The 576,716-nt window shown below is 41.6% G+C and overlaps 13 protein-coding genes, 2 long non-coding RNA genes, 4 other non-coding genes, 3 pseudogenes and 5 gene segments (V, D, J or C); 13 read left to right on the forward strand and 14 right to left on the reverse strand.

Annotated features, from left to right (window-relative positions):
- The first annotated feature begins 28,823 nt into the window (after positions 1-28,823).
- LOC132240001 (uncharacterized) lies at positions 28,824-30,032 on the forward strand. The gene is made up of 2 exons (XR_009454207.1): positions 28,824-29,744; positions 29,785-30,032. It is a non-coding gene; the product is annotated as an uncharacterized LOC132240001 (long non-coding RNA).
- A 2,597-nt stretch (positions 30,033-32,629) lies between these two features.
- HNRNPC (heterogeneous nuclear ribonucleoprotein C) lies at positions 32,630-73,047 on the reverse strand. 18 transcript variants are annotated; one of them, XM_059707047.1, is made up of 12 exons: positions 72,890-73,042; positions 72,218-72,265; positions 67,900-68,064; positions 67,544-67,569; positions 66,850-67,021; positions 43,142-43,417; positions 39,089-39,203; positions 38,451-38,498; positions 34,487-34,674; positions 33,867-33,980; positions 33,470-33,651; positions 32,630-33,370 (listed from the first exon to the last, which is right to left on the reverse strand). In XM_059707047.1, exons 6-12 carry the CDS (start codon positions 43,380-43,382, stop codon positions 33,287-33,289), a joined length of 972 nt encoding a protein of 323 aa, XP_059563030.1. In that variant the 5' UTR covers positions 43,383-43,417; positions 66,850-67,021; positions 67,544-67,569; positions 67,900-68,064; positions 72,218-72,265; positions 72,890-73,042; the 3' UTR covers positions 32,630-33,286. The 18 variants fall into 18 exon arrangements, with proteins under 18 accessions (XP_059563030.1, XP_059563173.1, XP_059563109.1 ...); XM_059707190.1 differs by lacking the exon at positions 72,218-72,265 and having other exon boundaries at positions 33,470-33,627; positions 34,487-34,647; positions 39,128-39,203; positions 72,890-73,047; XM_059707126.1 differs by lacking the exon at positions 72,218-72,265 and having other exon boundaries at positions 33,470-33,627; positions 72,890-73,047.
- A 12,177-nt stretch (positions 73,048-85,224) lies between these two features.
- RPGRIP1 (RPGR interacting protein 1) lies at positions 85,225-149,952 on the forward strand. 5 transcript variants are annotated; one of them, XM_059706939.1, is made up of 25 exons: positions 85,225-85,316; positions 91,981-92,101; positions 93,771-93,903; positions 97,780-98,054; positions 99,237-99,336; positions 99,790-99,969; positions 101,990-102,095; positions 110,537-110,560; positions 111,422-111,568; positions 112,365-112,438; positions 115,130-115,275; positions 118,261-118,421; positions 118,788-118,931; positions 119,387-119,504; positions 121,848-122,300; positions 122,459-122,595; positions 122,978-123,359; positions 124,939-125,123; positions 125,431-125,628; positions 126,917-127,055; positions 128,631-128,731; positions 136,798-136,990; positions 142,642-142,726; positions 146,432-146,562; positions 149,757-149,952. In XM_059706939.1, the coding sequence occupies exons 2-25, from the start codon at positions 92,083-92,085 to the stop codon at positions 149,867-149,869; spliced, it is 3,744 nt and encodes a 1,247-aa protein (XP_059562922.1). In that variant the 5' UTR covers positions 85,225-85,316; positions 91,981-92,082; the 3' UTR covers positions 149,870-149,952. The 5 variants fall into 5 exon arrangements, with proteins under 5 accessions (XP_059562922.1, XP_059562932.1, XP_059562940.1 ...); XM_059706949.1 differs by having other exon boundaries at positions 128,634-128,731; XM_059706957.1 differs by having other exon boundaries at positions 126,920-127,055.
- On the reverse strand, positions 113,980-122,670 carry LOC132239995 (uncharacterized). Its single transcript, XR_009454204.1, has 2 exons — positions 122,566-122,670; positions 113,980-115,322 (listed from the first exon to the last, which is right to left on the reverse strand). It is a non-coding gene; the product is annotated as an uncharacterized LOC132239995 (long non-coding RNA).
- LOC132224731 (small nucleolar RNA SNORA4) lies at positions 128,424-128,563 on the forward strand. The gene has a single exon (XR_009450721.1). It is a non-coding gene; the product is annotated as a small nucleolar RNA SNORA4 (small nucleolar RNA).
- A 167-nt stretch (positions 149,953-150,119) lies between the features above and the next one.
- On the reverse strand, positions 150,120-197,154 carry SUPT16H (SPT16 homolog, facilitates chromatin remodeling subunit). The gene is made up of 26 exons (XM_059706988.1): positions 196,865-197,154; positions 183,819-183,911; positions 182,443-182,613; positions 181,641-181,793; positions 180,292-180,438; positions 179,724-179,875; positions 178,688-178,860; positions 177,086-177,176; positions 173,818-173,891; positions 173,574-173,686; positions 172,199-172,264; positions 171,989-172,084; positions 171,789-171,904; positions 171,551-171,704; positions 170,982-171,109; positions 170,130-170,265; positions 169,897-170,023; positions 169,517-169,635; positions 166,253-166,378; positions 165,815-165,927; positions 164,957-165,032; positions 164,402-164,571; positions 153,451-153,580; positions 152,916-153,045; positions 152,699-152,776; positions 150,120-151,448 (listed from the first exon to the last, which is right to left on the reverse strand). Exons 1-26 carry the CDS (start codon positions 196,928-196,930, stop codon positions 151,303-151,305), a joined length of 3,144 nt encoding a protein of 1,047 aa, XP_059562971.1. The 5' UTR covers positions 196,931-197,154; the 3' UTR covers positions 150,120-151,302.
- LOC132224794 (small nucleolar RNA SNORA42/SNORA80 family) lies at positions 172,707-172,838 on the reverse strand. The gene has a single exon (XR_009450732.1). It is a non-coding gene; the product is annotated as a small nucleolar RNA SNORA42/SNORA80 family (small nucleolar RNA).
- Positions 197,155-198,081: 927 nt separating the features above from the next.
- Positions 198,082-264,684, reverse strand: CHD8 (chromodomain helicase DNA binding protein 8). 11 transcript variants are annotated; one of them, XM_059706860.1, is made up of 38 exons: positions 264,603-264,684; positions 243,492-244,547; positions 242,015-242,386; positions 240,629-241,014; positions 239,526-239,640; positions 227,952-228,134; positions 227,802-227,870; positions 227,057-227,112; positions 226,466-226,583; positions 224,932-225,015; positions 221,408-221,545; positions 219,787-219,908; positions 219,406-219,649; positions 218,285-218,461; positions 217,139-217,282; positions 216,634-216,889; positions 214,963-215,173; positions 214,516-214,711; positions 213,636-213,803; positions 213,134-213,313; positions 212,236-212,346; positions 211,694-211,890; positions 210,959-211,158; positions 210,698-210,878; positions 210,517-210,606; positions 209,627-209,730; positions 207,529-207,658; positions 206,400-206,475; positions 205,895-205,949; positions 205,510-205,717; positions 204,878-205,086; positions 204,064-204,783; positions 203,690-203,841; positions 203,113-203,415; positions 202,305-202,418; positions 201,933-202,112; positions 201,424-201,540; positions 198,082-199,068 (listed from the first exon to the last, which is right to left on the reverse strand). In XM_059706860.1, exons 2-38 carry the CDS (start codon positions 244,332-244,334, stop codon positions 198,496-198,498), a joined length of 7,782 nt encoding a protein of 2,593 aa, XP_059562843.1. In that variant the 5' UTR covers positions 244,335-244,547; positions 264,603-264,684; the 3' UTR covers positions 198,082-198,495. The 11 variants fall into 11 exon arrangements, with proteins under 11 accessions (XP_059562843.1, XP_059562870.1, XP_059562824.1 ...); XM_059706887.1 differs by having other exon boundaries at positions 210,698-210,854; positions 264,557-264,667; XM_059706841.1 differs by having other exon boundaries at positions 264,557-264,667.
- On the reverse strand, positions 206,964-207,072 carry LOC132224703 (small nucleolar RNA U6-53/MBII-28). Its single transcript, XR_009450715.1, has one exon. It is a non-coding gene; the product is annotated as a small nucleolar RNA U6-53/MBII-28 (small nucleolar RNA).
- LOC132239990 (large ribosomal subunit protein uL22-like) lies at positions 212,474-213,026 on the forward strand (annotated as a pseudogene).
- A 2,669-nt stretch (positions 264,685-267,353) lies between the features above and the next one.
- RAB2B (RAB2B, member RAS oncogene family) lies at positions 267,354-283,220 on the reverse strand. The gene is made up of 8 exons (XM_059707212.1): positions 283,033-283,220; positions 282,724-282,795; positions 279,597-279,664; positions 275,516-275,598; positions 275,263-275,355; positions 270,512-270,623; positions 269,704-269,772; positions 267,354-268,970 (listed from the first exon to the last, which is right to left on the reverse strand). Exons 1-8 carry the CDS (start codon positions 283,076-283,078, stop codon positions 268,863-268,865), a joined length of 651 nt encoding a protein of 216 aa, XP_059563195.1. The 5' UTR covers positions 283,079-283,220; the 3' UTR covers positions 267,354-268,862.
- LOC132225139 (small nucleolar RNA SNORA26) lies at positions 273,948-274,070 on the reverse strand. The gene has a single exon (XR_009450798.1). It is a non-coding gene; the product is annotated as a small nucleolar RNA SNORA26 (small nucleolar RNA).
- Positions 283,221-283,327: 107 nt separating the features above from the next.
- On the forward strand, positions 283,328-299,650 carry TOX4 (TOX high mobility group box family member 4). 2 transcript variants are annotated; one of them, XM_059707010.1, is made up of 10 exons: positions 283,358-283,486; positions 283,698-283,766; positions 287,704-287,747; positions 291,571-291,813; positions 292,675-292,935; positions 293,278-293,508; positions 294,315-294,395; positions 294,746-295,486; positions 296,613-296,776; positions 297,474-299,650. In XM_059707010.1, the coding sequence occupies exons 4-10, from the start codon at positions 291,745-291,747 to the stop codon at positions 297,532-297,534; spliced, it is 1,608 nt and encodes a 535-aa protein (XP_059562993.1). In that variant the 5' UTR covers positions 283,358-283,486; positions 283,698-283,766; positions 287,704-287,747; positions 291,571-291,744; the 3' UTR covers positions 297,535-299,650. The 2 variants fall into 2 exon arrangements, with proteins under 2 accessions (XP_059562984.1, XP_059562993.1); XM_059707001.1 differs by lacking the exon at positions 287,704-287,747 and having other exon boundaries at positions 283,328-283,486.
- LOC132224112 (U6 spliceosomal RNA) lies at positions 290,794-290,888 on the reverse strand (annotated as a pseudogene).
- On the reverse strand, positions 298,701-313,610 carry METTL3 (methyltransferase 3, N6-adenosine-methyltransferase complex catalytic subunit). The gene is made up of 11 exons (XM_059707023.1): positions 313,340-313,610; positions 304,518-304,732; positions 304,027-304,428; positions 303,038-303,213; positions 301,474-301,690; positions 301,061-301,248; positions 300,653-300,691; positions 300,384-300,492; positions 300,197-300,262; positions 299,914-300,026; positions 298,701-298,925 (listed from the first exon to the last, which is right to left on the reverse strand). Exons 1-11 carry the CDS (start codon positions 313,437-313,439, stop codon positions 298,814-298,816), a joined length of 1,737 nt encoding a protein of 578 aa, XP_059563006.1. The 5' UTR covers positions 313,440-313,610; the 3' UTR covers positions 298,701-298,813.
- A 13,190-nt stretch (positions 313,611-326,800) lies between these two features.
- Positions 326,801-332,137, reverse strand: SALL2 (spalt like transcription factor 2). Its single transcript, XM_059706827.1, is given in 4 exon segments — positions 326,801-327,902; positions 327,904-327,945; positions 328,582-331,394; positions 331,787-332,137. Coding segments are annotated over 4 exon segments (3,108 nt in total). The 5' UTR covers positions 331,854-332,137; the 3' UTR covers positions 326,801-327,716.
- Positions 332,138-341,395: 9,258 nt separating this feature from the next.
- On the forward strand, positions 341,396-341,495 carry LOC132223938 (U6 spliceosomal RNA; annotated as a pseudogene).
- Positions 341,496-365,175: 23,680 nt separating this feature from the next.
- LOC132223927 (olfactory receptor 10G3) lies at positions 365,176-366,105 on the reverse strand. The gene has a single exon (XM_059678985.1). The coding sequence runs from the start codon at positions 366,103-366,105 to the stop codon at positions 365,176-365,178; it is 930 nt and encodes a 309-aa protein (XP_059534968.1).
- An 18,433-nt stretch (positions 366,106-384,538) lies between these two features.
- On the reverse strand, positions 384,539-385,486 carry LOC132227399 (olfactory receptor 10G2-like). The gene has a single exon (XM_059682476.1). It carries the CDS (start codon positions 385,484-385,486, stop codon positions 384,539-384,541), a length of 948 nt encoding a protein of 315 aa, XP_059538459.1.
- A 7,912-nt stretch (positions 385,487-393,398) lies between these two features.
- LOC132224002 (olfactory receptor 10G2) lies at positions 393,399-394,355 on the reverse strand. Its single transcript, XM_059679085.1, has one exon. The coding sequence runs from the start codon at positions 394,353-394,355 to the stop codon at positions 393,399-393,401; it is 957 nt and encodes a 318-aa protein (XP_059535068.1).
- Positions 394,356-415,817: 21,462 nt separating this feature from the next.
- Positions 415,818-416,747, forward strand: LOC132227449 (olfactory receptor 4E2). The gene has a single exon (XM_059682602.1). It carries the CDS (start codon positions 415,818-415,820, stop codon positions 416,745-416,747), a length of 930 nt encoding a protein of 309 aa, XP_059538585.1.
- An 8,809-nt stretch (positions 416,748-425,556) lies between these two features.
- Positions 425,557-435,686, forward strand: LOC132227509 (F-box only protein 31-like). The gene is made up of 2 exons (XM_059682726.1): positions 425,557-425,599; positions 434,164-435,686. The coding sequence occupies exons 1-2, from the start codon at positions 425,557-425,559 to the stop codon at positions 435,666-435,668; spliced, it is 1,548 nt and encodes a 515-aa protein (XP_059538709.1). The 3' UTR covers positions 435,669-435,686.
- A 4,948-nt stretch (positions 435,687-440,634) lies between these two features.
- On the forward strand, positions 440,635-441,336 carry LOC132227563 (T cell receptor alpha variable 2-like). The segment is given in 2 exon segments: positions 440,635-440,715; positions 440,885-441,336. Coding segments are annotated over 2 exon segments (522 nt in total).
- Positions 441,337-455,110: 13,774 nt separating this feature from the next.
- Positions 455,111-455,873, forward strand: LOC132227616 (T cell receptor alpha variable 4-like). The segment is given in 2 exon segments: positions 455,111-455,150; positions 455,578-455,873. Coding segments are annotated over 2 exon segments (336 nt in total).
- A 28,527-nt stretch (positions 455,874-484,400) lies between these two features.
- Positions 484,401-484,959, forward strand: LOC132227676 (T cell receptor alpha variable 9-1-like). The segment is given in 2 exon segments: positions 484,401-484,490; positions 484,625-484,959. Coding segments are annotated over 2 exon segments (381 nt in total).
- Positions 484,960-562,987: 78,028 nt separating this feature from the next.
- On the forward strand, positions 562,988-563,661 carry LOC132227730 (T cell receptor alpha variable 13-2-like). The segment is given in 2 exon segments: positions 562,988-563,092; positions 563,264-563,661. Coding segments are annotated over 2 exon segments (450 nt in total).
- Positions 563,662-568,880: 5,219 nt separating this feature from the next.
- LOC132224071 (T cell receptor alpha variable 14/delta variable 4-like) lies at positions 568,881-569,820 on the forward strand. The segment is given in 2 exon segments: positions 568,881-568,998; positions 569,167-569,820. Coding segments are annotated over 2 exon segments (444 nt in total).
- The last annotated feature ends 6,896 nt before the right edge of the window (positions 569,821-576,716 follow it).

Consider the following 576,716-nt stretch of genomic DNA (forward strand, 5'->3'; position numbering starts at 1 on the left):
CTGGCCTGGGGCCTGCGGGCTGGGGGCAGCTCCTGCGTTGAGCATCTGCCCCCTGGAGGTCAGTGCATGTCATAGCAACCAGTAGTTTCACTGGTCGTTCTGCAGTTTGGGCCATTTGCATATTAGGCTTTTATTATATAGGATAACCAGCAAAGAATTATTAACTATACTTGAGACACAGTTAAAGAGATAGCTGAACAACTAGACGGCACCATCAGGATGACCTGGGAGAGTAGGCTGGCCTTGGATCTGATTCTGGCAGAAAAAGGAGGAATTGCCCTAACCGGTTTGGCTCAGTAGATAGAGTGTCAGCCTGCGGACTGAAGGGTCCCAGGTTCGATTCCAGTCAAGGGCATGTACCTTGGTTGCCTCTAGTCCTACAACTAGAGGCAGCTGATCGATGTTTCTCTCTCACCGATGTTTCTAACTCTCTATCCCTCTCTCTTCCTCTCTGTAAAAAATCAATAAAACATATATTTTTAAAAAAAAAAACAAACAAAAGAAAAAGGAGGAATATGTGTGATGTAGGGGCTCAGCACTGTACATTCATCCGGACAACACAGCCAGACGGACCATCACTGAGGCCCTAAAGCATTGGCAGCTTTAGCTGATGAGTGAGCTGGAAACTGGGGTTGAGGGCCCTTTCTCTGGCTCACTGGAGCAATGGTTTGGAAAGTGGACGGGAGCGATGGTGTCCATATTCACCCCTTTGATTAGGAGTTACAATAATGGGATGTTACACCATCCCATGTATAGGGGGCCTTATCCAAAGGTTAATTGAAACCACATTGACCAAATAGCAAATTAGTCTTCTCCTAGACACTGTAGAGCATGAAAGTCAATGAATGTCAGCCAAGTTTGAAGGAAAGAGTTTAAATAAAGAAAAGGGGGGGAGACTGGAGAACCAAGATGGCGGCATAGGTTAACGCTGGAGTTTGCTGCTTTGAACAACTACTTCAAAAGTGAAACTAAAACACGGAACGGACATCACCCAGAACCACAGGAACGCTGGCTGAGTGGAAGTCCTACAACTAGGAGGAAAGAGAAACGCATACGGACACTCAGAGGAGGCGCAGTGCTGAAGTCAAATTCTGAGCTGCGGAGTGCGCGGAGCGGGCTGGCGGCGGAGGGCGCGGTTGGCGTTTTCAATCGGGAGGGAGTCGCAGACTCTGAGCTCCAGATCCGGGCGAGTCTTTAGGGACCCAGACTCAAACGGGAGAAGCGGGACTGTCTGGCTTCGGTCAGAGCGAGTGCAGCTTTCTCTCCGAGCTTTGCAGCGGGTGCTGGGACTCAGAGAGGCAGAGCCCCTGGGGACAGGACTGAGAGCCGCCATAACTGCTCTCTCTGGCCCACCCTGTTGATCCTGTGCGACCCGCCCTGCCCACGCCCTGCACAGAGGCATTTGCCGGATAGCCTCAGGCAAAGGCTAGATTAGCACCTCCCTAGAGAACAGAAGTCCTCTCACTGCTGACACAGCTGATTCTCATAGCCACTTGGCCTGGAGGTCAAACCCTCCCTGGAATTAGCTACAACAATCAAGATTTATCTATAAGACTGTGAACAAAGACCACTAGGGGGTGCACCAAGGAAGCATAACAAAATGCGGAGACAAAGAAACAGGACAAAATTGTCAATGGAAGAAATAGAGTTCAGAACCACACTTTTAAGGTCTCTCAAGAACTGTTTAGAAGCTGTCGATAAACTTAATGAGATCTACACGAAAACTAATAAGACCCTCGATCTTATATTGGGGAACCAACTAGAAATTAAGCACACACGGACTGAAATAATGAATATTATACAGACGCCCGACAGCAGACCAGAGGAGCGCAAGAATCAAGTCAAAGATTTGAAATGCAAGGAAGCAAAAAACATCCAACCGGAAAAGCAAAATGAAAAAAGAATCCAAAAATGCGAGGATAGTGTAAAGAGCCTCTGGGACAGCTTCAAGCGTACCAACATCAGAATTATAGGGGTGCCAGAAGATGAGAGAGAGCAAGATATTGAAAACCTATTTGAAGAAATAATGACAGAAAACTTCCCCCACCTGGTGAAAGAAATGGACTTACAGGTCCAAGAAGCTCGGAGAACCCCAAACAAAAGGAATCCAAAGAGGACCACACCAAGACACATCATAATTAAAATGCCAAGAGCAAAAGATAAAGAGAGAATCTTAAAAGCAGCAAGAGAAAGAAACCGAGTTACCTACAAGGGAATACCCATACGACTGTCAGCTGATTTCTCAACAGAAACTTTGCAGGCCAGAAGGGAGTGGCAAGAAATATTCAAAGTGATGAATACCAAGAACCTACAACCAAGATTACTTTATCCAGCAAAGCTATCATTCAGAATTGAAGGTCAGATAAAGAGCTTCACAGATAAGGAAAAGCTAAAGGAGTTCATCACCACCAAACCAGGATTATATGAAATGCTGAAAGGTATCCTTTAAGAAGAGGAAGAGGAAGAAAAAGGTAAAGATACAAATTATGAACAACAAATATGCATCTATCAACAAGTGAATCTAAGAATCAAGTGAATAAATAATCTGATGAACAGAATGAACTGTTGATTATAATAGAATCAGGGACATAGAAAGGGAATGGACTGACTATTCTTGGGGGGGAAAGGGGTGTGGGAGATGTGGGAAGAGACTGGACAAGAATCGTGCACCTATCGATGAGGACAGTGGGTGGGGAGTGAGGGCGGAGGGTGGGGCGGGAGCTGGGAGGAGGGGAGTTATGGGGGGAAAAAAAGAGGAACAAATGTAATAATCTGAACAATAAAGATTTAATTAAAAAAAAAAAAAAAAAAAAAAAAGAAAAGGGGGGAATCGTGAGAATAAACAAGTCATCTTTTCTGTCAAAGAACAGTTTAGACAGCCGCCATGTTGGACTGCGTGACTTGGCAGCCAACATATTGGCCACATGGCTTGCAACTCCCATGGGGGCCGCCATCTTGAAATGGCAAAGGCCAACCCCTCCCTTCAAATTAGCCAATCACAAAAGACTGCGCCTGAGCTCCAATCAGAAGTGAGGAACAGGTCATGTGAGTAAAGATTAAAAAGCCAAGCAGACCACCTGCTCAGTGCACGTGTGCTTTCAGACCATGTGTATGTGCACCCTCCTGCAGGAGTAAAGATATTTGCCTTGCTGCCTGGCTCCCGAGTATGCTTTGTGTTCTACCAGGACCCCTGAATTTGGGGGCTCACCTTATTTCTTACAAGACACAAGGGAATCAATTCACATCTTGAAAATTTATAAATAATAAAACCATAATATGCTAATTAGACCAGACAGCCGAACGACCTTCCGAACAAAGCCGCGGCTGTGAGGGCCAAGGCAAGCTGCTGTGGCTTCGAGGGCAAAGCCCTTTGCACAAACTTCATGCATCGGGTCTCTAGTTAGTAAATAAAGGGGAAGAATCAAACATTTATCCTGCATTTCCTATGTGAACTGCATCTAAAATATAAGGACAAAGAAAAGTTGAAAGTAAGAGAATGAAAAATATGTATATACCATGCATACTTTAACTAAACGAAAGCTGGTTTAGCTATGTTAATATTAAAGTAGACACTAAGAGAGAGATCATTACTAGAAACTAGGGACATTTCATAATAATAACAGGACCAAGCCAACAAGAGGAAGTAAAACTCCTACAATAATATGCATTTAATAACATAGCCTCAAATATATATAAAGCAAAACATGACAGAAAATAAGGAAAAAATATATAAATTAGAATCACAGTTGGAGATTTTAACATATCTCTCTCACTAAATGATAGAACAATCTAAGAAAAAACCTGAAGGATATAAAGGATATGAACAAACAACTAATAAAATTGGCATATATAGAACACTGCATCCAAACACCACAGATTACACATCCTTTTCCAACATATATAGACATTTACCAAAATAAAACCTACATATGGCAATAAAGTAAAAGTCTTAACAAATTTGAAATAATTAAAGTATACAGAGTATATTATCTAAATGCTGTGGAATTGAGCTACAAATCTACAAGAAGAGAACCATAAATTCTTGTTTACAAATTAAACAAGACAAGAAATGAAACAATAGATTTCTAAATAACCTGAGTCAAAAAAGAAACCACAATAGTAATGAGACATTACAAAAATTAAAAAGATAAAAGGACATTATGCCAATAATTTATAATGTAATTAAAATAGAAGAAATAATTTAAATCTACCAAAACAAAAAAGAAATAGATAATCTGAATAGTCCCGTAGCTAATACAATTTTTAATTCTGCTTTTCTTTTAATTTTAGAGAGAAAGGAAGTGAGAAAGAGAGAATCATTGATGTGAGAAACAGCTATCGGTTGCCTCCTGCACTTGCCCCAACCAGAGATCAAATGCACAACCTGGGTACGTACCCTGACCTGGAATGAAACTTGCCATCATCTGGTGTAGGGGATGACACTCCAACCAACTGAGCCACACTGGCCAGGGATTTAAATCTGATTTTTAAAAATTCCCTACAGAATAGGAACCAAGATGGCAGTGTAGGTAAACACGGTACTTGTCGCCTCTCACAACTACATCAAAATTACAACTAAAATACAGAAAAACCATCATTCAGAACCTCCTGAAATCTGGCTGAATGGAAGTCCTACAAATAGAGAATTAAAGAAAGCACATTGAGACTGGTAGGAAGGGTGGAGGCACAGAATGAGTTGGTCCAACACCCACACCCACGTGTGGCATTTTTAATTTATTTTTATTCTTTTAAATATATTTTGTTAATTTTTTACAGAGAGCAAGGGAGAGGGATAGAGAGTTAGAAACATCGATGAGAAAGAAACATCAATCAGCTGCCTCCTGCACAACCCCTACTGGGGATGTGCCCGCAACCAAGGTACATGCCCTTGACCAGAATCGAACCTGGGACCCTTTAGTCTGCAGGCCGATGCTCTATCCACGAGCCAAACCAGTTAGGGCACGTGTGGCATTTTTTAATTGGGAGGGATATCTTGGCTGCAGAGGCCTCCCATGAGGAACGAGGGGTCCCAGCCCCACACCAAAGCCCTCTGTCTAGGGGTCCAATGCCAGGAAGAGAAGTTCACATAACTTTGGGCTGTAAAAACCAGTGGGAATTGTGGCTGAGTGACACAGAGGCTGCTTTAGACCTAGGCATTTCCTCTTAAAGGGCCAGTGCACAGCCTTACAAGGTCTCACTCCATCTGAGCTCCAGCGCTGGGGCAGGGGCTTGCGGGGGATCCAGGGACATATGGCGAGCAACTGGATTGACTGGAATTGGAGCAAGAACTTGGGGGCAGCTTTCTCCCAGACAGGGGTGCTAGCAAGGGTCATTGCTCCTATGCTGAGACCTCCTCCATCACAGACCTGACTGGCAGGGGCCATATCTGAGTCTCCATCAACCTGGCTCATAGTGTTCGCTCTGCCCTGATGATTCCCTGAAACTCCACCCCACCCAATTTGCAGCCCCACCCAAGCTGTTTGCAGTGGTTTTTCCTGGATGAATGGTCTATCTTGGATCAGGCTTCAGACTTTCCTAAAATCTCTCAAACAAGCAGCAGCTGGATTCAGAGTGCTCCATACCTCTCAATAAAAGGACCCAGACACAGCACAAGCAGGAGCCTGCCTTGCTTCACAGCTTGGCCTCTCCTGGGCACTTCCAAGCCAAACACAAGTAGCAGCCATCTGCAGATTAATCTGTACCTCCTGACAGGTGGCCCCAGGCAGGGTACAGGCAACAGCTAACTTTGCACATCCAGGAGGACCCCAGAGTCAGTGCACCTAGTGTACAGTAAAAACCATGAGCAACACACTCAAGGGGAAGACTCAGTGAGCACCAAAGCCCCACTGAAGCATGTTCTGCTCCATAAGGGTGTCTCCTGCAAAGCAGCTCTTCCACTGTAGTCAGAGCTGCTCCTCATAGCCAACTGACTTGGGGGCAATTACTCCCAGTGACACCAACAGCAATCAAGGCTCAACTACAACAAGACAGTGCACACAGCCCACACAGGGGCCCAGCTAAGGTGACTGGGGAGGCAGAGCCATTGGGCCCTATAGGACACCAAGTACACAAAGCCATTCTACTAATTCCAGGAGACATAGAAAAAACACACACACCTAATACATAGAAAAAAACACAGGGAAGCAGCCAAAATGTGGAGACAAAGAAACATGTCACAAATGAAATAACAGAAGAAATCTCAGAAAGAAAAAAAAAACTAAATGAAATGGAAACAAGCAAACTGCTAGATACAGAGTTCAAAATAATGGTTAAAAGGATGTTCAAGGATCTTAACAAAAGCTTCAAGGGGCTTAGTGAGACTTTCAACAGTCTTAGTGGGAATGTCAAAGACATGCAAAAGGACAGTCAAAAGTTAAGCATACAGTAATTGAAATAAAGAATAAGAAGATTATCTCTTGAGAGAACCAAGATGGCGGCATAGGTTAACGCCAGAGAATCCTGCCTCAAACAACCAATTCAAGGGTACACCTAAAAGACGGAACGGACATCATCCAGAACCACAGGAAGGCTGGCTGAGTGGAAATTCTACAACTAGGAGGAAAGAGAATATCATACCCAGACTCAGAGGAGGCGCAGTGCTGAAGTGAAATACTCAGGTGCAGAGTGCGCGTGAGCGGGCTGCCGGCGGAGGGCGTGGTTGTTGTTTTCAATCGGGAGGGAGTTTCACACTCTGAGCTCCAGATCCGGGTGAGTCTCTAGGGACCCAGACTCAAACAGGAGAAGCAGAACTGTCTGGCTTTGGTCGGAACTCGAAGGCAGCTTTCTCTCCGAGGTTTGCAGCGGTTGCTGGGACTCTGTGAGGCAGAGCCCCTAGGGACGGAACTGAGAGCAGCCATAACTGCTCCCTCCACCCGCCCTGTTTGATCCCCTGCTACCGCCCCGCCCAAGCCCAACAGAGCCATTTGCCAGATAGCCTCAGGCAAACGCTAGATTAGCACCTCCCCAGAGGACAGAAGTTTTCCCACTGCAGACACAGCTGACTCTCACAGCCAGTTGGCCTGAAGGTCAAATCCCCCCAGTATTAACTAAAACAATCAAGGCTTAACTACAACAAGACTGCGCACAAAGACCACTAGAGGGTGCACCAAGAAAGCATAAAAAAAATGCGGAGACAAAGAAACAGGACAAAATTGTCAATGGAAGATATAGAGTTCAGAACCACACTTTTAAGGTCTCTCAAGAACTGTCTAGAAGCTGCCGATAAACTTAATGAGATCTACAAGAAATCTAATGAGACCCTCGATGCTATGATAAAGAACCAACTAGAAATTAAGCATACACTGACTGAAATAAAGAATACTATACAGACTCCCAACAGCAGACCAGAGGAGTGCAAGAATCAAGGCAAAGATTTGAAATGCGAAGAAGCAAAAAACACCCAACTGGAAAAGCAAAATGAAAAAAGAATCCGAAAATACGAAGATAGTGTAAGGAGCCTCTGGGACAGCTTCAAGCGTACCAACATCAGAATTATAGGGGTGCCAGAAGATGAGAGAGACCAAGATATTGAAAACCTATTTGAAGAAATAATGACAGAAAACTTCCCCCACCCAGTGAAAGAATTAGACTTACCAGTCCAGGAAGTGCAGAGAACCCCAAACAAAAGGAATCCAAAGAGGACCACACCAAGACACATCATAATTAAAATGCCAAGAGCAAAAGACAAAGAGAAAATCCTAAAAGCAGCAAGAGAAAGAAATGCAGTTACCTACAAGGGAATACCCATATGACTGTCAGCTGAGTTCTCAACAGAAACTATGCAGGCCAGATGGGAATGGCAAGAAATATTCAAAGTGATGAATACCAAGAACCTACAACCAAGATTACTTTATCCAGCAAAGCTATCATTCAGAACTGAAGGTCAGATAAAGAGCTTCACAGATAAGGAAAAGCTAAAGGAGTTCATCACCACCAAACCAGTATTATATGAAATGCTGAAAGGTATCCTTTAAGAAGAGGAAGAAGAAGAAAAAGGTAAAGATACAAATTATGAACAACAAACATGCATCTATCAACAAGTGAATCTAAGAATCAAGTGAACAAATAATCTGGTGATCATAATAGAATCAGGGACATAGAAAGTGAATGGACTGACTATTCTTGGGGGGGTAAGGGGTGTGGGAGATGCGGGAAGAGACTGGACAAAAATCGTGCACCTATGGATGAGGACAGTGGGTGGGGAGTGAGGGCGGAGGGTGGGGCGGGAATTGGGAGGAGGGGAGTTATGGGGGGGAAAAGAGGAACAAATGTAATAATCTGAATAAAGATTTAATTTAAAAAAAAAAAAGAATAATTACCTGCCTGGTTGGGGTGGCTCAGTGGTTGAGCATCGACAAATGAACCAGGAGGTCATGGTTCGATTCCCGGTCAGGGCACATGCCCAGGTTGTGGGCTCGATCCCCAGTGGGGGGTGTGCCAGAGGGAACTGATCAATGATTCTCATCATTGATGTTTCTGTCTCTCTCCCTCTCACTTCTCTGAAATCAATAAAAATTTATATTTTTAAAAAGAATGGTTAAAAGAAAAAAGAATATACAAATATGAAGACAGAGAAAGGAGCCTCTGGGACAACTTCAAGCCTACCAACATTCACATTATGGGAGTGCCAGAAAGAGAAGAGTGGGAGCAAGATATTGAAAACCTATTTGAAGAAATAATGACAGAAAACTTCCCCTGGTGAAAGAAATAGACTTACAAGTCCAGGAAGCACAGATAAACCCAGTCAAGATAAACCCAAAGAGGCCCACACCAAGACACATCATAATTAAATGCCAAAGGTTAAAGACAAAGAGAGAATCTTAAAAGCAGCAAGAGAAAGACAGTCAGTTAACTACAAGGGAGCGCTCATACAACTGTCAGCTGATTTCTCAACAGAAACTTTGCAGGCCAGAAGGGAGTGGCAAGAAATAATCAAAGTGATGAATAGCAAGGACCTACAACCAATATTACTCTACCCAGCAAAGCTATCATTTAGAATTGAAGGCCAGATAAAGAACTTCACAGACAAGAAAAAGCTAAAGGAGTTCATCACCACCAAACCAGTATTTTATGAAATGTTGTAGAGTGTTCTTTATGAAGAGGAATAAGAAAAGGAATAAAGAAAATATTAAAAATATGAACACAAAATGGCAATAAATACATATCTATCAGCAATTGAATATATAAATTAAACAAACAAGAAATCTAATGAATAAAATAAACTGATGAATAAAATAGAATCAGAGGCATGGAAACATGGAACAGACTGATGAATCTCAGAGGGAAGCAGGGAGGAGAGGGTGGGAAGAAATTATTCAAAGATCTTACATACATATATGCATTATCTATGGACACAGACAATAGAGTGGTGAAGGCCTGGGACAGGGCAATAACCAGGTGGAGGGGGGTATTTGGGGGGAGAAAAAGGGACACATCTGTAATGCCCACAACAATAAATATTTTTTTAAAAGATGAAATATAACTATCCCTATTTACAGATGACATGACTGAATAGGTAGCTGAATCTACAAAACTCTCAATGAAAAGAGAACATTTATTTCCCAATTAAGCTACAAAAAAGGAAAAAAGTAGATTATACAAGATCAAGATATTAAAAAATGGATCATATACTAAATAAAATTAGTCAGTCAGAGAAACACAAATACCATATGATTTCACTTATGAGATCTAAAGAGTAACATAAATGAACAAACAATATTAATCAGACTCTTAGAGAACAGGGGAAAGGGGTGAGGGACTGGGTGTAAAAGGTGAAGGGATTGAGAAGTACAGATTGGTAGCTACACAATAGTCATGGGAATGTAAAGTTACAACATAGGGAATATAATCAAATGGTAATAACTACGTATGGTGCCAGGTGGGTACTGATAATATCAAAGGGAGCACTTTGTAAAGTAATTGTCTAAGCTCTATGCTCTACACCTGAAACTAACACAAAATAATATTGAATGTAAACTGTAATTGAAAAAATGAAAAGAATTATGTTCCTATGTCCTAAATATGACCATGTAAAAACTGAAATTAGAACACAATACCATTCGAGATTGCTCCTAAATATTTAGGTGTAAATCTAGAAAAACTGTGCAGAATCTGTATGCTCAAAACTACAAAACACTGATGAAATAAATAATAGTCTAAAAAAAAATGGAAAGACACCGATGTTCATAGGCTAAAGGATACAGCATGGTAAAGATGTCAATTCTCCTCACAGTAATTTATAGATTTAACATAACTGAATAAGATTGTTTTACATATAGACAAGAAAACTCTAAAATGTATATGTATATGTAACTGAAATAAGTTTGAAAAAATAAAAAATAAAGTGAAAGGTTTTACCCAATTTTAAGATTTTTTTTTATACAACTACAGCTAACAAGAGCATGGTATGGACAGATGGATAAATACATTGATTAATGGAACAAGATAGAGAACCTAGAAATAGCCCATACAGGTATGCTCAATTGATTTTTGATAAAAATGTCAAAGGCATTCAGTGGAAGGTTAGCCTTTCCAGCAAACGGTGCTAGAGCAATTGAACAACCATATGTCAAAAACAAAACAAAAGAAAAACTCAGTCTAAACCTGAAATCTTATATATAAAAAAATACAGGAGAAAATTGTGAGGACCTAGAGCTTGGTGAAGAGTTCTTAGAAATGAAACTGAAAGCATAATCCATAAACTAAAAAAATTGATAAATTGGCCATCATCAAAATTAAAAACTTTTGCTCTACATAGCAGAAATAAATGACATAGAGACCAAAAAAACAATACAGAAAATCAATAAAACCAAGAGCTGGTTCTTTGAAAGGATAAACAAGATTGACAAACCTCTAGCCAGACTCACCAAGAAGCAGAGAGAGAGGACCCAAATAAACAAAACCAGAAACGATAGAGGCGAAATAACAACAGACCCCACAGAAATACAAATGATTGTTAAAAAATACTATGGACAGCTTTACTCCAACAAACTAGACAACCTGGAGGAAATGGACAAATTCCTAGAAAAATACAACATTCCAAAACTCAATCAGGAAGAATCTAAAAATCTCAATAGGCCAATAACTATGGAAGAAATTGAAGCAGTCATCAAAAAGCTTCCATCAAACAAAAGCCCAGGACCAGACGGCTTCACAGGGGAGTTTTACCAAACATTCAAGGAGGAACTAAAACCTATCCTCCTCAGACTACTACAAAAAATTCAAGAGGAAGGAACACTTCCAAGCTCATTCTATGAAGCCAGCATCACCCTAATACCAAAACCAGGTAAAGACAACACAATGAAAGAGAATTACAGGCCAATATCCCTCATGAACATAGATGCCAAAATCCTCAACAAAATCTTAGCAAATCGGATCCAGCAGTACATCAGAAAGATCATACACCATGACCAAGTAGGATTTATCCCAGGGATGCAAGGATCGTACAATATCCGCAAATCAATAAACGTGATACATCACATAAACAAATTGAAAGAAAAAAACCACATGGTCATATCAATTGATGCGGAAAAAGCATTTGACAAAATTCAACACCCATTTTTGATAAAAACTCTCAGCAAGGTGGGAGTAGAAGGATCATACATCAACATAATAAAAGCCATATATGACAGGCCCACAGCCAACATCATACTCAGTGGACAAAAACTAACACAATTTCCCCTAAGAACAGGAACAAGACAGGGATGCCCCCTCTCACCACTCCTGTTCAACATAGTACTGGAAGTGTTAGCCATTGCAATTCGGCAAGAAGAAGAAATAAAAGGCATCCAAATTGGAAAAGAGGAAGTAAAACTGTCCTTATTTGCAGACGACATGATATTATACATACAAAACCCTAGAGATTCCATCAAAAAGCTACTAGACTTAATACATGAATTTGGCAATGTAGCAGGATACAAAATTAACCCCAAGAAATCTGAGGCATTTCTATACACCAATAGTGAACTTTCAGAAAGAGAGATTATAAAAACAATCCCGTTTACCATTGCACCAAAAAAATTAAGCTACCTAGGAATAAACTTAACTAAAGAGGTAAAAGACCTCTACTCAGAAAACTACAGGACGTTGAAAAAAGATATAGAGGAAGACATAAACAGATGGAAGAACATACTGTGTTCATGGATTGGTAGAATCAACATCATTAAAATGTCCATACTACCCAAAGCAATCTATAAATTCAACGCACTTCCCATTAAAATACCAACGGCATACTTCAGAGATCTAGAACGAACTTTCCAAAAATTCATCTGGAATAAAAAAAGACCCCGAATAGCTGCAGCAATCCTGAAAAAGAACAAAGCAGGTGGGATCTCATTACCAGATATCAAGTTGTATTACAAAGCCACTGTTCTCAAAACTGCCTGGTACTGGCACAAGAATAGGCATATAGATCAATGGAATAGAATAGAGAGCCCAGAAATCGGCCCGAACCAATATGCTCAATTAATATTTGACAAAGGAGGCAAGAACATACAATGGAGCCAAGATAGTCTCTTCAATAAATGGTGTTGGGAAAATTGGACAGATATATGCAAGAAAATGAAACTAGACCACCAACTTACACCATACACAAAAATAAACTCAAAATGGATAAAGGACTTAAATGTACGACGGGAAACCATAAAAATTCTAGAAGAATCCAAAGGCAACAAAATCTCAGACATATGCCGAAGCAATTTCTTCACTAATACAGCTCCTAGGGCACTTGAAACTAAAGAAAAAATGAACAAATGGGACTACATCAAAATAAAAAGCTTCTGCACAGCAAAAGAAACCATCAACAAAACAACGAGAAAACCCACTGTGTGGGAAAACATATTTGCCAATGACATATCTGATAAGGGCCTAATCTCCAAAATTTATAGGGAACTCATACAACTTAACAAAAGAAAGATAAACAATCCAATCAAAAAATGGGCAAAGGACCTAAATAGACACCTTTCAAAAGAGGACATTCAGAAAGCCAAGAGACATATGAAAACATGCTCAAAGTCACTAATCATCCGAGAGATGCAAATCAAAACAGCAATGAGGTACCATCTCACACCTGTGAGACTGGCTATCATCAACAAATCAACAAACGACAAGTGCTGGAGAGGATGTGGAGAAAAAGGAACACTTGTGCATTGCTGGTGGGAATGCAGACTGGTGCAGCCACTATGGAAGACAGTATGGAGTTTCCTTAAAAAACTGAAAATGGAACTCCCATTTGACCCTGTGATCCCACTTCTAGGAATATATCCCAAGAAACCAGAAACACCAATCAGAAAGGATATATGCACCCCTATGTTCATAGCAGCACAATTCACCATAGCTAAGATCTGGAAACAGCCTAAGTGCCCATCAGTAGATGAATGGATTAGAAAACTGTGGTACATCTACACGATGGAATACTATGCTGCTGTAAAAAGGAAGGAACTCTTACCATTTGCAACGGCATGGATGGAACTGGAGAGCATTATGCTAAGTGAAATAAGCCAGTCAATAAAGGAAAAATACCACATGATCTCACTCATTCATGGACAATAGAGACCATTATAAACTTTTGAACAATAATAGATACAGAGGCAGAGCTGCCTCAAACAGATTGTCAAACTGCAGCGGGAAGGCCGGGGAGGGTTGGGGGGCAGGAGGTAGGGGGGTAAGAGATCAACTAAAGGACTTGTATGCATGCATATAAGCATAACCAATGGACATAAGACACTGGGGGATAGGGGAGGCTAGGGGACTGTCTAGGGCGGGGGGGACAATGGATACATATGTAATACCCTTTGTAATACTTTAAGCAATAAAAAAAAAATAAATAAAAAAAATAAAAAAAATAAAAAGAAAACTACAGGACGTTGAAAAAAGATATAGAGGAAGACATAAACAGATGGAAGAACATATCGTGTTCATGGATTGGTAGAATCAACATCATTAAAATGTCCATACTACCCAAAGCAATCTATAAATTCAACGCACTTCCCATTAAAATACCAACGGCATACTTCAGAGATCTAGAACGAACTTTCCAAAAATTCATCTGGAATAAAAAAAGACCCCGAATAGCTGCAGCAATCCTGAAAAAGAACAAAGCAGGTGGGATCTCAATACCAGATATCAAGTTGTATTACAAAGCCACTGTTCTCAAAACTGCCTGGTACTGGCACAAGAATAGGCATATAGATCAATGGAATAGAATAGAGAGCCCAGAAATCGGCCCGAACCAATATGCTCAATTAATATTTGACAAAGGAGGCAAGAACATACAATGGAGCCAAGATAGTCTCTTCAATAAATGGTGTTGGGAAAATTGGACAGATATATGCAAGAAAATGAAACTAGACCACCAACTTACACCATACACAAAAATAAACTCAAAATGGATAAAGGACTTAAATGTACGATGGGAAACCATAAAAATTCTAGAAGAATCCAAAGGCAATAAAACCTCAGACATATGCCGAAGCAATTTCTTCACTAATACAGCTCCTAGGGCACTTGAAACTAAAGAAAAAATGAACAAATGGGACTACATCAAAATAAAAAGCTTCTGCACAGCAAAAGAAACCATCAACAAAACAACAAGAAAACCCACTGTGTGGGAAAACATATTTGCCAATGTCATATCTGATAAGGGCCTAATCTCCAAAATTTATAGGGAACTCATACAACTTAACAAAAGGAAGATAAACAATCCAATCAAAAAATGGGCAAAGGACCTAAATAGACACCTTTCAAAAGAGGACATTCAGAAAGCCAAGAGACATATGAAAACATGCTCAAAGTCACTAATCATCCGAGAGATGCAAATCAAAACAGCAATGAGGTACCATCTCACACCTGTGAGACTGGCTACCATCAACAAATCAACAAACGACAAGTGCTGGAGAGGATGTGGAGAAAAAGGAACACTTGTGCATTGCTGGTGGGAATGCAGACTGGTGCAGCCACTATGGAAGACAGTATGGAGTTTCCTTAAAAAACTGAAAATGGAACTCCCATTTGACCCTGTGATCCCACTTCTAGGAATATATCCCAAGAAACCAGAAACACCAATCAGAAAGGATATATGCACCCCTATGTTCATAGCAGCACAATTCACCATAGCTAAGATCTGGAAACAGCCTAAGTGCCCATCAGTAGATGAATGGATTAGAAAACTGTGGTACATCTACACGATGGAATACTATGCTGCTGTAAAAAGGAAGGAACTCTTACCATTTGCAACGGCATGGATGGAACTGGAGAGCATTATGCTAAGTGAAATAAGCCAGTCAATAAAGGAAAAATACCACATGATCTCACTCATTCATGGACAATAGAGACCATTATAAACTTTTGAACAATAATAGATACAGAGGCAGAGCTGCCTCAAACAGATTGTCAAACTGCAGCGGGAAGGCCGGGGAGGGTTGGGGGGCAGGAGGTAGGGGGGTAAGAGATCAACTAAAGGACTTGTATGCATGCATATAAGCATAACCAATGGACATAAGACACTGGGGGATAGGGGAGGCTAGGGGACTGTCTAGGGCGGGGGGGACAATGGATACATATGTAATACCCTTTGTAATACTTTAAGCAATAAAAAATAAATAAATAAAAAAAATAAAAAGAAAACTACAGGACGTTGAAAAAAGATATAGAGGAAGACATAAACAGATGGAAGAACATATCGTGTTCATGGATTGGTAGAATCAACATCATTAAAATGTCCATACTACCCAAAGCAATCTATAAATTCAACGCACTTCCCATTAAAATACCAACGGCATACTTCAGAGATCTAGAACGAACTTTCCAAAAATTCATCTGGAATAAAAAAAGACCCCGAATAGCTGCAGCAATCCTGAAAAAGAACAAAGCAGGTGGGATCTCAATACCAGATATCAAGTTGTATTACAAAGCCACTGTTCTCAAAACTGCCTGGTACTGGCACAAGAATAGGCATATAGATCAATGGAATAGAATAGAGAGCCCAGAAATCGGCCCGAACCAATATGCTCAATTAATATTTGACAAAGGAGGCAAGAACATACAATGGAGCCAAGATAGTCTCTTCAATAAATGGTGTTGGGAAAATTGGACAGATATATGCAAGAAAATGAAACTAGACCACCAACTTACACCATACACAAAAATAAACTCAAAATGGATAAAGGACTTAAATGTACGATGGGAAACCATAAAAATTCTAGAAGAATCCAAAGGCAATAAAACCTCAGACATATGCCGAAGCAATTTCTTCACTAATACAGCTCCTAGGGCACTTGAAACTAAAGAAAAAATGAACAAATGGGACTACATCAAAATAAAAAGCTTCTGCACAGCAAAAGAAACCATCAACAAAACAACAAGAAAACCCACTGTGTGGGAAAACATATTTGCCAATGTCATATCTGATAAGGGCCTAATCTCCAAAATTTATAGGGAACTCATACAACTTAACAAAAGGAAGATAAACAATCCAATCAAAAAATGGGCAAAGGACCTAAATAGACACCTTTCAAAAGAGGACATTCAGAAAGCCAAGAGACATATGAAAACATGCTCAAAGTCACTAATCATCCGAGAGATGCAAATCAAAACAGCAATGAGGTACCATCTCACACCTGTGAGACTGGCTACCATCAACAAATCAACAAACGACAAGTGCTGGAGAGGATGTGGAGAAAAAGGAACACTTGTGCATTGCTGGTGGGAATGCAGACTGGTGCAGCCACTATGGAAGACAGTATGGAGTTTCCTTAAAAAACTGAAAATGGAACTCCCATTTGACCCTGTGATCCCACTTCTAGGAATATATCCCAAGAAACCAGAAACACCAATCAGAAAGGATATATGCACCCCTATGTTCATAGCAGCACAATTCACCATAGCTAAGATCTGGAAACAGCCTAAGTGCCCATCAGTAGATGAATGGATTAGAAAACTGTGGTACATCTACACGATGGAATACTATGCTGCTGTAAAAAGGAAGGAACTCTTACCATTTGCAACGGCATGGATGGAACTGGAGAGCATTATGCTAAGTGAAATAAGCCAGTCAATAAAGGAAAAATACCACATGATCTCACTCATTCATGGACAATAGAGACCATTATAAACTTTTGAACAATAATAGATACAGAGGCAGAGCTGCCTCAAACAGATTGTCAAACTGCAGCGGGAAGGCCGGGGAGGGTTGGGGGGCAGGAGGTAGGGGGGTAAGAGATCAACTAAAGGACTTGTATGCATGCATATAAGCATAACCAATGGACATAAGACACTGGGGGATAGGGGAGGCTAGGGGACTGTCTAGGGCGGGGGGGACAATGGATACATATGTAATACCCTTTGTAATACTTTAAGCAATAAAAATAAATAAATAAATAAAATAAAAAGAAAACTACAGGACGTTGAAAAAAGATATAGAGGAAGACATAAACAGATGGAAGAACATATCGTGTTCATGGATTGGTAGAATCAACATCATTAAAATGTCCATACTACCCAAAGCAATCTATAAATTCAACGCACTTCCCATTAAAATACCAACGGCATACTTCAGAGATCTAGAACGAACTTTCCAAAAATTCATCTGGAATAAAAAAAGACCCCGAATAGCTGCAGCAATCCTGAAAAAGAACAAAGCAGGTGGGATCTCAATACCAGATATCAAGTTGTATTACAAAGCCACTGTTCTCAAAACTGCCTGGTACTGGCACAAGAATAGGCATATAGATCAATGGAATAGAATAGAGAGCCCAGAAATCGGCCCGAACCAATATGCTCAATTAATATTTGACAAAGGAGGCAAGAACATACAATGGAGCCAAGATAGTCTCTTCAATAAATGGTGTTGGGAAAATTGGACAGATATATGCAAGAAAATGAAACTAGACCACCAACTTACACCATACACAAAAATAAACTCAAAATGGATAAAGGACTTAAATGTACGATGGGAAACCATAAAAATTCTAGAAGAATCCAAAGGCAATAAAACCTCAGACATATGCCGAAGCAATTTCTTCACTAATACAGCTCCTAGGGCACTTGAAACTAAAGAAAAAATGAACAAATGGGACTACATCAAAATAAAAAGCTTCTGCACAGCAAAAGAAACCATCAACAAAACAACAAGAAAACCCACTGTGTGGGAAAACATATTTGCCAATGTCATATCTGATAAGGGCCTAATCTCCAAAATTTATAGGGAACTCATACAACTTAACAAAAGGAAGATAAACAATCCAATCAAAAAATGGGCAAAGGACCTAAATAGACACCTTTCAAAAGAGGACATTCAGAAAGCCAAGAGACATATGAAAACATGCTCAAAGTCACTAATCATCCGAGAGATGCAAATCAAAACAGCAATGAGGTACCATCTCACACCTGTGAGACTGGCTACCATCAACAAATCAACAAACGACAAGTGCTGGAGAGGATGTGGAGAAAAAGGAACACTTGTGCATTGCTGGTGGGAATGCAGACTGGTGCAGCCACTATGGAAGACAGTATGGAGTTTCCTTAAAAAACTGAAAATGGAACTCCCATTTGACCCTGTGATCCCACTTCTAGGAATATATCCCAAGAAACCAGAAACACCAATCAGAAAGGATATATGCACCCCTATGTTCATAGCAGCACAATTCACCATAGCTAAGATCTGGAAACAGCCTAAGTGCCCATCAGTAGATGAATGGATTAGAAAACTGTGGTACATCTACACGATGGAATACTATGCTGCTGTAAAAAGGAAGGAACTCTTACCATTTGCAACGGCATGGATGGAACTGGAGAGCATTATGCTAAGTGAAATAAGCCAGTCAATAAAGGAAAAATACCACATGATCTCACTCATTCATGGACAATAGAGACCATTATAAACTTTTGAACAATAATAGATACAGAGGCAGAGCTGCCTCAAACAGATTGTCAAACTGCAGCGGGAAGGCCGGGGAGGGTTGGGGGGCAGGAGGTAGGGGGGTAAGAGATCAACTAAAGGACTTGTATGCATGCATATAAGCATAACCAATGGACATAAGACACTGGGGGATAGGGGAGGCTAGGGGACTGTCTAGGGCGGGGGGGACAATGGATACATATGTAATACCCTTTGTAATACTTTAAGCAATAAAAATAAATAAATAAATAAAATAAAAAGAAAACTACAGGACGTTGAAAAAAGATATAGAGGAAGACATAAACAGATGGAAGAACATATCGTGTTCATGGATTGGTAGAATCAACATCATTAAAATGTCCATACTACCCAAAGCAATCTATAAATTCAACGCACTTCCCATTAAAATACCAACGGCATACTTCAGAGATCTAGAACGAACTTTCCAAAAATTCATCTGGAATAAAAAAAGACCCCGAATAGCTGCAGCAATCCTGAAAAAGAACAAAGCAGGTGGGATCTCAATACCAGATATCAAGTTGTATTACAAAGCCACTGTTCTCAAAACTGCCTGGTACTGGCACAAGAATAGGCATATAGATCAATGGAATAGAATAGAGAGCCCAGAAATCGGCCCGAACCAATATGCTCAATTAATATTTGACAAAGGAGGCAAGAACATACAATGGAGCCAAGATAGTCTCTTCAATAAATGGTGTTGGGAAAATTGGACAGATATATGCAAGAAAATGAAACTAGACCACCAACTTACACCATACACAAAAATAAACTCAAAATGGATAAAGGACTTAAATGTACGATGGGAAACCATAAAAATTCTAGAAGAATCCAAAGGCAATAAAACCTCAGACATATGCCGAAGCAATTTCTTCACTAATACAGCTCCTAGGGCACTTGAAACTAAAGAAAAAATGAACAAATGGGACTACATCAAAATAAAAAGCTTCTGCACAGCAAAAGAAACCATCAACAAAACAACAAGAAAACCCACTGTGTGGGAAAACATATTTGCCAATGTCATATCTGATAAGGGCCTAATCTCCAAAATTTATAGGGAACTCATACAACTTAACAAAAGGAAGATAAACAATCCAATCAAAAAATGGGCAAAGGACCTAAATAGACACCTTTCAAAAGAGGACATTCAGAAAGCCAAGAGACATATGAAAACATGCTCAAAGTCACTAATCATCCGAGAGATGCAAATCAAAACAGCAATGAGGTACCATCTCACACCTGTGAGACTGGCTACCATCAACAAATCAACAAACGACAAGTGCTGGAGAGGATGTGGAGAAAAAGGAACACTTGTGCATTGCTGGTGGGAATGCAGACTGGTGCAGCCACTATGGAAGACAGTATGGAGTTTCCTTAAAAAACTGAAAATGGAACTCCCATTTGACCCTGTGATCCCACTTCTAGGAATATATCCCAAGAAACCAGAAACACCAATCAGAAAGGATATATGCACCCCTATGTTCATAGCAGCACAATTCACCATAGCTAAGATCTGGAAACAGCCTAAGTGCCCATCAGTAGATGAATGGATTAGAAAACTGTGGTACATCTACACGATGGAATACTATGCTGCTGTAAAAAGGAAGGAACTCTTACCATTTGCAACGGCATGGATGGAACTGGAGAGCATTATGCTAAGTGAAATAAGCCAGTCAATAAAGGAAAAATACCACATGATCTCACTCATTCATGGACAATAGAGACCATTATAAACTTTTGAACAATAATAGATACAGAGGCAGAGCTGCCTCAAACAGATTGTCAAACTGCAGCAGGAAGGCCGGGGAGGGTTGGGGGGCAGGAGGTAGGGGGGTAAGAGATCAACTAAAGGACTTGTGTGCATCCATATAAGCATAACCAATGGACATAAGACACTGGGGGATAGGGGAGGCTAGGGGACTGTCTAGGGCGGGGGGATAAAATGGATACATATGTAATACCCTTTGTAATACTTTAAGCAATAAAAAAAAAAAAACTTTTGCTCTACAAAAGGCTCTGTTAAGAATAAAATGACTAGGAGAAAACATTTGCAAACCATCTGACAAAGAACCTGTGTCTAGAATATATACAGAACTCTCAAAGTTCAACAATTTAAAAAGATTCTAATCAAAAAATGGAAAAAAGGCATGAACAGACATTTCACCAAAGAGGATATATGGATGGCAGAAAAGCACATAAAAAGATGACCAATATCATTAGCCATTACGGAAATGCAAACAAAAACTATAAACAAAACAAAAACCACTACATACGTATAAGAAAAATGAAAATAAGAACTAGTGAGCTCAGCCAGCGTGGCCCGGTGATTGAGCATCAACCTATGAACCAGGAGATCACGGTTCAATTCTTAGTCAGGGCATTTGTCTGGGTTGCGGCTTGATCCAGGTATGGGGCATGCAGGAGGCAGCCAATCAATGATTCTCTCTTATCATTGATGTTTCCCTCTCCCTCCCCACCCCCCCGAAATGAATAAAAATATATTTTAAAAAAATAATGACAATCGCCCTAACTGGTTTGGCTCAATGGATAAAGTGTCGGCCTTCGGACTCAAGGGTCCCAGGTTCGATTCCAGTCAAGGGCATGTACCTTGGTTGTAGGCACATACCCAGTAGGGGGTGTGCAGGAGGCAGCTGATCAATGTTTCTCTCTCTTTGATGTTTCTAACTCTCTATCCCTCTCCTTTCCTCTCTGTAAAAAAATTCAATAAAATATATGTTTAAAAAAATAGTGACAATCCTAAATCCTGGCAAGAATGTGGAGAAAGGGATTTCTTATACACTGTTGGTGGGAATGTAAAATAATTTGAGCAATTTGGAAACAGTTTGGCAGTTTCTTACAAAACTAACCATATACTTAATACTAGTATACTACTTACCAGTCAGCACAATCACAGGTAACGACACCCAATCACCACATCCAGAGAAATGAAAACTTATGCTTATAAAAACTGATACAGAGGGGGGGAGGTTGGGGGTTAATGGGGGGGATGAGGACACATTTGTAATACCTTAACTAATAATAATAATAATAATAAATAATAATAATAAAAAAATAAAAAATAAATAAAAAGAAAAAATTGGCCTATAATCATCAAAAAAGTCATAAAAGACCAAATTTTTTTTTAAAGCCTAAGGAACTATTTAATATTAAAGAAGATGAAATATACATGACAACCAATGGAGTGGTGTTCCTGGACAGAATCCTGGGTCATAAAATAAAAATTTCCATAAAGAACATTATTGGGACAACTGGCAGCATTTAAAAATGGACCGTGTATTGGATAATACCATCAGATCAATGTTAAACTTCCTGAATTCAATAAGTAAATGGATTTAATCTCCAAAGTTTCCAGAGAATGGTAACAATAATAGTAGTAGCAGTAGAAGCAGCCGAGAGATAAAGCATGTGTGGCAAATGTTATCATTTGTAAAGAAGTTCTGGAACTAGACAGTGGCAATGGTTGCACCCTGTGAATATAACTGATGCCACTGAATTGTATACTTTAAAATGGTTAAAATGGTAGATTTTGTGTAATGTACATTTTACCACAATAAAAAAGTTATCAATTAGTAAAAAAAAAAAAAAAACTGATACAGAAATATTCATAGCAGCTTTATTTCTAATAGCCCCAAACTGGAAACATCAAAAATGTCTTTCAACAGATGAATGGGTAAACAAACTGGTACAATAAAAAGGAACAAACATTGACACATGTAACAATGTGAATGGAATTCAAGGTTACATACATTCGCATACTTCTTGAAATGGCAAAATTATAGTGAAGAGCAGTGGGAGGATGGAGAATGTGGTGTGATGGTAAGTAGCACAAAGGGTCCTTTGTGGCGATGGAACAGTTCTATGTACTCACTGTGGTGGTGGTCACATGAATTTATACATGGATAAGGTTGTGCAGAACTACACACACAGGTAAACACTGGTGAAGTCTAAGGTCTGCAGTTTAATAGTTATGTACCAGTGTTGGTTTCTCAGGTTTTCTGGGGGTGAGGGTTTAAATTGATTTTAGAATGAGAGCCAGCAAGTGAGAGATTATTCCACTTAATTATATGTATTCATTGATTGATTCTTGTACATGCCCTGACCAGGAATCAAATCTGCAACCTTGGTGTATCGGGATGATGCTCTAACCAACTTAGCTACCCTGCCAGAGCTGGTTTCTCAGTATTGACAAGTGTATCGTGATAGTTTTAAAATGTTAACATTAGGGGGAAACTGAACAATGGGTATGCAAGGAGCTCTCTCTATTGTCTTTGCAACTTTACTGTAACATTATTCCAACATTAAACACTTATTTTTTTAAAAAGCAAAGATTTTTTTAATGTGACACCACTACTAGAATGGCTAAAATTGAGAAAAAAACAGCAGTTAGAAAGTGGTGTGGGGTAATAATCTATATCCCAGTAATTTCACTTAGATTTTTTTTTTATGTTTATTGATTTTAGAGAGAGAAACACTGATTGACTGCCTCCCACATGCACCCTGGTCTGGGATCATCGATCAGGGGTCAGGCTCTCAACCTGGGCATGTGCCCTGACTGGAAATTGAACCAGTGACCTTGTGGTGCATTGGATGATGCTCAACCAACTGAAGCACACTGGCCAGGGCATCATTCTGAGTTTTATAGTCAGCAGAAATAAATACATTTGTTCAAAAAACGACATGCTCCAGAATGTTCATAGCAGCTTTATTCATAATAGTCAAAATTGGAAAGTTGAAATGCCTGTTCATAGGATAAACTGCAGTATATTTATACACTGTAATACTATACAACAGTATCAATGAACAAACTACAACATGCAACCAATATGAATTGACATAATGTTGAATCAAAGAAGCTAAACAAAAAAAAATCCCTACATATTATCCCATTTATTTGAAGTTCAAAAGCAGGCCAGACGAATCTACAATATCAGGATAGTAGATGTTGCTGGTATGGTGGTATGGTGGTGGGAAGAGGGCACACATGCATGGGACTTCGGTGGTGCTGCTGATTTTCCAATTCTTGATTTCTTGCTGCTGTGTGTTCAGTGTATGAAAAGTAACAGCAGTACACATGATTTATGTACTTTTCTGGATCTAAATTATGCTGCATTAAAAAGCTTACCCAAAAGGAAATAAACACAAAATGAGATACCACTGCATACCCATTAAAAAACCTAAAATTAAAAAGACTGACAATACCAAATGCTGGCAAGGATGTGGAGCAACTTAAAATTTCATTTACAGCTAGTGAAAATATACATTAGTACAGTCACTTTTAGATAATGTTTGGCAATATCTATTAAACTTGAATATACACATACCAAATAATTCCATCTGTGTGTACACGTGTTCTCATAACTAAAAGCCATGTACAAGAATGTTCACAGAAGTATTATCCCAAACTGAAAACAATCTAAATGTCTTTCAATAATTCTGGAATCTAAGATCAGTTACAGCCCAGAATTGCAGGGAAATTAACCTCCTTGTGGCATCCCTCAGTCAACGGGGAACAGGAGCCAGTAGATAAGCATTATGTATCCAATCTCAAGAACAAACCCTTATATTGGTTTTTCTTCCTTAACACATTAAGCGCCATGTCAGTCACCGGTGACTGACACTATACTTTCCGTCCGGACCGGTCAGTCACTGGTGCCGTCAGCATATCGGTGAAATGGGATATCGCGGGCTAAACAGAAAGGAATATAAAACAGGCTTGGCGCTTAAAGTGTTAACTGTCTGACTCTTCTCACTTCCTCACTTGTTTCCTGGAATCATCTCCCAGATAAACTCTCTCTCAAGGGGAGCCCAAACTTCCAACAATAAAATACTGTGCCATCTATACATAACTCAGCCAAAACCTATTATGGTGATGCAAGTCAGAGGAGGGGTTCCCAGTGAAGCAACAACTGGAGGGGGCTTGAAGGTTTCTGGGTACCGGCAATGTCCCTCATCCTGAGCAGGATGGTGTTTAAACAAGCATGTTCACTTTGTAAATCTTCGCGACACTGTATGCTTAAAGCATATGCATTTTATGTATACTTTAATTGAAAAAATTAAGATACACGAGGGTTGATAGAGCTACTCATTTAGGGGAGAGTGGGCTTTTAAGGGAAATTGGACTTAAAGGTATTGAAAGACAAGGTGAATTGCAATGAGCACATCCAACTTTTCTGGATAATGCCCTTTCTCTCTCACCCTTGGCATCAGACACAGGTTATTGAGGGATTTGTTGGAGGCTGACATTGGGAGAGGATTGTGAAATTACATTATAGTGAAAGAGGGCCACGAAATTCACCTGTAGGAATGCATCCCCTTGTTAGGCACAAGATATTAAAACACTCCTTCAGGTGTGTTTTATTTCTCTTTCCCTTCAGGTGTATTTTTGAGTTTGCTCCTTCAGACTTGCTTGGCATTCCTGATGCCTATTTCCCAGACTGCCTCACCCAGGACTAACCTTCCCCTACGTCTTCCTTTCCCTTTCCCATTCATTCAACATATATTTATCTCCTAGACACTGTTAAACACTTGGGATATATATATATTGGTGAACAGTAATAGATGTGGTTCCTACTCACTGTGTTCTACTCTAAGAAAAACATATCAAATAATTATACAAATTGATGAGTGTGACTGTAATTAATGCTACCAAAAAGATTCCTGGTTCTATGATAGCCTATTGACCTACTTAAGAAAGGCAAGGTAGGCTTCCTGGAAGAAGCAACATGAGCTCAACTCTAAAGATGAACATAAGTTAACTAGGAAACCAAAGGGGCAAAGGTAGCGGGGAGAGAATGGGGAGTAGAGGGATAAAGAGAAGTCCATTATGGTTGGAACAGGTTAAGTGAGGGAGCAAAGGTTAAAGGCTGGACAGATAGGCAAGGGGGGGGGGCATTTATAGTCGAGCAAACTGTGTTAAAAAGTTTTGTCATTATCTAAGGGCAAGTAGTCAGAAGGTTTTTAAGTGGAAAAGTGCCATGATTATATGTATTTTGAAAAGATCACTATGGCTGCTGTGCAAGTGACTGGAAAAGGATCACAGTGGACGTGGGTATACAGGAAGCTATTGTAGTAGGCCAGGAGCAAGGTGGTGGTAGCTTGGACTGGGATGGTGGCAGTCAAGATGGAGAGAAATAGAACAGTTGAACAGGTATTTAGGAGGCACATGAACTTTAACTATAGCTATACAATATGGTATGTCATCTTTACTTCTGATGTGAGCAAATACATTCGTGTTTATATCAGCTAGATACAGGAAAATGTTTAACTATAGCTATACAATATGGTATGTCATCTTTACTTCTGATGTGAGCAAATACATTCGTGTTTATATCAGCTAGATACAGGAAAATGCATTTTGCTAACATTGGTTGTCTTTTTTCACTAGGACAATTCTTCTTAGAAAAAAAGGTGTGTGGTCACATTGCAAGTGAATTGTGTCTGGGATATTCTGAAGCTAAGTACAAAACTAGTGAAGAACAGAATTTAAAACTGCCATAAAATTGCCAAAATGGGGGCAGGGGACATGGCTATGGAATCAACAGGAAGGAGAAAAAACACCCAAAGGGCACTGTAAAGAAGACAAAATGAAAAACAAATGTACGGAGGACGGGCAGGAAACTGCCATCTTGGTGGGAAAAGTTAAAACAGGATTCCTCAGATGTACCAAAGGTAGGATAGCGCTTTCCAAGGTCTGTAGAGATCTAGGAAAAATGAACCTTTGAGTCATTTACATGAAGACTACGGACTCCTTGGTGAAGTGAGGGACTCTGCATTAATATTCTTACACTCGGGTGAATGCTTAAGAGGGCAAGTCAGCATAAACTTCAGGAGTGCTGCCATCTGGTTGGTCCACAGGCTGAGGAGTAGGACCCAGGTTATGTACCCAGGTAGCTGCCGGGCCTGCCAGAAGAATGGATCAGTATTGTAGGAGGGAATGAAAACACTAACGGCAAACACCAAGGCTGTATGGAACAGTGAGAATGAGGATGTGGCTACTTCCCCGGGGGGAGAAGACTCTACTAAGGGCTGCTTTTCCCTCTGCCCAAGGCTGAGAGTTGAAAATTCGCTGTCACTGCAGGATGGGGGACCTGGCAAGGACAGGCCACCACAGCGCTCCCAGCAGTTACATAGTCAACTTTCTGGCAACTAAACCCCAATGGCTTCTGGGAATTTGGGAATGACCTAGCTGCACTAAATAGATTTTGTGGAGAGCTCATATCAAGTCCTGGGAGAGGGGCAGGTTTGGCTGGTTCCTTGAGAAATATTGTGGATGAGGTCGGGTTGGCAGTTGGCTCTGGGTGGCTACTTAGACCACCTGGCCCCTCTACAAGCCCTCTAGTAGGGGCAATTTCCCACAGCACGGCCATGAGGGGCATTTTAAGTATCTCATACCTCTCTGTATCAAATATTATTTAGGGCAAGCAGACAAGAGGCCAAAAAATAGCCATCAAACTTTAACTATGGACCAACCTAGCTGGAAATGAGAGTTTCTGAGTCATTGAACAACAAATAGGTCTTCAGCCTCACCTTTCTCCCCGACTAATGTCCCCAATTCACATCAGAAATGCATTATTGTGGCTTGTGTGGGTCTGCAAAGGTGACTCAATCTGTGTCACTGAACCCTTCACATTAATTAACCCTTTTGGTGTAAAGACCAGTCTTTTTTAGGGATTCTTGCAATTACACTGCCAGTTGTTTCTAACGGGCCTTGAAGGCATCAAGGTACAGGGACAAAGCTGTGTACTGTCCTGACAAGAGGAATTTTTACAAGGTATTTGGAAAGCTTGTTGTTTGAGGTAGAATAAATGGTTTAAAATAGGAGTTCTGGGTGATCCAGGAAGAGCTAAGGAAAATGGGTGGAAGTATAATCTCTGAATTTTTGCTACATTTCTAAAGCCCAATCATGTTGCATAAAACAGCATTTCAGCTCTTAGCCAGGCAATTTTCAATGTACTTTTGCAGCTGGTAGGTCTATGAGCCACTCCAGCACAATGCATATAAAACATTCTATAATAATGGTAACTGCCTTGGGCTTCCGGCACTTAACTAAAAGATGGGTCCCCACTTAAAAGAAACAAATGTATACCGCAAGAGGCATTGCTAAATCAAAGTGTGACCTAAATGGACTAATTCTACAGTTGTAGAGGTTCTCACACTAGGGAAATCTTTTCAATGTTTGTGTCTAGGTCAGCCGTGGGCAAACCGGCCCGTTTGAAATGAATAAAACTAAAAAAAAAAAAAAAAAAGACCGTACCCTTTTATGTAATGATGTTTACTTTGAATTTATATTAGTTCACACAAACACTCCATCCATGCTTTTGTTCCAGCCCTCCGGTCCAGTTTAAGAACCCATTGTGGCCCTCGAGTCAAAAAGTTTGCCCACCCCTGGTCTAGGTCCTAGAAGGATGTTAATTTCAATGAACTCAGCACATAAAATGTTGGACACATTTGTTCATAGAACTTTGAGTTAGTAATCAGCCTTCTCTAGCATGTTATCTAATAACAACTTTAAAATAAAAATACTTTAAAATTTTCCCAGTCACACTAGCCACAGGGCTACTATATTGGTCAATGCATTCTGAAACAATTCCATCACAGAAAATTCTACTGGACAGTGCAGTAGCTTTGAGTGTGGCGGGCCAATCAAGTTGGGCTTTAACATGCTTTCCTACAACCTCAGGATTTTTGTCTCTCCTTCAACCCTAGCTTTTCTCACCTTTACCCCTACCCACATACTTCCTTAGGTGTTTCCTATACTCTGGCCTGATTTTAATGCAGGTATATTCTTAACATTTCACACACACACACACACACACACACCAATTGAAAAATGATGCCCAAGTCCCAATGACCAAAATTTAGTATCTGGAGTACACACCTGGGAAATCAGGATTCTAAAGGTCCCTAGGTAATTTTAATGTACAACCAAGGTTGAGAACCACTAGACAACTAATTTGATAAAGTACTAATAACCATTCTAATTACAACATTTTTAGGTTTGTGAAAGGCATGCGAGTTCTTTTTGCATAAGGAAATTTGTCAGACTTCAGAACATCTTTTGTCCCTCAAACTCTTTTATTCCCGTGTGTCATTAAAAAAATAATCTGGCATGTTCAGGACTGGAACAGAGAGCACGAAGCCTTCTTATCCCCATTCATCTTGGGCTTCAACACCTTCCTATGAACTACCCTTTGTTGGCATTCACCCCATTATACTATTCCTTCTCTCTTCCTATTATGGTCTGCACCTCTAATTTAAGCTGTGGGGGAAGTGTCTCACCTAGTTCACAAGAGGGCTAACTTCACCACTCTCCAAACAGGTCCTACTTTTCATAATTGGGGCTAAAAATATTTTTTTCATTAACAAAGTTACTAATACAACCACATACTGTTTTCAGACCTTTTCCTTGGTTTACTTCACTTCAATAGGATTAATTTATCAAAAATCCAAACGTGGAACTTTGCAACATCCCTAATTTAGTCAGTCTCCTCTGTAAACATCTGGAATTCTCTCATCACAGTCAGGTATAAATCCATATCCAGCTTTCTCTCTCGTTTAACTGACCAAATTTGTAATTTATGCCAAACTCTTTCTAAACACTAAAAGTTCTCCAACATAGAGCCCATATTAAGTCAAAACCACCACAGTATCAATGATATCTGTTCTCTGTGAAGTACAGCGTTGATAAAGCCTGTGAAGTACTTTTCAAGTTACTTAATTGCCCATACTCTGCATATTACGTATAACTCATTTACTGGTTACCCTCATTTCTATCATAGCTGTTTTACTGTTAATTGGTTTCCTCGTTACCAAGGTGCTTTTTCTTTGAACTTAAATGCATTTTCTTCGTCAAGGTGATCTGAACTAGGGTCCAGAAATTCAAACCCCATTTGACATTGGTGTATTTTAGGGATTTTCAACTGGTATGCCACAAGAACTCTTAAAACATACAATACCTGACTATTTAGTCAGGAATTCTGATCTCTTTTCCCTAAGACTGTCAAACATGACAACAGCCAACACAACAGCTGTCCGGTGTGAATGAAACAAAATCTACTGGGAATCCTCTTTTCAACTACCTTTTTTGGTCACATCAGCAAAACTTTTTGGTGTGCCACAGGATTTTAATTAGTTCACGTGTGTCATGAGATGAAAAAGGTTGAAAATCACTGGTGTAGTTTAATTTCTCTTATATTAAGTAGAAAGGTCAGTAAGAATGTTTATGTGGCTAAGTCCTTCATTTCCCCAGGCCACAGTCAACGATGATGCTTGCTGGTTCTCGCCTGAAAATTAGTGCATCAGTGGCTAGCCACATATTCTCAGAATAAAGTACATCTTTCAACTGATCTCATTAAACATATAGCTATTCCCTATTCCCCAAGTATTTCTGTAACATTACCTAAATACTAGTACTTGTAAAGTTTGTCGTCTGTTGTTTTACTTTCTTTCATCCCACTGGGCTTCGCTGCTAAATTGTCCAATAGATTCCTTTGACATTTTATGATTACTGGATGGCTGAAATGACAGCACATTTCCTTCTACTCCTTCCATTACATTCTCAGTCCTCATTGGACTTCCGTTTATTCCTTTCCAATTTACCATGCCTTGCCGTTCCTGTTTGCATTTTCTTTTCTGTTACACCTAGTTTCCTCTGTAAGAGGTTTAAGAACCTGCACTGACTAGCACTAATCTTACAAACTTTAAAGGCTTAGGATATTATGGTAACATTTGAACTGAAATCTACTTGGAAACCTCTTTTCAACTATGAAGGCATTTAATTCACAGTAGCCTGAGAACAAGAGTGTAAAGTGATTCTTCCCCATGAAGACAACCTAGACACATCTTTTGTCAATAACCCTGTGTGTGCAGATTTTCTAAGAGTGGATGATCATTTCTCTAGCTATCAAAAAAGAGCCATTCCTCAGTTTCTTTGAATATTTAGTTTTGAAGGAATTAGAAATAGACACTTTCACCTTAGCTGGTTTGGCCCAGTGGATAGAGCGTCGGCCTGCAGACTGAAGGGTCCCGGTTTCGATTCCAGTCAAGGGCATATGCCTAGGTTGTGGGCTTGATCCTCAGTGGGGGGCGTGCAGGAGGCAGGCAATCAATGATTCTCATCATTGATGTTTCTCTCTCTCCCCCTTCCTCTCTCTGAAACCAATTTTTTTTTTTTTTAAATGAAGAAAATAGACACTTTCCCCCTTGGCCAGCGTTGCTCAGTTGGTTGGGCATCATCCGATGCACTGGGGGGATTGCACATGCCTAGGTGGAGAGCTTGATCTCAGGTAGGGGACAGGCAAGAGACAGCCAATTGATGTAAAGCTCTATCAATTTTTCTCTCCCTCTCTCTTTCTAAAAACCAGTAAAAATGTTTTAGCTTGGCCGGTGTGATCAGTGGTTGAGCATCTACCTATGAACCAGGAGGACACGGTTCAATTCCTGGTCAGGGCACATGCCTGGGTTGCGGGCTCAATCCCCATTACATGCAGGGGGCAGCAGATCAATGATTCTCTCTCATTATTGATGTTTCCTATCTCTCTCCCTCTCTGAAATATATTAAATAAGTGTTATTAGCATTTTAGAACACTGACTCTTTCTAAGAATCCAGCTAAGCATCCACTTTATTTTGTCATGAGTTATCTCTCAAAAGTGAGTTTGTGCAGCATAGAAAATCACATGACTAGAAAACAAGGTGGGTAGTAGTATGTTTGATCAACTTAACACAAAAGCTACTTTGATACTGTGGATCTCAGATCCAAGGGCAGCCCATAGTTCAGCCTCTTCCTATTCTGCTTTGTGATATAATGATTTAGGAGATTTTTATAAATAGAACTTTCTCTCATAGTAGCTCGGTCATAAATGTCTTTGCTGTGAGTTATAAAAGAGCAACTTTCCAGGGAATCAAGGCTTGTGTGGATAATAGTCTAAACTAACCATGTTTTTGTCATGTTCTGCAGGAAAAACGGAAATATAAAACATACACATATTCAACCGTTCAGGACCGGCAAGCATCACAGATCTGGAAGCAGTTTAATAAATCTGCCCTTAAAAGTCTGGGTGTTAACTAGTATCCTATGCCTAAAAATCATTGCAAGTAATTGGGTAGGGGTGCACAAAAATTACTTCATATGAATTGAACTAATTGAAAATAAATAAGTGTGTACACCTATGTTCTCAGTTACCTAGGAAAGAGGTTTTCTATTTTCAGTAACACTGAGGCAAAGACTCAGAATCCAGAAGGTAACTGGTGCTATAAACAGTAATTGAAAGGACAAAAATGGAAGAAAGTAAGTTTCATTCTCCAGTTATTTCAATTTCCCTAAAATCCTGACATGTCTGAACCTCTTCCTTTAAGGATGTAACAATTTAGCACACAACCAATACCTCAAAAAGGGCACAAATGGACCACAAAGCATTGGTGAAAAAGCTTCACGTATTTCCCAATTTTTTTTCCATTAGGGTATAAAAGCAATTTTGAAAACCCTCCATTCCACATCAAAGTTACTTTTCTCCTTAATGTTAACACTCACCCCAATGAAATATAATTTGAGTAGTGTGTGTTGTTATGCACAATGATTACAATTCAAATAAAAATATATGTGGTACATTCTAAAGGTTTTGTAGAAACCGCTGTGAAACGAAGTATTTGAAATAAATATAAAGTACAAAAATAAAAAAACCAGGTTTTTTTCCTCCAAATTCCTGGTTTAATAAGGACGTGTTTATTTTGAGAAAAAAAGGTCCCAAACATCAGGCTGTTCACAAAAATAACCCACAGTATCAACTTTAGAAAACAAATCTTAAAACTATTACACTAATTATTTACCTAGAGGATGCATTTGACATGCCAACTCTCATTCACAAAAATACATTGTTACATTTGTGTTGAACAGCCCCACATAGCACTCTTATATGGGGTATAAAACACATACCTCTAACTCAAAGCTGCTCTCAGGTGCTACTCAACTAATGCGATTGCCTTTGCAGTTAGGGAAGCAACTACTGAACTCATATATGAATGAAAAGAACTGTGCTCCCTGCATAACAAGACATTATTTTGGAGACAGTTGATAAAAACCATACATCCTTTTATTGTTAAGTCATAAAGAGGTATCAAAATTAAAAGCAAAAATTACAGGGTTAAGACTTAACATAACTACTAGGAGCATCAAAGGGAAGTGAAAATGGGACTAGGCGCAGGGCAATATGAATTAATGAACATGGGAGGGACGAGATGGGGAGAACAGTGAGCATGTGCTGAAGGTACTAGGGAGAGGATCTGGTGAAAATTTTGATCTCAGACAAGCGCCTAGATAAAGAAATAATGGGACAACATTTCTAAACCCCACTATGTGCTTAAGAGTCATCCTCGCCATTGGCGCTGTCTCTGTCATCCTCTCCTTCCTCAGCCTCTTTTTCATCATCCTTGATCAACTCCAGCTGTGAGAAACAGACACAAATAGGATGGAGTTAGAGGCACTCCATGTGTCCCTGATCCCCCCTCCACCACCTTTTTCTTTCCTTTCCCGTGGTTTTCACCTGGTCATCCCCCCGATCTTCATTATCATCATCATCCAGTAGGTCCCCCTCCTCAGCAGAATCCTCAGCACCCCCCTCGGACTCCATCTTCACATTAGTCTCATCTTTCTTCAGGGAGCTGGTGGTCTGCTCCTCTTCTGTCTTATCATTCTTCATCTCTACTGGGGACGAGAAGGACAAGTCTGTCCAGGGATATTAATGTCCATAGGGTGTAAACAATTCCCACTCATCAATACAGAACTGCAGCCTAATTCCCCCCACATAAATGCCCTCCCCAATTCAAACTCCCCAAGTTTCACATTCAATTGCTTTACACCCACTATTCAACATATATTTTCAATTACCTTAGGTAACTAACCCAAATCTACATCCCCCAAAAAGCAGCAGTACCATTTACCTGCTTGTTTGCTCTGTTCCTTTTCAATTTTTTCCAGGCTTTCCAGTAGATAATCCACTTTTTGTTTTATCTGGGTCAATTCCTTCTTAATGGCCAGAAGGTCATCTCCTTTCACTTTTAAAATAAATAAAACCTTAGATGAGAATCAAAATACCAGAAGCTACAAGTTATCAAAAACATTCCTACTACACTATACACTAGTAGCCAACAGGAAATCCCTAGGGAGAAATGGCATTAGTATCAGATTGTCTCAGTAATGGGGACCTTCAATCTTGTAGCTGGTAAAGGAAAACAAACTCCTTTATGTGCTTACTCCATTAACAGTAGCATTCTGACTTTTGTGGACCTGCTAAGACTTCAATTCCTTTTTAAAGCACTTTCTCTGTACAGTTTTATTGACATATATTAAACAAATTTAACAGGTGCCTCAACTCCCTAAAGTATTCAATTACCAGGGTCTTAAGGATAGAAGGCAATCTAGAACTGGTCCCTTAATCATTATATTCTCCTCTTTTATTACTTTTATTATGCAAAGGCTTTGTACAAAAACAAATTATTAGCAGCATTAATTTCACTATTTCAACACAGAATAAATACCACGAAGCTGCAATAATACATACACTTTGCAGACTTGGAAGAAGATCCTCGTTGTCCACTCTTAGAATTGAAGCCACTTTTGCCCCTTCGTGATGTGTTTCCTGATACACGTTGGCGTTTTGAGGGCACTACAGCCCGAGCAATAGGAGGAGGAGGAGGAACACGTGCTGGGTAACTGTACATCCTATTGGATAAGAAGAAGACAGAATTCCTTCACAACTAAATTAAGTCAGCAAGATCAAACAACTGCAACTTATAAAACAATAAATTATCCCAGCCATTGTAGCTCAGTGTTTGAGCGTTAACCTATGAATCAGAGGTCATAGTTTGATTCCTGGTTCAGGGCACATGCCCAGGTTGTGGGCTCAGTCCCTTTCTTTGATCAGGAGGAAGCTGATCAATGATATATATTTAAAATCGTCCTAGTAACTATAACATAATCAGGTCCACACAAGATACAACCGACAGGGGATCTGAGCAAATGCAAACTTTCTTCTTATCTAAAATGTCACCTTAGGTGACACATAAAGAGGCATCTCTTAGCTTTCCCAAGTAGCCAAGAATCCTCTTGCTCTCTTAATCACATGCCTTTCCAAGCAGGTGTAGCACTGCTCAGGAATATTTTAAAAAAGGAAAGAAACGGGAGGGAGGCAAGATGATAGCTTTTGCCCTAGCTGGTTTGGCTTAGTGGATAGAGCGCCAGCCTGTGGACTGAAGGGTCCCAGGTTTGATTATGGTCAAGGGCATATACCTTGGTTGCGGGCTCGTTTCCCAGTAAAGGGCGAGCAGGAGGCATCCGATCAATGATTTTCTCTTACCATTGATGTTTCTCTCTCTCTCTGTTCTTTCCTCTCTGAAATCAATAATAATTAATAATAAAGATGATAGCTCTTCTAACCCCAATAAAATTGAGTTAATCCAAAATCTAAAACTTTGTGAGCCTAGAACAAAATGAGGGCTCAAGTATTAGCTTAAGGAATATATGGATAGCTTCTTTCACCCATCTTGCAATTCAATGAAATCTCTCCCACCACTATACAAACTTTTTCTTTACCTCTGATCAATAGGTCTTGCTTGAAAAGATCTATAGAGTAAGAGATCAACAAAATTGCCTGACCTCCCTTCATGTAACCTTTAATCATGTAATCCTAGTCATAAAAGAGGGAATCTCAACTATACTCGATTCTTCTCTTCCACAAAGCATCTACTTGTATAACTTTAACCCAATAAATCTCACCAAGACCTCCAATTTCAACAATTACAATGGTAACTACCTGCACCTTTCCCTGACTCCAGTTCCTCTTTTCTAGCCATGGGGCTGTTGCTAAGATATCTGCATAGAGGATAATAATAAATATTTTAACCTTACAAATAAAGTATATTCAGAACTTCTGAGTGAAAGCTAACACCATTTTTCTGAGTAGTTTTTTCCATTCTTCACTAAGCCTGTTCATTTTCCCATCACAGAACTTAGTACTATACTTGACCAGCTCTTTAGTAGCTATTACTTACTTAGAATGGAAAGGGGAAGACATTACTTTTAACTGTCACAACATATCATCAGGCAATACATTAGTAAAGAGTAACTAAAGGTATTATTTTGCCTCTTTAAAAACAAAGAAGCCAAGAGTGTGTTGCCATCAATTTTTTGGACTAAATAGATATTTCTGCAAACATTTACATTTCTTCACCATTCCTTGCTGTCTGTGTCTCTTTTTATTAAGTTTTGTGAGATTCCTCACTTAAAACAATTTTTCCAAACATGCCAGATTGTCCCCCCCAAAAATGTACACACACTTTAACAGCTGATACGTTGATTGATGCTTCTTTCTTTAGCGATTTAACCCACTGGAATAACTCAAAGTGTATATACGTTTTTGGGGGACACCCTGTATTTACAGGGTGAGATGATAAGACTATTCTCATAAAGGTAGGGTTACGCTGTCTGAATTTTATACATACAATTTAGAAAAGTTTCTTACCTAGTAAGAGTTCATAATACCCCAGAAATTATATCCATAAAATGTGTATTAAAATTTTTTCTAAAAGGTGTCATGACAGAGAAATAGGGTAAAAGTCACAGAAACAAAATTACTTCCTTGTTCTAGGTTATCAATGATTCTCAACCTTCCCTGGACATTAGAATTCTTTGGGAGCTTTAAAACACACCAATAAAGAGTCTACCTAAACCAGCTGTATAAAAATCACTACAGATGTAGTTGGGCATGAGTATTTTTTTTAAATGTGGCCAAGAGATTCCTATGTGTGGGATGGTAGTGGATAAAAAATAACTGCTTCAGACAAATTCTGTTATTCACAAAATTTCAGGACCTTCAAGTAACTATCACTGACCAAGTTTTCCCAGATCTGTTCTCCCAACTAAGATCTGCCATTTTTATATTTTTGAAGTAGAAAAATCATTATTTTTCAAAATGTGTTCAAACATAAAAATCTGAAGAAATCTCTCAAGACAAATGAAATAATCATTTGATGATGCAATAATTCGACTCAAATCATACAACCTTATTAGCATTCAAGGATTTTTATGATGTAGATCTAAAACAATTTTTCCAGTCTTATTCCTTTGGCCTTTTAATAATTAGCTACCATAGTCTACATGATATTTCTCAAACACAAAGGCAAAACTTACACTTATTTATCAAGTACATGTATGAGTATGGTCAAATACTATCATATAATGCATAACTTAAAAAGTACCAAACCAAATATATCTAATGTTTCCTTAACACATTAAGCGCCAAGCCTGTTTTGTCTTCCTTTCGGTTTAGTGTATGATATTCAATTTCACCGATATGCTCGTGGCCGGAGACTGACGAGGTCCAAACAGAAAGTATGTCAGTCACCGGTGACTGACATGGTGCTTAACGTGTTAATAATTCATGAAGATTATTATCTGAATGCCAATATAATACCAATACTTTCTGCATATCATGCCACCCCCCAATAATTAATTCCTATTATCAGCTGGATGTAGAAGAGGGCATAGGTGAGATAAAAGGTGATAGAAAAAATAGAAAATAAAATTAAAAATAAAAGCCACCCATAACTTATCCCTACCCATACCATCTTTCAATTTTATTTCTTAGGAATCTCCAACAATACTAATGCTGTTCTAAAAGCACAAGAAGAAATCATTATTCCAACCTCCTTATCTTTCATTCATTCATTGATTTCAGAGAGAGGACGAGAGAGGAAGAGAAACATCAATGGTGAGAGATAATCATTGATTGGCAGCCTCCACTGGGGATCCAGCCTGCAGCCTAGGCATGTACCCTGACTGGGAATTGAACAATGACCTCCTGGTTCATGGTTTGACGCTCAACACTGAGCAACAATGGCCGGCCAACCCCCTTACCTATTAGAACTATATCACCATGATTCCTAATCTATAATATAAATTGTAACACTCCAACATTAACTCCCAAAGCAATCTGTATTGTTAATTCATTATGTATACTGATTATAGCCTATTTTGTATTAGTTGATTTGCTTAAAATTCACTGTACAATATTTAAGGTTAGAAATCATTTTTTAAATTTTACTGTAACCCCATACAATGCAAACCCAAGTGGCAAGTATGCCATAGGGAAATAATGAAGAAACATGTAACTGCTATTTAAGCATCATTTCATCATTAGGTAAGTCAGTAAATCCTTTTATTTGGCATACAAATTAAAACAAAAAGAAAACTGACGTGTTTCAAGAAAAACCGTAGTCCAGAAAATATTGGACATGTCCCAATATGCCCTAAAGATATGTAAGCCGATTCTTTGAAATCTATAGGAATGTCACCTTACTAGTCTACCTCAATTTGCAGGAAAGCATTTTTCATTTTGTTTTTTTTTTGCAGAAAGAAGAGACTTTGTTTGAAAATGTTTATGTTGTTCGTTACTACAAAATAGAAAAAACAAAATGATTCTCACTAGGTGCTTTTTATCAAGATAGACAAAACACTTTTTAACATACCTGTCATAATAATCCCGTTGAAAGTCATAGTCCAAATCAAAAGAGGAGCTGAAAAATAAACACCAAAGAGCATTAATTTGAAGCCATTGATGTCAATTCACAACAGCAGATAGGGGAAAAAACCCCAAAGCCCATGCCAAACCAACCACAACAAATAGATCAACAGATTAGCATGGAACAACTCCCAATCATCATTCAATTAACATCACTAAATTCTAAGCACCTTAGGCCACTGAACATGCAGTGGACAAATTCAAATTCAGGTGAAAGTTTTGCTAAAATTTCAACACACTACATAACAGCCAAAATAAAAACACTGAAAATTACAATAGTAAACTAAACATTCTTAGGCCATCTTCCCTTTCTTACTCCTCAGCTCCTGAGAAGCTCAACTCCTCTTGAAGAATTTTATAATTTATGCTAAATACCAAAGTACTTTTTAATAGCCAAAATCTCAGGGAATTCTAATAATTTTCTGGGAAATGGGTGAAAAGGAAGTATATTAACAAAGAATTAATAAAGCATTACTTAGACACAAATAAAACATACTACAGTTAGCCCTCCCATATCCAGCAAGACAGATAGAGAATATGCCCACTGATGGACACAATGGAGTTATAAATAATAAAGTTCCGGACCTGAGTAGAGGGGACGGAGAAGGGTGTTCTGGTACTGACCCGTACATCTCCGCTGCAGATCGTTTCACACCTGCTTTTCCTCGGTTCACTTTTGGCTCTGCAGCCAGATTAATATCTGAAAAAACAAAAACAAAAATTTTAGTGACAACACTGTTGGGATTTTAATAAATGTCCATAAGTCATATAAATCCACAAAGATCTAACACTGTAACTCATCTTTCCTTGTGATATAAACACTCAAGAATTTTTATAAGGCTGAAACATTTAATCTTCCATTCCTTCTGTATCAAAAAAGTTTTCATTATTTATAACACATTAAGTTTGTCTTTGGTACCTTCCACACTCAGCTTCTACTCCAATGAAACGCTTACCATTCAGAACACCCATTTTTCACTTAGTATCACAGGAAAAAAGTATCAGTGACTAATAGCTGCCTTTCCAGAAATGATTCTGTGCATTTTAAATTAAACAAATATATTAGAAATAAATGACCTCAGAGATTTTGTATGTCAGTTCATGAATTAATATATTTGAAGTATGGTACCCTTAAATTTCCCCAAATGCAAATGTTTATTCTACTTACAAGTAGAACCAACTATAAAGTTGCATAAAAAAATGCTTAAGAAGTACTCTGCGGAAGTGCTTAACAACCTTTACATGCACATACATAAACATACACTAAGAAAAGAGAAAAAAAATCCTAATATATATATATATATATGCCTAATGTGCAGTGTCCTGTCTGGGAGTTCGATTGCTCGCTATAACGTGCAATAACAACCAGGGGGCAACACAGCACAAAGGAAGGCCCTGCAGGCAGCCACTAGGGACCCTACCCGTGCAGGAATTTCATGCACTGGGCCTCTAGTTTCCATATAAAATGTAAATATTTAAAACACCCATTCTAGCAGCCAACTACTTACCCTGTCCATCCACTGCCTACCAACCAAGAGTTCGTGTGCTCCTCATTAACAAGAGGCCATTGTAGCTCTTTTAAAACTCAGGTCATCAAATAACCAATTAAAAAACAGACATTTAGTACATTGTCTTTTTGCTAAATAGACAATTCATGAATAATCTTCAGTTTTTGGTCCACTAAATTCATTTCTAATTTTTAATATCTAATGTTTATAAAAGCCTTGCCCTTTTATAGTTTTGACTATAGACATTTATAACATTAAAGATTAAATTTTTAAAAAATGTATATTCTATTGATTTTGAGAGTGAGAGAAAGGGAGAGTAGGAGAGAGAAACGTGTATGAGAGAAACATGTATGAGAGAGAAACATCGATGACAAAGAAACATGGATTGGCTGCCCTCTTCATGGCCCCTATTGGGGATTGAGCCCGTAACTCAGGCATGTCCACTGACCTGAAATCCAATGAGGGACCTTTTGATTCACTGGATAATGCTCAACTGAGCCACACTGGCCAGGGCAAGATAGAATTACATTTTTTAAAAAGCAATTTTGCCCTAGCCATTTTGGCTCAGTGAAATGAGTGTCAGCACGTGGACTATAGGGTCCCAGATTCGATTTTCTGGTCAAGGGCAAGGGCACATACCTGGATTGCAGGCTTGATCCCCAGAAGGGGGTATTCAAAAGGCAGCCAATCAATGATTCCCATCATTGATAGATGTTTCTATTTCTCTCCCTTTCTCCCCGAAATCAATAAAAATATTTTTAAAAGCAATTTTTAAGTGTAAAAAAAATGAAACGAAAGAACTAAACTTTATCAAAGTTGATTATACAACTTTATAGGTTTCATGTGATTCCAAACTATAGTACTGAATCAATAGTCAATAGACTATATATTAATAAAATTGCATTTCATAATATTAATTTTAGTAAAAATACAAGTATGATTATTTTAAAACTGTAGCACGAAGTACACATAAAATTGTATTTTTTCTATTCTTAAAAAGCGTAAGTTTCTCCTAATCTATCCACTGAATCTAGTCAGAAGCAATTAAAATTCAAACCCTAACTCCTGATATACACAGACAGTGGTTTCTAAATAATTGTCGTTAAAAGGAGCCAAGGCTCCTGGGCAAAAGGGCAAATTCCAAGTTTATGTCAAGCTATATACCAGATGACCTGGAATGTCTTCTGGTGCCAGAAAATGAGGCAACAATACATTATTCGATTAGGAAGGTCACAATGACATAGGGACCAACTTGAAGGTGATCCACTAGGCTAAAAGAAATTATTTGGAGTTCTAAAGAATGATTTGTGGCTCTAACCAGCTAGCTCAGTTGGTTAGAGTGCGTCCCAATAAGCCAAGTTTGTGGATTCGACTCTCGGTCAAAGCACATACAAGAACCAACAAAGCAACGTTTCTCTCTCTTTCTCTTTTCTCTCCCTTCCTCTCTCTAAAAATCAATTTAAAAAATTGCAATGGACTAAAAACACACCTATTTAAATATATGAATTCAAAATAATAGTAAACAAAAGCTATGGCTATATTTATAGGTTGCTAGAGGATCAATTACACCAAAATTTGAACAGATTTATTCGGCCTTTCCAATGTGAACAGTATTTCAGAAAAATCAAATATTAGCAAGTTGTTGTTTAGAAAAATTCCAGTTAATAAGTGCAGAAGGAATTAGAAAACCCACTCTTTTGAACCCCTAATAAATTACCTAAAAATATCATCACCATAAGGTGAAAAACCGATGGGGAACTTTATCACAGATAGGTCAGGATGTAAAACTTGAACCCACAAATTTTCTTAATATCACCAAAAATGGACAAAGGTGGTAGGCCATCAGATGTGATACACTATAACGCAACCAATGAATGTATAAATAAATAAATGAAACAACAAAATCGAGTATTTCTCTCTCTCCTCTAAAATCAATACAACTCAAATTTTTAAAAAGAAATGTATTATGTCTGAATTCAGATGTTTTATAAGTATGCATACACAATGGATTTCAAAGACTTGGGATGAAAAGAGAATATAAAATACCCCAAATCATATTTTTAAATAATTACATATCAAAATGACAATATTTTGGGTATAATGAGTTAAGTAAAATTAAACTCACCCTTTTGTTACTTCTTTTAATACAGTTATTTACAAATTTAAAAGTCACATATATGGCTCACATTCTATTTCTATTGAACTAGCACTGCTCCAGATCATAGGGGTAGAAAAAAATTAATGATAAGGAAGCAATCAGTTCAGGGTGTAGGAAAATACTAAGGGCTTCAACAAATTGTCATAAAATTTTTAAATGTGAAAGGTACAGAAGAATTAACACGTTTAAAGCGTCTCTAGCTAACATGATGGAGTTCTACGCTTTCATGAATTATCTCAATTTATCTAAATCCTCTTGACATCCTCAAATACTAATACCTCAGGTAAGAATAAGTAATAAACCGAAATACCATTATCTCCATTTGAAGAGATGAGAAAATTTAGGGCTCAGCCAAGCTAAGTAAGCTGCCTAACACAGTGTAAAGCCCCAATGCAGAGCCAAGTAATCTGATTCTGCAGCCCATGAGTAACTAAGCTATATTGCAGGGGTCCTCAAACTACGGTCCGTGGGCCACATGCAAATACAAATATTGTATTTTTGTTCCCGTTGTTTTTTTACTTCAAAATAAGATATGTGCAGTGTGCATAGGAATTTGTTCATGGTTTTTTTTAAACTATAGTCCGGCCCTCCAACGGTCTGAGGGACAGTGAACTGGCCCCCTGTTTAAAAAGTTTGAGGACCCCTGCTATATTGTATTCTACCAGTCCACTGTGAGCAGTACCCACAGCCATTTATTACCTTATGAAATATCATTCCTACCTCCTGTACCTTACCCAAGACTACCAAGTGAGGGTTATCTAGTCTCAACTACTAATGGCATAATAAAAGTCTGTATTTAGCCTAATATATCTATAAACCTAAGATTTTTATTATGCCGATGAAGTCAATTATCAAACCCAGAAAATCTCAGACTATTAAAATGATAAAGAAAAAAAACAAAAAAAAACACAGAAAAATCCTCATATCTGAATTACATAATCAATGAAAAAATTAATTCAACTCATATCTTACCTAAAACCTGGCCAGCGATCATTCTGCCATCTTCTCCTGCCACCGCAGCCCGGGCATTTCTCTCATTAACATATTGAACGAAGGCAAAGCCCTTATGAACAGAGCAACCCACAATTTTGCCATACTTTGAGAAGATAGCCTCCACATCAGATTTCTTCACCACAAGAGTATTGAGATTCCCAATGAATACACGGGAGTTCATGGAGCGAGGATCCGTCTTGTTGGTAACATTGCTGGCCATTGTCTTTGATGATTAAGTTCCTCACAAAGCCAAAACTAGAAGGAAACAAAAATGCATTCAGGTGAAAAGATGCTAAAAACAAAGTATTCCTTGATAAAACTTCATCTACTCTTATTTTAAACCACTGTGACTACCTAGAGTACCAGCCAACCTCCACGGATCTCAAAACAGCAACTCTATTACTCTTCAGAGATTAGTGGCCAAGAATATATCTTTATAGAAATTCAACTTCCCCTTCTCTAGTGTATTCCAGATTATTTTTTCCCCTCCACAGACAATTGGCAACACAATCTTCCTGAACATTTAATTCCAAATGACCCCTGTTATAAAGTTCTCATGCAAATTAGAAACCCCTAAGTTATCTACTACAAATTTCAACTCATTTTTCACCTTCTCAGTCATGCTAACCTAGCCATTACTTGCCATCTACCATATTCTTGCACATTGCTTTTATTAAAACGAGTCACTCACTCTCCCAAAGATATAAAAAAGCCCTCGAGCCCTAGATAGTATGGCTCAAGTGGATGGAGTGTCAGCCTTCGGACTAAAGGGTCCCAGGTTTGACTCCAGTCAAGGACACATGCCCAGGATATAGGCTTGATCCCCAGTAGGGGTTGTGCAGGAGTCAGCCGATCAATGATTCTCATCACTGATGTTTCTATTTCTCTCCCTCTCCCTTCCTCTCTGAAATCAATAAAAAAAATATATTTTTAAAAATACAAAATAGGGCTATAGCTGATTTGGCTCAGTTAATAGAGCATCAGCCTACAGAGGAAAGGGTCCCAGGTTCAATTCCAGTCAAGGGCACATGCCCGGGTTGCAGGCTCAATCCCCAGTAGGGGTTGTACAGGAGCCAGCCGATCAATGATTTTCATCACTGATATTTCTCTCTCCCCTCACCCTTCCTCTCTGAAAACAATAAAAATTTATTTTTTTTAAAAAAAGAAAATAAGGATTTGCTTGGGAGGACCCTCGAAATTCTGCCGATAAACCACTCTTCAGCTAGATTAATGTGGACAATTGACAACCTGCCCTTCAAGTATAATTAACCTCATTATACAAAGGCAATAAACACAAACAATTCATTCACTCTGGAAATACCTATTTCTAGGTACCTCAATTGACTTTCAATATGCCAGATACCTTAAGTATTATATCTTTTTATAGAATTTGATGGCTCTTTTACTTCCTTATGTGGTAACCTACAAAATATAGTTGGGACATTTAATACTACTAGATGGTGATGATAAACTGGGTGAAATCAAAAGACCACGACAGGAACTAAGGCTTCCTGAGACTATTTCAAAACTATCTTTATGTATGTTAGATTCAATCTTAATGTTTGGCATTCTTTTAGCTTTTGTATCTGTTTGCTGCCAGTTGCCATTCCAACCACCAGTTATGATGGACCCACTTTCACTTTAGAGCAGTGGTTCTCAACCTTCCTAATGCCGCAACCCTTTAATACAGTTCCTCATGTTGTGGTGACCCCCAATTTCATTGTTACAAATTGAACATAATTAAAGCATAGTGATTAATCACAAAAACAATATGTAATTATATATGTGGTTTCCGATGGTCTTAGGCGACCCCTGTGGAGGGTCGTTCGACCCCCAAAGGGGTCCCGACCCACAGGTTGAAAACCACTGATTTAGGGTAACACTGTAAAGATTAATTTAAAGATACCAGTGTCTAATGATATTTTTCCAATACTCAAGAGAAACATGACAAATTAATTCTCATGGATTTATGTTAAAATGTCTTATATACACACATTTAATTGTAATATATAACATTTATACAGGACCACAATTCTGACCCATAAAATACCTAGTCATTTCACAAGCAGTACTGATTTTAAAGATGTAACAACTGCCCTAGCCGGTTTGACTCAATGGACAGAGCGTTGGTCTGCGGACTGAAGGGTCCTGGTTTCAGTTCTGGTCAAGGGCACATGCCCGGGTTGCAGGCTCGATCCCCAGTGGGTGGACATGCAAAAGGCAGCCGATCAATGGTTCTCTCTCATCATTGATGTTTCTCTCTCTCTCTCCCACTCCCTTCCTCTCTGAAACCAATAAACATATACATACATACATCTTATATCATAAAGAGGTAATATGCAAATTAACCCTCACACCCTCACAAGATGGCTGCCTATGACCATGCCGGCAAGGGGGCTTAGTAAGGGACAACCAACGACTGAACAACAGGCTGTGTGGGTGAACAACAGGTTATGTGGGGCAACCAGGCCAGCGGGGGGTCGGGGTGGGGGGGACAGTAAGAGGCAACCAGGCCAGTGAGGGGCAGGGGGCAGTTAGGGACAACCAGGCTGGCGAGGGTGGGGGTGGGTGGGGTGAGGGGACTGTTGGGGATGACGAAGTCAGCAGGGTGGGGGCAGTTCGGAGCAACCAGGCCAGGAGAGGGGGCAATTAGGGGCGACCAGGCAGGCAGGTGAGCGATTAGGAGCCAGCGGTCCAGGATTGTGAGAGGGATGTCCAACTGCCAATCAGGCCTAAACCAGCAGTGGGACATCCCCCAAGGGGTCCCGGACTGGAGAGGATGCAGGCTGGGCTGAGGGACCTCCCCCCCATGCACGAATTTCATGCACCATGCCTTTAGTATATATATATAAAAGGATGTAACGACTGCTTTTCCCTTCTAGCATTTCTGAAATTCAGGACACAATCTATTTTATTTTGGTTTATAAATTATATTCTTATTTAAACAGTAGTTCTTAACCATTTTTTTTCTAGACTAAACAATGGAAATTTACCTAACAATAGTCACTGAGAATCACCCATAGCCTTTCAAATGTAACTGTGAAGGCCAGAAATCTTTAGAACAACAATAAGAATAAACATAAACCCAGCCCTGACCAGTTTGGCTCACTCAGTGTTCAGCTTGTGCACCTAAGGGTTGCGAGTTAGATTCCCAGTTAAGGGCACATAACCAAGTTTGCAGATTTGTTCCCTGGTCCGGTTGGGAGGCAATTCTCTCTCTCTCACGTCAATGTTTCTCTCTCTCTACCCACCCTCCTCCAATGTAAAAAATCCTCGGGGAGGCTTAACAAAAACAAAACCAAAAAACCTACTAAAGAGAAAAGGATGGTTCTACATGCCAGCAGCATACTGAACATGAGCTGAAAACACCAAAAAGACATTAGATTTATGTCCCTTTTACATATACTCCTTTGAACCACAGAACAGAAATGGATTTAAATGACTATTTCCTCAATTTTTACAAGGATGCTACATATAAAACAGAATGCATCACATATAGAAAATGAGTTAGGGCAATGATTTTCAACATATTTCATCTCATGGCACACATAATTACTAAAATTCTGCAGCACATCAAAAAATACAAAAAAAAATTGTGTAATTTTGATTCAGTCGTATGGCTGAATGGATGGCTGTTGTACTGGCTGTTACCGTATTTTTTACTTGGGAGCCTCAGGAAAAAAGTCAGTAACCCTGACTAAATAGTCGGGTATTACATGTTTTAAAAATTCTTGTGACACACTAGTGTCCTGTGGCAAGTGGCTGCCTTATGGTTTAATTCTCTCAATGAATCCTATTCGAATAGACTGGTAGAAAGATATCCAAGAATATAAATAAAAAAGGTACTAACAGTGACTGTCATCTCTGAATTTTAGGACAGGATTTTATTTCCCATTTTCCGTGATATAAAAATGTTAATGAAAAAATAATACAATGATTTCAGTTTCAAAGCTGTGCTAAGGTCACCTGATTAGCTTTCAATGTCCATACTTAACTATAAGGATTTAATCAAGATGTAACAGAAAAGACAGAAAACCCACAAAGACCCATTAATCCCACTCCTAGGAACACATCCTTTTAAAGAATTAAACAAGAGTTATTACAAATTACTTTTTAATTGTATTTGCTAAGTACCAGGCACCAGGGCTACTTCAGGGGAGAAATGGGAACCAAAAATTCTAGTGGTACTGCTACTGAACATTTTCTGAAGAGGGAACAGATTTTCTAAAGTTTTAGAAAGAACCAAATGATCTCAGGTCACACTTCACACTGACTGCTGAGGGGAGAAAAATGGTCACAATCCTAAATGCACAGACACTACTGGAAATGAACTGGGATTCCTGGAAGAAAGCAGCAACAACACAGAATAGTTCTGGAATTGTTCTGAATCCTTACATAAAAGCAATCATATAGTAAAGCCAAAAAACCACAGACAAAACTTGGTGTCATGGTATCCCCCCAATCAAAACTCGCAAAATACAAGCTGGCAAGGGCAAGCCAACATGCATGGTATCACTAACTGGGGAAGTAGCAACTGGGAGTTATAAGACCTAGGAATTAAAGAATCCCAAAATATCCAGCTAGTATTACTAAAAATAACTAATTTTAAGATAGGCAGCTGAAATGGGAGTTTTTTGCCTGCTCCAATAGTGAATAACAAGATTTGATGGGCCTGGCTGGTGTTGCTCAGTGGTTGACCATCGACTGATGAACCAAGAGGTCACCGGTTCCATTCCCAATCTGGGCACACGCCCAGGTTGCAGGGTCAATCCCTGGGTAGGGGGCGTGCAGGAGCAAAAGATAGATTTCTCTCATATAAATGCTTATATCTCCCTTGCTTTCTCTCTGAAAGCAAAAAAACAAACACAAAAGACCCCCAATAACTTTTTTTTAAAGGTTTGATAGTGCTAGAGCAGCTTAGCCTCTACAAAATCTTAAAACTAACACAAAAGTCCCATGTACATCATTTCCATCTCTTCCCCCCCAAAAGTTTCTGCTCTAGTTATTACTTCCTTTTTAAGTATTTCTATGACCTAAATATGTATTCTTAGTATGGTCTTACTCTTTAAAACACATTTGATGTTGTTTTATGTTTTGTTGTTTTTTTTAGAAAGAGAAAGACATCGATTTTTGCTCCACTTATACATTCATTTCTTGATTCTTCTATGTACCCTGACTGGAGATCAAATCCATATCATTGAAGCAAAATTCTCCAACTGAGCTATCCTGGCCAGAGCGCAAATTTGATTTCTTTTAGAGCTCTTTTTAGGTAAGTTCCCCATCAACTTAAAATTTATATGTTGACAAATACAGGGTACTTGACCTGCAGTTCCCAGTTTGAATTTTTCTGAAATTTCATCCTCTTAATACGATTACATACATTCTGATATCTGCATTTCCTGAAATAGGAAAACTGGGACCAAAAGCTTGATTAGAGTCATGTGTGACCATTCTGTAGTCCTTTTGTGAAGTTATTCTTAAAATTCCACCTTATAGGTATTATGATGTTCCAAGCTTATCTCTAAAATATTACTTAGAAGTCATAAGAATAGTCTCTCACTTCTTATATATTATTTATAAATTATGTGCTTAGGAAAGACATATTTTTAAATGTTCTATAGGTATTCTGCTTTTGGTTAATCTTTATTAACAATCCAAATCTTGTTTTATAAAACCATTCAAATGTTTTAAGAACACCAAATTTACCTATATGTATTAATAGCCTAATAATGCTGTTAAATGAAATTACATTAATTTTCATGAATTGGCTGTTACTTTAATAATCAACAATCCAGAATCTAGATAGAGACAAATATCCAGTTCATGGATCTACTTTATAAATTCCAATTTCCCCCACTTTTTGAATATTACAAGTTTCTTGCACATCCTAGACACTCCATAAATCCTCAATGTTGAAAGGAATCATTAGTTTTCTCAGTAATTGTTTCTCAGTGAAATTCATTAAGACAAATTCACTTTCTTTTTTAAAAATATTTTTATTGCCCTAACTGGTCTGGCTCAGTGGCTAGAGCATCGGCCTGCGGACTGAAGGGTCCCAGGTTCGATTCCGGTCAAGGGCATGTACCTTGGTTGCGGGCACATCCCCAGTAGGAGGCGTGCAGGAGGCAGCTGATCGATGTTTCTCATCGATGTTTCTAACTCTCTATCCCTCTCCCTTCCTCTCTATAAAAAATCAGTAAAATATATTTAAAAATATATTTTTTATTGATTTTTAGAAAGGGAGAGAGATAAACATCTGTGAGTTCCCTCCTGCATACCCCCCAGAGGGCATTAAAACTGTAAGCCGGGCATGTGCCCAGACTGGGAATCAAACTGGCAACATTTCAGTATATAGGACAACACCTAACCAACTCAGCCACACTGGCCAATGAGTTTGCTTCTTTTTAATTTAATTGATTTTAGAGAGGGGAACATCAATTTATTTTTCCACTTATTTATGCACTTTGGTTGATACTTTTATGTGCCCTGACCAGGGATCAAACACACAACCTTGACATATCAGGATGATGCTCTAACCAAATGACAGACTTAGCCAGTGCCAAATTAATTGTTTCTTAGCTTCAATATTGATTACTACAGAAGATCTAAGTAAATAAAATATGTAGAATTAAAAAAAGTATGTTTCCTTCTTAAAATTGGTTTGAGTAAAACTCATATGGAAAATGTTTTCTGAAATGATTATGTTCCCTTGTTATTCTGCATCCTGTTTAATTCACTTGTAGAGATTAAGTGGATGTGATTTCCAGATAAAGAGAATTCCACCAGAGTACAGATAATAGAAAGAAAAAGACTGCCCAGATGGTGCCCTCAGCGGTTGAGGTTGAGCATCGGCTGATGAACCAGGTCACAGTTCAATTCTCAGGGCATATGCCTGGGTCGTGGGCTCAAGCTCCATTGTGGAGAGTGCAGGAGGCAACCAATCAATGATTCAGTGATTCTCTCTCATCACTGATGTTTCCATCTCTCTCCCTTCCTCTCTGAAATCAATGAAAATGGGGGTGGGAGAACTAGTGGCAGTGCAAAGGACAAGATTAGTGGATATAGAAATGTATTGATTCCTACTTCTACCATCCCAGGCATATCCTAAAAACAAGAAAATTAAAATCTCCATCTGGTTGAGATGCAAGAAAACTGTCAATTTTATTTCCACTATTCATTCTAAAGTTTGAGCTATCCTGAGTCTCCTCTTAACAGAGGCAATCCTATCTTGGATTGTCAATGTAGCAAAAAATTAAGGAAATGTTTATAACAAGTAGCCCATTTCTTGCCTCCCCCTCCCCTTTTCTGTTAATCCTCACCAGAAAATATTTTTCCCATTTTTTTTTTCAGAGAGTGGAGGGGGGGGGGGGGGAGGAGAAAGACACATCAACTGATTGCCTCCCACACAAACCTGAAATGGAGAGAGAACCCACAACCCAGGTACATGCCCTTGACTGGGAACTGAATTGGAGACCACCCCCCCTTTTTTTAGTTTCTACTGATTTCAGAGAGGAATGGAGAGGGAGAGAGAGAGAGATAGAAACATCGATGAGAGAGAATCCTTAAATTGGCTGCCTACTGCACACCCCACACTGGGGACCGAGCCTGCAACCTGGGCATGTGCCCTGACCAAGAATCAACTGTGATCTCCTGGTTCATATAGGTCGACGCTCAACCACTGAGCAACACTGGCCAGGACATAGCCCTTTTCTCTTTAAGTTCACATTAAATGTCAAGAAAATTCTGCAGAGAATAGGTACATAGAAAGGTTAAAAAAAAAAAAAAAAGCAGATTGAGTTATCTGACAATTATAAAGAAACACATGGTTCAAATGGTCCAGAAATACAGGTTATAAAGGTTCTGGAATTTGCTGGGAGCTGAGCCAAATCAATTTCTAATTGGAATCAAGACTTCAGCTCCCTTGCCTTTATGTAATGGCCACTAGAACTCCATCTTTAGTAGAAAGGATGGAACGGATGATACCTAACAAAACAGTGCCAGTCAGATTGTGTTCAGTATCATATCTGGGAATATGTATTGCAAAACACAGGGGGTAGAGGGGATAAGTAAACAAGCCACAAGGTTTTTCTAATGGGCATTTCAACCAGTTCTCTACCTGTGCATTCTATTCACATAGATTAATCACACTATACTTACTTATATCACATAATATGTTGGTACAAAAAAGAAATGAAATATGGCACCAAGTATAACTTATTAGATGTCGTCATACTAACTAGAGAACAAAAAAATATTAACTTACCTCAGAGTAGGACATTCAGAACCCTACCTTATAATTTTCTATATTACTATCCCCTAAAACCTAGACTCTACATTTAATTAAAAGTAGATGCAACTGTCATACCTAATATGCTCTTTCCTACCTTTCTTTGAAGAATTTTAAAGACAAAGTGTCACTAGATGGCAGCAATGAGTTGGCAATTTTTTTTAAAAAGATGACTAAATCTCGACATACAATTTCTTGTCAACAGTTTTTCAGTAACTTCTGAGTATTATAATTTCTGTGCCTAATGAGAGCATCATCGTCGGTCTCAGTTGTTTTCCTTTAACACACTTAAGAGCTCCTATTTTGCCCACTTCAATCCCTTTTAATGCCCTTCCCCACACAACTTTCGTATTACTCAATCTACCTCGCCTACCTTTCCTCGCTCCCTTGTATCTTTATTGCATTCATCAACTATTTCTTTTATTTTTCTCAGTTTTTCATTTCAAGAAAAACAATTTTAAATATAATAATGTAACATTCAATAAACCATATTTCAAGAAAAATGATCTTAAATGTTACTTACATGCAATAAACACCAATTACTCAAGAAAAATCTTACATATAACATTACATGCAATAAACATTAATATTTCAAGAATAAAAGCGTTTAAAGTACAATAATATTACCAAAACTGTACTAACATAGTATGATATCACAAAGGATGTAGGAAACATTAAAAATTCATCAACTATTTTTTTCTGGCTCCTTCAGAGGGGAAAAATGAACTCCCTATGTGTCTACAAAAAGAACATAGTGCTTTAAATTCTTTCCATTCCCAAAGCTTATTAGTCATCAAAGCATAGACATAATTCCCCAAAAACAAACAAAAATAAAAACCAGACATGATCTCAAGGTAGACTATCATGGAAAGACCACTAGCATGAGAAAATAGCACATGGTAATATTTACAGGGCATTTTCAGGCCAAGAAAAAACAAAGTGTGCCACTTTTAGACAAATTATGCTGTTAATTCTAAGAATTAAGACTAAAAATACACAAGATATTAACAGGGGAAGAAAATGAGTAATTCAGTAAATGGTGCCATGTAGCCATCTAAAATAAATGGGGACCAATCTCACCCTATATACCAAAATTAATTACAGATGGATCAAAATTTAAATGTAAAAAATTACATATGCAATTGTCAAAACCTCAAGAAAGCCCTGGCCACTGTGGCTCAGTTGGTTGGAGCATTGTCCCATACACTGAAAAGGTTGTAGGTTCAATTCCCAGTCAGGGCACATACCTAAGTCAAAGGTTTGATCCCCAGACGGGGTTAATATAGGAGGCAACGAATTAATGTTTCTTTCTCCCTTCCTCCCCCTCTCTAAAATGCATGTTGTTGGGTGAGGATTAAAACAAAACAAAAACTGTCCATTCAGATTGACTCTGTTGAGCATCACCCTTTGCACCAAAAGGTTGCTGATTTGATTCCTGGTCAGGGCACATACCTGGGTTGCAGGTTAGGTGCCCAGTTGAGGTGAATGAAGAGGGCACCCATAGATGTTTCTCTCTCTATTTGGGTGAGAATTTAAGTAAGTATTAAAATCAGAAAAAAAATAAAACGCAAAAACCGTGAAGACCTCAACAGTTCCCAAAATTATAACAGAAAAAAGGCAGAAAATCCAAAAGAAGTAATAAACATAAAAAATTGTTTTAAGGAAAGAATATTGAACATTAGCCTAGCCAGTGTTGCTCAATGGCCGAGTGTCAACCTATGAACTAGAAGATGATTGTTGAATTCCTAGTCAGGGCACAGACCCGGTGTGGGCTGGATCCAGTCCGATCAAATGACTCTCTCTCATCATTGATGTTTCTATCTTTCTCCCTCTATCTTCCTTTCTAAAATCAATAAAAGGTGTTTTGTTTTTTTTAAAGACAGCAACACTTGTGGAGGTTCACCAAACTAAATTCACAAGCAAACTCATTGATTAAAAGAGATATTACAAAAATTTTAAATAACGCTTTTAAAAAGAAGCTTGGTGAAGATTTACGTCAAGAACTGATTCAGACAAATGTCAATGCTACTATCACTGAAAGTTTTCTGGATTACAAACAAATTACATGGTCTCAAATTATCCCACTAATTACTGATTAGTGGAGTCCCTCTGCCTGGCCTGCGGGATCGGGCCAAAACCAGCAGCTTGACATCCCCCCAAGGGGTCCCAGATTGAGAGAGCGCAGGCCAGGCTGAGGGACCCCACCGGTGCACAAATCTGTGCACCAGGCCTCTAGTCCTATCTAATAAAAGAGAAACATGGTAATTAGCGTACGACCGCTACCCTTCCCATTGGCTAATCAGCGAGATATGCAAATTAACTGCCAGCCAAGATGGAGGCCGGCAGACAGGCAGCTTGAAACTAACATGAGGCTTGCTTGCTTCAGTGCCAGAGGATTCCAACGTTCCCCACCTGCCTTGCCGGCCTCTGAGCTTGCAGTTTAAGAAACACTGTAACAAATACAGAAGCTAAACAAAACCCCAGAAACCTGCTTTCAGCAGCAGAGGCCTCAGAGCTGGAGTCAGAGCTAAACCTGGCCCAGAATTAAAAAAAAAGAAAAAGAAAAAAAGGAGCAGTTGGGAACTTCAGTCGGCCTGAAAACAGCCCTCAGCCCCTCACCCAGACTGGCCAGGCACCCCAGTGGGGACCCCCACCCTGAAGGGTGTGTGACCAGCTACAAACAGCCATCATCCCCTCACCCAGGCTGGCCAGGCACCCCAGTGGGGACCCCCACCCTGATCCAGGACACCCTTCAGGGCAAACCAGCCAGCCCCACCCATGCACCAGGCCTCTATCCTATATAGTAAAAGGGTAATATGCCTCCCGGCACCGGGATCAGCGTGACAGGGGGCAGCGGCCAAACCCCCTGATCGCCCTGCGGCTCTATGTGTGACAGGGGGTGGGGCCACAGCCTCCCTATCTGCCCTGCTTTGTTCGTGACAGGGGAAGGCGCCCCAACCCCCTGATCAGCCCCGCTCTGTGCCTGATACAGGGGAGCTTCCCAACCCCCTGATCGCCCTGAGGCTCTGTGTGTGACAGGGTGCGGTGCCTCAACCCCCTGATCGGCCCTGCTCTGTGGGTGATAGAGGCCGGCGCCCCAACTCCCCCACCCCCAGGGGCCCTGCTCTGTGTGTGATGGGGTAGAGCCATAACCTCCCCATCAGCCCTGCGGCTCTGTGTGTGACAGTGGTGGCGCCCCAACCCCCTGATCTGCCCTGCTCTGTGTGTGAAAGGGGGCAGTGCCCCAACTCCCCTATCGACCCTACTCTGTGACAGGGGGGAGCTCCCCAATCCCCTGATTGACCCTGCTCTGTGGGTGATAGAGGGCAGTGCCCCAACCCCCCCCCCCCCCAGGCCCTGCTCTGTGTGTGATGGGGTAGAGCCATAACCTCCCCATCAGCCCTGCCCTGAGTGTGACAGTGGCGGAGCCACAACCCCCTGATTGGCCCTGCTCTGTGGGTGATAGAGGGCAGTGCCCCAACCACCTGATCCGCCCTGCTCTGTGTGTGACAGGGGGCGGTGACCCAACTACCCTATCGGCCCTACTCTGTGAGTGACAGGGGGGAGCTCCTCAACCCCCTGATCGGCCCTGCTCTGTGCATGATGGGGGGGAGCTCCCCAACCCCCTGATTGACCCTGCTCTGTGTGTGACAGGGTACGGAGCCCCAACCCCCTGATGGGCCCTGCTCTGTGTGTGACAGGGGGCAGCGCCCCAACCCCGATTGGCCCTGCTCTATGCATGACAGGGTACAGAGCCCCAACCCCCCTGATGGGCCCTGCTCTGTGCATGACAGGGGGCATCTCTCCAACCCCCTGATTAGCCCTGCTCTGTGCATGACAGGGGGCGGCGCGCCAACTCCCCAATCGGCCCTGCTCTGAGCACGACCAGGGGCTGCACCTAGGGATTGGGACTGCCCTCTGCCAGAGAAGATGGTCCTGATCGCAGGCCAGGCCTAGGGACCATACCCACACGTGAATTTCATGCACGGGGCCTCTAGTTTATAATATAACTGAAAACCTATGTAAATGAGAACAAAATGGTCAGTGTATAAACCCATAGTCAAGGGAAGAGTAGTGTCTTTATGTTTAAGAATTTAGGAGGTATTTATCTTAAATCAACAATTTCAATGATTCTAGGATATAGCAAGAAAATACTGCATTTCTATGAAACTTCCAGATGATGATGCTGGAGTATAAACCAATGTTCTGAACACCAAAAGTCAACAATACTTAACAACACTTCATTGCCTTATTATCTTGTAGAAAGTTTCAATTGAACCAGTAAATTCCTTTAAGCTGAGCATTCAATTCCAACAAAATATACTTTTCAAAGTCTACCATGGTCTCTTGGAGACGTGTTTGGAAAATCAGGAATTTTCATATTTTACAAAGGTAATGACACTACGATTTCTTGATATAGAACACCCCAATAGGATCTGGGGAAGGAAATGCAGTAGTATTTCCACAGTAATACATATGCAGTCACTAAATTTATCACAGACTATAATCAATCTCATGTCGATTGAGGTCAGGTTTTGTCACCAAACGAGTCTGTCTAACTAATGAGAAACTTTCTTGCCATAGGATTTTAAATTTCTGAATGGTGAATAAAAGATTTTGGACCAGTACAGCAAAAACTTTTTTTAAATATATTTTAATGATTTTGTACAGAGAGGAAGGGAGGAAGATAGAGAGTCAGAAACATCGATGAGAGAGAAACATCTATCAGCTGCCTCCTGCACATCTCCCACTGGGAATGTGCCCCCAACCAAGGTACATGCCCCTGACCGGAACCGAACCTGGGACCCTTCAGTCCGCAGGCCGACGCTCTATCCACTGAGCCAAACCGGTTTCGGCAGCAAAAACTTTTATAAGGAGCCGAAACCGGTTTGGCTCAGTGGATAGCGCGTCGGCTTGCGGACTGAAAGGTCCCAGGTTGGATTCGGTCAAGGGCATGTACCTGGGTTCCAGGCACATCCCCAGTAGGAGATGTGCAGGAGGCAGCTGATAGATGTTTCTCTCTCATCGATGTTTCTAACTATCTCTCTCCCTTCCTCTCTGTAAAAAATCAATAAAAAATATTTTAAAAAAATAAAAAATTATAAAAAAAACTCTTATAAGGAAATATAACTTAAAGCTACTACATTTTCCATCACTCAGACCATAGCAGCTAAAACGTATGATTATGTTCTAAACTTGAGAATCTAACAGTAAAATACATATAGTGGAATCCCATCTTTTGTTATCTTGAACTTGATTTTATCAGCCAATATGAAGCTAACTATACTGAGATTCTCTCTCAATTTTTAAAAAACTTATCTCGAGTAAACAAAACTTCCCAAATTCCAGAAAGGTCTAAGCCAGTGGTTCTCAACCTTCTGGCCCTTTAAATACAGTTCCTCATGTTGTGACCCAACCATAAAACTATTTTCATTGCTACTTTCATAACTGTAATGTTGCTGTTATGAATCGCAACGTAAATATCTGATATGCAGGATGGTCTTAGGGGACCCTGTGAAAGGGTCGTTCGACCGCCAAAGGGGTCGCGACCCACAGGGTGAGAACCGATGAGCGAAAAACATGTAAGAGCAAAACCATCACCGCCCTCACGGGTTTGGCTCAGCGGATAGAGTTACAGTCTGTGGACTAGAGTCCCAGGTTTGATTCTGGTCAAGGGCACGTGCCCAGGTTATGGGCTAGATCAACAGTAGGGGGCAAGCAAGAGGCAGCCAATCAGTGATTTCCATCATTGATGTTTTTATCTCTCCCTTCCTCTCTGAAATCAATAAAAACATTTTTTTTAAGAAAATAAAAAATAAAAGCAAAACCATCATCCACGTTACCATCCCTACAGAAATAAAACACAGCTGCGAATGCCTTACAGTCTTCAGGATAGTATTTTAGTGTCTGAAAATACATTTATTCAATTTTTGTGATTATTTTTAAAGTCCTCATCTTTTACAGAAACACATTAAAATACTGGTAAAATATAGCAAGGATTTACTTCAAAGTAAAGGGAGGGAAGGGTAGATGCAGGTATAGATAAAACAAGATTGCCCAAGGGTTGTTAAAGAATGGACAAATTCTTTTGTGTATGTTTAGAAATTTTCCACAATAAAATTAAGATGGCACCAAACATATGCACACACATGTCTAAGACTAGAAATTTTATGAGAGCCCGAGCTGGTTTGGATGAGTAGATACAGCACTGGCCTGATTCCAGTCAAGGGCTAGTACCTCTGTTGAAGGCTCAATCCCTCCTGCATTGGGGTGCACGTGGGAGGCAACCAATCAATGTTTCTTTTTCCGCTTCTCCCCCTCCCTTCCACTCTAAAAATCAATGGAAAAATGTCCTTGGGTGAGGAGTCACACACACAAAAAATTATATGCGAATCTCAAACTATACACAGAAATATATTCAACTTGTAAGCAATTCCATAACCATAATATTCTTATTCTTTAATTTCTACTTATCAGAGTCTGAAATTCAGTGTCCAACCCTGAAACATAAGCGAAAGATCCAGGCAATTCACAAAACTACAAATCATTAGCCATCATTTACACTGCAAGTAAGTAGATAAACTGTCATCACCTTTTGGGAGAGCAACCTAAATTTACAAAGTTTTTAAAACATATATGCACTTGAACAATTATATTTCTGGGGATTAACTCTGAAAAAATAATCAATGGGCCCAGCCAGTGTGAATCAGTGGTTGAGCATCAACCTATGAACCAGGAGGTCATAGATTCGATTCCTGGTCAGGCTGTGGGCTGGATCCCCAGTGGGTGTGTGTGCCTGTGTGCGTGCAGGAGGCAGCAGGTCAATGATTCTTTCTCATCGTTGTTTTTATAGTTCTCACCCTTTCTGAAATCAATCCTATATAATAAAGAACTAATATGCTAATTAGACCAAACGACCAACCTTACAGAGCTGGGGCTGCAAGGGCCAAGCCTCTTGCACACATTTCGTGCATTGGGCTTCTAGTAATATATTTTTTAAAAAATAATCATTAGTATTTATAAAATTTTAGTTGTAAGACTATTTGATTTTTTCTGAAACTTTTTAAAATGTTTTGTCGTTAGGGAGCAAGGGAGAGGGAAAGAGACAGAAAAAATCGATGTGAGAGAAACATCATCAATCCGCTGTATCCTGCACATCTCTTAATGGGCATCAAACCTGCTACCTAAGCTTGTGTCCTGACCAGGAATCAAACCCATGATCTCTAAATTCCTGGGTCGATGCTCAACCACTGAGCAACACCTGGCTGGGCTGAAACTGTTTATAAAAGGAAAAACTGTTAGTTAAGTAGAATACTATATAAGTAGGCAACGTTAATACTATGTAGAAATCTTATTTACTAACATCTTATGTTCATGTTATGTTAAAAAAAATGCTACTTAAATGTATGATATGACTTTTATGATAAGCCTATATATGTAAAACAAAATAAAAAACCAAACTTTTCTTTCTGGCTGAAGTATGCCCCCTTTGTATGTGGCCGGTTTGCATTTTTTCCCCAATACATATTTTTTATTTTAGAGAGGAGAGGGGACGAGAAAGAAACATCAATCTGAGCGTGAAACAACTATCAGCAGCTTCCTACACATCCCCTACCAGGGATCAAGCCCAGAAACCGACCAGAAATAGAACAGGCACTCTTTCAGTTCATGGGGTGACACCCAACCAACTGAGCCACACCAGCCAGGGATGGCTTACACGTTCTAAATATTGTATGAGCATGCATGCTTACTAAATTGGGATTAAAAGTGAAATAAAAATGGGGTACCTTCTCTTAAAAACCTACATCAATCTTAAGTCATTAGATTAATCTTACTAATTTCAATGAAACCACAACTTTAAAGTTAACACCAAAATAAAATATAGGTGAAGATGACTATATTTAAAGGATTAATATAAGGAATAATACACTATGAATGGTGAATGGTTAAATCATTTGCAGAATACAGAAAATTACGTTTATCATGTACTCTACAAAACTATTCCTGTTATTCTGGACTAGCCAGAAAAGCCTAAGGACTGGTTCCATTAACCCACAGTTACCTCAGTTCTAAAATCAATTCAAGTCATAAGTTAATTTACATGGGAAACAGGATAAGTATTTCAGAGTGGTAAAATAGGAAAGCATGTTAGGTAGGAAGAAAAAAGTCAGATGTCCTTCCAAATCTGTTATGGCTAACTCTTTTAAAAAACAGCGATACGGTTCTCATTGGAGAATATAATTTTTTAATGGTTTTTAGAGAGAGGAAGGGAGAAGAGGAGAAAAAAAAACACTGATGAAACAGCGATCAGCTGCCTCCTGCACACCTCCTACCCCTACTGGAAACCAAGCCCGCAACCTGGGCACGTACCCTTGACCAGAATCAAGCCTGGGACCCTTCAGTCCGCAGGCCCACGCGCTATCCACTGAACCAAACCAGCTAGGGCTGAACTGGTGACTACTTCATGCATGGGTCAAAGCTCCACTACTGAGCCACACAGGCTGGGTTAAGTTCTTTCAAATTTTTATTACAGCCCCATCACAGGCAACATAGAGCAGCCTCTGCCCTCAAATGTTAACTTGACTCATTTAATCACAGCCAAACCTATTTTAAGGTTATTATTTAACTCCCAAAACTGCTGCTAAACCCATATGACACCGGCTGTACTTACACTATTTATAGCCAGACACAGTACTAGAAGAGTTGATACATATCTAAGGTAAATTTTTTAACTAGAAGCAAAATGTATTGTTCATTATAATAATCAGTCTTTAAGCACACAGAGCAAGTTTCCTTCTACCTTCCTAAGTCCCTCTCCCTTGTGCAAAGGTAATTAATGTTGTTTTATATGTATCTTTCCAGATATTTCTCTTTGCCTTTACATAGTAGAAAATAAGCTTCTATAATAGGTGAGCTATTGAAAGAGCTGGAGTATTGGCAGTGGGGGTGGGGGCTTGAAGGGCTGTGAGAGAAAATATCACTGAGTGGCAGCTTTGAGTAAGAACCTAAATTGGAGAACCTAACCTTATGAATGTCTGGGGGAAGGAAATCCCCAAAAAAGGCTTTCAGGTAAGAGCATCTAATGTGTTTAAGACACAGTAAAGAGACCAGTGTGGTTGGAGCAGAATATACTATTAGCAGTAAAGGAGGAGGAGTCTTATAAATCACAATGAAAAATTTGGCTTTTAGACTGAAATAGGCAGCAACTGGATTTCAAGCAATACATTTTTCAAGTATTACATTTTCCTATCTTTTTTTTTTCCAAGTACAGTTGGCATTCAATATTATTAGTTTCAGTTGTACCAGCACAGTGGTTATTTACATCACTTCAAGCATTACATTTTAACAAGATTAACCTAGCTACCACACACTGGGGGGGAGGGGATAAAGAAACAAATCTATTGCAAAATGCACAAGAGACCATGGTGGCTTAAAACTGGAACAAGCGGTGGCAGTTCTGGATGGTGAATTATTCTTTTATTTTAAAGGAAAAGCTGACAAGATTTTCGACAGGGCCAAAGGTGAGGCATCAGAGGAAAAAAAAAGTCAAGGTTAACCAAGTCTGGCCTAAATGACATGAAAACTGGAAATCTGCCAAACCGGTCTGGCTCAGTGAATAGAGCGTCGGCCCGCGGACTCAAGGGTCCCGGGTTCGATTCTGGTCAAGGGCATGTATCCTGGTTGCGGGCACATCCCCAGTGGGGGGCGTGCAGGAGGCAGGTGATCCATCTCTCTTATCGATGTTTCTAACTCTCTATCCCTCTCCCTTCTTCTCTGTAAAAAATCAATAAAATATGTAAAAAAAACAAAAACTGGAAATTTTGTTAACAAAATCACTGCAGGAGAAATTGCTCTGAAGGAAGAATAGCACGAGTCCCAGTTTTGAACTTTTAAATTAATATACTTAACTAGATAGGTAACTATATATGGGTATGTCATTCAAAAGAGAAATCCAGCCCTAGCCAGACAGAACTCAGTTGGGAGAGGGAGGTCACAATGACCTACACATCAGGTGGCATGCACAAGCTGAGATACACTATGCAGTGCAGGCTGACCTGTTACTGGGTGAGTAGGCAAGCCAGGGAATGCACTGTGCATCCATGCTTCAGCTTCTCCACCATGGTGATCTAGGGGAGGAATCCAATCACCAAGAGGATCCCCAGATTGAGCACCCCACTTCCCATTTCAAAGCTTTCAGCCTCAGGACCAGGATATAGGCTTCCTTGATGCAGCATGCCCGGAATCTAGGAACTACTTCCCAACTGTCTCTCTCACCAGACCTTTCCTGGACAGGCAACCACCCTCACTGTTATGCCATTGATTACAGTGTATCAGAAGTGTGGAAATATGGTTAAAACTGAAGATGAGGACTGTTCATGACCAGAGTGGTTTGGTAACTTAATTAGGGTCACAATGCTAGTGCTAGAACAGATGTGAACCCAGCTCTCATTCCAAAGTCCAAACCTTTTCCACTCTGCAATTTCCCCAGGGTTTGGGAAGTTGACTTTTATCAATTTTATTCATACAAACCCTAAGAGTTACACTCAATGTTGTCTTCAGTAACAATTCTAAAAAAAAGACCTACCCTGTTATGGGGGTACAATGTGAACCCCTCAGAGATTCACTATCCCTTTGCACAAAAAAGAAAAATGACCACTGGATTTAGCAACACCCCTCTGGGGTTGCTTCTAAAATCCATAAAATCAGTTTATTTTTAACTGAAAAAAAACATTTAAAATGTGTTTATGTCTCTAAAAGAATGCTGTCACATCTAAAGATTCTACAGTTATACTACAAAGCCTTACCTACCTAACCTAAATAACCCTTGTAACTTCTTCAGGCCATTTAAAATGTTATAAAAAGTATACAAAAATATTTTAAATCCCTTTAAAATTTTTTTAAAAGTCCCAAGCAGTTTTTTATTGTTTACTGAATACTTCACATATCAAGTAGTCTAGTGTGATTAAGAGTTGAAACTGCCCTGGACGGTGTGGCTCAGTTGGTGGGAGCATCCTCTCCTACACAGAATGTGGTGGGCTTGGTTCCCAGTCAGGGCAACTACCCAGGCTTCGGGTTCCATCCTGGTCAGGGCACATGTGGGAGGCAACCCATCAATGTTTCTCTCTCACACTGATCGATGTATTTTTCTCTCCCTTCATTCCTCTCTCTAAAATCAAATACATACATATACATATATTATTTTTTTTTAAATAGAAATCTGCAGGGTTAAATGCCTAGGTTGAATCCATGCTTCACTATTAGGCAATTATTTAAATTATGTGCTTCAATATTCACATCTCTAAAATATGAATATTGTGCCCTAGCCGGTTTGGCTCAGTGGATAGAGTGTCAGTATGAGGATTGAAGGGTCCCAAGTTCAATTCCAGCCAAGGGCACATGCCCAGGTTGCTGGCTCGATCCCCAGTAGGGAGTGTGCAGGAGGCAGCCAATCAATGATTCTCTCTCATCATTGATGTTTCTAGCTCTCTCTCCCTCTCCTTTCCTCTCTGAAATCAATAAAAATATATTTAAAAAATAGAAAATATGAATATTGTAATATTTACGTAAGGTTATGATGAAGAGTAAATAACACAAGAAAGTTAACAGTGGTGAATACATGGTAAAATGTCCAGATTACTGCATTCAAAATAAAGAAATTCAGGTTCTACTTCATTTTTCCTTTCAAATAGCAAACCAATTATGTCTCAACAAGGGTTGTTAGAGAAATAACCAGTGACATCTTTCAGCCTACCTAACCTATTTTCTTCAAACTAAGTACATTTGCTCATTAATATACACAAAGAAAATTCATTTGAAAAACCAGGGCAAGTAGCCTCAGGCATAGGATCACTACTTTCTTCAAGAGATTAACTATAAGTCTTCTAACTTGCACTTAGTCCCCATTATTAACCTTTCCCACAAAAGAGCCAGAAGGAAATTCAAAAGAATCAGATCTCTCTGTTCTCTTTAGAATTTCAACAGATAATCTAGATCTTAAACATGACCCAAAAAGGACCTGTATACTATGGTTAGTACTTGTCTACTTCCCAAATTTCATCTATCCTTTGCATTCTTTTTTTTTGTAATATATTTTTATTGGTTTCAGAGAGGGAGAGGGAGATAGAAACATCAATTAGACAATGATTGTTCGGCTGTCTCCTGCACGCCCCCTACTGGGGATTGAGCCCACAACCCGGGCACGTGCCCTTGACCAGAATGGAACCCAGACCTTTCGGTATGCAGGCTGAGGCTCTATCCACTGAGCGAAACCAGCTAGGGCTTACTCTATGCATTCTTAGTGACTATTCTCCAGTAGTATTTGTAGTGGTTCTCAACGCTCTGGCCCTTTAAATGTATTTAATTCATGTTGTGACCCAACCATAAAACTGCTGCTTTAAGGCCTAGTTTCCAACCACTCCCAATTATCTTCTTTCAGATACGATAATCCATGTACAGATCTCAATTTCACTAGCATCAGGCTCATACTTCCACATTGTAAGTTTCCCCTACTACAGCGGTTCTCAACCTGTGGATCGCGACCCCTTTGGTGGTCGAACGATGGATGCTTTTACAGGGGTCGCCTAAGACCATCCTGCATATCAGATATTTACATTACGAATCATAACAGTAGCAACATTAGTTATTAAGTAGCAACGAAAATAATTTTGGTTAGGTCACAACATGAGCAACTGTATTTAAAGGGCAGAAGGTTGAGAACCACTGCCCTACTATCTCACCCTGTTTTTTCATTTCATGGATTTAGATTGTGAAATTGCTATATGTTCACTTTATTTCTCTCAATCTATAATAATAAAAGTATAATGTGCTAATTAGACCAGACGAAGCTGGGGCCAGAGGGAAGCCTGGGTCCCCGGTGCCAGCCAGCGGCCGGAGAGAAGCCCGGGTCCCGGGTGCCAGGGGGAAGCCGGTGCCGGCAGCCAGGGGAAGGAAGGCCTACTCTTGCTCAAATTTCGTGCATCAGGCCTCTAGTAGTCTACAATACCCAAGGCAGTATGTTTTGCCAATATCTATATGCCTAAGGGGGATTTTCATAATAATCACTCAAATGTTTAATAAAATCTCTACTTGAATGTTCTACAATCATCTCAAAGATCAATGTTTAAATACCTTTCTCCTACTCTCAACCCCTAATCCTTTTGTTTAATGTTTATCTAACTATCCTCATCCCAGAAGCTAGAATCCTAGGGGTCACTCCAAATCCCTCACTCTTCATATCACAACCACCACTACATGCTCCCAAATTTACCTCTCCTCTGATAACCAGGTCAGGTCATTCTTATTCCTTGTAGTTTAATATCTTCCTTATCCTCTAAGCCATATTCACACTATCAGAATGACATTTCTAAGGTAAATCTGTCATTCCCCAGTTTAGAATCTTTCAATAGCTCACCACTAGTTTCTGGATAAAATACAAACTCCTTGGTACAGCATTAAGATGTTATAATCTGGCCTCCTCTAAAATTCATTTCAATTCCCTTTCTCTTAGAAGCATTTCCTGACCACTTAATTAGTAGGTACCCATTTTTGCATGCCACTTTAGGTTCTGTACTTACCTCTAATCACATGACATATTCTCATTCATCTGTCTCCCTTTCTAGGCTGAGTCCTTGAAGAAGTATACCTTTTTCCTCAAAACCAGAACTTGATCCATAAAATAATGGATTTGTAAAATAAGGAATAAATTTAACTGAACCTATAGTGAACAGCAGCCATACAATGACCACGATACAGAACACCAAAGTAGAAATAGATTTCATAGAATAGAGAGCATTAATAAAACTTGATCTTAGAGAAAAAAGCCTTCCATTCCTTTTCCAGATATCCTTAGGACATTAACTTTTTTCCATTCTGCTTTCCTTTAAGGCTACCTTCAGTGTTCACTGTAACTAGATTTTACCATTTCAGTACGACTAAGGGATTTATTCTAGTAACACAGCAGGGAACATGCCTTTAAAAATCATCCTTTTTGCCCCAGCTCAAAACTATTAAAGTTAGTAATCAAAATATTGCGCTATTGTCGGTAAAATATTACAGGTTGCAAATTTTTTAACTTTTTGGCTATTTATATCCTTATTAATCTCATATTATTCCTGTGACTAGAGCAGATTCATTCCTTCCTATCACCCTTGGGAACACATTTTATTTCCCAACATCTAACTGGCCCACAAGTCATCATTGAAAACGAAGTCAACCCTAGATTTTCTGATTTGGATAAAGATTAAACAGATATATTTCCCTTTTAAAGCTTAAAAAGCCTTCCTAGCCCTTTGTTTTTAAAAACCTTCCAGTGAGATAGCATCTTAATATTATAGCAAGCTTATGGTTTGATTCATGTTAAATTTTAATAAAAGTAAATAGAGTACAACACAAAATTGTTGTCACAAACCGAAGACTACTCCAAATGACAGAAAATTTTCACTAATTTGCAATAGTAAGAAAAATAACTGCTTTGTTGTTAATCATTAAAACAAGCCATTTTAGCCTTGGCCCGGTAGCTCAGTCGGTTGGAGCATCACCCAATCCACCAAGGTTATGGGAGCTTCCATCCCCAGTCAAGGCACATATAAGAAGCAACCAATGAATGCATAAATAAGTGGAACAACAAATCCATCAAATTGGTTTTTCACTCTCTCCTCTCTAAAAAATAATGTTTAATAATAAAAGCCACCCTAGCTGGTTTGGCTCAGTGGATAAAGGGTTGGCCTGTGGACTGAAGGATGCCATGTTCGATTCTGGTCAAGGGCACACGCCCAGGATGCGGGCTCAGTCCCCAGGTTAAGGGGCGTGCAGGAGGCAGCTGATCAATGATTCTCTCTCATCAGATGTTTCTCTCTCTCTCTCTCTTTCCTTCTCCCTTCCTCTCTGAAACCAATAAAAATTTATTTTTTAAAAAACCACTTTGCCCTAACCGGTTTGGCTCAGTGGATAGAGCATCGGCCTGCAGACTCAAGGGTCCCAGGTTCGATTCCGGTCAAGGGCATGTACGTTGACTGCGGGCACATCCCCAGTAGGGAGTGTGCAGGAGGCAGCTGATCAATGTTTCTCTCTCATCGATGTTTCTAACACTCTATCCCTCTCCCTTCTTCTCTGTAAAAAATCAATAAAATAAAAAAAGCCACTTTATTTTAAAGTATATTTAATCTTCAGCTGCTTTTTTCAATTATCAAAAATTTTCAGTCAGCCTAAGTTAACTAGGTACTTCTAATTTGATTAGTTTACAAAAAATTTAAGTGGCCTCCCTGGGAAACATCTCTTGATACAAACAAAAAGATTAACCCTAACATTTCCAGAAGCTATCACCTACACCTCCATCAACTAAACTTAGACTGGTGTATTTCCTAGTCTTCACAATGAAACCAGTGGACCTCACACCTCTTACCATCACCCAGGAAGGGTGTGCATCTGTTCCGAAGGCCCCCCTGGCTCCAGGTCATCCTGGCTGCCGTTGCTCCAGGCTGGGCATCCATGTTGCTGCAGCTTGTGGTTTGTGAGGGGTAGTGTACAGGAAAAGCAGGATGGGATTTCAAGGGGAACAGGAGGAAGATGGCTTTCTGGGAAAATGCCATCATCATCATAGGTGTTAAATAGTACCACACACATTTTATTGCAGCACAGTTTAAAAATTTAACAAATGAAAGATTAAAAATAAAAAAAATAAAAATAAAAAAATTAAAAATACAGACGTCCAGAGATGCTCTAAAACAGTTAAGTTAAAGATCAGGAAAAATAAGGTCACAGACTTAACAGCCAGTTCTTTTGAGCTTGGGGGAAGGGATAAGGGCAAGGGTGGGGTTGGGAGAGAAAAGGTTTAGGTGATCAATCCACTTAAAAATGCTAATGCCTTCACTTTCTCTCCCAAGATGGAAAACTCCAAGTCAATTAGGAGGCAGGAGAAATTCTTATGAACATTCAGAAAAACTCGACTTTAATCCGGTTAAAAATCATCAGTCATTATCATCATTATCATCACCATCATAAGTATAATAATAATAAATAATAGTAACTAGTAACAACAATAAAAAGGAAATCAGCGGAAAGTCAGGAAAAATGTAAAAAAAAATGGAATAACTTACTGTAGCTGAAGATCAAAAAAATCTCACTGTAAAAAAACAAAAATAAAAATAGCCCAGATTAGAAAAACGGGAGGTGCAAAAATGTCAAGTCAATAAAGTTCATTTCTTTTCTCTTTCCAAAAGCAGTTTCCACAAAAACCGCAAGGGTAAAGTTCTCAGTAGCAGACAAGCAAAGCCCTTTCCACATCATCAATCAATCTTAAAAATACACGAGGAAATAGAGAGGTCAGTTTATGAGAGGCTAAAAGGCTCCTCCTCCTCTAACCCAACTGCTGCAGAAAAAATAGAAATAGAAATTTTAAAAATTACATCTTAAATCCAAGTCCCGTTTTTGGAAACAATTAAAAAAAAAACACCTGTAAATTTGCTGTAGTGCACACCAAGTTGCATCATTATGTTTAAAATGCTCTTTATAAAATCAGTTTTGGAATGGGAATGTGTGTGTTCTGGAAGGGTGGGGAAGGGAGGTTAAAAATCAAAGCTGAGCTCCAGTGAGTAGGGATGGGGTTCGCCTTGCTGCCCTGTGAAAGGAGAAGGGACAGATTGAGTCAGAGTTCCTCAGAAATGTTGTGCCCTAAACCCCCAAGACAGAAACATCTGTCCATTGCATCTAACACATTTTGGTAAAGCATAACATTCCACTGGGATGGGGAGAGCCTCTATAGAATCACTTCTACCAGTGATTGTCTTGACAATTCCTCAACATTAGTAGGTAACTAGAATTATCAAAATAAGTGCATGTATTCCCTTAAGGGTCTCAAAAAAGGTGTTAAGTTCAAACATTCACCTTGATAACAGTTTGGGCAAGGAATATATATCTATATATATATATCAAGCCAACAGAGGTAAAGTGAGCAAATCTCAAGAATGAAAGATTAATGAAGGAAAGCAAATTCATGGCTTTTTAAATTTTAAGTCCATGTAATTTTTCCTGTAATACAGAATGAAGGAGAATGGTCTACCATGAAGATACATAAGAGAGAAACACTGATTCTCAAAACCAATTAAGTGAACAAACCCCAAGACCTAGTAAGTTCTACAGCAAGAAAAGATGCTTTAAACAAGGAACACATTATTTATTCACTGACAGAATGAAAAACGGAAGATGAAGGGAAAGATAATGGCTACTGAATATTTAGTGTCATAAAACAGGTGAAAAATTATGGTCCTTAAGTTTCAGTGGTCTATATATAATCAGTCACTAATTTATAAGCAAGTATACATAGCTAATTCAAAGAATCTTATATATAACAAAAAAATAACATGACTGGCTGGCTATCTCATCAGCAGAAACAAGATCTGCAATCAGACTGTAGGTCTTTTGAGTAAGTAAGAATGGACTAGTTGCATTCACATTTCAATATTCAGCCAGGAGGTTTTATTCTCATCTCCAAATTTCAGTAACCTGAAAAATTTTAAACTGACTTTGAAAGTCTTTCATAAGTCAACTATATATGAATGACTACAACAACAGCAGAAGTACAGTAATTCTAAAATTTAAACTAAATTTTTTTTAAGCAGACCAGTGTAGGCATGACATGTAAGTTACTGGTATACTTGTTTTGATGTGTTAAATTGTACAAATGCACAAACTACAGAAAAAGCTGTAGAAAAATGTACATCCTTTTAAATGTTACCTCCTTCGACTCAGTGTTTGGAAAGAATAGTCATTTTTTTTTTCTTAAGAGTCATAGCCTGAATCTGGTACTTAAAATTTTCAGGATATGTTAACATAACTTTGTGGCTCATCTATAAACAAATCCTTTGCACGTGTCAAGACATAACATTGCCCAGCCAGTGTTGCTCAATGGTTAAGTACTGACCTATGAACCAGGTCAACATTCAATTCGAGGTTGGGGTACATGCCTGGATTGCAGGCTCAACCCCCAGTTGGGGGCCCTGAAGAAGGCAGCTGATCAATGATTCTCTCTCATCATTGATGTTTCTCTTTTCTCTCTCCCCCTCTCTCCCTTAACTCTCTGAAATCAATAAAAATATATTATTTTTAAAAAGACAAACTTAAAAAGCTGTTAATATAAGACATCTTTCAAAGAAGTTAAGATGTCTCCCAAGATGTTATAAATTGAGTAGCTATCACTCATTAAAAAAAAAACCACTATTTTAGCTAATTCCAACGCTTTGTAATTAGTAGTATAGCCAAATTATACTGTACTTTGACAATCCTGAGTGGTTTGGATCCCTTCTAAAGGGGTATTCTCAAAGGGAGGTCTGACAACTAGTATCACATGGCACTTATTAGGAATGCAAATGATGGGGCCCATTCCAGACTGACTTAATTATAAACTCTGGGGCTAGAGAGCCTAGCAATGTTTTAACTAGCCCTCTTGCTGATTCTGATGTCAGCTCATGTTTAGGGACTGTGAAGAGTTTAATGAGGAACCTCTATCCCCCTAGTTAAGATAAATTCTTTATAAACAGTTGTCTTATCCTTCCAGTGTACTGACAACAGGTTTAAGCAGCAAGGCTTTGAATGTATTCCTGATATAATATATATCCAAGAAAATTATAACTTATCATAGTAAATACACCAAGGAATTTAAAAAACAGTCCAATAGTAATCCTTTTTCCCTTTATAGCCCCCACATTTTCCGTATCTTAGATAACACAAGCAGTTATGCTGTATCTAATAGTTCTGGTTCTCACCAGTCAATTCTCTGCTAAATCTAATCATGTACAAAACCATAATCTTCCCTGATCCCAATGAGAATGAATGAGTATACATATTAAGTATGAGCATATACAAATTTGTCCCAAAAGACAACTACTAAAAAATTACTTGCCCGGCAGGCATGGCTCAGTGGTTGAGCATTGACCTATGAACCAGGAGGTCATGGTTCCATTCCTGGTCAGGGCACAGGCCCGGATTGTAGGCTCCATCCCCAGTAGGAGGCGTCCAGGAGGCAGCCAATCAATGATTCTCATCATTGATATTTCTATCCCTCTATCCTTCTCCCTTCCTCTATGAAATCAATAAAAACTTGAAAGAAAAATCACTTAGAAGACTGAAATACTTTCATTAACGGCAGTTAACATTAATGATATACAAAAAAACTTCTAATCGTAAAGCTATTTCTGTCTTTTCAAAACTTCCAGAAATAAATGAGTTCTAGAAATCAGAAATCTAGCGATTTCTATTTTAATTTCTGATTAGATTTCAATTTTATTTCTATAACTCATCTATTACATATTTAACTAATATCTAAATAGTTTTAACTCATTTGCCCGACACAGGTAATAATAGCATTGGGGCAGGGGGTGTAAAATCCAGTTAACATCTCACAATTTCACCAGTTAAAATAATCTTTAAGATTTGAATAATTAGCTATTTTGGAGCTTATTCCTTGCTTATTTCTAAGAGAAACTCCATCCAAAACAAGGTTGGTTGCCTGCTATGTGAAACTCTCTAGAGACCTAATTACAAATATAAGCTATGTTTAAAGTCTCTACTGAAGGAATAGCAACCACCACCAAGCATTCCTGTGTCATCAGCATAGGAGACAAAAAGGTCAGATCTGCAATTTAGTCACCCTTCTTAAACTCCTCCTCTCTAGCAAATATATAAATGTTCTAATGCCTACGTATTTGAAAAGATATCTAGAAACGTTCAGATATTAATTCTGTGGCCAAATCATTCCAGATTAACTCTAAGAACTGTTACCTTGGTACATTTTGACTTAACACGTCCAGTGCCCTTCAATTAATTTCAACTCATCAGTAACTTCTTAAATATTAATTCCTGACATTCTTTATTTGCCAACAGTATTTTTATTAGATAAATGATTTCCTAAATTAAGCAATCACCGCCCTTAACTCATTTCTAACAATTCTGCAGTAATAAACTTTAGTTTTAAGCCCGTGTATTAAATAATATACATATTTAGGCTTAAAAAAAATGTTTTTGATTCCTATTACATTATCTACAATGGTGAGGAATCAACAAATGCATGGGTATCTAGAATAATAGTACTTTTACTTCCTATCAAGTAGGTTTCTTCAGGAATAAATTTACCTTGCAGTACTGGTTTATGCCATGCTTACTAACGTTAGTTTGTGAGATTAACACATTATGAAAATTAAAATCAACTAAATCTTACACAACAATAAATAGCAATTTGTTTTTTTTTTAAATCTTTATTGTTGAAAGTGTGCCCCCCCCCCCACTTTTCCCCTAATAGACCCCTTCTAGCCTGCCTTACCCCTTAAATAGCGATTTCTTGGATAAGGAAACCTCTGCTATTTTTATAAACTTAGAAAAAAATTTTAATAAAGGTCAGGACGTGGCAAATAGTAGGCACATTGAAATTTGCTTAATAAAAAAGTACGTAGTTATGAATCTTGCCAGTTTAGATGGTCTGGAAAACTAATGCCAGAATATCCTGAAAATTAGACTTGGTCATCTTGGAACACTGTATTAGTAACAAATGCAATTCTCCTAAATATTTTTCCCAAGTGCAGTCTGGGAAATTCCAGGTACTGCTAGTGGTTGCTGTAATTGGGTTCTTGTAAAGATTCAAATTCAGTACTTAGTGCCTATTATTCCTATAGCTAACCTAGCGGTTAAATTCCTTACTACTTCCGCTCCTGATTCAATATAACCTGGCAACCAACATTCTTATACCTCTATTTCTTTCCAAGAAAGACAGTAATACCTACCTCAAGGAAAATTCCACTAACTTATATATATTTCAAGTGATTTATAACCTGCAGATAAAAAGTCAGCTTTAATTAGTAGTTAATATATGAGATTGCAAGCTTTAAAAAAAAATAAGAGAAAATAAATACTTCGCGGTCCATCCTTTTCTCAGAGAGGTAAAATAAAAGTAATCTATAAAATACTAAATCCACTGTTATAACATTTATTATTCGTATGCCCTGCGGTATGCTCCAGGATTGAGAGACACGCGGTAAAATGTCTACTTGGTAATCCTTCCCCCAAACCCCGCCCAATTTTTAAATTTAACAAGAGGCACCAGCACTGTATTAACTGCAACTATATGAACGAGCATGTCGATCTTGCCTTTCATGATCCCGCTTGGAGACCTCATGGTCGTAAAAAAATGAAAGGAAAGCAGCCGTTAACCCAGAAAGAGAACGAAAAAAGGACACTTCCCCTGCTGATCGTGGCCTAGAGGACACCAGGTTAAATCTACACAAGGGCTGAGGCCTACAAGACTCTCTCCCGCACAGGACCTAACCCCCCACCGCCAAAGAGAATAAATGGGGGCCTAGTTACCGAGAAAAGGGTGGCCTCATCTTCTCTCCCACATCCCCTCGCGCTCACAGGGGAACCCAGCGCCTCCCCCTGCATCTATCTCCTCCACTTACCTGGTGAGAAAAGGGAGAAGAGATTCGATTCTGAATCTCCTACTCCCGGGTTCTACGTGGAGAAGCCGACTACTGCTCGAGGTCAGCAACGCGGCAGCAACCGCTCTGCCTTCGTCTCTTCACAAAATGGCCCCCGAGTCTCCTCTGCCGCCGAGGCGAAGGCTTAGCCCCCGCCCCACTACTGAGACTCTTCCTATTGGCTGCGATTTTTCTCGCTCCCGCTTCTAATTAGGCAATTCTACCGCTCTTCACAATTCTGTCCAATCACAATAAGCAGTGGGTTAGACTAAGCAAAAGAATTTCCACATGCGTGAGAGGAACTAGTTTGTAACTGGTTATTTTTCCTGTCATTCATCTCCTGAGACATGCTTATTGGCCACTCTAGCTGAGGAAGCGCTGGGTGGAAACTCGCCTTTGTATCGCGTACTGCTTCACATCCGGGTATCCGGGAGGTCTGATTGGCGGCCGCCCTACCCTATCTCTGCTCCTTAGAGCGCCTAATGAAAGGACCGCCCACATCTTGGAATTCCCGCTGCGCCAGGGCGGGGAGGGAGGAAGGGATTTCCGCTGGTAGCGGGCTCTGGGAGCATCTGCCCTAGCCTCGGGCCTAGGAATAAAGAGAAACCCCAAGTGGATCATCCAGCGTTCTGTGTGGATAAAGAAATGAGTTATTTGGGAGCGAGGAGGGAGCCATGAAGACTCAGCCTTGCGGTTTTTCCAACCTCAGATTCCTTCTCAGCTCCAGACTGGAATGTCAGTTCCCTCCTGGACAATTTCACTTGTCTTAGCCTGTCCAGCCCATCCTCAGACAACCCTTATCTCACCCAGGCCAAATAACTCCCTTGTTACTCTCCATCACAAAAGTCAAGGAAGTCTAAAATGCAAGGCCTGTAATTCCCATTGTCTGACCCCGTCATCTCACTAATACCCTACACGTGCCAACCAAATTGGCCTACCCCATTGGTTTCCCCCTCGCCCATCCTAATCTGGGCCCTAGTTTACCTTCATCCTGAAATGGCCCGTCTCCAACCTATTACACTTCATTTTAGACAAAAGGTGTGGAAGCAGCCCTGACTGGTTTGGCTCAGCGTAGGCCTGCGGACTGCAGGGTCCCAGGTTCCATTCCGGTCAGGGGCATGTACCTGGGTTGCCGGCACATCCCCAGTGGGGAGTGTGCGGGAGGCAGCTGATCGATGTTTCTCTCTCATTGATGTTTCTAGCTCTCTATCCCTCTCTGTAAAAAGTCAATAAAATATATATATATTTTAATGTGGATACCGGTTAAAGATGCGGATTAACTGATGGATTTTTTTTTTTTTAAAGGTGGAGAAGCAATCCCCTCTGTTTATACTATAGCAGTTGTGCACGTGGTGGACCAGCTCTACTAATGTTATGGGTTCACTTCAGTGAGATAGACCACTGACTCAGAATTTAAATTTTATTATTAAATTTTGTGGAGGCCCAGAGAAAAATGTGTCTTTCAAATTCTGGGCCCCCAATATGGGGGAAACGCTCTTTATTTAAACTTTTTCCAGTCCTTTGTCTCCCAAATTTGGAATGCGACTTCCGGGCCTTCTGAGAAAGAAGGCCTGCGTGCTGGGAAGGGGCCATGAGACCATATCTCAAGGCCTGGCCTGATGTCAGTCAGTACCTTCCTATCTATGTGTTATAGGAACAGACAGCACAGCATGGCCCGTCTGGCTGAAGCACCAGATATGCAGCCCAGTACACTAAGAACCCTGGGGGGGGGGGGGGGGAATTTCACTTACCCAATCAGCATTAATTGATCAAATACAGTAAGCAAGGCTTGGGAGATATTATGAAGATTAATACACAGTCCTTGCCCTCAAGCGACTCAATTTAAGAAAAAAGATGGACATCTTTAAAAAATGACTGTAAGGTAGTTTTTAATCGTGTTTAATAAATACAGTAGCCTGAGAATACAATTAATTGAACCGAGACAAGATAAAAAATCTTCAATAAGGAGATTTTTTTTGAAGCTCAAAGTATATTTTAAGCTTAGAGAATAGCTTATACACAAAACAAGACAGATAAAGCACGATGGTAAATTCAAAATTTTTAATTCATTTAGTAAGGCTGGAATGTATTGTGCATGTAAGGAATTGTAGAAAATGTCTGTCAGTTCTTAAAGAGCCACATTTGCACTGCTCTAGAATTTTGACTTTATTCCATGCAATGGGCACTCATTAAAAACTTGTAAGAAAAGGTAAAAAAAAAAAAAAAAAAAAAAAAGGACTCCTTATGGTTAACTGGGCCCAAATTTATAATCGAGGTCTAGCAGCTAGCTGCTGTTTATGTGGGGCCTTTCATGCACACTGCATTTCAGGGCAAAACCACAAACTAGGCTGCCAAGCTTCCTGCACTGTGCTCCTGCCATCTGAGCTGAGCCTTATAGAATAGCTCCTGGTATTACATTTGGACCCATGAGACTCAGATCTTCTCATTCCAATTGGAGCTATGCAGTTATACCCTCATTTTCATCTTTATAGACTAATCTGAGCAGCTCAATAATGTCACTCAGAATGGGCAATTCTGGCCCTAACTGGTTTGGCTCAGTGGATAGAGCGTTGGCCTGCGGACTGAAGGTCCCAGGTTCGATTCCGGTCAAGGGCATGTACCTTGGTTTTGGGCACATCCCCAGTAGGGGGTGTGCAGGAGGCAGCTGATTGATGTTTCTCTCCCATCGATGTTTCTAACTCTCTATCCCTCTCCCTTCCTCTCTCTAAAAAATCAATAAAATATATTTTTTAAATAAGAATGGGCAATTCTGACCAATCACAACAGTGCTATTGGGACCAATCAAACAGTTTGGGCTTGGAGTCCTCATTTGCATAGAAATGTGCCAATGGGACTACGGGAAGGAACTTCTCTCTATGTAAGCCAGCTTCCCCTCAGTCCAGTAGAACACACTTTCAGCGGCATTTCCTCTGCTTGGACTGTAACAGGTGCTGTAACACCTCAGCTGCTTCACTTGAATAAAGTCTCTCTTCACTGCACCCCAAATTTGGGTGTCCTGTTGGCATTGGATTGATGACAGTGAACTTGATTGACAACCTTTTTCAGTTGTGTGCATTTCTCTATTGTTTCAATTTTTGCCACATGCATGTATGTATCGCTTTAGGCTACTTTATTTCCTTTTAACTATATGTGTTTATTGATTTTAGAGAGAGAGAGAGTGAGGGAGAGGGATAGAGAGATAGAAACATCAATGAGAAGTGTGGGAAACCACCTATTGTCTTCACTAGCAGAGAGGTGTAGACAGAGAACCTGGAAGGCTGGTGACCTTTGAAGCCCTAGCCAAGGTCAGAGCTGTGCACCACCTCTGTTAATCCAGGTAATGGTAGCTGAAGCAACCTCCCCACCTTTAATCATGTAAATCCTTATTGATAAGAATAAATCTCTGTGTCACTGGAACCTCCCTGCCTAAGGGCTATACTATGGGTGGATCCTGAACCAGATAAAAGGTTGGTGCAGCCTGAGACCTGGGGAAGTCTTTCCTCTTGAGTTGGACTTACCCGCCTGGCCCCCCAATATTTCCAAATTATTTCTTGTCTTTTCTTTCATTTGTGTGAGGCTCCTCTTCCAGATCCTGAACCCTGAACCACGCGAGACGTGGAGGGAAACATTTACAACAGAGAAGGAAATATTGGTCAGTTATTCTCCATACGCCTCCTACTGGGGATCGAGCCCATAACCCAGGAATGTGCCCCAACTGGGAATCGAATTAAGGGCCTTTTGGTTCATGGGTTGGTGCTCAACCACTGAGCCACACGGGACAGGTGCATTAGTCTACTTTAAAAGGAAAAATGAAAAGCATGTAAGAAAGAATATACTAAAATATTAATAATGGTTCTCTCCTGGTAGGGAAATTACATGTGCTTTTTTGTGTATGTGCTTTTCTTTATTTTTCAAATTGTCAACTTTGAACAAGTAATCAAAGGGAAACATCCTTAAAATGCTTAAAGCTCGCCCTTACTGGTTTGGCTCAATGGATAGAGCGTCGGCCTGCAGACTGAAAGGTCCCAGGTTTGATTCCAGTCAAGTGCATGTACCTTGGTTGTGGGCACATCCCCAGTAGGAGGTGTGCAGGAAGCAGCTGATTGATGCATCTCTCTCATCGATGTTTCTAACTCTCTCTCTTCCTCTCTGTAAAAAAATCAATAAAATATATATATTTAAAAAAAATGACCAGATTACCTTTTCAGAAATTGAGATGTGAACACCAAAAGAAGCATTTTCTCAACAAAAATTAATAGCTGGTTCTATTTTTTTTAACCTAGAAAAAATAAAGTTGATTTTTTTCAAAAAAAAAAAATGCTTAAAGCTCAGCTCAATTACCATATTGCAGTTCATTTAAAAGTACCTCATAGCACTGTGGTTAACTTTACACTCAGCATTCTCCCCTCCTGGATGATAAGTTTTTTTGTTTGTTTGTTTTTTGTTTTTTTGACAATTTCTTTCCCTTTTTTTTATATTTTATTGATTTTTTACAGAGAGAAAGAGAGAGAGATAGAGAGTTAGAAACATCGATGAGAGAGAAACATCGATCAGCTGCCTCCTGCACATCTCCCACTGGGGATGTGCCCGCAACCAAGGTACATGCCCTCGACCGGAATCGAACCTGGGACCCTTCAGTCCGCAGGCCGACGCTCTATCCACCAAGCCAAACCGGTTTTGGCGGATGATAAGTTTTTTGATGGAAGAGTTTAATTCCTATTCCTCTCAATATTCTCCCTGCTTATTACCTATTACAGTGTCCCAGCACCTTAAACAGAGTGTAATTTGTATGAAATTAATCATTAACTTTTACTTGTAGGGGAAATTACTATTGTCTCAGAACAGACTGGTCGACTATCTTTTCCTTATTATATATTGCACTAAAGGCCTGGTGCACGAAACTCGTGCACGGAAGGAGGGGTTTCCTCAGCCTGGCCTGCACCGTCTCCAATCTGGGACCCCTCAGGGAATGTCCGACTGCCAGTTTAGGCCAATCCCTATCGGGACTAAACCAGCAGTCAGACATCCCTCTCACAATCCAGGACTGCTGGCTCCTAACTGCTTGCCTGCCTGCTGGCCTGATCGATCCCTAACTACTCCCCTGCTGGCCTGATTGCCGCCTTACTGCTCCCCTGACAGCCTGATCACTCCGTAACTGCTCCCCTGCTGGCCTGATTGCCCCTAACCACCTCTGCCACGGCCTCCACCACCGCGACTTTGTCTGGAAAGAAGTCCGGATGGTCGTTTGGTCTAATTAGCATATTATGCTTTTATTAGTATAGATTAGTATAGATATAGCACTTACTCAGAAGGACCCAGAGAATGTGAGGTTGACATATAATTAATATAATTCTTGACTTAAGTAAACAACAATAAACACCAAAATGTTTTATTATTTATTGTTCTTATAGAATAAAAATGTCCATAAGATGTTAATGAAAACTACTTTTTGCCCTAACCGGTTTGGCTCAGTGGATAGAGCGTTGGCCTGCGGACTGAAAGGTCCCAGGTTCAATTCCAGTCAAGGGCATGTACCTGGGTTGCGGGCACATCCCCAGTAGGAGGTGTGCAGGAGGCAGCTGATTGATGTTTCTCTCTCACCGATATTTCTCACTCTCTATCCCTCTCCCTTCCTCTCTGTAAAAAACCAATAAAATATATTTAAAAAGAAAACTACTTTTCATTTTACCAGAAATCAGTTTTAATGCATGATCTATGTCATTCCCTACTTATTTATGTTTTCAATATTTATTAATATTTTAGTATATTCTTTCTTGCATGCTTTTCAAGAGTTTACCCCTATGTCAGTTAGGATAGAAATGAGGAATACAAAAAAAATTAACAACCAGTCCTGTGAATTCTTTCCTAACCAGAACTCAAGTACCAAGTTTGCCTAACCAAGGTCCGGTCTAACCCTACTAGTCTAATACCTGGTGCCATTCTCCCCACCAACATTCTCATACGTATGTATGTAATGAATTTAGTTATCATTTCTTGCTAATCTTTCTTCTATCTATTTAATTATTAGACCAGCAAAAAGAACCTTGAAGGTAGAGGAAATTTTGTTTCTCCCACACAGTGTTTTGAGACATATATCATATAGGCTCCAGCCACTTAAAAGAGATATTATAAAAATAAGTCACTTAATCAAAAAATCTTCCTGTCTTTTCTAATTCCTCAATTTCTGTTCCCCCTTCTTACTGTGGATGAAAAAGGGGCCACATACTAAACCTAACAAGCTTAGAGGAGGCCTACCATGCAGAGACCTATGATGGTCTGAACATAAAAATTCCTAACTAAAAGCAGTCATGGCAGGTAGTCACATCCTGGGCGGATATCTTTCTTGACAAAGGCCAATCTTTAACTGAGCTGCCTATTGTCTTTTTTGCATCTATGATAACATTCCTTTGAAATGTCAGAGTAATCTTCTTTCCAAACCTCTCAGGGCACAAGCTCCTGTCAGAACATGAGACCACAGAAACCCTCACTGTTATCTTATTCTCCCTCATACCATCTTTCTGTGCTGTAAATGTTAATTGTTAAGTATCCTGTATCCACCAAGGTAAAAGAAATATGTATCTATTCATTTTCCTTTTTATCCAATCTAGGGACCATCATACATCTTCCCCTTTGATTCTGATGTGTAAAATAAATGGTAAAACTGCCATTTTCTGGAAAAATCTGTTGAGATTTTGCTTCCAAGCAATTGTCATCAGTTTGGATCAAATAAACTCATAAAAATTCTTACAGGTTTGGACATTCTTACAGGTCTTATGTTGACACTACTAAATGTTTTTCTCCATCTTTTCCTTTGTCTCTTTGCTCCTCTTTTAATTTTCCTCCTAGCAATGACCTAAATCTGGCTTCCTATAGGTTAAGCCTTCTTTAACATACTTGCCATCTGTTCTCCTTCTGGCTCTGACGCACAAGATTTTATCCTGGTTCTGACGCACAAGATTTTATCCTGGCTCTGACGCACAAGATTTTATTATACTAATCTTTGTACAGGTTACAAAGTGCTTTTCAGTTCACAACTCTTACATTTCATAATTAGTACTTATTTTATTATTATGGGAGAAATTGACCTTCTAAGCAAATATCTAAATGTTATAAAAAAAAATAGTATGGCCCTGACCGGTTTGGCTCAGTGGATAGAGCATCGGCCTGCAGACTGAAGGGTCCCAGGTTCGATTCCGGTCAAGGGCATGTACCTTGGTTGCGGGCACATCCTCAGTGGGGAGTGTGCAGGAGGCAGCTGATTGATGTTTCTCTCTCATCGATGTTTCTAACTCTCTATCCCTCTCCCTTCCTCTCTGTAAAAAATCAATAAAATATATTTTTTTAAAAATACTATGTAAACTGGCCCAGATCCTTTCAAATATGAAACTACATTTCATTTAGTAATTACGTTTCACGTGACTGACCATTATACAATTTACTCAAGGACATTTTTATATACAATTTTGAAGACCTGTCTTAATCTCTGGAAAACATTTCCAATATTGTATCTCTTATTTTTTGTTACTACGTATTCCACAACTCCACCCCTGACTACTGACTTTTTGTCATTTCAATGCACATTCAGTTACCTAAAACCTCAGAACTTAGTTTCTTGCTCACTACCTCATGTCCAAAGAACCCTGACTACCATTCCCTTCTGGCATAGCAGAGGGTCAAAGGATGGTAAATTTTGGAAATGTAAAGAAATGTAGAAATAGGGACAATAAGGTAAAAGGTAAACTACATGCTAGCACACATTTCACTGGGCAGATTCAAGCATTGAGGAGATACCATTAAAGTCCCTTTCATTCTAACAAGTCCTAAAAAGCAAGAGAAAACCTTATTAAGCTTCTGTGAGTAAAGGTTTCCAACAACCGAATCAAGTATCAACTTTCAAATTTAAATTTTTTATAATGCAATAATAGAAAGGTTCTTAAATTTCTTATTGAATTTATTGGGGTGACATTTGGTTAATAAATTTATATAGGATTCAAGTATACAATTCTATAATACATCATCTGTATGTTGTATTGTATGTTCACCACCCAAAGTCAAGTCTCCTTCCTTCACCATTTATCCTGTCTTTGCCCTCTTCTAGTACCCTGTTTCAAATTCAAATTTAAACCAAATAAAATTGGGAACAAAAATGTCCAAACACTTTTTTTAATATATATGATTTAATCAGATTAGTTTCAGAACAAATAAAATAACACATTAGAGAAAAATTACTTAAAAATAGTTGTAGCCGAACCGGTTTGGCTCAGTGGATAGAGCGTTGGCCTGTGGACTCAGGGGTCCCGGGTTCGATTCCGGTCAAGGGCATGTGCCTTGGTTGCGGGCACATCCCCGGTGGGGGGCGTGCAGGAGGCAGCTGATCGATCTCTCTCATCGATGTTTCTGACTCTCTGTCCCTCTCCCTTCTTCTCTGTAAAAAATCAATAAAATATATTTAAAAAAAAAATAGTTGTATTTATAATCCACAATTTGCTCAAATACTGGTTTTCTTATAAACTTTCTACAGGATGGTTTTTAAACAAATTCTTCACATTGTGTCTTAGTGAGTATGACTTACAGAATTTCAGGGAAATAGTTCTGTGTTTTAATAGCTTAATTTGTACTAAAGAGATGGGAGGCGGTCACATGCAGTCCATGTGGAATTCTAACATAACATTTAGTGAGTTTTCTGACGTGGACCATCCCTTTGATGCTGAAGGTAATGCATCTGTTGGAAGAAGTGACTGTAGATTTGGATTACTGCTCTCTGCATCTTCCACTTTTTCTGTGTTATCTTCCCAGTTAATGTGGAATCTTGTGACTCTGGAATTAGATGCCAAAATGTTCCTCTGAAACTTAGAAAAGTCTGGTTTTACTGCACTGGCCAGTGGAGTTCAGTTGGTTAGGCTTCCTCCCATGCACCAAAGAGTCACCAGTTCCATTCCAGTTCAGGGCACATTCCCAGGTTTCCTGCTTGATCCCCGGTGGGGGGCATGTGCAGGAAGCAGCTGCTCCATGTATCCTTGTCACTTCAATGTTTCTTTCCCTCTCCCTTCCTCTCTCTTTATTTTTTATTTTATTAATATTTTTAATATATATTTATTTATTTCAGAGAGGAAGGGAGAGGGAGACGGAGAGAGAGATAGAAACATCAATGATGAGAGAGAATCATTGATTGGCTGCCCCTTGCAAACCCCACACTGGGGATAGAGCCTGCAACTGGGGCATGTGCCCTGACCTGGAATTGAACAGTGACCTCCTGGTTCATAAGTTGACACTAAACCACTGAGCCATGCCGGCCGGGCCCTTTCCATTACTTTTTTAAAAAATATACTCTTACTGATTTCAGAGAGGAAGGAAGAGGAAGAGAGAGAAACATCACTGGTAGAGATCCAAACTGAAACCTTGGCATGTGCCCTTGACTGGAATCGAACCCAGGACCTTCCAGGCCCCAGGTTGATGCTCTATCTACTTACCAAACTAGCAAGGGCTTCCAATGCTTTTTTAATCACAAAAAACCTTATATCTCCAACTCCTTATTGATGACTGAAATTCCTTTAACATGAAACAAAGTCTTCATTCCACATTCAGAAGTTGTGGGGGAAGGGAAGATTCTCCCCCTTCCCATATTGATTCTTATGGCTAGTTGAATAATCAAAGTGACAGGAGAAAATCATGTTTTAATATATACGCACAGGAAAAAAAATACACACACACACACACACACACACACACACACACACACTGAGTGGCCAGATTATTATGACCACCCCATCAGTACTTCATTGACACTTCCAAAAATACTAAATATTGAAAACTTCCTATGCAAATACTCTCAAAGTCTTATTATTATTATTATTATTATTATTATTATTATTTGCATAACTAATTCACTTCATTGTACTGATGGGGTGGTCATAATAATCTGGCCACTCAACGTATATGCACAGGAAATTCACATAAGCATGAAAATTCTAAAACAGTAAAGCAGAATAAGGTGTGTATGTTATTCTGAACTAAGGAGGAAATAACAGTCTGGGACTTGTGGTACATCTACACAATGGAATACTACACTGCTGTCAAAAGAAAGGAACTCTTACCATTTGCAACAGCATGGATGGACCTGGAGAGCATTATGCTAAGCGAAATAAGTCAGTTGGAGAAAGATAAATATCACGTGATCTCACTCATTTGTGGATTATAATGAACAACATAAACCGATGAACAAAAACAGAGAAGCATTGATCAGATGCTCAAACCTCAAAGAGAAAGTAGGGGAGGGTGGGGGTAAGGGGAGAGATCAACCAAAGGACTTATATGCATGCATATAAGCATAAACAATGGACGCAGACAACACGGGGTGAGGGTGAGGGCAGGACTGGGGGAGTTGGGGGACTATGAGGGGATAAGGACTCATTTGTAATACCTTAATCAATAAAGAAAAAAAAACATCAGAGGGAAGGCAGAGGAGGGTTGGTGTAAGGAGGAGAGACAAACCAAAAGACTTGTATGAACGCATATAAGCATAACCAATGGACACAGACACTAGGGGGGTGAAGGCATGAGCAGGGAGGTGGAGGGGCATTTGGGGGTTAAGGACACATATGTAATACCTTAATCAATAAAGAAAAAAAAGCAGAAGGAATCAGGGAATATTGGGGAAGAATAAAACAATAAGAATATACAAAACTTTAGACAGGAAGAAATCACATTATAACAACTTTTTTTTTTTTTTAATATATTTTATTGATTTTTTACAGAGAGGAAGGGAGAGAGATAGAGAGTCAGAAACATCGATGAGAGAGAAACATCGACCAGCTGCCTCCCGCACATCCCCCACCGGGGATGCACCCGCAACCCAGGTACATGCCCTTGACCGGAATCGAACCTGGGACCTTTCAGTCCGCAGGCCGACGCTCTATCCACTGAGCCAAACCGGTTTTGGCGCTATAACAACTTTTGAACTAAAAAAAATTGTGAAATAGCTTGGGTAAGAAGCAATCTTGGGTGTGAAAAAGGCCACTTTTTATAACTTGACACTAGACTTAGAAAAATATTATGTTGAGTTTTCCTCTTTTCACTGGGAAATTTATGTTCTGGATGATTTCTATACTTTCTAATAGTCTCCTCCAATTTATTTTATTTTATTTTATTACTAAAGGCCCAGTGCATGAAATTCATGCTCTGGGGGAGGGTCCCTCAACCCAGCCTGCACCCTCTCCAATCTGGGACCCCTCGGGGGATGTCTGAATACCGGTTTAAGCCTGGATCGGGCCTAAACCGGCAGCCAGACATCCCTCTCTTATCCGGGACTGCTGGCTCCCAACTGCTTGCCTGCCTGCTTGCCTGACTGATTGCCCTTAACTGCTTCTGCCTGCCAGCCTGATCACCCCCTAACCACTCCCCTGCCAGCCTGATCGATGCCTAACTGCTCCCCTGCAGGCCCAGTTGTCCCCAACTGCCCTTCCCTGCAGACCTGGTCGCCCCCAACTGCCCTCCCCTGCAGGCCTGGTTGCCCCTAACTGCCCTCCCCTGCAGGCCTGGTCACCCCTAACTGCCCTCCCCTGCCAGCCATCTTGTGGTGGCCATCTTGTGACCACATGGGTATGGCCATCTTTGACCACATGGGGGTGGCCATCTTGTGAGAGTGCGTGATGGTCAATTTGCATATTACCTCTTTATTATATAAGTGGATTTGATAGGATATAGGGAAATCACACAGGGCCCATTAAATATTTTCTTACCCTCCTGGGAATCCCTGCATTTCATGTCAGTATCCAGAATGGGAGCTTTCCCAATGCACACAATGAGTGCATAAAAGAGAGAATTTCATGTAATAATTGAGACCATTCCACTTAATGTATAATATGAATGCAGTGACTAGCCATGAAGGATTTAACGAACTTCTTATTTTCAAATATCAGTTCCTGTTGTTGCATAATTACATCCCAGTGTTTGGTTTGGAAACTATGGTCACAGTTAAATGGAAGATACACATTCTTTTCCTTGTTCCCGCCAGTGGAGCATCTGTTTGTTCTCGTCAAAGAGATCTCAGGTATCCAGAAAATCTCCCCTGTTGCTACCCTTCAGGGAGCGATTTAAAGATCATTCTACTAACACCAAAAAATTTCTATTAATCTCAAATGAAACAAATGCTTTCAGCTTTAGTTTTGGTTGAGAAATTGGTGTATTAAGCATTCTTTTAGGTGCTCTTTCTCCAACTACAATATGCATAGAGAAAAGGCATAGCCTTCCAGCTCTGCTCTACAAGGAGTTAACATCTGAAGAGCTAAACAGAACGGTATTAACTCCTCTCCTAATAAGCCAGGCAGACAAGAGGATTCTAGAGTACTAGAGGACACCACAAAAGTCAGAGAAAGGAATTAGAGCAGACTCTCTGGAGGAAGCAAAAACTGTAAGTTTATATCTAATACATATTTATGGTCTCCTATTTCTTTCCATGGGGTGTTTTTGAGAACAGTGAAGTAGTTTATTCATTTTTTATTGTACCACCAGCCTCCGAGGCATTAGGCACAACATCATTCGGTCATCTTTAATCCTGTCACCCTCTTTATTCCATCCCACATCCAACTAATTACCAAGTCTTGATTCTCCTTCCTCGGGGTCTTTGTGATTCATCCCACTCTGCCACCCCTCCCCTAATACCCCTCCTATTTCAAAGCTTCTTGCCAGAACCATGGCAATATCTATCCTCTTAACACTCCTCCTCTTTGCCAGTCTTTCTAATTAACAGCAGATGAGTCTTCCTACAGCTCTTTTGCTGCTCTAACTTTAATGCTCTTTTGCTCGAAATATATAACTTGCTGGCCATTTTGACAGAATGAATAGAACACCTCTATTTTAAAGGCAAGGTCTTCCAAAATATGCACTTAAATTCTCACAACTCTTTCTTTCTTTCTTTTTTTTTTTTTTTTAAATGTATTTTATTGATTTTTTACAGAGAGGAAGGGTGAGGGATAGAGAGTTAGAAACATCAATGAGAGAGAAACATTGATCAGCTGCTTCCTGCACACCCCCTACTGGGGATGTGCCCGCAACCAAGGTACATGTCCTTGACCGGAATCGAACCTGGGACCCTTCAGTCCACAGGCTGAATCTCTATCCACTGAGCCAAACCGGTCTGGCTCACAACTCTTTCTTAAACTCGTCATGGCTACCTGCTATTGTGCAAGACCACTCTGCTCTTTGCCCATCCCTGACTCTATTCAAACTGTCCTCTGTATGGAACCTGCCAAAATCCCTCCTAGACTCCAACAACCCTCCCTCCATAATGCTTTATCTGATCCTTCAAGTGAATGTGAGCCTCAGTCTTCCTTTCCTCTCTCACTTTGTTTTGTTTTTCTTTGATTGATTGACTTTATATATTTTACCTCACAGTTAAACATGTGCTTTTCTCATTCTCCTCCCAGCCCCCTTTCTTTTAATCCTCACCTGAGGATATTTTTTTCCATTGATTTCTAGAGGCAGTGGAAGGGAGAGAGACACACATCATTGGTTGCCTCTCTCACACACACCCCTATTGGGGTTGGAGAACCTGCAACCAAGGTACATGCCCTTGACCAGAAATCAAACCTGTGACCCTTCAGTCTACAGGCCAATGCTCTAACCACTGAGAAAACCGGCCAGGGCTCATTTTTATCTTAATTATTCACTTCCTGAGAGCAAGGGCTCTATTTTTCTTTTAGTAGCAATTGAACAAAATGGACACACATTAATATTTGTCAAATTAAGTTCAATCCAAATTCCAGGGGTTCCTACCATCCTTTATGAGCATTCGTACAATCCAGTTACGGAGACTACACTTTTCTCCACAGTCTTTCTCCGGCTCTGTTCCAAGTATCTTTCTCAGTGCTTACGTCTCATTTGCCTCTGTCCTCTTACATGAGATCAGCTCCTCCTGGGTTCCCTAACTCACTGGAAAACTATTCTCTTCAAGGATCTCTTCATAATTTGTTACCTTCTCCCCCCAAACCTTCAACTCAACTGCAGTCCCCCTTTCAGAGACTTGAATATTTGTTGGAACTGCTAAAGTTAATTCCTTACACAGGAAATCTTAAATCTCTAATCCATGTTAAACTGAAATGTTAAAACCCTGCTTCTGTATAATGTTAAAACCCACACAGGCCTACTCATCCCTTGAATTTTTAAAGAATAGGAATATTTTTGTAGCATTATTTCCCTACTAAAATGCTACTGCCCTAGCTGGTTTGGCTCAGTGGATAGAGCATTGGCCTGCAGACTGCAATCAAGGGCACAAGCCTGGGTTGCAGGCTCGATCCCCAGTAGGGGGTGTGCTGGAGGCAGCCGATCAATGATTCTCATCATTGATGTTTCTATCTCTCCCTCTACCTTCCTCTCGGAAATCAATAAAAATATATATTTTTTAAAATGGTACTGACATTCCTTTAAGCATATTTGTCACCTGCTTTTTGAATTTTTTTTCCTCCTTCTCTCTTCTACTCAGATCTGTGATACCATTATGGCTCTCTCTCACTGTGTTCTTAGGGGGTGAGGGGATTAACACAAAACTGTAAAAATCATTAAAACCAATTGTAAAAAGAAAAACAATTACTGTCACAATCCAATATTGTAATACTACATCTGCTGAAAAATTACTATATGTCTACAGATACCAGGTACTGTGTTAGGCAATATACATACAAAGATATTCTCAAAAGAGCTTATAAACTTGCCCAGCCAGTGTGGCTCAGTGGTTGAGCATCGACTTATCACTGCTCGATTCTCGGTCACGGCACATGCCCAGCTTGCAGGCTTGGTCCCCAGTGTGGGGTGTGCAGGAGGCAGCTGATCAATAATTCTCTCTCAGCATTTATGTTTCTGTCTCTCTCCCTCTCACTTCCTCTCTGAAATAAATAAATAAAATATTTATTACTAGAGGCCCGGTGCAGGAAACTCGTGCACTGGGGGGTGGGGTTCCCTAATTTGTGCACTGGGGGTGGGGTTCCCTCAGCCCAGCCTGCCCCTCTCACAGTCTGGGAACCCTCATTGAATGTCCTACTGATGGCCACAGTCTGGCAGCAGAGGCTCAGAGCAAGCATCCTGTGTGTGTGTGTGTGTGTGTGTGTGTGTGTGTCTGCTGGGGGCCTGCCCCCAGCCACACTGTGGAGGCTTGGAGCAGGCACCCCTCTGTGTTGATCTCTCAGGCTCCTGGCCTCCACTGCATGTTGTTCTCTCCCCTGAGCTGTGGCCAGGGTGGGGTGCTGCCTGCAGGCCATGCTTTCCTGGTCACAGATTGCCGCGAAGACCCAGGGGCAGGCCCTGCTAGGTGCTGCCTGTGGGCTGCGCTTTCCTGCTCACAGATCGCCACTGGGTCCCGGATGGCAGTTGGGCTTAGGCAGCACATGGGGGTCCCGGCTGGTGGCGGGGATAAGGCAGCGTGCTGCCCAGGGCTGCACACGGGGCCCGGATGGCGGCTTGCGCTGGCCTGCCCTGCCTGCAGTATGCAAATTAGCTGCCATCTTTGTTGGCGGTTAATTTGCATATCACTCTGATTGGCTGATGGTCAAAGCGAAGGTACAGTCAATTAGCATCTTTGTCTTTTATTAGTTAGGATCCTATCTAATAATAGACAAACATGGTAATTAACCATACCTCCCCTACGCTTCCCATTGGCTAATCAGGGTGATATGCAAATTCATTGCCAACCAAGATGGTGGCCAGCAGCCACTGAAGCGAACATGAGGCTTGGTTGCCCCGGCGATGGAGGAAGCCAAGGTTCTCCGCCTGCCGCCGCCCGGCTCTGAGCCTGAAAGCAACAGCTCCGAAATGCAACTATGTTTCAATTATAGAAGCTAAACAAGCCCCAGAAACCTTCTTTCAGTCAGCCGGTCTCATAGCTGGAGCCGCAACAAAGTTTTAATTACAGAAGGTAAATAAATACCAGAATAAAAAGAAAAGAAAAAAAGGAGAGACTGGGAGCTTCAGTTGCAGGCTTGGCCTGCAAGAAAACAGCCATCAGCCCCTCTTCCAGGCTGGCCAGGCACCCCAGTGGGGACCCCCACCCTGAAGGGGGTGTGGGCAGCCTGAAAACAGCCCTCAGCCCCTCATCCAGGCTGGCCAGGCACCCAAGCGGGACCCCCACCCTGATCAGGGACATCCTTCAGGGCAAACCAGCCAACCCCCACCCGTGCACCAGGCCTCTATCCTATTTGGTAAAAAGGTAATATGCAAACTGTCCCTAACAGCAGAAAGACTGGGAATGACTGGTCACTATGACACACACTGACCACCAGGGGGCAGACGCTCAATGCAGGAGCTGCCCTCTGGTGGTCATTGAGCTCCCACCTGGAGGAGCTCTGCTCAGCCACAAGCCAGGCTGACGGCTGCCAGTACAGCGGTGGTGGTGGGAGCCTCTCCTGCCTCCTCAGCAGCGCTAAGGATGTCCGACTGCAGCTTAGGTCTGCTCCCTGCTGGCAAGTGGACATCCCCCAAGGGCTACCGGGCTGCCAGAGGAATGTCTGATTGCCAGCTTAGGCCCAATCCCCTGGGGAGCAGGCCTCAGCCAGCAGATGGTCATCCCCCGAGGGGTCCAAGACTGTGAGAGGGCACAGGCCGGGCTGAGGGACCCCCCCCCAGTGCACAAATTTTTGTGCACCGGGCCTCTAGTGTATATATATATATATATATATATATATATACATATATATATATATATATATATATACCATGACCTCCTGGTTCATAGGTTGATGCTCAACCACTGAGCCACACCGGCCAGGTAGGAATTCTTTTTTAAAAGATTAATTTGAAAGAGAGAGAAACATCGATTTGTTGTTCCACTTACTGATGCATTCATTGGTTGATTTTTGTACATGTGTCCTAACTGGGGATTGAACCCAAAACTCTGATGTATGGGGATAACACTCCAACCAACTATGCTATCTGTCCAGGGCTGCAAGGGAATTCTTTTAGTCTTTCATTCCACTCAGTTTAAATGATTGATAAATTCTCCTTCCTTATATTTTCTCTCCACTCCTTTTTTCCTGAGAGGTTAAATCTGGCCACTTCATTGGATTTAGGATGTTTCTTCATCACACCTTCACTGACAGTCTCTCCTGGATTTTTTTTTCTGACATTCTTATAACCTCCATTTCATTTTTAGAGCTTCTTTGATTTCAGTGTTAGTGCTACTTTTCAGTTGCTCCACAGCGGTATAGAGCTTTGGTGGTGTATTGTTATTTTTATTTATTTTATTTTATTTTTTTATTGATTTTTTTACAGAGAGGAAGGGAGAGAGATAGAGTTAGAAACATCGATGAGAGAGAAACATCGATCAGCTGCCCCCTGCACATATCCCACTGGGGATGTGCTCGCAACCCAGGTACATGCCCCTGACCGGAATCGAACCTGGGACCCTTCAGTCCACAGGCCGACGCTCTACCCACTGAGCCAAACCGGTTTCTGCTACAGCTCCATTTTTGCAAATGGCTTTTGCTCCCGAGGGCCAGGCCTGTGATGCAGTTACCTCTCCGTTCTCTTCCATGTTACTTCTCTACAGAAGGAGGCTGGGAAGACAGGGTATCTTAGCATAACCGCAAAAGCAATCTTAAATGTGGGATATCCTTTAAAACAAAATGGTTTCTTTGGTTGCTTCAATTCTGTTTTAATCCTAGGATTGTTGTCTAACATGTGAAAGTACATCAACTTTTGGGTTATTGTTCAGCTTTCTTGAAATAAGCATGCTATGAAATCGGTATAGATCCATTTAACATTATGTCACTGTAAAGAGGTTCTCTGCTTACTGTGGTTTTAAAAAATGAATCATTGCAGAACAGAATGTGAATGGCACAATCAAGTTAAATTGTCTGGAAAGTAGATCAATAAAATGTTAATGTTGCCCTAGCCAGTTTGGCTCAGTGGATAGAGTGTCGGCCTGTGGACTGAATGGTCCCAGGTTCGATTCCAGTCAAGGACACATGCCTGGGTTGAGGGCTCAATTCCCAGTTAGGGGTGTGCAAGAGATAGCCAGTCAATGATTCTCTCTCATTGTGGATGTTTCTATTTCTCTCTTCCACTCTGAAATCAATACAGATATATATTTTTAAAAAGCTATGAAGGCCCTAGCCAGTTTGGCTCAGTGGATTGTTGTAAATGTTTCCCTCCATGTCCCGCGTAGTTCAGGGTTCAGGATCTGGAAGCGGAGCCGCACACAAATGAAAGAGAAGAGACAAGAGATAATTTGGAAATATTGGGGGGCCAGGCGGGTAAGTCCAACTCAAGGGGAAGGACTTCCACTGGTGCCCAGGCGGGGCCAACACTTTATTGGTTTGGGATACACCCATACCCCTTAGGCAGGCAATTTCCAGTAACAGGCAGACTAGCTCATCAGCAAGGATTTACATAATAACAAATGGGGAAGTTGCTTCAGCCACCATTGTCTGGACTAACAATGGGTGCACAGCCCTGACCTTTGCAAGGGCTTCAAGGATCACCAGCCTTGCCGGTTCCTTGTCCACACCTCTCTGCGAGTGAAGACAATAGGCGGTTTCCCACAGTGGATAGAGCGTTGGCCTCCAGATTGAAGGGTCCCAGGTTCGATTCTGGTCAGGGGCACAAGCCCAGGTTGCGGACTCCATCTCCAGTAGGGGGCTTGTGGGAGGCAGCCAATCAGTGATCCTCTCGCATCATCATTGATATTTCTATCTCTCCCTCTCCTTTCCTCTCTGAAACCAATGAAAATATATATATTTTAAAAAGGCTATGATGTGCCATAACCGGTTTGGTTCAGTGGATAGAGCATCGGCCTGTGGACTGAAGGATCCCGGGTTCGATTCCGGTCAAGGGCATGTACCTTGGTTGTGGGCACATCCCCAGTGGGGGGTGCGCAGGAAGTGGCTGATTGATGTTTCTCTCTCATCGATGTTTCTAACTCTCTATCCCTCTCCCTTCCTCTCTGTGGGAAATCAATAAAATATATTAAAAAAAAAGGCTATGATGTGTGATATAGTATCATGAGAGTGTTGAAAAATTCCTGCTACAACTTAAGTGCAGCCTACAGAGGGCATGTAATTTGCTGGACTTTTGTTTTTCAATTTCAGCGTCCTCTGGGATCACTTACAGCTTGAGAACTGATATGCATCACACCTCCTGGTGGAAAATACATTAAAGAACCTGTTAGTGTCATAGATTTGATACCTCCAATGATACCAGCATCGAAAGGTAAATACAATGGATGCTTTTTATTTATTATTTATTTATTTTAATCCTCATCTGGGGATATATTTTATATTGATTTTAGAGAGGCAGGAGGAGGTAGGGGAAAAGAGAGAGAGAGAATGAGAGAGAGAGGTGAGAGAGAAGCATTGTCACCCAGCTGGTGTAGCTAATAGTTGAGCATCGACCCATGAACCAGGAGGTCATAGTTCGATTCCCAGTCATGGCACATGCTTGGGTTTTGGGCTGGATCCCCAGTTGGGAGTATGCAGGAGGCAGCCGATTGATGATTCTCTCTCATTATTGATGTTTCTATCTTTCTCTCCCTCTGTACTTGTCATTATTTCCAAAGGATAGATCAGAGAGGTGATGATAGTGGTGGCTAAGGTGGTTCTGAGACTAAAGTTCTGAGCTCTCTTTCTTCCAGGGAAGGAGCTGTATTTTGAGCTCTGTGGTTTTAGAATAATTCCCATAAGATCAGAGCCAACCCTGGGCCAGTGAACATTCACACACTGAAAAGTATGCTCTCTAGCTCCTTAAAAAACAACAACAGCCCTGGCCGGCTTGGCTCAGTGGATAGAGCGTCGGCCTGCGGACTGAAGTTTCCCAGGTTCGATTCTGGCTAGGGGCACGTGCCTGGGTTGCGGGCTCGTTCCCCAGTGGGGGGTGTGCGGGAGGCAGCCGATCGATGATTCTCTCTCATCATTGATGTTTCTATCTCTCTCTCCTTCTCCCTTCCTCTCTGAAGTCAATAAAGAAATATATTTAAAAAAATAAATAAATAAATAAAAATAAAATAAAAATTAAAAAAAAAACAACAAACAAAAAAACAACAACAACAACAACAAAAAAAACCTTGGATTTTAAACAGAAAATAAAAGGTGTTCCAGCTCCTTAAAAAAAAGGGGCCCTAACCGGTTTTGCTCAGTGGATAGAGCATCAGCCTGTAGACTGAAGGGTCCCGGGTTCGATCCAAGTCAAGGGCATGTACCTTGATTGTGGGCACATCCCCAGTTGGGGTTGTGGAGGAGGCAGCTGATTGATGTTTCTCTCTCATCGATGTTTCTAACTCTCTATCCTTCTCCCTTCCTCTCTGTAAAAAAATCAATAAAATATATTTTTAAAAAAGAAAAATAAAGAAAGAAAGAAAAGAAAAAGAAAAGTATGCTCTAATTTCCTTGATTAGACCAAGCAGAGGCTCTGTTTCAAGGAGGCAGTTTTGGGGCAGTTTCTCCAGACCACAAAAACAAATGAGATGACTCTTGGTAATTAAGAAAGGTTTCTATCCTTTCCCTTATGGGAGATTTAAAGATGGCTGTGGGCACAATCCTTGTCTAGGTCCAGTTATCTAATAAGGAGAAAAAATAAAATAATAAATGAAAAATTAAGTAGTCTAACAGCCCTATTTGATATTTTTTAAGATTATGTACTTTCTGGACAGAAAGTTGAGTCATATCTCATGCTCGAATGATATGGAATGATATTCCTTATTCAGGAGTGATATGGAATAATAAAGATATCCATTAGTATGCGTTTCATAAACTTCTTCATTTCCTCTTAAATACTTGACCTAAGATAGATTTAAGCCCTCTGGACAAAATGTGATGAAAGACCTGATGGGTTTTGTAAATGACATGTAAAAATAATCTCCATTTACCCTCTCCTGGGACTTTAGGTAAGAATATTAAAATTCAACCAACTTTGAGCAAAATGAGCCAGGAAGAAATAGAGGACAGTTGGTTTCGTCTTCGTGAAGAACACATGTTGCTAAAGAAGCTTTCTTGGAAGCAACAGGATGAGATCAAAAGGTACCTAGAGTTCTCCTTAAGTCTTTAAAAGCTGTATCTACACCAGGCCTGCATGACACTAAACCAAAAAGAATACATTTTCCTGAGTTGTTTATACCAGAAAATAATTCAAAAGTCAAAAATGGTTAACTCCAAAAACAATATTTGGAGGCAATATTACTTTATTCGGTTTTCTTGTCAAACACGTCAATAGACTGTGGCCATAGGCCACAAAGTATCGTCAAGAGCTACTTCAGCTCACAGAGCAAGAGCCTGGTCAGATTCCACAGAGGGAATAGGAACAGGGCGAATGCCCAAAATCTCAGGGGGACAAAGGGCAAGTAAGAAAGGCTGTGTTTGTTTGTTAATTTAGAAAATGAAACAAAAAATCATATTGAGCATTTACTGTATGAAGGTATGTTGCAGTCACTTTATATATATTAACTAACCAAGAGGTTAATTGCCCAAAGTCACAGCTGGTGAGTCGCCGAGCTGAAAGCTCTTAACTCAAAAATCTAAATACAGTGCCCTTAGAGCAGCCGTGGGCAAACTACGACCTGCCGGATCCTGCCCGTTTGAAATGAATAAAACTAAAAAAAAAAAAAGACCATACCCTTTTATGTAATGATGTTTACTTTGAATTTATATTATTAGTTCACACAAACACTCCATCCATGCTTTTGTTCCGGCCCTCTGGTCCAGTTTAAGAACCCATTGTGGCCTTCGAGTCAAAAAGTTTGCCCACCCCTACCTTAGAGTGTTGGCTTTCAAACGTGCATCTCTTGGGTGGGGACCTGGAGAGGAATCTGAGATAGGGTATGGGCAGATAAACAGATGGGAAGAATGGGTGTCCCCAAAGTTCCGGAATTAACTCTAGGACATAGTTTGAAGATGTTGGTGTTGAAGACCCACAGGAACACATACAGGGTTGCGCAGGTAGGGTTTATTACCCATCACAGCTACAGAACGTGCACACCACGGGGAGCTAAGGGCATCTCAGCAGAATGTGTTAGAAAGAACCTATTATAGGGGGAGGGGCCAAGATAACAGTTTGCTCCAGATTTGGTGTTATCAGAAAGCAAGGACCACTCTATGTTTGGATATCTCAAAAAACTCGTCTCCAGGGAAGGTAGACTAGAGTGAGGCTATATCTGTAATAGGCAAAGAAGTAGCAGTCCCTCGCATTAGCCAGGAGACAAGGATGTTTGGGGTTTTGTGGTGGCACGGTGACCTTGCTTTTTGTCTGTGCGCAGGCAAGATTACAGCAGTGGTCTCAAATGGCCTGGTCTGATGCTTGTATTCTGTGAGAGGATGTCCAACAGGACAATCACATGGCCTAGCTGGGAGCACCAGGCCAGCTTCAAACAGCACTGAGAATCAGCTGTGTCAGACCAACCCCCAATGTCAGGAGCAGTGTTTTGCTTTCACAGTGATAATGCCCAAGAAGAGTTCGGAGCTTCATCTACTAGTAGAATCTACAGGATTGCGAGTTTGCTCTATAAGCCAGTGCTCTTCAGAGCTAGAAGCCTTTTATTTTATAAAGAATCAAGAACCTGACATCAGAAAGTTGCATTGGTCAAAAATCTTGCTTCTTGGTTGGTAACCAAAAAGTACTTGGGATTATAGATACTTAGTGGCTAAATTGGATTCTATCCCCCCTCCCTGGCTTTGAGCAAGTTACCTAGGTATTGTATGCCTTGATTTCTTTTTTTTTTTTTTTTTTTTTTATATTTTATTGATTTTTTACAGAGAGGAAGGGAGAGAGATAGAGAGTTAGAAACATCGATGAGAGAGAAACATCGATCAGCTGCCTCCTGCACATCTCCTACTGGGGATATGCCCGCAACCCAGGTACATGCCCCTGACCGGAATCGAACCTGGGACCTTTCAGTCCGCAGGCCGACGCTCCATCCACTGAGCCAAACCGGTTCCGGCTATGCCTTGATTTCTTTATCTGGATATAAACATAAGTAATCATAGCTAACTCATACAGTGCTTACAATACTCCGTCACTGCCCTAAGCACTTCACATATATTAGCTTATTTAATCCTCATAACAACCTAATGTGGCAGGTACAGTTTTGTCTCTATTCATAGATGAGAAAAATGAGCACAAAAGGTTAATGACATGCCCAAGGCCACATAGTAAATGTCAGAACTGGCATGTTCTGATAGTAACAGTAAAAAGCATGATTTTAGGTCTAGACCAGCCGTGGGCAAACTACGGCCCTCGGGTTGGATCCGGCCTGTTTGAAATGAATAAAACTAAAAAAAAAAAAAAAAAAAAGACCGTACCCTTTTATGTAATGATGTTTACTTTGAATTTATATTAGTTCACACAAACACTCCATCCATGCTTTTGTTCCGGCCCTCCGGTCCAGTTTAAGAACCCATTGTGGCCCTCGAGTCAAAAAGTTTGCCCACCCCTGGTCTAGACAATAAATAGTGATTGACTATCCACATATAAGGCTTGGTGTATACTAGGGGCTATAGAAGGCTAATCCTACATGGGACGCTGGGAGGTGGGGGAGGCCAGGGGATAGTCAAGGGCGGGGGGGGGGGGGGGGAAGACACATATGTAATACCCTTTGTAATTCTTTAAGCAATAAAAAAAAAAAAGAAGGCTAATCCTTAAAGGTGGACACATACACAGGGGTGTGCAGACAATTGGGATGAAGGAAGTAAATATTAAAATTTTACTTATCTTTAATTATCTCCCCTTTAGAAATTAGTATTTTTGTTTATGTTTTATAATGACCATTATGTATTAGTACAGAAGTAAATGTATATAATCCTATATAATAAAAGGCTAATATGCAAATAGACCAAATGGCAGAATGACAGGTCACTATGACCTGCACTGACCACTAGGGGGCAGACGCTCAATGCAGGGGGAGTGCTGCTCAGCCAGAAGCCAGGCTCACAGCTGGTGAGCACAGCAGCAGTGGCGGGAGCCTTTCCTGTCACTGTGGCAGCGCTAAAAATGTCCAACTGATGGCTTAGGCCCGCTCCCTAAGCCATCAGTTGGACATCCCCTGAGGGCTCCCTGACTGTGAAAGGGCGCAGGCAGGCTGAGGGACCACCCCCCCCCCCCAGTGCACAAATTTCATGTACCAGGCCCTCTAGTTTAAAAATAAATATACACACAAGTATATTGAGGAATGTTCGAACATTTTTGTTAAGATGAGTGTGTGATCACTGCAACAGAATGGACAAAGATGGAACCACTATGTCCCTGCCCTCAAAATGTTACAGTGTTTTGGGGACTGAAAATATTTTCTAAATATATTTTTATTGATTTCAGAGAGGAAGGGTGAGAGAGAGATAGAAATATCAATGATGAGAGGGAATCATTGATTGACTGCCTCCTGCATGCCCCACACGGGCATGTGCCTTGACCAGGAATTGAACCATGACCCCCTGGTTCATAGGTCGAAGCTCAACCACTGAGCCATGCTGACCAGGCAAAAATATATATATTTTTTAGAAAATAAAAAATTTAAGTGTAAATAATGGACTACAGTGGATAAATTTATATCACAGATTCCCCTAGCCAGTTTTGCTCAGTGGATAGAGCTTCAGCCTATGGACCAAAGGGTCCTGGGTTCGATTCCGGCCAAGGGCATATACCTTGGTGGCAGGCTCCTGCCTGGCCCAGGCCCTGGTCAAGGCTTGTGTAGGAGGCAATCGATGTGTTTCTCTCACATCGGTGTTTCTCTCTGTCTTTCCCTCTCTCTTCCACTCTCTCTGAAAATCAATGGAAAAATATCCTCGAGTGAGGAATAACAAAAAATAATTAATATCACAGATCAATTCAGATTATTTGCTACCAAATAAACTGTAGAAATAGCTGTCACAGAAGAAGTCACATGCCACCCACTCGATTTTTACCCATAGGATGAGGACAGCCTTGCTGCGGTTGACAGTTGCCGGCCGGGACCTGGGGGCAGAGGCGGCCACCCAGGAGCAGCTCTCAGAGCCGGCCAGGCGGAGGCGGGACGCGGGGCGGCGGCAGCATCCCCCTAAGCACCAGCGCCCCCTGATGCTGGGGCCGCAACAGCAGTTCCAGCGCCGCGGCGCCCCTGTTTCCCACCGCACGCAGCCTCGGGTCCATGTGGGACAAAGACAGCTCCACAGCGCGGGCGCTCAAGCGCCAGAGAAACCCAGGAGGGGTGAGGCGCAGGGCCGTGCCCACAGGCCTGGCACACCAGGGCAAGGCCGAGTTGCCAGCCGCATCTTCCTCCTCATTGCTTTATTCCGCCCACCTCCACATTTTGTTCTTTTGTTCTCATTCCTTTCTACCTCCCTACAAGGTTTTTCTTGTTTGTTTTTGTTTTGTTTTATTTTTATTTTCTTTCCCCTGAATGGGATGTGGGGTTCAAAATTCTCAGTTCACCCGGAAATACTGGTGAGAGCAAAATCAGACAAGAGAAGTGGAAATGTATTGGTCCAGCTCTGCAGCGGGCTCCGAAGACAGGCATAGAGATAACACTGATGTGCTGCTCAGATGTAAGCTGCAATGATCTTAAGCTAGGTCACGCTGGGACTCTCAGCCTAAACCTGGGGTTCTTAGCCTTTTGGGGGAAGGGGATTTCTTTGAAACCATAACCGAAGTGAGGCCTCCTCCCAAGAAAAAGACACACAGCACATAGACAAAACTTTGCATACAATCGCATGAGTTCAGAGATTCCTAAAGCCCACCCATTCCTGAAGTCCAGGCCTAGAACTCAGCAGTGAGTGGGGAGCTGCAATGTCTCTTCCTGTATCCAGGTGGCCAAGAGTCTCTGGGTGCTATGAAACCCAACATTGAATTAAGTAAAATTTTGTGTGTGAATTTCCTTCACCTAGTGACTCAGCCCTGATGTAGATCCATGGGAATGGAATTTCTTTACCCTGGGGGTACAATGCTAAGTTTTGTTTAGTATGCTCCTCTATTTTCAAGCTCCCTATTTGAGCCAACCAAATCTTTGCAAAAACAGCTAAAAGTAGAAAAGCTAAAGTCTAAATTTCACTTCAGTTTAACTTCAGCATTACTGAGTGCCATCAATTATATACCAGGCACTAGAACGAGAGATGCCTTAGAGTTAGACATACAGTTCCTGCCCTGGACAAACTTGTACGTTCTCTATATTTATACTCACTTACTTGAGAGTCTGTAGTCCCATTGACTTAAAATTCTGTAGTCGCATATCTATGCAAGGGTAAAGACTGAGAACTCCTCTAGGATCAGTGGTCATATAAAGATTTCCCCTAGTCTCAAGGCTCCCTACTTCCAACACTTGGTGTTCCAGTTCTAGCGACTGGTGTTCTAGAGAAATCGGTTGCCAATCTACATGATCTCTCTCAACTTTCAGAGCCAAGAGACAGGCTGAGCCACACAGCCCCTCCCACTTTCAAGGAGCATGTGACAAATGAGAAAAACAGAGATGAAATATCCAGTGGACCCAGCGAACTGTGAGTTTTTTTCATTTGTCCTGCATGGTAACTCTTTCAGCTTTAATTGAAAAATCCGCCATTTAGGAACAAGTGGATGTTGGTATTTTTGAGTTTGTCCAGCATAACAAAAGATGAAAGTCAACCCTAGGTCAAATTCTAACGTCATCGCTTAAAAATGGGAAATAAGCACCTCTCTTCTTCCAAGGAAAGGAAAACAAAGGCCTTTCCTTAATGAAAGATTTTTTCTTCTTTTTCTCTTTATATTTTTATTCCTTAGGTTGTAATGTATTTATATTTCTGTTTGAACTTAAAAGTTCTCTTTTGTCAGATTATCTTCCACACATACCAAGATCACTGAATTCTTTTTATATCCGTGAGAGCCCAGTTCTCCACTTCAACTTCTATGACGCAGTTTCTTTTTCTTCTTTTTGTGTTTAATGTTCCTAATTCTAAAAGTAGAATTTCTTTCAGCAAAGTCATAATTGTGAATAAGCTCATTGGTTTATGCATGCCTAACAGTGCCCACAGTATGACTAGCAATACTATGCAAGTGGGAGAATCACCCAAGTCTCCTGAGACAATGTGGTCCAAAGATGAAGATTTTGAACAGAGAAGCTCTTTGGAATGCGCTCAGAAGGCCACAGAGCTTCGGTAAGAGTGTAGCATTCCGTGCCTCAAGCCGTAATGAACTGAAAAAGCAAGAGATTCTTGTTTGTATCAGTCGAAGAGGAAAAAAGAATGCTTGAGATTCACTTTAATCTCAAAAGTAGAGCTGGGTTAAGAAATGGATTAACCTAAAGGGGATGCTTATGTATAATAGAGCTGCTGCTTCACTTCATTGAAGAAAAACTATTTCATCCTCATTACCAGATAGAGGTGGATTCTCAGCCCTGTTCCTGGAGGACTGTTTTTAAATAGTCTTTAATTTTTTTAATTTATTTTTTAAAACTATATTTTTATTGATTTCAGAGAGGAAGAGAGAGACAGGCACATCAAGGATGAGAATCATTGATTGGCTGCCTCCTGCACGCCCCCTACTGGGCATTGAGCCCGCAACCTGGGCATGTGCCCTTGATAGGAATCGAACCAGCAGGCCAGCACTCTATCCACTGAGCCAAACCAGCCAGGGCTAGTCTTTAGAGTAGTTTTAAGTTCACACAAAATTGAGCAGAAAGTACAGCTATTTCCCATAAACCTCTATGTTATCTCCACACAGCCCCCGCACTGGCGACGTCCATACCAGAGTGGAACATTGTTATAATGGATGAGTTTATGCTGACATATCACTATCACCAAAAGTCCATAGTTTACCGTAGGGTTCATTCTTTGTGTTGTACATTCTTTTTAAAAAATATATATATATTTTATTGATTTCAGAGAGAAAGGAGAGGGAGAGAGAGAAGCATCAATGATGAGAATCATTGATTGGTTGCCTACACGTCCCCTCCTGGGGATCAAGCCCACAACCTGGGCATATGCCCTGACCAAGAATCGAACTGTGACCTCCTGGTTCATAGGTTGATGCCCAACCACTGAGCAATCCCATTATCTCTCTATTAGTGTGTTGTACAATCTATGGTACAAATGTATAATGGGCCCTAGCCAGTTTGGCTCAGTGGATAGAGTGTCGGCCTGTGGACTGAAGGATCCTGGTCAAGGGCACATGCCTGGGTTGTGAGCTCAATCCCAGTACAGGAGGCAGCCGATCAATGATTCTCTCCCACCATTGATGTTTCATCTCTCCTTCTCCCATCCTCTCTGAAATCAATAAAAATAACAAAAAATGTATAATTACATGTATTTGTCATTATAGTATCATACAGAATAGTTTCACGGCCCTAAAAATCCTCTATGCTCTGCCTATTCCTTCCTTCCTACCTTCTTACCCCTGATGTCACAGATCTTTTTACTGTCTCTGTGATTTTGTCATTGTCCAGAATGTTGTATAGTTGGAAACATACAGTATGTAGCCTTTTAAGATCCACTTTTATTTAAATTTTCTCCATGTGTTTTCATGGCTTGATAGCTCATTTCTTTATTATTATTTTCACTAAATTTATTTGAGTGACATTGGTTGATAATTCATTTCTTTTTAGCACCAAATAATGTTCCATTGTCTGAATGTACCACAATTTATCTATTCGCTTTCTGAAGGACAATTTGGTTGCTTCCAACTTTTGGCAATTATGAATGAAACTGTTGTAAACATAACTGTTGGTTGGTTCGTTAGGCATCATCCCATGCACCGAAAGGTTGCCAGTTTGATTCCCAGGCAGGGGACACGCCTGGGTTGTGGGCTCAGTCCCTGGTGGGGGTTGTGCAGGAGGCAGCCAATCCATGTTTCCCTGTCACATTGATGTTTCTCTCCCTCTCCTTTCCTCTCTCTCTAAAAATCAATTACAAAAATCTTGAAAAAAATTAGCTGTTATGTTTTCTCAGAGCACTGCATTTAAAGTTGGTAGTCTCTCAAATCTCAGCTGATATGAGGGGAAATGGGAGGAAGGAGATTATTATGGGAGTGTGCATACACTTCCTATTTCTGGTGTGTTATTGGGGAGATAGGCAGACAAGCAAGAGGAGGAGATTCTTTTTGGTGCAGAATCAGGGGGGAAAGATGTTTAAATTTGTCCATTCTCAGACAGAATATTTTAGCACCATCTTCTTCCTATAGAGCTTCTATTAAGGAGAATATAGAGCTGATTCGACTTAAGAAGCTCTTACATGAGAGGAATACCACGCTGGTAGCGACAAAAGCACAATTAACAGAAGTTCAAAAGGTGAGTTGCCATCATCAGCTGTGCTTTTGGGGGGGAAACAATTAGTTGAGTATTATTGTCTCCATTTTATACATCAGAGACCACAATTGAGAGAAATTAAGTTATCTGTCTAAGGTCACACAACTTACAGGTGATATTCAAATCCAAGCCTTGCAACTCAGAGTCTGTTCTTTTTCCATTACTTCCCATTATCTCTCTATTAGGAAGAAGGCTGAAGCCCTGCCCGATAAGGTGGAATTAAATGGGGTTAATCTGTGTCAGGGTTCAGGTACCAGCCAAGAGTCATACTGTTGTAATGTACTCCGCGAATCACAGAAGGACGCCTCAAGAAGTCGAATTAAAGAGTCACATTTATTGCAATCCGGGACTATGAGGGGTCATCCCCAAATCTCATAGCAATAAGATGGTGGCAAAACCAGACTTATATAGGCAAAAGTCACAAAGGTATGGATTACATGCCATTGGAATGTGGCACCTGGCTCCCAAAAAAACAGATTACAGAAGCAGAATTAAGCATGTTAATTACAGTTTCGGGTCTCGGGGTCACTGAATTGACAGAAATACATTATCTAGAGTCCTTGGGTAACCTGGGTTAAACTTAGGCATGTTATCTAAATTACAGTTTTGGGTCTCCGGATCACTGAGTTGATAGAAACACATTATCTGGAGCCCTCGGGTCTCCCGACAACTGAGTTGTCAGGACAATTTAGAGTAATTGTGCTGTCCTGGTCTCGGGACCACTGAGGCAGCTGGAACGCACCACCTGTGGCCACTAAAACAATTTAGGGTAATTGTGCTGTCCTGTTTCCAGGTACAGTAGAATGTGCTCTCTAAGACCAGTATGATAACAATCAATGGAATAGTCATTCAATCGATAAGGCATTCAATCGAATAGGATGATTTATACAATTCAGAAAATCAAAGTAACTTTTATATTGTTAAGCCAAACAACAGGGTTAGAGTTAAACTACAGTTTCCACCTGAAATGGTTGCTACCATACTTCAATACGCAGATTGTAGGTAGGTTAGGAAGTCAAGATCAGAAGAGAAGAACAGCTTTTACTTAGTTCTCTCTATGTGCTGGACACTGTACTAGATACTTACAGACATTATCTCATTTAAGCCTGACAACAACCCTCCAGGTAAGTACATTTAATGGGTGAAGGAACTGAGCCTCAAAGAAGTTAACTAACTTGCTCAAGTCTTGCAAATAGTAAGGGGCAGAGCAGGCTTTGAGTGCAGTTTATCTGCTCTTTTCTCATTATCACACAATAGAAACTTCTATCTGAATGGTGGAAGTAGAGCATTGAGGGTCTAAGTGATAAATTGGCACCATTCTTCTTCTTTTTAAAAAATCCTCATCTGAGGTAATTTTTTCCATTGATTTTTTAAAAAAATATATTTTTATTGATTTCAAAGGGGAAGAGAGAGGGAGAAAGAGATAGAAACATCAATGATGACAGAGAAGCAATGATTGGCTGCCTCCTGCACGCCCCACACTGAGGATCAAACCAGCAACCTAGGTATGTGCCCTTGGCTGGAATCAAACCTGGGACCCTTCAGTCCACAGGCTGACACTGTATCCACTGAGCCAAACCAGCTAGGGCTTCTCCATTGATTTTTAGAGGAAATGGAAGGGAGAGGGAGAGACAGAAACACCAATGTGAGAAAGACACATTGATTGGTTGCCTCTGGCATGTCCCCGGCCAGGGCCAATCCTGCAACCAAGGTATATTCCCTTGACCAGAATCAAACCTGGGACTCTTCAGTCTCTATCCACTGAGCCAAACCAGGTAGGGTGGCACCATTCTTTTATAGAATAAATATTTATTGAGTATCAGGAACTGTGCTAAGCACTGGGATACGAAGATTAAAAGATAAGTAAGATATCTCTTGCCTTCAAGAAACTTAGAGTGCAGGATCTGTAAAGGATTCATAAAGGAGTATATTCATGAGTCAAATAGTGGGATACTAAAGGTTGATAACATAATCAATTCCCCCAGCCCCAGAGAAATCACTTTATCTTTTTATAATGTCTGAAATATTTTTGAAATGTATTTTAATAAAGAAATAATACATTTGAAAAACTCCTATAAGCCACTAATAATTGTTAATTCTGGGTAATAGAATTATAGATGACTATTATTATAGTCTTTATACTCTTCTGAAATTTTCAACTTCTCAAAAATTACAAAACCACAAGGAAAGACCATCTGGCAGCAGCATGAATGACAGGTTGGCTGGTATGAAGATTGGAGGTAAAGAAATCAGGTAAAACCTGAGTGCAATGATCCAAGGAAGAAGAAATGAGGATCTCAACTGAGGCAGTGAGAGAGGCTTACTGAGAAAGGACTGTATTGGGAGAGGTCCAGGAAATAGAAGAATGGACTTTATCATCAAAGGGGAGTGGGTGAGGGAAAAGGAGAAGTGAAAGGTGATGCCTGAGTCTCTAGCTTGGGTGAGTAGAGGATGGTGGTGTCATTCACTTAGAGTGGCTACAATTAGGACTGCCCTTGATATGTCTGCTCTGATGGAGACAAAAAGCATCTTTACAAGGCCAACTTCCAAGCCCATGTTTAGTAGAGAACTATGCATATGCTTACATTCTTTTGATCTGGTTAATTTTTTAAAAATACATATTTTTAGAAAGAGAGGGAGAGGGGACGGGAGAGAGAGAGAGAGATAGAGAGAAAGAGAGAGAGAGAGGGAGAGAAAAATCAGTGTGAGAGGGAAACATCGATTGGCTGCCTCCTGCATACCCTCTACCAGAGATCGGGCCTGCAACCCAAGCATGTGCCCTAACCAGGAATCAAATCGCACTTTTGGTGTAATGGACGATGCCAACCAACTGAGCCACACCAGCAGGGCTGATTTGGTTAATTTTGGTAGCACTTAAAGGATGTGGAAATATGGAAAGGAAAATAATTTAAAATTGTGTAGGTAAATAGCTATACAGGTTCCCCCACTAACTGTTTAGTGTTCTTATGAAGGCTTTTATAAGCTGAAATGGCCTAAAGCAAAGAAGCAGTTACCATTAATTTATATAGAAAATTTTGGGGGAATTTCAAGACCCAAAAAATAACCCACCAAATCAAACCAACTAATATTAACATCCCAGCTTGCATTAGTATATTCCCTGAAACCCAAAATGAATTGTGCTAGTACAAAGTACCTATATGTTGGATCTATACACTACTCATTGTTTTCTGGGATTTATGCCCTTCAAACAGATATTGGCACCTTGTACAAAAATAAAGTAAAATAAAATTAATTAGTTTGAAAAAATAAAATTACACTAACATATAGTAAATGTAAGAATGATATGATAGCCCAGCTGGTGTTGCTCAGTGGGTTTCAGGGAATATACTAATGCAAGCATTGACCTCTGAACCAGGAAGTCCTGGTTTGATTTGTGGTCAGGGTGCATGCCCAGGTTGCAGGCTCGGGATCCCCAATGGGGGGCGTGCGGGAGGCAGCTGATCAATGATCCTCTCTCATTACTGATGTTTCTATCTCTCTCTCCCTTTCCCTTCCCCTCTGAAATCAATAAAAGTATATTTACAAAAGAGAACAAACCCTGGCTGGTTTGGCTCAGTGGACAGAGTGTTGGTCTGGGGACTGAAGGGTCCCAGATTCGATTTCAGTCAAGGGTTCATGCCTGGGCTGTGGGCTCGGTCCCCAGTAGGGGGCGTGCAGGAGGCAGCTGATCAATGATTCTCATCATTGATGTTCCAATCTCTCTCTCCCTCTTCCTTTCTCTCTGAAATAAATAAAAAAAAGAGAGAGAGAGAGAACCATATCATAAATATACATCATACTTTGCACACTCATCAATCCACTCAAGCAGTAGACTTTCCATTTTATCTGTTACCGGGTGTTGACTAACAGAGACCATTTTGCTACTAGCAAAAGCAAGAGGAACTTCTGCAGCTTTCAAGATTTTTCCTCTCTGCCTGTAAATAGTATGCATGGTGGGTGCAGGCACGTTCATGCAAGCACAGCATCTTCATTTTATTCATCACCATTGAAACAATTATTTATTTATTTATTTATTTATTTTTTAATTAAATCTTTATTGTTCAGATTATTACATTTGTTCCTTCCCCCCCCCCCTTAACTCCCCCCCTCCCAGTTCCTGCCCCACCCTCCGCCCTCACTCCCCACCCACTGTCCTCATCCATAGGTGCACGATTTTTGTCCAGTCTCTTCCCACATCTCCCACACCCCTTTCCCCCCCAAGAATAGTCAGTCCATTCCCTTTCTATGTCCCTGATTCTATTATAATCAACAGTTCATTCTGTTCATCAGATTATTTATTCACTTGATTCTTAGATTCACTTGTTGATAGATGCATATTTGTTGTTCATAATTTGTATCTTTACCTTTTTCTTCCTCTTCCTCTTCTTAAAGGATACCTTTCAGCATTTCATATAATCCTGGTTTGGTGGTGATGAACTCCTTTAGCTTTTCCTTATCTGTGAAGCTCTTTATCTGACCTTCAATTCTGAATGATAGCTTTGCTGGATAAAGTAATCTTGGTTGTAGGTTCTTGGCATTCATCACTTTGAATATTTCTTGCCACTCCCTTCTGGCCTGCAAAGTTTCTGTTGAGAAATCAGCTGACAGTCGTATGGGTATTCCCTTGTAGGTAACTGAGTTTCTTTCTCTTGCTGTTTTTAAGATTCTCTCTTTATCTTTTGCTCTTGGCATTTTAATTATGATGTGTCTTGGTGTGGTCCTCTTTGGATTCCTTTTGTTTGGGGTTCTCCACGCTTCTTGGACCTGTAAGTCCATTTCTTTCACCAGGTGGGGGAAGTTTTCTGTCATTATTTCTTCAAATAGGTTTTCAATATCTTGCTCTCTCTCATCTTCTGGCACCCCTATAATTCTGATGTTGGTATGCTTGAAGCTGTCCCAGAGGCTCCTTACACTATCCTCGCATTTTTGGATTCTTTTTTCATTTTGCTTTTCCGGTTGGATGTTTTTTGCTTCCTCGCATTTCAAATCATTGACTTGATTCTTGCGCTCCTCTGGTCTGCTGTCGGGCGTCTGTATAATATTCGTTATTTCAGTCCGTGTGTGCTTAATTTCTAGTTGGTTCCCCAATATAAGATCGAGGGTCTTATTAGTTTTCGTGTAGATCTCATTAAGTTTATCGGCAGCTTCTAAACAGTTCTTGAGAGACCTTAAAAGTGTGGTTCTGAACTCTATATCTTCCATTGACAATTTTGTCCTGTTTCTTTGTCTCCGCATTTTGTTATGCTTCCTTGGTGCACCCCCTAGTGGTCTTTGTTCACAGTCTTATAGATAAATCTTGATTGTTGTAGCTAATTCCAGGGAGGGTTTGACCTCCAGGCCAAGTGGCTATGAGAATCAGCTGTGTCAGCAGTGAGAGAACTTCTGTCCTCTAGGGAGGTGCTAATCTAGCCTTTGCCTGAGGCTATCCGGCAAATGCCTCTGTGCAGGGCTTGGGCAGGGCGGGTCGCACAGGATCAACAGGGTGAGCCGGAGAGAGCAGTTATGGCGGCTCTCAGTCCTGTCCCAAGGGGCTCTGCCTCTCTGAGTCCCAGCACCCGCTGCAAAGCTCGGAGAGAAAGCTGCACTCGCTCTGACCGAAGCCAGACCGTCCCGCTTCTCCTGTTTGAGTCTGGGTCCCTAAAGACTCGCCTGGATCTGGTGCTCAGAGTCTGCGACTCCCTCCCGATTGAAAACAACAACCGCGCTCTCTGCCGCCAGCCCGCTCCGCGCACTCCGCACCTCAGAATTTGACTTCAGCACTGCGCCTCCTCTGAGTGTCCGTGTGCGTTTCTCTTTCCTCCTAGTTGTAGGACTTCCACTCAGCCAGCGTTCCTGTGGTTCTGGGTGATGTCCCTTCCGTTTTTTGGTTTCACTTTTGAAGTAGTTGTTCAAAGCAGCAAACTCCGGCGTTAACCTATGCCGCCATCTTGGTTCTCAGAACCATTGAAACAATTAAAGTGCACCCAGTGTTATGCGGTGTAACAACCTGACAAACCCTCGTAGGTTTTTCTGTTATCTTGCTAACAGGCGCACAAAATAAATCGGGATAAAGTACAGATGCTCACAGACACAGTTCAAGCTGTGGCAGCTTGATGGTGAGATGCTGAGTGCAGTTCTGGGGAGGGAGCCTGGCCATGCCACGGCCACTGTGCTCTGAATAAAGGCTCATTGAAAGCAAATTCTGAGTGTTATTTTTGCATTTCACCTTTGCATGCAAATCCGCTTTGAAATGCAGATCTGCTTTGCATTTCTATTGTTTAGTGAAAACAGGTCCCGATGTAGCTCTTTCACAAAAGCTAAGTGGCACAATGTGAACTTTCAAAAAGCAGGGGATACCTGTTCTGTGGGATTAGATTTTTAAAAAATTGATCTGTTCCTTCATTGCATTAAAGAAAAAAAGGAAGAAGGCCATTCTAAATGGAATCTCCTTACCTATGTCAGTGGCAGTGGTGGAGATAAGCTAAAATGGTGAACAATCATCCGCAATTTTTTATTTTATTTTTTTTAAATGTGTTTTTTATTGTTGATAGTATTACAGATATTTCCCATTTTCTCCCCCGTTCTTCCCTCCCATCCACAATTTTTAAAAATGAAGGTTTACAATTTGGTTTTCTTTTAAAAAATATATATTTTATTGATTTCAGAGAGGAAGGAAGAGGGAGAGAGAGATAGAAACATCAAAGATGAGAGAGAATCATGGATCCGCTGCCTCCTGCACCCCCCACACTGGGAACCAAGCCAGAAACCTGGGCATGTGCCCTGATCAGGAATCAAATGTGACCTCCTGGTTCATAGGTCGATGTTCAACCACTGAGCCACACCTGCCGGACTCTTTTTTTTGTTTTGTTTTGTTTTTTGGACTGTATTTTTTAAAAATATATTTTTATTGATTTCAGAGAGGAAGGGAGAGGGCAAGAGAGATAGAAACATCAATGATGAGAGAGACTCATCATGCCCCCACACTAGGGATCCAGCCCGAAATCTAGGCTTATGCCCTGACAGGAATTGACCTATGAACCTCTTGCTTCATAGGTTGAAGCTCAACCACTGAGCCACACCTGGCTGGGCACAATTTGTTTTTCTTTAGCAATTTACCTTTTAGCCATGCTTTCATACACGTATTCTAAAATAAGTTTGCATTCTCTTAATCCCTTAGCAGTAAAATAAGATAGTCAGTAGCATGGATTCTGGAGTCTGAACAAGTGACTTAGCTCTCTGAACTTTTAAAGTTAGGCAATCCTACCTACCTCTCAGATTTGCTGTAAGGATTAAATGAAATAATACATGTGGAACAATTAATTATAATGATCATAATGTAATATATAATGAAGCACATAGAAACATATCACACATAGTGACTGCTCAACCAGTAATACTTGTTATTAGTTTGGTTATTATTGTTTTTTCTTTTTTAAAAACTGGAAAGAGACCTTCTGAAGGATGTCTAGTTTCTAAAGATTTTTCTTGGATAATCCACCAAGTGCAATGCAAATGTAAATAAATGACCCTTCATTTAAAAAATTATTATTAAATTTTTAAAAAATATATTTTATTGATTTTTTACAGAGAGGAAGGGAGAGGGGTAGAGAGTTAGAAACATCCGATCAGCTGCCTCCTGCACACTCCCTACTGGGGATGTGCCCGCAACCAAGGTACATGCCCTTGACCAGAATCAAACCTGGGACCCTTGAGTCCGCAGGCCGACACTCTATCCACTGAGCCAAACCGGTTAGGGCGAATTATTATTAAATTTTGTTAATCCTCACTCAAGGTTTTTCCATTGATTTTTAGAGTGGAAGGGAGGGAGTGAGAAAGAGACATTCATGTGAGAGAAACACATTTATTGGTTGCCTCCTGACCTACTGGGGTGGAATCAAACCTGCAACCCAGGTACATGCCCTTGACCCAGAGTCGAGCCTGTGACCCTTTGGTGCATGGGCTGATGCTCTAATCATTGAGACATACCATCCAGGGCGCTTCATTTTTTTTTTTTTAAATGTTGTGGTCTATTATATTCATATACAATCTGGCAAACTAGCACAGGGGAATAGTATTAGCAATTAGTAACCAGGTACTCAAATGAGTTGATGTATGGGGATTTTTAATAATGATTTTAAAAATAAATATTTAGCCCTAACCGGTTTGGCTCAGCGGATAGATCGTCGGCCTGCAGACTCTCCGGTCAAGGGCATGTACCTTGATTGCGGGCACATCCCCAGTGGGGAGTGTGCAGGAGGCAGCTGATTGGTGTTTCTCATCGATGTTTCTAACTCTCTATCCCTCTCCCTTCCTCTCTGTAAAAAATCAATAATATATATTTTTTTAAAAAATAAAAAATAAAAATTTAAACATTTGTGTTATAAACATCAAAATAAAAATCAAGTTGCTATATCAGTAGAATAATACTTATTTTTTCCTTTCAGGCATATGAAACTCTGCTCCAGAAGGTACTTAATAAGGATTCCTTGAATCTCTGTTTCTGATCAATCAGAGTAATGAAACCCAAAGAATTCCGGATTCATCTACAAGCAACGTGACACCAGAATTTAACCAACTAAATCAAAGTGATTGTGTCATATAATTTCTGTTAAGAAAAATGATACTACTGTTATCAGAAGCTACCTGTTGCACTGTTTCCACGAAAAAATTGAAATATGAGAGCTGAGTTGAGAAATATTTAGAAGAGTATTTTTCAACCTATTGCTAGAGAGAATTATAGCATTGACTCATAAATTCCTAAGACTAGTCTTTTAGCATGTGTGAGATGGCAAGATATAACAACGTTGCAAATCTTCTCTGATGCTATTAAATATTTGGCCCTCTTCACTCCTGAGACTGGGGTGCAGATGAGCCTGGGGGAGTGTTTGTGCTTTTAAGAGTCACTAAGGCAGAGTTCCTCAACAGAAGTGTCCACCAAAACATGCACACTTAACTTCTAGAATTAACATGTCATTTTGCTGGGTGCAAGGGGAGAAGTATATCATCATAAAAAGCATTCAAATAGCTTAGAAAGTAAAGGCAGCTGTGAAAGGCGGTGCTTCACTTAGAGCCAGGGTTTAATTTGAACCTTGGGAAAATTAAGGCTCCAATTATGAATTACAGTTTATCAGAGTGGGAAATCCTCACTAACAGGGAAACAACACTTCCTGGAAAGTGCTAAGGTGAAAATCAAGGCCACGTTAGAGTGCAAATATAACACGCTGTTAATCAAAGCCATTCTTTGTGACATCCACTAGGGAGTGACAGGAAGGCTGGTATCACTGGTGAGTGATACGACCATTCCCAGAGCACCTTCTGTTTTGCCCCAGAACCAGGGGATCCTGAGTGCAACCCATGATGCCCTCCTCAGCCAAGTGAGTGAGCTGAGGGCAGAGCTGAAGGAGGAGAGCAAGAAGGCTGTGAGCCTGAGGAGCCAACTGGAAGACGCATCCATTCTGCAGATAACATTGAAGGAGGTAAATCATAATAATCAAAAGATACCACTAATTGTAAGTTATGTTTCAATTTTAACGATGTTAAAAAGTATATCTTAGCAACACTATGGGTATTTCACTTTTTCAAATGAGAAACATGAGGCTCTAAGTCAGTGGTTCTCAGCCTTCCTAATGCTGCGTCCCTTTAATACGGTTCCCCATGTTGTGGTGACCCCCAACCATAAAATTATTTTCGTTGCTACTTCATAACTGTAATTTTGCTACTGTTATGAATCGTAATGTAAATATCTGATATGCAAGATGTATTTTCATTGTTACAAATTGAACATAATTAAAGCATAGTGATTAATCACGAAAACAATATGTAATTATATATGTGTTTTCCGATGGTCTTAGGTGACCCCTGTGGAAGGATCGTTCGACCCCCAAAGGGGTCGCGACCCACAGTTTGAGAACCGCTGCTCTAAGAGGTTAAATAATTTGCTCAAGATTATAATATTAGGGGAATACTGGGATTTATACTTATGATGTCTGTTCTCCAAAGTCTTTGCTCTTTTATAGTGTTCTGCTGTTTCCCTAACAGTAGAAACTCAGATACCATGATAATTTACTTCAGAAATCTTCATTAATTCCAAGAAAAGTTTCTATCCTATTTTTAATTGGTTCAAGTCTTTCTAGTTGAGTGTCTCCTCATAGACATTGGAGGTGAATGTAGAAAACCTCCCACCCACGCCCCACTCTGCAACAGAAAAGGGAAATCTTGAGCAAGGCAATATATTTTAAAATTTTATCTCAGTCACTCTACTGTCATTCTTAGTTTCAGGAAAGAGTTGACGATTTGGAAAAAGAACGAAAATTGTTGAATGACAACTATAACAAACTCTTAGAAAAGTGAGTACCACGTTTGGCTCCCAGTGCATTGTTTGCTATAAAAGATGATTATAGAAAAGTGCCTTCCCAATTGTAAAAATAATACATAGTTGACAAGGATATGGGGAAACTGGTACTCAATACTGTGAGTGAGAATGTAGATCAGCACAGTCTTTTTGGAAGGGAACTTGATACTATCTACCAAAATGTTAAACCTCTGTATATCTTTTGTGCCAGCAATTCCATTTTTTAATCAAAACCAAGCAAATCTTATTATATGTATATGCAAAGATATTATATAATAAGAATGTTAATTACTGCATTTTTATTTTAGTTTTATTGATTTCAGAAAGGAAGGGAGAGGGAGAGAATCCCTGATAGGCTGCCTCCTGCATAACGCCTACTGGTGATCAAGCTTGCAACCAGGGTATGTGCCCTGACTGGGAATCTAACCTTGACCGCCTAGTTAGATTCTGAGCAACACCAGAATCCAACCACTGAGCAACACCAGCCAGGCTGCATTGTTAGTAATAGTAAAAAATAATTGAAACCATCCAAATTTTCTTTGATAAGGATTGACTAAATAAATCATTTTGCATTTCCACAATAAAATATGGTGAAGCTGGGAAGGGGGATGCAGGGGGCGAGCAGAGATTAACCAAAGAACTTATATGCATATATGCATAACCCACGGACACAAACAATAATGTGGTGAAGGCCTGGGGGTAGGGGGGCAGGAGCAGGGTGGATGGAGTCAATGGGGGGGGGGGGGAAGGAGACATCAGTAATAATACTTTTAACAATAAAAATAAATTTTTAAAAATCTGATGAAGCTATTAAAAATGATGTGGCCTTAGCCAGTTTGACTCAGTGGGTAGAGTGTCAACCTGCGGACTGAAGGATCCCGGGTTCGATTCCAGTCAAAGGGCACATATCTCGGTTGGAGGCTCGATCCCCGGCCCTGGTCAGGACTCGTGTGGGAGGCAACCAATCAATGTGTCTCTCTCACATCGATGTTTCTCTCTGTCTCTCCCCTCCCTTCCACTCTTTCTAAAAATCAATGGAAAAATATCCTCGGATGAGGATTAACATAACAAACAAACAAACAAACAAAAATGCTATAGTCATATTTGCCTATTATTAAAAGAAAAATCTAGTTGCAAAAGAATATATTAACTCTGACCCAAAAGGACTGGAGTAGGGCAAAGAGGCACCTTCATTTTTATTCTACACACTTTCACATCATTTTACTTTTTCACAGCACACATACATTCATGCATTTCCTTTTTGGAATTAAAAATACCTGGAATTAATAAAAATTAAATGTGCCTTCTGATTCAGTTAAAGGCAGAAGAGGATCTATTGGGGAAGTTGTATGGGGATATCCTAGGAACAACTGATGCTTTTCACCTCAGTGAAATGAGGTAGTGTGGAGATTACCACGTTGAAGCCTCCCTGTCACAAACACTACTATTGGCCTCTTCCCCTCATCATTCAGAACATTATCTTCTTGGACCGTCATCAAATGTATGGTCAGGAAGTGCCAAGAACTGTTAAGCCAGTTGTTTTTAGACCACATTTATTGAAGTGATAAATAGGAAAAAAAGACATAAGCAGAAATAACAGTTTGTCAATATAACTCCACTTGTGTAAACAACTAAGGACTGGCCATGTGTGTTTACATTCAAAATGGGTCTGCCCTGCCCTGGCCAGAGTGGCTCAGTGGTAGAGTGTCAGCCCAAGAACCTAAAGGTCTCAGGTTCGCTTCCTGGTCAAGGGCACCTACCTGGGTGGCAGGTTTGTTCCCTGGCTCCTGTTGGAGCGCTTGTGTGAGGCAGCCAATCAAGGTGTCTCTTTCACATTGATGTTTCTCTCGCTTACTTCTCTCTCCCCCTCCCCCTTCTCTTCCTCTCTTACTAAAAATCAATGGTAAAAATATCACTGGATGAGGAGTAACAAAACAAACAAACAAACCCAAAATTGGTCTGCCCTGACAGCTACATACAATGGTGTTTGTAGGGTATAGTCACTGAAAAGTTGAAACTACTAGTTCCTGCCTTCCTAGTAATTTTTTTAAATATTTTGATTTCAGAGAGGAAGGGAGAGGGAAATAGGGATAGAAACATCATGATGAGAGAGAATCATTGATTGGCTGCCTTCTGCACACCCGCCATGAGGGATGGAGCCCTAACCAGGAATTGAACCGTGACCTCCTGGTTTATAGGTAGATATTCAACCACTGAGCCACGCCAGCTGGGCTCAGTGTAGTATATTTTAGTTCAAAGGCAAGTATTCTCTAAACTAGCCACTGGTGATGGTAGATAGAGGAATAGAGCGAGGAAAAGAGGAGTATTTTGTTCCTCATTTTAATCCAGCAGGCCTGAGAATGTCCTGGTACACAGTTTCCCGACTAAAGAAAGCCGTCATGCTAGAGGAGTTCCTTGGGAAATAGATGCGACTTGGGTGGTTTGCCCAGTGGGCTATTTGGGGCCTAAACAGAAGTGATGCTAAAGAACTCAATAGGACCCAAAGTTCCAAGGCAGTTGGTAACTGACAGTTACAGATAAAGCAGGGGCAGACAAAAACATGTAGGGCAGTGAATGATGAACTAGGCCCAGGAGATGCTGAGACTGTGTAATAAAGACATTTTGTCAAACACCTTTGAGTATCCATCTGACAAATCCCCCCTCCCTCCTTACTTCTCGGGTTCAGCATGCTGGACAGCAGTAATCCTCCCCACTGGAGCCAAGAGCGTGGAGGAGAACCGCTACAGCAGAAAGTCTCTCAGTTGCAGCATCAGCTGGATGCTGAGCTGGAGGAGAAGAGAGAAGTCTTACTTCAGCTGTCCAGAGTGACAGGTAGGTTGGGTCTTGAAGAGCTGTCTCAAATGAGGCATCCTCTGCATCTGGTTGGGGAGAAAGGAACCTGGGTCAGCATTTCTCTAATATCTCAGTTGTTCATAGTTGGCTAGAATAAGGACAGTGGCAATGGGGATCAGCTTTACAATCCAGGAAGCACAACACCTACCTCACACTTATACTTTTTTCTACATAATGACTTTCCATTTGAGAGGATGCCAATTCTTAATTTATTATATATATATATATATATATATATATATATATATATATACTTTTTAATATTTATTTCGGAGAAGGGAGAAGGAGAGAGAGAAACATCAATGATGAAAGCAGATAATCAATCAGCCTGCCTCCTGCATGCCCCCCTACTGGGGATCAAGCCCAAAACCCTGGCATGTGTCATGACCAGGAATCAAACGGTGACTTTCTGGTTCGTAGGTTGGTGCTCAACTACTGAGCAACACTGGCCAGGCTATTATGTTTTTAAACATTCACTTCATTCATTTATTAAATATATTTTTATTGATTTCAGAGAGGAAGATAGAAATAGAAACATCAATGGTGAGAGTGCATCATTGATCGGCTGCCTCTTGCATGCCCCCTATTGGGGATCGAGCCCACAATCTGGGCATGTGCCCTTGACCAGAATTAAACCCAGGTCCCTTCAGTCCATAGGTCAACACTCTATCAATGGAGCCAAACTGGCTAGGGCCACTTTATTTATTGAAAGTATTGAAAATGAATTTCTCTGCCTTTTATTCTTATTAATCATTTTAGAAGTGATTGAGGGCCTTATTTATTTTTTTAGCATTTGATACCTGAAATTGAGAAGCAAATTATTGCTCTTAGTTACCACTACCATTTTCTCCTATCCTAACTCTTGGATCACAGTAGATAGTTACTCCAAAAATGTTTAGGGCTCACCACATTGAGAACAACATGTTCTGTGTTTCCTGGCTGAGGAGGCAATTGGCAGGCAGGGTAGTAGCCCAGCAGCCTGTCCTTTTGGCTGAGTTGTTAGAGTTGCATAGTTTATATAAACTGCATCAGAGGCCACATGTCAAAATATTGGAGCCAAAAAATTAAAGCTGATTAATCCCCAAGACTCACATGAAGAAAAAAAGTCTCTTGATCTATACTGGACTTCTCAAGACCAGACTTCAACCTTGTTGTGTTAAGCCAGGGGTCCTCAAACTTTTTAAACAGGGGGCCAGTTCACTGTCCCTCAGACCGTTGGAGGCCCGGACTATAGTTTAAAAAAAAACTATGAACAAATTCCTATGCACACTGCACATATCTTATTTTGAAGTAAAAAAACAAAACGGGAACAAATACAATATTTGTATTTGCATGTGGCCCATGGGCCGTAGTTTGAGGACCCCTGTGTTAAGCCATGGAGATAAAGCACATATTTGTTACTGCACTATACCGATATTAGTGTATACTGACTAATCACCAGACTATATCCTAAAAGTGAATTAAATATAAAGATTGAAAAAAAAGACTCAAAGATTTTAAAATACTATCAAAAAGACCTTTGCCTCACTTTTTTTTTGCTAGCCTAGACCTTGATATTTAGTCTTACTAAACTTTGATTTCATCATACTCTAGTATATTCACATAAGAGAGTTAAAGAAAAGAAATATGACACCAAAAAAGATAAAGCCACACACACAAAAAGAAAAATTGAGGCGGTCATGGTTATATAAAGTACAGCATAGATAACCAAATATTGTAATAATATGTATGGTGCCATTTGGGTACTAGAAATATGAGGGGGAGCCCTAGTTGGTTTGGCTCAGTGGATGGAGTGTCAGCCTGCAGACTGAAGGGCCCCAGGTTCGATTCCAGTTAAGGGCACGTACCAGTGCAGCTTGATTCCCAGCTCTGGTCAGGGCGCATGCAGGAGGCAATCAATTAATGTGTCTCTCTCTCTCATTGATGTTTCTCTCTATCTCTCCCCCTTCTTTTCACTATCTCTCTAAAAATCAATGGAAAAATATCCTTGGATGAGGATTAAGAAATATCAGGGGGAACGCTTTGTAAAGTATACTAATATCTAACCAGTGTGCTAAACACCTGAAATTAATACAAAATAATATTGAATATAAATTGTAATTGAAAAAAATAAAAATAATTTTTAAAAAGAAAAATTATTCTTTTCAATTAGAGGCAGGAACCATAAAAGGATAAAGCTAGGAGCACATGTTGACTTTGTAGTAGGTACGATGCACAGTGAAGTCTTGCAAAGACCTTAGCAGTGGTTCTCAACCTGTGGGTCGCGACCCCTTTGGCGGTAGAACGACCCTTTCACAGGGTCGCCTAAGACCATCCTGCATATCCGATATTTACATTATGATTCATAACAGTAGCAACATTACAGTTATGAAGTCGCAACAAAAATAATTTTACGGTTGGGTCACAACATGAGGAACAGTATTTAAAGGGCCAGAAGGTTGAGAACCACTGCCTTAGGTAATCTAACCCCCTGTTTAATGCATGATAATAGAATGATCACATTGATCACCTTCCTTCCCTAAACACACATACCCACAAATGCCCAAATGCCCACCCTCCCTCCAGATTAGGGTGAGTATGGAGCAGGTGCCACAGAGAGTCAACAGATGGAAGTCTAAATGGAGTTGGAGGAGCTGTTGGCATACTGGTTTGGATGGTGCTGTCAAAAAAGTTTTGAACTGTGCCAGGCCCGTCAAGTGGCTCTGTTTTTGTTTGTTGTTTTACCTTTCACTCTACAGTTCTGCAGTGGCTTTTTGTTTTGTCTTGGCGTCCAAAGATCAACTCAGTTTACTGGGTCAATAAGCAGGAACTCCTTTGTAGAAATGAAAGAGAATTGCTTTTCTCAGGGAAAATTTATAAAATGAATTAAACATTGGTGGGAAATTTGATTTATACTTGGTCCAGCTTTAACCATGGCTACCGATAACTACAGAGTTTCAACTTTCCGGATTACTTTTTCCCCAGCTCAAAACGAGGATCTGAAGCTTGAAGTCACCAACCTGCTTGAGAAACATAAGCAGGAAGTAGAGATCCTCCAAAATAAAGACACAATTTCCCAATCTACTGACAGGCCAGCTGAGCCAGCCACTCCCCCACCTCTGTTCCTTGAGGCCACTCAGATAGAGGTATGTGCATCTTTAATCCAGCAAGCTCCCTCTATAGAAAAGATGAAAGGATTACAACACTAATCCATACTTCTTTTCTTCTACCCTTTACAGTTAAAAAAAACTTAGCATCTTTTTCAGATGAGGGCTTGAAATGATCTGCTGAAGAACAAGCAGCCAGTAGAGGCTGCATAACTTCCTCACTGCGACTGCGCATGAGGAGCTAGGAGAGAGAGCACTTGTGAGCTTGCACCAGAACTCTCTTACATGTTGGAGTAGATTCTGCTGCTGGTATTTTACTGTTACCAACAACTGCTTTATGGAGAATAGTTTCTACCGGACCTGTCATATTTATACTCCCTTCTACCTATGCTTTTCCCTCTACAGCTCTGTGAACCAAAAAAACAAGGAGAAAAGAAACTGTCCCAGTTGTTAAGTGAGTTGCAAATATCATATGCAGAGACCACACTGGAACTAGAAAAGACCAGAGACATGCTTATTCTGCAGCGCAAGATCAACGTGTGTTATCAGGTGCAAGAAAAGAGGGTACAGGAAGGGGAGAGAGAAATAGGCACGTGGGAACCACTTACAAGACTGGGAATGAAGCAAGGCCCGAGTTTCCAGGGCTGATGCAAGGTGACATGAGGTCCTGTGCAAACACAGAAAGTGCTGTCCTTTGAAAAACTTGAGAACTCACGCATGCCCACTGGCGACAGAAGCCAGTGAAGGGGCTGGGAATGGAAATGGCGGGTGTGAACCTGCTGAATTTAAATTTTGCCAGTCCCAGGAAAACATTGCCCCAGGGCACTAATAGCACTACAGGTCCTGGAGGGGTCTGTGAGGAATCCAGATTTTTTCCTAGTGGCTGAATTGGCCCTGCTAAGGAGATAGCGGAGTGTCTTTTACCCAGCAAGTACCAGCTTTTATCTGGGCTCTTTAGTTCTGGGCCACTGAGGTAGAAAATTTCAGACATCATTTTGTTTCAGGAGGAACTAGATGCAATGATGACAAAAGCCGAGAATGAGAATCAAGATCACAGTGAAAAAATGGAGAGGCTGAATAGACTCCTAGACCTCAAGAACAATCGTATCAAGCAGCTGGAAGGTATTTTAAGAAGCCATGGCCTCCCACTATCTGGCAAGTCTTAGTATTTTGTTCTCCTCTCCTTGGGACCCATCACACAGCTACTGTCTGTGTCCTTGGCATATGACTTTTCCCTCCTGTTCTTTACCCTACCATCTCTGTTGTTTTAGTACATGGCCAGCAGCTTCTTTTGCTTCATCACATCAGCATCTTTCTCTGTTTTCTCTGGAGAGTTTCAACAGGGCCCAGCAATTGCTGGATCTATTTTGAGGATGAGAGCAGATCACCGTTGGCCCTCAGGCTGGTGTAAGCACTCCCTCTCTTAAGATTGTTGCCTCAAGCCAGGCCTACATAGCAGTTTGTGTGAGATAATAGAATTTCATCACTCATTTCTCATCATCCTTTTATGTGATTTCTCTCTCAACGTCTCTAAATTCTTTGTTGTAGTTTGAGGAGGTAGGCATAACAGGACATGTGGCTGGACACTCATGCAAATTTCATAATGTGGTACTTCCTATATTTAGTACAATCACTACTGACCAGGACCTGGTTTCAGCCATGCCTGTCAAGAAAATTGGCTTTGTTATTATACCCAGTGGTGAGAGACCTGACTTACACTAAGCGAAATTCATCAAAGACTGATATTTAAGCCAGCATGCTCATTTGTTATATCTGTGATAGCGGCTGCCACAAGAATATTTGAAACCAGTGTTCAGGGCAGCCCTCTCTCTGGAAGCAGAATCAGTAAGCAGGTTACTTAGTGAGCATGGAGCTAGAGTAAAGGGTGGTGGCCCATTCTGGGGCATGACTTATCCAAAGCAGGGTGAGTCTGTTAAAAGGTCACTGCCATATCACAAAGGAAACCCCTCCTTGGGCTGAAATTCTCATGTCTTCCAGTTGCACGGTCTTTCTCCTGGAACAGTGCAGGATAAACACCCTTATCTGCTTCTAAGGATTTATTTATTTTTTTTTAACAGATTCATTTATTTTAACTTAATAGGTCTGTCATTACTGGTAAGGCTAACGAGTTTTTCCTATGTTTACTAGTTATATGTATTATTTCTTTTGAGAATTGCCTGTTTCTGTTCTTTATCCATTTGAACTGTGCCAGTCAGGCAAGTGGCTCTGTATTTTATTGATTTGTAGAATTTCTTCATATGCTGAGATTGTTAACTCTGTGTCATGAAATGCAAAATTTTAGATTTATTTTCTTGAGTTATATTAATCTTATCAATTAAGAAACCCATGTCAATCTCTATGTTCCATTTATTTGGGGCAGGACGAAATTCTAATGTGTGCAAAATATTTTTATTCTACTACTTTAACTCTTTAAATAGGACCTTCACCATCAACACACTGAAGACTCAAATACTCCCCGATATCAAGTTTCTGGTTGGTTGAACATGGGAGGTAATGCACAGATTTGTTAGACTGTCTTACATATCTTTGCATTCCATTGTCAATATTTTCAACCTCTTTCCAATAGGTGTCCGCCTCCACTTTTTTACTTCATTACTCTTTAACTTAAAGTGGATTTGCTTTGCCTTCTTATGATGAAATGAAATTCTTAACAGAATGAAGATTCTTGGCACTGATCTGGCTGGAGAAGGGGAATCATTTATTAGAAGGGGCCCAAGGTAACATAATAGACTAGAGGCCCGATGCACGAAGATTTGTGCAATAATGGGCCTTCCTTCCCCTGGCTGCTGGCACCGCCTTCGCTCTGGCCCAGAGCCACCTTTCCACCTTTCCACCTTCCCACGCTGCCCAGAGGCCCAGAGTGGCTGGGGCAGTGCGGAATGCCTGCCCCCAGCCACTCAGTGCCCGTGCATGTAAATTAATCTGCCAGTTTTTATGGGTTAATTTCCACTCACTCCTGATTAGCTGGTGGGCATTGTGAAGGTATGGTCAATTTGCATCTTTCTCTTTTATTTGTATAGATACCATGACTGTAACTTGCTATTTTTTCCATGGGTAATATCCCAACATTTTGGAAATATTCACATTTTCTGTTTCTAGCGCTTCTCTGATGGAATTACCAATTAATTCATAGGCTGTTACTATAAGCCAAAATGTCATTTGTAGAATAAATTGTGCCTCCAGTGTTTTCCTGAGCTTAGTGTTTACTTTCCCATTACTCATTTTGAACCTTACTTCTAAAGGAGATATTGGATTGTTTAGCCACCAGAATTCAAAGCTCCTGGTTGTCATTCTGCTGCTTTTCCTTTTGAATCACATGGTTTCTTGAAATAATCCCAACTTGGACTTCCACCATGGTTTCTAGTCTCCTTTTGTCCACCTTCCTTTATTCTAAGAAAGAGCTCCCTACCCTTTCATGGATAGGCAGTTTTCTTTCCCCTCTAGAACAGCTCAAAGATGTGGCTTATGGTACCCGACAGATGTCATTATATCTGGAAACACTGCCAGCCCATAGAGATGAGGATAAAGTGAACATTTCTCTGTTGCATCAAAGTGAGAATCTGTTTGAACTGCACATTCACCAGGCCTTCCTGACATCTGCTGCTCTGGCTCAGGCTGAAGACACTCAACCTACCACTTTCTGCACCTATTCCTTCTATGATTTTGAAACCCACTGTACCCCACTAGCTGTGGGGCCACAGCCACTTTATGACTTCACCTCCCAGTATGTGGTCGAGACAGATTCCCTTTTCTTGCACTACCTTCAAGGGGCTTCAGCCCAGCTTGAGCTTCACCAGGCTCTAGCCAGTGAGCACCACACCCTTGCAGCCGGATGGATTTGCTTTGACAGGGTGCTGGAGACTGTGGAGAGAGTCCATGGCTCTGCCACACTTACTGGTAAGTGCTATCAGCTTCCCACAGCTCCTGGGTCCAATGCAGAATTTCCCAACATCTATAGTTGCTCCTCTGCTGCTCTCCCATTTCCTTTCCCTTTATTCTTGATCCTCGCCACACCATCTGTGTCCTCCATGCCTTTCATACTTTCTGCTGCCCAGGAGCTGGTGGAGAAGACTTTGGGGTGCTAGAATACTGGATGAGGCTGCACTTCCCCATAAGATCCAGCCTACAGGCATGCAATAAGCGAAAAAAAGCTCAGGCCTACCTGTCAGCCTGGAGGGCCCAGGAGGATGAGGTGAGAAAAAGGATGTGCCCATGCATCTCAAAGGAGCCTCATCCCAGCGGCTCATGATATCAGCTCATCCTCCCGTTGGATGTGAATGGAAGAGAAAAACTGTCACACCACAAGTAGTTCAGAGTCTTTCCTTGGCCAAGCCTGAGTTTGAAATGAAACCATGCCCTTGGAGCTAGTTACCTCTCCCTGCTGTGAACAAAATAGCTTTTCTGTTCCATTCTCTCAGACAAGGCCTGAGTGCCAGCATCTCCCTCTGATAGCCATCTGCCGGAGTCAGTGTGCAGGCAGGTGAAAGTTATTAGGTTTCTTTGTGACCCAGTTCGCTAGGTCAGAGCTCTTGCTCATTAAGGGTGCTGGGCTTCACCTACAACAACTCTCCTAGGTTGCCCTTTCTCTCCATCCAAGACCAGCATATCTCCAGTCCAAATCAGAGACTTGGAAGCATCAGAATGAGCTGCAGGTGGAAATCACCAGATGCTGTGGCCTCCAGAGTCGACGGCTGGGAACCCAACCCAGTCCGTATGCCATGTACCGTTTTTTCACCTTTCCTGATCACGACACGGCCATCATTCCAGCCAGTAACAATCCCTACTTTAGAGACCAGGCTCAATTCCCAGTGCTTGTGACTTCTGACCTGGATCAATATCTGAGACGGGAGGCCCTGTCTATATACGTTTTTGACGATGAAGACGCAGAATCTGGCTCCTACCTTGGCAAAGTCCAAGTGCCCTTGCTGCCTCTTGCACAAAACAAATCCATTAAAGGTGGGAGTTCAAGGTTACTGCATTGTTATGGTCTTTGCTCAGTGTTATCTTCCAGTCCTAATGCTACTTTTCTTTGATTACTTGCTTGGAACAGTCTCTCTTAAAAACCTGCTGAAAGGACTTTAGAATATTGTCAAAAGTGACAGTGCAGACTTAGAGTTTCACTGGTCAGTGGATACATTGGCTTCTTCTGCTTCAGCAACTAAAGCAAGATTCCCAAGTGGGTAGACCCACCAGCCTGAAGTCATGCCTTTATTTCTGAACAAACATTTTCCAATTCTGTAATGCTTCCCAGTATTTGTCTTTACTTAAGAACTATTGTTTCTTAGCACATGACTAGATATCTGACTATAAACTGTCCTTAACACTCCCTCATAATTCTCTTCCTTTAAATATTAGATACAAGTTAGCAAGGGTTCTATACTATACCACAACTAAGGGAAATGTCTTAAAAATATCCCTTCCCCCTAACCCAAATGGAGCTTAACTTCATACTACCTTACTTTACTTTCATACCCAGGGTTGTGGGGTGCACCCAGGAAGGGTCAATTCTCTGGAAGGGTGAGGCAGGGATATCCACACTCTCATTAATAAGTGTGATGGAGCCCTAACCGGTTTGGCTCAGTGGATAGAGCGTTGGCCTGTGGACTCAAGGGTCCCAGGTTCGATTCCGGTCAAGGGCATGTACCTTGGTTTCGGGCACATCCCCAGTAGGGAGTGTGCAGGAGGCAGCTGATCGATGTTTCTCTTTCATCGATGTTTCTAACTCTGTCCCTCTCCCTTACTCTCTGTAAAAAACCAATAAAATATATTTTTAAAAAAGAAAATCTTGTGTATTTTAAATGAAACGTGTAGAAAATGTTATTAATAAGATAGCATTTAAAAAAAATTAAAAAAAGAAGTGAGATGGATGCAGCCAGTAAACCAACCATGTTTAACAAGCATCTGGATGTGCCAAGAAGTGTGTGAGGACTCTCTCCTCCCAATATCACAAGTGCTTTAAACAAACAAACAAAAAGGCTGACACTTCTGCTCACAAGCCATCCTTTGCCAAAGAGGAGATAAAATGTCAGTCATGTGTTAAATTAATCAGCATTACAGATCAGAAGTCTGGCCTTTGGGAAAAAGCTATTTTGCTTGAGTTTCCTTGGCTTTTGTTATTTTAGAAATAAGGACCACTTGAGTATAGATAATGGTTTCCTTGGTGTGCTTAAGGCATAGCGAGCATTTGGTAATAGCAAAGATAACGCGATCCTGTTTATTGACTGAGTGACTGATGACAAGCAAGCTCTACCTATCCATACATCCTTTGCCTATCCCTTCTTGAAACCTGGGGATACCCACCTTCCCCTCCAAATATTTTAAGGGAGTATTATAAGTAAATATTCTTAAGGGGAACATAAGTATTCAAGACCATTCTATGTCACTTCTGAGTATATTAGCATCATGATTATTTGATGAATGTTAATTGTAAACAATATGGTGAAATTTAAAAATGGAGGGAATAGACAAGGTGCTGATTAAGCTCACTTACCTATTTCATTTGATCAGATTTTATTAATGTCTGTGTGTGTCTCAGGTGATTTTAGCCTCACTGATCCTGCGAGAAAACCCAATGGATCTGTTCAGGTACAGCTGGATTGGAAGTCTTGCTATCTATCTCCCGAGAGCTTCCTGAAAGCAGAAGCTCAGACTGATGAGAACGGCGCCAACCGCAGTTCAGAGATCTCATCTGATGAGGACAAGGCTTCCTTTCCTTCCCAGGTAGCAGGCCTCCACCAATCCTGTGGAGCATATGTGAAGAAAATAGTATTAAAATTGAAGGGGAAAAAAGTTCCTTCTGTGAATGTCATGCGTTCTGCAGACCTAGTCAGCACCCTTCATAATGCCGCGAGGCGTTTCATGGAGCCAAACGCTGGGTTTTATTGTGGGGAGAAGAAAGAGATGGCATCTCTCAGCTCTGTGACAGGAGAGACATGAAGTCTAATGCTAGCCTTCAAATGCCTTTCTTGAGAATCAAGGCTGTTAACTATCATCTTATAAGGCTGTTTCTGCTCTTATTCCGGACCAGGTGGTATCTGCTGAGATTCCCATCGCAGCTGACCAGCATGCAACTAAGAGAAAACCTCCTCATGTGGGAGAAAGAAAGGAAAGGGAACACCAGGTTTTAAGCTACTCAAGAAGAAAACACGGCAAAAGAACAGGTATCCAAGGAAAGAACAGAATGGAGTATCTTAGTCGTAACTTCTTAAGTGGAAATACACTACAGGTAAGGCCTTAGAAACTCGAAGAACTAAAATGTGGGTTGTAGTATCCCCAAAGATATTGTTCTCAGAGGAAAAAGCAGAAGCAGACACACAGGATAAGCAATAATCATGGCTTTTTGTGGCTACTATGTGTTTCCACAAACAAGTAGTTTAATAAACCTCTGGACTGTTCAATTCAATGTAATAGATTATGTAATCTGCAATTTATGCTTAGAACTTTAGTACCACAGTTTTAACCAGTCCACTTCAGCTATAATGAAAACAAATTAAAAGGTAAGTACTGCCCTGGCTGGTGTGGCTCCCATGGTTGGGCGTCATGCTGGACTCTGAAAGGTTACCAGTTTCAGCCCCAGTCAGGGCACAGGCCTGGGTTTTGGGCTTGATCCTTGATAGACGGCGTGGATTGGTGTCACTCTCTATGTTTCTCTATCTCCCTCCCTCTCCCTCTCTCTCTCAAAATCAATTAAAAAAAAAAAAGAACAAGTATTTATTGAACACCTACTGTGTGCTTGATACTGCCTTTTCTTTATAGGAAAGTGGATTAAAGTTACTATGTAACACCTAAAAATATGTTCATATAAGATTATAAGCCCTGACCGGTTTGGCTCAGTGGATAGAGAGTCAGCCTGTGGACTGAAGGGTCCCAGGTTCGATTCCAGTCAAGGGCATGTATGTACCTTGGTTGTGGGCACATCCCCAGTAGTGGGTGTGCAGGAGGCAGCTGATTGATGTTTCTCTCTCATTGATGTTTCTAACTCTCTATCCTTCTCCCTTCCTCTCTGTAAAAAATCAATAAAATATATTTTTAAAAAAAGATTATAAATATGTGTGATATGATTATATATTACATTATTATGTTATAACTAGAGGCCCCTCGGCCTGGCCTGCAGGGATCGGGCCGAAACTGGCTCTCTGACATCCTCCGAGGAGTCCCGGATAGCAAGAGGGCACAGGCCAGGCCAAGGAACCCCACCAGCGCACAATCAGGGCAGGGCAGGGACCGCAGGAGGGCTCCAGGGTGTGTCCAGCCCATTTCGCCCAGTCCCAATTGGCCGGACCCCAGCAGCAAGCTAACCTACCAGTCAGAGCATCTGTCCCCTGGTGGTCAGTGTATGTCATGGTGACTGGTCAGACAGTTGAATGGTTGGACACTTAGCATATTAGGCTTTTATTTTATAGGATAATTTGCATTGCATTAATTATATATTAATGTGATTATTAATTTTATTAAATAATTATAATTATACAATATCATTATATGTAATTTTATTTATTGTGTTTATTCTGTAGCAGGTGAACTACACTGAATGGAAATTCTCAGGGTTTAACATCTCCATAGATGATTATTTAAAGAATCAGAAAAAGGAAGAGGAAATGACATCATTCCCTTCAGCACTGATACAAAATGAAGCTCTCCATCCTGTAATTGGTATTGTCTTTTTAAAATCTGATTTTCCTATTTAATCATTGAATTCTTTGATCAAGACAGTTATTCTTCATCTTCATTGCTAAAGTTTTTATGGGAATGTAGTACTGAAGACCCTAGGCTCAGTTTTATGTTACAGTGGGCTGGTTAGGCCGATTAAGGTTAGAATTCTCAAAGAAAGTAGATTCCTGTGTATTTAAAGCTAGCTATAGCCAGTTTAGTTACCTAGCAATTATAAGATGTTAATCAATCCAGGGTCTTATGAATTATGGTTACAAAGAAATAGAAGAAGGAGCATAATTGGCTCATTTGTGATGTTAATCCAAATTTTTTATTGTTGTTAATCCTCACCCAAGAATATTTTTTTCTATTGCTTTTTTAGAGAGAGTGTGAGGAATGGAGGGATGGAGGGATGGTGGGAGGGAGGGAAAGAGAAACATCAATGTGAGAGAGACACATCAATTGGTTGCTGCCTTCTGCACACGCCCCGACCACAGACTGACAACTAGCCCCTGAGCCAAACCAACTAGTGCTCCAAATTTATATTCTTTTCTATTTTATTCACCAGTTTATTTTGTCTTTAGATTTCTTGTTTGTTTATTTTGATTTTTAGATTCAATTGTTGATAGATATGTATTTGTTGCCATTTTGTTGTTCATATTTTTTATTTCTTCTTCTTCTTTTTCTTCTTCTCCTCCTTCTTCTTCTTTGTTTTCTTCTTCTTCTTAAAGAATACCTTCAACATTTCATGTAATACTGGTTTGGTGGTCATAAACTCCTTTAGCTTTTTCTTGTCTGGGAAGCTATCGGACCTTCAATTCTAAATGATAGCTTTGCTGGGTAGAGTAATCTTGGTTGTAGGTCCTTGTTTTTCATCACTTTGTTTTTTTATTTTTATTTTTTTAATATATTTTATTGATTTTTTACAGAGAGGAAGGGAGAGGGATAGAGAGTTAGAAACATCAATGAGAGAGAAACATCAATCAGCTGCCTCCTGCACACTCCCTACTAGGGATGTGCCCACAACCAAGGTACATGCCCTTGGCCAGAATCGAACCCGGGACCCTTCAGTCCGCAGGCTGATGCTCTATACACTGAGCCAAACCAGCCAGGGCAGGTAGTATTTTTATTTTTTATTTTTTTTTATTCATCACTTTGAATAATTCTTGCCACTCTCTTCTGGCCTGCAAAGTTTCTGTTCAGAAATTAGATGACAGTCATATGGGCACTCCTTTGTAGGTAGCTAACTGCTTTTCTCTTGCTGCCTTTAAGTTTCTCTCTGTGTCTTTAACCTTTGGCATTTTAATTATAATGTGTCTTGGTGTGGGCCTCTGGGTTCATCTTGCTTTGGACTCTCTATGCTTCCTGGACATGTCAGTGGTTGAGTATTGACACAGGAAGGTTTTATTTTTTAATAACCTTTACCAACTTGGGCTATTTGGGAGAATACCACACTCTACAGTGGGCTGTATCACTAAGCAAATAGTTCACTACTATTTGTGGCCTACATTACATAGAAAATAGAAAAAGAAAAAAAAGTAAGCATATAGTTCACAACCTGGCAATTCTCTTCCTTAGCAGATAAAGAATCCTGTGAACAAGCTTCTGAGGTCAGTGAAGCACAAACTACAGACAGTGACGACATAGTGACAGCCATATCTCAGAAATGTCCGAAGGCAGTAAGTATGCTGGGTGATCACTGAGTGGGTGGCAAGACGGTAAATTATGACAGCTAGTATGTTTAATGACCAGGCATGTGAAGTTCAAGTCTAGTTGTTTGGTTTTTTAAAATATATTTTCTTGATTTTTTACAGAGAGGAAGGGAGAGGAATAGTCAGAAACTTCAATGAGAGAGAAGCATTGATCAGCTGCCTCCTGCACACCCCCCACCGGGGATGTGCCTGCAACTAAGGTACAAGCCCTTGGCAGGAATCAAACCTGGGACCCTTGAGTCCCCAGGCCGACGCTCTATCCAGTGAGCCAAACGGGTCAGGGCTCAAGTCTAGTTTTAATGATGCTGGTAGGGAATTTAAGTTATTCACTTAAGTATACATTGAGAGTAAATATAACTCTGTTGATGCAGTCAGATGAAAGGATCGTTTTTCTCGATGTGATGTGAATGAGGAGTTGCTTCCACACTTCTCTCTCCTGTTTGAATCCCTTGCCTGCCTTCTTCATTGTGTGGGCCGAGCCAGCTCAGCCAAGGGTTCAAAAGCCTGAGTGCAGGAGGCAGCAAAAGGATGAAGAAATGACAGACAAAGAGAATAAGCTGGGCCTAGGTGGATCTTCCTGTGCCTGGCTGAGGCCACAGAGAGATCCAGAGGCAAGCTGAGCCTTTATTTTATAGCCAGAGGTAAACAAGTTAGTGGTCACCATAGTTACAATGTTCTTGTGAGTTTCACTTGTTTTGGCAGCACTTGCACTTCCCACAGCCCATTAGCTACCTAGAAATGATCTAGGGAGTGTCATAAGGTCAAGCCTAATTATGCTAAGAGGACTGTGCCCTCTAAGCTGGGACTTGTTTGTGCCTTTGCCAACAGGTCAGTCCGAGGCTTAACCCTATAGCTGCGCCCTACAATTGTGTAGTTGTGATTCACCCCTTCCTTTAACTCCACCAGAGGACAGCAGGTTTACTTGGGGAGGTGGAGGCGGAGAGAGAGGGAGAGGTTCTTCCTGGGAGGGCTCAGAGGGCTCATCCCGTTTCTGAAGTTTCCGACCCAGCCTTTAAAACCTGTCATTACAATTAGTTATTCAACATTTCAGTCTCAAGTCTCTTCGGGAACTCAGTGAGGATACACATGCGCAACAATCATTGTGTTGGAGTCTTGTGGTTTATACATGAGGTAGAAAACAATCACTCTCTTGAGCCACTAGAATGCTCCCTGGCAGGTTTGTAGGTGCTCAGTGAACAGCTGTTGAATGAGTGACTGAATGAAAGATGAAAATCTCATTGAGGATTAGGAACTTCATTAGAAACAGTAAAGTATAGGCGACTTAGAATCAAGGGAGTAGATTATGTGATATAAACTCTAAGGTTTTCAAGAATCCAGAAAAAGGAAATTTTGTAGAGGTCACAAAACTTACTTGAAAGTCAGACCTGTCCTGAGGATTTGCAGGAAAATGAAGGATGCTGGAGTGGGAAGAAACAACTCGAAGTCTGTAGACTTAAACAGTGAATGTGGCAAGTAGTTAAGTTTATCTGTTTATTGAACTTTTATCTGTCATATCTTTTTTAGACATTATGTAATTAATGTCTTGAGAAATGTTTATAAGACAGATCAGAGCCATTGAATGTTAGAGCTAGACAACAACATCTTAGAGATAATAAAGGTGAACACGATTAAATGATGTGTCTGCGATTACAGAGCTCGCTAGTGAAGGAGCCAGAACTCCAGTCAAGGTTTCCAAACCATGCCACCTCAGATCAACACAAAAAGCAGCCAGCTGGTCAGCACGTTTTTGAACTACAAGGCAGACAGATTACATTGAAATATTACTCTAAATTAAAGGCTGCTAAATTAACCTCCTTTTAGAAAATCTTTTTGTACCCAAAAATGTTACTTGAGAAACTAAATATAAAAACTGAGCTTACTTGGCAAAAAAAAAAAAAAAAAAATTAGTGTTGTTATTATCAAATTAAATTTACAACATAGACATATATATGATTGTATATATGTCTCCTCAATCATGATTATATTTCAAAATAGTTAGACATAAAAGATTGAAAGAGTTGAAGGCCCAGATTTAATACTTGAACTCTGCCACTCTTCTGCCTGGATCAGCCCAGGTAGCAGAGGACGAAAAGAGTGTAGTTTAAGAGCATGGAGATTTGGCTCATGCAGAAGTGGTTTAGAGCCTGCTCTGCTGCTAAAATCTATGCAATGTTGGGGGAGTTATTTAACCTGGATTAGCCTTTGTTTCCTCATCTGTGACGCATTAATATTAAGTATGCCTCCTTTATAGTGATGAGGCAAGATTTAAAGAAGGTGATGTGTAGTAAGAGTTCAGTACAATGCCTGAGACAAATTAAGCACTGAATGATAGGGATGATGATGTTGATGATGTCAGTAGTCTATTCTCTCTGAAATATCCTAGTTCTCAAGGTTAAGCTTTTATAATCTGAGGAGGTCCCTACAAAGAAGGACCAGGCCCTGAGGGGAGGGGATTAAAACAGGAGTGTCATTTCTCTTCTGCCTGACAGGTCAATCGAGGAGTAGGTTGAACAATACAACCTAAATAAGACCCTTTCAAAATGCCTTTCCCTTATACTTTTTCCCCCCAATATATTTTCATTGATTTTACAGAGGAAAGGAGAGAGAGGGAGACAGAGAGATAGAAATATCAATGATGAGAGAGAATCACTGATCTGCTGCCTCCTGCACGTCCCACACTGGGAATGAAGCTCACATGTTTCAGACTGCCAGCTTCTTATTGTATCTTCACAAGGCAGGAGAAGAATGAGCTAGCTCCGACCTCTTCCTATAAGGGCACTAATCCCATTCATGAGGGCTCCACCCTTGTGACCTAATTATCTCCCAACGGCTCTATCTCCAAATACCATCACATTGGGATTAGGGTTTTGTATGTTTTTTTGTTAATCCTTACCCAAGGGTATTTTTTTCCCATTGATTTTTTTTTTAGAGAGAGTGGAAGGGAGGGGAGAGAAGGGAGAGAGAAAGAGAGAGAAGGAAAGGAGAGAGGGAGAAACACCAGTATGAGAGAGACACAATGACTGGTTACCTCCTGCATGCACTCTGATCCAGGCCAGGGACTAGAACTTGAAACTCAGGATGTGCCCTTGATCAGAAATCGAACCCGAGACCCTTCCATGCATGGGCCAACACTCTAACCACTGAACTATGCCAGCCAGGGCAGGATTAGGGTTTTAATATATGACTTAAAATATATATATATATATATATATATATATATATATATATATATATATAGATTTCAGAGAGGAAGGGAGAGGGAGAGAGGATGGGAGCATCAGTGATGAGAGAGAACCATTGATTAGCTGCCTCCTGCAGGCCCCACACTAGGGATTGAGCCCGCAACCAGGCATGTGCCCTGACCAGGAATCAAATTATGCCCTTCTGGTCCATAGGTTGATGCTCAATCACTGAACCACACAGGCTGGGCTTAATATATGACTTTTGAGGCGCACTGGCGCGAGGCACCGAGCTGGCCCGGCCACCTGGGTGGTGCGTCCCATTAAAAAAAAAAAAAAAAAAAAAAAAAAAAAATATATATATATATATATATATATATATATATATATATAACTTTTGAGGCGGTACATCCATAACAAACCATATAAAATTATCATTTTTTATAGATTAAAATGTGTTTCATATGGTTCTACCTAATAGAAATGAATAAAGTCTTCATATGTAACTGGCTCAAATGTTAATCTTATTCATCCTCCTAATTCACCTTTGTTATCAGAATAAATTTGATGTAGTGTGCATAAATATGGGTTTCTGATCATCTGCTATAGGTTTATTTGCAAGTTAAAAATTTATTAAATTACACAAGGTAAGAATACATTTTTCCTTTAAAACTAGAATATTATAGATAAAGCTAAATCTCTTTTGACCACTACTTATAATCCCTGCTGCTTCTTCTGCCCCCCACCCCTGCAAAGAAAATTATTGTTTTGAACTTGGGGTGTATCTTTTCAGATCTTAAAGGACTTTAGCATTCATATTGCTTTGTGTTTGTCTTTATGCTTTCAAATAAATAACATTAAACTGTACATATTATTTTTTCTTAAACTATTTATTTGATATAATTATATATTTACAAACAGTTGCAAAAATATGTACAGGGAGGTGCCATATACTTTTCACTCAGTTTCCCCCATTTTTTTAATGCATATTATTCTGAAACATGCATTTTCCAATCAGTAGTGTTTGGTAGTCTGTCCATGTCGATAGTCTGTCCATATTGAGTTTTTCTATTTAATTTGTCTTAAATACTGATCAGTATGCCCTTAAATTAATATGTGACCTTTTCCTTAGACCTCCATGTGTAATGCTGCTTGAGCTTTTATGCTATGTGCTTGATATTCATTAACTCACCAAATCCTCACAGTAGCCTGTCAGTTGTTTACTCCTTCAACAAGGAATATGGTGTGCCTGTCTAAGTATTTGCCAGGCTCTCTGTTTTCCCTAGAAAATGTTTAGCAGCTTTAGTCATATAGCCCCAAAGTGGAAGCATCAATGTATTGATCAGTAAGAGTATGAATAAACAAACTGTGGTAGATTCCCACAATGTGGCCAGGCTCTCTTTACACAAAATGATGAATAAGACAGAACTGGTCCCTTCCCTCTTTTTTTTTTTTAATCTACATTTTTTATTGATTTCAGAGAGGAAGGGAGAGGGAGAGACAGAAATGTCAGTGATGAGAATCATTGATTGGCTGCCTCCAGCACGCCCCACACTGGGGATCAAGCCTGCAACTTGAGCATGTGCCTTGACCAGGAATCGAACCATGACCTCCTGGTTCATAGGTCAATGCTCAACCACCGAGCCACACCGGCTGGAACCCCATGTTGTTCCTTATGGCTAGTTGAATAATTAAAATGACAGGAGAAAATCATGTTTTAATATATACGCACAGGAAAAAAAAATATATATATATACACATACACAGGACATTCACATAAGCATGAAAATTCTAAAACATTAAGGCAGAATAAGGTGTGTATGTCATTCTGGATTAAGGAGGAGGTAGCAGTCTGGGAGTTGAAAGGGAAATGGGGCAATTCACAGTGAGTTGAAAAGAGTTACTGTTTAGTAAACAAATGTTTGCTGGGCCATCTAGAGACAACGGACCAGAGAGAGGACTTTGACCGAAAGGGGCCTGCTAGGTTCCTCCCTATCTACCATGCTAGTTCATGTTGTACTGTGGTCATCTATGGTGGTAGTTCTTCTTGGGACAGGCCTTCTATCTCAAATGCTTTTAGATATTTTTTGGGGGAAGGTCAATAATTCTTCCTGAGTCTTTTGTTGTTGTTTTTTAATTAAATGTATGGGGTGACATTGGTTAATAGCAGCATGTAGGTTTCCGGTGTAGATTTCTATGATACAAGATTTGTATATTGCACTGCCCGTCCACCACCCAAAGTGAATCTTCCATCACCATATATTAGGCTCCCTTCACGCCCCACCCACCAACTTCCCTCTGCAACCACCACACTGTTGTTTGTGTGCACAAGTTTCAGTTATATTTCCCACGTATTGTTACCGAAAGAGGGGCCTGGCCCTTAGGGGGTCGCCTTAGGACCAGTTGGTAGTGTGTGGGTTCTTGACTTCATGCAGAAAAATAGTTCAGGTGAATTTTAGAGCATGTTTATTAAAGCTGGGGACAGGGAGGGAAAGAGAGAGAGAGAGAAGAGGGAGATGAGAGGGATGAGAGAGAAAAGCATTGATAGGCTGCCTCCTGCACGCACCCCAACAAGGGATCAAACACGCAACCTGGCTATGTGCCCTGACGGGGAACCTAGCCCGCCACCTTCTGGTGTACTGGACAACACTTCAACCAACTGAGCCACACTGGCCAAGGCTGGTCCCTTCCCTCTTGAATCTTACCTTCTGCTGAGGGAAAACAAATATCAATCAGCAAAGAAATAAGCCAGATATTTTCTGATTCTAAATACTATGAAGAAAATACATAGGCCCAACTGGCATGGCTCAGTGGTTGAGTGTTAACCTATGAACCCAGAGATCAAGGTTCAATTACCGGTCAGGGTACATGCCTGGGTTGCGGGCTCAACCCCACTTGTGGGGCAGCTGATCGGTGATTCTTTCCCATCATTGATGTTTCTATCTCTCCCCCTCCCTTCATCTCTAAAGTTACTAAAATGTATTTTCAAATATGTATATTTTTTAAAAAAGAAAACAAATAAGGTGACAATAATAGATTGCAATGAGTGGGGTTGAGTTAGGTAAGGCCACAGTGAGGACAGACTGCTCTGAGGAGGAGACATTTGAACTGAAGCCAGGCTTTGTAAATGAGCCCTGAGAGGAACAAATGACCATAACTGTCTTTTAAAGAATTTGCCTTCTGATCTGTAACTGTACCGCACAACTGTACCGGGACCTTGTCACTTTCATTTCTGTGCCACCAGTTACCTACAGTAAAAGGGTGTGTGTGTGTGTGTGTGTGTGTGTGCTGTAGTAACAGCCTTATTCACATGTGTCTCTGTGCACTTGCCAAATGCTTTAGTGAGACAGATTCCTGTGAGTGGAACTGCTGGTTTTAAAAGGAATTGTGCAGCCCTGACCAGTTTGGCTCAGTGGATAGAGGGTCGGCCTGCGGACTGAAGGGTCAAGGGCATGTACCTTTGTTGCGGGCACATGCCCAGTAGGGGGTGTGCAGGAGGCAGCTGATCGATGTTTCTAACTCTCTATCCCTCTCCCCTTCCTCTCTGTAAAAAATCAACAAAAAATATATTTTAAAAAAATAAAAGGAATTGTGCACTTGAAAATTTTATGCCTGCCACAAAATTATCACCACCCCCCACCCCCACCCACCAAGTTATACCAATTTGTACTCTCACACTATAGTGGCTTCTTTCTCACAGTGTTACCAACAATATTCCCCCACCATTCTCAGTTCCTAACTTTAATGAAATGAGAGCGTTCGCAAGGGAAGGAGTCAAAACTAATTTTGAAAATTACTTAGGTCTAAGTGCATGGAGAGGAAACAAATTAGGGGCATGCTAAATGCTGGGACTGAAGAGGTTAGAGAGACAGACTCGTGGTCCTAGACCTCGTGGAGCTTACAGTCCATGAAGTGCTCTCCAACAGAATTACAACGTGAGCTACAAATGCAATTAAAATTTCTCTAGTGGCCACATTAAAACTGTAAAAAGAAACAAGTAAAATTTTTGAAGAGATAAATTAAAAAATATGTTTTATTTAACCTAAATATCCAAAGTATTATTATTTCAACACCAAGCCAAGAGAAAAAAAAATATTGAGGTAGCTTACATTCATTTTTTTTTTAATGCAGTCTTCAAAGTCCCATGTGAATTTTACACTGATAGAAAATCCCAGTTCAAAAAACAACACATTTAGATGTCAACTTAAAAAAAAAAAAAAATCCCAATTCAGATTAGTCACATTTCAAGTGCGCAACAGGCACGTGGCGAATGGCTATCGTGTTATAGGCCATAACTCTAATGCAATGCTTTTCAACTATGAGCTGGCATCCATTATCGGGTAATGAAATCATGGGGGCGGGGGAGTGGGGGAGGGGGCAGTCCCAGCCAGCACTATGACGACAACAACAACAAAAAGCTCAGTAGGCAGCTCCTTGCTATAGAGGCTGAAACAGCTATTAAATCTCCAATATCAGTCAGCAGGTCTCCTAGGAGCTAATCTCAGGAAAATGCTGGATTGGTTTTCATCTAGAAAGTTGAAGAAAAGCTATCTGCTCAGGAAGTTTCTTGATTCTTCCTGTATGTGGAGATGGCTGAGGAAGGCTGGTCTGAGAACAGGATTCGCTGGACCAGGAGACAAAACGACTGGATTCTCGTTACCAATTTCCCCCACATTAGCTGGGACAACCCAGTCCCGTTGTCTCAGTGCCAATATTACCGACACATTGATTCTCAAGGAGGAATACACGAGACCGAGTATGCCTGTGCTTGACAGAGAGTAATGTGTTAATTAAGTGGAGTATAGACTCGGAGCATCACTAACGTACAGGAAATACATGTCTTTTTCTTATCAGGATTCAGAGAAGATGTGCATTGAAATTGTCAGCCTGGCCTTCCACTCAGAAGCTGAAGTGATGTCTGATGAGAACATAAAACAGGTGTATGTGGAGTACAAGTTCCACGATCTACCCTTGTCAGAGACCGAAACGCCTGTGTCCCTGAGGAAACCGAGGGCCGGAGAAGAGATCCACTTCCACTTTAGCAAGGGTGAGGCAGCCCCGCAGTCAGTGGGGAGGGCGGGCCGACAGACCTTAAGACTGAGGGGGCAGAACTACTCTGGACTTCTGATGGGGCGGATCCAACCCTTTCTCTTTTATTTATCAAAATAGTATATGCATGTGGTTTGAAAATATCAGATAGCCTTAAAAAGGTTTTTTTTTGTTTTTTTTGCAAAATTACTTACTTTATTCTGAGTACATAATCCAGTTACATGTATCAAAATTTTATAAGTATAAAGGTTATAATACAGTGAAAAGTAAGTCTCCCTTAAAATGGTTTTGAAGTAAAAGTAAACAGTCCTTTGCCCCTCCCCCTCTCCCAAAATCACTCTCGTGCCCCTTCTGTCATCCCTCAGTCCACTGTACCACTTTTCCCCTTGCCTGTTATTTCCTCTGTTATTTAACTCCATATTTCTGAGTAATGTTTTATTGCAATTTCCTGATTCACCAACTTTAGAGATTATCTGCTGAGTTTCTATCTTAGAACATAAAATTTCTTTCACACCACCTCCATGTTCACTTCCCCCCTTAGATGGATCACAATTTTTATTTAATCTAATCTTAATTGTATCTATTATTATAGATATGTAAATATTAATTCTTACAGAGCCAAGGAGATTAGTACACCATGATATTTCCTTTCTTTTTTTAAATTTTCTTATTTTATTTTAGTAAATCTTTATTGTTTAGATTATTACATTTGTTCCTCTTTTCCCCCCCCATAGCTCCCCTCCACCCAGTTCCCACCCCACCCTCTGCCTTTACCCCTGCACTGTCCTCATCCCTAGGTGCACAATTTTTGCCCAGTCTCTTCCCGCATCTCCCACACCCCTTTCCCCCCCAAGAATAGTGAGTTCATTCCCTGTCTATGTCCCTGATTCTATTATAATCACCAGTTCATTCTGTTCATCAGATTATTTATTCACTTGATTCTTAGATTCACCTATTGATAGATGCATATTTGTTGTTCATAATTAGTATCTTTACCTTTTTCTTCTTCCTCTTCTTTTTTTTTTTTTTCAAGTTGTTGATTCATTTATTTATGCATTCATTGGTTGATTCTTGTATGTGCCCTGACCATACATTGAACCAAGAACCTTGGCATATTGGGACAACTCTTTTTTTTCTTTTAAATTAAATCTTTATTGTTCAGATTATTACATTTGTTCCTCTTTTTTCCCCCATAACTCCACTCCTCCCAGTTCCCGCCCCACCCTACGCCCTCACTCCCCACCCACTGTCCTCTTCCATAGGTGCACGATTTTTGTCCAGTCTCTTTCCGCCTCTCCCACACCCCTTTCCCCCCCAAGAATAGTCAGTCCATTCTCTTTCTATGTCCCTGATTCTATTATGATCACCAGATTATTTATTCACTTGATCCTTAGATTCACTTGTTGATAGATGCATATTTGTTGTTCATAATTTGTATCTTTACCTTTTTCTTCTTCTTCCTCTTCTTAAAGGATACCTTTCAGCATTTCATATAATACTGGTTTGGTGGTGATGAACTCCTTTAGCTTTTCCTTATCTGTGAAGCTCTTTATCTGACCTTCAGTTCTGAATGATAGCTTTGCTGGATAAAGTAATCTTGGTTGTAGGTTCTTGGTATTCATCACTTTGAATATTTCTTTTTTTTTATTTTATTTTATTGATTTTTTACAGAGAGGAAGGGAGAGAGAGATAGAGAGTTAGAAACATCGATGAGAGAGAAACATCGATTAGCTGCCTCTTGCACATCTCCTACTGGGGATGTGCCCGCAACCCAGGTACATGCCCTTGACCGGAATCGAACCCGGGACCTTTCAGTCCGCAGGCCGACGCTCTATCCACTGAGCCAAACCGGTTTTGGCACTTTGAATATTTCTTGCCATTCCCTTCTGGCCTGCAAAGTTTCTGTTGAGAAATCAGCTGACAGTCGTATGGGTATTCCCTTGTAGGTAACTGTGTTTCTTTCTCTTGCTGCTTTTAAGATTCTCTCTTTGTCTTTTGCCCTTGGCATTTTAATTATGATGTGTCTTGGTGTGGTCCTCTTTGGATTCCTTTTGTTTGGGGTTCTCTGCGCTTCCTGGACTTGTAAGTGTATTTCTTTCACCAGGTAGGGGAAATTTTCTGTCATTATTTCTTCAAATAGGTTTTCAATATCTTGGTCTCTCTCATCTTCTGGCACCCCTATAATTCTGATGTTGGCACGCTTGAAGCTGTCCCAGAGGCTCCTTACACTATCTTCGTATTTTTGGATTCTTTTTTCATTTTGCTTTTCTGGTTGGGTGTTTTTTGCTTCTTCACATTTCAAATCTTTGACTTGATTCTTGTGCTCCTCTGGTCTGCTGTTGGGAGTCTGTATAATATTCGTTATTTCAGTCCATGTATGCTTAATTTCTAGTTGGTTCTTTATCATAACATCGAGGGTTTCATTAGATTTCAGTAACTTTATCTGCGGCTTCTAGACAGTTCTTGAGAGACCTTAAAAGTGTGGTTCTGAACTCAATATCCTCCATTGACAGTTTTGTCCTGTTTCTTTGTCTCCGCATTTTTTATGCTTTCTTGGTGCACCCCCTAGTCATCTTTGTGCGCAGTCTTGTTGTAGTTAAGCCTTGATTGTTGTAGTTGATACTGGGGGGATTTGACCTCCAGGCCAACTGGCTGTGAGAATCAGCTGTGTCTGCAATGGGAGAACTTCTGTCCTCTAGGGAGGTGCTAATCTAGCCTTTGCCTGAGGCTATCCGGCAAATGGCTCTGCTCAGGGCTTGGGCGGGGCGGGTCGCAGGGAGCAGTTATGGCTGCTCTCAGTCCCATCCTCAGAGGCTCTGCCTCTCAGAGTCCCAGCAACCATTGCAAACCTCGGAGAGAAAGCTGCCCTCGCGTTCTGACCGATGCTAGACAGCCCTGCTTCTCCCGTTTGAGTCTGGGTCCCTAGAGACTCGCCCAGAACTGGAGCTCAGAATCTGAGACTCCCTCCCGATTGAAACGGACAACCGCGCCCTCAGCTACCAGCCCGCTCCGCACATACCTCCGCACCTTTGTATTTTCCGCACTGCGCCTCCTCTGAGTCTCGTATGCTGTTCTCTTTCCTTCTAGTTGAAGAATGTCCCCTCAGCCAGCTTTCCTGTGGTTCTGGGTGATGTCCGTTCCGTCTTTTACTTGTATTTGTGAAGTGGTTGTTCGAGGCAGCTAACTCCGGTGTTTACCTATGCTGCCATCTTGGTTTTCTCTCGATATTTCCTTTCTTGTTTACATTTTTTGCTTGCCTCAATGTAAAAAAAAATGTTTTTACTGAGTTCAGAGAGGAATAGAGAGGGAGAGAGAGATCGAAATATCAATGATGAGAGAGAATAATTAATTGCTGCCTCCTGCACACTCCACAATGGGGATGGAGCCCGCAACCTGGGCATGTGCCCTGACTGAGTCGAACCGTGACCTCCTAGATCCTAGGTCAACTCTCTGTTCACTGAGCCACGCCGTCCTGTCTGAAAACTTTTGGGGAGGGGGGGGCGGGGGAGCGGGTGAAAACATTTTTAAAAAATGTTTTAAAATTCATTTTTAGAGAGAGAAGAAGGGAGAAGGGAGAGAGAGAAACATAGATGTGAGGGAAACATCCATTAGCTGCCTCCTGCATGCCCCCCAGTAAGGATCAAGGCCCATCCTGAACTGGCAACCTTTCAGCGCACGGGCTGATGCCCAACCCACTGAGCCACAATGGCCAGGGCTGAAAACACTCTTATTGAGAATTTCAAAGCTTTTGGTCCACGGTTCTCTAGATCCAGGCCAGGAGTGAAATCTGTTTATGAAAACTATCCCCTTCCTCCCCAGAAGTTTTTAACATTTTCTCTTTATTGCTAGTGTTCTTAAATTGCAGTAATGTGCATATTTTTTTCTTAAATTGTTCTGGACATATTGTGGGCTATTTCAATCTGGAAGCTCATAACTTTTAGTCCTGGGAAGTATTATTTCATTTCTTTGATAATTTTGTCTCTAACATTTTCTCATTTTTTTTAGTAGAATTTTGATCTTCCACATTAATCCTCTAATTTTGTAATTTTTCTCCTAATCCTACCTCTGTTTTTTCTTTCAATTTTTGGGAGATTTCCTTCATTTTATCTTCCAGTCATTGACTAAATATTTTAAATTTCTAAGAGCTATTTCTTGTTTTCTATACCATTAAAAAAAAGGATACCCCCTCTTTATAACATGCCAGATAGAAGTTTATTTCTCATTGCGTTAAATGATTTCAGAGGCGGGCAGTTCAGGGCTGAGGCTCCATGATACCATCAAGGTCCAAACTTCTATCTTGCCTTCCCACCATCCAAGTGTCTGTCTTGCATCCTTTTAGTTGCTCAGTTACACCATGGTCCTTAATGGCCCAGGGGAAAGGAAGAATGCCCCCTGCTGAGCCTATTCCGCAGGTTTCATGCGACGTAATGGCTAGCACTTAATCATGGGGCCAACCCTAGCTACAGTAGAGGCTGGAAAACATAGGTCAGTTTATTGGAGACTGCAGCATTCTTATACGAAAATGAGGAGGAAGGGAGAAAGGGATGTTGAAACAAGCATCTTAAGTTGAACTGCCACAAAACCCACATCTCTAGGTCCCCCCAAAAAGTGCCTCCTAGAATTCTTCACCGGTGAAGTGGTAAGGGCACATCTATCTTGCCATGTGGCAGAATAACTTTCATTGTAGATTGTAAGGCTTCCTTTATATCAGAGGTTGACAAACTTTTTCCTAAAGGGCCAGATAGTAAATATTTTAGGCTTTGTGAGCCCAACTGTCTACTCTATTACAACAATTCAACTCTATCATTGTAGTTGGAAAGAAGCCACAGATAATCTACATATATATAAAAGGCTAACATGCTAAGTGTCCCTCAACTTGCTGTCGTACAGGGTGTGGAACGCAAACGCAAGTGTGCAGTAAACCAGATTCGGGGCCGTCAGTGCCCCAGCAACAACACAACCCGCCTCTCCCACTCAGGGACCCCTTGGGGGATGTGGGAGAGCCGGTTTCAGCCTGATCCCTGCAGGCCAGGCCAAGGGACCCCACCTGCCGGAGGGACTTTGAGCCACAGTGCCACCCCAGGTGTGGCTGGTCGGGGAGGGGCTGCAGGAGGTTGGCTCCAGGGCATGTCTGGCCCATCTCACCCAGTCCCGCCCCACCGGCCACCTTCTAATTAATTTCCTTTCAATGTGCACGAATCTGTGCATATTACATACCAGGTCACTAGTATGTAAATAATAGGTGTGGCCCAGGCAGTATAGCTCAGCAGTTAAGAGGAGACCCATGAACCAAGACTCGCTGGTTGATTCCAGGTCAGGTTGCAGGCTCAGTCCCCAGGAGGGGGCGTGCAAGAAGGCAGCAGATTGATGATGTTTCTCTCTCAAGGATGTTTCTATCCCTCTTTCTTCCTTTCTCTCCAAAAAATCAACTAAAAAATATTTAAAATAAATAAATAAATAAATAAATAAATAAATAAATAAATAAATAATAGGCATGGCTGGGTTCAATAAAACTTTACAAAACTGGGTGGCCAGCTCATGGGCCCTACTTTTCCAACCCCTGTTTTATATGTACCACTTATGAAAATCTTGGTGCCCAAATAGCAAAGGGTATGATTCTTTGTTCTTTTCCCTCGTACCCTAATATAGTGATAGACCTGGACCGCTTGGAGCAAAAAGGCCGGAGGCAATTTCTGTTCGACATGCTGAATGGACAAGGTTCTGAGCAAGGACGGTAAGCATTTACCCTCCACTTTGAAATAAAGGAGATATTCACCCGAGAATCCAAGAGTTTTAGTTTGGTTTTGTGCTGATATTGAATATGTTAACTACTACTTTTATATTGATTTACCCTTAATGAATTTCTCATCTACTTGAGTCTAATTTATGTTCATGGCTAACTATCTGATAAAATATATAATCTTGTAGATTTAGTTAATTTCTCATGTCATACCAGCTCCTACGTGTGTTTTTGTGTGTGGGGTTGTTGTTTTGTGTGTGTGTGTGTGTGTGTGTGTTTTAGGCAGCAATTTACTTAATACTGACAGTACCCTGTATGGAATGGACAAATGCTTTAATATTTTGAGATAATTAGATTCATTTTGCATAAACACAGTACCATTACTACCTTACCAAATATTATGGCGTTATAATATTAATTTTGTTTCATTTTTAAAAAAATATATTTTATTGATTTTTTACAGAGAGGAAGGGAGAGGGATAGAGAGCCAGAAACATTGATGAGAGAGAAACATCGATCAGCTGCCTCCTGCACACTCCCTACTGGGGATGTGCCCGCAACCAAGGTACATGCCCTTGACCAGAATCGAACCCGGGACCCTGGAGTCTGCAGGCCGATGCTCTACCCACTGAGCCAAACCGATTCTGGCATGATTTTAAATATTTATTTGCAGGAAATACTTTGATATAACTGAAGTAAATTCTAGATCTACTATAAGTTTTAGGAAAGCCAATCGTCATTATTCCTGTCATCTGAGGAGGTCTCCTTTTAGAGGTTCCAGATGAAACATACGGGATATACCTATACTTACAAAAATTATTCATTGTTTAGCTGAAATTTGAAATTCAAATTTAAGTAAGCATATGTTTGGGGTTTCTTTCTTTTCTTTTGCAAAATCTGCCAACCCTAATTCCTTAATGTGTATGTGGGTAAGAAATAAGATAGGGCCAGTGTTTTATTACTTACCTAAAAGCCCAATACATTTATTTAATTTGCATTTACTTTGTCTCCAGTTAGTTATAGACCTGAGAAAGGAGACAGCTGAAATAAAGAGTGAATCTGACTTCAATATCACAATGGACTTTTAAAATAGATAAAAGCTTACTGATAACTTTTGGGAATGAAAAGTGATTTGGTTGTTTCTGCATTCATATTAAATTTAGCTTTTTCTTTTCTTCTTTCTCTCAGCATTCCTAGAGCTCTCTTTTCCTTTACTTCCTTATACTGGTCGCACTTTTTTCTTTCCTTTTTGCAACCTTCTACTCAATTTCAGAGTTCAGTTTATTTTTACTTTCTTTTGCCAATATGGTACAAGGGACAGAACATTGTCTTTGTAATCAGACAGACCTGGTTTTGAATCCTGACTCTTCCACTTACTATGATCTCTAAGTTATTACTTAACTTGAAAGCTACTGTGAGCATAAAATTGAAATAACATCATTTACCTAAAGCACTTGGTATTGTATCCAGCATGCAGTAATGACAGTTACCATCCTTTCCTGGGAAAATTGGGATGGGGGAGTTGGTATTATCCCTTGCAGTTTTGAAGTTCGCAGTAACCATACAGAAACATAACCACAAATGAATATTGCTTACTGCGCTAAAAATGTATCATTTTCAGAATTCTTCTTTCAGCTTAGTTATCTTTAGCTGTAATTTTAAGAGCTTGAATTTTTAGTCCTATGCTTGTTCCCTTAGTACTATTAGCCACCAATGTTTGCTTTTTAAAAAATACATATTTTTATTAATTTCAGAGAGGAAGAGAGAAGGAGATAGAAACATCAATGATGAGAAAGAACCATTGATCAGCTGCCTCCTGCACGCCCCATGCTGGGGACTGAGCCTGCAACCAGGGCATGTGACCTGACTGGGAATCGAACCATGATCACCTGGCTCATAGGTTGATGCTCAACCACTGAACCACGCTGGCTGGGCCAATGTTTGCTTTTAAAAATATGTAGAATTATGCCCTGGCCAGTGTGGCTCAGTTGGGTTGAGTGTCGTTCCATGCACGGAAAGGTCATTGGTTCAAGTTAGGCCAGGGCACACACCTAGGTTTCAGGTTTGATCCCTGGTGGGGAGGCAACTGATCAATGTTTCTCTCTCACATCAATGTTTCTCTTTCTCTCTCTCCTTCTCCCTCCCTGTCTCTCTAAAATCAATAAAAACATTCAAGAGAAGTACAGGATTATGAAGTGTCCAGAATAGGCAAATCGAGAGACAGAAAGTAGATTAGTAGTTGCCATGAGCTGAGGGAGAGGTCAATAGAGAATGATTGCTTAATGGGTACAGGAGTTTTTGAGGGGGCGATGAACATGACCTGGAATTAGATAGTGGTGATGGTTGCACAAGATTGTGATGACACTAAGAAATACTGAATTGCACACTTTAAAATGGTTAAAATAATGAATTTATGGTACTTGAGTTTTTCTCAAAAAATTTAGTAGGTACCAGTCTCTGGAACTCAATTATCATTTTTTTGCTAGGCTAAGTCAAGGTAGTAATTGTTGACTGCTTATCCTGGCTGGGTGGCTCAGTTGGTTGGAGTATTGTTTCGTATACCAAAAGGTCACGTGTTTGATTCTGGGTCAAGGCACATACCTAGGATGCAGGTTTAGTCCCTGGTTGGGGTGTACAAGAGGCAACCTATCGATGTTTCTCTCCCCCTCTCTCCTTTCCTCTCTCTAATGTCTATACTAGTAAACATATCCTTGGGTGAGGATTAAGAAATAATAATTGTTGACTGCTCACTGCTTGTGAGGCACAGTGCTGCGTGCTTTATAGTGTCATCTTTCAAGACGTACAGCTCTAAGGAATACACATTTTATATTCATTTTGCAATTCTGTATTTCTTCTGTTTCCTTTACTATGCTCAGGCTTGGTACCCAACTTTTATTTGGAAATTGAAAACCTTTTCTTCTAACTGCTCCTATTTATTGGTTTTTGTGCAACTCCTCCATATCAAATCTTTCATCAAAATTGTAAACCAGCCCTAGTCAGTTGGGCTCAGTGGATAGAGTGTTGGCTTGGGAACTGCAGAGTCACGGGTTCGATTCCGGTAGAGGGCACATGCCTGGGTTGTGGGCTCAATCCCTCGTGGGGGGTGTGCTGGCGGGAGCCGATCAATGATTCTCTCTCATCATTGATGTTTCTATCTCTTTCTATTCCTCTCCCTTCCTCTCTGAAATCAATAAAGATATGTTTTTTAAAAAATTATAAGCCATCTTTCAAGGAATTATATCTCAACGGTTTTGAGACAACTTGATCAATTACATTATCTTGAGTCTTATAGTTCCCTCTTCTCAAGGCCAGCTGTTAAATTTTTTAATATACTTTTAAAAATCCTCACCTGCAGATATCTCTTTAATGATATTTTTTAGAGGGAGAGGAAAGGAGAGAGAAAAACACACACACACATGATGCCAGAGAGAAACACTGATCAGTTTCCAACTGGATGGGGGATTGAAGCCGCAACCTAGGCTGGGAATTGAACCGGCAACCTTTTGGTGTACAGGATGATACTCCAATCAACTGAGCAAGCTGACCAGGACCCAGTTGTTACTTTAAATTATACCAATTCCTCACTCTTTTGCTGTTGTAATTAGACATTGTCTAATTTATGATTACTTTTAGCCTTATTTTTTTTTAAGCCTTAGGGTATCAGCAGTGCTCAATTAAATGTGCTTTCCCCCCTCTCAGTTTAAAGTTCACAGTGGTAAGTGATCCTATGGATGAGGAAAAGAATGAATGTCAAGAAGTAGGATATGCATACCTGAAACTGTGGCAGATCATGGAATCAGGAAGAGACATTATAGAGCAAAAGCTAGACAGTGAGTAATAAATTTTTGTGCTCCTCGGTTCCATTTATTTCTGAGCAAGTCATCGTAATAATGAATACTTTTCCTGTTTTACCTTCAATACACAATTACTGCTACAAAGTTTATGAGACAAATTGGATCAAAATCCCTATAGCTCTACTTACTTTTAGATCAAGCCTGAGCGTAGTCAGTTGTCGACTTTATTTTTTAAAATTTTTATACCTTTTTAGCTGTTAATTTTAGTTCATATACCTCTTGATTATTAGAATCTACTATGATTCTCCAATGTTTGAGATAGGAAGTTTGAAAAGACAAGTTCTTTTAATTTTAATCAAATTTAAACGCCAGAATTTCTGACCTCTCTGAAGCATATAAAGTTTATAAAGGCAGCTAATACCCCTTTTCTTTTAATGCCTGATCATGCACCCAGTTTCTTAGACACCAACTTTCTACTTCCCTCACCTCTCACAATATTGGTGACCAAGTCTTATCCATTCTGCTTCAGAAGTGTCTTGACTACATTACAACTGCTAAACTAGTTTTCTGAACTGGTCTCCCTGTCACTGGTTTCTTCAACCCATATCCATCTACTACAGTGTTTCTATACATTTGCTAACCACATTCTTCTTAAATCTGTTTTTAAGACTCTTTGCTATAAGGCCAACACGTCTTAACAATATTTGCATTTGAATGCCTTTAGGTGGGCCTGTCCAGTCCTCTGTTCCCTGTTACCATATACAGCTGGGACTTCACACATTTACCTTAGCTGCTAGGCTGTAGTAGGCATTTACTATTCACCAGACTAATGGTTTTTGAACTTCCTGTCATAACCCATTAGTGGATGGTGAAATTAAATTACTAAGTCAGATTTTGAAGACAAAACGACACACCAGAAAACTGTAGAAAAGAAGGTATGAATACATTGCACAGAGTAAATATCTTGTGAAACTAGGCTTATGTACATGTTTGAGTCATGATATAAATTTTTTACTAATTATAAGAAATTTTGAGCAGAACTCTTCAGACCAAGGGTTACAAAGTTCAAACTTTCACTGGTAGACAAGATTCTTCATTATATTCCACTAGTTAACTGTAATATTGGGCAAATTATTTAACCACTCTGTGCTTGTTTCAACTATTGGAAAAATAGTTCCTATTTCAGTGTTGTCATGAGGATTAAGGGCGTTCTTAAGTGAAGGGTTAAGTGCTTAGGACATGGCAAGTGCTCTCTGTTAGCTGTTTTCCAACTGTCACTCACAATTTCTATTCCTGTCCCATTTCCTGCACCTGCCATACTCTTCCTGACCTCCTTGCCCTTTGCACATAAGGGAAATCCTCTAGAGCAGTGGTTCTCAACCTTCCTAATGCCGCGACCCTTTAATACAGTTCCTCCTGTTGTGGTGACCCCTCAACCAAAAAATTATTTTCGTTGCTACTTCATAACTGTAATTTTGTTACTGTTATGAGTCATAATGTAAATATCTGATATGCAGGATGTATTTTCATTGTTACAAATTGAACATAATTAAAGCATAGTGATTAATCACAAAAACAATATGTAATTATATATGTGTTTTCCGATGGTCTTAGGTGGCCCCTGTGAAAGGGTCGTTCAACCCCCAAAGGGGTCGCGACTCACAGGTTGAGAACCGCTGATCTAGAGCCTTTTCTAGTGACTTCAAAATCCCTAAAGCCAATGAATGTTTCTCAATTTTTTTAACAATAAAAAAATTTATAATTTCCTTTTTATTGCCTTCCTTCCATTCAGGCTTCAAAACTCTGTAGCTATATAGTCTATCACTTCAAAACTCAGCTCCTTGAAATATTTGCTAAATGGTCAGTCCACAATACTTTTTATTTTGGCACCTCCTATCTTCTTCAATTGAGATGAAGTTTCTATCCAAACACTTTGCACTTTGCTCTTACCAATTTTTCTTATTGCCAAGTCCAATGGTTTTCTTAGTCATTCTACTAGACCCCTGGTTGGCAACCTGCGGCTCACGAACCACATGCTGCTCTTTAGCCCCTTGAGTGTGGCTCTTCCACAAAATACCGACTACTGCGCATGGGCCACGAAGTTTCAATCGCACTGTATGTGGGCGCTCGCACGTGGTATTTTGTGGAAGAGCCACACTCAAGGGGCCAAAGAGCCGCGTGTGGCTCGCGAGCCAGTTTGCTGACCATTGTACTACACCTTTCTCATTCTCGTTTTTAAACTCTTCTCCCTTGGTTTTTAGGCCAGTTTGACTGTCCACATCACTCCCTAGGGGATCCTTGTTTATCTTGCAGGCTCTTTATCCTGAGTTTGAATGGTGGGTTCCCCTGGTTCAATTCTTGGCCTTTTTTCTTCATATACCCTTTTCCTACATGTTTGTGTCCACTCTTAGGATTTTAATTAGAACCTAGAAATGATCTCACATCTAGGTTTCTAGACCAGATTTTTAATACAATTTAGCATACAGCAAACTAAGTCACTACTTGTATGCCCTTAGTACAGCCCCACCCCCACTACAAGCTTGTACCTTATGTTCCCTCTTACCCAAATAAGAATGGTCATCTTTGATTCCAACCTTCTTCTCACTCCCAACATTCAATCACAAAATTCTATTTTACCTCTTTAAATATTCTGAATGTCCCCATCCTCATACCCTCATTGTTGTACTTCAGACCACTTCATTTCTCCCCTGAATTAGTGCAACAGCCCAAATACTCTTCCTGATGTATTTGTATCCCCTTTGAATATATTACCCAATAATGGAGTTAATTTACTAGAACCCAAATAAAAACTGTCACTAATAACTACAGCGAAAATCAAATGACTTTCAAGACAAATAAGACCTTTTATGATCTGGCCCCTGCTTATCTGCATAGCCTTCATTTCTGCCACTCCTTGCAACTTTCTAAACTTGTCATGTTCTCATGAATTGGCATAAGCTTAGGTATCTTTTACTTTTTTAAAAAGACTCAGTTTAGGGATTGTCTCCGGAAAGCCTTTCCAGTTTCTCCGTCCTGATTAGGTGCCGCTTCTGTGTTCCCAAAGCACCTTGTTTTCATCACAGCACTTACCACACTGTAACCGTTTTCCTTTGTCTTCCATTCAACTGAGTCCCCCTGAGAAATGAAGTAGCTTAGTATCCCTAGCACCCAGTGTTTGTTAACGGAATGCCGCTGCTGCCTGATGGACTTTCTTTTTCCTTTCCCAACAGTTGTTAGCCCTGCAGACCAGGCTACCCCAATAGGAAGTCTGAAGGTGTCCCTTCAAGCTGTTGCTGCCTTCCATGCTATTCACAAGGAGATGACCGAAGATTTGTTTTCGTGATAGAACAAGGGCTATTCCATTCTAAACTCTGTGAGGGAACCATAGTAAAAAAGTCTCTTATAAAGTAACTTGCTAATCCATAAGTTTGGTTTACTGTGATGTCTCTCAATCTGATCATAAAAGCTTAGAATATGAGTTTGTTTTCGGGATACTAGCTGGACAAAATCATTATTTTCTAACGCTTCAGCACTTTACCAAGCAAGCAGGCTTGCTTTTAGGATCTGCAAAAAAAACTATCACAGAAGTTGAATTTACAAAAACAAAACAACAACAAAAAAACCCAGTTTATTTATCTTTTAGTTCTTCCAAAATTGAAAATATCAAGTCCTACTGCTAAAGAGAAAAAAACAAACAAAATCTGAGACCCCTCCCCCCTCCTCTCTTAAAGTCACAAAACACAGAATTAACTGCAGTGGAACAGGTGGGTGCAGAGAACCAGGAGGGGGAGTATGGCAAGATAAACTCCCCAAATACTTAAAAAGCTGTTCAACAGAAACTGGGATAAATACAGGACAATGCAAGACAAGTAAAAATAAGGAGCAGCAGTGATGAGAGGCCATGTTGTAGAAGTGACCTCCCTTCTTCTTTTCTCTTCTCATCAGGGTATTCTAGGCCCAAGGCATGACTATTGCCCCTTCCAGATCTAAATGTTGATTCCTTAATAATGAGCCTCCTCCTGGATTTTACTAGAAGCAGCACATGAAGCACGGCTGTTCTTACTCAGGTATATCACAAAACAAACAATGGTAGTTTTGTTTCTGCCAATATACCACGCGTGAATTTGAAAGGATGAAACCACACCCTGGAGCGTCGCTGCTGCTTACGTCTTCCACGGCAGCAGATACCACAGAATCTGCATGAGGCAAGAAAGCAGGAAAACTCAGACGGAGGTACCAGCCTGATCTGCCTTACTAGCTCAAGTTGTATGGTTTATCACAATCATTAGCAAATTCCAAGAACCTGTCTGTTCTTGAGTACTGCAAAGATGCAACTTAAAGAGATGTGAGGAAGGTCATGGCTGTAGGGTAGGATGGTGGATCAAATCTGCTGGTCAAGAACCATGGTGCAAGTAGTTATTCACCTTGTCCTAACACCTTGGAAATCTACTTTGAGACATCCAAGAATAAGATGTCAGAAGCCACGGCCGTCCTGGCAGAAGGTGACAGGAAGAGAGGAATGAAATGGCATTAACAGCGAAGCCTCTGCCCTTCTTCAAGAACACCTCCTGCCTTGCCATCTGGACGGGGCCACTGGCACGTGTCCTGGTGGGCCTGGAATTCCCCGAGTAGATTGGTCCACACAAATGGCCCCCTAAACCCATAAACACAAATGGCAAAACTTCAAAAGAAAAAAGGAAAAATACAGTTTCTGTCATGTAAAATTTTCAGGGGTTGGCTAGAGGAAGAATGGAGCTGAGGGCCAAAGTTCAGGAGTTACTTCCTCTTTTTCTTGGGGGGCGCAGAGCTGTGTCTGGAACCACGGTTAGAGCCACGGCCTGAACTGTGCACAGATGCCTTCCTCTTCCGGCTCATACTTCGACTCTGTTCCTCCTCTTCCTCGTAACGACTTTCACGGTCCGCTAAACAGAAGAGGTATTACTAGTTGGATATAGGTTAGCTTTAGTACCTAATACTACTGGATAGCATGGAATAGTACTGAGAATATAGTTTGGAGTTAGACCTTTTATTTATTTATTTACTTTTATTTTTTATTTTATTGATTTTTTTACAGAGAGGAAGGGAGAGGGATAGAGAATTAGAAACACTGATCAGCTACCTCCTGCACACCCCCTACTGGGGATGTACCCGTAAACAAGGTATATGCCCTTGACTGGAATTGAACCTGGGACCCTTCAGTCTGCAGGCCGATGCTCTATCCACTGAGCCAAACCGGTTAGGGCTGGAGTTAGATCTTTTAATCTGGACTCAGTCACTTACCATTTATGTGATCTAACATTTTTTTTTTAAAATATATTTTATTGATTTTTTACAGAGAGGAAGGGAGAGAGATAGAGAGTCAGAAACATCGATGAGAGAGAAACACCGATCAGCTGCCTCCTGCACATCTCCCACCGGGGACGTGCCCGCAACCCAGTACATGCCCTTGACCGGAATCGAACCTGGGACCTTTCAGTCCGCAGGCCGACGCTCTATCCACTGAGCCAAACCGGTTTTGGCTACTTAACATTTTTGAGTCTTGGTTTATTTATAAACAAAGAAGGATTAAATAGGGTAATTTAAGCAAAGTTCTATCATAACTTTGGATATCATAATTTAGGATACAGTAGATATTTCCTTTCATCTATTTTTTCTTTTTAAGTTTTATTTATTGATTTTATAAAGAGAGGAGGGAAGGAGAGAGAAACATCGATTTGTTGTTCTACATATTTATGAAGTCATTCATTGCTTCTTGTATGTGCCTGGCCAGGGATTGAACCCACAACCTTGGTGTATCAGGAGGATGCTCTAACCTATCTGAGCTACCCGGCCAGGGCATTTCCTTTTATGTTTAACTTATATTTGGCATTTGGCTTCAGAGTAATTAAACTGGCACTATAAAAATATTCCTAACCTGGGAGAGGCCTAAAAATTTAGACTATTATATAACTTAGATTTGGAAACTGAATAACCCAATTCTAGAGCCTTATAAGACTACGTGGCTATCATGACTATGGGTCCATTGGGGACTTGACAGATGAAAAAAGTATCCAATTAGGCAGTCATACCTCTTGGAGAATACAAATTACAGACCTTGTTTTCTCCACTAGTTAAGGACTGAAATCTGTGAGAAATTTGTGTCTCAAAAAATAAAACAAACAAAAAAATTTACCTTTTCGGGCTTCTTCCTCTAGTTCATCCCAATCTTTTCCACTCTCTTCTTCACTGCCCAATGATTCCTTGGAATAGTCTGAAGAAAAATAAATGATTAGTAAGCATTAGTCATTATACTGGAATGGAATGATAGAACTCTTCCCTTTTGCAAAAGTGGCTTCCAGAAATGGCATTAGATTAGAAAGCCACAGAAACTTTTCCTTGTAAAGACTAACCTGATTCTTCAGCTTCTGATGAGTAATCTTCATCACTGTCCTCTTCTTCTTCTTCATAGTCATCCTCTGAAGGATTAAATGTCTCATCTTCGATTTCAGATTCTGAATCCCCTTCCTCAGCATCACTACCCTGATGAATTAGAGAAAAAAACCCAACACTATATACTGATTTAATGGATACCCTAAATATATAATTCATATTTCTTAAAGTTTCACTTCATCTTTCCTTGCCCAGGAATATTAACTGCAGAAATACTCTTGGTAATAATGCATTATGCTGAGGTGGGAGAACCATTTTTTAGAGAACAATTTTTGAAAAATTTCCAACAGTTTTGATAATTTCAAGGAAATCTTGTCAGTGACTACAAATACCTAGTTAATTTATTGTTTACCTGTAAAACTAATTTGGAGAAATAACATCAGATGTGTTCAGAGATTTTCCCACTTAGTCTGGTCATTTATGTGCTACTTCTCCTAATTGCCCAAATAACGGACAACTATTATATAGCAGAAAAGAAACCCCACACTCACGCACCTCACCCTCAGGCTCCAGGAAAGACCAGCCACCTTGTTCAAAGAAGCCCTCAGGGTCATCAACAATAGTCTTCATGATTTTAGTCCAGTTGAGGGACTGTACTCCTTCTGTATACTTTAGGTCACAGGAACTGAGAGAAATAATATTACAAAGTCAAAATCAATCCTCTATATTTTCTGAGAATATCCAGTTGTCAAACTGGTGATTATAATCTGAAGAGCAGTTAACCTTTTCTTAAATGAATGGGGAACAGGTATGCTCTGCACTGTGCCACCAGAACATGCCCAGACAGCTGATATTTGGTCTTCCAAAGCACGAACCCTCACATCAAAGCAGCATTCCAACTGCAGCAATCTCTGTCCCTCAACTGAACTAATCTAAGTTCACTTTCTTCTTTTCTATTTTCTTTAGGAAGGCAGAACCCATATAGAACTTGGAAGGCTGTTGGAGTTGAGAGTGAGAAAGAGAAAGAGAGAGAGGAGGATTTGGGGAGGCAGACAGCTAGAATGTGTGGGACAGAGTACTAGAGGATAGAGTGATGGGAAAGCTCTGAAGATTAGCTGAGGATGGATCCCCTCAAATTCTATGGCTGAGGATCGATCTGCACAAACATGAGAGGAAACTAATTAGAACTGGGCAAAGAATCACAGAATTCCCAGATTGCACACAGAGGTGGAAATAATTCTCGTTCCCATCAGCTTTAGTGCAAAGACCTCAAAACACTCAGGGAATCGGGTAGAATTCTCAGAGGAGTTCTACCTCAGCAATGGGGCCAATTAGCCCCAGACTCAAGGCTGTTCTGATCCAGCATTCATGACACTTTGTAAAGTGTCCAAGCCTTGAAAGATCAAATGGAATCTAAATAACTTAACTGTAGCTTAGAATAGAATCTAAAAAATCTGAAATAACAAAACAGAGCACCCAAAAATGTGGAGTCACAATGTATGGCAACCAATCACAAATTACCAGGCATGCAAAACAGGAGAAAAATCAACCAATGAAAACAGACCCAGAAAATACAAAGGTGATGAAGTAGCAAATAAAGATGTTAAAAAAGCACTGATACATGTTCCATATGTTTAAGAAGAGGGAACCTTAAAAACAATGAGATGAAAAAAATGAAATTTGTGTAATTACTCTCAGAAAAAAAGGCGGACTGAGGAAAGAGCAAAAATATTTAAAGATTCATGGTCAGAACATATCCAAATATGATGAAAACGACAAAGCCCATAGATCTAAGAAGCTCAATGCACACCAAACATTTGAATAATTATAATAAAGAAAACCATACCAAAACATCTGGTTATCAAAATGCTAAAAACCAACCAGAAAAAACAAAACAAAAAACAACAACTTAAAGAAGCTCTAGAAAAAAAGAGGAAAGAAGAATGATAGATATCTCATCAGAAACCCTTGAAAGCTAAAAGACAAGAAATAACATCTTAAATAGTAAAAGAAAAGACCGTCAAGTTAGAATTCTATATGCAGCAAAAACACCTTCTGAAAGTGAAATACTTTCAATAAGTTGATGCAATTTACACAAAAAACCTGCACCTCAAATACTAAAAGTTTATGAGGCAAAGGAAAATAATAGCAGAAGGCTACAGGTAGAAGGTTGGAACCACACAATGGCATGAAGAGCACTAGGTATGGAAGATATGAATTATACAAAAGACTTTCCCCTCATTTTTAAACTGAAAGGTAACCGTTTTAAAGCTAAAATAATGATAACAAATTGTGGAATTCATAACAGAAGTACAATATATGGCAATAGCAGAAAGGACAGAAGAGAAATTGAAGCATAAAAACCTTCCAACAGTAAAGATGTATTATCTGAAAGCAGATGGTGATAAGATGTATATGTAAACTTTAGAGTGATTATTATAAAAGTAAAACAAAGAGGCCCAGCCAGTGTGGCTTAGTGGTTGAGCGTTGACCTATGAACCAGGAAGTCACAGTTCAATTCCTGGTCAGGGAACATGCCTAGGTTAAAGGCTCAACCACGGGTGGTAGTGTGTGCAGGAGGCAGCTGATCAATGATTCTCATAATTGATGTTTCTATCTCTCTCTCCCTCTCGCTTCCTCTCTGAAATAAAGAAAAATATAAAACAAAAAAAGCATAGGACAGATGAAAAACAAATAGCAAGATGGCAGATTTAAACCCAACCATATTGATAACTACATTAAATGTAAATGGTCTGTTTTCAACAATCCAATGAAAACGTAGACATTCTCAGAATGGATTTTAAAAAGTGAGACTGGCTAGTGTGGCTCAGTGGTAAAGCATCAACCCATGAACCAAGAGGTCCCCAGGTTCGATCCCTGGTCAGGGCTCGATCCTCATAGGGGGCATGTTGGAGGCAGCCAATGGATGTTTCTCCCTCATCGAAGTTTCTATCTATCCTTCTCCCTTGCTCGCGCTCGCTCGCTCTCTCTAAAAAAAAAAAAAAAAAAGTGAGCCCTACATGTATGCTATATGCTATCTATAAGTAAGTTACTTTCATATAAAGTAATGTAAGTTAAAAGTAAAAAGATAAGCCATATTAACCAAAGCCAGAAGTCTATAGTAATATTGCACCAAGTAGATTTCAAAATGAGGACTATTACTAGAAATGATGAACATTTTATAATCATGAAAAAAACCCTCCAACAGATTAACCAACAAAAAAACAAATTATCAATATTAGGAATAGAAGGGGACATCATTATAGAGTAAACAGATACTAAAGCTGGTAACTTAGATGAAACAGACCAGTTTTTTGAAACACACAGTTAATTCTAAAATTTATATAGAATAGCTAAATTAATAATAGCCAACTTTGAAAAGGAACACAATTGGAGGACTACTCTACCTGATTTTAAGACTTACTATAAAGCCACAATAAATAACATGTATAAGAAAACACATATACCAGTGGAAAAGAATGTAATTCAGAAATAGACCCTCCCCAGAAAATATTTGGCAATGATATATCTGATAAAGGGTTAATATCCAAAATATATAAAAAGCTCATATAACTTAACAGAAAGAAGACAATCCAATTTAAAAACGGGCAAAGGACCTAAATAGACACTTCTCCAAAGAGGACATACAGAAGGCCACGAGACATATAAAAACATGTTCAAAGTCACTAATCATCCGAGAGATGCAAATCAAAACAACAATGAGGTATCATCTCACACCTGTCAGACTGGCTACATCAACACATCAACAAACAAGTGCTGGAGAGGATGTGGAGAAAAAGGAACCCTCGTGCACTGCTGGTGGGAATGCAGACTGGTGTAGCCACTGTGGAAAACAGTATGGCGTTTCCTCAAAATACTAAAAATGGAACTTCCATTTGATGCAGTAATTCTACTTCTAGGACTATATCCCAAGAAAAAGAAACACCAATCAGAAAGGATATGTACACCTCTACGTTCATAGCAGCACAATTTACAATAGCTAAGATTTGGAAACAGCCTAAGTACCCATCAGCAGATGAGTGGATTAGAAAACTGTGGTACATCCACACGATGGAATACTACGCTGCAGTAAAAAAGAAGGCATTCTTACCATTTGCAACAGCATAGCTGGAACTGGAGAGCATTATGCTAAGCAAAATAAGCCAGCCAGAGAAAGATAAATATCACATGATCTCACTCATTTGTGGAATATAATGAACAACATAAATTGATGAACAAAAATAGAACCAGAGTCATAGAAGCATTGAACAGACTATCCAACCTATGAAGGAAGGTGGGGGGTGAGGGGTAAGACATCAATCAAAGGACTTGTATGCATGCATTATGAGCATAACCAATGGACACAGACCGGGGTGGGGGGTGAGAGCATGTGCTGGGGGGTGGGGAGGGCCGGGGAGTGGTCAATGGGAGAAAAACGAGACATATACTTTAAACAATAAAGAGAGATGCAAATTAAAACAACAATGAGGTTATCATCTCATACCTGCCAGAATGGCTATTATAAACAAATGACAAGTGCTGGCGAGGATGTGGAGAAGAGGAAACCCTAGTACACTGCTGGTGGCAAGCATACTGGAAAATAGTATAGTTTCCTCAAAAAATTAAATATGGAACTGCCATTTGACCCAGTGATCCTACTTCTAGGAATATATCCTAAGAAACGCGAAACACCAATGAAAAAGAATGTATGCACGCCTATGTTCATAACAGCACAATTTACAATAGCTAAGATCTGGGAACAACCCAATGCCCATCAGTAGATGAGTGGATAAAAAAGCTGTGGTACATTTATACCATGAAATACTATGCAGAAGTAAAGGGTGAGACTCTCTCACCCTTTGAGACAGCATGGTGGGACATGGTGAAATAAGTCAATCAGAGAAAGACAAGTAACACATGATCTCATGCATATGTGGAATCTAAGTAACAAAACAAACTGATGAATGGAGTGGATCCAGAGACATGGAACAGAGTGCAGAATCTTGGAGGGAAGGTAGGGGAGTGGGAGGTAATCAACCAAGGAACTCGTATGCATATATGCATGGCCCATAGACACAGATAATGGGGCAGTGAGGGCCTGGGGCAGTGGCGAGGGCAGGCTGGAGGGGGTCAATTGGGGACATATGTAATACTTTCAACAATAAATAATTATTAAAAAAAGAATAGACCCTCCCCTACATGGTGAAAAAAATTTTTTTTTACAGAAATGCCAAGGTAATTTAATGGGTAGGAGATAATCTTTTCAGCAAATCATGCTAGAATTGGAGATATCCCCGCCCCCCACATCTACACTAATAAAAGAGAAACATGGTAATTGGCGTACGACCGCTACCCTTTTCATTGGCTAATCAGCGAGATATGCAAATTAACTGTCAGCCAAGATGGCCGCCGGCAGCCAGGCAGCTTGAAACTAACATGAGGCTTGCTTGCCTCAGTGACGGAGGAAACCAACCTTCCCCGCCTGAGGCTGCAGGCCTCTGAGCGGGCAGTTTAAGAAACTCTGTAACAAATACCGCCGGACTTCAGCCAGCAGATTCGCAACATTGTAAGCAAAGGCCAGAAAGCTACTTTCAGCCGCGGAGGCCTAAGAGCTGGAGCCAAGCCTCAGAGCTAAAGCTGGCCCAGAATAAAAAAAAAAAAAAAGAAAAAAAGGTGTGGTTGGGAGCTTCAGTCACCCACAGCCTGAAAATAGCCCTCAGCCCCTCACCCAGACTGGCCAGGCACCCCAGTGGGGACTCCCACCCTGAAGGGTGTGTGACCAGCTGCAAACAGCCATCATCCCCTCACCCAGGCTGGCCAGGCACCCCAGTGGGGACCCCCACCCTGATCCAGGACACCCTTCAGGGCAAACCAGCTGGCACCCAACCGTGCACCAGGCCTCTATCCTATATAGTAAAAGGGTAATATGCCTCCCAGCACCGGGATCAGTGGAGCCATAAGGCCTCCCGGCACTGGGATAAGCATGACAGGGGGCAGCACCCAAACCCCGATTGCCCTGTGGCTCTGTGTGTGACAGGGGGTGGGGCCACAACCTCCCTATCCGCCCTGCTCTGTTCGTGACAGGGGAAGGCGCCCCAACCCCCTGATCAGCCCTGCTCTGTGCCTGATAGGGGGGAGCTCCCCAACCCCCCCCCCCCCCCATCCACAGGCCCTGCTCTGTGTGTGACGGGGTAGAGCCATAACCTCCCCATCGGCCCTGCCCTGAGTGTGAGAGTGGTGGTGTCCCAACCCCCTGATCGGCCCTGCTCTGTGGGTGATAGAGGGCGGTGCCCCAACCCCCTGATGGGCCCTGCTGTGTGTGTGACGGGGGCGGTGCCCCAACCCCGATTGGCCCTGCTCTGTGCGTGACAGGGTACAGAGCCCCAACCCCCCTGATGGGCCCTGCTCTGTGAGTGACAGGGGGCAGTGCCCCAACCCCCTGATTGGCCCTGCTCTGTGCGTGACCGAGGGTGGCGCTGCAACCTCCCCATCGACCCTGCCTTGAGTGTGACAGGGGACGGTGCCCCAACCCCCCAATCGGCCCTACCCTGATTGTGACTGAGGGTGGCATCACAACCTCCCAATCTCCCTGCTCTGTGCATGACAGGGGGCGGCGCCCCAACTCCCCAATCAGCCCTGCTCTGAGCCCGACCAGGGGCTGCACCTAGGGATTGGGCCTGCCCTCTGCCACCCGGGAGCAGGCCTAAGCCAGCAGGCTGTTATCTCCCGAGGGGTCCCAGACTGTGAGAGGGCACAGGCCGGGCTGAGGACCCCCCCCCCCCGAGTGCACAAATTTTTGTGCAGCGGGCCTCTAGTCTATAATAATAAAAGCATAATATGCAAATCGAATGAACAGCAGAATGACCACCTGGACAGTTGTCTGGATGACCTTCCAGACGATCTTCCGGATGACCACGCTATGACACCCACTGGCTCCAGGCCAGCCAAGGCGGTGCTATGCGATAGGTCCAGACATTGCCCCATGATCACCTTGCAGAGGGAGGCCCAGGCCACCGACTGGTGGGCGGGCAGGGCCTCCCTCTTTGGGGCTATCGATCATGGGGTTCCCAGACTATGAGAAGGCACAGGCCCAGCTGAGGGATTCCCCCTCCCATGTGCACAAATCTCACGCACTGGGCCTCCAGTATATCCTATATAATAAAGAGGTAATACGCAAATTGATCCCGACACTATAACGCCACAGAAGATGGTGGCGCGCACAGCAGGGGTGGGGCCAGCGGCTGCTTGAAGCAACTTCTGCTGGGTTTTTGTGGCCCTGCATGCACTCCATTGGGACGGGGCCCAGCGGCTGCTGCGCACAGCCTGGAGGCAGGGCATTAGGGTGGCACTCCAGAACTCAGGGCCGTCCCGTGGCACGCTGGCCATGGGGGGTAGAACTTCGGGACTTGGGGCGGTTCCATGGCACGGGGGAGGGTGGGAAAGGGATCCCGGGTCTTGCGCGATGGGTCACTAGTATATATCTATCTCCAAAGCATGGACTTTGACCCTTTTACCACAGTAAAAAATTAACTCAAAAGGAATCACAGACCTGAATGTAACACCTAAATCTATAGAACTCTAGAAGAGAGAACATTTTTTATGACCTTGGGTGAGGCAAAATTTATCAGATAAGCTCTGGTCAGCGTCACTCAGTGGTTAGAGTGTTGGCCCGTGCACTGTAGGGTCAAAGGATCGTTCCCTGGTTAAGGGCATGTACCTATGTTGCAGGTTCAATCCCCAACCTGGGTCAGGGTGTGTTTGGGAGGCAACCAATCAATGTATCCCTCTCACATCGATGTTTTTCTGTTTATTTTTCCTTCCCTCTGTCCCTCTCTTCCTTCCTCCCACTCTCTAAAAACTAATGGAAAAGCCCTAGGCAGTTTGGCTAAGTGGATGGAGTGTTGGCCTGTTGAACAAAGGGTCCCAGGTTCGATTCCGGTAAAGGGCACATGCCTACGTTACAGGCTCCTTCCCAACCCGGCCCTGGTTGGGGCTCGTGGAGGAGGCAACCAATTGATGTGTTTCTCCCTCAATGATATTTCTGTGTCTTGCCTTCTTCTCTCTCTTCCACTCTCTCTAAAAATCAACGGAAAGCCCTAACTGGTTTGGCTCAGTAGATAGAGAGTTGGCCTGTGAACTGAAGGGTCCCGGGTTCGATTCTGGTCAAGGGCATGTACCTTGGCACATCCCCATTGGGGGTGTGCAGGAGGCAGCTGATTGATGTTTCTCTCTCATCGATATTTCTAACTCTCTGTCCCTCTCCCTTCCTCTCTGTAAAAAATCAATTATATATGTATATTTAAATAAATAAAAATCAATGGAAAAATATCCTCAGGTGAGAATAAAAAAAATAAAAAACAATGGAAAAAATACCCTTGGAGAGGATTAACAACAAAAAAAATTAGGTAAGACTTAAGAGCAACATTACAAAAGAAAAAGTTGACCAAAAATTTCATGAACATTTTACACTTCTGGTTTGTAAAAGACACTTAAGAAAATGTAAAGGCAAAGAAACTATTGGAAGAAAATATATGCAAAATCTGTATTTGTTGAAAGACTTGTATATAGCCTAAAGAATTCTTCAACTCAGTAACAAATTTTCAATATGGGCAAAAAATATGAAGATATTTTTTATCAAAGGTACAGAATGATACAGAGCATATGAAAAGGTGGTCAACATCATTAGTCATCATGGAAATGCAAACTGAAAGCACAATGAGATAGCACTACACACCCACCATATGGCTAATATTAAAAAGACTGACAATAACAAGTGCTGGTGAGGATGTGGAGCAACTACAATTCTCACACACTGCAGGTTTTCTAGCATCCTGGAAAATGATGTTATAGTTTCTTATAAAACTAAACATAAATTTAACCATATGGCCAGCACTTCCAATATTATAGGTAGTTTACCCAAGAGAAATGAAAACATGTTTATACAAAGAGTTGTATATAATGTTTATAACAGCTATTCGTAATAATCCCCAAATAAAAACAACCCAAACGCCTATTAACTGGTAAATGGGTCAAGTACAGACTATTCACACAGTATAATATTCCTTAGTAATAAAAAGGAATGTAGTACTGATGCACAACTTGGATAAACTTCAAAAGCATTATACTAAGTAAAGGACGCAAGAAAAAAAAGGTTATATCCTGTATATTTCCATTTATGTAGCAGTCTAGATTCTTCTGCAAAGTGTATAGTGACAGAAATCAGGGACAGAGTTAAGGGGATTGACTGTAAAGGGGTATGAACACTTTTAGGAGTGAAGGAAATGTTCTAAATCCTGATTATGATGATAGATATGAGATTGTATATGTTTGTTAGAACTCATCAAATCATATATTTTAATTGGTAAATATTATTACATGGAACTTGTACCTCAATTAAGCTGATTTGAAAAAATCATATGCATCTTACACATAACATTTTGATCCTGTATCACTTACCTGCACATATTTCTTAGGAAAATCCTCATGGAAACCATAAATTTCTATTTTTCTGTGTATTTCTAAGCTCTTGACATATTTCTTATGAAGAGACTACATTTATAGCACCTTCCTTTTCCAGATAATGAAGGGGGAAGGAGAGAGGGCAGAGCAAATTATACTCATGGCTACCGAAGCCTCACACATTACCTAGGGAGTAACGGACATCCCCCTGTTTATTTGGGTTCTGGTACTTCCATGAGAAATACTTTTAGCTAAAGTGTGAGCATATGGTGTTAATGGCTAAAAACCTCCCCCCAAAAACCTGGCTAGCATGCTCAGTGGTTAGAGCATCAGCCCACACACCAAAGGGTCTCTGGTTTGATCCCTAGCCCTGGTTGGGGTGCATGCAGGAGGCAACAAATTGATGTGTCTCTTTCACATCAATGTTTCTGTCTCTCTACCCTCCCTTCCACGCTCTGAAAATCAATGAAAAAATTATCCTTGAGTGAGGATTAAAAAATGAAGTAAAATAAAACTTTATCTCTCTCATCTCAGTAATAAGAGAGAAGTAAGAAACACTCTCCACTTTTTGTAAATATTATTATAAACGAGTATAGATCTTTTTATACATATATCAAATAGAGTTAGAAAAGATCTGACTTTGATTTTCCTTGTGTAAGTATCCATAAATTATTGTTGGGTATTCAGAAAAAAGTGAATAGCTCTAATGGGTCTTGAATTTTCAAATCCCAGTCTATAACTCAAACCAAAGACAGTTTCATCTTAAGTATATCAATTTTTATGTATAACATACCATACTTATATTTTACTAGAGGCCTGGTGCGCAGCTGCGCTTCAGTGGTGAGCCCAGTGTCTGACACCAGCCCATGGATCAGCTGAGTGACGCTCCCGCTGTGGGAGCACACTGACCACCAGGGGGCAGCTCCTGCATTGAGTGTCTGCCCGCAGTGGTCAGTGCACATCATAGCAACCAGTGGCTTAGGCTTTTATATCTTTACTAGGGGCCCGGTGCACGAAATTCGTGCACTGGGTGTGTGTGGGCGGGGGGGGGGGAGTGTCCCTCAGCCCAGCCTGCCCCCTCTCACATACTGGGAGCCCTCAGGCGTTGACCCCCATCACCCTCCAATCGCAGGATTGGCCCCTTGCCCCGGCCTGATGCCTCTGGCCTAGGCGTCCGGCCCGGGCAGCGGGGACCTGCAGTGGCAGCGGGGGGCGCCGTGATTGCGCGGGCTCCGCCCCTGCCCCTGCAGGATGCCTCTGGCTGAGGCGTCCGGCCCAGGCAGCGGGGACCCACAGCTGCAGCGGCCCCTCGATCGTGGGCTTCGCTTTAGGCCCAGGCAAGGGGCCCCTAGCTCCTGGGACTGCCAGCTTCGACCGTGTCCAGCTCCCATCGCTGGCTCCACCCCTACTTCCTGCTATCACTGGCCAGGGCGGCAAAGGCACCTGATTCTCCGATTATGGCTGGGGGGCAGGGCAAAGGCGGCCCCAGGGCCGCCTTTGCCCTGCCCCCCAGCTCTTAGCTCCCCTCTGGGTTTCCGATCACTGTCAGTGGCAGGGGGCTTCTTCCTGCTTTCCCTTTTGCCTCCCTGCATTGTGCCTACATATGCAAATTAACCGCCATCTTGTTGACAGTTAACTGCCAATCTTAGTTGGCAGTTAATTTGCATATAGCCCTGATTAGCCAATGAAAAGGGTATCGTCGTACGCCAATTACCATTTTTCTCTTTTATTAGTGTTGATATATAAAAGCCTAAGTGACCATTATGACCGAACAACCAGAACGTCCAGTCAACCAGTTACTACAGTCACTATGACGCACACTGATCACGGGGGTGGGGGTGGGGGGGGGGCGCAGACACTCAATGCAGGAGCTGCCACTCCCTAGGCAACCTCCCGTAGCATCTCCCCCTCCCCCCCCACCATAGGCCTTGATTGCCAGCCAGGCTGAGGGACCCCACCCATGCATGAATTCGTGCACCAGGCCTCTAGTATATAGATAATATAGGATTCATGGGGTAAATGGGAGATTGCTGGCACATTTACTTACTTCAACCATTCTTTGATGGGGTCAAGAGAAGCTACAGGAATAGCATTTATCATTGTCACTTTCTTGCTGTAGTCCTTGTAGACAATTACCATATCAAAGTTCTTCAGGTGAAACTGAACCCGCTCAAAGTGAATCAGCTCAACTTCATCCAATGTCACCACAAAAGGTGGCTGTCAAGGAGGAACTGGATATTATCATATAAATACTTTGCCAACTATTATATATTAGCAATTTCAAATACTTTCAGAATCCATTACATAAAGGATAACTAAACAATTTTTGGGTTTATTTTTTTGGAAAAACTAATAGCAGTACAACATATTAAGGAGCCCCAGTAAAAGAATCTGCAAAATTAAATTCTTCTCAAGAATAAATTTAAGGAAACCATATGAACTATCAAAAAAAACTAAAGAGGCTTATAGTCATTTGTTCAATATGTTTTATGTCTAAGATAAGTGAATATCAAAAGAAATAACAAGGATCTACTTTTCAAAACACCTATCCTCTGTTTTCTCTAAGGATTTTCTTACTAAAAGGGGATTTAGAAATACTCACCCATTCTGTAGCATTTACCAGCGCACTACTAGTGGGCTGAAGGAGGCAGGTACTCCTATAGGGAGCTCCATTAAATCTGAAAGAGAATAAGAAAAGAAACCACATTAAGACTAAACTTGTTATAAGAGAAACTATTATTGCCACAATAAACTTCTGTTTCCCATTCCCAACAACTCCAGCATATTCAATACAGAGTCATTCCCAATGGAAGCCTCTCAATCTTAGCCACTCTTCCCAGCTCTTAAAGTTTCAAGAGGATATGGATATCTCAAAGAATATCAGTTATATGAAAAAGGAGAAGGTATGTTAAATTATTATTAAAGGAAGAATAACCAATTTTTGTAAAAGGTAGACCCGTGAAACTTCAAGCTAGAAAATAGAGATATGCCTGACCAGCGTGGCTCATTGGTTGAGCGTTTACCTAGGAACCAGGAGGTCACAGTTCCATTCCCAGTCAGGGCACATGTCCGGGTGGCAGGCTCAGTCCACAGTGTGGGATGTGCAGGAGGCAGCCAATCAATGATTCTCTCTCATCATTGATGTTTCTCTCTCTCTTTCTCACTCTCCCTTCCTCTCTAAAGTCAATAAAAAAACAAAAAAAAGACGAGATAGTCTGTTTGGTGTGGCTCGGTGGTTAAATGTCTACCTATGGGCCAGGAGGTTGAGGTTTGATTCCCGGTCAGAGTAAATGTTTGGGTTGTGGGCTTGCTCCCCAATAGGGGGGGGGCGGGAGGGGGGTATGCAGGAGGCAGCCGATTGTGATTCTCTCTAATCAGTGATGTTTCTATCTCTCTTTCTCTCTCCCTTCCTCTGAAATCAATAAAAATATGTTTTAAAAAATAAAGAAAGATATGTTACCCCAAGTCCCTAAAAGGCACTTCGAATTCCAGTTCCTCCTTAGTTAGAGCCTCTACTTTCTCAATGAAATTTTTAAAGGCAGTTTTCAGTTTGTGCCTCATTTCTCGTTCCATCTGTGGGAAAAAAAAATACTAATTAACTATAGCTATTACTTTACTTGTTAACAGTGTATCCCTTCAAAAAGTCTGAAGTGCTTTTGCAGTCATAACTATGATACTAATGGGTATACCCAATTAAAGGTCATCATACCATTAACTGTAGAGCTGAGTCTGCAACTTAAATCTAATCCATAGCCACTGTAGCACACGAACTCAGCAGATACCTAAGTTATTCTCTAGATAGATTCAGGCGTTCTTTATAAAATATAACAATTACTGAACTCAGATTTGGATTACATCCTACCTTACTACCCTGCAAATAAAATACTAAATTTCAGACCTGCTCAGCATAGAGGTCATCTCGGTCATGCATATGCTGATGTTTTCCCAAGTCTGTGGTGATCTCTCCCACTTCTGTGTAAAACTGTACATCTGTGTGCCGCTTTTTCCCAAACATGATGGCATTCTGAGGGCAAAAAGCAAAAAGTCAGAAAACTTAGTCTATACAACAGATAAGAAAGCAAGATAACAACAAAATGTGAAAAATATCATTACTAAAATATAAAAATATCATTACTAAAAATGACAGCATTTATATAAAAACTAGAGGCCTGGTGCGCAAAATTGTGCACTGGTGTGTGTGTGTCCCTCAGCCTGGCCTGCGCCCTCTCACAGTCCAGGAGCCCTCGGAGGATGTCTTGTGGGGAGCAGGCCTGACATCCTTAGTGCTGCTGCAGACATGGGAGAGGATCTGGCCACCGCCGCTGCGTTGGCCAGCAATGAGCTGGCTTCTGGCTGAGTGGCACTCCCTGTGGGAGTGCACTGACCACCAGGAGGCAGCTCCTGTGTTGAGCATCTGCCCCCTGGTGGTTAGTGCACATCACAGTGACTGGTCGTCCCGCCATTTGGTCAATTTGCATTTTACCCTTTTATTATATAGGACTAGAGGCCTGGTGCACAAAAATTTGTGCACTCGGTGGGGGGGTGGGGTGTCCCTCAGCCCGGCTTGAGCCCATTCACAGTCTAGGACCCCTTGGGGGATGTCCACCTGTCAACTTAGGCCCACTCCCCGGGGGATCAGGCCTAAGCTTACAGTCAGACATCCTTATGGCAGCCAGGGAGCCCTTGGGGGATGTCCGACTAAAGGCTTAGGCCCCCAAGGGATCTGGTCTAAACTGTTAGTTGGACTAATCTTAGTGCTGCCACGGAGGTGTGAGAGGCTCCTGCCACCACCACTGTGCTGGCCAGCCATGAGCCAGCTTCTGGCTGAGTGGCACTCCCCATATGGAAGTGCACTGACCACTAGGGGGCAGCTCCTGCATTGAGCGTCTGCCCCCTGGTGGCCAGTGCGCATCATAGCAACCGGTCATTCTGCCATTCAGTTAATGTGCATATTAGCCTTTTATTATTATTACTAGAGGCCCAGTGCACAAAAATTTGTGCACTCGGGGGGAGGGGGGGTCCCTCAGCCCGGCCTATGCCCTCTCGCAGTCTGGGACCCCTCAGGAGATAACGACCTGCTGGCTTAGGCCTGCTCCCAGGTGGCAGAGGGCAGGCCCAATCCCTATGTGCAGCCCCTGGCCAGGCTCAGAGCAGGGCGGATCGGGAAGTTGCGATGCCACCCTCAGTCACGCTCAAGGTAGGGCCGATTGGGGGGTTGGGGCACCGCCCCCTGTCACACTCAAGGCAGGGTCGATGGGGAGGTTGGGACGCCACCCTCGGTCACGCACAGAGCAGGGTCAATCAGGGGGTTGGGGCGCTGCCCCCTGTCACGCACACAGCAGGGCCCATCAGGGGGGTTGGGGCTCCGTACCCTGTCATGCACAGCGCAGGGCCAATCAGGGGGTTGGGGAGCTCCCCCCTGTCACGCACAGAGCACGGCCAATCAGGGGGTTGGGGAGCTCCCCCGTCACTCACAGAGTAGGGCCGATAGGGGAGTTGAGGCACCGCCCCCTGCCACACACAGAGCAGGGCCGATCAGGGGGTTGGGGCGCTGCACCCTGTCACACAGAGAGCCGCAGGGCGATCAGGGGTTGGGGAGCTCCCCCCTATTAGGCACAGAGCAGGGCTGATCAGGGGGTTGGGGCGCCTTCCCCTGTCACAAACAGAGCAGGGCGGATAGGGAGGTTGTGGCCCCGCCCCGTCACACACAGAGCCGCAGGGCGATCAGGGGGTTTGGGCGCTGCCCCCTGTCACGCTCATCCCGGTGCCGGGAGGCCTCGCGGCTCTACTGATCCCGGTGCTGGGAGGCATATTACCCTTTTACTATATAGGATAGAGGCCTGGTGCATGGTTGGGGGCAGGCTGGTTTGCCCTGAAGGGTGTCCTGGATCAGGGTGGGGGTCCCCACTGGGGTGCCTGGCCAGCCTGGGTGAGGGGCTGATGGCTGTTTGCAGCTAGTCACACACCCTTCAGGGTGGGGGTCCCCACTGGGGTGCCTAGCCAGTCTGGGTGAGGGGCTGAGGGCTGTTTTCAGGCTGGCGGGTGACTGAAGCTCCCAACCACACCTTTTTTTCTTTTTCTTTTTTTTTTTTTATTCTGGGCCAGCTTTAGCTCTGAGGCTTGGCTCCAGCTCTTAGGCCTCTGCTGCTGAAAGCAGGTATCTGGTTTGTTTGGGTTCTATAATCGAAACATTGTTTCAACTCTAGCTCTGAGATCCCGGCTGGCTGAAAGCAGGTTCCTGGAGTTTTAGTTTCTATATTTGTTTGTAACAATGTTTCAAACTGCAAGCTCAGAGGCCGGCAGCGGCAGGCAGGGAACATTGGAGTCCTCTGTCACTGAAGCAAGCAAGCCTCATGTTCGCTTCAAGCTGACTGGCTGCTGGCCGCCATCTTGGCTGGCAGTTAATTTGCATATAGCCCTGATTAGCCAATGGGAAGGGTAGTGGATGTACGGCTAATTACCATGTTTCTCTTTTATTAGATAGGAGGATAAACTATTCCTGAAATCACCATAAACTAATGACATTTGGGAATGTAAAAGAGGATAAACTTTAAAAAGTACTCCTACTTATTACAATGGACTTTGGAGAGATTATGTTGGTAATAAATTGTGTCTAAAGCAAAGATTTTCTATTTCAGAAAGAGGAATGTGGAGACCTAATACGCTTTGGTGATCATTATGTATCACCACCAAAGGGACAAAGACACTTAGCACCTTCTAGATGTTAGGCACTGTGGATTTAGAAACATTATTATTATAACTATTTATTTACTCTTAATCCCTAAAAGAGGATATTTTTTGCATTGATTTTTAGAGAGTGGAAGAGAAGGAGAAGAGAGAGAAGATAGAGGAGAGAGAAACAACAATGTGAGAGAGATACATCGATTGGTTGCCTCCCACATGTGCCCTGACCAGGGCCAGGAATTGAACCAGCAACCCAGGTACATGCCCTTGACCGGGATTTGAACCCATGGGCCTTTGGTGTGTGGGCCGATGCTCCAACCATTAAGCTATGCTGGCCAGGGCTTTATAAACATTTATTTTATTCAATCTTCTTAAAGACCAAATGTGATCGGTAACGTTTTCATCAATATCTTAAAGGACAGAGGTTGACAGAGAGAGCTTGCCCAAGATCACATAGCTAGTAAGTAGAAAGGTATACCTTGAGGTGAAAGTGCAAGACAATAATCATTTCTCCATCACAGGGCTGGAACAATGCATGCTTGATGTTATTGTACAGAATATCCACTTTGTCTCCTCGAACAGATGTGAAGCGGAAACCTGGGGGAAGAGTGGAGGAAGTAGCTAATTACCAAGCAGCACCCTGAGCTTGGCCAAGAGGCACTGCTTCTTTCTTTACTGATTTGAACAGGGTCAGAGGAAATGCTGACAACTGTATAGAGCTTTCCTTTTGTTCTGTCCATACAGCAATATAAGCAGATTCCTTCCAGCATTTCCTTGTCGTACTATATTATCTGATGTGTCACTCTTACAAACATGTTCCTAATGACAAAGCCCAGGCACATGAGAGATGGTCCATACCATTGACATGAGCCTCCAGTGAACCTTGCATCCTCTTTTGGGCAATGTTTGGCCGAATGTATAGATCTTTTAGTTTGGGGTTACTCCGGTTTAGATTGATCACCAGGGAGTCTTGTTTCACAATGCCCTAAGCAGAATGAAAATTAATGTGAATCTTCATGTATCTTTACACATCCCCCAAACCCACGTGTCCTTTTGCAGAAAGTTTCTTTGTTTGTGGTGTTCAGGCTTACCTCCTTCTCTTTCTCTTCTGCTTCCCGAGTCTTATAACGCTTCTGTACCTCTTTTATAATCCGGAAAGCATTCTGAAGGTTCAAGGCTGGTACTGTCTGTTCTCCGGGTGCCTTCATATTTGAAGCTCGGTATGTACTGTAGAAGGGGGGAAGCATTTATGAGTTTCTTCATCAGGCTAGGTAACCTGCATTTTTCACTATATTTTATAACTGGCTTAATATTTTTACTAGCTGGTTTGGCTCAATGGATAGAGCGTTGGTCTATGGACTGAAGGGTCCCAGGTTCGATTCCGGCCAAGGGCACATGCCTGGGTTGCGGACTTGATCCCCAGTAGGGGGCGTGCAGGAGGCAGCCAATCAATGATTCTCATCATTGATGTTTCTATCTCTCTCTCCCTCTCCCTTCCTCTCTAAAATCAATAATATATATTAAAAAAAATATTTTTAGAAGAAAACAGCACCAGTGAATGGAGAAACAACGTTTGAACATTTGGAAAGCTAACCAAACAAACAAACCACCTCTTTTCTTCTCTTTTTGAATGGAGAATGTTGGCTAATCCATTGGGTGGGACAATCACACTTATTTTTCAAATCTGGCATAACCTCCCAAATGATCCCATTCCAAACCATGAAAGAATAGACTCCAATGCAGCACACCTTTCTTGAAATCCTATTGCAAAATATGTGTAGCAAGTATAAAATATTTTCATGAGGATCCTAAATTATGTTTTATCCTCAAAGTAATACAAAGCCTAACTAGATGGGAGAGGACAGCACAGAGAATGAAATGCTTCTGAGAGTGCCATTCCAGCCAGCAAGGAATTGGGGATGGTTATTTTCTTGGGAACTCACATTTCCTTGACAAAAGTGGCTTCTGGGTTAGGAAAAATGTTGCCCTCATTCCTGCCCAGAGCACTGCCTGGGCAATAGAAGTTAATTCGCAAATAAGTATAATCTCCTTCCACCGACATACTTATATTCTGTTAAAAAAGAAACAGCATTAAAATAAACAGGATTCTTTCCTTGATAAAAATTAGGAGTTATAATAGAAATGCTAAAATTAATTTAGGAGTTACGAGCTGATTGCTAAACCTACATATTTATCATCTTTTTATATGACCAAATATGTTTCAAAAAGAATCATGAGCTCTCCAACTACTTACGCTACGTGTACAACTACAGGCTAAAAAATGCTAAAAAAAAAGATTCAAGGAAAGAGGACAATTATGCTTCTAAACTAGACCAATAAACCCTCTACAAAGTGAAAACTGAAAGGAAGGAAAATGATAGCAGAAGATAAGTGAGAAGGGTAGAGTCTGAAGAAGAGTTAGAGAAATGACTTAGATAAAACAATAATCTATGGTAAGCCCAATTACTATTTTAAGAAAAAGTTTGAAGGGAACCTAATTCAATGTTAGTACCTTGATCGTGGCAATGTGAAAAGGTGTCGCTATGCCAAACACAGGCATTATTACAGTCTCATATTTCTTATCAATATAGATCTTCATTTCCCGAATATGTGGTTCCTTAGGCATCAAAGATGGGTTTTTATAGGACACATTAGATTTCCGAGCTCTGGAGTGGGGATAAAATATTTTATGAGAAATTTCTGCAAATTACATATAATTCTGAGACAATGCTCAATGCAAACTCAGTTACTTCTGAATCTGCTGTTCTCCTTTCTGTTCAGTCAGTCGCCTCTTTGCTTCCTCATTGAGTTGAGCTGCCAGTTCTTTTTGATGTGCTCTTCGCTTCTCTTCTGCAGTCATTTCATTCTAGAGAAGACAAAACCCCAAGCTATCAAAACATGTGAACCATGACCAATACGAGATCAATGTCGTTAAAAACAGTAAACTCACTCGTGTTCTTTCTGTAAGTAATGCTGCCCGTGAACCTCTTCCCAACAGGTCCTCAGCCTCATCTTTCTCTTCCTCCTCTTCTTCTTCATCCTCATTCTATGGGGGAAAAAAGTCATAATCAGAAATTCGAGTTTTTACTTTTTAGCCAATATTTTATATCTTCTTCACTGTACCCAAAATTCCTATACTACACATTTATCCTCTTCCTACCTTTAGAAAAATCCCCACATTCTTTACTTTCTTCTTCACGGAAGTGAGAACAGTGGCTGGACCATCCTAGAATAAAACAGAGAAGTCAGACACCTATAAGAACACTGAAATGAAAACACTTTCACCTTCTAACCTAGTATGTACCTGGGAAATGCTTTGAACCTTTGGATACTAGACTTTTTGATAATGAATAAGTACAGTTCTTAGGTCCCAATCTCTCAGTAGGAACTAGAATTTGGAAGGTAACATTGGGATAATAGTTAAAAATACAGGCTTGAGCCTGGCCGGCGTGGCTCAGTATCGACCTATAAACCAGGAAGTCATGGTTCAATTCCCGGTCAGGGCACATGCCCGGATTGCAGGCTCAATCCCCAGGGTAGGGCTCATCATCAGTGATTCTCACTCATCATTGATGTTCCTTTTTTCCCCATTGATGTTTCTATCTCTCTTCCTTCCTTTCTGAATTCAATAAAAATATATTAAAAAAAAAATACCCCTCTCTCTCCTCCACTGTGTAACCTGCTTCAGTGCCTGCAACCTATGGGCAGAGGCCAGGCTATGGTTCAAGGTCACAGCTTGCTCTGGCATGGGATACTATGAGACCCAGGGGCATGGGCCTGCCACAAATCCAAACCAATGCACACAGATTTGATTTGAAATCTAGCTCAATCCCTGTCTAGTTGTATAATATTTGGCAAGTTACTTAAACTTCTCTGTGCCTCAGTTTCTTTTTCTGTATATGAGGATAAGAGTATCTACTTAATAGGATTATTGTAAGGACTCAATTAATTCATGAAAGTGCTTAGCTTATAGTAAGAACACTGAAATATTTGCTATCATCATCATAATCAAGAATCAGTTCCTGCTAAGTGGAAAAACAAAAAACAAAACAGTCACAGAAGACCCCAAATGTATAGAACAGGCAAATCCTTAGAGACAGAAGGTAGTTTAGTCATTGTGTAGACCTAGGAGACTTGGGAGGGGCGGGGGTGGGGGGGGGGAATGGGAATGACTGCTAATGGGTACAGGGTTTCTTTCTGAGGTGATGAAAATGTTCTACAATTACATTGTGGTGATGGTTGAACAACTGAATATGCGGAGAAGTCACTAAACTGTACACTTTAAGTGGTTGAATTATAAATCAGTTTCATTAGAATCGGCTCCTGATATTATCATGGTTGAAGCCATAATATGGTAACAGTGTGGTTTACATTATTCCCTGTGCGTGGACTCCAATCTCTATTCCTAGCTATATTAGGACAGGCTGTCACATGAATTTCTCCCCTTGGCTAGCACTTAACAAAGACTTTTAAGAAGTACAAAATGCTCCTCAAAAGTCAATTCATGAGCACTCAAAAGTTTAAGCAATACAGACCTCATCCACAAGAACTGTGTCACCAATGAATAGGGCATAGGTTTTCTCTTCTGGTTTCTTCCCTTCTTTGTTAGTTAGGTCTGAGAACCCTAAATTGATGCTGAAAACCATCCCTAAAATAGCAAAACAAGAATCAGACTAAGACTGTGAAAGGATGGAAAAATGTAGATTTTATATAGAAAAGAGGAAGATAAAGGAAATTATTCAAAACAGTATTTTCCTACTGTATGCATGTAAAACTCACCTTTCTTCAGTTTATACTGATTTTTACTATTAATTACTAAAGAGCCTTCACGGAATTCAATTCCCATTCCAAACCTGAAAAAAGAAACAAGAAACTTTAGCAATAGGCTAATAGATCTCATACATGGGTCAAGTATAATATAGTCTATTTTTTTTTGAGTTTAAAATGAAAGAGTGTATTCGTGAATAAGTAGGACAGAGATAAGGCTACTCCACAGGCAGAACAGCCCCAACCCCCCTCCCGCCACCCCCAATTAGAGCCAAACTAGTGACATATGATGGGGAGCAAGATCTCAAATGTTCCCACAATTTATTCTATTTTAATTTTCAAGATAAGGCAGGCAAACATGTTGAGTGATTTGATGCTGCTCATCAGTATTAAGGAAGAGGATTAGAGAGAATAGTCTTTGCACTTTTAATAAGCTAAAAATATCCTAATAAAGTACCCCAAATAACATTTATTATATCAAGTGTTCTTTATTTTAGCTTATTCACCCACATTTAAATTTTAACCTCTACCATGAAATCAAGTTAGGAGTTTTCCTATATGCTTAGCAGAGACCATTAAGAGACACATTATTAAGACAGTAATAACTGGATTAAGAGAGGCAATTTTCAGTGGAATGTCGGTAAGTAGACTCATTACGTCACCTGGGCCAAGACTTGCCATTTAGATCAATATATTTCCTCTTATCCATCAGAGAAGCCCAGAAAGTAACTATATACCCCAGACTACTTTTCTTTTCTTTTTTTAATTTTTTTTAATCTTTAAATTCTTTATTAGTTAAGGAATTACAAATGTGTCCTCATTCCCCCCCCCATAATCCCCATCCTCCCCCCCTCCCCAATCCAGACTACTTTTCATCTAAGGAGACTGCCTACAGCTTTTGTTTCCCAAAATGTCTTAGATTCTGTAAGATGTTATCAGTTATTTCTAGGTATTCAATGGTCAAATACATTTGTGAAACACTGGATTAAATAAAAATTCAAATATTTTTTTCTAAAACAATAGGACTTCTCAGAGTATTTAATTTTCGTATTTTTTAAACAAAAATTGTTTATTTTATTTTTCAAAGTTTACATTCAATATTGTTTTGTAGTAGTTTCAGGATCACAGTATACTGGTTAGACCAGTGGTCGGCAAACTGTGGCTCACGAGCCACATGCGGCTCTTTGGCCCCTTGAGTGTGGCTCTTCCACAAAATACTGACTTCTGCGCATGGGCCACGAAGTTTCAATCGCACTGTATGTGAGCGCCCGCACGTGGTATTTTGAGGAAGAGCCACACTCAAGGGGCCAAAGAGCCGCATGTGGCTTGTGAGCCGCAGTTTGCCGACCACTGGGTTAGACAATCATAATTTTACAAAGTGTTTCCCCTGATATGTCCAGTACCTAACTGGCATCTACATAGTCGTTATTATATTAATAACTGTATTTCCTATGCAGCACTTTATATCCCCATGACAATTTTCTAACTATCAGGCTGTACTTCTCAATTCCTTCACTCCCTCGCCTCTGGCAACCATTATTCTGTTCTCTGTATGTATGAGTCTGTTTCTGTTTTGTTTTTTCACTTATATTGTTCTTTAGAGTCCATATGTCAGTGATATCATGTATTTGTCATTCTCTGACTGGCTTATTTCAGTTAGCATAATACCTTCTAGGTCAGGGGTGGGCAACCTTTTTGTGAGTGAGTGCCAAAACCAGAAAAATCTCTGACTCAAAATTCTTTTGCTGCCAACCCTAATTTTTTGAGAACATGTTACGCTTACTTGATATCTCTTAAGGTGTACAAATGTGAAGAACCTTGAAGAAATAAAATTCGAGTGACAAAAACATAGTATATGATGATGAAAAATACATTTATTTTTAATGTATACATGTACACTGATAGTCCGACAGAAAACTTTATGACTCTGTTTGATATTATCAGTGGGACTTTTGCTGCTGCATCACTGATGACAGAGATTTTACATCAGGTTTATATTTCGTGACCTTCAGAGATATGCACGAGCTACTACTTTCATCCGTCAGGCTACTCCTATTATGAGACTTAACAAAATTCATCACTGAGAACAAAGATTCACAAGCGTATGTGGATGAAAACATGGAGAGTAACGCTGTTGCGAAGTTTTTTAAACAGAAAAAATTTTCTGGAATGGCATTCCAAGTCCTCAATAGTTTGTTTTTGACACTTCTCTCTGGTACTCCTGTCTCTAATCGCTTTTTTTCAATGTTTTCCAAGTCAACTTTAAGATCATTAAATTTCGGCTTCCAAATTGAGCTACTCTGAAATTCAATCAACTGCATTTTAAAGTCAGCCATGTCTATCCATGAAAACATTTTTAAGTTTAGTTCCTCCAGTTTCATGCTGTCTGGAAACCTCATGAATTTTGCTGTCTCTTCCTGTTCTCTGAATTTCGCAAATCTTGAGAAGAACTGCTCAATAGTTGACTCGATGATGTTTAAAAACAGCTTTTGAAGGCTTTGACAGTCTGTTCTGTCATCTTTTGGGAGGTCTTTGATGTGCCTTTTGAGGTTTGGGAAATATCTAAATCTCTTGCCATCCACATCCCTCTTAAAGACTTCCAGTTTCTTTTCAAAAGTCTTTATGTAACCAAACATAACATCAAGTGTCTTGCCAGTTCCTTATAATTTAACATTTAAGTCATTCAAATGTTCACAAAAATTGTAAATGGATGATTATGAGAGGGTTTCGCGTGCCAGCAAAAGTTACTGGCGTGCCATGTTTGGCATGCATGCCAGGGGTTGCCCACCCCTGTTCTAGGTCCAACCATGCTATCGCAAATGGTAAGATTTCCATTTATATATGTACCACAGTTACTTCATAGCTTGGCTATTGTAAATAATGCTGCAATGAACATTAGGGTGCAAATATTCTTTCGAATTAGTGTTTTGGGTTTCTTCAGATATATACCCAGAAGTGGAATCGCTGGGTCACAAGGCTCACAGTATTTAATTTTCAAATGTGAGCTGAGGTGCTCTAAGAAAATACAGCATGTAATGTTTCCTAACATTTGTAGTTTAAGCCTGGAAGCTTTCTTGATTTCAGTCTAGAAAAATCTCTACCCCATTTCTCGGAGAAGAATTTAAATTTCTCACATTCTCTGATAACACGATGTGCCTGGCACACAGTTAAGTACAATGGTCCATAAATGTTGGCTGAATCAATCTCAAAATAGTTTGCCTGAAGACAGCCAGTCATAAACATTTACTCAGAGTGACAACTTACATTCATAGCATCTTACCCTAGGTTTTTGGTAATTTTGTTCAGCAGTTCCGGCTTCTGCTTTTTAACCATGTCAATGACAGCATTATACACATCACATATCTTCACACCTAATGACAAGACAGAAAGAGAACATTAAGTATCTTCCAGAAAATAAAACCCCCCACCATATTTAAAAATCAACTTTTCCTAAAGTAGTGTTTCTCAAAGTGTGAAATTTCTTTCAGGAATGGTAGGGCTTAGAAATTTGTATTTTTTAAAACCATCCATCCTGTCATTTTAAATTACACTATTTGAGAATCACTGACCTGGGAGACTGTGGAACACCAGGTGGTCTCAGAGAAATAGCTTCTTAAGTGTTGATAAATGGCAATACACTAAATTATAAATTTTGAAAAACAGGGCTACAGAAGGAGTTACTGTTAGAAGGACTCTGGCCTAAATTTTTCAGGGTTTAGGATAGAAAAAGATATTTCAAACCAGAGTAGTCCAGATATGATAGCCTCAGAGGGATCTTTATCCTCATTAAACCACCTGTGACTATGATTTCCAATAGGATTTCTCAAAATTGACTTGAAAAATCATGGGAAATGATGTCTGGAAGCTCTGGGCAACACAGATGGGCTTACAAAGTGGCTTAAAGGTGGTAAATATAAAGTCCCACTTAGCCATTTGGGGGTGACAGTCTTAAAAGAGGTTGTACCTTGCTTATTAGCAGGATTACTATTAGTTCTGCTCTTACACTAAGATTATTCTATCCATTCAATGTAGAATTAACATGACACATTCTGTTGGTAGAGATACTAGTTCTTTAACTTTCTAAGGTGCTTCTAATTTCATACACTAAAAGGATCATACACTATGATCAAGAGGGATTTAGACCAGGAATACACGGATGATCCCACGCTCATAATTCAATCAACACGATACACCACATTAACAATACAAAGGTAAAAATCATATAATTACCTCAATAGATGCAGAAAGAGCATTTGACAAACAAAATTCAATGTCCATTAAAAAACTCAAGAAAGTGGGTATAGAAGGAATGTACCTCAACATAATAAAGGCAATATATGACAAACCCACACCTAACATCATACTGAATGTTTATTAATACTGAATTGCATATTTGAAAGTTGCTAAGAGAGTAAATCTTAAAAGTTGTCACTCATCACAAGAAAAATAAATCTTTATGTATGCTGACAATCGTTAACTAGACTTGCTGTGGAGGGCATTTTGCAATATACTAGTATACAAATACTAAATCATTATGTTGTACACCTGAAACTAACATAATTTTGTATGTCAATTATACCTCAATTAAAACAAAAAAGAACTTTCTAAAATTCTAAAGAAGAGTAATAAGGCCATAATATTTCATGAAGATTTGGACACAGTGGTGTATCCAGTCAGAGAGGTTTTTGTAAAAATCAATGTAAAACCACAATAACCACACATGCCTAAAAGTAGATTCAAGAACTAAAATGCTAGGATAAGTAGAAGTTAGTAAAATCTAATTCTATTTTTAGTATGAGAGTCCCAGGGACATAAAATCACATAAACATTAATAATACTTTTGTTACTTGATTTCCAAACCTTCTTTTGTAAGGCACCTCACCATGTCTTAATTCCTTTAGCAACTCCTCTTGAAGCTGGAGCAAAAAGTTGTAATTTTCTTGAACTTCCTGAGAGGGGTCAACCATCAAAGTACGAACAAGGTTGGAGCAGTAAGATTTGAAACGAATACCCATGGCGCAAGTGATGGCCCCAAAATGCATGTGATTCTTATCACTAGAAACCAAAGGAAGAAAGCATTTCATTGATTACCCAAACTAGGAAAGGCCTTACTATCTCTGACATATAACATCTGTAATCGTTAACTTTCACTGCTATATCCCAAAGGTGAACCAGAAGAAGGACCTAAATTTTTTTTAAATAAACCAGTTTATAAAAGACCTGGAGTAAAATTAGTGACCAAAACTTTGAGGATGAAAATACAGTGAGAAGTTGAGTTGTTTCCTAATTATGCAAAGGATATACTACATTCTATTCTAACTAGAGGCCCGATTCACAAAATTCATGCAAGGGGCTCAGCCCTCACCGCCAAGGCAGCTTGCCTTGGCCCTCGCAGCCCTGGCTTCGTCCAGAAGGTCATCTGGCTGTCTGGCCTAATTAGCATATAACGCTTTTATTATTATAGATAGTACAATGGTAAGGAGTCACTTATTCACTGGTCCAGTATGAACTGCAGTATTCACTCTGAAATAATTCCTTCAGGTTTGACCAGGGAAAAAAAGCATTCTTTATAGTATTTTTAAAAATTAAACAGGTTACATTATACAACACCCAATAAGATTTTTATATTGGTTTTTTTTGGGTGTGTGTGTGTGTGTGTGTGTGTATGATGTTTTGCATTTTTTTGCCAGGCATTTTTAATCATTTGGAAAAATGCTTACAATCAAATGCTCAAGTAAGAAATGAGTAACTGTGAAATAAAAGAGAAATATGCATGGAATAAGACAAGAAGACAATATAGAAGGCAGGGTAATAGTTATTCTGTTTCCCACTTTTTTGAATTCCAGAATGAGTCAAAAGAAAAATAGGCTAAAGGTTGAAATGTTCTAGCTGTTTTATTTTGAAATTCTCAAACTTACCTCACCACACTGAACTTGAGATTATAGTTGCCACCACTCTGAATGATAGGAGGATAACACATTTCCACAGTAGAGGGGTCTGCCCCAGCTAGGTATTTTTTCTCTTCAATGGCCTTTTCCACAGATTCAGCCAGTTTGCTGTGTCGAACTTTCTATAAGTGTACCCAGAAATGAAACAATACTTACTAGAGGGTGGCAAAAAGGGGTGCTGCAATTTTGGATGCTATCAATGGAAGACAACATGTATCGTGGTATCCCTTAGTAAGCTATAAAAATCTTATGATTCATGCATCAGATAACATACTGGTATTTGTCCAAAGCAAATTTAGATGATAATAATATGTGGAAATCACAAGTATTAAAGAAATTCTCAAGTAAAACATTGGGTAAACATAGAAACTATAGTGCAGGCCTATAGTTATTTTGAAAGAGAGCTGGCACAATGATATACCACCAACTTAATTATCAAAGTCTTCATTTCAAAGGAAACTGAACAGACCAAAACACTGCATGGTAGGGTACTTCTGGTTTATTAAAACAGTAAAAAGACTTTCCCCTCTCCATTTACCTCATCTGCGTCAACTATTTCCATGACTCTTTCTTTGAAGAATTTGTTGAAGACCTCAGAGGTGATGCTGGCCGCTTTCTTCATTAAATTGAGCTCCCCATCCTCCTTTACAGCAATGGTATAGGCCACAACTGCACTGATATCTATCTGTAGTCAAAGTGGTAAGAGTTTTTAACATGCAGATATAGAACTGCTAAATAAATTCCCCTCTCCGAATGTGAATATTATAAGTGACGATATTAGGTTATTTAGCAAACGATTCATCAGTAGTTTACAGAATATCTAAATATTCCTTTCTTGGATTGAATAAATATCTGAAGTAACTCTTTAACAGGTCATTGTGTACATTTAAGAGGCAGTAAACTACCATTTTAAATGTAAATGCCCCTCTTCAGACATTTTGTAAAGGTTGAAGAAAGATAGGCAAGAGATCAGGGGACAAAAAAACCAAAATTTTTCTGGACAAGAGACTTACTCTAAACTAGTGACCCAGCCAAAACCGGTTTGGCTCAGTGGATAGAGCGTCGAGTCGGCCTGCGGACTGAAAGGTCCCAGGTTCGATTCCGGTCAAGGGCATGTACCTGGGTTGCGGGCACATCCCCAGTGGGAGATGTGCAGGAGGCGGCTGATCGATGTTTCTCTCTCATCGATGTTTCTAACTCACTATCTCTCTCCCTTCCTCTCTGTAAAAAATCAATAAAATACATAAAAAAAAAAAATAAACTAGTGACCCAGCATGTGAAATCACACGAGACCCAGGACCCCCGAGTCCCACCAGCGCCACAGGACTCCTCCAAGTCCCAGCGTGCCGCGGGACCCAGAGTCAAGTCCCCATCCACCGCACACGCCTTGCCGTGCACGCAGCCTCCTGGTGACCGGTTTTTGGTCATTACGGCATTACGACCACTAGGTTTTTATTATATAGAAGATAGCTCAACTATCTCCTGAACGCCTCACACCTGAGTGAAAAGTAAAATGGCGTACTGGCTTGGGCGGTGTGGGTCAGTGGTCGAGCGTCGATCTATGAACCAGGTCAGGTTTCAATTCCCAGTCAGGGCACATGCCCAGGTTGTGAGCTCTATCCCCAGTGTGGGGCCTGCAGAAGGTAACTGATCAATGATTTTCTCTCATCATTGATGTTTCTATCTCCCTCTCCTTCTCCCTTCCTCTCTGAAATCAACAGAAATATATTTCCAAAAAAAGGCTTACTGGTCAGCCAAATGGAACGTAAAATTGAAATGTAAAATCATGTACAGTTTTCCCACATTCTCTACACTATCTGTTATGGAGATCCGTCACACTTTTGCCTTCTCAACTCTCAATTTGCTTCTTTCCAGGAGTATTCTTACTTTGTCAAAGCCCTCTTTGTTGAGGCAGTCATTCCAACTCTTCATGAACTCTCCAGGGAATTTGTCTTTGCTGAACACTCCAATCTTCTTGCCATTCTTGCTTTCTTTAATGGCTTCAATCATTTTGTCAAAGCTGCTTTTATTACTTTCATTCTATTGGTGTCACAGGGAAGAAGAGGGGTTTGTCAATTGGTTTTAGAATTAGACATCTATGTACTACTAGTAAAAAATAGCAGAGACAAATACTCTAAACACTGGAAAGAAAGAATTCTATCCCCAGGCCCTACCCACTTCTTTAGGGTAAACAGTAACAAACCAAAAGTTAATACATTTCTTTGTATATTTTTATATGCTTAGGTGAAGTGCCATAAAAGTTGATCATTTCCCCCCAGGAACAGCTGAGAAACTCAAACACATATGTGAACAATATTCTGAGAAAAAAATCTTTGTCAGGTGAGCAGTATGAAAAAAAAACTACATTTAATAAAAACTAGAACTAAGATATATCTAAATTTCCTTAAGGATATTTGAAGCCATTTGTTCCAATTAAGGTTCTCAGATGAAAACAAGCATAAGTTGACAGTATCCTCAAGAATGGACAGATTGTTTAGCCAAAGAGCTGACAGGGTTGTTCAACTCTTTTCTTCTTAACAATGAAGATGCGACAAAACTTTGAAATTACAACCACCCTCAGTTATAACCTTTCCCTCATATTCTATTAAATTCCTAGAAGGCATTTCTGTTTATCACTTTTACAAACATTCTTTCACATTTATGACACACATTCTTTATTAGTTCTGACCTTTTCTCGTATCAGCAGTGTGATGGCAGGGGCTCCATTAGCATTCTCATTGCCCTTAGTATTGGCAATCTGTTTCAAGAACTCCACTTTTTTTTTGCTGGCCATAAAAATGATTTTGTCATCACAGAAGACCATGATAGTATCAGTTAGTTCATAACCAAAGAGCCATGTCTATTGGAAAAGATAACGACAACAGTTTTTACAGATAAAAAAATTAATGTACTTGTATAGAAATACTTATAAAATAAGATTATGTGAAATTAACTTCAGAATAATCTGAGGTAGGAGGGGGCCTGGATGTGGACAAATGAAATAAAATTGGGCAGGAGTTGACAATTTACTGAAACTAAACAACGGGTATACAGGAGTTCAATATTATTATTTCACCTAGTTTTATATGTTTGAAATATTCTGTAACAAAGACCATCAAATCTTGGGACAATTTGTGTTTATTGAAACTATCTTATTTTTAGGGCAGAAGTGCATAAAATGAGACAGAATAAAGCTCTAGGGAACAGTGCATTCTACCTCCCCCAAAGATTGCTAGTTGTGTACCAACTATTAATTTTTTCTCTCCAAAAAAGATGGGATTTTGCCCAGCTGGCATGGCTCAGTGGTTGAGCGTCAACCTATGAACCCGGAGGTCAGGGTTCGATTCCCAGTTAGGGCACATGCTTGGATTGCGGGCTCAATCTCCATTAGGGGGCGTGCAGGAGGCAGCCGATCAATGATTCTCATCATTGATGTTTCTCTCCTCCCTTCCTCTATAAAATCAATAAAATATATTTTAAAAAGATGGGATTTTGAGCTGGGCAGACTGCTCAGCATGAAGACTTATTTCCATTCCTTTCTTGCAACTAAGTATGGCCAACAGATTAAATTTTGGCCAATAAATTATAAGTAGAAGTATTCTGTAGGACGTTAAGCAAGTCTCCTTAAAAAGGTAAGGAGATAGCCAATTTTCTTCCCTTTCTCCATTCTTTTTGCTTGGAATGCAAATGTACTGACTGAAGCTCTAGCAATTTGTGTAGCATGAGCACAGGGCTAAACTCTATAAATGGTCGAGATGTGGAAAAAAAACTGGATCCCTGAAGACTATCCAAGAGAAAAAGGAATACTGTGTAATCCACTGTTCAGATTTTTTTGATATATAGTTAAATTTGTCCCAATTTATATACCTCTCTTTTTTCCTTATTTTCCGATCAGTGCTGTCTACTGAACTTTATGTGAAGATGAAAATATTCTCATCTGCTCTAATATGGCAGTCAGTATAGCATACTTGAGATATGGGACTGAGGAATTAAATTTTTACGTGGCAACTATACTGAACAGTGCAGTAGATGATTCAATGATAGTCAGGGCTAAGAACTGCTCACCTGTAAGGCAGTTGACTTGGCATAAACAATTTCTTCATCAACACCCACTGATACAACAATGGCATCAATGTTAGCATATTCATCTTCTCCTTTCTGAAAAGTAAAGAGTAGGTAATTTGGTCATTTTCTTCTTACACCAGGCAAAATAGGAATAGCGACTTCAGTATTTACTTAAAATGTATATAATTTTTTCCTAAGAGAACTTGCAAGTTTAAGAAATTCCATGTTTACTTGACAACTTCACAGTCATTGCTCTATGCAACTGTCACCACAATTTAGAACATTTTCACCTCCCCCAAACAAACCCACTAGCAATTATTATCCATCTCCCTCTAACTCATCTAATTTGTCTATTCTGGACATTTCATATAAATGCAATAATAAAACATGTGGACTTTGTGTCTGGCTTCTTGTACTTAACATGCTCTCAAGGTTCATCCATGTTGTAGCAAGTTTCAGTACCTTCTCCTTTTTATTGCTCAATAACAGTATTCTATTGTATATATGTATCATATTATATCCATTCATCAACTGCTACACATTTGGGTTATTCCTATTTTTTGGAGATTATAAATAATGCTGCTATGAACATTCATGTAAGTTTTAATGTGGAGCTATTTCTCCTGAGTATATGCTTAGGTGAGGAATTGCTGGGTCTTATGGTAACTGTTTAACTTTTTAAGGAACCACCAGACTATTTTCCAAAGTGATTATACCATTTTACATTCCCAACAAGCAATGTATGGGATTTCCAATTTCTTCACATACTGACTAATATTGCTGTCTTTTTTACTACAGCCATCCAATAGATGTGATGTACTATTTCACTGTAGTTTTAAGTTGCATTTCCCTAATGGCAAATGAGTTGGGCAGCTTTTCATGTGATTACTGACCATTTGTATACCTTTTTTGGAGAGGTGCCTATTCACATCCTTTGCCCGTTCTGTAAGTGGGTTATTACTGTATTATATATAAATTGTAAGAGTTCTTTTTATATGCTAGAGATGTCTCTTATTAGATGATTTGCAAATTTTTAACACAGTGGGTTCTTTTCACTTTTGTAATGCTGCCCTTTGAAGCATAAATTTTTTAATTTTGGAGAAATCCAAATTATTTTCTTGTGCTTTAAAAAAAAATCCTCACCTGAGGATACATTTTAGAAAGAGGGAGAGGAGGAGGGAGGGGGGGAGAGAGAGAAAGGAGGAGGAGGAAGAGGGAAAGAGAGAAGGGGAGAAACATTGATCGGTTGCCTCTCATTAGTACTTGACTGGGAATCAAAACCACAACCTAAGTATGTGCGCCCTGACCAGGTGTATGGCACGATGCTCTAACAACTGAGCAACTCAGCCAGGGCATTTTCTTATGCTTTTAAAAAAATATATTTTTATTGATTTCAGAGAGGAAGGGAGAGGGGAGATAGAAACATCATAGATGAGAATCATGGATCGGCCGCCTCCTGGATGTCCCCTAGTGGGGATCCAGCCTGCGACCCAGGCATGTGCCCTTGACCAGAATTGAACCTGGGACCCTTCGGTCCACATGCCGATGATCTAACCACTGAGCAAAACAGGCCAGGGCTTCTTATGCTTTTGATATCGTATCTAAGAAGGCTTTACCTAACTCAAGGGCATACCTATACTTTTCTTCTATAGTAGTTTTATAGTTTAGCGCTTATATTCAGATCTATGGTTCATTTTCAGTTGATTTTGTTTATGGTGTGAGGAAGGGTCTTAACTTCATTCTGTTGCATGTGGATATGCAGTTGTTTCAGCACCGTAAGTTGAAAAAACTATTTTTTCCCCATTGAACTGTCTTGGCACCACTGTCAAATATCAAATGATGTAAACGTGAAGGTTTATTTCTGGATTCTCAATTCTATTCCATTGATCTACATGTCTGTCCTTACACTAGTACCACATTGTTTTGGCTACTGCAGCTTTGTAGTAAGTTTTGAAGTTAGAGTTTACATGTGAGTCCTCTAACTATTAACCACTTCTGGACAGCAATATGAGCCCAAAGGACTGGTAATTGTTTGTGGGTTATAAGGTTAAACCTTCTTGACTTGGTAAAGTCAAGAAAAACATCTACTAAGACTCTTTTCCACATTTTAAGGGTTATGGCTGCCAAATAATCCAACAAAACATATAACTAAAAGAAGTTACCAGAAACTGTATTCATTCACCCATTGATTTGCAGTGAGAAAATGTTTTCCTTCAGGTTGCTCAAATTTTTGCTATGTACACTCCAATCTATCTATATAAAACCCTAACATGCAAATAGACCAAATGGCAGAACAATGAACAACCGGTCACTATGACATGCGCTGACCACCAGGGGGCGCGCACGCAGAAAATGGCAGGTGTTGCCCTTGTTGGGATGGTGGAGTAGGTGAGCGAGGGGTGCCAGACCAAGGAGGGTCACTGGTTGCTGTCACTGGGGCGAGCCTCTGGTGGTTACTGAAAATTCTTTACTCCCATGCACTGTGGTCCTGCCTGGTGCTCGCACCTGCTGCTGGCACTGGCCCCACTCATACCCGCTGCCGGCCCTGATCACACCTTAGGGCTTCTTCACCTCCTCCTGCTCCTCAAGGGCGTTCGGAGCCAGCAGCCGCCTCTCACACCCACTACTGGCGCTGGCCCCAATCGCTGTGCCATCAGTGGGGTCAGCAGGTGCAAGCGGGGCCAGTGCCGTCAGTGCGTGGGAGCGGGGCTGCCAGCAGACAGACCAGGGGCCATGGCGTGGGCACGGAGGATGGGCCGAGACCTGCCTGTGCCCACCACAACCTCGCAGCCCACAGTTCCTTTCATCGTGCATGAATTCGTGCACCGGGCCCCTAGTTTGTTAATAAACATGGATATTGTGTAATATTACTGCTACCTTGATAACCTCCCAAAATTAGTAACAGTCACTCCCCTATATATAATGCTCATGTGTTTTAGATATAAAAAAGCACCACTGAAATTAAACAGAAAGTCCTTTTTAGTATTTTTTGATATTTAGTTGAGTCAAAAATTTCAACAAAGAAAAAGGCATCAACATGTACAAAAATTCAAAAGACACAGTGATTCATTTTTTAAAGTGTACAGAGTATAATCATGTGACTTAATCATTAATAATATGGGAAAATCATCCAAAGGAACCTAAGTACAATTAAAAGTAGGCAGAGAAAAAAAAAAAAGACCCACACATTCAGCTTTTTTTGAGAGAAAACAAACCCCAAAATCTCAAGGATTTCAACTCATATACTAGTAAAATGTGCAGTTTTCCACTGCTGATCAAAAAAGGTAAGGGGATGGTCTGGATGGTATGATTCAGTGGTTGAGTGTCAACCTATAAACCAGGAGGTCATGGTTTAATTCCCAGTCAGGGCTTTTGACTGGGTTGTGGGTTTGATCCCCAGTGGGGGGCGTGCAGGAGGCAGCTGATCAATGATTCTCTCTCATCACTGATGTTTCTATCTCTCTCTCCCTCCTCCTTCCTTTCTGAAATCAATAAAAAGAAACACACACACACACACACACACACACACATCCTATATAATAAAAGCCTAACATGCAAACTGTCCCTTTGACCTCTCGCAATGAAATGTGCTGACCACCAAGGGCGGCATGGAACATGGCAGGCGTCGGCGACACAGCACTGGCAGTGGGTGGCAGTGGAGGCACTGCTGGTCCCAATGGGCCCTGACAAGAGCGGGACCATGGCAGGATGGTGGAGCAGGTGAGTGGGCGGTGCCAGGCCAAGGTGGGTGCAAGCAGGGCCTGATCGCCCGGTAGATGGCGATGAGCTCCCAGGAACTGAGGGAACCCAGCAGGGGCACAATGACTCAGCAGAGGGGGGCATTCAGGGGCCTGGGAGCCCAGGGCCCAGAGGTCAGCTGGGACCTGCCCTTCCATGCCAGACGCTTGTGCTTCGATCTCTGGCCAGGCCTTGGGACTACACCCGTGCATGAATTTCATGCACTGGGCCTCTAGTGTGTGTGTGTGTGTGTGTGTGTGTGTGTGTGTGTGTGTGTGTGTGTGTAAATTTTTTTTTTTTTTAAAAAGGTAAGAGGATGAATCCTAATTTCTCTTGGAACCAGTTGCTCTGACCATATATTCTTGGTTGAGTCCTTATAAAAATGAATGAGCTCTAACCCCAGAAAAAATTTAATAACACCAGAATTTAAGATATCAAAAATAATACTAGCAAATTTGGATAAAATTTTTCTTAAAATGTGACTCAATGAAAAAGATTACAATCAAACCAAATATTTTTACAGCAAAATCCAGAAGAGTACTTTTTATTTTCAAACTCTTTGAGGAGTACAAATGCCTTATATAGATTACATTTAAAAAGTCTAAAATTGGTCCCAACCAGTTTTCTCAGTGGATAGCATGTCAGCCCATGGACTGAAGGGTCCCAGGTTCGATTCTGGTCAAGGCACGTGCAGGTGGCAACCAATTGATGTTTCTGTCTCTCCCCCTTCCCTTCTACTCTAAAAATCAATGGAAAAACATTCTTGGGTGAGGATTAACAACAATAACAACAAAAAACAAGAAAAGTCTGAAATTGTGGGAGATTTTAAATAATCTTCTTGTGAAACTCACACGATAAGCTATATACAATACTAAAATATTTTGATTTAGTAATATCTGGAATTCATTTTGAAATACTGGAGTGGAGGGGACTAGTTATTTTTGTGTGTTTTTAAAGTGCCAGGCTAGCTTAGCAGCCCCTTGCCCCTGGACCGGCCCCACAGCCAGCTACAAATGCCAGCCTGGCTATTTGAGGGGGTTGGGGCTCAATTTTGTGCTGCTTACAAGGTCCCCAATTCCTAACCTGTTCTCTCCTGCTTAGGCTGGTCTTCAGGACTTAGACTGGAGCCCTTGTTAAATCTGGACTTGCAACCCCTATGCTCTTCTTTATAGATGAATTATCTTGCAGCAGTGACCCCCTGGTATGCATAGCTTCTCAACATCTACCAAATCTTTTCTGTCTCCAAATTCTGACACCTTCCAATCTGTCTGTTCCATTTCACATCCAAGTCAGACTGTTTTGGAAGAGGAAATGGACAGAGTGGTTAAGTGACTAAGCAGAGCCGGGATAGCAACACCCTAAGTGCTTGACAAGTATTCTCACTGGGACGATACTGATGATAAATATGCATATCTCATAGAGCCCCAAGGGGCTCAGATTCAGGAGGCACCAAGTATCAAGGAATGGAGATAGGGTATATTGTACATGGATGAGCTCAAGGCTAAAAACAGGTCTGGTCAGAGAAGGACCCCTCCAGTTCTTGGAAATCCTGACACAATCCCTAATCTCTCCACAAAAAGACTTACTTTATTCTCTGAAGAAATGAACTCAGGAAGCTCTAGACTCAGATAGTAGGCCCAGCAGAAGGAAAGTGCAAAATGTTGGGGAATTAAACAAAAGTCTGCATTTTGAATGACAATTGGGAAAAAAATGCCCAAGGAAAAGAATTAGAAGATTTTCTCTCTGTGCATCTTCATTGAATTTAGAGAAAACACTTCAGACACTGACATTTGTGGGTCCTCCATTGACTGAGCCAGCCTATTCACTCTAGAATAACCCCAAGTCGAGAGGCTCCATTCATGCAGAGCTTCCAGTTTCGTATTGCCTTTTTCTTTATATGGATGAATATAGCCGAGCCTCATTTTGATTTTTGTGACAGGGAATAGAATCAGATCAGCCTTCCCAAAATACTGTAAGCTTGAAGATTGACAATAATAGCTTCAATTCTGACAATCCTGAGTGATTTTCAACCTCAAATTTTATACCCACTGAACTGTATTATTAACAAAAAGTAGAGACAAAACCTTTTAAGACATACAAGGGCTCAAGAAATACGTATTTTCTGTATCCTTTCTTAAGAACCTCTTAGAGAAAATGCTCTTAACAAAATAGAGAAAACTCAAGACATGGGCTATAGAATATAGGGCACTCAACATTGGGAAGTCCCAAGGTTCAATAGGCCTGGAGAGCAACCTATCCATATAGAACAGTATAATGTAAGGTTGAAGGGTGGGGTAGGTGGTGGTGGTAGTACTTAAAAAACAAACAGAGAATTAATAAAATGTCTGAAGAGTGCAAGAATTTCAGAATGATTGATGAGATTATAACAGGCTCACAGGAAAATTAGGGCTGAGGACACTTAAAAAGGGAGAAAAATTGAGGCAATCATGAACCCAGGAAAAAAAAAAACCATAGCAGAAAAGGGAAGGTAACTGTTCTGTTACTTCACCCACCAGTGAAACTATTTACATGAGCACTAACTATGTAAACAGACTACTAATTTTATTAAAAATTATGAAAAAAAACTTATAGAGGGGTGAATGTGAGATAAAGCGAGTGTAATAAAATGCTAATTGTATAATCTAGTCAGCCATGGGCAAACTACAGCCCGTTTGAAATGAATAAAACTAAAAAAAAAAAAAAGACTGTACCCTTTTATGGAATGATGTTTACTTTGAATTTGTATTAGTTCACACAAACACTCCATCCATGCTTTTGTTCCGGCCCTCCGGTCCAGTTTAAGAACCCATTGTGGCCCTCGAGTCAAAAAGTTTGCCCACCCCCAATGGTGGTTTGTATATGGGTACAGGCAGTCCTTGGGTTACGTTGGACTCGATGTACGTCGTCTCATGGTTTCATGGTTACAGCGCCATCTCCCATTTATTTATATATAAAAAAAAAAGTTCCACCATTTTGATGTATGTACATATGTGCTTTATGTTTTTTATTATTTATTTACCACAAGTAAAGGTCAGGAATTGTTATCTTTCTTTTAAGTTTTTTTTACTGTTTCACTTCATTACTGCTGTGTATGTGCTCCATGTGAGTGACGTAAGTGCTATGTAGGTGGGTCTGACTTACAGTGAAGATCACGTTACCTCGTGCAGTGGGAATAGGTCTCCGACGTGGGCCTACTGTATTTAGTGTAGAATTCGTTTACCTTTCTGAATGTTTAGAATCTTTAATAACAATGTATTAAGAAGAAATTTTAAGTGTCAGAAGGTAGAGGAAAGTTAAAATAGGTGTGATGGCATAAAAAATTAAATTTAAATCCTAATTTACCAAAACAGTTAACATGAAAAATAGACAAACCAAGAACTAATAGTATATAGATATTAGTTCAAAATATGAAAGAGAACTAAAAGTGGTTGTTTCTGGGGCAGGTAACTTTTTTTGTTGTTGTTAATCCTCACTGAAGGATATTTATCTACTGATTTTCAGAGAGTAGGAAGAAGGGAGGGAGGGAGGAAGGGAGGAGAGAGAAACATTAATGAAAGACACTGACTGATTGCCTCCTGAATGTGCTCCCACTAGGGCAGGAGGGGTTGGGGGGGTGTCGAACCTGCAACCTGGGTATGTGCCCTTGACTGGGAATCGAACCCAAGACCTGCAGGATGATGCTCTAACTGCTGAGAACGGCAAGGGCGGGTTACTTTTTAAAAAGGCTTTTAAAACTATTTGCTTTTTTCAAGCCTATGTATTACTTGATTAAAATAATTTTTAGAATGCAAGTTAATAATATAGGTGGTTAGGAACCAGCAAAAATTGTGCAGTATCTGAATGATAAAAGTTGGGGAAATATTGCAGGGCACATGAACAACTACCTTCCTTTGAACCAATTAGGTATTGCATTAAAAGAGGAAACACTTTGAAGTTTCTGGGGATAGCTGGGATACCCACATAATTTATCATCCGAACGGAGACAATTTTGAGAATAAAAAAAAACCAATGGTATACCATTAATAATTACAGAGGGGCTCAGCTGGCGTGGCTCAGTGGTTGAGCATCGACCTGCGAGCCATGAGGTCATGGTTCAACTCCCGGCTAGGGCACATCCCCAGGGTGGGGTGTGCAGGGGGCAGCTGATCAATCATTCTCTCTCATCTTTGATATTTTTATGTCTTTCTACCTCTCCCTTTCTCTCTGAAATCAATAAAAATATATTTTCAAAAATAATTACACAGGGGCAGAAGGTGGATAGCTTCAGGAAAGGTAGGACTTCTGGTCATCCTAAGTATAGCCTGGGAAAAATCTTTTCAAACCAAGAAAGGGAGGCATGTAAGCTCAGAAATAATCACCATCGTTCACTGGATGCCTACGCTACGCCAGGCACTAATTATACTTGGTAATAGGGATAAAAAAATAAACATAAAAAAGTAGATAACAGAGTAGACTATAAAAGCTGAATAAGCAAGAATAAACGAATCCCAACCTGTCCAGGCATTTACTTCCTTTTTTATCCCTCTTTATGAGACCAAAGCATTATTTAAACCTTTCCCTATTTCCCTCCAGAGATAAAGGAACCATAAGAACTGAGATGAACATTATCTGGGAGAAAGCGGTATAGGGCCCTGACCGGTTTGGCTCAGTGGATAGAGTGTCGGCCTGCAGAATCAAGGGTCCCAGGATCGATTCCAGTCAAGGGCATGTACCTTGGTTGCGTGCACATATCCAGTCGGGAGTGTGCAGAAGGCAGCTGATTGATGTTTCTAACTCTCTAACCCTCTCCCTTCCTCTCTGTAAAAAAATCAATAAAATATATTTTTTTAAAAAGTAGTATGGGAATTGCCTATATTTCTTAAGTCACAGGAGATAACTGCCTAGTCTTGGAAAGCAATCTGAAGCAAAACAAATTTATCCATGACAAAAAATCAGCAGAGCCAGGGAGCAGCACTCAGGAGAAGCACTGATACTACAGGTTAGTTTTCTCCAAGGGCAAAAATTTTCTTTTTAAGGTTGGAGCCTCAATACTGATAGGTTGAGTCACATAAATTAATGCATTGGATCAGCATTCCTTTTGAAAACAGCTGGTGTTTTCCCAGCAGGAGTGGTTCAGTTGGTTAAGTGTCCTTAATCCCATAAACCAAAAGGTCACCTGTTTGATTCCTGGTCAGGGCACATGCCTGGGTTGTAGGCTTGATCCCAGTAGGCAGCTGATTGATTTTTCTCACATCAATGTTTCTTTCTCCCTCTCAAATAAATATATATTCAAAATAGAAAACAGCTGCTATTTTGACATTTTACGGAATTCTTTTGGGATAAAAGGAAGATGACTAAAGTCCAGTTTCACTTATAACAGGATGTCCTAACAGGCAGGTCTCAAATGAATTACAGTTGTACCTGAATATTGTATCCCTCAATTCTCAAAGGGCCCAAGATCGCAAAATGATGGGAACCTCTCCCCTTGTATCACATGCAGTACTAATCCAATTACTTGGTTAAAAATAATTACAATCATGAAATGGTTGGGAAGCCCTGAATAAGGACCTAGTAAGTATAAGAGGACAGAGGAGAAGACCATCGCCCCTCTCATGACCTACCACTAACATCCAGAGTTTCCTATTGCAAAAATACAATGGTGCTGCAAACCTTTTCTGTTTGTAGCAGGTCTAATTGATATATATAAAAGCCTAAGCAACCGGCCCGGTGGCAGCCACTCACTCCTTCAGTAGTCCTGCAGGTTCAATCTCTGAACAGGCCAGGCACCGATGGACCAGTGCCACCGGCACAATCCTTACAGCACCGCCGCCCTCCAGGCACCATGGCTGCTTCCCCTCCCTAGATGCTCCATAAGAAATGATATGAAAGCGGCCGCCAGGTGGCTCCCAACAACCAGTGCGAAGGTCAGCGGGACAGAGCTGGATCCTGGGCTGGCATGGGCATCCCAATGCCCGCCCAGAGGGCTGATTGCTTTCCAGCCCCCCACCCCCCTTGGGACAGGCGCCAGGCGCAGGGCTCATGGCTGGTGAGTGCCACTGCGGAGGCACAAGCCTCTCCCGATCAGGACTGACTGGGCGCGAGCCCACAGCAGGCGCAGCAGGGCCGGGATGAGTGGGAGCAGCAGGTGGTGTTGGACATGCACAATCCCTGCAGGCCACGCTAAGGGATCCCACCAGGGCACAAATTCATGCACTGGCCTCTAGTTTTAAAATAAGAGGCAGGACTGGACTAGACTCAAACATCCCAGAGTCATAAAACAAGTTCTAGTCACTATGAAGGTCTCCTGTTTGATTTTTGGCAGAGCCTATTTTCTCAGGTATGAGATTTAATGTTTTAAAAATTTCTACTCAATTAAAAGTGTGTAACACTGCAATTGTCTTTAGGACATAAGTTATGAAATCTGTTAAGTAAGAAATATATCTTATTTGCAGTAGCTTCACAATATATATATCTAACCCAAACTCAACTTGCAGATAGGTCAAATTAGGACCCACATTAGCTCCCACTTTTATTTTTTTTAAAAAAGGAGAGGGGGCAGTTGTAGCTTTCTGGTTTTCTACAATTCTATGTAGTTGAAGAGAGTTTGATCTACTTTGTGTTAGCTTGTGCAACCACACAGTTCTGAAAGGCTTATGCTTAAAGGTATCTAAGACTAAAAAGTGGATGTGGAAGACAAGCTAACTTCTGTTATCTATATATATAAAAGCCTAAGCGACGGTTACAACCAAACAACCGATCACTATAACACACATTGACCACCAGGGGGCAGACGCTCAATGCAGGAGCTGCCCCCTGGTGGTCAGTGCACTCCCATAGCCAACCTCCCCCAGCCAGCCAACCTCCTGTGGTCCCTCCCCCCAGCCAGCAGGCCCCAATCGCCTGACCAGGGCTGAGCCCTGGGCTGGAACGGGAAACTGGGGATGGGTGGCTGCAGATGCGGCCCCTTTCCCAGGGGGGGCAAGGACCAGCTCCCTCCTCAGGGCCAGCGGCCAACTTCCCATGCCCTGTTCCTTCCCCTGGCCGGCAGGCCCTGATCAGCCCGCCACCCACCTGCCACAATGGCAGCGAGGGAAGGAGTGGGGGAGGCGGGAAACTGCACGGTAGCAGATTAGCGTTGGGCGTCCATTTCTTCTGTGCCTGGCCCGGCGACCACTGCCTCCTCTCCCGACCCTACAGGAACCTTTGGGCCCCGATAGGCCCTGATTGCCGGCCAGGCCTACGGACCCACCCGTGCACAATTTCGTGAACTGGGCCTCTGGTTTTTGTCATAATAGAGGTCTGAAGATGAGAGCTGACAACACAGGTTTGGGAGTTATATAGTTAACTTCAAGTTCTTCTCTTATTTCAATGCCAGTTTTCTTAAAGGAAAAAGTGCAAACAAACCAAATATAGCATGCACCTACATATTTCACTCTTTCTGGACAGCTAAGAGAATAAACAATCGGAAATTATCCCAAAAACTATGATCTCTGCTTAAGCAGAGCAGAATGAAAGCACTCTACTAGAAAGACTGTGCATAGAGAAATTCTACAGGTAGGTTCTGAGCATAGTTATTAAAATGTAATTATAAAAAAGAAAGTAAATTTGAATAAGATTTTATAATAAGCCATAAATTTTGCTATTAATTTTTATGACTTGGCTCAACTGTATAATGCCAGGGTCTTATCAACATCTAACAATCCCCCTTTCAAATGATGTCATTAGCTAAATAGGAGGGCCAACATAAATTTTAATTATTTTTGAGAAATAAAAAATGGGGGCCAACAAGTGAACTTTCATGGATTTAAAGACTATCACTTGAGATTAAGTTTGCCAATTTGTCTTCAGGCCCCAAGTTTTTCCTAGTTTCATGCTTTGCATTTAATTATCACATAGGGGAACGGTGAGGTCTAAATTAATCTGTTTTCATGAACGGCTTCGAGAGGATGAATAATTTGATAAAGTCTGAATTACCCAGACTAGAAACAACCTCCACATCAAAGGTATATGATTGTAGGGTCTAGGGGGGAAAAGAAGGGCTTTTGATTATTACTAGCACATTAACACGTATTAATCTTTAAAAGATATCGGGACCCTTACAGTTTTTCTAACATGCATCATGTTCAAATTTTAAAAGTTGACATTTGTTAAAAACCAACAAAAAAGTTTAAAAATAAATTTTATGTTCAAGACTTGTCTAGCATAGAGTCCTTATTTTTGCTTTTCATAAAATGTAACTTTTATGAAAATTATCTAATTTTATTTTATTTTCAATTATCTAGTGCATTTTATTTTCAGTTACTTAATGCATTTCTCCTCAAAAGAAGAAACATGCACAGGAACCTTTAATGTGAATGGCAGGGAAATGATCAATTTTAATAGTTTGGTTTTTAGTAGAGGATCAATTTGGAAGGCAACTTACAATGCTGAAATCAGAACTGAACATTTTTTTACCAGGACGTTTTTCAGGTTTTAAAAGTCTTTATTAGCTTATCTTCCCTGGTTGACAGAGTTCAGAGGCCAGACTTAATCTAGACAGCTCAGGCTGCACCACAGGATGCAACCAAATGTTTGAACTGACAAATTACTTTCATAGGAATAAATTTTAACAGTGAAGGTTTTTCAAGCAACAAAACTGCCCAATCTTTAAAAGACTGGGAATTGCAACAGCTCTTTTCTGTAAACGTGCCCTGGACACTCTACCAAGGGGGAAAACTAATCAGGTTTCACGCATCACATCGTTTTTCGTATTACTAATGCCTGCAGGTTTTCTGTTACCCACGGCAGGGCCTAGAACATGAGGCGGTTGCAGGTAAACAGCGTTTGTTGAACTGTAGCAAAAGGCCCGCAAAGAATACACGCGAAGTGCCCGATTCACATCCTCCCCGCCCCTCTGTCCATCCTTTACGAAGACCGTTGAGATTCTGGCGGGACCGGGGCAGAATACTCTGGTCCGCGAAGGACAGAGCGAGTGCGTGGGTGTGTGTGAACACTGCAGGAGGGGGCGGCCAGACGTGGTCACGGAGTGGGAGGGAATGATGATGCAAGCCTCTCCTAGGGCGGGAAGAAACTACGAGAGGTGGCTGTTATGCATGACCCGGGCCGGCACGCGGAGAAGATGGTGGTGGCCGCAGGGTGACTGCGGGGGATTCCCTGTTACGGGGCAGCGCTCGGGGCCGCCTGAGGTGAATGCTCCTGGAGCAACTAAAGGGGCGCGACACTGAAACCGGGATTTCTCGAAGGAAAGGGAAAAAAGGGCGCCGAGAAACGGGGTTATTATGGGATGTAAAAGAGGGGCTCCCTAGGGAAAATTACGGGATCTAGCTCACCCGCCAATTGCTGTACAGTCTCTTCACTCGCCGGTAATAAGCATCTTTATCCAGAGTCACAGCCATAGCCACAGACGCCGCTCCTCCTCGGGTCCCGAGATTCACGCGAGGTCCCGGCTCCACCACCCGCTCTCGGCCCCGGAATCCCGCACTCTCCCAGTGACCCGGAAGTGTCGACCTCAAAGATGCCCTTTCCGCTTCCGGGTCCCGACAGCACTGGGTTTTGCTTTTTTTAAAAAAATCCTCCCCTGGGAGGTTAATAGGAAGAAGGAAGTGTGGGGAAACCAACAAAATGTGCAAAGTCTAGATTTTCGCGGGATTTTGTTAACTTAGTAACCGCACGCTAGTCGACGTCATCACGTGACGCTCTGCCTCCGCCCTTACTCCCCGCCGGGCCGCAGTTCCCAGGAGCGCCGAGCTTTCGCCGAGGCGCCGGCTGGGGAAAGCTAAGGGGGCGGGAGGCCTGACGCGCTGGCCCCGCCCCTCGCAAGCCGCCGCGCGCGGGCGGAACGGCCCCGCCCATCGGCAAAGGAAGGGGAAGCAGAAAGAGCGGGATCTGGCGTGGGAGTGGTACGTTCCGCTCCTAGAAATGGTGGGGAAGCAAACGTCTCTGCTGCTCCGGGGCTGGAAAAATCTTCGCTGTCAGGACGCTGGGTCAGGGTCTCCAGGAAGACGAGGAGAGCTCAAATCAGGGAGAGCGAGCTCATCCTCCCAATCAAACTACCACACCAGTTATGGGTAAGGACGGAAGCGGGGGAAATGCCCAGGCTTCATCTGAGCGCTGGAATGGCTGGGGAAAGGTTGTAGGAAACAAATGGCTTAAGAGGATTCAACCCATACCCGGCCCAAAGTCCTGACAAACTCTTGCAGCAGTTCAGTGACACCACTCAGGCTTCCCTAAAGCAGTTACTTAATTTGAAACAAAAGTTTCGTGATTCTTGCCAAAATTCTTCCATCTCTTCTCAGAACTTAGAGTTTGAATCTGGAACATTTTGCCTACTATTTAGCTTAATCCCCTTGCCTTTAGCAAACTGGACAGCCTACACTTATCTATAACCTTTCATGGAGTACAAATGACTGCCCTATCCAACTTAACTCTGCATGAACAGTAATGGACTTTCGGAAAGTGGTGTTGAAATTACCCATCATGAACAGCAATACTTAAAATTAATATTTATATTGGATTTGAGCAGATGTAGAACAAGGGAAGAGTGGGAAAGGATTAACTTAAATTTATTAATGCCAAGGGAAGGAAGGTAACAGTTCCTGACCCTCCCGCTGTATCCACAGTTCAGCCAGGAACAGGCTCTGCCAGAGGCTAGGGCCAGCGCTACATAGTCTGTGGTTAATGGAGGTTTCTAGGGAGGGGTGAGCACCTCAGCTGCTCTAGTCTCCTTTCCTTCCCCAGAAATGAGGAAGTGGTCGTGTATTATTTAAGGAGTTCCCCTGCCCACCCAATCCGCTCAAATTTGGAAGCAATTAGGTATAAGTTTTCTTTTTCCTTTCACCTCCTCGAGTGGGAGTCTTGGGTTTCCCCACATCTCCCCTGCCCCTCCCATTTTTCCATAGTCCAAGGGCCAGAGTAAATGAAAATACAGCAGCCACCCAAGCAATGGGGCCAAGCTGAGGCTTCAGTCATCCGCGTCTTCGCTGGAGTCTGAGTTGGCTGGCATCATAGGATCATCAATGAGTGAGAAGTCCCTTTCTGAGCTATCATAGCCCTGAGATAAATCATCATCATCATCTTCATCCTCATCGTCCTCATTGTCCTCAGGTTGCAGTGATGGCAACCTCAAGGCAGTACCAGAGGTGGTAGAGGCTGGTGAAGAAGGATAACCAGTGGCTCTCAGGCCGGGATGGTGATGGTGATGATGGTGGGGGTGGGGGTGGGGGTGGTGGTGGTGGTGATGAAGCATGGTGCTGGAGTCTACATGAGGGGATGATGTTGCACCACCCATCACAAACGGCATAAAAGGCAAGGATGCAGAAGCAGCACTGCTATGGCCCAGAGATGACACAGACTGCAGACCACTACTGCTGTGCTGGAAGGTATTGTGCAGAGACAGGGAGCCAGTGCCTCCACCCTGCATCAGGGCCATCATCTTAGAAAGGTCTGGTCGCATCCTACGGGCTCGCTTCTTACTGTTGTCTGGTGCAATAGGCCCTGGCAAAACCCGATTGAATACAGTTTCAGCATGGTGACTCTGTGAGGAAGAACAAAAAAAGACAGTAAAAAGAAGGGGAAAAAATGAAACAAAAGTAAACAGTTATAGGAGCAAATGCTGGAAGTAGTTGGTTGAAGCATTCTGATGCTAAGATCAAAGATTTCATACTGACACTCATGCCCAGAGTTTTGCTTTTTTCCCCAGGAGTACATTGTACTTTTACTCTGGCCAACCACTTCACAAATGCTTACCTTGGTTAATGAGGTGTCTGAGTAAGACACTGAATCAATACTTGTACAGTATACTTTACTGACAGCAGTTTGTTCACACAATCTTACCATGTGAAGTGCTCACAACTGTACTGATATTTACGATACTATCCTTCATCAGATCAGAGTGGGTAAACCAAAGAGAAGGTCAGGTTACACTTTTGGATGTCTAGAACACCAAAAAGATTGTGGCTAGCTCCTCACCAAATGTAATACATTTCTCACAATGATAAAAACTTACGTATCTGCTGAATTTTAAATAGCTTCTTTCAAATGTTCTAAATTTTGGTTAAGTTCACTGGTGCTGGAAATTATTACTTTTAATGCCTCTGCTTTGCTAGACATATGTATAATACTGGGTAAATAGTCACTGAATTCAGACAATGGGTATCTGTGTCTTTGGACATTGCCCAATCTAAGCCTACCATCTCACATGAGAATATACCTTTCTATCTTACAAACATCTCAAAACTCTATTTGTAAAGACTTTTAAAATATTATAACAGCACCTAAACTTCAATAATAAAGTATGTAGTGCTAGACACAGTGATCAATTCTATCTAAGAATTCTGTACTAGTCATAATTTTCTATGATTCTTTCTTTCTTAGAGTTATCAATAGACTATAAAGAAGTAGCAAAAGTAGTTGAGGTAACACTAGTTTTAGAATTAAAGGAAGAAAAGTCGTTTTTTTTACAGGCTGCTCTACAATGATAAATTCAAGACAGAGAAGGTACCAGCCTTTTAGCCATCAGCCTCTCATATTAACTATTCTGCCTATTGCCCACTTGGTCCCATGGAGACTAAGAGGAAAAATGAAAACATTCTTTATTTTATATGAAACAAAATATTTATATGAAACTATTTATATGCAACACTTTCACCAAAATAAAATAAGCCTCATAATATATATTATATGCAAAATAATGTTATAAGTATTTGTTAAATACAAAAGATATTGTTCATTTAGAAATAAATTTTAAGAGAAATTATGTAAAAAGATGTAAAATGATCAAATGAGTAATGATTAAATAAAGTGAGTATGCAAAAGTGCTAATCCATTATAAATGCTTACCAAACCAAACCATGGTTTTTATCTGTTTAAAAAATACAACTATTGCCCGGCCAGCATGGCTCAGTGGTTAACAACCTATGAAATAGGAGGTCATGGTTCGATTCCCAGTCAGGCTCGGCATGTGGAAGGCAGTCAATCGATGACTCTCTCTCATCAATGATGTTTCTGTCCCTCTCTCCCTCCTTGAAATCAGTAACAATATATTTAAAAAAAATACAACTACTACCCAAAGTAAGAAAAACACAGCCAAGAGAAACTTTTTCAGTTTTATGTTGGTGGAAAGGATATGAGTACTTAATCCAGAAGGTCTGTAACCATGATAAAACACATAATAATTATTAAATAATAACCTACTGAATTACTGGCATATTATTAGTGATTCTCAACCCAAACCCCACGACTGTTTTCCTTAGTAGGTACCAAATCACTTCTAAAATATATAGAATCTGCCGAAACCGGTTTGGCTCAGTGGATAGAGCGTCGGCCTGTGGACTGAAGGGTCCCAGGTTCGATTCCGGTCAAGGGCATGTACCTGGGTTGAGGGCACATCCCCAGTAGGAGATGTGCAGGAGGCGGCTGATCAATGTTTCTCTCCCATCGATGTTTCTAACTCTCTATCTCTCTCCCTTCCTCACTGTAAAAAAATCAATAAAATATATTTAAATAAAATAAAATATATAGAATCATAAAACTTTTAGAAATTATGTGGTCCAAACCTCTCTTTTCAGGCAGGCTGTGCAAAAAGAAAAGGTTAAAGGATTTGCCGAAAACCCCTTAGTAGAAGAGTAGGATAAGGCTTTAAATGCTCTAACACATCTTACTAATTCTTATATTTTAATATGCTTAAAGTGCTGAAATTAGTTTTTAGAATTTTATGCTTTTCTAGAGATAACGATGCCATCAGGACTATAAAAATACCAATAAAATTACTCTGGCTTCCTTATTGGTGAAGACACATTTTCTCTGACACACATTGGAAAAAAGATAAATAGCATTAAATTTCTCCAGTCATATCTAGTGGGAATAGAGCGGTAAATTCAGTCTCACTTACCTTTTTTCCATTCCTAGAGTTGGGGGTCTGTACTGGTTCCATTCCCAAACAGTTCAATTCTACCTTATTATTTTTTTTACATCTCTGCCACTTTTGTTTTCTGCGATCCTCCATATACTGCAATAGAAAAGCATCAGTTATCCTAGAGGAGTAAAAATCTGCTCTAGAGTAATTACTGAAGTATTAGTGTCTAGTTTGACAGTAAGTGCTTATTGCATGGATAAACAGATTACTCCTAGTGGAAAACTGCAATGAAGTAGATCTCTCCAGAAATTTTAGGTGGTTATATAATAATTTGATAGCAAATATTTGCCTAGCAATTTAACAGGTGCTTTAACATTATTTTATTTTTGATCCTTACAACTCTGTAAGGTAGGATGACTGGTAGGTACTACACCTATTTTAAAGATGCAGAAACAACAACATAATATGGCATGCTTCCTTTGTCTCACACTTCTTAAAAATCAAGGGAATGACTTTAAATCTTGCTGGATGGAACTGCCACTCACCGCTAGAAATCGGGGATCGACAGCGAACTCTGGATGACCCTGTAACCACATCTCCAGTTCAGCCCGGCGAGGGGCATCCTCACCCACCAGCAAAGTACCATCCACCTTATTGATGACAGGGATCCGAGTCTCCAGGTCCACATCAAGGTGATTAGGCTCTTCCATGCACTCCACCTCCAGCTGCAAACCCAGAATCCACCCCCATGAGCACATACTCTTCTTTGGGGCAGGAAGGGAGGGGGAGCAGAGCCAATGGTAGCCATAAAATAACTCTAATATCTTCTAGTCCCTCAATCCCAAGTGCCTTCACCATTACTGAGAATAAAAAGCTCTTATCTAATCAACTTGTTAAAGACTTTCTCTACCACTCACCTCAACTAGCTTCTTTCTGTTCCCCTTCTTCTTATGAAACAGAGGATGTCCATCTCCCATTACTCCATTAGCCATCAACTTGTGCTTCTGGAATGTTAGCTTCAATCCTTCCTCCTAGTAAGACAACCCACCAACCCAAGATGTCATATGGCACATGTTTTTAAAATAAGGGTTAAGCTTTGGGGGACTTGGGGTAGAGCAGGGGTCCTCAAACTTTTTAAACAGGGGGCCAGTTCACTATCCCTCAGACTGTTGGAGGGCCGGACTATAGTTTTAAAAAAACTATGAACAAATTCCTATGCACACTGCACATCTTATTTTGAAGTAAAAAAACAAAACGGGAACAAATACAATATTTGTATTTGCATGTGGCCCGCGGGCCGTAGTTTGAGGACCCCTGGGGTAGAGTCATCTTCTGACTCAATGATAGTGAAAAGGCCATTGCACCAAAAGGTAGAAACTAGAAATATAACAAAATGTATAGGCTTTTGCTTGATTTCAGAGAGGAAGAAGGAGAGAGGGATAGAAATATCAATGATGAGAGAATCACTGGTCGGCTGCCTCCTGCATACCCTCTACCGGGGATCGAGCTTGCAATCCTGAGCATGTGCCCTGACCAGGAATCGAACTGGAGACCTCTTGGTTCATGGATCAATGATCAACCACTGAGCAACACCAGCTGGGCTAGCTAAAATTTCTTTTCCTCCTCTCATTTTTAAAGTTAGCTAACCAAATGAATTTAGTGAAAGGAGTTAGCAAGAACTGTAACCTCCTTCCCCACTTCCCAATACCTAAATGATAAGCTTACATCTTTGATCTGAACTGTAAACTCCTTCTCATCCATGCCTCGGCGAAGTTTGGTGAACTGAGCTGCTGCTGTGGTGACTGCGGACACTTCCTCCTCTGCCATGGAAGCTGCACTGCTACTTCGTGGTGTGGGGACTGGAGAGTCACCATATTCTCCTGGAGTCAATGAAGGACTGTCTAGCAAGTGGTTGCCTGGCCCCAAAATTCCTCCTGTTAGCATTTCCTGACTTCGGCGGCTAGAAGGCCACTTCCCTGAGAGTACAGCCTGGCAGACGAGGTCAATACGGTTGATCAGGACACGATCCTGAGTGGGGGAAAAAGAAGTCAACACTGGTTTTAGGGCCTGAGTATTAGCTATGTGATCTTGTGATAATCACAATGCCATCATTATCAAGATGGGTACAATCATAAGGCAGAAAGGAGGGAGTAATAGTATCAGAATCCTTAGTCAACTGAGAAGAGTTTTATAAAAAAACATGTAGCACTAAACACAAAGAAAATCAGAACCATCCGTTCCTTGTTTCTTGTATGTTACACTATATTTCTAGACTCTACATGTCCAGGAATGAGGCTATTACCTTGGGCCACTCAGAGGCTCTTTGTCTTTCTTGTAGCAGCAGAAGCTCAGGGGTCATCTGTTCTCCATCATCATTTGGGAATCCATCTTGAGACATAGTGAGGGACAGGAGACTCTCTTCATCATAGAGCTTTGAGTGGGACCTGTCAGCAGCTAGAGATCATACAGAATGTGGGAGCAAAGATGAAAGAATAAGATTAAATAGGAATGGCATTATATAGACTTTTAAATAAAGACTCAGAGAATAACAGATCTCTGGATATTCTATCAAATCAAAATCTGAATCTCTTTCAGAAGATGCATTTAGAAAAGAAGGGGAAGAGCAGAGATGGGGGTAATAAGGAAGAAGGTTAACAGCCTGTCACATGCACTCACTTAGCTTCTCTTCCTTCTCGTCCTCACTCTCATCAGTGCTGGAGCTGGAGCTGGATGAGGATGAGGAAGAAGAGGATGATGGTGACAGCTTGCTCAAGTCCAGCTCAGAGTCTGAATCATCCTCATCTTCCAGTTTAACTGGTAGGACACTCCGGGAAACCAGAGGGGTAGTATCAGAGGAGGCTACTCGCATCTCATAGACTTGAGGGGTTGGTCGGCTCCTGGCTACCATGTCATGCTCTAGCTTTAAAGTTAGACTGTCCAGACTGGGGGCCTGGGCAGCTGTCTCCTCAGGTGGCTTTTCAACAGGAGCATCTGGGCGCAGGGGCAACGGTGAGGCAGTGCGCGAGGTATACTGCTGGTGTAGCAGTGGAGTAGAGCAGCGTGACAGGGATGGAGCTGGTGCTCCTGCTTGATGGTTCTGCATATAATTCATTCGGGCAGCCAGAAAAGAGAAGTCTGGGTCCTGCATGATATTGCAATCTGTTTGGCTCACCCCATGACGGGCTGCCCCTCGTAGAAGCTCCCCATCATGTCGAACAGGTTCCCACCATTTGGGCAATTCAGGACCTGGAGGCTGACATAATGCCAGTCGATCTTCTAAAAGGGGGTGGCATAAAACTTGTTCCCGTAAGCGCCGAAGCAATTCGATACGGTAGAGAGTTCGTGAGGCCCTCTCCTCAGTGATGGGCTCAATAAACAGATTAGGGTCTGGAGGCTCTGCAAGAGATAAATGTGGAAGGAGAAATGAGCCATGATTGTTTCTGTCACCATCCATCCCTACACTCACCCAAAAATCTCTAGTTTCGCATACCATCTCCAGCTGCTGGGGGAAGACGGCACACTTGGCGGCACATGGCCACAAAGCCATGGAAATACTTGGTAAGGCTTTCGTCTGTTTTTTTGTCTAGTCGAGCAAAAGTGCGGAAGCGATCCCAATGGAATTGCATGGTGTCAGGGTCATACTCCACACCAAAGGTAGACACTACTCGATAGAAATCAGTTTGTTCACGCCTTGTCCATCTACAAAGGGAAGAGGAATCAGACAACAGTGATCAGAAGAATATAGGGAAACTGGTTACTTCTTAGTGTGGCTTAGAGAATCTGAATACACAAAAATTGAAATTAGGGGGAAAATAAAGGCCCAGAAGATAGCAGAAGAGGTAGTTAAGAGGTACTCTGTAACATGTAAGAATTTAATAATTAGCAAGCTAAAGGGAAAAATGATGTGGGCAAATAATGAGAATGTCTACAAAGGAGATTTTCCTGGGAGTTATAATTATGTAGAAAGTGAAGTTTATGTCAAAGAAGTGTAACAATTAAGGGCAAAGAAGATGGTCCCTCTTTAGAGAATTTCAAATAATTTCTTCTTAAGATGCTTTTCAATATAGGGCCTATAGTAAAGACAAGGTTACAGTTTAGCCCAAATTCCCAGCCATATCTTACCGTTGTTGTTTTTCCCGACGTGCAATTTCTTTTAGCTTGAAGGCTGCCTCACAACGTCGGCGTCTCCGGTCCCCACGTTCTGCAGCCTCTATCTTCATCTGCTCTCTCTTGTAGCTACGCTGATAGGCTGTGACTAGGCGCCGAAGCCTAGCTGTCAGGGCAGAGCCTGGAGGCCAGAATAGATGGCCTGGCTGTTGGGTTACCTGGGCTGTGGGAACCAAAGTAGAATGAAAAAGAAGTACAGGGAAGACAGTACAGATAATACTGGTAATTCAACCCACCCAAAGGAAAAGCTCTTAGAAATCCCAGGATAGGACAGAATCAGTTGCTAATTCCCCAAACGCACCATCCCACACAAATTGTACTAGGTGACCTAGACATTTACCTTCTTCTCCATCAATTACTGAGATCTCCTCATCCATCATCATCAAAGGATCACCCTAGAGAAGGAGATCCACCCCACAGGATGGAGGGAAGAGGGAAAGGGGAAGAAGTTGATACTCTGAAATCACTTTCTCATGTGTGTCCTTCTATAGTACCAAGGGATCAAGAAAATTTTCTATTGAAAGGAACCCTATGAAACACTTGAAGTAACTAAGTGAATAAGAAAGAAGAACCTGAAAAGTCAGTTCTTATTAATGGCTTGAAGATAACAGGACTCAGGAATTTATTAAAAATAGTATTTTCCAATGTCCAGTTTAGGTCTTCCACAAAGTCATCCCTGATCTCCCCCAGAAGCATTACAATCCTTTCTATAATAATTTATATTCTCAAATGGTAATTACTTTTCATTGTATTATAAATTAGTCAATATACTTCAGGATTGAAGGAATGGGAGAATACTTAACTATTTAGTAAGAGATAAAATAGACTTAAATGAGAATTCTCACCTCATCATCTTGGTCCTTTGGGGGACCCTGGAGTGGTTTATATTCAGGATCTTCACAATCCTTATCAAAGTCAACCCTAAAATTACACAGAGGCATGAGAAAATGCTATTAGCAACATACCTTTTTTCACTAAGAGGAACCTAGGATGAAGAGCTGGCCAGGTGCTAAGCTCTGAGTAAGTTAGGCACAGCATCCAAAAGAACAAAGAACAGGGAAAAATTGACAAAGAGCACTGTTACGTTGTTTTATTTTAAAATGAAACACCAGCAAGCACACTTGTTGTCTCTTGATAGCCCTGTTTATTGTTTAACCCATTACCTACCCCCTTCCCAACTATATACTTTTATTTCATTCGAATGACCCATGCTTGTTTATTTTTACCACTTTGCTCTACTGAGCAGAAGAGTGACATAATAATTAAATAATTTATTACTGCAATGAATAAACGGCCCAATTTCCTTTGAGGGTCCTTCACTAAGCAAACTGAGGTTTTGATCACCAAAGAGAAACCTCTCAATCATGAAGATGTATGGGTATTCATGAACTAAGCCAACTCTCTCACATGCCCCTCAGGTCTCCACATGAGAAGTTTTGTTCAACTCACTGGCACCCAAGTAGGGCAACACTGCCCCACCTGATGGCTCAGTATTAGCATGGCAATTCATCATCGAGGCATGTATCCAGATAGAGTAATGCTTTTATGTGTCAACCACCACTAAGAGATGATAAACCAGAGCTAAAATTTCCTGAGGCTCTACCACGTAAGTGGTATGGAAGAGGTACATGGCTATTATTTTTTAAGAAGACTAGTTATCCTTTCAGCTACTGTGGCTGTACAGAAAAGTATTGCAAAGAAAATGGAATAGAACATCAAATAAGCCAATTGGGAGTAAAACTAATTTTCACCCTTAGTTGTATCTTATGGCAATGCATGGTTTTAAGCCAGTTTATGGAGTCCTTTCTGCTGGTCTCACTCTTCGTTAAGAATTTATCATTCACAAGTATAACCACCATTGTGGTTAATCCCAATGTGTTCAGTTAAGGCTAAAGTTATCTCTTAGCACAAGTTATCTAATAGCCTTTAGAGGGTTGCCTCAGAACTTTAAGAGAATTAAACACCAATGCTTACCCTTCTACTATGTCAGAGAAATTATCCAATACTCGGTGTTCTGCTGCAATAGCTTTGTCATCTGGTCGACCAGCCTTTTCCAAGAAACATAAAGCTGGGTCTGCCCTCATAGTATTGTATTTTTCATAGCCTAGAAGAAAAAGGGCCATAAATTGAAGAAAATCATGGATTCATTTTGTTTTTATGCTTATTTCATATGCTTATTTTGTATATTATATGGATTCCTTTGTTCACAATGCAAAATATAGTTTAAATGTTAACCTGGACAGCTGTTGAGTTATCCTATATAATAAAAGCCTAATATGCCAAGTGTCCGGTCAACCAATCAAAGCATAATATGCTAAGGCAGTTCAACTGCTCGCTATGACATGCACTGACCACCAGGGGGCAGACGCTCCGACCAGTACGTTAGCTTGCTACTGGGGTCCGGACTGAGCTAGACGGGCCAGACACACCCTGGAGCCCTCCTGCGGTCCCTCTCCCGCTGGCCAACCTCCCGCATCCCTCCCCAGCCCTGATCGTGCACCGGTGGGGTCCCTCAGCCTGGCCTGTGCCTTCTCAAAATCTGGGACCCCTCGGGGGATGTCAGAGAGCCGGTTTCAGCCTGATCCCACAGGCCAGGCCAAGGGACCCCACTTGTGCATGAGTTCGTGCACTGGGCCTCTAGTATTACTATATTTAATATTTCTATAGCAATTTAGAGTTATAAAGAGCTTTAATACTAGTTATTAAAAATAGGAATTTAATCAATTTTTATACATGTAACTTAGATGGCACAACATACAGATTGGTAACAATTATTAGAGAACAGATGGAAGACTCCCTACATTGGGATATAACTATCCATCTGGTCTTTCTTGCACATCTATTTATAGGGACAGCCATTTAATTGGTAGTCTTCCTATTATTTTTACTACATAGATGGGGAAACTAAAAAAGTAAAAAAATTTAGGGAAAAGTCACACATTTTCAAATGAAGGATTAAAAACTTGTACCTGCAAACAGACTGAACTTTTCATGAATGGTAAATGAATGAATGCTCACACTTTAGAATGTTTATACTTTTCTAAACCTATGTGTCTCACAAGTAAGCCCAAAATTACAAATGCTCACACTTTTTCTTATCCCATTAAACTTCTCAAAAACATGTGGATCAGTGCCATTACTTTTATTATATAAAAGTAAACAGAAGTATTTTATTATTAAAAATGGATTTTTAGAGAGGAAGGTGGGGGTGGGGAGGGAGGGGGGAGGGAGGGAGGAGGGGGAGAGAGAGAGAGAGAGAGAGAGAGAGAGAGAGAGAGAGAGAGAGGAGAGAAACATTGTTCAGCTACCTCCTGCATGCCTCCTACTGGGGATTGATCCCACAACCAGGGCACATGTCCTGACAGAGAATCAAACCAACAATCTTTAGGTGCACGGGGAGATGCCCAACCAACTGAGCCACACCAGCCAGGGCAGGAAAAATATTTTAAAAAAAGAAATAATATTCCAATTCACCAAGTCAGTGGGCTGGAATTTAGCGTTCAATGCTTTTACTGCCTAGGATTTGTCATTAGGCAAACATGAAGAGAAAGTATTTTCTCTCACACCCCCCCTTTTTATTTCACTCAAACACTATTGTTTACAAACACATCAGAAGTAGAAAGTATTCTACTTCTATAACATCCTATTTTAATAAAGGTTCGGAGTGACTGCTGAACATTTAGAAAAATGGATGTTATAGAACACTTTCAGCAAGCTACAGTAAAGTCATACAAATTAAGTACATTTAGTGATAGTGAGCATATACTACCTCCCCTGATTTGTGGAACCTTAACTTAGACACCACAACATACAGATTGGTAACAATTATTAGAGAACTGATGGAAGACTCCCTACATTGGGATTTAACTATCCATCTGGTATTTCTTAAAAATCTATTTATAGGGATAGCTACTCAGCTCTGAATATTTAAGAACTAGTTTCCCACTCAAACGTAAGTTTACTGAAGATCAATCACAGAAGTCAGTTATTAGTCATGAGCATTTTGCTAAATGTTCAATCTGTGGATATAAATCTACAACAGGAAAGGAACAGACTAAAAGAAGGTACCTACCATGTTTAAACACGCCAATGAGCAGGGACTTGTCAGCCTCACTGTCCCACCATGTTGTCGGAACCTCCAGCTGATCCACTACTGGGAACCATATGTCAATCTCACTAAAGGTATAAGAGGACAACACCAAAAATCAACAGAAAACTGAAAAATAAAATGCCACATGTCTTTCCAAGAACATGGACAACTAAAAGTATACTTGGGAATGAAGGTAAAGGAAGATTACAAATATAACCTAGATGTTGGTAAAGTTAAAGTGTGTATTAAAATTTGTAATGATTGATAATCCTAACTTGTGAAGGAGGAAATCTACCAATGTAACCACAGACAGGAAAAGGTGCGGGAGGACTAGAAAAAAAGATGGCAGGATTAAATAGGAAAAAAAAAAAAAAAAAAAAGTAAAAGTTGAACTCTTAAGAGGATATTTCATTTACCATTTATCATAATGTGAATCTTGAATTTTTATAGTAAACATTTTCCTTTGGGGGAAAAAAAGGTGTAAGAGGGCAGAGTCAGTACGGCAATGCAGGAAATTAAAATAATAAACCTTGGAGAGAGTACTATAAGAATCTTCTTTTATCCATTAATTTAAATGCTTATGCAGCTGTCTACTTCCTTCTGCTGGTATCAGATACAGAACTAAAGACCTACTAGATAAATTTTAATTATCCAGTATAAATATAATATAAAATTAAATAAATAAAACAATCTTTTTTTTTTTTTTTTTAACCCAGGATGCCTGTGAGCTGCTGCCATCCTAGATATATGAGAAGGAATAGGTGGGTAAGAGTACTGGATTGAGAGTCAGAAGTCTAGCTATAACCCTAACTCTACCCTTAACAATCTTTTCTTCAATAAGGCATGACAAGAAAACTACAGAAGAACTTTACCTGGCAATGGCACCCCCTAACACCTTCTCTGCCTGGTCTCCAATCACCTCCTGCCTCAGATAGTATAGCATTCGTACCCGTAACAGCACCCTACAAAGAAGAGAGGAAGAGATGGCTCAATAATAGTGTAGAGAAAGTCTGAAGTGGAAACATTTTAGTCTTGGTCAAATTCCATCCTTACTTGTTACACTGATGTTTCAAGTGTTTCTTATAACTTTCATCTTGGAACAGAGTGTCAGGGTTGTATTTCCGGATCCAATCTGCCTTATGAATATCAAAAGTGCTTTGTGACTTTACCTTTTTTCCCTTGCGACCACGAGGCACAGGGATAGATAGACCTGGAGAAGGGGAAACATTGAAGACTTGGATTGAGAAAACTCCTTGGACCTGAAAAGGATTAGATAACCTAAAGAAAGATGAAAAGTAAAGAGTTGGTAATTACCAGAATGATTCTGCAATTCTTTTGTCTTGCCATTTTCAGCAGGGCTAATCAAGTCCCAAATGAAGCCTTTGATATTTTCGTCCCCACGATAGTGTAAAAGACAGTACACGAGGATGGCCCGGCAAATTGTCTCCACATCTCGCTCAGTCATACGTCGCTTAAAGCGTCCATGAGATAAGATATCTCGCCACCGTCCCCAACTAGAAGAACAAAAAGGAAATTATATTAATATACTAGTAGCCCTGCACACGAATCCGTGCGCCAGTAGGTCGCTGCCACCCTCCTGTAGCTCTCCACCCGCTGCCCCACCCTCCTGTAGCTCTCTGCCCACTGCCCCGCTCTCCTGTAGCTCCCCTTAGCCTCCTCCCCACCATAGCTTGCTGCCCTGCCCCCTCCTGTACCCTCCGAAGCCTGCTTGTACCTCGCTGGCCCACCCTCCTGCTGATCCATGAGTGATATCCTGATCTCGTGAGTGAACTCCTGATCTCGCTGTGATGCGCTTGGGTCATAATGGCTAATTAGCATATTCCTGGGGACTCTAATTCAATAACATTCCCCAGTCCCCAGAATCACATATCCCAAAAAGGTGTGAGACAATAAGATCTTGGGAAAACATGGTAACAGAATAAATAAAGTTTGTCCTATTGTCCCATTTGAAATCTCCAACTTGAATGACAAACAGGGTGCCTATCAAGATGGAGATGAACATACTCTGATGGGAAGGTGGGTTCTTACCCATATACCAATAGGTGCTTTTCCACCCGAAAGCAGTCAGTGCGTCCATAGGTGTGGTGACGGTCATGCCGGCGAGAGCGTGGCCGCTCGTCATCTTCACTTTCCAAATCAGAGAATTCTACCAGGTCGTCATCCTTCAGAGTGCTGAAGTGGCGGGTCTGTTTTCGTACTCTAGGTGTGTCAATCACCAAGTTATTCTACGCAAAGAATAGAAAGAGGTGTAACTCTTCATGATATGATCATGAGAAAGGCATTAAGACAATTATGGGTTGAAATAGCCTTGGATGTAACGTTTGTAGATACTCACAGAGATTTTTTTAGGACATGCTAAATAATCTACAGGGATTCAGGAAATAAATGAAGTGGTAGATATCTAAGAAGTTTTCTGGGGCCTACTATGTAGAAAGTTTTTTCAACAGCCTTTGCATATAATACACTATTATAAACCAAGGTCAGCATCTAAGAAACTGAGCAGCTATAAAGATTCCCGACAGTACTGTGTCTTCTGTAATATTTCCTCCCTAAAGGAAAAGGCAGCTCACCTTGCTATTGAGTAGATCCATGTCTAGGTCAGCCTTTTTGGCCCACTTTTGCCAAAAGTTGGGGTCATCCAAAGAAATATCTGTTCTATTTTCAGAAGCAACAAAGCTTGCCTGGTGAGGAACAAAAGAACAGAGTAAAGTTGACTATACTACTTTTCTGAGCAATGGGAAACCAGTTAACTGTTTTTACAACATATAGTTAGCTTGTCCTAAAAGCAGCCTGAGGTGACTTCTGAAAATGGTTCGCTATTCACTTGTCCCAGAAAACCCCACAAAATCATGAAAACCAAGAGGTTCAAATCTTCATGTTCATTTTAAGAACACTTGTGCAACTGTCCAGGCCATCAAGGGTACACATATCCCAAAAGCTACCAAGTTTCTGAAGGATGCCACTTTACAGAAGCAATGTGTGCCCCTTTGTCGTTACAAATACTGGAGTTGGCAGGTGTGTCCAGGCCAAATAGTGGGGTTGAACACAAGGTCAGTGGCCAAAAAAGAGTACTGAATTTTGCTGCACATGCTTAAAAATGCGGAGTAATGCTGAACTTAAGGGTTTAGATGTAGATTTTCTGGTCATTGAGCACCTCCAGGTGAACAAAACTTCCTAGGTGCAGCACAGAATTTACAGACCTCATGGGTGGATTAACCCACACATGAGCTCCCCTTGCCACACTGAGGTGATCCTCACTGAAAAAGAGAAGGCTGTTCCTAAACCATAAGAGGCGGTTGCACAGAAGAAAAAGATATTCCAGAAGAAACTGAAGAAACAAAAACTTTTGGCCCAGGAGTAAAATCAGCATAAAATAAATGCTAATAAAAGTTAAATATATACCTCCCCTGCCTAGAGATTCTTGTGTCTATACCTGCTTGTCTAGCCTCTGGCACAGATAGAACATACCTTGGCAAAGGTAGAACCCTTTCCTTCAGACTCAATGGTGATGGTTGTGGTTCGTCTTAACAAGATCTGGTCAATGTCCTCTTCACAAAACTTAGAGCCTTCATCATCTTCCTCCATTATGGCTGCATATGCTCCTTTTCGTAAGAGGTCTTCAATTTCCTTCTTGGAGAATTGCTGGATCTAAAAATCCAATAGAAAGATGAAAAGACTACCAAGATAACATTATCTAATGATATCATAATATTTTAGTTTGTTATATTTTAAGAATTATAAAGGTTGCTGGTTCGATTCCTGGTAGGGGGCATACAGGAGGCAGCCAATGTTTTGCTCACACATCAATGTTTCTCCCTCCCTTCCTCTCTCTCTAAAAATTAAAAAAATTAAAAAAGAAATAAAAATTGAAAATCCAAATAAGGTGGTCAGATTCCAATGCAAAAATAGTTTTTTGTTTCTATCTCTATGACCTGGTACAAACATTAATCAATAGACCAAGAGAACTCACGCCAGTAATGTTGCCATCCCGACCACTCATTGACTGCAGCACAGCCTTATCCAATCCCAACTTGAGGCTAGCTTTATCAAACATTTCTCTCTCATAAGAATTCCGAGTGATGAGACGGTACACCTTCACAGCTTTGCTCTGCCCAATTCGATGACATCGTGCCTGGGCCTGGATATAAAAAATGGAAGAAAAGGGAAAGATAACTTAAAATGGGAGATGGGGATGCTGATTAAAAATACCAATTCACATCTATAAAGCAGCCATGAGATCAACTCAAAATCAAAAGTATATTTCAAGATGAAATTATTGCCCCATCATGTAGACCAGGGGTCAGCAAACTATGGTCTGTAGGGACACCGTGTTTCTATAAATAAAGTTTTACTGGAATATACCCCTACCCATCCATTAATATATTGTCTATGTCTGCTTTTGTATTATAAGAGTAGAAGCTATGTGTTCTGGTCTGGCCGGTGTGGGTCAGTGGTTGAATGTCAACCCAGGAACCAAGAATTCACTGTTTTGATTCCTGGTCAGGACATATGCATGGGTTGTGGGCTCAATCCCCAGCAGGGGGTGTGCAGGAGGGAGCCATTCAATGATGTCTCTCTCTCATTGATGTTTCTATCTCTCTATCCCTCCCTCTTTCTAAAAATCAATAAAAACACATTAAAACAAAAAGTAACTATATGTTCCGCAAAGCCTAAAACATTTACTATCCGGTCCTTGCAAGAAAGTGTTTGCTGACCTCTGATCTAGACTGCCACCCTTACTAAGTAAACAATTCCATACTCTCCGAAGTACAAGTTCCTAAGAGACCCTGATCCCACTGAAAAACTTCCCAGGTTAGGTACTTAGTCCCTAAAACAATGATTTCTTTTACCTGCAGGTCATTTTGTGGATTCCAGTCTGAATCAAAGATGATGCAGGTATCAGCAGCTGTGAGATTAATACCAAGTCCACCAGCCCGGGTGCATAGCAAGAAGACAAAGCGGTCTGAGTCAGGCTTGCTGAAGCGGTCAATAGCAGCCTGTCGAAGGTTCCCTCTAACTCGCCCATCAATACGCTCATATAAGTACCTGTTTGGGAGTCACAGGGGAAAAAAAATTAATTGAATAAGCAGAAAAAATAGATTAAAAAAAGCAGAGTAGGGTCAATACCAGTACTTCCATGTCTCTAGTTGACTAAAAGCTGAACAGAAAGTTGAGAATCAGAGTCTTAAATACTTCTCCTATCCCAGTCCTGATCAAATTAAACTCAGGTCCTATTACTTTTTTGCAGCTTTATGATGATACAGTAAACATAAGGCAAGGAATGACTCTTTGCTCACCTCCTCTGGATTAGATAATCCTCTAGGATATCTAGGCAGCGTACCATCTGGGAGAAGATCAGAACCTTATGGCCACCAGCTTTAAGTTTGGGAAGTAATTTGTCAATAAGAACCAATTTGCCAGCTGAACGGACCATGGCCTGCAAGTGGAAGTCATGAGGTATAATATGGCAAGCTTCTCGAAATTCTGTTAGGATTTTTTCTTCTGCACCTGTCAAAAGAAAAATCAAACTTGATGGCAAGGTCCAGAAAAACATACTAAGGCTATAGTTTATTAAACTGAGATAAAGGAGAAAAGAGTAATCTGACTTGAGATCAACATATCACACAGAATTTCAGCACTCCTGAAATTCTAATCATCTTCAACTGTATTAAAATATTCCAAGTAAGGCTTAAAATTATTAATTGGGTAAAAAATATGTTAATGTGTGGACAAAGACATTCGATGCTACTTGCATCAAATGGAGTAGCAATGACATTAACCAGAGAATGACTTGAATGATTATTCATGAAATTCAAAACAGCAAATCCTAATTAATTTTAGAGGTTTAGGATCAAGCAGGTAGAAAAAATAGAGAAAGATATTTCACATAATGGGAATGGAGTGAAGGGGATTAATGGGGGAAAAACAGGGTACATCTGTAATACTGTCAACAATAAAGATTAAAAAAAAGGTATTTCACATAAGAATTGTTTCAAAAGGAAAACTCCCTCCCCTCCACTCCCAAATTAGGCTCAATCAGTCAATGCACCAATTGTTCCTAGGGAATATAATTTAGAAAGTAAAACATGAAATATAGAAATGGAAGGTACTGCCCAGCTGGTGGTGTGGCTCAGGTACTGAGCGTCAACCCATCAAGAGATCGATAGTTCGAGCCCTGACTGGTTTGGCTCAGTGGATAGAGTGTCGGTCTGAGAACTGAAGGGTCCCGGGTTCAATTCTGGTCAAGGGCATGTGCCTTGGTTGCAGGCACATCCCCAGTGGGGGGTGTGCAGGAGGCAGCTGATTGATGTTTCTCTCTCATCAATGTTCCTAGCTCTCCATCCCTCTCCCTTCCTCTCTGTAAAAAAAATCAATAAAATATATTAAAAAAAAAAAAAAAGAGGTCGATAGTTCGATTCCCTGTCCGGGCACATGCCTGGGTTGTGGACTGGATCCCCAGTAAGAGGCATGCAGGAGGCAGTCAATTGATGTTTTCTCTCATCGATGTTTCTATGTCTCTCCCCTTTCCTTCCTCTCTCTCTAAAAACAAAAAAAACCACACAATAAAAATGTTTTTAAAAAAGTGAAATCCAGACTGTTTGGCTCTAAAAACCACACTCTTTTTTTAATATATTTTTATTGATTTCAGAGAGGGTGAGGGAGAGAGAGATAGAAACAACAAGATGAGAGAGAACCATTTATTGGCCGCCTCCCGCACGCCCCCCACTGGGGATCGAGCCTGCAACCCAGACATGTGCCCTTAATCAGAATCGAACCTGGGACCCATCAGTCCACAGGCTGACACTCTATCCACTGAGCCAAACCAGCCAGAGCTAAAACCCATACTCTTAAGTACTACGCTAAACTCAGTCTTGTCTTGCCTCCATTTGAAGGGTATATCAGTTTTTCTTTAAAAAAAAAAAAAAAAAAAAAAAAGAATGGCAGGTATTTTCCAGAAATTTACTCACCATTGATGAGATAGGGATGGTTGCAGCATTTGCGCAACTCCATCATTGTGTTGAGTAGATTAGGCATGTTAGTGTGACCTGCCCCTTTGGAAAGAAAGGAGAAATTTTTCTCCAAAATAGCCCGGTAGTATTTCTTCTGGATGTTGGTCAGCTCTACTTCAATAATAGTTTCCTGTTTGGGTGCTAGGTTTTTTTCAACATCCTCTTTCAGTCTTCTCAGCATCATTGGCTTGAGAATGGCCTGTAGCTTTTGAACCTGAAACAGAGAGAAATGAAATCACTAACATGAGGACATTCTCACAGTATGTGGAAACATTAAGAAATGCAATGAGAGCTTTCCAGTATCTGAAAAATGTAGATTTTGGACAACGCTACACATGATTTAGGCACAAGTTTATAAGAAGTTCGGAAAGACCCTTGATGCCTATGGAAATACATGCCTGTTTAGTACAAACTTTATCTTTCTTGTCTGAGGTTAGCACCTCATCAGATACAGTCATCCTACCTGTTCCTCTGTCTTGAGATCCCCAAAATCCTTGAGGAATTCTGATTCCGAGGGGAACTGTGATGGTTCCAAGAAATGAAGCAAGCTAAACAGCTCCTCCACAGTATTTTGCAGTGGTGTTCCTGTGAGTAGTACTTTGTGTTCCTAGAAATGGAAAAAACAGAAGATTGAGAAGACTCAAAAATACAAAGGTCTTTTGGGATTTTCTCTCAAGCATATAACTTTAGCTTTACTTTCTTTATCTGTAAAATTATGGGAATGGAACAGATTACTCTCTTAACTTTTATTTCACTTGCTCCCTCTTTTGATAAACACAAAACATTTAAGAAAACCTTTGATATTATTCAACATTTTTGAATTAACTTAATTATTATGATTATAAACAGAGAAATATTCAGAATGGCCTTTTTTGCAATTACATATGCTTCTCCACACTCAACTCCTATATACTAATATGTCCTCTTTTAGGGAAGGCGTCGGATTAAATATAGCCATTAGTTCTTTGTAGTTCCTCCTATCAAGGTTCACCCCTTGAATCTGGGCTTGCCTGTGACTTGCTCTGAAAAAAAGAATGTAGCAGAGTAATATCGTGTTGAGTTTCAGAGTCTATACCTCAAAGGCATTGCAGCTTCTGCCTTTGCCCTCTTGGAATACTGCCCTGATGCTACCATTTAAAGAAGCAAAGTCTGGCCAACTGGAGGATAACAGGCCATGTGGAAGATGACCCAGGCACCCCACCCAACAACCAGCACTGACTGCTAGCTACAGCTGCATTACTGACGCCAGGCAAGACCACCAAAAGAAATGGCCCAGCTGAGCCCAGCCCAACTTGCTGAGCCAGAGAATCATGAAAAATATAATTACTGTTTTAAGCCAGTAAGTTTTGGGGTATTTTGTTGTGCAGTATTAGGTATCTAATAATAGTATTCCACCTCTCCACTGGTTGAGAACCACTAACCCACAGTTGCCTTCCAATTCTAAAATTTCTATGACTTTAAGGTTACCATTCCCATAGTCTATAGACACCACCCAGTATCAAGATCCTGTTCTTTTCTCTATTAAATGAGGAGTTTATTAATTCTACAGGAATTAAGGCTTATTTTAATTCCAGGTGTCTCTGCCCACAAGTCAGTGTGAGGAACTCACCAGGTCCATGTGCTTGAGACTATCAAGCAGCTTGCAATTACGGTTCTTTAGTCGATGGGCCTCATCAATGATAACACAGCGCCATTCAATCTCACGAAGCTCAGGACAGTCTGACAATATCATCTCAAAAGTGGTGATAAGAGCATCAAACTTATATGCACCTGGGATGAGGCGCCCCTAAGCATGAAGGTTGTAAATCAGAAAAGTACCTAAATAAGGAGCTCTTTTGAAGTATACATTTTCTTTTCTATATTCAGGTAGGCTTAATAGGCAATAAAATTGCACCACCAGCCTCTTCAGCTGTTGTTTATCTTCCTGATAAATAGTGCCAAATCACCCAATGTGCCAATCATTCAACATATTCAGCTCCTTAGAAAAATAATAGGCCTTATGAATAAAGCTGGACATTTTCAACTCTGTAGTATATCTAGCTCATGTATCTCAGTCCTAGATCTTTTGGTGGTTAACACTGAAATCCACACATGTTGAGTATTGCTAAAACATACAAGATAAAACTAAAAATGAAAGTCACTAATATAGTATGTGATAATACTGACTACTATCTAAAAATGAACAGAAGAATAGAATCATCTCAATAAAATTAAGAGCAGAAAAATGTAACTTGAATAAATTTGGATTGGTAGAACTAAAAATCACAGTAATGATTTTTCTATAAAACAATTTGTAAAATCTGATGTTAAGACTAGATTATTCAAAATTTTATTTTCAGATTTACATAGAAGAAACTAATCTTGATGTAAATTTTAATAGACTTAAAAGAAAAAGAAAATGGCTTCTTAAGTTCACCAATATATGGATCAAGGAATTAAAGTGGCTAAATGAATTTCATTCTGGAAAATAATTTCTTGATGAAAACTCATCAATTCCGGTAAAATTCTATTTAAAATATATGTATTCATAAATAAAGTCAGGACTTCCTCTGGTTCAAAATGTCCACCGGGTTAAAATAGCAAAGTCAAAATCATGCCCTGCACAATCTAGATTCAAATGCCTTAAATTAGAGCTTCAGCAAAAGTCTCTTATTAATACAAAAAGCCTCTAAAATACCAGGCACCTTGGCCTACTCTCTAAAGTGTAACATCCCAAGAACTACAACTCACCCGTGAATCTTTGCAGTACATTTCATATTGCTGAATCATCTGCCGGCTGGCCAGACTGCCATGGTACACAATAGTGTTCATCTCCGTCCATGTATTGAATTCTCGCTCCCAGTTAGTAATTGTGGACAGTGGGGCAATGACCAGGAAGGGACCATGGATGCCTACATTATATACCTCCTGCAAGAAGGCAATGGACTGAATAGTTTTGCCCAATCCCATCTCATCAGCCAGGATGCAATTCTGCCTGCAGAGTCATCATGGAAAATGAAAAGCATGTCAAAAGCTATCATCTTTTTAAAAGTATGTAAAAAAACCTGTTTAAACAGAAAAAAAACAACACCCAAGCTAAACCTCCATCTTTAGGCCCATTCTTTTCTTTACCTGTTATACCAATTAAAGAGCAGCCAATTGACCCCTTCCAACTGATATTCCCGTAACTGGTTTCTGTTTTTATACTCATGTGACAGCTCCAACTTCTTCCAGGCACTTGCCTGCGGACGATTCTTAAAAATAGAAAATTCGAATAAATGGGATGAAGACATTAACAAAATTACGCAAACTTACTAGGTAGTTCTAGTAGTTGAAGTCCATTAAAAATCACAATTCTTGCCCTAGCCGGTTTGGCTCACTGGATAGAGCGTTGGCCTGGGGACTGAAGAGTCCCGGGTTCGATTCTGGCCAAGGGCATGTACCTTGGTTGCAGGCACATCCCCAGTAGGGGGTGTGCAGGAGGCAGCTGATCTATGCTTCTCTCTCATCGATGTTTCTAACTCTCTATCCCTCTCCCTTCTCTGTAAAAACTCAATAAAATATATTTTTTAAAAAAAATCACAATTCTTTGGATTAAAACATGTTAAATATATTCAAATTCATGAGTTCATAATGACACTTTTTAAAGAAGGAAAATCCCACTGTTTATCTTTGGAGGATGCTGATGAGAGGAAACTACTTCATTATTTTGAAAACAATAAAGTATTTATCCTCCTTTCCTATACCATCTGTACCTCAAGATAACCAAACAGTAAGTGAAACATATTTCTTTGTATAGAAGATTCTGGCTAATAAAATGAAGAATGATAAAATTAAAATATCATTTAAAAACCCTTAAAGAATGGATCTAGGCAATGATGCTAAGTGGCTGATAATATCACAAAAGACAACCTAAAAGAACCACCTATAAAGTAGATTTAGTGGCGTGCCCCCCCATTTGATCAAGCCTCTAGAATAGTGACATCAAATGGAACTACCGACAATGGTAAATGTTTTATTAGCCACATGTAACTACTGATTATTTGAAATGTGCCAAGTGGTTACGACAGCAGACAGCAGAGCTCTAAAATGCACTAATGCACAGTGCTGCCCTACATGCAACCATTATGTGAAATACAAGGGACAGAGAACATGTTAAAAGGTTCCAAGGGGAATTGGCAAACTTCAGACTATGGAAAATCTTAAGAGAACAAATCGCCTGGTTTCTTCCAGAGAAAATGGCAAAGGAGGGAAAGGAAATCAAGAGAGACATATTAACTAATAATAATATATGGACCTTATTTATAACTGAACTCAAACAACTTAACAAAAATTAGGAGAGAAGCAGGGAAATATATATATATATATATATATATATATATATATATATATATATATATAGTGATTGGTTATTTGATGATATTTAGGAATGGTTAAATTTTTTCAGGGATAATAATGGTATTACTTATCTTTAGGTATAAACCCTGAAATATCTGCAAACGAAATATAGAAATCTGGGATTTGCTTTAAAACAATCTGGGAAACAGGGAAGTGAGTGGGTAGAGATATAAATGAAACAAGATTGGCTGTGTGTAATTATTAAAGTTGGATGATGGGTATATTATTTTTTCAACTCTTGTATATGTTTGAAATTTTTCATAATAAGCTAAAACAATATAAACTTCTATAGGAGAAAAATTAAGCCACTGCCTATATGGACTTTATACTCTAGTCTAAATGCAAATGTACTTACCACCCTTTTGAGTTCTGGGTGCCTTGACTGGATGCGTTTAAATTCTCGAATCTTGCCCTCATCAACATCTTCTTTCAGCTCCCATGTACTATCCTCATAGGGCAGAGAGCACCATTTCACCAGGTAGTAAATTACGGGCTAGAAGAGAAGAAGCCAAAGCCTTTATATACTGATTCTCTGTTATCTGCTGTTGTAAAAGGATAAGAATTTGACTATAGAAGCAGATCACAAACTGTCAATACCTTAAAAAGATGCTGTAAAAGTCAGGCAGAACATACATTCTCACCTGCTGATGGCTTTAATCATTCTTCCATACAATTTATTAGAATCTGTTTCTAAAACAGGTAAGTAGTTTCTAAAACAATAAGCACTGAAACACTATGCTGATCAACCAAGACAGAAGAAAAAATCTATTTTCCTATATATTGTGTTGAAATTAGGTTGAAATTAAAAGATATGGCTCTATTCCATACTATTTTCCTGGCACTAAATTTGACACAGTCGTAGCCAAGCTACTTTTAGAAGTAGGAACAGCTTAAACCCATAGGAGCAGGGTGAAATCAGTGGGCTTCTGAGCTCTTGCACCTCTCTGAGTGCAGATGCTACTTCAAAGAGCAGTCATACGATAGAAGAGAGATTTCCTTGAGAACTTCACAAAGCTAGGACATAACTAGAGAGCTTTCACGGAAGAGAGGTAATAGTGAAGAGGAAGAAAAAATGCTGAAGCTCCAACTACAGTATTATGCTTTCTGTATGCATTCCACTGCAAGGGAAGGGGCAGTGACCAATGAATGGTAAGCGGCTCGTATCCTTATGACTCACAATGATCACTTCATAAATTGCATTTCCATTTTTGGCTTATATGAAGTAAGAAGGGCCTAGCATAATCAACAGAGGCCTCTAATTACCAATTTATGAAACAGGCAGAAAGGTATTTCCAGTTACAGAACAAGGATCCCTAGAGTTAATCTAGTTGCTCTTATACCTTTTTCTTTATTATACTGACTCACAGGTCATTTTCTTTTCTTTTTTTTTAAATTCTCACCTGAGGATATTTTCCCATTGGTTTTGAGAGAGAATGGAAGGGAGAGAGAGACAGAGAAACATTGATGTAAGAGAGACATATCGATTGGTTGTCTTCACACATGCCTTAACCAGGACTGGGGATCAAGCCTGCAACCTAGGTACATGCCCTTGACTACAATCGAACCCAGAACCCTTCAGTCCCTAGTCGACACTCTTTCCGCTGAGCCAAACTGGCTAAGGCTCACAGGTCATTTTCTATGTAAAGCCACTTGTCCAGGTCACATATTTCCAACATCATAACTTACTTATCCATGGACTTTAATATTTATTGTAATGCTAGAGGCCTGGTGCATGAAATTCGTGCATGTGTATGGTCCCTAGGCCTGGCCGGCGATCAGGGCCGATCTGTTGGGCGACTGGCAGTGATTGGGGATACCGCTCGCACTCGCCTTGGCTGGCCTGGTGCCGCCCGCTAGCTGGCCCCACGAGGCAACTGGCAGGGCAACTGGGGTGGGGGGGGGCCATGCTTGCTCCCACCTTGGCTGGCTTGGTGCCACCCCCTGCCGCCGTCAGTTGGGGCCTATGGGCTAGGGACAGCTTTGTGTTGAGCATCTGCCCCCTGGTGGTCAGTGCACATCATAGCAACAGGTTGTTCTGTCGTTTAGTCGATTTGCATATTAGGGTTTTATATAGATAGATTTATTTCTACTATGAGGTAATGTAAAAAGGATGATAAATTAAACTGACTTTGGAGAGGGGAATAATGGGTACAAAGAATGCTATTATTCAATATTGGGAGAATAAATTACAGTACCAGCATACTAAAACATTTTCATCTGTCATGCTCATCGCAACACATTACAAAGGGATCTAATCAAAAGCCAATTACTTTGGAAGGGTAAGTATAGTGGCAGAGAACAAGGCGGAGAAGGTCAACCTCCTGAAAAGCCTACATAATAAGGAGGTAATATGGACACTGTCCTCACACCATAACACCGTCACAAGATGGTGGCACGCACAGCAGGGGCAAGGCCGGCAGCAGCTTCCACTGGGGTTCCTGTGGCCCCACGGGGGCACAGGGGTACCGGTGGCTGCTTCATGCGGCTTCTGCCGGGGTTTCTGCGGTCCCACATGCATGCCACGGGGGCGGGACCCGGTGGCTGCTGCACACAGCTTGGATGCAGCGCATCGGGGTGGCACTCCAGGACTTAGGGCCGTCCAGTGGCGGAGGAGGAAGGGGGGAGAAGGGGAGGAGTCCCGGGTCTCACACGAAACCAGTCACTAGGATAATAACTAACCTGTTTTGATCATTGGTCTGTTCCCACTCACCTCCCACAAATAAAAAACAATAACTCCCACTCCAACCCAAAAAAGCAGAATATATGTGATCCCAGAAATGCTTGTTATGATTTAAAGACATATGGAATTGTAATAGGCCTTAGATATCTAAGGTCTACCTAAGTGACCCTGAAGGCTTATAAAATAAACTTTGTATTTTATAGTGGGAAGACTCTGACTTTTAGGTTCTATAAGGATGAGCCCAGTTCACCACTCAGTACTGATAGCTTAACAAGATTCTGTTGTTTTCTACTCATCTCGGTGTAACTAATAAATGTCAGATGTGATAAAAATTTTATGAAATATGGACCTACAAAGCCAAACCAACAACTACTACTTAAAGTGAAAAGAAAATGAAGTTATAAGGAAGTGGTTAGTCACAGCCTAAATAAGTTTAAAATACATTTAAATGAGAGAATGCTGAATTCAATGGTGGCTTAGATCTCTATGACTCTTATTTGGAAAAACGAAAAAGGTGATTTATAAATCTATATTAGCAAGTGTTTTAGCGTATTTAAAATCTGCTCCCCAATCTAAAAAAACTTTAGTGCAGTGATTCCCAAATCGAGCTATACATGAGGACCCACTGGAGAACCAACTTAAATACAGATCACTGTACCCCATCTTAGACCTACCAAATATGAACCTGTGGAAGTGGGGCTCCACCATCATTTTAAAGGGACAGATTCAAATGCAGTAGGTCTGTTTTAATAACAAATGAAAATGCATTTAACGGATGGTAAGCTCAGGAAATAAATAGCTCTCTCAACAACTCAGAGAAAGCTATTAGCCTGTATAAGTATTTTTAATTCATAAATTTAGATCTCTGTGAAGTATCCCTCCCCCTGACCTCTCACCCCCAAGTGAATGTTGAGGATCTCCCATATAAAATCTGAGAAAATGAGAACAAGGTTAATGAATACTTGTAAACACAGCTCCTAGTACTTATGATGTATGTATACTAGTAACTTTATGGAAATCTTTCCTTTTAGTCTCTCTCTTTACTCCCTTTCCATCCCAATATCATTCTAAGAATCCGTCTGAAAAAAATGTGAAATACCTTTTCCATCTAAGGGATTTTTCTGAAAAATAAACAAAGGACAAGCAGATCAGCAGAAATCTTTAAGAGGCCTTTCATGTTCCTCTATGACCCAACTCACCTCCCCATTGTCCTTGTCAATACTGTGAGATTCATCCAATATCCTGTCTACCTCTACATAGTCTGGATTGAAGGGCTCTTCATCCTAGAGAAGTTAGGAAACCCAACAATAAGATCAAAAGGAAGTTCCACATTTTCATATCAAATCTTATAAACCTACCTGTGTCTGCATACACCTTCTTGCCTATTTATTACCAATAGCATCTCTTCTCCCTAACACAGGCCATTCTCTCAACTTTTCAGGAATCTCTCTCTACTGTATCATTCCCATAAACACACAAATATGTTCCATTTGACAGCTTAAAAAGACTTCTTTTGACTCCACATCCCCCTGCACCTATTTTTCTGGTCTCCTTCCTACTTGAACTTTCTAAGAATTCTAAATACATGGTATCTCCAATTCATCACCTCCTTCTTTATTTCCTAGCACTTACCACAACTTCAGTTATTTTTTAATCTCCCTCCCCAGACAGTGAGGTGCATGCAAACACAGACCTTGCCTGGTTTGTCTACCATAGTGACTAGCACATAATAAATGATGAATAAATGAATGACTAATCTGATTCAACGCCTACCTATAAAAGGCAGATTTAAATGGCATCTGAGTTAGTAGAGCTCGGTTCAATGGTCACAAACTGTACATCTAACACCAGCTGGAATGGGATTAGCTCCATTGTACATTTCACAAATTAGGCTTTAAAAGAACATGGATGAAAAACGCAACCCAATTATTATTATTTTCATGTAAAAAGAAATTATAAAGCCTGCATGGTCCTACTTGCCCTAGGTAATGTGGAAAATAATCCATTTATGGGCAAACCTGGTGGTATAAAGTTAACTTCATCAGCCATATTCAGTCAGAACTGTTTTTTAGCTAAAGCTACACATTATTCCATCTCTCAATCTTTTTTTTACTGGACCTTATCCCGTTTATCTCTAAGAAGCTTTGGGAAAAATAATCCTTTCTCTCAAGGCACTTAGTACTCTATATAAATATATAAAGATGAAAAATCCCAGTTTGGCAAAGGGATATGTACAAAAACTTTCAAAACAAAACGGAGAGCTAAATATGGCTAAAGAGACCCTTACGCATGCTCCAGTGTTTAGTAGTAACACTATATATGGGAAATTAAAGTTCCTTTATCACTATTTCTAGTTATACTGGATTAGAAATTTGAGAAAATAAATGCAGTCTCTTAATGATATGGTTGCTTACGGCTACCGATACCATCAACTGCTGAAGACCAGCATTATAGATATAAGAATGCCTCAAGTAGACCAGGGGCTGGTTTATCATCCGTGTTGAAAATACTTCATGACTACTATGCAAGTCAATATTAAAATACCCTATAATTAGACGACCATATTTAGACCTGGCCAAACTCTGCATGGGAAAATTAAGGAAAGTTCAAAATCCAATGCATATACTCATGTATACAAAGCAACTGTAAGTCTTTTAAAGAACCAGTCAAGGCTGATAACCCCAGTAATTTATGTTTCTATAAAATAAGTAGGCAATACCTATTCCTAATTACCTCATGGAAGAAGTGTCTCATCTGGGCCATTTTGGTTTTGAAGCGCTTTAGTTTTTGATGGATCCTCTTATCTTTCTCTAGTTGGGAGATGGTAGCCCATTCACAGTGCAGATAGGAACTGAAGGGGATGGAAATAGTCAATCGTCGTGCAAGAAAGGGGAACTGACAGGCTGTTATTTGAGATTTGGAGATTAGCAAGAAGCCGACATAATGACTACAAGCTTAAACCAGAGATATGCTCTTAAAGTTGCATTTGCAGAACACAAACAACCTGGTCTGAAGCGGGCTTAAAAGTTCCCATTTCTAACAAGCACCTAAATGATGCTAATTCTGCTGATCCATGGATTACACTTTGAGTATCAAGGAGGATCAGAAACCACCCTCATCCCACCTTCCTGCCGGGAAACCATAACAGTCATGTCAATTCCTAAACTTCTCTCTGAATACCCACTTTTCCTCACTAAAAATAATTTGGGCTAGGAGACTATAAAAAAGAGACACATTCCCACCCAGGATAGACTGACTATACAGGAGAACTTTTTACAACCCTGTGGAGTTTGGGGTAAAAAGCTTTTTGCACAGATCACATACTAGTTCTTGTACTTGACAAAGAATTCTTCAGCTTCAGTATATTGTCCAGAAGGAAGCTGAGAAGAAAAAATTTACAGTTATTAATACTTGGTTAAAGAAAGAACCTTTAATTTTAACCATACATGGTAGAACTTCCTATCAATGCTCCCAGAATATATTATTGACTGAGGGATTAAAAAACTAACCTGGTACTTCAATACTAAAGGCGTGATAGGCAAAAAATAAGCCTTTACCCATTATAAACAGAGAAGCAAAAGAAGAGGCAAAAAGACAGTTCCTATTTTCGAACTAACATTCCTCGATCATTTCTTGTAACAACACTGTAGCAATTATCCTGACATCCAAAGGTGCTCATTAAATGAAGCCTGTGAATGTAGTACTGGTTGACAGACAGAGGCTTCCATATGGGATAACATATATTTGGAGAGTATCATGCAAAGCGAAGTAAGTCAGGCAGAAAAGGGCAAGATCCTCATATGTGGGATATGAAACAGAAAGCAACAAATAAAGTCATAGACACAGACAACAGTATGGTAGTTACCAGAAGAGAAGGGCAAAGGGAGAGGTTGAAGAGGGTGAAGTGGGTCAAGTATATAGGGATAGGAGACTAGACTTTGGGTGTTGAGCACACAACACAATGTATGGATGATGCAATATACAGATTATAGAACGGTACGCCTGGAATTTATACATTGTTATAACCCAATAAATTTAATTACAAAAAAAAAGAAGATAGAGGCCTCACCTCCTTCTTCACAATCCGCATAGAAAGCACTTTGTCCACAATGGCTGCATCTTCTTCACTGGGATTCTCCTGTAGCAGAAGGTGCAGTCAATAGAGAGTGTGAGCAAGCAGCTAGACAAACCTGACACACTGCTTAAGGAGACAGCTTACCACAAAGAACTGCATGGAAGGCAAAGTCTCGCCATCTGGTTCCTGCACTGGCTCAGGAAGGATAGGCTCAGTTTTTATTGGACCGGTTACATCCACTTCTTCTTCTTCTTCATCATCTGTGATCTTTATATCCAGATCCTCTGTATATTTTTTTCGCTTAACTTGACGGTTTGAGCGTCTCTTCTATAAAGGCAAAAATTATTAAATTACCTTTAAAATTATTTGCTCATTGTCATACTTAAATTTGACTTCAAAATCCCATGAAAAAAATCAAACCAAAGGAAGATAAAAAGCTTATTTGTCAAACCATGAATTTTGTTCAATGTACTGAATATAGTATAATATTTTGCTGAATTGCTTTATCAAAGAACCAGAATCAAACTGAAAGAAACCTGGGAATTACTGGCAAAATGCTTTGGGAAATGAAACAGGACTCTTAGTCTGCAGGGTATAATGTACTTCATGCCAGGAACAACCCTGATGTGCAATGATACAAAAGGAATATTTTGTTTCTTAGTTTTAATTTTAAAGTGTTTTTGTTTTATTAAATAGAATCATATTTATTGTTCTCCTGTTTATTTTTCTAGTTAACCATGTTTCTTACATGTGTTCTCCATATCAATATATTTTAGATAGACCATATTCTTTCAAGTGGTTGATAAAAATTTTTTTAAATATATTTTTTATTGATTTCAGAGAGAAAGGGAGAGGGAGAGAGAGAGATAGAAACATCAATGATTAGGAAGAATCATTGATCAGCTGCCTCCTGCATGCTCCCCACTGGGGATCGAGCCTCAAACCAGGTATGTGCCCTGACCGGAAATTGAACTGTGACCTCCTGGTTCATAGGTTGATGTTCAACCACTGAGCCACGCCAGCCAGGAGATAAAAAAAAATTTTTAATTAAATAATTTAAGCAATACTTGAAAGATCATGATTAAAAAAAAAAAAAAAAAAACTGGGAAAAATTGCTCTGGCTGGTTTTCTCAGTGGTTAGAGCATCAGCCCATGCAGAGGAGAGTTGCCGGTTTGATTCCCGGTGAAGGGCATGTACCTGGGTTGCAGACCTGATCCTCCCCTTAGTGAGGCACGTGTGGGAGGCAATCAATGTGCCTCTCTCACAGAGATAGATGTGTGTGTCTCCCCTCCCTCCTTCCACTGTACTCTAAAAATCAATGAAAAAAATACCCTCACTCCTTGGGTGAGAATTAAAGAAAGAAGAAGACCCTGACCGGTTAGGCTCAGTGGATAGAGTGTCGGCCTGCGGACTCAAGGGTCCCGGGTTCAATTCCAGTCAAGGGCATGTACCTTGGTTGCGGGCACATCCCCAGTGGGGAGTGTGCAGGAGGCAGGTGATCAATGTTTCTCTCTCATCGATGTTTCTAACTCCCTCTCCCTCTCCCTTCCTCTCTGTAAAAAATCAATAAATTATATTAAATTAAAAAAAAAAAAGAAGAAAGAAAAGGGGGCCCTAGCTAGTTTGGCTCAATGGACAGAGCGTTGGCCTGAGGACTAAAGGGTTGTGGGTTCGATTCCAGTCAAGGGCACATACCTCGGTTGCAGGCTTGATCCACTGCCCTGATCCAGGCATGTGCGGAAGACAACCAATTGATGTCTCTCTCACATCGAAGTTTTTCTCTCTGTCTCTCCCCCTCCCTTCCACTCTCTCTAAAAACCAATGGAAAAATATCCTGGGGTGAGGATTAACAACAAACAATTAAATAAATGTGGAGAAATAAAAGTATTATTTTTAAATCATAACTCTATCACTTGAAAACACAAATGACTCAAATGAGTTACTATAAGCAGAACTTCTGAAATTGAGCAAACTTGCTTGGCATAAAATCAATTTTTATTTTTTTTTTACTTTGGAGTTTTGGGATTTTATTTAACTGGGAAATAATAGGATCCAAAACTTTAAGATCTAAGTAAGACTGAACTTTCCCCCCCCCTTTATTGATTAAGGTATTATAAATGTGTCCTTATCCTTCCATTGCCCCCCATCCCCCAAATCCTGCCCTCAGCCTCATCCCCAGTTGTCTGCATCCATTAATAGCATTCCTACATAGACACAACCAGAAAATATAATGAATCTATGAAAGAAAGATTATCTACAGGATAAAATTTAGTAAAAATACATAAAATCTATATGATCAAAACTTTAAAACATTATAGGAAGATGCAGAGAAGACTTGAATAAATAGTAGTACATACTATTCTGGAAAAAGAACACTTAATTCTCCCAATAACATAAATTTGACAAAACAAGATTAATAAAATTTTTAATGAGACAAGTTGATTCTGAAATTCAAATGGAGAAATAAACATTTAAGAGTAAGCAGGAAAAATATGAAAAAGTACTAAGGGGCCTTAGCAGATATTAAGGACAATATAAAGCTATACTAATAACAAAGCTTGCTACCTTTCCAAGGAGAGATAAACAAGTCAATTAAATAGTGCCCAAATTAGACTAAAATATTTATGTGGATTAAGAACATGGTAAAAATAACACTTCTAATCAGTGAGGAAAAAGTATTTTATAAATGGGATTGAAAACAAATGGCTAGCATCTAGGATGGAAGAAAAAAATTACAAAAGGATAGAAGATTTAATAGTAAAACAGAGACACATTTCTATATAATCCATTATAAACAAAGTTGAGACAAATAATAAAACTGATGCAGCCCCGCCAGTGTGGCTTGGTGGTTGACTGTCAACCTATGAACTGGAGGTCACAGTTCCCATTCCCAGTCAAGGGACATACCCAGGTTGCAGGCTCCGTCCCCAGTAAGGGGCATGTAGGAGACAGCCAGTCAATGATCCTCTAGCATCATTGATGTTCCTATCTCTCCCTTTCCCTCCCTTTCTAAAATAAAAAAATATATATTTAAAGAAAAAAACTGATGCAGAAAATACTATATGATACGTTTCCTAAGAATAAAGAATTTTTTATAGGGATCTCATTTTATTTTTTAAAGATTTTTAAGTTGATTCTTAGAGAGGAAGGGAGAGAGAGAGAAATATTGATGTGGGAGTGCAACATCGATCGGCTGCCTCCTGAATGCCCCTTATGGGGGACTGAGCCCACAACAAGGGCATGTGCCCTGACTGGGAATCAAACCAGCAACCCAGAGGTGCACAGGAATTCATACACTGTTAGTGAGAGTATACATGGGCATGGCCTCTATAGAAGAAAATTTGACAATATCCTTTGATCCAGCAATTCCACTTCAAAAATATTACCCTACAGATGAATTTGTACATGTGTACAAATTTTGTAACATTACTTATGGAAAACTAGAGAATTGGTTAAACAAATTATGGCATAGTCAAAAAATGGAATACTGTCAACCAGAAACAACTACAACTGGGAGTGCACATAACCCACAAGCAACATTCCTGGAGCACAGACCTCAGATGATCTGGACTCAAAATGGATAAAAGACTTAAATGTAAGTTAAAAAAAACAACACATAAAAATCCTAGAAGACACAGGCAGTAAAATCTCTGACATCTCTCGTAGCAATATTTTTGCCAATACATCTCCTAGGGTAAGGGAAATGAAGGCAAAAAAATAAACACACAGGCCTACATCAAAGAAAAAGCTTTTGCAGAGTAAAATGAAAAGAGAACATATATGGGAGGACATATTTGCCAATGATACATATGATACAACTTATAAAACTCAACACCCAGAAGACAAACAATCCAATTAGAAAATAGGCAAAGAACTTGAATAGACACTTCTCTAAAGAGGACATACAGATGGCCAGTAGACATAAAAAAAGTGCCCAAAGTCACGAATTATCAGAGAGATGCAAATTAAAGCTACAAAGGCATATCACCTCACACCTGTAAGAATGGCGATCAAGAAATCAACAAAGACACAGCTGATTCTCACAGCCAATTGGCCTGGAGGTCAATTCCTCTCAGTGATACCTACAACAATCAAGGCTTAACACATTGTATGCGGGAAACGTGTTTACACGTTTTACGTATTTGTACGTTCTACCAGTGTAGTAGAGCGCGGGACACGTATTAATAACGTTTTTTATAGACTAGCGGTAGAATGTGGGTAACGTATAAATACGTAAACTAACGTATAAATACGTAAACGTATAAATACGTAATTTTACTGAACGTTGCCATTTGCACAAAAAATTAGCAAAAATGGCCCGTGCCACCTGTTAGCGCGCAATAAAAACTACCCGCAATGTGTTAAGTACAACAAAACTGTGCACAAAGACCACAAGGGGGTGCACCAAGAGTGTCCTCCTCAGGTAATTGGGGAGGCTGAACCACTGGGCCCTAGAGGACACTTAGCACAGAAAACCACTTTATCAACACAGGGAAGCATAAAAAATGCGGAGACAAAGAAAAAGGACACAAATGACAGAAATGGAGGAAAGCAAACTACTGGATATAGAGTTCAAAACCACACTTTCAAGGTTTTTCAAGAATTTTCTAGAAACCGCTGATAAACTTAATGAGACCTACAAGAAATCTAATGAGACCCTCGAGGTTATGATAAAGGACCAACTAGAAATTAAGCATACACTGACTGCAATAAAGAATATTATACAGACTCCCAACAGCAGACTAGAGGATCGCAAGAATCAAGGCAAAGATTTGAAATGCGAAGAAGCAAAAAACACCCAACTGGAAAAGCAAAATGAAAAAAGAATCCAAAAATACGAAGATAGTGTAAGGAGCCTCTGGGACAACTTCAAGCGTACCAACATCAGAATTATAGGGGTGCCAGAAGAAGAGTGAGAGCAAGATATTGAAAACCTATTTGAAGAAATAATGACAGAAAACTTCCCCTACCTGGTGAAAGAAATAGACTTACAAGTCCAGGAAGCGCAGAGAACCCCAAACAAAAGGAATCCAAAGAGGACCACACCAAGACACATCATAATTAAAATGCCAAGAGCAAAAGACAAAGAGAGACTCTTAAAAGCAGCAAGAGAAAGAAAGTCAGTTACCTACAAGGGAGTACCCATACGACTGTCAGCTGACTTCTCAACAGAAACTTTGCAGGCCAGAAGGAAGTGGCAAGAAATATTCAAAGTGATGAATGCCAAGAACCTACAACCAAGATTACTTTATCCATCAAAGCTATCATTCAGAATTGAAGGCAGATCAAGAGCTTCACAGATAAGAAAAAGCTAAAGGAATTCATCACCACCAAACCAGTATGATATGAAATGCTGAAAGGTATCCTTTAAGAAGAGGAAGAAGAAGAAAAAGGTAAAGATACAAATTATGAACAACAAATACACATCTATCAACAAGTGAATCTGAAAATCAAGTGAATAATCTGATGAACAGAATGAACTGGTGATTATAATGGAATCAGGGCCATAGAAAGGGAGTAGACTGACTATTCTTGGGGGGTAAAGGGGTGTGGGGGTGAGGGAAGAGATTGGACAAAAATTGTGCACCTATGGATGAGGACAGTGGGTGGGGAGCGAGGTAGGAGGGTGGGGTGGGAGCTGGGTGGAGGGGAGTTATGGGGGGAAAAAAGAGGAACAAATGTAATAATCTGAACAATAAAGATTTAATTAATCAAAAATAAAATAATAATAATAAAAAAGAAATCAACAAACAAGTGTGGATGTGGAGAAAAGAATCCTTAGTGCACTGTGGTGGGAATGCAGACTGATGCAGCCATTGTGGAAAACAATATGGAGTTTCTCAAAAAATTAAAAAGGAACCTGCCTTTTGACTCAGCGATCCCACTTCTGGGAATACATCCTAAGAATCCCAAAACACTAATCAGAAAGAATATATGCACTCCTGTGTTCATAGCAGCATTATTTACAAAAGCCAAGACTGGAAACAGCCCAAGTGCCCATCAACACAAGAATGGGTAGAAAAGCTGTGGTACATATACACAATGGAATACTATATGGCTACAAAAAGAAGAACTCTTATCCTTTTCGACAATATGGATTGACCTGGAGATTATTATGCTAAGCAAAATAAGCCAGTCAGAGAAAGACAAATATCATTTGATCTCACTTATATGTGGAATTTAATTTAATGAACAAAATAAAATGAGGAACAAAATAGAACCAGAAGCATGGGTACATGGAACAGACTGACAGATTTGAGAGAGGAAATGGGTGGGGCATACTGAATGAAAAAAGGTAAAGACAACAGTCAATTGCCGGGAGCCGGTCCATCCTTGCTGTTTCAAGGGACCTGGCATATATGGCATACTGTTCTTAATATGTTTGCTCACCTTCTTGGCACTATGTGTTTTAACCAAGGTCACCTCTCTGAGAAAGGTTGTTTCCCCAGGTAGGGATTTTCCCCTGAAGTTAGGGAGGGAATAAAACCCCTTAACTAAGTGCCAGGCGGGTAATGAATCACTTTAACTACGAACAATCATGCTTAAGCTACATAATCTTTACTCCCTGGAATGGAGATAAGAAACGCCCTAACCTTTGTAATAGAGATTGATAGGATTGGAATCAACTGGTATAAATACAGATGTAACAAGACAACAGGACACAGAACCTAGACACAGAACCTAGACACAGAACCTACACAGAACCTAGAGACAGAAGAACTTCGCTGGAGAGAACATGGCAAAAGATCCTGGACAGAAACTGGCCACACAACCTAGAGACAGAACCTAGCGAGAGAACATGGCAAAAGATCTTGGACAGAACCCGGCTACAGAACCTGGCGACCGAACCTGGCTGGAGAACCTAGTGAGAGAACATGGCTACAGAAATTGGCTGGAGAATCTAGACAGAACATGGCAGGAGAACCTGGACAGAACCTGGAGAACCTGGCTGGAGAACCTAGTGAGAGAACCGAACCAGAACTTGGCTAGAGATCTTAACCAGAACTTTGCTGGAGATCCTGACCAGAACTTGGCTAGAGATACTGGCTAGGCTGCTGATCACCTGAACGCTGTCTCTGTTTCATTCCTTCTTCGCCAACTCCGTCCACACCTTTGGGGACCCCTGGACCTGCTGAGGTTGGACCCCAGGAGTCAATAATATATATGCATAACTCATGGACACAGACAACTGTGTTGTGAGGGCCAGAGGGAGAAGTGTGGGGTCTGGGAGGAGGTGGGGACATCTGTAATAGCGTTAACAATAAAAGTAAAATAATAAACAAATGGAACACTATTAAACTATTTAAAAAGAATGGGGTACATTTACAATACCAAATGTTGAAGATGTGGAAGTGGAACTCTCATTACTAGTGGAAGTGTAAAATGACACAATCACTTTGGAAGCTGGTAAATTCTTATAAAGTTACTAGAGGACCAGTACACAAATTCATGCATGGGTGGGGTCCTGGGTGGCCTGCAGGGATCAGGCCGAAACCCCCAGCCCAATGCCGCCTGCAGCTCCTACCTGCTGGTCCCGCTCATCCTGGCCCCACTGTGCCGGCTGCAGTGGCTCGTGCAAGGCTTGCGCTGCTGCAGCAGCTCTCACCAGCCATGAGCCCTGCACCCAGCGCCCTCCCAAGGGGAGTGACCTGTGGGATCAGGCTGAAACAGCTTTCTGACATCCCCCAAGGGGTCCCAGGTTGCGAGAGGGTGCAGGCCAGGCTGAGGGACCCCACCGGTGCATGACTGGGCCGGGGAGGGGCTGCGGGAGGGCTCCAGGGAATGTCCCGCCCATCTTGCTCAGTCCCGATTAGCCAGACCCCAGCAGCAAGCTAACCTACCAGTGGGAGCATCTGCTCCCTGGTGGTCAGTGCATGTTATAGTGACTAGCAGATCCATTGACTGTCTGCCCCCTGGTGGTCAGTGTACATCATAGCAGCGGTTGAGCAGCCTTACCATATCATTAGCATATTACGCTTTGATTGGTTGTTTGGTTGTTCTGCCATTGTCTATTTGCATATTATCCTTTTATTATATAGGATTATATAGGATATGATCATATGTTTACCCTACAGTCTATTCCATTCCCAGGTATTTAGCTATGAGATATGCAAACCTGTATCCACAAAATACTTAGACTAAGACTGTTCATGGAAGCTTTATTCATAATAGCTCCAGGGGTGCTATCTGTCATTGAGGGACATGGCACATAATAGCTCCAAACTGGAAACAACCCAAATGTCCATCAAGAGGATGGACAGAAACTAAAATATTTCTCAAGAAAAAAATAGAATGAACTACTAATATATTCAACAACATTAACGAGTCTCAAAAATATGCTGAAATTAGTGAGACTCAGAAGTACATATTATGAAGTTCAAGAATGGGCTAAGCTAGTCTATGATACTAGAAATCAGAACAATGGTTGCCTATGGGGGAGGGTTTAAGGAAACTCTGAGGTGATGGAACATGGAACTTCATTAAATAATCTATGTTTTAAAATAAAATGACGGTGGAGAGAAGAATGGGCTAAATCTATCTTTTCAGATAAAGGGCAATTTCTGAGAAGTATTGGGGGAATAAAAGCAAAGTACAGAAGAGTAGGTATGGAATACTAATATTAAGTGGATGTAGAAATAGAGTGCTCATGAAAAGAAAGAATATTTCGGGAAAAACACATGAAAAAAATGGTAACAGCAGTTACCTCTGGGGAAAAGAATTGAGGTACTGTGAGGCTGGGATCTGGACTGGAAGACTTTGACAGTGTCTACTCTTTTGCACTACTGTCATTTTTCTCACAGTTGTGAGTAGGTGAAACAGTTTATTCTTATATTATTATTTATTACTAGAGGCTGATGCATGAAATTCATGCACGGGAGGGGAGTTGACCCTCAGCCCGGCCTGCACCCTCTCTAATCAGGGACCCCTCGGGGGATGTCCGACTGCCTCTCGCAATCCGGAACCGTTGGCTCCTAACCGCTCGCCTGTGTGCCTGCTTGCCTGATACCTGCCCAGCCCCTCTGCCTGCCTGCCCCACCCTGTGTATTTTTTAAACCTAAATAACAAAATAATAAATGGTCAAAATTTTTTAAAAAAAACCTCATGATTCCAAAGAACAAATTTGAAACTATGTAACCATGACCCACTTAGCCTTCAACGCGTTTCCTCAAAGATTATCTATATATATAACTAAAGGCCCTGTGCACGAATTCATGCACCAGTAGGGTCCCTCGGCCTGACCTGCAGGATCGAGCTGAAATTGGCTCTCTGGCATCCCCCAAGGGGTCCTGGATTGCAAGAGGGCGCAGGCCAGGCTGAGGGACCCCACCATTGCACAATTGGGGCCAGGGAGGGACGTAGGAGGTTGGCCAGCCAGGGAGGGATGGCGTGAGGGCTCCAGGGCGTGTTCAGCCATCTTGTTCAGTCCCAATCAGCTGGACCTCGGCAGAAAGCTAACCTACTGGTTGGAGTGTCTGCCCCCCTGGTGGTCAGTGCATGTCACAGCGAGTGGTTAAGCAGCCTTAGCATATCAATAGAATATTATGCTTTGATTGGTTGAACAGCTGACTGGACAACTTAGCATATTAGGCTTTTATTATATATGATATCCTAATATGCAAATAGACCGAACAGTGGAACAACCGAACAACCAGTCGCTAGGACGTGCACTGACCACCAGGGGGCGTGTGTGGAACATGGCGGGCATTGGCTGTGGCAGGATGGTGAAGCAGGTGAGGGGGGCACTAGACCAAGGCTGGGTGCCAGTTGCTGTCATTGGGGAGAGCCTTTGGCAGTTACTAAAAATTCTTTGCCCCCACGCACCGGGGTCCCACTGGGTGCTCACACCTGCTGCCAGCGCCAGCCCTGTTCACACCCACTCCCAGCACTGGAACCGCTGCTCGCTCCAGCTGCCGGTCCCGATCGTCCCTCAGGTCTTTTCCACCTCCCCTTCTGCACCTCCCCCTGCTCCTGAGGGGCAATCGGGGCCGGCAGCTACCTCTCGCACACACTACCAGTGCCAGAGCCACCGCTCACACCCACTGCTGGTGCCAGCCCTGCTCGCATCCACTGCCAGCACCTGGTGCAGATCCTGATTGCTCAGAGGGTGCAAGCGGCTGCTGCTGGCCTCGATTGCCCCTGAGGGCTTTTCCACCTCCCCCTGCTCCTGAGGGGCAATTGGGGCAGCAGCCACTGCTCGCACCCACTGACGGCGCCGGCCCCAATCACTCTGTGCTGTCAGCAGGTGCAAGTGGGCCCGGCACCGTCAGTGCATGGGAGCGGCAGTGGTGGGAGTGGGGCTGCCAGCAGATGGGACCTGGGGCTGTGGCAGGAGGGGCCAGGTGAGGGCGGGGAGGATGGGCCAAGACCCATCCCTGTGCCCAAAGCAGCCTCGCACCCCACAGTTTCTTTCAAGGTGCATACATTCGTGCACTGGCCCCTTAGTATATTATATACTCTTAAAAATGTGTGTATCCTTCAGAAAAAAAAGGATGCATATACATGTATACAGTCTCTCTCTCTCTCTCTTAGTGTACTATAGCATTATCTCAAAAAAAAGTAGATATTTTAATTAAAACTACTATATTACTAAAAAAAAAAATGCTAACCATCACCTGAGTTCTTTCAGCAAGTCAAAACCTTTTTGCTGATGGAGGGACTTTTCTCCAATTTGTAAAAAATGCAGTATGTGAAGAACAATGAAAGGAGATATACCTACGTTATATACACTATTCTACATCTAGCTTTTCCTTTTAATGTGGAGAGTTTTCCAGATTAGCATACCCTACTCTACTTCATTGTTTTTAATTGCCATGCAGTGGTTTATTACTAAAGTTTTCATAATTTTATTTAACTTTTTCTACACCAATGGACATTTAATATTTGTAACTATTTATTTGAGCCAAACTAACAACATGCTGGGAAGCAAGATCTCAGATGCTCCCTTGGCTATTCTTAATTTTCCCCAGAAGAACTCAAACATCAGTTTGTCAATGTACTGAATGTATATTAAGAAAGAGGGGATAAATATTAATAGCTACAGCTGATAAATATTAATAGCTACAGAGGCACTTAAGATTTGTTTAGTCCAAATCTCCATTTACAGAAGAGGAATACAGATATAGCTAAGTTAAGTAAATGGGCCAGGCCCAAAGAGCTACTTAGAATTACCATGAGTGTCCTGAATCTTAATACCAGGTTCTATCTATGGTTAGAAACGAGTCAAAGATGGTATCTCAAGGCAACAATCAGAGATAGAGAACCAAAGTTCTGCTGGTCTGGCTTCTTTTATTCCCTTCCTATGCCCCTCATCATCAAAAGGTAGAAGAAAACATTGCGCCTAAGCACCCTAGTTCAGAGTCAGAACCCTTGAGTACAGAGAAGGTAAGGCAAAAGAGATACTTCTAACAGAAACCAAAGTACGGACATATCCATGATAACAATCATGCAACATAATTTCATTTTTGTTTAGTGTTTGAAACACTATAGAATTTAAGGAAATGAATATTGCTATTTTTACAGTAATATGCTTTTTGCCTAAAAAGGGAACATTTAAAAAGACATGATCATGACCAGGTCCCATCTCTTTTACCTTTTAGGCCTAGCTCTGGATTAGAAAAACTGTTAAAATATACATAGGCTTATATATAGTCTTTTAGTAACTATGTCTCTCAGAATTAAACATGATTTTTCTATAAGTTCTTTAGGGATTCTTTTACCTGAATGCTGCTTTCTTCATCTTCCCGGGGTGATTGGGCCGGCATGACTTCTACATCTGAATTATCAGATGAGGTATTACGTTTTCTCTTCTTACCCACCACAGGAGTGATGGTGCTAAAATGGAAAAAACAAAATAATTTTCAATGAGGGCAAGGAAAATTTAGGAGTAAGAAAATATAATTAATCTAAACCATTACAGATGAAGCTTCCAGACAGACAGAAGGATCTAGATCTTTAGTCTGTGGGGTATCTGGAAAAGATTTTGGGGTTTCTAAACCACTGGCTGACCTTTATACCAGATTTGTCAAATCCTTACTACCACTATATTTACAAATATCTGAGGCAAAGTAGCATAACAGAGCAGAATGAATACTAGACTAAGAATTATAAGGCCTTATTTTAGTTCCAGTTCTGTCACTAGCTGAGCATGTTTCCTCTTTTGTAAGCATTGATGATACCTGGTCTGATAGTTGTTGAGGATCAACTAAAATAATAGACATGAAATTTGTTTTTTAAAAGCTAAAATATTATATACAAATATAAAGCATTATAATTTCATCATAAATGCTGAAAAATCCTAGGGAACAGAAGCTGAGGAGAAAGGAGTAAAGCCAGAAGACATGAGAGAGAGAACACTAGGTGTGACAAGAATGCATGGCAAGCATGGTGCTGTCAACACTGCTTAAGACTATCAGCAGCTGCCTTCTCTAGTTCACAGATGAGATGAAGAACAGGGCAGCTATGTCTTCAGCAGCTCTTTTCCTAATGTGGGGGGTACGGGGATAGTGAGGAATTCTTCGCACTACCGTGATGCCAAATCAGGACGAATACATAAAAACATAGTCACAGCTTTTAAATGTAACCCCAAACACAAGGATCTTTTTCCTGTGCCTTAGTGATTCTCTTTCAAAATATGCAAATTTCTGCATAACAAATCATGTAAGCATTACGACAGAAAAGGCCTTATTATCTTCTCTGACAGACACCAGCAGACAGATCACTTTGAACTATGTTGCTGCTAAATACAAGTATTTCCTCAGCATTAATGTAAAAATGAGTGCCCTGCCCTTAAATGTCCCCAGTACCAAAGGGTAGTACTTACTTCAGCTTACTCTTGCCCTTGGTTTTGGAGGTACCAGATGTTTTGCTCTTCTTTGGCTTTTCTTCCTTGAGCCTCTCCCCACTGCTCTTTTTCCTGCGTTTCTTTTCACCTTCCTCCTCAGGCCGAACACTGGGCAACTCATCCTCATTCAGGACTCGAGGTATATTCTGCTCACCTCGAGCCCGGGCCCTAGCAATGGCCTCTGCTACAATCCGATTTGCTTTCTCTTGTTTCTTCTGGTGCTCCAGCCTGCGGTTTTCCTCCAGTCCTGTCTTGCCCCCCATGTGAGGAGCAGAGCTTGCTGGTGAGGACAGAGCTGCCACTTCACTGGCACTCAGGACTTTAACTACAGAAAGTCCAGAAGAGGCCCCTTGGGAAGAGCTAGCCTATAGAAATGAAAACACTGAAATGTAAAACAGCTCTGAAGCAGATGGGCCAGAAACTTTAGTTCTCTAATTCCTCAAGAATCAGGTTCAGACCCAAATCCCACTAAATCTGGACACTTTTTATTAATTTTCTTTTTTTGTGTGGGAAGAGGGTAATAAAAAACAACCACCAGAATTGTGCCAAGTCAGCCCTGTCTGGCATGATTCAGTGGTTAGAGTGTCAGCCTCGGCACTGAAGGGTCATGGGTTTGTTTCTTGGTCAAGGGAAGTATCTGGGTTGCAGGTTCGATTCCTGGCCTCATCCCTGGCCCCAGGTGTGTCCCTTTCAGGTCAGGTCCAGGTCAGGGCACATGCAGGAGGCAACCAATCAATGTGTCTCTCTCACATCAATGTTTCTCTCTCTTTTCTCCTCCATCACTCCTTTCTACTATCTCTAAAAATCAATGGAAAAAATATCATCTGGTGAAGATTAACAAAACAAAACAAAAAATTGTGCCAAATTAAACATCAATATCCTTTAGCCATGCTCCTAATGTCAATACCCATCTCCATTACTCTAGAAAATGTTCACACAATGTAGCCAATTCTGGTCTCTGGACTTAAAGTAAAAAAACTCAAATTCTACTCTTAGCCTACCTTTTATCTCCCTGGGGGGTGGGAGGAGTGATAATCTCTTGGCCTCATTAAGACTATTTCTTTATCTTTCAAATGAAGATATTTAAAACCATCTTTATTTCACAAAAGTAGGAAAAGATTGTAAATGAAACACTTCAAAGACAAATATGAGATAAATCACCCCTTATCCCAAAGCCAACAATAACCCTCAAATCTTTCCATAATATCATTAAAACAAGGTTTCCATGGGTGAAAGAAATAAAATTCTACATCTCAGTTCAGAGGTATGAATCTAGACTGGCCCCCACACTCACCAAGGAGTGGTTACTGAGGGTACTAGCAAGAGACTGAGGTCTATTTTCCTCCCTAACCATGTAAGTCTCACCTGTGGCTGAAGTACCACCTTGAGTGGTACTGAAAGTCTTTGTCCTGGGCTCTGTCCCGGTCCCATTATCTGAGCCTGCTGCACAGAGGAGAGTGTTACCGGCTGGGATGAGGGTGGCTGCTGGGGCTGCGGCTGTGATGATGGAGGCTGTGGTACGATCTGGATTTTCTGCTGTGGCTGCTGCACCTGCAGCTGGATAGTTACTACTTTGGCGGGCTGCCCCTGGGCATTCTTGGCTTGAGTCAGGGCTGCTAGTTGGTTGCCCTGTAACACTATCTTCCCTGGTAGACTCCCTAGCACAACATGCCGATGTCCTTGGGGACCTCCAGACTGTGGCTGCTGGAGGACCAGGGTGATGCGTTTCGATTCACCCTAGAGTGAAGAAAGGAAATTGCAAGAAGTACATTAAAGAATAATATACACCTAAATATTTACAGCAGTTTTCCTCATCCTAAAAACGTAAAAACTGAGAGGTAGAACACAGTATAATTCATTTTGTTCATCCTCCTGTCTTGACAGAATCTTTTCTGTAGCACAGGTATCAAGCCTATTTTTGAAAAACCTGATAGGAGGGTTATCTTTCAAGGTAGTCATTCCACTTTCTGGAACTCTCTTAGAACAAAAGTCTATATTGAACTGAAATCCACCTTCTTAATAGTTTCTTTCTACAGGTCCTACTTATCTTACTACTGCCCCCAGCCCCCCAAAACTCTTTGGCCCTTTTTTCAGAGGCAAGAGCCTCTATTTTCTTAGAATAGAAACTAGCCTTTTCAATAGGCAAAGCAGGAGGAAGACAATCAGTAATAAGAACAGGGGAAAGATACACATAGCTTGTCTGTCTTACAAATATTTTCCCCCAAAATGATTCTGTTCCCATAGCATCCTATACTCCTCATAAAACTTTCTATCATACATTATTGTGAATTCTTGGCTAGCCATTTGTCTGGCCTGGCAGACCATGAGCTCTGTTAAGTAGAGGGACTGTAGCTGTCCTGTTCAGTATCAGCTAGGTAGTGTAAATAGGTAGGAAGGGTTCAAAAAAATGTTAACACTAACTGCTTCTACCTGATAAGCAGTAAGTACGTGGATGTTAACACTAACTGATAAAAAGCAAAGATGGGCCCTGACCGGTTTGGCTCAGTGGATAGAGCGTCAGCCTGCGAACTCAAGGGTCCCAGGATCGATTCCAGTCAAGGGCATGTACCTTGGTTGCAGGTACATCCCCCAGTGGGGGGTGTGCAGGAGGCAGCTGATCGATGTTTCTCTCTCATGGATGTTCCTAACTCTCTATCCCTCTCCCTTCATCTCTGTAAAAAAAAAAAAAAAAAAAAAAAAAAATCAATAAAATATATATTTTTAAAAAGCAAATATGGAATTTATTCAGGATTTCCTAGAGCTAGCTCTGTGTGCTCTCTCTCACACAGTTGCTGGGCCCTCTACTAAACCAAAATTCACCTCCCCCTTTCACTCAAGTCACCTGAGTAGGTGTAGAGGTCAGTGTAACTGCAGGCTTCAGTGGGGGCCCTGTGGCCCCAGGGTTTCCAGCAGGAGCTGAACCCTTAACTGGCTGTAGGACCAGCTGCTTTACTGGTCGGCTGGGCTGGACAATGCGCTGAACAGTAGCCTGGTTCCCAGGGACCTTGGCGGCCAACACTGTATTACCAGAGACAATGGAAACACCTGGTCGAAGGGGAGTGCCGGTTAGCACTTTGGTAAAAGTGACTTTTCCACCATTGGCTGTGCCAGCCACTAGGGGCTGAGCTGTGCTGGTGATACCTTGGGCCTGAATTTGTGCCACATGGGCACCAGTGACTGAGGAGCTCGGTGGGGCTTTAAGGATAACAATCTTAGGGGCTGACTGAGGTGGTTGCCCTCCAGGACTACTAGAGGACACGGCTGTGGCAGAGACACCCATGAAAGGATTCCCTTGGCTCAGGATCTCCTGGTTCTTGGAGACCTGCAAAAGTCCTGCTGTTGGCGCTGGTGTCTGTAAGACAGGTTGAGCTGGCTGCTCCTGGCTGATGGGCTGAGTGGTATAATCATGCAAGGTTAAAGATTCTGGAGCTGGAGCTGTTGATTCCTTGGGAAGTTCTGTGGGGGCTGTTTCCTCTGGTGGGGGGACCAGGTCACTTGCTGATGGATTCCCCACATCACCACCTCCACCATCCTGGTTCATTTGATCCAAGGAGTCCAGAGAGCTTGGTAGTCCAAGGGCTTCCTCAATGGGGTCTTGTGTGACCTGGTTGAAGCTGTCATCAGTCAGAGAGTCCAGGCCAAATAAATTTGGGTCATCAAACAGATCCATGATGGGGTCTGCCATCTTGGGAAAGCAATGGAGGGTACTTCCCCCAAGATATAGGGAGGGAAGGGGAGGGGGGGTATTGGCTCTCCCCTCCCCTCCCCTATTAAGAAAAAAATGTACACAATGGAAGACTACTCTTCGGGTAAAGAGGCAAGAAACAAGTGCATGTCAGATTGTCCTGACCTTCATGGAGCAAGATGGCTAGGTCTTCAGAGGAAGATGGTAGAACTCCTGTTGTGGGAAGACAAATGAAAAATAAGCCAAGTAGGTAACCCCAGGAAAAATTTCTCCTTCTTATGTACCATCCTTAATATCAAATCACATCAAAATAATAAGAGGGAAATATGTGTAATCTGAGGCAGAGATAAAGAAGAAAACACCCACATTTCTTCTTCAAAACTAAAACAAAAAAATAAACTCAACCCCCTTTTTGGACTCTACACCTTGACGCTACTGTCTGTCAAGATCATTCAGGTATCTTTGTCCATTTCTTTTTACAATTATCATTCTTAGGTAAAGATTAGAAAATTTAATAGTCATTCACCTTCTACTTAGGTTTCTTAAGTTGACAGGCCTTAATGATATACTAGCAGCATTTCAGAGACTGCAGATAGAGGTTTTTGAATATACTGTATTTTATAAATTTCCCTTGTATTTTAGATAGTTTTACTTACTACTGGCAAAAATAATACCTTTAACCAAGCTCATAGTACAGTCTTGCTAATAAGCTTATAGTATAATTTTACCCAGGAAGTTTTGTAAAGTTTATTCTAGTTAACATATGAATTAACCTATACATAGTATTTCTGTTCTGAATCCCCTCCCCCCTTTCTCATATTTAAGATAAAATACTTGGGACACCCCTAATCTCTCTCCCAGCTGAAATCTTTCCCACCCTCAAAGTCTTCTTCTCCATAAAGCGAGCCCCTTTAACAACAGAGCAATTTGTGATGACCTGGTCCCTCACCTTTAAATACCACAGCACTGTTTACACCTTATTGAAAGTATTTATATCTAATATTATACTAAAATGATAAGTCTCTTGTTCATATCCTCTGAAGGCCCAAATGATTCCCTCGTGCAAATTATAAAACGCTGCCTGCTCCTGAAGATGCTTGTCTGCCATCTGCTGGAAAACTGTCATATTATCATTTTTGATAATGAACATGTACAATGTACACCCTGCACAATCCTGCATGGTGGCCTAGCTCCTCCTTCGCAGAGACAAAAAAGTTCCTGATAATGGGGACCATGTCTTATTTATCTGTGGATCCCTCAAGAACCAGCAGGATATCATATATACAGTAAATACTAAAAAATATTTAATGAATTAATATATTAGCTTGCTGTATCTGGTATGAACTATTCAGGCCTTACAGACACTAAATGGTATTCCCTAATTTTAAGATGAGACAGTAGATAGCTTTCCATTTTGAAAAACTGTTCTACAAATAACTGAAAGTATGTTTACTAAACCCACATCTGGGGCTTCAAGTTCATGAGAATGCTGGAAAAAGCAAAAACTAAGAAAAGAGATTATAAGTACATCAGCAATAACTAAACTAGTATCTGTAAAAAGTAGTATCTGTTCTTTGTCATATGATGTCAATATTTGACAATCTTGGAAAGCCTTGATTGATAAGACCATCTCTCCTAAGTTTTAGAGGCAGTAGAGAGGAAATCTGTCAGTGATACAGTAGACTTTACCGAAGAAGGCTTTTCCACACAACCCCAAAACTTTTCTTCTTCCTTAACACATTCCAGTTATCCTTACAAAACAATATAGTAATATGGGTAAATATATCCTGGACACAGATAAAAAGAACAGACTCACCAGTAGCTGGTACATCAGTCAAAATTACTAAGTATACATGGCATCTCCACCAATGTTAAACAAAATTTTCCTTGCTTCAGCAATTATGTACCCTCGTATCTCACCCAGAATCCCTATCATTTCCCATCCCTAACATATTCCACCAGCATATTCCAGCCTCTCCTAATGCCTGCCCCAAACTTACTCAAAATGGTGATCACATCTGGCCCGTGTGGTTCAATGGTTGACCACAGATCCATGAACCAAGAGGTCCCCGGCTTGATTCCCAGTCAGGGCACATGCCTGGATTGCAGGCTCAATCCCCAGTGGGGGAGGAGGGCATGAGAGGTTATGCAGAAGGCAGCCAATCAATGTATCTCTCGCGTGGATGTTTTTATCTATCTCCCTCTCTCTTCCTCTCTCTCTAAAAAAATCAATAAAAACTTTTTTTAAAATGATGATCAGAAAAGTGACTGTTTCTTGATTTAATGAAAATCTACTCTTACCATTTTATAAACTTCCTCAACACTATTACCAACTTTTTTCTAGCTATGCCCTCACTTTGCTACCTATTATCTTTCACCTCCTATTTACTATCAGAGAAGTTACACTAAATAAGAGATGCCATATAAAAACTACAATGAAAGTTTCCACTAATTAGGTTATGCTGGTAATAGTTTATAACTTGCCTTTTCTTCCATGGGGTATTTTGTCCTTTCCACGACTTCTTGCTAAGTCTCTACAGGTCAATGCACTTACCATTTATCTCCCTTCCCAGTTTTTAGGCCAAATTTCTGCTTCTCTTGGTTCAGTCTGGGCCCAATAATTTAAAAAACTCCATCATTGACTTAAAGACACACCACCAAGCTTCACTGCTTCTTAGTCCCATCCCATCAACTCACTTCTACTAATCTAATGCATCTTGTACATGTGTTGTTGTTGTTTTATTAATATATTTTTATTGATTTCAGAGAGGGAGAGAGGGAGGGAGGGAGGGAGGGAGGGAGGGAAAAGGAAAGGGAGAGGGGGAGGTGGATGGGGAGGTAGAGAGAAACATCAATGATGAGAGAGAATCATTGATTGGCTGCCTCCTGCACACCCCCTACTGGGGATTGAGCCTGCAACCCAGGCATGTGCCCTTGACTGGACTCAAATCTGGGACCCTTGAGTTCGCAGGCCAATGTTCTACCTACTAAGCAAAACCAGCCAGGGCTCTTGTACATGTTTTTAATCCTCACCCGAGGATATTTTTCCACTGATTTTTAGAGAGAGTGGAAGAGAGAGGGAAAAAGAGAAATACTGATGTAAGAGAAACACGATTGGTTGCCTCCTACACCAGCCCCAACCAGGACCTGGGCCAGGGAGGAGCCTGCAACTGAGGTACATGCCCTTGATGGGAATCGAGCCCGGGACCCTTTGGTCCACAGGCCCACGCTCTATCCACTGAGCCAAATCGGTTAGGCTTGTACATGTTTTTAAATCCTAGTCTCCTGCTCCTTTTCTAACTCCTACCTTTAAGATGTCCTTTCCCCTCAAAAGATTAAACATCTCCCAGCACATCTCCAACTTTCTTCACCCCTCCTTCTATTCCTACTTGTGGATCATCCTGGCTGTATCCACAGCTGGCCTATCCTACAAAGCTCATCTATCCCATGGTTCAAACCTGGGAGTAAAAATAGGTGTTAAGCACAGAAATATATGAAGCATTTAGATGCCCCAAGTAAAGCAAGTACCTAGATAAGGAAGTCATACCTGCCCAAAACACATATACAAATGTATATGCTCCAAAGGAAAGACAGAATTTAATGGTTACAATTCATCACTTTCACTAATTCCAAACTAACGACAGAAACCTTGAGGAATGAGTTGGGGAAAAGTGGAACAAACTAGTCAGTTAAGGTTAAAATCCAAGACCACCACCTATATTCTCCAAATAACAAGCCAGTTAACACTAGGAAATATTTTATATAATAGTCCGGCATCTCACCTCCTCCTCCTCCTCCTCCTTTTTTTTTTTAAAAAAAATATATTTTTATTGATTTCAGAGAGGGAGAGATAGAAACATTGATGAGAGAGACTCATCGATCAGCTGCCTCCTGCACGCCCCCTACTGGGGATCAAGCCCACAACTGGGGCATGTGCCCTTGACAGCATTAGAACCCAGGACCTTTCAGTCTGCAGGCTGATGCTCTATCCACTGAACAAAACCAGCTAGGATTCACCTCCTTCTTAAAGGGCTAACTACGCTTTTCCTTCAATGTAATTCTAAACTTGTTCTTCTGCAGTTTTATCACCTTTAATATAGTTCTTGAGGTGTTCTTTTTTTTTTTTTTTTTTTTAGAGTTCTAACTCTCCTTTTCTTATTTTACAGGTCTTCTTCCCCTTGCCCATTTCAATTGTCCAATCATAAAGGACTTTAATTCTACTCTACTTTTCCATCTCAATCTCCCCATACTGTACTTTACAATAAAGCAGTGACTCTCAACTGGGAGATGGAAGGTACAGTAGTTTGAAAATGTGTATTCAATGTCCTTATTTTATATTTAGCAAATGGAAAGAGAAAACACACCTCAGTGTTTAGGTTATTTATATTCAGTAAAACAAGACAAAATTTTCTTGGCTAGTAAGGATGTATAAAAGATGGGGGGGGGGGGGGGGCGGGGAGTGCTGGAGCAGAGAAAAAAGAAGCATCCCTGCTCAGGGGTTATCGACACCTGCAGTGGGGTAAGGTTTCTTATGGTCTCTCAAAAGGGAGTTTATCATAGTTATTGCTTATGATGGATGAGAAACACTGTAACAGTTGTCTAACAGATAACATCCATTCTCCGTTTACAGATTTCTCTGTACTGACCATCCTCTTAGAGATAATGTATGCCATATTGACAAATGCTGACTTCTTTTTTTCTTTTTTGGTAATAAGTACTTTTACAAAGTACCACTGATGCCCATTTAACCTCTAACTGCTCAAACATTCAGAAAATAAACTATTTTATTTCAAAGTATAAATCTTGTTATTGGAAACTGTATCCTTTGAAGAGGATCAGCTGCAGACAGATATAAACACGTTACTGAAACAAGATGCTCAGAAGCAGCTTAATTTGAAATGAGAAATCCCTTGAAAATAAAATAATCAGAAGGCCTAAAATGAAAATCACCAATATAATTTTAAAAGAGAAGGCTTTAAAAACTGTACCGTGAAGACATCTGTGAGACCCAAAGGGTCTCAAATCTTATAAAGAAATGGGAAACAAACACCCAAGGTGAATTTAATCACAATTTAGGGTCAGCAAGGGATTTACAGCAAAGGATGGAAGGGTACAGACGATAAGAACTGGAGCTTTTAACTTGGAGCCACTCAGATTTCCTCAAGAAGACTGAGATCCTAGGCCATTTCCTCTATCTTCGCTATTCTCATTGCTAAATGTGACTACCCTGATTTCGTTTTCCCAATTACTAAGGAAAAAGCACTCACACCTCAATCAGATATTTGGGGGCAAAGGTGTAAAGTGAGCCCTCCTGAATAAACAAGAAAACCAAAATAGACAACTATGAAAGCTAAAAGAATGTACGTATGCCCAGGGGGTAAAGGAGTAACTACAGAAATCATATACTCACATAAAAGGAGGGAAGGGGCAAGGTAAGGAAATCAGGGGTTTATGAACAGGGAAACGCGACTGGGGGTGGGGGTGGCGGGGACCCGGGTAGATTACCTGCTCATACTGCCGGGGTTGGTGCCAGTAAGGCCCATACAGCAGAAGCGGGAGATTTCTGGCAACTGGCGCCCCCAAAATGGAGATGAGGTACATGCACTTGAAGGAGGGGACTAGCGGGGTGCCCTCCAGAGTGGGGATGGCCAAGATGGGAAGATGCGGGGGGGGGGGGGGCGGAAGGGGGGATGTGGATGCCCGGGTGGGAGCAATGTTAGGGCGGAAGCTACAGGCTGGAAGGCCCGACAAGCCCAGAGGAGAAAAGGAGCTGTGCCTCACCCTCGTGTAGGAATAGAGGTGCCTTTACCTGCAGCGGCGTGGGGGGCCGGTTCGCCCCTCTCGCTGTCTCTCCAGCACCAGTTCCCCCTCCTCCTGCGCAACCTACCCTCATGCTCCAGCCCGCCCCGCGTCCTCATTGGCTAAACTGGACTGCCACTCACAGAGAAGCAAAGACGCAAAACAGCGTAAAGGGTGGGACTTGGGAGAGTTTCCCCTCCCCCGCCACCGCGGGTTAGGTTGAGAGCGCACGGAGAGGCCTATCCGGTTTCTAGGGCCCAGGCGAAGCCTGCAGCTTGCTTGGAAAAAAAGGGGCCTGGCCAGAGGAACTGTCTCATGCTGCGGGAAACTAGTCCTAGGGATTAAATTCCCTACCACCAGCACTGTGTTCTGTACACCAAAGAGTATAAACTCAGGAGGGAGGGTTCCACTCCAGGCAAACTCTGCCTCCTGAACTCCCTGCCTTCTAGCAGCCCTGTCAACTCTTGGGCTGTAGTGACTACACCTTATCCCCATCCCCATAAGAGGCCAAATCTCTCCATCATGGGAGCGAGGCAGTCCAGTGCTGGGTATGGAGGCCTTTCACTCTTAAAGGATAAAGCACTCTTTCTGCCACAACTCCAGTGCTGGTTTGCATTCCTGACACTGGAACCCGTGGGCAGCAGTACCTCTTCCAGGAGCCCTCCGATAATTCCCAGCCCCTCAGCTCACCACAAAACCTGGTCTCCTGCCCCCATCTCATTTCTGCTAAAACTCAGCTGCTCTGGCGTACTGGCCAGTGTCCACTTTGCTATGGCACTCGAGATCACTCTAATCCCCAGTGAGACTAGTCGACTCCAGAGTGATGGTATGCAAGCTTAAATCCCCCAAAGTAAACTGTTTGAGTTGCTGATGATCTGACCACATTTCCTCTGAAATGTAACCATTGAAATTCTACTTTCTGTACTCTAGGACACAAACGAGGAAGCAGGTTAACTTGGCTGTAGAGCTCCTATTTTTAAACATTCTAGCATTACCGCTACTGCTAGGAACACCCAATTACCACTTCTGTAAACAGCAATACTGTTGTTTTCCCATTCACTCAGGCTCAAAACCTCATCTTTATTTCATTTCTTTGCCTTATCAAAATTTTATTTATCCTCTAAGATGTACATCAAATGCCTCTTCATTTTCTTTACATTTGAGTATATGATATACCAAGTAATGTGGTAGTATTAGAGAACCAAAGATAAATAGATATGACCTCTACCTTCAAAATATAGGAGTATATTTGAGTATAAATGTGGGGAGAGGGTAAAGAGTAGGGAATTATGACAGTAGTGACAAATGTAAACAATTATAATACAGGATGATATGTGCAATGAAATAAGCAGGGGGCTATTATAGAAACAGATGAAAGAGACTTAACTTAGTACTTTCTTTTTTTTTAATATTTTTATTGATTTTTTACAGAGAGGAAGGGAGAGAGAGAGAGAGTCAGAAACATCGATGAGAGAGAAACATCGATCAGCCGCCTCCTGCACATCCCCCACCGGGGATGTGCCCGCAACCCAGGTACATGCCCTTGACCGGAATGGAACCTGGGACCTTTCAGTCCGCAGGCCGACGCTCTATCCACTGAGCCAAACCAGTTTCGGCAACTTAGTACTTTCTTAATGAAGAGTTAACTAGGGAAGGTAAGTGGCTACAAAAAGAGGTATTCAGGCAGCAGGAACAGTTAAGAGGAAAACAAAACAAAGCACAGCAATGAGAAACAACATGAGGCATATAGTGGAAACTCTAAGTAGTTCTGTAGTTCAGTCTTGCCAAAGTGTAAATCACAAAAAAACAAATTAGAGGGAGATGAGATGGAAAGGATAGGTAAGGGCCCGACCCTGCAAGGAGGACCTTGAATACGATGCTAAAGCATTTTAAGAAAATTTTGTTAATCCTTACCCCAGGATATTTTTTTCATTGATTTTTAGAGAACGGAAGGGGGAGAGACAGAGAAACATCAATATGACAGACACATCGATTGGTTGCCTCCTGCATGTGCCCTGACCTGAGCTGGGGATAGAGCCTGCAACCGAGGTATGTGCCCTTGACCAGAATCAAACCCAAGACTCTTCAGTCCGTGGGCTAATGCTCTAACCACTGAGCAACCGGCTAATGCTAAAGCCTTTTCTTTTTCTTTTTTTAAAAAATATACTTTATTGATTTTTTACAGAGAAGAAGGGAGAGGAATAGAGAGTTAGAAACATCGATGAGAGAGATCAATCAGCTGCCTCCTGCACACCCCCCAGTGGGGATGTGCACGCAACCAAGGTACATGCCCTTGACCGGAATCCAACCTGGGACCTTTCAGTCCGCAGGCCGACGCTCTATCCACTGAGCCAAACCGGTTCGGCTAAAGCCTTTTCTTATAGGTGGATGAGGAACCACTGAATCAGGGAATGACATGGCCAGAACTGCATTTTGGTTAGCTAGCTCTGGCTGTTAGAGAACTGATTTGGGGGATGAGGGTAAAGAGTTCACAGAAGCAGTTAGGAGGCTACTATGGTAGTCTAGAAAAGAGTTGTAGAGTGGTATTTGCTGATTTTTCTTTCTGCCCAACAACCAAAAGCCCCCTTCCTACATTGGGGTAATAGCTCAGATAGGAGTCTTCAATGGAAGGCTAGACATTAATTTCCACTACAGAGCCAGGGAGCAGGGGGATGCAGGAGGATGCTGGAGGCAGAGGTCCCACCTTCACTTCCTGGCAGAGACAAAGTACACACATGACCTAGACCATTGATGGTGAACCTTCTGAGCTCGGCGTGTCAGCATTTTGAAAAACCCTAACTTAACTCTGGTGCCGTGTCACATATAGAAATTTTTTGATATTTGCAACCATAGTAAAACAAAGATTTATATTTTTGATATTTATTTTATATATTTAAATGCCATTTAACAAAGAAAAATCAACCGAAAAAATGAGTTCGCGTGTCATCTCTGACACACGTGTCATAGGTTCACCATCACTGACCTAGACTAATTTAACTGGACAGTCCTTAGAACAGTGGTTCTCAACCGTCCTAATGCCGCGACCCTTTAATACAGTTCCTCATGTTGTGGTGACCCCCAACCATAAAATTATTTTCGTTGCTACTTCATAACTGTAATTTTGCTACTGTTATGAATCATAATGTAAATATCTGATATGCAGGATGTATTTTCATTGTTACAAATTGAACATAATTAAAGCATAGTGATTAATCACAAAAACAACATGTAATTATGTATGTTTTCCGATGGTCTTAGGCGACCCGTGAAGGGTCGTTCGACCCCCACAGGGGTCATGACCCATAGGTTGGGAACCGCTGCCTTAGGGGAACTTTGACTTTGAAGAGGTAATGCAAAGACCCAAAACAAGCAGTTAGACAACATTCAGCAGTGGCAGACAGCAGAGTATTACTGCATCATCTTAAACAGACTGTTCAGTGGTGTGACCTTGGCTATGTTTTCCACATCTCTCACTTCCCTTGGTTTTAGATCTTTTTAAACCAGATTCTCTAGCATTTCCATTGATTTCGTAAGCCATACAATATCCTTCCCATAAATTCCCTTTCTTCTTAAGTTAGCCAACATGATTTTTGTTGTTTGCAAACAAGATGATTAGAGCCTAAATCATAGCAATGTGGTGGTTTAAAAGGTAATGATGGGAAGGAAGGGAAAGAACTGATTAATGCTCATGAGATAAAAAATGGTAGAACCTGGAGTTTAGAGGCAAAGATGAATTCAACTACGTTGAGTTTGTGGCCTATAGTATGCTGAGTAGTGATATTCAATAGGAGGTTGGATGTATAGCAGTTGGCTTGGTGATACATGTAGAGTTATCAGTATCTAAATAGCAGTTTCAAGAGTGAGGATTACACAGGGAGTGTGAAGAGCAAAGCAAGAATATAAAAAACTGCACCAATACTGTTGGGGAGACAGTAGAGAATATTGGGGTCTGTGAAGAATTGGAGAACCATGTCCATTCCAGAGAGTGGCTGCTATTTAGCTCTAGTTAAGTGTTGCCCATATGTACATCCAATGTTGAGAGAGAACTTCAGATTTTTCTCAAGCCAAAAATAGTTTATGTAAATCTTCTAGGTTTTAAATGTACACTACATAAATAAATTAAAAAGATAACTAATTTTTAAAAATATGTTTTTACTGATTTTAGAGAGGAAGGGAGAAAGAGAGAGAGTTAGAAATATCAATGAGGCAGAACCATTGATCAGCTGCCTCCTACACCCCCCAACCCCCCTGTAGCCTCCCTACTGGGGATGGAGCCTACCACCCCGGCACGTGCCCTGACCAAGAGAACCAGTGACCTCCTGGTTCATAGGTCGATGCTCAACCACTGAGTCACACCGGCCAGGTATTTTTAAAAAGTGTTTAAAACTGTATAGAGGCTAAACAAAATGCTTAGCCGGAAATCCAATTAATGAGCTTTTTGGTAAGAAAAGCTAAGGAGGAACTCAGGAAAACAGCAGGATTTAAGAATCAGAATAAGTTATACCTACCAAGCAGGTAAAGAAGGAAAAGCTAGAGAAGCAGAGTGGGCAATGTCACAGAAGCAAAGAGAGTAGAGTATTACAGGGGAGAAAGAGAGACCGATTACACTGAACAAGCAAAAATGTCCAATAATAAATGTCCATTGGATTTAATTGAAAATCTTCTTGATCCCTACTTTTCATTGTCAAGCCAAAAGTAATCAGTCCGATACAAACTTACACAGCATATTAAGTACTTTTTAAAAATAATTATCTTCTATTTTGTATTTCATTTATATTTGTACATGGAGGTATAATGAGCTTTCAAGTCAGAGGGATGAGGGTTCAAATCTTTGTCCCACAAAGTAAATTAACCTTTTTGAGTCTAGTTCATTTCTCTTTACAAAGAGGGATCAAGGCACAGGACCAGTAATGAGGATTAATAAAACACCTAGCACAATATTTGGCATATACCACTATGTCCTAGGAGGTACTCAACAAACATTGTTGGATAGACAGTTGGAAAAAAATTTTGTTTCTGCCAATGTTCTCCACCTAATCAGTTTTAGTGGGATCATCACCCCAATTAATGGCCTCTAAAATAATTAATTTCAGCAAGTTAATTCCTATGAGCTTGAATGTGCACTCTAGCTCTCTTCCTCTATATTAAATCTAATTTAAGGCAAATGGGAATAACTACACTCTGTAGACCATGTTCAACTAACTGGCTTTGTTCAGCCTAAACCTATGATCAAGATGTTCTAAATCACTAGTATCCAACTTTGAGTGGTGAGAGACCTAAGTTAAGACTCTCAGGGATCCAAAGAAGGGCCATAAAGATTTCAGAAAAGTCAGTCACACCCTGAAACACTTTTCTTAATTGACTTCCAATATACCACACTTTTCTGGTTTTCCTCCTACCTCTAGCTAGTTCTCCTTTGCTATTCTCCTCTACCAGCCTTTAATTGTTGAAGTTCACCAAGCTTTGGTCTTAGAACCCTTTTATTTATCATTCTATACTTCCTTTTCAAGAATATCTAATTCACATGCATGGCCTCAATTATTATTCACTTTTTCCAACCAAATTATCTATATGCTTATAACTTACTTACTCAATAGCTCTTCTTGGTAGTCTCTCCATTCTCCTTGGTTGATCCACTTGTCCAACTCTCCCTATAAGAGGCTTATTGACTTTAAGGAGACTGATTCCGTGGTCATCTCTCTAGTTTCCTCCATCCCCACCGCCATGCACGCACACACACAAAGATGGTCACCAACCTCCAGTATCTCCTATTCAGTCATAGCCGCGGAGACCAGAAACCCTCTTCCTTACCAAATACATCCAATATTCGTAAATCCTACTATTACCTCCTCAATATCCCTCCAATCCATCCACTTCTGTCTCTACTGCCATTCTGGATCATTTTACTCTCCTCACTTCCCTGAACTAGTGCAACTGCCTTCTAACTGGTTCCCCTCCATTCTGCCTGTTTAGTTTTTATTTATCCTTCAAAGCTTATTTAAACATCATCATTTCAAAAAAAGCTTTCCCTGACCTTCAGACAAAAAGCCAAATTTATGCAGTATATGTTACATGACAGGCACTCTTCTAAACAATGCAAATATAGAACCCATTTCATTTTCTTAAGCCTAAAATAACTATCTTTATTTTATAGATGAGAAAACTGAGGCACTGAATGATAATTTTCCCAACATCCACAGCTAGCAAAAGCAGTGCCAGATTAAAAGTCAGGCAGTGTGGCTTCAGAAGTCACAATTTTGCCCTAGCCGATTTGGCTCAGTGGATAAAGCGTTGGCCTGCAGATTGAAGGGTCCCAGGTTTGATTTCAGCCAAGGGCACATGCCTGGGTTGCGGGCTCGAACATGCCTGGGTTGGGGGGTGTGCGGGGGTGCTGATCAATGATTCCCATCATTGATGTTTCTATCTCTCTAGCCCTCTCCTTTCCTCTCTAAAATCAATAAACAATATTTTTTTTAAAAAGAAGTCACAATCTTAACCACCCGACTACATTATGCTGTAGGTTACATGCCCTGTTATAAATTGTCTTGTAACATCCACAACTTTTTTGTAGTACAGATTGAACTGATTATAGTATAATTAATAGCTTGATCCCCCCTCCCCCATATTAGAATGCAAGTTCCACAAGGACTGTGTGTGACTTTTCATTACAATATTCCCTTTGCCTATTGGGTGGTAATGGACATTCAATATACATTTGTTGAAGGAATGCATGTTCAACTTCCAGCCAAAGGTTTGTGGGAGTGAGAGGTAATGGGGAGGTTTCTGGCAAAAGCAAGGGCTTCTCTCAGAATACAGAGATGGTAACAAATTAATGAGCAGTGGCACATTTTCCTACCAGAAGCATTCAGAAGAGGCATCATAAAATCATAAGCATCTTCACTTTTTAGGACCTGCAGCGGGCACAGCATTTACATATAGCAAAAGGGGCAACAGGCAATACCCCATAAAAACACTGTTTTTCTATAGTGCGACAGTATTGAGGGTAATGAAATTTTAGTCATCCTCTTTAGGCTTGGGACCATAAAGACTCAGTGGTGGCCAATTTAAAGCTGTGGCAAGCAGCAACTAGATGACACTACACCCATATGACTCGAAAATAGGGCATGGATTCATTTTTAAGTCAGCCTCATTATGTGTTGTTGTTGTTTTTTTCCAGTAAAACCTCCGAGTATTGCTCTCTCTGAAACAGAAAATAAGAGCCTAATCTTTAGGTCCTTTGGTGAAGTTAGACTGGATCTTTCTCTTCACTGGCACATGGTCACCAAGGTGAAAGTAACATTCTGGATTACAGATGAGGAATATACAACTGGATCAATACATCCACCTTGTATAATGCCACTTTTGGTTATTCAGCACAGTAACAATATATATGTAATTTAGGTAGCAGAATCCTGGTCCTTTGTATGTCCCCCCCCCCCCCCCCCACAACACACACACCGCTCTTACACGCTCTACTTTTACTGAGGCAATATACATACATTTGTTCAGCCTAACAGAAAAATATAAATATTTACTTTATTTATGAGGGATTGTTTTCACTGCAACATTTGTGTTAAAAAGGTGTGTGTGGCAGGGGGAGGAGAAACATTATAAAGCACTGTTATCACACTTGTGCCTCTAGGCACAAAAAATGACCCCAGTGACATGTGACTAATGAAAACTTAGTGTGCTACTTGGACGTGCATTGGCTAAAAATATGGAGTTATTTGCAAGACTGACCAAGTGATTTCCCCCTGTGGAGCTTAAAGTATTTCACATACTCTTATCTTCAAAATAACCAACTTAAAAAAAAAGAAATGTTACATTCTCAAGGTTCTACAACTGCTAAAGGTACAGCTTTAACAGGCTACCAGATGCCTACTTGTCTCATGTTGTGGTCAAAGAGAGTTGTCCCACGGGGGTCAGCACTGAACCTTTCAATGGGGGAGGCTAGATAATGAATGGGGCTTTGAAGTCCAACAGACTAAAGTCCTACTCCTAGTTAAGTTACCTAACTTCACTCTCTTATTCTTTTCTCCTCTGTAGAATGAAGCTAACATCACATACATTTCAGGATTATTCTGAAGATTAAAAGATAATGCACAGCCTGACCAGTGTGGCTCAGTGGTTGAGCATCGACCCATGCACCAAGAGGTCGCTGATTCAATTCCTGGTTGAGGCACAAGCCTGGGTTGTGGGTTTGTCCCCGGTGGGGGCGTGCAGGCGGCAGCCAATCAATGTTTCTCTCTCTCCCTTCCTTCCTTCCTCTCTTTATAAATATCAATAAAAACATATCTAAAAAGAAAAAGAGAATGTACAATGTTTGGCACACAGTAGGAAAGTAAAAAGAAGTTTATTATTCCCTGTCCAATAATTGAAAAGAGTACCACCAAAGATTTCTCTCAAAGCAAAATTACTCCTTTGAGACTTGGCTGAGCTGATCTACTGAGCATAACGGTGGAATACGGAAATAGATGTAAAAGTTTCACAATTACAACAGCAGGACTGCTGGGCAGGATGAAAAGACTCTGCTGAGAAAGCAGTAAAACCCTTTAACCTCAAGCCCATGGAAAAGACTTCAACCAGCACTGGTGTCTAGGGCAACATCCAGGTAATTCAATTAATCATTTTTCATCCTTGTAGGAATGGTGCCAGTGTCTCCTACTGCTCCATTTACTTCACAATGCCTGCTCATAGAGCTTACAGTTCTCTAACTAACCACGCTGTCCCTTGGTAGTTCATATGCTCAGATCTAGCTGCCTCAACTTCTGACTCCCATGATCTTTAGGAGAGGAGTAAATGTGAGTGATCGCTCCCTATATATAAGACCTTACGAAAAAAATTGCTCCAACAGGAGGCATACCTGAAAAATAAGCAAAAGCACTACATTTTACAGGAGAATTGATGTGTTACTAATGTGCTCCACTCCACAGACAAGAGGTAAAAAAAAGAGAATGATTGAGCACTGATTAGAAGCAATGAAGAAACCACCGAGTAAAAGTTCAGTATCCATGCAACTTGGCAGCCCCTATTAAAAAATCCAAAGTTTTTCCCATTCTGTTTATTTAGGCAGATGTATATCTGATAAAATCATGTTCTGTTACAAAATCCTGCTATGGCCCTGGCCAGTGCTCAGTGGTTAGAGCATTGGCCACAAGCCAAAGGGTCGTGGTTTCAATTCCTGGTCAAAGGCATGCACCTAGGTTGCAAGTTTGATCCTGGACCTGGTCAGGGAATGTGGGAGGCAACCAATCAACATGTCTCACAACGATATTTTCTCTCTCTCTTTCTCTCTCTCCCTCCTCCTTTCCTTCCGTCCACTCTCTCTAAAAATCAATGGAAAAAATATCCTCAGGTGAGGATTTGAAAAAAAAATCCTGCTATGATTTGGACTTTAAAAGGCAGCCCAACTACTGAAATCACCATTTCCTCAAGAACTTAATGAAAAAGAAAATGCCGTATCATTAATGGGACAATGTACAAATTATTCCATGTCCTAAAGGAATAATTCCCAAAGATGTAGTGGACCCCAAAGTATGTAGTGAAAGAAAAAAAATGAAAGTATATAGTGGGGGCCCAGCCAGTGTGGTTCAATAGTTGAGCATCGACCTATGAAACAGGAGGTCACAGTTTGATTCCAGGTCGGGGCATATGCCCAGCTTGCAGGATTGATCTCCAGTGTGGGGCATGCAGGAGGCAGCCTATCAATTACTCTCTCTTTTGATGTTGCTATCTCTCTCTCCCTCTCCCTTCCTCTCTGAAATCAATAAAATATATATAGAAGAAGAAGAGGAAGAAGAGGAAGAGGAAGAGGAAGAGGAAGAGGAAGAGGAAGAAGAAGAAGAAGAAGAAGAAGAAGAAGAAGAAGAAGAAGAAGAAGAAGAAGAAGAAGAAGAAGAAGAAGAAGAAGAAGAAGAAGAAAATACGTAGTGGGGAAAAAGAAAACACAAAAGCTTTGGATATTCCAAGGATTTCTGTAATGACAATGAAAGACAATTGGGGAAATCTGAAAGAGTTTACAGCGCTTGAAATCCTTTCTCTCAGGTGAAATTAAGAATTAAGTTAATATACTTCCTTTCTCAGAGAAGTACTGACATTGTTTTAGAAAAATTACAGACTCTCAAAACCAAAAAGTCTTATTATAAAATTAGTAATTACTGGAGTATTGGGGCATTACCAAAAGAATTAGAACTATCACATTTAATGTGCTGACATATAGTGGAGAAAAGAAGCACCGTCCTATTATTGCCTAGTAATCTGAGTAGCATGTCATTTAATTGCCTTTTTAAAATGAAGTAAAGTCTGAAAATGCCAAATAAAATGAAGCCACACACAATAAATTTCTCTGGAAATGTACAGAGGAAAGGGATGTTTCATTCTTTCAATGACAAACCCAATATTTTCTTAATAATTATGCTTAAGAGTAAGTTTCTTGTTAAAATCCTTGATTTGTCTTTGACTTTTTTTGGCATTTTTATTTGAACAGGAGCCTGATGTTCTGGGAAGTCTTCACAAACACACTAATAAGAATATATTTAGATAGTCTGAAATTGAAGAGGCTAGAGCAGCCGTGGGCAAACTACGGCCCACCGGATCCAGCCCCTTTGAAATGAATAAAACTAAAAAAAAAAAAAGACCGTACCCTTTTATGTAATGATGTTTACTTTGAATTTATATTAGTTCACACAAACACTCCATCCATGCTTTTGTTCCGGCCCTCCGGTCCAGTTTAAGAACCCATTGTGGCCCTCGAGTCAAAAAGTTTGCCCACCCCTGGGCTAGAGCATTGTCAAGGTTCCCTACACTGTTTAGAATACATTCCTGGATCCATCCCTGCTGAAGGTGAATGTGAAGCAATTATCCATGCCAGTCTAGTTTCTGTTTAAGCCTGCTGGACTTTATGATTATCATGTAACATACATTAGTGGGTAGAAATTAAGTGTTTTATTTTTAAAAGTCTCCTGCTGCAATCTGAAGGCAAGAATTAAGATATTTTTAAATTGATCATTTTGCTTCATTAAACAACCAAGAACCTGGTGAAGGACAGAAGATAATGGATAAGCGAAAAGTAAAAAAAAAAAATTACAGATACTTATAGAAGAGCGTAATGAGAAATTTGTAGTTTAAATTTAAAATATCCAGTAACTACAAAAAGATGGACTTATTTTGCAATACAAATACAATGAAAATCTTAAAGGCGTATGAAAGAGAACACACAAAAAGAGCTAAATTACAACTTCATACATGTGCACACATAAGACAAAACTGAGAGGATAAAAGAGGGAAAAATCATTCAGGATAAAATTTAGAATGTAATAAGTGCTTAAAAAAACTTTCAGGTAACAGTGAACAGTTTCATATAGAAATATGACTATCCCTTGGGTACTAGAAACCATTTATTGTTTCTCTACATTCCTTAAAAGGCCTCAGCAAGACAGAAGCAAAAAGGTGCAATGTCAGTGAGTAAAAAAACATGAAGTGAACAAAATCATAATGGAGGATGAAAGGAAGACCACTAACTTTGTAAAGAAAAGAATAAAAAATTTATTGAAGAGGAGCTCTTATAAAGTTAAACTGAATAAAATACGAAATGACTGCCTGTGAGAGAATCAAATGTTAAAGGTAAGATAGTAAACACAGTACTAGGTTGGTCCCAGAAGTGTAAGGGTAGTTCATGCAAAGGCCTGCAGATTAGGGACTTGCTCAAATGCAAGCCCAGAAGAGGACTGACTTCTAGGGGTGAGGGTGAGAGGTCCACAAAAATATCTGTTTGAGTACATCTACACGATGGAATACTATGCTGCTGTAAAAAGGAAGGAACTCTTACCATTTGCAACAGCATGGATGGAACTGGAGAGCATTATGCTAAGTGAAATAAGCCAGTCAATGAAGAAAAAATACCACATGATCTCACTCATTCGTGGATAATAGAGACCATTATAAACTTTTGAACAATAATAGATACAGAGGCAGAGCTGCCTCAAACAGATTGTCAAACTGCAGCGGGAAGGCCGGGGAGGGTTGGGGGGCAGGAGGTAGGGGGGTAAGAGATCAACCAAAGGACTTGTATGCATGCATATAAGCATAACCAATGGACATAAGACACTGGGGGATAGGGGAGGCTAGGGGACTGTCAAGGGCGTCGGGGGGGGGAAAAAAGGACACATATGTAATACTCTTTGTAATACTTTAAGCAATAAAAAGACACACACACAAAAACCCAAAACAAAACAAAACAAAAATATCTGTTTATCCCTGAGCTATTAGGCTCAATGTAAGCTCAGAAGCTAGCTTAACTCTTGCAGGGCTGTGGACACAGTATCTCTAAAGCATTTGGCATCTCTCTGAATGTTCTGAAAATGTTACAGTATTTCAGCAGATGGGAATATGAAATCTCATTCTTTCAGGAAGCAAGCACCGTTCTTGGCACCCACCAATTACTCTTAAGTGGTAGTTTTGCTTAGAGCTCACCGTTTTTAAAAGATGTGTGCAATGGTGTGTGTTTGTTTTTTAAGACAGATCCCCCTCACCATCCTACCTTACCTATCAGAAACTCCACCCTTCACGTAAAATGTCAAATTTTTCATTTTACAACCAAAACTCTGCAGTGGTGGTGATTATAATGCCAGGATTCTTCCAGTCCAGCACCCAGCGACGCTGCAGACAAGGCTGTCCTAGGAAATACAAGATCTGTGTTTCCTGGTGATTCACAGCCAGCTCAGCAGATTTGTATCATTTTCTATCCACGTCTAAGTGGATTTTGTCAACTTGGGAACTGACAAAATCAAAAGGCCAGATGCAGAAGACAGATCAAACAACGTGGGGAAAGTGTGAATTGTGCAAGTACCCACACACTGCTTCATCAGATGCCTTATCAACATCCATCACTTCTTTGCTACTTCAGTTTTAAACCTCTCACCCGAGCCTGTACACACACACACACACACACACACACACACACACACACCCGCCTGCCCTGTCTTTGGCCAGTGTACTTCATCCTGCCTTGCACACCCACCCACTGGTATGCCACTCTTGCAACTCAGGCCTTCTAAAACGAAAAATGTTTTCCTTCTCATAACTCTTGTTAAGGGGGCAGGATTAATTCCAAAATACTTGCAATGGGAAGCCTCTCACATTCTGGCCCGAAAGAGGTTGACAATCTGTCCCGAAATCTATTTGGTGACCAACTCCAAAGAAATCTGCCGCGGAAGACAGGATCTCATTAAACTAGAGGAGGTCAGTCTTCACATCGCAGACTCAGCATCTAGTACCGAAGGCGCCCCACGCCAGGTGGGCCCGGGCGGGTGGCAGGATGACCCGGCGGAGAACCGCTGGCGGCCCCGACAGGCTCAGGACGGCGGGGAAGGAAGTAAAGGATGTAAAGGATCTGGGGCCGCGGGGTGCGGGGTGGCAGGAGGCAGGAGTCACCCACTCACTCTGCAGCTCCTCTGGCTGGTGCTTGGGACGTTCTTTAAAAGAAAAGGACCTCGAATGCTCGGTCTTTGGCTTGCGGCTCGCCGTGCTCAGTCGCTGCAAAGAGTGGGTTCACTGAACATCTGCCCCCCCTCCCCCATGTCCCTACACCGGGCACCTCCTCCTCGAGGGCCTTCCCCACGCCAGGACCGCCCCGGACCGGGCAGGCAGGCGCTGCTGCATTGGCCCAGCCGCTGCCAGGGCAGGGAAGTTTCCTGCGACACCAGAGGCAGGTAAATAAAGACGCTGCCCTCGCCCCGAGGCAGGGGGAGGGGGCTGCCGCCCGAGGAGAGTTTACATAATGCCACGGAAACCCCGTCAGCGCTGCGGACCTGTCAATGGCCGGGCCAGGCTGGGGCGCCCTCCACCCCCACGCCCGCCCCCACCTCCAACCACTCTCCCAACGCCTGCTCTCCTCCCCCGAAGACCCACAGGAATCACACGCAATAACGTCTAACAACCTGCACACGCTTACCCCATGCGTTCCTACCCACTTTTACTGTTAAAACACAAGAGCACAAGCCAAAAAAAACCAAAAAACACAAACCCTAATCTCCCACTTCTGAGTCCAAAGTATGGAGTAACCAAACGGAGCCGGGGAGATCTCCCTCCTCCGAAGGGGCAAGGAAAACAAGGAGCTGCCGTGAAGTCTGCACCACGCCCAGGAACGCAACGACAAGCCCCAAACTCCACGGCTGCCGGGCAGCTCTCTCCGCGGCGCGGCGCGGGCCCCGCGGCCAGCGGCCGGCCGCTCCCCCGGCCTCTCACAAAGGAGAATGGTTCAGTCCAGAGCATCACCCAGCACCTGATCCCTCCACAACTGGCGGGCGGGCAAGGGGCGGTGGATCGAGGAAGGGGATGAGTTACTGGAACCAATTCTAAGAGCCTTCGCATTTGCAAAGACCCCTGGACCAGCACTGAGGAGCGGGCACGAACGGGGAGCCTACCTGAACCAGTCCCGGCACTTCCTTTCCAGCCAGCGTTTCAACTCACCCTTTCGGAGAACAAGGCGCCTTCCGGCGGAGCATGGCCAGCCCCCGCCTCAATCTAGCTTGCTAGTAGTCCATTCTCGCCCGGCTCCGCCCACCTACGCTTCCTCCGACCAATGGCAGAGCCGACGCCCGGCCTCTTTCCAGCATGTTTGTGTGAGTCCCATCCCGGAAGTCTCTCGAGGGTGGGAGGTCCTAAAAGGCTCCGCAGCATACGTAGGCAACCACAGATGTGCCTGATTGAAAATAAAATCTGGCCGTAGCGCCTGTCGGCAGGCTCAGTCCGCAGGCGTCCAGGCCTCTTGGCATTTCTCCTGCCCCCGCCGTTGGGGGCGCTCTGAACGAAAACATTTAGTTACCTGTTTCTGGGAAGCCATCTTGGGTCGGGCTGGTGCCCGGGGGCAGGAGGAGCGAGTGCGCGGAGAAAGTGGAGCGCTTTTCGGCCTTCCGTCGGGCTGCTGAGGTCCAGCCCCAACGCCTTATGTAATAAGAATGTCCCTTGCTCACGACGGGGAGAAGCTGGGATGTTGCTGGATGTGGTGAGAGCAACCGCCACCCCTCTCATAGGAGTGAGGCGATCTTAGCAAATCAAAGCAGCAGAAATGAATTCTGAGAAAGACAGTGGTTTTCCCAGTTCCTGGAGTAATAACCCCAATGGTCCCCTCACTCCCCGGGACATCAGGGTAAGACCCACCTAAGTGATGTCTCTATTCTAGGTGCTTCTAATCCTCACTTGCAAGTTTTCCAGTGTTCTGTTCATTGGACTGGGAGTCCATTGGAAATGAGAAAACAGGTTTTAGGGAAGAATAACTTTTTTTTTAAAAAGGACTAAATTCATCAGTAGACCCAAACTACCTGTGAATACGGACAGAGCAAATGATAGAAGTCTTAAGAGAGAAGTTATATGTAAGGAAGAGAGCCATGAAGGGACAGCCGTAAAAACAGGCTGCAGAGAGTAATTTTCTAATAACTGCATTTAAATAGGGAAGGAGCCCTGACCGGTTTGGCTCAGTGGATAGGGCGTCGGCCTGCGGACTGAAGGGCCCCAGGTTCGATTCTAGTCAAGGGCATGTACCTTGGTTGCGAGCACATCCCCAGTAGGAGGCGTGCGGGAGGCAGCTGATGGATGTTTCTCTCTCATCGATGTTTCTAACTCTCTATGCCTCTCCCTTCCTCTCTGTGGAAAATCAATAAAATATATTTAATAAATAAATAAATAGGAAAGGAAATAATTTTATCTTTTTATTGAACTTATTGGGGTGACACTGCTTAACCAAATTCTATAAGTTTCAGGTGCACAATTCCACAACACATAGGAAATAATTTAATGGCGGCTTAAATTCTCTTGTGGTCAATGAGATTTCCCTGTGTCCTGGTATAAATCTCTCCCTGTTACCGGAAGCTTTTGTTTTTGAACTGAGGAGTGGAGCCTTTCCAGATCATGACAGGAGTTTCTAAATGAATGACATGTTTGCATGGTCACACATGGTAGGAGTTCAGAGGCCTTAAGGAGTCATATGAGTAATACTTTATCACAGAAGTGATAAGACTTGGTCACATATCTTTCCCTGTATGTTGTACAGTCTGTTGACCAAATTCCCTCCTATCATTCTATCAAACTTGAGGTATTAGGATTTATCAGAACAATGTGTTTGTTTGTAACTGCATATGCAGATATTATCTTAATAGTTTCTAGAATGAGAATCTATTATCCTGCTTGATATGAAATAAATTTGTTATCAAAGGAACCAGTTATAGACATTACATTATAGAAAGGAGAAAGGGTGTGCCTGGTCTAATTACTGCTGTCTGCAATGATCTACAATAGTAAGATCTAGACTGCTATAAATAATATGGTTTCCAATGGTGCTGGCCTTCAAAAACCAATCAACACCCATATTATCACATAGCTACCATTCTTCATCAGGGGTGGAAGATCCATTTTCTTTTTTTTAAATATATTTTTATATTGATTTCAGAAAGGGAGAGGAAGAGATAGAAACATCAATGATTGATTGGCTGCCTCCTGCATGCCCCCCACTGGGGATCGAGCCTGCAACTTGGGCATGTGTCCTTGACTGGAAATGACCCCGAGGCCCTTTAGTCCGCAGGCTGATGCTCTATCCACTGAGCCAAACCAGCTAGGGCATGGATGGGAGAACCATTTTCTATGATAATTCATGACCATTCCACTCAGAGCATCAGCAATGATCAACACAGGTCATGAATTTGTCCAGAAATGTTTCTCCTGTTTATCTTACAATTGGTGAAATACCCAAGTATAGAAGGTTATGAATGATTTGTATAACAGAACTGGATATAGGATTTTTGGGTTAAAAAGATATGCTCCAAAACATCCAAATGGTACACTTTAATGGCTCTGAAAGCAGCCGCTCCAGGCAGAATGCTATCTTTGATCAATGCCTACAAACACTAAATATTTTTTGGTTGATAAAAACTACCAAAACAATAGTTATATTTACTTCAGTTTTGTCCCTCGTGTGAAGGTGCAGGCTAACCCCAAATTCAACAGCCTCAAATCCTTTTTGGAATGAGGTCATATTTAAAAAAACAAAAGCATAACCAAAGCAATATCCCAAATGTCTCCCAACTTCCTGTGGTGCAGTGTTAACTGGGGGCAGAAACCTCTATGGCATGAATGTATCTCAAGAAGTACCTCCTCCAATATCTTTGATAGAATTTCCTAGGAGAGTATCTACTTATGCTTGAGATAAATCAGAAATGACACATGAAATATGAGCAGCTTGGATACATGCATATATATTTAATAATGAAGCAGTTCACCACTAACAACAAAAAAATTAGAAAAATTCATGAGACTCAGTGCTGTGGAATAGTATGGGACAGCAAGGCAAAAAGATACAGCAACTGACCCGGAAAGCTGAATGAAGAGGGAAGCAAAGGCAGATTTGGATAGGATAGTAGTATATGCTCTTGAAAAGGAGAATGGAAAAAAGAAAAGGAGAATGGCTTCTGCAATACCCACTTATTTGACTGCTTAGGAGCAGGCAACTTTACGCTCATGGAAGGGAAGCAAAGAGCTAAGAAGGGAAAGAGAGGAGAGGGAGAAGAGCAATACAGAATCCAGGGTAAGCAGATGGAAGAGACTGAGATAGAGTTACAAGGAGATGACTCTAAGGCCTTTTGTTTCCTCTGAGCCTGTAAGTATGTCAGTTAAATTCAATGATCACATAAATAGCACTAGGCACTGTGAAGGAATGGTGGAGGGAGTGCTTCACAAAGTACAGGGATAACATGGTCCCTGCTCTCAAGGAGCTTACATCCTATGTGGGGAGACAGATTCCACACACAAAACAACTATAAAACATATTTACAAAGCAACATAAATACAAATAAATATACATATGAATAAACAACATATGAAAGCTAAGGGGTACTGTGTCAATAATTGCTTAGAATCCCTAGGTCAGTCAAAGAAGACTTTCTGAAGGAAAAAGTTTTGGACTTTGACTATATAGGGCATGTGCAAAGGCATAGAAGTGGAATATGTCATGTCCAGTAAGTAAGCAGAATAGCTTGATTAGAGTAAAAAGTCTCAATAGGTCTCATTAAGTATGATGAAACAGTAGCGGTCTATTTGGTGAAAGATACTGCAATGTTAGTTCTGGTCCCTAAAACAAACAAACAGGGAAAGATGTTTTTTTTAGGTAATAAGTGGCCACAGGTCCAGGAGCAATTCCACTGCTCTCAAAAGTTTTGCAGTTACTCTAAGACTAGCAATAAGATGGTAGAGAAGTATTCAGCATTCTTCAGCAGCTCAAGAACTCTTGCAGCCTTCTGCAAGAACTCTTATGAAGTGACAGGTGGAAAAACAATGAAATTCAAAGACTGAGGATCTATCATCCAAAGGCTAGCCAGATCCCAGTAATCTCAAGTGCTCAAGCAGAATGTCCCAGACCCATGTTACTGATTCCTGGTGGGGAGGAGATTATGTATACTTCTAAAATAATTTATTTTTTAATTGCCATGACAATCAACTTTGATACTAACATTTTAGAAATAAAATTAGGGTATAAGAAGAGCCCTAATCTATAAGGAATGCTCACGTCCCCGAAGAAGGGACAGGTCAGTAAGGGCTCAAATTCTCCCCGGTCTTTAAGTGGAAAGGCAAAACATCACACCTTGAAAAGAGGCTTTTCTCAGCCAAAGTTATGAAGACCTCTGTAAACCTATTGATCTGAAGCTGTTCCAGGAAGGAGAAAAAAGAGTCCAGGCCAGACATTCAGCAGCAGCCAGAGTTAGACTCTATGTCACCAGAGTTCCGCTGGGAGGCGATAGGTGCCACTGAAGTTGAAATACATTGTTGAGGACCGATCTTGATGCCATTTGCCTGCAAAAGAAAAGAAGCAGTAGTGCCCACCTCAAATGCTCAAGTAAACGGGAGAAAGGAAGGGGATAAAAGGAGAAATCATTAATTACACTTTCTAGAAGCAGATATCACCTTGGCAAGTAGCCATGTGCCCTAACGAGACTGTTGTAGAACAACAATCTGTGACAGTGAAGATGAGATGGCCATCTGTGTGACAAATATTAGATGACTAGATGTGGCTAGTTATACTATTAGATGACTAGAAATGGCTTTTGTGCCCCTTTTTAAGATGACTGTTATACTTAAGATTCACAGCTATGTGCAGAATCAGGATGTGATTAGGAAAGAGTAGGAGCAGGCAAAAGAGTATAAGTAGTATATAAGCATATAATTCTTTTATGTTTTGCCCCAAAACTTGCTTTATATAATAGTCCTGCTGAGCAATTAAGTATTACACCTCTCTCAAGCACTGAAATAGTGAAGAAATGAGGTTGAGAAGAAAACCTCTCATACTGTATAAGCTTTTTAGATCACCAACTAATAAAATCACTTGAAGCATTCTAGGGTCTCAGATTTGAGAAAAAACAAAAACAAAAACAGAAAATAATGACAGGTTTTCGTGCACCTACATAAAAAATAAGTATGAGTTGGCATAGCTTCAACTAGTATAAGTTAGTGGATGCTTACATTCTAAGGAGCTTACTGTAGCATTTAAGACAAAGCAAATTTAATTGTCAGCCCCACCCTTGCTCACCTCATTGTGGACATCAAATAAACCCTGCTGGATCTTCCTATATATTTCTTTGGCTGTGTTAATGAAGGCCTAAAGGAGACATATATTATATTATTAGGCTCCAGATTAGGTAGAGAAATAAGGAAAAGAGAATACAAAGAGTATTCCTATTTGAATTTCTAAAGTGAAATAGAGCCCTAGCATCGGCTTGTGGACTGAAGAGTCCTGGGTTCGATTCCGATCAAGGGCACCTAACTCAGTTGTAGGCTCCCAGCCCTGGTCAGGGGCATGCAGGAGGCAACCAATAGGTGTTTCTCCCTCTCCCTTCCACTCTCTCTAAAAATCAATGGAAAAAATATCTTCGGATGAGGATTAAAAAAGAAATAAAGTGGATTAGGAACCATTAGAAGAACAGAGTAAAAATGTAGAAGGTCCCTCACAGACCCTGTAAAAGCCATTGTGAGTAGTTTTAAAAAGAAAAAAAGAATTATATGGTATTTTGATACTGATCCAAGATGTTCCTAGGTTGGCAAACAGGCTCTCTTAATTGATACAGTCAACACCAGGCTGAGAAATGACTACAGTAGAACCCATGAGACCCTCCAACTAAAGTAATTTACAAGTAACAGTGCTGACTAATCCAAGCTTACAATTAATGTTACCCAAAGCAAAAGTAAAACCTTAGAAATCAAGGTAAAGAAATGGAGTGATTCCCTTAAAGAAGACACTTTCACCACATAACATTCTTTCTTTACCCATGTCTCTGAATAAAAGGACAAAGATACGATGTAACCTCTGAAATGCTTTCCCTACTTTTCCCAAATAGTACCTCTTCAACATTGCAGGCTGTTTTGGCTGAAGTTTCCATGAATATAAGTCCATGCTCCCGAGCAAAGGCCTCCCCTTCTTCTTTCTTCACATCCCTGCGGGACTCTAAGTCACTACAAGAGATTAATTGGGGAGAAAACGAAAATAAGATCCAAATGAAAGAAGAAACTCTCGTTCTAAAAGAATCCCGTAACTGTTTCAATGGTCAGTTAACCCATAAGGAATACAGATCCTACGTGATGTTTATAGGGTTACTGATTTCTGTGGTATCTTGGAAAATATTCTTCAGATCCATGTCGGCTGCTGCATGGTTGAGGATATCTTACTCTATTACAGAGAAGAGTGTTTATAAATGGTTAGACAAGCTCATAGTTGCTCAAGGCTTATGCCCTGTGTTTTTTTTTTCAGATGAGATCCAGTGAAAGCACAGGAAAGAAGATGAATGGGAAATTCCAGTTGTCAGAAAGGAGAAAAGTCATAGATGTCCCATCCCATTGTAATGAGTGTCTTCCTCCTTCACTGGAAGCAATTCACAAGAGAGAAAACCAAGAATAAGAACACAGGTGCCTTAACTCTCACTAGTCCAGCCGCCCACGGGCCGGATCCAGCCCGTTTGAAATGAATAAAACTATTGAAAAAAAAGACCGTACCCTTTTATGTAATGATGTTTACTTTGAATTTATATTAGTTCACACAAACACTCCATCCATGCTTTTGTTCCGGCCCTCCGGTCCAGTTTAAGAACCCATTGTGGCCCTCGAGTCAAAAAGTTTGCCCATCCCTGCACTAGTCTCATTATTAACATGTACAATAGCAGCTTGCCATCAGGTAAATGAAGGATTCAGAAAAAATTACAAAATTGGGTAATATGGGACAGAGGAATAGAGCAAAAGACTTAGAAAGGGAATAGAGAGTCACATGGAAAAACTTTAGGAAAGACAGAATAAAAGGCTATAAAATAAGGTAAGGATAGGCTGTTTTTTTACTTTTCAAATTAGAAATTTACATTTGGGAGGCTTCTAGTATTTCAATCATGAAAAAAAAATCAAGGAGTAAGTCCACTAAAGAAAAACGAATCTACAAAATGTATACTTATTGTTCATCAGCTGTATACAGACCAGGGAGAACTATCCATCTAAATGTCAACACTCCGAAGCTGTTGTTCTAGTCCAGATGCTCCTCTAAGCTCCAGATCTGTTTGTCCGTTTGCCTGTTCTTCATTTCCACTCTGATGTGTAAAAGGAACTTCAAACTTACATCAAAATGGAACTTGATATTTTCCTCCCAACCTGCTTCTGTGGCAGGCTTCCACATTTCAGTAAATGGCACAAGGCAAAAACCAAGATACCTTTATTAACACCTTTCCCTCCTTCACTCCAAATACCCCATCCATCCCACAGTGAGGTGCTCCCAAAGCATACCTTAAAATTCTTTTCTCTTTCTCTCCATCATTATCACCCTACTCCAGTGATGGCAAACCTGTGACACGCGAACTCATTTTTTGGGTTGATTTTTCTTTGTTAAATGGCATTTAAATATATAAAATAAATATCCAAAATATAAGTCTTTGTTTTACTATGGTTGCAAATATCAAAAAATTTCTATATGTGACACGGCACCAGAGTTAAGTTAGGGTTTTTCAAAATGCTGACACACTGAGCTCAAAAGGTTCGCCATCACTGCCCTACTCCAACCCACCATTCTCTCTCACTCAGAGTACTGCAACTGGGATCCCACTTCAACCCTTGCTCCCCTCCAGAGAGACCTTTTAAAATCTGATCAAGTCACTTCTCTGCTTAAATGCTTCCCATTGTGTTTATAATAAAATCAAAACTCCTTACTAAGGCCTGTAAATGCTACTAGATCTGGTCCCTGAACCTCATCTGATACCATTCCCCCTTGATTCAGTCCAACCACACCAGGTTTCTTTCAATACCACAATTTGCACAGCTTCTTCCAGTTGAGGCTTTCATACACTTTGTCCTCCCTCTCTAATATCTTGGGGGGAGGGGGGTGTTTTTAAGTTTTGAAAATGTTCTTATTGGTTTCAGAGAGAGGAAGGGAGAGGGAGAGAGATAGAAACAACGATGAAAAACATCTATCAGCTGCCTCCTGCACACCTCCTACTAGGGATCAAGCCTGCAACCTGAGCATATGCCCTGATGGGAAATTAAACTGTGACCTCCTGGTTCATGGACCAACGCACAACCACTGAGCAACACTGGCTGGGCTTGGGTTGATTTTTTTTAAATCCTCAACCGAGGATATGTTTGTGGTGTGTGTGTGTGTTTTAATTGATTAGAGAGAGAGGAAGTGGAGAGAGACAGAAAGAGAAAGAGAAATATCAATGTGAGAAAGAAATGTAGATTGCTTGCATCCTGTATAAGCCCAGGGGATTGAACCTGAAACCCAGGTATGTGACCTGACCAGGATTGGAACCTGCAAATCTTTTGGTATACAGGATGCTGATCCAAACAACTGAGCTACCCGGCCAGGGCTGTTTTATTGCTGTTGTTTTTAAGTCTTTGCCCACTGAACTCTTAACCATCCTTCATATTCCAACTAAAATATTATTCTTAATAAAAAAACAGCTCGTTACTCTTTTATAGCAGTCCTTTTTTCCCTTCATTGCATTTGTCATAATTTGTAATTAGACACAGATAATTTATATTTAATATCTGTGTCCCCTCTAAACTCCATAGGAGCAGGGGCATGAGTTTTGTTGTTTTGGGTTTGTTTTTTTTTTTTTCCTGTAACTTTTAATATAAGACATCTAAAGTCTTAAACAGTTGATCCTATTAGGAACAAAATAGGGCACAGCATGGATTCCAGAAACAAGAACATATCTTTTTTTTGCATTTAGGCTTTTCATCAATGATTATCAATTTGCCAAGGATAGTAACAGTCAGATACTGGAGAAAAGAAGCGTGTTTTTTTTTAACCTTGTACATTCAAGGTCTGGCACAGTGTTTAGGACATAGTAGGTTTTCCATAAAACTGAATGAGTACAATTAGTCTGTGGCCAATTCTCAAATGGTGCAACCTCGGACTACTACAAACTCAGAAGGGTGCCACAGGATACTTCAAACGTTTGTGGGAAATACAGCAACATTCAATATAAGAACACTGTGTGAATTACAAGCTAAAGACAGTTCACAGAGTCAACATTAGATCAGAATAGATGCCGTTTAATATCTTGATCTCTTCATAAAAAGGTTTTGACGGCTGCTGTGATAAAAAGCAAGTACTGTGCAAAAATCAATTTGGAACAACAAGTGGGAGTGACAGTGTCAATCTTGATCCCAAGGTTTGAGAAGCTAGGCAGTGCCCAGCAAGGCCATATAGGTCATTAATAAGTAATTATGGTTATTTAAAAATGGCTTTCTTTTAATTTATGTTTTTCATTTCTTTCTTTCTTTTTTTTTTTTTCCTTTCCCAGCTGTGACTCCAGACAGGATCCAAAGAGGAGTTTTACCATCTCTTCTCTGGGTTTTATCGAGACTTACTTTTTACCCTTCTGTGTTAGCACCTTAAGGCACTGCGTATGTTTTCTCAGTTATTAAGTTGTTATAACAAAAATACTTGTTATGTTGTTTAGATCTAACCATTTAATAACAAAACTGCTAGGTATTTCTTTTGGTTTATGGGTGTCATAGAAAATTTACTGAGAATAATAAGTGTTGAGGAAGATGCAAAGAAACTCAAACCCTTATATACTGCTGGTAGAAATGTCAAATGGTATAGCCATTATAGAAAACAGTATGGTAGTACCTCAAAAATGTAAATGCAGAATTACCATGAGATCAGCAATTCCATTTCTGGGTATACACCCAAAATAATAAAAACCAGGGACCCAAACAGATATTTATAAACCCATGTTGACTGTAGCATTATTTACAAAAGCCAAAAGGTATAAGCAACCCAAGTATCTATCAATGGATGAATAGATAAACAAAATGTGGTAAATACTTTCGATGGAATACTATTCAGCCTTAAAAACGGAAGGAGGGGTGGTGGAGGTAGAAGAGGGCAGAGAGGGAATAAACAGTGATTGAAAAAGTAAATAAACTTTTTTTTTAAAAAAAGAAAGGAAAAATAGATGCATCTAGAGGACACTATGCTAAATGAAATAAGCCACAGTCAGCCCTGGCTGAGTAGCTCAGTTGATTGGAGCATCTTCCTGATACACCAAGGTTGGGGGTTTGATTCCTGGTCAGGGCACATACAAGAAACAACAAATGAATGTATAAATGGATAGACCAACAAATCAATGTTTCTCTCTCTCTCTCTTCCCCTGCCTCTCTCTAAAACTCAATAAAAATAAATAAATAAGCCACAGTCACAAAAGGACAAATACTATAAGATTCAATTCTGCTTATATTAGATGCCCAGAGTAGTCAAACTCATAAAGACAGAAAGTAGAATGGTATTTGCTGGGGCTAGTGGGATGAAGAATGTGGAGTTAGTGCTTTATGGGAACAGAGTTTCAGTTTGAGATGATAAAAAAGTTTGGAGATGCATGGTAGTGATGGTTATAGAACAACATGTACAAACTTAATGCCACAGAACTGTATACTTAAAAATGAGTAAAACTGTAAATTTTATGTTATATATATTTTACCACAATAATTTTTCTTTACTGAGATACTAAGAGCACCATAAACTAAAAAAGTTTGGGGACCAAGTGATTCAATGTCCATAGAGTACCCAGATGACTGTGGGTATTTATTATTTATTCAAATTAAAACTTACCACTTATTCCCAATCAGCATGATAACCATGTTGGAACTAGAGTGCTGCCGGGCATCCTCTAACCATGAGGTCAGGTGGTTGAAGGTTTCACGCCTACAGTAGAAAAGTTTAGAAAATGGGTCTAAGGCCCATTTCAAAATGCCAAAGAAATTCCAATGTATGAGAAGGAGAACAGATAGATGTGTAAAGAAAAATATTAAGATGCCATTCCTCTTTAGCATTCCAATTTTGAGAACAAAGAGATCTGACTCACCTTGTAATGTCGTACACAAGCAGTGCTCCAGCTGCTCCCCTGTAGTAGGAACGGGTGATAGAACGGAAGGATTCTTGCCCAGCCTTTCCCACCAACATGCCAACAAAAAAAATTCCAACAAAGCAAGGTTATTTCCAGAGAACTGACTTGATCACATGCTTAATAGTTTAAAAAATTCCTATAAGAAAAGGGAATTAGTGAAAGGAAACATGACTGCCCACGGAGAAAACCAATATTTTTCAAAGGGCATGCAATTGATATTTCAAATGGGTCAATTATTCATGTGAGACCACCTATCAAATTGTTGACTAACATTCTGGTTTCTAGGCACTAAATGCCAGTTACACCCCACAGTCAATGTGACAACCAAAGACATTTACCAATATCCACTAGAATAACTGGAACTAGGACTAGAAACTCAGTACATGTACTATCAATCCAAACATGATATTGAACACATCACATTAACCTTTCTATTCTGTTTCTGTTCCTTTACTTATAAAAATTATCTTAAAATGCTAATACCCTGTCAAATGAAAGTTTCATTTTAAATGAATCAATACAGAAAATTAGTCAGATACAAAGCACTTGAACAGGGAAAGAAGCCCAGGGCCCAGAACAGAGTTTTCCTTTAAAAAAAAAAAAAAAATTCAACTGTTCACACTCTAATTTCCAGTTAGAGTCAAGATACTAAGTTTTATTTATAAATGAGTAATTTGTTAATGCCTCCACATAATGGGTACTTTTGTTTTCCTGATGGGATTTCCCCCCCTCCTTATAGGAAACAAAAGCATCTTTTAAATAATAGTATGAATAAAAAAATAATTGAATCTATAATATTAGTAGAGTTTTCACATTCTTGAAATCAATTAATCTCATATTCCTACATGAAGATTGGGTGCCCTGACAAGATAGCTATTGACCAGAGCGTCATCTTGATACTCCAAGGTTGCGGGTTCCATCCCTGGTCAGGGTACATACAAGAGTCAAACAATGATTGCATAAATAAGTGGAACAACAAATCGATGTTTCTCTCTCTCTCAAATCAATCAATAAATTTTAAAAAATTAAAGCTTGGGACGGAAGGCTACTATTCATATTTTAAAGATGGAAAAACTAAAATTGGACATGGGAAAAGAAATGACTTTCTCATAGTAGAATGACAATATGATACCAGTAATACCACAAATGGAATAAATGAGGTTCAAAGCGATAAGTTCAGTAGCTGGCCAAAAATTATAAAGTTTATAAATGCTGAATCTATAGCTTAAACTTAGTATCATAATACTTCCTAGCACAAAAGTTTGTTCTCTTGGTCATGACATCATATAATCTAAACCCGGGTTTGAAGATGAGAAGAGAATTCCAGTACAGTAATTGTAAGGTTACTTTTCCAACAACACTAAATCTCTTTCCAATAAGAATCATTCAAATGTTTTGTTGAGTTGCATACCTGTTAGAACATTAGAATCCAAAAATAATTCTAAAGAATTTGTTGGTAATATTAGTAATAATTTAAGATTTAAAACATGTTTTCCTTCCAAGAACTCAACGCTTTATTCTCTAACAGTTTTTTAAAATATGTTTGTATTGATTTTTTAGAAAGAGGAAGGGGGAGAGAGACAGAGAGAGATAGGTAAAGAGAGAGAGAGAGAGAAAGAAAGAAAGAAAGAAAGAAAGAAAGAAAGAAAGAAAGAAAGAAAGAAAGAAAGAAAGAAAGAAAGGGAAGGAAGGAAGGGAAGGAAGGGAAGGAAGGGAAGGAAGGGAAGGAAGGGAGGAAGGAAGGAAGGAAGGAAGGAAGGAAGGAAGGAAGGAAGGAAGGAAGGAAGACCCTAACTGGGAAACAAACCTGCAACCTGGGCATGTGCCCTGACTGGGAATCAAACCGGCAACCTTTCAGTGCATAGGATGATGCTCAACCATCTAAGCCCACTCTGGCCTGGGGCCCTAATAGTTTTGTCTTAAATTTATTCCTGTTTTGCTTTTACCTCTTACTGGCTTTTTCTCCTCTATTGTTGAAAGACCCTCCTATCCTGTGGCCTAGTAGGAACTAACAGGGACAGTTTGAGGGAGACCCACATGATGGTTGAATTATACAGTAGCATTTAACTTTAGCAGCTGAAAATACTTACAGTGGGTCATCAGAATATGTCTTTTAAAATCAAATCACACCCTAGCCACTTTGGCTCAGTGGATAGAGCTTTGGCCTGCAGACTGAAGGGCCCTAGGTATGATTCCAGTCAAGGGCACATGCCCAGGTTGTGGGCTCAATCCCCAGTAGAGGATGTGCAGGAGGCAGCTAATCAATGATTCTCTCTCATCATTGACGTTTCTATCTCTCTTTCCCTCTCCCTTCCTCTCTGAAATCAATAAAAATATGTTTAAATAAATAAATGAAATAAAATCACTTCGTCTCAGCCCAGTTTATGAATCAAAGTTTGTGAGCTAATAAGCTAGAAAGACTGGTTCAAGTTGGGCTGGTCTGCATCAGTCTGAGGTATTTGCCCATCCAAGTAAAAAATCTGAAGCAGCAAAGGCTAAGATGGAGGTCTGATAAAGAGAATTGAGTTTTCTAATTTCTTCCAAGTGGAAGCATATTGTACTTTCAAGACATATACTTGGAAGCATAAATTCCTACAAAGTCAGATATGCTCATTTCCTAAGAACCAAAGTGCATTCCAAAATAAAATACAAATTAATTTGGGATTATTTAATTAATATTTTAAATTAGCTATAGTACAATGCCTCTTCAGTTAGCATGGTTATTTGGGCAAATATAGATAAAGGATGAAGAAAGATAAAAAGTAATATGGCCCTAGCTGGTTTGGCTCAGCTAATATGCTAATTAGACCGGACATCTTCTGAACAAAGCCATGGTGGCGGGGGCTGAGGCAGAGGAATAGGGGTGATCAGGCCAGCAGGGAAGGGCAGTTAGGGGTGATCAGGCCAGCAGGGGGGAGTCAGCAGGGGAGCAGTTAGGGGTATTAGGCCAGCAGGCAGGGGCAGTTAGGGGCGATCAGGCAGGCAGGCAGGTGAGCAGTTAGGAGCCAGCAGTCCTGGATTGTGAGAGGGATGTCCGATTGCCAGTTTAGGCGGGCCTAAACCGGCAGTCAGACATCTCCCGAGGGGTCCCAGATTGGAGATGGTGCAGGCCGGGCTGAGGAACCCCACTGTGCACAAATTTCGTGCACTGGGCCTCTAGTAAGTAAATAAAAATAGAGATTTTAGCTAAACATTAGGAACTATGTGGTAGCTCCCTTTATCTTAAAATAGAGACTAGAATATTATTTTTCTTAGGGAAAATAAAAGTACAAACCAAATGAGATAATGTATATGAAAGCAATTTACCTGGATAAAATTACACGGAGTCAACTAAATTTTGGCAGGATAACATTTGTCAAATTTTAAAATATGCATAACCCTTCACCCAGAATTTCCATTTCTGGGCAGGTATACCACAGAAATCCTCAAATATCTGAATATAGATGTAGCAAATAAGAATAAACAATGAAACTGCAATTTTGGTAACCACCTAAATTTCCATCATGGGCAATGGTTAAATTAATGATGGTACAGACGTTCTATGATTCTATGCAGTGATTATAAGAAGTGAGGTAGAGCTATATGTATCAATGGAAAAATCTCCACAGCATAGAGATTGTTTATAAAACAAAAACCCAAGTCACAAAGCAAGTCTACTTTGTCACAATTCTAAAAGCAAAATAAAACCACTACCATATATTTATGTTTCTATTTCTGTATTTAAAAACAGAGGAAAAGTGTGCATCATTAATAATGGTTTACTCTGGCAAAGTCAAAAACCAACATTGGGAAGGAGAGAGCTTTATGTGACATTTACTTCTGATTCTGTACCCTTATATGGTTGGGTAATTTAAAACAAAAAATTAAAAATATGGCATTCAGGATTTGTAACTGTAACAGAGGGAAGTGAAAGCTTCCCTAGCTCTTTGATTTCATTCTTCCCCATTAGCCCCACCCACAAAGCCTCTTCCATGCTCATCGGCCTTTAGTGTTATATTTGGATCTTGGTTACAAACTAAATTATTTTGTCCTCTCTCACCGTATCCCAGATTTGCAGTTTGATTTGTTTTCCATCAATGTTGACCATACGGGCCCCAAACTCCACACCTGTCAGTGAAGACCAAGAGAAAGAATGTGATTCTCATGAACAGCCATGGTAAGTGAGAAGTTCCTCTTTTCTTCAATATGCTAATGACTTTGCCCTCAGTGCCACTAAACCCATTATCACAGCCTGTTTGCTCCAATTAATTTGTGTTCCTTGAAGTTTCATTTCTAAAATTAAAAACTGTTCTAGGTGATAATAACCTCAGAAATGTAACCAAAGAACAGATATGAGGACAAAACAAAGTAGAAAAGGTGAATAAATTTTTAGCAATATTACTTCATGTTTAAGATTGATTAGGTAGCCCTAATCGGTTTGGCTCAGTGGATAGAGCGTCAGCCTGCAGACTCAAAGGTCCCAGGTTCCATTCCTGTCAAGGGCATGTACCTTGGTTGCGGGCACATACCCAGTAGGGAGTGTGCAGGAGGTAGCTGATCGATGTTTCTCTCTCATCGATGTTTCTAACTCTCTATCCCTCTCCCTTCCTCTCTGTAAGAAATCAATAAAATATATTTAAAAAAAAAAAAGATTGGTTAGGTAATGTTTAATTTTGTAATTTTTTTAAAAAATATATTTTATTGATATTTTACAGAGAGGAAGGGGAAGGGATAGAGTGTTAGAAACATCGATGAGAGAGAAACATCAATCAGCTGCCTCCTGCACACCCCCCACTGGGGATGTGCCCGCAACCAAGGTACATGCCCTTGACCGGAATCGAACCTGGGACCCTTGAGTCCGCAGGCCGACGCTCTATCCACTGAGCCAAACCGGTTAGGGCTAATTTTGTAACTTTTTAAAAAAAACTTCTAAAACTTCTGAAATATTTCTTAGCATTTTCTCAGTCATTCTTTAGTCCTCCATATAAAACAATATTTCTATTTTTGCAATTCCAGAATTTTTTGTTTGACAAAAGAGCCTACCTAAGAAATAGGTTCTTAAGAATGATACATTTCAGACCTCCAAAAATAATCAAGAGTTCACTAGAAAATAGCTTTCCTCATAGGAGTATGGAAACTGACAGTCTGAATAAAGGTTCTGGTTTTCCTGGCATCTATCTTCTTTCAAGGCAACGTCAAGACAAAACTTAAAAATCAGCCCAGCCAGTGTTGCTCAGTGGTTGAGCATCAATCTATGAACAAGGAGGTCAGAGCACATGCCTAGGTGGCGGGCTCCATCCCCAGTGGGGGGCTTGCAGGAGGCTGATCAATGATTCTCTCTCACCACAGATATTTCTATCTCTCTCTCCCTCTCCTTTCCCCTCTGAAATAAAAATTTAAAAATAATAATAATTTTAAAAATAAAGAATAGTGATAGCTACTGAAAAATGTCCCTATTTTTCCCCCCCTTTCTGGAAAATAGGAATGGAATTTCAATGGGGAAGGTTAAAAAACAAACACAAAACTTCATCTCCTTTTATGCAACTTTCTCTATTTAGAAACTCAGAGATGCTTATATTTTGCATATGTTTTCTATCCAACTGCCTTGTTTATCTTGGTACAGAAGACCGAATTTATCTTGGTACTGAGGAAAGAAACAGAGCCTGTAATGGACTCTGGGGAAAACATGATTGAGCACATCATTCTTCAGATTTAAAACTTGTCATTTCCGCCCTAACCGGTTTGGCTCAATGGATAGAGCGTAGGCCTGTGGACTCAAGGGTCCCAGGTTGGATTCCGGTCAAGGGCATGTACCTTGGTTGCAGGCACATCCCCAGTAGGGGGTGTGCAGGAGGCAGCTGATCGATGTTTCTAACTCTGTATCCCTCTCCCTTCCTCTCTGTAAAAAAGAATCAATAAAATATATTTTTTAAAAAACCAAAGAACTTGTCATTTCCTCCTATTACTCGGGTATTTCAAAGCCTGGTCCCTAATTTATTCTTTACCTTTCATTTTTACCACTCTTCACTTCAAACTCTATGCTCCAGCCATATTAAACTACTTTCACTTTTCCAAAGGTAGCCAGGTCTCCATCATTCCTGAGCCTTTGCACGTTATTATTCCCTCTTGCCCTGATCACTTTTCAACCTCATCTCTACAACCCCTTTGCCTAGCTAACTCTTGCTCATTCTTCAATTCCCAGCCTTTCCTAAGAGAGGTGAGTCTCTCCTTCCCTTTTGCAATAGGAATGTACTTGTCAATACACGGTATCTACTCCCAGCTCCACCTCCTACATTGGAAGATTGTAAGCTACTTAAGGGCAAAGTCTGCCTTGGTAAGCACTGCATCATTAGCACCTATCATGGTGTGAGTGTTCACTTAATATTCATTTCCAAAAATATTTTCCTGCTGATGCTATCCTCTAAGTCCTTTTGTAACCACATTAGGTATTTGGCTCTGGGTAAGCTCTTTGGAAGCAGTAGTAGCTACAGATTTCCATAACCTGGGGCTTGGAGGTGGCAATATGGTAAGAATGGGAGTCAGGGATTTGATTCAGAAACTGCATTTGGATGGCAGGAAGGCTAGTTTTATACATTTCTTTGTCTGGGGTGAAGTTATGGAGATTATGGGGACGGGAATACTAAGGCCCCAGCAGGCCATGCCTTAACCCAATTGTGTGGGAGATATTTATACCTTCCAGGATCACCAGTGCATTTTTTGGAAACCTAACATACTCCTTTCTTTATAAATTATTAGTTTCAGCTGCCTTTTAAGTCTGGGATGGCTCTTGCCTTTGCTTCTTCCTCTCCAACACACAAAAAGACTACACATTGGTAATTACAAAACCTACGTGAGGCTACCGTAATTTCCGGCAGAGCGAGTTTGTAAATTATGCTTTCGGGCGATTTTCCATAAATATTCAAATTGCATTTGGGGAAGAAAAAATCAAATCCTACAGCAACTAATTCATACCTCACGCTCACTTCTAAAGTTACCTTTCAATGATGTACCCCCCCATTCCACTATTCCCCATTTACGGCGTTTGATCGGTCACTCTTCATGTAATATAACTTTGGACTAATTTAAGAGGAGGGAAAGCCATCGTTTTACTTCCCTGACGGCGGCTCACTTTCCTCTTTAGCTCGCCGGGTTTCACTCTCCGCTCCGGGACAGGCACAGGCACTTACCTATGGTGAGGTCGTGGACAGGCTGGAACCGCTTGTCTGTGAACTGCAGGAGGAGACATGACTTCCCCACACCTAAGGGAGGAGGACGCACAGCCTAGCCTTCGCGCGGCCGGGGAGCAGCCCGGGTGCCGGGGCCTGGGGCCTGGGAACCGGGAAAGGAGACCCCGAGCCCCGCCCCGCCGCCCTGCCCCGCCCCGCCCCCGCCCGCTCTCACCTTAACCGCCCAGCCCACTGAGCCCCGCCCCCACGACCTGATTTGGGAGCTGGGGATCCCCGCCCCAGCCAGGAGGGCAGTCGCCCGCCGGTTACCTGTGTCCCCGATGATTATGTATTTGAAGAGATAAGCATAAGTCATGGTCCTGTTTCCTCTGGATTCCGGGTCCGCCCGACTTCAACAGCCACTTGCCTCCGGCCTCTCTAGCCCCTCAATCCGCCCATCTCCGGCCCCTCTAGTCCCGATCGCGTCTCTATGGCTCTCCCCAGAAATCCTCTCTGGGTGGGAGCCACGGTCGTCCTCAGGCGCCGCCTCCCGGGACGCCTCTAACACACCTCCTGCCATAATTCCTCCAAGCGCCAGGGGGCGGTAGCTAGTCTCTCCGTCCGCGGGGCCTTCCCGGCGGGAGTCGCCGCAGCCGGCGCGCCTGCCAATCGGCGGAGAGCGACGCGCGTCCTTGCGGAAGTGACGGCGGTCGCGGGTCCTGCGGGGGCGACGGGGACGATGTGAGGGGACCGAGACGGTGGTAACCGTTGTGTGAAGATGGAGGTAGGAACGAGCGCTGCGAAGGCTGGCGAGAGAGCGCGCGGCTGGCCGGGTTGGAGCGGAGGCGGGAAGCCGGGCGGAGAGACAGTTGACGGGACCGCAGAGAGCGCGGGGTTGGGGGAGTGTTGGTCTGAATGTCGGGGTCGGAACCCGTCACTCCGAGCGAACTCCCTTCCTCCCTAACTTATCCCCGCGGCTTTCTTTTGGTTTCCAGTTTCCCGGAGGAAATGACAATTACCTGACGATCACAGGGCCCTCGCACCCCTTCCTGTCAGGGGCCGAGGTGAGCACGAGCGGCCGGCGCTGGGGGGAGGGCTGGGGCGGGAGGAAGCGGCGGGGAGGCGCGGACCCCGGGGCCGGGGGCTGGCAACCGAGGCCGCCGCTGGTGTTTGGGTTCCTCTGGACCCGAGGACGAAGGGGAGGCCCGGGAGCTGCTCTCCTCAGGAAAGCGGGGCGGAGGGAAGAGCTAACCTATTTCCGAGTGATTCTTGGGGGGGGAGACAGCGTGAAAGTGTCTCCTTCGGTTGGGGAGAAATAACTGACCATCTCGAGGGAATCGCAGAGGGAAGAGAATATGTCAGCTAGAGAAACGGGGGTGAGGGAAGGAGCTTGCCTAAAAGGGGCTAGCCGTGGGCATGTGTTCCTTCTACATATATATATTTGATTTTTGACAGAGAGGAAGGGCGAGGGATAGAGAGAGAGAAACATCGATCAGCTGCCTCCTGCACACTCGCCACTGGGGATGTGCCCGCAACCAAGGTACATGCCCTTGACCGGAACCGAACCTGGGACCCTTGAGTCCCTAGGCCACGCTCTATCCACCGAGCCAAACCGGTCAGGGCTGTGTTCCTTCTTGAAACAACTCTGCTGAGAGGGGAAGGGGGTCTTTGTTTCATTCAAATTTCCTACTCAGCGACGAAAACAGAAAAGTTAGCTTGTTTTGCTAGTGACAGGATGAAAGGAAGTCGTTACCAGAAAACATGAAAGAAGTTAAGTGAGACAGGGGCTTCTGTTCGCCGGTGACTCGGGTTGCGTCACCTCGGGGTGTCCCAGTTTCCCCAGCTGTCAGACGGCTTCAGTGGCCGCTCCTTGCGGTGTTGAGGCGTGGCTCCGTGGCCGAGCGTGGAGCTATCGGCACCGGGAGGTCACGGTTCCATTCCGGTCAAGGGCACAGGCCTGGCTGCGGCTCGGTCCCCAGTGGGGAGCGTGCAGGATGCAGCTGATCAATGGTTCTCTCTCATCACTGATGTTTCTCTCTGTCCCTCTCCCTCTCTAAAATGAATAAAAATGTATTTTTAAAAAAGACTTAAAAGAAAAAGAAAGGGCATCATTGCCAATTTCTGCTAAATCAGGTCTCCACATTTAAGTTTCTGTATTTAGACTGTGGCAAATTTCACAGTCCACATCTAGAAACTTGATGGGTTTGAGCCCGTCCGTTGTTTTTGTTTTTATGACTTTAAGACAAAAGTACTTTGCCAAGAAGCTGATAACTAAATTTCAGTGGCTTCTTTTAGCCCGGGATTTTGCCATTGTTAATAGTTCTTCTCCTCATTGCCACTTCACCTTCCTTTCCCGTTTTTTTTGTTTGTTTGTTTTTTTTTAGCTTTATTTTAATTGGTTTATGGTTTTTGTTGTGTCTGGTCTTATTGTGAGCCACTTAGAACTAGTAAAGGTTCTTTTAGAGAAGGGGGTGTTAGAGACATCAATTTGTTGTCCTACCCATTTATGCATTCATTGGTTGCTTCTTGAATGTGCCCTGACAGTGGATCGAATCTGCAATCTGGCATGTAGGACAATGCTCTAATCAACTGAGCTACTCAGCCAGGGCATTCATTATATTGAGTACTTTCTAGGTGCTGAATTTTTTGCAAATATGTCATGATAGGAGGCAGTGCATGGTGATGGAGAGATCTCTGTTTAAATCCTGTCTCTTCCTATTTTTTTTGTTACAGTTGACATAGTGTACAACATAGTGACTACACATTTATATAACTTAGGAAGCGAACACCTGATAACACTAGTATGAGCAAAAGATGTAAACACATACTTCACAAAAGAGCGAATCCAAATTGCCACTAGGCATATGAAAAAGGGTCATCATCACTCATCAGAGAAATGCCAATTAAAATTAAGAAGATACCATTGCACATCCACCAGAATGTTTAAAATTAAAAAGACCAACAATTCCAAGAGCTGACAAGGATGTAGATAACTCTTAATCATTGCTGCTAAGAGTGTAAATTGATTCAACCACTCTGGAAAACTGGCAGTATCTACTAAGGATAAGCATATGCTTACCCTGTGACCTAGTGATTCCACTCTTAGATACACACATGAGAGAAATGAGTGCATATATTCACCCAAAACATGTATGTTCACAGCAGTTTTATTCATAGTAGCTAAACATTGGAAACAACCCAAGTGTCTATAAACTGGTACATGTGTAAAAAGGAATACTACACAGCAATAAAAAATGAACTATTAATAAATGCAGTTTGGATGATCTCAAAAATACATTGTAAGTAACAGAAGCCAGACATAAAAGAATAGACACTATATGAGCTCATTTTTAATGAAGATAAAAAATATGCAGTACTAAACTATAGTGATATAAATCAGAATAGTGATATCTGTTGTGGAAGGGGGGAGCATTGACTGGGAAGGAGCATGAAAAAATATTTTGGAGTGATAGAAATGTCTGTATCTTTGATCTGAGTGGTGGTTAATTGGATGTTAGCATATGTAAAAAATCCATTGAAGTATATATTTAAAAATTGTGTACATAAGTTATACTTTAGTCAATAAAAAATAATTTTTAAAGAGTAGGTATCCAGAAAGAAAAGCATAGCATTTGTTATAACATTGCTTGAAATAGGAAATGTCTATAATCTAAAGGGAGTTTAATCTTTTGTTTCATTCAGGTTGGCTCTTATCCTATATAATAAAAGGGTAATATGCAAATTGACCCTAACAGCAAAATGACTGGGAATGACTGGTCACTATGACACACACTGACCACCAAGGGGCAGACACTCAGTGCAGGAGCTGCCCCCTGGTGGTCAGTGCACTCCCACAGGGGAAGCTCTGCTCAGCCACAGGCTGCCAGTACAGCAGTGGTGGTGGGAGCCTCTCCTGCCTCCTCAGCAGCGCTAAGGATGTCTGACTGCAGCTTAGGCCTGCTCCCCACTGGCAAGTGGACATCCCCCGAGGGCTCCCGGGCTGCCAGAGGGATGTCTGACTGCCAGCTTAGGCCCATTCCCCTGGGGAGCGGGCCTAAGCCAGCAGGTGGTCATCCCCCAAGGGGTCCCAGCCAGACTGCGAGAGGGCACAGGCCGGGCTGAGGGGAACCTCCCCCCCCCCCCCCCCGGCCCTGCACAAATTTTTGTGCGCCAGGCCTCTAGTATAATGATAATGTGTTTTGAGCACTTTGGGAAAATAGTAATCATAAACATACCTTAATTAGAAAAAGCATTTATAAGATTAGACCCAGTTAATGATTTCAGGCTGAATAGTTAAAAATCACTACTATGTCAGTTGTTGTTTTTTAATGGGTTTTTGTGAGGACAGAGAGAGAGAAACATTGATGTGAGAGCAAGACATAGATCAGCTGCTTCCTGCACGCCCTCTACTGGGGATGGAGCCTGCAACCTGGGCATTTATCCTGACAGGAATGGAACTGGCAATCTTTCAGAGCTAGGGCTGACTCCCAACCGAGTCACACCAGCCAGGGCTACTATATCAGTTTTTAAGAACAATAAGTTATTTAAATAACACATAGTACTAGTGTATTATTGAATAAATAGGTGTTGGATTAAATTTCTTGAAAATGAAAAATTTACACAAGAAACTAAAGAAACACTGGATTGTGTGTTTTGGTATGGGAGTGTGAAATGGGAAGGAAATGGTTTGTTGTTGGTTTTTTGTTGTTCTCTCAATAGGTAAGCCTCCTTATTTTATTAAACATTTTTGTTGATTTCAGAGAGTAAGGGAGAGGGAGAGAGAGAGAGAGAAACATCAATGATGAGAGAGAATCATTGATCGGCTGCCTCCTACATGCCCCACATTTGGGAACGAGCCCGCAACGTGGTCATGCGTCCTGATTGGGAATCAAATCATGACTCCTGGTTCATAGGTCAACGCTCAACCACTGAGTCACACCAGCTGGGCAGCCTCCTTATTTTATAAACTGGAATTCCCAAACTGCTTCTTCCCCCTAAAAGGCCCAGGAATTTAACAAAGAAGGAAAAGAAAGCTGAGTGAGAAGGTAACTGCATCATGTTTCTATTTTCTCCTTCTGTGCCCAATTCATTTGTATTTACTTTAATACTTGCTACAGTTATCTTTGTTTTATATTTGACAGTCTAGAACAGGGGTGGGCAAACTTTTTGACTCGAGGGCCACAATGGGTTCTTAAACTGGACCGGAGGGCCGGAACAAAAGCATGGATGGAGTGTTTGTGTGAACTAATATAAATTCAAAGTAAACATCATTACATAAAAGGGTACGGTCTTTTTTTTCAATAGTTTTATTCATTTCAAACGGGCCGAATCCGGCCCGTGGGCTGTAGTTTGCCCACGGCTGGTCTAGAATATGATCTAGTTATGTAGTAGATCCACTAAATAAGTTTGGATTTTCATAATTGGATTTTAACCATAATCTTTCAAATCATTTGTAGTAGTAAAGGGATTTTGAGGGAGTCTCTGTGTGTATTCTAGCATGTGGTTTACCCTTCCGTATTCTTATTCATTGCCATTATTTTACTCTTCATACTTAAAGGAAGAAACACAAAATAAACAAAACAACACAGCCCACCTCTCCGCTTTCCCCCCAAAACACACACAATACTATTAAAGCCACAGATAGTGACTAACAAAGCTGTTTTCAGAAAGTTACATACAAAGAATGCCTTGTTAATTCATACAGTGGAATCTCTGCATGTCTGTTTTTTTAGTGTAGTGCATGAGAGCACTCCAGATGGTTTGTGAGGGCTGGTCCTTTGTAGAACACTGGTCTCTTGTTTTGGATATGAATTTTTACTCTTTTCGAGTTTTCATTAACAGATAGTATCATTTTCATATCTCAGCAGGGTTGCTTTTTTATTTGTATGGTAAGCATCATTTGTTGAGGATAGGCATCTTTTACTTTGCCAAAACAATCTGTATCTTTAAAAATTTTTTAAACTGCTATTATATAACGATTGATCTAGCACAATAAATGTTTCCCCTGTTCTTTTTCCTGTCTCTGTAGCTTATTTGTTTGCATGAGAATTTGGTTAAAAAAAATAAAAATCTTTGTACCCACTTCCTGAAAAGTGCTCACATGAATCTAAACTGAAATTTCAGTGTCATGTAAGCAAGCCCTGGCTGGGTAGCGGGTAGCTCAGTTGGTTAGAGTGCTGTCGCAATACTCCAAGGTTGTGGGTTTAATCCCTGGTCAGGATACATACAAGAAACAACCAATGAATGCAAAAAAAGGCGGAACAACAAATTGATCTCTCTCCTTCCCTCCTTCAATCCTTCCTTCTCTCCCTCACTCAAATAAAAAAACAATATTTTTAAGGTGGTAAAACGAATTCAGAGTCATGGACCTAGAGATAAGAACTTTCACACAATAACAAATTATGAGTTGTGTACTAAGAAGAGTTCAGTTCTTAGGGAGATATTTACTTTTTCCATCAAGAACTGCCTGCTTCTGTATTCCTTATGCTACTGTCATATTATAGCCCAGACAACTACCAAATTTTTACCGTAAGTAAAATAATAATGATCTTGGAAGAGGAAAACAGAAATGAAGCTATATACATATCTTTTTGTCTTCAAACTTATTTCTGTTTGCCAGTATGATTCAGAGAGATTGGGCATTTCAGAAACATACCTTTTTCTCCCTAGTTTCTACTACCTGGAAATACTCTTCTAGCAATGTCTTCATTAAAATAAAAATGATATTACTGAGACCCTTTCTGGGTGTAGAAAAACCAGAGGACCTCTTAGAATGCATTATTTAATCATAAAAAAAATATGGATGTCTACTGCATTTTATCCATTTTATCTGAATCAGTTGACATTTACTATGCCATGTGACAGGTTGATAAAATTTAAAGCTTCCAAAATTTCACTACCTATGATAATTGGTTGGGGCAGATGGCAAGTTAATAATAATTCAGATGTTAATAACAGTTATTAAGCAATTATATATATCAAGCAATGCGATCAGCTTTTGTGTGCTGAATCCAATTAATCCTCATAAAAACCATATAAGGAAATTACCATTACAACTACTGTTTTATAGATGAGGAAATCTCATTTAAGATTATATAGCCCTAGCCAGTTTGGCTCAGTGGATAGAGTGTCAGGCTGTGGACTGAAGGGTCCCAGGTTTGATTCTGATCAAGGACACATGCCCAGGTTGTGGGCTCGATGCCCAGGTTGTGGGCTCGATCCCCAGTAGGGGATGTGCAACAGGCAGCTGATCAATAATTCTCATCATTGATGTTTCTCTCTCTCTCTCTCTCTCTCTCTCTCTCTCTCTCTCTCTCTCCCTCCCTCCCTCCCTCCCTCTGAAATCAATAAAAATATATTTTAAAAAGAAAAGAAAAGATTATATAGTAAGTGGCAGAGCTGGAACTTGAACCAAGACCTCTCTTGACACCAATGTCACTTGATATTATTTACAGGGTTGGGCAAATGTAAGTTTTTAGTTCATATGGAAAATCATACAATATCTAATAGTACAAGAATAAACTGTTTTGCATACTCATAACTATAAACGTGCTTTTGTCCTACCCTGTGTAATGTTCTAGTGCTATAGATTCATCTTAGTTTTTTTACTTTATTTTGTTTTTAATATATTTTTTATTAATTTCAGAGAGGAAGGGAGAGGGAGAGAGATAGAAACATCAAGGGAGAGAGAATCATTGATTGGCTGCTTCCTGCACACCCCCGACAGGATTGAGCCCGCAACCCGGGCATGTGCCCTGACCAGGAATCGAATCATGACCGTCTGACCCATATGTTGACACCCAGCCACTGAGTCACACCAGCCGGTTGCCATTTTAGTTTTTTTAATGTCAAAAGAAACCGTAACATTTAATGTGTCTTATGTCAGCAATTGGTCTGTTAGCTCTGTGTATGGTGGCCCCATTCGGAATAGAAAGAGTATATTATTTTTGTAGTGGAACTCAGAGGAAGGGATTGAGTCTTTAGCCAGCTGGAGTAATCTTTTTCTTCCTCACTTAACAGAAAGGCTTGGTCAGAGCAAGATTAAGAATATGTTCAGGAGCTGATAGAAAACCAGTTTGCCTTTTAAAAAATATATATATGGAATGCTTCATGAATTTGCATGTCATCCTTGTGCAGGGGCCATGGTAATCTTTCAATTTTAGCTTATGTGCTGCCAAAGTGAGCACCAGTTTGTCTTTTGACTGTAGCTCTTATGTTTTTCGCCTCACTATTATCCTTATTTTGGCATTGTTGGATTTTCCAAAAGTACTGTACAAATGGGAATCTTATTTGTTGTTAACATCATGATTTCTAAAATGGAAAAGATGTAGGAAACTCTGAGTGCATACATTTTAGAGGGAGATAAGGTACCCATGATAGGAAAAGCTTCAAAGGAACCTAAAACAACAAAATATAATTGTCTGGTTGACAATGAATTTCTGTGGTCTAAAAGCTCAGGCATAGTAGTAGTGAAATCTTTAGAATATTTGGAGAGATTTTAAACATCATAGCTAAACAGGTAGTAAAGTCTGAGTCCTTACTAATGCTGCTGAAAGGATCATTCATTAGAATAATAGACATAATATTTTAGGACCACTGAGATGATAAAAGTAGAAAAGAGAGATAAAAGAATTGAAAATTGTGATTGATGTTGGCAGCTTTGTATGTGCCATATATCTAAGGATATGAGAAAGAGAGGTTTATTTATAAAACTAAATAGAATAGGTCCTAAGAAATTGATAACAAAAATAGGATCCAGGCTGGAAAGAGGTACACTGAGAATCTCCAGTACTCAGCCATGTTCTTCACTTAGAAGTATACAGTTTCTCCTCTTCCCAAATTATTTTCCCTCTCTTTTTCCCCCTACAGACATTCCATACACCAAGCCTGGGTGATGAGGAATTTGAAATCCCACCTATCTCCTTGGATTCTGATCCGTCACTGGCTGTCTCAGATGTGGTTGGCCACTTTGATGACCTGGCAGACCCATCCTCCTCTCAGGATGGCAGCTTTTCAGCCCAATATGGGGTCCAGACATTGGACATGCCTGTGGGCATGACCCATGGCTTGATGGAGCAGGGCGGGGGGCTCCTGAGTGGGGGCTTGACCATGGTAAGGGGCAAGATATGTTCAGGCTTATCCAAGCTCATGGGCATGGTGTTAGGGAAGATAAAAGTGATTCTGTTCCCTACTGCACTTGAATATTACATGTTTCTCATTTTTGTGGATAAAGGCTCATTGATAAAGACTTAAAGTCCATTGTATGAATGAAATGTATCATCTGAGTCAATTTTACTTGAAAAATGGTTTAAAATTGTAAAATGTCCAGTTACCTGAGGATTAACTCTGAATTGAAGATGATTTATTGTGATTTGCAGGAGGTCTCCCCCCCTTTTAATATAGCCTTCACATCCTAGAATTGAAATGTGAGTGTGATAGTTGGCACATTGATTTATTCAAAAACAGTCTGAACAAAATGTATTAACTGTGGGTTAGTGTTATAAATCAGTATATTGGGCTTCCAGCACATCTCATTAGTAGCAAATCTCTACACATTTTATTTGATGTGAAACATCTTGACTTCGGCCTTATTACTCACATTGCCTGTGTATTGCAACTTTAAACCCCATTATTTTAGCAGGGTACAGAGAAGCTTTTCTTTACTCCTTGTGTCATTACTACCTCCAGATTACCAAATAATTTATATAATCTTTAATTTGTCCAAAATTAAGACCTGTGGTTATTTTTAGTTGTTTTGGAATAGGCTTTGGAGTACAAAGAAGTGACTTTACTAATTTATATTCTTTATTTAAAAGCTTAATGTTTTATATGTAGACAGATTATTTTATGTTTAGAGTCTAAACAGTGATACAATGTAGATGAGTAGGGTGTTTATAAACTGTCCTGAACTTGGTGGGGGGAAGAGTGGTGTTCTTTATATTTAGTGTTAATTAGTCCTTCTGCTTCTCTCAGGACTTGGACCATTCTATAGGAACTCAGTATAGCGCCAACCCACCTGTTACAATTGATGTACCAATGACAGACATGACGTCTGGCTTGATGGGGCATAACCAGTTGACCACCATTGATCAGTCAGAACTGAGTTCTCAACTTGGTTTGAGCTTAGGGGGTGGTACCATTCTGCCACCTGCCCAGTCACCTGAGGATCGTCTTTCAACCACCCCTTCACCTACTAATTCACTTCATGAGGATGGTGTTGAGGATTTCCGGAGGGTGAGGCATTCCCTGCCAAAAATCAAATCTGCCATGATATTCTGGGATAAAACTCTTGGCATACAGAGCTACTTAGTATCTTTGCACCTGTTCTGCCATCTCCTCTGCTCTTTTCTGGGTATGGGGTCCTGCCTCTCAATTTATAGTTTGTAACGTTCCTCCCAACCTTCATTCTTATTGGTCCTCACATACTTTACTAATATCTTAATCCTATTGCCTCTATTAGTATTTCTGAAAATTTCTCCATGTAGCTAGTTTCCCCATATAAAAGTCCTTTTCTTGCAGTTCTCCAGATATACATCCCTTCTTCCTTCTTGTAATTCTCTCTTTTCTCCCCTGCAGCAACTTCCCAGCCAGAAGACAGTTGTTGTGGAAGCAGGAAAAAAGCAGAAGACCCCAAAGAAGAGAAAAAAGAAAGATCCTAATGAACCTCAGAAACCAGTTTCAGCATATGCCTTATTCTTTCGTGATACACAGGCTGCCATCAAGGGACAGAATCCCAATGCTACTTTTGGAGAAGTTTCAAAAATTGTGGCCTCCATGTGGGACAGTCTTGGAGAGGAGCAAAAACAGGTGAGCAAATAATCAGGATTTGTTTTGCTAATAGAAGTGGGCATGGGTTGGTGTTAACTTTAGAAGTGTAGTTATTCTGGCAAGATACTTTTTTTTTTTTTTTTTTTTAGTTTTATTCTTTTTCTTTTTTAAATATATATTTATTGATTTCAGAGAGGAAGGGAGAGGGAGAAATAGAAACATCAATGATGGGAGAGAATCATTGATTGGCTGCCTCCTACACACACACACACACACACACACACACACACACACACACCCGTACTGGGGATTGATCCTGCAACCTGGGCATGGGTCCTTGACTGTACTCAAATCTGGAACCCTTCAGTCCGCAGGCTGACGCTCTATCCACTGAGCCAAACCAGTCAGGATTGGCAAGATTCTTGATTGGCTGGCTTTCATATGCTTGGTCACTGGAAAGTCTGACATGAAGGCTGTCTTGATTATTAGCTTTCAAAAGTATATTCACTAAAAGGAATTGTCAGTATTCATTTTGAAAAATATATATATCTTGATTTTGGAGAGGGGGAGAGAGAGAGAAACATCAATGATGGGAAAGAATCATTGATTGGCTAACTCCTGCACGCCCACACTGGGGAGCAAGCCCACAATCTAGGCATATGCCCTGAATGGGAATCGAAACATGACCTCCTGGTTCATAGGTCGACACTCAACCACTGAGCAACACTGGCCAAGCTGGAGTTGTCAGTATTCAGATTGAGATTGTCATTGCAGTGATGAATAATAGAATAATCAGTCTTTTCTAGGTGTTTGGGCACTTCTTAAACAGTTTTTCTTTCCTGCAGGTATATAAGAGGAAAACTGAGGCTGCCAAGAAAGAGTATCTGAAAGCTCTGGCTGCTTATAAAGACAATCAAGAGTGTCAGGTAAGAGGGTTATAGCAGATGGATATTTAAACCAATAAAAGATTTTTTCAAGCTGTTTATTAGTTATAATACCACCAAAAACCTGTGCAACCTCTTAACTAGTAGTTAAAGCTTAGAAATATATACAGCATGGTTTCCTGTTGTTCCCATCATAAATCTTACCAACCAGTCCTTGTGAGTTTATTTTCATTGTTTACTTTAGACAGGGTAGCACCCACAGCTAGTTTTTTCCTTTTTTTTTTTTTTTGTCTTTTCAATCTATCATTGTCTTTTGGGAGGTGATTAAAGTGAATATGTCCCAGGGAATACAGAAAATTTCTGAGTGACTTTTTTTTTTCCTGGTCTTTTAGGCCACTGTGGAAACAGTGGAGCTGGATCCAGTGCCACCATCACAGACTCCTTCTCCACCTCCTGTTGCTACTGTTGACCCAGCATCTCCAGCACCAGCCTCAACAGAGCCCCCTGCTCTGTCTCCTTCCATTGTTGTTAACTCCACTCTTTCATCCTATGTGGCCAATCAGGCATCTTCTGGGGCTGGGGGTCAGCCTAATATCACCAAGTTGATTATTACCAAACAGATGTTGCCTTCATCTATTACCATGTCTCAAGGAGGGATGGTTACTGTTATCCCAGCCACAGTGGTGACCTCCCGGGGGATCCAACTAGGCCAGACCAGCACAGCTACTATACAGCCCAGTCAACAAGCCCAGATTGTTACTCGGTCAGTGTTGCAGGCAGCAGCAGCAGCTGCTGCTTCTATGCAGCTGCCTCCACCCCGACTACAACCTCCTCCATTGCAACAGATGCCTCAGCCCCCCACTCAGCAAGTGACCATCCTGCAGCAGCCTCCCCCACTCCAGGCCATGCAACAGCCTCCACCTCAGAAAGCTCGAATCAATTTACAGCAACAGCCACCTCCTCTGCAGATCAAGATTGTGCCTGGACCCACTCTGAAAATGCAGACCACCTTAGTCCCGCCAGCTGTGGAAAGTAGTCCTGAGCGGCCTATGAACACCAGCCCTGAGGCCCATACAGTGGAGGAGACCTCTACTGATACAATCTGTGAGATGATCACAGATGTGGTTCCTGAGGTGAGCCAGTTTTCAAGTCTTCCCTTTGATGATCAGTTTCCTCTGATGATCCAATAAAAGCAGGCGTTGCCATTAGCACTTAATGCTTGGCAACCAGGAGTATGAAACATCCTGTAAAGGACAGTTCCCACCCAGGATACTCTGTAGTGCTCTTGGTGAAAAGCATTAAGAGGACCGCCTTTCCCAGACGACTGCTTAACTAAGAAAAATACTGTGGTGTGACTAGAGAGGATACAACCCAAGCCCAGAGTTATTTTTTGGAGGTATCTACCCAAGGATCCTAAACTTTGGAGATTTAAGTGCTTCCATTTCTCCTATATCTGGACTGCTTGGCTTGATGTTTCCAGTGGGGAAATAGTGGATATAGATAGAAAAATTCAGTTGGTTCATATCAATGAGTCCAAAGTGACAAACAGATGTCCATTACCCTAGCTTTAACTTACACATGACCAGTGGTTATTTTTAAGTATGGGTCTGTTTGAGACTAGCTCCACAATTGATGAAGCAGTAATTTTAAAGAAAAATAATCCCTCTATCAGGAGGAAACTCTGAATCTGCAAGTTCTTCACATTTTCTAATGGCACATTTTGTCTTCTCTTAATTCTCGAAATCTTAGTTGAGGTGACCCAACCTCTTTTCACATTCTACTTTTGATTTTATATTTTCAGAGGAATATTATCCAAGTGTGGAATAAAGTCAGTGATGGGTAAGATTAAAATTAAAGAGAACAGTGACCCACTGTGCACACGTAAAACTAGTAGTTGACCCTCCACATACATGGATTCCTGACCTGGATCAAAAATAATGACCCTTTAACTGTGCAGGTAAATCTGCATACACTTGAGTGGACCCTCGCAGTTCAAACCTGAGTTGTTAAAGGGTCAGTATACCAGCATATGCCAGCATTCTCCTAATGGGAAGAAACTTCATGTCAGTCTGCTTGGCGAAGTTCTAAAACTGGATAAAAAGCAGGAGACCAAGAACTCGTCTTCTTTTGAAATGTTACCCCATATGTGAGGGATGTTAACTCCTGTTTGCTCCATTGGATCCCAAAGTTAATTTGACTAGTGTCTGGCAAGGTAGGTAACAAATCTAATCCATCTTTGGTGCTCTCTTTCTCTCACAGGTTGAGTCTCCTTCTCAAATGGATGTTGAATTGGTGAGTGGGTCTCCAGTGACAATCTCACCCCAGCCTCGCTGTGTGAGGTCTGGTTGTGAGAACCCTCCCGTTGCGAGTAAGGACTGGGACAATGAATACTGCAGCAATGAATGTGTGGTGAAGCACTGCAGGTGAGTTATAGTTTCTCTTATAATTCAGGGGTTGCTAAAATTAACTGTTGGAAAACATGGTAACCCTGAGCATGTCAGTATTACCTTAGAGTATACCTTACCTTAGGTAAAGTAAGTTGGTATATACATGTATATGTCTGATTGTAAGACTACTAGAAAAGTTCCCCTGCTTATAAAGAGCTTATATATATAATTGCTACACAAGGATAATTAGCAGTCATGCTTCTCTGGTACCACATTTACCTTTAGGTATGCTCTTTAAATGTATGATGACACATAAAAGAGTTAGTGACTGAATATTAGCTTTGCTTATCTCCTTAGTGCAAATCAGAACACTTAGGGAATTAGAATTTGAGGAGGAATGGATAAGTGATAAATAGCATAATAAGGTGCTAAGTATGGCAGGAGTTGGAGGAGTTCTGAAGATTTTGTCTATCTCCCCAAATTTTCTTGGGATTTAGCTACATGCATGAAACAAGGCATTGGTATTTTCTATGTCAAATCCTCTTCAGTAAACCAAGATTGCATTGCCTATACTGCTGACTTTTAGGCCCGTTGCCCTAATATTTCTACTGAGTGATACCATTTCACTTTGATGCTATAGGCAGTGAACTGAGAACCTATTTATTTAAGACAGAGTTAAGAAAGAATACATCTAAGCTATAATTCTGTTTATGTGTATCTTTTTTTCTCTTAGGGATGTCTTCTTGGCCTGGTTAGCCTCTAGAAATTCGAACACAGTGGTGTTTGTAAAATAGTCCTTCCTGTTCTCCAAGCCAGTGAAGATTTATCTGCCAGGAACATGTCCAAGACCCTGCTTTGAAAACTCAAGCCGGGCTTCTCATAGTACCTGAACTGAGCCCATGATGGTCCCTTCATGCTTCTCCCCTTTCCTCTCTTCAGCAAGGGGCCAGGCTATGGAGCAGGGTCATTGAGTTTGCTGTATTCTGGGGTTGCTCTTTACTTTCAAGTACAAGCAGAGATGCCAGTGATAATAGCAGAGGAAAGGGTGAAGGGGATATGGACAAGCAGAACATAGGGGTGGTGGGAAGGGGGGTGGTTTGAAGAAACTTGTTAGTATAATTGTCATAGGACTTGCCTAAAAGAGTAAAATTATGAGTACATATCAGCTTTGAGCCTACCACTGTGTGCACCGTTTTAAAAGTAATTAAAGGATACCTTTTAAACAGAGAGCTAGTAATATCACATCTATACATTGCTTTGAGAACAAAGGTTTTTCAATACAGTAGGCACACTGGGCTATAGGGAAAATAACATCATTTAGGATTTTCTTATTTATTCTTCTTTACAAATATTATTTTTGTAGTCATTGTCTTTCCTTACCTCAGCTATCACAGTATCTGAGTGTGAAAGGCAGAATTCTACGTTTAACAAGCTGTTTCACCGAAGTCTACAGTTGTATTCAGTTGTGTTTGATAAGCTATCTTTTAAAAAATATGCCAGAAGTGGTTTCACTTACATAATTTATATAAGCCTATTCTCTGCACACCCTAAGCATTTAAATTTAATCTAAAATGCACTTATTTCACTTTTCTTGAAAATTTAAGCGAAAGAATAGACTACCAAGCCACATAGTTGTAACAGAATCAGCAACTACTTAGAGCATATAGCCCCAGTGATAACCTTAAGGGAAACTCAAATCTTACCTTGAGAAATGCTGTCCCAGAGCCCCTTCTTTATTATCCTGTTCATGTAGTACTAATTACTAATCACTTCCATCCTATACTGTATAATCAACATTTTAATGCTTTCCATGCATTCATTTAGTTTGAACCCTTACCACAACCCAATGAAGTAGGTAATATTTCCAGTTTACATGATCAGGAATCATACTGAGGGATGAGTTACATGAGTTCACACACTGTTAAGTGGCAAAGCCAAAATTTGACCTCAAAATCCCTACTGAGATACAAACTTTTATTTAAATAATAAAAAGAGTTATGGTACAAATATTACTCTTTAGATGCAGCCTGCAGAGCCATATCTATGGATGCTTAGTTCTGTGAGGAAGTGCTTCTATAGATTTTTAGGTTTAGAGATGATACCATCTGGATACCGTTGCTTGAACCGGGCAACCACATCTGGATCTAGTAGGTGGATCCCATCCAGCTGGTTTCCAAGGGTGATCCTGAAGCAAGGGGAAAGATGGGGCAAACCAAAATTCCTGGAATTAAAAGGCTTAATATTGTTAAAATACTAATACCTTTTATTAAGACTGCCTATCATCTCATCAAATACTCTTTTTAAAAGACCTTAATAGAATAGTATGTGGTAGCATGACTGGTTAGGAATGGGCAGAATCTGGTGGTAAAATAAGCAGGATCTGTGTTACTTAAGGGTTAATAATTGATGGCTAACCAGGCCTACTTTTCAAAGCTGTTGCTGCCAGTGAGTATTCCTTGGATAAGTAAAATGCTAGCAGCATGTCACTTACTTTTTTAAAATTTATTTTTTTAATTGAATTTACTTAAAACCTGTATGGTTTTATGAACCAATGTCACCCAAATAAATTCAATTTAAAAATATTAATTAGCGTGTCTTTTAAAGCTCTACTAACAGAATGAAAGATATTAAAATTCTTGACAGATTAGATTCTTAGTAACCACCAGGGGAAAGATTCAAAACATCCATAGAGCCCTGACCGGTTTGGCTCAGTGGATAGAGCATCGGCCTCCGTACTGAAGGGTCCCAGGCTCGATTTCAGTCAAGGGCATGTACCTTGGTTGAGGGCACATCACCAGTGAGGGGTGTGCAGGAGGCAGCTGATCAATGTTTCTCTCTCATCGATGTTTCTAACTATCCCTCTCCCTTCCTCTCTGTAAAAAATCAATAAAATATATATTTTTTAAAAAACCATAGACTAACTGAGGAATATCATTAGGTTGTAAAAGTGGAATCTAGAGAACAGTGGTTTGAATCCTAAAACCTGTGGGATTTCCAATGAATGTCGCAGAACCCTGTAAAACAGTCTAAAATAAAAATAAGCTTAGTTGGCTTATGAATCCTCTGAAGCCCGTTTACAGAATACTGGAATATGATGTGAAACGCTGCTAACTAGTGTCCCTGACTATAAATACTTTTGCCCATGGGGCTAACATGTTCTTTGGTCACCTTACCAGTTGGGTTGCACATTGTGAGGTCGTCCAAATAGTTCAATCTTGCGAGTGCCAGGGGATAGTCTTTCAATCATGCCATATATTTCATCTGGTTTATGACTGGTAGAACGAACCTAGAAAATAAAGGGTCTAGCTACTTTTAAGTTACCCAAGATTGCAATTCTAGCCCTTTCCATTTATGTTTTAAGATCCAAATGAGAGAACTCGGGACAAGAATACCCTTGACCTCAATAACTAATGTCAATTAAGATGTGAAAACGTTGGATGCCTGGGAAGCACATACCTCAGCTACGATCACATCACAATCCAGACCCTGGTTGAAGCCTTGGGGATTTCCTTTGACACCAACCTGCTCACCACAGAGAACAGATTACCTTATGAAACCCTACATTTGAACTTTTTCTCAATAAGAAGTCACATAATTCCTCTATTTTGCTCCACCTAATGAATTAAACCCCACTGCTGCTCACCAAGCAGTGTTCCTTTCCATGGTTCAACCAGTGACCTGTACGGCCTGTCCGAATGATGCGTTGCAGCTGATTTGTCTTCACCCAGATAATTTCATCTACCCGTTCATAACTGAGGGGCATAAGAAAGAGCTTTAATCAGGCTTTCACAGTTTAGGAGTAGTACCATCTACTCTACAGAGGTAAGGAATCACAGGAATACTCGGGGAGAAATAAACAGATATCTCAACTATAGCAATTACTTATTTCCCACAAAGGAAAGCAACACTTACCCCCAGAGGTTCAGACATTCTCTGCCCAACTCCATGGCCCTAGAAAGAAAAAAGAGTTAAATAGCTACTTCCAAGCCTGTTTTTTCTTTCGCTTCAAGATATGTGTTGTTTTCAGTAGATATTCAGTGAACATTTACATGCAAGACACCATTAAGGCAACAGGATGATTTAAGAATGTAAAAACAAAACAGTATCCATTCTCAGTGGCCTTACCTTTCACAAGGAACAAATGTAAAGTTAAATAGGACTTAAGGTATAATTTGTTATAAATAAGCATTAGGTCTCAGTAGGAAAAAAAGGCTGACTCAATCTTAATAGCACAGCTAGGAAAACCCAGGATTTTATCCCCACCCAGTACTCACTCTGTACTATTCCTGCCCATAACTACACATCTTTGAACTGCATTACCTGCCTGTGACCCAGAGGAAGAGAAAGCCATCATCCTGCAGTACTGGTATGTTGAGCCTGCGCATCTCATCATCTGTCAGGGTCCCATAGGGCAGCTCCATGTGAATATCCCAGGGTGGGTCAGCCATCACAACTGCAAACTTGCCCAAGATACTGACGTCCAGGTAGCGGATATCACAACAGATCCACTGCATGAGGTGGTATTTGGTCATCTTCCCTTCCTCCACTCTGAGATTCATGGCCCCAGTCCCTCTTTTCCAACTATTTTCCTACTCCCTTTTAAGCATATCTATCCCACTCCATTCCCAATCAGCAAAACAAACTGCTAATTATGCCCTGCTTTCCTACATGTATGGCTGCCCTATTCAGATTAAGTCCATAAATTGAGGTAAGTTTTCTTAGCCAACAGGTACCTGAGGTGGGAAGAGTCGATCTACATTGGAATCACCTCCAACACTCTGTGTGAGAGCAAGCTCCTGGCTTGGTGTATGATCTTTGCTCCCAGGAGCCTCAGAATCCATGCAAGCATCAATTTCATAGTGAACATATTTGCAGGTATCCATGTGGAAACATGTATTAAGGAAAGAGCAGTCACCTAATGACTCATCAGTGTGTTTATTGATGATTCTCCTGGGGAAATAAAAAGATAAAATCAGAATCAAGATAGTGTTCCACAGTGAGAGCCAACAGTTCAAGTAACAAATTGTTTCACAATTTCCTATCTACCAATTTTCTCTATTGGTAGAGCTTCCTTCAAGAGTTTTCAGAGAAGGGGGAGGCCAGGGGACATGAAAATCCGTAATTCACACTAATGAAGAGTTTTAATTCCTCTCTGAGCAAAGACATAACTTGCTTATCTTATGACAGGAAAGAAGAAAGGGCTTGCTGGTTAGAGCAGTATAACACTGACCTAAGAGCCCAGAATCCTGTTTCTCCTAAGATAATCTTCCTTCCAAAGAACTTTAACTTGCACTGGGGCTCAGAGATAGAAGTGCCTTGCTATTGCAAGAAAGGAGCATTAAAAAAACACATACTTGGCCCTGGCCAGTTTGGCTCAGTGGATAGAATATCGGCCTGCAGACCAACAAGTCCTGGGTTCAATTCCAGTCAAGAGCACATACCTCGGTTGGGTTGCAGGCTCCTCCCCGGCCTGGACCCTGGACAGGGCACGTGCAGGAGGCAACCAATCGGTGTTTCTCTCACATCAATATTTCTCCCTGTCTTTCCCTCTCTTTTCCACTTTCTCTAAAGATCAGTGGAAAAATATCATTGGGTGAAGATTAAAAAAACAACAAAATAAACCCCACACACTTGCATTTATTTGGGAGTCCAGCCTGTATTACTCCCACAGAACACTACTTCTAAAAGTATACTTTCAGCCCAGCTGGTGTGGCTCAGAGGTTGAGCATGACCCAGAAACCAAGAGGTCACCAGTTCAATTCCCAGTCAGGGCACATGCCTGGGGTGCAGGCTTGATTCCCAGCAGGAAGTGCACAGGAGGCAGCCAATAGATGATGTTTCTCTCTCATCAATATTTCTATCTCTCTATCCCTCTCCCTCTCTAAAAATAAATAAAACATAATTTTTAAAAAGTATACTTTCAGAATCTGAAGGTCGTTGACAAACTATTGAAACCTTTTTCTTTTTCAAATATAATTTTATTGATTTCAGAGATAAAGAGGGAGAGAGAGATAGACATCAATGATGTCTCTCAACATCAATGAGAGAATCATTGATCAGCTGCCTCCTGCACGCCCCGTACTGGGGATTAAGCATGCAATCCTGGACATGTGCCCTGACGGTGATCTCCTGGTTCAAAGGTTGACGATATTCAACCGCTGAGCCATGCTGGCCAGGACATAGGAAAACCATTTAATAACAGGATTAAATACATAATCCCAATGATTGGAAGCAACGCGCTGAAAAGGAATGACTATTTCTAGGAGACCCATCCCACCTCTCTCCCTCTCAAGAGACCTGAAGTGCAGCTTGCGACAGGGCCGATCAGCATCACTGGCTTTCATGCACTCCTCCTTGGTTCCATAGTCACAGAACTCTTGCACTTGGGCCCGACCTCGTGACCGAAACTTTTCGACAATGGATTGTTCCTTGGCTGTTGTAGTATTTAATAGCTCTAGAATCTCCTGACTGACCTATGACAGAAGAAGCTTTGGACTTAACAGGGTTTGTAGGTAAAATTAGCCTTAAACCACCTGTGTAAATTCTACTTGATAATACCTGTAATGCCCACCAAAACCACTTACGTTAGGTACTGAACCAAGGCACAATGAACTCTACTATCAATTTAACTTGTCAAATTCACACACCTAGAAGTAGCAAATGGAGAGCACTCATGTGGTTCCATTACTTATACCAAGAATCACTATGCAGTAAAGTCTTCAACATTGTTGATAGGTTTTGTAACTTTAAGTGAAAAAATGTATAACTAATTTTACCATAGGCTAATTGATATAAACAAAGTTCTTGTATGTGCCCTGACTAGGGACTGAACCCACAACCTTGGTGTATTAGGACACTGCTCTAACCGAGCTACCCAGCCAGAACTGGATTCCCCTGACCTTGATCTTATGATTCTTCCAAACAGATCCAATAACAAAGATTCTCTAAATCCGAGTTTCTAACATTGACATTATTAACATTTAGGGCTGGATAATTCTTTGTTGTATGGGGGTTGTCCTACTATGACTGTAGGATGTTTAGCAGTATCCCTTGCCTCTACCCACTAGATGCCTGTAGCACTCCCCTGTATTGAGACAACCAAAAATGTCTCCAGACATTGCCAAATGTCCTCTGTAAGGAGGGAGGAAGGCAAAATCATCCCCTGTTGAGAACCACTGTTCTAAACCTTCAATTCTAAGAATTGCTCCTTGTGCCAGGGGTAAATTCCTCTCAACCAAAGTTATAATTCCAAGTATATGTATGAAAACATTTCCATCTGCCCCTACCTTCTTGCTCTGTTGTTCTTTAGTAGACTGTTGGTTCAGAAGGCTTTCTATCTCCAGATCAACATCTGAGGCAGCATGCTTCCTTGATTTCTTGGTTGGCTCCTTGGCTGTTTCTGATGCTGAAGAAGCCAGACCAGAGGCCAAAGAGCTAGCAAAGGCAGCTACTGTGGTCGAGTCCTGTTCTGCACGCCGCTTCTGACCTGTGATAGTCCCTGTTACCTCCCCAGAGCCCTTTTCTGCAACAGCGACCATCATGGCAGAGAGCTTGGAATGATCAGCATAGGTCACAAGAGTAGGATTTGCATCATCTTGTAGGAGACCTCGCTTTACCTCAATCAACTCCTGAGCTGCAAACTTCTGTAGGAGGCTTTCCACCCCTTCTTGAGTAGCAGGGGCATCTGGCTAGGGAAGGAAGAGAAAGCAGTAAGACACTGACCATGAACTGAAGAAAAGAAGTGGTAGATCCCTACCCTGTCTTATCAGGTCATTACCGTGGAGATGGCAAGACAGATGGACACAGCATCAGTAGGCAATGTTAGGGATAGATCAGAGAGATGGTGTAGCAACTTCTTCTCCAGTTCAGGGTCTGTAGCTAATTCAGGAACTGAAGCTGTGCTGGACTTGGAGCCACCAGAAGTGGGTACAGTAGGCACTGGGCTGTCACTGCGGAAGGTTGGAGACAGTGCTGCCTCTGGATTCCGTAGATCTAGGAATGAAGAGAATATATACTGAAAAACGGTGCGCTGGCTGGTTTGGTTCAGTAGATAGAGCATCAGCCTGTAGAATGAAGGGTCCCAGGTTCGAGTCTGGTCAAGGGCACATGCCCGGGTTTCCGGCTCCATCCCCAGTGTGGGGCATGCAGAAGGCAGCCGATCGACGATTCTCTCTCATTGATGTTTCTATCTCTCCCTCTCCCTTCCTCTATGAAATCAATATATATATATATATATGTATGTATATATTTTTAAAAAAGGGGCAACCACTGCCAGCCTATATATTCCTCGGGAGTCAAATTCTCCAGCATTCACAGTACACAGTTCTTTCATGCGGGAACTTCTCCGACCAAATTTAGCACTAGATAAGTTTTCCTCACACATATTTAAGCATTCATTCACTGCTTTGCCAGGATAATCCTCAATTTTCTGGGAAGAGCTTACTTTTTCTCTATTGAATGAGAGTTTTCATAATTCCTTGTCCTTCATGTACTTTATAGAAAATGAGCAGCATGGCAGATTTAAATGTCCATACCAACTCCATTCAAGCTATTCTAAGTGACAACTGATATAATCAACCTGAATCTAAAAGTCAGAAATATTTTCAATAACCTAAACTATGATAAAATCTCTCTGAGGAATGGAGTTTAAATGTTTATGAATTAAGGCCACTAGACATCAGAAGATATACAAAATGACAGTGTTAGAGGTTAGAATAATGGGACCTTTAACATCAAACATAAAAATCTTATAAAACTTTGCTGAAGCCTAGTCACAAAATATTTCCTGACTGTATTTTTTTTAAAATCTATTTTTGCCCTAGCCGGTTTGGCTTAGTGGATAGAGCATCTGCCTGCGGACCAATGGGTCCTGGGTTCGATTCCGGTCAAGGGCACGTACCTTGGTTGCAGGCTCCTCAGATCCTGGCCCTGGTAGGAGGCAACCAGTCGATGTGTTTCTCTCACATCAATGTTTCTCTCTGTTTTTCCCTTTCTCTTCCACTATCCCTAAAAATCAATGGAAAAATATCCTCAGATAAGGATTAACAAGAAACAAAAACCAAACAAATCTATTTTTATTGATTTTTAGAAAGAGAGGAAGGGAAAGGGAGAGAGAAATATCAATGTGAGAATGGCACATCAGCTGCCTCCTGCACACCCTGAACTGGTTGAACGGGCAAGCTTTTGGTGTGTGGGACCACTCCCAACCAACTGAGCCACACCAGCCAGGGCCAGATGAAATATTAAACTCCAGACCTATCCTGGAATTCTGTTAAATTAAATATTATAAGGTATAAATGAGGCATTAGTTTACATGTAAAAATATTTTGATTACTTGGAAATTTCCACTCTCATGGAACTAACTTTAGTAAAATTTGACTCAGAAATTCCAAGGACATCAGAGCTGAACTATACTAAACAATTTGCTGGAATAGTTAACATTTTATGAAAATAAGTTATACCCTATTTGGAAAACAGATTCCACAATTCCATATTAGCTGCAAATTTTAACTGACATAACTTTCTTCACCTTGATTACTTATAATTCCTTTATGTTCTGCTGAATCTTAACTAGAACTCAGATGAACTGATAAAAGTTCCTTGTGGCAAAAAGGTGTTATGCACATGGAAGAGTCATGGAAGCACTTTGAAGGTCAGGATGAGAAAGAGTTTGAGAGCAACTGACTTAAGCTAAAAATATATATTAAATATAAGTGACAGTTACTACTTAGCTTACTTGAAAAACTATAGGCAAAATTCCTGCATTGAACAGGACTGATTTGGTGACTACTGAAATCCCTTGCAATTCAGAAATTCTACAAATGTAATAAATTTGAGCTAAAATACCCCTATTACATTTTACACTAGGATCAAACTGATTTTTTTTATCAAGTATAAAATTCTTTTAAAGTAAACAAAAATTTCTTTTCTTTTCTTTTTTTTTTTTTTTTTTTTAGGGCATGATGGTCAATCTTTATTATATAAGATTTCTTTTTTCAATAATCTTAATACATTTATAATCTTCTAATTTTTTTAAGTTTTGAATGTGGTTGACTTTTTTATAAAGTTGCAGTAAAACACACATAAAATTGATCACCTTAGCCATTTCTAACTGTACAGTTCAGTAGTGTTAAGTACAGTCAAATTGAATTTTTTCACCTTGCACAAATGAAACTCTGTATCCATTTAGCAGCAACATCCCCTAGCCCCTAACAACTGCATTCTGATTTCTCTTTCTTTGAATTTGAATACTCTAGTCTAGATACTTCATAGAAGTGCAATCATACAGTATTTACCTTTTTGTGACTTGCTCCAAACAAAAATTTCTTAAGCAACCCAACTAAGAATAATCAATGATAAATTTCATTAAGGCAAAACAAAAAAAAAGTACAAGGTGCTTTAAAATGAGGATTTCAGGCATCGCATCCACAAATTGTTTTATATATAACTAGAGGCCCAATGCATTCAGGCACGAGGGGGGTGGGAGGGGGGTAGAGGGGGTCCCTCAGCCCGGCCTGCGCCCTCTCACAATCCAGGACCCCTTACTCCTAACCGCCTGCCTGCTCACTCCTAGCTGCTTGGCTCATCACCCTTTAGTGCTGGCCAGCCATGAGCCCTGCATTAAGCGTCTGCCCCCCGGTGGTCAGTGTGCGTCATAGCAACCGGTCGTTCTGTTCATTCTGCCATAATGGTCACTGGGTTTTTATATAGATAGATACTGACCTTTTTATTTATTTATTTTTATATAAGTGCAAATTAGAGACTTATGGGTTGGTCTTTGTTTTTTAAAAATATATTTTTTTTATTGATTTCAGAGAGGAAGGGAGATGGGGAGAGAGATAAAAACATCAATGATGAGAGAAAATCATTGATCGGCTGCCTCCTGCACGCCCCCAACTAGGGACCAAGCCCACAACCTGGGCCTGTGTCCCTGACTGGAATTGAACCTGGGACCCTTCAGTCCACAGGCCAACACGCTATCCACTGAGCCAAACCAGCCAGGGCCAAAACATTCTTTAAAAAAAAATAAATTAATAGAGAGGGAGGAGAGAGATACATCAATGTGAGAGAGATACATCAAACAGATGCCTCCTGTTGAACCTGAAACCTGTGCATGTACCCTGACCGGGAATCAAACCGGTGACTTTTTGGTGCATGGGATGATGTTCAACCAACTGAGCCACACTACCCAGAGCTCAAAAACACTTATTGCCCTGGCTGGGTAGCTCACTTGATTGAAGCGTTGTCCTGAAGTGCCGAAGTTCTCTTGGGTTCAATCCCTGGTCAGGGCACATACAGGAATCAACTAACAGGTGCATGAATAGAAGGAACAGCAAATTGATGTCTCTCTCTCTTCTCTCTCTCTAAAATCAATTTTTTAAAAAGTGACTTTCGCTCTGAAAAAAAATTCTTATTAATTTAATCTAATCAAAATTCTGTTTGGGAACATACTTACTCACTACCATATTATTTTTCATTACTGCCACAAAAAAATGGTTCTTAAAAAAAAAAAAATGGTTCTTCAGACACTTGGCTTAAATATATAATAATACCACATTATTTTTATGATAAAGTTCTCTATTAACTTTATTTTAAATGAAGTCAAGAGCTAGCAGTTCACATAAAAAAAGTAACCCATTTGACATTATTATACCTGCTATTATATTTAAAATAACAATATATAGCCCTGGCTGGTGTTTCTCAGTGGTTATTGTTGCCCAGAGGGGCTCAAGTTCAATTCCCTGTCAAGGGCAGGTACCTGGGTTGCAGGTTCAACCACCGGCCCTGGTCAGGGCACATGCAGGAAGCATCGGATCAGTGTGTCTTTCTCACTCTCTCATGTCCTTATGCCAATATTTCTCTCTTTCCTCTCTCCCCTCTTACCCCCTCCCTTCCAGTCGCTAAAAAAAATCAATGAGAAAAGTACCCTCACTCTCTGGTGAGGAATAACAAAAACAAAAAAACACCACAAACATTTTAAATAACAATATATAAATTTGGTTAGATGTTAATCCTCTCAATTTCTTTCCTACCAACTTTTCATGCAAATGTTATTTGCTATTTCTAAATTAGACTACATGGAATCTAGACAGGAAACTCTCAGTAAAAAAAAAATTGGAAATAAAGCAAATGAGCTGAGGGCAGCAATGTAAGACTTCAAATGACGTTGAGGGATAAGAAAGCCATCAGGGGAGATTAAAAATGGCAGCAGAGTAGGAAGATGTTGCACAGACATGCTCCCAGGAACAAACTGGAATTACAGCTGAAATACAGAAAGGCTTCCTGAATAATCAACAGAAAACTCACAGGAGAGAACCCTGATACCCAAGGACTGAAGGTGGAGACCCACCGCATAGAGACTGGTAGGAGGGGCCGAGGTTCGAAAGGGCTGGCCGGACACCCACAGAAGGCAACTGAAGTCCTGGAGAGATATATCAGCTTGCGGGGTGTGTGTGTGTGTGTGTGTGTGTGTGTGTGTGCCACTGAGAACTCTGGGACCTAAGCCCGAAGCTGGGCTCCCCAGCAGAGAGCACCAAACTGAGGAGGGTACCCACATAACATCTAGCTGTGAAAAGCAGTGGGGTGCTGTCTGCCAGGGGTGGCAGCTGAAAGTCCAGGCACCCTCTTAAAGGGCCAATGCACAAAAATTCCCTGTGGGGCCACCCACCTTGTGCTCTGGCAGAGGGAGGGTGAAGTGGACTGGAGCTGTGAGAGCAGAACCCAGGACTGGGGATTTGGGGGATAGAACTCAGAAGGCAGACACCCCAAGTTTCCTGGGCTGAGCCATTCCCTCACACAGCGGAGGACATCTTTCCCACACAGACATCTGCCTTGCCTGGGGGGAAGACAGTCCACACACCCTATTGGAAAACACCTTGTCCTGAGGCCACTTAAGAGATTAAAAGTAACAATTAGCCTCCAGGCAGAAAACAACTGCCCCACTCTGTGGAAAAACCCTCGCCACTCCTGAGGATAATTGGGGCAATTCAAATTGGAATCCTATTAGTCTGTAGACCAGTGGTTCTCAACCTTGGCTGTACATTAGTATCACCTGGGAATCTTTTTTAAAATCCTGATTTCTGGCCCTAGCTGGTTTGGCTCAGTGGATAGAGCATCGGCCTGTGGACTGAAGGGTCCCAGGTTCAATTCTGGTCAAGGGCATGTACCTTGGTTGCGGGCACATCCCCAGTGGCGGGTGTGCGGGAGGCAGCTGATCGATGTTTCTCTTTCATCGATGTTTCTAACTCTCTATCCCTTTCCCTTCCTCTCTGTAAAAAAAATCAATAAAATATATATTTTTTAAAAAATCCTGATTTCTGGGCCTCATCCTCCAGAAATTCTGTTTCTTTGTTATGGGGTGGGGCCACAGCATCAGTAACAAAGAAACAGAATTTCTGGAGGATGAGGCCCAGAAATCAGCATTTAAAAAAGATTCCCAGGTGATTCTAATGTGCAGCCAAGGTTGAGAACCACTGCTGTAGACAGAGACAGTATCTGGAGGCTTTGAGTCTTTGCCTGATCCAATTAGTCAGAAACAGCCTTTTAACACTGTCCTGCAGGATCGGGCACACACTGGCAGTCAGACATCCCCCAAAGGGTGCCGGATTGTGAGAGGGTGCAGGCCGGGCTGAGGGACACCCCACCCCCCAGTGCATGAATTTCATGCACCAGGACTCTAGTTGGTTAATAACATACAAGTTTCAGGTGTACTTTTTTATAATACAACATCTGTATACTCCATTGTGTGCTAAGGAAAATGTTTTTGTTTTTTTAAATATATTTGATCAATTTTTTTTTTTTACAGAGAGGAAGGGAGAGGGATAGAGAGTTAGAAACATCGATGAGAGAGAATTATCGATCAGCTGCCTCCTGCACACCCCCTACTGGGAATGTGCCTGCAACCAAGGTACATGCCCTTGACTGGAATCAAACCTGGGACCCTCCAGTCCGCAGGCCAAAGCTCTATCCACTGAGCCAAACCAGCTAGGGTGAAAGCGTTTTCTTTTATAATTAAACCTACCATGGAGAATGAAATCACATAAGCATTTTTACTTTCTCCAGTTAGTAACCAAATTTAGATCTTCTTTGAGCAATGTATAATTTTTATTAAAGGGAGCAATAAGTCTGTAAAATGAACCACTTTTTTTTGTTAATCCTCACCCAAGGATATTTTCCCATTGATTTTTAGAGAGAGTGGAAGGGAGGAGAAGAGACAGAGAGAAACAGCGATGTGAGAGACACATCAATTGGTTGCCTCCTGCATGTGCCCTGATAAGGGCCAGGTATGAATCTGCAACTGAGGTTGCCTTGACCAGGAATCAAACTAGAGATCCTTCAGCCAACACTCTAACCACTGAGCAACTGGCCAGGAAAAGCCCTGCTATTTTTAATGCAGGCTTTTGCAGAAAGCAAAGTTTTTCAGGAACGCATATATATACATATAACATATGTATATAGTAGAAATGCCTCAAATCATATCCTTCCAGAATGCTGTTTTTGAAAAAGTTGATGAAATACTTTAATTCCAGTTATAGGAGTCTATCATAAATTAAGAAGCAATTGGGGACCCAAGCTAGGTAGTTCAGTTGGTTAGAGCATTATCTAATAAACTAAGGTTGTAGTTTCAATCCCTGGTCAGGGCACATACAAGAATCAACCAATGAATGCATAAATAAGTGGAACAAATCAATGTTTCTCTCTCTCTCTCCCTTCCTCTCTCTCTCTCTCTAAAATCAGTAATTAAAAAATAAAAGACGCAATGGGTCATTTGTCTATGATAGTGATGTAATTGTTATATTTTCTATCTAAAATTGATATGCATGTCTCCTGACCAGTATGGCTCAGTAGTTAGAGCATCAGCCTGCGGACTGAAGAGTCCCAGGTTCAATTCTGGTCAAGGGCACATGCCTGGGTTGCAGGCTCGATCCCCAGTGTGGGGTAATGCAGGAGGCAGCCAATCAATGATTCTCTCTCATCATTGATGTTTCTATCTCTCTCCCTCTCCAAAAATCAATAAAATAAAAAAAACAAAAAATAAAGTGATATGCAAATATAAAAGGCTCAGAAACAGAGGAAACCAAAGAATAAGAAAAAAACAAACCAGAAAACTGATCTACAAGAGGTCAAAAACTTAACTTTATGTACCAAGAAAAGAAAGTCTTCCTCTTGGGTAATTCAGTAACTACTCCAGTACTTGACTACTAATTAATCCCTGACGATATGACTTGCACTTCTTCCTCCACTCACCCTACCCTCTTAACTTCTTTTTTAATTATCTAAGTACAATATAGCCCTCAAAACTAAATTCCAGCCCTAGCCAGTTTGGCTCAGTGGATAAAGCATCAGCCTGTGGACCAAAGGGTCCCAGGTTTGATTCTGGTCAAGGGCAGGTACCTTGGTTGCAGGCTTCTCCCGCCAGGGCCCTTTCTCTCACATAGATGTTTCTCTCTGTCTTTCCCTCTCTCTTCCATTCTCCCTAAAAATCAATGGAAAAATATTCTCGGGTGAGGATTAACAAAAACAAACAAACAAGTAAATAAATGTGATTAAATGTTAAAAAAATAATTCCAAGTGCCAACCTCTCCATAATGCCTTCACTGACTAAACCAACTCTTGTTAGTTCTCCTCTCACTGCACTCTTGTGGACATTTTGCATGTATCATACCCTTTATCCCCAACTAAATTTCACATTCCTTGAGAGCATGGTCAATGTCACACTTATTTTGTCTACCTGCACTCATGCACTGACTCAATAGATATTTATTTATTACGGTGTGAGAGTCCTGCCAGGGCATCCAGTTCCAAGGGCCAGAATGTGTGCATGGTCCTGAATATGTTAAGACAAGATTTAGTGATGGATTTGAATACACTGAGAAACACTGGCATAACCTACCACAATAGTGGTACAGAGATTCGCTCTTCTTGCAGAGCTTTTATCATTGACCTGCCTTAGGTAATTCAGAGACTGTACTGGGAATGGGTGGTGAGGTTCCTTCGTTTTACCACTGTGACACTGAAGCAGGGCTGGGGGAGATTAAAAAACAAACAAAACATGAATGCTTTCAGATTCCTGCTCCGTATGTAAGTGACTGAAACAATGCCAGTTCCTCAGCTGATTGCGCTACACCAACTCTGTGAGGGCACTGAAATGGGCACCATGGATAACAAGGCCCAGTGCTTGCTCTCACTGCGCCCAAAGTCGCCAAGAAAAGGCCACTACAAACCAGTCACCAGAAGCTCGGGGAGAACAAAACGCCGTGGGAGCAACAGGAAGAGAGGACCCTCTGTGCCAAGGAACGGGGGCGGGAGGCCTAGCACACGGGGCCTCTTGGAGACTTAAGGGGAATCAGGCAGGTGCGGCAGGGGGCCCGGGCGTCAGGGCCGGGAAAGCGAACGGAGCGACCCGACGCCCGGGTGGGGACCTCGACTCCTTGCAGGAAGGCGAATGTCTGTGCTGCTGAGGCGAGAGAGGGAGCACCAATGCAGGAGGCGTTAAAGAAACAGCCACTTGGAGAAGGGCTTCCACTCGGGAGCTGTCTTTCTCTCCAGGTCCCCTCCCTCCCATCCCGGCTAAGCACCGGCCGGAGACACGCGCCTCACCCAAGTGCCCCGAGTCCTGCTTCCGCCTCCGCTGCAGCCTCTCCCGCAGCGAGTCCAGCTGCTTTTTGTGGGCCTGGATAGAGCTCCACGTGTCCGACATCCTTGTCTCCCAGCCTGGACAAGTCTCGAATCAGGCGCGGGAGACTAGCACCTCCCAGTTGAAGCTCCGGGAAAATCTAATTCTCACACGGACACCCCAAGGCTAAACGGAAAGAGGTCCCGGCGTTGCGCTAAATGAAAAGCCATTTCCGGTTTCGCGCAGCTTTGACGCTGAAACAGGAGCCATCTTAAGTGTTGGCAGGAGAGCGGATGTTTTCTTATTGGCGCTCTCCGGTGCTTCCGGGTGCAGTGAGGCTGTGGTCGCCATCTTGGTGCCTGGCAGAGCGACCATGTTGCTTATAGGCGCGCATGCGGCCATGTTGAATATAAGATGTGTGTGTGTGTGTGTGTGTGTGTGTGTGTGTGTGTGTGTGTGTGTGTCTGGTTAGACTCAGTGCCAAGGATTTATGGCACTATAGTCACATGGGCATCTTCCCCATAGCATGTACCAAACTTCCAGATTCCCAGAAGGAAAGCAAGTGTTAAACATGAGCCCCATTGGTTGTGCAAAGTGTTTTGGCACAGGGAGCCTCTATTATCAGTTAGGAAAATGTGAAAACCCTGCTTGGATTCAGGTTTTCAGACACCAACTGAAGGGTATCCATTTAAGCAGGACTTTCTAAGGATAGCAGTCTTAGGCCTGCTGTATGAAATGTTTCTGGCTGGTTTGGCTCAGTGGATAGAGCATCAGCCTGTGGACTGAGGGGTCCCAGGTTCGATTCCAGTCAAGGGCACATGCTTGGGTTGCCGGGTCGACCCCTACGGGGCAAGTAGGGGACAGCTGATCAATGATTGTTTCTCATCATTGATGTTTCTATCTTTCTATCCCTCTCCCTTCCTCTCTGAAATCAATGCAAATTATATATATATACTAGTGGCCCGGTGAACGAAATTCATGCACATTGAAAGGGAATTAATTAGAGAAAATATTTTAATATTGCTATTTTCCCTTTCTCTATAATAAAAGTGTGAGGGATAAAAGGAAAATGAGTACAATGTATATGAAAATAATACATAATTTAATTAATAAATAAACAGTAATAAAATGATATAACAACAAACTCATGATGTAAAAACAACACTGATGCCAGAGCGGGTCAGGGGCATGACTGTGGGCGGAAGCCACAGCCGCCCCGCCAGCCCTGGTCTGCTGGCGGGAGAGCCGGTTGGGGTCTTGGCCAGTAGGGGACAGCTGTGGTCATGCCCTGCCAGCCCTGGGTTGGGTCGCCCGCCATCCAGGTCACAAATAGCAGGCCTGGATGGCGGAGGGGCAGGCATGATGGCGCTGTCCCATCCTGCCTGCAGTATGCAAATTAGCCACCATCTTTGTTGGCAGTTAACTGCCATCTTAGTTGGCAGTTAATTTGCATATCACCATGATTAGCCAATGGGAAGAGTAGTGGTCGTACGCCAATTAGCATGTTTCTCTTTTATTAGTGTAGATATATATATATAAATGTTTCGGCACAGCAGGTATAGCTCTGACTGAATCTTTGGCGCTCACCTACAATTTTATTTTATTTTAATTTTTTTTTAATTTTTTTTTTTAACAGTGTTCACTTTTTTTTTTTTTTAAACATATTTTATTGATTTTTTTTTTTTTACAGAGAGGAAGGGACAGGGATAGAGAGTTAGAAACATCGATGAGAGAGAAACATCGATCAGCTGCCTCCTGCACGCACCCTACTGGGGATGTGCCCGCAACCAAGGTACATGCCCTTGACTGGAATCGAACCTGGGACCCCTCAGTTCGCAGGCCGACGCTCTATGCACTGAGCCAAACTGATGCTGGCTACAATTTTATTTTAAAAGCAAGTAATATAACATGGTACTAGTTTCAGTTGCATCATCCATAATTGCCTGCAATGCTGATTACATTTGTGACTCCCAGTGAGTATTTAACAGGTATTTGTACATAAATTTCTAGTGCAATATTAGGCAATGATAAACTTTTCCTTTTATCCGATTACTGTTTCAAGATAATTTTTAGATAAAATCAACATAATAATTTCTGATTTAAAATTAGAATAAAAAGTGTGTTTTAATAACATGGATAATTCAGTTTTTATTTGTGTTGCACTAAATCCCCATTTATAATTATAAAGCAAGATTGTTATACTTAACAATTATTTTCTTGTCCTAGTTTACAATTAAAATTATTGGCTTTATTTATATCTTTCCATATCAATTTCAGAGATAATACCCATATTCTGATACTTAGATCTTTTTAAAAATTTTTTTTATTGATTAAGTTATTACATACGTGTCTTTATCCCCACATTACCTCCCATCCTCCCCACTGATGCCCTCACCCCCCTGTTGTCTGTGTCCATTGGTTAGGCTTATATGCTTGCATATAAGTCCTTTGGTTGATCTCTCCTCCTTACCCCCACCCTCCCCTACCTTTCCTCTGAGGTTTTGACGGTCTGATCAATGCTTCTCCGTCTCTGGATCTGTTTTTGTTCATCAGTTTATGTTGTTCATTATATTCCATAATGAGTGACATCATGTGATATTTATCTTTCTCTGACTGGCTTATTTCACTTAGCATAAAGTTCTCTAGTTCCATCCATTCTGTTGCAAATGGTAAGAACTCCTTTTTTACTGCTGTGTAGTATTCCATTGTGTAGATGTACCACAGTTTTTTAATTCACTTATCTACTGATGGGCACTTAGGCTGTTTCCAAATCTTAGCTATGGTGAATTGTGCTGCTATGAACATAGGGTTGCATATATCCTTTCTAATTGGTGTTTCTAGTTTCTTAGGGTATATTCCTAGAAGTGGGATCACTGGGTCAAATGGGAGTTCCATTTTTAGTTTTTTGAGGAAACTCCATACTGTTCTCCACAGTGGCTGCACCAGTCTGCATTCCCACCAGCAGTGCATGAGGGTTCCTTTTTCTGCACATCCTCTCCAATACTTGTCATTTGTTGATTTGTTGATGATAGCCGTTCTGACAGGTGTGAGATGGTATAAGATTAGTCTTGAGAGTTGACTAAGATAGTCCTCCTAGAGCAGTGATGGTGAACCTATGACACGCGTGTCAGAGGTGACACTCAAACTCATTTTTTTGGTTGATTTTTCTTTGTTAAATGGCATGTAAATATATAAAATAAATATCAAAACTATAAGTCTTTGTTTTACTATGGTTGCAAATATCAAAAAATTTCTATATGTGACGCGGCACCAAAGTTAAGTTAGGGTTTTTCAAAATGCTGACATGCTGAGCTCAAAAGGTTCGCCATCACTCTCCTAGAGTGACACTTGTAATACAGATATTTAAAATGAGGGATCACGAATTCCTCCGACAGTTTGATACATATCTTTCTCACTGAAGGTGTTGTAGGTTATTTTTCCATGCATTCATTTACAAAGATAGCTATTAGTTCCAATCCATGGGTGTGTATGCGTGGGCACACTTCTCAGAGAGAAGAAGAAATGGAGCAGTGATATTATAAGGTATCTATGTATAATCTCACTCTTCTTTTTTAAAAAATATTTTTCTATTATTTTTATTCATTTTAGAGAGAAAGGGAAGGGAGAGAGACATCAATTAGTTGTTTCCCTTATTTATGCATTCATTCATTGATTCTTGCATGTGCCCTGACAGAGATTGAACCAGCAACCTTAGCACATCTGGATGACTCTCTAACCAGCAGAGATACCCAGCTAGGGCTTCTTACTCTTCTTATACCAAAACTACATTTACCATAGTAGTACATTGAAATAGAGTCCTCATAAGGGGGTACAAGGGGACGGGGGTGCTTCTGAGATTTGAGTTGCATGTGTTTCTTATTCTGGTAGCTGGTTACATAAGAATGTTGTGAAAATTAAGCCAATTTTGGTATGTGCACTTCTCTGTACATGTAGTAAGCTTAAATACAAAAGTTTGTTTTTTAAAGGGCCCTCTGAATGGGAGCATTTAGAAACCACTGGTTTATCAAAAGCCTACATGATGCCAAACACTGTGTCAGAAAGAATCGCTTAAAAAAGGCATGTCTTCTGTTTTCAAAGAGTTTCTGGCCTGGTAAAAGAGCCAGGACCCTTTATTAATATTGAACCATCTTTACAACATAGGGTAGCATGAGCATAGGCTCTAAAAAGAAATGTGATTGCCAAGAAGAGGAGGCTTCCAAGCCCAGGTGACCCAGGAAGGCATGGGAAGGAGGTGGCACCGAGGTTCAGGCTTGAAGTGACCGATAGGTCTGCAGTAGGTGAAGCCATAGGACAGAATTCCAGGATGAAGACATGATTAAAAGCAAACGTCTAGACTAGAGTTAGGAAAGCAAATGAATGCCCTGTTAACCCAGATTAGTTCACTAGAACATAGAGAATTATATTATTTGAGAATTTAGAAGGTTATTTGTTTCCATATTTGAGACCAGATTGCAAAAAAAGCACATGTTACCTGGGTAAAGAGCTTGCAATTTAATCACAATATAACAGGATAATTTAGAGTTTTTGAATAGGGAGTGTTTTAAGGTTGATCTTATGCTCTAATTAGATTCAGATGGGGAGAAAGGAGAGTTTAAAGACAGGGAAAATAGTTAGCCTATTGTAACTAAGTCTTTGATGATAGGAACTTCAATTAACTCAAAAACTGGTTATGGATAGTAATGGAAAGCAAGGGATGAATATGAACTGATTCTATTGTGAAAAAAAGATGTATGTGACCCTAGCCGGTTTGGCTCAGTGGGTAGAGTGTCAGCCTACAGACTAAAGGGTCCTGGGTTCAATTCCGGTTAGGTGTGCATGCCCGGGTTGTGGGCTCGAGCCCCAGTGTGGGGCGTTCAGGAGGTAGCCAATCAATGATTCTCTCTCATCATTGATGTTTTTTTTCCCTCTCTCTCTCTCCCTCTCCCTTCCTCTCCGAAATCAATTTTAAAAAATCATATATATATAAATGTATGTGAATTGGAATGTGGCAGTTACATCCATTCAGCAAATATTTATTGAGTGACTACTACGTAATAGGTATTTTAGAGATTTAGTAGTGACCAAAATACTAATTCCCATCTCATTTTCTGAATTTAATTTACTTCTTAGGTATTTTACACTGCCTTTTGTGATGTGTAGCTTTATATATGAGCCTAGAAGTAGAGGATGCAGAAATGAGTATGCACACACATGAGCATCTCTGAACATTTAATTCTCGGGATTACACTGAATGAGAAGCAAAAACACTGTCTTCCTCAGCTGAAATACGGTTGGGAAAGTTGGCTGATATGAGATCAGGAAGACTTCACGGGGACTGCTCTACCTAAGCGTATTTGCTTCTTAATAACCTTGGTCTAGCAACGGCCCTCAGAAAGCTAATAAGAGATGCTTTTGTACTTTAATTTGGGATGTAACCTTGATGGCTCTATGGTTAGACACTTGCATTATTACTAAAGTAAGGTAGCCCTATTATTGTAGTATTATAGGACTGTTAAATTAACATTTAATTATTCACAAGTCTGAATTTATCATTTGTTATTTAATTTCTGTTTCTTTCAAGGACCTGAACAAATAGAAATGAAATATGTAGAAGTTTATATAGCAATAAAACTAGAGTCTTGGGGGAGAAAGAGAGTACTGGATATATCCTTGTAGAAGATGAAAGGAATTAATTCATCTTCAAATCAGAATTCTGCAGGTCAACCCCTAAACAGCATAAGCATTTTTGTCTAGGAAAGGAAAGGTTTTCTAGAAGAAGAGACTTAGTTTCTGAAAAAAAAAAGAAAAAAAAAAAGAAAGAAAAAAAAAAAGGAGACATATGTAATACTCTTTCTAATACTTTAAGCCAGTGGTTCTCAACCTTCTGGCCCTTTAAATACAGTTCCTCATGTTGTGACCCAACCATAAAATTATTTTCATTGCTACTTCATAACTGTAATGTTGCTACTGTTATGAATCGTAATGTAAATATCTGATATGCAGGCTGGTCTTAGGCAACCCCTGTGAAAGGGTCGTTCGACCGCCAAAGGGGTCGCGACCCACAGGTTGAGAACCGCTGCTTTAAGCAATAAAACAAAATTTTAAAAAATAAATAAAAATTTAAAAAAACTCGAGAGAGAGAGAGAGAGAGAGAGAGAGAGAGAGAGAGAGAGTTTCTGGTAGGCTCTGGGATTCCTAAGGCCTGGATTGCCTCCTCTCACCTTCAGAGGAAGCCAAAGAAGTAACACAAGTACTTTTGAAAATAAGCCAGATGAAGAGCAGCCCCCCGAGATCTTTGCTTTCACATTCACGTTGGGTAAATCATGACAGTAGTAAATTAGGCAAATTTTAGGAGCACAGGACGGCCACTTAGCATGATCTGCATATAGAGTCTTTTTTTTTTTTAAGGAAGCATTTATTTTTTTTAATTGTTTTATTGATTACAGAGAGAAGAAGGGAGAGGGAGAGATAGAATTTTCTGCTAAAAAAAAAAAAAAAAAGCCACTGGGGGCAAAAATGGAAAGCTGCTCTCGGTCTGCATACAATCCTGAGCCCTGCAGAGGGGATGGGACCTCACCTAGATCTCTTCTACCCAAAACAGATGTAAGCTTAGTTGTGAGCTGATGAGTGATGCATACACTGCATTTCTGAACTTTTCTTCATATACTAGAGGCCTGGTGCACAAATTCGTGCGCAGGAGGGCTCCCTTGGGGTGGCCTGCAGAGATTGGGCCCCAGCTCAAACCCCCAGTCTTTGCAGCCCTGCATCCCTGCCTGGCACTCTGCCTTGGCCTGGCGCCGCCCCCTCTCCTGCTCCACCATCCTGACTGCTGGGCGATCGGTCAGGGGCAGGCCCCCTGCCCGGCTCCCTCAGCACCTGGGAGCCAGGCGGCGGCCCCAACCCCAGCCACTGCCACCACTGGTCACCATCTGCAGGGCAATCAGTGGGGCAATCAGGCCCCCGCTCTCACTCACCTTGGCCTGGCACCTTCCACTCACCTGCTCTACCATCCTGCTGCAGTCCAACTCTCATCAGGGCCCATCAGGGCCCCGCAGCACCTCCACTGCTGCCTGCTACCGACGCCCACCATGTTCCACGCTGCCCCTTGGTGGTCAGCACATGTCATAGCGAGCAGTAGAACTCCCAGTTGATCGACCATCGGAGGGGACAACTTGCATATTAGGCTTTTATTTTATTTTATTTTTTTAAAATATATTTTATTGATTTTTTACAGAGAGGAAGGGAGAGAGATAGAGAGTCAGAAACATCGATCAGCTGCCTCCAGTACATCTCCTACTGGGGATGTGCCCGCAACCCAGGTACATGCCCTTGACCGGAATCGAACCTGGGACCTTTCAGTCCGCAGGCCGACGCTCTATCCACTGTGCCAAACCAGTCTTGGCTTAGGCTTTTATTATATAGAACTAGAGGCCCGGTGCACAAAAATTTCTGCACTCGGGGGGAAGGGGGGTACCTCAGCCCGGCCTGTGCCCTCTCGCAGTCTAGGGTCCCTCGGGAGATAACGACCTGCTTGCTTAGGCCTGCTCCCAGGCAGGGCCAATCCCTAGGTGCAGCCCCTGGTCGGGCTCAGAGCAGGGCTGACTGGGGAGTTGGGGCGCCGCCCCCTGTCATGCACAGAGCAGGGAGATTGGGAGGTTGTGATGCCACCCTCAGTCACGCTCAGGGTAGGGCCGATTGGGGGGTTGGGGCACCGCCCCCTGTCACACTCAAGGCAGGGTTGATGGGGAGGTTGCGGCACCACCCCCTGTCACGCACAGAGCAGGGCCAATCAGGGGGTTGGGGCGCTGCCCCGTCACTCACAGAGCAGGGCCCATCAGGGGGTTGGGGCTCCGTACCCTGTCACGCACAGAGCAGGGTCGATCAGGGGGTTGGGGAGCTCCCCCCCTGTCACTCACAGAGTAGGGCCGATAGGGGAGTTGGGGCACCACCTCCTGTCACACACAGAGCAGGGCGGATCAGGGGGTTGGGGCGCCGCACCCTGTCACACTCAGGGCAGGGCTGATGGGGAGGTTATGGCTCTACCCCGTCACACACAGAGCAGGGCCCATAGGGGGTGGTTGGGGCATCACCCTCTATCACCCACAGAGCAGGGCTGATCAGGGGGTTGGGGCACCGCCAGTATCACACTCAGGGCAGGGCCGATGGGGAGGTTATGGCTCTACCCCGTCACACACAGAGCAGGGCCCATGGGGGGGGGGGGTTGGGGCGCCGCACCCTGTCACACACAGAGCAGGGACGATCAGGAGGTTGGGGCACCGCAGCCTGTCACACACAGAGCCGCAGGGTGATCAGGGGGTTGGGGAGCTCCCCCCTATCAGGCACAGAGCAGGGCTGATCAGGGGGTTGGGGTGCCTTCCCCTGTCATGAACAGAGCAGGGCAGATAGGGAGGTTGTGGCCCCGCCCCCTGTCACACACAGAGCCACAGGGCGATCAGGGGGTTTGGGCGCTGCCCTTGTCATGCTGATCCCGGTGCCGGGAGGCATATTACCCTTTTACTATATAGGATAGAGGCCTGGTGCATGGGTGGGGGCCAGCTGGTTTGCCCTGAAGGGTGTCCTGGATCAGGGTGGGGGTCCCCACTGGGGTGCCTGGCCAGCCTGGATGAGGGGATGATGGCTGTTTGCAGCTGGTCACACACCCTTCAGGGTGGGGGTCCCCACTGGGGTGCCTGGCCAGTCTGGGTGAGGGGCTGAGGGCTGTTTTCAGGCTGGGGGGTGACTGAAGCTCCCAGCTGCTCCTTTTTTTCTTTTTTCTTTTTTTATTCTGAGCCAGCTTTAGCTCTCAGGCTTGGCTCCAGTTCTTAGGCCTCCACTGCTGAAAGCAGGTTTCTGGCCTTTGTTTACCTTCTGTATTTGAAACAATGTTGCGATCCTGCTGGCTGAAGCCTGGGACTAAAGCCGGTTTCTGGGGTTTTGTTTAGCTTCTATATTTGTAACATAGTTGCTTAGAGTTGCAGCTCAGAGGCTGGCAGCGGCAGGCGGGGAATGTTGGAGTCCTCCGTCACTGAAGCAAGCAAGCCTCATGTTAGTTTCAAGCTGCCTGGCTGCCAGCCACCATCTTGGCTGGCAGTTAATTTGCATATCGCCCTGATTAGCCAATGGGAAGGGTAGCGATCGTATGCTAATTACCGTGTTTCTCTTTTATTAGATAGGATGTTGTAGTAGACTTTTCAGAGTTAGCCACAACAATGCCTCCCATCCCACATGCCCTTATGCAATGTGACTTTGCCACTCTTCCTGTTAACAGGTAAAGCTCATTTCCCCTCCTCTTGAGTCTGAGCTGGCCCTCTAACTTTGGCCAACAGAATGTGGCAGAAGTGATACTGAATTTCAGAGCCCAGACTTTAAGAGGCCTTGCAGTTTCTGCTTTTGCCTTCTTAGAGACCTTGGGATCAAGCTGGAGCCCTGACTGGAAATCGAACCGTGACCACTGAGCCACACCTGATGGACCTAAATTTTTATGATCAAAAGCAAAATAAGTCCACTGGGGTTAGACAATCTGTTATTAAATTAAACATTAGAAAAGACAAGGAAGGACATAGAAAGGGAAGTCTGTTTTGGGAATCAGGAAACAGATGTTCCTTGGTTTACTGAGAAGTCCAGGGATGGTAACCAGAGTCACAGGAGTTTGAGAGAGATGAAAATGTCAGTAGAATCTAGGCCTTTTTAGGAGTGACAAAGGTTGAAATATCTGAGAAGCAGATGCTGAGACAAGAGATCAAAAGTTTTATTGGGGGGAAAAGTTTTATTGGGGAGTAACAGTTATTAAAAATTGGTAGGGGGAGCTCTAGCTGGTTTGGCTCAGTGGATAGAGTGTCGGCCTGCAGACTGAAGGGTCCCAAGTTCAATTCCAGTCAAGGGCACATGCCTGGGTTTCGGGCTTAAGCCCCAGTAGGGGCGTGCAGGACACAGCCAATCAATGATTCTCTCTCATTATTGATGTTTCTATCTCTCTTTCCCTCTCCCTTCCTCTCTGAAATCAATAAATATATATTTAAGAAAAAATTGGGGGAGGGGGGCACCCTGGCTGGTGTGACTCAGTGGTTGAGCATCGACCTATGAACCAGGTCATGGTTTGATTCCCAGTCAGGGCACATGCCTGGGTTGTGGGCTCAATCCCTGGTGTGGGGTGTGCAGGAGGCATCTACCAATGATTCTCTCTCATCATTGATGTTTCTATCTCTCCCTCTCCCTTCCCCCCTGAAATCAATAAAAATATATTTTTAAAAATGAAAAACAAAAACAGGGCCGGGGGTCAGGCTAGATGGGGTCAATGAGGGAGAAAGGAAACATATGTAATACTTTCAACAACAGAGATTTTAAAAACATGGGGGACAGGAAGGGAGTTTGGGGAGGGAGAACTGTCAGACTATAATGCAGACCTGACAAAGTCTCTGCCAGCCTGATGGGAAGTTCCTGAGAAAAATTGCTCATTAGAGTCCCAACTTCCAAGGGAATGACTAGGCCCCTGTACCACCCACCACCTCGCTCAGTCATTGGCCTGGGGCTGGTGAAGAGCAGGACAGCTGGAGTAGCCATTTCATTCTTGAAGGAACACCTCTAAAACAGCACATCTCTGTATCTGCCAAAGGGGACTTAGTGTATCTTGTGTAGGTTCTTAAGTAGTAACTGTCTTGGTCCTTAGTTTGTTGTATGGATTTTAAAGTGGTTATTATGAAAGCTGAATTCAAGAGAATTATACACTTCCTCACCCTTCTCACCTTTGCATTTAGTTAGTTATTTCCCTCTGGGAATCTACAGGCCATTGTTTGTGTCTATCAAAGTATGTATTACCACCATGTAAAAATGTTTACATTTTTCTCTTCCTACACTGCACTCTTAGGGCCAGAATTGTGTCATATTTATTTACTTTTGTATCTACTCAACACTTGGCCTCTGAAAGAAAATAAATCCTCATAAATTAACTGAATGAATAAGCAAAGAAGCTGTCTCTCACTCGTAATAGTAATTCTCTTTATCCATCCAGTTTGAACTGGATCCACTGACTATTTCATGTATAGTGTTTGGCAAGCGCATTTATTTACACACTCATTCCAGCAGGTTAGAATTAATTCACCTTCCAAAAAGATGGCCAAATGAAGTGATTAAGAGTGAGAAATGCAACCTGGCCAGTGTGGCTTAGTTGACTGGCCATCTTCTGATGCATCTTCGCATGGTTGCTGGTTGCTGGTTCAATTTCCAGTCAAGGGCACATGCCTGGGTTGCGAACTGGATCCCTGGTCAGGGCATGTGCGGGAGGTAACCAATGGATGTTTCTCTTTCCTCTCTCTCTCTCTCTCTCTCTCTCTCTCTCTCTCTCTCTCTCCCCCCTCCCATTCTTTTTCTCTAAAAATATCAATGAAAACCATATATGAAATGGTGGGGCTTGGAGGCTGCAATAAGGGAGACTAAAGGCTCCAGAAGAGAAAGAAATTTAAGGTGAAAAGAAAAAGAAATAAAAGCTGTCAGGTAAGAGAGGTCAATGAAAGAAGAAAAAGCAGCACAGGTAGGAAAAAGAATAAAGAGGAGACAGAAAGAGGGCAATGGGGAGTCAGGCTCAGTACTGACCTGCCCAAGGAAGTATCATCAGCAGTAGCCTCATTGACAGCTGTTATCATAATGAGAACTGGCATCTAAAGAGAGGGCAAGTCTAGTTTAATTAGTTAGGTGGCATCATCTATGTCCAATAGGGGTAGGGGAGGTAAAGAAAATAGAAGGATTGGTGACCCATCTCCTTCCACAAGCTGAAAGGAAAAACAGATTTATAAAGCTTTGCCAGGAATTAAAGAGACAGGAGCTGTTTCTTCCCTTGAGTTCACAAGATTCCTAAGTGTTCCTATTTATTAGTACCTTTTAAAGGAATCTGTACTGTTCTTGTGGGGGCAACTAGAATCAAACATCATTCTTTACCTTTTATCAAGCCAAAATAGATTTACACACTCCCTCCCTCTGTCTTCCAGCTTTACACCAGGAGTCCTTAATGATGTAGCAGGAAGCCAGCGCCAAGTGACTTCGGGGAAATCATTTTACCAGTTCCATCTCTTTAGCACTAAGATTCAGTGATATTGTAGTCACAAAAAAACTTCTGGAGCATCTTCTTTTTAAAATTTTTTTGTTAATCCTCACACAGGGACATTTTTTTCCATTGAATTTTTAGAGTGGAAGGAAGGGGGAGAAACAGAAGCATCAATGTGAGACACATTGATTGGTTGCCTCCCCGACCTGTCCCCACCACCCCAGTGTGAGAATTGAGCCCATAATAGAAGCATGTGCCCCTGATGGAATTGAACCCATGACCCTTCAGACTGCAGGCCAATGGGGATTATTTTCTCTTTATGAAACCAAGGTTGCAGAATTAAATATGAACCTTACCATGTTGTAAAAAAAAAAATATGTATATATATACACACATACATATACACACACACACACACACATATACTAGAGGCCCAATGCATAAAATTCGTGCATGGGTAGGATCCCTAGGCCTGGCCGGTGATCAGGGCCGATTGGGGACTTCTGGCTGCCAGCCGGGGCCTTCCTTCATTCTGTGCCACCCCCTGGTGATCAGCGCACATCATAGGGAGTATTTGAATTCCTGGTTAAGCTCCCAAGGGGACACTTTGTATATTAGCCTATAGATATGCTCTTCATTTCATGCTTCCACCCCCAATGTACTTCCTCTGCTAAAAATCCTTCTTTAGTCTGGCTGGCATGGCTCAGTGGTTGAGCGTCGACCTGACCTATGAACCAGGTCCTGGTTCCATTCCCGGTCAGGGCACATGCCTGGGTTGTCAGCTCAATCTCCAGTGTGGGGCATGTGATTCCCAGTGTGGAGTGTGCAGAAGGCAGTGGATCAATGATTCTCTCTCATCATTGATATTTCTATTTTCTCTCCCTCTCCCTTCCCCTCTGAAATAAAAAAAAAAAAGAATCCTCCTTTATCTTGTTGGTAGAAATTATTAGGGTTGAATTATTTTTTCTTTTTCTTTCTGTTTATAATATCTGACCTCAAGGATCGTAAAGATTAATTCATCTTGGTTCTGCAAATTAATTGATATCAGCCAGGCTGGCCTGGAGTTCAGGAAAGACTGATAAACAGCTTCCAACCTTTAAAGAAAACAAACACCTCCACAAAATGAAACATAAAAGCCTGGTGGTAGAAGGTTTCAGGCAAAGAGAAAACCTCGACAGTGACTGCACACAATCGGCAACTCCCCTGCAGAAACTTCTGGGAACACAGAGTTCACTTCCACAGGGAAATTACATTCACTGGAGATTGCTTTAAGACAAGGCTGCATAAATTAAATATTTTAGCACCATATGCTCAGCTTTTGGCAGGGAAGGGAATCTCAATGTTAGGAAATGCCATATCACACCCCAGCTGGCTATTTAGTCATGAAATAAGGAGAAACACACAAATATTTGGTTAAAACACCTTTAATGAAAAGGGAAAGACACTAACATCTCCCTTGTCTGCTCTTCACATTTTTCTATGTTAGGAAGCTCTGGAGCCTACATCTTCAGAGGAGAAACCATCATTCAAGTCAGTCACTAGCAGAACCAACACTTTCTCCTCCTCAGAACTGTTCCAAATGATCCTATGTTAAGAGTAAATACTACATCTCATTATAAGACAGAGAGGCAGGGAGGACACCATCTGGAGCTCATTTCCCAAAGTCTGGGACTCTAAGAACCAGATAGTAGCAAAGACATAAGCCCTAGTCCATGGGCAGGCAAAATGGGGAGGAAATGGGCCTTGAGAGAGAAAGGTGATGAAAATACAAGGGGCAGGGTGTAAAGGGGCCAGGGTGCTAAAACTAGAAGCACACTAGTGCTAGGAACTCTCCCATGATCAGTGGTGCACTGCTGCACACTAAGTCACTATTAGTCCAAAAGAACATTCATGAGATCCATCCAATCAAGAATTCGAGGTCCACTCCCTTATATCATGTCCCTTTCTTAATCACACAGGTTCCCACTATAAAGCCCTGTAGTGAGCAACACTCCTCAACTCCCCATTACTTCTTCAACTATCCTCATCAACAGTGCTTATTAAAGATATGAACTAACTTCACATTTCCTAAAATATTCCAGGGGAGACATCTTGGCAAGAAATTCACTTGTTTCCTAACTTGGAGAGGCAATGATGAAGGAATACGAGAAGCTGGAGATGTCTTGGCATATCGACCTTTGCCTTAATGAGATTATCAAGGAGCTTACTGGCAAGAGTATGCCCTTTATTTCTCCCTACCCTCTAGGGCTGAGCCACAGATACAGATATTGCTGCACCTTCATTGCTAGCACCTTTTGGAGCAGGGGGAAGGAATGCACAGTTTGCTACTTCTCTTCTATGATAAGCTGTTCAGGCACTGCCTTGGATGCAGGAGGCTGAAATAAGAAGAGGAGGGCTCTTTTCTCTTTAGCCTCTCTGAATCCTGTTGCTGGAGGCATGTCCCCAGCCACAGCTCTTGGACCAAATAGCACTGGTGGTGCCGAAGTGGTAGTGGAAGTGGATTTGGAACTCCCAGGCCTGGGTGGGCAGGTCACTGGACAGGAAAGCCATGTTCTAGTTCCAGAAAGACAGGAGGCCCACCCTCACCAGCTGGGCAGGAATGTCTTAGGAGAAGAAGCCCTGCAGGTTGACGTGGTCACCAGAGAGGAGTGGCACTGAGCCCTTCAGGGACAGCTGCTGGTCCCTTTGGGCTGGGCTGCAATTCCAAATGTGGGTGCTCAGGTGCACCTGCCGAAGGGAAAGGGAGTGGAAGAGAGGGGAGGGGAGAAGGGTCACCCCAGGGAAGCTGGGGAGGCTTTCCCTTGGGAATGTGAAAGCTGTAGAGAATCTATTTCCCTCAGGTACAATGAATGGAGAAGAAAAATTCCTCAGGGGGGTCATCCTTCTGTGAGCATGATTTCCAAGCTCGGGGACTAGAGAAAAACCACTTGGGACATACTATGTAAGAAATTAGAGAAAAAGACAAATGAAGCCTCTTAAATCTTAGAGGTCCTTCTACAGAGCTCTCAGTTTCTGCAAACTAGGTCAAAGGGTAGCAGGTCCAAAAAAAAAAAAAAAGGCTCATGGGATTGTAGGGTCATCTTTTCTGGGAAAGGGGGAGAGCCCTGGGGAAGTGATGGAGGGAGAACAGCCTGGGACCAAGGAAAGAGCAGCAATATTCTGAGGGCCATGAGGGGCAAAGGGCTGTACCTGGTGGTGAGCCAGCAGCATATGCTTCTTGAGGGTAGCCCGCTCGAGAAAGCCCTGCCTGCAGAAAATACAAGTGAGGAGTGGCCCCTCCTTGGGGTGGGTCTTCTGGTGCTCCTCCAGGGCTGCCTGGGTGGGAAAGGTCTGGCCACACGCCTCACAGGCCTTTCTGCTACTGCTCTCTCCTGGCTCCTTTCTCATCACTTCCTGCATGCTCAGCTCCTCCACCAAGGTGGTGCTACTGCCTTCCCCTTCGAGAGCGAGTGCTGCCTTTGGGCTTGAGCTCCTCTCTGGTTTGCCCCCCTCTTCGGTGACTTCTGCAACCTCACTGACACCCTGCTCCCTCGGCTGTGTTTGATCCAGGCTGTCTGATGGTGGTGGCGGTGGCAGCGAAGGAGGCTGAATTGCTTTCTCACTGCTGTCCATCTCCTTCCCAGCTGTGGCTGCTGCCACCACCATCCCCACTTCCTCCTCTGCTCCAGATGCCTCTTCAGAATCACCTCGCACTGATATTGCTTTCTCACCTCCACTCTCTGAGCCTCTTCCTGCCAGAGAATCTTCATCAGTCACATCTTCCTCCTCTTCCTCGTCCTCTTCCTCCTCTTCAGACAACTCCTCTTCTGGGGATGGCTGCTGAGATGGTTGCTGGGGGAAGCTCCCTGCCCCAGAGACTGTAGATGGCTCAGAGCCATTCTCTTGGGCAGCTCCCCCACCTTCAGGGAGCGGGTTGCTACCATTGGGGATCTGGCCCCCCAGGTGCATCCGAACATGCTGCTGCAGAGAAACTGCATTGGTGAACTTCTTCTGGCAGATGGGGCAGGAATTCTGGGCCCGAGCAGCTGGGCTGGCCTTGTGGCCCACGAAATGTGCACGCAGATTGCCCCGGGTGGAAAAAGCTCTGCCACACACTTTGCATTTGAAGGGCCGCTCACCTCCATGTTGACCATAATGCAGGCGCAGTGCTCGAGGACAGCTCAGCACCCGGAGGCAGATGACGCACTGGTTAGGTCCGGATGAAGCTGAAGATGAAGCTGCAGGGGCAGAGGTGGTGGCGGCTCCTGAGGCGGTAGAGGCCACTGCTACGGCTCCCTGTCGGTCAATCTTTTCTACCAGTTGCTGCAGCTTCGATGTCTCAGAGGGTGAGGCCCCCAAGGGCTCGAGCACATAGGGGAAGGGGAAGCTCCCCGTGGACTTAAAGTGGTTGGTAAGCAGTGCCCAGCTGGGAAGTGAAGTCACCAACTTACTTAGCTGCATGCGAGTTGCTGTGCCACTTTCTGTCACCCCTGCAATGGCGGAGGCCTCAGTCCCTGGAGGAGTATTCTCATCAGCTTTACTCTTTGGCTCTACCGCTTTCATGAGCACAAACTTATTGAAAGCAGGGAGTGCAGGAGCCGCAGCTGTGCCTGCTCCGGTGGAGAGCAGCGTCAGGCTCTCCGTGGCACTGAGTGCTGTGGTAGAGGCCACCAGAGGCTTGCGTTCCACACCTCCACCTGGCATGGCTGCCTCCTCCTCAGCCTTCTCTGGTGGCACAGACATACCGTAGGGCAGGCCGCTGCTGGTGATGACGTAGTCTAGGTGCTCTGGCACTGGGTGAGGGTTCATCTGCACGTGCGGGTACTTCTCACGATGCCGGTGAAAATGCACTTTGAGGTTGCCCCGGGTGGTAAAGCGGTTGCCACAGACATTACACTTATAGGGCCTCTCACCTGTGTGTGAGCGCAGGTGGATCTGCAGGGCGCTGTCACTGCCAAATACTTTGGCACAAAAGCGGCATTTGTGCCGTCCACCAGGCTTCTCCAAGGGACCCATCACTTCCCCATAGCCCAGCTCACCACTTCCGTTCTTTGGCTTCAGGAGTCCTGGGGAGGCGGTGGCCTCCAGGCCTCGGGCTGCCCCAAGACACTGTGCTGCCAGTAATCCCGTGGTGCCTGGGAATGCCAGATGAGGCGAGGCAATCAGCTGATCTGTGCTGCCTGGCAGGGCTGGGGAGGGGGCAGGTGGGGGTTTGTGGCTTCGCCCAACCCCTCCAGCAGAAAAAGGGTGCTGTGACCCCAGCGGATGGTAAAGGTGGAAGAAAGCCTGTTTGGGCGTTTCTGCCCCTGAGGAGGAGGAGGTGGAGGAGGAAGATGCCAGTGTCTTGCTAGTTTGGACAGGCTTGATGGGGCTGAAGAGTGGAAGCAGGGGCTTGGTGGAGGTGGCAGTCCCTGTCCCAGGTAACTCTGAGGGACTGCCAGGGGCGCCCACCGTCTGGCCTAGGGAGCCGAGCAGGAGTACCTGCCTGCAGATCTGCTCGGTCATCTGCATCTGGTGGATCTGGCGCTGCTGCAACACTCGCAGCTCCTCCAGGATCAGAGGGATGTTCAAGTGGCCACTGCCCACGCCTGGGGGCTGCGGTGGGGGCGGTGGAGGCGGAGGAGGTGGCGCAGGGGTGGACTCTGGAGGTAATGGGGTTGCTCCCAGCTTGGGACTGGCCAGGATCAGGCCTCCTCCTCCCCCCGCTGCTGTACCTGTGCCAGCGACTAGGAAATGCCCTGCAGACTCCTCTCCTCTCCGCTCTGCCCCCCAGGTGGGATCTGTGGGCACAGAGGACCCAGGATCCGGGGGGTTGCTGTGCTCCACTTCCATGACCTGGGGACTATTGTGGCCCTCAGGCCGGGGTTCAGAAGAGTTGTTGGGGTTCTCCTGGCCTCCGATGATCACCATTACAGGGGGTTCAGTAGAACATGCATTCTGGTGAGCGAGGAATTCAGTCGGGTTAGTGAATTGTGCGCAGCACTTGGCACAGACTTGGGGGTGGTCCTCTTCGCCAGCATCACCTGGGAAGAAGAGGAGAAAGCGTGGGTGGTGCGGTCGGAATGGCTATCCGGAGGTTCTAATTAACTACGAGCCCAGTAACTGCTGGTTGGGGGAGGGGAGATGAGCTCACCATCAGGCCAGGCAGAAGGCTAGAGCTCAGTCCTGACCCTCCTGGACGCGAGAACCCCAGCAGGGGGTGGGGTGGGGGAACACGCAAGCTAGTGCCCTGCCGGGTCCCCCCCACCCACCACCACCAACCCCGGGCCGCCAGCGGGCCCATGGAATAGGTGTGGGACACGGACGAGCGTCTATGCAGATAAACGTGCATTTGATCCGGTCCACCGAAAGGCCTCCCCTCCCCCCCGCGTGTCCCCTCCGCCCGCAGCCGTGCCCAGTCCAGACCCTACCGCACCTCCGGGCTCCGCCGGCTCCCCGCAGGGCCCCCTGAGAAGGGAGCTTCTCCCGGCTTCGTGCGCCATGGTTGTGGGGGAGGTGGAGGGCTGGGTGGAGTGGGAGACAATGGGGATGGGGATTGGGGGAGGTGGCGGTGGCCACTGGGGCTGCGGCAGCCTCTGCACCCAGCGGCCCAGACTGCAGAGATGGAGATCGGAGGCGGCGGCGGGGGCAGGGAGGAGGGGGAGGGGAGCGGGGCGGTGCGGAGGTGGGAGGAGCAGAAGCCAGAAAGCTGGGAGAGGGGAGATGGGGGTGGGGCTGCTGGCGAGGAGAGTTAGTGAGGGGGAACTGCTGGGGAGGGCGGCGGGAGCTGGAAGAGGAGCGAGCTGGGGCGGAGGTGGGTGTGCGGGGGCGGGAACCTGGAGCTTAGGAGGGTTTCCGGAGGCTCAGTGACAGGTGCTGTGGGTCACGGTGGGGGTTCACCTTTCCTTGCCCTCTGCCAGCTCACCCCATCTCCAGATGCCTTTGCCCAGGCCTGTCCCCTCCCCCCAGCAAGCTCAAGGGGGCACAGTGGGAAACACAACCCTGTTCAACAGAGCAAAGCGATAGGCTTCTCCTGTTTTTCTTTGCATAAAAGATCCGCTGAGCCTGGAAATCGTAGACTCCAGAGAGGGTGGTCTGATCGCCTCAGAGGAGCCCCAGAAGCCAGAGCGCAGGGGGAACCCAAAACATTCATCCATCAACACACACCCCAAAACACCCCAAGGTTGATCCTGTCTTCCTCACCTCAATTACCACCCTCCCTTCCCCTCCCTCCACAAAAGAAGTTTCTCAGGGTGGGAGGCTGCAAGGTAGAATTTCCAAGAAAGGTATTTCAGGACTCCTCTTTTCCAACCACCCTGCCCCGCCTCCTCCGGAATAATAGCTGAGTGCAAGTTACTCCACAGATCAGCTGCTCCACACGTAAATTACAAAGTTCATGCTTATTTAAGGAGCCATCTCCTAAATGAGCCATCTTCTCAGCTCTTCCTTCATTGTCCTCTTGCAACACACTGTCACTATTAAGGACGGGAGGGCTTGGGGAGATGCTGGCCCACCTAGCTCTAACTTTGGGGGAGGGGAGCTCGTCCTGAAACAATGGGAAAAATGCAGCTGGGGCTGCCTGGCAGCCTCTGGATTTAAAGCCCCTTTCAGCTTCAACCTGGTTTGAATGCCTAGAAATTACTTAACGTTTGCTCGGGGCAACAGGCCTCCTAGCCTCCTATTCTGAGAGAGGTATGCAGGGATAAGATGCCTCCCAGATCGGGTACTCTTCGTTCCCTTCCTACTTTGAAATGGATTTCCCACTTCCTAAAAGAATTTATCTCACTAACAGGAGGTGACCACAAGTTCTTAGTTTTGTGGTTTGCCTGAGCAACAGTAAACCCATGTTGTGCTAGTCCCCGTTCTATTCTTGCCTGACTGGTAAGTTGAGGCACGGTGGTCAGTCATACCACACTATGCCACTATTTCCCTTTTTGTAAAGTGGGAATATTGTAGCTGTGCTATCTTCCTCAGAGAAGTATTGTGGGGACAAAAACTCGAGAAGTTCTGAGTATGTACATATGGAACTTTAAATTTTCGAGGGAGTGCCAAATATTATGGATTAGAGGAGAATTTACATTGTCAGTGGCAAAACAAACTGAAATACACGTGTACTAAAATTTGTCATTTTTCTTATTAATCTTACTAATTTCTGAAATAAGATGTTGGCTAATACCATTGGCATATGTCAAGGGTAGGGAATCTTTTTTGGAAGGAGCTGAAACAACCTAATAGTAGTAACATCATTTAACCTTTGAACAGAAATTTTGCTGTCTTTTAGTTTTTAATATATTTTTATTGACTTCAGAGAGGAGAGATAGAAACGTCAATGATGAGAGCATCATTGATTGGCTGCCGCCTGCACTCCCCCCACTGGGGATTGAGCCCACAACCTGGGCATGTGCCACAACAGGGAATGGAACCATGACCTCCTGATTCATCAGTAGGCAATCAACCCAATCACTGGGCCACACCGACGGGGTGAAATTTTGCGATCTTTTTTCACTGAAAACATTTTACTGAGTTATGTCTTGAAACTTCAGATAATTCATAAGAATCATAACATAGTAAACGATGGCTCTGTAACAGATGAGCTAAGTGTTCCCAGGGCTGACCCTTACAATGAGGAAATGGGAGGGTCTGCTGCAATTTGGCAAGTCACAGGTTAGTGCAATGTTATTTTTACACATCAGGACATTTAAGCTTGGAGGGATTAAGTGACTTTTCCAAGTCCACACAGTAAATCAGTGAAGGAAGCATTCAGAATTTTGACTCCTGTCCAGTGCTTTCTGAAGCACATCAACATTGTGTGGCTTCCCTAATGCTAAAGAAAGGGCCCTGTGTGGCACCTACCTGCCATTTGCTCTCTAGCCTCAGGAAGGGCAGGGAATCAGATGGAAGCTTTCTACTGAGCATTTGTTAATTAGCATTGAACATTTGATATCAAGTTGCTGTTTTGTCAAGTCTTCCTACCAGAAAAGAAATCCTTTTCTTTTCATCTTCTCCTGGGAAACACTGTCCCCTTTCTTGGGTTTAATGAAACTTGCTTTCTGATGCGTAATTTGACCTGCACTCTTCTTTAAGGTAAATTTAGTCCCTGGTGAAAGGTGACAGATCAACAGCCACCTGTAAGAGGAACCCTCTACTTCTCAGCACTTTGCACTCACTGCCTGTCTTGAAAAGGGGGGCATGATTTTTAGGCAGACACAAATGAAGTCATAAACACTGGCTGGAATAAACTAAGCTGGTAATGGTGTAGTAGATAGCAGATAAGGTGAGGTAAGCTACTCTGGGTCACATGCAAAATCTGGGATGGATGAAGGCCTAAGACCTGGACATGGGTGTTTAAATTTATAAAAAGCTTAAATGATGAGGAAAAGGGAAAACCAGGTGGGCCATCCAACGGCTGCTTTAGGCTAGGGAGAGAATGGCAGGGGAGAACAAAGAGGAAAACAGCTGGGTAATGTGCAGCAAGGTGGTTTGTTGAACATGGTTCTCAAACTTTGCTGCCTATTAGAATTACTGGGAGAGCTCTTAAAAATCCCGACGGTCAGGCCACACCTCAGACCAAGCAATTCAGAATCCTTGAGGGTGGAATCCAGGCATCAATATGTTTGCAAAGTTCCTCAGGTGATTTTACTGTCCACACAAGGATGAGAACCACAGTACCTATCAGAGTGCTGCCCTTCCCATCAACCCTTCTACTTTGCTCCTTACAAATCTTATCTGTGCCCAATCTGGCCAAAATGTGGACATAGGCAAAATGAGCTGCTCACTGCTAAATCTTCCTGACAGGCACCCTCTCTATTCTGCCCACAGCCAGACGTTAGTTATCATGCATTCTACTTCCGTGAAGAAAACTTGATGATTTAAACCTGACTGAATTTAGCCACTGTATTGCCTTTCCCAATGTGCCTCTTGAACCACATTTCTAATTGTAAGATGAAAGGCTTTGTTCTACAAAGAGTTTGAGAATTTTCCAGCCATTAAGGAAACAAAACACCTGCCTACTTACTTATAAACATTGGACCAACACTAATTGGCGGGGTCCATAATTATGAAGTGATTCTGTAACTGCTGCTATAGACTATTTCAAAGGCATAATGTCCCATCTTCTCTTCCTCACTCTTCTCTCCTAAATACATACAGATACTCCTTTGTCACCCACACCTACTAATGCACCCAGGGCCTGTGCAACACGGTGGATAATGATGCAGGCACAATGCTTTGTATATCTGGTGCGAAGTGAGAAAAATATGTTTGTTTCCAGAATAGGAATATCTTAGGTCAAACATAAAAAAGTATTTTAAATGGATATTTTTCTGACATCAAAAGACTCAGAATTCATAGCACTTTGGAGCTGAAAGGGAATTAAGGGATCTGACCCCTTCTTTGAACTCAGTCATTGAGAGTCCCAGCTCAGAATCTAACAGACCCGAGTTAAAGTCTCAGTTCCAGCACTTTGTAATGTTTGTGACCTTGGGAAATGTTCTTAATCTATCTCAGGCTTGGGATTCTCTTCTTTAAGATGGAGGTACAGCAATAAAAAGGAATGAAATTCTGACACATGCTACAAAATGGTTGAGCCTTGAAAACATGTTAAATGAATTAGACCAGACACAAAAGGACAAATATTATATGCTTCCATTATATGAGGTACCTGGAATTGGTAAATTCATAGAGACTGAGAGTAGAATAGTGGTTGCCAGGGATGGGAGGGGCGCAGGGGGAGGGGAAAAGAGGGAAAGGGGGCATTAGTGTTTAATGAGTATAGTATTTTACCACACACAAAAATTTTTTAATGGAGGTAATAATAGTGTAGTTGGGAGGAATAAACAAAAAATACATTCAGGATTTAGCATAGTGCCTGACAAATAGTAAATGTTCCACAAATATTATTGATGAGTGTCATTAATTACAGGCCAAAAGGTGAAGCCCTGGGAGCAGGGACTTGCCCCAGGTCACATAGCTTCAAAGTCCCGGCTGGACTGAAAACCAGGCTTTCTGCTTCCTTCTCCAGTCTCTGCCACATCATGCCTGAGTTACTTCTATCCACTCAGAAATGCTCTCTTTTTGACCCAGGGGTACCTAGGGCTGAAAGGCTTAGGGCTTAGCCTGAGGGACGATGCTTTCTGCTTCCAGGTATAAAGAGAACAGAGCCCTTAAAACTCTAATTTTGCTTTCTTCCCCTTTTGCTGCTCTTGATGTCAGCCAGCTTCCATTTCTCCCTCTAGATCTGTTTGGCTGGTGTCCTGGTTTCTCCCTCTCACTAAATATCTGGGTTTCTGGTTGTTTCCTTTATTTCCCAGATGCACTAGTTTACATTTTCCCTACTCACGTCCCTTATGTTCTCTCATCCAGATTTCTAGACTCTGTAGGGGAGAGATTTTTTTTCTCTCTCCAGAGTTTTAAAGTAAATAGACTATCTCCTTCTCATCACTTATGTGCAATAACTATTCTGTTAGGTTTGGGTGTTCTGGTCAAAGAAGCTGAACAAAAACATGGCTGGATAACAGGTTTTACAGACTGTTTCTTGGTGACGTCTTAGGTCGCTGCAGAGATGCGGCTTTTAAAATGTGCAACAAAGGCTCAGCATTTGCTTGTCACATAGAGTCAACATTGCTGGAAAGAAGGCAAAGACTCCAGAAAACCTCCGTGGCACCCTAGCCTACTAAATACATGCCTGGTGATGCTCATGATAACGACCATAGTTTCACAGGTACAGCAAGGGACACACATGAGAGCCCCCAAATAAGAAACTTCCCTACCTGCCCCAGCCAGTTTGGCTCAGTGAATAGAGCGTTGGCATGCGGACTGCAGGGTTCCAGGTTCGATTCCGATCAAGGGCCCAGGTTGTGGGCTTGATCCCCAGTAGGGGGGTATAGGAGGCAGCCAATCAATGATTCTCTCTTACCATTGATGTTTCCATCTCTCTCCCCTTTCCCTTCCTCTCTGAAATCAATAAAAATATATTTTAAAAAAAGAAAGAAAAAGAAACTTCCCTACCTAATTGTTGGGGCATTCAGAACAAGAAAATGTCTCAAAGGTAGAAGAAAAAGTCAGGAGACTGAAGATCACATAAGCAAACAGAAACCCTATCTGTGGAAAAGGAGGAAATGAGAAATCTACATATCTCATAAGAGCAGGAAGGAATTTTAGATTTCATCAAACATAGCTCCCACATCTTAACAGATGAGACCCAGTAACCCTCCAGGTCTTGTAAGTAACCCAGGATCTTTCGCTTTCAGGAGAATGCTGATCAGAAAACCCTTATGCTTTTCTTAAGGCAGATCTTAGGAGGTAACTACGGTTACTACTACTTTGCCGCTCTTTACATTTATGTTTCTCATTTTCATGGCTCAAGGCAATATTTCAACTGAAATTTGTTGCTGACCTTGGGTTGAAGTCTACACTGTTTCCATGGGGATGGCTTTGGAGCAGCATCTTTATGCCCCCCAGGATTCACAGCCCCAAGTGGGAGCTACAGCTCAAGGAGCTTGAGAAGCCACTCAGGGCAGTTGCTGAAGGTTCCTTGGGGTCCCTCACAGATTTTTGCTCAGCTGTGGAATGAGAATGGGTGAGCAGACTTGGGAAAAGAGAAAGGAAGCCTCCCGGGCTGGGGGCGATTAAGCACTGTTCCAACATCAAGCCAGCAGGGGAGCGGGACTGTGAGGCAACTCTGAGGGTCTGAGGGAAGTTTCCTGTAGCGCAGGAGGAGGAAACATCCGGCCTGCAGAGGCATTAAGAAGGGCTAATGTGTCCCAGGAGGGAACAGATGTCACCACCATGAGCCTCTAAATATGGGCACAGTGGGATCCCAGCAAAGCAGTGACTCTGAGGAGGAGGTGTTCTACCCGCAGCACAGTATGTCTGTTAAGGTCGAGCCATCACACATGGAGCACCGATGTGACTGGCCTCCAGTCATGTTTTTACAACAGGTGGAAAACCAAATGCATGGGTTAGTTTTGGTCACTTCAAATACATTCTTCTAGAGCTTTTCATGGCACCCCTCTCATAAAGAAATGTTGAAATCTGCCAAGAGATTCCTGAGTTTTGGTCATATTTCAGCACTTTGGGAATTGCCACTGCCCTAACGGATAATGATAATAACAATACTCGCGAGAATTAAGTACTTATTTATGCTAGTAATTTTTCCAAGTGCTGTACATTCATATATTAACTCATTCCGATTCTCCCAATAACCTAATGAGGTAGCTAGTAGAGTCATCCCTATTTTACTGATGAGGAAACTGAGGCACAGGGAGGTAAAGTAAACAACTAAGATTGCTCAGCTAACCAAGTAGTGGAGCCAGGATTTGAATCCTAAGAGTCTGGCTTCAGAACCCTTGTGCCTAATCCTACACTACATTGTTGGGTGAATTAACTATTTGCTAAACAAATAGTTTATCCCTGAGTCATGACTGTCACAGTGAGAACACATATAGCCATACCACTGACCAGTATGTCCAACCCTTGCTTGATCCTAAGAATTACCTGGACATTTGCAAAGATATAGATGCCCAGACTCTAGCCTAGACCTACCCATCAAGCAAGTTTGGAAACCCTGATTTAGTGGAGTGAGCACCACCAGCCCTGAGCCTCAGGAAACCTGGGTTTTCATCCTGACTATGCCTCTGTTTCTGAGACTTTGGACAATATTACTTCTCAGTACCCTATTGCTCTATTGTCTGTCTCTTCCTGGAATGCTATAAGAAATCTACCCCGACACCCATAAAGAAATTCTATTACTTAAAAAAACAGATGATAATATCCTTACAAAATGATATGCATGTACGTATTAACACATACTTTTTTTTTTTTTTCCAGCTTGGCCTACCTTGAAGCCCAAACCTAAGCACCTCATCCAGACCTCCCCTCCAGCCTCTATCCCAGGTGACACGGATACACATCCCAAACCAGGCTTCATCTGACCGACATTAGCTATCTCCCTCTGGGAGCTCTGATCCGCTCTCTGCTCAGCCCAACAATGAGAAACTTTTTTCTCTTCTCCCTCAGGGGAATCTCCGCATTTATCCAATTCATTCTCTTGCAACCCAACTCTCCAGAAAGAAAAGGGGGGTGGAAAATCCCACCCCTAAGAGACAGTCTTCAGGTCTGAGGATGTTACTTAGCAACGGCACAAAGACCAGTGAGCAAAGGGGGACCTGGGGAGAAAACTCTTGGGTGGGGAGACAGAGCCAGTTTGAAAACTCCATTTCATCCAGAGAAAAACAACAAGGAAAACACAAACAGAATCATTCCTGAGAAAAGCCAAGTGGGGCTTCTCCCCACCACAGGTCATCTCCTTAGTCCCTGTATCTCAACTCCTTCAGTCCCCCCTCCTGCCCCCTCCAGTCCTCTCCCCTGTGACTATGTCCTCCCCCTGGTTTAGCCCATGGCCCGGGGGCCCTCCCCTTGCCCTGGCCTGACCCACACAGGCTTGCACTCAGAGCTCCCCCCTCCTCCCTCCCCAGGCACCCACCGTTGTCAGACGCGCTGGGACCTTCGCAGTCCGAGATTAACTGTTGGGGTTTCCGCTGCTTTCGCCTAGACATTCCCGGGTAGAGAGAGGTGGGAGAAGGAGGGGTGACGCTCACTTAGTCTTAACCAAGGTGACCTGGTCTGGTCTCTCCCTTGGGTCTGAAGCCAACTGATGCCTCTCCCTCAGTCAAATCACTGTGAAGCAGAGATGTTCTCTCTTCCCAGAGATAGACAAACTCTCTCTCTCTCTGATTCACTGTCTCTGACTCTCTCTCTCTCTCTCTCTTTCTCTCTCTGATTCTCTGTCCCTGACTCTCTCTCTCTCTTTCTCTCTCAATCTCTGCAAGTCTTTAAAGGGGAGACGCCCCCTTTTTTTCCCCTTCAGCTTCTTCCCTACGCTTCTGCAGCTCCCATTGTAAAAGCAAAAATCCTAATCTTTCCGCACACTCTTTTCTTTTGTGCTGCAGAGGAAAGGATTTAACCCTCTCCTCCCTGCTGGGGCCCTGGGCCTCTCCCCGTGCGGTCTGTTCATAAAATACCCACCACTTGTTTTTCTAACTCTTCTTCTAAGATATTCACAGTGCTTTTGATCCTTTCATGATTCTATACCACCTTGTTTGATGATGTGACTGCTTCTGGGCTATAGTTTGAAATAAGAACTTTCTGGTATATTCGTATAATGAGGCCAAGAAGTCAGCTATCTCTAGTTGAAAATGAGTGTACAAAAACTTGGCAAAAAAAAAAAAAAAGAGTAAAGATGAACAGTCAGTATAAAAACTTCATGTATGTAGAGCTCTTTATAATTTATAGAATATTCTCATGTGCATGCCATTTTTAAAAAAATATTACAACTCAGACATTAGCATGGCATGTTTTACCACTCCCATTTTTGATGATCCTATTTATAGATGAACCAAAAGGCTCAGTGAGGTTAAGTAACCTATCCAAGATTGCACAGCTATGATGTAGCAGAGATGGGCCTGGAAGCCAGGTGCACCTGACAGTCAGGCTAGCATTCACCGCTCCCCCACCCCCGTAATATTGTTAAAGGTATGCTATGTCAACAGACTCTTGGCATGAAAAGAAAAGGGTTTGATGCCCAGCCATGGAGTTCAGCAGTTAAGCATTGGGCCAGGAACCAAGAGGCCACTGGTTCGATTCCTGGTCAGGGCAGTCAGGGCACATGCCTGGGTTCCGGGCTTGATCCCCTGTGCGGGGGAGGGGTGTGCAGGAGGCAGCCAATTGATGATGTTCCTCTCTCATCTCTCTATCCCTCTCCCTTCCACTCTCTCTAAAAAAAAAAAAAAAAATCAATGGAATATATTTTTAAAAAAGTGATCGATTTTAAGGAATCTCATTTAAAATAACAACGAGTCAGTAGCTTTTCTGTCTCTCCCGTTCCTTGTCCAGCTTCTAGGGTTGAGGGGAGGCTCCCTCTGAGAAGATGATGTAGATGGGTGGAAGCAATGAGGGGGTACTTTGAGCTCAATATAGAAGGAACTTTCTAACAGTGTCACAGATTACCCAGTGAATTTGTGAGCTCCCTGTAATCAGTTCTCACAGTGCTCACTTCAGCATATACTAAAACTGGGACGACACAGAGAAGATTAGCATGGCCCCTGTGCAAGGATGATGTGAAAATTCATGAAGCGTTCCATATTTAAAACAATAATAATACGTTCTCACAGAGGCTGAAAACAATTGTCAAGGATTCTATGGGAAGAATGTCCTTTTGGATATGAAGTTTGACCTTTAAGAACATCCTCCATCTCTAAAATACATCACTTGGTCACTAACCAGGTCTCTTCTGCTCAGCTGGTACACTTAAAGGTGATTTGTTGTTGTTGTTATTCTTTAACTTGTGGCCATGCTATTCCTACCTGAATGGGAGTAATACTGTGCTATTGGGCATAGCATGTCCAGATATGCCCTACGTTCTAGCTACAAGGTCTAGGTCTTTTTCTTTCGACCTTATTTACCCTTTGCTCTCTGGCTGAGATGAGGAGCATCTGAAACACCAGGATCACTTAGCAAAGTGGGAATTACTTTTCTCTTTGAAGTTTAATGATGTAAATCTCTGATGGCTACATCTTCAGAGAAAAGCACAGCATAGCTCACTCACAGTGTTGGGTGCAAACTTGAGGTTTCTTTCATTTCTTTCCTTACACAAGTCCAGGCTAGTCTGGCAATACAAAAAAGGGAGACAGAGAGACAACAGATGGTAGGAGGATTGCTGGTGATAAATGGAGCAGGTACCCACATATGAAGCGATTTGGGAAGCACTCTGATCTTTGCTTTGGAGTTCACTGAATCTCCATTATTTTCTCAGTCCTTTGGGGTCAGGACCCTGGGTGCCTCCCTCACATTCCACCCTTGGAACTCTTGCCGACACTGTCGTTTTCATCCAGCTAACTCCCCTGTGGTAAGCAGGTGCAGTTATCATGAGGCTGTAATTGTAGGAAAAATGGGAACACTGAGGCCAGGCAAGCTTCTAATTTCTCAGTGGAATTAACTGTCACTCTCCCATCCCACTTTTTCCATCATTTACTTCCCTTTTGAGAAATAGAAAGGAGAGAAGAAATATCGTTTCCTGTTTTTGTCAGGAGTCTATGAAATCGCCAAGGGTAGATTTGATAGTTCAATATTGGTCCCTTTCCTGGGTCTGGTCTGACTTGTCTTTTCTTATTTTTTTTTCCACCCTCTTTGCTGGCCTTATTGTGAAAAGAAGGGCCCTCTCCCTTCCTCTCCTTTCTTCTGCCCTCCCCCATTTACCATTTTTTTCCTTTTACCTCTTTCCACTGTGGCCTTTTGACCTCTCCACAGAGTTACAAAAGTAAAATCCTTGAAGAGATGCTGCTGTGGGAATGTTAATGAGCCTTCCCCACAAAGGGGCAAAGCCTTTACTTCACTGAGTTGGAAAAAAGCCCCTTTGAAAAGGGGTTTCTGTGTGTGGTGAAGTGGAGAGGGGAGGGGAGGGAGAGAGGGAGGGTGAGGGAGAAAAGAAGGGAGGGAGAGAAAGAGGAGAGAATGAAAGAGGTAGAGGGAGGAAGGAAGGAAGGGAGGTAGACAGAGAGAGACACACACAAAGAGAGAGACAGAGAGAGAAACTTAATAGCAGAAGAGAATATTAAAGCAACACTCTACTTGTTTCAACTGGTGATTTAATTTTTGGAAAATGTTCCATGGTCTTTCGACCTTGTAAATGAAGCACTTTCATTCTTAAGAAGGTGAAGAGGCACTCAAGGGCATTGAAGGTGAAGAGGCACTCAAAGGATAGGAAAAAGGGACCTATCCTAGCACCCTACCCCCAGTTCCTTCCCACATGTGGGAACCTGAGAGGGTCTAGGGCAGGGGTGGGCAACCTTTTTGTGAGTGCATGCCAAAACCAGCAAAATCTCTGACTCAAAATTCTGCTGTTGCCAACCCTAATTTTTTGAGAACATGTTATACCTACTTGGTATCTCTTAAGGTGTACGTATGTGAAGAACCTTGAAGAAATAATAAAATCCATTCGAGCGACAAAAACACAGTATATGATGATGAAAAATACATTTATTTTTTAATGTATACATGTACACTGATAGTCCGACAGAAAACTTTATGACTCCTTTTGATATTATCAATGGGACTTTTGCTGCTGGACTTTTACATCAGGTTTATATTTTGTGACCTTCAGAGATATGCACAAGCTACTACTTTCATCCGTCAGGCTACTCCTATTATGAGACTTAACAAAATTCATCACTGAGAACAAAGATTCACAAGCGTATGTGGATGAAAACATGGAGAGTAACGCTGTTGCAAAGTTTTTTAAACAGAAAAAATTTTCTGGAATGGCATTCCAAGTCCTCAATAGATCATTTTCGACACTTCTCTCGGGTACTCCTGTCTCTAATCGCTTTTTTTCAATGTTTTCCAAGTCAGCTCTAAGGTCAATAAATTTCTGCTTCCAAATTGAGCTACTTTGAAATTCAATCAACTGCATTTCAAAGTCAGCCATGTGTATGGTCTTTAAGATAACTTGTTATGTAAAATTATTTATTTATCTAAGATGCACCTACACTGAATTTATCTGAAAAATAAAAAAGTCGATATTAAGAAAAAAATTGTAAATGGAAGATTGTAAGAGAGGGTTTCACGTGCCAGCAAAAGTTACTGGCGTGAGGGGACTGTCTAGGGCGGGGGGATAAAATGGATACATATGTAATACCCTTTGTAATACTTTAAGCAATAAAAAAAGAAAAAAAAAAAGAAAAAAAAAAAGTTACTGGCGTGCCATGTTTGGCACGCGTGCCAAGGGTTGCCCACCCCTGCTCTAGGGAAAATATTCTGAGTGGGGGGGAGCTGGTGGTAAAGATGAGTGCTTTCTTCTGGCTCTGTAGTTCCTTCTTATGTTTTCTAATTTTATCAACAATTTTTATCTTGGCTTCCATATTGGCTATTGGCCTAATAATTTTTTTCTTTCTTCAGGAATGGCTTAAAGTACTATTGTGATGTTTACATCTTGGAGCCAATTTTCAAGCCAGACCACTTACACATAATCTTTGTATCCTTCATTAGTGAGTACAATTTGCCTATAAATTAGTTAAAATGGATGTTAGGGTATTTCCAATGTCAAGATTAAGTCTTTAGAAAAGCAAAGATATGTTGTTGCTCTTTAAAAGAAAGCCAGTCACTATGTTTGACTTTTAGAGAGTTTCCTGCACATTGTTTTGTGATGTCAGCACAACACTCCAATTAAAGAAGCCTAGAATTGTGAGGAACAAAGAGAAGGTGATTGGAATGAGATCCTTGGAAGAGAGAAATGAGGAGCAGGTCTGGAATGCTAATTCTCAGAGCTCTATGCACTCCTCTGGATTCACGGTAAACACATGGAGAATTTATCACACTCCTGGCCTCTACCCCAAATCTATTTAATCAGAGTCTCTGGGGGCGGGCCACTAAGATTTTTAAACAAGCTCTCAAATGATTCTTTTGCAGAGTTAAGTTTGAGGCAGTTGCGCTTGACTGGTGGTTTCTAAACCATGGGCTCTAGATTCCTTGGGGACTGCAGAGATTCCTTGGGGACTGCAGTGCGGTTACAAGGAAATCCAAGTACACGTAAAAGGGCCTGGTAAAAGATTCAAATATATAACATGCCCTTCAAATGTATATACTACTCTTGGCCAAATGTTTGTTGATGTGCAAATTAATACAGTTTTAACTCATTTAAAGAGCTTCATAATGGCTTTGCCCTCAAAATACAACTATAGTTGTGTGGGGGTCCAGGAATTTTTTGGCATTTCATTCAGGCCTCTTCTCTCAGGACAATACTCTGCTCTTAGAATTCCTCTTTTACTAGTTTGTATAGAAATTTTAATTGCAAAAGAGCTAAACTAAGGGTCTAGCTGGTAAACTTGATGTAACCATAATCACAGCCCTTTAAATACATAATCTCATTTACTCTTTAAAATAACTTTGCCAAGGAAGCATTATACAATCCCCAACTTAGACATGCAGAACACCCCATTTTACAAATGAGGAAACTGAGATTAGAGAAGCATAGTAGCTTTCTTGCTCAAAGTCTCAGAGCTGATAAATGGCTGGTTGAAATTTGCCCAAGCAATGCCTATTTGGGCAGCCTGTGGTTTTCTCTCTCTCACTACAATGTGGTGCTTTATTGCCATTCTGCTGATTTCTGCTTCTGCTATAGGCCTGTTTTCTGGCCACAGACCTGGAGGATGGCACAAACATTCAACTTCCATAGCAAATTTGAAGACCTTCAATTAATATTGACAACAAATTATGCTTCTTTTAATTCCATATACTATCAAATGTGTTTGTTTTTTTTTTTTTTTTTTGCCTTACTAGCATTAAGGAAGCAAGGCAACCAAGAGTAAGGAGGAAAAAGTGCCCTTTGCAGCACTTCACTAAGTAAGAAAGCACCGGCAAACAATCCCTGGTCTTATTGGATGATTTCTCAGTCTGGCCTCTTTCAGGTGGCAGTTGCCATGGTGTTTTAGAGGCAGAGGCAGGGAGTGAAGATCAAGGAGTGTCATTCAGATTGATTCTTGTCTGGTGTTTCTTTTCAGAGTTCATTCTGAAAGGATGGCAGGAATTGAAACACCCATAAGAGGATGGGTAGAACTTACTCTTTTTGCTTACCTTCATTTCTCCATATTACTCATGTTAAATAAAGGGAAACAGAATTTGTGAAGAGGACAAGAGAGTGGAAAAGGAAAGGGAGGTTTGTAAGCTAAGAGGGCCCTGAGCCTGTTGGGCAGTGGGAGAAGGCTAGAGTGGGGGCGGGGAGGAGTGTGTGTGTGTGTGTGTGTGTGTGTGTGTGTGTGTGTGTGTTTTCAAGGAAAACATTATAGGAACAATGTGTTAAAGTTCTGGGGATCCTGAAGTTGGTCATTTGAAAGAAAATCAATAAATCAACAAAGAATGGGGAATTAGGGACAAACAGCAAGGGTGAGGGAGCATGATGAGAAAGGCAAAGAAAGAAAGAAAGAAAGAAAGAAAGAAAGAAAGAAAGAAAGAAAGAAAGAAGGAAAGAAAGATAGGAAGGAAGGAAGGAAGGAAGGAAGGAAGGAAGGAAGGAAGGAAGGAAGGAAGGAAGACCAAGCCATGAGAAAGGAAAACAAATCAGAGTGATGAGAAAGAAAGAGTTAAGTCATAGAGGCAAATCTTTGAGGGAATAGACAGGGATGGGCAAACTTTTTGACTCGAGGGCCACAATGGGTTCTTAAACTGGACCAGAGGGCTGGAACAAAAGCATGGATGGAGTGTTTGTGTGAACTAATATAAATTCAAAGTAAATATCATTACATAAAAGGGTACGGTCTTTTTTTTTTTTTTAGTTTTATTCATTTCAAACGGGCCGGATCAGGCCCGCGGGCCGTAGTTTGCCCACGGCTGGATTAGGATATGGATTGAAGTATGTCAGAAAATATGAATAATTGATAACCTATAATAGAAACAGAGTTTTCAGGAGAAACCTTTAAGGAGAGGAACAAATGGACTCCCAAAGACTTTGGATCTGAAAAGGGCCATAGGGATCATTTCCAAATCTCTCACTTTTCAGATACGGAAACTAAGAACAACAGAGACCAAGTGACTTTTCAAAAGATTCTCTAGAACCATATCTTATCTCAAGGAATTGCTCTTTCTACTATACTTTGGAACTAAAGAAGAAACAAAGCAAGGATGAGTGAGAAGCCAAGCATAAGTAAACATTTAAAAAATAGATCTTAGCCCACTGCATCGATCTATGAACCAGGAGGTCACAGGATAGTTCAGAGTAAGGAGAGCTGATGGTGCAAATCAAAGCAAGCATCCATAAGGAGAACGAGGAGGAGCTGAAGATCTGACCACCCTGAAAGTCCAAAGAGGCTGGAATAGGATAGCAAATGAGTTAATGGAGAAAGGAGTCAAGAACTGGAAGGATTGCTATGAATATTGACTTTATGGGACTTGTGGGTTTGAGGTGAATGGCACCTGGCTTAAATATGGAAATTCAAAATGTATGATAAGGGCCATTGTGGAGAATTCTGTGCTTCACTGCAACTGAGTTTTTCTATGAGAATGGATGGCAATATAGTACTTACATTATTTAATAATCATATACTGTTTGATTCATTATTCTTTGTCTTAAAAATGCATTGTACACTCTCTTGACCCCATGATCACTTAATCTCATGGAATTTAATATGAGGTTCAGGAATTTACTATTCATGTTGTGGATGCTCTCTCTCTCTCTCTCTCTCTCTCTCTCTCTCTCTCTCTCTCCCTCTCTCCAAAGATAAGAATGGGGGGTCATTGGATTTAGAGCAAAAATTGAGGATGATGGAGGAGTGACTTTAAGGACCAAATTCTATTCTATGAGGTTTAGATCTTCTTTTGCCCTAGCTGGTTTAACAACCTCTGTCCCCATCTTTTGATCAAGAGATAAATGTTACCAGGGTATGTATGTGTTTCCAAAATATTAGGTGGAAGTCTAAAAGAAAAGAGGGTAAAAAGGGAGACTTGGGAGAAATAGGCCTGTTACTCAAGAACGGATACTCTTTCCATCACCTACCCCCTTCTTATACTGTAAAGCTCAGCCATCCTTCCGCACACACCATTTCTAAGGTTTCCATCTTTATTCAATCAGCTTGAAATTCTAGTATTAACTTTGTTTTCTTGAAATGGAAAAAGGAACACTTTCTCCCCCACTGGCCAAGGTACCTAAAATATAGCCTTAGAAAATGAGCTCAATACAACCACATTACCTAATTCAAAATCTTAGAAAACAAACAAGGAAGTGTCATGACTATTATAGTACTACTAGACGCCCGGTGCACAAAAATTTGTGCACTCGGGGGAAAGGGGGGGTCCCTCAGCCCGGCCTGTGCCCTCTTGCATTCTGGGACCCCTCGGGAGATAACGACCTGCTGGCTTAGGCCTGCTCCCAGGTGGCAGACGGCAGGCCCAATCCCTAGGTGCAGCCCCTGGTCAGGCTCAGAGCAGGGCCGATTGGGGAGTTAGGGCGCCGCCCCTGTCATGCACAGAGCAGGGCAGATCGGGAGGTTGCGATGCCACCCTCAGTCACGCTCAGGGTAGGGCCGATAGGGGGGTTGGGGCACCGCCCCCTGTCACACTCAAGGCAGGGTTGATGGGGAGGTTGCGGCGCCACCACCTGTCACGCACAGAGCAGGGCCAATCAGGGGGTTGGGGAGCTCCCCCTGTCACTCACAGAGTAGGGCCGATAGGGGAGTTGGGGCACCGCCCCCTGTCACACACAGAGCAGGGTGGATCAGGGGGTTGGGGGGCTGCCACTGTCACACACAGAGCAGGGCCCATGGGGAGCGGGCGGTTGGGGCGCCGCACCTTGTCACACACAGAGCAGGGCCTATCAGGGGGTTAGGGAGCTCCCCCTTATCAGGCACAGAGCAGGGCTGATCAGGGGGTTGGGGCGCCTTCCCCTGTCACGAACAGAGCAGGGCAGATAGGGAGGTTGTGGCCCCGCCCCCTGTCACACACAGAGCCACAGGGCGATCAGGGGGTTTGGGCGCTGCCCCCTGTCACGCTGATCCCGGTGCCGGGAGGCCTCTCAGCTCCGCTGATCCCGGTGCTGGGAGGCATATTACCCTTTTACTATATAGGATAGAGGCCTGGTGCATGGGTGGGGGCCGGCTGGTTTGCCCTGAAGGGTGTCCTGGATCAGGGTGGGGGTCCCCACTGGGGTGCCTGGCCAGCCTGGGTGAGGGGATGATGGCTGTTTGCAGCTGGTCACACACCATTCAGGGTGGGGGTTCCCACTGGGGTGCCTGGCCAGTCTGGGTGAGGGGCTGAGGGCTGTTTTCAGGCTGACTGAAGTTCCCAACCGCTCCTTTTTTTCTTTTTTTTTTGATTCTGGACCAGCTTTAGCTCTGAGGCTCCAGCTCTTAGGCCTCTGCTGCTGAAAGCAGGTATCTGGTTTGTTTCGGTTCTATAATCGAAACAATGTATAACTCCAGCTCTGAGATCCCGGCTCGCTGAAAGCAGGTTTCTGGGGTTTTGTTTAGCTTCTATATTTGTAACATAGTTGCTTAGAGTTGCAGCTCAGAGGCTGGCAGCGGCAGGCGGGGAACGTTGGAGTCCTCCGTCACTGAAGCAAGCAAGCCTCATGTTAGTTTCAAGCTGCCTGGCTGCCGGCCGCCATCTTGGCTGGCAGTTAATTTGCATATCTTGCTGATTAGCCAATGGGAAGGGTAGCAGTCGTATGCCAATTACCATGTTTCTCTTCTATTAGATATGACTAGAAGCCCATTGTGTGAAGATTCACTATGAAAGCCCTTCTAAATTTAAGACCTTTCAAAAATAAGAGCATTAAGCCCTGGCCAGTGTGGCACAGCATTGAAGCATGGGCCCATACACTGAAGGGTTGAGGGTTTGATTCCAGGTCAAGGGCGTGTACCTGGGTTGAGGGTTCTATCCCCTGCTCTGGTTGGGGGGGCCTTGGGGAGGCAACTGATGGATGTGTCTCTCTCACATTGATACCTCTCTCTCTCCTCCCTCCTTCTCTTCCACACTCTCTAAAGATCAGTGGGTGAGGATTAACATAAAAAAATAATTAAGAGCATTAAAATATATAATTTTCAAAATAAAAAGCACATATGTATAAAATCATAGTTTTTCCCCTCCACGACCTTATATTGAAAGTCCACTTGACAAGTAGACCTCATATGACACATATTTCCATTTTTAGTGGAAAAGTCATTGACTTGGATTCCAGTCAGACTCTTCCACTCCCTAGTTAAATTACCATAAGAAATGTCTTTACCTCTCCAGACCTGTTTCCCCATCTGCAATGATTAAGTTAGACCAGATGACTTTCTCATCCAGCTTTAACCTCTGTGCTTTTTCTTTCTTTTTTTATTAATATATTTTTTATTGATTAAGATATTACATATGTGTCCTTGTCCCCACGTTACCCTCTACCCCCCCCCCCCCCCCCCCGCTCATGCCCTCACCCCCCCGTTGTCCGTGTCCATTGGTTAGGCCTATATGCCTGCATGAAAGTCCTTTGGTTGATCTTTCCCCCTTGCCCCCACCCTCCCCTACCTTCCCTCCAAGGCCCGACAGTCCAATCAATGCCTCTCCGTCTCTGGATCAGTCCTTGTTCATCAGTTTATGTTGTTCATTATATTCCACAAATGAGTGAGATCCTGTGGTATTTATCCGCTCTCCAGTTCCATCCATGCTGTGGCAAATGGTAAGAGTTCCTTTTTCTTCTTCCTCTTCTTAAAGAACACCTTTCAGCATTTCATATAATGCTGGTTTGGTGGTGATGAACTCCTTTAGCTTTTTCTTATCCGTGAAGCTCTTTATCTGACCTTCCATTCTGAATGATAGCTTTGCTGGATAAAGTAATCTTGGTTGCAGGTTCTTGCTATTCATCTCTTTGAATATTTCTTGCCACTCTCTTCTGGCCTGCATGGTTTCTGTTGAGAAATCAGCTGACAGTCGAATGGGTACTCCCTTGTAGGTAACTGACTGTCTTTCTCTTGCTGCTTTTAAGATTCTCTCTTTATCTTTGCTCTTGGCATTTTAATTATGATGTGTCTTGGTGAGGTCCTCTTTGGATTCCTTTTGTTTGGGGTTCTCTGCGCTTCCTGGACTTGTAAGTCCATTTCTTTCACCGGGTAGGGGAAGTTTTCTGTCATTATTTCTTCAAAAAGGTTTTCAATATCTTGCCCTCTCTCTCCTTCTGGTACCCCTATAATTCTGATGTTGGTACGCTTGAAGTTGTCCCAGAGACTCCTTACACTATCTTCATATTTTTGGAATCTCTTTTCTTTTTTCTTTTTCGGTTGGGTCTTTTTTGTTTCTTCGTATTTCAAATCTTTGACTTGATTCTTGGGATCCTCTTGTCTGCTGTTGGATGTCTGTAAATTATTCTTTATTTCAGTCAGTGTATGCTTAATTTCTAGTTGGTCCTTTTTCATGTCCTCCATGGTCTCACTATACTTATTGAGGGACTCATTAAATTTATCGGCGGTTTCCATAAAATTCTTGAAAAACCTTATAAACGTGGCCTCGAACTCTATATCCAGTCGTTTGCTTTCCTCCGTTTCTGCCATTTGTGACCTGTTTCTTTGTCTCCGCATTTTGGCTGCTTCCCTGTGTTGATAGAGTGGCTTTGTGTGCTACGTGTCCTGTAGGGCCCAGTGGCTCAGCCTCCCCAGTTACCTGAGGTGGACACTCTTGGTGCACCCCCTTGTGGGCTTTGTGCACAGTCTTGTTGTAGCTATGCCTTGGTTGTTGTAGGATCACTGGGAGGAATTGACCTCCAGGCCAATTGGCAGTGAGAATCAGCTGTGTCTGCAGTGGGAGAACTTCTGTGCTGGAGACACCCTTCTGGGGCAAGACTAGCTTCAGTGGGGCTTTGGTGCTCACTGAGACTGCACCCTGAGTGTGTCCCTTATGGATCTGAGGAGTTGTGATCTGGATGGTCCCCCTCTGACCACTGGGCACAGTGGCTCTTGGATCTAAGGAGGTGCTAATTTAGCCTCTGCCTGAGGTTACACAGCAGGAACTACGAAGAGAACTGCAGATTCCCCTTCCTTTTTTTTGGAGTTTGGAAGTGCCCTGATGCTGCTCAGCTGTGTAGCAATGCAAGCCGCTGTGGGGCCTTGGGCCTTCTCTTGGAAGCTCTGGGTCTATCTGGCCCGGCTGCAGTTAGGTAATTACAGGTTGCAAATGGCCGGGGCATTCATATGCAAAAGCCTCTGCCACAGCCTGGGCGGGGTGGGGTCTCAAGGAATCAAAGGGCAGAGCAAGCAGCTATGGCGGAGCCTCAGCCCCGCCCTAAGGAGTCTCGAGTCCCAGTGTCCTGGCAATGGCTGCAAGCACCTCTGAGGGAAAGCCGCCCTCAAGCTCGCCCGCTGCCAGACAGACCAGTTTCTCCCCGTATGAGTTCTGGGTCTCCAGAGACTTCCCGGAACCGGATTTCAGAGCCGTCAGGAGCTTGGGTCTCCCCCGGGATTCAAAAAGACAGCCGCGTCCTCAGGTGCCAGACCCTTTCCGCGCACGCGCGGGCCCCCGTACCTCTGCACTCCACCTCCGCAGCTCCTCTGGCTCTCAGTGTGCTTTTTTTTCCTTCTAGTTGTAGAATTTACACTCAGCCAGCCTTCCTGAAGTTCTGGATGATGTCCGTTTTGTGTTTTTGATGTAATTTTCAATTGTTGTGGGAGGCAGCAATTTCCCGGTGTTTATCTATGCCGCCATCTTAGTTTCTCCTAACCTCTGTGCTTTTACATAGGGTCCTGCAATAATAAATTCATGGTAGCCAGTTTCCAAAGGCATTACTCAGGACAAAAGTCACCTAGAATCAGAGTTGAAAATCCCTGAGGAAGGAACGTACCAGAGACCAGTTTTGTGCTTGTATTGAAATATATGATAATTTCTTTGGTTAACTATCAGATGATGCAATTGGCCTGCATTAAGGGGTAGGTAGAAAAAAAATGCACTTAATAAAGAATCACACTCATGCTAATATTAGAGAGGGGACAAGAGAACTGACTCACTCTATACTCATTGAATGGAATGCCAGAGTGGGACTGACTACATTCTTTACATTGTTGTCTCTCCCTTTCTTCTGAATACTTTAATGTAATTATAATTTAATATGCATATTGGAACTTAATTTGAATTAAATTAATAAAATATTACAATCCATCAACAACCCTCAGGCCTGCTGATGATCTTTGTGACCTCTAGAAATAAGTCCAGTCAAAAACCAAAGCAGCTTACAAGTTCATGATTCTGTATCTCTGGATGGCAGAATCCCTCAGGATTTAAACCCAAGCCCAGGCCAGAGAAATCCTTTCCTTCCCTTGGACTTTAGGACCGAGCTAGATCTTCCAATTAGTCACAGTCTCAACAAACATTTATCAGATGCACCTCATATTTCATGCACTGGACCTGCATTTAGGAGGAAAGTAACATTAAAAAAATATATTTCTCAACATAAAAAAGTCACATTCAGCCCTAACTGGTTTGGCTCAGTGGATAGAGCGTGGGCCTTCGGACTGAAAGGTCCCAGGTTCGATTGCGGTCAAGGGCATGTACCTTGGTTGGGGGCACAGCCCCAGTAGGAGGTGTGAAGGAGGCAGCTGATCAATGTTTCTCTCTCATTGATGTTTCTAACTCTCTATTCCTCTCCTTTCCTCTGTGTGGAAAATCAATAAAATATATTTTAAAAAATCACATTCATGCTTATTATAAGGGAACTGAGATGCTGGGGTTATAAAGGTAAGACATAGACTCTGCCTCTCCTTGAGAAGAGGGATAATGTTGAAAATATATATATATATATATATATATATATATATATATATATATATATATATATCCTATCTAATAAAAGAGAAAGATGGTAATTGGCATACGACCGCTACCCTTCCCATTGGCTAATCAGGGCGATATGCAAATTAATCTCCAGCCAAGATGGCGGTTAACCGCCAACAAAGATGGCGGCTAATTTGCATACTGCAGGCAGGGCGGGACAGCGCCATCCCGCCTGCCCCGCTGCCATCCGGGCCTGCTATTTGCAACCCGGGTGGCAGGCGGCCCCTATGGGAACAGACCCAGGGCTGGCAGCGGGACCCCAGTGATCAGCCACTGGCCAGGCCCACAAACGGACCTCCCAACGGGATCCGGGGCTGAAAGCATGGATCTGCCACTGGCCACGCCCACAAAGGGCCCTCCAGGGGGATCCCCAGCCGACAGGTGCTAATGCACTGATTTGCCAAAACGCACACCCAGGCAGCCTTTGCCCTGCAGGAACTATGCAGCCCGGAGAGGGGAGTGGGGCTGCTGGGAGCAGGGCGGGAACTTCCGGGGGTTTGCGTCAGGCAGCTCAGAGCAGAGTGCGAACTATCCCCGCTGGCAGCTGCTTGCTCATTCACTTACTCGTTCATCATTCACTCATTCACTCACTCATTATTCACTCACTCAGCAAACCCACTCGGGTCCATGGCACCAGGCCAGGCACTGAAGTTGAAGCAGGATAAGACAGAGCTATGTCCTCAAGATGTTAGTAATTCAGTATGCAGCCAGGAGAGGGGCACCAGGCCTCTGGGAGCAGGGCAGGAACTTTCCTGTGTGGGCTTCAGGGAGCCAGGAGTGGGGCGGGAACTTCTGCCATGTTGCCTTGGCAACACGTTCCCTTCCCCTTAACTGCTTACTCATTCACTTACTTGCTCATTCATTCACTCATTCACTCACTCATTATTCACTCACTCAGCAAACCCTCTCAGGTCCATGGCACCAGGCCAGGCACTGAAGTTGAAGCAGGATAAGACAGAGCTATGTCCTGAAGATGTTAGTAATTCAGTAGAGCGAAGCAGGCACATGAACGAGGCAGTTGTACGCACAGATGCAGTGTACTGGGTTCTGTGAGGGCTGTAACTAACGCCGACTTTGTTCTCTTGGTAAAATGGGGCCTCGGGAGCCAGGCTGCCCCAAGCCTGTAGGCCTGTGCCTAGGCCAGGAGTGGCCGGGGTCCCGGAACATGACAGAGGGTGCAGGTCGGGCTGAGGGGTCTGGCCCTACTCCTCACCCTCACCCCTGAGTGCACAAATTTTTGTGCACAGGGCCTCTAGTGTATATATATATATATGAAAATTCCATAAAGGTATGCATAATGTTTCATGGGAATAAGGAATACTTGACTGATTGTCCACTTGACTGAGGCAGTAAATCTCTCCCTCCTTCCTTCCCTCCCTCCCTCCCTCCCTCCCTCCCTCCCTCCCTTCCTCTATTAAACAAGTGTCCATGGTTAGTTACTATATATAAAGCACTGTACTAGATGTCATAAATGCACAGAGAATAAAACCAGATCCTTCATGAAGAAGCGTTAATTTGATATAGAAGGTAAACAGGTAAGTAGGTAATCTTTATGGGCCACTTCTTTGTGACGGCCATCTGAGGTCTTTAATTACATTCTTTCTTAGAATAATCTTGTGAGATAGACATTATTATCCTCATTTTACCAGTTAGAAAGTTGAGGTTTAGAGAGGTAATTTACTGAGGATCATGCAGCTGTGAATTGTGCAACTGAAGCTCTCATACATTTATCTTAAAACAGTCTGTACTCTTAAGACTCTGTGGATTCTGGGATGTGAGTTTTGGGGTTTAAATCGTCTTCACCACTTATCGACTGCTTAATTTTGGTCATTTTGCTTAACTTCTCTGACAGAGATTTCCTCATATAAAAATGAGATTAATTGTATCTACTTCATAGGATTGTGATAGAGTTTTAGCACAACTCAGTTAAGGCATTTGGCCTAGTGCCTGACCAATTTTTTAAGTTCACTAGACTCTAAAATTTAGAATAAAAAACTGTAAGGAAGGCAGTGGAAGGTGACAAGCAATAAAAAGGCAAGGAAATAAATTAGATAATTATAGAGAGTGGTAATTAAACAAGGTAATGGAAGAGAAAGTGAGGCGGAAGGGTGGGGCTGGAGGGGGAGGGACTAAGAGGGAAGCCTTGATTCCATCTCCAGGTAGAAAGCTGTTCATATGTAGATCGACTGCAATCTGTGAATGGATACTGAGTGAACTGCTCCAAAGGACAGAAAAGCAAATGCTCTTAAAAACAAGGGCTATTAGTAATGCAAATATGAAAAACTTCTAATTTAAGCAGAACAACAACAACAAAACACCCTAATCAATCTTTGAGTTAGTCAATCTGTTAATGAAGACACATTTTTATGATTTTGATGACAGAAAAACAACAACAATTTTCTTTGTCTCTACTTTGTCTTATTGCAAGCTAGAACTAAGTAGGATGAGTCAAGGCCATCCTATTTTAGGGAACATTTATCCATCTATCCATTCATTCAACAAATATTTTACTGAGATCTTACTATCTTTTGCTATCTAGATTTACCAAATAAATCTTCTTTCCACCTATTTCAAATCCTGCTGTTTTTCACAACCAGTCTCTGGGCTCAGCCCCAAGCCTTGAGGGGCAATAAATGGATTCAGAGTTGCTACTCAAACACAGATCCCCATGGAAACCAAAGGACTAAGAAAACAATGAGAGGAAGAGGCAGCCACGGCCTGACCTTTCAGACTCACTCTCCAAATTCTTTTCGCTCTAGGGTATGAAGGCACGCATTTACTTGTGTAACTAGTGGAAGTAAAGAACCTGACCCCCTCCACCCCTCCAAATTTCTTAACCTCTCTTTTCTTTGATAGTAAGTGAAGAGCAGGGTAACATCTCCACCTGGTGGTTGTAATACTAAATTACCACCAAGAAGAGCTATTAATGAGTGAGAGCCTGCAATGCAGGCTATTAAGTAGCTGCAGAAGAAAGAGGGTGAAAGATGTAACATTCAGGAACCACTCCTAGGAAAGTGTTTAGTTGTGATGTATTTAATACTTGTCTTTTCTCACATATATTTTTAAAGTACTTAAATATTGTTTTATGTTGATGGCTCAGGTTTTTTTTGTTTTGTTTGTTTTGCATCCTATCCAAATATGGATACATGAGGTTGTCTCCTATTTCCTAACTTCATAGTAAATATTTCCTACCTGAATGTCTTGCTGTCACCACAAACTCAGCATAATTCTGAAGCTGGATGATGTTCTTCTCTTCCTTTCCCTTCTAGAGGCAGCCTTTGGTAGCTTACAAAGGGAAACCAGAAGACTTATTCCACTGCCATTTTGATGTATTCCAGAGTTGAAGTGCTAACATTCTATCTCTCCCATCATAGGAACAGAAGCCAGGCTGTGGCAGGCATGGTATTGCTGCCCTTGTGTGGTAGGCAGTTAGACAGACACGAGCAGAGCGAAGACGATGGGCCAGGTACAGAAGGTCATCAAGGTGGGAAGCCCCAGGTGCCTAGCAAAGGACAATTGTAGGGTGGGACCTCCTCCCCAGGGTGGCCTTTCCTCCCCTAGTATATCACTGGTCATGTTGTTTGAACTCCCTGACCTTTCTCCCTAGAGTTAACATCTAGGCTTCAGTTGTATTTCAGTTCCAGGTCCAAAGAAGCAGCAAAACCAGACCAGTGACCTCAGGGCTGACCTCAGGACCAGCTGCATTGGGTAATGACCCCCTGCCCTGGCACTGACCAGTCAATTATTCAGTGGAGACCTAGATCCTGAAAATGTTAGGGGCAGAATTGAATATTGGGGACCAGCTACAATGATAAGAAATATTAATCATGCTCTGTTAACCATGATGATTCTGTTCTGATTAGAGAAAGCACATTCCTTTTTTTTTTTTTTTTCAAGAGAAACACCAAAAATGCTTTATTCAATGTAATGTCCATCGCTAGCTACACATTCCCCCCATCTTACAGGTAATTTGTGGATCCGTCCCAATAGAACTTTTCTTCTTTTGAGGCAAACCATTCAGAGACCCAATTTTCCACTTCTTCGTACATTTTGAAGTGCTGCTCAGAAAGTGCGTGTGCCATCGATCTGAACAAGTGGTAATCTGAAGGGGCAAGGTCTGGTGAATACGGTGGGTGGGTTAATACTTCCCAGGCAAGATCTTTTAATGTGTCTTTAACTGGTTTTGAAGTGTGTGATGGTGCGTTATCATGAAGCAAAATTACTTTGCCGTGTCTTCTGGCACATTCTGGTCATTTTATGATCAAAGCGTGGTTAAAATTTGATTATTTGTTGTCGGTAGCGATCAGTATTAACAGTTTCACCTGGTTTTAGAAGCTCATAATACTTATAGTGAGAGAAGTCCCTGCCCCTGGTCCCTGATTGGTTCATTTATAAGCAAATGAGGACTCAAAATTCTTAGTTTGGTTCAAATAGCACCGTCCTGATTGGTCATAATGGATCCACTGGTCAGTGAAGATGCAAAGAAGATAGAGCCGCACAGTGCCCATTGGATGGGGAAAGTTTCAGGCTTAATGATTGAAATGTGATTCCAGGACCTCTTTATATAAGGGCTGGCTCAGATGGCAGGAACACAGTGTAAGCAGGTGTGGGGAGCCGATATAGGGTTAAGCCTGGACTGACCTGTTGGCAAAGTCACAAACAAGTCCCAGCTTAGAGGGCACAGTCCTCTTAGCATAATTAGGCTTGACCTTATGATGCTCCCTAGATCTTACCTGGGAAGCTAATGGGCTGAGGGAGGGGCAACAAGAACAAAAACAAGTGAAACTCACAAGAACAGTGTAAACAAGTGAAACTCACAAGAACAGTGTAACTTTGGTAACCACTACCTTGTTTACCTCTGACTATAAAATAAAGGCTCAGCTTGCCTCGGGATCTTTCTCTGTGGCCTCAGCCAGGCACAGAAAGATCCATCGAGACTAAAGAGAGCTAGAGAGTTCTGAACGCTGTCTCCATGTAGAACATTCTTCGCCGACTCCGTCCACACCTTTGGGAACCCCTGGACCACTGGGCCTGGACCCCGGCAGGCAGGCAGGCAGTGCAGGAGGCAGGCAGTTCAACATGGCTTCTTCCTGAAGCATGATGTGCATGAGAGGCTTTGTTTAGCAATGGCTGCTAGGTTTTCTTTTCAAATTTGGATCCGATTAACCACGAAGAGTATTTCTTAGTAGATACTTTCTTTCTCGGGGTCCACCATCTCAGTAAAAGAGCTTGTCAACTAGGCTAGAGGGTTCCTCTTAGGAAGCTGGTAGTCAACCCCATCCCCTTCTCATAACTACATGTTCTGGCCAAGGGCCCATGATGGGATTCTGGGGCTTATCACAGGCAGGAGGCATAAGACAAGATCCACATTATCTTCAGAGCTGAGTACTTTCTTCTGTGATTCTTGTAAATTGCAGTTGCCTCGTCTCCCCCTAATTTTGTGTATAAATAGGATGAAAAAACAACCAACCCACCATACTCAACATGTTGCTAATTGCTCGTTTTTAACTTTTTTTCTGAAATTCTGTTCCCCCAGCCTTTATTTAGGTTTCTTGGTCTTTTCTGGATCTTTTCCAAAGTCTTTAAAAAAATATGTTTTACTTTTTAGACCAGTTTTAGATTTACAGTAACATTGAGCATTGCAGAGATTTCCAATATAACCCTGTCTCCACTTAAAGACTCCCCATTATCAACATTTCCACTGTGCATTTGCTATAATTGATGAATCCACATTGACACAGTACCCTCTGAACTAGTGGAGAAGGGAAACCTGAACTATAATTGACAATTACCTGGAGGCTCAGTGTGGACAAATCTGAGAGAAAAACTCCAGGAGATCTAGTCATGGGGGGGCTCCCAGGATTTTGTGTTTTATTTCCAGGAGCTCTACCTTGGTCTGGAAAAGTGAGAAAAATCCCCTCTTGCTTGCAGGAGGAGAAAAAAATGAAACCATTTTGAAATACGCCAGAGCATTCTCTTTGTTACAAGTTTTACCTTCAGGGGAAATGATTTAATCAGAGCCTAACCTGCTGGAGTATTATCTGAATCTAACTGACCTGGGAGAAGGAAAATACTCAACTCCAGCCCCCTCTAGCCATCCCTGGTCGGGAGGAGGGACTGAGAAGCACATATACAGTCCAGGCTGAGTAAAACACTGAGACCTAATTATAAAATCATAGAATGCTTTCCCTCCCCCACCCTGTTACTAAAGGCGTACTTACAGTAGTTCTTTTATCAAACATATCATGCCAAATTATCAATAAAAAGGTAGAAGACACACTAAAAGGCAAAACAAAACAAAAAATGAAAAAATAAATCCCTCAAACAAAACAAAATGAAAAACACTTTGAAGAGACAGAGCAAGCATCAAAATAAGACTCAGTTATGGCAGTGAGGTTGAAATGATCAGACCAGGAATTTAAAACAACCATGATTACCATGCTAAGAGTTCTAGTGGATAAGCAGACAACATACAAGAACAGATGGATGATTTAAGCAGAGAGAAGAAAATTCTAAGAAAAAAACAAAAAGAAATGCTAGACATAAAAATACTACGATAGAAATAAAGACTGCCTTTGGTGGCCTTTAGTAGACTGGAAGCAGCTGAAGAAAGAACCTCTGAGCTTGAGGATATTGCAATAAAAACCTCAAAAACTAAAATGCAAACAAAAGACTGGGAGAAAAAAACCAGAATAGGATATCCAAGAAATATGAAACAAGAAGTATAACAAATGTTTAATAAAAAAAGAAAGAATATGATGCCTTTGATCTAAAAGAGATTAATTTCTACTATGGCCATAGTATGTATCTATATTACAAAATCATTATAAAGGGAAATTAAATGTAGTAAATCACAATGAGTTAAATGAAAATACTCTTTCTGGTGGAGATTACTTATGAGCTAACTGATCATAACGAGCGTGCATGAGCCCTGGCTGTTATGGATCAGTGGTTAGAGCGTTGGCCCTCCCACTGAAGGTGTGCTGATTCAATTCCCGGTCAAAGGCATTTACCTGGATTGCAGGTTTGCTCCCTAGAGCACATGCAGGAGGCAACCAATCAGTGTGCCTCTCTCACATCAGTGTTTTGCTCTTCTCTGTCCTCCTTCCCTCCTTCCCTTTCACTCTCTAAAAATCAATGGGAAAAAAATTATTGAATGAGGATTATTAACAACAAAATATAATAAGGAGCTTGCATGAAAGTTTGACTCTGTATTCTGAATTTATAAACAGGTAAAAAATGTCAGCCTTATAAAATTATAGGTTATAAGCACAACTCTGAAGCTGAAAATTCTAGAAACAGGGCATATTTAGTAAAATTCATCCTGGAGTTGTAAAAGCCAATAAAAATGTTTTTTATTATTTTAAAAATATGTTTTTATTGCCCAGTCAGCATGGCTTCTTTGGTTGAACGTTGACCTATGAACCAAGAGGTCATGGTTTGATTCTCCGTCAGAGCACATGCTTGGGTTGGGGGCTCAATTTCTAATAGGGGGCATGCAGGAGGCAGATGATCAATGATTCTCTCCCATCATTGATGTTTCTATCTCTCTCCCTCTCCCTTTCTCTCTGGGATCAATAAACATATGTCTTAAAAAATGTTTTTATTGCCCTAGCTGGTTCAGCTCAATGGATAGAGCGTCGGCCTGCAGACTCAAAGGTCCCAGGTTTGATTCCAGTCAAGGGCACGTACCTCGGTTGTAGGTTCTCACATTGATGTTTGTCTCTCTGTCCCTCCCCCTCACTTCCATTCTCTCTCTAAAAATAAAAAAACAAAACCAATGGAAAAATATCCTCAGGTGAGGATAGCAAAAGAAACAAAAAAACCCCAATTATGTTTTTATTAATTTTAGAAAGAGAGAAAGGGAAAGGGAAAGAGAGCGAAACATCAGTGTGAGAATAAAATATCAGTCAGCTGTCTCCTGCATGCCACCCACCTGGGATCAAGCCCGGAACCCGGGCATGCGCCCTGACTGGGAATTGAACTGACAACCTTTTGGTGCATGGGACAATGCTTAACCAAATGAGGCACACTGGCCAGGACCAAGTCAATGAAATTATTAAAACTTGTTTGTTTTTCTTCAAAACTTAATTTTTTTAATTGAATTTAGAAGGGTAACACTGATTAATAAAATTATAGATATTTCAAGTGTACAATACATCATCTGTATATTATCTGTATGTTCAGCATCCAAAGTCAGGTCTCCTTTCATCACCATTTATCTGCCCTTTTCCCTTGTTGGGTCCGAGCTTCTCTGCTAGGGACGGGACCTCCTTGGATGCTGGGAACTGGAAAAAGACATGAGTAGCCTCAGGTAGATGGAATATGCTTTATTGCAAACATAGCAGCCAGCCACTGGCTGTTCAGTAGCACCTTATATACTAGCTCAAACAAAAGAGGCTTCTTGCCAATTAGTGGCATCGGTGTTACACGGAACAGGTGGGCTATATAAGAATGCACCTGCGCAGTGGGTGTACTGATACTGCTGAGTCATTGCCTTTGTGCATGCGTATAGCAAATGGGCCTTTAACATCCGGCATACTCTGGTCAGGGCCCCCACAACCCGATTCTACCTTTCCCCACCCACCCTACTTTCCCTCTTGTAGTCACCACACTGTTGTCTGAGTCTATGATTTTGTTTTAACTCCTTCACCTTTTTCACCTAGCCCCCCAACTTTCCTCGTCTCTGACAGGTATCAGTCTGTTTTCTGTATCTATGAGTCTGTCTCCATTTTGTTTGTATATTTTATTCATGAAATTCCACATATAAATGAAATCATATGGTATTTGTCTTCCTCTGACCAGCTTATTTCACTTAGTTTAATACTCTCCAGGTCCATCCATGCTGCTGTAAAAGGTAAGATTTCCTCCTTTTTTTATGGCTGAGTAGTATTCCATTGTGTGAATGTACCACAGCTTTTTTATCCACTCATCCACTGATGGGCACTTGGGCTGCTTCTAAGTCTTGACTAGCCTATATAATAAAAGCCTAATATGCAAATCAACTGAATATTGGAACGACCAGTCGCTATGACACGCACTGACCACCAGGGGTGGGAGCTGCCCCCAGCCCACAGGCCCAAGGCTAGCCAAGGTGGGTGCCAGTGGCCGCCCCCCCCCCATCTCCCTGACTGTCACCCTGCAGAGGGAGGCGACTGGTGGTGGCAGCGAGGGCTGGGACTGGTGAGTGGGCGGTGCCAGGCTGGCCAAGGCGGGTGCCAGCGGGGACCCCCGATCGCCCTGGTGGTTGCCCCACAGATCAGCCCTGATTGCCAGCCAGGCCTAGGGAACCCACCCATGCATGAATTTTGTGCACCGGGACTATAGTTGTAAATAATACTGCTATGAACATAGGGGTGCATATATTCTTTCAAATTAGTGTTTCAGGTTTCTTTGGATATATTCCCAGAAATGGAATTGCTAAGTTATAAGGCAGTTCCACTTTTAATTTTCTGAGTTTGAATATGTTCTTACATTAACACAGAATATGTGCTTCTGATGTGGGTTCTCCCAAAGGACCAGTCTGGCTTCTCTGAGGGCCACAACTTCACGTTGACAGACCCAAAGCAAAGGTCTCTGGCAAGTACAAATGTTATTGTGACGTGATAATGAAGGTTGAGGGCTGGCTACCTAGAAGAGCTGCAAGAAGAGCAAATGTGTTCCCTGACACAGGTGGCCGGTGTTGGGTCCAACTGTGAGGTATGTGTGGAAGCCTGACTTTTACAGCTGTCAACTCATCATCGTCAAAGTCACTCAATGTAATCTCTACCCAGAGGTCTTGCCACACACACACTGTTACTACCATGGCATTAGCTCCTGGAGGAACGTGAGGGTGGCCTGTGCGGGGAAATAGTCTCCACAATTTGCTTGGAGGAATAGCCTCCGCATCACCTCATCAAGGGTGACTGTGGTTCTGTCCCACCCCACCCACCCATTCCCACCCTGAGGTCCTGCTCTGTCCCCTACAGTGAAGTGCTTTGTGTCCCCTACAGTGAAGCCCCTAACAATGTGCTGACATAGTAATGGCAGAGGCAGAGGGGAGATACGCTTTCATCAGCTCCCTTTGGGATCTTTTAGTGCTTGCCTTGTCTAATCGCCTTGTCTTGCCTGGAATAAAGATAGAAATGAACAAAACAAAAATAAAAATGTTACAAGAAAATTGAGGATACGAGAAAATCTTGGTGTGGGGAGTGAGCTTCTTAAGCAAGCCAAGAGCTCAGGATCCATAAAAAAAAGATTAGTGCACAAAAATAAAATTTTTTAAATAAAAAGACAGAATAAACACAAGTAAATGATACAGTTGGAAGAAAATATTTGTATTCATATAATCAACAGATGATTTTTTATAATATACAAAAATATTTTACGAATTGATAGGGAAAAATTAACAACTCAATAAAATACAGACAACTATTATAAACAGATAAATGATAGAAGAGGAATTCTGAATGATAAATAAATAAATCTAATAAAAGTTCCCAATTTCTCTGCTCTGGCCAGTGTTGTGGGCTCGATCCCTAATATGGGGCGTGCAAGAGACAGCTGATCAATGATTCTCTCTTATCATTGATGTTTCTCTCTCTCTCTCCATCTCTTTTCCTAGCTGAAATCAATAAAAATTTATTTTAAAAAAACTTGAAAAAAAAAGAGGAAGCATAGGTTATTCTACGAGCTCTTGACCAATGTCAGCCTAGAGACTAAAAAGCCTATAGGATTTCTTTGTTAAGCCATTTCTCTGGATGTCTAAGTGTGCCAGATTTTGCTATTTTCTGAGTGGCTTTAATCTCACTCTCTATTTTTGGAGCAGCTGAGGTTTTTTAACTCTAAGGGATGCTAAAAAGTAGTATTTTATTTTATTTATTTATTTTTAAAAATAATTTTATTGATTTTTCTACAGAGAGGAAGGGAGAGGGACAGAGAGTTAGAAACATCTATGGGAGAGAAATATCGATCAGCTGCCTCCTGCACACCCCTCACTGGTGATGTGCCCGCAACCAAGGCACATGCCCCTGACCGGAATCGAACCTGGGACCCTTCAGTCCCCAGGCCGAAGCTCCATCCACTGAGCCAAATCGGTTAGGGCTTATTTTATTTTTTTAAAAAAATATATTTTATTGATTTTTTACAGAGAGGAAAGGAGAGGGATAGAGAGAAACGTCGGTGAGAGACAAACATCGATCAGCTGCCTCCTGCACCCCCCCCCCCCCACTGGGGATGTGCTGGCAACCAAGGCACATGCCCTTGACCAGAATCCAACCTGGGACCCTTGAGTCCACAGGCCGACGTTCTATCCACTGAGCCAAACCGGTTAGGGCTAGAAAGTAGTATTTTACCTTAAACTGTGTTTGATATTGATGTATTGATATTATATGGCTACATAAAAGAGAAAAAGCAAGAAGAAGCAGCAAAACTCACTGATATCTAAACATTAGAAAAAATTGTAAATGCGAAGGTTTCCCCAGTGGGGGACAGAAACTTTCAAACCTGACTCTAAGTTCTACAGCCTCCTAGCATTCTCTTCAAGGCCAGCTTCACCTCTTGGTTCCGCAGAGTGTAGATGATGGGGTTGACAAAAGGAGTGATGGCTGTGGGGAACAGGGCAGCTGCCCCATCCAGGGGGCTGTTGGCTTCAGGCCTCAGGTAGATGAAGGCACAAGGCACATAGTACACGGTTACCACAGTTACATGGGCTCCACAGGTGGAAAAGGCCCGGCGCCGCCCATCAGCTGTACGGATTCTCAGGATGGCCTGAATGATCCGTGTGTAGGAGAGGAGAATCAGGGAGAAGCAACTGGCAACCACCACCCCAATGTCCACAAGGGTCACCAGCTTGTTGACTGTTGTATCAGCACAGGCCAGCCTCAAAACTGCAGGGATGTCACAGAAGAAGTACTCTACCTGATTAGGCCCACAGTAAGGTAGACGGAAGGTTAGGATGGCCTGGAGAGCCCCATGGATGGATCCTGCCACCCAAGCTCCAGCCACAAGTAATGTACTCAGCTTAGCATTCATGAGCACAGGGTAGTGCAGGGGCCGGCAGATTGCCAGGTACCTGTCGTAGGCCATCAGGGTGTAGAGGAAGCACTGGGTGCTGCCCAGGAAGTGATAGAAATAGAGTTGAGTGACACAGCCACCAAATGAGATGGGTGTGATGACTAAAGTGAAGTTCATCATGAAGCGGGGAACAATGATGGTGGAGATGGCCATGTCAACGACGGAAAGAACACCAAGAAAGATGTACATGGGATGGGCGTGGAGTTGCACATCTACCCAGACAGTGATTAGAATAAGCAGGTTCCCCAGCTGAGTCAGGATGTAGATCAGCAAAAAGAACACAAAAAGAAACATCCTTAGCCTGAGTGGATAGGGAATTCCTGTCAGGATGAACTCAGTCAGCAATGTGCTGTTGACTCTTTCCATCTTCTGGAGAATTCTTACCTACAGAATGGACAAAACAGGACTTAGCATGGGGGTAAGAGGAAAGTGAGGAGGAACTAGAGAAAGAGATTGTAAAAATTGGGACAGTGGCAGAGAAGTTTCTCTCATGTGGAGAGATGACAAGTAGGGAAAAGTGTGTTCTGTGACAGGGGTTGGCCTGTTTTGTAAGGAAAGTTTTAATGGAACACAGCCATGCTCATTTACATATGTATTATCTGCAGCTGCTTTAGTGCTAGGATGGCAATGTGGTCATTGTGTTTGTCCTGCAAACCCTAAAATATTCACTCTCTGGACGTTTATAGAAAATGTTTGTGCTTAGAAGTTTGTACCTAGAGAACTTTTGCCAAAGATTAAGGATTTACTGGAAATGACACGTGTGGGAAAGGATTCAGTAGAACCTCAGTTCTGGAACTTAATACAGTCCGGAAGGCTGTTCAAGAAGCGATTTGTTCAAAACCCGAATCATTTTTTCCCCATTAGAAATCATGTAAATTTGAATTATTCTGTTCCAGACCCACAAATGATTCCCTGTTTTAACTTTTCTGATATATAGTACATGTCTAATGTACTGTTTAATCTATAAATAAACACTTTTTTCCTTCAATTTATCAAACCACTCCTTACTAGCCTTATAGGAGTCACTTTAAACACTGTTCCAGGGATGTCTTTCAGCATCTTTGCTTTTTCACATATCATTGCCTTTGAAATGCTATCACAAGCTAATTGCTTTTCATTCATCCAAATTAGCAACACTTTCTCTACCTCTACAATTGCCTGTGACTTATGTTTTGTGAGCACTTTCACACCCTTGGCAACATTAGCACTCTTGACGGCCTCTTTATGTTTTAAAATCGTCCTAATCATTGACTTTGCCAGCAACAAAAGCATGCTTTCCTTTGTTGCCTTAGGGATGCTGTTTGTCATGCTGAGGTATCAACATAAAGTGTTGCTGGCTGGAGAACTAAGTGTTGTTGGGTTTTTTTCTTGACAAACAGACACTTTTCCCCTTGAATAACTTGGTCTAGAGAACCTGTTTGCGATGGAAGTTCTCAGTTTGAGAACTGAGGTTTGACTGTATTTGTTTTGTTAGAATTCTGCCCGTTCAGAAACTTCCAGAGGCCACTGCCTCATTCTTATCTCTGCCAGGATGTAAGCTTATATGGAGTGGGGAATATGCAGAAAGGCAATGAAAAATTCTCTTTCCTTCTTTGTAGTAGACAGAACAGAATGGAACTTTGATTAAATGGCTGGTTGTGTGTGACAGTGCTTGATGCTGTGTAAGTCTACTCTCCCTGTTCTTCATCATTAAAGGAAAATAATGGCCATGAAGCTGTGAGCATATAAGTGAAGTTGTGGTTGGTGCTTGATGCTATGTATTTTGATTCCTTTGTATCTAATATTTGTGTCTTGGAACATGGAGAAGGAAGAGAGAAGAGGAGGAAGCAAAGAGGGATGGTCACAGGGAGAAGTCAGGCGCCTGCTCTGGTCGAGCAAACCAGAAAAGGTCAGATGTTAAACTCTGCAGGTTTATGGTAGAAGCTTGATTTGGTCTCCCTACAGAATCAGGCATTGGGAAATCAATTCACACTGTTCAAATACCTGAGAGAATGACTTGTAAACCAAACAACCCATTTGTTAATCTGTAGTGGGAGAGCTCACTCCCATGACTGAAACGGTATGTCTACTACTCCGGGCAACCACTTATTAATATCGAGGTCCCTGGAAAACAAATTAGGAACCAGAAGTATTTTTCTGAGTTTTGAAACAGATCAAAGGGAATTTGATGGAGCACACAATTCAGGCTTCAATAGTTTCAGTGAATTACACCTGGTAAATCACAAGTATCTTTGTATTTCACTCTTTCCTTCAGGTACAATATCTTTTTCTTCTGGGCAGTAGTGAGGATATGTTCACAAGGCTTTACTCTAATTATTCTCTTTCTGAGTCTGTATCTCTTTTAGATTGCCTTTATTATTTCCAAAGGCTTTCTTCTTTTCAGCACATTTCTCAACTTTTTAGAGTTCCTAAATTATCTTTTCCTTATTTATTTTTTGTACTGTTTTCTTATTTGCTTTAGGGAACACTCTCTCTGTTCTCTGAATTACTCTCTAGGAACAATGACTACTTTTGGGAAATTTCCTGTAGCTAGGGAGATCCAGTCCACATGTAGTGTGCTGATTCGTCTCTGTGTGTGTGTGTGTGTTTTAAATACATGTAAAAGATTTATTAACATGAGAATGAGAAAACTAGTTAGAATATAAAGTTTCCAAGAGCATTTGAAGAATAGGGTATTTATAGACATTAAAAAAAAAGCCTATTGGCATAAGGTTGCTAGATTAATATGAACCTGGTTACAGTGCAATGAAAGTATGGCTTTGGAGATAAATTTTCTACCAAAAAGAAATCTACAAAGTTAACATGCTACTTCATAGAACCTGAACTTAAAATGTTTATAAAATTAATTTTTTATATTGAGGTATAATTGATATATAACATTATATTAGTTTCACATGCACAACACAATGATTCCATGTTTGTATATGCCAATTCTCATTTTATTTAACCTGAGAGAATAGTATTTCCTAATCTGGCCCTTAAATTTTAGAACCATCTTAAAGGGAAGGATGAGGGGAAGGCATATAGCCCTATTTGTAATACTGTCTTTATTAGGTGTGATTTTACTCCAGTTGCAATTAAAGTTTCTTCTATCTATTTCTCTAACAAGTTTCTTCCCAATTTAGTTATAAATATTAACAGGACAATTTTCTTTTACCTTCTTCCCTGTGCTGTTGCCATTATTATAGATCTCCAGGCATGAAACTTGGGTGAGCACCCCTCTTCTTACTGTGATTCATTGATATCCCAGATGTGGCTCTGAGATGCCTTAATTCCTTTCAATAATAAAATTGGAGGTAGGAAGGGAGAGAGAGAGAGAGAGAGAGAGAGAGAGAGAGAGAGAGAGAGAGAAAGAACATGACACAAAGAGAAAGAAACACGGCACTGATGAAACCTCAATGAACTAGGATGGTACGAACTCACAAAATAACGATGGCATTTTACACCTGTATAGTGATGATCCTTAGAGGAGTTAAATGACAGAGGAGTCCATGGCTATACAGTGCTAGAGTAGCACTACCACTAGGATTTATGATTTCCAGTCTAGTATTCTTTCTACATTTTACTTAGCATTCCTTCCCACAAACAAGCCCAAATAATTTAGTAAATCAGGTTATTTCAGATTGTAAATTGTTAGTTTTAAAAATTCTTTGACAACATTAATTGTTAGTGTGCTGAAGCCATAGCTTTGTCTATGATCAGAATAAGGATTTTAAGAATTTGATGGTTCATTTTGTCAAAGATTCTAATTGCTGCCCAAACCGGTTTGGCTCAGTGGATAGAGCATCGGCCTGCGGACTCAAGGGTCCCAGGTTCGATTCCGGTCAAGGGCATGTACCTTGGTTGCAGGCACATCCCCAGCAAGGAGTGTGCAGGAGGCAGCTGATCGATGTTTCTCTCTCATCGATGTTTCTAACGCTTTATCCCTCTCCCTTCCTCTCTGTAAAAAATCAATAAAAAATATTAAAAAAAAAAAGATTCTAATTGCTGCCTTATTTCTAAACCTAGATGTAGCAGAGTTAAGTGCATGTTCTAAACTTAAACACATTTTGTTCCCATTAATCTGTGAAATGGCCCATCTCCTTTCACTGTCACACTGATACATTTTCTTAAAAAAGTAGACCATGGCCTGGGGGCTTAGCAGTTTTTTCATTTTACAGGGACTGTGAAGGTAGTGATGCAATATATTTTTGCACTGTGATCTTATATCAAATACAAAAGGTCATCTAGTATAAGCATGTTTGAAAAAATATGGGAATCATTAGTGGATCACGAAACGCCTGTAAATCTATAATGCTGATGATTAAAAATTGTTAGTGACTGATTTGCCTAGGGCCGTGGTCGGCAAACTGCGGCTCATGAGCTGCGGTTTGCCAACCACGGGCCTAGGGCATTAAGTACCTTTTCTAATGAGGAAAAGAGCAGGCTTGACCCTGTTTTAGCTTAATTTTGGTCTCAAATTACATGCCTAACTCTAGTCATCCATTTATCAAATGGTCATGAAGAAACTTAAATTTTTTTTATGTCTTGGTAATAAACTCAAAGCACTTTCTTTTAATTTATATAAAAGCATCTTAAATATTTAGAACACACACAATCTATTGCCATTTTCCAAATTTTACATAAGATATGAAAATAATCGAAATCTTCACAGTCCCAATAAAATAAAACTGAAAATAATCTAAAGAGAAATAATATGTAGATATATAATAAATATATACATATATACAATGAGATGAGAAAAAATTGAGTTATTAAGTTCGATAAATAAGGCTTCAAATTTCCATTAAAATATAAAACCCTTATTAGCAATGCATTTGAACTGTCTGTTTAAATTACACAGAAATCAGATTATAGTTTTACTCACATCCATTCTTCACATTTTGGGCAGAGAACCTGTGTTACAGGAAGAAGGGACCTGACAAGGACCAAACAGCAAGGAGTAAAGGTGGAACCACCACAGAACTCCAAGATATTCTTACCTTTTAAGGCAGTGAATGAGCCTGAAGAAAGGTGGCTTTAGAGCAGCCGTGGGCAAACTACGGCCCGCAGGCCGGATTCGGTCCGCTTGAAATGAATAAAACTAAAAAAAGAAGACCGTACCCTTTTATGTAATGATGTTTACTTTGAATTTATATTAGTTCACACAAACACTCCATCCATGCTTTTGTTCCAGCCCTCCGGTCCAGTTTAAGAACCCATTGTGGCCCTTGAGTCAAAAAGTTTGCCCACCCCTGCTTTAGAGAAAGATGTAGCCAATAAAAGGCTTGGGGAGATAGTGTTATCCCCATATTATAAGGCTAAATGGTAGCTGCACAGTTAGACTTAGAGCAGGAAAGAAAATTTCTATGAGAGCAGAAAGAAATATATTGCATAATGAAACAAGAAAAGACATTGAGACATAAAATGACTGAGAGTGAAGAAACCCTTTGCACAGTGTTTGAACCCAACATGTATTGCTATCTGAAACTTACTCTGTGGTCATCTATAATTAGGAATATCTTCCTCTCTTGTCAGCACCTCTCCGCATCAGTGATCAAGTCCTGTAGATGACATTTAACTCTGGAAAATGGAATGGGACTTGGGGGAGAGAATCACCTTCATCTGGAGGTGTCAGTATCCACAGAAAATCCTTTCGCAATCTGAAAGAAGAGATACGAAGCTGTTCCTAGGATAATTTCAATGGTTTTGGGTCTCACGGGGTCAGGATATTTACTGTGAAGAGCTCATGGCAAAAGACCAAAAGAATGAAACTCTTTTATTATTTGCCTGCTTAGTTGTAGAAGTTCTCTTCCAGTTTCCTTACAAACTGGGGAAAAGAGTTGGGGCTCCCTCTGAAGGTAACTGCTAAGGTTGGTCTCCTTTGTGTTCTGTTACATCATTTATTTTCCCCAGAGTCAATAATGTGTGAGGCATTCAGCTTAGGGAATATTATAATAGAACCCTTGTTTTTTTTCTTATTGTTGACACTTACAGATGTCCCCCCTCCCCAACTTTGTCCCCTTCCAACCAGCCCCCATCCCTCTTCCCTCTGGCCATCACTATACTATTGTCTGTGTCTATGGGTTATGCATATACGTTCTTTGGCTAATCCCTTCACCTTTGTTCATCCAACACCCTCCTCCGCCCCCCCCCCCCACTTCCCTCTGACAACTGTCAGACTGTTTCATATATCCATGCCTTTGTTTCTATTTTATTCATCAATTTATTTTGGTCATTAGATTCTACATATAAGTGAGATAATATGGTATTTGTCTTTCTCTGACTGGCTTATTTCACTTAGCATAATAATCTCCAGGTCCATCCATGTTGTTGCAAAAGGTAAGATTTCCTTCTTTTTTTTTTTTTTTTTATGGCAGTGTAAGTATCCCATTGTGTAAACGTACCACAGCTTTTTTTTTTTTTTTTAAGATTTTAAATCCATTTTTAGAAAGGAAGGGAGAGGGAGAGAGAGAAAGACACATCTGTATCCCCCCTACCTGGGATCAAACCCACAACCTAAGAATGTGCCTTGACCGGGAATTGAGCCGGCAACCTTTTGGTGCACGGGATGATGCCCAATCAACTGAGCCATACAGGCCAGGGCTGTACCACAGCTTTTTAATCCACTCATCTGTTGATGGGCATTTGAACTGTTTCAAGATCTTGGCTGTTGTAAACAACGCTGCTGTGAACAGAGGGGTGCATATTGGTGCTTTGGGATTCTTAGGATATATTCCCAGAAGTGGGATTGCTAGATCAAGAGGCAATTTTATTTTTAAAATTTTTGAGGAAACCCCATACTGTTTTCCATAGTGGCTGCACCAATCTGCATTCCCACCATTAGTACACTAAGGTTCCTGTTCTCCACACCCTTGCCACCACTTGTTTGTTGATTTGTTGATGGTAGCCATTCTGGCATGTGTGAGGTGATATCTCATTGTAGTTTTAATTTGCATCTCTCTGATGACTAGTGATGTTGAGCATTTAAAAAAAATATATAATTTTATTGATTTTTTACAGAGAGGAAGGGAGAGGGATAGAGAGTTAGAAACATCAATGAGAGAGAAACATCGATCAGCTGCCTCCTGCATACCTCCTACTAGGGATGTGCCCGCAACCAAGGTACATGCCCTTGACCGGAATCAAACCTGGGACCCTTCAGTCCGCAGGCTGATGCTCTATCCACTGAGCCAAACTGGTTAGGGCTGAGCATTTTTTCACATGTGTATTGGCCATCTGTATGTCCTCTTTGGAGAAGAGTCTATTCAAGTCCTTTGCCAACTTTTTAATTGGGTTGCTTGTCTTCCTGGTGTTGAGTTGTGTAAGTTCTATTTTGGACATTAACCTCTTTTCCGATGTATCATTAGCGAATATGTTCTCTCATTCAGTGGGTTCACTTTCATTTTCTTCATGGTTTCTTTTGCCATGCAGAAGCTTTTTAGTTTGATGTAGCCCCATTTGTTAATTTTTTTTTTTGGTTTCCCTTGCCCTAGGAAACATATTGGCAAAAATATTGCTACAAGAGATGCCTGCCTGTGAGCTTTTACTGCCTATGTTTTCTTTTAGGATTTTCATGGTTTCGTGACTCACATTTAAGTATTTTTTTCATTTTGAGTTTATTCTGTGGATGGTGTAAGTTAGTGGTCTAGTTTCATTTTTTTGCATGTACCTGTCCAATTTTCTTTTTCTTTTTTTTAAATATATTTTATTGATTTTTTACAGAGAGGAAGGGAGAGGGATAGAGAGTTAGAAACATCGATAAGAGAGAAACATCGAAAAGCTGCCTCCTGCACACCCCCTACTGAGGATGTGCACGCAACCTAGGCACATGCCCTTGACAGGAATCGAACCTGGGACCCTTCAGTCCACAGGTCGACGCTCTATTCACTGAGCCAAACCGGTTAGGGCCAATTTTCTTTTATTTTTCTTTTCTTTTTGTTTATATTTTTATTGATTTTTTACAGAGAGGAAGGGAGAGGGATAGAGAGTTAGAAACATCGATGAGAGAGAAACATCGATCAGCTGCCTCTTGCACAACCCCCACTGGGGATGTGCCCGCAACTAAGGTACATGCCCCTGACGGGAATTGAACCTGGGACCTTTCAGTCTGCAGGCCGACGCTCTATCCACTGAGCCAAACCAGTCAGGGCCAATTTTCTTTTTAAAAAAATGTTTTTATTGATTTCAGAGAGGAAGGAGAAGGGAGATAGAGATAGAAACATCAAAGATGAGAGAGAATTATTGATTGGCAGCCTCCTGTACATCCCCTACTGAGGATCAAGCCCACAACCTGGGCATGTGCCCTGATAGGGAATCAAACTGTGATCACTTTCCTGGCTTATAGGTCAGTGCTCAACCACTGAGCAACACTGGCTAGGCTACCTGTCCAATTTTTCAACAGCATTTGCTGAAGAGACTGTCTTTCTCTTGCCTGCTTTGTCAAATATTAATTGACCATATAGATGTGGGTTGATTTCTGGACTCTCTGTTCTAGTCCATTGATCCATATACCTATTCTTATGCTAGTACCAGGCTCTTTTGATTACTATGGCCTTGTAGTATAGTTTGATATCAGGTATGGTAATATAGTAGCACTAGAGGCCCAGTGTGCAAAATTTGTGCACGGTGGTGGTGGGGGGTCCTCAGCCCGGCCTGCATCCTCTCGCAATTCAGGATGCTGCATGCACCAGTGACCATACTTTTCATACAGGTGAAAGGCATCTTGCTGTTGTATGGGCAGCTACATTTTTTTGCCCTGATTATAAAAAGTAGTACATAACATGATCCTTCTGAGGCAGTAGTACCATTTTCCCCATCTTATGGGTGGAAAACTGAAGCAGAGAGAAGTTAAGTAATTGGCTTTGTCACACAGTTATAAGTGTCATAATCAGGGCTGACCACAAAATGTGCAAGCCAGAGTCCATGCATGTAATTACTGCATCATCCTATTTTTTCAGTGTTAGAGTAACCTTGCCAGGTTTTAATTTTTAAATCTAAGGGACTGTTCCCAATATATAGGGTAGGGTCCCTAGGCCTGGCTGGTGATCAGGGCCATCTGTGGGGTGACTGGTGGGTGGAGCGATCGGAGGGCCCCCGCTGGCACCTGCCTTGGTGGTGGCCTGGTGCTGCCCGCTGGCTGGCTCCGCCCCTGGATCACATCCACTGCTTGCCTCCCTCTGCGTGAGGCGACCAGTGGGGCGCTTGTTGGCCGACCCTGCCCCCCAATTACCGCTGCTGGTTGCCTCTCTCTGGGGGGGCGGGGGCGGGAGGTATTGAGTATCTGCCCCCTGGTGGTCAGTGTCCATCATAGCAACCGGTTGTTCTGCTGGTTGTTTGGCCTATTTGCATATTAGGGTTTTATTATATAGGATCTTTGTGATAAGATGAGACCAATATTTATGGTTTGTTTCTGGGAAACTCCCTTATTCATAACTTTTTTTGAATTTTGTAACATCAATTTGGACAAAGTCTGTGGGGCTTAACAAGGCTTATTGATGATTGCATGTCTGTGATTTCTTTTACCTTCCAAAAGCAAATTTGCAAAAAAAGGAAGGAAAAACTAATGTGGTTGTTATCAGTCAAAATATTATTTTATTGGCATATTCACATTTCATGAAATTCCTATTTCTTTGAATTACTACAGTGCTAACATAATCTGCACAGAGTAGGAGAAATAGAGTGTCAGGGTTAGAGTTAGAGGGACACGAGAAGTCATTCAATTCAACTATCACCTACAGGATGCTCCCTGAGTAGTGAATTTTATTAGTATTTCTTAGTTCTGTTTCTTTGACTACTTTGAGATTCATTTGACTTCTTTTCTGCTAGTCTGATCTTTGGAACTGTCTGAACCTTTTCTCAAACATTCTTCAAATGTCTAGTGATGGTCTATGTATTAAGAGAATACCTTGAATGTGATCTGTTCTTCTGCCCCCAAAATTTTGAGGTGAACTCTGTAGCTCCCAAGTCACTTCGATGTTGAAGTATCTAGCACAGAGGTTGGCACATTTTTTCTGTAAAGTGCAGGTAATAAATTTTTTTGGCCTTGAAGACCATACAGTCTCTGTTGCATTTATTCAAGTCTGCCATTGTACATGAAAGCAGCTATAAATAGTACTCTTAAAAACGGACATGGCTGCCAGACCGACATGCTCAGTGAATGAGCATCGACCTATGAATAGGAGGTCACGGTTAGATTCCTGGTCAGGGCACATACCTGGGTTGCGGGCTCAATCCCCATTGGGGGCGTGTAGGAGGCAGCTAATCAATGATTCTTTCTCATCATTGATGTTTCTATCTCTCTCCCTCTCCCATTCGCTCTGAAATCAATAAAAATATATTTAAAAATGGACATAGCTATATTATAATAAAACTTTATTTGTAGATAGAAAAACTTGAATTTTATATAAATTTTGTGTTTCAGCCCTAACCGGTTTGGCTCAGCGGATAGAGCGTCGGCCTGCGGACTCAAGGGTCCCAGGTTCGAATCCGGTCAAGGGCATGTACCTTGGTTGCGGGCATATACCCAGTAGGGAGTGTGCAGGAGGCAGCTGATGGATGTTTCTCTCTCATCGATGTTTCTAACTCTCTATCCCTCTCCCTTCCTCTCTGTAAAAAAATCAATAAAATATATTTAAAAAAGTTTATATTTCATAAAAAATTATTCTTTTCTTTTTTCCCAACTATTTAAAAAGTGTAAAAACCATTCTTAGCTTGCAGGGTTTAAAAAAATCAGGTAGCAGGCTAAATTTGGACCGCAGGTGAATAGAGGTTATTAGGGGAAGAACAAAACTTGTTTGTGACTAATTAGTGAGAACTGACCCAAAAGGGTGCGTATGGGTAGATGAAGCTAGGCGAAAATGCCTGTCTTACCTTTTCACAGCCTGACCTTTCCTTATATTTTGCTGCTTCCATTATTCTAGAAAGCATGATTTCAGTTGAAATAGTTTTCAAAAAGGAAACTGTTAAATTTTATGGGTCAAGGTTTGTATATTACAACCAGAATACGTGTGAAGAAGTACTTTGTGAAATAGGGCTGTACAGGTACAGGCTCATGATTTCCTAAGTTGTTCACAACTTAATCTAGTTTCACAGTTTCAATTGACCATCTTCTAGATCTGTTCCACAAAAATCACTCTTTTCCACAATAGCAGTTGTGTTCATCGATTAAATTAGCAATTGTGAGTGTGAGAACAAGAAAAAAGTCCTCTCTTTTTCCTTGCTGTAGCCTTCTACAATTTATGAGGAGCACCTGGTAATTAAACCTCAAGATTGTTAATCCCTCTGTTCAAACTGCAAGGCAGGATGAGTAACTCTCAAGGGTACATTCTTGCGTACACCTCCTCCCTGCTGGTTTAACAACTCAAGGATAATTATGGAAAGTTCCCTTCCCCCTTCTCTTCAAAAAGGCCTCTTTTGAACTCTTCATAACTTTTACTGTAAGCATGATTTACAGGCTTGTGTGAAGATACTGATAAAGACACCTCCCTAGGAGATCTGCTCAGATTTAAAAAAGATAGGTTTTCACAGACAGCCCAATCCTCCTCCCTGCCTTGTCACCTAGAAACATTATCCTTTAAAAGAGCAGGCCAATGTTTATTTCTTGCCCTTGTATTGATTAGCAATGCACCAGACCTTTCCCTTGGGGGAAGGAAAAAAAACAAACAAAACTTTCTCTCTGCATCTGGTCTCTTCTTTTAGTTGTGAATTCTTTCACAGCCCTTGTCACCAGCCAAAACTATAACAGTAATGATACACATACCTCTAAGAGAGTAGTTAGGTTTTATGGATTAAATGTGCATATAATCCCAAGATCTCACAGGCCTCACAGCATCTTATCTCCTCTGGCAGCAATAATGAGGTCCATGAGGTTAAGTGTTACACAAAAGACATATCGATTAACTTTCATTTCTTTCTAACATTATTTTAGTTGTGTCACAATTGGCAATTTTATTGCTTCTGATGAGAGAGATGCAGATAAAGAGATGGCAGCCATTGTTGTTGCACCTCCCCCTATTTTTGCAAGCTTCTCCTCCTCCAATTGAGGTAACTACCAGGGGATTTAAAGAGCTTGTGTCTTTTTCTCTTCCTTTATTTTTTGCTTTTTATCTCTTCAGGAGACAGACATTAAGATATGAATATTAAAAAGCAACTTCAGCCCTGACTAATGTTGCTTAGTGGTTGGAGCATTGTCCTGCATATTGAAGGGTCACGAGTTCCATTCCTGGTCAAGGGCATATACCTTGGTTGCAGGCTGATCCTCAGCCCCAGTTGGGTTGTGTGCAAGAGGCAACCAATAGATGTGTCTTTCTCACATCCATGATTCTCTCTCCCCACCCCCTCCCTTCCATTTTCTCTAAAAAAACAACAACAAAAAAAAACCAAAAAAAAGCAACTGCACACACAGGGAAAATGAGAAAGTGACCACATATGCCCAAGGAAAGGTTAGAAAAGGCCTCAGAATATCTAAGTTTACATTTCAGGCTGATCCTTGGCAGAAATAGACTACATGCACAACCACCCTATCAATAAAAAACAAAACAGAAAACCCCCCAAAACCAATAAACCTGGCAAGCCCTGGGGAAGGAGGAGAATCTGATTTTCAGAGTTACCACCTTAATAGATTCAAATGTCTAGTGTTCAACAAAAAAATTCATAAGACATACAAAGAAATAGGAAAGTATGGCCCATTCAAAGAAAAAAAAACCCAATAGAAACTGTTCTTAAAAAAGACCTAATAGAAGATATAATAGACAAATATTTTAAGCAAGTGTTTCAAAGATGCCCAAAGAACTAAAGGAAGATGTGGAGAAAGTAAATAAAAGTATTTGTGAACAAAATGAAAATACCAAAAAAAATAGAAAACCTAAAAAGAAACAAAAATAATTCTGATGTTTTGAACAAGGACATGTGCCCTGACCAGGAATCAAACCCCAACCTCCTGGTTCATAGGTGTATGCTCAACCATTGAGCCACACTGGCCAGATAGGGACAGTCTTTTTGACAAATGGTGCTGGGATATCCACATGTAAAGAATGAAGTTGGACCCTTACCTAACACCATATACAGTATAGTCCCTCCTTATTTATTGTTTTGCTTTCTGTGATTTCAGTTACCTGTGGTGGTCAATAATGGCCCCCAAATATTAAATGATAAAATTTCAGAAATAAATAATTTATGTTTTAAATTTCACACTGTTCCAAATGGCATGATGAAATCTTGTGCCATCCTGTTCCATCCTGTGCCGGACATAAATCATCCCTTTGTTCAGTGTGTCCATACTGCATATACTATCTGCCCCTTAGTTACTTAGTAGCAGTCTTGGTTATCAGATTGGCTATCAGAGGGAGAGAAAGACCTTATTCACATAACTTTTATTACAGTACTAGAGGCCCGGTGCACAAAAATTTGTGCACTCGGGGGGTCCCTCAGTCCGGCCTATGCCCTCTTGCAGTCTGGGACCTCTCGGAGGATGTCCACCTGCTGGCTTAGGCCCACTCCCTGGGGGATCAGTCCCAAGCTGGCAGTCAGACATCCCTCTGGCAGCCCGGCAGCCCTTGGGGGATGTCCACTTACCAGCAGGGAGCAGACCTAAGCTGCAGTCAGACATCCTTAGTGCTGCTGAGGAGACGGGAGAGGTTCCCACCACCACCACTGTGCTGGCAGCCATCAGCCTGGCTTATGGCTGAGTAGAGCTCCCCCCGTGGGAGCGCACTGACCACCAGGGGACAGCTCCTGCATTGAGCATCTGCCCCCTGGTGGTCAGTGTGTGTCATAGTGACCAGTCTTTCTCAGTCGTTCTGCTGTTAGGGTCAATTTGCATATTACCCTTTTATTATATAGGATAGAGGCCTGGTGCACAGGTGGGGGCTGGCTGGTTTGCCCTGAAGGGTGTCCCAGATTAGGGTGGGGTCCCGCTTGGGTGCCTGGCCAGCCTGGGTGAGGGGCTGATGGCTGTTTGCAGGCTGGCCACACCCCCTGTAGGGTGGGGGTTCCCCACTCGGGTGCCTGGACAGTCTGGGTGAGGGGCTGAGGGCCATTTTCAGGCTGGCCAAGCCCCCTTGCCACAGAAGCTCCCAGCCTCTCTTTTTTTCTTTTCTTTTCTTTTTTTAATTCTGGGATTTATTTACCTTCTATAATTGAAACTTTGTAGCCTTGAGTGGAGCTCAGAGCTGGCCAGGGCAGATGGGAAGCTTGGCTTCCTCCATCGCCAGGGGCAACCCAAGCCTCCTGCTTGCTCCAGCTCTGTGGCCATGGCCAGCTGAAAGCAGGTATCTGGGGTTTATTTATCTTCTATAATTGAAACTTTGTTGCTTTGAGTGGAGCTCAGAGCCGGCCAGGGCAGGTGGGAAGCTTGGCTTCCTCCATCACTGGGGCAACCAAGCTTCCTGCTTGCTCCAGCTCCGTGGCTGCTGGCCGCCATCTTAGTTGGGTTAATTTTCATATAGTCGCTCTGATTGGCTGGTGGGCGTAGCTTAAGGTGTAACGAAGGTACGGTCAATTTGCATGTTTGTCTTTTATTAGTGTAGATATTGTTTTAATTGTTCTATTTTATTATTAGTTGTTGTTAATCTCTTACTGTGCCTAATTTAGAAGTTAAACTTTATTATATATACAAAAAACCTCAGACTATATAGGTTCAGTACTATTCATGGTTTCAAACATCCACTGAAAGTCTTGGGGCATATTTCCCATGAATAAAGGGGGACTACTGTACAAAAGTTAATGCACAATGAATCAAGGACCTAAATGTAAGTTTAAAATCAATTAAACTCTTACAAGAAAACATAAGACAAAAGCTTCACAAAGTTGGATTTGGCAATGATTTATTGGCTATGACCCCAAAGGCACAGATAACAAAGGAAAAAATAGAGAAACTGGATTTCATAAGCATTAAACTGGTTTGTGTATCAGAAGACACTATTAACAGAGTAAAAAGATAACCCAGAGAATGAAAGATAATATTTGCAAATTACATATCTAATAAGGGATTAATAAATACCCAGAACCCTTAAAACTCAATAAAAAACAAATAACCCTATTCATTAAAAAATGGGCAAAAGACTTGAATGGACATTTTAAAGAAGATATACAAATGGCCAACAAACCATGAAAAGATTCTCAACATCACTAATCATTAAAGAAACGCAAATGAAAACTACAACAAAATACTACTTCATACCCATTAGAATGGTTACTGTATATATAAAAAAAACCGCAGAAAACATCAAGTGTTGGCCAGATGTGGAGAAATTAGAACTCTTGTACACAGTTAGTGGGAATGTAAAAGATACTGCTGCTGTGAAAAACAGCTTGCTGGTTCCTCAAAATTTAAAAATAGAATTAACACATGATCCAGCAATTCTTCTTTTGGATATATACCCAAAATAACTGAAAGCAGAGTTTCAAAGAGATATTAGAATATCCATATTCATAGTAGCATTATTCATAATACCTAAAATGTAGAAGAAACCCTAGTATCCATCAATGGATGTCTAGATAAAAAAATGTGGTATATACATACAATGAAATATTATTTATATTTAAAGAGGAAGAAAACTCCACAATATTCTGCAGCATGAATGAACTTTGAAGTTATTTAAATAGGAATTTTTAGGGGTGAAATTGGCAGATTTAGGGAATTTTTAAAATTAAGGGGGTCCATGGAAGAAACACAGGGCTACAGAGCTACAAAGCTTACATTTCCATAAGACAAGGAAGCAGGGAACCAGCAGAAGTTACATTTCCATAAGACAAAGGAACTGGGAGTAGTCAAAGGTCTATATTTACAAAATAAAGAAGGAGGGCCTCACATGTCCTATGTGAGGTTTGACCTTTGAGCTCAGTAGTTGCTATAGTGACCAAATCACAGGGAAATAGTGGCCAATCAGAGGGGATATTGAGGCACAAAAACTGCAGCCTTTATACACCTGGGAAAAAGGAACTCGGGGGACTCTTTCCCCCTCCTATGTGGGAGACTGAACTTGTTCTTCAATAAATTTCCACCTTTGCTATACCATCTTCCATCTGTGGATTCATTTTTCGACTCCCACAGACAAAGAATCCGGGGAAGCCATCCTGCCCAGGGGAACACCGCGTGTTCCAGTCCAAAAGTCCCATATCATTATTATGCTTAGTGAAATAAACAACCACAAAAAGGCAAATACTATATGATTCTACTTATATGAGGTACTTAAGAGTAATCAAAATCTGAGACAGAAAATACAGTGGTGATTGCCAGGGGCTGGAGGAAGGGGAGAATGAGGAGTATTATTTAATGAGCATAGAGTATCAGTTTTATAAGATGAAAGGACTTATGGGGATGGATGATGGTGATGGTTGCACAACAACACGAATGTATTAAGTACCACTGAATTGTACACTTAAAAATGGTTAAGATGGCCTGGCCAGCATGGCTCAGTGGTTGAGCATTGACCTATGAACCAGGAGGTAATGGTTCAATTCCCAGTCAGGGCTGTGGGCTTGATCCCAGTGTGGGGCATGCAGGAGGCAGCTGATCAATGATTCTCTCTCATTATTAATGTTTCTATCTCTCTCTCCCTCTCCCTTCCTCTCTGAAATCAGTAAAAATATATTTAAAAAATGGTTACAATGGCAATTATTATGTGATGTGTATTTTACCACAATAAAAAAATCTGCAAAAAAAAAAAAAAATTGGGCTCACATGAAATACACTGCTGAGTGAAAAAAAATTGTCAATAAATGAACACATTTACCTGGTCCTTCATTTTCTGGAAGGAGCTATTGATACTTGCTCTTAACACTGTCCTGTACTTGAGTTCTCTGTTTCCAATTTCTTTTAAATGTTCCTTCAGGTAAGACCTGGACAGGTTACAGGGATAAGTCAAGGCTATTTACCTCATTCTGGCCTAGTTAGAAGGACATTGCATGATTGATTGATTGGCTCAATGAATGACTAGCTAGATGGTGTCCAGATTTTTGATGTTTGGCATTATGATAATTGACCAAAAGCTTTCCTGGATGCTTTGGATAATTCAAATGTAGTTCAAAAGACTTTCCTAGTGCTGTTTTTTTTTTTTTTTAAATTCTCACCTAAGGATATGTGTTTTTTAAAAAATTGATTTTTGAGAGAGAGGAAGGTGGAGAGGGAGAGAGAAAAACATGGATCAGTTGTCTCCTATATGTGCCCCAACTGGGCATTGAATTCATAACCTAGGTATGTGCCCTGACCTGGAATCAAACCCTCAACCTTTGGTATATGGATGACACTCCAACCAAATGAGCCACCTGGGCAGGGCTTTCCTGGTGCTGTTTTAATTTTTTGAAAATTGTCGATTGAATGAAATATTAATTAGGATGCGGTGAAGCTGCTATAACAAAGTAACCCAATAACAAAACCCTGGATTAAAGAAGTTAGAGGCTTATGTTCCTCTCTCTTAAAATTCTGAGGTGAGTGTTCCAACTTGGCAGATGACCCATCTCCACTTGGTTACAGAGTACTGCTAATGGATCTGGCTTCCTGTCATATGCCACTCCACCTCAGAGCAGGTAAAGAACACAGGAAAGTTTCTGGGCCAGTTTTGAGGGCCAGGTCTGGAAGTATCACATATACATAAACTCTCCTCATATTCATGTTGGGAGAACTTAGATACATAAATACCCTTGCCTGCAAGAGGGACCAGGAAAAGTCCAAAGTGGAGCAGCCACATTCTAGCTACAGCTCTCTGACTAGGGAAGATGAAGAGAGTGGATTTTGGTGGGCAATTAGCCATCTGTACCACAGTGCCTACAAGTAGATATTAAGGAAAAGGGGGCTACAACACAAACACTAATAAAACAATCTTTCTGGTCTCCAGGGACTCTGATCTAAACTACAGTACAGGCCAGCCTATGATAAGTGCTGTTATAAAATTCAAAGGACTAGAGGAGTACAGGGAGAAAGTGATCAGTTCTGACTGGGAAAAATCAAAGAAAACTTGTAGGAATAAGAATTTTTCATGGGTCATGAAGGAAGCACAAAACATCAATTTAACAATATGAGGAGTATTTCTGATATAGGAATATCTTAAGCAAAGGCTCAGAGGCCCCAAAGTAAGAAGAACGTTTAAAGAATGGCAGGTAAATTGATGGAGCCAGTAGGAAAGAGAGATAAGGTGTGTTGGGATATGATTGTGGAGGACTTTGAATTCGAAGCTAAGAAGTCTGGCTTTATCTATATGCAGTGGAGAGGCAGTGAATATTCACAAAGAGGAAATGACACATTGAGTCCTATGTTTCAAAAAGGAAAATCTGGTAGCGGTATGGATGAGGATGGGGATAACAAAAGGATCACTTAGGAAGCCAGAGAGACATTCCTGAGACGGAGTGAACAGAAGTTGGTGAATTATTGCATGGAGGATAGAGAAGGCTGGAAGGAAACACAGACAATCCACAGAGATTCGCACCAAGTGCTTGGAAGGATAACTTTGACCTAAGCAAAGAAATCCTGAATGCCTAGCGGCTTGGGAAATTAGGAATGAAGCGGGATGGGTTGGCATTATGCTTGTTTCCCCTAAATTTGCCTGAAATAACCCCCTCTCCTCCTAGATAGAGCATTTATTCCTCATATTTATTTGTGTAGAATGTGCTTTCTTCTGAGAGATGGGTTAGAAAAGTGTAAAACAATTCTGGCCAATATATTGAGGTTACACATAGCACCAGAAGCTCTTCATAGCAGATTTACATTCAATTAAGCTGAAATTAACATCTATTTGTTGAATGTTTGCCACATGCAGCAGTAGCTGAAAAGAGTGGTAGCAACGAAGATGGAGGTAGTTCCTGAGCCTTTGGCTACTTGTTTTCACTTGCAGCCCCCTCGACCTCCTGCTATTCTCTTCAGAGCAGACTTCACTTCCTGGTTCCTCAGTGTATAGATGAGGGGGTTCAGAAATGGAGTGATAACAGTGTAAAACACAGCCACTGCCCCATCCAGGGGACTCTTGGAGCCTGGCCTGAGGTAGATGAAAATACAGGGGACATAGTAGACTGTGACCATAGTTAGATGGGAGCCACAGGTGGAGAAGGCCCGCCGTCGCCCATCAGCAGTGCTTATCTTCAGGATGGCATGGACTATGTTGGCATAGGAGAGCAGAATCAGCATGAAGCAACTGGCAGCCACTACCCCAATGTCCACAAAGGTCACAAGCTCATTGACAGTTGTGTCAGCACAGGCCAGTCTCAATACTGCGGGGATGTCACAGAAAAAATAATCCACTTGGTTGGGCCCACAGTAGGGCAGGCGGAAAGTCAAGGTGGCTTGGATAGATCCATGGATGGAGCCAGCCAGCCAAGCTCCAGCCACAAGAATGGTGCATAACTTACTATTCATGAGCATGGGGTAGCGCAGAGGCCGGCATATTGCCAGGTACCTGTCGTAGGCCATCAAGGTGTAGAGGAAGCACTGGGTGCTGCCCAGGAAATGAAAGGCATACAACTGAGCCACACAACCACCAAATGGGATGGTCTTGCTGCAGGGAGTGAAATTTAGAATAATTCGAGGAACAATGACTGAGGAGAGCCACATGTCCAGGAATGAGAGCACACCCAGGAGAATGTACATGGGGCGAGCATGGAGCTTTGGGTCAGCCCACACAGTGAGCAGAATGAGCAGGTTCCCCAACTGAGTGAGGATGTAAATGATGAAGAAGACCAGGAAGAGGAGGATCCTCAGATTTTGGGGGTGAGGTAAGCCCAGGAGAATGAAATCTGTGACCACGGTGTCCAGAGATGTGTTTTCGGTGTTTTCCATGTTCTTTCTGTATTCTGCTAAGATGAATGGTGAAGTCAGACAAGGGAAATACAACACAAGGAGGTGGTAAGAATGCTTTTTGTCTGATGACCAGAGTCTAGGAGGTAAACAAAGGATTTCTATATTTTAAGTGGAAAGCATTTGCTACTAATCACCTAAGTTTGCTTGGCAAGACAAATCCTCAGAGGCTGCTTACTTTCTAGCTGCCCTGAAATGCACCTTCTATGGGAAACACTACAACAAGTGTTGAAAGCCAAGGCACTATCTATAATAAAAAAAGGGTAATATGCTAATTTGACTGGATGTCTTCCGGACGTCATTCTGGACATCCTTCCTGACAAAGCCGGGGCTGGAGGGAAGCCAGCCTGGGTCCCGAGTGCCTGGGGGTGGCCAGAGAAGGGAAGCAGCCTGGGTCCCAGAGGAATGCTGGTGCTGGCAGCCAGGGGGAGGAAGGCTTACTATTGCATGAATTTTTGTGCATTGGGCCTCTAGTTAATAATAATAGTGTTAATGCATTTGATGGGTCTATGCCCAAAAGGGAATCATAGAGAAGTGGGTTCTGGTGTTACGGAGCAGTGCAGAACAATTACTCCACAATTACCATCCCTATTGTTGGCCTCTGACTTATCCTTAAAATGTCTCCTTTGATGATATACAAGAATCTTTGTGATTTAACCCTAGCATATTTCTAGTCTTTTTTCCTTTGGTTCCCTCAGAGCACCACACCCTCCTTCTTTCTGGACCTACTCTTTCTGGAGTTTCCTTATTCATCCTAACAGCCTCATTCCTCAGGATTCACTTTGGCTGCCATCTGCTTTGGGAAGAGTTTTTCTTTAGAAAACAGTCTTCTGGGAGATAAGAGTTTATATTATAAAAGGCAATTGCAGTATCATGTAATAAGAGCTATTTGCTTAAATGCTCATTGGTTTCTTCTACTAGGTTACAAACTCCTTTAGAACAAAACCATAGTCTATTTTGTTTTTTTTTGTTTAATGTTTCTGCAGCACCTGCCTTAGTACTTGGCAATAGTAAGTTAATAAATAAATATTTACTAACTGATTGATTGACTGGATTTTGCCAGTTCCCATTAATTCTGCATCCTGTTTCCCTCTGTGATCACATTTCTCATGCTTTATGTCACATGTATTTCAGCAATTGAGTCTATTCCCAGTGTAAACAAAGTGAACTTTGCTTTTCATTTGCTCTAGAACAGGGGTCCTCAAACTACGGCCCGCGGGCCACATGCGGCCCGCCGAAAACATTTATCTGGCCCGCCAGGTGTTTTTGCCGCCGCTGCCTGTCCTGCTTAGCAGCCGACTCGTCCCGGGCCCGCAGTGCGCGTGTGTGGAATGTCTGCGGGACAGTGAACTGGCCCTCTGTTTAAAACGTTTGAGGACCTCTGCTCTAGAATGTTACTTAAATTTATTGATTCACCAAAGTCATTTAATAGTTTTGATGTTTTGGATTATAATAGCATTGATTAGTATTGGATTTGACCTTTAGCATGCTGTTATTTTAATATCTTATTTGCCTTCCAACAGATTAGATTCTTAGAAACGCTTTAAAGGTATTAAACATCTGAGTCAGATGTTATTTGAAAACTACTTTTGATGAATAGTTTGTTCCAAAAGAAATATTCTTATTAGCAGTTTCTTTTGTATTTTTACTTGTTCCTTAAACTAAACCATCTTATAATTTTTAAGAAACAACAAAAATTAAAATATATTTAGATTAAACTTTAATTAAACAGAGATATGAACATTGATAGATCTATCACTAAATATACCCTTTTACAAACACTAACCTCAAACATATATACTCTTCATTATTATTTAACCTTCAAGTAAGTTGACTAAGTGTGGTCATCACTGGGAAAAGAAGGGTGAAGTATGCCATACTTGAGTTTGCACAGTAATGCTGAATCTGATGCATCATTTATATTTGCACTTATATTGAACTGGAAATTAAGTTTTTGCTCTTGGCTCTATTTCCTCCCTCAAATTGGGAAAAGAAAAAATAAATGTTTAAAATTCAATTCAAAGAAGAAAGTTCTCAACTCTGGAGAAAGGCCAATTTAATTAAAAATTAATATGCCTAACTTATTGACTCTGTGAATAGAGGCTCAATGAGGTAAGGAAGAAGATGGGGGAAAGACATAGACTAAATACAATTTTTGACAAAGTTTCTGAACCTTTTAAAGTCTAGAAATTAAGTCTTTCCTCCTATTGTGAATTGATGGGGCTTTAGGAATGCTTCCCTTCTTGGACTCACATGGACATGGCAGCAAAACCTGGAGGAGACTGTTCTTTCTCAGGTAGAATAGCACAATGGGCGAAGAAAGTGTCTTTCAGCTCATCTCCTAGGCTTGTGATGATGCTGGATCTCTGCTTTAGAGTGTAATTAAAATCGTCCAGGCGATGGACACATTGACTATTTTAATAATCTATCAGGCCCCTTGCCCTTGGAGGCTCTTTATAGATTGCGACTTCTCTACCTCAGTGGCTTGAATTTTACATCAATTATGTTATTGGCTGTATCGCCTTTGATAGAGTCTTTTCTAAAAAAAAAAAAAATTGTCAAGAGATTTATAGAAAACTATGTACCTCTTGAGAGTTCTACCCTGAAACATTTCCCCATGAGACATTCATTCCCTTGATCCTCATTATATTTTGTTCTGACAGCCAGCAGGGATCATTCCTACATGTCTAGAAAGCACCCCATGAGGAACAGCATGATCTTGCTGAATGACCTCCACTTTTTGTGATTCCTTTCTTTGAAATGTTGTGGGATCACATATTTACCCACATTATCTCCGGAAATACATTGAAAATGTACTTAATTTTCAATAATTGAGCTAATCTTCCCCTCCATGTTTTGATCTCTCTGAATCTATATAATAAAAGCCTAAGCGATCGTTACTGTGGAATGACCGGAACCACCGGTCGGTTGCTATGATGTGCATTGACCACCAGGGGTCAGACGCTCAATGCAGGAGCTGCCGCCCGTGCCCACCTGCCCCCGGCTTCCCCCCCCCCCCCCCCCAGCTCCCAAGGTCAGTGCCCTCACAGGGGGGGAATGCTGCTCAGCCAGAAGCCGGGATCACTGCTGGTGAGCACAGCAGTGGTGGAGGGAGCCTCTTCCACCTCCACAGCAGTGCTAAGGAGCAGTGAGCAGGCGGGTGGTGAGGAGCGAGGGGTCCTGAACTGTGACAGGGATCCCAGACTGCCAGACGGTGCAGGACGAGCTGAGGGACACCCCCCCCCCCAGTGCACAAATTTTGTGCACCGGGCCTCTAGTATTGATATAAACAACCCTAAATTTAGGTAAGTTGAGTAAAATTTAGTCACCTCCAGTTTAATCTTGAGGACTCCATTGTTCTCATTGCAGTAGAGACAGAGGATGGTTTCAAATACTTGGAGTACTCCTTCAATACTTGCTCTCTTTGTTGTGGTGTGGCAGGTTTGGTAGACAACTTGGACCATACAGGTGAGAATGGTCCCATCTAAAATTATGGGGTGATTTTCTCCCTCACAAACTTATCTGGAATCAGTTGTGTGCTGGGTTTTGTTTGTACTTTCTTACAATAGCTTACAGTTCTTGGCCTCAAGTCTGAAAGTCACTGCATGCAATGGTGACTTTGCTTTGACTCCAGCTGCTGCATGTCATTTCCAATACTTTTCTGTCTTCCCTGGCAAATATACAAGCATGGGTGGGCTTGAGAAGTTCTGTTATGTTCTGAGTGTATGACTGCTTATACCTCTAATTAAAAACTTGTTTAGAATAATGTAGCAGAGGACTCTGAAAGTTAATTCTAGTATTTCTGATCCTTGGATTTCTAGAAGGATGGTTGAACTGCTCTCTCTTTTGTTGTTGTTAATCTTCACCAGAGGATACTTTTTCCATTGATTTTTAGACTGAATACATTCCGACTGGGCCGGGGACTGAACCTGCAATACAAGTCCATGTTCTTGAGTGGGAAACGAATCTAAGACCCTTTAGTGTGCAGGCTGACACTCTTAACAACTGAGCAACACTGGCCAGGGCCTGCTCTCTCTCTTTCTTCTCTTTCCTCTCCTCATCCTATTATCCTGTGGTCCTAAGGATGGAAGATAGAATTTGTTTTTAGAGAAAGCTCATTATTCAAAGGAAGGACCCCTTGGTGAGTACTTTAGTTTATGCAATGGCAAGTCATAAACTTGTTCATTTATCCCTGGAGGGCTCTAAAACTTGTGAAGTAAAGGGAAATGCCTCGGCTTGCGATATTAAGATTCCATTTAATTCTGAAAAAATCTGTCCTTATTTTTGTATTTCTTGGAGGAATTAGTTTGATATTATTTAAATTTTTTGTGCTCCAAAGTTGGAGCAGTTTGGTGAGTGCAGCATCTGTGGACTTAAGGAGTGAAGGGAAGATTGAGGAGAACTTCTCTCTATGGAACAGAAGACTGAGGTCATGCAATGAGGTAGAGGGTGGGGGTGGGAAAGACATGGCCAACAGGGAATTCCCATAAAAGTACTGGACAATGAACATGAAGAAGAGTAAAACTTGGTATTCAGTTTAAAGATTTTCTTTTTCTGAATTGTAATTCTTGTATGCTACCCAAAAGTCTTTGATGTTAGTTAAGCATTATAGCCTATATATTCTATATGTAGAGGGAAATACAGATTTTTCCCCTTATGTGTGAATTCTGCTTTCTCTACATCTTAGTACATATACTTATTTCTATATATTTTCCCCTTTAGTTTTGGATGTTTGTGTTTTTCTACCAGTTAATTTTGGTTCATCCTTTTGGGATAAATAGAATAAGAGGGACTTAGTGGTAGGAGCTAGGAAATTAAGGTAAAGTGAATGTTTTTCATGCAAAAAAAAATTTATTGAGCACCTAATATGTGCTAGGCTCTCTTTCAGTTTCTGGAGTGCATACCTGAATAAAAGATCCCTGAACTCATGCAAGTATAGGAGAAATAAACTTGACCCTCAGAACTGGACTTCATTGTCTTAGGAGCAAGAAAACTGAGATCTATAAAAACAACGCTGATGTCATGTGCTTACTATAATTTTATAGTATATGGAAGGACACTTGACTTTTGGATGGTGAATGCATAATATAATATACAGATGATGTATTTTAGAGTTATACACTTGAAACATATAATTTTATTAACCAATGTCTCCCCAATAAATTCAATAAAAATTTTTAAAATTTTATAATATGAATGAGTCATGAGCTGAGTAAGGGTCAGATAATTACAAGACTACAAGTCAAGTTATCCAAAGAATATTTTTTAAAAATATATTTTTATTGATTTCAGAGCAGAATGGGGAGGGAGAGAGAGACAGAAACATCAATGATGAGAGTCATTGGTCATCTGTCCCCTGCATGCCCCGCACTGGGTATTGAGCCCACAACCCTGGCATGTGCCCTCACTGGGAATTGAATCGTGACTTCCTGTTTCATAGGTTGATGCTCAACAACTGAGCCACACTGGCTGGACTATCTAAAAAATCTTAATTTTCAAATTACTCAAAAATATCTGGGTTCATAATGGGAGACTCCAAGATATAAAAGCAGAATGATACTGAGCATTTGAATGGAGAATTTAACACTGAAGCAAATGACTTATGTGCTATTAAAAAATAAAAATTCAAGCACCTCATTGAGATGAGTAGGGAGATAGATTCTAAAAGAGTTCTAGCAAATAGTGAATGGTAAATGGAAATAAACTATAGAATATCAACTATCTTAAATTTGAAGACAAGTAAGTTATTGATATTTTCTTTACTCAGCATGCTATCCTTGTATTTAATTAAATGACTATGAGGAATATTCATAAGGACTTATGTAGGTTCATTCTGATCTTGTTTTAATACCTATTTCCCCCTAAAATTTTAAGTTTTTAAAACTACATGTTTTTCAACCACAGAGATTTTCAAGAAGGAGCAACACCTCTCTTTATATGTCTGCCAATAGAATTTCTCTCCTCTAGCTGACCTTTTCCCATTTCCACCTGGGTGCTAGAGCTAGAGCAAGTCATTATTAGAGGGTAGGAACCAAGGTATTTGGAATTACTGTGACTGGGGAGTCAGCTCAGTTGTCACATTCAAAGAGCAGTAGCTGTGTAAAGTATCAGGAATCGGAAACTTCTAAGTTCAACCCTGGCTCCACAGGTGCTCAGCTAAAATCTCACAGCATAAAAGAAGGTAGGTTCTCAAGATTAGGAGGAATTTGGAGTGTATCTAATTCAATGATCTACTATGTTTATGGTGAAGCTTCCTGAGCTCTGATGTTTGAACATCTCTCCACCTGTTCCCTTGGGTATGTAGGAATGAATCCAACTTTAGTGTCCTTTGCCTTGAGACTTTTGGTGCTCTCTGTTCTCCTCAGCGTGAGCAAGATAGAACATCCTTGTCCAGTTATTTTCTAGTCCTTGTGGTGTCTGTGGAGTTTCCAGAGCCATACTGATACTCAGATGTCTGGAGCATGTTCTCACCATGGAAGTTAAGTTCTCTTTAGATCTAGTTCCTGGAAAAAATAACCGAGAGAGTGGTGGTAGAAGATACTCTCATCAACAAGAGTATACCCTATCTCAGGGGTAATTGTTCACTGTTACACATGTAGCTCAGGAAAACCTAGACATCTATAGGCCTGTATATAAGTGTGTCATTTCTCTGGAGGAGAGGACTTAGGAAAGTTATGCGACCCTTTTTCTGCTGGCTCTCCTAATTTCCCCCACCTTTGTCTTATCTGGTCTAGGGGTGGTAAATAGTTTGAATGTCACTAAGCCCCAGATTACTCAAATTTTTTTTGTGTGAGTCCCTTACTCCCACATCTTTGTAAATAGAAACCCTCCTCAAATTATCTTGTTTTGAGTGTGCCATATATTTTCTTTTGGGAAATCAGAACCATCCATATGCCTTAAGCGTTACTTGCATGTGTACTCTGGGGTTCAGGGCATTGAAGGAAATCAGTTGAAAGAAATATAAAGGCCAAGATCTTCATTAAAAGTTTTTTAAAAAGAAATTATGAAGGCATAGTTTGACACTCTTAAGAAAAGTCCCTAAAAAGTTAGACAATATTGATTTGGATGGGAAGTGTATTCCACATAGAGGAGAGAGCTTGGCGGGCAAGTATTGGGCATGCTCAAGGAATGGTAGTAAAACAGTGAGGATGGGAGAGGGAAAGGAGAGTAGAGATGTCTTGGGAAACAAGGTTTGTTGGGTCCAGATATTTTTTGGACTTTAAATTCCAGATTAAGGAGACTGGCTTCATTTTACATTCACTGGAGAGTCCTACAAATTGTATGTTTCAGAAGGATACTTTTGACTGTGGTGTGGATGAGGAAGAAAAAGGACAAAAGATTATTTAGGAATTAAGAGAGACCTTCTAAAAGTAAGGAGACAGATTTTAATGTCTGAGCTCATGGGAAGAGTGAGGGACAGGAGGGAAATATAAATGATCCAGTATTTTCAGGTTTAAGTGCTTTTAAATGTTTATGCCATTCACAAACAAAGAAACAGAATTTATAGAAATCTAGGGTTTAGGGACAGAAATAATGAAAAAAGGGCTAGGCCAAACATTATGTCATTTTTTCTTCTTTTGCATTTTCTGGCATAATATAATTCTGAAAAGGTTAACACATTCTCATTCTATTCAAGCTTTGATAAGGCATTTTCTTATACAACAAAATAGAGGTGGTAGAAGTAAAATATTCATATTTCTAAACAAATAATGTAAAACATTTTGAACCAGTTTAATGAGATGAAAAGATTATGAATCCAAAGAGTTCAGAAGTTTCTTCTAAATAGAATTAAATTGAGTTTAATTCATTAACAGTTTATTGAATGTTTGCCACATGCTGCAGTAGCTCAAAAGAGTGGTCGTGACAGTGATGTAGGTGGTTCCTGAGCCTTTGGTTACTTATTTTCACTTGCAGCCCCTCGACCTCCTGCTATTCTCTTCAGAGCAGACTTCACTTCCTGGTTCCTCAGTGTATAGATGAGGGGGTTCAGAAATGGAGTGACAACAGTGTAAAACACAGCCACTGCCCCATCCAGGGGACTCTTGGAGCCTGGCCTGAGGTAGATGAAAATACAGGGGACATAGTAGACTGTGACCACAGTTAGATGGGAGCCACAGGTGGAGAAGGCCCGCTGTCGCCCATCAGCAGTGCTTATCTTCAGGATGGCATGGACTATGTTGGCATAGGAGAGCAGAATCAGCATGAAGCAACTGGCAGCCACTACCCCAATGTCCACAAAGGTCACAAGCTCATTGACAGTTGTGTCAGCACAGGCCAGTCTCAATACTGCAGGGATGTCACAGATAAAGTAATCCACCTGGTTGGGCCCACAGTAGGGCAGGCGGAAAGTCAAGGTGGCTTGGATAGATCCATGGATGGAGCCAGCCAGCCAAGCTCCAGCCACAAGAATGGTGCATAACTTACTATTCATGAGCATGGGGTAGCGCAGAGGCCGGCATATTGCCAGGTACCTGTCGTAGGCCATCAAGGTGTAGAGGAAGCACTGGGTGCTGCCCAGGAAATGAAAGAAATACAACTGAGCCACACAACCACCAAACGGTATTGCCTTGTTGGCAGGAGTAAAGTCCAACATTAGACGAGGAACAATGACTGAGGAGAGCCACATGTCCAGGAATGAGAGCACACCCAGAAGCACGTACATGGGGCGAGCATGGAGCTTTGGGTCAGCCCACACAGTGAGCAGAATGAGCAGGTTCCCCAACTGAGTGAGGATGTAAATGATGAAGAAGACCAGGAAGAGGAGGATCCTCAGATTTTGGGGGTGAGGTAAGCCCAGGAGAATGAAATCTGTGACCACGGTGTCCAGGGATGTGTTTTTGGTCTTTCTCATGTTCTTTCTGTATTCTGCTAAGATGAATGGTGAAGTCAGACAAGGGAAATACAACACACGAAGGTGATAAGAATGCTTTTGTCTGATGAATATGCCTATGTGTTGTGAGAGAAATGGAATACTATTTAAAAACTTTGTTTTTTAAAGAAGAGATGGTGTTGCCCTTAGTTATTTTGGTTTACTTATTAAGAAAACCATCCAGAGGCTGTTTAGTTTCTTAGATGGATGGAAACTTATCTGTTGGGAGATACTGAGAAGCAGTATTTGGCTGATCAAGGAACAGTGTAACTTGTGACTGATAGGGAAGAACTTAATACTCCAACCAAAAAGGGTTCAACAAAGAGGGGCTAACATTGAGGCTGAGCAGTGTGGAATGTGTATGCTACAATTACTACCTCTACTTCTCCCTCCATTTACCATCATTGCAATGCCTCCTCTTTGTGCTCAGCTAAAATCCCATCTCCTCACAATGCAAAAATATTCATTATCTGGCCCTTACCACCGTATCTCATCACTTTTATTTATTTTCCATTCCCCTTACAATTCCTTGTTGTTATTCAGATGCTTAGGACACCTAAAGGCTTTCCTAGTAGTATGCTCCCATGCACAGGCTGCCTTCTCTGTCCCTTCCCCTGTATAATGCTCCCTTCATCACTTTTCCTTTAAAAGGCTTTCTTGATCCCCAGGGACCATGCTTACACTTTTCAGAGCACGCAACCCATTATATTGCTAATGCCAAATTTCTTAAGTAACATCTTAGAACATCCTTCTATCATTCTTGGTTAGAATGTCCATAATTAGGGAAAACCCAAGAAGCAACCAATACATGCATAAATAAAGGGCACTACAAAATCTCTCTCTCTCTCTCTCTCTCTCTCTCTCTCTCTCTCTCTCTCTCTCTCTCTCCTTCCTCTCTCTCAAATCAATAAATAAAAATTAAAAAAAGAAAATTAATGGTAAGACTATTTCTTATTTCTTTAGCGAGGGTATAGAAAAGAGACAGAAAGAGTTAAGATAAGGTTAGACATAAAATACCACTAATTAAAGAAAGTAACATTTTTGTCAATACATACATATAATATCAATGTGTTTCTACTTGGCAAATTATATATTCCTGAATTATTTTATAAAATTAATTGTATATCAAATCAGTTAAAACTACTACTTGGGGGATTATTTGAAGGATTTCCATAATGCATATTGATGTATGGTGCAAAAACTTCCCTTAATTTATTTGCTTTGCCAGTCTTATGTTTCCCACTTGTTGTGCATACATCCGATCTCACTTCTCCCAGGTGCCCTGTTGGAAGAAAGCTCCTTTACCTTCTCAGTTCTGAGTGCCCTGACTTGGTAGGACCAGGAAACAGAGGTGGGTTATGGTTGGTGGGTGTGAGGCAAGGTTACCTTTATGGGCCGACTAGGCAAAAGATGGAGGTGTTTAGGGGTTGCAGAGGAGGGCAGTCTGGTGCAGCAAGGTGAGCAGAGTGGATATCCAGAAGGTGGGTTTTTGGAGAGAACAGTCTCCTCCCCACAGTCCCTGCTGTTCCCCCTTCTCCTTCTGGTAGAGTCTTGTGTCCACTATGTAAATAATTTTAGAATATCTATCCTTGGGTAGCCAAAGAATTTACAAATTTTAGACTATTTGATGTTGCTAAAACCATGTAAAAATAGTTGGAATTTAAATATGAAAGCACATAAAAACAGCATGAGGTTAAAATTCAATATGAAAACTATCTGCAAATAAGGGCCTACTGACATTAGAGGATAAACCATACTTGTTTAAAAAGCAGTTATCCTGGAAACTCTAGGGAAAGGCTGTGGGGACAGTGTGAAAGAGTGGTATTGAGAAGATAAGGATGGGTTTGGGAGTCGCCAAGAGCACTTTTTAGAGAACTCAATGGAGCCATGGCATCATGAGATAGGCTGCGTTCTGTGCACTCTGTCCACTGCCCTCCCCCCCACCCCCCACCCCCCAATTAGGCCAGTTTGGTGTGAGCATATCCAGCTATTTTAAACTTTTGATTTCTACAGTGAACTTTGGGATCTGGGCCATTAGGGAATGTTATGAGATTCCCAAAGATGAGGAATGAAGACTGGTCCAGTGTGTGTTAGACATTCTAGGATCAAAGGACTTCTAGTTATCATTGGGAAAAGACCCAGCCCCAATCTGTTTCTGGAAAGATTTCCCTTCTTTCACATTCATTTAGTTAGAGATCCAGGTAGAGCTAGGGCAGAGTAAGAGTTTGGGGTACCCTAGATATATTTTATCTCTTTCCACAAGAGGATATTCTTGCCATTCTACCAAAAGCTTTAAAAAATGAGCTTGCTGAAAGAAAGGCACTTTGTGTTCTCACTGGAGACAGAAAAAGTTACCAATTTAGCCTGTGTTTACAGAATTACCAGGCTCTTCTTCACAACGTCTATGACTTTATCACTGCCCAACTTTGCCCTTTATCAGTGCACTAAAAAAGGGAGAGAGAGAGAGAGAGAGGGAGAGAGAGACAGAGAGAGAGAGAGAGAGAGAGAGAGAGAGAGAGAGAGAGAGAGAGACAGAGAGAGATGAAGAGAGAAAATGAAAATAAAATAGTGATAAGATTTATTTTCTCAACACACAAAAAAAGAAATTCCCTACATTTGGAAAGAAGAAACATAATTCTAGCAGTTTGGTAAAGAGCCATTGAGAAGATGGAGAAAAGGAACTGGCTAAATTTATATTTGAATAAAATAACAGAAAAATTTAAAGGTTCAAAATTAATGTCCTCATTCTGAACAGAGCTGGTTTCAAGCTTGCTTTTCCATCCTCTTAGACTCACATGTACAGAGCTGCAAAATCGTGGAGGAGGCAGGCTGTCCTTGAGTGGATGATCCAGCAGAGAGAGAGATGTCCTTCAGAGATTCAGGTTAGCCGATTGCATAGGGCTCCTGTGACTGTTTTGGAAAGGCTTTAGAATTCTTTCAGGAGTTTACCTGAAACAAGTGTTCAGAATATCTGAGAGCACCTGCCTTTCAGGGCTTTTCGAAGAGTGTGATTTCTATATTGCTTGAGTCATATTTTACATTTGTTTTCATCAGCTGTTGCCTCTCTTACTCCAAATAATAATTAAAAAAACATTGTCAAGAGAGTTGAAGAAAAATTCTAATCTCAGGGGAAATTCTATTCTAAAGTAGTATTTCCCTAATGAGATCTTCCCTACCCAAATCTTTATTATTTTGTCTTGAGAGAGAACAGCAGCAAACATTTCTAGTAGGTCCCTGGAAAGGGGGCTGCAGGGAATAACCTTGTCAGTATACTAGTAGTTTTGGATGGCTTCCAGTTTCTTAGAGGTGATGTGAAGTCTCAATTGATCACTGTCTCCCCCCAGATATTTATCAGGGGTCCTCCATCATCCTTTCTAGTTTCTGTTCAGATGTCACCTAATTAGTGAGAGCACTCTGCTCGCCTAACTGCTCCCCTGCCAGTCTGATTGCCCCTAACTGCCCGCCCCTGCAGGCCTGATTGCCCACAACTTCCCTCCCCTGCTGACCATGTAAGGGTGGCCATCTTGTGTCCACATGGGGGTGGCCAGCTTTGACCACATGAGGGCAGCCATCTTGTGTGTTGGAGTGATGGTCAATTTGCATATTACCTTTTTATTAGATAGGATGTTTAGCACTTTGTGTGTGTATGTGTGTAACATTGCAAAGCTATATCTGGCCTCAAGATGGCAGTATTATCTGTGTTAAAACCAAGTTCTGTACTGTGTCTGCTATATGGAGTAAATCCAGAAGAATCATGAGAGATATAAATTCCTTTAGCAAAAATACTGTATGTGAGGGGTACATACATTAGCTTGGGAAAACTAAGTGTCAAAGACATAAGTTTTTTTTGGTGAAAATTGGGAAATAGTTTGAAATCTTCCTTCCTTCCTTTCTTCCTTCCTTCCTTCCTTCCTTCCTTCCTTCCTTCCTTCCTTCCTTCCTTCCTTCCTTCCTTCCTTCCTTCCCTCCCTTCTAGTTTTCTTTCTTTCTTTCTTTCTTTCTTTCTTTCTTTCTTTCTTTCTTTCTTTCTTTCTTTCTTTCTTTCTTTCTTTCTTTCTTTCCTTCCTTCCTTCCTTCCTTCCTTCCTTCCTTCCTTCCTTCCTTCTTTCCTTCCTTCCATTTCCTTTTTTTCAAATTCTCATTTTATTACATAAAAAATGACGGGTCAAATGAAACAGAGATGTAAAAGAAAAATGGTTAATATTCTCACCATTTCCGTTAAATCTCAACCTTCTGAAGTGACTAATGTTAATAGTTTCCTTTCTTGTTTCACATTTCTTTCTCTATACATATGTACAGACAGATATAGTGCATTCCTTTAGATATTTAAAAAAACCTCATTGACTGTTGGGGGATACATTTAGATGGTAGAAAACCTCTCCCATCTCTTCGGCACTGTCACAAATATCACCACTACACCACACACACACACACACACACACACACACACACACACACACGCACACACACATGCACACACACACATGCACACACACATACACACAGACACACACATGCACACACATGCACACACAGACACACACATGCACACACATGCACACACACACACATGCACCCTACAAATAAAGTGTGCATAACCCCCCTCTACTAGCACCTTTTTCCACTTTCTCCTGTTTTGAGAAAGAGAAACTTGGTATAGAGAAATTGACCACTTCTGACTTTGCTTTATGTCATTTTCTCATTTCTTATCTCTGTTCTTTGCCACACAATTTTAATGTTCAATGTTCACAAAATCACTTGGACTAAAACCTGTGTATTCATATATAGAAAATTTTCATGTGATTACACTCGTATAATGGAACCCAGCGCAGCTTGGATGAAAGCTTAACATCATCCCTTCAAGAAAGGAGCTCCTCCCCTTGCTTTTTTTTCTAGGTTTTGCATCCAGATTGAACTTCTTCCCTCACCGACAGGGAGGGGAGGTGGGAGTGGACCTTCTGCTGGCTATGGGGATGCAGTGCCTGGCTCATGGGGTCCTGCAGCAGATGTGGGGAGTTTTCCTTCTTTGTGCTTTTCTGACAATGGGAGGTAAGTCTCCAGTTAATAGGAATCGTTGCTGGGAATGTTTGAAATAACTTTCTTACAGCTAAATTCAATGATTGCAACTTCTCACACTTGTCATAGAAGAGCCTTTCCTGATACACATTTTCCATATGTGGTGCTAATTGTCCCTGTTCTCATCCTCGCCCTTCTCCTCCTCCTTTTACCATAGTTTGTTTCTATCTAAGGAACTTCTCTACCAATGGCAGTTTTTCTGTGACTACATGGAAACGAAGCCTTTTAATAATGATGTAGCTTCCAGGAGCGCTGCCCTGGTAATGGTCATGTGTCTTCTCATAGGCACCGCGGGACAAGACGTTCAGCAGCCCCCCGAGCTGACAGCTATGGAAGGAGCTTCTGTCCAGGTCAACTGCACGTACCAGACACCTGGGTTCAATGGGCTGTTCTGGTACCAACAACATGATGGCGGAGCACCCGTATTTCTCTTTTACAACGTCCTGGATGGTTTGAACAGGAGAGGTCGTTTTTCCTCATTCCTTAGTCACTCTGATACATACAGTTACCTCCTTCTGAGGGAGCTCCAGATGAAAGATGCTGCCTCTTACCTCTGTGCTGTGATAGACACATTGACTATGAGGCCCCTGCAGCTGCACCAAAATTCAAGAGGCAGCCATGGCAGTGAGAAGTTACATTTCCTAAGTATGTACCTGTTGTGAGTTAAGACGAAATTTTAGAACCAGACTGCCTGGATTTGCAGCTCATTTTAAGATTTTCCTTCCCTGCTTTGTAATTCTTTTATGTTGTCTTCCTATTTTCAATTAAGTTTGTTACATGTTATAGCCTACTACTATCAGCTAGATTTAAGTAGGGGTGGGGAATGTCCGGCCTGAGGGCCTTATAAGGCCTGAGAAATCATTTGGTCTGGCCCTGCCAAGGCAACTTCAGGTGGAACTCAAAATTCAATAAATCTAGGTATTTATTCATAGCAACATAAATTCATATTAAGTGAATTATATTAAGGGATTGATGTTATAAATATCCAAATGGTTCCCCACCCCTGGTAGAGAATAAGTAATTATTGCTGTGGCTTTGTCCCTATACAAGACAAAGCTGATCAAGGCTTAGAATTAGATGGTCAAATTGTAGGATATTTGGATATCAAAAGTGAAGGCTGCCTAAGTTAAAATAGGGTATACTCAGTCACATGTTGCATAATTTGTTTGGAATAAAAGATTAAGCAAAATTCTCTTTGGGTGAGCTTTTGAGGTGAAATTTGGATGGACATAATTGTGTTGGAAAGCAATGTAACATTATAAATCAAGGTCATTAAAATGCATATATTTCTTTTACTGGGTAATTCTATTTTTGAGTTCTCACTTAAAGAGAGGCAGTTAGAAAAGAGAGTTAGGTTTAGAGGCTTTAGACTTTGGCATGTTTATATTGCAGCATTATTCACTAGGGCAAAATATGGGCAACAATCTTAAGTAAGTTATGATCAATGGAATATTTTTCTTTCATTTTTCTTTATTGATTTTAGGGAGAGAGAGGAAAGCAGAGAAACAGAGAGAGAGAGAGAAAGAGAGAAAAAGAAAGAATTCTGTTCCTTGTGTTTGTAAGGCTGAGGTCCTCATTTTGTTGCTGTCTGTGGGCCAAGGGCATTGTCAGCTCCTTAAGGGCACCCGCATTTCTTCTCACGTAATCCCCTACATCTTTAAACCAGCAACAGCACTTCTCATGTTTGGAATCTTTGGACTCCAGCTTCTGCCTTCTTCCTCTGCCACCAGACAGAGAAAGTTCATGTACTTTTTAAGACTCATGTGCTTAAGTGAGGCCTACCTAGATGTCTCCCTTTTTAAAGGTCATCTGTGTCATGTGACACAACACAATAGAGTGATATTTCATCACGTTCAAGGGTCTGGGGATTAAGGCATGGAATCTTGGGTCATTCCTTGAAATTTTACCTACCACACAGCCAATAAAAGACATTTATAAAGACTATAAAAACTCTGAATTACCAGAAAAGGGGACAAAGCCCAAATACACATTTATTACTACAAATCATAACATCATGGTTGACTTAAAAACACACACAATAGTTATAAACTTTTATTACAAATTAAAAATGAGGTTTTAAAAAATCTCAACTTGACCAGATATGAAACAATCGAAAACCTTTAAAGGTGTATTGAGAAACACCAGGCTTAAAGAAAACAACTCACTGTTTGTCTTTACCCAAACAGATGTGGATAATGTAACACCCCCCCCCCACCCGCCCCCAAAACTGACTCGATAATGCAGATAGTTTTGCTTATTTGGTCAATGGACAAAAAAAAAGAACTTATGGTCTTCAGCTCCAATCTTTTGTTCATTTCTTATTTCTGGAGTTGTATACTCTTTTTGGACAACTGAACTAATGGTGGTAAGCTGACCTTTACTCAGGCCGGGTCCTGCTCAGCCTCAGACAAACAAATTCTTAGCTGGTGAATCAGCTGCTTTTGTCACTTTGCCATGTTGTGATTTAGGTTTTTCTGGGCATCTGTAGAAGTAATTGGAGTTGCGGTGGTACTGATATTGAGGTGGATGCTGACCTTGGGTCTCATCTCCTTGGTTTTCCTTCTCCTCTTTATTGCTGTCCTCTGTGCTGTCTTTGGTGAGGATTGTCCCTGAGGAATCATGATCTATAACCCCGATACATATTCTATCCATTGGCCTACCTTGTTCTCCTGAATTCTGGTTGTCAGCACCCTCCATCACGTCTTCCTGCACAGGGGGGCTGGGGTAATGTGGTCAGTGCTCAGAGGGTTTCCACAGGTAGTAAGGTGAGAACTGTGGTCTGAAGTAGGCTGGCACTATTGGGCCTGGCCTTCACGATCACTTTTCCAGCCTTCATTTTTTCCCCCCTACTCTCACTGTTCTGGTAATTCTGGTAATTGCATGGATACCTACATGTAGGTATCATATAATAGATACACACTACTGTATTTTTACTGCCTTGCACTGGGGGAACTCCACCAGGGCCTGTAACATTTTCTGCCCCCATATCCTTTTCTCCTCAACAATTTCAAACTCTATGCATGGTCTCTCCATCTCTCACACTGCAAAGGTGGATACACGTTGTATCATATATTAGTACTCATTCCTTTTTATTACTAAACTAGTGGCCCAGTACATGGATTCGTGCACATTGAAAGGAAATTAATTAGAAGAGATATTTTAATATCACTATTTGTCCTTTCTCTGTAATGGAAGTATCAACCAAATTCAAGATCAACAATGACAGATTGAAACACACACGTTTATTTTTATTTTTATTTTTAATTAAATCTTTATTGTTCAGATTATTACATTTGTTCCTCTTCCCCCCCGCCATAACTCCCCTCCTCCCAGTTCCCACCCCACCCTCTGCCCTCACTCACTACCCACTGTCCTCATCCATAGGTGCACGATTTCTGTACAATCTCTTCCCTCATCCCCACACCCCTTTCCCCCCACCCCCCAAAATAGTCAGTCCATTCCATTTCTATGTCCCTGATTCTATTATAATCACCAGTTCATTCTGTACATCAGATTATTTATTCACTTGATTCTTAGATTCACTTGTTGATTGATGCATGTTTGTTGTTCATAATTTGTATCTTTACCTTTTTCTTCTTCCTCTTCTTAAAGGATACCTTTCAGCATTTCATATCATACTGGTTTGGTGGTGATGAACTCCTTTAGCTTTTCCTTATCTGTGAAGCTCTTTATCTGACCTTCAATTCTGAATGATAGCTTTGCTGGATAAAGTAATCTTGGTTGTAGGTTCTTGGCATTCATCACTTTGAATATTTCTTGCCACTCCCTTCTGGCCTGCAAAGTTTCTGTTGAGAAATCAGCTGACAGTCGCATGGGTACTCCCTTGTAGGTAACTGAGTTTCTTTCTCTTGCTGCTTTTAAGATTCTCTCTTTGTCTTTTGCTCTTGGCATTTTAATTATGATGTGTCTTGGTGTGGTCCTCTTTGGATTCCTTTTGTTTGGGCTTCTCTGAGCTTCCTGGACTGGTAAGTCTATTTCTTTCACCAGGTGGGGGAAGTTTTCTGTCATTATTTCTTCAAATAGGTTTTCAATATCTTGCTCTCTCTCATCTTCTGACACCCCTATAATTCTGATATTGGTACGCTTGAAGCTGTCCCAGAGGCTCCTTACACTATCTTCGTATTTTTGGATTCTTTTTTCATTTTGCTTTTCCGGTTGGGTGTTTTTTGCTTCTTTGCATTTCAAATCATTGACTTGATTCTTGCGCTCCTCTGGTCTGCTGTTGGGTGTCTGTATAATATTCTTTATTTCAGTCAGTGTATGCTTAATTTCTAGTTGGTTCTTTATCACAACATCGAGGGTCTCATTAGATTTCTTGCAGATCTCATTAAGTTTATCGGCAATTTCTAGAAAATTATTGAAAGACCTTAAAAGTGCGGTTTTTAGCTCTATATCCTCCATTTCTGTCATGTTTCTTTGTCTCCGCATTTTTTATGCTTTCTTGGTGCACCCCCTTGTGGTCTTTGTGTGCAGTCTTGCTGTAGTTAAGCCTTTATTGTTGTTGGCAATACTGGCGGTGATTTTTGACCTCCAGGCTAACTGGCTATGAAAGTCAGCTGTGTCTGTCTGCAGTGGGAGAACTTCTGTGCTGGATCTCTAGGGCGGTGTTAATCTAGCCTTTGCCTGAGGCTATCCGGCAAATACCTCTGTGCAGGGCTTGGGTGGGGCAGGTCCCAGGGGATCTACAGGGCGGGCGGAGCGAGCAGTTATGGCTGCTCTCAGTTCCTTCCTCAGGGGCTCTGCCTCTCAGAGTCCCAGCAACCTCTGCAAACCTCGGAGAGAAAGCTGCCTTCGAGTCCTGACCGAAGCCAGACAGTCCCGCTTCTCCTGTTTGAGTCTGGGTCCCTAGAGACTCGCCCGGATCTGGAGCTCAGAGTCTGAAACTCCCTCTCGATTGAAAACAACAACAGCGCCCTCAGCCGCCAGCCCACTCCGCATGCACTCCGCACCTTAGTATTTCACTTCAGCACTGTGCCTCCTCTGAGTTTCAGTATGCTCTTCTCTTTCCTCCTAGTTGTAGAACTTCCACTCAGCCAACCTTCCTGTGGTTCTGGATGATGTCCGTTCCATCTTTTAGCTGTATTTTTGAAGTGGTTGTTCGAGGCAGCTCTCCGGCGTTAACCTATGCCGCCATCTTGGTTTCCTCCACACGTTTATTTTTAAATTGCCAGTGCGCGTCATATGTACCGCTGGTCAGTCGTTTGGATGGTAGGACATACATACAGTTGGTCACTTAGCCTTTTATATATATAGATAATATTGCATTTTATGGCTATACTACATTTTGTTTGTCCATTTGTCAATTAATAGACATTTTTGATTATTTCTACTTTTTGGCTATCTTACCTAATAATAGACAAACATGCAAATTGACCGTATCTTCACTATGCCCACCAGCTAATCAGATGAGTATGCCAATTAACCAAACAAAGATGGTGGTTAATTTGCATACGTAGGCGCCGAGCTGCAATTGGAGCCTGCAATCAGAGCTGAGGGGTCCCCTTCCCAGGCCTAATGCCTTGAGGAGTTAGGCCTGGGCAGGGGCGAAGCTGGTGATGGCGGGGAGCATGGGTGGAGTCGGTGATCACGGGGAGCTGGGGGTCTCTTGCCCAGGCCCAATGCCTCGGCCACAGGCATTAGGCCTGGGTAGGAGCGGAGCCAGCGATCGCAGGGTGCAGGGGCAGAGTCGGTGATTGTGGGGAGCTGGGGGTCCCCTGCTCAGGCCTAACGACTGGGCCACATGCATTAGGCCTGGGCAGGGGTGGAGCCGGCAATTGCGGGGAGCTGGTGGTCCCCTGCCCAGGCCTAATGACTTGGCCAGAGGCATTAGGCCTGGGCAGGGGCCGAGCTGGCAATTGGTGTGAACTACAGAGGAAGCACCTTTTCTGACTGCTCATTGGTTAAGCTCCCTGTATGCCACTGGTAATATTCTTAGTAACTTGGGTAATAAGAATCCAATAAGGTGATCTAGAGTTTTTTTACCACACTCCTGGAGAAAAAAAGGAAGGTCTGCTGCTGGAGGGTTAAGAAATGTCATATCCTGTCCTAGCTGGTTTTCCTCAGTGGATAATGCCTTGGCCTGCCCACTGCAGGGTCTGGGTTCAATTCTGACCAAGGGCATGTACCTAGGTTGCAGGATCCTCCCTGGCCCAGGCCCAGGTCAGGGCTCATGCAGGAGGCAACCAATCAAAGTGTTCCTCTCACTTCGATGTTTCTCTGTCTTTCCCTTTCTCTTCCACATTCTCAAAAAATCAATAGAAATATATCCTCAGGTGAGGATAAAAAAAGAAAGAAAGAAATGTCATATCCTATGAAAGACACATCTTGAAAATGCCTAAAGAAAGTTGTCATTTTTTCATGGTGAAGGGACTGGAGTCTGTGTTGATGAAAACACCTTGGTGGCTGCAGTGACTGGCAGTGGCTGCAGCAGTGGGGTGAAGGGGCTGGTGCCTTCCCCTTATCAGCCCAGTCGCTTCCCACAAAGGGAGGCCAGACTGTGGCTTAAGCCTGCTCCCCAAGGGGAGCAGGGAGTGGGCCTAAGCCAGGGGTGGGCAAACTTTTTGACTCGAGGGCCACAATGGGTTCTTAAACTGGACCGGAGGGCTGGAACAAAAGCATGGATGGAGTGTTTGTGTGAACTAGTATAAATTCAAAGTAAACATCATTACATAAAAGGGTACGGTCTTTTTTTTTTTTAGTTTTATTCATTTCAAACGGGCCGGATCTGGCCCGCGGGCCATAATTTGCCCACGGCTGGCCTAAGCCATCAGTAGGACATCCCTGAGGGCTCCCAGTGTGTGATAGGGGGCAGGCTGGGCTGAGGGACACCCCCCGCTCCAGCGCACAAATTTTTTTACACCAGGCCTCTAATTATGACTAATGTGAAATAAATATTTGTGTATAAGATTTTGGGTGGATAAGTTTTCAATTCTCTTGGGTATATGAGTGATTTTGCTGGGTTATGATAACTTTGTGTTTAACATTTTGAGGAGTGGCCAAATTATATCTAAACTTGTCTACACCATTTTACATTCCTGCCAGTAATATATGAGGATTCTAATTTCTCCATACCTTTTTGACGCTTGTCATGGTCTGTTTTTTCCAATTATAAACATTATAGTGAATGTACAGTGTCACCTCATTATGGTTTTGATTTTCATTTTCTTGAAGGCTAATTATGTTGAAATATGTTCATGGGTTTATTGATCATTTGTATATCTTCTTTGGAGAAATGTCTATTCAAGTAATAAACCAAAGAGCTTATATACTTACTAGAGTCCCAGCGCATGATTAAATCATGCGCGTGTAGGGTCCCCTAGGCCTAGCCTGCCATTAGGGCCATGTTTGCTGCCCTGCAACGCCATGCACACTCTGCGGACACTGCCGGTGTCCCGTCCTGCGATGCCTTGCACGCTCCGTGGACACTGCCGGAACCCTGCCCCACCCGTTGCGAGAGGCACTGCTCATGACGCTGTAACGGTGTCACGACCACAGGCCTTTTATGATATAGATATGCATAGCCTATGGACCTGGGCACTAGGGTGGTGAAGACCTGGCGGGGGGGACGTGTGGGTAGGGTCTGGGAGGAAATGGGTACAGGGTGGGGGCACGGGAGACATCTGTAGTACTATCAGCAATAAAAAATATATTAAAAAACAAAATAAAACAAACAAATTACTTGCCCATTTTTAAGTTGGGTTGTCTTATTTTTTAAAATATATTTTATTGATTTTTTACAGAGAGGAAGGAAGAGGGATAGAGAGCTAGAAACATCGATCAGCTGCCTCCTGCACACTCCCCAATGGGGATGTGCCCGCAGTCAAGGTATATGCCCTTGACCGGAATCGAACCTGGGACCCTTGAGTCTGAAGGCTGACGCTCTATCCACTGAGCCAAACCGGTTAGGGCAATTGGGTTGTCTTTTTATTGTTGAGTTTTATGAGTTCTTCATATGCTCTGAATACAAGTTAGACTATTTATATTTAATGTAATTACTGATGGGGTTTGATTTAAATCCATCATTTTGCTATTTGTTTCTTATCCTCATTTTAATATGCTCTTTTTTGAATTTGGATTGAGTTTTAAAAAATATTTTATTTTATCTCTACTATTACTTTATTAGCTATGCCACTTTGTTTTAGCTGTTTCTTTAGCACTTAAAATATATATCTTTAATGTAGTATACCATCAAATAGTATTTTATCACTGCCTATATAGGAATCTTTCAAACTACTATTCTCCTTTTCCAAGCCTTTTTGTTATTATTTTCATATATTTTATTGCTGCATGTTATAAATTCCACAATGTGTTATTATTATTATTTTGCTTTAAGTGATCGAAATTCTTTTAATGAGATTTAAAAACTGGTTAGAAATCTCTAGGTATTTTTACCTCATTACTGAAACATGTTATCTCATGCAGACATTCTGTAAAGTGTGGATTATATAGTTTTTGCTTTTAACTTTTATTCAATCTGTAGAAAAGACAAATGAGGTGTTGAGTCAGATTTTTCTGGAAATTAAGTTAGTTCCAGGCTATATATTGGACATTTTTGGTGTCCATGAGTTGGTACCAATTTACTTAGTATTCATGACTGAGGAGGTTTCACTTGTCATTGGCCTTTGAATCCCTGGTGTGTATTGCAGTGGTTAGTACTGTGGTTAAACACACTGATATGATGCTAATTGCCAAAGTTTGGAACTCTTCCATATTTGGAAGCTGCTGGTTTTATTGTCCAGGTATTAAATTGCTAAATGAATGAGATGAATTATCAGAAATTCATTGAAATGGAAAACTTTTAATAATACTCCTGAGTATTCATTGATGGCAAGTTCAGTTATAGTTATTCAGTGATCACTTCAAAATCCTACGTCAGATGGATAAAAATCCCAAAGCTTTCAAGCTTGAAATCCACCCTGTGCAGAATTTTGTGCTTTGTATTTTACAGCCTAAGCTTCTGTAACACAGGCTAAGAGGAGAAATGAATCATTAGAGGATGCACAGGAGATTATGGTAAGTGCTTGATGTTAGTGGAAAACCTATTTTCAACAAGCAAGTTAAGTCCATAAATGTTACTGAGTATACATTGGAAAATATTGCTTTGTCCTTTAAAAGAGAGCCAGACTTTAGTAGAGTTACTAGTTTTATCGAGTTGATTGGATTACACTGAGTTTTCCTATCCTCTTGCTGCCTCACCTTTATAAAGTGATAATAATTATTTTAAGTTATTTAAGGTGGATGTTGAGGGAGGGAGAGAAGAGATAATGAGATCTTCAAAGGAAGTTTATTCCTTGAGAATCTAAACTTTTTTAACTCTACACCACATTCCTATCTTTAATACCATTGCAAAAAAGGTAGTTGTGTCAGTCAGGGTTCTCCAGAGAAACATAACCAATAGGATCTATCTATCTATCTATCTATCTATCTATCTATCTATCTATCTATCTATCTATCTATCATCTATCTATCTATCTATCTATCTATCTATCTATCATCTATTGATCAACAAATCACATTTATATAGAAAGAGAAAGAGATTTATTTTCAGGAATTGGCTCATAAGATTGTGAGGCCCGGTTAATCTGAAGTTTGCAGGCCAGGACAGCAGGATGAAAATTCTGACGGGAGTCAGTCTTACAGTCTTGAGTCAGAAGACAGTCTGAAAGCAGAATTATTTCTTCTGGGGACCTCAGTCTTTTCTTTTAAGGCCTTCCACTGATTGTAGTAGGCCTATCCACATTATGGAGGGTAATCTGCTTTACTCTAAGTCAGTGGTTCTCAACCTTCCTAATGCTGTGACCGTTTAATACAGTTCCTCATGTTGTGGTGACCCCCAACCATAAAATTATTTTCGTTGCTACTTCATAACTGTAATTTTGCTACTGTTATGAATCGTAATGTAAATATCTGATATGCAGGATGTATTTTCATTGTTACAAATTGAACATAATTAAAGCATAGTGATTAACCACAAAAAAAATATGTAATTATATATGTGTTTTCCGATGGTCTTAGGCGACCCCTTGTGAAAGGGTCGTATGACCCCCAAAGGGGTCGCGACCCACAGGTTGAGAACCACTGCTCTAAGTCTACAGATTTAAATGTTAATCACATTTGAAAAGCACCTTCGTAACAGCATCTAGACTGGTATTTGGCAATACAACTGGGTGCCATGGCCTAACCAAGTTGACAGATAAAATTAACCATCACAATAATTAAAGAGATAAAATTATTACTTACTTTCCAAATAATGAAAATCAAATCAAATGACATGCCCAAGAAGCAGAATCTAAATTTTTTAGGTATATTAGCTCACAAAATAGATCTTTATTCAATAATATTTATTATTTCAGCAATAGAATCAAATACTAACTTGCTCTGATTTGACACAAGGGCTTAAAAACCTTTATATTTTCTTTTCTCCCCAGCTTTAATGATGCGACGATTTTATATGTAGAGTGACATGATTACCACAATCAAAACACTCCTATATTTTCTTGATACAAAATTTTAAGCTTAAAGTTAATATCAAATAATATCTTAGTCATTTGTTTATTAAAAACAATTACTTTTCTTCTATAGTAAATGTTTGTTGGAACCAGTGCAAATATAATTCTATAATGCCATAGTAGTTACTCATTAAAGTGCAAATGGCAAGTAGGCTTATTTCTACCTCACCTGGTCAGAGGAAGACAAAGGTATTGAAAAAGACAAATGCAAAATTTACAGAGAATGAAAGGTTTAAAAAAATCCAGGGACCAACATTGAAAGGGTGGAACTATTTAAACAGAAACCAGTTACTAATGTCCAAATCAGAGTGTTTTTATTTGGTATTTAAAAAATATTTTTGGCCGAAACTGGTTTGGCTCAGTGGATAGAGCGTCAGCCTGTGGACTGAGAGGTCCCGGGTTTGATTCCGGTCAGGGGCATGTACCTGGGTTGTGGGCGCATCCCCGGTGGGGGATGTGCAGGAGGCAGCTGATCGATGTTTCTCTCTCATCGATGTTTCTAACTTTCTCTATCTCTCTCCCTTCCTCTCTGTGAAAAATCAATAAAATATATTTAAAAAAATATTTTTGTTTTCTCAGGTATATTTCATAAGGAATTATAAAATAAGTGGATCAAAGAATATTATAACAATCAGCTAAATTGCCCCTGCTTAATTGGAGAGAATTGGTAAGCTTTGCTACCTCTTTACCTGCCCTGCTTATGTGGATATGCACATATGTAGATGGTGTTGAGCAAGACCCCATCTCAACCACTTGTCTGATATATTGCATAAGTGTGTGGTGTTTAGAAGTTTAATAGGTGGCCTTTTAACTTAAGAGAATTATTTTGCCCTCTCTTCTGTCTCAGGGCTCAATGTATTTTTTCATTGTGTTGCTTTCTATGAGGGCACCTACACACACACCACAAATACACACATTCTCCAAGATTTCTCAAAATGCCTAGCATTATGACTTGCCACCTTTTAGATTTTGCCATGGCACCTGTTCTTTTTTTTTCTAGTTACCAAAAAAATCATAGAATTTTGAAGTTTGGGGGTTGGGAGGAATTAAGACCATCACTTCCCTCTGCCTCTTTGCATTTGAATCCCTAGCACAGTTTCCGGCTAGGCACTCACAATGCTTATAGAACGAATGTTAAATATGCTACAACTGTTCGAACAAAGAGTGAGCCTCTTCTGCAGCCTTACTTGTCTGTCTAAGCAAGGCTGTCCTTATTGCCACTGGAGAAAGCCTGTCTTTTCTGTGCTCCGAAAGCCAGCATACAGACTAGCTTTGGGCTGTTCTAAAGAAATGGAAGGCCGCCGAACCGGTTTGGCTCAGTGGATAGAGCGTCGGCCTGCGGACTCAAGGGTCCCGGGTTCGATTCTGGTCAGGGGCATGTGCCTTGGTTGCGGGCACATCCCCAGTGGGGAGTGTGCAGGAGGCAGCTGATCGATCTCTCTCATCGATGTTTCTGACTTTCTATCCCTCTCCCTTCTTCTCTGTAAAAAATCAATAAAATATATTAAAAAAAAGAAAAAAAAAGAAATGGAAGGCCACAGCCGAGGGTATGACAGCTCTGCCCCCCTGGGCTTCCCTACTCAGTGTCACTCTCTGGGCCATAACTCGTCATCACTACATCCTTGGAACGTACGGGGGAAGTGCTGTGGAGAGCTTTCTCTGTATGCAGAGAAGAGGACACCGTTTAGTTCTTACCATAAAAACAATTCTTACCTTTAAAACCTCAGAGCAGCTTTCTTTCTCAGAAAATGTTTCCCCTCCTGTTTTGGTTGACAATCTGGTAGATAATATCATGACATACTAGGAAGGATCAAATACATATTTTTAAAACTTTATCTTTATGGTTGAAAGTATTACAGGTGGAACAAATATTAAAAAAAGAAAAAATACAATATTCTGTGAAGGATAAAACTTAAAAATAAACTAAGTACAATGTACTAAAAGAGATATAGGAGTTCATCTAGCTCATCAGCTCTCTGGAGGCAACCGCTAAGTGGTGGGAACCTTAGTGCAGGAGAACTGGGACAGAGAATTCCAGCTCTGCATGCAAAAGCAGGCAAGCCACAAGACATCTCAGAACCTTAGCTACATGACATTTTGTTCGAGAGATAAATGTCTATGAGCTTCAATTTTTAATGATGATTTTCTATGAAGCCAGAGATCCTTCCCATTCCCTGGCTTTTCTCTTAAGTTTTTCAACAGGCGACCTAGACATGTGCTACATCTCATCACAAAGAAGAGCTGCATCTAGTTCCCATTTCATAGCTCAGAAAACCGAGGCTTGGGGAGGTGAAGCCAAAGGTCACAGTTACTTGAATTCATTGAATGTCCTTTTATGAGGAGCCTCTGCCTCTCCTTTCTAGGTGAAAGCAAAACAGTTCTTGGTTCTCTGCTGCTAATGCCCTGCTGACCAGCAGTGTATAGGAAAGATATTCCCCATCTTCAGAATATTGCTTTATAAGAAATACAACCATATTACAAACTTTCAGGCATGGATGAGTAAAATTGTACTCATGATCCCATGAAGTCGGCGTTTTAGTTTCCTTTTTGTTTTTCTCCCTCTACCTATGCTTTTTTTCTTCTTTTTTTAATCCTCACCCGAGGATATTTTTCCATTGATTTTAGAGAGAGGGAAAGACAGAGAGAAACATTGATGTGAGAGAAACACATCAATTGGTTTCCTCCTATACAAGACCTGACCATGCCCCAGGCCAGGAAGGAGTCTGCAACCGAGATATGTGCCCTTGACTGGAATCAAATCTGGGGCCCTTTGGTCCACAGGCTGACACTCTATCCACTGAGCCAAAACAGCTACATATACTTTTAAATACTTTGTTTTTTAAATAAAGTAACCTATGCTTATTATACAAATTTAAACAATACAGAGATTAATGTAGAAATGAATAAAACCCTACTATTCCTTTCAATTCTTTACTTCACAGGTAACCAATGTTACAATAAATGTGTATTCTTTAACACCTATCTTCTATCCTTTTAGGCATAAATATGACATACAAACATAAGTCATCAATATGTATATATGTTTGAATATGTACAAATATATTCAAGCATACATGTGTATATATATGTGCATATCTACACATGAAAATCTCTTTTCATTTTTTCCTTTGTGTCTTTGTTTGTTTGTTCCTTCTTTCTTCTCTACCTTTCTCTCTCTCTCTCTCCCTCCCTCCCTTCCTGGTTCACAACATATTCATAATATGTTTTTTTCACCAAGAAGTTAAATAATCTATGAAGTTAATAGTTTGCAATCTTGGCTGTTTGGAATCGACAAGGAGCTTTAAAAGTACTTGTGGGTCTGAATGAATTGTCTGAGATGAGGCCTGGGCAGCAAAATTTATACCCCTCCACCCTAGGCATTGTGAATCACTGCTTCACTATACTTAGACCCGACTCATTCTTATTAATGACTATGTATTAGTAATATTGTGATTGCACTAAATTTATTTACCCATTCCTCTATTGATAAACATTCAGTTTATTTCCAGTACCTTGTTTTGCTAAAAATGTTTAAATAAACATATATCCTTAATTACTGATTTCTTTATTTCTATGAAATACAGGATAGGGAAAAAGTAAGTTTACAGTTGTTTGAATGGAAAATAATTTAATATTGTATTGTAAAGAAATAATACAATAAAAAGAATAAGTATTTTATCTCAATTTTTATTCTTCATAATATTTCAATATTTTTTTATATTGATAATTCTTTTTTAAAAATATGTTTTATTGATTTTTTACAGAGAGCAAGGGAGAGGGATAGAGAGTTAGAAACATTGATGAGAAAGAAACATCGATCAGCTGCCTCCTGCACACTCCCTACTGGGGATGTGCCTGCAACCAAGGTTCATGCCCTTGACCGGAATAGAACCTGTGACCCTTGAGTCCACAGGCTGACACTCTATCCACTGAGCCAAACCGGTTAGGGCAATAATTCTTTATTATTACCATTCCTAATAGCTGCACACAATTTTATTTAAGTTCCACTATATTTATTCAGGCTTCAAAAACAAATGTCACTAGAATTTTGATGGAGAAAGAAAGCCCCATGACTGCTATATTAAATAATGCTGTAATTAATATTTTCTTGCATTTATTTCTTTTTATAGTTTGGATGCTTAAGAGATTCCTACAAGTGAAATAATTGAATCAAGAATATAAGTATTTTTTATGATTTGTGGTAATTATTTCTTAAACCCTGTTATAGTTTTTGGCCAGCCCACCCATACAGGAAATTATAGGTAACATAACGTTAGTATTTATAAAATAAAATCCTGAAAGGGATAGTAGGATTTTATTCATTTTTACATTAATCTCTGTATTGTTTAAATTTGTATAACAAGCATAGGTTACTTTATTTAAAAAACAAAGTCAGGGACAAATAATTTTACAAAATTTAAAAAATTATGTTTTAGTCACTTATTAGCTCTACTGTGAAGGAAGGGTTGGATTCTTTTTCAGGTTACTTCAGTCAAATAAAAGCATTTTTGCATACCTACTGTGTGCAAGTAACCATCCTAAGGGTTACAAGGGATAAGTCATATGTGGTTATTGCTTTTAAAGAAAATGCCAACTTGCCCAGTCTTTGTGGCTCAGCAGTTGAGCATCGACCTATGATACAGGACAGCCGTGGGCAAACTATGGGCCCGCGGGCCGGATCCAGCCCGTTTGAAATGAATAAAACTAAAAAAAAAAGAGACCGTACCCTTTTATGTAATGATGTTTACTTTGAATTTATATTAGTTCACACAAACACTCCATCCATGCTTTTGTTCCGGCCCTCCGGTCCAGTTTAAGAACCCATTGTGGCCCTCGAGTCAAAAAGTTTGCCCACCCCTGATCCAGGAGGTCGAAATTCCGGGCAGGGCATATGCCCAGGGTTGTGGGCTGATGTAGAAGGCAGCCGAACAATGACTCTCTTTCATCACTGATGTTTCCATCTTTCTCTCTCTCTCCCTTCCTTTCTGAAATCAATAAAAATATATATAAAAAAGAAAATTTGAACTTAATGGGGAGCAAAGCCAAATAGTTTCTTTCCTTTTACAGTTAAGTTCCATATAAAAAATATGAAAAGGAAGAGATAAGATTTGTGTCAGGAAAGTTTCATGAAAGGCATTGGTCTTTGAGAGACTTGAAAGATGAATAATTAAATAGTCAGTGATGAGGTGAAGAGAGAGTACATTTGATTACAGGGTATGTTTTTTGAGCAGAGGAAACAATAAATAGAGACAAAGATTTTGAAAGTAAGTAGGTGGAGGTAGCATGGCTGAAGCATAGTAACTTGCTTGGCTAGAGAGAAGAATGCATAGGGGGAAAGAAAGGATGCCATCGTGGGGAAATTAATGTGCAGCAGACTGTTGCAGCCCTTGAAGGTACATTTAATTTGATAGGAAGAGTGAAACAATGAATGATTTTATCTGGAAGTTGTGCTTTGAATATTAATTTGGTGGTATCTGCAGATTAGACTAAAATGAAAAGAAGTAGCTAACTAGTGGCTAGGGATTTTGGGCAACTTATTTATTCTTGTAAAGCTCACTTATCTCATCTGCAAGACAGGACAGTCATGCCTATGCCAGCATGTGGTTGTGGTTAAATAGAATGGTGGATGTAAAGTGTCTGGAATGGCTCCTGATACATGGTGGGTATATTGTAACAATTATTATTAAATTGGTCTTAATTATAAATGCTCTAGGAAGAAATAGGCAACTCAGATAGGAATGCAGAATCACTTGAGTTAGTGCCATTCCTATAACAGTAAAGCTAAATTCACTTTCATTCTACTTCCTTCCCACCCAAACTCCTTTGGAAAACTCAGTGGATGGATGCACTAAACCAAACAAGAGTGAATGAATTTGTCTTCTTGGGACTTACTGATAACTGGGTACTGAAGGTATTATTTTTCATGGCATTCTCAGCCATATATGTGCTCACTCTTTGGGGGAACATTCTCATCATGGTCACCATAATCTTTACTGAACATCTCCATAGCCCTATGTATTTCTTCCTGAGCAACCTGTCGTTTATTGACATCTGCCACTCATCTGTTACTGTGCCCAAGATGCTGGAGGGTTTGCTTTTAAAGAGAAAGACCATTTCCTTCGACAACTGCATTACACAGCTCTTCTTCCTCCATCTGTTTGCCTGTGCTGAGATCTTTCTGCTGACCATTATGGCCTATGATCGTTACGTAGCCATCTGCACGCCGTTACACTACACCACTGTGATGAACATGAGGGTCTGCATACAACTTGTCATTGCTCTCTGGATGGGGGGTACTGTTCACTCTCTGGTGCAGACCTTCTTGACCATTCGTCTGCCTTACTGTGGCCCCAATATTATTGACAGCTACTTCTGTGATGTGCCTCCTGTCATCAAGCTGGCCTGTACAGATACATATCTCACAGGAATGCTGATGGTGTCCAATAGTGGAACCATCTCCCTCGCCTGTTTCCTGGCTTTGGTCACCTCCTACACAGTCATCTTGGTTTCTCTTGGAAAACAGTCAGCTGAAGGGCGCTGGAAAGCCCTGTCTACCTGCTCAGCTCACTTCATGGTGGTTGCCCTCTTCTTTGGACCATGTATCTTCATCTATACTCGGCCCGATACCAGCTTCTCCCTTGACAAGGTGGTATCTGTCTTTTACACAGTGATTACCCCTTTGCTGAATCCCCTCATTTACAGTTTGAGGAATACGGAAGTAAAAAGTGCCATCAAGCATCTCAGACAGAGACAAGTTTTTTTTGTGTGAAATCGTGTACATGATGGTCTTGGGATTGCACATATAATTATGGCCAAGTCTTTAATGAGAGAGTAAAAATAAAGAAACAAAATCATTAGGTGAAGTGGCATGCAGCAGTGCAGACTTGTGCATGAAAGAGAGGGACTTGTTAACTATTACTTAAATAAAGAAGAAGATCATGGTGGAACATATAAGGAAAAAGAATGTGGAAAAGTTTAAAGAAGGTTTCTGATTTCACTAATAAAAGAACATAATTTGGGCACAGACTCATTTTTAGGAACAGGTTATAGTTGAGAGTGAACCTACTTTCTTGATTTGTATTGTTCTGTAGGTTACTGACTCTGGGAAGCTATACACCACACCTGTGTTTTATACATTACTAGAGGCTGGGTGCACGAAATTCATGCAGGGGGGGGGGGGTCCCTCAGCCCAGCCTGCACCCTCTCCAATCTGGGATCCCTCAGGGGATGTTCACAGGGATCGGGCCTAAACCAGCAGTTGGACATTCCTCTCACAATCCGGGACTACTGGCTCCCAACCGCTCGCCTGCCTGCCAGCCTGATCGCCCTCTTACCACTCACCTGCCAGCCTGATCAATGCCTAACTGCTCCCCTGCTGGCCTAATTGCCCTCAACTGCCCTCCCCTGCTGTCCTGCCCTGATGGCCTGATCACCCACAACTGCCCTCTCCTGCCAGCCATCTTGTGATGACATGGAGGCAGCCATCTTGTGATGACATGGGGCGGCCATCTTGTGTGAGGTTGTGATGGTCAATTTGCATATTACCTCTTTATGATATAGGATACTGGTTTCAATCTTGCTCTCAAATGCAGAGTGTTCCAAAAAATGTATGTGCACTTTAACAGCTGATAGCTCAATTTTGAAAATGAGATTTATTTTACCAAACACTGCTTTTATAATTATTCAAAGTGTGTGTATAAATTTTTTGGACACCCTATTTATTTTCAGTGTGTTTAAGCCTTTACTCATTTACATTGAATTAAATTTTGCTACTTTTGAAAGTGATTCTCTACCAAACTTATGAACCTTGGTCGTAGAGAACATTTTATAACTTGACCCCAAAGGCAAGGGAAATAAAGGCAAAAAACAAATGAATGGGATTATATAAAACTAAAAAGTTTCTGTACAGTGAAAGAAACTGACAACAAAACAAAGAACAGCCAACCAAATGGAACATATTTGCAAACAGTAGCTCCAACAAAGGTTTAATTTCTGAAATATATAAAGAACTCATAAAACTCAACACCAAACAAACACCCCAATCAAAAAATGGGTAGAGGACCTGAAAATACACTTCTCTCAAGAAGACATAAGAACAGCCAATAGATATATGAAAAGATGTTCAACCTCACTAGCAATTAGGGCAGTGATAGCGAACCTTTTGAACTCAGTGTGTCAGCATTTTGAAAAACCCTAACTTAACTCTGGTGCCGTGTCACATATAGAAATTTTTTGATATTTGCAAACATAGTAAAACAAAGATGTATATTTTTGATATTTATTTTATATATTTAAATACAATTTAACAAAGAAAAAAATGAGTTCACGTGTCACCTCTGACACGCGTGTTATAGGTTTGCCATCACTGAATTAGGGAAATGCAAATCAAAACTACAATGAGATACCAGCTCACACCTGTTAGAGTGGTTATTATCAAAAGGCAAGCAATAACAAGTGTTGGAGAGGTTGTGGAGTAAAAGGAACCCTCATTCACTGCAGGTGGGAATGTAGACTGGTATAACCACTATGGAAAGCAGTCTGGCAATTCCTCAAAAAATTAAGAATAGAGCTACCATATTACCCAGCAATCCCTCTCTTGGGTAGGTACCTGAAAACCTCAAAAACACGTATTCATAAAGATACATGTACTCTAATGTTCATTGCAGCATTATTCATAATGGCCAAGACATGGAAACAAACAAAATGTCCTGTAGTAGAGGACTGGACACAGAAGATGTGGTACATACACCCAATGGAATACTACTCAGCCATAAGAAAGGAGGAAATACTGCCATGTGCAACAACACGGATGGACCTTGAGAATATTATACTAAGTGAAATAAGTCAGTTAGAAAAAGCTAAGAACTATGATCTCACTGATATGTGGGATATAAAACTGAAACTCAGAAACACAAACAGCAGTGTGGTGGTTGCCAGAGGGAAGGGGGTCCTAATATATGGTGACAGGAGAAGATTTGACTTTGGGTGATGGGCACAGAGTATAATATACAGATCTTGTAACATAGAAACCCACATCTGAAACCTATATGATCACATTAACCAATGTCATTCCAATAAATTAAAAAACAACAACAAACCAGCTCTTAGGGGAAAAAAGTGATTTTCTTATTATTTCTAATATTCTTTGTGTTTTTATTTGGACAACATCAAGGTGGATATGTATAAAGTATGTATTTTAAAATAAACATTATCAAGGTAAAATTTAATTACATAAAAGACAACCATTTTAATTGTAAGTTTTGATCAATTTTTACAAAGGCACATATACACCAATGTAACCACCTCCCTAATGAAGATATAGTATGTTTCCAACATCTCCAAAAGTTTCTTCAGCCTCTTCCCAGCCAATCCCTCTATCCCCATGTAAGCATCCAAGGATCTGATTTTTATCACTATAAATTAGATTTGTCTTTTCTAGAGTTGCATATAAATTACATCATACGATATGTACTCTTCTGTTCCTTTACTTTTTGCTTTGCATGTTGTTTCTGAGGTCAATCCATGTCTTTATGGTATCAGTAGTATGTTCCCTTTTATTGTTGAGTAAACATTATTCTTTTAAAATTACAGTTGATATACAATATTATATTAGCTTCAGGTGTATAGCCCTGTGATTAGACATTTATTTAACTTATGAAGTGATCACCCCGATAAATCTAGTACCCATCTGATACCGTGTATAGTTATTACAATGTTATTGACTATATTCCCTATGCTGTACTTTACATCCCCATGACTATTCTGTAAATACCGATTTATACTTCTAAATCCTTTCACCTTTTTCACCCATCCCCCAACTCCTCTTCCATCTCACAATCATTAAAATGTTCTCTGTATTTATGAATCTGTTTCTGTTCCACTTGTTTATTTTGTGTTTTAGATTCCACATATAAGTTAAATCAACTGGCATTTGTCTTTCTGACTTATTTCACTTAGCATAATATCCTTGAGGTCTATCCATGTTGTTGCAGATAGCAAGATTTCATTCTTTTTTAAATGAATCATATTCCATTGTATATATGCACCACTTCTTTATCCACTCATCTATTGATGGACACTTAGGTTGCTTCCATGTCTTGGCTATTGCAAATAATGTGGCAATAAACAAATGGATGTATATGTCTTTTCAATTTAGTGTTTTGGGTTTCTTTGGATAAATGCCCAGAAGTGTAGCTGCTGGGTCTTTCTTTGTATCTTGTTATAGCCTTTATTTTAAAGTCTATTTGTCTGGTATATGTATTATTACCCCAGCCTTTTGTTTTGTTTTGTTTCCATCTTCATGATATATTTTTTCCCATCCCTTTACTTTCAGTCTGTGTGCATCTTTCCATCTGAAGTGAGTCTTGTAGACAGCATATGTAAGAGTCTTGTTTTGTGATCCATCACTCACCATATGTGTTTTGACTGAAGCATTTAATCCACCATTTGCATTTAAATAAATTGTTGCTCAGCCCTAGCTGGTTTGACTCAGTGGATAGAGCGTCAGCCCTCGGACTGAAGGGTCTTGGGTTCAATTCCAGTCAAGGGTATGTACCTCGGTTGCAGGACTGATTCCCGACCCAAGTCACCGTGCGTCGGGTAGGCAACCAATGGATGTGTCTCTCTCATGTTGAAGTTTCTCCCTCTCTGTCTCTCCCCCTCCCTTTCACTCTCTCTAAAAATCAATGGAAATACTCTAGTCAGTTTGGCTCAGTGGATAGAGCATCGGCCTGCAGACTGAAGGGTCCTGGGTTCAATTCCAGTCAAGGGTATGTACCTCGGTTGCAGGCCTGATTCCCGACCCAAGTCACGGTGTGTCGGGTAGGCAACCAATGGATGTGTCTCTCTCATGTTGAAGTTTCTCCCTCTCTGTCTCTCCCCCTCCCTTTCACTCTCTCTAAAAATCAATGGAAATACTCTAGTCAGTTTGGCTCAGTGGATAGAGCATCGGCCTGCAGACTGAAGGGTCCTGGGTTCAATTCCAGTCAAGGACATGTACCTAGGCTGTAGGCTTCTCCCTGGCCCAGAGCTCTGATCAGGCTTGTGCAGGAGCCAACCAATCCATCTGTTTCTTTCACATTGATATTTCTCTCTGTCTTTCCTTCTCTCTTCCACTCTCTCCAAAAAATTACTAGAAAAATATCCTTGGATGAGGATGAAAAAAAATCAATGGAAAAATATCTCTGGGTGAGGATTAACAATAACAACAAAAAAGTAATTGTTGCCTGGCTGGTGTGGCTCAGTGGTTGAGTGTCAACCTATGAACCAAGAGATCTCATTTCAATCCCATGTCAAGGCACATGCCCAGGTTGTGGGCTCAATCCTCAGTAGGGGCCATGCAAGAGGCAGCCAATTGATGTTTTCCTCTCATCAATGTTTCTATATCTTTGTCCCTCTCCCTTTTTCTTTTCATTTCTTCCTTCGTTGATAGATATGTATTTATTGCCATTTTATTACTTATAGTAGAGGCCTGGTGCACGAATTTGTGCACTGGTGGGGTCCCTCAGCCTGGCTTGCACCCTCTCACAATCTGGGACCCCTCAGGGGATGTTGGACTGCCTGGTTTGGCCTGGCCTGCGGGGATCGGGCTGAAACCAGCAGTCTGACATTCCTCGAGGGATGGACTAGTGCTCAAACTGCAGGAGCCGGGGAGTAACCGGAGCCTGGGCTGGGCGCTGCACCACTCCTGCTCATCCTGGCCCCACTGCACCTGCCGCTGCTGCAGCTTGGTAGCGTTGCTGGGGAGGTGGAAGAGGCTTGCACTGTGGCAGCTGTGCTTGCCAGCCTCAAGCCTGGCGTTTGGTGCCAGCCAGTCAGCTGAGCGGCACTCCTTCCGTGGGAGCGCACTGACCACCAGGGGCAGCTCCTGCATTAAGTGTCTGCCTCCTGGTGGTCAGTGTGCATCATAGCAACTGGTCAACTGGTCGTTCGGGCATTTGGTCATTCGGTCACTTAGACTTTTATATATATATATATAATTTATTTATTTTTTCTTCTTATTAAAGAAGACCTTGTTGTAGGGAGTGGCTATAGGGCCAAGCCTTGGATTGACCTGTGGCAGGGCCACAAACAAGCCCCAGCTTAGAGGTCAGAGGTCTCTTAGCATAATTAAGCTTAACCTTATAGCCCTTCCTAGTTCCCTCCTAGGTAGCTAATGAGCTGTAGAAGTGCAGCAAGTGCTGCCAAAACAAGGTGAAACTCACAAGAACACTGTAAACATGTTGACTACTACCCTTGTAAAGCTTCGGCTTGCAGGCCGGGTCTTTTCTGTGTTCTCATCCAGGCACAGGAGATCCGCAGAGCCCCAGCTGTATTCTCTTGTCTGTCTTCTTTAATACTTCACTGCCCCTCCTCAGGTCCACCCTTGACCATGCTGCCATGGCACACCTTGTAACATTTCTTGTAATACTGGTTTGGTAGTGATGAACTCCTTTATCTTTATCTTGTTTGGGAAGCTTTTTATCTGTTCTTTGATTAGGAATGATAGCTTTTCTGGGTAGAAGAATCTTGGTTGTAGATCCTTGCTTTTCATCACTTTGAACATTTTGTGCTAATCTTTCTTGGCCTGCAAGTTTTCCATTGAGAAATTGGCTGACAGTTTTATGGGAGTCCCTTTGTAGGTAACTAATTGCATTTCTTATGCTGCTTTTAAGATTCTTTCTTTGTTTTTAACCTCTTGCATTTTAATTCTGATGTGTCTTGGTGTGAGCCTCTTTGGGTTCATCTTATTTGGGACTCTCTGCACCTCCTGGACTTGTATGTTTGTTTCCTTTATCAGGTTAGGAAAGTTTTCCATTATTATTTTTAAAAATAGGTTTTCAATTTCTTGCTTCTCCTTCTGGCACCTCCATAATGTGAATGTTAGTATGCTTAAAGTTTTTGGATTCTCATTTATCTCCTTCTTCTTCTTTTTTTTTCTCTGATTTGATTGGGTGTTGTCTGCTTCCTTATATTCCAAATCACTGATATGATTCTCTGTTTCATCTACCCCACTCCTGATTCTCTGTAATTTAGTCTTCATTTTAGTTAGTGTATCCTTCATTTCTGACTGGTTCTTCTTTATGGTTTCCATGTTCTTTTTATGCTGTTGAAATTCTCACTAAGTTCCAGGAGTGTGCTTATAACCATTGTTTTGAACTCTGTTTGCTTGCTTCCATCTAATTTAGTTTTATTCTGGAGATTTCTTCTGTTCTCTCATTTGAGACCTGTTTCTTGGTCTCTTCATTTTGGCTGCTTCCCTGTGATTGTTTCTATGAATTGGGTAGAGCTGCTACATATCCTGGACTTGGTAGAGTGGACTTATGTAGTAGGTGTCCTGTAGGGTCCAGTGACATAGCCTCCTTGGTCACCTAAGCTGGGCACTTCAGGTGCGCACCTGTGTGTGCTGTGTGCATTGTCCTGTTGTAGTTGAACCTTGATTGCTGTTGGTGCATCACTGGCCAATAGGTTGTGAGGACTGGCTGAGACTACAGTGGAGGAGCTGCTGTGAAGGGGACCACCCCATGGAGCAGAACTCACTTTAGTGGGGCTTTGGTGTCTGCTGAGCCTTCCCCTTGTGTGTGTTGTTCGTGGAGATGATTGTGTTATAATCTAGTGTGGTCGAAGTTGACCACTAGGTGCACTGGCTCTGTGGCCTTCCAGGAGGTTCAAGGTCAGTCACTACCTATGTGATTCCTGGGACCACCTGGCATGAGCTAGAGAAACTGCTTGGGTGGGACAACAAGTTGGGTGGGGCATGGTCTCAGGGAATCACCAGGGCGGGTGGAATAGTGTTAGCTGCATTGATGGAGACTTAGATATGGTGTCAGCCTGCTCTGTGTGTGAGCGTGTGGGGGGAGAGGGGCAGGCTTAGCTAAGGAACAATGGCCTCTGCCAGTACTTCTGTCTGGTGCCTTTTGAGCTGTGGCCCTAGTGCTGGAGCTCAGGGCAAGTGAGTCCAAGTAAGTCTGTGCTTGGACCTTATAAGAGGAATGCCTGGGACTCCAGGAGCCCTCCATCTCACTCAGCCACTGTCCCTGCTGGTTTTCACAGCCAGAAGTTATGGAGACTTCTTTTTATGGCCTTGGAAACCTGGGCTGGGATTCTTTTGAGGGGCCAGGACCTCTTGCTCCTTAGAGGGAACCTCTGCAGCTGAGATGTCCCTCTCAATTTTTAACCACCACACATGGGTGTAGGATGAGCCCAACTACATCTCCACTCCTCCTACCAGTCTCTATGTGGCTTCTTCTTTATATCCTTAGTTATAGGACTTCTGTTCAGCTAGATTTCAGGTGTTCTGTTATTGAGTTGTAATTTTGATGTCGTTATGGGAGTTTCCAAGTACCACTTTTTTTTGGGGGGGGGGTAATCCTCACCACAGGATATTTTTAGAGAGAGTGAAAGGGACAGGGAGAGACACACAGAGAGAAACATTGATGTGAGAGAGACACATCAATTGCTTGCCTCTCACATGCACACTAGCCAGAGCCAGGGTTCAATCCTGCAACTGAGGTACGTGCCCTTGACTGGAGTCAAACCCATGACCCTTCTGTCCATGGGCTAATGCTCTAACCACTGAGTAAAACCAGCTAGGGCCCAAGTACCACTTTTACCTATAAACACGCCATCTTGACCAGAATTGGGTGGTTCCAGTTTTTGATAATTATGAAGAAAAGGGCTATAAACATTTATATACAGGTTATTTTGGACACATTTTCATTTCTCTTAAGTAGATTTATTGGATCACAAGAGGAGTGTATATTTTACTTTGTAAGAAATTACAAGACTTTATCAAAGTAGTTGTATGATTTTATACTTTTATCAGAAGTATGAGTTCAACATTCAATTTGTATCGTCAATTTTTAATTTTAGGTATTCTAGTGAGTGTGTGGTTTTATTCTTCATTTTCTTACTGACCAATGTTGAGCATCTTTTCATTTTGCTGTTTCCAAATCTTAGCTATTGTAAATTGTGCTGCTATGAACATATGGGTGCATATATTCTTTCTGATTGGTGTTTCTGATTTCTTGGGATATATTCTTAGAAGTGGTATTTTTGGGTCAAATGGGAGTCCCATTTTTAATTTTTTGAGGAAACTCCATACTGTTTTCCACAGTAGCTGCACCATTTTGCATTCCCACCAGCAGTGTACGAGGGTTCCTTTTTCTCCACATCCTCACCAGCACTTGTCATTTGTTGATTTGTTGCAAAGTCTTCTTTATAAGTCACCAAAGTCATATGCAAATTCAATTTGTCCGATTTATCAGTGTTTGGGACCACTGTCATATATGCAGTCCATCATGGGCCCAAGTGTCAATATATGGTATATGACTGTAGTCTGATAAATATGGTATGTAAATTATTCTTAGCAAGACATTTCTTTGATTTGGAGCACAAAGAATCTTAAGGACTTAGACATTTTGTGTGGTTTTTTTTCTTTCCTCTTCCTTCTATGCATTAACTTTTTCAAGGTATTCTTTATGTCTTCATTCCTTAGTGTATACATGATGGGATTCAGCAGGGGGTTGACAGCAATGAAAAACAGACACTATCTTGTCCTCTGGAAGACTGATGGATAGACGAGAGTAGATGAAGATACGATGTCCCAGGAAGAGTGTGACTACGGTGAGGTGGGCTACACAGGTAGATAGGGTCTTTCACCAGATATGCTGCTTCAGATTCAACAGGATGATTGTGTAGGGCACCACAAGAACCACAAACAGACCACAGCATTTAGTCCACTGTTGGGGATGATGAGAAACTCCATGTGGGTATCAGTGCAGGCCAGTTTGATCACCTGGGATACATCGCAGAAGTTGTCAGTCTCATTAGAATCACAGTAGGGCTTTGTCATGATGCCCTAAGACAGTAATTTCAATGATATAGTTTTCAGAAGGCAGAAGCTTTACACCAAGCTACTGGACAACTGTTAATGTGGCTGAGCATTTTAAAAAAATTATTTAGAGGAAGCTGGATAAAACCCTGGAAACCTTAAAAATCTGGAGAGGGTGAGGGAAGCTTGCTTCTTTTCCATCACTTAGTTGAGGGCTGACTTGCTCATTCTGAAGTTAGAGTTTAAGGTTGCAGCCTAGTGTCATCACTATCTTGATTAGATTATCCTTAGCTCTTTTTAAGGTCTAATTCTGTTGCATGGCCCACAAATAAAACAAAGTAATTGTTCTATTTTATTTTAAACTAGTTTAATTTTTAAATTTAAATATATTTTTATTGATTTCAGAGAGAGGAAGGGAGAGGGAGAGAGAATTATTGACTGGCTGCCTCCTGCATACCCCCTACTGGGGATCGAGCCACAACCTGGGCATATCTGCTGACCTGGCTCATGGGTCAACGCTCAACCATTGAGCCACACCAGCTGGGCTAAATTAATCTACCTTTGACCCAAGTCTCATTATTTTTTTAAATAAGAAATGTATATATTATAAAGATCACAAGATTTTAGCCCTTAAGGGACTTGAGAGTTTTCTACTCTATTTTTTGTTTTCATCTCACAAATAGAGAAAATGAGGCTCCCCGAGGTAAAGCAACTGGCCCAAGTTCACAGAGAATTGGAGTAATAGCTGAGTCTAAAGCTCAAGTCTCCTAATTCCTGATTTAGGCTATCTCCAGTCTACCACCACTCTGACCTGCCTTTTGGTGGTGATAGGCTTAATCTGAATTTTGTTTTCTGGAAAATGCTGTTGGAGAAAGATGAGGAAGAAAAAGAATGTTTTACGTATTCTTTGAGCTTTTAATAATATATTCTTTTTTTTTATTGCTTAAAGTATTACAAAGGGTATTACATATGTGTCCATTTTTTCCCCCCCGCCCTAGATAGTCCCCTAGCCTCCCCTATCCCCCAGTGTCTTATGTCCATTGGTTATGCTTATATGCATGCATACAAGTCCTTTGGTTGATCTCTTACCCCCCTACTTCCTGCCCCCCAACCCTCCCCAGCCTTCCCGCTGCAGTTTGACAATCTGTTTGAGGCAGCTCTGCCTCTGTATCTATTATTGTTCAAAAGTTTATAATGGTCTCTATTATCCATGAATGAGTGAGATCATGTGGTATTTTTCCTTCATTGACTGGCTTATTTCACTTAGCATAATGCTCTCCAGTTCCATCCATGCCGTTGCAAATGGTAAGAGTTCCTTTTTAGAGCAGCATAGTATTCCATCGTGTAGATGTACCACAGTTTTCTAATCCATTCATCTACTGATGGGCACTTAGGCTGTTTCCAGATTCTAGCTATGGTGAATTGTGCTGCTATGAACATAGGGGTGCATATATCCTTTCTGATTGGTGTTTCTGGTTTCTTGGGATATATTCCTAGAAGTGGGATCACAGGGTCAAATGGGAGTTCCATTTTCAGTTTTTTAAGGAAACTCCATACTGTCTTCCATAGTGGCTGCACCAGTCTGCATTCCCACTAGCAGTGCACGAGTGTTCCTTTTTCTCCACATCCTCTCCAGCACTTGTCGTTTGTTGATTTGTTGATAATAGCCAGTCTGACAGGTGTGAGATGATACCTCATTGTTGTTTTGATTTGCATCTCTCGGATGATTAGTGACTTTGAGCATGTTTTCATATGTCTCTTGGCTTTCTGAATGTCCTCTTTTGAAAGGTGTCTATTTAGGTCTTTTGCCCATTTTTTTTATTGGATTGTTTATCTTCCTTTTGTTAAGTTGTATGAGTTCCCTATAAATTTTGGAGATTAGGCCCTTATCAGATATGACATTGGCAAATATGTTTTCCCACACAGTGGGTTTTCTCGTTGTTTTGTTGATGGTTTCTTTTGCTGTGCAGAAGCTTTTTATTTTGATGTAGTCCCATTTGTTCATTTTCTCTTTAGTTTCAAGTGCCCTAGGAGCTGTATCAGTGAAGAAATTGCTTCGGCATATGAGCTTTTAATAATATCTTCTGATTTTAATCCCTGGTTCTAGGGATTATAATCTGTTCTAAACTTTCAGAAAATAGGCTTCAGAACCAATGTAAATGTACTTAGATGTATCTCTGTATTCTTCCTCCTCTTCACAGCAGTAAAATAGAGGGAATAGGCTCTGTGATACACAACCATGACCAATTTCAAAACCACAGATTCACTACGTACTTAAATAGACGTTTGTGCTAGCCCTGCAGGAACTGGCTCAATTTGGAATTTTTCTCACCCACTGATGGACAGAGTGAGCCAATGAGCCTGGGGGAGGGATCATTTCTCTCCTTTTCTAGTATAAATGAAAAAAGCCTTTGTATCTGTGGAGTCACTGTCCGTAGCTGCCTTCCCATGATGAAGGAGTCTGTCTCATCCAGATTGAAACGGACGAGAGCCAGATCTGGGAGGAGATAATGCAATGGGGATGCTTCCTGTGGGGTGTTGGTGCTAAATGAGTTCAGTTATTAGATATTCAGAATGAAATATGCTAAAATTCTCACATTTAATTAGGCTATTTTTCAGTCTTGATAATTCTTTTGTATGAACGTGACATGCTAATCTTTTCATTATCCCATACAGCTTAGTTGTTTCTTCCATCAGTGGTGTGCAGCCCTGTTACCTTTCAAGTCCTATTGCTTTCCCTGATGATACTTCAGGAAAGGGAAACCTTCTAGATCCCCTGCAGCCAGAGTTCCATCATCAGTCACACCCTGTTTTGATACCAGTGGTCCAAAGAAAGTTAGGGGGCAGGGCTCCATTTTCTAAGGAATTCAACTAATGGACTTGTAGTAGCTGGACTCTTTTTAATCAAAACTGGAATGTCCCCTAATACATCTCATCTCTCCTAGGAGGGGCAGATAGAGTCAGAGTGGCCCACACTTCGGTGCTGTAACGGATACTATGAGAAGAACTCAGAGACCAGTGTAAACCAAATCCTTTGCTTCAGAGTGCAGAGCAAGGTAAAGTGACATTAGCAAAGCAGGATTTATGTCAGAGAAAAGTTGACATGGTTTTAAATTAAATTTATGACCACTGCTGATTAGTTGCCCTTGCCAGAATTGTTGGAATTTTATGCAGATGGACCAATGCATTGTTTTTCGGTCTGACTTCTTTAACTCAGCATAATAATTTTGAGATTCATATATTTTATTTCTTGTTACAATGGCTTACTTCTTTTTAGTGCTGAGTAGTATTCAATTGTGTGAATATACCACAGTTTGTTTTTTCCAACTTATACAGATATGGTTGTCAAAGAAAGGTGGAATATATGTAATTGACTGAAAGATGTATGGAACATCTACAACAAAAAGCCCAGAAATAAATGGTGCCATATTTAAAAATCTAATATATGATTAAAATGCATAAGTCAATGAATTACATAAATTTAACTCAATTACTTGGAGTCATTGAATAAAAATTTGGAGCAAAAAATATAATTAGATCTCCCTTCACCTGATATAGCATGGGTAATTAAGCAGAGCAGTGATATAAAGATTATACAACTTATTTTATTAAATATATTGGAAAGATTATTTGGATAATCTTGATATGCAATATAGATTAGAAATAAGTGAGCTGTATATGAAAGCCCAAGCAAGGAGGCTATGATAGCATAGGGGGCATGACTTAATACAACAATGGTAATAAGAATGAAGAGGAAATGGAAACTATTAGAGATTTCAAAAATTCAAAGGAAGAAATAATAGGGTAATAGGCTTTTATATTTTCCTAACCAAAATTAAATTAAAGCAATCTCTTATTTTTATATTTCTCTTCAGGTGGCAGACACTCTTACAATTTTTGTTAGAACACCGAATAGGATACTATAGTCTTAGATCTGGTTCAATCACAAGCTTTCTGGGTGATCTTAGGCAAGCTGTATAAACTCCTGAAAGGCCTGCTTTTCTCTCCTGTAAAATGAATGGGCTGCAGCAGGTAGACTCTAAGACTTCGTCTAGTTCCAAGTTTCTTAGATGATAAGAATTTATTATTTTGAACCTCATCCCAGTTGGGCCTAAGATGACAGACTAATTCAGCTGGAAAGGAAAAGAATGAGTGAATTGTATGGACTAACTACCCACACAGGGCCCTAGTAAAGTAGTTAATCACAGTCTAGAATAAAAATCTTCTCTGCATAATGTTTTCTCTTAATGATGAAGCCAGCTATGCACAAAGGTGTAGGGTTGTAGGGTAGTAAATTGCTTCTGCTCTGTTGGGTCAAATGGCACTCAAGAGATTAGGCGTTTGTAACTGAAACACACATAAAGTTCAGGGGAGAAAGAAGTCTAGAGTATAGTTACTTTTGACAATTGCAGTTCAATAGGGACTGACTGCTAAAGTGACCCAGAGGGAAATTCAACTTTTAAATTAATCTCCTGGGTTTTTCTGGGCATGCCAACATCACAGATAAGAGGTTACCTCTAGCCATTCATTATAACTTGCCCTCACTGATTACTCTCTGGTCTCTAAATGCTTCTCTGTGATGAGAATAACAGGGAGTTGGGTTCCCAAGTGGACCTTATTAAAAGTGTTGTGGTTATGAGGTAATTAATTTATATAAGTGACTTAATGTGCAATGAACCAAGCGATGCACACAGAACATGTCTCGGGGTCAGAGAATCACAAAGTCTAGTCCCACTCCAGAGAACGGTTTAGCATTTAAATGTGAATTCTGGGACAACAACATTATCCCTGAGATTACTGCTTTGATTTTAGAGCCCTGTCAGGTTAGAGAGTTATTTAAAAATAATTGTTTCACTTCCCCAAAGTGTTGTCTTTGAAATGACTACCAGAGAGATACAGGTACTGTTGAAAGATAAAGATAGGAGATAAAGGTCTGGAAATGGAACCTTATGGGATACCCAGTAAAAGGAGAAAACTCAGGGAAGAAGAAAAGAAGTGGTCTCAGAAGTTTTAGGAGAATTAGGTTTGGGAAGAATCATGAAAGTTCTCAGCACTGTTCTCTTATAATTGTAAGATGGAAAATGGTCCCTCCTGTTCTGTTTTGGAAGTTTGTGTAGGATTGGGGTTCATTCTTCAAGCATCCAGTACAATTTGCCAATGAAGCCATCTAGGCCTGGGCTCTTTATGAGATTTTAAAAAATTCAATTGCAGTTTACATTCAATATTATTTTGTACTAGAGGCCCAGTGCATGGATTTGTGCACCAGTGGGATCCCTCTGCCTGGTCTGTGGGGATTGGACGGAAACCAGCTCTCTGACATCCTCCAGGGGTCCTGGATTGTGAGAGGGCACAGGCCAGGCTGAGAGACCACACCAGTGCACGATCAGGGCTTGGGAGAACTTGGGAGGGCTTGGGAGGGCTCTAGGGCGTGTCTGGCCTATCTTACCCAGTCCCGATTGGCCAGACCCCAGCAGCAAGCTAACCTACCGTCAGAGTGTCTGCCCCCTGGTGGTCAGTGCACGTCATAGTGACTGGTTGAGTGGTCGAATAAACGGTTGGACACTTAGCATATTAGGCTTTTATTATAAAAGATTGGTTTCAGGTGTATAGTATACTGGTTAAGCAATCATATACTTTATAAAATTTCCAGAGAAAACCAAGATGGTGGCATAGGTAAACACCGGAGATTGCTGCTTAGCACAACCACTTCAAGAATACAACTAAAAGACGGAACAGACATCATCCAGAACCACAGGAAGGCTGGCTGAGTGGAAATTCTACAACTAGAAGGAAAGAGAAAAGCATACTGAGACTCAGAGGAGCTGCGGTGCGGAAGTAAAATACAAAGGTGTGGAGACGCACGCGGAGAGGGCTGGCAGCTGAGGACACGGTTGTCTTTTTCAATCAGTAGGGAGTCTCAAGCTCTGAGCTCCAGTTCCGGGCGAGTCTCTGGGAACCTAGACTCATACAGGAGAAACTGGACTGTCTGGCATCGGTCTGAACTCGGAGGTGCTTGCAGCGATTGCTGGGACACTGAGAAGCGGGGCCTCTGAGGGCAGCCATAGCTGCTTGCTCCACCCTGTTGATCCCCTTGGACCCCCGCCCCGCCCAAGCTGTGCGCCGGCTTTTGCATATGAAAGGCCTGGCCCTTTGCAATCTGAAAATTACCTAACAAACTTGCAGTTGGCCCAAGGCCCCATGGAAACTTGCATTGCTTCACAGCTGAACTCCTGCTGGGTAGCCTCAGGCAGAGGCTAGATTAGCACCTCCTTAGAGATCCAGGAGCCAGTGTGCCTGGTGGTCAGAGTGGGACCATCCAGATTACAACTCCTCAGATCCATAAGGGACACATTCAGGGGGAAGACTCAGTGAGCACCAAAGCCCCACTGAAGCAAGTCTTGCCCCAGAAGGGTGTCTTCAGCACAGAAGTTCTCCCACTGTAGACACAGCTGATTCTCACAGTCAATTGGTCTGGAGGTCAATTCCTCCCAATGATACCTACAATAATCAAGGCTTAACTACAACAAGACTGCACAAAGCCCACAAGGGGGTGCACCAAGAGTGTCCACCTCAGGTAATTGGGGAGGCTGAGCCACTGGGTGCTATAGGACACCTAGCACACAAAGCCACTCTACAAACACAGGGAAGCATAAAAAATGCGGAGACAAAGAAACAGGACACAAATGACAGAAATGGAGGAAAGCAAACTAATGGATATAGAGTTCAAAACCACACTTTTAAGGTTTTTCAAGAACTTTCTAGAAACCGCTGATAAATTTAGTAAGACCCTCAAAAAGTCTGGTGAGACCACGGATAAATGTAGTGAGATCCTCACGAAATCTAGTGAGACCCTTGAGGTTATGAAAAAGGACCAACTAGAAATTAAGTATACACTGACTGAAATAAAGTATATTATGCAGAGTTCCAACAGCAGACTAGAGGATTGCAAGAATCAAGTCAAAGATTTGAAATAAGAAGAAGCAAAAAACACACATTTGGAAAAGCAAAATGAAAAAAGAATCCAAAAATACGAAGATAGTGTAAGGAGCCTCTGGGACAACTTCAAGCGTACCAACATCAGAATTATAGGGGTGCCAGAAGATGAGAGAGAGCAAGATATTGAAAACCTATTTGAAGAAATAATGACAGAAAACTTCCCCTACCTGGTGAAAGAAATATACTTACAAGTCCCGGAAGTGCAGAGAACCCCAAACAAAAGGAATCCAAAGAGGACCACACCAAGACACATCATCATTAAAATGCCAAGAGCAAAAGACAAAGAGAGAATCCTAAAAGCAGCAAGAGAAAGAAATTCAGTTACCTACAAGGGAGTACCCATGCGACTGTCAGCTGATTTCTCAACAGAAACTTTGCAGGCCAGAAGGGAGTGGCAAGAAATATTCAAAGTGATGAATGCCAAGAACCTACAACCAACATTACTTGATCTGTTGGGGTCCAGCCTCAGCAGGTCCAGGGGTTCCCAAAGGTGTGGACAGAGTTGGTGAAGAAGGAATGAGTAACACGGAGGCAGCATTCAGTTGATCAGCATGGTTGGGTTCTCTTGCCTGGTTCTATCCAGGATCTTCATCCAGGTTCTGTCTTTTATTGTCCTGTTACATCTGTATTTATACCAGTTGATTTTAATCCTATCAATTTCTATTCCAAAGGTTAGGGCATTTCTTATCTCCATTCCAGGGAGTAAAGATTATGTAGCTTAAAGTGATTCATAGTTAAAGTGATTAACTACCCGCCTGGCATTTAGTTAAGGGGTTTTATTCCCTCCCTAACTTCAGGGAAAAATCCCTACCTGGGGAAACAACCTTTTTCGGAGAGGTGACCTTGGTTAAAACACATAGTGCCAAGAAGGTGAGCAAACATATTAAGAACAGTATGCCATACACGCCAGGTCCCTTGAAACATATGCTGTGCAGATGTTTCTTCCCTGCAACGACTGTGTCAAGCAGCAAGGATGGACCTGCTTCCGGCATTTATCCAGCAAAGCTATCATTCAGAACTGAAGGTCAGATAAAGAGCTTCACAGATAAGGAAAAGCTAAAGGAGTTCATCACCACCAAACCAGTATTATATGAAATGCTGAAAGATATCCTTTAAGAAGAGGAAGAAGAAGAAAAAGGTAAAGATACAAATTATGAACAAGTACACATCGATCAACAAGTGAATCTAAAAATCAAGTGAATAAATAATCCGATGAACAGAATAAACTGGTGATTATAATAGAATCAGGGGCAAAAAAAACCACAACCCAAATAAAGTCCTACAATTGGCTCCTCTCTGAGGGGGCGTGGCTAAACCCTGGGGGCGTGGATGGATTCTGGGGCGGGACCAGCTAGCTTAAAGCCTGGCTGAGGCACAGTGGCCCACACTGTGGTGGCTGTTACCTGTGGAGGCATGGAGGCGTCCGCTTGCCTCTGCGGCGTGGGCTCTTCGCGGGGATGTCGGAGTCTTCAGAAGCGCCAGCGCCCAGCTGAGACTGCAGCGGCCGATGGCAAGCCGGCCCCGGCAGAAAAGCAGGTTGAGGGGGATGTGGCAGCGCGGTGCTGTGCGGGGAGTGGAGGAATCGCGAGCCCCATGCCGCCCCCGCCGCCCCTGCACTGCTTGCTGCAGGACCTGCCCGTGGAGATGCTGATGAAGATCTTCGCCTGGGTTCCCGGCACCGACCTGCCCAGCCTGGCCCAGGCTTGCACCAAATTCCACCACATCCTGCACATCGACAGCATCTGGAGACGGCGCTGCCGGGAGGAGTTTGGCGTTCGTGAAAACTTGCAGAACCTGGAGATGATCGGTATGTCTTATCGAGAAGTCTATGCGAAGCTGTTCCCATACAGAAACATTTTGGGATTGTGGCAGCTAGATACTGAGGACTATAGAACACTAGTGAATGTCGCGGTGGACGGCGTATGCATTACTGGTTGGACATACAGGGCTTCCCTTCACACTCATGTGGGTGGCCCAATACATTTCAGGCCCTCGTTCAGAATTCGCCTGACGGAGAGGACATCAGCCGCGGTGGAGTGCATGGAAGGCCTCGACAGCAGGCCCCACAACCGCCACATGCAGATTCGGAAGGACAGGTTCACCACCCGGTGCAAGAAGACAGAACACGGAACGGATTCACCAACGCGGCTCAGGGGAGAACGGGGGCGGGTGCTGGAGGACAGACAGCAGTATGACTGGCTGACCTACCGCCGCCTCTACCTCCCGCCGAGCCACCCGGACGACCTCATCAGGCCAGGCCTCTTCCAATACTACTACGACGTCTTCGGCCTAATGATTGCCATGCTCAGCTTCCACGGGAAGTATACCAGGGTCACCAAGATCACGGGGATCTCCAACAAGACGTTAGAGATCCACCTCATGCGCCGCATCCAGCTGCGAGATGGCGAGTTCTTCCGCAACTTCCACGAGCTCTCCCGCGTGGTCCGGGAGATTGACGAGCAGGTGACTCGGGAGCAGCAGCAGCAGCAGCAGCAGCAAGAAGACGGGACTGAGGAAAGCGAGGGCCATGGCTGGCAGAGCTCTGCCCAGCCCAGCGTCGGGGAGTCCGGGGCTGCAGCTTCGGAGGAGCAGCCTGCTCCGTTTGTTCTGCCTGCGGGCGTGCGCTCCAGTGACCAGAACTACCCCCGAACCTGCAGGATGTGTTTCTATGGCGTGGACACTGTTACCTTAACTGGCTTCCCCTACCCCAGGCGCTTCCCTGGAGTCTTCATCCTGTTCAATGAGAACCACTTTGGGTTCATCCGGCTGGAGGTGAAATACTTCTTCCTGTATGGCAGAGTCCAGAACACCTTCCAGAATGTGGAGGCACCATCCCCGCAGGCTTTCCTGGAGATGCTCAAGAACATTCAGTCCATGCCCTAACTGGTTTGGATCAGTGGATAGAGCATTGGCCTGCGGCCTGAAGGGTCCCGGGTTCGATTCCAGTCAGGGGCATGTACCTTGGTCGGGAGCACATGCCCAGTAGGGAGTGTGCAGGAGGCAGCTCATCGATGTTTCTAACTCTCTATCCCTCTCCCTTCCTCTCTGTAAAAAATCAATAAAAATACATTAAAAAAAAAAAAAAAAAGAACGTTCAGTCCGGACCCCTTGGGAGGAGCAGCTTGCATGTACTTTGAAGATTTGACCTTCTGACCAGGTTACCCACCTTTGTGTTTTTTTTTTTAATTCTCACCCGAGGATATTTTCCCATTGATGTTTAGAGAGAGTGGGGCAGAGAGGGAAAGACAGAAATATCTTTGTGAGAGAAACACATCAGTTGGTTGCTTCCTGCCCAAGCCGGGACCAGGGCCAGGCTGGGTAGGAGCCAGCAACTGAGGTAGAAATACACCTTAGACCAGTGGTCTCAACCTTCCTAATGCTGCAACCCTTTAATACAGTTCCTCATGTTGTGGTGACCCCCAACCATAAAATTATTTTTGTTGCTACTCCATAACTGTAATTTTGCTACTGTTAGGAATCGTAATGTAAATATCTGATATGCAGGTTGTATTTTCATTATTACAAACTGAACATAATTAAAGCATAGTGATTAATCACAAAAACAATATGTGGGAAGCTGCCTATTGTCTTCACTAGCAGAGAGGTGTGGATGAAGTAGGAAAAAAAACAACAACAAAATTTCCCCCCGATATTTCCAATACCCACCTGGCACCATACATAGTTATTATAGTATTATTGACTATATTCCCTATGCTGTATTTTATATCCCCCTGACTATTTTGTGAGTACCAATTTATGCTTCTTAATCCCTTCACCTTTTTCACCCAGCCCTCAACCCCTCCTTCCCTTCTGGCCACCAGATTGACCTCTGTATCAATGAGTGCTTTTATTTTCTTTCTTTGTTTATTTGGCTCTTTAGATTCCACATATAAGTTAAATCATATGGTATTTGTCTTTCTCTGATTTCTTTAACTTAGCATAATACCTTCTAGGACCATCCATGCTATCACAAATGGTACGAGCGCATTTTTTAATTTTATTTTGTTAATCCTCACCTGAGGATATTTTTTCCCATTGCTCTTACAGAGAGAGTGGAAAGGGTGGGTGGGGGGGGGGAGCGGAGAGAGGGAAAGAGAGACATTGATATGAGAGAGACATATCAACTGGTTGCTTCCCCAAACCCAGGTATGTGCCCTTGACTGGGAATTGAACCTGTGACCAGCCCCTGATTGGCCCTGCTCTGTGGGTGATAGAGGGCGGCGCCCCAACCCCCCCACTCCATGGGCCCTGCCCTGTGTGTGATGGGGTAGAGCCATAACCTCCACATTGGTCCTGCCCTGAGTGTGACAGTGGCGGCGCCCCAACGCCCTGATGGGCCCTGCTCTGTGTGTGACAGGGGGGAGCTCCCCAACCCCCTGATTGGCCCTGCTCTGTGAGTGACAAGGGGTGGCGCCGCAACCTCCCCATCGACCCTGCCTTGAGTGTGACATGGGGCGGTGCCCCAACCCCCCAATCGGCCCTACCCTGAGCATGACTGAGGGTGGCATCGCAACCTCCCAATCCGCCCTGCTCTGTGCATGACAGGGAGCAGTGCCCCGACTGCTCTGAGCCCGACCAGGGGCTGCACCTAGGTAGGGATTAGGCCTGCCCTCTGCCACCTGGGAGCAGGCCTAAGCTAGCAGGTCATTATCTCCCGAGGGGTCCCAGACTGCGAGAGGGCACAGGCCGGGCTGAGGGACTCTCCTTCTCCTCCCCCCCCCCCCGAGTGCACCAATTTTTGTGCACAGAGGCCTCTAGTCTATATATATAAAAATCTAAGCAATCAAATGACTGAACCACCGGTCAACCGGTTGCCATGACACGCACTGACTACTACGTGGCAGGTGCTCAATGCAGGAGCTGCCCTCTGGTGGTCAGTGGGCTTCCACAGCGGGAGCACCACTCAGCTGACCAATTGGCGCCAGAAGGCAGGCTCACGGCTGGCAAGCGCAGCTGTGGTGATGTGAGCCTCTCCCGCCTCTGCCACAGCGCTACTGTCTCAGAGTGGCAGCAGGGGCAGGATGAGTGGGAGCGGTGTGGCGCCTGGCGTGGGCTCGGGCTCCTCCCTGACCGCCTGCTGCTTCGGGAACTACTACATCCCTTGGAGGATGTCGGACTGCCATTATCAGCCTGATCCTCTGAGATCTGGCGGAAACCACCAGTCAGACATACCTCGAGGGGTCCTGGGTTGTCAGAGGGCACAGGCCAGGCTGAGGGACCCCACTGGTGCATGAATCCATGCCCTGGGCCTCTAGTATACTATGATTGGACAATCCTTGCTGGAAATTCTCTCATAGTTAATAAGGGGAAATATAAAAATATGTTAATGGCTGTATTGGTGGGGGTTAGAGGCAACCTATGAGTCCAGCACGATGGGACTGCATAAGTAAATGTAGAGGAAGCACATGCTAAAATATTTTGCAGTAGCTAGAAACTTTGAACCAGATGTTAACCAGTAATCTAAAAAAGAATTTTAAGTTATCTATATGCCCCTTGACTGAAGGAAGAAGCTGCTTGCACATTTTATCAGCTCATTTGTACAATTGTATTCCCTTTGTGTTTCCTTTTATGCTTCAGTTGTCAGAAATTTCAGAGCTCAATTTAATCACAGTCACTAGCTATATTAGTCCTTCCACTAAAGAAATATGTGCCTAATTTTCTTTGAATTTTGTACTTTTTGGGAGCTTTTGGGGGTTATAAATATATAAAAAAGGTCTTTTGAATCTAAACAATAATCTTATCGTAATTAAGGAATATCCAAGTGAAAAAAGATTAGGGAAGAAACTAATTTTTCCTGACTTGTGAGATTATTAAAAAAAAAAGAAAAAGAAAGAGGAAAGAAAATGAATCAAGCAACCACCTTAGGATGAGAAAGAAATATTTAATTCCATGGAAGTATGTGTTTAAATAACCTCTCACCTGAATGAAGAACAACTTTTGGTAACCAGAGATTTCTAAGAAGGCATTTATTTCCTGTGGATAACCTTCATATCTCTATGGAAATTGAATAAGAATGAGAAGTTTGAACAAAGGCAAAAGGAATGAAATCTCTTTAAGCCGTGAGAAGCTGCTAAGTCTCTCAGAGGCTGTTTGGGGAAATGATTTTCCATCTGTTCCCAGATAGTCCACTAGGTGGTGGTGCACATTAAAAACTGTAAACTGAATTGTCACAAAACTTACTCTTCTTTTTCAAATAAAATGCCAAGAAAATCTGTTTATAAACAATAAAATATAAAGGGAGAACTATTAAGCCCTGCATTAAGAATAAAGGGGGTAATCTCAGGTGCCGGGGTTCTTGTTCCAGGATTGAGAAGGGTTCAGCAATCTGGAGAAGGCTGTGCGTAGATTAAATAAGAGTCCAGAGACGAAATATAATTTTGAAAGACATTTTGGGGTCAGAGGAGCCTAGTTTAAAGGAAACTAAGATCTAAGTTCTAAGTCCTAAGGTCTAAGGTCTCTTCATCTCAGGACCCCATGCTTTTTATTAACACAAATTGTCCTGAGGCAAGGTGGAGATATACACTTCAAAGGGTCAGGGTTTCCGTACAGCAGTGGTTCTCAACCTTCCTAATGCTGTGACCCTTTAATACAGTTCCTCATGTTGTGGTGACCCCCAACCATAAAATTATTTTCGTTGCTACTTCATAACTGTAATTTTGCTACTGTTGGGAATCGTAATGTAAATATCTGATATGCAGGATGTATTTTCATTGTTACAAATTGAACATAATTAAAGCATAGTGATTAATCACAAAAACAATGTGTAATTATATATGTGTTTTCCGATGGTCTTAGGTGACCCCTGTGAAAGGGTCGTTAGAGTACAGAGTCCATTGTCAGAATGGGGGAATTAGCCTATGGCTGTTCAGGTGTTTGGCCAGTAGGAGGCAATAACATGTAGATTAAGATGCCCTTTAGCTGTCTGGCAGCCAAGCAATAATCCCTTTTCAAGTTTGGGGAAATGCCATCAGCCATTCCCAGATGCAGTCCTGCTGTCATGCTGGAATTAGTCTCCGGCACTCAGGCTACAAAATGAGGGTAGGTACCATCCAACAGAGATAATCTCCAAATGCAGCTTTTGGCTTCCTTGACCCAGGCCCTTTTGGCTACAGAAAAGTATAATGAGATTTTTCTCCCTATACTTTTTCCAGAGATCACCTTGGATGCAAAGAGTAAAATTTTGATGAGTATGTTTACAAAGTAACTTTTGTGTCTTAAAAAAATCTCAACTTTCACTTACCAGTTACTAAAATTTCATAATCATTATTTTTAACATGTTAGTATGTCTTCATATCACATGTGAAAAGTTCAGTACATGTTCGTGTGAATACATTACTCTAATGTGAATAATGCAGTAGTCTCCCATCAATTAGGTGACTTCTTTTGTTACCTTGCAGTGGTTCTCAATCTTCCTAATGCTGCAACCCTTTAATACAGTTCCTCATGTTGTGGTGACCCCCAACCATAAAATTATTTTTGTTGCTACTTCATAACTGTAATTTTGCTACTGTTATGAATCATAATAAAATATCTGATATGCAGGATGTATTTTCATTGTTCGCGATCCACGGGTTGAGAACCGCTGCTTTAGAGAATGAAGCAAGCTTCTTCAGTGATTAAATTTGCACAACTCTGGTGACCTCTGAAGGGCTATATTCCCTTGTAAGACTACCTACTCTGTACAAAGCATTAAGTGAAGCCACTCTTAAGCAGCCTCACAACTGAAGTCACTCTTCTGTAGTTCACAGATTCTGGCTGATGATATCATTGACACAAGGAAGGAAATGCAAAATAGGAGGCCTTAAATCGGCTTGCTGGCGAGCACCACAGGTACAGCTGTGGCCTGAGACCAGCTGTGGTATGGCTACAGCTTTGCAGAGCACCCTGGAAGGGATGTGGTTGGGGCTCCTCTTTTGCTCTCTCTGGAAGGGTGAGTAGGCTTCTTCACTCTCTGGTCTTGGAAAAGTGTATGCCATTATTTAAAAATTTGGACTAGTTTCTAAAAAAATTAGATTTATTAATACTCACTGTACCTAAAAGGCTATTAACAAGCAAATAGCAGCATCAGTCTCACAGCCTTCTTTGTTTGTTTCCTGCAGTTGCTGAGAGCAAGGACCAGGTATTTCAGCACTCCACCGTGGTATCTTCGGAGGGAGCTGTGGTGGAAATCTCCTGTAATCACTCTATATCCAACGCATACGACTTCTTCTGGTACCTTTACTCCCCAGGATGTGCACCAAGACTCCTTGTAAAGGGTTCAAGGCCTTCTCAGAAGGGACGCTACAACATGACCTATGAGCGATTCTCTTCTTCACTGCTCATCCTCCAGGTGCAGGTGGCAGATGCTGCCACTTACTACTGTGCTCTGGGGGACACAGAGGCAGAGAACCCACGGAGAGCTGAACAGAAACAGGGAGAGAGCACAGCCTTTGCGGGAGGTAGACAAGAGAGCAGCAATAACTGCTCCCCTCCTAACTTAGTGTTCCCCAAGCTTTTCTATTTGGCACTGCTATTAAAATGTATTTTGAGTTCAGACATACGATATCATTAAGCTCTCAGTTCAGTGGTGACAAGGAGAGAAGAATCCACAGGAGAGAAAAATTCCCTTTACACGCAAATCCAGGAGTTTGTTTATGTATAGAGATCCCCCTCTCTATTGTATACTTTGAACAGTTCCTAATTGGCTTATTATTCTCTAAAAATATAATTCCTAGAGTGTAACAACACACCTCAGATGTAGCTTGATGCATTATTAAACTACATGGAAACAATGAGAAAACTGGGTAAGGATGAGAAAAGGTATTAAACTGAAAAACTAAACAATCTCTTGAGTACACTGAGATATGACGGTCATTGATTTATTGTCTCTTTTATTTGGAGTAGCAGAGCAGAAAGTCAAATAATGGACTTCCCCATTTTTTTTGAAACTTCCCTAATTTATGTGAAAAATTCTTATTTTTCTTTTAGTTGGACTGTTTTCTGTGTTAAAGTTTCATATATAAAAAACATTGATTTTTCTCCTTGTTCCAACTTTATTTTGTGTTGAATTTTCTCTGATGCTTCTGAATATAATCTATATTTCAGAGTCTGATGTTTACAAAAGGCTTTCTCATTATTTTACATGAATCATTCCTTGTCTCCTGGAAAATCATTGACATTAATAGAGTTCTGATGTTTATAAACAATAGTTTCCTGGGAAGGCAGTAGGCCAATGATGGCGAACCTTTTGAGTTCGGTGTGTCAGCATTTTGAAAAACCCTAACTTAACTCTGGTGCTGTGTCACATATAGAAATTTTTTGATATTTGCAACCATAGTAAAACAAAGATGTATATTGTTGATATTTATTTTATACTAGGGGCTGAGTGTCCCTCAGCCCAGCCTGCCCCCTCTCACATACTGGGAGCCCTCAGGCGTTGACCCCCATCACCCTCCAATCGCAGGATCGGCCCCTTGCCCAGGCCTGATGCCTCTGGCCTAGGCGTTCGGCCCGGGCAGCGGGGACCCACAGCTGCAGCAGCCCCATGATCGTGGGCTTCGCTTTAGGCCCAGGCAAGGGACCCCTAGCTCCTGGGACTGCCAGCTTCGACCGTGTCCAGCTCCCATCGCTGGCTCCACCCCTACTTCCTGCTATCACTGGCCAGGGCGGAAAAGGCACCTGATTCTCTGATCATGGCTGGGGGGCAGGGCAAAGGCGGCCCCAGGGCTGCCTTTGCCCTGCCCCCCAGCTCTTAGCTCCCCCTTGGGTTTCCAATCACTGTCAGTGGCAGGGGGCTTCTTCCTGCTTTCCCTTTCGCCTCCCTGCATTGTGCCTACATATGCAAATTAACCGCCATCTTGTTGGCAGTTAACTGCCAATCTTAGTTGGTAGTTAATTTGCATATAGCCCTGATTAGCCAATGAAAAGGGTAGCTCGTACACCAATTACCATTTTTCTCTTTTATTAGTGTTGATATTTAAATGCCATTTAACAAAAAAAAACCAACCGAAAAACCGAGTTCGCATGTCACCTCTGACACGCGTGTCATAGGTTTGCCATCACTGCAGTAGGCAGTCCTAGAGAAGTACCTGGAGCCTCAGGTTGAAGTTCCTTTGGTGCCCTTGTGTTGTGATGTGCATGTCTCAATGGAGTCAAATAAGAAGGAGTGAAGAGCAGTACCTCTTGGAGGGCAGGAACCCTCCACCTGCACCATTTTGGGAATATTCCCCATTAGCTCACCTGTCTCACTGATCCCCAAATAGACATCACTGTGCCTCATTTACAATAGTTTGGGAGAACAGTTCATGTGTATTTTCTGTGAACTTGAAGATTCTTTCAATAAACTGGAGAGTTGGGCAGAGTAGTTAGAATGTAGTTCAGATGGGGGGCGTAAGGTAACTTAATCAGACAAAAAATTATCTGTGCATAAATCTGTAAGGGCATGGAAATGAGCAAGAGGTGCTAGAGGAAGTGGATGACCAGTGTATGTTCAAAGTGGTTTAGAAGCAATTATCTTCAGATCATTTCACCCCAAAGTAGCAGAGTATACATTCTTTTCAAGTGCCCACGGAACATTTTCTAGGATAGACCACATGTTAGGGCACACATAACATCTCAATAAATTTAAGAAGATTGAAATCATATCAAGCCTCTTTTCTGACCATAATGGAATCAATCACAAGACCATGGAGGCTATGTAACATGTTACTAAACAATGAATGGGTTAACAATGAGATCAAGGAAGAAATTAAAAGATACTTTGAAATAAATGAAAATGAGAGCACAACAACCCAAAATCTATGGGATACAGTGAAAGCAGTCCTAAGAGGGAGATTCATAGTATTTCAGGCCTTTGTCAACAAACCAGAAAAATTTCAACAACAATAACAAAAAACCCTTGACTAACCTAACTTCACACTTAAAGGAGTTAGAAAAAGAACAACAAACAAAGCTCAAAGTGAATAAAAGAAAAGAAATAATACAGATCAAAGAAGAAATAAATGAAATAGAGTCTAAAAACAGATACAAAACATCAATGAGAACATTATGCTAAGTGAAATAAGTCAATCAGAAAAAGCTAAGAACCATATGATTTTACTCATTTGTGGGATATAAAACTGAAACTTGTGGACACAAACAAGAGTGTGGTGGTTGCCAGAGGGAAGGGGGAGGGGGTGAAAGGGTTCCTTATATATGGTGATGGGAGAATAAAAAAAAAGACCACCACTTAAAAAAAATTGAAAATGGAACTATCTTATGATTCAGTGATTTTGCCTTTGAGACAGCAAGAGAGACCTGGAGATTATTATGCTAGGTGAAATAAGCCTGTCAGAGAAAGACAAATATCACATGATCTCACTTACATGTGGAATCTAATGAACAAAATAAACTGACAAATAAAATAGAACCATAGGCATGGAAACAAGGAACATACTGATGAATCTCAGAGGGAAGGCGGGGAGGGGGCAAGAAGAGATTAACTAAGAACTTATATGCATATACCGGGGTGGGCTAAAGTAGGTTTACAGTTGGAGTATGCAAAACACGAAAGTTTATTCTTGTATTATTATTTATTAATTATTGTGTTATTTTCCATAAAAACAACTATAAACCTACTTTTGCCCACCCATATATGCATTGCCCATCGAAAAACAGACAATAAGATGGTGAAGGCTTGGTTGGGGTGGGAACCAGTAGAGGGGGGGTAAAGGAGGAAAAAGAGGGAATATCTGTAATATTCTCAACAATAAAGATAAAAAAATAAAAATCAATAGTTTCTGCACAACAAAGGAAACTAATGACAAAACAAAAAGGTAACCAACCAAATGGGAGAAAATATTTTCAGACAGCAGCTTCGACAAGGGGTTAATATCCAAAATATATAAGGAACTCTATGAGTCAACACCAAACAAACAATCCAATTAAAAAAAGACAGAGGCCTGAAGAGACACTTCTCCCAAGAAGGCATACAAATTGCCAACAGATATATGAAAAGATGTTCAACTTTACTAGCTATTAGGGAAATGCAAATCAAAACTACAATGAAATACCACCTCACACCTGTTAGAATGGCTATTATTGACAAGACAAGTAATAACTGTTGGAGAGGTTGTGGAGAAAAAGAAACCTTCATTCACTGCTGGTGGGAATGTAAACTGGTACAGCCACTATGGAAAATAGTAAGGAAGCTCCTCAAACAGTACGAATAAAGTTACCTTAGCATAATGTTCTCCAGGTCCATCCATGTTGTTGCCAATGGAAGTATACCATCCTTTCTTATGGCTGAGAATTTGGTGCCAGGCTGGCAGCACCCCTGGGATTTTCCTCTCCACTCTGAGGATTAAGTGTCCTCGTTGGCAGTCCTCTGTAGTGTCTGTTTATGCTATAGCTTCCCAGCAAACTCGATGGAATGCTGTCCTATTATTTGCTTCAGCTCCCTAGTTTATTAAGCTTATTAAAAAAACAACCACATGTTTTTATTGATTCCAGAGAGAGGAAGGGAGAAGGAGAGATAGAAGCATCAATGATGAGAGAGAATCACTGATCAGCTGCCTGCTGCATGCCTCCTACTGGGGATCAAGTTTGAAATCCTGGCATGTGCCCTGACTGGAAATCGAACTATGACCTCTTAGTTCATGAGTCAATGCTCAACCACTGAGCCACACCAGCTGAGCTAAGCTTATTTTTTGGTTCCATTTTCCTTTCTTCCTTATATTAATAACTAGATACCTATATTAACATATCTATTTTTGGCTTCTTATTTTTTTTAATATTTTTTATTGATTAAGATATTACATATGTGTACCCTCTACCCCCCCCCCCCCCCCGCTCATCCCCTCACCCCCCTGTTGTCCGTGTCCATTGGTTAGGCCTATATGCTTGCATATAAGTCCTTTGGTTGATCTTTCCCCCTTGCCCCCACCCTCCCCTACCTTCCCTCCAAGGCCCGACAGTCCAATCAATGCCTCTCCGTCTCTGGATCAGTCCTTGTTCATCAGTTTATGTTGTTCATTATATTCCACAAATGAGTGAGATCCTGTGGTATTTATCCGCTCTCCAGTTCCATCCATGCTGTGGCAAATGGTAAGAGTTCCTTTTTCTTCTTCCTCTTCTTAAAGAACACCTTTCAGCATTTCATATAATGCTGGTTTGGTGGTGATGAACTCCTTTAGCTTTTTCTTATCCGTGAAGCTCTTTATCTGACCTTCCATTCTGAATGATAGCTTTGCTGGATAAAGTAATCTTGGTTGCAGGTTCTTGCTATTCATCTCTTTGAATATTTCTTGCCACTCTCTTCTGGCCTGCATGGTTTCTGTTGAGAAATCAGCTGACAGTCGAATGGGTACTCCCTTGTAGGTAACTGACTGTCTTTCTCTTACTGCTTTTAAGATTCTCTCTTTATCTTTGCTCTTGGCATTTTAATTATGATGTGTCTTGGTGAGGTCCTCTTTGGATTCCTTTTGTTTGGGGTTCTCTGTGCTTCCTGGACTTGTAAGTCCATTTCTTTCACCAGGTAGGGGAAGTTTTCTGTCATTATTTCTTCAAAAAGGTTTTCAATATCTTGCCCTCTCTCTCCTTCTGGTACCCCTATAATTCTGATGTTGGTACGCTTGAAGTTGTCCCAGAGGTTCCTTACACTATCTTCATATTTTTTGAATCTCTTTTCTTTTTCTTTTTCGGTTGGGTATTTTTTGTTTCTTTGTATTTCAAATCTTTGACTTGATTCTTGGGATCCTCTTGTCTGCTGTTGGATCTCTGTAAATTATTCTTTATTTCAGTCAGTGTATGCTTAATTTCTAGTTGGCCCTTTTTCATGTCCTCCATGGTCTCACTATACTCCTTGAGGGATTCATTAAATTTATCGGTGGTTTCCATAAAATTCTTGAAAAACCTTATAAACGTGGCCTTGAACTCTATATCCAGTCGTTTGCTTTCCTCCGTTTCTGCCATTTGTGACCTTTTTCTTTGTCTCCGCATTTTGGCTGCTTCCCTGTGTTGATAGAGTGGCCCTGCGCGCCAGGTGTCCTGTAGGGCCCAGTGGCTCAGCCTCCCCAGTTACCTGGGGTGGACACTCTTGGTGCACTCTTGGTGCCTTGGTTGTTGTAGGATCACTGGGAGGAATTGACCTACAGGCCAATTGGCTGTGGGAATCAGCTGTGTCTGAAGTGGGAGAATGGTCCCCCTCTGACCACTGGGTGCAGTGGCTCCTGGATCTAAGGAGGTGCTAATTCAGCCCCTGCCTGAGGCCACACAGCAGGAGCCACGAAGAGGCTCAGCTGTGAAGCAATGCAAGCCGCTGCGGGGGCCTTGGGCCTTCTCTTGGAAGTTCCGGGTCTGCCTGGCTGGGCTGTAGTTAGGTACATTCACATGCAGAAGCCTCTGCCGCAGCCTGGGTGGGGCGGGGTCTCAGGGAGTCAAAGGGCGGTGAAAGCAGCTATGGTGATTCTCCGCGCCTGGAGCCGCGCGTCTCAGTGTCCCGGTAACGGCTGCAAGCACCTCTGAGGGAAAGCCGCCCTCAAGTTCGCCCACTGCTGCCTGACAGACCAGCCTCTCCCCGTATGAGCCCTGGGTCCCCAGAGACCCGCTGGAACCGGAGTTCAGAGCAGTCGGGAGCTTGTGATTCACAAAGACAGCCGCGTCCTCAGGCGCCACCCCCTTTCCGCACGCGCGAGCCGCCGCCGTACCTCTGCACTTCACCTCCGCAGCTCCTCTGGCTCTCAGCGTGCCCCTCTTTTCATCTAGTTGTAGAAATTACACTCAGCCAGCCTTCCTGTTGTTCTGGACGATGTTTGCTCTGACCCTTGCGGCATTCTTCAATTGTTGTGTGAGGCGACAATTTCCCAGTGTTTATCTATGCCGCCATCTTAGTTTCTCTCTCTTTTGGCTTCTTATTACAGAAAAACTAAAAAACCACACATCTGAACCTGCTAATAAAAATGATCTGTGTTTTGTTGTCAGCAGCTTCCCTCTGGTGGGGGTCTTAGTTCCTGAACAAGAACTCAAGAAATGAATTAAGAGACTGTTCATAGCTGTTACGGAAGAACTACCAGCCCTGTGACTCTGCATCATATCTCAGATTAGTGTTTAACCTATCATTAATTATTGCTTAATTGGTTCTTTTGTTGTGTTTCTGTGCATCCCTTATTTTTAATTAGTACCTTCAGAGCTTGTCGCCTGCCTTCAGGATTCAAGACACGCTTCTCTTCTTGAGGAGCTGGTGTGGGGGAGCTTGCAGAGGAGTGCCTGCTGGGTTTTAACTCAAGTAGGGATTCCACAAATATTGTTTGATTGAGTAAATTAATGCTTACCCAAAGCTTAAAATAATTTTATTCTTTAATCCAGGAAATCCCCTCTACAGAAGCTAGTTAAAAGGAGTAATTAGATATTGTATTAACTATGTATGGTGCCAGTTGGTACTGGGAATATCGAGGAGGACACTGTGTATATGATTGTCTAACCACTATGTTGTACACCTGAAACTAATACAAAATAATATTGAATGTAAAGTGTAACTTATATATATATACTAGAGGCCTGTTGCATGAAAAGATTCATGCAATAAGCTTTCCCTGCCCCTGGCGGCTGGCACCAGTTTTCCTCTGGCACCCGGGACCCAGACCTTCACTCTGGCCACCGCCTTCCATCTTTGCTCTGGACACAGTCTTTGCTGTGGCTGGAGCCTTCAGTCTTTGCTCCTCGCTCTGGCAGGAGTCTTCAGTCTCTGGCCAGAGCTGCTCCTGTAGCTCCTTCCGCCCCCTCCCCCTCCCCCTCATAGCTTGATCACTGCTTCGCCTGCAGACCTCCTAGAAGGGCTCCTGGGTTCCAGGGAGCAGCCTTGCCTCCAGCCCGGGTTTCCCATCACGATTAAGGACTGCGGGCAGGGCGGCTCCTGGGTCCCAGGGGTGTTGCCTTGCCTGCAGCCCGGCTTTCCAATCTCGATCACTGGCTGGGGGGCGGGCAAAGGCGGCCCCCAGGGCCGCCTTGCCCTGCCACCCGGCTCTTGCCTGCCGCCTGGGTTCCCGATCACCGTTCTTCTGTCCTTCCCCTTTCACCTCCCATCATTGCGCCTACTTATGCAAATTAACCGCCATCTTTCTTGGCAGTTAATTTGCATATCACCCTGATTTAGCCAATGGGAAGCATAGCGAAGGTACGGTGAATTACCCTTTTTGTCTTTTATTAGATAGTATATAAAAGGCTAAGCGACTGTCCAACTGTCAGACTGGCTGCTGGTAGGTCTGATGCACACTGACCACTAGGAGGCAGATGCTCAATGCAGGAGCTGCCCAGTGACAGCAAATTTTCAGAGTGCCTTCTCACACTTCGGGACCCCTCGGGGGATGTCAGAGAGCTGGTTTCGGCCTGATCCTCCCAGGCCAGGCCGAGGGACCCCACCTGCTAGAGGGAACCTGCTCACTCTGCAGATGCCCTTCGAGCTACAGCACTGCCCCAGGTGTGGTCGGCCAGGGAGGGACCACGGGAGGTTGGTTCCAGGGCGTGTCCAGTCCATCTCGCCCAGTCCTACCCCGCTGGCTACCTTCTAATTATTTTCCTTTCAATGTGCGTGAATCTGTGCACTGGGCCACTAGTTAAAAATAAAATTAAGCCTTAGCCAGTTTGGCTCAGTGGATAGAGTATCAGCCTGCAGACTTAAGGGTCCTGGGTTTGATTCCAGTTAAAGGCACATGCCTGGGTTACAGGCTCAATCCACAGTAGGGGGCACACAGGAGGCAGCTGATCAATGGTTCTCTTTTATCATTGATGTTTCTCTCTCTCCCTCTCCCTCTCTCTTTCTCTCTGAAATAAAATATATATATATATATATATATATATATATATATATATATATATTTAAAAAAATGTTCAAAAGCAAGCGAGTCCTCACCTTCTAGTTTCTGGGAGGAACAAAAGCAAGAAAAGAAAAAAATAAATTAAAAAAATCAAGAAAGAAAGAAATAATTGGAAGTTTAGATAAAGCTTTATGTACAAAGGTATTTATCATAGTATTTTTTTCTAAAATCCAAACATTTAATACTAGGAAAATTGATTAATAAATTATAGTGCATCTCTATCATGGAATCATTTGAGGCCATTATAATTGAAATTTTATGTATATTTATTGACAGGCAAAAATATTTGGGAAATAACATATATTGAAAACCTCAGGAGTACCCAAATATGTGCAATATGTGTGTGTGTGTGTGTGTGTGTGCCTTGTGGAGGTTCAGAATGAGACACCCCAAGATGTGCGTCAGTGGTATATAGATTACTTTAGCTAAAGGCAATTCTATTTACTACAAGGCTGTTCTTCTTATTATCCTGGCATGACCTTTTAAAGCCCACAATGGGTATTTCCTCATCCCTAGCTCAGGATGTCTTATTTATTTACTTATTACAATAAAAGCAATAGTAACTTACTGTCACATATTTGAAAATACAAGGGACATCCAGTCTTGGCATTAAATAGTCATAATTTCTTGCCTAAATATGTTTATAATTTAAAAAAATGAGAGCGATATTCATAGTATATCTAAGTACCTCTGTTTTTTGTATGTTCTACTATTTTAAATTTTATTTGTGAAATAACTTATGTAAATTTTCTTTTTTTATTAAATTTATTGGGGTGACATTGGTTAATAGGATCATAAAGGTTTCAAGTGTACATTCTATGGTATATGATCTATTACATTGTGTGCTCACCGCCCAAAGTCAAATCATCTTCCATCACCATATATTTGGCCTCTTTACCAGATACTATCTCCCCACGGCCCCTTCTCTGGTAACCACCACACTCTGTCTGTGTCTATGAGTTTCAGGTTTATTTATTTATTTATTTTTTAAATTAATCCTCACCTGAGGATATTTCTTCTTTTTTTTAACCCTCATCCGAGGATATTTTTTCCATTGATCTTAAGAGAGAGAGAGAGTGGAAGGAAGGGAGGAGGGGGAGAGGTAGATGTAAGGGAGGAGGGAAGGAAGGAAGGAGGGAGGAAGAGAGAGAGAGAGAGAGAGAGAGAGAGAGAGAGAGAGATGTGAGAAAGACACATCTACTCATTGCCTGCCGGGGAGTGAACTTGCAACCGAAGTATGTGCCTTTGACCAGGAATCAAACCTGAGACCCTTCAGTCCGCGGGTTGACCCTGTAATCACTGGGAAAAAACCAGCATATGTCCTGACTGGGGATCCAATATTGACCTCCTAGTTCATAGGTCAATGCTCAACTAGTGAGCCAACAGCCAGGCGCTAATTCATTCTTAATCTGTTTTACTGAGTTCTTCATCTCCAGAATTTCTGTTTGGTTCTGTTTCTAAACTTTCAATCTTTTGGGTAAAGTTCTCATTTTGTTAGTTGTTTTGTTTGTTTTTGTTAATTCTCACCCTGAGGATATTTTCCCATTTATTTATTTTTAGAGAGTGGAAAGGAGGGAGGAGGGAGAAAGAGAGTGAGAGAGAGAAACCTCAATGTGAGAGATACACATGGATTGGTTGCCTCCCCTACGTGTCCCCACCCAGGCTGGGGTTTAGCCTGAAACCCAGGCTAAACCAGGCTTGACCAGGAATTGAACCCTTGACCCTTTGGTGCATGGCACGATGCTCCAACCGCTGGGCCATGTTGTCCAGGGTTTGTTTGTTGATTTGTTTCCTGGGCACAATAAATTGCCTGTCTGTATTTCTTGCATCTTGTTGAATATTTTCAGAACTGCAGTCTTGAATTTTCTGTCATTTATATCACATATGCCATGTCTTTAAATTTGTTTTCTGGATATTTTTCTGTTTCTTTCTGATCTGCCTTGCTACCTTGGTGATTCCTGGTACTTGGCGGATTCCTTCTCTTTCTCGGCATCTAGACAAACACAGTAAGTTCCATTATTGGCCTGAAAAAGAAAAGGTATGAGTGGCACTTCTCTAGCAGATTAATACAAAGAGGTCTTTCTCTTATTTTCCAGTAGATGGAGCTGAACCACAAGTGTTTTAGCTCTGTGAAATTCCAGTACCGTCTACCTCCCCGCCCCCCCCCCCCCCCCCCCCCCCCGCCCCTCAGCCAGGCATTGCCATTGGTGTAGGTGCAATGGGGCTGGCTGGGGCAACCTGCCAGCTTCTTTTGTTTTGCCCTCCCAGTAATGGTGACCTCGGAGCTCCACAGGGTCCCACCTGTGCCTCAGTCCTGGGACTGGTCTCAGAGTGCACCCTTTGCTCAGGGAAAAAAGCGATTCTGTAGTACCAGTTCTTGGGTTTGCAGATAATGTGCTCTGCAACCAGATACCAAGGGTTAAGCGAGGTGAACTCTGGGAGGCTAAGGGATAGCAGGTCTCCGTGGCATCGTTTCTCTGCCTGTAATGCCACCCGACAACTGCAGCTGCACCCTTGTGCTGTGTCCTTCCTTCCCAAGTCTCTGGGCTGAGCTGCACTCATACTGTGCGCTGCTGCAGGAATGCCCACTGCATCTCTCTGTTCCTCCCGGCTGGGCTGAAGGGAGCAGCAGCCACACTGGATTCCTCCTGAGGGCTGTGAGGGAAGCATTTGTTCCAGGCCTCTCTCCTTGGCTTGCAGATGGCCACTACCCTCTATGGGTCTAAACATTGTTTCTTTCATCCATGTCTGTTTCTGTGTTCACATATCCCTTTTTTATAAGGACAGCAGTCTGATTGGATTATGGTCTACCCAAATAACTTCGTTTTAACTTGATTACTTCTGTATAGATCTTTTTCTAAGTAAGGACATATTCGGAGGTACCATGGATTAAGACTCGAACATATTTATTTATTTATTTATTTTGGTTGGGGGAAGGACCAAAATTCAACCTAAGTTGCACACGAGAACCATTAATGATTACTTTCATTCCAAAGGCTGGGGCATAGAAAAACCTCTAGCATTTCTTTCTCTAGTTACTTGCTACTCAGTAATAGTTTCCTAAGTAGATAATAGATGACAACACAGAAAACTTAAGTTCCGTTTGTTGGCCTGAAAAGGTAAGATCATTTGATCTTGTGATTAATATAGCTTGCTATGTTGAACACATGTTAAACAGAGGTTGTATTTGTGTAGAACACTATAGTTTATTTTTTTAAAAATATATTTTATTGATTTTTTACAGAGAGGAAGGGAGAGGGATAGTTAGAAACATCGATGAGAGAGAAACATCGATCAGCTGCCTCCTGCACATCTCCCACTGGGGATGTGCCCGCAACCCAGGTACATGCCCTTGACCGGAATCGAACCTGGGACCCTTCAGTCGCAGGCCGACGCTCTATCCACTGAGCCAAACCGGCTTCGGCGAACACTATAGTTTAGAAAGAACTTTCTTAAGCTCATTTACTTGATTTCTATAATCTTTATTTTAAAAATATTTTTTATTGATTTCAGAGAGGAAGAAAGGGGGAGAGAGAGATAAACACATCAATGATGAGAAAGAATCATAAATCTCCTGCCTCCTGCATGTCCCACATTGGGGACTGAGCCCATAACCCAGGATGTGCCCTGACCTGAAATTGAACTGTGACCTTCTGGTTCATAGGTTGATACTCAATCACTGAGCCACACGGACAGGTCCTATAATATTTCTTATAGAGAAAAAGAAACTGCTTCTCAGAGGATATGTGATTTGCACAAAATTGCTCACCTAGCAAGTCCAGAGGATTGCTTACAATCCAATTAGTCTAACTCCTCATTAAATGTTTCTTCCATTGCAAAAATGCATTCTATGGTCCACATGATCAAGCCAAGCTACTGGCCACTGCATTTAACAAAGGAATATGATGTTCCATGAGCTGCACGGGTCCGAGATTTACTGACTTGTGTGAAACATTCCTCCTATCTAAGTATATTTGCTGCACGGGATCACTGTTGCAATGAATAGATTCTAGAGGATAAACCTTTATGTTTTATTTCTGTATGAGGTGTCCTAGCTTCTTTAGCTCCCTCATTAATACTTCTTTCCTTCTTCCCTTCTATACTGAGGGTGAGCTGGTTATTTATCCCATGCCTTGTGATACCTACTCTTAAACTGTTGCTAGAAGTTATCAGCCCTCGCCAATCTTTTGCATGGAAACATGGAAAACATTCTCACTCAGAATACATTGAGATATCTCCCAAACATTTCCCAGAGAGTTTTCTTTCCCATATTATATTAGCAAAGAACTCCACATACTACTGTCTTTTCCATATTAATGTATCTAATATGTTTTGATTACTGCAATTAGCTGTTTCAATTAACATGAAGACTCTTCTTGAATAACTGTTTTTTAATTTTTGTGTTACCATTATTAAGTTTATATTGTATCTTTCTTAAAAGAGTGAATTTTATGTAATATACTATATGTTGTATACAATTATGTATAAATTATATATTATGTTATAAATTATATATATGAATTATATATAAAATATCATACATACATACATACATGCATACATATGCTATCCAGTGCTTCTTATTAGCCATGGTACTTTGCATGTCACTTAGATGGGAAGGAAGGAGATGAGAAGGAACTATAATTTACAGTTGACTATATGCCATAGGTTACTCTGAAGTAGGTATTATTGCCCCTATTTTACAAATGAAGAAACTGAGGTTTGGAGGTGTGAGTTGCCCAAGGTCACAAGGTGGCAGAGCTGGGACTTGGATTTAGGTCGGTCTGTCTGGTGAATAATTCCACATCATATGTCCTACCCTGGCTGGTCAGAAGGGATTAGTAAAAGGTCTGCTTCCTTGTTTAACATTTGTTAAGTGAGATCTGAGAAGATGTTGTGGACTTAGATTGTAAGAAGACACCAGGGTGTCAGAGACGAAAGGTCCAGTTCAAACTGCATTTGTTCTTCTGTTGACTAAGATTAAGATTTTTAAAAAAGATTCTGAATAAGATTAAGATTCCCTGTTTCATCTGATTGCATTGGGATCCATGGGAGATTTCTGGGCATAAAGTCCCAGGTCAGAAGGTTATTCTCAGAGCTCCATGGGTGTCAAACTGACTATAATTGATGGTCACCCTCTGGGACTGTGGAAAGCTGATGGGGAATAAGGAGTCTGATGGAATCTACCTTCTGATGTAGTTGCTTCATTCAGACCAAATCTGTAAGTGGTTAGATCTTAGTAAAGATCTAAAAGGAAACCCAGTCTGCTATGCTGTTGTACTATAAGTTTTTACCCCCTCTTCTTCCTGAGTGCTCAGTTGAATCTTGAGGGGAAGCCCCTTCTGAGGAGCTGTCGCCCTGCTATTGGCTTGCTCCTGGGGACAGCTCTGGGTGAGAGCAGCTCATGTGGGTAGCTCATCTGGCTGCTGCTGCTGTGCCTGTTCCCTGGCTCAAACTCGGCAACACAGACCCTGGGTCCTGGTTTACACTTAGAATATGAGGCAGGTGACAAGAGTGACCATGCTCTTGACCTTGGGTGAGTTATTTTGGGATTAAGAAGCATTGGGATCTGGGTTTGGACAGGAATCTACCATGTTGCCTGCTACCATTGCTCTTTATCCAGGATGTTGAGGGATGGCTTTGGGGTCCTATTTTTCTCCAGGCAGCTCCTTAGCATTTATTTGAGGCGTGTCTCAGGGCAATAAGATGTTCTGTTACTAAACCCCAGGTCCACCCATGATGCAGATAAATTAGACCTTCTGCCTCTGAGCAGTGTTCCCAGGATTCCTTCAGAATAAAAAAAAAAATAAAAACTGTCCTGGAACACAGTGAGAAGTAAATAGTAGTGAAGTAGAGGTGGGGGTGGGTTTGACTGTGAGAGAGAACCTGGAGGGTGCTTAGTTGGGCCTTCAACTCAACTTGGTTTCAGGGTAGGAGCTAGTATTGTGTTTTTACTCCCACAGGTACTTTGAGCCTTGCTAAGACCACCCAGCCCATCTTCATGCTCTCAGATGAAGGACAGGAAGTGAACATACCCTGTAACCACACCAACATTGCTACAAATGAGTATATCTTCTGGTACCAACAGTTCCACAACCAGGGGCCACAATTTGTTATTCAAGGATATAAGACAGACACGGCAAATGAAGTGGCATCTCTGTTTATCGCTGCCGACAGGAAGTCTAGTGTGCTGAGGCTGCCCTGGGCTTCCCTGAAAGACACTGCTGTGTACTACTGCCTTGTGAGTGATGCACAGTGAGGCAGACAGGGCTGCACCTGTGCAGTATTCCCCTGTGGGGGGTGGGAGTGTAGCGCAGAAGGAAGCCCAAGAGTAGTGCTTGCTAAAATGTTTACTTTGTTTCATTATTTTCCAAAGGTATTAGCAAATCCATGTATTATTTTCCTATTAATTTTTAAAATCTTATTTATTTTTTAAATAGGTATTCCATTTACATGGTCTGAAATTCAGAAAGTACAAATGGAACACAATGCAGTGTCTTCACCCCAACATCCCACCATCCTACCATCCCATCAGCTCATCCCCAAGCTGCTCAATTATACAAAACAAGGCAATCTGTGGTGGTCACACTATTGTTGCTTAGCTCACTGGTGCTCCTCAGTTCATGTGTACAGACACACACACACTATGCACATACACACCACACACCTTTACAAGCACTCTGTACACAGTCAATGCGGACAACTTGCTTCTCAGCTTTTAAAAAATTTAGCCTAAGAGTCAGATTATTATTTATTGTCGCACAAAACTTCAACATTTCTTTGGCCTCTTAGCATCCATGAGATGGTTTCCAAGTCTCTTCTGAGTTTACATCTCTCTGTTGCCCCTCTTTCTATTTTCTTTTGTCCCGTTCCCCTGCTGTGGAAGGCATGGCAAGGAGAAGGGGGATGAGAGTCGAGAGGAGGGTGGGGAGAAGTTTTGTTTGTGTTTGGTGTGATAGATTATTTTGGGGGATATCTGTATCAGACACAGAGATTCTAGGTCACTATCACATTTCAAAGTTGAGTCCTTTGGGTGGGGGAAGGGAGACAGGCATAATGGCTAAGTTTCTGGGAATTTTACTAGTGCTCCTATGGCTTTATCAGGATGGTGAGGGATTATTATTATTATTATTAATGTTTTAAAATTGCTTTTAAAGAGAGAGGAATGGAGAAGGAGAGAGAGATCAAAACATCAATGAGAGAGAAACATCGATCCGCGGCCTCATGCATGGCTCCCACTGGGGATCGAGCCCACAATCTGGGCATGTGCCCTGACCAGGAATGGAACCACGACCTCTTGGTGCATGGGATGATGCTCAAACCACTGAACAACACTGGCTGGGCTATCATTATTATTATTTTTTTTGGGGGGGGATTGTCTCTAATTTGGGGAGTAGGGAAAGCAATATTTGATGGTATTTTCTATTTGATGATATGTGTTCTCTTCTTGTCCTTCATATGAGTCAATGAGACAAAAGGAAAAGGCCATAGGATGGAAGAGTATTTCCATCTAGCTCATCTTAAAGTCTGGTAGGGGAGTAATATTATGGAAAACCAAATAATTATAGAGCATTAGTGCATGTTCTGCTTCCCCTTAATCCCTCATATTTATGGTGAAAGGCAATATTTTTCTGAACTCAGATGCATCAGGGCTCAGAGCAGCCTGCCTCAAGATATACCACAAAGACATATTGATTATTTGGAATTTAAAATCACTTGAGAAACAGCAGGACCTGGAGGAGCTCTCTGACTCTTTTCTGTTCCTTTAAAAGCAAGAAATAAATCTCCATGACAGGTGTCCTCCCCACTCCAGAGGGCTGAGAGACAAACTGCTCACAAGGGTTATAAAAGCCAGAGTTGAAAGTGAATATAAACAAAACTTGTAATGAATACCTTTACTAATTTACTACCAAGCCCAAACTTTTAGATTCCTCACTAATAAATATCCAAATCTGCTTAAATCCTAATGCGTACTAACTATCTTTGTCCTGTCAATTTCTCAACAAATTTATTGTTTCTTTGTCTAAAAAGTATAAAACGGTACCCAGTTCGATCACTTCTTTGGGCCTCATTTTATGATCTAAGCATTATATTGTGATTCTCCCATCTATGCATATTAAGTTCCCCGCCTCCTGTTAATCTAATCTTGTGTCAATTTTATTATTTTGCAACTAGTTCAGCCATAAGAGCAAAAGAAGGGTAAAGTGGGGGACTTCTCTTCTGCTCCCCAATATATATTATCCTTTAAATCGTTTTTATTATTTTATTTTTTAAAAATACGTTGTTATTGATTTTTTAGAAAGAGAGGAAGGGAGAGGGATACAGAGATGGAAACATCAATAGAGAGAAACATCAATCAGCTGCCTCCTACTAGGCATCAAGCCTGCAACCCTGGCATGTAGCCTGACCAGGATTGAACCGGTCGCTGCTCAACCACTGACCTACACCAGCCAGGCGAAATAGATAGTTTTTAAAGTGGTGACAGTCAATCATAGTAGTCAAAAACAGTAAAGAAGCAAGGAACGGACAAAAATAAGAAAGAATTTGAATAAAACAAAAGAGGAGTTCTAAATTAATGGGGAAGAACAGGATTATTCCTCAATTGTTTTTGTATCAATTGCTTGGGTCAGAGTTCTCGGACTCTCTCCTGAAGCATCCCCTACAGAGCAGGGAGAATGAACACGAAACCTGCCTGATGAGGGCACAGTATTCACAGCAGTCTGCTCTAAGTATGAACAGTCTCAAGTTTACTAAAAAAGACTGAGGGATCATTTTTATTTTACTGCATAACATATCCATATTGATTTTGATGCAACATAGTCTTTTAAATAATTCACCAGTGGCTCATTTTCGAATTTTCCAATAATAATAGTGCTCTCAACTATAGCCAGTTTTGCTCAGTGGCTAGAGTGTTGCCCTGCAGATTAAAAGGTCCCGGATTCAATTTTGACCAAGGGCACATGCCTGGGCTTGATTCCCCAGGAGGGGACATGCAGGAGGCAGCCGATCAATGATCCTCTCTCATCATTGATGATTCTCTCTCCCTTTCCCTTCCTCTCTGAAAAAAAAAATAATAGTGCTCTCAGATAATTCATCAGAATTATTTCATGTTTTGTCTTGAGGGCAAAAGTACACTAATTTGAGAAGCACAAAGTTGAATATTGAAAAAAAGTGTTGCAAAACCACCAAGTAATCAGGACTTGTATGCATGCATATAAGCCAAACCAATGGACATGGACAACAGGAACATGAGTGGTGGTGGTGGTGGGGGGGAAGGTTGGGGGTTAATAGGGGGATGAGGACACATTTGTAATACCTTAACCAAAAAAGAAATTAAAAAAACAACAACACATTGGTAAAACCAAAAAAAAAAAAAAAAAAAAAAAAGAAATGAAATAAGTTATATCTATATCCTATATTATAAAAGAGAAACATGAGCCCTAACCAGTTTGGCTCAGTGGATAGAGCGTCAGCCTGCGGCCTGAAGGGCCCCAGGTTCAATTCTGGTCAAGGGCATGTACCTTGGTTGCAGGCACATACCCAGTAGGGAGTGTACAGGAGACAGCTGATGGATGTTTCTCTCTCATTGATGTTTCTGACTCTATCCCTCTCCCTTCCTCTCTGTAAACAATCAATAAAAAAAAGAGAAACATGCAAATTAGCTGTCCCTCTGCTACACTCAAGCCATGCCCACCAGCCAATCAGAGTAACTATGCAAATTAACCTGACAAAGATGGCAGTTAATTTGCATACTCAGGTGTCAGGCACCCCAGGAGGCGACGGCAGCCGGGGCCGCGGGCTCCCAGGACCTTCGCAGGCCCGGGAGGTGAGGCCGCCCATGCCTAGCCATGCCCCCGGGCTCCTGGGACCTTACCGGCGGAAAGCGGGAGGTTTGGAGGACTTGGCAGAGCAGGAGACCACTGGACATAGAGCAGAGTGAGAGAGAGGGCAGCTTGGAGGGCGCGGCTCCCTCTGTCACCCCAGCTTCCTAATCACAGCTGTGGAAACTGACAGCAGGGAGGAGGAAGTCCCACCCCCACAGAATCAGCCAGAATTAGCCTTTGGTCAGACAGCTCTCAGTGGCCTGACAGCCAGGACTCTCATTCACTGCATCTCAGACCATGACAGTAGAGAGGTGGGACTATGTCTAAAGAACAACTGTTGATACAACATAGCTCTGCAGCCAAAAGATGCCGGCATTATCGCCAGAAAATGTCTGCAGAGCAGCGTGTGTCTGATCTTGAAAGAAGGCGGCACCTGTGACAGGATGTACCTGAACACCAGCTACTGGAAAAACATCGCTCTGATGCCGAAAAACACCGGTGTTATCAACAAAAAATGTCTAAAGATCAACGAGCCTTTGAAGTTGAAAGAAGGCGGTGGCGATGACAGAATATGTCTAGAGAACAGTCATCAACAAGAACTACCAATACTGGTAGGAACTGCCTTCTCGGTGAAAATGGAGTACATGAGGATGCAATTCTCGAACATAGTTGTGGTGGAATGACTGTTCGATGTGAATTTTGCCTATCACTAAATTTCTCTGATGAAAATCCATTTGATGGGAAATTTACTCGATGTTGTAGCAAAGGGAAAGTCTGTCCAAATGATATACATTTTCCAGATTACCCGGCATATTTAAAAAGATTAATGACAAACGAAGATCCTGACAGTAAAAATTTCATGGAAAATATACATTCCATAAATAGTTATTTTGCTTTTGCTTCCATGGGTGCAAATATTGCATCGCCATCAGGATATGGGCCATACTGTTTTAGAATACACGGACAAGTTTATCACCATACTGGAACTTTACATCCTTTGGATGGTGTTTCTCAGAAGTTTGCTCAACTCTATATTTTGGATAGAGCCAAAGCTACAAGTAAAAGATTAGCAATGCCAGAAAACCAGGGCTGCTTAGAAAGACTTATGATCAACATCAACAACCTCATGCATGCAATAAGTGAATTAACAAAATCGTACAAGATGCTACATGAGGTAGAAAAGGAAGCCCAATCTGAAGCAGCAGCAAATGGTATTGCTCCCACAGAAGTAACAATGGTGATTAAATACGATCGTAACAGTGATCCGGGTAGATATAGTTCTCCCCATGTAACTGAGGTTGCTGTCATATTCAGAAATGAAGATGGAGAACCTCCTTTTGAAAGGGACTTGCTCATTCATTGTAAACCAGATCCCAATAATCCAAATGCCACTAAGATGAAACAAATCAATATCCTGTTTCCTACATTAGATGCAATGACATATCCTATTCTTTTCCCACATGGTGATAAAGGCTGGGGAACAGATATTGCGTTAAGACTCACAACAGTGTAATTGACAATAATACTAGACAAACTGTAAGGACACGAGTCACACAAATGCAGTATTATGGATTTTATTTTTTTTGTGCAGGACATGTTCATTCCTATTTTAAATGCAGGAAAATTAACTCAAGAGTTTATCGTGGATTCATATTCAAAAATGGAGGCCAATTGGTTAAATTTCATCAAAGCAAACCAATCTAAGTTGAGAGTTGAAAAATATAGTGGTTTGATGGATTATCTCAAATCTAGATCTGAAAATGACAATGTGCCAATTGGTAAAATGATAATACTTCCATCATCTTCTGAGGGTAGTCCCAGAAATATGCAGCAGTGATATCAGGATGCTATGGCAATTGTAACGTAGTATGGCAAGCCTGATTTATTCATAACCATGACATGCAACCCCAAATGGGCAGATATTGCTAACAATTTACAACGCTGGCAAAAAGTTGAAAACAGACCTGACTTGGTAGCCAGATTTTTTAATATTAAGCTGAATGCTCTTTTAAACGATATCTGTAAATTCCAGTTATTAGGCAAAGTAATAGCTAAAATTCATGTCATTGAATTTCAGAAACGTGGACTGCCTCATGCTCACATATTATTGATATTAGATAGTGAGTCCAAATTATGTTCCTCTAATGAATTCCCTTTCAATGTGTATGAATTTTGTGCACTGAGCTACTAGTCCTATCTTATAATAGACAAATGTGGTAATTGACCGTACCTTCACTACACTTCCCATTGGCTAATCAGCACGATATGCAAATTAACCCAACCAAGATGGCGGCCGGCAGCCACGCAGCTGAAGTGAGCAGGAGGCTTGCTTGCTCCAGTGATGGAGAAAGCCAAGGTTCCCCACCTGCTGCAGCCCGGCTCTGAACTCCGAAAGCAACAAAGTTGCAATTATAGAAGCTAAACAAACCCCAGATACCTGCTTTCAGCTGGCTGTGGCCTCAGAACTGGAGCAAGCAGGAGCCGGCTCTCAGCTCCAGTGACAGCAACAAAGTTTCAATTATAGAAGGTAAATAAATCCCAGAATAAAAAAGAAGAAGAAAAGGAGAGGCTGGGAGCTTCAGTTGCCAGCCAGCCTGAAAACAGCCATCAGCCCCTCATCCATGCTGGCCAGGCACCCCAGTGGGGACCCCCACCCTGAAGGGGATGTGACCAGCTGCAAACAGCCATCAGCCCCTCATCCAGGCTGGCCAGGCACCCAATCAGGACCCCCACCCTGATCTGGGACACCCTTCAGGGCAAACCATCAAATTAATGGTATTTATGAGAATCTATAATGATTATTTAAAAGTGGTAATTGAAAAGATTCAAGATATTAACTAGTATGATTGCTGCTTAGTAAAAATATGAATTGTGTAAAGGTTGGAAAGTAATACACTAAGATATTGATAATGGGAGGAGCAGAATATGTCACTCCAGAATGTCCCGCTTTGACGTGTGGATTATTTCGAACTGAAGACAGCCAGGGCCCAGGAGACTCAGGAAGAACTTTTTATTCCCCTTCACTGCTTAAAAGAATTTAGATAGGGGGCCTGTACCAGAAAGAGAGCTATTACCAGAGGCAACTTTTTATATCATACAAACTTATTTGCATGCCATGACAAAGATTTGTTTACCAAACATTTGCTCTTCTCATCTTCTTGTGAATTATTTTCCTTCCTTTTGAAGCCCCAGATCCCTATCCCTTCTTCTCGGCTCAGATTGGTATATCCTAGTAAGTTACAGTTACCTGATTGCTAGGGAATCTCATATTTTTATGGGGGTTCCATACATACAGAATTTGTTTTTCTCCTGTTAATCTGTCTTATGACAATTTAATTATTAGGTCAGCCGAAGAACCTAGAAGGGAAGAAGGGAAGTTTTCTGTCCCTATAATAATGTATATCCTTGTTTGATAGAATAAGTAGTGATTGTCCTCTTTTAAAATTGTTTTATATATTTTCTAAAATATGAATCTTATTTGTTTTACATTCTCTAATGCATCATTTTCTCTACATTCTCTAAAATTCCTCCTAGCTCTGAAGTTCAGCGATCCTGATTTAGTTACCTATACCTCAGCAATGACCTTTTAATTGGTGCAATTTCTTTTTTCTATATTAATAGTTCAGATTTTGAGTCTGAACTTTTGTATGCTATACATACAAAGCATTTTGTATGTAGTAGTCTATGTAGTCCTCTTAATAATATCCTGATGGTGTCCCTATTTTACAGAAAAGGAAATTGGTGCTTGAAGACATTAAATAGCTTGCTCAAACTCAGTGAGAGAGATTAAATGGAAGAACTGGGTTTCAAACCAGATCAGTTGGAGGCCGGAGCACAAACTTTTAAAGATTATTCCAGCCCTGGCCAGTATGATTCAGTTGGTATACACCGAAATATCTTGTGTTCGATTCCTGGTCAGGGCATTTACCCAGGTTGCAGGTTTGATACATGGTTGGGGTGTGTATGTGTGTATGGGAGGCAACTGATCAATGTTTCTCTCCCACATTGCTCACTCTCTCTCTCTCTATCCCTCACCCTTTGTCTCTCAAAACAACAACAAAAAAGCCCCCCAAACAAACAAACAAACAAACAAACAAAAAACCCCCACCAAAACAAAACGATAAATTGTATTCTTGGGTGAAGACTAAAAAAAAGATCATTACACAATGGCTATCAACCTACTACCCCAAATAACTCTTACGGACAAGCAGCCAGCTTAAATGTGTAGAGCTCTATTTTCATAATATCACTCACTTGCTCAAAAGTCTCAGTGGTATTTTTGCTAATAAATAACCTATAAACTCAGGGATTCAAAATCTTCTCCTTCCAGCTTTATTTCTCATTATACTTTAGCCCATTCTCTTCTTCCTCTCTTCCATATATTCATGTAGTCCCTAGATGACTGTCACCTAGCTACCCTCTATTATTTAGGTCAGAGAATGGCCTGAATATATTTGAGGAGATGACTACACTACATCCATTTTGGTATCAGCAAAGTAGAAAAAAAGAAATTCTGATATAAGCAATCAGAGAACTGTTGTACTTGTAAAACAATTTACAGGGCATCTTAGAGAGCATTTTGTATGAAGTGCTGATTTAAGTCCTTGTTGGATTTAGAGAATATTTACTGTGCTAGCCCAATAAGATCAAGAAGAAAGACCTTTTGAAATATAATTTTCTTACCTGTGGGGAGGCTCTACGAGTGAAGAGAGGAGGTTCACTCCTTGGATCTGAGAAAATTTCCTGGAATTCAGCCAGGTGTTCTTCTGTGCTTTACATTATCTACTGCTCATGATATCCTCAGGCAACTGTTGTGGGAACAATGAAATAGTTTGACTGGCATTGGAATGGAGACCTTGGAATACTTGATCATTTGTCCTGTATCAAACCTTAATACTGCCAATTCCTTTTCCATGTACTACTGAGACTCAACAAGCATTCTTCTACAATTACTACTTAAAGTATGACCTGAGAACCAGCGGCACCAACATCACCAATAAGCTTGCTGGAAATATAGACTATCCAGCCCCACTCAGACCTAAAGAAACATAATCCGCATTTTAGCAAAATCCCTAGGTGATTCGTCTGCACATTAAGTCTGAGAAGCATTGCTCTATAGCAAGCATGTCAAACTCATGAGCCGTGGGCCGCATTCCGCCCACAATAAATATTTTTGCAGTCCAGCCAATATAACGGTATGTAAGAAATGTTTTAATAAAAATTTTGTAACTCAATTTTTACAATATCTTGTAATACATAATCTATCCTATAAAATAAAAGCCTAATCTGGAAAGTGTCCAGTTGACTGGTTGGCGGTTTAACCAATCAAAGCGTAATATGCTAATGATATGCTAAGGCCGCTCAACTGCTCACTATGATGTGCACTGACCACCAGGGGGCAGATAGTCGACTGGTCGACCAATCGCTATGACTTGCACTACCACCAAGAGGAAGATGCTTCAACCAGTAGGTCAGCTTGCTGCTGGGGTCCGGCTGATTGGTACTGAGCAAGATGGGCCAGACATGCCCTGGAGCCCTCCTGTGGTCCCTCCCTGGCTAACCAACCTTCCGCATCTCTCCCAGCACGGGTGGGGTCCCTCAGCCTGGACTGTACCCTCTTGCAATCCGGGACTCTTTGGGGGATGTTAGAAAGCCGGTTTCAGCCCAATCCTGCAGGCCAGGCAGAGGGACCCCACTGGTGCATGAATTCGTGCACTGGGCCTCTAGTATATATATGAAAATCTAAGCGACAATTACGACTGGTCGACTGAATGATTGGTCGCTATGATGCACACTGACCACCAGGGGGCAGACGCTCAATGCAGGAGCTGCCCCCTGGTGGTCAGTGCGCTCCCACAGCCAACCTCCTGCGGTCCCTCCCCTCATCTAGCTGACTCCAATCAGCCCCAATCGGGACTGGGTGAGGCGGCCCCGATCAGTAGCGATTGCCGGCCAGGCCGAGGAACCCCACCCATGCACAAATTCATGCCCGGGCCTCTAGTTATTAATAGTGAACTATAACGTTCGCTAATGACTGATTACTATAATCATGTTGCATTCGTTTCCCTTACAGGCCTTACGCACAGGTGCACCATTTCTTTCCACTAATACTAGCAGCACATATTTTAGCAGCCAACTGCCACATTATTAGTCTTGGAGTGACTTGTTTGGTGTCTGCAATGGGAAATATTTCACTTTTGGAGAATAAGAAAAATAGGTTTATTTGCGTTACACATTAATCTATGCAGTTATTCAGTGTCTGGCAAGTTAATGTTCAAGAAAAAATATTAATTTTTATTAAAATGTTCTATTATTTTATGTTAACGATTACTCATTTATTTCATCCTTTTGTATTCAGCATGTCTCTATCAAAATAAACTTACGTTTCTATGAAAATTGAAGCTTTTGTTTTTTTGTGGCCCGCATAAACTTAAACCTTGTTTATTAGGCCCATGTTGGCCTTTGAGTTTGCCAAGCTTGCTCTACAGCATATTCCATTACTGTATTATAAACACCTTTTGAACAGAAGATGGCAGTGTTTCCTATCTCTTCAGATCCTTCCTCAGATTTGAAACAAAGTTCACTTTGAAGTGTGAGAAAGACTGAACAGGCTTGTCACTGATTGGATAGTTAGGGAACAGAGACTTCCTCCCAGAAAGAATAACCTGAGTAACACCCACCAAACTAGAGAGAATGGCTTTTTGAATGAGGGACTGCATCCACATTTTAGGTCCTAGTTGGAGAGAAGAATGGAGCTGTTTCTGCAAGTTCTTTTGGTGATTTTGTGGCTTTCAGTGGACTGTGAGTTAGAGTCTTCCTGGTGATGAGGACAGAGGGATCCAGGGACATAGCCCATAGGATGGAGGGGAAAGGGCCAGGATCCATTCCACTGACTCTTTGGTTATATCTGGGGTTGTGGGAAGAAAAAAATGACTCAGTGTAGTGACGAAACCTTTTTTTTCCTGGCATTGTGTTTCTACCTAGGGTTGAGCAGCCAAAAAATGGAACAGAATCCTCAGTCCTTGAGCATCCAGGAGAGTGAAAAGGCCATTCTGACCTGCAGCTATGCAAATTATTCTCCAGTGTTCTTCCAGTGGTACCGACAAGATCCAGGAAGAGGCCCCATCTTCTTGCTATTAATACGTGAAAATGAGCGAACAAAACTGGTAGGAAGACTGAGGGCCACCTTTGATACCACCATCAAACAGAGCTCCTTTTATATCACAGCTTCCCAGCCTGCAGACTCAGCCACCTACCTCTGTGCCGCAGGCACACATCAGGGCCCTGCCACTCACTTCCTGCACCCAAACCCTTCAGGTCGGCAGGGGAGGGCAGTTGGGGGGGACCCTGCTAACCATCCACAGTCAACAGAGCTGCTGGCTGTGTAGTCCCTCAAAGGCTTACAACAGCTCCTGGAAAAATAAAGTGGGGGTTAATGTATTTGAAAGTGATAAAGATGCAAGACAGCACTGGACTGACTTGGAGTGGGGAACCATATAACAGTCACAGTGTTCCCAAAACTAACTGTATGACTAAGCAACTCATGATATTTGAGGGCACATGCCTCCGTTGCAAATGGATCCCCAGTAGAAGGCGTGCAGGAGGCAGGAGATCAATGATTCTCATAATTGATCTTTTTATCTCTCTCTCCATTTTCCTTCCTCTCTCTGAAATAAATAAAAAATTATATATATATGAATCCTATATACGAAAGAGGTAATACGCAAATTGACCATCATGCCCTCGCACAAGATGGCCACCCACATGTGGTCAAAGATGGCTGCCCCCATGTGGTTACAAGATGGCCTGCAGGGGAGGGCAGTTGGCGGGGACAAGGCCAGCAGGGGAGGGAAGTTTGGGGCAATCAGGCCGGCAGGGGAGTGCAGTTGGCGGCAATCGGGTTGGCAGGGGAGCAGTTAGACATTGATCAGGCTGGCAGGGGAGTGGTTAGGGGGTGATCAGGCTGGCAGGCAGAAGTGGTTAGAGGCAATCAGCAGGCAGGCAGGCGAGTGGTTGGGAGCAAGGAGTCCCGGATTGTGAGAGGGATGTCCGACTGTAGTCAGACACCCCCAAGGGGTCCCAGATTGGAGAGGGTGCAGGCTGGACTGAGGGACAACCCCACCCCCCAGTGCACGAATTTCATGCACTGGGCCTCTAGTCCATATCTAGACTAATAAAAGACAAAGATGCTAATTGACTGTACCTTCACCACGCCCATCAGCCAATCAGAAGAGTATGCAAATTAACCCAACAAAGAAGACCATTAAATTTGCATACTGCAGGTGGGGCGGGGCAGCGCAATCCGTCACCCACTTGCCGCCATCTGGGCCTCCTGTGTGCGACTCAGGGCAGCGGGGCGGGGCAGCATGCGATCGGCTGCCCGCCCTCCCGCTGCCATCCGGGCCTGCCGTCTGAGACCTGGGGCGGCAGGGTGGGGCAGTGCCTAAGCCAGCAGGGCCTCTAGTGTGTATATATATATATATATATATATATATATATATATATATATATATTTTTTTTTTTTTAGAGGAAATATGCAAATTAGGCTGGGACACCATAACAGGTCACGACCAGACAGGAGGAGGTTGTGCGTGCAGGTGAGGCCTGGAATGGAGATGGAGACAGAGACAGGGGGCCAGCAAGCTGCCGTGCTCCAGCTCAGGCTGGCCCTCCGGAGCCGGAGTGGACACGGACAGGGACGAGGGGCCAGCCTGCAGCCTCCGTGGCGGAGCGCAGGCCCAGAGAGGAGATGGTGGGCCTGTCTCCCGCGGAAGAGGCGTGGCTCCTCCCGGGCTCCCATGGGCGTCGGCGGCTCGCTTCCACCTCCTGCGTAACCCACACAGCTCCCGTGGAAGCAGCACGACTCCCAGCAGTGTGCTGGGGTTCCTGCTGGCTCCCGCAGAAGCGGCGGGTGGCCTACTGTGTGTGATATTGTGCAATGGGCTACTAGGATATATATAAAGATAATGAAAATGATGGGCTTAAACATGTGATCCTCAAAGCTTCTCTCAGCTATGAAATTCAGAGTATAATTTTTCAAAAATAAAACAGGTGGTTTAGTTTGTTGGAGCATTGTTCAGTACATCAAAAGGTTATGGGTTTGATTCCCAGTTAGGGCACATACTTAGGTTTTGGGTTTGATCCCAGGTTGGGTGCACACAGGAGGCAACCAATCAATGTTTCTCACAACAATGTCTCTCCCTCTTACTTTCTGCCCCCCACCCCGGGCTCTCTTTTTATTTTTATTTATTTGTTGTTGTTGTTTTCTCTCCCTCCCTCCCTCTCTCTCTAAAAAAATCAATAAAAATATCCTCAAGTGAGGATTAGAAAAAAAAAAAATAAAACAAAACAAAATGCCTTGAAGAATGCCCGAGACCAAGGAAAGAGGATTTGCTTTATTTATTATTATTATTTTCTACAACAGTAATTCTGTCCAGTTTTTGTGACTATGTCAGAACAGCATGAGAAATATAGAATTAAACACATTCCTCTTAAAAAATTACAAATATATTCCTCAAGATAAAAAAATAACCCCGTATTTTTTGAGATCCTTCTAAACAGCACCGAATAATGATGATATAATGATATAAGAATAGGATAAAAAAATTGACCTGTATTTTTTGTTATTAGTCATCTTGTGAACAGATAAGCATGCCATATTGGCCAACATGCCATAAGTTATAAGCATCACAGATAGATTTAGGGCCTTTGTTTACTATGTGTGTGGTATCAGTTGAGTGTGTCTACATATAACTTTTGAAAAGAGAGACCTTCTCATGTTAGGGGGTGGGTTCTGAGTTGATAATTTTTTTCTTGTTACCCCACAGTGCGATTTCTATTGGACTGTAGCAGAATGTGCCACCCCAAATGTCTCTTTTTTACGCAAGGATTATTTTGAACTGATTATTTTAAGAATCAGCAGACACAGAAGCTCTGAAAACTGAGTAGAAGTTAGCATTTTATAAGAGACATTTGCATTTATAAGGGTAATCTTCATTTGTAAGTGTGCTGGAAGAGGAGAATGACAGTCTCTAGAAACACTTAGGAACAGAGAAGGGAAGAGGTGTTAACTTAAATCTGCATAACAACCATATCTTTGTTTATTGTGCTTTGTCTGAAAGCCTCCCATAACTGGCTGCTCTCCCTACAACATCTTTTTATTTTCTGGTCTTGAGATGAAGATGGTGCTTAAGGTGATAACTTGGGTGATTTTCAGGAGTTACTTGGTTTTCCTGGGTCTCTCCTATGTATATAGAAAGTATACATGTTATTAAATTTTTGTTTGCTTTTCTACTGTTAATCTGTCTTTTATTACAGGGATCTCAGCCAAGAACCTGGAAGGGTAGAGGGAAACTGTTTTTCCTCCCCCACACTCATGTTCCCTGAAATTGATCTCCTGGTGTGATGGTTACTTTTTAAGCTGAAGTGGGTGGGAGGAAAAGCTTTTTCTTTCAGAATTACATCTTGCTATTTGGCCATAATCCAATACTACCCTCATCTTATAAGTAAGACCTGACTTTCATCCATATAAAATTGTTGAGTGTTTATGTTAGATTTAATTATCAAATTGCTTCCATATCTTATTCCTCTCAGAAGTTTTTCTTAGCTCTGGTCTGCTGGTGGCATTCTAGGATTCCGGGTAATGCAGATATATTTTTACTGTGCCCTTAATTATTTCCAAAATTACTTATGTTTTTATTGTGCAGTGACTTCATCATTCTATTGTTTTGTCTGTAGATATTCAAGTCTATCACTAGTGTCTTGATAATGTGGTACCCAGAATTGGGGGGGGGGGGTAAAATTCAGTCATTCTAAACAGATACCAATGGGATTTTACTTTTTTATCTGAATATTATATTATTGTTGTTGATCAAAAGCCGCTGCATCTTCATAATTCTGCTTGAATTAGACAAAGATACCCTTACTTCATTTTTATAGGTGAGAGCTTGTGCTCTAATTTGATTTTTTTTGTGTGTGTGTACATCTGATTTTATTTTTAATTTCATCAGCTAAGGCAAATATCTTCACATCCTAGCACGTCTTCTCAATCTGATGCTTACTGCCAGCAAGGCCATCCGAAGTACAGCCTAGTGAGGTTGATCTGATTATCTCTGCTTAAAGCAGTGGTTCTCAGCCTGTGGGTCCCGATCCCTTTGGGGGTGGAATGACCCTTTCACAGGGGTCGCCAAAGACCATCGGAAAACACATATATAATTACATATTGTTTTTGTGATTAATCACTATGCTTTAATTTGTTCAATTTGTAACAATGAAAATACATCCTGCATATCAGACATTTACATTACGATTCATAACAGTAGCAAAATTACAGTTATGAAGTAGCAACAAAAATAATTTTATGGTTGGGGGTCACCACAACATGAGGAACTGTATTGAAGGGTCATGGCATTAGGAAGATTGAGAACCAATGGTTTCAAGAATGGCTCCATTGCTTTTACATGAAGGCTCTAATGTACTCCAAAGTTTGATAGACTTATTGTATAATCAGTTTCTTTGTAAAGTAAACTACTTCTCTATTTTATAAGCCCCATTTTTCATTCAGTAAAAGATTAATAAAATCCATAGAGAGTGATATATCATATTGAAACTGGACAACCAATAGTTCCGGGCTGCTTGTCACTACTTGAGCCAATTAAGCAGAGACAAGGTTGAATCATATATGAGCGTTTATTCCAAGAATGGCAGCAGTATGGGAGAGCAGCAGGTCATCCACAAAAATCTGCTCTACCCCTCCCCATAAGCCAGCTGCTTATATTAGGTAGAAGGACAAAGATTATATGGGAAAGTAGAAATTCCAGGGAAGTAGACAAGGTTTAATGGTTACAGGTTACAGGCAATGAAGGCTTGGGTGGGCACCTCTGGGACCAAATTGTTTCAGCAACAAGATTGTTAATCTTTCCACGATGATAGGCAGTTATCAGAAAAGGAGAATGGACCGACTGCATTCTGAGGTTAATTCCTGTGTTCCGGAGCATACAACTCTCAGCCAGGTTAGAATGTGCTTTCTCTAATCCGAACAGAACAATCGCAGTTAACAGAGCATGATTACTATTTCTTATAATTTTAGCTAGTCCCCACTATTCTATTTCTGCCCCTAACAATATTTTTGGTAGGAAAGCAACATATTCATGGAACTGTTGATCCATCTCTAAGTGGAAAGAAAAGGTTAGTTTCCCTTGGAGAGTCTGGATCTTTGGTCCTCTGTCTGGTCTCCAGAGGGCGATGTTGCACAAAAGAGAGATCCCTGAAGATCAGCACCTTCCCCTCAGCTCCTCCCTGCAGCTGCCTATTGAAGATCCTCCCTGAGTTCTTTGAAGACAGAGACAAGTGAGAAGAATCAGAGATTAGAAAGCATGTAAGATAATCTAGCAGTTTTTTTGTGTCCCTGAACTAGGGGTTTATCTAGCCTAATCTTACTCACACCTCCTATTTCTGAGAGCTGAATCCCACAGCTGCTTTCCTGCAGGCTGAAGTGAGATCGTCCAGAAAGAAGCCACGGCATTTCCACTGCTCAGACATGCTCCTGCTGCTCCTCCCAGTCCTGGGGATGCTTTTCAGCCTGAGTGAGTAGTAGTCGATTATGGTCTCTGGTTACACAGAAGTAACTGCTTTCTTGTTTGAATTTTAGCAGGAGTACTTTTCCTAGTCAAGTCTGTCCTGCTTTCACTGATACAACATTGATTTTGCAGGAGATGCCAGGGCCCAGTCAGTGGACCAGCCTGACCACCACATCAGTGTTTCTGAAGGAGCCTCGCTGGAGCTGAGGTGCAAGTATTCTTACACTGGGACTGTTTATCTCTACTGGTATGTCCAAGACCCCAGCCAGGGCCTCCAGCTTCTACTCAAGTACCTTTCAGGGGACACCTTGGTGAAAGGCATTAAGAATTTTGAGGCTGAACTTAGGAAGAATGAGTCGACCTTCAACCTGAGGAAACACTTTGCTCATTGGAGTGACTCAGCTGAGTACTTCTGTGCTGTGAGTGCCACAGTGCTGGGAACTGCATGAGGAGCTGAACACAAACTCTGTGAGACGCTAGGGAAGAGAACTGCATCGGAAAGATTTTGGATTCTGACATAGTAGAAGCCACGGTGTTCTTACTACATATTGTAGAGCTGCTCAGGGACTTGCTGAGCCAGCGTGAGGCAGACAGACTTTAATGATTGGATACGAGAGTTGGGACATGGTACAGGAGAGATTTACTTTTCATTCAGCAGTTTATCTCCTAATAATTCAAAGTAAAAGTGAAGTCCTTTGGATGACTTAGTTCCTTCTCACATACTTACTACCTTCCCAACTTGGTAATTTTAAGATAGTTCTCTTCAAATCTTTCTTCTTGGCTCCATCCCACGCCGGTTATTTTCCTTCATTTTTAAGTGCCCCATTTAGGAAGGAGGGAGTGATTAGGACGGTGAATCGCTTAGAATACTGCATGCTTATGCAGATTTTATGAGACTGACGCGCTACCTACTGCGCTAACGAGGCACCTACTTGCTTATGCAGATTTTAGTAACTTATTAGAAGTATTGCAGAAGGAAGAGTGAATAACTTCAAAATTTTTAGTATTCCTCCAAGGACTATAAAAAGAGAGGAGATGCTAAATCTACATGTCAAATTCTATTTGTTTTAAAGTAGAGCTCATTTTATTTTTCCCCAATTATAACAATAGATTCCTATTTTTTGATATCTGAAATTCTGTAAATTCATATCAGAAATCTTCGAAATTGGTGGGATAGTAACTTTTGTCAATTTCTCACAAATGCCATCATTGTTTCTTTTGTATTCTCTTTTCATATAATTTCACTGTTAGAATATCAGAAGTTGTTTCTCATCTGTTTGGCATTGCAATTACGAGGTATAAAGTCTAGCAAAGTCTGGCCTTTGAAAATATACTGATTACGAATTTCAGTGGGTCCTAACTGGGTTGGCTCAGTGGATAGAGCATCGGCCTACGGACCAAAGGGTCCAGGGTTTGATTCCGGTCAAAGGCATGTACCTTGGTTGCAGGCTCCACCCCGGCCAGGCTTTGGCCGGGGCTTGTGCAGGAGACAACCAATCAATGTGTTTCTCTCACTTCAGTGTTTCTCTCTGTCTTTCCTTCTCTTCCACTCTTCCTAAAAATCAATGAAAAAATATCTTTGGGTGAGGATTAACAACAATAACAACAAATAATAATAATAAAATTAAAAAAAGAACATTAAAAGAAAATAATTTCAGGGGGAAGTAAAAGGTTGAAGGCATGTGATCATCCCTTGGCAAGAATGAAAAAACTCTATGACACGATTTGTATTCTTAAGTACGGTACCTAAAGTCTTGGAAGTTAATGACTTCAAAGGAGAGTAAAGGAAAGTGGACGGAGGTTGGGCTTTTCAGTTGTATACTTCCTGATGTTGTGATGACTAAGAGATTAAGATTATAGAAATTTAAAGATATAGAGAATAATAATAGTAGATTGTGGTTAGTAATTTACCTCAGTGAAAGGGGATACCAGTAGGAATCAGCATTATTTTTCAAGTCATATTATTAAGCCATATATATATATCTTGTGTTATATATATTTGAAAGCTTTTTGAAAATGAAGGTAAGTGACATAAACTTATTCATAATAATTTTTGCTTATTTAATCTGTTTTGAGAGGCTGATTAACTTTATGACACTTATGGTCACCAACTGAATTCCATAACCCAAAATGACCACAAGTGGGTACTTTCTCAGTATGTTTCAGAAGAAGAAATGCCAATTTCATTATTTTAACAATTATTTTACTTTTTTAATTAGATAATTTTTATTTTTTAATTAGCGTTGACATACATTATTATATTAGTTCCAGGTGTACACTGCAGTGATTACACATTTCTTAACTTACTAAGTGATCATCCTCATAAATCTCACACCAATCAAACATCACACATAGTTATTAGAATGGGGGGTCCCTCAGACCAGCCTGCACCCTCTCGCAGTCCAGGAGCCCTTGGGGAATGTCTGATTGGAGTGGGCCTAAGCCGGCAGTCAGACATCCTTAGCTCTTCCACGGAGGTGGGAGAGGCTCCCACTACCATCACTGTACTCACCAGCCATGAGCCAGCTTCTGTGGGAGCCCACTGACCATCAGGGGGCAGCTCCTGCATTGAGCGGATCAGTCCCAAATGAGCTCTTCGACATCCCCTCAGGGGTCCTGAATTGTGAGAGGGCATAGGCCAGGCCAAGGGACCCCTCTAGTGCATTATCGCTGGGCCAGGAAGGGAAGGGGGAGGCTGGCTAGCCAGGAAGGTACTGTGGGACATGCTTCAGGGCATGTCTGGCCCATCTGGCTCAGTCCTGATCTGCCGGACCCCAGCAGCAGGCTAACCTATTGGTTGGAACCTCTGCCCCCTGGTGGTCACTGCATGTCATAGCAAGCGGTTGAGTGGCCTTAGCATATTATTAGCATATTATGCTTTGATTGGTTGAACAGATGACCAGACAACTGGACACTTAGCATATTAGGCTTTTATTATATAGGATTATTGACTATATTCTCTATGTTGTACTTTACTGGCTATTACAGCCAGCACACCCAGTCTAGAGTTTCAGACCACATAGAATTATCACCATCCAACTACATCCACAAATGGAACATTCTGTAACAACCAATTGGTACTTCTTAATCTCTTCACCTTTTTTATCCATTCCCCCAACCCCTTTCCCATCTGGCAACCATCAAAATATTCTCTGTATCTATGAGTTTGTGTCTGTTCTGCTTGTTCATTTACTGTTTTTTAGATTCAATTATTGATAGATATGCATTTATTGCCATTTTATTGTTCATATATTCTATCTTTTTTTTCTTCTTAAATAAGATGCTTTAATATTTCATATAATACTGGTTTGGTGATGATGAACTCCTTTAGCTTTTTCTTGTCTAGTAAACTACCTGACCTTTGATTCTAAATGATACCTTTGCTGGGGAGACTAATCTTTGTTGTAAGTTCTTGCTTTTCATCACTTTGAATATTTCTTGCCACTCCCTTCTGGCCTGAAAATTTTCTGTTGAGAAATCAGCTGACAGTCTTATGGGAGCCCCCTTGTAAGTAACTAACTGCTTTTCTCTTGCTGCTTTTAAGATTCTCTCTTTGTCTTTAACCTTTTGCATTTTAATTATGATGTGTCCTGGTGTGGGCCTCTTTGGGTTCATCTTGTTTGGGACTCTCTGCTTCCTGACTTGTATGTGTATTTCCTTCACCAGAGTAGTGAAGTTTTCAGTCATTATTTCTTCAAAACAGCTCTCAATCCCTTGGTCTCTCTCTCCCCTTCCCAGCACCTCTATGACACAAATGTTGGAATGCTTGAAGTTGTCCCAGAGTCTCCTTGTACTATCCTCATTTTTTTGAATATATTATTTCCTGTTCTGATTGGGTGTTTTTTGCTTCCTTATATTACAAATCACTGATTTGATTCTCAGCTTCATCCTCTCTACTGTTGATTCCTTGTAAATTATTTTTCCTTTCAGTTAGTGTATCTTTCATTTCTGACTGGTACTATTTTTTTTTCTGTTGATGTTCTCACAAAATTCATTGAGCATCCTTATAACCGGTATTTTGAACTCTGCATGTAGTAGATTATTTGTCTCCATTTTATTTATATCTTTTTTTTTCTGGAGTTTTGTTCTGTTCTTTCATTTGGGACAAGTTTCTTGTCTCCTCATTTTGGCAGCTTCCCTGTGTTTGGTTTTATGTATTATATGGAGCTGTCATGTTGCACAGGCTTTCTAGAGTGCTCTAATTCAGTAGGTGTTCCTTTGAGTCCAGAGACACATTCTCCTCAATCACCCAAGCTGGGCACTCAAGGTGCATCGCCTGTGTGAGCTGTGTATACCCTCCTCTTGTAGGCGAGCCTCCATTGCTGTTGGCATCTCAATGGGGGGATTTATCCTCAGGCCAACCAGTTGCAAGGAATGGCTGTGACCTCAAACCTCCAACCACCATGAAGGGTCAGCTATGCAGGGGCCCACCCCACAGAGTAGGACTTACTTCAGAAGGGCTTTGGAGCCTGCTGAATACACCCTTTGAATGTTCCATTTGTGGATGTAGTTTGATGGTGATAATTCTATGTGGTCTGAAACTCTAGACTGGGTGTGCTGGCTGTAAGATCTCCTGGGAGGTGCAGGCTAAGGTAAGGTGTTACCTATGTTTTGCCTGGGGCCATACGGCATGCCCTATAAAGCCATCTGCAGATGGCTGCTACTTGTGCTGGACTTGGAGGTGCCCAGGCAAGGCCAAAGGGGGTGCCCAGCTGAAAACAAAGGCCAACTGCTGCCAGGGTTGGGGCAACTTAGTGAGACGTATGGGAACAGTGATGCATAATGTTGCTTTTTTGAGAGATTTTAGGAAAATTTGAAGCATGAGCCAAGATAAGCCATTTGTATGAAAAAGCCACAAGAAATAGCATGGGTGGGCCTGAAAGTTGGGTGGGATGGGGCTTCAGGGAATCACCAGGGTGGGGAAAACATTGGGAGACAGGTTGATGGAGACTCAGATATGGTGCCTTCCTGCTGGCTCTGTGGGAGTAGGGGGCATATCAGAAAAGGAATAATGGCCTCTGCCAGCCCTTCTGTCTGGGAGGAAACTGCTTAAGCTCAACTGGAAACCCTTAGTTACTTTAGCATAATTATATTTGCTATGTGAAAAAATTGTAACATTTTAAAAATGTTATATTATCTATATGTTTTATATTAATAGATATGGTTATCTCCAATTATAAAGTTTCAACTTTTTAAAAAGAAATAAAACATTTTTATTTTTCTTCTCAGTCTCTCTTTTTCCCAAAACAAATTTACAAACTTTGTTTCTTACATCCATGTTTTTATATTGCTGATACATATGTTTTTTGCTAAAAAATGTGTAGTGATGTGTTTTTAAAATTTACATGAATGCTATCTCACTGTATGTGCAATTGTAAAACTTGTGTTTTTCATTAAAAATATTTTTAAGAAAAAAAATTTATGTGTATGGATATATTTTATTACTTTAACAGCTATGTAGTATCCCATCTTCAAATATATTATATGTCCCTTTTTGATGAACATTTGTATAATGCAAAATCATCGTGATGGTCTTAAGCTCGACTGGACAATCATTTACAAAGGTTAATAGGCCACATAAGTTTTGGCTTCCCTCAGGGCAGGAGTGTTTGTAAGGGGAATCCCTTCAGCTGTCTACATAGGAATTCAAAGACTATTTTATTTGCAACTCCTCCTCCTCTTCTCCCAAATCAAGTGCTCAGGTGTGAGGAAATAAGACCAAATAATCCATTCAGACTTATAAACCTCATGCTCCAAAAGGAATCAATATTTTCTGCAACAGTTACAAAATCAGTGCCCCAAAGCTATGGCTTTCTACTAAGTAGTCATAATTCATTTACAGTCTAAATGCAATTTACCAATAAGAGACTATTTTGCCATAGCAATGTTATCTGTAATACATCTGATATTCCACATTTATCAGATTTCCACATGAACAAAGGTAGAAAGTTAACCAAAAATTTTCATTTAGGAGAAAGGATCTTGTTAATCCTTTACTCAGGGGGGTTTTGAAACTTTTATTACTACAAAAATTCTACAAGGAATATAATTATACATGTTTCCTTAGATAGAGGTGCAGAATGTTCTATGTCATACACCTAGAAGTGGCACTGCTGAGTTATATGATTTACACTTTAAAAAATTTACTTGCTATTCCAATATTTATCTCCAAAATGTTCCTACTAGTTTTCAAGTCATCAGCATCATAAAAGGACTTCTTTTTCTTCACAACCATGTACTTGATATTCCCTGTAATCTCCTCTCCTCTTCCCTACCTATGTTTCTTGCACTTCCCAAATAAACTACTTGCACTGAAATCTCCTTTTCAAGGTTAGCTCTGGTGAAACTCAATCTAAGAGTTTTGGTACAGAAGTGGTCCTAACAAGCAAATAGAATGAGAATCTGGAATTAAATTATTCATGGTCCAAATGCAACAACAATCCCAGTATTAGAGGTAAGTGGAATGGTGATAAGTCCTGACAGGTTGCAGAAAGACTATGACTAATTACTTGTGTTAAATCAGCATGGGATTCAGGTAGAAGTTGTTGCAGTAGCTTATGTGATAACTTTAGCATTTGAGAGGTATTTTGTTAATGGTAATTTTATGTCCTGTGGTGTTGGTTAGTAGTTGATAGTTTTCAGCAGGGAAGAGCAAGAGCAAAATGGAACCAACCAACAGCAGTGTATGTTTTTGCCATCGTTAACTAACAATGAACTTTAGAAGACAATGGCTACTCCTTCTTGTCTGCTTCCCAAATCTTGTGAAAATTCACTTTTGTACTTAGAACCATAAAAAGAAGGGGAATTATAGTTTCTTATGCAACCAAATTAACAATAGAATAACCCAGTATAGAGAACTGAAAGCCACTATGAACAAAAAAGGAATCTTAACCTCCGCTTACTCTTTTTTAAAAAAATCCTCACCTGAGGATATTTTTCCATTGATTTTAGAGAGAGTGGAAGAAAGAGGGAAAGACAGAGAGAAACATTGATGTGAAAGAAGCACATCGGTTGGTTGCCTCCTGCATGCCATGACCAGGGTCCAGGCTGGAGAGGAGCCTGCAACCTAGGTATGTGCTCTTGACTGGAATTGAATCCTTGACCCTTCAGTCTGCAGGCCAACTCTCTATCCACAGAGCCAATCCATCCGGGGCTCTCATACTCTTTTAATCCAGATATTCCTTTTATTACAGTCAGTGGTCATTACTGAGAAATCATTACAAATATCTAAGCAGGTGAAATCATTACAGCTCTAGCTTTAGGCAGTGGAGGATTGTTATTACAGACAGAAGACCTTAGATAAAAAAAGTGGGGATAAGAACAGAAAGCAGAATTTTTAAAAAATATATGAATTATGAAATGGTAGTCACAGATGCATGTTATCAGGGTCTCAATAATCTTCATCTCAGTGGCAAAGCAAATTTCTTGTGTGATTTATTTCACACACGTTCAAAAGCACTTGTTGAACAATTTACTAAGAATTATGTAACACATCTTAAAGCTCACAGTGAGGTATTAATATAAGCATAAAACTTTCAAATATTAACCCCTTGTTAGAGCTGTTGTTTGCAAATATCTCCAGTTTGGTCAGTTGCCTTTTTATTGTAGGTTTCTTTTTCTGTGCACAAGTTTTTTAGTTTAATATAGTCTCATCACTTATTTTTGCCTTTACTTCTCTTGCTTTTGTGGTCAAATTCATAAAATGTTTTCTACAACCAAGGCTCATAAGTTTAGTACCTATGTTTTCTTTTATGTAATTTACTAGTGGCCCGGTGCATGAAATTCGTGCGGGGGGGGGGGGGCGATGGTGGTGTTCCTCAGCCTGGCCTGCACCCTCTCCAATTTGGGACCCCTTGAAGGATGTCCTACTGCCAGTTTACAGGGATCGGGCCTAAACCAGCAGTCAGACATCCCTCTTGCAATCTGGGACTGCTGGCTCCTAATCGCTCACCTACCTGCCTGCCTGACTGATTGCCTCTAACCACTCTGCCTGCCGACCTGCTCGTCCCCAACTGCCCCCCCCCCCCTCGCTGCTGGCCTGCTTGCCCCCAAATGCCCCTCTGCCAGCCTGATCACCCCAAACTGCCCCCCCCCCGCTAGCCTGCTCATCCCCAACTGTCCCCCTGCTAGCCTGCTCACTCCAAACTTCCCTCCACCCCCACTGTCCTGATCACCTCCAACTGACGCCTACTGATGGCCTGCTTGCCCCTAACTGGCCCCGCCCCCCTCCAGCCTGATCACCCACAACTGCCCTCTCCTCTTGGCCTCTAACCTCCTCTACCTTGGCCCCGCCACCATGGTTTTCTTGTTACTTAAAAGCTAGTTTTTTTGAAACTACTTCCAAAGCTTTTCAAACTGTATATGTCCTTGGAATGAATTTATAAATAAGAATTGAGCCTGGCCAGTGTGACTCAGTGGTTTAGCATTGACCTATGAATAAGGAAGTCACAGTTTGATTCCAGGTCTAGCCACATGCCCGGGTTGTGGGCTTGATCCCCAGTACAGAGCGTGTAGGAGGCAGCCGATCAATGATACTCTCTTATCATTGATGTTTCTATCTCTCTCCCTCTCCCTTCCTCTCTGAATCAGTAAGAATATATTTTAAAGAGAGAGAGAGAGAGAGAGAGAGAGAGAGAGAGAGAGAGAGAGAAGAGTATATATGTTTGTAAATAAGAAAACATGTATTTGATGCTCTTAGAAAGTCTTATTTTCTTTCATTAAAACTTGTGCAGTATAGGGAACTCCATAGATTCTCTTAATTTGAACAAAGTTAGAGGGAAAGGTACTAATTCAGAGTTTCTTGGGAAAATGTGTCACTTATATATTTTTTTATGTTTACTTTTTTTAATCAAAAACTGAAATATTTTCTGTTCAGAAAATATATTTGGATCTAAATATCTTCTATAATTTTAACCCTAAAATATCAATTTAAATATTCTAAAAATGGTTGGGATTTTTTTTTTTTTAAATAAGTTAGGTTACTGGAGTTCTACATGTTACTGGATCACCTGGGGTAATTTTATGATTGGAAAATTAAGAATTATAGTCAGAGGGGAGGACATAAGAATTTTTAAAGAACATATTCAATTTACTTTAGAAGCCGAACCTCTCTTATCATGTGACTTGTTTTGTATGTCTGTTAAACTATATTATCATATAAGCATTGCTGCTATTGGGACAAGCAGTGACCGTTGATTCAGGTCATTAGAATGTCCACTGTCTGTTTTAATTTGTATGTTCGTTTTGACTCTTTCATATGCTCAAACTTTAGTGGAAGTCATGAGAACCTATTATTTTTGCCTGCTCCCTCCTTTACGTTGGAAATATTCTTTTTTACTCAGAGGGACCTTAACTTTGATGTAAGGGATTGTTTCCGTTGCCAACTTTTTTCTTCCTTGCCAAGTAAGACAGTTGTTGTGAACTCTTCAGTGATGCCTTCCCCAGGATATTTGCAGATGTGGTTGGGAAAAGTCATTTCATCCCCGACCTTTGCATGTCAGGTGCTGGGGTGATGGGGTGCCGCCTCACCTGTGCCCCGGCTCTCTGATCATGATGCGGCTCAGGTGGCCTGTGCTCCAGCTCTCTCTCCCTCTGATCACCATGGCGACCACCCTGCCCCGTGTGAGGCGGCACCCCTGAGGCTCTTGCCTGCTGCCTGGGTTTCCAATCACTGTTCTTCCATCCTTCCCCTTTCACCTCCCATCATTGTGCCTACGTATGCAAATTAACCACCATCTTTGTTGGCAGTTAATTTGCATATCACCCTAATTAACCAATGGGAAGCATAGCGGAGGTATGGCTAATTACCCTTTTTGTCTTATATTAGATAGGATTGTTTTGGATCTTATTTTTTTTTTTAGGTCTTTGATCCATTTTGAGTTAATTTTTGTACATGGGGATAAACTGTAGTCTAGTTTCATTATTTTGAATGTGGCTTTTCAATTTTCCCTGAGCCATTTATTGAAGAGGCTTTCTTTTCTCCATTGTGAGTTTTTGGCTCCTTTATAAAAAATTGTTTGCCCATATACATGTGGATTTATTTCTGGGCTCTCAATTCTGTTCCTTGGGCCTGTGTGTCTCTTTCTGCCAATACTATGCTGTTTTGATTATTGTAGCTGTGTAGTATAATTTAAAGTCAGGTAGTGTGGTATCTCCACTTCATTCTTTTTTCTCAGGATTGCTTTGGCTAGTTGAGGTCTTTTGTGATTCCATACAAATCTGATAATATTTGTTCTTTTTCTTTAAAAAGGTCAGATAAAGATCTCCCAGTCAAGAAAAAGCTAAAGGAGTTTACCAGCACAAAACCAATATTATATGAAATGTTAAAGGGTCTTCTATAAGAAGAATAAAAAGATTAAAAATACGAACAATAAAATGGCAATAAATACATACCAACAATTGAATCGAAAAAACAAAATAAACCAACATTCAGAACAGAAACAGGATCATAGATACAGAGCACATTTTGATGGTTGCAGATGGGAGGGTGATTGAGGGGATGGGTGAAAAAGGTGAAGAGATTAGAAGATGAAAATTGATTGCTACAGAATAGTCATGGAACTATAAAGTACAACATAGGGAATATAGACAATAATCTATAATAATAAAAGCATAATATGCTAATTAGACTGGATGTCCTTCCGGACAGCCTTCCAGATGAAGCCGGGGCTATGAGGGAAGCCCAGGTCCTGGGTGCCAGGGGGAAGCCGGTGCCGACAGCCAGGGGGAAGGAAGGCCTACTCTTGCACGAATTTCATGCATCAGGCCTCTATTATTCTAATAAATAAGTATGTTGTCAGATGGTTATGGAATTTATTGAGATGACCTCTTAGAAAGTTATATAATGTTTAATCACTGAGGTGTACACCTGAAACAAATATAATATTGAATGTCAATTGAAAAATAAAAAATGGTTTAAAAAAATCTACTGCTACAATTCATCAATGACATTTATGTACTTTTGAGCTCATGGTGTGGATGATAGATTCCCTCAGAGGAATGGAGTGTTACTGTAACACAGTGGACAAGGTTGCCTTGAAAAAGTAAGGATATCATGGATAGTGAGATGGTTCACTCGGTTTATTTCTTTTTTTCAAAAGTTTTTTTAAAAAATTGATTTCAGAGAGAGAAAAGGAGAGGGAGAGAGAGATAGAAACATCAATGATGAGAGAGAATCATTAATTGGCTGCCTCCTGTTCAATGCCGCAACCCAGGCATTTGCCCTGACCTCCTGGTTCATGGGTAGATGCTCAACCACTGAACTGAGCAACACCGGTCAGACTCACTCTGTTTATTTCTACTCTGACTTCAGGTAGAGAAGGTTAGAGAAATGCTCCCCTCTACCACCCCTTCAACCCCCCCCCTCCCGCAACAACACGGGAAAAAGGAGGAAGACACTGCTTGCTCACAGAGATTAGACATGGGGTAGAAGGGAAAGGAACAGAAAGAAGTGATTATGAACCTAAACAATATCTTGACCCAAATTTTCTACCCAAGCCTGAAGCTTGTTACTATCTACACCTTGATGCAGGGCCATGTCATTGCCTTTTCTGAATTCATGGAGAGTGAGTTTTACAAGAGGTATCCTGGAAAAGATGCCTTTGTTCAAAGATACATGTTAGTAAAGCTTAACAGATAAAAGGAATACTTTTTCCTAAGTTTTTTCTGTGAACATTTTGCATTTAAAAAACTATATTTGTATTTATTTCAGAGATTAAGGGAGAGGGAGAGAGAGAGAGAAACATCAATGATGAGAGAATCATCCTGTACGCCCCATACAGTGGATCGAGCCTGCAACTCAGGCATGTGCCCTGACCGGGAATTGAACCATGACCTCCTGGTTCATAGGTTGATGCTCAACTACTGAGCCATGCCAGCTGGGTAAGAAATATTTTTTGGTCACTTGCTGTGAAGTGTCCAATATTGTTTATTTGTGGGGAAAAAAGTTTCCTCTGCCTTCCCAAATTATCTACTAATGATTAAATACATGTTATTGATATACCTCTGATTTTTATTTTAAAAATTGCTCATGTATTACTTCTGTGAATCAGAAGGAGGCTAAAAATGGCTTAATAAGAATAAGGAGAATTGAATTCTTCACAGAAATATTATGGCATAAAGCTTCCAAGTCAGTCGGTGTGCTGGGGAAAAAATAAGCTTATGAAAAATACTAAGTATTCTTTCAATTTACAAAGGACCATCTGACAGTTAACAGGTGTCATTAAAAAAATTCCAGAGGTGAAAGTATAAGACTGACTTTTGAGGTTAACACACCTACCAGTTTAGTAACTTGTCCACAAGGGGGTGTCTTTTCTTAACACATGTACATTTCCTGCTTACATTCTGAGCTCGCATTCATCCTCTCACTCTGCCCTTAATCTTTCCTCACACTTAGAAGCCAAAACCCAAGGACACCAGAAAAGCTAAGAATGAACTCTTTTCCAGGATCAGTGATTGTGTTATTGTTAATGTTTGGTAAGTGATATTCCATATAAATGTTAGTCTTTTGTTCCATTATGTTGTATATGTTTAAGAACAATTTTCTTAAGTAGTAAAGCCCCAGATTATGCCCAAAGTAACATTATTGTTATTATTATTATTATTTTCAGGAAGAAGCAATGGAGACTCCGTGACGCAGACGAAAGGCCAAGTGACCCTCTCAGAAGGGGCTCCCCTGACTGTGAACTGCTCCTATGAAACCACAGGGTACCCCACTCTTTTCTGGTATGTTCAGTATCCCGGAGAAGGTCCACAGCTCCTCCTGAAAGCTGCGAAGGCCAATGAGAAGGGAAGTGGCAAAGGATTTGAAGCCACATACCAAAAACAACCAAACGCCTTCCACTTGGAGAAAGCCTCAGTCCATGAGTCAGATTCTGCAATGTACTACTGTGCGCTGGGTGGCACAGTGACAGACACTGCAGGGGGAGCTGAGCACAAACTCTGAGCAGCACGGAGAAGCATAGAACTGAGGGTCTGACTGGATGATCCACTCTAGTTTAAGGACTAGGACCTAGTCTACTATTGTCATCCGACACTCCACCCCAGGAACCCTTGTTGGAATGAAAATCATCCACATCAAGTCTAAGAACAGAGGAAAAGTAAACGTGCCTCCTATGAGGTGCCTGACTAGTGAGAATGAAAGCAATCTGTCACCATAGCTTCTTAATCACAGTTGAAATTTGTGATTTTTCAAAGTATAAGGCTTGAATAAATGAAATGGTCTATGTGTTCATCTTTGCATAAAATTGTAGCTCCTGAACTTGTCCCAAGTCATCCAAGGAAATATTGTATTTAGAGACACACTTATAACAAAGGAGGTAGCAAATGTTTCCCTGACAAGCTGGGGCAAGAAGGGATAATTTCTGTGGAAACTTTAGCCCAAGAAACAATGGTTTCTTAAAAGAAGAAAGGAAGGAGGAAGTGGAGAGAGTGCTGCATATGACCACTCATACGGAAACAGAAGATGGAATGTTTCTCATTTTCTTTATGGGGAAATTACATGGCAGTCATAGGGTAGTTTTCTCCATGTATATTAAAGCAAAATTGTTATATTCTCTGCAATTAGAATAGTGTCTGCATCACAGTAAAATCTCTTCTGATATTTATTAAAGCAATAAACAGGTAGGAAAACTTATTACTGCTACCAAAAAAGGTGCCACTTTTTCATTAAACAAATTTATTCAACAAAAATCATTTGTGTCAGATAGTAATCTAAGAGACAGTACACAGAACAAATAAAATTTGCTGCCCTAATAGAGCTCAAATTTTAATTCAGGCCAAATTCCATGTTACTGCTATTCTAGTCTTTAATGTACATTAGATCATTTAATTCTTTCACAAATTATAAATTACTAGGCCCATTATGAATACGAAGATAGTGAGGCACTAAGAGTTTGAGTCACTTATTCATGATCACATAGATAGTAGCAGAGCCAGGACTGAAATGCAGGTACTTGATGCACATGTCTTAAGTATCAATCCAGGGCACTTATATAGATGTATATACAGATTCCATTGCCAGTAGTAAGAAGGGTTTTGAACCAGAAGTTTTTTTTTTTACTTCTTTTTACTTTTATTTAAATTCTTTATTGTTGAAAGTATTACATATGTCTCCTTCCCGCCCCCCCCCCCCCCACCCTCTGCATTAACCTCTCCCCGGCTGTTCCCACCCCCCAGCACATGCTCTCACTCCCCTACTGTCTGTGTCTATGGGCTATGCTTATTTGCATGCATACAAGTCCTTTGGTTGATCTCTTAGCACCCGCCCTCCCCTGCCTTCCCTCGGAGATGTGACTGTCTGACTGATGCTTCTCTGTCTCTGTATCTATTTTTGCTCACCAGTTTATGTTGTTATTTATATTCCACAAATGAGTGAGATCATGTGATATTTATCTTTTTCCGACTGGCTTATTTCGCTTAGCACAATGCTCTCCAGGTCCATCCATGCCATTGCAAATGGTAAGACTTCTTTCTTTTTTACAGCAGTATAGTATTCCATTGTGTAGATGTACTACAGTTTTCCAATCCACTCATCAGCTGATGGGACTTAGGCTGTTTCCAAATCTTAGCTATTGTAAATTGTGCTGCTATGAACATAGGGGTGCATATATTCTTTCTGATTGTTGTTTCTGATTTCTTGGGATATATTCCTAGAAGTGGGATTACTGGGTCAAATAGGAATTCCATTTTTAATTTTTTGAGGAAACGCCATACTGTTTTCCACAGTGGTTGCACCAGTATGCATTCCCACCATCAATGCACAAGGGCTCCTTTTTCTCCACATCCTCGCCAGTACTTGTCGTTTGTTGAATTGTTGATGATAGCCATTCGGACAGGTGTGAGATGGTGCCTCATTATTGTTTTGATTTGCATCTCTTAGATGAGTAATGACTTGGACCATATCTTTATATGTCTCTTGGCCATTTGTATGTCCACTTTTGAAAGTGTCTATTTAGGTCTTTTCTCCCCTTTTTGATGGGGTTGTTTATCTTCCTTTTCTTAAGTTGTATGAGTTCCCTATAAATTTTGGAGATTAAAGCTTTATTGGCTATAACTTTGACAAATATGTTCTCCCATGCAGTGGGCACTCTTGTTGTTTTGTTGATGATTTCTCTTGCTGCGCAGAAGCTTTTTATTTTGATGTAGTCCCATTTGTTTATTTTCTCCTTAGTTTCCATTGTCCTAGAAGATGTATGGGTAAAGATATTGCTACAACATAAATCTGATATTTTGCTGCCTATGGATTCTTCTAAGATTTTTATGTAGTGTCTTTATCTGGTTTTGGGATTATGGTAATGCTGGCCTCATAGAAAGAGATTGGAAGTGTTCCTTCCTCTTGAATTTTTGGAATAGTCTGAGGAGGATTGGTGTTAGTTCTTCTTTGAATATTTGGTAAAACTACCCTGTGAAGCTGTCCCGACCTGGGCTTTTGTTTGCTGGAAGTTTTTTGATGACTGCTTCAATTTCACTGGTAGTTACCGGCCTATTCAGATTTTCTGATTCTTCCTGATTTTTCTAGGAATGTGCCCATTTCATCTAGGTTGTCCTGTTTGTTTGAATAGAGTTGTTTGTAGCATTTTTTTTTTTTTAACAATCCTTTGTATTTCTGTGGGGTCAGTTCTTACTTCACCTCTTTCATTTCTGATTTTGTTTATTTGGGTCCTCTCTCTTTGTTTCTTGGTGAGCCTGGCTAGAGGTTCATCAATCTTGTTTATCCTTTCAAAGAACCAGCTATTGGTTCTATTGACCTTTTGTATTTTTTTTTTTTTGTCTCTCTGTCATTTATTTCGACTCTGATCTTTACTATTTCCTTCCTTCTACTTACTCTGGGCTCTCTTTCTAGTTCTTTAAGCAGCAGCAGGGTTAGATAACTTATTACCAGTTTTTGTTATTTTTTGAGGTAGGCCTGCAGTGCTATAAACTTCCCTCTGAGGACTACTTTCATTGTGTCCCATAGATTTAGGAGTGTTGTGTTTTCATTTTGTTTGTTTCCAGAATTTTTTTTTTAATATTTTTTATTGATTAAGATATTACATATGTGTACCCTCTACCCCCCCCCGCCCCCCCGCTCATCCCCTCACCCCCCCGTTGTCCGTGTCCATTGGTTAGGCCTATATACTTGCATATAAGTCCTTTGGTTGATCTTTCCCCCTTGCCCCCACCCTCCCCTACCTTCCCTCCAAGGCCCGACAGTCCAATCAATGCCTCTCCATCTCTGGATCAGTCCTTGTTCATCAGTTTATGTTGTTCATTATATTCCACAAATGAGTGAGATCCTGTGGTATTTATCCGCTCTCCAGTTCCATCCATGCTGTGGCAAATGGTAAGAGTTCCTTTTTCTTCTTCCTCTTCTTAAAGAATACCTTTCAGCATTTCATATAATGCTGGTTTGGTGGTGATGAACTTCTTTAGCTTTTTCTTATCCGTGAAGCTCTTTATCTGACCTTCCATTCTGAATGATAGCTTTGCTGGATAAAGTAATCTTGGTTGCAGGTTCTTGCTATTCATCTCTTTGAATATTTCTTGCCACTCTCTTCTGGCCTGCATGGTTTCTGTTGAGAAATCAGCTGACAGTCGAATGGGTACTCCCTTGTAGGTAACTGACTGTCTTTCTCTTGCTGCTTTTAAGATTCTCTCTTTATCTTTTGCTCTTGGCATTTTAATTATGATGTGTCTTGGTGTGGTCCTCTTTGGATTCCTTTTGTTTGGGGTTCTCTGTGCTTCCTGGACTTGTAAGTCTATTTCTTTCACCAGGTAGGGGAAGTTTTCTGTCATTATTTCTTCAAAAAGGTTTTCAATATCTTGCCCTCTCTCTCCTTCTGGTACCCCTATAATTCTGATGTTGGTATGCTTGAAGTTGTCCCAGAGGTTCCTTACACTATCTTCATATTTTTTGAATCTCTTTTCTTTTTTCTTTTTCGGTTGGGTATTTTTTGTTTCTTTGTATTTCAAATCTTTGACTTGATTCTTGGGATCCTCTTGTCTGCTGTTGGATCTCTGTAAATTATTCTTTATTTCAGTCAGTGTATGCTTAATTTCTAGTTGGTCCTTTTTCATGTCCTCCATGGTCTCACTATACTCCTTGAGGGACTCATTAAATTTATCGGCGGTTTCCATAAAATTCTTGAAAAACCTTATAAACGTGGCCTTGAACTCTATATCCAGTCGTTTGCTTTCCTCCGTTTCTGCCATTTGTGACCTTTTTCTTTGTCTCCGCATTTTGGCTGCTTCCCTGTGTTGATAGAGTGGCCCTGCGCGCCAGGTGTCCTGTAGGGCCCAGTGGCTCAGCCTCCCCAGTTACCTGGGGTAGACACTCTTGGTGCACTCTTGGTGCCTTGGTTGTTGTAGGATCACTGGGAGGAATTGACCTCCAGGCCAATTGGCTGTGGGAATCAGCTGTGTCTGAAGTGGGAGAATGGTCCCCCTCTGACCACTGGGTGCAGTGGCTCCTGGATCTAAGGAGGTGCTAATTCAGCCCCTGCCTGAGGCCACACAGCAGGAGCCAGGAAGAGGCTCAGCTGTGAAGCAATGCAAGCCGCTGCAGGGCCTTGGGCCTTCTCTTGGAATTTCCGGGTCTGCCTGGCTGGGCTGTAGTTAGGTACATTCACATGCAAAAGCCTCTGCCGCAGCCTGGGTGGGGCGGGGTCTCAGGGAGTCAAAGGGCGGTGAAAGCAGCTATGGTGATTCTCCGCGCCCGGAGCCGGGCGTCTCAGTGTCCCGGTAACGGCTGCAAGCACCTCTGAGGGAAAGCCGCCCTCAAGTTCGCCCGCTGCCGCCTGACAGACCAGCCTCTCCCCGTATGAGCCCTGGGTCCCCAGAGATCCGCTGGAACCGGAGTTCAGAGTAGTCGGGAGCTTGTGATTCAAAAAGACAGCCGCGTCCTCAGGCGCCACCCCCTTTCCGCGCGCACGAGCCGCTGCCATACCTCTGCACTTCACCTCCGCAGCTCCGCTGGCTCTCAGCGTGCCCCTATTTTCTTCTAGTTGTAGAAATTACACTCAGCCAGCCTTCCTGTTGTTCTGGACGATGTTTGCTCTGACCCTTGCGGCATTCTTCAATTGTTATGTGAGGCGACAATTTCCCGGTGTTTATCTATGCCGCCATCTTAGTTTCTCTGATGAAGCACTTCTTTCCCAGAATTTTTTTTTTTATTGCTTACAGTATTACAAAGGGTATTACATATGTGTCCCTTTTTTTCCCCTGCCCTTGACAATCCCCTGGCCTCCCCTACCCCCCAGTGTCTTATGTCCATTGGTTATGCTTATATGCATGCATACAAGTCCTTTGGTTGATCTCTTATCCCCCTCCCTCCTGTCCCCAACCCCTCCCCGGCCTTCCCGCTGCAGTTTAACAATCTGTTTGAGGCAGCTCTGCCTCTGTATCTATTATTGTTCAAAAGTTTATAATGGTCTCTATTATCCATGAATGAGTGAGATCATGTGGTATTTTTCCTTCATTGACTGGCTTATTTCACTTAGCATAATGCTCTCCAGTTCCATCCATGATGTTGCAAATGGTAAGAGTTCCTTCTTTTTTACAGCAGGATAGTATTCCATCGTGTAGATGTACCACAGTTTTCTAATCCATTCATCTACTGATGGGCACTTAGGCTGTTTCCAGATTCTAGCTATGGTGAATTGTGCTGCTATGAACATAGGGTGCATATATCCTTTCTGATTGGTGTTTCTGGTTTCTTGGGATATATTCCTAGAAGTGGGATCACAGGGTCAAATGGGAGTTCCATTTTCAGTTTTTTGAGGAAACTCCATACTGTCTTCCATAGTGGCTGCACCAGTCTGCATTCCCACCAGCAGTGCACGAGTGTTCCTTTTTCTCCACATCCACTCCAGCACTTGTCGTTTGTTGAACTGTTGATGATAGCCAGTCCAACAGGTGTGAGATGGTACCTCATTGTTGTTTTGATTTGCATCTCTTGGATGATTAGTGACTTTGAGCATGTTTTCATATGTCTGTTGGCTTTCTGAATGTCCTCTTTTGAAAGTTGTCTATTTAAGTCCTTTGCCCATTTTTTGATTGGATTGTTTATCTTCCTTTTGTTAAGTTGTATGAGTTCCCTATAAATTTTGGAGATTAGGCCCTTATCAGATATGACATTGGCAAATATGTTTTCCCACACAGTGGGTTTTCTCGTTGTTTTGTTGATGGTTTCTTTTGCTGTGCAGAAGCTTTTTATTTTGATGTAGTCCCATTTGTTCATTTTCTCTTTAGTTCCAAGTGCCCTAGGAGCTGTATCAGTGAAGAAATTGCTTCGGCATATGTCTGAGATTTTGTTGCCTTTGGATTATTCTAGAATTTTTATGGTTTCCTGTCGTACATTTAAGTCCTTTATCCATTTTGAGTTTATTTTTGTGTATGGTGTAAGTTGGTGGTCTAGTTTCATTTTCTTGCATGTATCTGTCCAATTTTCCCAACACCTTTTAATGAAGAGACTATCTTGACTCCATTGTATGTTCTTGCCTCCTTTGTCAAATATTAATTGAGCATATTGGTTCGAGCCGATTTCTGGGCTCTTTATTCTATTCCATTGATCTATATGCCTGTTCTTGTGCCAGTACCAGGCAGTTTTGAGAACAGTGGCTTTGTAATACATCTTGATATCTGGTATTGAAATCCAACCTACTTTGTTCTTTCTCAGGATTGCTGCAGCTATTCGGGGTCTTTTTTTTATTCCAGATGAATTTTTGGAGAGTTCGTTCTAGATCTGTGAAGTATGCCGTTGGTATTTTAATGGGAAGTACGTTGAATTTATAGATTGCTTTGGGTAGTATGGACATTTTAATGATGTTGATTCTACCAATCCATGAACACAGTATGTTCTTCCATCTGTTTATGTCTTCCTCTATCTCTTTTTTCAACGTCCTGTAGTTTTCTGAGTAGAGGTTTTTTACCTCTTTAGTTAAGTTTATTCCTAGGTAGCTTAATTTTTTTGGTGCGATGGTGAATGGGATTGTTTTTATAATCTCTCTTTCTGAAAGTTCACTATTGGTGTATAGAAATGCCTCAGATTTCTTGGGGTTAATTTTGTATCCCGCTACATTGCCAAATTCATGTATTAAGTCTAGTAGCTTTTTGATGGAGTCTCTAGGGTTTTGTATGTATAATATCATGTCATCTGCAAATAAGGACAGTTTTACGTCCTCTTTTCCAATTTGGATGCCTTTTATTTCTTCTTCTTGCCTAATTGCGATGGCTAATACTTCCAGTACTATGTTGAACAGGAGTGGTGAGAGTGGGCATCCCTGTCTTGTTCCTGTTCTTAGGGGAAATGGTGTTAGTTTTTGTCCATTGAGTATGATGTTGGCTGTGGGCCTGTCATATATGGCTTTTATTATGTTGAGGTATGATCCTTCTACTCCCGCCTTGCTGAGAGTTTTTATCAAAAATGGGTGTTGAATTTTGTCAAATGCTTTTTCTGCATCAATTGATATGAACATGTGGTTTTTTTCTTTCAATTTGTATATGTGATGTATCACGTTTATTGATTTGCGGATATTCTACCATCCTTGCATCCCTGGGATAAATCCTATTTGGTCATGGTGTATGATCTTTCTGATGTACTGCTGGATCCGATTTGCTAAGATTTTGTTGAGGATTTTGCTATCTATGTTCATGAGGGATATTGGCCTGTAATTCTCTTTCATTGTGTTGTCTTTACCTGGTTTTGGTATTAGGGTGATGCTGGCTTCATAGAATGAGCTTGGAAGTGTTCCTTCCTCTTGAATTTTTTGTAGTAGTCTGAGGAGGATAGGTTTTAGTTCTTCCTTGAATGTTTGGTAAAACTCCCCTGTGAAGCCGTCTGGTCCTGGGCTTTTGTTTGCTGGAAGCTTTTTGATGACTGCTTCAATTTCTTCCATAGTTATTGGACTATTGAGATTTTTAGATTCTTCCTGATTGAGTTTTGGAATGTTGTATTTTTCTAGGAATTTGTCCATTTCCTCCAGGTTGTCTAGTTTGTTGGAGTAGAGCTGTCCATAGTATTTTTTAACAATCCTTTGTATTTCTGTGGGGTCTGTTGTTATTTCGCTTCTATCGTTTCTGATTTTGTTTATTTGGGTCCTCTCTCTTTGCTTCTTGGTGAGTCTGGCTAGAGGTTTGTCAATCTTGTTTCTCCTTTCAAAGAACCAGCTCTTGGTTTCATTGATTTTCTGTATTGTTTTTTTTTGGTCTCTATGTCATTTATTTCTGCTCTAATCTTTATTATCTCCTTCCTTCTGCTCACTCTGGGGTTTTCTTGTTGCTGTCTTTCTAATTCTTTGAGTTGTAGAGTTAGATGATTTACCACCATTTTTTCTTGTTTTTTGAGATAGGCCTGTAGAGCTATAAACTTCCCTGTCAGGACTGCTTTCATTGTGTCCCATAGGTTTTGGATTGTTGTGTTTTCATTGTCATTAGTTTCCAGGATGTTTTTAATTTCTTCTTTGATCTCATTGGTAACCCAATCAATATTTAATAACATGCTATTCAGCTTCCAAGTGTTTGAGTATTTTGGGTTGTTTTTATTGTAGTTTATATCTAATATTATGCCATCGTGGTCTGTGAAGATGCTTTTTATGATTTCAATCTTCTTGAATTTGGGGAGATTTTGCTTGTGACCCAATATGTGGTCTATTTTTGAATATGTCCCATGAGCATCAGAGTGGAATGTATATTCCGTGGCTTTGGGGTGAAGTGTTCTGAAGATGTCTATTAAGTCCATCTGATCTAGTGAGTCATTTAGGATTGCTGTTTCTTTGCTGATTGTTTTTCTAGAGGACTTATCCAGTGCTGTCAGTGGTCTATTAAAGTCCCCTACTATGATTGTATTGTTGTCAATCTCTCCTTTGATATCTTCCAGGAGTATTTTATGCATTTGGGTGCTCCTGCATTGGGTGCATATATGTTTACCAGAGTTATATCTTCTTGTTGTATTGATCCGTTTAGTATTTTGAAGTGGCCTTCCTTATCTCTTGTTATGGCCTTCACTTTGAGGTCTATTTTGTCCGATATAAGTATTGCTACCCCAGCTTTCTTTTCCTTTCCATTTGCCTGAAAGATATTTTTCCATCCATTCACTTTCAGTCTGTGTGAGTCCCTTCTAATGAGGTGGGTCTCTTGTAGACAGCAGATGTATGGGTCATGTTTTTTTATCCATTCAGCCACTCGATGTCTTTTGTTTGGAGCATTTAGTCCGTTTACGTTTAAAGTTATTATTGAAAGGTACTTGTTTGTAGCCATTTCTTTTTTGTGTGGCTTTTTTCTTTCTGAGCGTTTTTATATCTTCTTTTTACACCAGTCCCTTTAGCATTCCTTGCATTGCTGGCTTGGTGGTGATAAACTCCCTTAGCCTTTTTTTGTCTGTGAAGCTTCTTATTTCCCCTTCAATTTTGAATGATAGCCTTGCTGGATAGAGTATTCTTGGATTCAGTCTTTTGCTTTGCATCACTTTGTAAATTTCTGTCCATTCTTTTCTGGCCTGATGTGTTTCTGTTGAGAAATCATTTGATAATCTGATGGGGGGTCCTTTGTAGGTAACTCTCTGTTTCTCTCTTGAACCCTTTAAGATTCTGTCTTTGTCTTGTACATTTGCCATTGTTATTATGACGTGTCTTGGTGTGGGTCTTTTGGGGTTCATCTTGCCTGGGACTCTCTGTACTTGTGTAACTTTTTTCTTCCCCATATCTGGGAAGTTTTCTGACATTATTTCTTCAAATAGATTTCCTAATCCTTGCTGCTCTTCTTGTCCTCTGGCAGCCCCATTATGCATATGTTACTTCGTTTCATGTTTTCCCGAAGCTACCTTAGGCTCTCCTCCTGCTTTTTAATTTTTTTTCTCCAGTTGCTGTTCAGATTGAGCTTGTTTCTCTGCCTTATCTTCTAATTCACTAATTTGGTCCTCTGCTTCTTCTAGGCTGCTGTTGAAACTTTCCATGGTGTTTTTGATTGTAGCTATATCACTTTTCATTTCTTCCTGATTCTTGCATAGGTTGTTGATTTTCTCATCTATCCGGTGAATGAATTGTACAACCATTATTCTGAATTCTTTTTCTGTCATGTTGTATACTTCAACTTCATTAATGTCCTTTCTTGGTGATTCCTCATTGTCTTTCCTCTGGGTGTTGTTTCTCTCTTCATTCTGATTATCTCCCGATGGTTCGAACATCGAGTTGCGTCGGCCTGGGCCGTGTGCAGTGGGAGCCTCCCACCACCCTAGTGTCACTGAAGAGCTCTGACACTAAGATGTGTGGTTGTTGTGGGTTGGTGGGACGCAGGCTCGCTCCGAGTCAGTGTTGTCAGCGCTCAATGTGGCCTCGTGCGCGCCCTTAGAATCACGTACCCTACCTGCACCGTGCTGAAACAGAGACCCCCCTGAAGCGTGTTGAAAACCAGAGCCCCCTAGCATGCGCCAGGAATCAGAGTTCCCCAGAATCCAGTATCAGAGTCTCTGTTGCTTCGCGCGACCTTGCCTTGAGAATCAGGGTCCCTGTGTGCCCTTGCACCAGGAATTGGAGTCACTGGCTCTTAGTATGAATGCACAGGAAATCAGGATCTCAGGCGCAGGTGAAAAGAAACACAGTCAAGTCACTGGTGCTTGGTGCTGCCACCTGCCCAGAGAATCGGGGTCCCTGGGCCTGTGATGCGTGGGACCAATTCCCGGTGTTCGCGGGATTGCTTCCAGCCCAGGGCTCAGAAGCCGGCAGTGCATGTAGGATCAGTTCCAAGGTGCTCTCGCACTTCCAGGCTAAAGTTCCTGGAGCGCTGAGGCCCCTGCAAGGGGTGGGTCTATCAGTTAGTTACTCTGGCGCTGCCCGCAAGCCTGCGGGAAGGGGGGATGGGCTCTGTTACTCAAGGATCTGCTGCGGGGATTTCTGAACTTTTGGTGTCCGCAGGTCTGTAGCTGTGGTCACAGGTCTCTGTCCCCAGTGGCTGCAGGGTCCTGGTATGCGTTTGAGATCAGACTGGGTGGTGCTGACGCCAGGATCCTAGTCTCAAGCAGCTCTGTTTCCCAAGATGGCGTGGTCGCTGTGCCTGTGCTGGCCGCCCAAGAGTGTCCCTCCAGAATGTTTTTTATTTCTTTTTTGATCACTTTGGTAACCCATTAATTGTTTAATAGCATGCTATTTAGCCTCCATGTTTTTGATTTTTTTTTTATTGTAATTGGTTTATAATTTTATGCCATTGTGATCTGGGAAGACGCTTGATATGGTTTCAATCTTCTTGAATTTGTAGGAACTTAGTGTGTGTCCTAATATGTAGTCTATCTTTGAAAATGTCCCATGTGCACTTGAGAAGAATGTGTATTTTGTAGCTTTGGAGTGAAATGTTCTGAAGATGTCAATTAATTCCATCTTAATCAGAAGTTTTGAGCAAATGTAGTTCTGACTCTAAGATGATTTTGTTGGTTTATCTCTTCACACACACAGCATGACTCTTTGAGTAGATATAAATGTATCCAGCAGAGGCAAGTCTGGTGTCTGATGAGAAGGAGAGTAAATGCGTCTCCCTTTCACGTGGCAGAAAATCCTATAAGATAGAGAAGCTGGACTTAGATGCAGCCAGTGTACTTGGTAGAGGAAGTACGGAGATGCATTTGAGCACCTTCTCAATATTTTCTGGATTCATTTGTCTTAGCATTTGGGACATTGGAATAGGAAGAATAAAGAAAAGAAAGTTATTTTTTAATTCATCTCTGATTGAGAACTGTGGAAGGGATATAAGTTGTTGAGCATAAAGATTTGATGATCAATGTCTTAGGTATGGCATTTGTCTTTTATTAATTACTAGAGGCAGAGTGCACAAAATTCGTGCACTGGTGGGGGGTGCAGGGTGTCCCTCAGCCGAGTCTGCACCCTCTCCAATCTGGGACCCCTCAGGGGATGTCCGACTGCTAGTTTAGGCCCAATCCCACAGGGCCTAAACTGGCAGTCAGACATCCCTCTCACAATCCGGGACTACAGGCTCCCAACTGCTCGCCTGCCTGTCTGCCAGCCTGATCACCCCTAACCACTCCCCTGCCAGCCTGATCAACACCTAAACTGCTCCCCTCCTGACTCGATCGCCCCCAACTGCGATACCTGCTGGCCCGATCCCCCCCAACTGCCCTACCCTGCTGACCTGGTTGCTCCCAACTGCCCTACCCTGCCAACCCGGTTGCCCCCAACTACCCTCCCCTGTTGGCCTGGTCACCCCCAACTGCCCTCCCCTGCTGGCCTGGTCACCCCTAACTGCCCTACCCTGCCAGCCTGGTTGCCCCTAACTGCCCTCCCCTGCAGGCCTGGTTGTCCCTTAACTGCCCTCCCCTGCAGGCCTGGTCACCCCAACTGTTCTCCCCTGGGGGCCTGATCTCACCTCCAACTGCCCTCCCCTGCTGGCCTGGTTGCCTCTTAACTGCCCACCCCTGCTGGCCTGGTCACCCCAACTGCCCTCCCCTGCAGGCCTGATCTTGCCCTCAACTTCCCTCCTCTGTCAGCCAATTTGGTTCTGATTGGTTGATTTCTATGCTATTCAGTGTCAAAAGTTCTGCCTCCTAGGCAGCCATTGGCTCCTCACACTTCACCCATATTTGGTTCTGATTGGTCAATTTCTATGCCAGTCAGTGTCTCTGGGCCTATCAATGGGGACTGATCAGAAAGCCAGGGTTGATCAGCAGCCCTGGTGGAGGCCTGGAGAGAAATGGAGGCGCAGCTGCTGGCCCTGCCTGGAGAGAGAGGGAGAGGCAAGTGCTGATCAACAGCTGCCACAAAGGCTAAGGATCAGACCCTGGTTCTCTCTTTAGGCCTCTCTCTGGGCCTGATTCACAGCCGCCTCAGCAGTCAGTGCTGGGTCACCGCACCTGCAGGACTGACTTCTGGTGGGTCGAGCCTCCAGTTGTGACCAACCCAGTATTTCTATATATTAGGATTATTGAAGTGTAATTACCCACATATATTTAAAGTGTACAATTTGATCAGTTTTTTTTTTCTGGTGTGGCAATGCTCTATTTTCTTTTTTTTTTTATTGCTTAAAGTATTACAAAGGGTATTACATATGTGTCCATTTTTTCCCCCCACCCTAGACAGTCCCCTAGCCTCCCCTATCACCCAGTGTCTTATGTCCATTGGTTATGCTTATATGCATGCATACAAGTCCTTTAGTTGATCTCTTACCCCCCTACCTCCTGCCCCCCAACCCTCCCCGGCCTTCCCGCTGCAGTTTGACAATCTGTTTGAGGCAGCTCTGCCTCTGTATCTATTATTGTTCAAAAGTTTATAATGGTCTCTATTATCCATGAATGAGTGAGATCATGTGGTATTTTTCCTTCATTGACTGGCTTATTTCACTTAGCATAATGCTCTCCAGTTCCATCCATGATGTTGCAAATGGTAAGAGTTCCTTCCTTTTTAGAGCAGCATAGTATTCCATCGTGTAGATGTACCACAGTTTTCTAATCCATTCATCTACTGCAATTTGATCAGTTTTAACATTTGTATATGCCACAATCAAGGTAATGAACATTTCTTTCACCCCAAAGGGTTCTTTTTGTTATGATCCACCCCTCTCTTCACTTTGGACCTCAGAAAATCACCTTCTACCTGTTACTATAGATTACTTTGCATGAATGTGGGTGCACTATAATATTACTGTTTCTTATTTGACATATACTTTTTTTTTGTTTTCTCTTTACTTTTTTTCCTGACTTTGTGGAATAGTTTTTAATATTCAATATTATCTATTGGGTCTTTGCACTTTGCTAAGTGGTTGTCCTAGAGATTACAACATACATGCCTACTACTCAGAGTCTACTGAGAGTTAATATTGTACTATTTCATATAAAATGTTGAAATCTTGCACAATACTAGTATATTTCTTCATCCACCAGTATTTATGTTTTTGTTGTAGTTGTTCATATATTATTACATCTACATATATTGAAAACCCCACCATAGAATTTTAAATTTTTTCCTTGGAATAGTTTTATGCATTTTATTTTTTAATTTTTTCTAATTGTCCCCTCTATATTTTGAATGAACAATATTCACATAGTGAAAAAAATCAAGCAGTTCCAAATGATGTACAGTGAAAAGTGAATCTTTTTACCCCAGTTCACAGTTACTTTACCCTGTGGCAACTTATCAGATTTTTTGGTTGTGGGTATACTTGTGCTTAACAGTTATATACTTATTTTATTTTTTATCTTATTTATTTTTAATTTTTATAAATAATTCTTTATTGTTGAAAGTATTACATATGTCCTCCTTTTCCCCCCCATATGTCCCCTTCAGCCTGCCACTTCACCCCACCTCAGGCCTTCGGCACCCTATTATCTGTGTCTATGGGTTATGCAAATATGCATACAAGGTTTTTGGTTTATTATCTCCTAGACACCCACCCTCCCCCACCTTCCCTCTGAGATTCCACATTCTGTTCCATGCTTCTATATCTCTGGATCCCTTTCATGTGGCAGAAGATAATATAAGATAGAGAATCTGGATTTGGATGCAGCCAGTGTACTTGGTAGAGGAAGTATGGAGATGCATCACTCCATTCATCAGTTTATTTTGTTATTTTGATTCCACATATGAGTGCTATCATGTGATACTTGTATTTCTCTGACTGACTTATTTCATTTAGCATGATACTCTCCAGGTCCTTCCATGCTGTCTGAAAGGATAAGAGATTCTTCTTTTTTACTGCTGCATAGTATTCCATGGTATAAATGTACCACAGTTCTTTTATCCACTCATCTATTGATGGGCACTTGGGCTGTTTCTAGATCTTAGCTATTGTAAATTGTCCTGCTATGAACATAGGGGTACATATATTCTTTCTGATTGATGATTCGGGTTTCTTAGGATATATTCCTAGAAGTGGGATCACTGGGTCAAATGGCAGTTCCATATTTAATTTTTTGAGGAAATTCCATATTGTTTTCCATAATGGCTGCACCAGTCTACATTCCCACCAGCAGTGTACTAGGGTTCTCTTTTCTCCACATCCTTGCCAGCACTTGTCATTTGTTGATTTGTTGATGGTAGCCATTCTGACAGGTGTGAGATAGTACCTCATTGTTGTTTAGATTTGCATCTCTTGGATGATTAGTGACTTTGAGGATTTTTTCACTTATCTCTTGGCCATATATATGTCCTCTTTGGAAAAGTGTCTACTTAGGTCCTTTGCCCATTTTTTAATTTGATTGTTTGTCTTCATTTTGTTAAGTCGTATGAGTTACTTATATATTTTGGATATTAAACCTTTATCAGATGCATTATTGTATGTTCTCCCATACAGTGGGCTCTCTTTTCATTTTGTTGATGGTTTATTTTGCTGTGCAGAAGCTTCTTATTTTGATGTAATCCCATTTGTTTATTTTCTCCGTAGTGTCCTTTGCCTTAGGTCTGGAGATGTATCTGTAAACATATTGCCATGAGAGATGTCTGAGATTTTGCTGCCTACTGTTTCTTCTAGGATTTTTATGGTTTCACAACTTACATTTAGGTCTTTTATTTATTTTGAGTTTATTCTTGTGCATGGTGTAAGTTGGTGGTCTAGTTTCATTTTTTTTGCATGTATCTGTCCAATTTTCCCAACACCATTTATTGAAGAGACTGTCTTGACTGCATTGTATGCTCTTGCCTCCTTTGTGAAATATTAATTGAGCATAATGACTTGGGTAAATTTCTATGTTCTCTGTTCTGTTCCATTGATCTATATGCTTGTTCTTGTGCCAGTATCAGGCTGTTTTGATTATGGTGGCATTGTAGTATAACTTGAAATCTGGTATTATGATTCTTCCAACTTTGTTTTTCTTTCTCATAATTGCTGCAGCTATTCGGGATCTTTTTTGATTCCATATAAATTTTTGTAGCATTTGTTCTAGCTCTGTGAAATATGCTGTTGGTATTTCAATAGGGATTGCTTTGAATCTGTAGATTGCCTTGGGTAACATGGATATTTTAATGATGTTGATTCTACCAACCCATGAACACAGCATATTCTTCCACTTGTTTATATCTTTTTCTATTTCTTTTTTCAACGTCCTGTAGTTTTCAGAGTACAGGTCTTTTGCCTCCTTGGTTAAGTTTATTCCTAAGTATTTTAATGTTTTTTTTGTTGCAATGGTAAATAGGATTTTTTTTTAGTTTCTCTTTCTGATAATTTATTATTGATGTATAAAAAAAGGCATTGATTTTTGTGTGTTGATTTTGTATCCTGCTACATTGACAAATTCATTATCAAATTTAGTAATTTTTTGGTGGAGTCTTTATGGTTTTCTACATACAATATCATGTCATCTACGAATAATGAGAGTTTTACTTCATCCTTTCCAATTTGGATGCCTTTTATTTCTTCTTCTTGTCTGATTGCTATGGCTAGGACTTCTAGTAGTATGTTGAATAAAAGTGGTGAAAGCTGTCTTGTTCCTGTTCTTAGGGGAAATGCATTTAGTTTTTGCTCATTGAGCATGATGTTGGCTGTAGGTTTGCAAAGATGGTCTTTATCATATTGATATTTGTGCCCTCTATTCCCACTTTGCTGAGAGTTTTTTTTTATAAAAAATGGGTGTTGGATTTTGTCAAATGCTTTTTCTGGGTCTATTGATATGTTCATGTGATTTTGGTCTTTCAATTTGTTTATGTGATGTGTCACATTTATTGATTTGTGAATATTGTACTAGGCTTGCATCCCTGGAATAAATTCTACTTGATCATGGTGTATAATCTTTTTAATATATTGTTGGATGTGATTTGCTAATATTTTGTTGAGAATTTTAGCATCTATGTTCATCAGGAATATTGGCCTGTAATTCTCTTTCTTTGTAGTGTCTTTATATGGTTTTGGAATTAGGAGAATTCTGGCCTCATAAAAAGTGTTTGGAAGTGTTCTTGCCTCTTGGATTTTCTGAAATCATTTGAGGAATATAGGTATTAGTTCTTTGAATGTTTGGTAAAACTCTCCTGTAAAGCTGTCCAGACCTGGGTTTTTGATTACTGCTTCTATTTCATCAGTTATTATTGGCCTATTCAGGTTTTCTGATTCCTCCTGATTCAGTTTTGGGAGATTGTATTTTTCTAGGAATTTGTCCATTTCATCCACATTGTTCTGCTTGTTGGCATATAGTTGTTCATAGTATTTTCTTACAATCTTTTGTATTTCTACAGTGTCAGTGGTTACATCTCCATTTTCATTTCTGATTTTATTTATTTGGGTCCTCTCTTTTTGTTTTTGAGTCTAGCTAATGGTTTATCAATTTTGTTTATCCTTTCAAAGAACCAGCTCTTGGTTTTATTGACTTTTTATTGTTCTTTTAGTCTCTCTGTTATTTATTTCTGCTCTAATCTTTATTATTTCCTTCTTTCTACTTACACTGGGATTTTCTTTTTGTTTTCTTTGTAGTTCATTAAATTGTAGGGTTAAATAGTTTATTGGTTTGGTTCAGTGGCTAGAGCATTGGCCTGCAGACTGAAGGGTTCCATGTTTGTTTTCTGTCAAGGGCACATGTCTGGGTTGCAGGCTCGATCCCCAATAGTGGGCATGCAGGAGGCGTCCAATCAATGATTCTTTCTCATCATTGATGTTTCTATCTCTCTTTTCCCCTCCCTTCCTCTCTGAAATCAATAAAAATATATTAAATAAATAGTTTATCGCTTATTTTTCTTGTTTTTTTTTTTTTTTTTTTTTTTTTTTTTGGTATGCCTATAGTACTATGAACTTCTTTCTCAGGACTGCTTTTGCTGTGTCCCAGAGTTTTTGTGTGTTAATTTTCATTTGTTTCCAGGAAGTTTTTTCTTTCTTTCTTGATCTCCTTGGAAAACCATTCATCTATATTAATAAAAGTGTAATATGCAAATCAATCGAACGACCAAACAGCAGAATGACTATCCAGACAACCACGCAATACACACACTGGTTCCAGGCCAGCCAAGGCAGGTGCCATGTGATTGGTCAAGAGCCCTGCCATCGTCCCACAATCACCCCGCAGAGGGAGGCCCAGGCCAACCAAGCGATCACACCCCATGCCTGTCACCCACAGAGGGAGGCAATTGGTGGTTGGGGGTGGGAAGTGCTGCACAGATGGCAAGCAGTGGCAGCGGCCGGGGAAGGCTCGCTGCTGGCAGCTGGGGGAAAGAAAGCCCCAATAGGCCCTGATTGCCAGTCAGGCCTGCGGACCCTACCCGAGGGGTCTCGGATTGCGAGAGGGCGCAGGCTGGGCTGAAGGACATACACCTTCCCCCATGTGCGGATTTCGTGCACTGGGCCTCTAGTTGTTTTGTAACATGCTATTTAGCTTCGATGTGTTTGAATGTTTTTGTATGTTTTTAATGTAGTTGATTTATTTTTTTTAAAAAAATATATTTTATTGATTTTTTACAGAGAGGAAGGGAGAGGGATAGAGAGTTAGAAACATTGATGAGAGAGAAACATTGATCAGCTGCCTCCTGCACACCTCCTACTGGGGATGTGCCCGCAACCAAGGTACATGCCCTTGACCGGAATCGAACCTGGGACCTTTCAGTCCGCAGGCCGATGCTCTATCCACTGAGCCAAACCAGTTACGGCTGATTTCTAATTTCATTCCACTGTGATCTGAGAAGATGCTTGATATGATTTCAATCTTCTTAAACTTTCCAGGAATAACTTTTCCATCTACTTTTATATAACATCTCATTTGTAGAGGACTCTAGGACTAATACCCCATTCCAGATTTGGAAAGGAAGAAACATATTATGTGAAAATTGTAATATATCTCAGGGAAAAAAGCCCTAAAATTAGTTCTAGGGAACTTTGGTTCTGCATCTTACCTCCAGAGGGCGATGTTGCACAAACTAGAGGTCTTGTGGATCAGTATCTGCTCAGCTCCTCCTCCCTGCAGCTGGCTGAGTTCTTTGCCCACAGGACAGGTGACTAAAGTTACATAGTAGAAAGCCACAGGCTCATTCAGCGGATTTTGCATTTTCATCTAAGCAAGAAACTTGCTCAGCCTACCCTTCCATAAACCTCCTACTTCCAAGCATTTGGTTTCTGCAGCCACTTTCCTGCCTGCTCAAGGGAGATTTTCCAGAAAGGACCCCACGGAGTTTCTACTGCTCAGCCATGTTCCCATTGCTTATCTCAATACTGGGGATGATATTTGTCCTGAGTGAGTAAAATTTCATAATGGTCTGTAGCTCTACAGGTTCTGATTAGAAATGCTTTCCATAGCAAAATCTGTACTGCTTTCACTGATACAATGTTGATTTTGCAGGAGATGCCAGGGCCCAGTCAGTAGACCAGCCTGACAATCACATCAGTGTTTCTGAAGGAACCTCACTGGAGCTGAGGTGCAAGTATTCTTATACTGGAGTTGTTTATCTCTACTGGTATGTCCAAGACCCCAGCCAAGGCCTCCAGCTTCTACTCAAGTACCTTTCAGGGGACACCTTGGTGAAAGGCATTAAGAATTTTGAGGCTGAACTTAGGAAGAATGAGTCGACCTTCAACCTGAGGAAACACTTTGCTCATTGGAGTGACTCAGCTGAGTACTTCTGTGCTGTGAGTGCCACAGTGCTGGGAACTGCATGAGGAGCTGAACACAAACTCTGTGAGTCACTAAGGAAGAGACTGCATCGGAAAGATTTTGGATTCTGACATAGTAGAAGCCACAGTGTTCTTACTACGTATTGTAGAGCTGCTCAGGGACTTGCTGAGCCAGCGTGAGGCAGACATACTTTAATGATTGGATATGAGAGTTGGGACATGGTACAGGAGAGATATATTTATTTATTTATCTATTTATTTTTAATCCTCACCCAAGGATATTTTTTCCATTTATTTTTTTAGTGAGAGTAGAGGAAAGGGAGGAGGGTGGATGGGAGGAGAGAGAGAGAAACATCCATGTGAAAGAGACATGCTGATTGGTTGCCTCGCCCATGCATCACAACTGGGGCCAGGGATCGTGTCTGGAACTGAAGTACATGCCCTTGATCCTGGCCAGGGATCAAACCTGCAACCCTTCTGTCCATGGTCTGAAGCTCTAACCACTGAGAAAAATTGGCCAGGGCCAGAAGAGTTTTACTTTTCATTCATCATTTTATCTTTCAATTAGAGGTCCGGTACATGAAACTCATGCCCTTGGGGGGTGGGGTCCCTCAGCCCAGCTTGCACCCTCTCTCAGTCCATGAGCCCTTGGGGGATGTCTGACTGCTGGCTTAGTACCCCCTCCCCCCCCCGCCCCCCTGCAGAGGAGCAGGCCTAAGCCAATAGTTGGATATCCTTAGCGCTACTGTGGAGGCGGGAGAGGCTCCTGCCACTGTCACTGCGCTTGCCAGCCATGAGCCCAGCTTCTGGCTGAGCAGTGCTCTCCCTGTGGGAGTGCACTGACCACCAGGGGGCACCTCCTGCATTGAGCATCTCCCCTCTGGTGGTCAGTGCGCGTCACAGCGACTGGTCATTCTGCTGTCAGTCTGAAACCAGCTCTCCGAGATCCCCTGAGCAGTCCTGGATTGCGAGAGGGTGTAGGTCAGGCCAAGTGACCCCAACAGTGTACAATCGGGGCTGGGGAGGGACACGGGAAGTTGGCCAGCCGGGGAGGGACCACGGGAGGGCTCCAGGGCATGTCTGGCTCGTCTTGCTCAGTCCTGATCAGCCAGATCCCAGCAGCAAGCTAACCTACAAGTTAGAGCGCCTGCCTCCTGGTGGTCAGTGCACGTCATAATGACTGGTCAACTGTCTTCCCCCTGGTGGTCAGTGCACATCTTAGCGGTTGAGCAGCCTTAGAATATCATTAGCATATTACGCTTTGATTGGTTGAACAGGCAACTGGACTATTAGCTTATTAGGCTTTTATTATATAGGATAATCCAAAACAAAAGTGAACTCCTTTGAATGATTTCCTTTCCTCTTACAAACTTACTACCTTCCCAACTTGGTAATTTTAAGCTAGCTTTCTTGGAATCTTTCTTCCTGGCTCCATTCTGTGCTGGTTATTTTCCTGTATGTTTAGGTGCCTCATCTAAGAAGGAGAAAATGATTGATGAATAGCTTAGAATATGGCATGCTCATACAGATTTTAATAACATTAGAAATATTGCAGAAAGAAGTGTGAATAACTCAAAAATTTTAGTATTTCTTCAAGGTCTGTTAAACACAGGAAATTCTACATCAAGATGTCAAATTCCATTTGTTTTAAAGTAAAGTTTGCTTTATGTTTTCCAATTATAGCAATAAATTACTATTTTTTTGATATCTGAATTTCTGCAAATTCATACCAGAAATCTTCACAATTGGTAGGTTAGTAACTTTTGTCAGTTTCTCACAAATGCTGTCATTGTTTTCTACTCTTACTCTATTTTTATATGATTTTACTGTCAGAATATCAGAAATTGTTTCTCATTTGTTTCACATGGCAATTATCTATACTAATAAAAGGTTAATATGTTAATTAGACCAGGTCGACTGGACATCTTCCAGATGTCTGACTTCCTTCCGGACAAAGCCATGGTGGCTGGTTCTGAGGCAGAGGCATTTAGGAGTGATCAGGCCAGCAGATGAGCAAGCAGTTAGGGGCAATCAGGCCTGCAGGGGAGCAGTTAGGTGATGATCAGGTCAGCAGGGGAGCAGTTAGGGGTGATCAGGCAGGCAGGCAGGCAGGTGAGCAGTTAGGAGCCAGTGGTCCCAGATTGTGAGAGGGATCCCAGATTAGAGAGGGTGCAGGTTGGGCAGAGGGACAACCCCACCCCCGTGCATGAATTTCATGTACCAGGCCTCTAGTAAGATATAAAGATTAGCAATGCCTGACCCCCAAAAATATACTGATTAAGAATTTAAGTGGGGCCCTGGCCAGTTTGGCTCAGTGGATAGAGTGTTGGCCTGCAGACTAAAGGGTCCTGGGTTTGATTCCAGTCAAGGGCACATGACTGGGTTGCAGGCTCCGTCTCCAGTGGGGGGGGATGAGGAAGCAGCCAATCAGTCATTCTCTTTCATCATTGATGTTTCTATCTCTCTCTCCCTCTACCTTCCTCTCTGAAATCAATAAAAATATATATAAAAAAAGAATTTCAGTGGGAAGTAAAAGGTCAAAGGGCTTGTGATAAATGTATGATTCCCTTAGCTAGAATGAAAAACTTTATGAGAAGACATTGCATTCTTAAGGACTTGAAGCCTTAAAAGTTAATAATGACTTTGAAGGGAAGTAAAGGGGGAAAATGGGGAAGAAGGTTGGGCTTTTTAGTTGTGTTCTTCCTGATGCTATGATGATAAGTGATTAAGATTATAGAAATTCAAAGGTATTGAAAATAATAGTGGACTGTGTTCAATTATTTACCTTAGCCAAAGGGGACACCAGTAGGAATCAGCATTATTTTTCAAGTCATATTGTTATAGGCACCAGAAACACCAGAGAAGGTGTTAGACAGCCGCCTGAATTGAAAGGTGAGGGTTGTCTCCTCCTGGTTCATGTCAGTCTCATAGGAAGGAATTCAAATGAGTGACCATGGGTGATTGTGTTGTAGTAAAGGCAATTTATTAAATAAATAAAGTAAATTTATTAAAGAAGCAAGGCAAGCAAATATATCATAATACATCTTGCTTATGAAGCAGAGACGGACTTCCCAGCTAGTCTGAGAAGTGTTGTGTGATGGAGGTTTGGCTTTTTATACTTCTTTGTCTACAGGTTTTAAAATTCCTCTGCCATATATCTTGGTACAGATTAACTTTCAAAGTCTCCCTTTTACTTTGTATGGTTTTCCAGAAGTTATGAGAAGCATCTGGTGATTTTATCTTTAACAAGCACCGACACTGCTGGCTTCTCTGTTTAAATAGTGAGATAAAAACTTCCTCCTTCCCCAAAACAGCTGACTTTGTTTAGTGGGTGAAAAAAACTCTCTTCTTTCCTTCCCTCCTCCTCTCTCCTGCCTTAGCAGTTCCAGGGTGATTTACACTTTCTATTCTCTGGTTAGGAAAAAGAGTCATTAACCCCCCCCTTCTTTTCTGAATTCTTTGATTAGTGAGGAGAGGTATTAGCCATTTGTTCTCAAGATAAGGTTTTGCTGCAAATTGGCTACAAACTGTCTAAACTGTTTGGCCTTGTTTAATTTTCTTGTCTCAATTTCTCTATTCCTCCTGCCTGGGACATTTCCTAGCTTCTCACTATCTTTAACAATATTGTTAAGGGTAGCTGTGTGTTATATGTATTTGAAAGCTTTTGGGGTAAGAGACATAAAATTACTCTTAATAAATTTATGATTATTAAATCTATTTTGTTTTGAGAGGCTGATTATCTTTATGAGACTTACGGCACCGGCTCAGTTCTAATACCCAAGATGACCACCAGTGGGTACTTTCTCAGTATGTGTGAGAAGAAGAAATGCCAATTCTTTAATTTCCAAACTGAAGCTGAGTACTGAGGACATATAACTCCTGGCACCGAGGACTTCAAGTACCTGGGAAAACATTTTCCATCTTGACAGCAGCACCCTGTCTGAGATATCAAAGTTTGTTTTATTTACATAATTGCTCTATAATTGTGAAAATCTTTTTTTTTTTTGAAAATCTTTACATGATACATAAATATGTGAAGGAGATAGAAGAAATTCCCAATTATTTAAATATAATTCTATTTGCAATGTTAAAAAATTATAACATTAAAATATTTTATCATTTGTATCTTTTTATATTAATATAGTTATACTCATATATTGTTTCAATTTTTTAAAAATAAATAAAACAATATGAAAAAATGCTAAAAATCACTAATCATCTGAGAGATGCAACTCAAAACAACAATGAAGTACCACCTCACACTAGTCAGAGTGGCTATCATGAACAATTTAACAAATGACAAGTGTTGGAGAGGATGTGGAGAAAGGGAACCCTTGTATACTACTGGTGGGAATGCAGACTTGTGCAGCCTCTGTGGAAAACAGTATGAAGTGTCCTCAAAAAGTTAAAAATGGAAGTCCTATTTGACCCAGTGATCCCACTTCTAGGAATATATCCCAAAAAACCAGAAACACCAATCTGAAAGAATATATGCACCCCTATGTCCATAGCAGCACAATTTATAATAGCTAAGACTGGGAAACAGCCTAAGTGCCCATCAGCACATGAGTGTATTAAAAAACGGTGGTACATCTACACAGTGGAGTATTACGCTGCTGTAAAAAAGAAGGAACTCTTACCATTTGCAACAGCAAGGATGGACCTGGAGAGCATTATGCTAAGTGAAATAAACCAGTCAGAGAAAGATAAGTATCACATGATCTCACTCATTTGTGGAATATAATGAACAACATAAACTGATGAACAAAAATAGATACAGAGACACAGAATCATCTAATGGACTGTCAAAACTCAGAGGGAAAGCCGGGGAGGGTAGACTGGGAGGCGGGGGTGTGTATGTGGATAAGAGATCAACCAAAGAGCTTGTATGCATATAAGGATAACCAATGGACACAGACAATGGAGGAGGGTGAAGGCCAGGACTGGGTGCTGGGGCAGGTTGAGAGAAGACAATGGGGGAGGGGGTGGAAAGGGGACATATGTAATACTTTTAACAATAAAGATCTTTTAAAAAGTTTATCTGGAACCCCTTAAAATTACTTTTAAAAACTTTAATTGAATTTATTGGGGTGACATAGCAACAGATTAGCCTGGGAATCAATACCTCTTAGTGATGCCAATATCAGTCAAGTCTCAACTACAATAGGACAGTGCACACAGCTCACACAGGGGCTCAACTGTAGTGCCCAGCTCAGGGGGTTGGGGAGGCTGTGCCACTGGGGCCCACAAGACACCTACTACATAAGGTGACTCTAGCAAGTCTGGAGACCTAGCAGATCTACCTAATAAATAGAACCAAACACAAGGAAGCAGCCAAGATGTGGAGCAGAAAAAGAAACACATCATAAATGAAAGAACAGGAGAAATCTCCATTAAAAAAAAAACAAACCGCCAAAACCGGTTTGGCTCAGTGGATAGAGCGTCGGCCTGCGGACTGAAAGGTCCCAGGTTCGATTCCGGTCAAGGGCATGTACCTGGGTTGTGGGCACATCCCCAGTGGGAGATGTGCAGGAGGCGGCTGATCAATGTTTCTCTCTCATCGATGTTTCTAACTCTCTATCTCTCTCCCTTCCTCTCTGTAAAAAATCAATAAAATATATTTAAAACAAACAAACAAACAAACAAAAAACAAAAACAAAAAACAAACCTAAATGAAATGGAAACAAGAAAACTACCAAATACAGAGTACCAAACAATGGTTATAAGGTTGCATAAGGAACTTACTGAGAACTTCAAGGAACTTAATGAGAATTTCAAAGACATAAAAAAGGATCAGTCAGGAATGAAGCATACACTAACTGAAATAAAGAATAATTTATAGGGAGCCAACAGTAGAGTAGAGGATGATGGGAATAAAATCAAGAATTTGGAATATAAGGAATCAAAAACACCCAATCAGAACAGCAAAATGAAAAAAGAATCCAAAAATATAAAGATGATATAAGGAGCCTCTGGGATAAAGTCAAGTGTACCAATGTTAGCATCATGTGAGTAGCAGAAGAAGAGAAGGAACAAGAGATGGAAAACCTACTTGAAAAAACAATGACAGAAAACTTCCCTTACCTAGTGAAAGAAATAGATCTACAAGTCCAGGAAGCACAGCAAATCCCAAACAAAAAGGACCCAAAGATGCCTACACAAACACACATCACAATTAAAATGTCAAAGGATAAAGACAAAGAGAGAATCTCAAAAGTAGCAAAAGCAGTTAATTACCTACAAGGCCAGAAGTGAGTAGCAAGAAATAATCAAAATGATGAAAAGCAAGAACCTACAACCATGATTACTCTACCCAGCAAAGGTATATATGGCTAATAAGCTAAGTGTCCGACTGTCTGGATAATGACGTCACGTAGCAATGCCCAGCTTCCTCTCCCTAGTGACTAGCCTCCTTGAAGTTTCTTCAGCCCAGGAATATGACTTACTTTATATCCAGGTGGAAACATTTCACACCAAAATCAAATGTCTGTGAAGTGTTTTCACATGCCTTATCTCATTTGATCCTCGAAGTCCTGGAGCAGGTAGACAGGAGACTTGGTAGAATCCTATTTTCTTTTCATTAGCTGGAAAACAGAGATTTAGAAAGCTTAGAAACTTGACTCAACTGAAAAGAAGTAAGAAATGGTGGACCTTGAAAATGACTTCAGGTTTTCTCACTGTGCAGAATATAGTCAAACACTGCTGCAGTTAAATATTTTACCCTTTGTTCTCCCTGAGTGACCCACAATAATAATCTGCTTCATGTTGATATTTACTGCTGTGTTGCTGACAATAACCTGAAAGAGAAGTTGGGGTGCTTCACTGGGCTGGAAAAAGTTTAGCTAAATCAGAAAGCAGGTCTAATTAAGCAATTTTATTCTATATCTATAAAAGGCTAAGTTGATTTGCGCATGCCCAATAGATATAAAGCTCTTGCTGGTGCCAATCGCACACGTGTGTTTCGATCTGTCATTGTTGATTGTGAACTTGGTTGACACTTCTATTATAGAGAAAGGGTGAATAGTGATATTAAAATATTTCTTCTAATTAATTTCCTTTCTATACGCATGAATTTGTGCACCAGGCCACTAGTCATTTAGAACTGAAGGTGAGATAAAGAGCTTCACAGACAAGAAAAAGCTAAAGGAGTTCATCACCATCAAACCAGTATTACATGAAATGTTAAAGGGTCTTCTTTAAGAAGAAGGGAAAAAAAGGAAGAAGAAGAAGAAGAAGAAGAAGAAGAAGAAGAAGAAGAAGAAGAAGAAGAAGAAGGAGAAGAAGAAATAAGAGATCAAAAGTATGAACAATAAAAGGCAATAAATATATATCTATCAATAATTGAATTTAAAAATCAAAATAAATGAACGAGGAATCTAATGAACAAAATAATCTGATGAATAAAAGTATTCATCAAACCAGTATTATATGAAATGTTAAAGGGTCTTCTTTAAGAAGAAGGGAAAAAAAATATAAAAAATTTGAACAATATCATGGATTGGTAGAATCAACATCATTAAAATGTCCATACTATGCAAAGCAATCTATAGATTCAGTGCAATCCCCATTAAAATACCAACAGCATATTTCAGAGACCTAGAACGAACTCACCAAAAATTCATCTGGAATAAAAAAAGACCCCGAATAGTTGCAGCAATCCTGAGAAAGAAAAAAGTAGGTGGGATCTCAATACCAGATATCAAGCTGTATTACAAAGCCACTGTTTTCAAAACAGCCTGATACTGGCACAAGAACAGACATATAGATCAATGGAATAGAATAGAGAACCCAGAAATCGACCCAAACCACTATACTTAATTAATATTCAACAAAGGAGTCATGACAGTCTCTTCAATAAATGGTGTTGGGAAAATTGGACAGGTATATGCAAAAAATGAAACTAGATCACCAACTTACACCATATACAAAAATAAACTCAAAATGGATAAAGGACTTAAACATAAGAAGGGGAACCATAAAAATACTAGAGGAATCCACAGGCAGCAAAACCTCAGACATATGCCAAAGCAATTTCTTCACTGATACTGCTCCCAGGGCAATGGAAATTAAAGAGAAAATAAACAAATGAGACTACATCAAAATGAAAAGCTTTTGCATAGCAAAAGAAACTATCAACAACAAAACAACAAGAAAGCCCACTGCACGGGAGAACATATTTGCCAATGTTATCACCGATAAGGGTTTAATCTCCAACATTTACAGGGAACTCATACAACTTACCAAAAGGAAGATAAACAACCCAATCAAAAAATGAGCAACGGACCTTCTTTTTGAAAGAAGATAGAAGGAAGGCCAATAGACATATGAAAACATGCTAAAAGTCACTAATTATCCAAGAGATGCAAATCAAAACGAGAATGTGGTACCATCTCATACCCGTCAGAATGGCTATCATAAACAAATCAACAAACGACAAGTGCTGGCGAGGATGAGGAGAAAAAGGAACCCTCGTGCACTGATGGTGGGAATGCAGACTGGTGCAGCCACTGTGGAGAACAGTATGGAGTTTCCTCAAAAAACTAAAAATGGAACTCCCATTTGACCCTGTGATCTCACTTCTAGGAATATATCCTAAGAAATTAGAAACAACAATCAGAAAGGATATATGCACCCCTATGTTCATAGTAGCACAATTTACCATAGCTAAGATTTGGAAACAGCCTAAGTGCCCATCAGCAGATGAGTGGATTAAAAAACTATGGTACATCTACACAATGGAATACTATGCTGCTGTAAAAAAGAAGGAATTATGCCATTTGCAACAGTATGGATGAACCTGGAGAGCATTATGCTAAGTGAAACAAGCCAGTCAGAGAAAGATAAATACCACATGATCTCACTCATTTGTGGAATATAATGAACAACATAAACTGATGAACAAAAACAGATCCAGAGACAGAGAAGCATTGAGCAGACTGTCAAACCTCAGAGGGAAGGTAGGGGAGGGTGGGGGTAAAGGGGAGAGATCAACTAAAGGACTTGTATGCATGCATATAAGCCTAACCAATGGACACAGACAATAGGGGGATGAGGGCATGAAGTGGGGTGGGGGCTTGGAGGGTAATGGGGGGATAAGGAAACATATGTAATACCTTAATAAAGAAATAAAAAAATAAATTTTTTTTTAAAAAATATGAACAATAGTATGGCAATAAATACATATCTATCAAAAAATTGAATCTTAAAAACACAATAAATAAGCAGAACAGAAACAGACTCATAGATGGAGAGAACATTTTGATGATTGCCAGATGGGAGAGGGGATGAGGGTATGAATGAAAAAGGTTGAGGGATTAAGAAGTATAAATTGGCTGTTACAGAATAGTCATGGGAATGTAAAGCACAACATAGGGAATATAGTCAATAATATTCTAATAAATATGTATGGTGTCAGGTGGGTACAAGATTTATCAGGATGATCACTTAATCAATTATGTAATGTCTAATCACTGCGGCATACACTTGAAACTAATACAATAGTGTATGTCAACTGTAATTTAAAAATAAAAATGATTTAAAGTGCAAAGTATTTTTTTTTGATTTTCTAAGGACCAGCTGTCAGTTGACAGGTGTCATAAAAAACAAACAAACAGAGGTGAGGATATAAGACTGACTTTTGAGAGAACAGGTTAACGTCCCAATGAGTTTAGTATCTTGCCCACAAGAGGGTGCATTTTCCTAACACATGTACATTTCCTGCTTGAATTCTGAGCTCACATTCATCCTTTTACTCTGACCTTAAGCTTTCCTCACACTCAGAAGTCAAGACACAATGACATCAGAGACTCTAAGAATGAACTCTTTTACAGGATCAGTGATTACACTGTTCTTAATGTTTGGTAAGTAAAAAGGCACAGAAAACTTAAAGTATTTCTTTCCATTATGTTGGAAATCTTTAACCATGATTTTCTCTAAGGGGTAAAGCTGCAGATCATGCTCAGGGTAAGCAGAACCATTATTATTATTATTATTATTATTATTATTATTATTATTATTTATTATTTATTTTCAGGAAGAAGCAATGGTGGTAATTCAGTGACGCAGACAAAAGGCCAAGTGACCCTCTCAGAAGGAGCTTCCCTGACTGTGAATTGCTCCTATGAAACCACAGGGTATCCTACTCTTTTCTGGTATGTTCAGTATCCCAGAGAAGGTCCACAGCTCCTCCTGAAAGCTGCGAAGGCCAATGAGAAGGGAAGTGGCAAAGGATTTGAAGCCACATACCAAAAACAACCAAACGCCTTCCACTTGGAGAAAGCCTCAGTCCACCATTCAGATTCGGCAATGTACTACTGTGCACTGCGTGACACAGTGACAGACACTGCAGGGGGAGCTGAGCACAAACTCTGAGCAGCAAGGAGAAGATCTAGTTTACTGTTGTTGTCACCCACCACTCCACCCCAGGCACTCTTGTTGGTATGAAAGTCATCCAGATCCACTCTAAGAACACAGCAGGAGAACAAAAAGTAACCATGTCTAGCTCTAATGGGTTTGGCTCAGTGGATGGAGTGTTGCCCTGCAGACTGAGGGGTCCTGGCTTGGATTCCAGTCAAGGGCATGTATCTTGGTTGCGGGCTCCTCTAGGGCCTAGGCCCTGGTTGGGGCACATGAGAGAGGCAACCAATCAATGTGTTGCTCTCACATCGATGTTTCTCTCTCTTTCCCTCCCTCTTCCACTCTCTTTAAAAAAAATTAATGAAAAAATATCTTCGGGTGAGGATTAACAACAACAACAAAAAAGTAACCATGTCTCATATGAAGTGCTTTAATGGTGAGAGTGAAAAAAGAGTGTGTCTGTATAGTTTCCTAATCACAGCTCAAATTTATGATTTTGAATGTCTAAATCTGGAATGAAAGAAATAACTCATGTGTTAATCCTTGCATAAAACTCTAGCTCACTGACTTAACCAAGTCATGCAGGAAAATATTGTATTTAGAGACACACCTGCAACAGATGAGGTTTCAAATGTCTCTTTGACAAGATGGGACATGCAGGCCTGATTTCTAGGAAAACATCAGCCCAAGAAGCAATAGATTCTTAAAAGAAGAAAGAAATACAAGAATGAAAGGAGAAGGAGGAGAGAGTGTTACATATGACCACTCATATGAAAAGAGAAGATGGAACATTTCTTAGTTTCTTTTTGGGCAAATTACATGTCAGGCATGGGGTGGTGTTCTCCATGCACATTAAAGCAAAATTTTGCCCTGGCTAGGTAGCTTAGTTGGTTAGAGCATCGTTCCAATACACCAAGGTTTTGGTTTAGATTCTCGGTTAGGGCACATATAAGAAATCAACCGCTGTAACCGGTTTGGCTCAGTGGCTAGAGTGTCGGCCTTAGGACTGAAAGGTCCCAGGTTCCATTCTGGTCAAGGGCATGTACCTTGGTTGCGGGCACATCCCCAGTGGGAGGTGTGCAGGAGGCAGCTGATCGATGTTTCTCTCTCATCGATGTTTCTAACTATCTCTCTCCCTTCCTCTCTGTAATAAATCAATAAAAAAAAATATATAAAATAAATAAAAATTCAGGGGAAAAAAAGAAATCAAACAATGAATGCATAAATAAGAGGAATAATAAATCAATGTCTCTTTCCCTCTCAAAAAATCAATAATAACATTTTTAAAAGTAAAATTTTTTATCTCTGTAATAAGAATAGTGTCTGCATCACAGTAAAAGCTCTTCAAATGTTTGTTAAATTAATAAATGAATAGGAAATTTATTACTGCTATCACAAAAAGTTACCAATTTTTTCATTAAAAAATTCATTCAACAAAAATTATTTGTATCTACTCTGTGCCAGATCATAATCTAAGATACAGTACACAGAACAAACAAAATTTGCTGCCCTAATAGAGCTCATATCTTAATACAGGCCTTCCTCCATGTTTCTACTATTCTAGTCTTTAATGTACATCAGATTATTTAATTCTCTCAAAAATTGTTTTATAGCCTTAGCTGGTTTTGCTCAGTGGTTAGAGCATTGGGCCTGTGGACTGAAGGGTCCCAGGTTTGATTCCAGTCAAGGGCACATGCCCGGATTGCAGGCTTGATCCCCAGTGAGGGGTGTATCGGAGGCAGTCATCAATGATTCTCTATCATCATTGATGTTTCTACCTCTCTCCCTCTCCTTTCCTCTCTGAAATCAATAAAAATGTATTTAAAAAAGATAAAGAAAGAAAATTCCTCACAGAGAGATATTTTTAAAAAAATTGTTTTAGGACACATATGTAATACCTTTTGTAATACTTTAAGCAATAAAACAATTAAAAAATTGTTTTATAGCCCTAGCTGGTTAGGCTCAGTGGGTAGAGTGTCTGCCTGTGGACTGAAGAGTCCCAGGTTCGATTCTGGTCAAGGGCACATGCCAGAGGTTTCAGGCTTGATCCCTAGTAGGGGGTGAGCAGGAGGCAGCCAATCAATGATTTTCTCTCATCATTGATGTTTCTCTCCCTCTTCCTTCCTCTCTGAAATCAATAAAAATATATTTAAAAAATTATTTAATATTACTAGGTCATTGTTGTGGGGGGCTGTTTCTCTCTTCTCCATGTCCCGCATGGAAAAGGAAACAGTCCATTTGCTGAGTGGAGGAGCTGGGGATTAAGAAATTAAAGAAAGACCAAGATGCAGAAATAGATTTTAAGCTGGGGCCAGGTGGGCGCCATCCTCTCTGATGGAGAGGCGGCAAAAAGCGGGCTGAGCCACACAGCAGGTTTATTTTAAAGGCCTAGATTTACATATCTAGTTCCGCCCCTGCCTGATTAACATGTCCAGCCTTATTGGGGAAGCATGTTCCCAGGGCGTGGCTCTGCCTGTGCTCTGAGTTCAGCTGACAATAATTATAAGAAAATACCTAGGTGCCTCCCAAGCGGCCCTCTACAATTTGTGAATACACAGATAGTGAGGTACTAAGAATTCAAGTCACTTATTCACGGTCACATAGATAGTTAGTAGCAGAGCCAGGACTCAAATGCAGGTTCACCATAAGTGTCTTAAGTATTAACCTAGAGCAGTTATATAAATGCATATACAGGTCCCATTGCCAGCAGTAAAGAGGATTCTGAACCAGAAGTTAATCCGAAGTAGATGTGACTGTAAGATGGTTTTCTGCTCACACATACAGAATGACTCTTTGAGGAGATATAAATGTATCCAGGAGAGCCAAGCCTGGTGTCTGATGAGCCAGGCAGTAAACTTGAGTCTGCCTTTCATGTGGCACAAGAGAATATAGGAGAGAGGATTTGGATGCAGCCCTGGGCAGTGACCTTGACAGAGAAAGTATGGAGATGCATCTGAGAGCCTTCTGTATTTTCTGGCTTCATTTTTTAATGAGATGGGGAGAATTTTGGTGAGGATAATTAAAAAAGTTCAAGATACATTTTTCTTAGGATTTGGGACATCTGAATAGGAAGAATGAAGAAAAGAAAGTTATATTTCAGTTCAGCTGGGATAATTATTGGAGATTATAGAGGGCTACAAATTGGTGAGCATAGAGACTTGTTGACCAATCTCTTGGGTGTGGCATTTGCTTTTTATTAATTTACTAGAGGCCCGGTGCACACAAATTTGTGCACTCGGGGGGGTCCCTCAGTCTGGCCTATGCCCTCTCGAAGTCTGGGACCCCTCGGGGGATGACCACCTGCTGGCTTTGGCCTGCTCCCTGGGGGATTGGGCCTAAGCTGGCAGTCAGACATCCCTCTGGCAGCCCAGGAGCCCTCAGGGGATGTCCACTTGCCAGCGGGGAGCAGGCCTAAGCTGCAGTCGGACATCCTTAGTGCTGCTGAAGAGGCGGGAGAGGCTCCCACCACCACCACTGTACTGGCAGCCGTCAGCCTGGCTTGTGGCTGAACAGAGCTCCCCCTGTGGGAGCGCACTGATCACCAGGGGGCAGCTCCATTGAGCATCTGCCCCCTGGTGGTCAATGTGTGTCATAGTGACCAGTCATTCCCAGTCTTTCTGCTGTTAGGGTCAATTTGCATATTACCCTTTTATTATATAGGAGTGCCTGGCCAGCCTGGGTGAGGGGCTGATAGCTGTTTGCAGGCTGGCCATAGCCCCTTCAGTGTGGGGGTCCCCACTGGGGTGCCTGGCCAGTCTGGGTGAGTGGCTGATGGCAGTTTTTAGGCTGGCCACAGCCCCCCAGCAGGGATCCTCACCCCCTGAAAATGTGGCCAGCCTGGGTGAGTGGCTGATGGCTGTTTGCAGGTTGGCCACAGCCCCTTCAGGGTGGGGATTTCCACTGGGGTGCCTGGCCAGCCTGGGTAAGGGGCTGATGGCTGTTTGCAGGCTGGCCATGGCCCCCAGCCACCCAAGCTCCCAGTGGAGGCTGGCTGGAAACAGGTATCTGGGATTTATTTGTCTTCTATAATTGAAACTTTGTTGCCTTGAGCAGAGGCCACAGTTGGCTCACGGCAGGCAGGAAGCTTGGCTTCCTCCTGGTTGCCCAGGCTTCCTGCTTGCTCCAGCTCCCTGGCTTCCAGCCGCCATCTTGGTTGGGTTAATTTGCATATGGCTGCTCTGATTGGCTGGTAGGTGAGGCTTGGGGCATAGTGAAGGTACAGTCAATTAGCACCTTTGTCTTTTATTAGTGTAGATAATTGCAGTGCAATAAACTGCACACATTTAGAGTGTACTATTTGACCAATGTTAATATATCTCTATGCCACAATCAAGGTAATGAACATTTCCATCAACCCTAAAAGGTTTCTTTTGCTTTTTATAATCCCCCCTCCTTCTACTTTGGACCTGAGAAAATAATTTTCTATCTGTTGCAATAGTTTAGGTATATTGTTTCATTATTGTTTTTCTGTTCGACTCATCTTTAACTTTTGCTTTCTCATCCCTTTTTTACTGACTGTTTTGGGTTCCTGGGATACTTTTTAATATTCCACTTTATGTATATTGGCTTTTTGGCCGTATCTCTTTGCACTGTTTTGAGCAATTGTTCTAGAATTTCCAACATACATGTGTACTATTCAGAGTGTTCTGAGAGTTAATATTATTTTCATGTAAAATGTTAAAATCTTGCACAGTATGTGTCTTTATCTGCCAGTACTGAGATATGTTATAGTTGATCATATATATTATATCTACATACATTGAAAAAACTGCCATAATTAATTATATGCATTTTAAAACTTAAAGGAAGAATAAGAAGTCTTTTCTACTTACCAGCTATTTACATGTCTTGTATTCTTCTTCCATTCCTGAAGATTCAAACTTTTCTGAGACACTAAGGATATGTCTAAAATGTTGCATTTCCCTTTAACCTTGAAACACTTCCTTTAGCATTTTTTTTGACTAGGTCAATATTTTTAAGTCACCTTCAACTGTAAATGTCTTTATTTCACCTTTATTTTGGAAAGATTTCCACTGGATCTTCAATTTTGTCTTGACAGTATTTTTTGGCACTTTATTTTAGTTAATTGATTAAATTTTTATTGAGGTAACATTGGCTAATACTATTTTATAGCTTTCAAGTGTGCAATTGATATCTTTATACACTATATTGTACTCACTACCAAAGTCTAGTTTCCATCTGCCATCATACATTTGACCCACTTTACACATTTTGCCCTCCTACCACACCCCCTTATCTCTGGTAACTACCATTATGTTGCCTATATCTTTGAGTTTGTTTTTGTTTTGTTAATATGTTTGTTTATGTATATATAAATTTATATAACATATATATCCACATGTGAGTGAAATCATGCAATTTTTATCTTTTTTGTCTGACTTATTTCACTTTACATAATGCCATCAAGGCCCATCCATGTTGTCACAATAAAAATATTTCATCTTTTTTATGGCTGAGTAATATTCCACTGTGTGTGTATAAATGTCTCATCTTCTATCTATTCATTGGTTGATGGGCACTTAGACTGTTTCTATATCTTGGCTGCTGTAAACAATGCTGCCTGCAATAAGCATAGGATTGAGCTTTTAAAATTAGTGTTTTTTATTCTTTAGATAAATATACAGAAGTGTTATAGTAGGATCATATGGTAATCCTATTTTTAAATTTTTAAAGGAATCTCCATACTGTTTCCCATAGTGGCTGTACCAATTAATAATCCCACATTTTTTTACTTTAAAGATGCTATTTTACTGTCTCTATGTTTACACTGTCTCCATGTTTTGTGATAAGAAATCCATGATTATTAAAATAACTGCTCCCCAGTGTGTGTGTGTGACACACACACACACATGCACACACACATACACACACACACACATTTATTTTTACAGCCGATAAATTTATATATATGTACATATATCTACATTATTTTACATATGTTATATATTAGTATATAATCTTTGATGGTAGTTTAATTATGATAGGTTTAAGTGTAATTTTCTTTGATTTTTTATCCTGTTTTAGTTTTGCCAATATTCTTGAATTTGTAAATTTGTGTCTTTCATCAAATTAGTCATGCTTTTGTCCATTCTTTTTTTTAACGCATGAAAAGACATTTTATTATTACTATTTTATTTTTATTTTATCTTTATTGTTGAAAGTATTACAGATGTTCCCTTTCTTGTTTTTTCCCCATTGACCCCCCTCTACCCTGCACCAGCCCCTCCCATGCCTTCACTACACTATCGTCTGTGTCCTTGGATATGCATACATGCATATAAGTTCTCCAGTTAACCCCCCCCCCACCTTCCCTCTGAAATTCATCTGTTCCATGCTTCTATGACTCTGGATCTATTTTGTTCATTAGATTCCACATATGAGTGAAGTCATGTGATATCTTTCTCTGACTGTCCATTCTTTTTAAAAATATGTTTTAGGCTCCAAACTCTTTCTCCTTCTTTCTGGGATTCTAATTACATATATTTTAGACTTTTGTTATAGTCTCACATGCCACTTTTTGTTTCAGGTTTTTTTTTCTTGTTCTTAAGTTTGATCAGAGTTTCTTGATTTTTGGCATTATTAACATTTTGGCTAAATAAATTTTTCCTGGTGGGAGGCTGTTCTATAAATTGAGGAATTTTGGAAAGTACCTAGGTCAGTACTCACTAGGTACCAGTACTCCGCCCTCAAGTTGTGGCAAAAAAAAAAAATGTGTCTAGAGTTGGGAAATGTCTTCCTGGGGAGAGGCAGAGTCGTACTTGGTTGGTAATTGCTGAATTAGATAATTTATACTGACCTATTTTGTAGTTCACATACTCTTTTCTCTATCATCTTTATTCTACTACTAGAGGCCCGGTGCACAAAAATTTGTGCACTCGGGGGGCAGAGGGGGTGCCTCAGCCCAGCCTGTGCCCTCTCTCAGTCTGGGACCCCTCGGGAGATAACTACCTGCTGGCTTAGGCCTGCTCCCGGGTGGTAGAGGGCAGGCCCAATCCCTAGGTGTAGCCCCTGGTCGGGCTCAGAGAAGGGCCAATTGGGGAGTTGGGGCGTCACCCCCTGTCATGCACAGAGCAGGGCGGATCAGGAGGTTGCGATGCCACCCCCAGTCATGCTCAGGGTAGGGCCGATTGGGGGGTTGGAGCACCGCCCCCTGTCACACTCAGGGCAGGGTCGATGGGGAGGTTGCGGTGCCACCCCCTGTCATGCACAGAGCAGGGCCAATCAGGGGGTTGAGGAGCTCCCCCCTGTCACTCACAGAGTAGGGCCGATAGGGGAGTTGGGGCACCACCCCCTGTCACAAACAGAGCAGGGCGGATCAGGGGGTTGGGGCGCCGCCCTCTATCAACCACAGAGCAGGGCCGATCAGGGGGTTGGGACACCACCACTCTCACACTCAGGGCAGGGCCGATGGGGAGGTTATGGCTCTACCCCATCACACACAGAGCAGGGCCCATGGGGGGGGGGTGTTGGGGCGCCGCACCCTGTCACACACAGAGACGCAGAGCGATCAGAGGTTGGGGAGCTCCCCCGTATCAGGCACAGAGCAGGGCTGATCAGGAGGTTGGGGCGCCTTCCCCTGTCACAAACAGAGCAGGGCAGATAGGGAGGTTGCGGCCCCACCCCCTGTCACACACAGAGCCGCAGGGTGATCAGGGGGTTTGGGCGCTGCCCCCTGTCATGCTGACCCGGTGCTGGGAGGCCTCTCAGCTCCGCTGATCCCGGTGCCAGGAGGCATATAACCCTTTTACTATATAGGATAGAGGCCTGGTGCATGGGTGGGGCTGGCTGGTTCGCCCTGAAGGGTGTCCTGGATCAGGGTGGGGGTCCCCACTGGGGTGCCTGGCCAACCTGGGTAAGGGGATGATGGCTGTTTGCAGCTGGTCACACACCCTTCAGTGTGGGGGTCCCCACTGGAGTGCCTGGCCAGCCTGGGTGAGGGGCTGAGGGCTGTTTTCAGGCTGGCGGGTGACGCAAGCTCCCAACCGCTCCTTTTTTTCTTTTCTTTTTTTCTAATTCTGGGACAGCTTTAGCTCTGAGTCTCCAGCTCTTAGGCCTCTGCTCCTGAAAGTAGGTAATCGAAACAATGTATAACTCCAGCTCTGACTCCAGCTCTGAGATCCCAGCTCACTGAAAGCTGGTTTCTGGGTGTTTTTTTTTTAGCTTCTATATTTGTTAAAATGTTTCAAACTGCAGGCTCAGAGGCCTGCAAGGCAGGTGGGGAACTTTGGTTTCCTCCGTCACTGAAGCAAGCAAGCCTCATGTTAGTTTCAAGCTGCCTGGCTGCTGGCCGCCATCTTGGCTGACAGTGAATTTGCATATCTCCCTGATTAGCCAATGGGAAGGGTAACGGTCATACGCCAATTACCATGTTTCTCTTTTATTAGATTAGATTGAGCTCTTACTGTGAGATTTTATTTCATTATTGTATTTTTAGTCCTAAAAAATTTCCATTTGCTTCTTTTTGTAGGTTCTATTTCTTTGTCAAGAATTCTTTTCTTATTATTAATTTTGTTAACCTAAAATAAAAAGCCTTCCAAAGTGAGAGGTAACAAGCATTTATTTAAGATCAATAAAAATAGCTACTAGGAATACACTGATTCAGGCAGAAGCCCAAATAGTGTTTCAATTAGGAGTCAAAGTCAATGGTTATTTATGGGAATGGGAAGAGTAAATAATTACATCATGGAAGGAAGCCATTTCTATTGGCGTGGATGACATAACATAGTGATGTTAATTCTAAGCTATTAAAACACTTTTTTCAGGCCTATAGTCACCAGCCCAGTAGTCATACATAAACATTTGCTTGTTATCCTTATAAACAAGTCATTGGGAAACAGGGTGACCTTATAGCCAGGTTAAAAGTTATTTTACCCGTTTTAACATTCTGAAGACTTGAGGCATAAGATGTGCAAAGCAGTTCCTCTGGGATGACAGATTTGGCTCCATTTTATATTATTTTGGTCGTTGCAAGTGTGCTTCCTTTTACTTCACAGACTATATTTAAGAGTTTCTTTTACCTCTTTTCTATTGTTTTAGCATCTTAATCATCTTGCCAATCGCATCTGTTGATTATCTTATACTTAGATACATATTAGTCAATTTTTCTGGTTCTTTGTGTTAAAAGAAAGAAACAGCAGGTCAAAAGTGAAGTTGCTTGCCCCCAGGACTACAAACCAAAACTTAATTGTAATTTTAGCCCCTCTCTGGAGTGTGACCTTGAACCAATCAGTCTGGAATCTCCTGATCAACACTAGTGAGGAACTTTGCATGATAGGACCCTTGCACCTTCTGCTACTCAAGAAAGCTGACTCTGCCGGAAACATTTATTTCTTCTCTTTTGCCAATACATTTCTTTTTCGTCTCTGTTTATTCCTATAAACACCTTCCATTTTGTACAAGTCTTAGCGCACCTCTCTATTTGCCTCGTTAGATGCTCCTCAATTCATGAATTGTTCGATAAAGCCAATTAATTCTTCAAACTTACCCAACTGAATTTCGTTTTTTAAATATTTGTATGTTGAATAATTTTGGAATTTATTTTAAACCTTTTAAATGTTATGTAGTATAAATTATTTTTATTAAAAAAAGATCATCTGGAGAGTTTTGTTTTAATAAGAAATCAAACTAGTTTAGTTCAGAAGAAGAAGGAGGAGGAGGAAGAAGAGGGAGAAGAAAAAGAGGAAGAGGAAGGAAGAAGAAGAAGAAGATGAAGAAGAAGAAGAAGGAAAAGAAGAGAGAAAGTAAGAAAGAAAGAAAGAAAAAGAAAGAAAGGAAGAAAGAAAGGAAGAAAGAAAGGAAGAGAGACAGAAAGAAAGAAAGACATAAAGAAAGAAAGAGAAAGGAAGAAATAAGTGTGTCTCTCCTTTTGTGAGTGGTTGTTCAAATCTCAGTTCAGTTCTCTAACCTTTTATTATGTTGGTTTGGGTCTTTCTCCATCATGTTTAGCTCAGTGATTAGTAAGAAACTTGTTTGGGTGGGCCTCAGGTCAGTTTCTGAAACTGCTGCTACATTGGTTTGAGTCTGTCCTGCACAGGTCCACTCAGAAGTTACTAGTAGTCCGAGACTTGGACAGTGGTTCACATCGCAGCTTTGTTCTCCTGCTGTGGGTGTGTCCCATGCATGTCCAGTTTTGGGAGTAGCCTGGCACATAATCTGTTCTCCATGTTTTTCATCAGGGTGTTTCTTTCAATTTTAGCTTTGTGGTTTGCCACCGTGTCATCAATAGTCTGACATCACAGAAAAGCCCCCGCCCCCAAAGTGTGAAATTTATCCTTTTGTAGGTTGCTTCTCCAATTTTTGACTCCCCTCCACAATATGCCTGCTTTTGTATAATTTTTAGAGTCCACTTGAAAATGAGAATGCTTTCTTGTTTTTGCCCATGCCTTAAGTACTAAAATTCTAAAATTTTTTGAATAATGCATCAACTTCTAAGAGCACGGTAGATATGCTACAACAGGTCAAAGACTATGTCTTCTTAGTACCTAAAACAGTTGTTTTGTTTTCATTTTTCTCCTCTATCTATTTTTAAAAATGTTATAAATATTTTCTTGTTTTTAATGGACCATGGTTTATAGTGTTCTAGGCTGTCTGTGGAGACTGTTTAATGTTTCTGGCAATCAATATACAGTATATATTCCTTATAACCCTGTGAAAATCTTTACCAAAGGATATGTTTTTATTGATTTTTTTTAGAGAGAAAGGGACATGGATGTGAGAAACATTAACTGGTTGCCTCCCATATGCACCCCACTGGTGAATTGAACCCACGACCTTTCGACCTTTTGGTGTATTGGTACGATGCTCAACTGAGCCACACCATTTAAGGTCCTATCAAAATTCTTAAAGGAGAACATCCTATTTATGATGTTATTCTTCTTCAACTATAAGATGCTTCTTTTACCACCATTAAAACCTGGAGAATTCCTTTGCATTCTTCCAGTTCAGAGGAAACAGCACTGTGCCAAGGCACCAAAAAACGCTGTGGCTTTAGACTCAGTACATGCTGGAGTCTGCCAATGCCCAGCAACACTGATAGGAGTTGAAATGACCACCACCCTGGGATCAGCCAGCAGGGATGACTCCTCATAGCTTTCTTTTAATTGTTTCTTTTCTGTCCTAATGTTAGTCCTCAATATAATCCCATCTACTTTCTGTGTTCTAAAAACAGGTATAAATATTTCCTCTTCAGATGATTTCTACTCTTTTTACTTATGAATTTGGGTATATTCTCTTTTACATTTTTATTCTTTTAGTTAGGAGGACACCTAGAAGAGATGGGAGTGAGTATATAGCCCTAGGACTCAGAAGTTCACATGTATAGACTACAAATTAAAAAATTGACAGCATTACATCTTTTATGTGGAAAGCAATCTTCTTTTTTAAAAAATATATTTTATTGATTTTTTACAGAGAGGGAGAGAGATAGAGAGTTAGAAACATCGATGAGAGAGAAATATCGACCAGCCGCCTCCTGCACATCTCCTACTGGGGTTGTGCCCGCAACCCAGGTACATGCCCTTGACCGGAATCGAACCTGGGACCTTTCAGTCCACAGACCCGACGCTCTATCCACTGAGCCAAACCGGTTTCGGCAAGAAAGCAATCTTAACAGGAATAAATAAGTGAATGAAGAACCCCAAAAGTGGGCTGGGCTCATGCTCCTGGAATAAAAGAAAATAAATATTTCGATTTTTGTCAAAGAGCCCTATTAGCCACAGAGAAAGCAGAGACTTTCTCTATTCTCAGGTTTTCAGAGACAGCTTTCTTGGTGTGCAAGTATGTCCTTCAGGACATGTCTTCCCACCCAGAGTTACTTTTTGCCACATAGCAGCACTGCTCTCATTGTATAGGCTCTCTGCTTTCCTCTAGGGTTCATGAGCATCTTGGTGCATGAGCACCAGGCAAGGGAAATACCTCATACCACATGCAGCACTGGGCCATCCAAAACTCAGTCTGAGGTAATTGGTCTGATTCCAAAGACTCATGAACTTGAATTCCACATCAGATTAGCTTTTCAGATCCTGATTTCTCATTGAAGTAACTTGTTAGTTTACTTTTATGTGGCACCTTATACTCTGGTTTCTCTTCAGATCGTATAAATCTTTCGCCTTTTACTTTTATGTGGCACCTCATTTGCAGAGGACTCTAGGACTAATGCACCATTATAATTTGGGAAGGACAAAACATATTGTGTGAAAGTTTTGATATAGTTCAAAAAATAGTAGTAGAAAGAAAACACTAATTAGATCTCTGGACCCTTGGTTCTGAAGCTGACCACCAGAGGGCGATGCTATGCAAACTAGAGATATTGTGGATCAGTATCATCTGCTGAGTTCCCCCTCCCTGCAGCTGGCTGAGCACTTTACAGAGACAGGTGACTAGAATCAGACGTCAGAAAGCTCCAGGCTCATTTAAGCCCGCCCTTCCCTACACCTCCTATTTGCAAGGGCTTCGTTTCGGCAGCCACTTTCCTGCCTGCTCAGGGGAGATTTTCCAGAAAGGAGCCCACAGCGTTTCTACTACTCAGCCATGCTCCCATTGCTTTTCTCAATACTGGGGATGATATTTGTCCTGAGTGAGTAAAATTTCATAATAGTCTATAGTTCTACAGGTTCTGACTAGAAGTACTTACTTCTCCTAGCAAACGGTACTGCTTTTACTAATGAAACATTGATTTGCAGAAGATGCCAGAGCCCAGTCAGTGAGCCAGCCTGACCACCACGTCAGTGTCTCTGAAAGAGCCTCAGTGGAGCTGAGGTGCACGTATGTCTATGCTGCCACTCCTTATCTCTTCTGGTACGTCCAACACCCCAGCCAAGGCCTCCAGCTGCTCCTCAAGAACGTCTCAGGAAAGACCCTGGTTCAAGGCATTAAAGGCTTTGAGGCTGAATTTAAGAAGAATGAATCTTCCTTCATCCTGAGGAAATCCTCGGCCCAGTGGAGCGACTCTGCTGTGTACTTCTGTGCTCTGAGTGACACAGTGCCTGAGGCTGCAGGGGGAGCTGAGCACAAACCACTCAGTGGAGTTTTCAGAGACTTAAGATCTGTTCCTGTGGTATCTTTGAAGATCTTATGCTATATGATAGCAAATGAGGCAAAGAGAGTTATGCAGACCCAGGTCCTTTAAATAATTCCATAATTCCATGCCTGATAAACATTATTTCAAAAGCTTTTTGCTCTTTGTAGAAACTACATAATAATAAACAGTGTTCTAGAATGATGAGGGAGACAGTGTTCCTATCACATAATAATCCTACTTGCCTTGAGGTTGACTGCTTTAAGGGATTTACTCTGTGGGTTTTTATTCATTATTTTGTCTCACTCTCAATCCAGAAAACAAAAGATAAACCCCTTAAGTTATTTTTTTATAAGTTTGCCTCCATGTCTACTTGGTCATTCTCAGATAATTTTTTTTGGGGGGGGGGTAATATTTTCCCCTGGGTCTCTCTGTGCCAGTCGCAATGTGTCAGAATATTTTCTCTGAGTTTAAGTACATCTAGTCGGGGATTTTGAAAAATTATTGGTCAACAATAAAAGATTGATAATATGTGTAAAGGGCTTTGAAAACTGTCATGGTCATGTTAATTCTGGCAACTATTTAATAACAGTGTAGAGAGGGAATAAAGTTATAGAGTTCATCATTATTTGTCCAAAGACTTTTTCTCGATCATATACATAGCTTTCTGGTCTTTTGGTATCTTAAATTCTATAAATCTACACCAGAAATTTGTGGGTGAAATCCATTTTGCTGCTTCTTCCAGCTACAGACATTTTTCTCTTGCCTTCATTCTAATTATGTATGATTCCAGTGTTGGAATATTAGAGAAGGATTCTTATATGTTAACATTGTCAGAATTAATCACATAGGAAGTTCAGCATTGCCAAACTCCACTAGAAATTTGATTAAAATTGCAGTGGATAGTAGGTGTTCACTGGACCCAATTTAAATTTATTATCTAGTTTTAAACATTTTTTTTCTAGGATGGAAAGAACTGTATAAGCAGCTGCTATAGTCCTTGTGTTCTTAAAGCCTTGGAGAGTAACACATAATTTGGTGGAAGAGGAGAAAGAGGAGGATCTACTATTTAGCTTACACTGTAATGTATAAAAAGAGACGTGTTGCCCTAGCTCAGTGGATAGAGCGTCAGCCTGGGGACTGAAGGGTCCCAGGTTCGATCCCGGCCAAGGGCACATGCCTGGGTTCGATCCCCAGTAGGGGGTGTGCAGGAGGCAGCCGATCAATGATTCTCTCTCATCATTGATGTTTCTATCTCTCTCTCCTCTCCCTTCCTCTCAGAAATCAATAAAGAAATATATTTTTAAAAAAAGAGACGTGCATAGGAGCCCCCTAAATATAAAGATATTAAGTAGATTGTGACCAATAGGTCATCTTAGCCAAATGGCAAAGCAGGAGATGAAGAGTAATTTTTAAGGCATAGTGATATGATTATATATAATTATGGGAACGCTATTCAGAGTGTGCCGGATGTTCAAGGCCAATTTGAGTGTGGGGACCCTGTCCAGAGTACACCGGATGCTCAAGGCTAACCTGAGCATGGGAATCCTAATCAAGGCTAATTTCCCAGACGCAGGTGCAAAAGCAAGGATGCAGCATGCTATACACGGACCCAAAAGACTGCTGTCACTATTTTGGCAAGAAGCCTTTTTTGTCTAAGTTAGGTATGTTACTGACCAGCCAGTGCAGGGCTGTGTTGTGGGGAAGATGTATTACTGACCAGCTGGTGTTGGTTGTTTTTACTAGGATGTCTCCTGTATTTGCTACTGTATTAGTAAGAGCTGCCTCTGTAAGGCTACTTTGAAGAATTGCTTTGTCTAATGGCTCCTTAGTAGCAATGGCTACTTGGGCTGCAAGAAAGTCTCTCTTATATGCCTATGACTTCTTACTAGTGTGTCTTCTCTGTCCAATATCCAGTGTCCAAGGAGGTCCAGCCCCTGGCAGAGGGACTCAGACCTAACAGTAATACATGTATTTGTGTCATTCTCTAAGGTTATAAGCATGCAAAAGGGATGTTAGAAACATAGAATTATGCATAAGAAATGTATATTCAATTAATGTTTCTTTCCCTTCTTCATTCCTCTCTATTTTCGGATCAGACTCTCTTCTATATCTGACTATTTCAGGTGACTCACTGTCATTGGCTCAGCTAGTTGCCCAAAGGGACTATGGTGGGCACTTTATGTAGATTGCTATGAGAAGGAGAACTAGCAGTCGCTTTGATTTTGAACTCAAGCAGAGTGTGCAAAAATAAGTTCTACACCAAGGACCTGAAGCAGCAGGGCGATTATATCCTTACTCCCATACCTAGTTCTGCCTGAGAAATCCAAGTAGTTTTCCCCTTTCCCTCCATTTTCTCCTTCCTTTTATTAATAACTAGAGGCCAGTTGCACAAAGAGATTCGTGCAATAGGCCTTCCTTCCCCTGGCTGCTGGCACCGGTTTTCCTCTGGCACCCGGGACCCAAGCCTTTGCTCCAGCCGCAGTGGAAAGCCAAGCCTGGAGGCTTCTCTGCTCTGGCCACAGCAGAGAAGGCAAGCCTCTTCAGTCTTCAGTCTTTAGTCGTCTTCAGTCTCCAGTTGTCTTCAGTCTTCAGTCATCTTCAGTATTCAGTTTTTGCTGGGGCCAGAGCCTTCAGTCTTTGCTCCACACCTGTGCATGCAAATTAACCGCCATTTTTGTTGGGTTAATTTGCATACTCATCCTGATTGGCTGGTGGGTGTAGTGGAGTGACACCAATTTGCATGTTTCTCTTTTATTAGTGTAGATTTGTTATTTATATAATTATAATTTTTATGAGACGATGTCTACAACAAATTTTTACAAGAATAAAGGGAAGATACTGAGTTATTTCACTAATGAAATGAATAATTCTGACTTTTCATATGATTATCTCATCTTACTAAATACCCCACCACTCTGAAGCATCTGGCCTAATTGAAAGATGGAATAGCTTACTGGTGAGTGAGTTACAGTGCCAGTGGGGAGACAATATCCTGCCAGGTTGGGGCTTTGTTAACAGGATTCAGTATGTGCTTTGAATCAGAGACCCTTATATGTTACAACAAATCCATCAAAAATGGGTCTGGAAATCAAAAGGTGGATGTGGGATTGGCTCCTCTTATTATTATGCCTGATAATCCACTAACAGACTTTTAGATTTCCACTTTGGCATCTTTTTGCTGTGTCGATTTTGAGATTCTAGTTCCTAAGGGAAGACATCTTATACCAGATGACAAAAAGTGTGTCCACTCAATGGATGATGAGACTACCTCCTGGAGATTTTGGCCCCAAATCATCCAACCAACATGGAAGAAAAAAAAATCTATTGGCACTCTGGCTGGTGTTTCTCAGTGGTTAAGAGTGTTGGCCCTAACACTGAAGGACCGTGGGTTCAATTTCTGGTCAAGGGCACATACCTTAGTTACAGGTTTGTTCCTGGCCCCAGTTGGGGCATGTGTAGGAGGCAAGCAGTCGTGTGTCTCTCTCACATTGATGTTTCTCTCTCTCTCTCCCCTCCCTCCTTTCCTTTCACTGTCTCTCTCTAAAAATCTATTGGATAGAGTGATTGAGCCAGATTAACAAGTGGAAATTGTTTTGCTTATACACAATGAAAGCAAGGAATGCTATGCGGCCAATGGTAAAGCTAATAGAGAATGTAGCAACCAAAGTGGAAATAGGACAATTAAATACAGATCTTTTTGAAATAAAGGTTTGGATCACTCAAGTACCCAATGAGCCCAGGTCAACAAAGGTTTTGCCTGAGGGTAGTGAAAATATGAAGTTGGAATGGCTGAAGGAAGCCATAGATATCACTTACAGCCTTGTGATCCATGACAGAAACAAAAACTGTAGTACTTTTGCATATTTTTAATTTGCTTGTTATATATGTACTAGAGGCCTGGTGCACAAAATTTGTGCATGGGAGGGGGGCGTCCCTCAGCCTGGCCTGCAATGATGGCAGCATCCCTTTCCCTGGCTTCTGGCCCAAGGCCCCTCTCCTCCTGCCATGCGGCCAGGGTGGAGACGCTGGGCTTGTGTCACCGTGAACCCAGTGTCCGTTGCTCTGACCTGAGGGCCCCTCCCCTTTCCTCCCGCTAGGTGGCCTGGGTCCCTAACCTCCCTTTGCATGGCCAGGGCGCAGACGCTGGACTCATGTTGCCAGGGGCAAGACAAGCCCAGCATCCCGCGCCCAGGCCTCTGGCCAGAAGCTCCTCCCCTCCCATCGCGTGACCGGGGCACGGACGCTGGGCTTGCGCTGCCAGGCCAATGCTGCCAGCGTCCCACCCTGGCCACTGTGGGCACTGCCATCTTTGTCGCAGAGTGATGGGTAATTTACATATTACCCTTTTATTAGATAGGATGTGCTAAACATTTCTTCTCCACTTCATATTTTTATTTTATATACAACTTATTGAAAAGTAACTTTACAATGTAATCTTAACACATTGTTTGCGGGTAGTTTTTATCGCGCGCTAACAGGTGGCCTGGGCCATTTTTGCTAATTTTTTGCGCAAATGGCAACGTTCAGTAAAATTACGATAACTTTAGTTTACGTATTTATACGTTACCCACATTCTACCGCTAGTCTATAAAAAACGTATTAATACGTGTCCCGCACTCTACTACACTGGTAGAACGTATAAATACGTAAAACGTGTAAACACGTTTCCCGCATACAATGTGTTAAGGTAATAGAATTTTCAGAGGGAATTTGAATTTGAAGAGTTATTTATATAGTCAGTGATGGCACAATCACAACTGTGTATTTTGCCATTTGGGGGAAAGGCGAGAAGTTCTTGTAAGAAGGTTAGCTGTATCCATGTGTGTTTCATATGTGTGTAGAAGAGTGCATATAGAAGCTGAGGAGTCAAATTGATTTATTGACCCTTAGCTCCCAATTCTCCATTTGCTTGTTCTATGACAATAGACATAGACCCTTCAAGTATTTTCCTTTGCCAGTGGCACAATGCTAAACTTTGTTAGTAGCGGATACAGAAGGAAAGGTTTTGTTTTTTCCTGGTTTCTGTTTCCTCTTGGCAGGATCATGCAGCATGGCAGGATTGTGCAGTGCAGTGACCAGCAGTATCCAGAGGACAGCAGCTTCACCCAGCATCCCCATGCTTAGTGGTTTTGTTGAAGACTGCCTCCAGTGAGGCACTTACCTGTGGACATCTTTTTCCAACCCAGGGAGGATGGTTTTGTGGTGTAGTGGAGGAACAAAGTTATCTCTATCTTAAGGTTCTTGTAGCTGTTCTAACATCAGATAGACATGAGACACATTAACAAGAGTAAATAACTAAATTTAATATACACATATGTAGGGGAACCTTACATATATGAGAGTCAGAGAGGCCATATGCAGGAGAGGTTCAGAGATAGAAAGGGAACATGGTAAGACACTGGAATGAGGGATGAGGTAAAATGCGTTAGGGGCTTCAAAGTGTCCTGCAGGATGATAAATAAAGTGAACTTCCATTTAGTAAATAGCAGCTTGTCCTGCCCTATACATAGGTCAAAAGAGATTATCTCTGTTAAATCCAGTTCTTCTAGGTAGTTAAAGGGAGGGTCAGAAGTTTCTAATGAGCCTGAAGCTAAAATTGCCTTTAGAAAGGTTTCTTTTCTTCTTTATAACCATTTTCTTGAGGTTCTGTACTCTGTTATAATCAATAATCATTTATATTAAGCTTCTCCTATTCAATTTACTGTGTAATTTCTCTCTACAGATTGCATCAAATTCATTGATTTATCAAGGAACTCAATCAGCTAGGGAGCATCCTCCACCTCTCTACCTCCAACTCTATTTGGGAAAGTAAAACAGATTTATTACTTATTGGTTTTTATTAATATAACTAGAGGCCCAGTGCACAAAAATGTGTGCACTGAGGGGGGTGGGGGGTCCCCTCTGCCTGGCCTGTGCCCTCTTGCAGTCTGGGACCACTTGGGGGATGACCACCTGCTGGCTTAGGCCTGCTCCTCGGGGGATTGGACCTAAGCTGGCAATCAGACATCATTATGGAAGCCCAGGAGCCCTCGGGGGATGTCCACTTGCCAGCGGGGAGCAGGCCTAAGCTGCAGTCAAATATCCTTAGCGCTGCTGAGGAGGCGGGAGAGGCTCCCACCACCACTGCTGTGCTGGCAGCCATCAGCCTGGCTTGTGGCTGAGCAGAGCTCCCCCTGTGGGAGTGCACTGACCACCAGGGGGCAGCTCCTGCATTGAGCATCTGCCCCCTGGTGGTCAGTATGTGTCATAGTGACCAGTAATTCTCAGTCATTCTGCTGTTAGGGTCAGTTTGCATATTACCCTTTTATTATATAGGATAGAGGCCTGGTGCATGGGTGGGGGCTGGCTGGTTTGCCCTGAAGGGTGTCCTAGATCAGGATGGGGGTCCCCATTGGGGTGCTTGGCAAGCCTGAGTGAGGGGCTGATGGCTGTTTTCAGGCTGGCCACACCCCCTTTAGGGTGGGGGTCCCCACTGGGTTGCCTGGCCAGTCTGGGTGAGGCGCTGAGGGCCGTTTTCAGGCTGGCCAAGCCCCCCGGCGATGGAAGCTCCCAACCTCTCTTTTTTTTCTTTTTCTTTTTTTATCCTGAGATTTATTTACCTTCTATAATTGAAACTTTGTAGCCTTGAGTGGAGATCAGAGCTTGGCTTCCTCCATCACGAGGGGCAACCCAAGCCTCCTGCTCGCTCCAGGTCTGTGGCCACAGCCGGCTGGAAGCAGGTATCTGGGGTTTATTTATCTTCTTTAATTGAAACTTTGTTGCCTTGACTGGAGCTCAGAGCCAGCCGCGGCAGGCAGGAAGCTTGGCTTCCTCCATCACTATTGCAACCAAGCCTCCTGCTTGCTCCAGCTCCGTGGCTGCTGGCCGCCATCTTGGTTGGGTTAATTTGCACATAGTCACTTTGATTGGCTGGTGGGCATGCCCTAAGGCATAGTGAAGGTACGGTCAATTTGCATGTTTGTCTTTTATTTGATTAGATTATAAAAATTAATATAATTATAAAAACTTTATATAATAAAAACTGGTATTAAGAGGAATTTGGAAATATTATATCAATGAACATAACTTTGATTTCTCACATTTTGTGCTTGATTGACCGAAAATTTCATTATAGAAGGAAAATTGTAATCAACTTAAAGAGATTATTTTATTTTAACTTAAACACAAATGAGCATTCATTCACTAATGAGAATGTGTTTGAAGACTGTAGTTCCAAGTCATCTTTTTTAATGTAACTCTCTTAATATATCTTTATTTCTGATTTTTTAAGTTCTTTAAAAAAATATACATGTTTATTGATTTCAGAGAGGAAGGAAGAGAGAGAGATAGAAACATCAATGATGAGAGAGAATCATTGATTGGCTGCCTTCTGCAGGCCCCACACTAGGGATTGAACCTGGTTGCCCCCAACTGCCCTCCCCTGCTGGCCTGGTTGCCCCCAATTGCCCTCCCCTGCAGACTTGGTCGCCCACAACTGTCCTTCCCTGCAGGCCATCTTTGACCACATGGGGGCGGCCATCTTGTGTGAGGGCATGACGGTCAATTTGCATATTACCTCTTTGTTATATAGGATAATCTCTTACTATGGGCAAAACCCCTAACTTAAGTTCTTTTAGGTAGTGAAGGGAGAGGCAAAAATTTCTCTTGAGCCTGTGGCTAAAGTTGCCTTTAGCTCAAAAAAAATCTGTATACCACACAGGTACATCTTGGGGTAACTCATTCTGAACCCCCACACTATGCTATTTATCAAATTTTCAGGTATTGATCAAGATATAGATAACTGATTTGTAATTTCCTCCATAGCTGGCCTTATATTACAATGTAAGTGGACCACCCCTGCCCTGGAATTTTCTTTCTTGACTAGGACAATTGATTCTTCTTAGAGTTGAAGTTGAAGTTAAAGTTAAATGGAACACATACATGATATCCTATTTTCTGTGTTGAAAAGTCTTAATATAAATCACACGTCCAAACACTAATATATTCTGCTATTACTTTGTGATATACAGTTATCATAAAAAATTATAGATACTTTATCAGGGAAGTTATGAAAATCTACAATCCATCCTATATAATAATGAGGTAATATTCAAATTGACCTTCACTCCATAATGCTGTCACAAGATGGCTGCACTTACAGTGGAGGCAGGGTTCTGGTAACACAAGATGGCTGTGCCCATAGCAGAGGTGTGGTTCCTGTAATGAGCCCTAATGAGCAATCAACAGGGACATGAGGCTGCATGGTGCCGGGCCAGGGCGGGTGACCTGAGGCTGCACCCCCCACCTGGTGGGCTTGACGAGGGACCTCAGGCCATGCTGCCTGGCGGGGCTTGATGGGGGACCTCAGCCATGCCCCTCTGCCCTGGTGCGGACTGGGGGAGTTGAGGGTGTGTCAGGGGACCTGAGGCTGTGCCCCCTGCCCTGGCACCAGGCTGTGAGACCTCAGGCTGTGTCCCCTGCCCTGGCGCCAAGTCGGGGGACCTCTGGCTGTGCTCCCCACCCTGGCGCTGGGCCAGGGGACTTGAGGGTGTGCCGGGGGACCTGAGGCTGTGCCCATTGCCCAGCACTGGGCTGGGGGACCTGAGGCTGGGGTCCCACCCAGAGGGGCTTAATGGGGGTGGGGCTGGCTGAGTCTGGGTCTTGCATGATTTCGAGGTGTGTGTGGGTGGGCATGGACTTGACTCTGGGTCCCGCAGTAAGCCCCAGACTCTGACAGGAGGAAGATTTTCATGCACATTTTACTAATTTTCTTTCATCTCTGACACTTCTATTATAGAGAAAGGGGAAATAGCAATATTAAAATATTTCCTCTAATTCCCTTTTAATGTGCATGAATTTTGTGCTTTGGGCCACTAGTGTAATTATAATCCTTTCTTATTACTTATTCCAGAGATTTTTTTTTTTAGTTTAATATGTAGAGACACTTTGCCATGAAAAATATTAACATAAGGTCAATGGGGGAAAAGGAGACATATTTAATACTTAAAAAAAATAAAGAACTTATAAAAATATTAACATACTATAAAGCATATTTGGTAACATGAAAAAATTTCACTATGTTATTACATATTTTACTATCAAATACACAACACATTCAATACACATGTTCAATCTTTTTAGCACATTAACAAAGTTATATTAGGATAATTAATCCTCCATGTACAATTCCTATGGGGATTCAAGGACAAGGAAACTTATTTAGTAAAAAAATGCACTAAAACACGGGTATAAAAGGTAGATTGTTAAAATGTTTAAAATATGTTATACATATAGTTATGACTTCAAGTTGCTTTTTGTGACACGTTTCACATAACAGGATATTAAAATTGACCCTTGTATTATTTTTCTAGGGCTGCAATAACAAAATACTATAAACTGGTGGCTTAAGCAACAGAAATTTGTTTCCCTTTGTAGTCTGAACTCTAAATCCAAGATTAAGGTGGTAGGGTCAGTTGTTCTGAGGCCTCTCTCCGTGACTTGTAGACAGCCGCCTCCTCACCATGACCTCACAAAGTATTTTCTCCATGTCATGCATGTCTGTGTGCAAACTTCCTTTTCTTATAAGGGCATCAGTCACACTGCTTCAGGACCTTTCCATATGACCTCGTTTTACCTTACTATCTCTTTAAAGGTTCTGTCTTTATATGCAGTCACATTCTGAGGTACTGGGAGTTAGGGCTTCAACTTCTAGATTTTGGGGAGACACAATTCAGTCAATAAAACCCTCTCAGGAAATTAGTGGGAAATTAATAAACAAGATAGTGAAGTTTTCCTTCCTTGATTAAACTTTCCCCTAATTTCTGATGCACAAAATGATCATATATAATTTTTATGAGGTTTCCACTTTCTCTTTTTACAGAAAGTTTTATTTATTGTATGTGCCCTGACTGGGGATTGAACCCACAACCTTGGCATATAGGGATGATGCTCGTTTAGTAACCAACTGAGTTACATGTCCGGGGCTCCCCTCTTCTCTCTTTTTTTTTTTTGCAAAATATATTTTTATTGATTCAGAGAGGAAGGGAGAGGAAGAGAGAGATAGAAACATCAACGATGAGAGAGAATCATTGATCAGCTGCCTCCTGCACGCCCCCCACTGGGGACCGAGTCCACACCCAGGCATGTGCCCTTGACCAGAATTGAACCTGGGATCCTTCAGTCTACAGGCTGACACTTTATCCACTGAGCCAAATGGGCTAAGACTCCCCTCTTCTCTTAATGTCTTTTTATAGGACCTTCAAACATGTATTTATTACTCTTTCATAAAAGCTATTATTTACACCTGGCTTCTTTAACCACTACTATATCAGAGTATGGAATGTCCTCATTTTCAGTTTCATTCTTTTTAGGAAGTAAATCTTAATTTCTTCTTGGTATTTCATTTATCCATTTTCCCCTTCTTCTCTCTTTTCTGTCTGAATGTAAGTTTTTAAAAAGTGTTCTGCCTTTTTATTCTTTTTTGAAAAAGTTAGATTTCATCTTTGCAGAAGTTAATTTAGTCCACTAACTTATTATTCTCTTTGATCCTTCCTTTACTGTTCTTTCAGCAAAACTGACCTTCCTTTGGTGGATTTGGTGGGTTTAGTGGGTTTAGTAGGTGATGGAGGGGCTGTCAGTCTTTTCACAAAGGGGAAGAATTCCATTTGATCCACTCAGCCTTCGTTGTATCCTTTTAAGGTTTGTCTCTCTCTTTTTTTTAATTAAATCTTTATTGTTCAGATTATTACATTTGTTCCTCTTCCCCCCCCCCCATAACTCCCCTCCTCCCAGTTCCCACCCCACCCTCCGCCCTCACTCCTCACCCACTGTCCTCATCCATAGGTGCACGATTTTTGTCCAGTCTCTTCCCGCATCTCCCACACCCCTTTCCCCCCCAAGAATAGTCAGTCCATTCCCTTTCTATGTCTCTGATTCTATTATCATCACCAGATTATTTATTCACTTGATTCTTAGATTCACTTGTTGATAGATGCATGTTTGTTGTTCATAATTTGTATCTTTACCTTTTTCTTCTTCTTCCTCTACTTAAAGGATACCTTTTAGCATTTCATATAATACTGGTTTGGTGGTGATGAACTCCTTTAGCTTTTCCTTATCTGTGAAGCTCTTTATCTGACCTTCAGTTCTGAATGATAGCTTTGCTGGATAAAGTAATCTTGGTTGTAGGTTCTTGGTATTCATCACTTTGAATATTTCTTGCCATTCCCTTCTGGCCTGCAAAGTTTCTGTTGAGAAATCAGCTGGCAGTCGTATGGGTACTCCCTTGTAGGTAACTGCCTTTCTTTCTCTTGCTGCTTTTAAGATTCTCTCTTTGTCTTTTGCTCTTGGCATTTTAATTATGATGTGTCTTGGTGTGGTCCTCTTTGGATTCCTTTTGTTTGGGGTTCTCTGCGCTTCCTGGACCTGTAGGTCTATTTCTTTCACCAGGTAGGGGAAGTTTTCTGTCATTATTTCTTCAAATAGGTTTTCAATATCTTGCTCTCTCTCTTCTTCTGGCTCCCCTATAATTCTGATGTTGGTATGTTTGAAGCTGTCCCAGAGGCTCCTTACACTATCTTTGTATTTTCGGATTCTTTTTTCATTTTGCTTTTCTGGTTGGGTGTTTTTAGCTTCTTCGCATTTCAAATCTTTGCCTTGATTCTTGCGGTCCTCTGGTCTGCTGTTGGGAGTCTGTATAATATTCGTTATTTCAGTCCGTGTATTTTTTTTTTTAATTTTGCAATATTGGGGGACCAGGCGGGCAAGTCCCGAAGGACTTCCCAAGGTTTGTCTCTTAAGCAATATGTAACAAGATTATTTTTATTTCAATTCAATCAAATAATCTTTTATATGTTTTGATTACTAATATATTTGAACTCATTTGTTTTTATATTATGCTTGATTTGATTTCAATCTTTTATTCTTATAGAAAACACAAGTTAGCATACATTATAAACATTTATTTTTATTCTATACTAGAGGCCCGGTGCATGAAATTTGTGCAGGGGGGGAGCCCTTAGCCCGGCCTGCACCCTTTTGCAACCCGGGACCCCTAGGGGGGCATCCTCCTTGCAATCCAGGACCGCTGTCTCCTAACCGCTCACCTGCCTGCCTGCCTGATCTCCCCTAACCATTCTGCCTGCCTGCCTGTCTGATCTCCCCTAACCATTCTGCCTGCCTGCCTGTCTGATTGCCCCCAACCACTTGCCTGTCTGCCTGATCGCCCCTAACCCCTCTGCCTGCCTGTCTGATTGCCCATAACCCAGTGGTCGGCAAACTGCGGCTCGCAAGCCACATGCGGCTCTTTGGCCCCTTGAGTGTGGCTCTTCCACAAAATACCATGTGAGGGTGCACATGTACAGTGCAATTGAAACTTCGTGGCCCATGCGCAGAAGTCGGTAGTTTGTAGAAGAGCCACACTCAAGGGGCCAAAGAGCCGCATGTGGCTCGTGAGCCACAGTTTGCCGACCACTGCTAACCACTCTGCCTGCCTGCCTGATTGCCCCTAAAAGGTTCATTATAGTGTTGTATTTCATAGATAAAAAATCAACAGCTTTACTCTTCATCAATATGGAAAGGGATTCATATACAGCAGTATATCCATCATATAATGCAGCAGAAAGACCTACATGATTTATTATTGAGTTTATAAAACAAGTTACAAGAAGTTATGTTCAATATGTATATTTGTATGAACTAGAAAACTGTAAATGAAATACTACATATTTTCTGTTTATTTATATACTAGAGGCCCAGTGCACAAAAATTTGTGCACTTGGGGGGTCCCTCAGCCCGGCCTGCACCCATTTGCAGTCCAGGACCCCTTGGGGGATGTCCACCTGTCAACTTAGGCCCACTCCCCGGGGGGATTGGGCCTAAGCTTGCAGTCAGATATCCTTCTGGCAGCCAGGGAGCCCTTGGGGGATGTCTGACTAAAGGCTTAGGCCCCCAAGGGATCAGGTCTAAACCGTTAGTTGGACATTCTTAGTGCTGCCACGGAAGTGGGAGGGGCTCCTGCCACCACCTCTGCACTGGCCAGCCATGAGCCAGCTTCTGGCTGAGTGGCACTCCCCATATGGAAGTGCACTGACCACCAGGGGGCAGCTCCTGCATTGAGCGTCTGCCCCCTGGTGTGCATCATAGCAACCGGTCATTCTGCCGTTCAGTCAATGTGCATATTAGGCTTTTTATTATTATTATATAGGATAGTGATGGCGAACCTTTTGAGCTCGGCGTGTCAGCATTTTGAAAAACCCTAACTTAACTCTGGTGCCATGTCACATATAGAAATTTTTTGATATTTGCAAGCATAGTAAAACAAAGACTTATATTTTTGATATTTATTTTATATATTTAAATGCCATTTAACAAAGGAAAATCAACCAAGAAAATGAGTTCATGTGTCACCTCTGACACACGTGTCATAGGTTAGCCATCACTGATATAAGATGTCCCTATTTCCCCCCTTTTACCCCCTCTACCCAGCTCTTGCCCCCCACTTCTCTCTGGCCATCACCATACTGTTGTCTGTGTCCATGGGTTGTGCATATATTTTCTTTGGCTAATCCCTTCTTTAAATTCACTTCTTTAAATTTTTATTTTCAGATAAGTGCTTATAACTGCACTATTATATATTTTCTATTATATCATTTAGAATTAAGATATTTTTTAATTGAACCCTTGTAAATTTTAGCACAGTTTAATAAATTATGCTAGAAGCAATTAGGAGATTTTTTCATGTAATGCAGATACATTTCAATTAATATTTTATTGATTTTTAATTTTTTAATATTTTAATTTGAAATAATCTCATACATGTAAAAAAACCCTATAAAATACTATAGCATATTATATGTACCCTTCACCCAATTTCTTAGGTGTTAATAATTTAAACATAACCATTATACAACTAACAAAATTTGGAATATATTTTTCTTATAATCTCTTTAATGTTACTTAATCCATTTACTTTGTTTTTGTTAATCTTCACCCAAGGATATTTTTCCATTGAATTTTAGAGAGAGTGAAGAGAAAGGGAGAGACACATTGATTGGTTGCCTCTTGCACATGCTCTGATAGGGACTGGGGATCAAGCCAGCAACTGAGGTACATACCCTTGACTGGAATCGAACCTGGGACCCTTCAGTCCATGGGCTAATGCTCTATCCAATGGGTAAAACAGGCTGCAGCTTAATTCATTTACTTTTAATCTATATGTGTCTTTATATTTAAAGTGGGTTTTGTTTTTGATTCACCCTCATAATCTGTCTTTTAATTGGTGCATTTATGCCACTTACTTTCAGAGTGCTTACTGATAGAGTTACTACCATGTCAGGCGGCTTCTGGGGTTTCTGGGGCCAGCCAGCAGCCCGGGATCAGATCCAATCATGGGCGGCAGGCAGGTGGTTTCTGGGGCTTCTTTGATGGCAGTTAATTTGCATATCATGCTGATTAGCCAATGGGAGGTGTAGCGAAGGTATGGTCAATTACCATGTTTGTCTATTATTAGATTAGATAGGAGGATTTGGTATACACATGTAACTCTATAGTAAAACACCTCGAAGCATCAACTCCAAATTGAGGAATGATGAAAAGGTCAAAATTGGGGGTGGTAGTAAAAGTGGGTTTTAGTTTATATGTAGTTTTATTATTTTAATAATTTAAACAATCATGAATTCCTCTTAGTGTTAAAATTAATAAAAAGTCATACAAACCATTCTAAAGGCTTATCCATATTCTCTATTCTTTTCATGGAAAAAGGGGAAAAGGAGAAAGTGACACCTTCTTCATAAGATTTTTGTTCAACCATCCCAATTATAAGTAGTTTTCTTTGGGTTCATGTAACTTTTCGTTTTCACTCCTTTTAGGGTCCTACTCTTTGACTGTAATATAGTTATGTATAATTTTGTCTTCCCCAGTAGCCTGTAAATTACTGTCTAGTTTCTTGTATATATCCTTAAGACCTAGTAAATTGCCTTTTTTATGATAAAACTTCAGCAAATGTTTATGGATTTATTTTGAACTAAGTAAAAGATAATGAATAACATAAGATGAGAAGTGTCACATTATTTTAATATGTTCATTTAATGAAATGACATTTTAAAAGAAGGAAGTTATTCATTTTAACCCACTTAATCTAATGATGTGTTTTCTTTGCTGACTATTTGCATTTCCTTCAGGAAACATGGAGTGAATGGGGTTGAGGTGCTGTGACAGCTGAGTTAGCTGGGCTGAAGTCCTCTTTATTTACAGTTTTAGTCCACTAGGGGGCACTGTAAGCTTTACAAGAAATGACTTTTTCTGATGGGCCCAGAAAGTTGAACAGTTAAGAGAGGAGACTAGAGAGCATGTGAGCCAGTCATATTATAGACAGAAAGGGTGGGGAGAGGAGGAACAGTGCTTATGTAAAACTCATCTCAATTTTCAGTTCTGCCACTATGTTAACTTCAGAAAGCTGGAGTCCATATTCTATAACTCCATTGTGAGAATGATTCTTTCTGCTTAGTTATGGGAGTAGGAATGTTATTGTCACTGTGAACAAGGAAGCTCAATATCTGCATAACCTGTTTTCAATTTTTATTTAATGTTTCTGAAATCTATAGGCAGTAATTATTCCAATACCCCAGATACCTTTCTTTTAAAAATATTTGTTTTTGTTTTTATTGATTTTTAAAGAGAGAGAGACATTGATTTGTTGTTCTACTTGTTTATACATTCATTGGTTGATTCTTGTATGTGCCCTGACCAGGGATTGAACCTGAAACCTTTGGGACAAGCTGTAACCAACGGAGTAACCTGGCCAGGATTTCTTCCTTTTCATATATCTCCCCTGAGACTAGAAGGAACAAGAATAACAAGGAGAGTGGAAGAAAAAATAAGAAAAATCAATAGAAAGAGGAAAAGGAAAGGACAATATTTAATTGATCAGCACTGTGTGGGTCTGCAGGGTGTCCAAGAGTTGGGCAGAAAAAGAGAAGAGGTGGAAATGAAGTCAGAGTGGACATTATACACATGCTTATGTTTCACCAACTGAACTTCTGTTGGAATAATTGTTTATGTTTGTGGTGACTGTAGGTCCTGGGTTTGTAAAACTCTTTGGAATTCAGGATAATATATTTATTTCTTCAGTACACAATGTATGTTATCATATCATTTTTCTTTATCAGAATTCTTCTTTAACTGGGTTCTTAAATTCTATGTCAAACTATGCAATTTGAAAATGAGGTCATTCTTCCAGGTTCTGCTTCAAAGCTTCATGATTCTTCAAGGCTCTCCTTAACCCAGCTGACTCTCTGATTTTGCTCAAAAGTATCATCCACCCTTCCTCACAAACTAACACAAACTTCTCCTCCATAAGGTATTTTTAAAAAGCACCTTATAACTTCATATATTGGAAATATTGACTGCGCCTCTTTGGCACTGTTGTACTACAATTGTGCCCTCTCACTGGGCCCCTGTGGGTGGAGTTTCCTGTTAACATGAATGACAGACTTGGATGTGATTGGTGCTCAGTGAGTTTGGTGGAACATATTGACTGTTAGACAAAATTTACCTGGATCTGAGACTCGCTACCCTCAAGAGCAGGGGCAAAGGCACCACAGAAATTGGGCACGAAATAATGGAGAGACACCTGGGGGCTCTGCTGGGGCTTCTGTGGGCCCAGGTTTGCTGTGAGTTCGGGTGCCCCAGATGGGAGCTGGGGAGTGTTCCACAGCTGACAATGGGGGCTGGGGAAGGCAGAGCTGACAGAGAGCTCCTTCTTTGGTGTTTCTTGGGATATTTTACAGGTTTAGAAACTCTAGGGGTGTGGGAAATGGAGGGATAAGGACACATATATAATACCTTAATCAATAAAGAAAAAAAAAGAAACTCTATCAATCATTCCCAGTGACATTATGTTTGTTTGTTTTTCTCTTTCCAAGCAGGGGTGAGAGGGATGAAGGTGGAGCAGAGTCCTTCAGCCCTGAGCCTCCAGGAGGGAACCAGCTTTACTCTGAGGTGCAATTTTTCAACCACAGTGACCTATATTCAGTGGTTCCGACAGAGTCCCGGGGGCGGCCTCATCAATCTATTTTACCTGACTTCACAGACAAAGCACAGTGGAAGGTTAAGCTCCACACTGAATTCTAAGGACCTGTACAGTACCCTGAGCATCACAGCCTCCCAACTAGAGGACTCAGCCACCTACCTCTGTGCAGCGGAGGCACAGTGCTGCCAGGTGATCTGCAGCCTGTACCCAAACTGCAGCTGGGCCTGCAGCCCCACCCTTTCCACCGGCAGGCATGTTGCCCCCCAGTAGCCTTTGCACAGTAAGCTTGGGGCTATCTTCAGCTCTATGGGGCCCCAAAGACAGTGGCAGGAAACCTTGTTGGTAAATTATCTATATATATAAAAGCCTAAGTGACCGAATGACCAGAACAACTGGAAGACCAGTAGACCAGTCACTATGATGCGCACTGACCACCAAGGCGCAGATGCTAAACGCAGAGGCTGCCCCCTGGTGGTCAGTGTGCTCCCATAGCCAACCTCCCCCTGCGGGCCAACCTCCATCCGTAAACTTGGAAGGACGTTGCTAGAAGCCAGAAAGCAACCAGGCTGAGAAAGCACTTCCTCCCTCGGCCCACCGGCCCTGATCGCACCTATCAGGGCCTTCCAGCCAACCTCCCGTGACTCCTTCCACCCCCCCCCCCCCCCACCCGTGCTGGCCAGCCCTGATTGGCCCCTCCCCCCTCCTCCCCAGCCAGCCAACCTCCCACCAGCCAGCCACAATTACCCCGATCAGGACTGGGTAAGTCGGCCCTGATAGGCCCCGATCACCGGCCAGACTTAGGGACTCCACGTTGTGCACAAATTTGTGCACCAGGCCTCTAGTTAACAAAATAAAAATGTATATGTGGACATTGTAATAAAGCATATCAGAAAGGTATTATAATTCTCAAAAAGTTTAGAGACTCTTGCTTTAAAAATTGCTGCAAAATTGGAACGCAAATATTCATAGGCTTAGATTTAGAAATTAAATGAAAGATAATGCCTTCAAGGAAAAGTACCATTTTCATGTGAAGTTTGAACTAATTCAACAAACTAGAAGATAATTAAAATTTTTTTTTATAATTAAAGAGACAATTCTGAGATGCATAAACAAGCATTCTAAATTAGTATATACAAATCATTAAGCCACTTTTAGTTTCTTATAAGTCCTCCACAATTATAGAAAATGTCAGAGAAAACATTATAATGCCATTGTATAAATTTACATTTAAAATTAATTCTCACTTACATGAAGCTGATTGGTCTGAAGAGTTAAATATTTTATAGAAAAACTTGCCCACTAGAGACATAGATTTACTACAATTTATATTTAAAACTCACTTATCAGATATTTATGCTAACGTTGAACAGCATAGAAAATATTCCTAAAATCTCTAGTATCATTTGCACCAACAGAAATATCCTTCTCAAAATTAAAAACCATCAAAAAATTTGTTTGCAATCTTGCATTTGGCAACAGCAATTGCAATTACATTCAATTATATTGATTGAAATGTGTTACTAAAAGTATGAATTTTAATAGCTTACTAAATTAATTTATAGAATAGCAAGCCAGGAAAAAAACAAAACCCAAACACAACAAAAAACCTTTTGTGGGAGTGAATTCTTTAACAGAAAAAAAAAAAAAAAGAATAGCAAGCCTGAAAAATCTTATATTGTCAAGATATCACATTAATAAAGTATTCTTAGTTATTGTATTACATACAATTATAATTCCCAAATTTTTTTGCAATCTGTTTTTGTTGTTATATATCATTCTAAATTCAATTATGTTTTATAAGTAAGAAGATAGTTTTTAAAGAGAGCTTTATATTTTATTACATAATATCACCTTTTCTTGTTTTTTTTTTTTTTTTTTTTGTACTAGGGCCTCCAAACTTTCATTCAGTACTGGGTCCCACAAGTGATTTAGCCAGCCAAGCTGGGAATTTTGAACACCCTGGGTAAACTTGGGAGGATGGTTCTAGAAGCCAGAAAGCAACCAGGCTGTTTGAGAAAGCACTTTTCCCTTGGCATATGAGTAAGCCTACCTCCTCCAGGTTCTACAAGTGGCTGAGATCTTTTCTTACAAGAAACATATTTCTCCAGAAAGGAACATTCTGTTTACCCATAACTCAGCCACCAAGTCTATCCCCATTGCACTGCCTATGATAATCTTCACACTCAGTGGTAAAGTCCCATTTTATTCCATTTTAGAATGGATTTAGGTTCTCCTTGATCCACCACTGATCTTATAGGAGAGTTGAAAACCCAAATAAGAACCATCCTGAGGATCCTGCCACTGAAGGGGCCCCAGAGTCGGTTAGGGGCAACCTCAGACCCACTAGATTGCATGTGGATGTGAAAACGGTCTTGGGGTTCCAAGTCCTAGGCCAGTGGTTCTCAACCTTCTGGCCCTTTAAATACAGTTCCTCATGTTGTGACCCAACCATAAAATTATTTTCGTTGCTACTTCATAACTGTAATGTTGCTACTGTTATGAATCATAATGTAAATATCTGATATGCAGGATGGTCTTAGGCGGCCCCTGTGAAAGGGTCGTTCGACCGCCAAAGGGGTCGAAACCCACAAGTTGAGAACCATTGTTCTAGGACAATATCTCCCACTCTCACACCACTCTGCATTGTGCACAACCAGTCCTCAACAAATTTTTGTTGTTGCTAAATAGTGTAAAAAGAATTTTAGAGCTAGAAGAGCACTTAGAAATCCTTTAGTACAACTTCACTTGAAAAGACAGAAACTAAACCGAAGATGCAACTATGAAACAATTAGATAGTAAGTTAACTGGGAGTAGGAAGAAATGGAATTACCTCGCTTTTTTAGCATTATTTTCCCTGCTTCTTTCCTGTGGGACCATATGCTGAACAAAGAGAAACTGTGTAACACAAGCCCAGTCACTTAGAATTCTGCAGTTTGGGTCTGAGGAAGCTTTGGTTCAATCAGTTTGAACACTGGAAGGAAGAATTCCAATTTTTGGAAATGTTTGACACTTCTGGCAGGAAAGATGACCCAGGCTGAGCTATTGTAGTTACTAGCAAATAAGTTCATCACTCACTGGCTTTTGTAGGAGAAAGTCAAAGGATTTTCCTAGAAACAGCAAGTATATTCATTATCCCAGGTGGACAATTCTGGAAGGCAGGATGGGAATAGAGCGCATCACTAACACATTGTTATGAAAAACGATCATTGTAAGCTGGAGTCTAATGGAAACACTGTCCTCACACAGCTGAGGTCTATGAAAGAATTAGAAAAAGCCTTTCCAGGTCGACACTTTTAGATGCTGAGTCAGGAAATGTTCAATGAAATAGTCATAGTGCAGCAAATTTTGCCGTGGGATCACTATACCCGTGCTACTGTTAATATATGAAACACTGTGCTGAGCAGAGCATAGTCAAACTATAACATTCAGTCTTGGATACATAACTCAAAAGGGCAAATACTTATGTAAACTGTCTGTTCTCTAAGGAGAGGGAAATTTGCACAATGTAAGATTTGGGAGTTCTAGCCTGTGGGAGATGGATGAGAGACTAGGGGAAGATCCTTAGAATGAAGTTTTATATGTGTAAAAACACACATTTTACATTTACATGTTGGTAATCTATGATTTGAGATTCTTCATCATAGCTGTTCTTAAATCTTTTTATTTTTATTGTTGACAGTATTATAGGTGTCTTTCATCCCCTCCCCCCCCTTTTCCCCCATCCACCCAGCGGCTTCCCCACTCCAGGCCTTCACCACATTATTGTCTTGAGTCCATGGGTTATGCATATATACATACTATATATACATATATACATGAAATTTCATGCATATATACATGAAATTTGTGCACGGGGGCGGGGGGGTGACCCTCAGCCCGGCCTGCGCCCTTTCCAATCTGGGACCCCTTGGGGGATGTCCGACTGCCGGAAGTTGGACATTCCTCTCACAATTGGGACTGCTAGCTCCTAATGGCTCGCCTTCCTACCTGCCTGATTGCCCCTAACCACTTCTGCCTGCCAGCCTGATAGCCCCCTAACCACTCCCCTGCCGGCCTGATTGATGTCTAACTGCTCTGCTGCTGGCTCGATTGCCCCCAACTGCCCTCCCCTGCCGGCCTGGTTGCTCTCAACTGTCCTCCCCTGCAGGCCTGGTTGCCCCCAACTGCCCTCCCCTGCAGGCCTGATCTTGCCCCCAACTGCCCTCCCCTGCCAGCCTGATCACCCACAACTACCCTCCCTTGCTGGTCATCTGTGGCAGCCATCTTGTGATGTCACATCAGCCATCTTGTGCGGCAGCCATCTTGTGACAACGTCGCGTGACACCATCTAGGCTTTTATTATATAGGATATGTTCTTTGGTTAATCTCTTGATGCGAGAGCCATGTTCCGTGAGGCTTAGGGTTTGGGATCTGAGAAGGGCCACAGAGATGAGCCAATAAATAATAATTTGGAAATAATGGGGGCCAGGTGGAGAGTCCAACGCAAGGGGAAGGACTTCACTGGTGCCCAGGCCTTGCCAACCTTTTGTTCAATTTTGGATACACATATAGCCCTTAGTCAGGCAGGCAATTCTGGTAACAGACAGACTATCTTAAAGGTCAGTAGTATTAGTAAAGATTTACTCTGAGACTATTTGGTCAGGAAATTGCTTGAGCCACCATTTTCTCAACTAAACAATTGGTCATAGCTCTGGCCCTTGCCAGGGCTCAAGGTTCACCAGCGTTCCAGGCTCCTTGTTTACACTTCTCTGATAATGAAGACAATGGGTAGTTTCCAACACTTCCTATCCCTGCTCCCTCCTCCCCTCTGCCATCTGTCAGTCTATTTCATGTATGCATGCCTCTGGACCCATTTTGTTCACCTGTTTATTTTGTTCATTAGATTCCACATATAAGTGAGATCATGTAATACTTGTCTTTCTTTGACTGGCCACATAGTATTCCATTGTGTAAATGTACCACAGCTTTTCTATCCACTTATCTACTGATGGGCACTTGGGCTCTTTCCAGGACTTAGCTATTGTAAATAATGCTGCAATGGGCACAGGGGTGCATATATTCTTTCTGATTGGTGTTTCAGGATTCTTAGGATATATTCCCAGAAGTGGGATCGCTGGGTCAAAAGGAAGTTCCATTTTTAACTTTTTGAGGAAACTACATACCGTTTCCCACAATGGCTGCACCAGTCTGCATTCCCACCAGCAGTATATTAAGGTTCCCTTTTCTCCACGTCATTGCCAACACTTCTTGTTTATTGATTTATTGATGGCAGCCATTCTGGCAGGTGTGAGGTGATGCCTCATTGTTGTTTTAATTTGTATCTCTCTAATGATTAGTGATTTTGAGCATTTTTTTCATATTCAATTGGGCATCTGCATGTCCACTTTGGAGAAGTGTCTATTTAGATCCTTTGCCCATTTTTTATTGGATTGTTTGTCTTCTTGGTGTTGAGTTTTATGAGTTCTTTATATATTTTGGAAACTAATCCCTTATCAGATGTGTCATTAGAGGATATGTTGTCCCATAAAGTGGATTCCCTTTTCATTTTGTTGATTTCTTTAGCTGTGCAGAAGTGTTTTAGTTTGTTGTGGCCTCATTTGTTAATTTTTTCCTTTGTTTGCCTTGCTCTAGGAAATGTATCTGTGAAAACACTGCTATGTGAGATGTCTTTTTCTAGGATTTTTATAGTTTTGCCACTTATATTGAAGTCTTTTATCCATTTTGAGTTTATTCTTATGTATGATATAAGTTTGTGGTCTAGTTTAATTTTTTGCATGTATCTGTTCAATTTCCCCAACACCATTTATTTAAGAGACTATCTCTACTCCATTGTATGCTCTTGCCTGCTTTGTCAAATATTAACTGACCATAGAGGTATGGGTTGATTTCTGGGTTCTCTGTTCTGTTCCATTGATCTATATGCCTGCTCTTGTGCCAGTACCAGGCTTAATTTTTTTTATTCCAGTGGCTTTGTAGTAGAGTTTGATATCTGGTATTGTGACCCCTCCAACTTTGTTCTTCTTTCTCAACATTGCTGAGGCTATTCTGGATCTTTTTTGATTTCATATACATTTTTGGAATATTTTTCAAGATCTGTGAAATATGCCATTGATATTTTAATAGGGATTGTGTTGAATCTATAGATTGCTTTGGGTAGTATGGACATTTTAATGATGTTAGTTTTTCTAATCCATGAACACGGTATATGCTTCTACTTGTTTGTACCTTCCTTTATCTCTGTTTTCAATGTCTTAGAATTTTGTGAGTAAAGGTCTTTTACCTTGTTCCTTCTTGGTTAAGTTTCTCCTTAGGTACCTTATTTTTTGTTGTTGCAATGAAAAATGGAATTTCTTTTTTAGTTTCTCTCTCTGAGAGTTCATTTTTGGTATATAAATGTGCCGTTGATTCCTGGATGTTATTTTGTATACTGCTACTTTGCCGAATTCATTTATTAAATCTAGTAGTTTTTTGGTAGAGCTTTTTAAAAAAATAGATTTTATTGATTTTTACAGAGAGCAAGGGAGAGGGATAGAGAGTTAGAAACATTGATGAGAGAGAAACATCAATCAGCTGCCTCCTGCTCACCCCCTACTGGGGATGTGCCAGCAACCAAGTTACATGCCCTTGACCGGAATCGAACCTGGGACCCTTCAGTTCGCAGGCCGATGCTCTATCCACTGAGCCAAACCAGGTAGGACAATTTCATAGAGTCTTTAGGTTTTCCTTGTACAATAACATGTCATCTTCGAATAATGACAGTTTTATTTCCTCCTTTCTAATTTAGGTGCTCTCCCCCCGCCCCAACCCCCCCTCTCCCCCCCTCCCCCGCTTCTTGTCTGATTGCTGTAGCTAGAACTTAAGTGCTATGTTGAATAAGAGTGGTGAAAGCAGATATCCCTTTCTCATTCCTGATCTTAAGGGGGAATGCTTATAGTTTTTGCCCATTGAGTATGAAGTTGGCTGTAGGTTTGTCATATATGGCCTTTATTATGCTAAAGTATGATCCCTCAATTCCCACTTTGCTAAAAATTTGTAACATAAATGGGTGCTGGATTTTGTCAAATGTTATTTCTGCTTCTATTAATATGATCAGATTTTAACCCTTCCTTTTGTTGTTTTTTTTCTGATGTATTACCTTTATTGTTTTGCAAATATTGTACCAGCCTTGCATCTCCAGGATAAATCCCACTTGGTCATGATGCATGCTAATTTTAATGTATTGCTGGACCCAATTTGCTAAAATTTTGTTGAGGATTTTAGCATCTATGTTCATCGGGGAAATTTTTTTTTTTTAAATATATTTTATTGATTTTTTACAGAGAGGAAGGGAGAGAGGTAGAGAGGAAGGGAGAGAGATAGAGAGTTAGAAACATCGATGAAAGAGAAACATCGATCAGCTGCCTCCTGCACATCTCCCACTGGGGATATGCCCACAACCCAGGTACATGCCCTTGACCGGAATCAAACCTGGGACCTTTCAGTCCGCAGGCCGACGCTCTATCCACTGAGCCAAACCGGTTTCGGCGAAATTTTCTTTGTGTGTAATGTATTTATCTGGCTTTGGAATTAGGATAATGCTGGCCTCATAAAAAGAACTGGGAAGTCTTCCTATCTTCTGAATTTTTTGGAATAGTTTGAGGACAACAGGTGTTAGTTCTTCTTTGAACATTTGGTTATACTTGCCTTTAAGCCATCCATTCCAGGATTTTTGTTTGCTGGAGTTTTTTGATTACTGCTTCAATTTCATTAGTTGTTATGGTCTCTTCAGGTTTTCTGATTCTTCCTGATTGAGTTTTGGAAGAGTGTATGTTTCTAGGAATTTGTTTATTTTGCCCAGGTTGTGAAATTTGTTGGCATGTGGTTGTATATAGCATTTTCTTATAATCCTTTGCATGTCAGTGGTGTCTGTTGTTACTTTGCCTCTCTCATTTCTGATTTTATTTATTTGGGTCCTCTCTCTTTGTTTCTTGATGAGTCTTGCTAATGGTTCATAAATCTTTCTATGTTTTCAAAGAACCATCTCTTGGTTTCATTTATATGTTGTTATTGTTTTTTAAATCTCTATTGCATTTACTTCCACTCTGATCTTTATTATTTCCTTCCTTCTACTTACTCTGGGTATTTCTTGTTGTTATTTTTCTAGTACTTTAAGATGTAGAGTTATATTGCTTATTTGAGATTTTTCTTGTTTCTTGAGGTAGGCTTATAATACTATAAACTTACTTCACCCTTTCTCTCTCTCTAAAAATCAAGAAACTATTCTTTTAATGTATATTTCTATATTGGGTGCATATATGTTTACTTGGGTTATATCCTGTGATTGTATTGATCCCTTTAGTATTAAGTAGTGTCTTTCTTTCTCTCTTGTTATGTTCATTTTTTTGAAGTATATTTTGTCAGGTATAATAGTGCTACCCCAGCTTTTTTTTTTTTTAATAATCATTTCCATTTGCATGGAATATTTTTTCTGTCCCTTCACTTTCCTTCTGTATGAGTCTTTGTTCAAAGGTTGGTCTCTTGTAGAGAGCATATATATGGTTCCTCATTCATTCAGCTATGCTATGTCTTTTGATCGGAGCATTTAATACATTTATGTACATGGTTTTATTGATAGGTACTCATTTATTGCCAGTTTTATTATTTATGCCTATGTTCCTCTCTCTATTTCTTCTTCTTACAGTGGTCTCTTTAACATTTTTTGCAATGCTGATTTGGTGGTAATAAACTCCTTTAGTCTTTTTGTTTTGCTGGGAAGTTCTTTATTTCACCTTCAATTTTGAATGCTAGCCTTGCTGGATAGAGTATTCTTGGTTTTAGATTCTTGCTTTTCATTATTTTGAATACTTGATGTCATTCCCTTCTGACCTGTAGTTTTTCTGTTGAGAAATACCCTGACAACCTTATGGAAGCTCCCTTGTAGATAACTGACTATCTCTTGCTGCCCTTAAGATTCTTTCTTTGTCTTTAACCTTTGTCATTTAAATTATGATGTGTCTTTGTATGATTTTCTTTAGGTTCATCTTGATTGGGACTCTCTGTGCTTCCTGAACTTGTATGATGTTTTCCTACATCAGGTTTTCTTTTTTTTGTTGTTGTTTTTTAATTTAAATTCTTTATTGTTGAAAGCATTACATATGTCTCCCTTTCCCCCCATTGATCTCTCTATGGCTGCTCCCACCCTCCAGCACATGCCCTCACCCCCTCCTACTGTCTATGTCCATTGGCTATATTTATATGCATGCATACAAGTCCTTTGGTTGATCTCTTAGCACCCTCTCCCCCCTGCCTTTCTCTGAGGTTTGATGGTCTGTTCAATGCTTCTATGTCCCTGGATCTATTTTTATTTATCAGCTTATGTTGTTCATTATATTCCACAAACAAGTGAGATCATTTATCTTTCTCTGGCCGGCTTATTTTGCTTAGCATAATGCTGTCTAGTACCATCTATGCTGTTGCAAATTGTAAGAATTCCTTCTTTTTTACAGCAGCCTAGAATTCCATTGTGTAGTGTACCATAGTTTTTTAATCCACTCATCTGCTGATGGGCACTTAAGCTGTTTCCAAATCTTAGCTACTGTACATTGTGCTGCTGTGAACATAGGGGTGCATATATCCTTTCTGGTTGGTGTTTCTGATTTCTTGGGATATATTCCTAGGAGTGGGATTACTGGGTCAAATGGGAGTTCCATTTTTAATTTTTTTGAGGAAACTCCATATTGTTTTCAACAGTGGCTGTACCAGTCTGTAGTCCCACCAGCAGTGTAGGAGAGTTCCTTTTTCTCCATATCCTCATCAGTACTTGTCATTTGTTGATTTGTTGCTTCATCAGGTTTTCTGTCATTATTTTTTCAAACAGGTTCTCTATCCATTGCCCACTTTCCTCTTCTTCTGGTACCCTTATGATAATGATGTTACATTTCATGTTGTCCCAAAGTTTCCTTAAACTATCCTTATTGTTTTTAATTATTTTTTATTTTTGCTGCTCTGATTGAGTGATTATTTTATACCTTGTCTTCTAATTTGCTGATTTGATACTCAGCTTCATCTTTCCTCCTGTTTATTCCTTGCAGGATATTCTTTATCTCAGATATTTCATTCTTAATTTCTGACTGGTTGCTTTTCATAGTTTTTTTTTTGTCTTTTTAAATTCTGTTGAGCATTCTTAAAACCATTACTTTATACTCTCTTTCTAATAAATTGCTTGCCTCCATTTCATTTAGCTATTTTTCTGGAGAGTCTTCCGGTTTTTTCTTTGCAGCCGGTTTCTTTGTTTCCCCATTTTGCTATTTCTTTGTGTTTGTTTCTATGTATTGGATAGGACTATTATAACTTCTTGGTGAGGAGGCCTTTTTTTTTTAAGTTAAATCTTTATTGTTCAGATTATTACAGTTGTTCCTCTTTTTCCCCCAAAACTCCCCTCCACCCAGTTCCCACCCCACCCTCCGCCGTCACATCACCCCACCACTTTCCTCATCCATAGGTGCATGATTTTTGTCCAGTCTCTTCCCACATCCCCCACACCCATTTCCCCCCAAGAATAGTCAGTCTATTCCCTTTCTATGTCCCTGATTCTATTATAATCACCAGTTTATTCTGTTCATCAGATTATTTATTCACTTGATTTTTAGATTCACTTGTTGATAGATGTGTATTTGTTGTTCATAATTTATATCTTTACCTTTTTCTTCTTCTTCCTCTTCTTAAAGGATACCTTTCAGAATTTCATATAATACTGGTTTGGTGGTGATGAACTCCTTTAGCTTTTTCTTATCTGTGAAGCTCTTTATCTGACTTTCACTTCTGAATGATAGCTTTGCTGGATAAAGTAATCTTGGTTGTAGGTTCTTGGTATTCATCACTTTGAATATTTCTTGCCACTCCCTTCTGGCCTGCAAAGTTTCTGTTGAGAAATCAGCTGACAGTCATATGGGTACTCCCTTGTAGGTAACTGACTGTCTTTCTCTTGCTGCTTTTAAGATTCTCTCTTTGTCTTTTGCTCTTGGCATTTTAATTATGATGTGTCTTGGTGTGGTCCTCTTTGGATTCCTTTTGTTTGGGGTTCTCTGAGCTTCCTGGACTTGTAAGTCTATTTCTTTCACCAGGTAGGGGAAGTTTTCTGTCATGATTTCTTCTAATAGGTTTTCAATATCTTGCTCCCTCTCTTCTTCTGGCACCTCTATAATTCGGATGTTGGTGTGCTTGAAGCTGTCCCAGAGGCTCCTTACACTATCTTTGTATTTTTGGATTCTTTTTTTCATTTTGCTTTTCTGGTTGGGTGTTTTTTGCTTCTTCGTATTTCAAATCTTTGACTTGATTCTTGCGATCCTCTAGTCTGCTGTTGGAACTCTGCATAATATCCTTTATTTCAGTCAGTGTATGCTTAATTTCTAGTTGGTCCTTTTTCATAAGCTCGAGGGTCTCACAAGATTTCTTGAGGGTCTCACTACATTTATCAGCAGTCTCACCAGACTTTTTGAGGGTCTTACTAAATTTATTGATGGTTTCTAGAAAGTTCTTGAAAAACCTTAAAAGTGTGGTTTTGAACTCTATATCCAGTAGTTTGCTTTCCTCAATTTCTGTCATTTGTGTCCTGTTTCTTTGTCTCCACATTTTTTATGCTTCCCTGTGTTGGTAGAGTGGCTTTGTGTGCTAGGTGTCCTATAGCGCCCAGTGGCTCAGCCTCCCCAATTACCTGAGGTGGACACTCTTGGTGCACCCCTTTGTGAGCTTTGTGCACAGTCTTGTTGTAGTTAAGCCTTGATTGTTGTAGGTATCACTGGCAGGAATTGACCTCCAGGCCAATTGGCTGTGAGAATCAGCTGTGTCTACAGTGGAGAACTTCTGTGCTGAAGACACCCTTCTGGGGCAAGACTTGCTTCAGTGGGGCTTTGGTTCTCACTGAGTCTGCCCCCTGAGTGTATCCCTTATGGATCTAAGGAGTTGTAATCTGGATGGTCCCACTCTGACCACTGGGTACACTGTCTCTTGGATCTAAGGAGGTGCTAATTTAGCCTCTGCCTGAGGCTACCCAGCAGGAGCTACGAAGAGATCTGCAGATTCCCCTTCCTTGTTTGTGGTTTGGAGGTGCCCAAATGAGGCCCAGCTGTGAAGCAATGCAAGCTGCTCTGGGGCCTTTGGCCTTCTCTTGTAAGTTCTGGGTCTGTCTGGCCCAGCTGCAGTTTGTTAGGTAATTTTCAGATTGCAAAGGGCCAGGGGATTCATATGCAAAAGCCTCTGCCACAGCTTGGGTGGGGCGGGTTTCAGGGTATCAACAGGGCGGAGCAAGCAGCTATGGCTGATCCTCAGCCCTGCCCTAAGGGGCTCCACGTCTCAGAGTCCCGGTAATTGCTGCAAGCACCTCTGAGAGAAAGCCGCCCTCGAGTTCTGAGTTCTGCCCACTGCCAGACCATCCAGTCTCTCCCCGCACGAGTCTGGGTCCCCAGAGACTTCCCGGAACCAGAGTTCAGAGCAGTCGGGGGCTTGTGATTCCCTCCCAATTCAAAAAGACAGCCACGTCCTCAGTCACCAGCCCTTGCCGCCTGTGCCTCCATACCTCTGCACTCCACCTCAGCAGCTCCTCTGAGTCTCAGTGTGCTTCTCTCTTTCTTTCTAGTTGTAGAATTTCCACTCAGCCAGCCTTCCTGTAGTTCTGGATGATGTCCGTGTTGTCTTTTAGTTGTCTTTTTGAATTTGTTGTGGGAGGCAGCAATTTCCGGTGTTACCTATGCCGCCATCTTGGTTTATTTTTAGGGGAGGCCTTTTTTAGTGGGTTTCTTGTGGGACCCAGTGGTGTAGTCACATCTTCTGAACTGTGTGCTCTAGGAATGTCCCTTGTGTGGGTTATGTGGGCCTCTTGTAATTGTGTCTCGATTGCTGTTGTTTTATTCATGGGTGGGCTCAGACCTTGGGCTGGCTGACTGTGAGGATCAGCCTCAGCCACATCATGTCAACTGTTATACAGATGCTGACAGAACAAAAGAAGACAAAACAAGTCCATTCTGAAAACAACACAAAAAACCAAGCAAAACAAATAAACCACCACCAACAAAATCAACAAGAAAAGAATAAGAAAAAAAAGAACATTATAAGACCAGAGACCAAAGAATTAGAGAAGAGAAAGAAACAAAAAACAAGACCATGAAGAAAAAAGGGAAGAGGTAAAAGAATAATAATAAAAAATAAAATAAAAAATAATAAATGAAATAATAATTAAAAATAAATAATAATGATGAATAAAATAAAGTATAGAAGAGGAAAAGAAAAATGGGAAAAATTTTTGAAAAAGAGAGAAAAATAGAATAAAAATGGAAACAGAGAAATGAGGGTTATGAAAGAAACAAATTTAAATATAAAATATCCTACATAATAAAAGCCCAGCAACCAAATGATGCAATGCCCAGAATAACTGCTAGACCAGTCGCTATGATGTGTACTGACCTCCAGAGGGCAGATGCTCAAAGCAGGAGCTGACCCCTGGTGGTCAGTGCGCTCCCACAGTGGGAGCAGCTGCTCAGAGGGCAGGTCCACAGCCACTCGGCTGACCGGGATGAGTGGTGCTCCCACAGTGGGCTGATCCCTGCAGGCCACGTCCCCCACCAGTTCTCAAATCCTGTGCACCAGGCCTCTAGTATAAAAATAAAAGGTTAAAAGATGGGGTTTGACTCTGCAGATTTTTGTGCCTACTGAAATCACCTTCTGGTTCTGCTATTTGTAAAGCTGTTTGGATTTTACTCCAGTGTTGTCTGAATCTGGTCACTTGGTGTGCTTTTCCGGGCCTCCTGGGATGTTCTCTGGTGCAAGCCAATGTCAGTTGCTGTCCCTGCATGGCCCTTGGCAACCTGACTTAAGCTCAGCAGGGCCTCTGTAGCCCAGAGGCTGGGACTGCCTTGTGTCTCCCACCTCGAGTGTCCCTGCTCTCCCTTCACCCATGGAACTGTGCTCTTCAGGGGTATCTGGGACCTGGCTGGGGTGATTTAAGCAGCCTTGTATTGGAGGTGGTGCCCATAGCTTGTAGGAGTGGAGGCAGGCACTTCGTCTCCTTCCTAGAGCTGCATTGTTTGAACTCACTGGTAAGCTCGTCTTTGGTTTCCTGTTCTGCAGCTGAAGGGCCCAGCACACATCCACCTGTCTCCTGGACAGAAGCCCACCCCAGAGATACAGCCCTGCCTGGCTCCCTGGCAGCCCATCACCACCACACCAAGTAAGAGGGAACACAATGTAAAAAATTCAGCCTTGCTTGGCACTCTAGTTTTTCCATGTGGCTGGCCCCCACAGGGCAGTGCCTCTGCCCAGGCTCCCACTTGGCCAGAGTCCCCTGTACCACCATCAGACTAGGCAGTATGGGGCACAGATTTCCAGACCAAGACCATTCCCCTTCGCCTACAGTCACAGAAGAATGGGGCTGACCTAGCATTCCGCAGGTGAGGGGAGGGATGCCACCTGTGTGTTCGAGGTGGGAAAGACCAATCCTCTTTCCCAAGACACACTGTCCAGACCCTTTCTGGATCTCTGCTCAAAGTTCTTCCAGATAATAGAGGGCCCCTCACCCTCTATTGCTGGGTGTACCGATCAGACTCCTCTGGGGCTGGATCTCTGCCGTGAGGCCCCTCTTGCAGATACAGATAAGAGGGAACTTCCTAGGCTGGTGCTATAACAAAGAAATCACTTTTTGTCTGGGATGGTGTGGGCTGAGTCTCCCCGGTGGATCAAATCCCCACTGATTCCCACAATCTGATGCTACGAGGGCTCCCCTTCCCTTCTCTGTTGCTCTGGATTGGTGATCTCTGCATGGGACTGAGACCCCATGCTCCTAGTCTAGTGGGTGGGGGCTCTGCTACTGCGTAATCCTTCCAGCTTCTCAGCCTGTGACTTGGCTCACCTCCTCACACCCCTGTCCTTCCTCTGGGATCTGGGAATCCACGGTGATATTCCTGAAAGCAGTTTGTGTTCTGGAGTGCTCTCTGTGCTGATCCCTGGGCCCTATTAAACTTTTGACCTACAAGACAAACTCAGGATTCAGTTCAGAGAATATTTTTCAGTGGCCTACTTCAACCATGCCGCCTTCATCCCCGTGCAGTCCCCTGTCCTTAAATCTTTAAAGGTGTAAAATGTGGATGAGCGACGATGTTTATTCTCCAGAGGATCATTGAGTACAAATAACTGGAAAGGGGCTTTCACTTCTGGAAATGAAGCAGTCTTGGTTCTCCAGGGACCATTTCTCATGATCAGCTCTTTAGGGTCAATTCCTATTTGTACTATTTCACTAGCAGACACAGGTGATATTTAGCCTTCCCCAGATTTTTTTTCTTAGAGAGGTAGTTGAAAAATACCATGTTATTAAAGTAAATGAAAAAGAGTTTTTGACAGATGGAGATAATTCTATAAGTTTACAGACTGAACATTTTTATCATGTTTTGGGAAAACACTGTAGTGGAGTTTGGGGGGAAAATGACAGAGCATGGAATCTGAGCCAGTAGTGGCCAGGAAACAGGAATGCATGCCATGAGTGATGGCTTATACTTTAAGGGATTTTCCAGTAAATATATGAGCTAGTCATTGCATTTAGAATATACCATCTCTTTTGACATCAGATAATAAAACACCTGTAGAATAAATTTACATATAGATACATTTTCTGAATCTGCAGCCTGATGTTTTCTGAGAATTTGTATTCTTTCTCTCAATACTTTATATAACCCACATAGCAAGGAATAGGTTTCTTAAAGCTTGTCAGATTTCCCATTGCAAATCAAACCAATCTATGGCTCAAACTGCTTCCCAGCTCATGGGACTTCCACCACCTGCTCCTTTATCATTGAGTTTCAATCTTCTACCTCTTATAGCAGTCATCTTTATTGCAACATTTTAACTGTAGGTGCTGTCAGTTTTCTTGGAATAGCAAGGTCATGGGCAAGACCAGCTAGGGGAAGCTGAGTCTGAGATAATAGCTATTTGAAATCTTCAATGATTTATCTCTCTCTTATTCTGATCTTTGACTTATATGTTTATTTTAGAAAGAGTTTTCCTCCACAACAGACAAATGAGAATGGTAGATTTAGCTGAAAAGGAAGGTTTCATATTTTCTTTGTCTAAGAGATTGAATCATGGCACTTCCCTGATTTCAAATATGTCACCCCAGGTGTGGGAACCACACCAGAGATGCCTGATAGTCAAGGCCAATTAAAACACAGAGGCCTGTTGTCAACACACCGAAGGTCCAAGGCCACTCTATGCCTAGGCTAGGATACCATACGTAGGTGCAAGACCACAGCAATCTCACGGTGTGCTGGGCCTTTCTGTAGCCAAAATGATTGATGTCATTGTTGGCACAAAACCTCTTTTGTGTAAGTAATATTGAAAGTATGTTACTGAGGCTAGAGAGAGCTCAGACAGGGCTGAAAGCTGGTACTGCCACAATGTAAGGCTAAGAGCTCACAGAGAGCTCAGATATAGCTACCATGTTAACCAGCTAGAGTGTGCTGGGCAGGAGAGAGAGGAGAAGCTGCTGAGCCAGAGAGCTCAGATACCACTATGATGTAAGGTGGTGAGTTTAGAGGCAGCACGGGGCTGCTCATATAATAACTGTAGGTACAGAGGCTATTAAGGGTGCTACTGCTTTATGGGAAAGATGTCTTTTGACCAACCAGTGTATGGCTGCTGGCATAGGACTGTTATAAAGAACTGTTTTGCCTGATGACTTATGGCCACTGGCTTCTGCACTAAAGACTCATCCTTATATACCCACAACTTCTTATGGCTTCTTCGTCTAAGACCCAGCATCCAAGAAGTCCAGCCCCAGGCAGAGGGGCTCGGACCCAGCACCTGTACCTAGTGAGCAGAGGATAAAGGAGAAACTTGGACTAAGTTCCCAACAGTTAGTACAGTGGCTAGGGTTTGAGAAGGGACCTGCTCTGGCATAATAGGGAAGAATTTAGAAGAATATATGGGCTCAGAGCAATGCAGAGCACCAGAGCTCTGGCTGTTTCTGGCACCAGGTCATCTATACTAATAAAAGGGTAATATGCTAGTTAGACCGGGTCAACCGGACATCTTCCAGACGTCTGACTTCCTTCTGGACAAAGCCACTGTGGTGGGGGCTGAGGCAGAAGTAGTTAGGGGCGGTCAGGTCAGCAGGGGAGCAAGCAGTTAGGGGTGAGATCAGGCTGGCAGGGGAGCAGTTAGGAGTCAGCAGTCTCAGATTGTGAGAGGGATGTCTGACTGCTTGTTTAGGCAGGGATCAGGCCTAAACTGGCAGTCAGACATCCCCTGAGGGGTCCCAGTTTGGAGAGGGTGCAAGCTGGACTGCGGGACACTCCCTGTGCATGAATTTTGTGCACTGGGCCTCTAGTCCTATATAATAAAAGGCTAATATGCAAATTGACCGAACAGCAGAATGACCAGTTACTATGACACACACTGACCACCAGGGGGCAGATGTTCAACACAGGAGCTGCCCCTGGTGATCAGTGCATTCACACAGGGGGAGCACTGCTTAGCCAGAAGCCAGGCTCATGGCTGGAGAGCGCAGCAGTGATGGAGGGAGCCTCTCCTGCCTCCGTGGCAGTCAGACATCCCTGGAGTGCTCCTGGACTACAAGAGGGTGCAGGCCGGGCTGAGGGACCCCCCCAAATGCATGGATTTTGTGCATCGGCCTCTAGTTGTTGAATAAATATAAACAGCATTTACCTCTTTCCAACTTAATAATGACTCAGTAGTGTGCAGGGATGTAAATCTTTTCTTTTTCAGAGATGTAAATCTTGATATCTACATTCTTATTGTTCATGCAGTCTGATCTAAGACCTGGTTTGTTTGACCTATTGCTGCTTTCATACGACTGAGTTCCTTATAGGCACAGGGTAAAAGAAATACATTTAACCAGTGAGTTCTGTAGTTAGAGATGTGACCACAAGATGACAGTGCACCTCTGCTGATGCTGAATATGTGGGGGGTTCATTTCAGTGGATTCTGAGTAAATAGGCTATGGCAGAAGCAGAGCCTTTTTCTTATTGGCTGGGTAAACAATGTGAGAAACCATTATGATTGTCAGAGAGAAGAAGTGGCAGCCAGATAACAGGAGCAGTTCTGTTGGCTGAAGATTGCAAGTCTATAATTGGTCTCAATTAGGAGGAACAATGAAGTCATCCATTGGAGCTTTATTTATGTTCTTGTGGCTGCAGCTGAACTGTGAGTTGAGGGATTTGGGGAGAGTCTATTAGTGAACATTTCTTTGAAGCCAAGGAATAAACAGGCTTTATTCAGGGTTCCTTTTCTAGTTACTATAGAAAAGGAAAAGTAAATTCTGGACTGTAATTATCAGGCAAACTTTTTTTTCTCTGACTCTTTCTTTCTGCACAGGGGTCAGCCATGGAGAGAAAGTGGATCAGCATCCTTCTACCCTGAGTGTCCAGGAGGGAAACACCGCTGTTATCAACTGTTCTTATTCAGACAGTGCCTCAAGTTACTTTCCTTGGTATAAGCAAGAACCTGGAAAAGGTCCCCAGTTCATTATAGACATTCGTTCAAATAAGGACAAAAACCAAGCTGGAAGACTCACTGTTTTCTTGAATAAGGCGGCCAAACATCTCTCCCTGCACATCGCAGCCACCCAACCTGGAGACTCAGCTGTCTACTTCTGTGCAGCGAGTACACATTGCTTCCCAGGCACCTGCATCCTGTACACAAACCTGCGAGTGGGGCAGCCCCCTCTGCCTGCAAGCACAGCATTTGTGAAATTGTCTGCAAGTGGAAACTAATGTGTTGTATGTTAAAAACACATAATAGGAAGGTTAGTTTCAAGATGACCCAGAAAGTGTTAGAACATTTTGTTGGAGGACTGTTCCTTAATGGATTTTTCATTTTGGAATGTAAAGCTCTTATTTTATTTATTTTTAAAAAAATATATTTTTATTTATTTCAGAGAGGAAGGGAGAGGGAGAGATAGAAACACCAATGATGAGAGAGAATGATTGGTGGGCTGCCTCCTGCAGGCCCCCGATGGGGATTGAGCCTGCAACCAGGCATGTGCCTGTCCAGGAATCAAACTGTGACCTCCTGGCTCATAGATTGATGCTCAAGCATTGAGCCACACCAGCTGGGCTATGTTATTTAAAAATATTTTTGGTTAATCCTTCCTTGAGGATTAATTTTTCCACAGCTTTTTTTTTAAAATTCTAAACTTTTCTTTTTTATTTCAAGAAAAATGATTTTAAATATAATAATGTTACATGCAATAAACATTAATATTTAAAGAAAAGCAATCTTAAATATAATAATATTACATGCAATAAACATTAATATCTCCAGAAAGATGATTTTAAACATAATAATGTTACATCAATAACACCAATTATTTAAGAAAAACGATCTTAAATATAATAATACTAGAGGCTCAGTGCATGAAATTCATGCAGGGGGGGTCCCCTCAGCCTAGCCTGCACCCTCTCCAATCCGGGACCCCTTGGAGGATGTCCAACTGCAGGGATGGGGCCTAAACTTGCACTTGGACATACCTCTCACAATCCTAGACTGCTGGCTCCTAATCGCTCACCTGCCTGCCTGCCTGGTTTCCCCTAACTGCCCCCCTGCCCGCCTGGTCGTCCCCAACTGCCCCCCCCCCCCGCCAGCCTAGTCGCCTCTCACTGCCCTCTCTGCCAGCCTAATTGCCCCAACTGCCCCCCTTACTGGCCTGGTCACCCCTAACTGCCCCCCTCGTCTGCCTGGTTGTTCCCAACTGCCTCCCCTGCTGACCTTGTTGCCCCTCGTGCCCCCTCCCACCGTCCTGGTCACCCCACCCAGTTTGCTGTTCAGTTGTTTGGTCGTCCCTCACTAACCCTCCTGCCAGCCTGGTTGTAGGCAGCCATCTTGTGAGGCCATGAGGTTTCATTTGCATATTACCTCTTTATTATATAGGATTACATGCAATGAACATTAATATTTCAAGAAAAAAAGGATTTTAAGCATAATAATATTACCAAAACTGTACTAACATACTAGTAATTTGATATCACAAAAGTTGTAGGAAATATTAAAATCTGCTAAATAACAGGATTACTTCTATTATATTTAAAAATATTTTTTTCCCTCTGGCTCTTTTTTTGCTCATTAGTTAATGTTGTTCACTATATTCCACAAATGAGTGAGATCATGTGATATTTATCTTTCTCTGACTGGCTTATTTCACTTAGCACAATGCTCTCCAGGTTCATCCATGCTGTTGCAAAGGGTAAGAGTTCCTTCTTTTTTACCACAGCAGAGCATTCCATTGTGTAGATGTACCACAGTTTTCTAATCCACTCATCTGTTGATGGGCACTTAGGCTGTTTCCAAACCTTAGCTATTGTAAATTGTGCTGCTATAAACATAGGGGTGCATATATCCTTTCTGATTGGTGTTTCTGATTTCTTGGGGTATATTACTAGAAGTGGGATTATTGGGTCAAATGGGAGTTCATGTTTAAATTTTTTGAGGAAACTCCATACTGTTCTCCACAGTGGCTGCACCAGTCTGCATTCCCACCAGCAGTGCAGTGCAAGAGGGTTCCTTTTTCTCCACATCCTCACCAGCACTTGTCGTTTGTTCATTGCTTTTTAGAAAGAGTGGAAGGGAGGAAGGAAAGGAGGGAAAGGAGAAGAAGAGAGGCAGAGAGAAACAGAGAGAAAGACATAATGTGAGAGAGACACATCTATTGGTTGCCTCCTGCACGTGCTTGGACAGGGGCGGGAAATGAACCTGCAACCAAGGTACGTGCCTTTGACTGGAATAGAACCCTCGACCCTTTGGTGCACAGACAGATGCTCTAATCACTGAGCAACACTGGCCAGGGCTGTAAAGCTCTTTTAAATGAAAGTATAGTTGATATAGAATATTATATTAATTTCAGGTGAACTATATAGTGGTCTGAGATTTATATACCTTACTAGAAAAGTCTAGTACCATCTGTCACTGTACAAAGTCATTTCAATATTAGTGGCAGTATTTTCTATACTGTACATTACATCCCTATGACTTCTTTATGAAAACTATAAGTTTGTGCCTCTTAATTCTTTTCGTTTTCCAACACCATATATTGAAGACTTTTCCCCATTGTATATTCTTGCCTCATTTGTCACCAATTTAATTGCTTACACAAGCATGGGATCATTTCTGGGTTCTTCTTTCTGTTCTATTGATCAACTTGGTTTTGGTCAGTACCATACTGTTTTTGTGATAGTACCATACTGTTCTGTGCTAGCACATACTGTTTTCATTACTATAGCTTTGTAGTATAATTTTACATTAGTGAGTGCATGGTCTCCAACTTCAATTTCATTTACTTCTGCTCTTGTCTTATTTTCTTCATTCTACTAACTTTAGGTTTTGTTTTTTCTTCTTTTTCTAGTTCCTTTAGATGTAAATTAGGATAATTTGAGATTTTTCTTATTTCTTGAGATAGGCCTGTATTGCTCTAAACTTTCCCCTTAGTACAACTTCTGCTGCATTCCATAGATTTTGTAACTTTTTGTGTGTGTGTGTATGTGTTGTTAATGTTCACCCAAGGATGTTTTTTCCATTGATTTTTAGAGAGAGTGGAAAAGAGGGAGAGGGAAGGAGAGAGAGAGAGAAAGAGAGAGAGAGAGAGAGAGAGAAACATTGATATATGGGCAAACTTTTTGACTCGAGGGTCACAATGGGTTCCTAAACTGGACCGGAGGGCCGGAACAAAAGCATGGATGGAGTGTTTGTGTGAACTAATATAAATTCAAAGTAAACATCATTACATAAAAGGGTATGGTCTTTTTTCTTTTTAGTTGTATTCATTTCAAACAGGCTGGATCCGGCCTGCGGGCTGTAGTTTGCCCACGGCTGATATATGCGCTTGACCAGGAATAGAACCTGAGACCTTTTGGTACATGGGTTGATGCTCTACCACTGAGCAACACCAGCCAGGACTGTAACATTGTTTTCATTTTAATTTGTCTCAAGATATTTTTTTAAAATTTCCTCTTTGATTTCTTCACTGACCCATTAGTTGTTTAGTAACATGTTCAGTCTCCATGTGTTTTTTCCAGTTTTCCTCTTATAATTGATTAGAGACTACATTTTTGCAAACCTTGTTCTTTTATATGTTTGTCTTTTTAACGAATGTCATATGAATAGAACCATACAATACATAATCTTTTGAGAATTCTGCATATTGGTGAGAGGAAGTACCAGGCACCCAGTGGTTATAAGTGGTTGGAGAAGGTGTTTGATATAATTTCAATCTTCTTGAATCTATTGACTTGTTTTGTGGCCTAACATGTGGTCTCTCCTGGAGAATGTTCATGGGTACTTAAAAATAATGTATTCTACTGTTTTGGGTTAGAATGTTTTGTACATGCCTATTAAGTCTATCTAATCAAATGTGTCACAAGGCCAATGTTTCTTTGTTGATTTTGTCTGTGCCTATCCATTAATGTAAGCGGGGTGTTTAATTATTATATTACCATCAACCTCTCCCTTTCTGTCTGTTAATATTTGCTGTATGTATTTAGGTGAGCCTATCATGGGTGCATAGATGTTTATAAGTTTTATATCCTCTTGTTGGATTAATCCTTTATCATTATGTCATACCCTTGTGTCTTGTTAGAGTCTTTGTTTTAAAGTCTATTTTGTCTAAGTCTTGCTACCCCAGCTTTCATCGCATTTCCGTTTGAATGCAGTATGTTTTTCTGTCCATTCACTTCTGTCTGTATCTTTAGATCTGAAGTGAGCCTCGTGTAGGCAGCACACGAGGGGTCTTGTCTCTTTTAATCCATTTGTCAGAAGGACTGCACTTGCTCCGGAGGCTCTAGGGGAGAATTTGTTCCCTGACGCTTCCAACTGTGGTGGGTGCCAGCATTTCTTGACTTGTGGATGCATCACTCCAATCTCTGCCTCCATAGTCTCCTGTCATCAAATCTCCCTCTGTCTCTGTCTTAAAAGTACACATGTGATTGCATTTAGGCTCCTATAATCCAGAATTACCTTTCCATGTCAAGGAAAGATAATTGAAAAGACAAAAATATAAAAGAACAAGCCAAGGTTTGCAAGAAGGTAGTCATGGGGGATGTGTAATCACAAAATGACAGCATAAGGGAGTCTTGGGGAGTAAACTCTTCTGAGTCATGACTGTGTGATAGTTACATGATCTATTAAAACTCAAAACTACAGTTATAACTGTACAGGAAAGTAGTCAATTTTATATGACTTTTTAAAATAAAAATATCAAAATTCTCAATTATATCTTCAAAGGTTTTTGTTGTTGTTGTTTTTGTGCGTGTGTGTGTGTTTTCCATATAAAGCAACATTCACAGATTCCAGGGATTAGGACCTGATTTTTTTTTAAGCCATATTTTTGCTATCATAGTTGACAAGGCCGGTGATTTTCTTTTCTAAATTGAGAAAAGAACATACTTATTAGTCAGAGTCCAGTCATGAAAATAAAAACCATATCAATTACTTTATTTTATTTCTCACTATTTAACATTTCAAATCATCAATCTTCCTTCTTTTTTTGTTAATCCTCACCCAAGGATATTTTTCCATTGATTTTTAAAGAGAATGGAAGGGAGAGGGAGAGACAGAAAGAAACATCGATGTGAGAGAGACACATCGATTGGTTGCCTCCTGCATGCACCCAACCAGTGCCGGGGAAATCTGCAACCAAGGTATGTTCCCTTGACTGGAATTGAACCTGGGAACTTTCAGTCCTCAGGCCGATGCTCTATCCACTGAGCCAAACCAGCTAGAGCCATCAATCTTCCTATTAATATAAAACTATACCATGTTTATCTTCAGTATAATTGTTACCATTATTAATGCAAAAGGAAGTGTGGGTTGGGTGAGGCTCTCAGCCAGTACATAGAAAGTTTGACGTGACCCACAGCAACGTCTGCACCAGAAACCCTGTTTCCTGTTCTGGGGCAGCAGCAGCACACAGCTCAGCATTTCTTCTCTCCATCTGTCAGTCACCTCACCTTGCAGAGCCCTAACACTGAAGAAGAAAAAGAAGATATTTTCCACCCAGTGGGAGAACTTGAACATGTCGGTCTCCGGTCTTCTGAGGGTGGTCATAACTTCCATGTGGCTAGGTAAGGATGCCCCAGTGGGAATGGGTCTTCTCTGTGACATAACAACAGGGGGTGCAGGCAGTCTTTTATGAGTACCCTGGGAAGGAAAGCTGGCCGGGTGTTAAAAATATTCTTTTTGTCCCACACCACTTATCCCATAACCTTCTGTTTGCATTTTTTTTCTCTCAGGATCCAGTATTGCCCAGAAGGTAACTCAAGGCCAACAAGCAATACTGGTGCAGGAGAAGGAGGCTGTGAGCCTGGATTGCACATATGACACCAGTGTTCCACGTTATAGTCTATTCTGGTACAAGCAGCTCAGCAGTGGGGCGATGATTTTCCTCATTCGTCAGGACTCTTACAACCAGCAAAATGCCACAGGAGGCCGCTACTCACTGAATTTTCAGAAAGCAAAGAGTTCTGCCAACCTTGTCATCTCAGCTTCACAGCTGGAGGACTCAGCAGTGTATTTCTGTGCCCTGAGTGAGCCCACAGTGAGAGGGGTGTTAGAAGGAGGTGTACCAAAACCCTGGGCTCTGCTTCATGCATCCACCTGCTGTAGGGACCAAGGCGGGGAATTGTAATCACAGACAGGAAGCGACAAGGGCTGTGGCAGCACAGGTGTAGGTAGGGTTAGAGGGAAAACACTCTATGAAAATACCTCTCTAGGCTCATAGACCATGTATAGAGTTATCATAAATAAAAAAATCCATATTCTTAAAATTTGGGGTTGAAAATATTTATATAGACAAAGAACAGCCTCAATAAATAGCTTGCCATTTTGTGATAGATTGAGCTAGAAGAATTGACTAAGGAAATTCAGAAACATCTGACTCAGAAGTCAATAAATATATGTGTGAAATGTTGGATTTTCAGATCAATTTTTTCAGTAAATATTTGCTGGGTATATATTATACAGAGGAAGAAAAATTCTCCTCTATCCTCTTTGGATCACTGTCTAGGCCTAATAATTAAACTGACATAAGGCCTGGCTGATGTGGCTCAGGGATTGAGTGTTGACCTATGAACCAGTGTTGACCTATGAACCAATTTGATTCCTGGTCAGGGCACATGCCCAGGCTGCGGGCTCGATCCCTGGTGGGGGGCATGCAGCAGGCAGCCAATTAATAATTCTCTCTCATCATTGACATTTCTCCTTTTCCCTTCCTCTCTGAAATCAATAAAAATATTTTTAAAAACGGACATAAAACAAAATAACAGGAGAAAAGTATACACATTTTATTAAATTTTTATTGTACATGGAAGCCCTTACAAGCAAATGAAGATATGAAGACATGATCAGGTCAGGAAGCTTTAAAATTTTTTAGATATGAAACAATAAATTTATGTAGAATTGACAAGACCAATGTGTATGAGCTGGAAGTCCAGCTAAGTAGTCCTTATCTTCCTTAACTAGGAAGATGAACAAAGTCTGCTGTGTCTCTCTCCAATAAAAGGAGAATTTATTTCCTGTGTTTAGGCCGAAAAGATCTTTTTTTGTTTGTTTTCTGTTTCTTTTTTTTATGTCTCTTTTTTAAATGTTTCAATTAAAGTTGATAACATCATTTTATATTAGTTTAGGTGCACACCACAGTGGTTAGATAATCATATTCTTTGAAAAGTGATTCCCCTGATATTTCAAGTACCCATCTGACACCAGTTATTGCAACATTACTGACTATATTACCCATGCTATACTTTACATCCCTATGACTATTTTATATCTACCAATTTGTTATTATTCTTTTTTTGTTAATCCTCACCAGAGGATATTTTTTCCACTGATTTTTTTTTTAGAGAGAGTGGCAGGGAGGTAGAGAGAGAGAGAGAGAGAGAGAGAGAGAGAGAGAGAGAGAGAGAGATGAGAGAAACACATTGATTGGTTGCCTCCTGCACATGCCCCAATGGGGACTGGGAATCGAACCCATGACCCTTCGGTTATGGCTGATGCTCTAACCACTCAGTAATGCTGGCCAGGGCGTATCTACTAATTTGTATTTCTTAATACCTTCATCTTTTCCCCTCAGCTCTCTAACGCCCTTACTATTTGGCAATCCTCTGTTTGTTCTATGTATCTATGAGTCTGTTTTTGTTTTGTTTGTTTATTTTGTTCTTTAGATTCCACATATGAGTGAAATCATATGGAATTTGTCTTTTTCTCTCTGACTTATTGCACTTAACACAATGCCCTCTAGGTTCACTCATGTTGTTGCAAATGGTAAAGTTTTATACTATTTTTATAGCTGAGTAATATTCTGTTGTAGATATGTACAACCTCTTTTTTATCCACTCATCTATTGATGGGCACTTAGGTTGCTTCTATATCTTTGTTGTTGTAAATAATGCTGCAATGAACATATAGGTGCATGTACTTTTCATATTAGTGTTTTGGGTTTCTTCGAATAAATACCCAGATGTGAAATTGTTGGGTCATGAGGTAGTTCCATTTTTAATTTTTTGAGGAACCTCCATACTGTTTTCCATAGTGGCTACACCAATTTGTTATCCCATTAACAAAGCATGAGGGTTCCCTTTTCTCTACATCCTTGCTAACACTTGTTGAGGATTTATTGACGATAGTCATTCTGACAGGTGTGAGGTGATAGCTCATTGTGATTGTATTTTGCATTTCTGATGACTAGTGATGTTGAGCATCTTTTCATATATCTATTTGCCATCTGTATGTTTCTTTGGAGAAATGTCTGTCAGGTCCTCTGCCCATTTTAAAATTGGATCATTTGAGGTTTTTTGGTGTTGAATTGTATGAGTGCTTTATAAATTTTGGATATTAACCCCTTATCAGATGTATCACTGGTGAATATCTTCTCCCAATCACTTTGTTGTCTAATCATGTGGTTGATGGTTTCCTTTGCTGTGTAAAAACTTTTCAGTTTGATGTAGTCCCCTGTTTTAATTTGTTGTTTCCTTTCCTCAAGTTGATATATCAGAAAAAATATTACTAAGGGCAATGTCAGAGAGCTTACTGTCTATGATTTTTCCTAGGAATATTATGGTTTTGGCTCTTACATTTAAATCTGAGCTTATTCTTGTATATGGTGTAAGAAGGTGGTCTAGTTTTATTTTATTTTTTTGCATGTATATGTTCAATTTTCCCAACATCATTTATTGAATAGACTGTCTTTGTGCCATTATATAATCTTGTCATCTTTGTCATAGATTAATTTACAATTTAGGCATGGGTTTATTTTTGTGCTCCCTGTTCTGTTCCATTGATTTATGTCTGTTTTTATGTCAATACCATGCTTTTCTTTTAACTTTTATTTTTAAATACTAGTGGCCTGGTGAACAAAATTCATATGTGTGGGGGGGTGTCCCTCAGCCCATTCTGCATCCTCTCCAATCAGGGATAGGGCCTAAACCGGCAGTTGGACATCCCTCTCACAATCTGGGACCGCTGCCTCCCAACCACTCACTTGCCTGCCTGCCTACCTGATTGCCACTAATGGCTTCTGCCTGCCAACCTGATTGCCCCTAACTGCTCCCCTGCCAGCCTGATTGATGCCTAATTGCTCCCTTGCCATCATGATTGCTCCCAACTGCTTCCCCTGCTGGCCTGATTGCCCCCAAGGCTTTTATTAGTATAGACTTGGGGCCCGGTGCATGAAATTCGTGCACTGGGGGGGCGGAGTGTCCCTCAGCCCAGCCTGCCCCCTCTCACATACTGGGAGCCCTCAGGGGATGTCCTATTGACGGCTTAGGCCCGCTCCCAGCTCCCCTTGGGGAGCGGGCCTAAGCCGCAGTCTGGCCTCCCTTTGTGGGAGGTGACCGGGCTGATCAGGGGAAGGAACCAGCCCCATCACCCCGCTGCTGTAGCCACTGCCAATCACTGCAGCCAGCAAGGTTTTTTTCATCAACACGGACTCCAGTCCCATCACCATGAAAAACTGACAACATTTTTTAGGCATTTTCAAGATGTGTCTTTCATATAATAATAATTTCTTTATTATTTTTTTATCCTCACCTGAGGATATGTTTCCATTGATTTTTAGAGAATGTGAAAGAGAAAGGGAAAGACAGAGAGAAGCATCAAAATGAGAGGAACACTTTGATTGTTTGCCACCTGCATGAGCCCTGGCCTGGACCCCGGCCAGGGAGGAGCCTGCAACCTAAGTACATGCCCTTGGTCAGAATTGAACCCAGACCCTGCCATCGGCAGGCCAAGACATTATCCACTGAGCCAAAGTGGCTAGGGCAGGATATGACATTTCTTAGCCCTCCAGCAGCGGACCTTCTTTTTTTTCACCAGGAGTGTGGTGAAAAACCTGAGATCACCGTTTTGGATTCTTATTACCCAAGTTACTAAGAATATTACCAGTGGCATACAGGGAGCTTAACCAATGAGCAGTCAGAAAAGGTGCTTCCTCTGTAGTTCACACCAATCTGTGGCTTGGCACCCCACCCACCCCCACCACAGACTTGATGCCTCTGGCCCAGGCTTCAGGCCTAGACAGGGGAACCCCATCTCCCCTGATCACGGGCTCCACCCTAGCCTAGGCCTGACCCCTTGGCCAGAGGCATTGACCCCCATCACCCTCTGATTGCCAGATTGGCCCCTTGCCCAGGCCTGATGCCTCCGCCAGAGGTATCAGGCCTGGGCAGGGGACCCTCATTTCCCCCCATCACTGGCTCTGCCCCCCGCCCAGGCCTGATGCCTCAGGCCCAGGATTCAGGCCTGGGCAGGGGACCCCCAGCCCCTTCCGATTGCTGGCTCCGCCCCCCGCTCAGGCCTGATGCCTCAGACAGAGGAGTTGACCCTCATTACCCTCCGATCGCGGGATCGGCCCCTTGACCAGGCCTGATGCCTCCGGCAGAGGTGTCAGACCTGGGCAGGGGACCCCCAGATCCCACCATCCCCGGCTCCGCCCCTGCTACCCACGATCTCTGGCACCGCCCCTGCCAAGACCTAAGGCCTCTGGTCGAGGCATTAATCCTGGGCAGGAGACCCCCAGCTCCCTGCAACCTCCTGCTCTGCCCCGGCCTAGACCTAATGCCTCTGACTGAGGGTTAGGCCTGGGCAGGGGACCCCCAGCTTCTCACGATTGCTGACTCTGCCCCTGCTCCCCGCGATGGCTGGTTCCGCCCCTGCCCCCAGCTCCCCGTGGTTGCAGGCTCCGCCCCTGCCTAGGCCTAATGCCTCTGGCCAAGGCATTAGGCCTGGGCAGGGGCCCCCCAGCTGCCCAGGATCACTGACTCTACCCTGCGATGGCTGGTTCCGCCCCTGCCCAGGCATAACGCCTCTGGCCAAGGCGTTAGGTCTGTGCAGGGGACCCCCAGCTTCCCAGATTGCAGGCTCCACCCCTGCCCAGGCCTAACATCTTTGGCCAAGGCTTTAGGCCTAGGCAAGGGACCCCTAGCTCCCTGGAATGCCGGCTCCGCCCCTGCCCAGCTCCCATCGCGGGCTCCACCCCTGCTTCCCGTGATCACTGGTCGGGGGTGGCAAAGGCACTGGGTTCTCTGATCACTGCTGGGGGGCAGGGCAAAGGCGGCCCCTAGGGCCGCCTTTGCCCTGCCCCCAGCTCTTAGCTCCCCCCTGGGTTTCCTATCACCATCAGTGGCAGGGGGCTTCTTCCATCCTTTCCCTTTCGCCTCCCAGCATTGTGCTTACATATGCAAATTAACCACCATCTTAGTTGGCAGTTAATTTGCACATCTCGCTGATTAGCCAATGGGAAGGGTAGTGGTGGTACGGCTAATTACCATGTTTCTCTATTATTAGATAGGATAATATACACATTCAAATGTACAGATGTATCAGGCCAGCAGGGAAGGCTTATCATGTAAAAGTAGGCCTTCCTTCCCCGCTGCTGCCAACACCGGCTTCCCCCTGGCACCCAGGAAGGGTTCTCCTTGCAGCCCTGGCTTTGTCCAAAAGGACATCTGGTCTAATTAGCATATTATGCTTTTATTATTATAGATATATAAAATCTCAAGACATTTGCTTGAAATTTCTTGAAGCAAACAATAGAAATCAATTGCAAAGTTCTGAGAATCCTAGAACGTCCCAACTCTGATGGCATTGCATTGCTAGGCCAAAGTCCTTGACCTGCCCAAACTGCAGTTTGCATTCTGCATTACCTGTACTCCTTCCTCACCTTTGCTTGTTTCAGAATGGCAGTTTGCCAATAATTGTCAAGGTCTCCTAGAAGTGCCTAGACTGGAGCGGCATCCACTTTCCTTTGAAGATGCACACATACCATTTTGTCTCATTTCCAGCTCCTTCTTTCACCATCTAGTATTTTTGGGGTGGTCGTCCATTGCCACACACCCAGCTTTCAGAGCTGAACAGAAGCTTTCCACACAGCCAATTGTGGATTCAGACCCTGAATCTACCTCTCCTTATCTGAAAAATAAAGTTAAAAAAAAGCACACATCTATTTTATAACATTGTAACGATATTGATAAAGTGTCTTATGTGTGAATGATACTTAAAGGTAATGGATCAGTACAATAGCAAAGAACTTATTCTTTTTGGGTGAGTCTGGTTTTCAGGGAGTTGAGCCCTTTAAGGGAGCGTCATCCTAGTTTCCTACACGAATCGTCCTGCCTGTCCTGGTGCAGGAGGCGGTGGCCCTCTAACCTGGAACTGACGGCTGTTTGCTGCCGGCGCCACCAATCGGTGTTCTGGAAGGAGCGAACCTGGGTGTGTGAGTGAGTGAGTGAAAGCGGCGCCATCTGCAGGTGGCAGGCGCAGCTGAAGCCTGCTGTTCCCCATCTCTCTCTCCTTAGACTTCCTCCAGAGGAGGCGGGCAAGCTGCATGTAGCTGCATTGCTCCTCTTTGCGTGTTCATTCCCCAAATAGGGGCTCCCCATTTCCCACCGCTCATGCCCCTATGTGAGCTGGGCACTCCATCCGCACACAGCACCCTGCTGCGGCACCCAGACTGGATATCGCATCCCCATCCTGCTCCCGTCCTTGCCATCACCTCTGAGGCTGGGGTGGAACACTTGCCTTGTTGCTGTAGCAATGAAGCAAGCATTCCACCAGGCCACTCACACTGCCTGCTCTCAGTGGCTGCCCCCCAGGACTGGGGAACTCCAGCGGGGCTGAGAGGACTGGGCGTCGCCATCTTGTGGCTATGGGCACTACCATGTTTGTGACAGAGTGATGGTTAATTTGCATATTACCCTTTTATTAGATAGGATATTTTAATTGATTTCAGAGAGGAAGGGAGAGGGAAAGAGAGATAGAAACATCAATGATGATAGAGAATCATTGATCGGCTGCATCCTGCAAGCCCCACACTGGGGACTGAGCCTGAAACCCAGGCATGTGCCCTGACTGGGAATCAACCTGGTTCATAGGTTGACGCTCAACCACTGAGCAACACCGGCTGGGCAGTACCATGCTGCTTTGATTACTATAGTCTTGTAGCATAGTTTGATATCAAGTAGCATGATACCAGAAACTTTGTTCTTCTTTCTCCAGATTGCTGTGGCTATTGGAGTTTGTTAGTGGTTTCTTATAAATTTTAGGGCATTTTGTTCTAGTTCTTTGAAAAATGCTGTTGCTATTTTGCTAAGGATTGCATTGAATCTATAGATTGCTTTGGGTGGTATGGATTTTTAACAATGTTAATTCTTTCTATCAATTAGTATCATATATTCTTTCATTTATTTATATCGTCTTTAATTTCTTATACTTTTTTTGAGTATAAATCGTTTACCTCCTGGGTTAAATTTATAAATAGGTATTTGGTTTATTTTTTTATGCCATTGTA

The sequence above is a fragment of the Myotis daubentonii genome, chromosome 1 (assembly GCF_963259705.1).
Source record: "Myotis daubentonii chromosome 1, mMyoDau2.1, whole genome shotgun sequence".
NCBI classification, from domain to species: Eukaryota; Metazoa; Chordata; class Mammalia; order Chiroptera; family Vespertilionidae; genus Myotis; species Myotis daubentonii.

Coding starts and splice junctions, on each gene's coding strand:
- HNRNPC (XM_059707065.1), bottom strand. CDS start 43,382: ATGGCCAGCAATGTTACCAACAAGACGGATCCTCGCTCCATGAACTCC. Junction 38,499..39,088: donor TCTCCGTCCCCTCTACTCAG/GTCCGGAACTTT, acceptor TTTATTTTTCAG/CTCCTCTTTTGATTTGGACT. Junction 33,371..33,469: donor AAGATCGGGGGGATGACCAG/GTGAAAACCACG, acceptor TGTTTCTCACAG/CTGGAGTTGATCAAGGATGA.
- RPGRIP1 (XM_059706939.1), top strand. Junction 99,970..101,989: donor CAGAAGGCCACAGAGCTTCG/GTAAGAGTGTAG, acceptor TTCTTCCTATAG/AGCTTCTATTAAGGAGAATA. Junction 136,991..142,641: donor CCACTTCCACTTTAGCAAGG/GTGAGGCAGCCC, acceptor ACCCTAATATAG/TGATAGACCTGGACCGCTTG.
- SUPT16H (XM_059706988.1), bottom strand. CDS start 196,930: ATGGCTGTGACTCTGGATAAAGATGCTTATTACCGGCGAGTGAAGAGA. Junction 180,439..181,640: donor ACAAAGAGGGCTTTGACAAA/GTAAGAATACTC, acceptor CTTTGACTACAG/ATAGATATCAGTGCAGTTGT. Junction 153,046..153,450: donor TCCTGGAGCCTGAGGGTGAG/GTGCGTGAGTGT, acceptor CTAATTCATCAG/GGTAGTGATGCTGAGGAAGG.
- CHD8 (XM_059706860.1), bottom strand. CDS start 244,334: ATGGCAGACCCCATCATGGATCTGTTTGATGACCCAAATTTATTTGGC. Junction 202,113..202,304: donor ACAGAAAGAAGCTAGTTGAG/GTGAGTGGTAGA, acceptor CTGGGTTTGCAG/CTGGAGGTGGAGTGCATGGA. Junction 199,069..201,423: donor ACTCTAGGAATGGAAAAAAG/GTAAGTGAGACT, acceptor TCTTCCTCACAG/AGTCACCATGCTGAAACTGT.
- RAB2B (XM_059707212.1), bottom strand. CDS start 283,078: ATGACTTATGCTTATCTCTTCAAATACATAATCATCGGGGACACAG. Junction 279,665..282,723: donor TGTCCACGACCTCACCATAG/GTAAGTGCCTGT, acceptor CTTCACTGACAG/GTGTGGAGTTTGGGGCCCGT. Junction 269,773..270,511: donor CAGCCTGCAATGTTGAAGAG/GTACTATTTGGG, acceptor TGTCTCCTTTAG/GCCTTCATTAACACAGCCAA.
- TOX4 (XM_059707001.1), top strand. Junction 294,396..294,745: donor AAGACAATCAAGAGTGTCAG/GTAAGAGGGTTA, acceptor CTGGTCTTTTAG/GCCACTGTGGAAACAGTGGA. Junction 296,777..297,473: donor TGTGTGGTGAAGCACTGCAG/GTGAGTTATAGT, acceptor TTTTTCTCTTAG/GGATGTCTTCTTGGCCTGGT.
- METTL3 (XM_059707023.1), bottom strand. CDS start 313,439: ATGTCGGACACGTGGAGCTCTATCCAGGCCCACAAAAAGCAGCTGGAC. Junction 301,249..301,473: donor ATCGACTCTTCCCACCTCAG/GTACCTGTTGGC, acceptor CACCTCATGCAG/TGGATCTGTTGTGATATCCG. Junction 300,263..300,383: donor ATGGAAAGGAACACTGCTTG/GTGAGCAGCAGT, acceptor TGTGGTGAGCAG/GTTGGTGTCAAAGGAAATCC.
- LOC132223927 (XM_059678985.1), bottom strand. CDS start 366,105: ATGGAAAGAGTCAACAGCACATTGCTGACTGAGTTCATCCTGACAGGA.
- LOC132227399 (XM_059682476.1), bottom strand. CDS start 385,486: ATGGAAAACACCGAAAACACATCTCTGGACACCGTGGTCACAGATTTC.
- LOC132224002 (XM_059679085.1), bottom strand. CDS start 394,355: ATGAGAAAGACCAAAAACACATCCCTGGACACCGTGGTCACAGATTTC.
- LOC132227449 (XM_059682602.1), top strand. CDS start 415,818: ATGGATGCACTAAACCAAACAAGAGTGAATGAATTTGTCTTCTTGGGA.
- LOC132227509 (XM_059682726.1), top strand. CDS start 425,557: ATGTCCCAGGAAGAGTGTGACTACGGTGAGGTGGGCTACACAG. Junction 425,600..434,163: donor CGGTGAGGTGGGCTACACAG/GTAGATAGGGTC, acceptor GCTGAGGCACAG/TGGCCCACACTGTGGTGGCT.